The 565,913-nt window shown below is 39.1% G+C and overlaps 42 protein-coding genes, 2 long non-coding RNA genes, 1 other non-coding gene and 1 pseudogene across 105 annotated transcripts; 25 read left to right on the top strand and 21 right to left on the bottom strand.

Moving 5' to 3' along the window:
- Positions 1-16,923: 16,923 nt before the first annotated feature.
- On the bottom strand, positions 16,924-23,867 carry LOC115730790 (protein WHAT'S THIS FACTOR 9, mitochondrial). Of its 3 annotated transcripts, XM_048282363.1 has the most exons (6): positions 23,508-23,867; positions 22,470-22,548; positions 19,894-19,970; positions 19,439-19,817; positions 19,270-19,340; positions 16,924-19,173 (listed from the first exon to the last, which is right to left on the bottom strand). In XM_048282363.1, the coding sequence occupies exon 6, from the start codon at positions 19,008-19,010 to the stop codon at positions 17,859-17,861; it is 1,152 nt and encodes a 383-aa protein (XP_048138320.1). In that variant the 5' UTR covers positions 19,011-19,173; positions 19,270-19,340; positions 19,439-19,817; positions 19,894-19,970; positions 22,470-22,548; positions 23,508-23,867; the 3' UTR covers positions 16,924-17,858. The 3 variants fall into 3 exon arrangements, 2 of the variants coding, with proteins under 2 accessions (XP_048138320.1, XP_048138319.1); XM_048282362.1 differs by lacking the exons at positions 19,439-19,817; positions 23,508-23,867 and having other exon boundaries at positions 22,470-23,501; XR_007199236.1 differs by lacking the exons at positions 16,924-19,173; positions 19,270-19,340; positions 23,508-23,867 and having other exon boundaries at positions 19,347-19,817; positions 22,470-23,501.
- Positions 23,868-92,041: 68,174 nt separating this feature from the next.
- Positions 92,042-94,577, bottom strand: LOC115752000 (transcription factor bHLH3). 2 transcript variants are annotated; one of them, XM_048282357.1, is made up of 2 exons: positions 92,305-94,577; positions 92,042-92,128 (listed from the first exon to the last, which is right to left on the bottom strand). In XM_048282357.1, the coding sequence occupies exon 1, from the start codon at positions 93,849-93,851 to the stop codon at positions 92,328-92,330; it is 1,524 nt and encodes a 507-aa protein (XP_048138314.1). In that variant the 5' UTR covers positions 93,852-94,577; the 3' UTR covers positions 92,042-92,128; positions 92,305-92,327. The 2 variants fall into 2 exon arrangements, with proteins under 2 accessions (XP_048138314.1, XP_030545878.2); XM_030690018.2 differs by having other exon boundaries at positions 92,042-93,919; positions 93,960-94,576.
- Positions 94,578-120,791: 26,214 nt separating this feature from the next.
- On the top strand, positions 120,792-122,761 carry LOC115752065 (cytochrome P450 94A1-like). 2 transcript variants are annotated; one of them, XM_030690111.2, is made up of 3 exons: positions 120,792-121,529; positions 121,663-122,617; positions 122,663-122,761. In XM_030690111.2, the coding sequence occupies exons 1-2, from the start codon at positions 120,867-120,869 to the stop codon at positions 122,566-122,568; spliced, it is 1,569 nt and encodes a 522-aa protein (XP_030545971.2). In that variant the 5' UTR covers positions 120,792-120,866; the 3' UTR covers positions 122,569-122,617; positions 122,663-122,761. The 2 variants fall into 2 exon arrangements, with proteins under 2 accessions (XP_030545971.2, XP_048138975.1); XM_048283018.1 differs by having other exon boundaries at positions 121,663-122,680.
- A 6,953-nt stretch (positions 122,762-129,714) lies between these two features.
- LOC115752022 (magnesium transporter MRS2-I-like) lies at positions 129,715-135,080 on the top strand. 6 transcript variants are annotated; one of them, XM_048282501.1, is made up of 12 exons: positions 129,715-129,976; positions 130,016-130,300; positions 130,424-130,453; positions 130,629-130,773; positions 130,969-131,090; positions 131,315-131,389; positions 133,523-133,747; positions 133,822-133,866; positions 134,026-134,070; positions 134,211-134,240; positions 134,381-134,500; positions 134,590-135,080. In XM_048282501.1, the coding sequence occupies exons 2-12, from the start codon at positions 130,055-130,057 to the stop codon at positions 134,827-134,829; spliced, it is 1,323 nt and encodes a 440-aa protein (XP_048138458.1). In that variant the 5' UTR covers positions 129,715-129,976; positions 130,016-130,054; the 3' UTR covers positions 134,830-135,080. The 6 variants fall into 6 exon arrangements, 4 of the variants coding, with proteins under 4 accessions (XP_048138458.1, XP_048138457.1, XP_048138460.1 ...); XR_007199276.1 differs by having other exon boundaries at positions 129,715-130,300; positions 134,385-134,500; positions 134,618-134,759; XR_007199277.1 differs by having other exon boundaries at positions 129,715-130,300; positions 134,385-134,500; positions 134,590-134,726.
- A 1,136-nt stretch (positions 135,081-136,216) lies between these two features.
- On the top strand, positions 136,217-140,302 carry LOC115752021 (GABA transporter 1-like). The gene is made up of 7 exons (XM_030690044.2): positions 136,217-136,662; positions 137,214-137,336; positions 138,111-138,205; positions 138,325-138,511; positions 138,611-138,741; positions 138,903-139,118; positions 139,842-140,302. Exons 1-7 carry the CDS (start codon positions 136,464-136,466, stop codon positions 140,235-140,237), a joined length of 1,347 nt encoding a protein of 448 aa, XP_030545904.1. The 5' UTR covers positions 136,217-136,463; the 3' UTR covers positions 140,238-140,302.
- A 37,367-nt stretch (positions 140,303-177,669) lies between these two features.
- Positions 177,670-179,094, top strand: LOC115752008 (histone H1-like). The gene is made up of 2 exons (XM_030690030.2): positions 177,670-178,020; positions 178,127-179,094. Exons 1-2 carry the CDS (start codon positions 177,838-177,840, stop codon positions 178,823-178,825), a joined length of 882 nt encoding a protein of 293 aa, XP_030545890.2. The 5' UTR covers positions 177,670-177,837; the 3' UTR covers positions 178,826-179,094.
- A 2,388-nt stretch (positions 179,095-181,482) lies between these two features.
- LOC115752009 (calmodulin calcium-dependent NAD kinase) lies at positions 181,483-185,692 on the bottom strand. The gene is made up of 9 exons (XM_030690031.2): positions 185,568-185,692; positions 185,295-185,471; positions 184,817-185,040; positions 184,673-184,734; positions 183,859-184,077; positions 183,161-183,290; positions 182,384-182,706; positions 182,135-182,279; positions 181,483-181,952 (listed from the first exon to the last, which is right to left on the bottom strand). Exons 1-9 carry the CDS (start codon positions 185,575-185,577, stop codon positions 181,716-181,718), a joined length of 1,527 nt encoding a protein of 508 aa, XP_030545891.1. The 5' UTR covers positions 185,578-185,692; the 3' UTR covers positions 181,483-181,715.
- Positions 185,693-188,687: 2,995 nt separating this feature from the next.
- Positions 188,688-193,633, top strand: LOC115752043 (putative pentatricopeptide repeat-containing protein At1g12700, mitochondrial). 5 transcript variants are annotated; one of them, XM_048282693.1, is made up of 5 exons: positions 188,699-188,770; positions 188,885-190,696; positions 191,821-192,419; positions 192,829-192,998; positions 193,140-193,633. In XM_048282693.1, exons 1-2 carry the CDS (start codon positions 188,719-188,721, stop codon positions 190,588-190,590), a joined length of 1,758 nt encoding a protein of 585 aa, XP_048138650.1. In that variant the 5' UTR covers positions 188,699-188,718; the 3' UTR covers positions 190,591-190,696; positions 191,821-192,419; positions 192,829-192,998; positions 193,140-193,633. The 5 variants fall into 5 exon arrangements, with proteins under 5 accessions (XP_048138648.1, XP_048138646.1, XP_048138647.1 ...); XM_048282691.1 differs by having other exon boundaries at positions 188,688-190,696; positions 191,821-192,092; positions 192,829-192,954; XM_048282689.1 differs by having other exon boundaries at positions 188,688-190,696; positions 192,829-192,951.
- Positions 193,634-200,490: 6,857 nt separating this feature from the next.
- Positions 200,491-202,638, top strand: LOC115733037 (putative pentatricopeptide repeat-containing protein At1g12700, mitochondrial). Its single transcript, XM_048282832.1, has one exon. The coding sequence runs from the start codon at positions 200,529-200,531 to the stop codon at positions 202,401-202,403; it is 1,875 nt and encodes a 624-aa protein (XP_048138789.1). The 5' UTR covers positions 200,491-200,528; the 3' UTR covers positions 202,404-202,638.
- Positions 202,639-204,349: 1,711 nt separating this feature from the next.
- LOC115731702 (fructokinase-1) lies at positions 204,350-208,770 on the bottom strand. Its single transcript, XM_030662377.2, has 5 exons — positions 208,298-208,770; positions 207,335-207,582; positions 206,899-207,190; positions 205,756-205,908; positions 204,350-204,751 (listed from the first exon to the last, which is right to left on the bottom strand). The coding sequence occupies exons 1-5, from the start codon at positions 208,694-208,696 to the stop codon at positions 204,365-204,367; spliced, it is 1,479 nt and encodes a 492-aa protein (XP_030518237.2). The 5' UTR covers positions 208,697-208,770; the 3' UTR covers positions 204,350-204,364.
- Positions 208,771-212,788: 4,018 nt separating this feature from the next.
- On the top strand, positions 212,789-218,655 carry LOC115731210 (glutathione reductase, chloroplastic). 4 transcript variants are annotated; one of them, XM_030661853.2, is made up of 11 exons: positions 212,789-213,247; positions 214,072-214,297; positions 214,386-214,664; positions 214,757-214,933; positions 215,032-215,085; positions 215,157-215,305; positions 216,559-216,622; positions 216,696-216,866; positions 216,950-217,087; positions 217,786-217,878; positions 218,365-218,655. In XM_030661853.2, the coding sequence occupies exons 1-10, from the start codon at positions 212,850-212,852 to the stop codon at positions 217,825-217,827; spliced, it is 1,698 nt and encodes a 565-aa protein (XP_030517713.2). In that variant the 5' UTR covers positions 212,789-212,849; the 3' UTR covers positions 217,828-217,878; positions 218,365-218,655. The 4 variants fall into 4 exon arrangements, with proteins under 4 accessions (XP_030517713.2, XP_030517711.2, XP_030517710.2 ...); XM_030661851.2 differs by having other exon boundaries at positions 217,783-217,878; XM_030661850.2 differs by having other exon boundaries at positions 217,783-217,878; positions 218,272-218,655.
- Positions 218,656-224,523: 5,868 nt separating this feature from the next.
- LOC115752059 (phytepsin-like) lies at positions 224,524-228,164 on the top strand. 6 transcript variants are annotated; one of them, XM_048283043.1, is made up of 14 exons: positions 224,524-224,677; positions 224,942-225,346; positions 225,434-225,494; positions 225,632-225,726; positions 225,816-225,925; positions 226,017-226,185; positions 226,291-226,330; positions 226,457-226,521; positions 226,626-226,739; positions 226,831-226,895; positions 226,971-227,127; positions 227,228-227,347; positions 227,606-227,688; positions 227,858-228,164. In XM_048283043.1, exons 2-14 carry the CDS (start codon positions 224,981-224,983, stop codon positions 227,940-227,942), a joined length of 1,530 nt encoding a protein of 509 aa, XP_048139000.1. In that variant the 5' UTR covers positions 224,524-224,677; positions 224,942-224,980; the 3' UTR covers positions 227,943-228,164. The 6 variants fall into 6 exon arrangements, with proteins under 6 accessions (XP_048139000.1, XP_048139001.1, XP_030545964.2 ...); XM_048283044.1 differs by having other exon boundaries at positions 225,816-225,928; positions 226,986-227,127; XM_030690104.2 differs by having other exon boundaries at positions 225,816-225,928.
- Positions 228,165-228,263: 99 nt separating this feature from the next.
- TRNAG-GCC lies at positions 228,264-228,334 on the bottom strand. The gene has a single exon. It is a non-coding gene; the product is annotated as a tRNA-Gly (tRNA).
- A 1,428-nt stretch (positions 228,335-229,762) lies between these two features.
- LOC115752026 (U3 small nucleolar RNA-associated protein 18 homolog) lies at positions 229,763-232,934 on the bottom strand. 2 transcript variants are annotated; one of them, XM_030690047.2, is made up of 2 exons: positions 232,708-232,934; positions 229,763-232,148 (listed from the first exon to the last, which is right to left on the bottom strand). In XM_030690047.2, the coding sequence occupies exon 2, from the start codon at positions 232,118-232,120 to the stop codon at positions 230,426-230,428; it is 1,695 nt and encodes a 564-aa protein (XP_030545907.1). In that variant the 5' UTR covers positions 232,121-232,148; positions 232,708-232,934; the 3' UTR covers positions 229,763-230,425. The 2 variants fall into 2 exon arrangements, with proteins under 2 accessions (XP_030545907.1, XP_048138472.1); XM_048282515.1 differs by having other exon boundaries at positions 229,763-232,143.
- A 4,442-nt stretch (positions 232,935-237,376) lies between these two features.
- Positions 237,377-241,479, top strand: LOC115752027 (phospholipase A1-Igamma1, chloroplastic). Its single transcript, XM_030690048.2, has 4 exons — positions 237,377-237,911; positions 237,988-238,389; positions 238,502-238,972; positions 241,146-241,479. The coding sequence occupies exons 1-4, from the start codon at positions 237,415-237,417 to the stop codon at positions 241,399-241,401; spliced, it is 1,626 nt and encodes a 541-aa protein (XP_030545908.2). The 5' UTR covers positions 237,377-237,414; the 3' UTR covers positions 241,402-241,479.
- A 3,637-nt stretch (positions 241,480-245,116) lies between these two features.
- LOC115752050 (putative uridine kinase C227.14) lies at positions 245,117-253,647 on the top strand. Of its 3 annotated transcripts, XM_048282509.1 has the most exons (13): positions 245,117-245,300; positions 245,989-246,119; positions 246,260-246,303; positions 247,262-247,339; positions 248,218-248,410; positions 250,618-250,648; positions 250,729-250,787; positions 251,191-251,264; positions 251,803-251,889; positions 252,789-252,850; positions 252,989-253,017; positions 253,101-253,231; positions 253,318-253,647. In XM_048282509.1, exons 1-12 carry the CDS (start codon positions 245,243-245,245, stop codon positions 253,191-253,193), a joined length of 939 nt encoding a protein of 312 aa, XP_048138466.1. In that variant the 5' UTR covers positions 245,117-245,242; the 3' UTR covers positions 253,194-253,231; positions 253,318-253,647. The 3 variants fall into 3 exon arrangements, with proteins under 3 accessions (XP_048138466.1, XP_030545945.1, XP_048138467.1); XM_030690085.2 differs by having other exon boundaries at positions 253,101-253,647; XM_048282510.1 differs by lacking the exon at positions 252,789-252,850 and having other exon boundaries at positions 253,101-253,647.
- A 3,249-nt stretch (positions 253,648-256,896) lies between these two features.
- LOC115752069 (auxin-induced protein AUX28-like) lies at positions 256,897-259,601 on the bottom strand. Of its 2 annotated transcripts, none has more exons than XM_048281622.1 (5): positions 259,182-259,601; positions 258,354-258,580; positions 257,585-257,720; positions 257,327-257,418; positions 256,897-257,140 (listed from the first exon to the last, which is right to left on the bottom strand). In XM_048281622.1, the coding sequence occupies exons 1-4, from the start codon at positions 259,562-259,564 to the stop codon at positions 257,352-257,354; spliced, it is 813 nt and encodes a 270-aa protein (XP_048137579.1). In that variant the 5' UTR covers positions 259,565-259,601; the 3' UTR covers positions 256,897-257,140; positions 257,327-257,351. The 2 variants fall into 2 exon arrangements, with proteins under 2 accessions (XP_048137579.1, XP_030545980.1); XM_030690120.2 differs by having other exon boundaries at positions 257,357-257,418.
- Positions 259,602-260,854: 1,253 nt separating this feature from the next.
- On the top strand, positions 260,855-297,892 carry LOC115752071 (NADH dehydrogenase [ubiquinone] flavoprotein 2, mitochondrial). 3 transcript variants are annotated; one of them, XM_048281624.1, is made up of 11 exons: positions 260,855-260,873; positions 292,932-293,050; positions 293,154-293,186; positions 293,303-293,368; positions 294,371-294,487; positions 296,653-296,730; positions 296,805-296,910; positions 297,019-297,065; positions 297,263-297,340; positions 297,433-297,498; positions 297,615-297,892. In XM_048281624.1, exons 2-11 carry the CDS (start codon positions 292,985-292,987, stop codon positions 297,720-297,722), a joined length of 765 nt encoding a protein of 254 aa, XP_048137581.1. In that variant the 5' UTR covers positions 260,855-260,873; positions 292,932-292,984; the 3' UTR covers positions 297,723-297,892. The 3 variants fall into 3 exon arrangements, with proteins under 3 accessions (XP_048137581.1, XP_048137580.1, XP_030545981.1); XM_048281623.1 differs by lacking the exon at positions 260,855-260,873 and adding an exon at positions 289,136-289,146; XM_030690121.2 differs by lacking the exon at positions 260,855-260,873 and adding an exon at positions 291,112-291,126.
- On the top strand, positions 269,321-270,816 carry LOC115752072 (auxin-responsive protein IAA1-like). Its single transcript, XM_030690122.2, has 4 exons — positions 269,321-269,783; positions 269,899-270,122; positions 270,240-270,327; positions 270,458-270,816. The coding sequence occupies exons 1-4, from the start codon at positions 269,548-269,550 to the stop codon at positions 270,513-270,515; spliced, it is 606 nt and encodes a 201-aa protein (XP_030545982.2). The 5' UTR covers positions 269,321-269,547; the 3' UTR covers positions 270,516-270,816.
- On the bottom strand, positions 295,026-295,281 carry LOC125315801. The gene is made up of 2 exons (XR_007199086.1): positions 295,175-295,281; positions 295,026-295,109 (listed from the first exon to the last, which is right to left on the bottom strand). It is a non-coding gene; the product is annotated as an uncharacterized LOC125315801 (long non-coding RNA).
- A 748-nt stretch (positions 297,893-298,640) lies between the features above and the next one.
- LOC115752068 (histone acetyltransferase GCN5) lies at positions 298,641-309,493 on the bottom strand. The gene is made up of 13 exons (XM_030690119.2): positions 308,687-309,493; positions 308,088-308,152; positions 307,740-307,820; positions 306,749-306,820; positions 305,871-306,039; positions 304,438-304,481; positions 303,792-303,891; positions 302,531-302,599; positions 301,848-301,902; positions 300,973-301,070; positions 300,715-300,808; positions 299,018-299,159; positions 298,641-298,939 (listed from the first exon to the last, which is right to left on the bottom strand). Exons 1-13 carry the CDS (start codon positions 309,299-309,301, stop codon positions 298,870-298,872), a joined length of 1,674 nt encoding a protein of 557 aa, XP_030545979.1. The 5' UTR covers positions 309,302-309,493; the 3' UTR covers positions 298,641-298,869.
- Positions 309,494-315,664: 6,171 nt separating this feature from the next.
- LOC115752073 (histone H2A variant 1) lies at positions 315,665-317,602 on the top strand. 2 transcript variants are annotated; one of them, XM_030690123.2, is made up of 3 exons: positions 315,665-315,828; positions 316,129-316,250; positions 317,000-317,602. In XM_030690123.2, exons 2-3 carry the CDS (start codon positions 316,134-316,136, stop codon positions 317,294-317,296), a joined length of 414 nt encoding a protein of 137 aa, XP_030545983.1. In that variant the 5' UTR covers positions 315,665-315,828; positions 316,129-316,133; the 3' UTR covers positions 317,297-317,602. The 2 variants fall into 2 exon arrangements, with proteins under 2 accessions (XP_030545983.1, XP_048139008.1); XM_048283051.1 differs by lacking the exon at positions 315,665-315,828 and adding an exon at positions 316,007-316,029.
- A 4,458-nt stretch (positions 317,603-322,060) lies between these two features.
- LOC115751986 (beta-carotene isomerase D27, chloroplastic) lies at positions 322,061-327,227 on the top strand. Its single transcript, XM_030689992.2, has 7 exons — positions 322,061-322,401; positions 322,476-322,615; positions 323,074-323,169; positions 325,095-325,156; positions 325,441-325,547; positions 326,502-326,594; positions 326,759-327,227. The coding sequence occupies exons 1-7, from the start codon at positions 322,131-322,133 to the stop codon at positions 326,797-326,799; spliced, it is 810 nt and encodes a 269-aa protein (XP_030545852.1). The 5' UTR covers positions 322,061-322,130; the 3' UTR covers positions 326,800-327,227.
- Positions 327,228-330,969: 3,742 nt separating this feature from the next.
- Positions 330,970-331,972, top strand: LOC115752012 (annotated as a pseudogene).
- A 1,505-nt stretch (positions 331,973-333,477) lies between these two features.
- On the bottom strand, positions 333,478-335,393 carry LOC115751985 (ammonium transporter 2 member 5-like). The gene is made up of 3 exons (XM_030689991.2): positions 334,763-335,393; positions 334,385-334,670; positions 333,478-334,215 (listed from the first exon to the last, which is right to left on the bottom strand). Exons 1-3 carry the CDS (start codon positions 335,351-335,353, stop codon positions 333,659-333,661), a joined length of 1,434 nt encoding a protein of 477 aa, XP_030545851.1. The 5' UTR covers positions 335,354-335,393; the 3' UTR covers positions 333,478-333,658.
- A 1,712-nt stretch (positions 335,394-337,105) lies between these two features.
- On the bottom strand, positions 337,106-350,256 carry LOC115751983 (peptidyl-prolyl cis-trans isomerase CYP63). 3 transcript variants are annotated; one of them, XM_048281761.1, is made up of 15 exons: positions 350,236-350,256; positions 343,658-343,700; positions 342,929-343,026; positions 342,746-342,800; positions 341,933-342,021; positions 340,881-340,905; positions 340,732-340,770; positions 340,540-340,657; positions 340,219-340,400; positions 339,780-340,125; positions 339,537-339,667; positions 339,258-339,423; positions 338,845-339,129; positions 338,687-338,767; positions 337,106-337,882 (listed from the first exon to the last, which is right to left on the bottom strand). In XM_048281761.1, exons 3-15 carry the CDS (start codon positions 343,004-343,006, stop codon positions 337,498-337,500), a joined length of 1,980 nt encoding a protein of 659 aa, XP_048137718.1. In that variant the 5' UTR covers positions 343,007-343,026; positions 343,658-343,700; positions 350,236-350,256; the 3' UTR covers positions 337,106-337,497. The 3 variants fall into 3 exon arrangements, with proteins under 3 accessions (XP_048137718.1, XP_030545850.1, XP_030545849.1); XM_030689990.2 differs by lacking the exon at positions 350,236-350,256 and having other exon boundaries at positions 339,537-339,663; positions 339,779-340,125; positions 343,658-343,807; XM_030689989.2 differs by lacking the exon at positions 350,236-350,256 and having other exon boundaries at positions 343,658-343,807.
- LOC115751987 lies at positions 345,135-348,395 on the top strand. 3 transcript variants are annotated; one of them, XM_048281763.1, is made up of 3 exons: positions 345,135-345,940; positions 346,693-346,837; positions 348,384-348,395. In XM_048281763.1, the coding sequence occupies exon 1, from the start codon at positions 345,137-345,139 to the stop codon at positions 345,761-345,763; it is 627 nt and encodes a 208-aa protein (XP_048137720.1). In that variant the 5' UTR covers positions 345,135-345,136; the 3' UTR covers positions 345,764-345,940; positions 346,693-346,837; positions 348,384-348,395. The 3 variants fall into 3 exon arrangements, with proteins under 3 accessions (XP_048137720.1, XP_030545854.2, XP_030545853.2); XM_030689994.2 differs by lacking the exon at positions 348,384-348,395 and adding an exon at positions 346,995-347,027; XM_030689993.2 differs by lacking the exon at positions 348,384-348,395 and having other exon boundaries at positions 346,693-346,954.
- A 9,580-nt stretch (positions 350,257-359,836) lies between the features above and the next one.
- Positions 359,837-363,371, bottom strand: LOC115752053 (pentatricopeptide repeat-containing protein At3g63370, chloroplastic). Of its 2 annotated transcripts, none has more exons than XM_048282935.1 (2): positions 360,388-363,371; positions 359,837-360,356 (listed from the first exon to the last, which is right to left on the bottom strand). In XM_048282935.1, the coding sequence occupies exon 1, from the start codon at positions 363,298-363,300 to the stop codon at positions 360,430-360,432; it is 2,871 nt and encodes a 956-aa protein (XP_048138892.1). In that variant the 5' UTR covers positions 363,301-363,371; the 3' UTR covers positions 359,837-360,356; positions 360,388-360,429. The 2 variants fall into 2 exon arrangements, with proteins under 2 accessions (XP_048138892.1, XP_030545950.1); XM_030690090.2 differs by having other exon boundaries at positions 359,837-362,441; positions 362,523-363,371.
- A 742-nt stretch (positions 363,372-364,113) lies between these two features.
- LOC115752054 lies at positions 364,114-367,983 on the bottom strand. The gene is made up of 4 exons (XM_048282661.1): positions 367,696-367,983; positions 367,358-367,500; positions 365,230-365,304; positions 364,114-364,194 (listed from the first exon to the last, which is right to left on the bottom strand). Exons 1-4 carry the CDS (start codon positions 367,751-367,753, stop codon positions 364,114-364,116), a joined length of 357 nt encoding a protein of 118 aa, XP_048138618.1. The 5' UTR covers positions 367,754-367,983.
- Positions 367,984-370,361: 2,378 nt separating this feature from the next.
- LOC115752052 (protein SPIRRIG) lies at positions 370,362-391,009 on the bottom strand. Its single transcript, XM_030690087.2, has 19 exons — positions 390,187-391,009; positions 388,738-388,807; positions 388,536-388,621; positions 387,838-387,973; positions 387,678-387,734; positions 387,176-387,340; positions 385,359-385,550; positions 385,143-385,208; positions 383,726-383,840; positions 382,423-383,582; positions 381,136-381,832; positions 380,951-381,053; positions 379,748-380,859; positions 377,989-379,636; positions 374,754-377,798; positions 373,823-374,131; positions 373,028-373,334; positions 372,727-372,873; positions 370,362-371,981 (listed from the first exon to the last, which is right to left on the bottom strand). Exons 1-19 carry the CDS (start codon positions 390,342-390,344, stop codon positions 370,803-370,805), a joined length of 10,752 nt encoding a protein of 3,583 aa, XP_030545947.1. The 5' UTR covers positions 390,345-391,009; the 3' UTR covers positions 370,362-370,802.
- An 11,592-nt stretch (positions 391,010-402,601) lies between these two features.
- On the top strand, positions 402,602-410,519 carry LOC115752003. The gene is made up of 15 exons (XM_030690023.2): positions 402,602-402,765; positions 402,886-402,963; positions 403,296-403,379; positions 403,480-403,632; positions 403,881-403,949; positions 404,043-404,169; positions 404,466-404,538; positions 404,671-404,787; positions 406,461-406,580; positions 406,697-406,715; positions 407,322-407,397; positions 407,508-407,827; positions 408,196-408,311; positions 408,395-408,488; positions 409,898-410,519. The coding sequence occupies exons 1-15, from the start codon at positions 402,655-402,657 to the stop codon at positions 409,967-409,969; spliced, it is 1,629 nt and encodes a 542-aa protein (XP_030545883.1). The 5' UTR covers positions 402,602-402,654; the 3' UTR covers positions 409,970-410,519.
- A 991-nt stretch (positions 410,520-411,510) lies between these two features.
- On the bottom strand, positions 411,511-433,431 carry LOC115752004 (heat stress transcription factor A-6b). Of its 5 annotated transcripts, none has more exons than XM_048282829.1 (4): positions 433,372-433,431; positions 414,199-414,498; positions 412,282-413,500; positions 411,511-412,033 (listed from the first exon to the last, which is right to left on the bottom strand). In XM_048282829.1, the coding sequence occupies exons 1-3, from the start codon at positions 433,375-433,377 to the stop codon at positions 412,742-412,744; spliced, it is 1,065 nt and encodes a 354-aa protein (XP_048138786.1). In that variant the 5' UTR covers positions 433,378-433,431; the 3' UTR covers positions 411,511-412,033; positions 412,282-412,741. The 5 variants fall into 5 exon arrangements, with proteins under 5 accessions (XP_048138786.1, XP_048138788.1, XP_030545886.1 ...); XM_048282831.1 differs by lacking the exon at positions 433,372-433,431 and having other exon boundaries at positions 412,142-412,341; positions 412,415-413,500; positions 414,199-414,928; XM_030690026.2 differs by lacking the exon at positions 433,372-433,431 and having other exon boundaries at positions 412,282-412,341; positions 412,415-413,500; positions 414,199-414,928.
- LOC125312546 (probable protein phosphatase 2C 51) lies at positions 419,200-427,631 on the top strand. The gene is made up of 7 exons (XM_048282828.1): positions 419,200-419,486; positions 420,790-421,048; positions 423,089-423,197; positions 423,287-423,428; positions 423,567-423,831; positions 423,976-424,338; positions 427,264-427,631. The coding sequence occupies exons 1-6, from the start codon at positions 419,201-419,203 to the stop codon at positions 424,328-424,330; spliced, it is 1,416 nt and encodes a 471-aa protein (XP_048138785.1). The 5' UTR covers position 419,200; the 3' UTR covers positions 424,331-424,338; positions 427,264-427,631.
- Positions 424,254-466,327, top strand: LOC115752001 (probable inactive protein kinase At3g63330). 9 transcript variants are annotated; one of them, XR_007199340.1, is made up of 18 exons: positions 442,878-443,045; positions 443,185-443,449; positions 443,592-443,956; positions 445,795-445,868; positions 446,613-446,766; positions 453,039-453,216; positions 458,160-458,388; positions 458,679-459,179; positions 459,823-459,880; positions 460,474-460,561; positions 461,344-461,418; positions 461,568-461,645; positions 461,728-461,871; positions 464,180-464,258; positions 464,495-464,577; positions 464,707-464,761; positions 465,767-466,194; positions 466,230-466,327. XR_007199340.1 is itself a non-coding variant. In XM_048282823.1 (18 exons), the coding sequence occupies exons 1-18, from the start codon at positions 442,898-442,900 to the stop codon at positions 465,830-465,832; spliced, it is 2,610 nt and encodes an 869-aa protein (XP_048138780.1). In that variant the 5' UTR covers positions 442,878-442,897; the 3' UTR covers positions 465,833-466,273. The 9 variants fall into 9 exon arrangements, 7 of the variants coding, with proteins under 7 accessions (XP_048138783.1, XP_030545881.1, XP_048138780.1 ...); XR_007199341.1 differs by having other exon boundaries at positions 465,767-465,890; positions 466,000-466,273; XM_048282823.1 differs by having other exon boundaries at positions 446,613-446,619; positions 446,650-446,766; positions 465,767-466,273.
- LOC115752005 (probable protein phosphatase 2C 51) lies at positions 439,041-442,857 on the top strand. Its single transcript, XM_048282660.1, has 4 exons — positions 439,041-439,427; positions 440,477-440,735; positions 442,703-442,811; positions 442,843-442,857. Exons 1-4 carry the CDS (start codon positions 439,130-439,132, stop codon positions 442,855-442,857), a joined length of 681 nt encoding a protein of 226 aa, XP_048138617.1. The 5' UTR covers positions 439,041-439,129.
- Positions 466,328-468,117: 1,790 nt separating the features above from the next.
- On the bottom strand, positions 468,118-474,539 carry LOC115752002 (ETO1-like protein 1). Its single transcript, XM_030690022.2, has 6 exons — positions 474,326-474,539; positions 473,520-473,956; positions 471,713-473,434; positions 470,296-470,587; positions 469,111-469,420; positions 468,118-468,581 (listed from the first exon to the last, which is right to left on the bottom strand). The coding sequence occupies exons 2-6, from the start codon at positions 473,648-473,650 to the stop codon at positions 468,361-468,363; spliced, it is 2,676 nt and encodes an 891-aa protein (XP_030545882.1). The 5' UTR covers positions 473,651-473,956; positions 474,326-474,539; the 3' UTR covers positions 468,118-468,360.
- Positions 474,540-481,633: 7,094 nt separating this feature from the next.
- Positions 481,634-484,237, top strand: LOC115751999 (protein LIFEGUARD 2). Its single transcript, XM_030690017.2, has 4 exons — positions 481,634-482,031; positions 482,149-482,262; positions 483,536-483,693; positions 483,795-484,237. The coding sequence occupies exons 1-4, from the start codon at positions 481,785-481,787 to the stop codon at positions 483,999-484,001; spliced, it is 726 nt and encodes a 241-aa protein (XP_030545877.1). The 5' UTR covers positions 481,634-481,784; the 3' UTR covers positions 484,002-484,237.
- A 1,076-nt stretch (positions 484,238-485,313) lies between these two features.
- Positions 485,314-488,670, bottom strand: LOC115751997 (VAN3-binding protein). The gene is made up of 7 exons (XM_030690014.2): positions 488,117-488,670; positions 487,619-487,747; positions 486,672-487,101; positions 486,295-486,534; positions 486,166-486,215; positions 485,719-485,776; positions 485,314-485,610 (listed from the first exon to the last, which is right to left on the bottom strand). The coding sequence occupies exons 1-7, from the start codon at positions 488,516-488,518 to the stop codon at positions 485,402-485,404; spliced, it is 1,518 nt and encodes a 505-aa protein (XP_030545874.2). The 5' UTR covers positions 488,519-488,670; the 3' UTR covers positions 485,314-485,401.
- An 8,129-nt stretch (positions 488,671-496,799) lies between these two features.
- Positions 496,800-497,383, top strand: LOC115752013 (trigger factor-like). The gene has a single exon (XM_030690035.2). The coding sequence runs from the start codon at positions 496,857-496,859 to the stop codon at positions 497,364-497,366; it is 510 nt and encodes a 169-aa protein (XP_030545895.2). The 5' UTR covers positions 496,800-496,856; the 3' UTR covers positions 497,367-497,383.
- Positions 497,384-507,427: 10,044 nt separating this feature from the next.
- Positions 507,428-510,729, bottom strand: LOC115751998. Its single transcript, XM_030690015.2, has 2 exons — positions 510,330-510,729; positions 507,428-508,731 (listed from the first exon to the last, which is right to left on the bottom strand). The coding sequence occupies exons 1-2, from the start codon at positions 510,618-510,620 to the stop codon at positions 507,613-507,615; spliced, it is 1,410 nt and encodes a 469-aa protein (XP_030545875.2). The 5' UTR covers positions 510,621-510,729; the 3' UTR covers positions 507,428-507,612.
- Positions 510,730-512,535: 1,806 nt separating this feature from the next.
- Positions 512,536-517,782, bottom strand: LOC115751996 (serine/threonine-protein kinase Nek2). Of its 4 annotated transcripts, XM_048282836.1 has the most exons (16): positions 517,476-517,781; positions 516,966-517,088; positions 516,722-516,852; positions 516,543-516,609; positions 516,393-516,458; positions 516,194-516,240; positions 516,053-516,098; positions 515,853-515,933; positions 515,707-515,749; positions 515,528-515,577; positions 515,363-515,444; positions 515,234-515,283; positions 514,668-514,741; positions 514,429-514,480; positions 513,725-514,186; positions 512,536-513,350 (listed from the first exon to the last, which is right to left on the bottom strand). In XM_048282836.1, the coding sequence occupies exons 3-16, from the start codon at positions 516,805-516,807 to the stop codon at positions 512,772-512,774; spliced, it is 1,785 nt and encodes a 594-aa protein (XP_048138793.1). In that variant the 5' UTR covers positions 516,808-516,852; positions 516,966-517,088; positions 517,476-517,781; the 3' UTR covers positions 512,536-512,771. The 4 variants fall into 4 exon arrangements, with proteins under 4 accessions (XP_048138793.1, XP_030545872.2, XP_030545870.2 ...); XM_030690012.2 differs by lacking the exon at positions 516,966-517,088 and having other exon boundaries at positions 512,536-513,341; positions 517,476-517,782; XM_030690010.2 differs by lacking the exon at positions 516,966-517,088 and having other exon boundaries at positions 517,476-517,780.
- A 3,783-nt stretch (positions 517,783-521,565) lies between these two features.
- LOC115751995 (protein NETWORKED 1D-like) lies at positions 521,566-529,841 on the bottom strand. Of its 2 annotated transcripts, none has more exons than XM_048282835.1 (5): positions 529,485-529,841; positions 529,026-529,093; positions 528,611-528,932; positions 523,360-527,504; positions 521,566-522,947 (listed from the first exon to the last, which is right to left on the bottom strand). In XM_048282835.1, the coding sequence occupies exons 3-5, from the start codon at positions 528,708-528,710 to the stop codon at positions 521,754-521,756; spliced, it is 5,439 nt and encodes a 1,812-aa protein (XP_048138792.1). In that variant the 5' UTR covers positions 528,711-528,932; positions 529,026-529,093; positions 529,485-529,841; the 3' UTR covers positions 521,566-521,753. The 2 variants fall into 2 exon arrangements, with proteins under 2 accessions (XP_048138792.1, XP_030545869.2); XM_030690009.2 differs by having other exon boundaries at positions 528,611-528,900.
- Positions 529,842-530,229: 388 nt separating this feature from the next.
- On the top strand, positions 530,230-545,290 carry LOC115751990. Its single transcript, XR_004016685.2, has 3 exons — positions 530,230-530,242; positions 542,874-542,877; positions 544,984-545,290. It is a non-coding gene; the product is annotated as an uncharacterized LOC115751990 (long non-coding RNA).
- Positions 536,798-542,588, top strand: LOC115751988 (chaperone protein dnaJ A6, chloroplastic-like). 4 transcript variants are annotated; one of them, XM_030689998.2, is made up of 8 exons: positions 536,798-536,948; positions 537,397-537,565; positions 537,645-537,777; positions 537,916-537,973; positions 540,061-540,103; positions 540,930-540,978; positions 541,301-541,381; positions 541,491-542,588. In XM_030689998.2, exons 2-8 carry the CDS (start codon positions 537,459-537,461, stop codon positions 542,346-542,348), a joined length of 1,329 nt encoding a protein of 442 aa, XP_030545858.1. In that variant the 5' UTR covers positions 536,798-536,948; positions 537,397-537,458; the 3' UTR covers positions 542,349-542,588. The 4 variants fall into 4 exon arrangements, with proteins under 4 accessions (XP_030545858.1, XP_030545856.1, XP_030545857.1 ...); XM_030689996.2 differs by having other exon boundaries at positions 537,636-537,777; XM_030689997.2 differs by having other exon boundaries at positions 536,807-536,944; positions 537,387-537,565; positions 537,636-537,777.
- LOC115751989 lies at positions 543,393-545,619 on the bottom strand. Of its 2 annotated transcripts, none has more exons than XM_030689999.2 (3): positions 545,467-545,619; positions 544,587-544,734; positions 543,393-543,911 (listed from the first exon to the last, which is right to left on the bottom strand). In XM_030689999.2, exons 2-3 carry the CDS (start codon positions 544,723-544,725, stop codon positions 543,520-543,522), a joined length of 531 nt encoding a protein of 176 aa, XP_030545859.1. In that variant the 5' UTR covers positions 544,726-544,734; positions 545,467-545,619; the 3' UTR covers positions 543,393-543,519. The 2 variants fall into 2 exon arrangements, with proteins under 2 accessions (XP_030545859.1, XP_030545860.1); XM_030690000.2 differs by having other exon boundaries at positions 543,393-543,905.
- Positions 545,620-553,227: 7,608 nt separating this feature from the next.
- Positions 553,228-558,078, top strand: LOC115752056 (type I inositol polyphosphate 5-phosphatase 4). Of its 8 annotated transcripts, XM_048283021.1 has the most exons (13): positions 553,232-554,009; positions 554,380-554,451; positions 554,614-554,701; positions 554,779-554,883; positions 554,973-555,594; positions 555,694-555,887; positions 556,090-556,198; positions 556,282-556,430; positions 556,527-556,838; positions 557,020-557,144; positions 557,234-557,309; positions 557,405-557,505; positions 557,647-558,078. In XM_048283021.1, exons 1-9 carry the CDS (start codon positions 553,913-553,915, stop codon positions 556,750-556,752), a joined length of 1,662 nt encoding a protein of 553 aa, XP_048138978.1. In that variant the 5' UTR covers positions 553,232-553,912; the 3' UTR covers positions 556,753-556,838; positions 557,020-557,144; positions 557,234-557,309; positions 557,405-557,505; positions 557,647-558,078. The 8 variants fall into 8 exon arrangements, with proteins under 8 accessions (XP_048138980.1, XP_048138979.1, XP_048138978.1 ...); XM_048283023.1 differs by having other exon boundaries at positions 553,228-554,009; positions 556,123-556,198; positions 557,020-557,309; XM_048283022.1 differs by having other exon boundaries at positions 553,229-554,009; positions 556,093-556,198; positions 557,020-557,309.
- Positions 558,079-565,913: the final 7,835 nt, after the last annotated feature.

The following is a 565,913-nucleotide window of genomic DNA, read 5'->3' as shown; positions in this document are numbered from 1 at the left end:
CTGCAGGCTCTGCAGAAGGGCCCCGTCCGTCCCCCCGGAAACGGGTGCTCCTACACCGGCGGGGGCGGGGCGCCCTGCACGACCACTCGGAATTTCGCCGCCAGCCACGCCGTCGGGGTGGCTCCTCCGAATGCGTACCCGAATGGCTTGCCTAGGTTCGGCGTGGCGACTGATGTCAAACAAGTAGTTCGGTCGTGAAGTCATTATCCATCGGTATGCCGCCCGTTGGATGCTGTACAGATTCGGAGGAGTTCATTGGTAGCTGGTAGAGAAATTAATGTATCTCGATTGCATTTGTTTTTTCTTTTCACCCGGCAAATTGGGAGTCATGACTGCCAAATAATTGCAATGTAAACACGTTCGAACACAGACAATAGGAAGGGAAATTCTTTTCAAGAAGTACTCTTCTGTGGCCACAGAGCTAGCTAACATCGTGCCGTAGATGTAACTTTGCCGTTTTCTCTCTCGAATATTATGTCGGAGGAAAGTTGTAAAGTCGGCCGATGAACTGGTCGAATCGGGTCGGGGTGACGGCTGGTTCCGAATTCGGATGGTCCGAGACATCTTCTCCTACACTCTATTCCGACACGATCAAAATGCTCCATACTTACTTCTGTCCCGTGAATCATGGGTCATTTGTAGTCATTTTAATACTTGAGTTGTAATAGTTATTTCCAGTGAAACATTTTAATGCTCCAATTGTCTTCCATCGAAAGTAGAGTTGGCCATAATAATGGTGTTGGATATTTAGTTGGTTGATTATAGTGGCGAGTGGATACAACAAGGGAGCTGTTAGCCTGACAATCCGACAAGATTGTCGGTTTTTTCTAACCACACAATCTCTCAATCACTGAGTACTTTATGCAAAATACCCGTTAATGTTGTGTGGATCTACTGTTGAGATTGTGTCGTTTCTGAAAGTATTGTCCGGAAGGCATTTCTCATACGACATATGCCAATACCAACCGAAGACAAGCGGAAGAAAAATGGATTATTATCAGAAATTTATCCAAGAGTCTTGTTTCTTCTACAAGTCGCCATTCCTGTTGCATCACCGCCATCGCCGTCGCCGCCGCCCAATGCCTGCTGCCATTCCCCCCCCCCCCCCCCTCTCTCTCTCCCCCTAAAGATAGAGGAAGCTCATGACCGTCACAAGTGACAATGTTGGTCAGAGTGGAATGTTGGAATCCGAGGTCATGACCTCATTTACGAGGTGGCTGCTAAACAAACACCCAATTGTTCTTAAGATACTCGTACTTTGACATGAAATACACGCACGAAGATGATTCCCAATAAAAATAACCCCGTCTCCGGTTCATTTGCCAATTTTACAATGGTATACTCGTTCTTTTGGAGCGAGATAATTAGAAAAGCCTACAAAGCACACGCCATTATACCCATCTAAACTGTGTCCATTTTCAGCTTATCTTTTATCATTTCATCGGAAGTTATCTAGGCTTATCTAAATCCGAGCGGCATCTCCAAAAGCCGAAAAGGACAAATTTTTATTATCCCATCCCGGGTTTCATCCGAGCGACCAAACACACCCTTTGAGGATTAAAGAAGAAAAAGGGCGAACTCAACAAATTGTGTAATTTACTTAGACGCCCCATGATTGCAAAGCCTTTAAGACCAAGCTACATGGTCCGGTCAAGGCTTGGAGTTTTCGTTTAGGAATCAGTAAGTAGCGCAATGGAGCTCCCACGGAAGACGGGCGTTCAGCACTAAATGCACGAAAGGGAAACACTTCCTTCTTTTCCAAACTTTACGACTAGAAAATTTCTCCAAAGCCCATTCCTCACGTCCTACGAATCCCGGTCTCATGCAGACCGCAGTAGTTAAAAATCAAGACCCACCTAACTTATAATACAGGACTACGCGATTTCTGTACAAGTAGAGGACGTCCTCGCAAGACATTTCGCACATATCTCGGATAACGCCCTCTCGTTAAAACTGCACGCAAATCTTCACCCGACGAGAGAGGGAAACAGAAAGAGAGAAGACCAAGAAGCTGCTGAGTTCATCGGCAGCGTTTGCTTTGGTTTCGCTTCTGTTGCTGGGAATGTGGTTGTGACCAAAACGAAGGAGGAAGGATGCTCATTAAAAGGCAAGGGAGGAGACGAAGGAGCGGGGCGGGCTGCTTAGGCTCTGTTTGGTAGTGATTTTGTTCAAAAAAAAATAATTCTAATCAAAATCACTTTTTTTTATTCTGTTCTCTGGATGATTTTTTGAGAATCAAAACGCGTTTAATAACTGTTTAAAATTTTTGTTCCTGGAACAGAAACTCGTTTGGTAGCTGCACAAAATTTTTGTTCCCAATTTGTCATTTAAATTAAATAATTATATAATCACATTTGATGGCAAAGAATAGGGAAAATAATCAAATAGTGATTATGGAGCAAAAAAAAAAAAAAAAAAGCAACAAAATTTGAAAATAATCAAATAGTGATTATGGAGCAAAAAAAAAAAAAAAGCAACAAAATTTCCGTTCCCAATTCGTTTGTCGATTTGTTATGAGTATGCAATCCTTTATATTGTTTGAAAAGTAATTCATATTATATTTACATAATTTGTTTAAATCATTTGTTTATTATTATTTCTTATGACTTTTAGATTGATTACCAAAAAAAAAAAAAAAAACCGAAAGAAAAGCTCCTCATTGTGCAACCACCTATAGTTTTGCACTCTTGTAATTACACATCGTACAAGCTTACAAGACCTACAACTCAACTACATTGATTTTTTTTTCACCCGACTTGACAAATTTTTTGTGCAACTCGAAAAATGGAGAAAACATGGAGATTTAGTTTGCGACTCGGAGGGTTGGGTCCAGTCTTTAATAAAAAAAAAGATAAAAGTTGAAAAAACATAATAGGAAATAAAAAATACAAACTTAATTAGAATAAAAAATAAAATAGCTAAAATTTAAAAAAAAAAAAACATGCGCATTAGAGGTCCCTTAATATAAAAAATAAATTAGATTTAAAAATTTTCTAAAAAATAAATTTTTAAATATAAATATAAATTTAAATTGAATTTAAAAATATGCTTAAAATTTTACAAAAAAAAAAATTTTTTTATAAAAAAAAAAGGGGAGGGGAGAATCTGGTGACGAGAATTTTTTTTTCAAAATTTTAGCTTTTTTCAATCTTTATTTTTTTAATTTTTTTTAAATTATTAAATTAAAAATCTAAATATTTTTTATTTCCCCCATTTCTTAAATTTTTAATTTTTTTATTAAATTTACCTTAAACAAAATTTTTAATTTAAGAAAATTAGTTTTTACCAATTTTTAAAATTGAATTTTAATTTATTTTAATTTATGTAAAGTTGAAAATCCACGTGGACCTTTTTTTTTTTTTTTTTATAAATAATACCATTTTATATTAAAAATTTAATTATAAGTATGAGGGATAAGTCATAAGTATATCGTGCAAAAAAGTGATCCTCAAAAGTGTTCCAAAACACCATAATCATATATTTTTTGCTTTTGAAAAGTGGTCCAAAAGTGTTCTCGGGACCAGAATCAAAATTATTTTTTTTCATTATCAAACATGTTTCTAATCCTTTTTTGTTTCTAGGAATAGAAACAGAGGATCAGAATCACTGCTAAACAGAGCCTTATCAGCTGACCGGTCTTCTAGCTCTTCAGATCCTGCAAAAGGGTCCGGTCCCCGGTGCCGGGAATCCTTGCCACTAGACAAACACCACAATCGGATGCTAGCCACCCAAATGGCAGAACGGAAGAGATGGAGGAGCGTAGTAGGAGTCATTCTTATGGAAGAGGGATTTTGATTTTGTGTTTAGCTGGTTCCATGTGTTTCTAAGATTTTAAGTACGTTATACATTTAATCATAGCAATGATACGACGCGGAAGAACAAATCACAATGTATGCAAAAATCATGCTCTCGGAAGAATAAATTTAAGCTGTTCATATTAGTATAATTAAGAGTATTTCAAAATAACTTGTTTCTCATACTTTCTCTTTTCCCACTCACTTTATCAGTGAGCTAAACCCTCATAGAAACTCACGACTTTGTGGGTTCTAAGCGTATATTATGGGTGTTTCATGCAAAACACGCGGTAATGATGTGTGGATATATGGTTGAGATTATACCGTCCTTAACGATCCTGTCGGGGAACCATTTCCCTATTATAAATCTCACCTATTAGGCTCCGGTGAGCAAGAACTCGTATTCTAAGAAAAAATCAAATCGACGAGGTCACACGTTCACATACATGTTTGGTATAGGCAAACGATATGGATTTGATTTTGCACACCAATGATTTGAAAACAATATCGATTTTTTAATCTAATTCACTTGAGTACATTCTCGTATTTAATCGATTCATAAAGTTAGCCGAATATGGGGAAAAATACCAAAAAAGTCTTAAACCTATTACATTGATACCAATTCAGTCATAAACCTTTCAATTTGACCAATTTGGGAAAAGTGTCAAAAAAGTTATAAACCTATTGCATTAGTGCCAATTCAGTCCTAAACTATTTTTTTGGTGTCAATTCAGTCCTAAACCTTTTGTATTTATGTCAATTAAGTCCTAAACCTTTTATTAGTGTCAATTGAGTTCTAAACCTTTTACAATAGTGCCAATTTAGTCCTAAAAATTTTGCATTTATGCCAATTGAGTCAATTCGGCTAATTTTGATTGGAAATCACCGGCATGGACGTCAATTATCCTACGTGGCATGGTTGGGACTAATGTGGATATTTTTCTAATATTTTTTTTGATATTTTAAATAATTTTTAAAAATAATTTTGAAAAAAACCAAAAAAATGTTTAAAAAATTAGTTAAAATATTAAAATAATATTAAAAAATATCCAAGTTCACATCCAAAAAATAAATAAAAAAAAAAATAAAAAAGTTTAAATGAAAAGTTTAAAAAATTAGTAAAATATTAAAATAACATTAAAAATATTTTTTTTTTTTTTTTTTTTTTTTTTTTTTATTCCCCTATTTTACTGTGGCGAGGCCAGGCCACGATGGCCCAACCTCGCCCACGCTTCTGGGTTCATGCCAGAACTCCGTTCTTGGGCGATTATGTTGTTGCGCGGAGTCTGCACCGCAAGCACTCCGTTCTTGGGCGAGTCTGCAGTACTCATCCCAACGGATTGCACTACTGAAAAATCGAAAAGGGAACAAAGAAATGGCCAGATCTTGTTGTTCGATCCCACGAAAAATCCATACAAAAGCTCTTGACATTGGGGCTAATTGATCGTCCACCGAGGTCGAAAGAAAAGAAACCATGGAGAACTGGCCGGTCAAAGGAAAACACACCTCCATCATGGCCTGAACCCAAAAGTGGCAGCCTCGCCTTCGCCGGCCATTGCCTAAAAGAAATCTACAGAAAAAAAAAAAAAAAAAACAAAGCACCGCATTTTTTAGCTAGAGGTAGCACTTTTTAACAAAACACAGCAACAACAACATGATTGAAAGAGAAGAAACAGCTGAGATAAGTCTAAACTTGACCGGACTCGGGTTAACTCGAAATTGATACTAACTCACAAGTTATCATCAAATTTTTTATGAAAGAGTATTTTGTAACCAAATGAATATAGTTTTGTAACGATATGGAATGACACGAACTATGCAGATGTACCGACATGGAGGCGATTGCTGGCTACACTCATATTCAAGAACATGCGCATATACCGGTAATGAAAATAGGTAAAGTAACCTAAGTAGAGCAACATGCCTTGCACGGGCTTCCTAACTAATCTTTGCTACAAGGCTACAGATGGCAACTTTCACGGGCTTTTTTCCAAATTATGCAAAAAAATAAAAATATTTACAAAATTAGGTATAAAAAAAAGGTATTTACTGTTTTGGGGCTCGCTCGGCACTTTATCTGCTAAGCTCCTTTCTTGCTCGGCACTCACGGTGCCGAGCGAGAAAGGAATCTCGCCCCGCACCCCTCCGCTCGACATTTTGAGTGTCGAGCCGGGGGACTTTAATGCCCACCACCCCACCTGCTCGGCATTCTGAATGCCGAGCAGGTGGGGGCCCCTAACCTAAACACTACAAAGGTGCTGCAGGCCCCCACCCTAAACACTACCCCAAACACACAATTGTATTTTTGGGAGACAATTTGCCAAAATGGCAAAACCGTCATTTTTAAAAAGTCGTCGACCAAAATACCCCGAATTGTCCATGGCCGGCTGATTGTGGCAATTTCTTAATTTTTGAGATTTTTTTACAATTTTTTGGGAGACAATTTGCCGGAAGGGTAAATTCATCATTTTTTAAAAGTCATCGACCAAATACTCCGAATCGTGCATGACCAGTTGATTGTGGCTATTTACTAATTTTTGAGATTTCTTACAATTTTTTTAGGAAACAATTTGCCGGAAGGACAAAATCGTCATTTTTTAAAAGTCGTCGGCCAAAATACCATGAATCATCCATGGCCAGTTGATTGTGGCCATTTACTAATTTTTAGTTTTTTTTACAATTTTTTTGGGAGATAATTTGCCAAAAGAACAAAACCGTCATTTTCTAAAAGTCGTCGACCAAAATACCTTGAATCATCCAGGGCCGGTTGATTGTGGTCATTTACTAATTTTTAGATTTTTTTACAATTTTTTTGGGAGACAATTTTCCCGAAGGACAAAACCGTCATTTTCTAAAAGTCGTTGACTAAAAAACCCTGAATCGTTCATGGTTAGTTAATTGTGACCATTTACAATTTTCGAGATTTTTTACAATTTTTTTAGAAACAATTTGCTAGAAGGACAAAATCGTCATTTTTTAAAAGTCATGGCTAGTTAATTGTGGCCATTTACTAATTTTTGAGATTTTTTATAATTTTTTTGGGAACAATTTGCTAAAAGGACAAAACCGTCATTTTTTAAAAGTCGTTGGCCAAAATACCTTGAATCGTCCATGGCTAGTTGATTGTGGCCATTTACTAATTTTTGAGATTTTTTACAATTTTTTTGGGAGACAATTTGCCAAAAGGACAAAACCGTCATTTTCTAAAAGTTGTCGGCCAAAATACCCCGAATCGTCTATGGTCAGTTGATTGTGGCTATTTACTAATATTTGAGATTTCTTACAATTTTTTTGGAAGACAATTTGTCAGAAGAACAAAACCGTCATTTTCTAAAAGTCGTAGGCCAAAATACCCCGAATCGTCCATGGTCAGTTGATTGTGACTATTTCCTAATTTTTGAGATTTTTTACAATTTTTTTGGGAGACAATTTGCTAGAAGGATAAAATGGCCGGGGCGGGGTTGGGGGCAAGTTTGGGGCGAGCGGGGGAGTAATCCACTCGCTCGGCGGCCAAGCTACCGAGCGGGTGCCGCCCGGCACCAAGACTGTCGTGCAGACCCCAAATTGATAAATATGTTTTTTTTTAAGCCTAATTTGGTAAATATATATTTTTTACGTAATTTGAAAAAAACCCCAACTTTCACTTATAAAAATGAATGAACGAAAAAGATTTTCATCGTATACGAATATGTTTAGACACAAATTATTGTTGCTAATAAAAACATCTATTATTAACTAATTATTTTAAGAGAAATATTTTTCAAATCATTAATTTTCCGTGAAACAAATGCACTCTTACAATAACTTTCTTTTATGTTCCATCTAATTAATGTCAAAATTTGCATGGACTTTTGAGGAAATGACAGACATATGTATAGTATGATTTTCATCTCAAACATTGTTAATAGAACACGAGAAAGAAGGAAAAAAGAAGGGAGGGGAGGGGCTAGGGAGGCACATTGATAATATTAATGGATGGTGGTGTCGATGGAGTGGATCGAAGGACGCAACCACCATCAATGCTAGAGGTGCCCTTATTATTTCAAATAAGGGTGCGAAGTGGCTAAATTGTTTCAATTAAGGAATTTTGGCCGACCGATGAACATGTAACTATTCTAGCCATCGGAGAAGGGGTATTTTAGTAAGAAAAAAATTTAAATTAAGATTTTTCTACTTTTCTTTTCTTTTTTGCCTTCCCTCCCTTGCCATAGCTGACCATCAATGGTCTCGGGTGACCCTCATCGGATCCGGCGAGGCAATCGTCACCCTCGCCTTAGCTGGCCTTTTCCTTGCCGTCCTAGGAGAAGACAATGGAGGGAAGAGGAAAAAAAAAAAAAAAAAAAAAAAAAGATAAAGGAAAAAATTCGTAAAAGTAAAGGAACGAAAATGCCCTTCAACTAGCGAGATTAATCCTTTATTTGAAATAAAATTCAATTCAGACCTTATTTGGATTTTCTCCTTTTGCCTAGGGCACAAGGCATTCTTCGATTCTCTCTTCTCTCCTCTCTTTTTCTTTAACTATTTTCTCTTTTTTAAAAATTTCGCATTCCAATTCGGATGGGATAAAATCATCCCACGCATTATGTCAGGATAAGTTATCCGAGATCCATTCAAATTTGGAGCATTATGCATTGATAGTTAATTGATATGCCCATAAAATTGCATTTAAATTTATTAGGGTTTATCCAAATCCGAATGCTAAATAGGATAAAATTGCATTTAAATTCATTCGGGGTTATCCAAATCCGAATGCTAAATAGGATTCGGTCAAGCCCAACAAGCTACCTGAACCGGTCAAAGCTGGGGATTTCGTGAGAAATCAGTAGCGTAATGAAGCCGCCGCCCATGGCGGGTGTTTTAGCACTACATTCTTGAATGGAAACGCTTCGGTTTTTCCCAACTTCATGATAAAAAAATCCTCAGTCTCATGCACACCGCTATAGTCAAAAGTCCCAACCCACCTACCATTTGATATAGACTAAGTGATTTCGATATAAATACAGGACGTCTCACAAGACATCTCACTAAAACTAGGCAGAAATCTTTACCAAAACGAGACAAGGCGAAAGAAGAGGAGAGATGAAGAAGCAGCTGAGTTCATCAGCAGCATTTGCTTTGGTTTTGCTTCTCTTGCTGGGAACGTGGTCGCGGCCGAATGAAGCAGGAAGGATGCTCATTGAAGGCCGAGATGAAGGTGAGAGAGCGGCGCAGGCTAATCATTGGCCGAGCGGTCTACTGGCTTTCCAGATCCTGCAAAAGGGTCTGGTTCGTCCTCCCGGAAATGGTTGCAGCGCCTCCGGCAGCTACACCTGCAGATTCGGACCGCCCTAACAACGGAACGGAAGAGATGAAGGATTGGAGTAGGAGTTGTTCTTCCTGAAAAGGGATAGGTTTTGCGTTTTGCTGGTTCCTTGTGCTTCTAAGGTGTAAATTATAGCAATACTACAACGTGATCGACCAATATTTCATATGTTCGAAAGTTACGTTCCGGAAAGAGTAAAATCAACTAGTCCGTGTTGCACAAAAAGCACTTCAAAATCGAACTTTACTACGTGTCAATCAACCAACGGCAAATGTGTGAATTATTTTTTACACCGGCAATCAACCTAATACAGATTTGTAGGAGAGTAGAGTTAGGACGCTCAAAATGCATGAAAAAATAAGAGAGGAGAAGTCAACGCAATTCGATTTTCGACTTTCTTCATTTAAAGGTGACATCTTAAGCTAACATATGACAAATAGCACACCAAACATGACCATTTTCCTTTGATATGAATATAGTATAGCTTCTTGTGCAGCGCATGAATAGTAAAATGACATTGTTTACAAGAGAAGGAAAGGAGAAGGAGAATATGGGACCCTTTCCCTGCGAGAGTTACAAGTTATACAACCAATTTAATCGAGAAAAATTGTCCAAAAGTCCTAAACCTTTTAATTTTACCAATTCAATCATAAACTTTTTAACTTTTTTCCAATTGAGTCCTATTAGCTAAATATTGTTGACGTGGATGCAGATCGTCCTATGTAGCATGGTTGATGCTGACGTGGATAATTTTTAATAATACTATAATATCTTTTTTGAATTTCTATTAATAATTTTTGTCTTTTTTTGTCTTTGTTTTTTCTTGCCTTTTCTTTGTAGTCGGCGAGGGTCGCCACGTAGGACTGCCTAAATAAAAAAGAGAAAAAAATAAAAATATCAAAAAATATTAAAATATGGCGTACCGGTGCAGGAGCACCAATTTCGAGGAGGCCTCTTCTTCGTCAAGCTCCGGGCATGTCTCCTTTTTAGTAGCCACAAAGCTATATCGTCCCACAGATGTAGATTTGACATTATCTCTCTCCCAAGTAATTGTCGCAGGAGAGTTGTAAAGTCGGCCGATGAACTGGTCGAATCACGTTGGGGGAACTGATAATTCAGAGTTCGGACGGCCCGAGATATCTTCTCCTTCACTTTCTCCTTCCGGAGATGGGGTTCAATGTTTTGAAGGCCTGAGATAAACTCCGCCGTGTAGCAGGGATGATATCATAACTTTATCCAAGATTTTTGTTTGTGTTACAAGTATTTACCTCTCATGTATTTGCATGCCACATACTGATACAACTGATACAAGAGACTAGAATTGTGTGGACTGATCTTGGAAATTGCCCAAGAAAATGGATCATATGTTGAACACTATGATCTGATCACAATGCTCCCACTTTTCAAGGAATTTACTCGACAAAATTCAAATCTAGCCCATCTATCTCTCTCTCCCCGCCACTGCTGCGCTCGCGCCAAACCTCCTCAATCGTTCGCCTTCAAATGCCGTTGTATCCTCCATCGCCGCCCCACCCTGATGCCAGTTGCCATCCCCTCCTCTGTCGCTCCCCCCCCAAAAAAAAAAAAGACAGAGGGACCTCAGATCTCAGTCGGATCTAGAGTGACTACTAAGCAAACACCCAGCTGTTAATACAATACTTGCACTTTCACATAATATACTGTTAGAGTTGTGTTAGAAAAGTCTCATATTTGAAGAATTAATGTGGTGTGGAACGGTTAATATATCCAACTTAGACTCATAATTCATTGGCTTAAGTTTTTGAGTGAAGGTAGGTCTAACTTGATATGTTGACGGGCTCGAACTTGGATTCCCTCTTGTCGATCTCCTCGGATGAAGGTATCGGATTTCTACTGTGCACTCCCAACATATACACGTATGAATATGATTTGCAATTGTATCACCCATCTCCCACGTGTTTGTTGAGCTTACAATAAAAGACGCATTTAGCACGCACCATATTATACTTGTCTAATTATTTTATATCTTTCGTGAGTTAGTTAAGAAATAGAGATACGATTATACACTTCACATTTACACGAGTAAATACAACATTATTTTCACTTAATCATTAGATAATAAGAAAATAGTAACAAGATGCAATAAATGGATATGATGGTTTTTCTAAGCTATTGTGGTTAAAATAGTTTTACTTTAATTTTTTTTTTTTTTTTTTCTGCCTAATACCCTAAGCAACCTCCAACTTTAACTCTTGTCCTAATTATGACTAGTCTCTTAAAAACCTCTAACTTTAAATGCAATCTCAATCCCATACCCTAAACTTTTTTCTTTGTCTTTGAAAGAACTTTTAACTTTAGGTCTAGTCCTAATTCTTCCCTGAACCTTTTTTGTTTCATAAAAAAAAATCCTCAACTTCAGGTGCAATATCAATTCTACCATAAACATTTTTTTTTATCTCTTAAGAAAATCTCAGCTTTAGGTTTAGTTTCAATTTCACTCTAATTTTTTTTTTGTCTTATTAAAGATTGCCAACTTTTACTTGAGTCCTAATTTTGCCTTCATTAACACTATGTCAAAATCGCCCTTTTAATGATTTTGCGCTTGGTCTTTGATCTCTTGTGCTTGATGTTCTATCTCTTGCGGTTGGAGAGCTTGCTCTCGAAAGTCGGAACACTCGAATAGCTTGTGTTTGGTTGTTTTCTTTTTATCGGTTGTCAACGAGAAATTTTGGACTCAAGGTTAATGTGGGAAGATTTGTGATTCAAGTAAAAGTTTGTGGCTTTTTATGCGACCGTGAAAATATTATGGTACAATTGGGACTGGATGATAAAATTGGGACAAGACTTGAAGTTGATAGTTTTTTATAGGACAAAAGAAAGTTTAGAGTAGAATTGGAATTGGACCTAAAGTTTAAAGTTTTTTTTTATTATATGAAAGGTAGAATTGAGATAAAAACTAAAGTTTAAGGTTTTATAGGGTATTAGGCCCAATTTTTTTTTTATTGTACAATTGAAGTAAACTTGTAATGACATTTATTTTTTCTAGTATATTAATGCCAAACATTTTATGTACCTTTAATAAAAATGACGATATACACGTTGAAATTGTCCGATGGTGTCGTGCTATTCAGGTGAGGCTCACCGCAATTTCAATTCAGCGATGCCAAAGGTGGCGCCGCCATTAGCTTCACCTAGGGCAGAAGGCATTCTTCGAATAGGATAATTGTAATCTTATCCGGAGTTTTTATCCGGACGACCAAAAGCACACACCCCACAAGGTTAAAAGAAAAAGGTGAATTCAACACTTACGAAATTTCACTTAAGGCTATCCTTTTATCTCATAGCTCTTAAGACGTATATGACGGGTGTTTACTGTTTAGGATCAATCATTAATGCAATTCAATTCATTAGAGCCCGTTCAAAAATAATCAAGTCAGTCTCATGCACACCTCAATAGTCAAAAAGTTCGAAGCCCGCCTAACATGTAACACAGGACTGAGCAATCTCGGTATAAGTAGGGCGCGTCCACGAGACATTTCATGCATATCATATGACCCAAGACAGAGATGAAGAAGCAGCTGAGTTCATCAGCAGCATTTGCCTTGGTTTTGGTTCTGTTGCTGGGAATGTGGTTGCAACCAAATGAAGCAGGAAGGGAGCTCATTAAAGGCAAGGAAGAAGATGATGGCGCTGGGGCGCGCTATAATAATCAGCTGAGCCGTCTTCTAGCTTTCCATTTCCTGCAAAAGGGTCCGACCCCACCTCCCGGAAATGATTGCGGCCACACTCCGGTCGGGCCGTGCTGCGCGCCTTTAACGGGGACACCAATCAGTTCTTGCCCCTTCATAATCAAGGAGTTGGTTTAGTGGGTTTTAGAGAAACCATGACTATGTGGGTTCTAAGCTTCGATTATGAATTTTGATCTAATAGGCTCAAGTGAGCAACGGCTCGTGTTCTAGGAAATCAGTAAGGTCGCCTGTTTAGGTAACATGGTTGGTTTAGTCAAACGACGTGGATTTGATTTTTGCACCCCGATCGCTTGAAAACATCATCCGTTTCTTCAATAATAGTCACTTGATTACAGTCTCGTACCTTAACTAATAAGGTTTTTTTTTTGTCCTGTCCTACTTTAATGCTTCTCTCTTCTTCTTCTTCTTCTTCTTCTTCTTTCAGACTTTTACTTTACCTCTTTGCAGAGTATAGAAAGAACCTTATACCTAAAACAAGACGTCCACACCCCAGCTATGCCACTGGGGCGCATGTCCAATGGGTAATCGGCTCATAAGTTAGCAGAGTATGTCATGACTGACTGAATGTCTTCTCATTTATGGTAGACCAAAAAGAAATGCCGACCAACAATTAAAAAAAAAAGAAAAAAATGAAAGAAATGTCTATAAAGATCAGCCAAATTTGAAATTGATTAAGGAAGAAACAGAAAGTGAAATTTTCAAATAAGGCCATAAAGTAAAGTCATTTTCTCAAAAGAAGACACAACGTGAACCTTATTTCAAGCAAGAGTTTAAGGTGACTAAGTTAGTCTCAAATAAGGACATGAGTTCGCCGCGTTTTTATCCAAAAATAATTTGGATAAAGATTAAAAAGAAAAAAGAAAGTAAAAATAAAAAATAAATAAAACCGGGGGAGCAAAGGAGATTGCAAATGGTCGGGGTTATGCGCCACCGCCGAGTTCGCCGGTAAGCTCACGGACCCAGATCCGATGGTCCCGCACTCTCCTCCTTTCTTCTTCTTCTTCTTCTTCATCAGCTGACGAGCAAGCTCGCACCTTTTTACCATCCTCGGTATGCTCAGAGCTCAACGCTCTCGATCCATTCCGCCCACTACCATTTTTCCAACTACAATGGCGGAGATTGCAAGCACAAGCCTCGGAATCACAATAAAATGAGATGAGACTAAGGATTCCATGAAACAGCACCAGCACAAACAACTCAAGAACTTCGGGGAGATTCTCAATGCAAACACAAACTTTTGTTCGCCTTCCTTGCGTATAGTTGTCGCGTTTGGCTTCAAGAATGACCCCACTTCGTCGATGATCTTTTCCCTCGTTCAGCTCTTGAAGTCTGCTAATGAGTTATAATAATGGCAATGCCATTAAAAAATCGGAAAGCAAAATTGGGTTTTCCGTGAGGCCCATCTTTCGGTCTTGTATTCGTGTACTGAGGTCGTTGGCTCGCACCCAAGTTTCCACCCGTTGGGCCCTGGGATTTGCACCCCCCATGCGCCCGTGCGCGAGGCATAGTACTTGTGTTGTGATAGTTACCACTCAAAAGGAGGGTAACTATCTATAAAGCAATATAAGGCCTTCTTTCTTTTCAACGTGGGACTAGTGTTTTCCCACTTCCCACTTCCAACTCAAAGGTGTTCTTTAAGCATCAATTTATCATTCATCCAACAATCTCATATTTCCAACAGCTTCTTCAGAGCCCGTTCATCAAGTCAGTCTCATGGACGCCTCAATAGTCAAAAAGTTCGGAACCCGCCTAACATGTAACACAGGACCGAGCAATCTCAGTATAAATAGGGCACGTCCACGAGACATTTCATGCATATCATATGACCCAAGACAGAGATGAAGAAGCAGCTGAGTTCATCAGCAGCATTTGACTTGGTTTTGGTTCGGTTGCTGGGAATGTGGTTTCAACCAAACGAAGCAGGAAGGGAGCTCATTAAAGGCAAGGAAGAAGATGATGGCGCCGGGGCGCGCGCTAAGTATCAGCTGAGCCCTCTTCTAGCTTTCCGTTTCCTGCAAAAGGGTGCGACCCCACCTCCCCCGAAATGATTGCGGCCACACTCCGGTCGGGCTGCGCTGCGCGCCTTTAACGGGACACCAATCAGTTCTTGCCCCTTAATAATCAAGGAGTTGGTTTAGTGGGTTTTAGAGAAACCATGACTATGTGGGTTCTAAGCTTCGATTATGAATTTTGATCTAATAGGCTCAAGTGAGCAACGGCTCGTGTTCTAGGAAATCAATAAGGTCGCCTCTTGGTAACATCGTTGGTTTAGGCAAACGACGTGGATTTGATTTTTGCACATTAGTCGCTTGAAAACATCATCCGTTTCTTCATTTATAGTCACTTGATTAGAGTCTCGTACCTTAACTAATAAGGTTTTTTTTTTTTCCTGTCCTACTTTAATGCTTCTCTCTTCTTCTTCTTCTTCTTCTTCTTCTTCTTTTTTTTTCAGACTTTTACTTTACCTCTTTGCACAGTATAGAAAGAACCTTATACCTAAAACAAGACGTCCTCACCCCAGCTATGCCACTGGGGCGCATGTCCAATGGGTAATCGGCTCATAAGTTAGCAGAGTATGTCATGACTGACTGAATGTCTTCTCATTTATGGTAGACCAAAAAGAAATGCCGGCCAACAAAAAAAAAAGAAAAAAAATGAAATAAATGTCTATAAAGATCGACCAAATTTGAAATTGATTAAGGAAAAAAAGAAAGTGAAATTTTCAAATAAGGACATGAAGTAAAGTCATTTTCTCAAAAGAGGGCACAACGTGAACCTTGTTTCAAGCAAGAGTTTAAAATGGCTAAGTTAGTCTCAAATAAGGATATGAGTTCGCCAGCCGGCAAGCACTTAATTTTTCTGGCGGTACCGAACAGTGCGCTTTTGTCCAAAAATAATTTGGATAAAGATTAAAAAGAAAAAAGAAACTTAAAAAAAAATCAAACTGGGGGAGAAAAGGAGATTGCAAATGGTCGGGGGTGTGCGCCACCGCCGAGTTCGCCGGCAAGCTCACGGACCCAGATCCGATGGTCCCGCACCCTCCACCTTTCTTCTTCTTCATCAGCTGACGAGCAAGCTCGCACCTTTTTACCATCCTCGGTATGCTTAGAGCTCAACGCTCTTGATCCATTCCGCCCACTACCATTTTTCCAGCTACAATGGCGGAGATTGCAAGCACGAACCTCGGAATCACAATAAAATGAGATGAGAATAAGGATTCCATGAAAACAGCAACAGCACAAACAACTCAAGAACTTCGGGGAGATTGTCAATGCAAACGAAAATTTTTGTTTGCCTTCCTTGCGTAGAGTTGTCACGAATGGCTTTGAGAATGACCCCACTTTTGTCAGATCTTTCCCCTTGTTCAGCTCTTGGAGTCTGAAACATTAAAATCTCACCTTCTCGTCGAACAAGATGAGATTTGGAGACGATCAAACGAAACCAAGGACGCGCCTCACAACAGTTCTATTTTTCTTTATATATATATATATATCGGCAAATAGATTTTGAACAGAAATCTATTTGATAACGCAATTTCTTTTTCTTTTTTTGAGATAAATTTTGATCTAAAAATAAGTTTGGAACATAATTAAAATATAAAATTTTTCTACTCTTCTATTTTTAGAACAGAAATAGAAATAAGAATTTTTATCATTAATTACTCACTCTCTCCTGCCTGTCGCCCGACACCAGTCTCCCGTCCCCGATCGCCATCCGCCGCCAGGGCCTCTCTCGCGTCCACGCCATCAGCCACCTTCGGGCCCCCATCGCTGGGTCCCCAATCCTCGGCTCTCATTCGCCCTTCGCCGGTTGAGGCCTAGCGATCGACAACCGTAGAAATTTTAATATGTTATCAAACAAATTTTTATTTCGAGAAATATAAATTTTGTGTCATTATCAAATGCATGTTTCCCCTTAGCAACACACTGCCGATCTTCAATCTCCCGATCACGGTGGGGCTCCAAGAGTCGACAAGCGTAGAAATTTTATACTATTATCACACGAATTTCTATTTCGAAAATAGAAATTTTGCATCGTTATCAAATGCATGTCTTTGTTCATAAACTCATCCAGGAAAGAAGAAATAAAGGCCTAGAAGAGAATGATTGTCAATTTGAGAGAAGTCTAAACTTGACCTGACCCCACTTAGATCGAATTTATCCCAACTCACACATTTTCATCAAGTTTTGATGAGAAAACACTTTATGCATCAAATTAGAATAATACAATAACAGTGTGCAACGGCACAAAGAACTTATACGGCTATACCGACACGAAGACAATTGCTGGCTATGCTCTTTTTCCTTCTAGTAAAGGATGAGATCTTCAAGAACATGCGCTTGTACTGGCAACAAAAATGAAAGATTGGCGCTATACAGATTTGCCCGTTTTAACTCAAGCAGAGCACTTGCCTTGCACGGGCTTCCTAACCAAATGTTGGCTAAAAGGCTGCACATAGCAACTTCCCCACATTGAAGCAAGAAAGGTCTCTCAGAAAATCTCAAAACTCCACATTCACCTCAGCAGCATCGTCACTCAGGGGCATACAGAAACTTCCTGCACAACCTTTGCCAGCAGCAGCTTCGTTCTCCTCAATTTCTGGTTTAGTCTCCAACTTTCTTGGCAGAGTTTGGAGGGGCTGAGGTTGTCAACTAGAGCCGGCACAGAACAATGTTATCCACTTACAAATCAATAAAAACCAGCCACCTTGTAGCCAACCCGGCCTCTAGATGATCAAACTACTATCCCTTGGTCTCTTCTCATCTTTCATCTGAACTAAAAGAAGCAGGATCTCAGTTCCCTTTGTCCAGAGGTCCGCTACACAAACCGGACCTGAAGCATCTCCATTCTCCTTGCCATGTACTTCAAGGTTGAAGCACCTAGAACAATAATTTCCAGGATCCACATCTACGTTTCAGTTGCCTCATCATTGCTGTATACTAGCTTCACCCAATCCAGCAAGTGGAAATCTATCCGTCATTTCTCTTCCATCTGCATTGTGTACACGGTTGTCCTTCTCTACCCAGCAAACTTTTAAAAGCTAATGGCTCGCTTCCTGATCGTCCTAGACTTCTGCGATTTCTTGGCTTTACTCATGAGATAAATGTAGCGATGCCTCATACCCATCAAGGGATGCCGCTCCACCAAGAAATCCTTCCTGTAAGCCTCCCTGAGCACCACAGTCTGGGTCTTCAACTTATTGGATATGTAAAAGATGCCTGGATGATGAGCCAATACCTTCTTGAACCGTGTTCCAAAACCCATATACTCCCCCCAGCAAAGCAAGTTGTCCCGTTCTGTCTTCTTCGACAGGAGGAGCCACAGCAACTCGTGGAGGACAGCCACCATCCACTTCTCTGCCTGATCACCACTGGGCGCCAGATGGAAACCATCCTCATAAGGTGATATGTAGGGTAAGTCCTGCCACCGATCCACCCAAGCCTTGACCCTCTTCTCCAGATCAAACCCTCTGGGGAAATTCATCGAGAACCTGATGCGCTTTCCTGGTTTCCCATTGAAGTCCCCGTCTCTCACCCTCTCCTGCAATGATGACACAGCCAGCTCGTCTCTCCAGGACACAAGCTCCAGCGCAAGCAATTCTTTGCCCGTGGCCTCATCCTTGACAGCGCGAACATTGAAGTAATCGGGATAATCGGAGAGGAGGTCAGGGACATAATTAGGAGGCAAGCCCAAGTCCCACCTGAACTTATCAATGATATGGAAGGGCAAAGCCAAAGAACCAGTGAGCATCAAGAGCTTGGCAAGGCGGGTGGCGGCAGAGTGGCGGGTGGATGGGGAGAGGTGGAGGGCAGACTCTTGGCGGTGGATGGAGAGGGCAGAAGGGGCGAGCCTGACATGGAGAGGGAGGCCGGGGCTGGGCTGGAAGATGGTGAAGACGGAGGGGTATTTGAGGAAGAAGGAGGCAGCGGTGGAGGTGGTGGCGGAGGAAGGGAGATGGAGGAGGGAAGCGGAGGAGAGGGGGAGGGAGAGGGAGGGGGAGGAGAGGATGTGGTGGAGGAGAGAGCACAGGGGCTTGAGGTCTTTCTCCTTCTCGACGGCAGTGTCAAGGAACGGATCACGAACCCATTTGACTCGGGCGTCGATGAATAGCCGAGTGGCCTGAAGACGATGAGCCAATGCCAGTTGAGGGAGTTTATACAGCTTACTCTGCAGGACCCAATTCATTGCTAAATGATCTACTACAACTAATTATGTAGAAAAGATGCAATTCCCATGAATTTCTTTTCACACTAAGAGACCAATTTCAGGACGACTTCCTTACCGGTAGCTTCTCCCCTACTCTCAACATCTCAACTATCTCAACAACACGCACTGCAGTGACATCTCCCTGCAAAATGAGAGAGAACAAGTGGTAAAATAAGAGGAATACTTGCTAAAATGTTCAAAAGAGTTGAGCAAACGAGAGAATCTTTAGTGGACCCACACATTAATTATATCCTTCAGATCCATTACAAATCAGCAACAGACCTCATGGCAGCATTTAACACAACAGCCCTGCAAAAAAAAAAATTTTAATAATGCACAGCTTATAAGCAATAGAACACATCATGATAAATAAAAGATGGCTAGTATCCTTATGCAAATAATTATACTTATGTGACCACAACCTTTGCAACCTATCCAGATATGCTGGCTTCATTATCTTACTCAAATAGAGTTCTCCAAAAGATACAGGTGGAATTAGTAAAGATGTAAATAAACACTGACCAAGCAATTCATTTCTCCAAAGAACAAACCATCCTTGGTCAATTCTGTGGATAAAAAGATGGAGAAATTGTTGAGATATATCTCAAAACTTTTTCCGGCATCAAAAGAATGCTTGTGTGCAATATTAAGCAGGAATCATGACGCTGCAATGACCTTGCCATTGTCCTATCACTCCCAAGTCTTTCATAAGGTTGATTCAGTGTCACGTGAGCCACGAATCATGCAAGGAGTTGTGCCACAGACCAATAGGTGGTACGTGCCTACCTACAACACCCATATAACAAATTGAGGAACTGACCACTTGCAATTGCCAAGTGCGTACAGGACCTTTGTTTCTCACCTTTGTCCGGTTAAGCATTGAATGAAAGTTTGCAACTTCACACAAAGGATATTTGCGACTTCTATGATCTTAGCAACCTGAATCAACAGAACATTTTCCATAGTCAACTTATGTGACAGGCATATTCCCATAGTACCAAAAAAAAAAAAACACTTAATCATGTTTCCCATGACTATCAAAGCATTAAATGCGTCCAGTGGTTCGATGTGGACTGCAAGGCACATATAACAGGTTGAGACCAAGCATGAGATAAGGCACCTAAGCACAATAAAGGACACAATGCTAGCTTTTGGAAATAGGTTCCAACCATCTCTCCCAGGAGAGTTGGCTACTTGTTTTTCCATTTTTCCCGGTAAAAAATAGGATCGGATACTTGTTTGCAACTCCTGCTGAAAACACAAAAGTATGCATGGATACACAATACAGAGGAGTTATGCCTTTTCTTAATGCAGTCGTGCACTCATTCCACTTGTATCTATAGGCTATATCCTTACCTTCATGTTAAAACTACAATAAACTAAAGTAGTATTCATTTCAAGAAATGCTTCCAGCATCAGATATAGTGGCATCCTGGACAACTAAACATCAAATACCTTTCAGCAGACCAAGAGCTCAAGCATAAGGCAGTTCTGTTCTTCCCACAAAACTTTCCTTATGATTAAATGTAGTAGGCAATAGCAAGAATGTCAAATAAGTAAAGCCTAAACAGATAATCAGTTTTAAAACTTTAAAACTGAATCTTAACCCACGAGATTGAGATCCAAAGCTACCCATCACAAAAGCATGAAATGAGAACTGCAAATAAATAAATAAATAAAAAGGAAAAAGGAAAAATTTAGTGAAAAATCATATTTTCTCCGACTGATGAGCAATCACGTTTGTTTAAGCGTAACCTCCTCAATAGTCAGTATGTCCATGCTAAGACTTCACACCATGTAAGTAAGATCATAAAAACAAGCCAGGACCAGCTCTTCTATTTACAACAGAGACAATCTTTTTGTGACTTTTGCTAGCTAAAATTTATACTAACATATAATTGATTCAACCACACTTAGTACAAATTTGATTGTGTAGAGAACATTCATCTTCAAATTCTGCATGAATGTACTTTTGTTGCTATGTTTCCCTCAAATGTAAGCTCCTTGATCAAGTGGCATCCAGAAAAGCGTCTTCCGTTTATTTTAAAGCATATTGATCAAGGGGCAGCCACAAAAGCGTCTTCCATGTACGTTTTGTTTGGTCACCAGGATATAAAGTTAGATAGGAAGGATTGGAAGAGAAATCTCCCTAGATCTCTTATCTCCAATCTCCCGCTAGGAAAAATACCAGAAATAGTGGTCAATATGTCCATATCCTATCCCGGAATGTATTTGGTGAACCAAGGTCTGATGAAAATAAAGTATAAGGGAAAATAAAAACTCTAGTCTACTGTGGCTGGTGCTGCTGCTGCAGTGGTCACACCTATTTTAGTCATTTTCGAGACCACCGTGAGATCCACACACACAAAAAAAAATTTATCTAGGATCTCATCTGGACTTATTTGGGCGTAACTGATCTAACAGTGCAGCGCCAAGTGCCGGAACGGTAACTTTTATCCTATCTGGCTTCTTATCTAGAAGACCATACATGCCCTGCTGATTCAGGGTATCCAGTAAGTTAGACAGTGGCTATCCAGATCAGGCATGAAAAAGGCCTGCCGACTAGACCATTGGACGGATATATACCCAAGCAACTCAACAAACTACCAGCGTAGCCACACAGGCATAAAAAACAATTCCTGAACATAATAATTTACATATTATCCAGACGCATATAGTCCTAAGATCTAACATTAATTGCAATTCAGAAGTATATACACCATAAATCATAATCAACATATTCCAAAATCATAGCATCTGAAAAAGAAAGTGGAACTTTTGCCAAGCCCAAAGTATCAAAAATGACTTAAGGAGTTAGCCTGATGGATTTATTCATTTCTTTATTTATTTCGAGAAACTCTAAACCTTCACTTTTCCTGAGAAACTTCCCAGTTATGGACCTTAGGTTCACGGGACCTAAGCAAGTTCAAAGTATGGTAAACATAGAACAAAATACATAAACTGGTCCAATCATGCAAATGTCAGTACACACTCTGCAAGATTTATAAGCAGAAACCAAAATTTTCAGTAAAGTACAGAACTTTGGGATATGATATTTTATTTTTGGCAAGATTGCCTTTCACTTCTTGTTCGACCTGGATAATGCAACTCTTAATACATCTACAATATAAGAGAAAAAAGACACCTTGAGATTTGCATTTCAATGAGCCTTTTATACAAACCATTCCGATGTCTTAAGCTTATCAGGATCAAGAAAAAAAAAATTCTCCAGATCAGGGCATAGAAAAAGTGTAGTGGGACAAAAACTCTTAAAGATATAATTAAGTACTTGGGGTACTAGCGGATATATAGAAACACAATGTTATCAGATGCATTATGTCTCTAGAAAGAGTTGCTAAATTCTCTTTTAGAGAATACATGTATGTAGACATAGCATGACCGATCAAGAAACTTCTTTGCAAATCACTGATAGCATACCGCTGTCATTGCTGAAACTTGAAGCCACTCTCCATGCTGCTGTTGTCGAGATCAAGCAGGGGGGCAACATCTCCTTAACCTACAGAAACATGAGATGATTTTCTTACACATTCAGTGAGCAAATAAATAAAATGCATGTGAGTAAATATTGACTGCATCCAAATGGATATCCAAGAGAAACTCTATTCCTTCTCTTATAAGTTGGAAAGAGTTATCAATTATGTCCATTCATGATACCTGAAACGATTATTCTCTAGAAAAGAAATCTCACAAAACCATTAAGCCTCTGGAAAATATCCCTCAAGATGAAATGTGGTATGATAATGCACGCACTATTCGAAGAAAAGCGAATGCGATTGCTGGCCATATAAACATCTCTATGTGACAAAAGAGAATGTGCTACTGCTTTTGCTTTGACATTGAAACCAATGGAAAAGTAAACAGTTCTTCATTCTACTTTCTTGGGCTTAAATAATTAGGCAGCCAGAGCAATGATCCTACACCCTCGATTCCCCAAATCTAAACAGAAACACCCATGGAATGCATCTAATGATGTAGACCTGTTGAAATTGCATGAGGAGGTGTGGTGCAAAGAACCTCCAACGGTTAATAATTTAGTTACATGGTGCCATCCTTTTTTCTTTCCAGAGACTAATAAATTATATAACAGAAACATCAAAAGAAGATTAACAGTAGTGAATTTCATACTTGATGCTGGGGTCAGTAATGATTTTTCTATCAAGAGGAGGGCTGATTTGTATGAAGGAGCTAGTGCATTCTCCAGAAAGTCCATCTTGTCCAAGAAAAGCTTTATTGCAACAACTTCAACAGTTCCAAACGCAGGGTAGCTTCTACACGTAAAGCAGCGGAACTCATATTGCATCAAATGAACCGGCAAGATACAACTAGCAGCAGAATGTAGTAGAGGTAATGAATCACGGGTTCCATGTATTATGGGCACACCTCAAGTTTGATGAACTCTTAAATAAGCTTTAGTTCAAGGAATCGGAGAACGACTCAACGAAGTACTTCATTCACCTTCAATGGAAAAACCAAGAACAGTCCCCCATACCCAAACCCCAACACACCGGCGCCCTTGCTCAATGTCCCTCCACAAGAAAGCATTCTCCTTCAACTTAAACCTCGGCAACGGAGACTTGAACCACATCATCTGGCAGTCGCTCTCGTACTCATCGGACAGATGAGATAGCAGAGGAGCAGGAACCTCGGGTTAAGTCCATTAGAAGCGCTGGCAAGAAAATCATATGGCGGATCTCTTGGAGGAGCTCAATCGCCAGGCGAGGGAGAGACGCTCGGAGGAGGCTTCGAGTGACCGCACGAGGGAAGACGGAGAGAGAGGGGGCTGTTGCTTGAGCTGAAGAGGCTGACCCAAAGCAGAGAATCGTTGGACCCAATTATCGGTTGATCTCACCGGTCGGTTTCGGGTCAAGCCCGCACGATCCGGCCCAGCCCGTTGGACCTCGACCCTTTTTTTTTTCCCCGAGGACCTCGACTTTAATACCTTTGTTTACGCTGGTATCCTGCTCCGTTTGTTTCGAAAAAAATAATTTAAAAAAAATGATATTCAGAATTTTAGACATTTGATTTGCAAAAATAAAGAAGTCAAGGAAAATATTTTTCACCCATAGAAAAAACTCTTTTAAAAGTGGAGAAAATATTTTTCTCTTTTAAGAAGAGGAAAACGTTTTGTTTATCTTTCCTTCCTCTCCTCTTTTAGATCTCCTTTCTTGTTTTTATTATTTTTTTAAAATTTAAATTTATTTTTATTTATTTTTAAAAAAATCAAAAAATTTATATTTTAATTTCCTCTTTTTCTTTTATTTAACTTTTTCTAATTTTTCTTTTCCTTTTTTTTTTCTTTTTCGTTCTTCTTCTCCCTTCTTCTTTGGCCGGTCTCCGCCCACAGGAAAACGAGACCAAACCTCGCTAGATTTGACAAGGCAAGGCTTCGCCGGACTCAAGCGAGGTTGGGTATCACCGATGGCAAGCTTAAGGCTTACCTAACCGACCTCGAGCTTGCCAGATCCAACGAGGCTCGCCTCGGCCTCGCTTGAGGCTATGGAGGCTCGGCCATCGGAATCTGGCTAGCTCGAGCCTCGCCACCTGGTGGCCAACCGAGGAAGAAAGGAACAAGAAAAAATAAAAATAAAAATAAAAGAGAAAATGATAAAATAAAATAATTAAAAAGTTGATTTAAAAATAAAAAATTAAAAAATAATTAAAAGACCTATGTGGTGAAAATTGATTTTCCTTATCAAATAACGGAAAATATTTTCTTCATTTTCATGTTTCAACCAAACACCGAAAAATATCGTCATTTTCTTGGAAAACAATTTTATGAAAAATATTTTTTAGAAAGGCCACATTTTTCGTGAAACAAATACAACCTAATTAGAAAACGGTATTTGTTGAGCTCTTACCATTCTGCGTGCCACACCACCACAATACTAATTTGCGGCCAAAATTGACCAAACCGACCACATTGAATTTCACGTAAAAGTTTTAGGCTAAATTAGTCAAATTAAAAAAGTTTTTGATTGGTTTGGTGCGACAGATTTATGACCGATTGGACGGTTTCTCCCATTTACGCCTTAGAGGTCACATCCAATCTCCAATTTTCGAAAAATTCTCCGTGCGCAATTGCGTAAATGTGAGCCCACTTGATCTCAATCTTGAGATCACGTGAGTTCCATATGGAACTCATATTATTTTATGGGTGGAATCAATTGGGCTCATATGCCACTTTCTTGAGGAACATGCAAGAATGACTCCATAACCTGTTTGCGGGCAATTCTTGCATATATGCAGCATCTAAATAAATGAATTATACATGTGTATATGTTCCCGTTTAGTAATCAAAAGAGGATTACATGACACCGGAGCTGGAATTGGAACTTTCAACGGAGTTCGTTTTCAATCCAAATCCAACCAAGGGACTTCAACATCCGAAAGAGTAATCTCTTACCATTCTACGTGGCACACCACCGCAATACCAATTTGCGGCCAAAATTGACCAAACTGACTACATTGAATTTCACGTAAAAGTTTTAGGTTAAATTAGTCAAATTAAAAAAGTTTTTGAATGGTTTGGTGCGATAGATTTATGACCGATTGGACGGTTTCTCCCGTTTCTGCCTTGGAGGTCACATCCAATCTCCTATTTTCGAAAAATTCTCCCTGCGCAATTGCATAAATGTGAGCCCACTTGATCTCAATCTTCAGATCACGTGAGTTCCATGTGGAACTCATATTATTTTATGGGTGGAATCGATTGGGCTTAGATGCCACTCTCTTTAGGAACATGGAAGAATGACTCCATGACCTGTTTGCAAGCAATTCTTGCATATATGCAACATCTAAATAAATGAATTATACATGTGTATATGTTCTCGTTTAGTAATCAGAAGAGAATTACATGACACCGGAACTAGAACTTTCAACGGAGTTTGTTTTCAACCCAAATCTAGCAAGGGACTTCAACATCCGAAGAGTAATCTTTTATGCACACCACCACAATACCAATTTGCGGCCAAAATTGACCAAATTGACTACATTGAATTTCACGTAAAAGTGTTAGGCTAAATTAGTCAAATTAAAAAAGTTTTTGATTGGTTTGGTGCGATAGATTTATGACCGATTGGACGGTTTCTCTCATTTCTGCCTTGGAGGTCACATCCAATCTCCTATTTTCGAAAAATTCTCCCCACGCAATTGCGTAAATGTGAGCCCACTTGATCTCAATCTTCAGATCACGTGAGTTCCATATGGAACTCATATTATTTTATGGGTGGAATCGATTGGGCTCGGATACCACTTTCTTTAGGAACATGCAAGAATGACTCCATAACTTGTTTGCAGTCAATTCTTGCATATATGCAGCATCTAAATAAATGAATTATACATGTGTATATGTTCCCATTTAGTAATCAAAAGAGAATTACATGACACCGGAGCTGGAACTGGAACTTTCAATGGAGTTCGTTTTCAATCCAAATCCAACAAAGGGACTTCAACATGCGGAAGAGTAATCTCTTACCATTCTACGTGGCACACCACCACAACACCAATTTGCGGCCAAAATTGACCAAACCGACTACATTGAATTTCACGTAAAAGTTTTAGGCTAAATTAGTCAAATTAAAAAAGTTTTTGATTGGTTTGATGCGATAGATTTATGACTAATTGGACGGTTTCTCCAATTTCTGCCTTGGAGGTCACATCCAATCTCCTATTTTCGAAAAATTTCCCCCAGTGCAATTGCGTAAATGTGAGCCCACTTGATCTCAATCTTCAGATCACGTGAGTTCCATGTGGAACTCATATTATTTTATGAGTGGAATCGATTGGGCTCGGATGCCACTCTCTTTAGGAACATGGAAGAATGACTCCATAACCTGTTTGCAGGCAATTCTTGCATATATGCAGCATCTAAATAAATGAATTATACAAGTGTATATGTTCTCGTTTGGTACTCAGAAGAGAATTACATGACACCGGAACTGGAACTTTCAACGGAGTTTGTTTTCAACCCAAATCTAGCAAGGGACTTCAACATCCGGAAGAGTAATCTCAGCAGTGACGATTATCTCACCTTTCGTGCTAGAAAAGAAATTGAAAGGGGCTACATATTTCCCCCCTTAGATCACATTAAGAACCCAAACTCGATTCCCATCCTCAAACTAGGAAAAGTCAGAGCCTTGATTCAACTTTGACTTTCGATCATTAAACAATACGTGTCCAGCGCCGGTCATGAGCCGCGCGAAGGTCAATTGTTTATGTTAGAAGGTCAAAGAAAGTGGGTTTAACAAAACTTGAGTCGGAAAATTACCTGAACCCAGAAATACTCACAAAAGATTTTCTTGGCAATTGCAGATGTTGGTGAAAAGAAATAAAGAAAAAAAAAACTGAATGTACACATTTATATCTATATATAAATGTGTATAATGTTGATGGGATTGTGATTAGATCACGGTATAATATTTCAGAAGGCCTTAGGACTATAGTCATTTAATAGAGAATTGTCTTCCTTGACGACCAATTCAATTCCTTAATTCTTTCCATCTCCATAACCAGTGAAGTCAAATATGGTTCTCCATAACCGTGGCTGTCAAGAATTCAAAAATCCCGTGCCCGTTCAACAGGGTTGATCATGACAGGAAGAAACGCAGCAATTGCTGGTAGCCTGGCAATGGCAACAATATAAATACGAGACCTCCTCGGACACTCATCTCTTCATCGTACACACATAAGATAACACACGCAACTCGCAGTAACCGAATCCGAAGAAAGTTGTAGATTGATTGGAAACCAGCCAAGGACGATGAAGAAGATCCTGTCTTCAAAAGTAGTAGCCGGCATGATGATCTTGCTGTTCTTGATGGGAACATCAATGACACCGAGCGAGGCGTGCCGGCTTCTTAAAGGCCGCGAGAGAGCGCGGGTTGGTAATATGGAGCCGAGTCTGATTGTTCTCCAGACCCTGCAGAAGGGTTCGACCCCGTGCACTGGGAACTGCGGCGGCTATACTCCCGGAAGCAGCACCACCGCTAGCACCACCGGCACCAAGGCCTTCGCAGGCCGATCATCCATGGGGGGTGCCTCAGCGTGATTATTCACGGTCGCCTTCCTCGATCTGTCGTTGCTACCGACCATAAACAGTTGGTGCTCCATGCGAGGGACGCTTACGAAGAGAATTGTGCAGTTGTAAGTAGGAGACGAACCAATACCCAGTTTAAGTCCATTAGAAGCACTAGCAAGAAAATCATATGGCAGATCTCTTGGAGGCGCTTGGTGGCCCGGCGACGGAGCAATTCTCGGAGGCGGCTTCGAATGAAGACGAAGCGAGGACCGTTGCCTGAGCTGAAGAAGCTGACCCAAAGCAGAGATCCGAATTATCGGTTGATCACGCCCGTCGGTGTCGGGTCAAGCCCGTACTATCCGGCCCGGCCCATTGGACCTTGACTTAAATTCCCTTGTTTTTTTTGTTGCTTCCTTTTTTATGGGTCCGGGCATGTTGCTATCAAAATGCGGCGTCGACGCTGCTGTCGAGACTAATAAAGAAAACCGTATTTATCGAGCTCTGATTGGTTGGGTCATGCATTAAAATTAACACGCAGAGGTAATAACATAGCCGAAAAGAATCCCAAAGCAGATGGTATAATTCCCTAAAAAAACCTAAAAGTTTTAGGTTCAATCTCGATTTTTCCCCGAACTTTTCATGTCTTGCAAAAAAAATTCTCAACTTTCACTCTAGTATCAAATCTGCCCGCACGTTCGTTCAAAAATCGCTGCTACTTTATAGGTGTGAGCAAAAGAAATTGACCAAACCTCCGATTTTATAAAATTGGAACCGGCGATGTTTGATTCGGTTCTCAATTCCAAGGTTAGAACCGCCCACGCTCTGCTACTTTATAGGTGTGAGCAAAAGAAATTGACCAAACCTCCGATTTTATAAAATTGGAACCGGCGATGTTTGATTCGGTTCTCAATTCCAAGGTTAGAACCGCCCACGCTGTAACCGGACATATAATTTTTTGAATTTCAATATTGTTGATTAAAAATCTTTAAAAAGAACTTTTAAAATTAGGTAGAACCACGGCTTTGCTTTCTCATTCGATGTGGGACTCCCGTATGGCAAGGTATGCTTTGGGTAGGCGCATGGCTTGACTTTTATTCATAACCCCTCTTACAGTCTCTTCGTGCCCATTCGATGTGGGCCTCTCGAGGAGTTTTCATTTCCCTCGTGAAAGCTTCGGGTAGGCGCATGGCCAAAGCCAAAAGTCCCTCCCGTAGGAAGTGATGGTTGTGAATAAAAGCTTTAGCAGGCGCATGGCCAAAGGCGAGAGTCTCACATCGCTTAGGCCTTCCGTAGAAAATGATGGTTGTTGATAAAAGCTTTGGGCAGGCGCATGGCCAAACCAAGAGTCCCACATCACATAGGCCTTACGTAGAAAATAATGGTTGTGCTTAAAAGCTTTGGGCAAGCGCTTGCTCAAAGCATAGCTTTCTTGGCCTTTCGGCTAAGATCTAAGTGTAATGTTTATTATCTGCGGTAATGCTTATACAATGTTGTGATGCAAAAGGATGTAAATGTGTGAATATATATATGTATTTGAAGCACGTGACCGGGAACTGGACCAATGGGTTTAGTGCAGGTCTAAGTTTAGGCACCTTCGGTTCGGTTCCCAATTCTGAAAATTAGGATTGAGGGATTCTGCGGTGGGAATTGGACATCACTCTTATTAGTTCACTCAAAATTATCGACATAAGAACCAGTTACAAGTTCGTTATTGGAATATACATTTTCATCAACACCCTCACCTTGCAATGAACAATACCAACCTTTTGATATTGAAAATACCGAAGAAATTATTGTCAATTTTTGGATGTGCTGGCAAATTTAGAACTAGAGTGAAAGTTAAGGATTTCTTATGAGACAAAAAAAGTTTGCTAAAAAGATATTTTTTATTATTTTTTATTTTCTTTCTTAAACTTTGGCTTTGGCCGACAATGGCAGCCTTGCTCGCGGTAGGCTAGACCGTGAAGCCCAAGGGAGGGGGCCTTCGTTGCCTCGTGCGCGGCCAGTGACCCCTCGATGGCCCTAGGTGGGCAGCCTTCACGTGGATTGGGTGGCAACCAGCGAGGACTAGTCGAAACTTGCTAGTACCTGACAAGAGCTAGTTGGCCCTCGCCTATGGGCCAGCGAAGGTTGCGAGGGCCGAAGCCAAACTTTAAGAATTTTTTTTACAAAAATTATTATTAAAAAATATCCACCACACTAAAACACCATCCTATGTAGCAAGACCGACGTCTATGTCGGCAATTTTAGGCAAAATTGGTTGGATGGACTGGATGAATATTAATACAAAAAGGTTTACGACTAAATTGATCCAAAACCTATTTAAAGGTTAGGACTTTGATAAAAAAAGGAAAGGTTTAGAACTAAATTGGTGCCAATGCAATAGGTTTAGAGCTTTTTTTATACTTTTTCCTCGTAGCGACCATGGAGATTAGGGCAAGAGGAGAGACATTTGCGAGGATTATAGACTTTCTGTTATATACTCATGAAGATTATTACCACAATTAAAAGCAATTTTGGAGTCATTAAAACCAACTTGGAATCAATAATCTCACTCTTTTGAATAACAAGAGAATCATAAGACCGTGAACCTTTCCCTCAACAAATAAGAAGGATGAGGGGGAAAAAAAGAAAAGCCTTTAAGCCTATTGCAATTTTGCAATTTCAGTTCTAAACCTTTTTTTTTTTGTCAACATTGAATCCTAAATCTTTTATATTTGTGCAATAGTCCATCCGACTAATTTTGACTGGCCGGCACTGATGTGATAATTTTTAATAATATCTTAATGTTTTTCAATTTTGTTATTTTTTTTTTTCCTTTTCTTCTCCTTCTTCCTCCAGTTGGAAAAAAATAAAATGAAAAAAAATTAAAAATAAGAAATTATTAAAAATTGTCACAATAGCGTCGTTGGCCAAAGTTGATTGAATGGATTGAATTGATAAAAACGCAAAAGGTTTAAGACTCAATTAGTATAAAAAGAAAATGTTTAGAACTCAATTAACACAATTACAACAGGTTTTATGACTTTTTTTGTAATTTTTTCAAGGATGAGGACATACATTTATAAATCATTATCTCCCCATTTCTTAAAGAGAACTATAATTTATAATAATTTCTGGATGCATTAGTATTTGAATAAAGTAAAAAATTTATGAAAGGGCACGAACAAATAAGAAAATAGGAAAAAGGAAAGAATAAGAACAATACCAATATAAAACTACATAATAAGTATAAGCAATGAACCAAGAATTATTACGAAAGCAATAGAAAATCCAAAATTGGGGAAAATAGGGGGGAATTTTGTAGAAGTGGAAGTCCAAAAAGAGAAGGACGTACGGAGGTGACCAATTATAAGGCAAATGAGAATTGGTCTAGAAAAAAAGCTCACCAAAGGGGAAAAAAACAGATAAAAGAAAGAAAATTTTAAATAAGGGTATGAAATAGACTTTACTTTAAATAAAGACCTTGAATGCCTTTATTATTTCAAAGAAGAGCCTGACCGGGGGCATTTGCTTCATTTACTTTTTTTCCCCCTCTTTTTCTTTTTTCCTTCCTTCTCGCCCTAACAAGGGTAGAGTGGGGTCACCTACATTGCCCAGGCGAGGCCGCCCTCAACGGCCCCAAGCGAGGGTGACCTTGCTCGTGGAGGGCCCGGGTGAGGGTTGTCAGGCACTCGCCGGCTGCTACAAAGAAAAAAAAAAAGAAATGGCAAAAAATAAAAAAAACAAAAAAAAAATAATGAGAATATCTTCTATCATGCTCTTTTTTGAAATAATAAGGACACTTTAGGCCCTTATTTGAAACAACATCTACTTCGGGTCTTCATTTCAAAAAATGAGAACACTTCAAATCTTTATTTGAAATTTTTCCAAAAACTAGAGAGTGAAAAGAAGAGTGAGAGCAGTGAGAGCCGAGAATTTATCGTACTCCCACTAGGGGGGGCTACTTTTATAGATTGATTAAGTGTGGATGAGATGACATTTTTGCAAAAAATATTCAATCAATCTTAAACTTATTCTCCCATGCTGATTTACTTTTAAACTTCTTAATTTTTTCAATTTATTCATAAATTTTTGCACATAATTCCACTAAAATCGTTTTGATCAATTTTCACAGCAAATCACTAATGCGGTGGTTTAGTCATCATTGATTTTTTTACGTGGCATACTGCCACATTAGCTTTTTCCCCCGAAAATTGATGGGAAAGACTACATTTATATTTTGTGCAAAATTCTAACACTAAATAGTCGAATATGAAAAGTTTTGGACTTAATTAGCATTACACAATAAACTTATGACTGATTGGACAATTTCTCTCATTTGTCCCTTGAGGCTTACATTCAATCTCCAATATTGGAAAAATTCTTCCATGCATTGGGTGAAGGGATAATCACCAAAACAGTCATAAACCTATTACAATTATGCCAATTCAATTTATTTAACCCGACGACGTTGACGTGTTGATGCCAGCACCGATGTGGCCAATTTTTAATAGTAGTTTCATTTTTTAATATTTTCTTCGATTTTTTTATCAATTTTTTTTTGTCTTTCCTTCTTTGTTTCTGTTTGTTGCCGGCGAGTTGGCCGGTGAGGGTCGAGGCCCTACCTTGACATGTGAGGCCGTGTGTGAAGGCTGCCGCGCCCTCCGCCAGCAAGTCATGGGCGAGGCAACGTTGCCTAGATATAGGTCGATGGGTCACGAAGTGCAAGGCGCGAGGCAATGGGTCACAAGATTGAGTCGATGGGTGGTGAGGCATGGCTGCTGGCAAGGCTACCTCACACGGATCTAGGTGAGGGCAGCCTCGCAGGTGGCTCGTTGAGCTTAGAGGAAGGCGGCCATGGTCTCACCCAGCGTGTTGGTGAGGCCGCCTTGATCCGTGGGCTCAAGAGCTGGGCGAGGCTAGGCGAGGGCTTTACGGACCTCGCTTAATGGCTAGCAAGCTCCGGCAACCCTCGCCCGCCACAAACAGAAGCAAAGGAGGAACAAAAAAAAAAAAATTAAGAATTTAAAAATATTTAAAAAGTGATATACTATTAAAATTTTATTAAAAATTGGCCACGTCAACACCGACCGGCCAAATTGATCGAATTGGCATAAATGCAAAAGATTTATGTCTCAATTGACAAAAAAAAGTTTTAGGACTGAATTGACACAATTACAATAGGTTTAAGACTATTTTGCTGCAATAGGTTTAGGATTGTTTTGGCAATTTTTCCATTGGGTGAATGTGACCCCACTTGATTTCGGTCGTTAGATCATGTGAGTTCCCCGTAAGACTCATACTATTTCATGGGTGGAATTGATTGGGCTCAGATGTCACTTGCTTAAGTAACATGCAAGAATGACTCCATAACTTGTTTGTGGGCAATTGTTTCATATATAGTATATTTATAAATGAAACGCGTGTGTGTATGTATGTATGTATGTATGTATGTATGTATGTATGTATGTGCCCATTTAGTAATCAAAAGAGAACTCTATGACACTGGAACTTTCAACGGAGTATATTTTCAATCCAAACCTAACAAGGGACTTCAACATCAGGAGGAGTAGTCTCAGCGGCGGCGATTATATCACCTTTTGTGCCATCAAGTAATTGAAAGGGCCGCATTTTTGCCCCTAGATCACATTAAAGTTTAAACCCTAACTCGATTACCATCTTTGAATTATTCCACGCTTCAGGAGGAAAAGTCAAAGTCTTGATTCAACTCTGACTTTTGATCATCAAACAATACGTATCCAACGCCGGTCATGAGTCTCGAACGTCAAATAAAAAGCCAACTTAACGATTTTTCACATTAGAAGGTCAAAGAAAGTAGGATTAACAAAACTTGAGTCGAAAATACGTGAACCCGAATATAATCCAAAAGATTTTCTTGGCACTTGCAGATGTTGGTGAAGAGAGAAAACCTCACCGGAGAAGGAATATATGTAATGGATATCCTAAAGTCGAAGCATGTATATAATTTCTATGGAATTATGATCAGCTTATAGCATAATATTTCAGAAAACCTAGAACTATACTCATTTAATAAAGAATTGTCTTCCTTTGCGACCAATTCAAATTCCATTTCTGGTTCTCCATAACCGCGGCAGTCAAGTATTCAAAAATCCCAGGCCCGTTCAACAGGGTTGATCAAGACAAGAAGAAACGCAGCAATTGCTGGTAGCTTGGCAATGGCAACAATATAAATACGAGGCCTCCTCAGACACTTTCTCTTCATCGTACGCACAGATAGACACACAACTCACAGCAATCGAAACCGAAGAAAGTTACAGATTATTGGAAACCAGCCAAGGATGATGAAGAAGATCCTGTCTTCAAAAGTAGCAGCCGGTGTGATGATCTTGCTGTTCTTGTTGGGAACATCAACAAGACCGAGCGAGGCGTGCCGGCCTCTTAAAGGTCGCGAGGGAGCGCGGGATGGTAATAAGGAGCCGAGTCTAATTGTTCTCCAGACGCTGCAAAAGGGTTCGACCCCGTGCACCGGGAACTGCAGCGGCTACACTCCCGGGAGCAGCACCACTGCTAGCACCACCGGCACCAAAGCCTTTGCGGGCCGATCGGCCACGGGGGGTGCCTCCGCGTGATTATTCACGGTCGCCTCCCTCGATCGGTCGTCACTGCCGGCTGGAAATAGTTGGTGCTCCATGCAAAGGACGCTTGTGAAGAGAATTGAGCAGTTGTAAGTAGAATGATTGAGAGGAACCAATACACAGGTTACAAGCAAACGAATTATTCTTTTTTTCCTTTTAAATTCTTCGGATGGATAATTTCCATCTATTGTAGGATGTATAACTTTGGGTAACATGTTTGATTTGTTCGATTTAATTTTCCAAGCCTCATAAATTGGTTAGCAATTTTTTTTTTCAACGTGCAAAAGGTGGGAAGTGACTACCCGATAGCGATTTTGTTATCCGCTGTATAGTCAATTTGCGATTGATGAAAATTCCGAGGGTTGTGGAAAGGTTGAGACTACAAACATTCGATGGACGACAGCTTTTGCCAATTATAGACTTTGTGCTCCCTACGCGATCCAAGCATTGGCATGGAGGATTGGCAATTCATATTCTCGTCTTATGATTTGTATTTTTCATTTTCTCGCGTCTAATTTTGAATTGCCAAAATATGTTAACTTCCGCGTTTATTCAGAATGAAACATGATGAATCAAACCTAGTTTGATTCACTTTAAAAAAAAAATAGTACACACATAGAAGTTGGCAAAATTCAGACAAAAAGTACTATGTCATTCGCAAGAGAGACAAATAATAGTTGTTAAACAGTATCAAAAGTTAATATGTTAACTGATATTGAAGAAACATTGGTAAATAATTGGAACAAGAATTACTACCTTTGGTAATTTGATTGGGAAAAAGATGATACGTCACCCAAATAAATATTAGTAAATTTTCATAAGAGTTGGTAAGTTTAAGAAGACGGTAAGAAAGGCAAATAAAACTTAGCAAAAAAGATAAGAACGGTTGATAATTTGTGACCTATTAAAAAAAATTAGTAACTCCATAGACATGCCGATAAGTTACCAAAAAGTTATCAGGAGATCAAGTCATTGATAACTTTTTTTTTCCTTTTTTACCAACGACTTTTGGATACTCGCCCACTCTTTTAGAAATTTACAAGCACCGCAAAGTTAGAATCGCCCTCGGGAGCATACACCAGAGGGAAGACCTACCATTGAACTCATAGAAAACACTTGCATTCAACAACTAATGACGTTCCAACTCAAGCATAGGATTTTTAACCGGTTGTTATACACAGTTTTATCTGAACTATATACATTGTCAACTGCAGTGATCCTCGACTGCTGAAATTTTGAGATGGAAATGTCTAAGGCTCCAGCTGTTTCACATATAATTAATGATTTGAGAATATTTTCCTAAAAATAATCGCTTATATCACTTGGAATAATTAGTTAATAGAAAATATTTTCTTTTTGACAATAATTTATGTCTAAATATTTTTGTGGACGATGGAAAAAATTTTTCGTTCATTCATTTTTATAAGCGTTATAAGCAATTATTTTGATAATATTTTATAAATTTGCGAAATAAATGGAGCTTAGGTCCGAGGTTAGAATTTACCTTGATCATGCATGCATAAACGTGTTCAGCGCTGGTCATGATTCATGACGGTCAAAATGAAAAGTCAATTTTGATGAATTTCAAAGCAGGTCAAACTTCGACCAAAAAACTTAAAAAAGCAGGTCAAAGAGGATACAGGGTCAACTAAACTTGGTGTCGAGAAGAGCTCCGAACCCGAACACGATCCTCTTAAGCATCTTCTTGGAAACAGATGTGTGCAATTTCTGCGATTAGAGATGTTTGTTACATTTAAAGAATAAACCCAAGTATATACTTCAAGTAGAAAATCCAAAATACAACTGCAATTTTCAAGCAACGGATATTATTCCAAGATAAAATGTGTTCTCTAACACTTTATTTGTAATAGGTAGATTAAGATCATATGGTCCATAATTCACAAGGACATATATCGGTATTTTCCTTAAAGTATGTAAAAAGCTTTTTGGCTTATTATTATAGAATCTGAAAAAAAAAAAAAAAGCTACTATAACGCGCAAACATTAACTGTATAACTAATGAGAAAAGCTTGCATACCAAATTATGGCAGTTTGGACAACAAGATTTTAAAAAATGAAATTATACTTTATTACTAAACTTTATTACTAATTCAATGTTTGTTACCGAAGAGAAATTACGACATTTTGACAGGCATAATCAATTTGGACAAACTGAAATTTGTCGTGTTTAAACAATCGTGCATGATGACATCATTCTCGTAATTGTGGACACGATACGACGTACGTACGTCAAGGACGAGACATTAGCTGTTCTGCGACCGACCCATTCAAGTTCTTTAACGCTGCTTCTTCTTCTTCGTCTTCTATTCCTTCTTTCCAACGAGTGAAGTCAAATCCAAATTTCTTGTCCAACTTTCGTATTCAAAAATCAAAAACCCGTGTCCAACGATTTCAATCAGAAGAATCGAAGGAATAACTATAACCTTATTGTGTTGGTATTTGCAGATGCGTTTTATGAAAATAGGGAAAATTGTAAAAACAAAAAAAAGTCGTGAATCTTTTATACTTTTGCTAATTCAGTCTTTGACCTTTTAAGTTTTTCGATTCAGTACTAAACCTTTTCATCTTTTGCCAATACAGTTTTTTTCGCCGAAAATTACTGACGTGGACTGGGCAGTCCTACGTGGCCCCGCCAGTGTCCACGGGGACAACTTGTAATAATATTCTAATATTTTTAAAGTATTCTTATTTTTTCTATTTCCTTTTTCCATTTTTTGCGTTTCTTCTCCGACCTTGACCACCGCCAAGGTCAGGCGAGGGCGCCCCTCGCCCACGTTGGTAGATCCTTACCTACTTTGGGCTTTTAGCTTTTTCGAAATGCTATTATGAGTGCTTAATGACTCTTTTTGTTTTTCAATATTGCCCTCACTAATAATTGTGTGTTCCACTTTTGCCCTAAAAAAAGCACTGTCCATCTTCTTCCTTTCGTTCTTCCTTGAGCTCACTGGTTCGTCATGAAGGGCAAGGTCCAGGACGAAGTTGCCTGTCGCCGAAGTCGAGATCGAAGGTCGCATGTGCCATTGAGTAGTTGTCTTTGCCAAAGATGCTGTCTGCTGTGGGTCGAGGTCAAGGTTGTGGGTCGAACGACCCAGATTTGACCCTTCGATTGCAGTCGTACGATCTCAGTGTCACGCATCCTCAACGATGCCTCGCCTGAGGTCGCTCGACCCCGACAGCCCTCACGTAGGGTTGTGATCTCAGTGATGAACCACATCTGGGCTTCTTGGAGCTTCATCGACCTACGTTGCCCGGGCTTCGTTGAGCTTCGACGAGTGTTGCGATGAGATATGTGCCTCGCCTAGCCGACGGTCGCCTCTAGCCGCAGTCGATGCTCGCTGCACCAATGATCGCCTTTGGCCACCTCCATGCCTGCTCTGCCGATGCTTGCCATGTCCGCCTTTTGTTTTTTTTTTTTTTTTCTTTTCTTTTTCTTTTTTTTTTCATTTCAAAGTTGCTTTGCAAACTATGCACAAAAATGAGTTATCCAAACACCATTGCTTCCACCAAAAACAACTTCACTCAAAGTCCCTTGGGGAAATAGCTTCGCGTCCCCCCAAAGCCGAACTAAACGCATCCTTAAATAAGAGTTGGTAATGCAAAGCTAGGTGGTGATTGTGACATTTTGAAATTTCTTCATTTCTCAAGATTATTTAGGATATTAAGATGATAAATGGTTTAAATGAGCTATTCAATAACTTCAACAAATTACGAATCTGTCATTGAATTTGTTAAGCTGGGAAAATTTCTGGAAAATTAGTTTTAATTTACTGACTTTTTTTTTAAGATAAGAGAAGTTGGTTACTTGAGAAAAAAACCCAAATAAACATTGGTAATTAACTCAAATAAGAGTTGATAACGTAAAATTAATAGGTAACTATGTCATCTTGAAAATTCTCCATTTCCTAATATTATTTAGGATGCCAAGCTGATAAATTATTTGAATGTTGGACCAAAAAAATTATTTGAATGAATTATTTGATAACTTCGACAAATTGCAACTTCGTCATTGAATTTTTTAAGCCAGAAAAATTTCTCAAAATTAGTTTAATATGACAAATTACAACTTTCTAGATAATACTATTAGCTTACTGAATCTAATTTGAGTTACTTACCGATATATCTATTTAAAATTTTCCTTTTTTTTCATCTTTCTCCGGTAAATTATCAACTAGCTTGCAGGTAATAAGTTTTTGTATGGGTTATTTACCAATTTTTATTTTGTTTTTTGTTTTAATTTACCAACTTGAGTTATTTATTGGAAAATAAAGTTGGAATCAACAACAAAAGTTTGCAAATTAACAAAAACCAAAGAAATGTTGGTAAATAAAGAGATAGTAGCCTACAATTAGTTGGTAATTTAATCGAAAAAAATGTTAGCAAATATATATAAAATCGACAAATTTAAGGCGTTGGCAGACGTTGCATAAGTTACTAAATCGTTCGATATGTATCTCTTGGTAAAAACGTTGGGACGTGTAAAAGTTACTCTGTTTTTTTTTGGCAAAAGAGAATGACATAATCTATAGTCTCCGTCTTTAACGCCCTTTTCCATCCTAGTGATCTCACTTGCGGAAACGTTGAGACGGAGAAGTCAAGTCTAAATTTCAGATTTTACTTTGATGATGCAAGCACATACGTGTCCACAGCTGGTCATGATTCACGACGGTCAAATAAAAAGTCAATCTTGATAAATTTCAAAGCAGGTCAAAGGGTATACGAGTTCAACCAAATAAAAAGGTTAAAACTTAGAGTTGAGAAAATCACTGAACCCAAACATACTCCACTATGGATTTTCTTGGAAGAATTATTTTCTTAGAAACCGTGTATTAGGGATGTTTGCTACATTTAGCAGAAACAAATCTAATTATGTTGTCCAAGCCAAAAAAGGTCCTTGGGATATTCAGGGTCCAAGCTTGGGTTCTTTAAGTCCTAATTCGAGCCAATCCACAAGGTTCCAAGTCTCAACGTATGGATCGAGGTCTCCAGTGGGTTTATGAGTGTGGTCTTGCAGAGTCCCATGGTCGAATGCTGCGCTCTCGGGTCTCGTTATTGAGAACCCGGGACGTATAATTGAAGTTTATAGTCTAGTGTCGGGATCTTAAATAACCATATACGATCGTACATTATTCAGCTTGGAAATATAAAATTCAGTACATAGAGACATTGACAATTACTTTTGCGATAAAACTATCGTCCTCGTATTTTCTTTTTTCCATTTTTTTTCTCGTGAGGGTGAAAATATAAAAACCTGAAATCAATTGGACATGCTGAAATTTGTCGTGTGTGAACAATAGTGCATGATGACGTCATTCTCGGACGTAGTGGACATGATACAAAAAACGACTACGTCAAGGACGAGACATTCAAATCCTGGGATTAACGCTGCTGCTTCTTCTTCTTCGTTTTCCATTCCCTCTCTGTGTTTTAACCAGTGAAGTCAAATCCAAATTTCTTCTCCAACTTTGGCAGTCAAAAACCCGTGTCTAACACTTTCATCGGAAGGATCGAAGAAATACACAGAGACTCTAAGCTGAGGTTTGTATATAAATACGGACATGTCCATCGCAAGACAAGGCATCCTTCATCGTACATTTTGTGAGAGCCAGTGAAAAATTGTCCCAAGACCCAGAAAATCAGACAAAAAAAAAAAAAAAGGGTCAGCAATTACAGCTATAAGATGATGAAGTTCCTGAGAGTCGGTGTGATTTTGGTGTTCTTGGTGGGAACACTAGTGCAACCAGACGAGGCATGCAGGGTTCTGATCAAGGGCAAAGAGGACGCGAGGGCTAACGATAAGCCGAGCTTTCTCGTTCTCCAAACCCTGAAAAAGGGTCCCGTGCCCTCTCCCGGAAATCCGAAAAGCTACACTCCAGGCGGCCCTAAAACTCCCGATGATATCACCGACACCACCAACACCAGGGCGTTCGCTGGACGAGCCATGGCCCCTCCGCGTGTGGTGAATCCGGTGGCATTCCCAAGTCACGGCATGGCATAACTGCCGATCGCAAATAGTTGGAGCTCACCAAAGGACACTCATCAATTTGGAATGTATGTGTTGTGGAGATTAAATGCCTAGAGCCCAATACGTAGATGCAAATTTAGAGGTTCATAGGAACCGATAATATAGTCAATTTGGCACGAATAAATAGTTCTACATTTCCTATGGTTAATTTCCATCTATTGTGTAGAGTATGTAACTTGGTGAAACATTGCTTGTTCAATTTAATCCTCTAAAGTTTTTTGTATTTCTTAGCAAATTTATTATTTGGTTTCATTCTTTCAACATTGACGCCCCAATGTCTTACCAATGTGGCAACTTTGGGCGCGCATAACAACACTTATGGAGTAGAATTTCTGCTTCAGAAATGCTTCTGTAGCAGAAATCCGTTTGGTAACACAATTTCCGGAGGAGAAATCCATATGGTTATGCCACTTCATTTTTCTACTTCTAAAGTATAAGTAGTTGTGGAGCCATTTGAAGAAGTGAATAAAATTTACTCTTCTCGAGAAGTAGAAAAATGAACTTCCGGCTAGAAGTTGATTTCTAGAGTAGAAGTGTTGCCATGCACGGCCTTTGGTTCCCAATCTCGGTTCTTACATTTGTTTTCTTGAGTTTTTTTTTTCTAAATTAGAGAGTCATGGATTTGTCATTAAATATTCGATTACATATTATAGTAAAATGCCATATGAAAGAAAAGTTTTGGGGCTAATCGTTGGAATAACAGCATTGTCAAAAGTTACATAGAATAAAAGATCCGGTACTATTTAAAGAAATTTTAAATTGTTGCTAATTCAAGTGTTGACGTCTAAGTTAATTACAGGTGAAGTTCACGTCCATTTTCCGCCACAAAAAAAAAAAAGTTCAGGTCCATGGTATTTTAGTTTTCAAACCGCAAAAATTATGTCTGCCAAAGAAATAAAGACCAAACTAAAAGAAATAACGCATTACTTGTGAATAATTGCATTACGGGGAGACGGTAGAAAAAATCAAAGTGTTTTCAAGTATCAAATTTTGTGATTAAGACTATAGGTTTCACATTTTGGATGCATTTGTTTTCGCGAAAAATGAATGATTAGAAAAATATATTCCCAAAATCGATGACTTGTATCGCTTACAAAAATGAATTAACAAAAAAAAAAAAATACTTCCGTCATCAATGAAAATGTTTATACATGAATTATTATTGATAATGAAAATATTTTCATCGACTAACTATTGCAAGTGATAATAAAGATCGTTTTTAAAAATTATTTTTCAAATCATTCATTTTCAGAAAAATAAATGAATAAGAATTCCTTAAGTATTCACCCAAAGAAGGAAAAAAAAACCTCAAACCGTTTAACTTCAACCAGTGCAAGAGTCCCCCACGTTTTTTTTTTTATACGGAGATTAACAAGCAATCTTTTCTAAAAGTCAATTTTGACAAAGGCACTTAATGGCATGTACTAATTGTAATTATCCGCTTATATAACATTGCGGTTAAAGTTCTCGATTCTATTTGTTAATGCCACCTACTCATGAATTTATTATGCCGTTATCAATTCGTGTAATTAATAATTAACATCTCTCAAATAATCACTCAACATCAATCTCCTTCTTTAAAAGAAATCACTTGTTTAAGGGCTAATAGGTAAAAGGAACGATTGATTAAGTTAATATCATCAATGCACAAGAACCTTAAAATAATTAACATCCCTCAATATAATCATTCAACACTAAGTTCTTTTCTTTTCTTTCCCTTTTGTTGTTGAAAAAATCACTTGTGAAAGTTTTCATAGGTGTTAGATCTGTGCTCGTTCAACCTTTTTGCTTTGTTGGTTGACGGTGTTGGGATGCGAAACTTAGGCACGCACCACCGAAAGGCAAAGCCATAGCAACGGATGGAAATTTTGATGTGTGCTCATTACTGAAGAAGGATTTGGTGATTGGCTGCCAATTTTGGTGTGAAAAAGTCGTAGATGTGCTCTTTGAGCGGTTGACTTATAACCTTATTCTGACTATTTTTCTTATTATTTGGAGCTTATTTTGTTTTACAGTTGCTTGGAATTTGTCTTTGTTTGTAGTTGAACTAGGATGTTTATCTTTTATAGTTTGAGAAAGTGAGTGAAATGTTATTTTGACCAAAAAAAAAAAAAAAAGAAAAGAAAAAGGATGAGTAATTAAAGCAAACAACATTTATGCGTAAAACCCCTCTTATTCGTTACTCGTTTTTTGAATAGAAGACCTCGTAAAGATCCCAAACCATTGACTGTATACATAAATAAAAACTACATGTTAATCTAAAAACTTAAGCCTAACTCTTAAATAAGTTGACAGTAATCTCACAAAATTCTATCCGATATCAAATCTATGCATTTCATAGACTTTTGTTTTGTGATTAAGATATTAATTTCAACTCTAAATCACCAGTTTCTTCTTGAACCGTAAAACATGTACTTAACCTTATGGGGTCGGCTATTGTGGGGCTCATGTTGCATTATAAATCATGTATACTAAGACCATCTAACTTTTCACCATGTTGGTCTCAATGTGGAGCCTACACGAGCAATGGTCCATATGGGACTGGGTCCACATGGTCTATCGACCATAACATTCGTTATTCTGGCTTAAGGGCTAAGGAACGGACCTCTGCGTAAGGATTTGGTGCACGGTATCGGTTCCATTCCTCGCACCATGGAGTGCAAATAATTCCATGTTGGGGCCTCGGCACATACCCTGGCTTTAATTTGCGCGTTGCATGATCCATGAGATTGTTTATTTGGTGTTCCATTGGTCTAGGGTTTACCCAAAAGAGATTGTACTTGAATAATTACGTCACGAGCAACGAAAACTTCCCCCGAAACCGCCCCGTGAAGCGATTCTTAATTTTTTCAACTGTTTTGACTTAAAGAACGTACTAAATACTTTGATTTCGTCTTCTTTCTGCTTCCCTTGAACACTTGGAATTGGGAATTTTGTAAAGTCAAGTCCAGATCATTCAGGTTTTACTTTGATCATCTCGCAAATGTGCGTGTTGAACGCTTTGGTCAGACAAGAAGCAAATTTAGTAAGTTTCACAAGGCAAGACAAAGAGGATGAGAACGATGGAACAAAGTCGGACTGGGAAAACTTGTGGGTCGACAAATACACAAACATTCTTTGTCCGTTTCAAAGAAGATATAAGCGTGGTAAAGCCGGTCTATGGACTTCTAAGGTTTTAAAAACAGTAACCGGGGGAATCAAAATCTACTACGAATTTTGGGGATTGGAGACTGAGTCATAGAAAGATTAATGAATTTATGTTTTGTCCACCTTCTAGGAGAAATATTATTTTCACAATGGTGTGTTAGACTTTTGACATGTATATGTCGCCATAATTTGTGAATCGAACGAATAACGATTTTCTCCAAGTCGAAAAATTATAGACATGTTGATTTCCCAACTATTAGCACTTTGTGGAAATTATCATTTCTACCGACTGTGCAAAAATAGAACTTGAGAGTCAATTGGACGTATACTAAAATTTGCTGATAAAGGAAAAAAGACATAATTGTAGGCCGCTATAAATCCTATGTCGACAATCCCAGGATCAACATAGGTAGAATCTAGAAAAACAGTAATAGTTTAAAGGAATTTATGCACATTGTTTGGAATCTATCGTTCTTGATGCGGAATAGCGACAATCCAAAACTCAAGATCTTCTTCTCTATGACCCTATATATCCCTAGCTTAATGAGATAGCCCTTTAACGATGCCAATCCGTATGCGTTCCTTATATGAGGTCGTTACGAGTTCGTTAGGGCTAAATGAAAGACTAGAGCACTATTTATAGAGTTTCCAGCCAGGCCCCTCTCATTATGGGCTGAGCTCAACTCAACCCACAAAATGCCGGGCTCATATCAGACTGGTTAAGAATTTTTGTATCTTACTTTATTAGACCAACCCCATAAACGGTAAATTAATCCTATAGAACGGCAATTACAATCTCAATTAATATAAGCACACATTAGAATAACTCTAACAATAATTATAAAATAGAAAATATTTTCATAATCTATGATATTCTATAGTTAAACATTTTCATTGACGATGAATATATTTTTCGTCAATTCATTTTTATAGGGGATACAAGTAAATATTTTTACAAAAAATGCTTTCTTAATCGTTAGTTTTCAGCCAAAAAGATGGACATGGGACAGATTTTTAATTGGTGAATAAATTGGCTTACTAATTGAAATGACCGCTACTCTTTACCACGTAATTTAGCAAATACATCGGTATACGAGTCTTAGTATTTCAACATTACTTTCCAAATTCTTATTGACTAATACTTGTTCTTCTCCCCCTCTTTAACAAGTGAAGTCAACCCAGATCCAGTCTCATTGCCGTGGCAGTCAAAAATAAAAAAGCCGTGTCCAAGAATCTGATCAGAAGAATCGAGGAAACACAGAGAAACTATAAGCTTATCGATGAATATAAATTGCATCCACGTATCTCCCAAAGCAAGACATCCTCCATAGTTCATTTTACTTCTGTCGAGTTAGACACAAACCGTGACAAAACAAGCAGAAAAGATGACGAAGTTGCTAACTTCAAAAGTAGCATTTGCCGTGGCTATTTTGCTATTTTTGGTGGGAGCAATGGTGCAACCAAACGAGGCATGCAGGGTTCTGATTAAGGGCGAAGAGGGAGGCTGGGCTAATGATAAGCCAAGTGTTCCTGTTCTCCAAGTCCTGCAAAAGGGTCCAGTCCGACCTCCCGGAACTCCAGGCTACACTCCGGGCACCGACACCACCAACACCCGGGCCTTCGCCGGCCACGCTGTGGCTCCTCCGGGCGGTTACTCTGAACACATTCCTAAGTCCAGCGTGGCTGCTGATTGGAAATAATTGGAGCTTGCTGAAGGACAGTTATATCCAGGGCAATGTATGTGTTAGAACCAGTAATATAGTCATATGCACGAATAAATTGTCTTTAACCTTGGGATGGTTGATTCCCATCTATTGTGGCGAAGACATGTTTAATTTGTTTGCTTTAGTACTTCTAAGTCTCATGAATTTATTAGCAATTATGATGTTCATCGACGCTCAATCGTCTAATTTAGCAATGCCACAGATTTGTTGTGTTCAATGACAATGGAGCAAATTCCATGCAAAACAAACTTCCTTCGGGAGATAGAAATATTACATGCATCGAAGATATCAAAGACAATATGAAAGATATGTTTGGCAGAAAAATTATATTAGTCTTTAATCTTGCTACTAGAAAAAAATATCTATCGTCTTCTCTGCGGTAGTTTCCGTTATCACCGCGTGTAAAATTTTATATGATTGCCGCCACCTTATTTTGAAAAACTAAACTATTAGATGTAAGCATCATGTTATGTTTAAAATTTATTTATCACTCCCATCCACGCATAAATTGGACTTTGACCTAAACCTAAAGCGTGGATATATATATATATGTATGTATAATATAGGGGCTTAAAAAGATTGAAACTATTATGCACTCAGACCACGTAAAATTTTGTAGGACTACTACATACTTATTGTAATTATTAGATGAGTGTCTTGTTTAATATTCAAATATTTAATACGTGTATGTGTACGTCTTGGGCGCGATTAAGAACAATCGATGACTCCTTTCACCTATCATTACTCTAAAGTTAATTTGTTTAGCTGGGAATTAATTAATAAATGTGAATGATGTAGACGTGTAAAAAAGAATAGCATAAATTACTTTGTGGAAACTCTTTGAGTTAAACAAAAGAAAATATCATATTAAAGGGCTGACATTATTCATATAAAGAGAACCATTTGAGGCATGAAACCGTAATAACCATTTGATCCCAAGACTACCCAATGATAGGAAGGAAATCAGCTAATCAGTCATAAGCCTATTGTACGGATTCCTTTTAAGTCCTGTACTTTTTAATTTTGTCAATAAGTCCTAAACCATTTCCGAAGAAACCTTTTTGCGAAATTCCAACGTATTCCTTCCACCCAATTTTTACCGGAGTCACCGACATAGCAGTGTGCTGCGTAGGACAGAAGGTGACGACGGGATTGCCACATTGGCCATTTTCAACGAAAATCGATCGGAAGGACTACATTAGAATTTTGCGCAAAAGTTTAGTACTAAATTGTCATAATAAAAAGTTTAGGACTGAATTGTCATTCGTACAATATAAATGGGAGTGACAATTTTTCCCGATGTAGATATAGCTTCCACCCAACTTTTGATACATGTATATCTAATCAATTACCGACTTATCGGCGACGTACCCTGGTAAAAATGCATTGCCAAACTTAAATGATCTCATGACTATTTGGCATTTTGTCTAAATATGAAATCACACGTCCATCTAGAAACTTATAACTTTTAGATTGATTAATGGTAGTCCAGCAATTTTCTATGTGATATCGGAGCTATGTAGATCATAGAGTCGCTTGAAATTAGGCAGTCAATTTGATCTCTTTGATCGTCTGTTTCTTCTAATTGGACCATCCAAACGAGGACTTTTCCACGCATGGGCATCCTGTGGAGTGATTCGCAAGTTTTTCAACGGTTTTAATTTAAAGAACACTTGAATCCTTTTATTTTCATCTGATTTCTTGTTTTCCAATAACAAGTCAAGGCCCAAATGGATTTCCTTCTCGTTTTTCCCCGACAGCGATCGTCAGTTACGTAAATATTTCGATTGGGAAAAATGTCGTGTTGCGCACATTTTGTCGCGATGGACGGTGGTGAAATAAGAAGTTTTGTAACTTCAAAGGTAAGGCAAAGAGGATGAGGTCGACTGAGCTCACGTTTTACATGATCCATAAGGTTATTAATTGGATGTTCTATTGGCTCGGGATTTACCTTGCTTAGGTGCGCTTATACATCATAAAAGAGATTGTGCTTGAACAATTAGATAAAAGTACCAAAAAAGTCATAAGTGTATTGCATTGTTACCAATTCAGTCAGTCCGACCATTTTAGATAGGAAAAATTAATGACATGGACGTCGGCTGGATTATGTGGTGCAATCGGTGTTGATGTAGATATTTTTATGATATACTAATAATATTTTGAATTTTTTTCTCTTTTTTTTTCTTTTTTATTATTTTTTTTCTTTTCTTTTATGTTTTCCTTTCATTTGGCTAGGGGAAGGTTGCAGGCCAATGGGCGAGGGCCAGCAAGCCCTTGTCGATCGCCGGCGAAGGCTGCCTCGCCTAATGCCAGCATAGCCGATGGGACCACATGCAAGGCAGCCCTCGCTAGCCAAAATGAAATAAAAAAGAAGAAGAATAATAATAACTAATATATTTTTTTAAAATTTTTAAAAATAAATTATTAAAAAAATATTCATGTCAACGTCGATCGTGCCACGTAGAATGACCAGCATCCAAGTCAAAAATTTCCAGCCTAAATTGGTTGGGTAGACTTAATTGATATCAATGTGAAAGAGTTTTGGACTAAATTGATTCAATTGAAAGATTTAGCACCGAATCGGTACCAATGCAATAAATTTATGACTTTTTTGGTACTTTTCTCTGAATAATTATGTCGGGAACAAGGAGAACCTTTCTCGAAACTGTCCCGTGGAACGTTTGTTATTCTTTTTAAACATATTTTAATTCGGTCTTTGCTACTTTCTGGCAGGGGGTCATCAACGTGAAGCTCAGGAATTGGGAGATACATAAGTCAAGTCCGGATTCATATTTCACTTTGATCATCAAGCAAACATGCTTGTTGAAAACTTTGCCATGATCCAAAATGGTCAGATAAGAAGTAAACTTCACAAATTTCAAAGGGAAGACAAAGAGGATGAGACCGATTGAATAAAGTCGGATTGGGAAAACTTGTGGGTCGACAAATGCCCAAAACACAAGGATGCTTTGTCCCTTTCAAAGAGGACATAAGCGTGGTAAAGCCTGTCTTAAATCTCACATCACACTTCCCGAAACATTCTCCTCCACCGACGTGATGTGTAATATACTAATAGCGTCAATTCTAAATTTAACCTCCATGCTAAAACAAAAGTCGGAACTTTAATTAGATGGGATCATCACATAAATTATTTTCGAACTTTGACCTAATATATAATGTAACTCCCGAACTTTTAATCTGTTTAATGTGATCCATGAACTTTAACCTAACATTCAATGTGATCCATAAACTTTTAATTTATTCAATATAGTCTCAAAACTATATGGAAATGTTCAATGCAATCCTTCAATTAATTTGAGATCGGGGACCAAAATTGAATATTTTCATATTATCCAAGGACTACATTGAACATGTACCAATTTTGAACCAGATTAAAAGCGGTAACCGAAGAATCAGATTTTTAATCATCCACTAAGAATTTGTGGATTGAAAAATTAGCCACAGAGAAATTAATAAATTTAAATTCAGTCTACCTTCCGTAAAAATGCTATTTCCACGAATGGTGTCAGGCTTTTCTTTTTTTTTTTGGTTGAAATGGTGTTAGACTTTTGACATGTATACGTAGCGATAATCTATGCAAGGAATGAATAACGATTGCTCTTGCTAAAAAATATATATGCACGTTGATGTCCTAACCATTACCACTTTGTGAAATTATCATTTCTGTAGACTGTGAAAAAATAAACTTGAAAACTAATTGGACATATAGTAAAAGTTGCCAATAAAGAAAGACATACCAAAAGTTGTCTTATGTAAAACAATTACGCCTGGAATGACTAATATTCTTGGACGCTGCTCATATTGTGATTTTTTTAGGTCTATCCTATCTTTAACAATCATCTCTATGGTCCTTACCAAAAAAAAAAACAATCATCTCTATGACTTTTGCTTTACCTCTGTGCAAAGCGCAAGAGTCAAACCCCGTACTTGTGATACTAGCATCCTCACCCCCTAGATTTGGCGGGTTCCGGTTCCTAAAAAAGGTGGAACCGAACCGGCCCTTGAAGAGCCGGTTTCGGTTCCGGGTTTGGAACCACCGATTCAGGACTGGTTCTGGTTCCGATTCGAAACCGCCGGTTCCTAGGCCCAATAACTCTTTTTTCCCGGGCCTCCTCCCTTTTTTTTTTAAAAAAAAAACCAAGTCGGAACCGGCCCGGAACTAGTGGTTCCGGGCTGGTTCTGACAATTATGGAACCGTGGGCCCGGTTAACGGGCCAGTTCTGGGCCCCGGTTCAATTATGGTCATGTCTATCACCCCCCATTCCCTTATCAGTAGAGCCGCATGCCTATCGACAATCAATGTGATTTCAAATACATTTTCTAACAATAATTTATAATCACCTTTGCCTAAACAATTTCGTTGATGATAAAACTTTCTTCGTAAATTCATTTTTGTCAATAATCATTTTTACAAATTATTTTTCGAATTGCTAATTTCCACTAAACAAATACATCTGACAGATTTTTGATGAGTATCTAAATGGACCTACTAACTTATATAATCACTTACTATTGGTCGCATCATTAGTAAATTCGTTTATTGTATGGGTCTTAAGTATGTTTAGCATTTCCTCTCAAATTAGTATTGTTTAATGCTTGTTCTTCTTTTCTTCTTTATCCAGTGAAGTCAAAACCCAAATCTAGTCTCTTGCTGCAGCAGTCAAAAAATCAAAAACCCGTGTTCAACAGTTTGATCAAACACAGAAAATGTAAGCTTTATCGATGCATATAAATAGGATCGACATATCTCCCAAGACAAGACATCCTTCATTGTACCTTTTGTTGTGTTAGACACAAATCGTACAAAAACATGAACAAGTTCCTAGCTTCAAAAGTAGCGGTTGGTGTGGTTATGTTGCTCTTTTTGGTGGGAACAATCGTGGAACCAAACGAGGCATGCCGGGTTCTAGTTAAGGGCAAGGAGGAAGGTGTTCCTGTTCTCCAAGTCCTGCAGAAGGGTGCGGTCCGGCCTCCCGGAAATTCAGGTGGCCACACTCCAGGCGCCGACACCACCAACGCCCGGGCCTTTGCCAGTCGATCTGTGGCTCCTCCGCGTGGTTACACCGATCGCATCCCTAAGCCCAACGTGGCTGCCGATCGCAAATAACTGGAGCTTACTGAAGTACACTTGTATCAAGGGGAATGCGTGTGTTGTGGAAACTGAATTCCTAGAAGTTAATAAGCCGTCTGTGAGTATAGAGATTAAAGGAAACGATAGTATAGTCATGTGCACGAATAAAACAATGGGGTCATGTGGAGTCATGCAGGAATAAATTGTCTTTAACCTTTCGGATGATATGAATTCCCATCTATTGCGTAGAATATGCAATTAACAGGGTGAAACGTGTTCAATTTGTTTGATTTAATACTCCAAGTCTCTTAAATTTTCTTGGCAATTTTGTTGTTCATTGACGCTCCCTTAACAAACTGCGAAGCATCCAATTAGCAGTTTTCCAGCATCTCGACACTCACTTTTTTGTTTTTTTGAGTCTCTTCTATATCTAATTCTCCTTTCTCTGACTTTTGCTCTGCCTATTTGTAGAGCGTGGGAGTTAAACCCCACACCTATGATTCTAGTGTCCCCACCCCCTCAAATCCCTTGAACCATCACGGGCGTGTGCCTATTGACATCGACGCTCAATTGTCTAATTATCAATGCAGCGGATTTGTTCATTTTAATGACAATGGAGCCCAATCCACGCAAAAGGAAACCCCGCTGTTCGAAGGGGTTGAGTTAATTAATCTACCAAAGAATTTCATAGGAGTGTAAAGTATAGCTTTCATGAAAGAAGTATAAACTATTTAACAGGAAGGACTTTTTACATTCTTATGTGATTCATGAATAAGAAAGAAATTTCCTGCGGGAGATTGAATGTATGTAAAACCATATACAAGACATCTGTGGAAGAAAAATTGCACTTGCCCTTTCTCGGGTTTCGATAAAAAGATTTCTTTACCAATGCAATGAGGTCAAGAATTTCCTAGCTTGTTATGAGATAGAGATACTTCTATTGCATCTGAAGTTAGTCTTTAGTCTTATGGCTACAAAAATAGTAATTATATACAATGTGATAGTTTCCATAAGAGCAACGTACGTATGTATGTATGTATGTATGTATGTATGTCTTTGGTACATTTTTGTTGGACGACAACCAACTTATTTAAACAACTTAAACTATTAAATAAATACATTATTTAATATCTAAACACTGTAACACTCCTCTTCATGGGTGGGCTGGACTTTAGCCCATGGCTAAAACATGGAAACATAAAATAAGGGAGAAAAAACTGGGGCTTGGATTGATTGCGACTTATTTGATATCATGTAAAATTCTGTACGATCGTTGTCTACTTTTTTAAAAAGTTTAAATTATTAGAGAAAAACGTTATTTATCTAAAATTATGTGTTTAGTTGGGAACTTAATTGTCGGAAGTGTTTAATCTAAATAAGTACAAAATAATTGCATGAATTACTTTGTGGAAACGGTTTGGGTTAAGAGTTCTGTTTCACATTATTCAAACAAAAAGAATCATTTTATCCATGAAAATGCAACTATATTAATGTTGGTTTAAAAATATTGTTACATTAAATGCGGCAGCAAGCTCTTTTTTCTTTTTCTTTTTTGGTGTTGAATGACCCACTTGTTTAAATGCTCATTTTCCACTCTTCCCTGCCGTTCAGTTTATGAAAATAATTTATAGATCAATCTCATTATAGTTGACAGTGCTCTAAATATAATGAGAGGCTTTGCATATGTTGCTTATATTTTGATTATGTTTTTCTTATTAATGTTACAGATGTTAGATTATAAAAAATAAAAAAAACAGCCATATATATTCCCATGCCACCCAAAGATAGATACATATATCTAATCGACTACTATCGTGAAATCCCAACCTCCCACCCTTATATTTGAATCGAGAGCCATGTCAATTTTTGGAAATAGAATGACTTGACAGAGGTACAATGTCTCAAGATCATCTGGCTTTCTGCCCTAATATGAATCGCGATTTCATCTAAAACCTCACAATTTTTACATCAATTGGCGGTAGTCGTACGTTCTTCTAGCTGTGTAGACCACAAAGTCCTTTGCGATTAGGATAGTAATGTGAACCCTATAATCGCCTGTTTCTTTTAGATGGACCATACATATGAAATGTCCAACGTTTGTGTCATGAGCAAACAAGAGATTTCCTCTATTTTTTTCAAGGGTTTCACTTTGGAGAACATGCCGGTCCTCTTAAAGACCCAAATAGGTTTTCTTCTCGCTATTTTCATCATCAGTTACGTAAAGCTTGAATTGGGAAAATATGCGTGTTGAACGCTTTTCGTTCCCGACCAAGGGTGGTCAAACATGAAGTTTCGTAAATTCAAAGGTCTGACAAAGAGGATGAGATGGGTAGGATAAAGTGGGGGATTAGGAGCAAGCTTGGGTCGACAAATTCCCAGACATGAGCATGTCTTTGTCCTTTTCAAAGACGGCAGAGTGGAGTGCGCGCGCATATATATTAAAACCAAGAATATCCTCGAATTTGGTCTTTTTTAAGTAGTTAGTTGTGTTTTTATTTGAGAAAAATTATCGAAAAAGTCCTAAACTTATTACATTTTTGTCAATTCAATTATAAATATTTTAATTTGACCAATTGAGTTATTAATATTTTCACATTTTGTTAATTGAGTCCATTCGGCCGTATTTGACCTAAAATCTTTGACATGAACGTTGGCTGCCCATGCAGCACGCCCGGCGTTAATATAAATAATTTGTAGCTATATTTTAATAGTGCGTGGTGGAACCTTTTGTAGGGTTTGGAGAACAAGAACTTTTGGCTGATCGTTAGCCCACGCTTCCTGTTTGCCCTTAATTAGAACCCTCCATGCCTCGTTTGGTTACACTAATGTTCCCACCAAAGTTAGCAAAATCGCAGCAACTTTCACGAACTTCTTGATCTTTGACTGCCGCCGTTGGAGAAGAAATTTGCATTTGACTTCAATGGTTATGGGATTGAAGAAGAAGAAGAAGAAGCATTTGTAAGAATTTGAATTGGTCGGTCGTGGAACCAAATGTGTCGCCCTTTTTTTTTGTCGGATAATGTGTCGCCCAGTATGTACTCGTTTTGTTGCATCGTGTCCCCAACGTCCGAGAATGACGTAATCATGCACGATTTGTTTACACACGACAAATTTCAGTTATGTCCAACTACTCTTATATTTCCACACATTTCATTTCAACTCTGAGAAATCTTCACTCATTGTATAAATAAATATTCACCATATACATGTCAATTTCTTGTAGATAACTACGAACATGGCAAAAAAAAAAAAAAGAAATTGCAAATATACATGTCCCAAAAAAAAAAAAGGAAAAAAAAAAAAACAAGAAGATAACGTCTCCGTCGCTCTCGGAGATAACCCTGGAAATTGGATAAAAAACCTCACTTTGGGTGGGAATTACTTCGGCAAGTAAATCCCACTCCAATGGGGTAAAGGAAAAGAAAATGAGATGTCAAAATTTCATAATCAAGGGAAGAAATGAAAGACAATCACAAGTAAACTTAATCGACATGTTACTAATCTCGTTAACGATGATAGGCGAAGAGGTCTAGACACAGAATTTCTAAGTTAGATCTAGATCCGCACCAACTGAATCGATCGTAGTCGTTTTTGACGGTGTGAATCTCACCCCGAGCTTCACACACGAGCTCCCCACAATCTAACAGTTGTCATAGGGCGCTTTTTATACCGTGGGATTCATGAGATCGAAGCAAAAATTGTAAAAACAAACAAAATAATTTTGACAAAGAGAGAGGCATTTGGGCAAAAGAATCTTTCGGACCATAGGAGGGGTATTCAACATTCACTTGAGTTGATCAACAACGTTTAATCGGTTTTTGGTATAGATTTACCAACATCTGTATTTTGAGTTACCAATTTTTATTGGCATTGCTTATCACCTTATTTACCAACTCTTTTTGAAAATTATAACTTTAATTATAGTCATCACCAAAAATCATTCGATTAAGTTATCAACAAGTTTTGTTTTATCAATTCTTACTTGAGTTAGTTATCGACATTTATTTGTTTTTTTATAAATTAGCAACCTTTATTTAAGTGATTTATCAGCGTTCTCCAACGGTTGTTTTTTATTTACTTATTACTAATTTACAATTTTTCATTACTTGTCTGCAAACTTTCTTAACTTTCTCACTATTTTCAAAAGTTACCATCCCAAATTAGGGAGACTACCAACTTTTTCCCGATCAGTACACCAGCTAATTTTGTGTTATCAATTCATATTCAAATTATTTGCCAATGTTCATGTGATTTTTTCAATACCAACTTTACTTATCTCTAAATAAGAGAAGCTTCTTCTATATTTTATTTATCTTTATCACCAACAACTTAAATTTACCAACTGTTATATGAAATTATAATCTGATAAGCATGTTGACTTCCATATGCCGATTAAATTACCAACTAGTTTTGGGTCATCAATTCTCATTTGAGATGCTCAAACATATTTATTTAATTTTTTCACAAATTCACTAACTTTTCTATTAAGTTGCCACTTTTATTTGTTTTACTAACCAACTTTTAGATTTAACAACTCTTTTTAGAAATTTTCAATCTCAATTAGAGCAACCGCCGACTCTTTCCGATCAAGTTACCGACTAATTTTGCGTTACGAATTTTTATTTGAGTTAATGACTAACATTTACTTTGTTTTTTTTTTTTGAATAATTTTACTTGTCTTATCTCTAAATAAAAATAAACTTCTTGTCTTTCACCAACATTTTATTTATTCTTCTTAGCAACGGTTTAAATTTACTAACTAATGTTGGAAATTACTAACCTTTTCTGTGCAACTTACTAATTTTTCTCTTATTAAGATACCAATTTTTTCTTTTTGCTGCCAACTCTCGTTTGAGTTGCTTATCAATGTGAATGAAAATAAAATACTCTTCCTTTACCAACTTTAAATTATCTTTCTTAGGAACGATTTAAATTTACCTACTATTGAAAATTGCTAACCTTTTCTTTGTGACTTACCAACTTTTCTAGCTCAATCTTCGCACACACTAAGGGACACTAGCTTTGGTGTATCATTTCAACAACACTCGGGTTTCTAATCAATCTAAAATTGACAAAACAACAAAGTACAATATTAACAACAGAATCGGGCAATCGCTTCCCGCTTTTTGTATTTATATAAAAAATTGCTAACAAATGTATTAGGCTTGGAAGGTTAAATCGAACAAATTAAACATGTATCCCGAAGTTATACATTCTACAATAGATGGAAATTATCCATCCAGAAAATCGCAAAGCGAAAAAGATTAATTCGTTTATGCTAGTAAAGTAAACCATGCGTTGGTTCCTTTCAATCTTTCTACTAACAATTACTCAATTCCCTTCACAGGCGTTCTTCACATAGAGCACCAACTATTTACGATCGGCAGCGATGGCAGATCGAGGGACATGATCAGCATAACGACGCGGAGGCACGCCCATGGCTGATCGGCCGGCGAAGGCCTTGGTGCTGGTGGTGCTAGCGGTGGAGCTGCTTCCTGGTGTGTAGCTGCCGCCATTCCCAGAGCCGGGGGTCGTACCCTTTTGCAGGATCTGGAGAACGACTAGACTCGGCTCCTCATTATTAGCCAGCGCTCCTTCGGGGCCCTTAATTAGAACCCGGCACGCCTCCCCAGGCCGCATTGATGTTCCCATCAAGAACAGCAAAATCATCACGCCAACTGATACTTTTGAAGTTAGGATGTTCTTCATCCTTTTCTGATTCCTAACAATCTCTGATTGTCTTCTTTTTTTGGTTGTTGCAAGTTGCGTGTCTATTTGTGTGTACGATGGATACAATTTGTCTGAGGATGTCCAGTATTTATATTGTGAACTACCGGCAATTGCTTCGATACTTCTTCTCTTGATCAAGATTGTTGAACGGGCCTGGGATTGTTGAATTTTTGACTGCCACGGTAATGGAGAACCAGCTTTGGAATTTGACTTCACTGGTTATAGAGAGGGAAGAAGAAGAAGCGGAGGAGGAGGAGGAATTTGAATCGGCCGTCAAGGAAGACAATTTATTAAACCCAATAAATTGATAATACGAATCTTCCTTTTGGCTAAAGATAATAAGATATTTGCAAATGTCACCTGTTTGTACTGGGACAATAACTTACATTGCTTCCATGTTGTTAGCACAGACATGCCTATACAATTAATTGAAAATTGAAAATTTAAAAGACTTGTGCGTTGATCGACAATCGGCGACGTGGATACTTGCTGTCCTATGTTGCACGGCTGGTGTCAAGTGAAATTTTTTTAATAATATTTTAATACTATTTGTTTTTCTGTTATTTTCTTTTCTTTTCTCTTTTTGTTCAAAGGGCGGGTAGGGCCATCGGTCACCGGCTGAGGGCCGACGACTTGCGCAGACCAACTAAGCAAGGGTCGCACAGCCCATGCCTCGCCCTTGCCCTTGTGGCCCTCGTCGAGGACGTCGCAAGCCCTTGCTAGATTTGAAAGAGCCAAAACAGTTGCCCTCGGTCGGCAAGGACTTTGTGGCCCTCGCCCAAGGGTCGCCGAGGGTCACCGACCCTTGGCCCGCCAGCCCATTGAACCAAAAATGAAACATAAAAATAGAAAACCAATACAATTCCTAAAAATATGAAAAAAAATATATCAAAAATTGTTCACGTCAATGCTAGTCATGTCATATAGGACGGCCGAAGGCGATTGGTGCCGCACTAGTCATTTTTAGTAAAAATTGGCCCGATGAACTCAATTAGAAAAACGTGAAGGTTTTGAGCTCAATTGACTAAAAAAATGATTTAAGACTAAATTGACAAAAAAATACAAAAAATTTTAGACTTTTTAGATAATTTTTTAATCGGAAAATATGCGCGTTGATCACATTTTGTCATGATCCACGTGGTCAAATAAATAGTTTTCCGAATTCAAAGGCACGACAAAGAGGATGAGTTTGAACGAATAAAGTGGGATTAGGAAAAAGCTTGGGGCGACAGACGCGCAGACACGAACATTGCTTGTCCGTTTCAAAGAGGGCATGTGGGGCACAGAACAGAGTAAAAAGCCATGTCTTGAATTCTTGATCACATTTGTAGAAACGTTCTCTTCCACCGACGCTACATATGTACTGTTAACACTAAATCAAACCCGGAATCCTAGTCCTTTTTCTTACGTCTTTTGTCAACGATGGCCTTTTATATTTTCTTTTGTGTAATTGAGTCCCCCAACTATCATTATTTATGCAATTAAGTCCTTTTGTTAATTGCTATTAAGTGTAACCATTAAAAATGGTCGCCTGGAAATTTTAACACGGTGAGGATTAGATGGCATGGCTATTTTCCTATTGCGAAAATGGTTATGTAGACTTCATTGTTGATAAGAACAATGGGTGCATCAGAAGCTTGTAAAAAGAAGTGAACGAGGGGAAAGAGACAGGAGGGTTAAGGATATGCCTAGCCGTGGCTCCCCACCATTTGCCGAAACTTTGGGTGACAAGGAGGTGGGGTTGTGACCTCACCCCCATATCTCTTTCTCGATCTCGGGAATTTGAGCCACAACAACTCAGCCTCACTCGCGATCCGAAGGTACGAGATTGGCAAGCCCGTCATTGTGACCGCACTAAGATATTAACAGACAGGAAGTCTTTTCACGCAAGATATGTCGCAATTAGGCAACTCGGCATAAATTATTCAGAAGTTTGCTTATCACGCAAATCGAACTCATGAGTTCTGTGCATTGCTTGGAGCTCCGTGCATTGCCAAGAGTATTGTACCGGCGTTGTGCTCCCCAAAGTTATGTCTACTGCTTGGGATTTTTTCTGTGATTTGGTTTCCATTTTACGTAGGTCATGTATTCTTCCATCTCTAGTTGAAGAAAATTCCCCTTAGTCATACTTTTCGTTGGTAGGTTACAAGTTTATGGATCCACCCGCATAATAACTTAACTGGGTATAAATGTAGGTAAAGTTCATGTTGGTACCTCACTAATCAAAGATAGAGAAACATGGCTCTTTCTTGATACATTGCCGGCTAAGGAGAAGGTTTCTTTCTGGGGGCATGTGGTTTTCTTGTCTTGTACCATGTCTTAACAATTGGTCCTGAAAACTTATGGGTTCATCATGCGATTGCTCCAAGTTCACGAACAACTACATCGATCTTAATAAATGGCGTTTTAGATGCACACGGTTCAAAGTTAATATCAGATAAAAGAGATTTTTCAATTATAGTATTCCTTGCGATGGTCCGGGACGAGGCGGTACTTGTAATATTTTCGTTTGAGATGCATTTTATTCGGCAGTTTTCTTGATGTTAAATATTGGGTGAGTTCCTTTTTGGAAAAAGATAAGAGGACGGTATTGTTACTTTTTGGAAAATGACGGTGACATCTTGACGCTATACTCAATTGCGATATGCATGGCAACAAAAATTTATCACCTTTCCCCAAAACCCCACACTGCAAATGTATGGCTAGCATTTCTCAGTTAGTTGATGGTACGGTCATCCTAGCATGGCCCTTACTTTTTATTGTAATTGAAAACGCATTATCTTTTGATAAGGTAACTTTTCACAGTTTAAAGAATCTTCAACTTATTTGATAGGATGGTTAAGAGATCATCTATGGTAAACTCAAATTACAACCCAATAAAGATAACCAATTTCAATGTTGATAGTGCTTGACATATAAAACGTTTTTTCTTTCGCTAAATCATCGTATGAGAAAGATACTTCGATCGTTTAAGTAACTACTACTTCTAATTTTGAATATGAAAAAAATAAATAAAAATCTTTGTGTTTAAATCTTTTTGCTTACTGCTAATATGTAATTAGTGACTTTCTTTTAGATGGATTACTTTCATTTCCCTTAGTAACTTTACAGTACAGGAAATTATCAAATACTGTTTGCTCAGTAACTTTCATGCATGTGGCATATTCATACGTCATTAGCGATTTTCCTATAAATCAAAGTAACTTGCATTATTCGACCGAAAAAAAAAAAGTTAACTTGCTGATGTAGAACAGAGGAAGTGCAATTTCCTTGAAAAAGCGATCGCCGTAAATCAGGGCGATTCTATCACCGATTCATTGTGGACCTTCGATTATGCTCAAATTTGGTCGGTGACATGGAAGCGGGCCTCTAATCAATACTTATTGCTTTTCCGTGAGTGACGTCGTATTTTTGCGTTTCGGAGTCATTTAGATAGGTTTTGAGGCAGTTTTTGATTTTAGGCGATTTTGCTATACATCTAATCACAATATTTGATTTGAATTCTGATTAGATTTGATTCTGAATATCTCGTTTATATTATCTTTAATTCCGGTCCTAATTTCCAAAGGAGTCTTATCTATATAAAGGACGTCCGCCTTATATAATCGAACAATTTGATTCCATAAAATTTCAGTATATCCTTTGGAAAGCTTTTCCAATTATCTCTTCCCCCTGCATCACTTGCATTACACTTACTAAACTTTTTATGTGGTTAATAATTTTCAGTTACTCTTGATACTCACGTGTAATTAATTTTTTCATGAATATCTAAACAATTTCTAATATGCTAGATAGTTTTTGCATTGCAAAGCAACAAATTGAATGTAGCTTTTAAGTTTGTAACTTTTCGTTTACTAGTAATATTCACATGTCATTAGTAATTTTCGTGCACAATCAAGTAATTTTTGTGCACATCTGGGCGTCAATGAATAAGGAAATCGCTAAGAAATTTATAAGACTTTAAAAGATTAAATCAAACAAGACATGTCTCACCAAGTCACATACTCTACATAATAGATGGAAACGAACCATCGGAACTGTTATACTGTTGTACAATTTATTCAGGCAAAGTGACTATTATTGGTTCCTATGAACCTCTATACTTAGCAGCTACATATTGGCCTCTAGGAATTTAATTTCCACGACGTATACATTCCTATTGATAAGCGTCCGCTGGTGAGCTCCAACTATTTGCGATCGGCAGCTACGCCAAACTTAGGAATGTGACAGGAGTAACCACACGCCATGGCTCGGCCGGCGAAGGCCCTGGTGTTGGTGGTGTCCGCAGCTTGTTTGGGGCCGCCTGGAGTGTAGCTACCAGGATTTCCGGGAGGGCGCTCCGGAGCCTTTTGCAGGGTTTGGAGAACAAGAACGCTTTCCGCTTTGCCCTTGATTAGAAGCCTGCATGACTCGTTTGGCTGCACTAACGTTCCCACCAAGAATAGCAGAATCACACCAGCTCTCAGGAACTTCTTCATCTTTTAGCTCTATTCCTGACCCTTTTTTATCTGCTTTTTTTTTTTTTTTGGGATCCTCGCACGACTTGTCACTAGTCTTAACAAAAGGTACGATGAAGGCTGCCTTGTCTTGTGGGAGGTGTCTCTCGTATTTATAAGCAAACACCAGATTATAGTTTCATGTGTTTCCTCGATACTTCTGATTAAATTGTTGGACACGGGATTTTGATTTTTGACTGCCACAGTCGAAGAAGAAATTTGGATTTGACTTCACAGGTTAAGAAAAAGAAGAAGAAAAAGAAGAAGCAGAAGCGTTAATAAGAATTTGAATTGGTCGGTCGTGGAAAGGCTAATGTCTCGTCCTGGAAAGAACCTCGGGGACTGGCTCAACCTGGGACTTAAGAACCCAAGACATCGGTAGATGGATAAGAGATTTCGATGCTTGGATCGTGGACCTTGCGGTCGGAACCCAAGTTAATGTGGGGCAGACACAAAGCTTTGTGACTTGGATCCGTTCTTGTATGCTTGTCAAAAAAACAAACTTAATTCTTATTTTATATCGAATGTTGAACCAGTAATAAAGTTCAATAGTTATCCATGACATGTTTTAGTGACGTACGATTTGGCTAAAAAAATCAAGATTTGAACCGAAGTGACGTTTTTTTAGACTTATACTTCATGATTTAACAACGTAACAGGATATGTAGCAAAGAGAACAAAATAGTAGAAAAAAAGTGTTAGCCAAGTTGGACGGAGTTAATGAAATGATTTGAGTGCACCGATATGGCAAATTTTATGACTTGATTTGTACTATTTGAAAGTTTTAAGAATTTGTTGTACTTTGGTGATGGGATTAAGGACTTTTGGTGCTTTTATTCCTAAGAAAAACAAAGGGAAAAGTGTCGGAAAAGTCCTAAACCTATTGCATTGCTGCCAATTTAGTCCTAAATCTTTTGACCTAAGGCCAATTCAGTCATTCCAACTAATTTTGATTGGATATTGCTGACGTGGTTGTCAAGTAACCTATATTACACGATTGGCTTTGACGTGAATATTTTTGAATAATATTTAATTTTTTTTTCCTTTTCTTTTTTTCATGTATTTTTTGTGCTTCTTTCCTCCAGTGGCCGAAAAGGGTCGGCCTCATCGATGGCATTCGCCCCTCACCCCCGCAAGGCTAGCCCTAGCCTATGGTGGTAAGGGCTAGCCCTCGCTGGCTGCCCGAGGAAGGAGGGGGAAAAAAGGTACAAAAAAAGAAAGAAAGAAAAGATAAAAGAAAATAATGATCAAAATGTTATTAATAAATGTTCACGTCAATATCAGCCATACCTATGTAGGCTATCAGCATCCATGTCAGCATTATCCGGCAAAACTTAGCCAGAATGACTTAATTGGATCTAGGTCAAAAAGGTTTATAACTAAATTAGCACAAATACGATAGGTCTAGGATTGTTTCGACACTTTTCCCAAAAAACAAATGTTGACCATCTCAAAGATGGGCAAAGCTACAGCGTGTGGAATTCCAATTCAGGTCAAGTCTCTCGTTTCAACGTACGCGAGCATCGTCTCCACGTTCGGGGTTAAAGAACTTGAACGACGCAAGTCCAAAAGAACGAAGCCCCAAACCGACAACATCGAAGCATTCCAAAACAATATATGGTCCTACAATTACACCCTAAGAAAAGGGGCATTGCCAAATACCGTGGAATTTCCAATTCAAGTCCAAAAGTCTCATTCAAACATATGCACAAATCACGCGCACTATAAATGTTTAATTTGGAGTCAATTCAAACTCACAGCGCTCGATTCGTCCCCACAGGTTCATTGAGTAAACAGGAAAAAAAAAAGGTCAATTGCTAATTTGTTTCCCAACATGGCAGTACTGCGACGATATAAATGTTTTTTGAACCGCAAGTAAAAGAGACGCCGGTGCGGCAACTGATTAGGAAAATCCCTCCATTTACGTACGTATTGGTTAAGCATCTAGTCAATTACTTTGATTTTGATGACAGCGGCCGCATGTCACGGGTCGACTTAGTCTATCATATGTTGATAATAACTGAAAGTCGAGTCAATTTTTTCGGTGCAAATATAGCGTAACTCAGATGAAAGTGAGCAATCAAAACTCAGTTGGTAATTTAAGAGGAAACAAAAATAGGTAAGTCATTCCGATAAAGATCGATAAATTCATATGGGAGTTGGTAAATTGAAAAGTTAGACAGAAAGACAACTAAAACTTATCAAAGATAAGAAATGTCGATCACTCGTTCATTGTTAAAAAAAAAAAAGTTAGTAAAGTTCATCGAAGTGTTGATAAATTACCAGCAAACTATCAAAAGATCAGATGATGGTTAATTTTTTCTACCACTAATGAAGCTCCTTCAGAAATATAGCAAATAGTCCGTGGAGTTGCATAGCCAATTCTCCTACCACAGGCCTCTGCTATTGATTTTGCTTGTTCCCAACTTTTCATAATTATCTAAAGCGATCCAGGGCTGACAATTTTTCACACAAATTAAAATGTTTAGACACTGTTACGTGGCAAATCCAAAAGCGACCAGCATTGACACGAGTGTAATATCCATTAGGTTTCGTTCGTTTAGCAAAAAATATTTTTCGAAAAAATATTTCTTTATTTTCTGGCATTTGGATCGTCTAGGAAAATGATTTTTTTATCTAAAAATTCAGAGATCATTTTCTAAAATATAACTAGATATAGACACTTAGACTCAAACTCTACGTTTGGGCACGGAAACCCCAACACTTGTTCCTGGACCCTTGGCAACGAACCCGGGGTTTAGAGGCTGGGGTCGGGTCCGTCGGGGTCCTTTGAGGTCAATCCCAAATATAAAGAGGTTGGGCTTGGGTTCGTTGCCAAGGGTCCGTCGGGACCCTTGGCAACGAACCCGGGGCACTAGCGCCGGTGGCTGTGCCTAGGGCTCCGAGACCGTTGCCTTGCTCCCCGACACAGATCCACAGAGGCTGAATCCAACACCATGATGATCTTGCTTGGATCCATAACATTCGGGCTCGATTCCATTGAGGTTGGACCAGGTCCACAAGGCTCGAGACCCCGCGCCCATGACCGGGTCTATCAAGGTCAACACTGCCAATGCTCGAGTCCTCGGCATTAGCGCCCATGTCCATAAGGGCCACACACGTGTCCATCAAGATTGAGCTCGGGACTTCGGCACTAGTGCCTAGGACCTTGGAGTCCATGCTTGGGTCCCTTGAGCTTGGGCTTGAGTCCATCAAAGCCGGGTCTAGGACACTCACACCCAGATCCATTGAGATAGGGCCTAGGACCTTGGTGCCTAAGCTCGAGTCCATGGCATTTGCGCTCGGGTCCGTCGAGCCCTAGACCGGGACCCCAGATCTTGTGTTCCGTCCCTGGTGCCCAAATCAATCGTGGCCGGGCTCGAGACCGCAAAGCCCGTGACGCCATCCTCGATGCCCGGAACCATCGAGGTCAAATGCGGGATCGATGGCTTTGTAGAGGTCCGCGCCGCTCGGATCGAGGTCCATTGAGGCCAAACTTGGGACTCTGATGCCCATACTCGATTTCCTAGCTGCCTAAGCACAAGTCAATAATGCCCAAATAATGTATATCTATTTAGGTAGAGCAAATCAGATTGTTTTTTTTTTTTTTTACTTTCAAATTTCAACTAAACACCAAGAAATATCATCATTTTCCCAGAAAACATTTTCCGGAAATGTCAATATTTTTGCGAAATAAATGCTGCTGAAGTTAACAAAATAAATATAAATAACGAGTTTAACATCCAGTTATGAGATGTGAACACGACTTGACCTGTCGTGCCAAATCCTTTAGGCGCTTACGAAGTCCTCCATGTCTTAATTTATCACGGACAAAAGTAGTTGTCCCATTGAATTTTTGTAGCTTAATTCTTAGCACACACCAAGAAATTCACCTGGCGCAACATTTGCTTCGTTACCATTTCAACCACAATCGGGTTCTTCATCAATCCCAAATTGACAAAACAATGAAGAAACGAAACTGCTAACAAAATCGGGTAGTCGCTTTCCCGGCTTTTGTACTAATTGAAAAACTGCTAACAAATTTATCAGGCTTTAAGGATTACATCGAACAAATTAAACACGTTTCCCAAGTTATACATTCAACAACACATGGAAACTAACCATCCGAAAAATAAAAAATAAAAGATAAAAAAACAGAAAATATGGAATTATCTGTTTGTGCTTGTAAACTAAACGTATTGATTCCTTTTCAGTCTTTTTTAACAACTACCCAATACCCTTCACAAGCGTCCTCTGCATGGAGCACCAACTATTTGCGATCGGCAGCGACGCCAGTTCGAGGGACACGATCGGAATAGTCACGCGGAGGCACGCCCACGGCTGATCGGCCTGCAAAGGCCTTGGTGCCGGTGGTGCTAGTGGTGGTGCTGCTTCCGGGAGTGTAGCCGTGGCAGTTCCCAGTGCACGGGGTCGGACCCTTTTGCAGGGTCTGGAGAACGATTAAACTGGGCTCCTCAGTATGTGCCCGCTCTCCTTCGCGGCCCTTTATGAGAACCCGGCATGCCTCACTTGGGCGCACCGATGTTACCATCATCAAGAACAGCAAAACCAACACACCAGCTGCTACTTTTGAAGATAAGATCTTCATCCTTGGCTGATTTCAACTGAATCTCTAACTTTCTTCTGCTTTGGTTGTTGCAAGTCGTGTGTTTATTTGTGTGCACGATGAAGAGAATGCGTCTGAGGATGGCTCGTATTTATACTGCGCCATCGTCAAGCTACCAGCAATTGCTTCGTTTCTTCTTATCTCGATCAAACCTGTTGAACGGGCCTGAGATATTTGAATATTTGACTGCCACGGTTAGGGAGAACCCGATAATGGAAATAGACTTTGCTGGTTATAGAGAAAGAAGAAGAAGCATTTGAATTGGTCGTCAAGAAAGACAAGTTTTCAAGGAAATGAACACGGTTTTAAGGTTTTCTGTAGCATTAGGCCATAATCTAATTAAGTAAACCAATTGGAGTTCCGTTTTATTTTCATGAAACGGAATTTCAAGAACGAATTTGAACGCAGGTTTTCGATATTTGACTGCCACACCTGGAGAAGAAATTTAGATTTGACTTCACTGGTTAAAAAGAAAGAGGGAACAGAAGAAAAAGCGTTCATAAGAATTTGAACTGGTCGGTCGTAGAACAAGCTAATGTCTCGTCCTCCTCCTTGACCTATTCGTTTGTTGTATCATCTCCACAGCGTCCCAGAACGATGCCATCATGCACGATTGTTTACACACGATAAGTTTCGGTGTGTGCAAATGATTTCCGGTTTTTATATTTCCCTAATACCCTAAAAAACCGTCAACTTCATCTCTTGTCCCAATTCTATCTATTGTCTCATAAAAAACTTCAAATTTAGGTCTAGTCACAATTCTACCATGAACTTTTTTTTGTCCCATAAAAAATGATCAACTTTAGGTCTTTTTCAATTCTATCCAAATCTTTTTTTTTTTTGGTCCTAGAAAAGCTCCCAACTTTAGGTCTTGTCCCAATTTTACTACATATTCCCAATTTTACCTTAAAACTTTTACAGTCTCATAAAAAATCACAAATTGTTGCTTGATCACAAATCTGCCCCCATTAACTCTCCGTCCGAAATTTCTCATTGACAATCAAGAAATGGAAAACTTCTAGGCACGAGTTATAGAAGTATCTCGAGCACGAGCTCTCTAAACACAAGAGATGGAACATTTCTAAGTATGAGAGATCGAAAATTGAGCGCAAAATCACTAAGGGAAATTTTGATAAAAGGTGAATGGAGGCAGATTTAGCACTCAAGTAAAAGTTGGCCATATTTATAAGACAACAAAATTAGAGTAAAATTGAAACTGTACCTAAAGCTGTGATTATTTATAAGACAAAAAAAAATCAAGGTAGAATTGATACTGGATCTAAAGTTGAGGATTTTTTATGAGACAAAAAAAAATTATGGTAGAATTGAGACTAGACCTAAAGTTAAGGTTTTTTTTTATAGGACAAAAAAGGTTTGGGGTAGAGTTGGGGCAACATCTAAAGTTTGAGGTTTTTTACGAGACAAAAGATAGAATTAGAACAATAGCTAAAATTGAAAGCTTTTTAGTGTATTAAACCTTCCACAAATATGATTTCAACATAGTGTTCAGACATATACCCACACACTCATTTCATTTCAACTGGGAGAAATCTTCAGTCATCTCATAAATGAACATTCACTATATAAAAGACTATTTCTAATGGATTACTATATTTATGGCAAAAAAAGGAGAAAATTATCAACAAAAAAAAAAAGTCATAAATGCTATTGTACTTTTACTAATTCAGTTCTAAAATATTTTAGCAATTTACCAACTTAGTCATAAACGTTTTGATGATTTGCCAATTTAGTCATTTCAGCCAATTTTGATCGAGTATTGCCGATGTGGCAATCTAGTCGGTATCAACCATTCTAAGTGGCACGACCAGCGCTAATATGATTTAAAAAAAATTCAATTTTTTCTATAATTTTTTTCCTTTTTTTTCCCCCTCACCCTAGGCTGCCAAGGGTCGCAGGCCTCGCTTGGATTTAGGCAAGGGCGATGACAGCAACGCCCTCACCCAGACTAGCTCGGAGTTAGAAAAAAACAAGGAAAGAAAAAGTTAAAAGAAAAAAAAGTAAAGAATAATAGAAAAAATAATAATAACAAATTCAAAGGATCATAGAAAATTGTAAACGTTAGCAATCTCCGATCAAAATTGATTGGAAGGACAAAATTAACAAATCATCTAAAAATTTAAAACTAAATTGACAAATCATTCTGGCCAAACTCACGAATGCAGTGTTCGACCTGAGGGCTCTCCAAGCCAAACTCACGAACCCGCCGCAAACGTTGTTCCCTATATTTAGACAAGGAACCTCGGGGACTGGCTCATCTTGGGACTTAACATCCCAAGACATCAGTATATGGATGAGGATTGGAAAGTACTTTGTTTTTAATTTCCAATTAGCTGTATAGCCATATCTGTGCTAACAACATGGAGACAATATAAGTAAATTGCACGTTACAAAAGGTGACATTACGAATTTTGCATGAACTTGACCAAAAGAAAAAGTTCCTCTTTTCGCTTAGTTGCGAAATTCGTGTTTCTCTTTCAGCGATGCAGAAATTGTATTTCTTGCGGGATCCTCATGTTCTTGGACAGAATATCCACAAAAAAAAAAAAAAATTGATTATGTAGCCATCTTTGGCTGACTGTTATGCTAACAGTTTATTTTTTGCCACAAAAAATAAATATTTATTAATTAGAAATTATTGTGGTAACCACCCTTTTAAGAATTTGTGGCTCACAATACCGTTAATCTCACAGTCACTCAAAAACAGTTATACGAGCAAATTCCAAATAAGAACGCTTGTGGAATTCCAATTCAAGTCTCTCATTTTAACGATACATCACAGATCCATGCAGCATAACCGACAATCGTCTAAATACAATTCACACGAGCATTGTCTATACGTATAGGGTTGAAGAATTTGAACGATGCAAGTCCAAAAGAACGACGCCCCAAGCCAACCAAAATAATGTGGAATTCCAATTCAAGTGCGGAAGTCTCCTTCAAACGAATGTGAATACTCACGCCCAAAAGAATTAAACGCTCGTCTGAGTGGTCGCAATATACAGGAACGTGTCTCACTATTCAGCATGAACGAACCTGAATGACTAGTTCTATACCCAAAGGCTCCCCAAAATCTTGTAGATAGGTAGCTCATGGTGGGAACCAAGAGTTCGTGCATCAACCCAGCATGTGATATTTGTTAAGATTAGACACAAAAACATAACGAAATAAAGAGTAAATGTGAGAAAGTTAGAAATTGAAGCATAAATTTTATCCCGATTCATCCTTAAACTAAGATTACATGCAACAGAGAAATTCACTATAATTAGCACCCCTACCTCTCTGTTACAACTCTCAATTACAAGAAAAAAATATTATATATAACAATAGCTATTCATAAACCAAATCTAAATAACTAATAGAATACCGGCTCAAACTATAAAAGTCCTCTAGCGTCCCGAGGACCTTTGCCCACTCATTGAGGAACGGGACCCTGTGCCTTTTTGCCAATGAGAACTATGAACTGCACCCCAATAGCGTTGGGCACGTAGAACATGCTATGTACTTTGAAGCTGCCTCATGTTTTGCTTGTGTGCTCGTTCTTCTGCATTCTGAAAACCTTTTGGTATATTGGCCAGCGTTGACTTATGCTTTACCATATTTCTTCTCTTCTTTGTCTTCGGTCAATAGTCACAAGATTCGTGGGTTTTAAAAAGTTAATTGCGAGTCAATTCGAACTTAAATCGCTCGAATGGTCCACACAGGTTCGCTAAGGAAAAAAAAAAAAGAGGGTCAATTAACGTTTTATTTCCGTTATGGCCAACGTTGCGGTGTTTCCTGCGGTATGAATGTGGTTCGAGCAGCAAGGAAAAGACACGGCACTGTGGCAATTGAATTCTATCCGTTTTATATTTTGAGACTCCATATGTTTCTATTGGGGATTTATCATACACGAGTTTTGAATAAACAGTCGTTGTCGTGTTTGCAAATTTAAGATTATTGTTTTTTTTTTATATCCAGGATCCATCGGTCCCATCGGGCTTCGCCCGGCGTTTGGTCCGAGGGCCAACCAGTGACTATACATGGAGGGAGACCGACCCAGCAACTCACCGCCGAGGCCCCCCACATAAATTGCGGAACGCGGCCAGGAGATTTGAACCCTTAACCTTTCATGAGAGAAAGAAGGGCTCAAGCTCAACTAACTACGCCAAGCGCAGGTGGATTGCAAATTTAAGATTGTTTATTACATATTTAACATAAGATTTTCATTTATTGTGAAAATATTATGGCTGGGTGCTGGTACCATCTGGAACCGACTACTTTAGTGAGACGGGTACGCGCTATTATATTGAAACCTATAATGGGTCTGAGACGGGGTTTCAAAAGTAATGAAAGGTTTACCGGGATGGATTTGGCCCGACATACCGTCCCTCTTCCATCCTAATGGATTTATTATGAACGCGGAATAGCTTATCACGGTTAAGGTTAAACTTTTTAAAAAGGTTTGGCAATGTGAGTGTGTTTTTCCTAATCAGACTTGGCTGTATTTTGTCCCATCGATACTTAACGGGGGATTCAACGAAGACAAATAACTTGTATCAATAAACATCTACTGCGTTTCCCTTGTGCCACGTTCCTTGACTTGACCTCTGTAATCCAATTTCTCAAACCAATAGAAAAGAAACTTACGAAATAAAATTTCATCGTACCAAGAAGCCCTCTCCAGGTGACGCACTCGTCAGGACTCATGTGCGTGAAACTTATGAATGCTAGTATTCAATTCTTGCATTTGACCCATTCGTTGTTTTCCAAGATTTCCTAATTATTTCAACCACAGAAAGTCAACATTCAAAGCAACGTCTCAAGAGAATTTGAAGTCAGACAATCCCTATTCGTTAGAGCTGTCAATATGGGTCATAAACCCATATCTGACCCATATTTTGTATAAAATGGGTCTTGTATGGGTCATTAACTTTTAGAGACCCACTAAAAAATAGATTGAAAAGATAGAAGTGAAATTAAATGGGTCAAAAATGGGTCACACGTGAAACCCATTTCTAACCCATTTCGGACCAATTTTGGACCCATTATCGACAGCTCTACCCACAAGCTGCAAATGGGCCAGAGTACTTAAAAGGCTTAGTTATTATTTTTATATTTTTATAAGCCGACTCTCCGTCGATGCGGCTGACCCCCACCGTATTCAGCCGCCGTCCGCCGACCATCCGCCGGCGCCGCCCGGTCGTCGCTATACTCTTCTGTCCCTTCGCCAGTCGCCTCCGTGCTCCTGCTGCTAGCCGCCGTGTGTCGCCGTACCCCATCACCCGCCGCCGCCGATCGCTGTTGTACTCCACCGCCGATACCTCCTCCGCCCCCACCACTTTCTTGTCCTCCTCCTCCTCCTCTGCCGCCAGCACTTGGATCTCAAGTTCTCCGCCGAGAAGATTCACAGGTTGCGACGGGGACAAGCAGAAGAGAGACGGCCGGGCAAACCCCGGGCAAGAAGTGAATCGGTGCTCCGAATGCCGGAGGAAGGTAGGCCTCACCGGATTCTGATGCCGGTGCAGAGAACTCTTCTGCTCGGGGCATCGGTACTTCGATTGGCACGACCGCAACTACGACTACAAGGAGGCAGGCCGTGAGGCGATCGCGAGGGAGAATTCGGTGGTGAAAGCCGCGAAGATGGTTCAGAGTCCGATCATCCGAAGGGAGAATAAAAAAGGAAGGCTGGAGCCTGGAGGAGATCTAAGACCGAATCTCACTTTTTCTTTCCCAACAACGATGATGATAACGTGTGGGATGGAAGGTGGAGAAGAAGGGAAATCAGAAAAAATTAAAAAGGTAAAAAATTTCACTTGATTGAAAATATTTTAAAAAAATGAAACAATTCGAAAAAATAGAAAAAAAATTAAAAAAGGAAAAAATTTCAATTGATTACAAAATATTTAAAAATTAAAAAATAGGAAAAATTTTCACTTGATTTTTTATTGCATAAAAGTATTTTAGTAATATTATTTTTATTTTATTTACTAATTATTTATTATTTTATTTTATTTTATTTTTTATTTGATATGAAGTTTTTATCTAGTAACATATACATGTGAAGAGCTTAAAATAGGTTGAATATGATATATAGATTTTATTAGAATATTAGTACGATTTAGTAATATGGGTCAAAATGGGTCGGGTCGGGTCGGGTATGAGTTGGCTATGGGTCGGGTCGGGTATGGGTTATTGAATATGGGTCAAAATGGGTTAGACGGGTCAATATGGGTCGGACCATATTCGACCCGACCCACCCATTTGATGCCTCTACTATTCGTCCACGAATACCTCATATGTTATAAACATCCTGATCAATTCCTAAGTCCTCTCGGTGATCGGCTGCCGATTTTGGTGTGAAGAAGTCATAAGTGTGTTCTTTAAGCGTGTGACCTATAACCTTATAATGATGATTTCTCTTATTACCTTGAGCTTGTTATGTTTGAAATTATCTGTGATTATCTTGGTTTGAAGTTATGCTTCTTAGACTGGACGTTTCTCTTTTGCATTTCGATTGAGGAAGTGAATGAAATGTTATTTCAAAAAAAAAAAAAACAACGACAACATCATCAATTCACCCACCAAAAAAATAATGCAGTTGCGAAGGGCATCCCTTGAGGCCATTCTTGGGCTTTTGCTGCTGTGGTCTGAACCCAATGAAGCGTGCAGATTGCTCCACCAAAGAGATTTAATTTCAAAATCATAAGACTAATCACTTGTTCAACATATAGAAAAGGGGACCCGGGAAAAGAGGTGATTCTAATCTCCTACGTATTTCTAGAGATAATATCTTCCTAGATATTTCTGGACGATAATACCAGGCGTGACCAATCTATCAGCCACATATTCCTATTCAAATTACGATATAAAAAATATATATATAGATATTTACGGAGTATCGTAGAAAAATATTGAATTTTTGGAAAAGGGGGGGTGCAACTTTTCGTACACAAAATGTTTAGGACTAAATTGAAGTAATTAAAAGATTTAGGACTAAATTGAAAAATTATCAAAAAATTTAGGGCTAAGTTGGCACAATCGAAAGATTTAGGGCTGAATTGGCCTCTCTACAATAAGTTTAGGATTTTTTTTCCTATACTAGTTGATCTATGAAAGAATTAGATAAATGTAAGAAAAAATTGTTATTATAAAAGAACTATGGATCACCACATTGTTCGGTAATTAAAACTGTGTTAATGTCGTTCCAATTATCTGGTTATTTCACTTTCCTGATTTAGATTCTAGGATGATCATTGACGGCTAGATGTGAATCCTAATCAAAATAGGAAAAGACAACTTAAAAGGACACGAAACTTGAGATTGCGTCAAAACTGATTACCTAATTAGAATCGTACTAGGATAGTTCGACATAAGCTTAGAATATTTCTATAAATATCTACAACATGAAATCCCTCTTCCACCACTGATCGACTACCTCCTCCTCCTTCTTCTTCGACTTCGGTCACGATCATTATTAGCGTAGTTCCTTTGCTTTTGTCTCGTACAATTGAAGGCCGAAAGATTCGAGAATCACGATTTTCTCACGATCGAAATTGAGCGGTCTCACCATTGCCCATGCCCTATGGAGATCGAATCGTTCGATAATCTTCCTAATGATGTGATGGTGGAGATTCTCGCTTCTATCGCGGCCAACTCCATGGACGACTTCTTCAACACGAAATTAAGGTATCAGTTACTTCCCCTTCAAAGAACTGCTTTCTAATCAGGGGCTCATTAGGTAACACTATGGGGCTAATAAATATTTCTTGTGTTTTACTTTTTCCCACATTGGTGATCTTTGAATCATACGTGACGGAGAGCTTCTAATACTGTAGCACATAGTGTTTTTACATTTATATCGTTGTGATGCTATCTATCCAATTAAGCGTTCGTGCTAAATAGATGACTCTTTCTTAATAAAGATTTTTAAACTCAATTATAGCCATATAAACTTGATTATGCTTTCAGAATTATTGACACCCACTGGAATCCAAACTTTGAAGATATAGTGTCAACAGTTGAGTACAAAGAACCATTGCAATTGTTGTACAAACATTAGGATCTATGATAACATGCTTATATATTGACTGTACATATGAAATATGTTGTTCCTCTGGCATTGTTGCTGATGACGTCAAAAAACAACTAGCGCCATATATTAATCTTCTATTTTGCCCTAAACAATTCTTTCCTCAGTAGTATGCCTGAAAAATATCAATAGCTAAATTATGTAATCTTATTCTTGTCATTATTCTGTTCCGCAGTTGCAAAATTCTTAATGAATTAGCCGAAGAAGACTATATATACCGACAAATATCATTCGAAAATATTTTTAGGATAACATGGCGACATCCCCAAGAAGGCAATGCCTTTGTTCAAAGGTGCATCAAGTGCGACAATTTGGAAGCTTTGTATATGCAAGGACTAGTACGTGTTTAATTGTGTGATTTATCTCTCTAATTTATTGTCCATAACTTTCTTCAAAGCTCACAATTGACCAATTGCTATTTGTGAATGCTGCAGTTTGAGTATATAAGTTCTGTGAAGGTTGAGCTAGGACTGGAGCTACTAAAGAGGGCCGTGCATATTGGGCACCTCGGAGCTTCTTATGCCATGGGGCTCCTCCTTGTCTGCGAGGGAGGCGAGTTTAAGAAGGAAGGAGTTCGACTGCTAAGAAAAGTCTATGCAAGTGGGGGAGTTGTGGAATGCCGCAAAAAGTACCTCAAAGTCGTGCGCAACATGTGGTGGAACAACGCGACAATCTTCAGAGGAGAGCCTCCTCGCTATGACTGCCGAATGCAAAGCGAGCATTGCAAGAGGAGAGGATGGGTGCTCGACATCGACTACTACGACGATACAGAATGCGAACAATGCATTTGCCGAGCGGAGACAGAGATTCTCTACAAGTATTGCAAACGACCGTGATCACGAGAGGTTTTCTTTTGCCAACGCGACCTGATTTCGCAAGATGAGAAGGAAGCCAAATTGAAGCGTGGAATCATGGAAAACTTTGGTTCCACATCAAGGAAGATCCTCTGTTCTCAAGACGAAAATTACCGGGGTTCGTCAATTCGTTGCCATCTTGATCAAGAACAGAATTTTTCACTGTATCACCGTTATAACGGAAGAAACAGCAAGCACATGAGTTTGTCTTACAATTTGCACTTTCTGGTTTCTTAAATTTTATAACTTTGCACTGAAGTTAGAATCCCGGGCGAGATATGCAGTTCCTCTTTGAATTTCAAGAGGGAAAGTATAGGATTTTGAGAGCAGAAGAAATCGCGTAAACCCAAAGGTAAGAAGAAAAATGGAATGTTTTTTTCCTTTTTTGCCATAAATTTTTATTTTGTTAACGCTCCACGCTCATTAATCTGTGGCCGGTCCTTAGCAATTTGAATTGGTAACGCAAAATTTGCTGGTAACTTGATCAGATAAAAGTTGGTAGTCACTCCAATTAACATCTATGTTTACTAAAAAGAGTTTTTAAATTTAATGGGATAGTAAGTAACATTAATAAAAGTTGGTAACTGAATCAAAACTCGGTAAATGATTAACAATATGATAAATAAATATTAGTATGTAACTTAAACGAGATCTGGTAAACCCAAACTAGTGGGTAATTTAATGGGAGAAAAATTTGATAAATCACAAAAATAAAGTTTGCTAAATTTATACAAAAATTTGTAAACTTAAGGTCTTTGTAAGAGACGCAAACGAAAGTTCAAAAATTTAGAAAGTAGCAAACAAACTTCGATAAGTAACTCAAATAAAATTACTTGGTAATTTAATCAGCAAAAGTAGGTAAGTCACTCAAATAAATATTGGTAAATTCATATAGTAGGTAATAAAATAAAGAGTTGGTAAGAAAGACAACTAAAACTTAGTAAAAAATAATATTAAAATTGTTAATTTGTAAGCTATAAAGAAAGAGTTAGTAAAATTCACGAAAGTGTAGCAAGTTACCAAGTGTTGACCAAATTTACTAAACTTTTCAATCATTTTGCAAGAAAATTAGACAATCTTTAGTTCTAGACAAAAATAATTAAGTCATTTTTCATTCATGCATTGCAGCATTTATCGGACGGAGAGAGCTTAATTTGTCGCGATTTGGACTTAAAAGGGCAAATTTTCTAGCAATTCATGGACATAGGCCGAAAAATTTAAAACAATTTGGAGCTTATATTTTAGAAAAGGCTTATCAAAAGCTAATTATTGGAAAAGCCTAATTAAGCCACAATACAGAAAAAACTAGCCCATCTATAGGGCTAGGCCAAAATTTCAGCTCATTTAAGGATCAATTTGTGCGTACACCCTTGGGGACTTAATTTAAGTTATATCTTGAGCCCGGGTTTATTTTACAAAAATTAAGAAACTTAGGCACTTGATTTGGAACACTTTATCTATAAATACAAGTACTATGCCTAGGGTAGGGGCACTATATTGAAACATGGCCGAATAGGAGAGTAATTCACGTGGGGGGGAGTCGCCTCTTCTCTTCCTTGCAGGATCGGAGGCCATCCACGGATTGATGCACGGCCACAAGGAGGGGGTACGAGAATTGGCATTGGAAACAAGAGCAAAAGCCTGATTTTCCCCACCTTTTAAAGGGCCACATAGGAGGAGCACAAAAAAAACCCAACCACGAGGTCTTCGAGGGCCAGACACAAGCCAAAACAGAACGAAGAAGTCCTCTGGAACCTGCGCCCAAACCCACGACCAGATTGGCTTCGTCACCAAGCCTCCCCCGCGGTGAGATTCGACGGACATAAAGTCGATCCGATGAAGTCGCATCGGAGTTCCCCGCGAGCCAACCAAAGGGACGATTAGTTGCGATCCGATACGAAGCAGTCAATCCAGAGTTTCCCGCGAACCAGCCACTAGAGCACAAAGGGTTGAGTATGGATGTTCACAAAAACCAAAAAGGGGCGACTTCTCTCAATTTCATGGACGACTTTCCACTTATTTGAGGACGCAGCCACTCATGGGTCCGTTCATGATCATTTGTCCTTGCTTGTTGGCATGCTTCATTATTCGCCAAGTTTCTTTTTTGGGCATTCCCACGCTAGATGCAACAGAAGGAGATTTGGCAAAATTTTAGATAAAAAGCTATTGGAGGGTGTGGAACGATGGGCAAAAGTCACGTTCAGTCAGCTGGGGAAGAGTGTTCATGGTAGCCGATTCGAGACAACGCTATCCATGTCCCTATGGATCATTCTTGTGCTTGACTTCCCCAATATTGCCGTACGTCCTTTGAAGACTTCAGCAACTGCACATCCGAAAAAGGAGGAAGGCTCTTCCATAACCCCAGCGAACGATTTGCCAAGGTCCAACCGTCCCGAAGTCCAGACACCAGAGTAATTCGTGAATCCAAGAGTCGCATGCCACGCGACCACAAGCTCGCAATCCAAGTCGGATCTGCAATCCATCGGATATCCGTCCAATTTGAAAATATCAGCAAATTAGGTAACAATCGCAAATCGAATATATCTCCAATATATTGTTACCTATTTCGAATTATTATGCCTATCTCTTGAATATTTGACATCTTTTGTTGCTCTATTTAAAATTTCCGAATCCCAAGTATATCGGATAAGAGTATCTCAGTTGGGGATTCAAATAATCTTTAAAATTCGAGAATTATCCAAAAAATTTCAGATCTCGAGAGATAACTTTCTTGAATTAAAAGATATCAATCCTTTGTGGATAGGAGCTTATCTCCTTGAAAATTCTAGAATTTTTAAGATTTCGAAAATTCAATAAATATTTGAACATTTTTAAACAAGATTGCCATAATATATGCCCCTTGGCCCGACCAATATTAAATGCAAGCCTTAACCAGATCTTATGGGTGGGACGGCAATTTAGTATAAGAGATTCGCCCTTTGGCGAGAAGGGACGTGATATCTTATACCACTATCCGTATACTACTCGAATCCCGAGAATGTAGCGAACAAAATCTCGCTCTAGCCCGAACTACGGGAATGAGAAGATTTATCGAAAAATCGGATTTAAAGGTATATTATGGGCATTTTTGTTTAATTTTGTTCAAATTCATCCGTTTCAATTCAAAAATTCGAAAAAATAAAAAAATGGAAAACCAAAAAGAAAAAAAAAAAATGAAAAAAAAAGGAAATCAAAATCACAAATCATCAATCGGAAAAGGCATTTTCATGAAATTTGGTACCAAAGGGTGTTAATTAAAAATTAACATAACCAAGTCCCCGAACCCTAAACCTCGTTAGCGAAAAATAAAGTATTCTCCCGTACTTTATTTAGGTATCTAATCTACCTACCAAAAAGATTAGTGGCGGCTCCTAAATTAAAAACAAACCTAAGTTGCGAATTGGTAGGGCTTGGGAGAGCCCGTATTAGGTTAGTTAATTCATCTAATTAACCTAATAATCCATTAACCTAAATTAATTTTTAGGTCGCGACAGCTGCGACTCCACCGGGACTAAAATGTGGGCTTAAGCCGTTAATTTTCATGATCTATGCCTTGATTGATTAAACGTGAATTTTCTCTGATTCTTGAATTCACGGATTGTGTTTGTCCTTAACTTCCCTTAGGTGTTAAATGTTTTGCGGTTATGTAAATGTAATTTTCTAACCTTTGTTTGCGAGGTCATTAGTTTAATTGTTTTTGCAAATTCCATAATTGAGTGGATTAAACTTGTTATGCATGATTCATGACATTGCATTGGACCTAAAAGCTAGATGAACCTAGGATGGTGTCCGGTAAGAATTTGCCCGGCCTCGGATGGAGGAATGGATGACCTTACCGACCCCGATTATGTTAAGATTCCCGTCGGCCCGAACGGCACAAGGGTTTTTCTTAACATTCCCTAAGCTTAAAAGGGCAAAACACGGCTTACATCTTTAAGTCAAGCTCGCTTGAAAGCTGTAAAAACTGCAATAAAGCATGCATATGTCATTCCGCTTGTCTCGAACTCATGATTGCACATTATTATTATTATTTTTTTTTTTGTAAGGTATGCACATGTATTTTCTCCCTTCATTTTATGAGTCGAGTCATGGCAAACTAGGTTTGTCTTTATGGTCTTGTCAAGTCCCGTCTTTTTACTTGTATCTTTACATTCCTAGGTCTCTTGTTTAGGCATCTTTTTTTTTTTCCTTCGGATTTTATGGTGGTCATACTTTGATTACACTTTTAGATTAACAAAACAGCTCTGTTTTCATTCTGACCTTGCTGTCTTGTACGAATATTTACACCCCTTTCACGTTGGATTCAATTTCCTCACTTCAAATGAAAAATGTTCATAAGATCTTGAACCATCGTGTCAAAAAATTTCGTCGTAATCCAGTCTGTTTTCTATTTATTATGGAATTAATGGCCGGGTTCGAGCAGGCTGGGATTTCGCACGTTCTCAGGCTACAGATTCATTTTGCGATTCACTACTAGTAAACGGGCCGTATTGCTAAATTTCCAAACATGAAAGTTGTAGATTTATGTTTCAACTGATAGCCTAAAAAATTTCAGATTTTAATTCACATTTTTAAGGGGTCCTTCGTTCATTTAACAGAAGGTGGACGAAACTGTTTTCTGGATGTGATTTTTTGAGAAAATGCATTAAACTGAGATAATCCGTTCATTTCTAGCTCGACCACCAAACATGAAAGTTTTTCCTCATCCTCTGAACTACGAGCTCGTAAATTTTCACACCATTTTGACCATTCGGTGATTTTTCACAAATTTTCTGCCAAAATCTGACGAAATTGAAATTTCCAAGATAAGGGTCATGGGTCAAGATAAGCGGTATTTATGAGTCTAATCTAGCCATGGATTGACTCGATGTCTCTCATGCCATATTCACCTTCCGATCCTTTCTTGAGGGTAGCTTATCACAGATACCCCATACACTTACATTACTCGATCGAGGAGATGGCAATATGGCCCACCATGATGAAATTGCGGCTCTTGTCAAACAAGAGTTGAAAGAGCAAGTGAAGGAGTTGAACGAACGAATGAACGATCTAATTGATCTCATTGGACGGATGGTTTATCTCTTGAAACATCTGGTCAAGGCGAAACAGACATCTCCTCCAAACAACACCAATTCTTGTTTTGGTGTACCCGGTCCGAATCCAAGATTCTCCCTAACCCGATCGGTTCAACCTGTTCGTCCCATCTTTCCCGATGAACGACGTGCCACTCAAGTGCATGTGGAAAACAGCCGGTTCAAGATCAATCTCCGATCTCTGGAGAATTTATTCAATTGTCTCAACCGATGTTTGTACTTTAGCCAATATTGCTAAAAAGGGGCCTGATCCAAAGGGAGAAAGATTTCTCCGTGGCTGAAGATGCACGAAGTGTGGATCCAAGCAAGTTTTGTGATTTTCATTTTGGCCGTGCCGGCCACTCGTTGGAGGAATACTTCACATTGAAGACACGGATTCAAGATATGATTGATGCGAGGAATCTCATGTTCCGTAATTGGGAATATTGTCTTGGAAATCCAGACTTGCTAGTAGTCCCAAGCATTCGGTTGGAACATCCAGATATGGTTAAAGATTGAGGCAACAAGAAGATATGGGATACTTTGGGGCACCCGAGCGGAGGATACAACTTCATGGTTAAATATTCTACACCTCCGAGTCATAATGCTTTTCCTCGCGGTGCTGCCCGGAACACATGGGACGATTAGCTCTACTAAAGGCCGAGAGAGTTCATCTTTGAGGAAGTGGGCGTAGACCCAAATCAATAACATCTTTTAAGTTTATGCATTCCCCTGTGTGGGATATTTTATTGCTTCCTAAGGTTTTTCTTTTCAATTCATGTTGCATTTTGAGATCTTACTTTTCAATAGGATGTAACTCAATTGACTCATTCATCAATGAAATTATAACAACTTTTCATTATTTTGAAATCTTGTTGAAGTATCCCAAACCAACCCGATGAGATAACCAACGATTGAATGGATTGTCATCCATGGTAAGCACTAAGGGTTGGGCTTCTCAAGATTTCATGTCCCAAGGTTTTTGAAAACAAAAGGTTTTTCATAAAAATTTTTAGAAATGACATGTGGTTTAACCTCGGTTGTCCTATCGATGCTTATACTATGTGTTTCAAAATCAATCCAGGGGCAAGAGGGCATATTCTTAACTCTCACTACGCATCATCCCGATAGATCCTTGGATGGCCCCACACATGAATATCAAGCCGGGCGTCCTTGGTCGAATTTAGTTCATCGTCCGGTTGAGGCGGATCCATGCTTCGCTTTTGATCATTCTCCCATGCCAATCGATGGAGTGATCGCCGATCATGCATCGGTGCGAGGCCGGACCGATCACATGCTCAATGATCCTTGAATTAAATCTCGACGTCAACCGCCGTCAATCCCGCATCGATCAGCGCTGCCTCAGACCGTCTATTGATTAACCCAATGATAATCCATGGGATAATCCTCGACGACTTGATCTAATGGACAATTGTCCGTGGAGTATATATTTTCCCTTAGATGATTCAAGACAAGACAACTAAGCATCTACGGCTATCAAGGATCATACATGGCTGGGGTCCAACTTAATGAAGGGATTGGGGCATGTCTAACTATTCGTATCAATCAGTCAGAGCCGATCCATGCTTTGCCCTTGATTGATCCTTTGATCATGTCGCATCGGTCGAGGAAAGATGGGGCAAGACCAAAGCTGCCCGATCCCAAAGGGAGTATCTCTTGCCCTTGATCCATCATTTCTAAGACTGACCTTTTATATTCCTTTTTGCAGGTGCCAAGCTAAGAAACATATCTTCGATTGCTACACCTGAAGCAAATCGACAATCAAGAGCTTCTCAAATTTTTCCCATTTCGTTTTTTTTAAAACCCTATTCATGCATAGTTTGCTATGCAGGAGCAAGCGTGAAAACAAACTATTTGCCAAAGCTCAAAACCGAATTCCTCGCACGGGCCATGTCGGGGGCAATCCTACATTTTGGCAAAGCTATGATCATCTGACATAGCCCCTCTTGATTGAAAATGGGGCAAATCGATAGCGAACCCCGACTTGTAAAGGGGGTATTTTTCTCTGAATTGGGCGATTTAGAAGATGACATTTTCCTTCTTGCGGGATCATACGACTACATCACCAGTGAACAGAGGCAACCAGAGCATCTCAAGTCTTCACCCAACTCGACCCACTTACATGTTCTGGGGCAACTCGAGCTCCCTCATTCCCGATAATTTTCTTGCATTCTTTCATACTGCTTTCCTAAGCAAAATGCATAAGATTTTCATGAAACATGACCGATGCTTGAGAATTGCCACATTTGTACGTTTGAAAAATGCTCTCACTTTGCATGATCTATGCCCGATTGTTTTTCATGTTTAATTTACCAATTCTGAACAGGGAGTACAACCGCATGTGATACATTGAATGAACAAGAATGGGGTATAACAGATGATGAAAGGCAAGCCATTTCTACACACGTTCCGCATCATAATCCCCAGTGAGTTGAGCGGTAGCTAGGCTCCGCATTTCACAAGGTAAAAGGTTTTCTCGCAAAAGGTACGATAGCCGAGGTGACAGAGGCATTCATTTTTCTATCCCAAACACTACAGGTGATCCATTGATTAACCCTTTTGAGCGGTGGTTTCATTTCTTTACCCCTGTCAAGAACCACCCCATATCGGGGTTTAGACGAGGAAATTCTACCAACAGAACGAGGTAAATGGTTAGAAATTTTCTTGCTCGGACTAACGTCAATTTTCGGGTATTTCTTTGCATTTATACTCAAAATTTAATTCAAGTGCCTTAGGATGACGAAGAGCACTCATTTCTCCGTCCTACACACTATGTCCTTTGCGTAGCCCACTTGAGCCTACAAATTCATTTCATAAATCCTTGTTGGTGATCATTTGCTCATCCCAAGACGAAGATGTCATTTTCCCAAGGGCCAGAGTTGAAAAGAATTGGGTTCACAAAGAACTCGGATGAACATTTCTTGTATGCTAGATTTTTCATGTGATGTTTAGCATAATTTTTGTTTGTAAATACTTATATTGTTGTAATTTCAAATCATGGGATTGTCCGAATCATGGGATTTGAAAAAAAAAAAGGAAGCAAATTCACCTGAAGAAAAGGGTCCGCCCCAAAAAAAAAGAGCAGAAAAATTCAAAAAAAAGGGGAAATCTCTTAAAAATAACAAGCTCTCTCTAAAAAAAAAAAAAAAAAATGGGAGTCGGAAGTAAGAAAAACAAAGGCGATCCCATAAGGAAATCCCGGGCATTAAAAAAAAGAAAAGTGCCTACCAAAAGCAAGGCCAATGTCCATTCAAATTCTTGTATAATACTTTTGAATTTTCAAGTGTACATTTTTGTATGTAGTTTGTAAATTTCGATATGTTTGCATGTTGTTTCTTGTAAATCCCCAATGGAGTTTGATTTGAAAAAGGACTCCCAAGAGAGGTTGGTTTGCAAAGTACAATTCTCGGTAGAAAACTACCATCTCTCAACAGCAATGGTTTCCTTTGAATACTGTTCCTGAAGGTCAAGATCGGTGACAAGTCAGCAATGATCACCAACATCAAGCCTTTCTCATACATCTTCCGAGCCAAAACGAGCCTTTTTGTTCCTCGGTCCCCAATCCTAGCCTACGTTACAACCCTTCAAAGTCTCTTCTGATTATGGCACTTGAGTTAACGTAGAGTTAAATGATTTTAAGCATCACTCGAAAAAGTTCGAGCAAGATTATTTCTCTCTCATTTTTGCGGGGTTCTTGACTTGTAAACCCGGAGCAGATGATGAAGAAATTCATTTCAGCAGCCTTGACTCAGCTAGAGTCCCATTTGTAAACCTTTAACGTAGCCCTCATTACGGTCCTAATCAAGACCTCCAGATCGGCTCGGTCGTATCAATTGCGAGATTACTCAAATCCTTGTCGAGTTCGATAATCGTAAGATTGAGTGATTTTTCTTGAATCCCGCAGACAGATAAAAGCTTTCTTGAGAGTGAGAGAAAGCCCTTTCGACCCCCATTCAACTCACATTTGAGGTATTCATAACGTGAGAACCTCCCCGGACAGAATTGGTAATGCGAACTTGATAGAATGGTTATGCATGAACCATAGTATGAGTTATTGCATTATACGCATGTTATTTCTAATCATTGCAAGCTCGGCAGAATAGTTTTGCATGAACTCATTGTTGAATATGTTTGCACATGTTACCTCCGACATTCTATGATAGGTAATGCATTCCCGATGTTCAAGTTCCCTCCCAAGGTCTTGAAATTCATCCAAGGATTGAATGAGCAAGTTCTCCGGCAAATGCCCACCAGTGATCTTTCAAACCTCGGAAGTACCTCTTCAACCTAAACCCTTCCATGGGAGTGAGTAAAAGTCCTTTCCGACAACAGGTTCGTCATTTAATGCGATTATGTTTTGTTAAAAGGACCAGACTTATTTCCTTATTGACAAATCCCCATGGAGCTTTGCAATAAATAAAAAAAAAAAAATTTCAAGAATTTGTGGACGTGTCATGTTGTGTTGACAATCGATCATGTTCATCTCAAGGGATTAAACAGGTACGATGCAAGCAATCTACCTCGTTCCTTGATTATTCATTCGGAGAACCCAGGTAAGTTTTCCGAACCTCTTTTCAAATTAATAACTCTTCCGATATAGTTGTTATGATTTAATTCAGGCAATATGCCCTTTTCTTACTTATCGATTCCATTTGGTGGTACTCCTCTCAAATATTGTTCAAATCAGCAATATGCCTCTCTGTCAGACGTGAGACATATGCAGATCTTGACATCTTATCAAATCATAACGACGTAGCTTTATGATTTCGGTCTTAGATCACGAAGACATATGCTGGTGATCTGACCTTTAGTCGGCTCATAATGACATAGCTCTATGATTCTCGACCTTTTATCAAATCATGACGACATAAGCACCCATGATTTTGATCCAAACCAAATCATAACGACGTAGCCTTATGATTTTGGTTCCCATTTGTCAAATCGGAAGACATATGCAGCGATTTTGACATTTTATCAACTCACAACGACGTAGCTCTTGTGAACTGATTTCACTTCTTCGACTCACAACGACGTAGCCTTGTGATCTCGAAGGACACACATATCTTGCGTGTCCGCATTAGGGAAAATCTCCGTAACGGATGGGCCCAAACCTAAGATCCTTGCACAAACTTGGAAATTAAGAGAATCATCAGCATTATGAGGTATTTGACAACAGTATTCTCATATGCAATCCATGTAGATTTCACATGTTATTTATAATCTCGCATTTCATGCATCATTTGTTTCACGTAAAAAATGGGATTCAAACCCACCAAAAATACTATCACCGCATTAGCAAAATTTAAGTTGCAACTTGTCTTTGAGCGAAACCTCTACGAGCTTCCACTCAAAGAGGGAAACGCCTAAATTTTGACTAAACTTTTCAATCATTTTTGCATAGAAAATTAGAGCTAATCTTTTAGTTCTAGACAAAAATAATTAAGTCATTTTCATTCATGCATTGCATCGCATTTATCCGGATCGGCGGTGCGAGATCGAGCTTAATTTGTCGGCGATTTGGACTTAAACGATGGGCAAATTCTAGCAATCCATGGACATATGTGCCGAAAAATTTAAAACAATTTTGGAGCTTATATTTTAGAAAAGGCTTTATCTAAAATGCTAATTATTTGGAAAAGCCTAATTAAGCCACAATTGACATGAAAAAACTAGCCCATCTATAGGGCTAGGCCAAAATTTTCAGCTCATTTAAGGATCAATTTGCAGTACACCCTTGGGGACTTAATTTAAGTTATATCTTGAGCCCGGGTTTATTTTACAAAAATTAAGAAACTTTAGGCACTTGATTTGGAACACTTTATCTATAAATACAAGTACTATGCCTAGGGTTGAGGGGCGACTATATTGAATACATGGCCGAATGAGGAGAGTAATTCACGAGAGGGGGAGTCGCCTTCTTCTTCTTCCTTGCAGGATCGGAGGCCATCCACGGATTGATGCACGGCCACAAGGAGGGTGACGAAATTGGCATTGAAACAAGAGCAAAAGCTCTGATTTTCTTCTCCACCTTTTAAAGGGCCACATAGGAGGAAGCACAAAAAAAAACCCCAACTCACGAGGTCTTCAGGACCAGATTCCACGAGCTCGAAAACATGAACGAGGTCCCTCAGGAACCTGCGGTGCCCAATGATCCCACGACCAGATGGCTTCGTCACCAAGCCTTCTCCCTCGCGGTGAGATTCGACGGACATAAAGTCGATCCGATGAAGTCGCTGATCTGGAGTTCCCCGCGAGCCAACCAAAGGCGGACGATTAGTTGCGATCCGATACGAAGCAGTCAATCCAGAGTTTCCCGCGAACCAGCCACTATGAGCACAAGAGGGTAGTATGGATGTTCACAAAAAGCCAAAAAGGGGCGACTTTCTCCAATCATGGACTGACTTTCCACTTATTTGAAGGACGCAGCCACCATGGGTCCTGTTCATGATCATTTGTCCTTGCTTGTTGGCATGCTTCATTATTCGCCAAGTTTCTTTTTTTGGCATTCCCACGCTAGATGCAACAGAAGGAGATTTGGCAAAATTTTAGATAAAAAGCTATTGAAGGAGTGTGGAACGATGGGCAAAGTCACGTTCAGTCAGCTGGGAGGAGGTGTTCATGGTAGCCGATTCGAGACAACGCTATCCATGTCCCTATGGTGATCATTCTTGTGCTTGACTTCCCCCAATATTGCCGTACGTCCTTTTGAAGACTTCAGCAACTGCACATCCGAAAAAATGGAGGAAGGCTCTTCCATAACCCCAGCAGATACGATTTGCCAAGGTCCAACCGTCCCGAAGTCCAGACACCATGAGTAATTCGGAATCCAAGAGTCGCATGCCACGCGATCCACAAGCTCGCAATCCAAGTCGTGATCGCAATCCATCGGATATCCGTCCAATTGAAAATATCACAAATTAGGTAACAATCGCAAATCGAATATATCTCAATATATTGTTACCTATTTCGAATTATTATGCCTATCTCTTGAATATTTGACATCTTTTGTTGCTCTATTTAAAATTTCCGAATCCTAAGTATATCGGATAAGATCACTCAGTTGGGGATTCAAATATATCTTTAAAATGAGGAATTATCCAAAAAATTTCAGATCTCGAGAGATAACTTTTCTGAATTAAAGATATCAATCCTTTGTGGATAGGAGCTTATCTCCTTGAAAATTCTAGAATTTTTAAGATTTCGAAAATTCAATAAATATTTGAACATTTTTAAACAAGATTGCCTATAATATATGCTCCCTTGTGCGACCCTTCGGAATATTAAATTGCAAGCCTTAACCATGATCTTATGGGGTGGGACGGCAATTTAGTATAAGATTATTCGCCCTTTGCGAGAGGGACGTTGATATCTTATACCACTATCCGTATACTAGCCGAATCCCCGAGAATGTAGCGAACAAAATCCGCCTAGCCGAATCTACGGGAATGAGAAGATTTATCAAAAATCGGATTTAAAGGTATATTATGGGCATTTTTGTTTAATTTTGTTCAAATTCATCTGTTTCAATTCAAAAATTCGAAAAAATAAAAAAATGGAAAATCCAAAAAAAAAATGAAAAATTGAAAATAAAAAAGAAATCAAAATCACAAATCATCAATCGAAAAGGCATTTTCAGAAATTTGGTACCGAAAGGGTGTTAATTAAAAATTAACATAACCAAGTCCCCGAACCCTAAACCTCGGTTAGCGAAAAAAAGTATTCTCCCGTACTTTATTTAGGTATCTAATCTACCTACCAAAAAAGATTAGTGGCGGCTCCTAAATTAAAAATCAAACCTAAGTTGCAAATTGGTAGGGCTTGGGAGAGCCCGTATTAGGTTAGTTAATTCATCTAATTAACCTAATAATCCATTAACCTAAATTAATTTTTAGGTCGCGACACCAAGAAGCTCTCGTAAACTTAGATTCGCGATAACATTTTGTTCCGGAAAATTTTCAAAAAAGTCTTAAATTTATTGCATTGATATCAATTCAGTCTTAAACCTTTTAATTGTGCCAATTGAGTCATAAACATTTTATATATTGTCAATCAAGTCCTAAATATTTTTAGTGGAATGACCAATTCTCCTGGCACAGGCCTCTACTTGGTGCAAAACAACGCACAGAACTAGCAAAGACATTCAAAATTAGTGGATAACCACGTTTTCTTGCGCCACCTTCCTTGACATTGACCTATGTAATCCTAATTCTCATACGAAGTATAATTACATCGAATTAAGAACCGCTCCCCACGTGACCCCCTCGTTATGTGCATGCAACATATGAAAACTATAAAACATAATTCTCGCATTTGACCCGTTCATCCTTTCAGAATTTTCTTCTGTTCCTCTCGAGCAGAAATAGTCAACGTTCAAAACACGCCTCCAAAGAAATTGAAATTCAGACACGGCCTGTATGGTCTACAAATACCAACACACGGGCACAAACCCTAATCAAATTCCTACGTCCTCAGCGACAACATCGATTGATCCAACCCGAAAGAGAAAGAACAATGAAGTTCCAGAGAGCAATTCTAGCGTCCATTCTTGTGCTTTTGCTGCTACGATTTGAACCCAATGAAGCCTGCAGATCGCTGCGCCAAAGAGATGAATACCGAAATCATAACCCTCAGCACTTGCTCAACGTATTGCAAAAGGGCCCGGTCCGTCCTCCCGGGAACGGGTGCAGCTACACCCCAAACAGTGGAGGGGCGCCTTGCACGCAGACCAGGAGCTTCGCGGGCCACGCCTCGGTGGCTGCTCCGGTCGGTCATGCCATTGACAAAGAGATGGTCCGATCCAGCGTGGCTGCAGATAGGAAGTGAATGAGCATTCATCCACAAGGACTTCAAGTTGCAACACTAAGGATTCCTTCATTGGAAATCTTCCCTCATTCTTTCCTCTCTCTCCTTCTCCGTCGTTTAACGGACGAAATTGCATATCTTTTTTTTCCGTGGGTGTGAAAAGTGAAATTTAGGCCTGTGAAACAATAAAGGGAAAAACATTGTACAACCTATAGAAATTTTTTTTGCATCGATCAAATGTAAAGAGATATAGTTGACATTATACAATTTGGGCTCGAGCTTCATCATCGGCTGTCCTATTCCCTCTCCCTATCCAAGAAGATGCATTTTGGTTGATGAGCACGAACCACGATCAGATAGCAGTCATACGTACACCTTGTTCTTGATCCATACCATGTTTAAATCATCACATCTTGATCACCTCATCATCGACAACTTACCACGTTGAGCCGCTTTTGCATTCTTTTTATGCCCAAATTATTCAAGGGAAAGGTTTCACTATGGCGGGCAACGAAAGCACGGCAATTTGGACGCGGCCGTCATTCACACTCTTTATCACCCAAAGATCTCAAATTGGCCGTGATTATCATACTCTCTCTCTCTCTCTCTCTCTCTCTCAGAGAACCGGTCGGCTCTGTATTCGTCGACTAAGAGGAGCGAGATCTTGTGGTGTCAATGAGAGTGAAGTCGAATCTGGCTGTGCAATGGCCTGAACTCCATGGATACACAGAACGGGAGACAAAAAAAATGTGGCAGTTCATGAGGGGAAGAGATGAGCGAACATGATGTCGGCAGAGTTGTTGGGATGCAGTGCTAACGGTGCGACATTTGCCGGCAGTGTTCAAGCGACTGTGGTAGCCCTTGCTTCAACAAAACCCCTATAGCTGATCAATCATTTACATGGATCTTATTGTGTGTTTTCTAGTCTGTCTTCTACTCTAGTACGGTTCTGCTGTTTCATAAAAACATATGGATTTTCTTTTAGAGCATTACATTACCAATCCTCGACTCAATTACCTACAAAAATATGTTCAGTTCCTTTGTAACTTAACAACATTTTTTGTTTCTACAAACTTCTATTAATGTTTCTTACAAATGCCTCAAATTTATGAATAATCATAGCTGTACCATCTTTTCTCCCGTTAAGTTACCATGTAATTTAAGTTTGCCAACTCATATTTAAGTTGCATAAGTTGAAGTTTTTTTTTTTTTTTGCTCAAAAGCTATCAATTTTTATTTGTTTTACATACAAACTCGCTAAATTTGCCAACTCTTTCTAGAAAATTACCAACCTTGCTTAGATTGATTATCAACTTTTGTTTGGTTAAGTTACTAACTAGTTTAGCGTTACCAATTTTATTTCAGTTAATTATCGATATTTATTTGATTTTAAAATTGTCAACTTTTCTTATTTATAACCAAAAAATAATAATTTTCTTATCTTTCACCAAATTTTATTTACCCCTTTTCGTTAAAATATCTAATCAAAATTGGCAATGATTACATGAAATTACTGACCTTCCTGAGAGTGCTAGAAAAATTTGGATTAGTGATGGGTGACTTTTGTAAGAGAAGAAACCGAAACTCGCATCCACAAGAAAACTGAGCCAGGCCCACCGAGGAGGTTGTCCCTGCCTTGGTATTTTTTTCTTTTTGGAGTCGACGTCTCCTGATTGCATTGAGCTGAAATAAATTTAAAGAAAAACAAAAGCAATGAAAACATGGTTAACTTCTCATTTGACCAAAACAACACAAACACTAAACTAACGAGTGAAAGAGCAAATACGAAATGAAATGAAATTGCTCAGCAGATTCCAACAAAAAGGAGTGAATGAAATGAAGTTCGTTAGGGTAGGGTGTAAAGAGAGAGCATTTATTTGTTTATTTCATGCAACTTGAAGAGGGATCGTTTTCTCAAAAAATGATTTAGAATGGACATTGTCTCAATTATGAGTTTGGAGCAGCCAACTTGATCTCAAATAAGTCCCCGAGCTCCTCGTGCATTTCTCGTGCATTTCACAAGCATCTTGTAAATATCATTTGACGAATCTTGATTCCTCATGTTGCATAGCTTGGGTAAAGATTTTTCCACTGGTAAAGATAGCGATCACTTATGGAGTGCTCAAAGATAGTCGATCAATATCACTCATCTATCGATTGATTTAGTATAACCGGCATAAATGAGCATACAACATAATAGAGTTTTGATTAAATGACCCAAGTTGCCAATTTCCTAACTACCTCAAACGGCCGAGACAATTTATTGTCTCTATAGTTGCAAGATCTCTAACAAATTAGCTGAAAAAGACTAGACAAATACCTCTTGATAAAATTTCAAGGATATTGTGGTGGCACCTCGAAAAAGCAATGCCAATAATTTGAAGACATAGCATACGCAGACACTGGTACGTGTTTAATTACATGATTTATCTCTCTAATTTTTTCCCTATAATTTCGTTGAAATCTAGAAATTCGACATCAACAATTTGTGTGTGGGGCAGTATGAGTATGTAAGTCTCGTGAAGGTGGAGCTTGGAATGGAACTACTAAAATGGGCTACGCAAATCGGGCACCTACGAGTTTCCTATGTCGTTGGGCTCCTCCGAGGACCACAAGTTAATTAATAAAAGTGTTCGACCATTCAACCACTGAGACAAGTCTACGCCAGCAAGCGAGTGGTGAAATGCCGCAAGAATTATCTCGACGTTGTACGCAACATGTGGTGGAACAACACGACGTTCTTCAACCCGCTCGCTTCTGCTCACTATGATTGCCAGATGCAAAGCGAGCATACAAGAGTAGAGGATGGGCGCGCGACATCCACCATTACGAATATACCGAATGCGAACAATGCATTTGCCATGCAGAGACAAAGATCCTCTACAAGTATTGCAAACGCCCGTGGTCGCAAGAGGATTATTTTGTCAAGGCAACCTAGTTTTTCACAAGATGAAAAAGAAGAAAAGGTTGGAAAGGGGAGAGAGTATAGCCAAATTTGACGAATGGAATGTCGAAACTTTAGGAATTATATATGAACAAAGATCTTTGGTTCTCGCGATGAATATTGTGTCTGTCGTTTCAAAACTTGAGAATCATATCAACAAAGATCTCTTGTAGATATTCCAGAAACACCTCTAGTCATCACATGATTTCGGACTCTCTCCATGTTGCTACTTGATCTTATATTTGTCATCCATTACAAGCTATGCTATTTCAATCATCCATCACCCGCTTCCTTTTGCACCCACTCGATGCTCCAATTGTATGTGAAAAGCATAGATGGTGCTGCTATTGTGATACGGAACGCAAGCTCGCGACACCCTAATCTTACCTCTTGCAAGTCAATACTAACTTCACTATAATTATTGTTAACTGGGTTACCAAAAGAAAATAGAAGAAAACAGAGAAGAAGAAGCAGAGAGTACTGCTGATTTCATGCACTAGCAACCAAAGTCCCCACGCTAATGGCTACTGGGTTTGCAGAAGATCAGAGCAATGACTGTTGGCACGAAAACACCGATTCACAAATCACAACATGTGGCCCGTGCATATCGAGTATAGAAGAAATGACGTAAACGTAAAAATAATAGCTAATTTTGTGCATCAAACTTGCCAATCTGAAGGTAACTAAGGCAATCTGAAGGTAACTAGCAAACATTGTGAAGAACAAAGGATAGTAAAAGCTAACAAGCTGACAATGACCGAGTCCAGAGGTTCAAACGCTACAATTGAAGCCATCCTTTATTCTTCCGCGTCAACATACTACAGGCACATTAACAGAACACTCTGTAACATCTCAACCTTACAAGCTTGTCCAACAATTTATATATCAATACAAACAATCACCTGTCAAGATATGCATCTAAGTTTACTAGTCACCGACCTACATCACTCAAACATCTCACAAACGAATCCAGGGCAGGTGGCAAGATTCACTTCACACATGGATTTGAAAAGTTGAGATTACTTTGAAAGAGCAGCCACAAGCTTCTCTTTCAGTTGCTCAACGCCCCCAACTTGAGTCCTGATGGAGAATGTATGCATGACTCCAGTACCATCCTTCATGGAGACATCACATTCTGGAGCAACCTGATGATTTCTCAAAGTTTTTATTACTTCAGAAGCTGGATGAGCATCCAAGGGACAGCTCACTGTCACAACTGCATCCTCATGTCTCATCTGAACATCAAAATCGGGCACTAGCTGCGGTTTATGCTTATCGTTAACCATATCCTTCTCGGTTTCAAGGGCCTTGATTTTCATTTGGAGATCATTGATATACGTAATGGCATCACCGAGAAGCGATGCCTTGTCCATCTTGGAGATGTTGGGAACGACAGCTCTCAATGCATAAAACCGTTGATTAAGCTTCTCTCGCCTCTGGCGTTCTGCTTCCACGTGATTGAGCGGCTCTTCTCTCCCATTAGCAGGCTTCCTTCCTCTTTTCCGTGGCTTTCGGTCATCAGCATAGGGAGATGACTCGTCCTTGTGTTGCTCCAAGCCAGAAATTCTTGTCTGAGGACTGAAACCCCTCATGACAATTTGGTTTGGATGTGAAAATAATTTTGCCTCATTGTCGCTAGGATATCCATTTGATGTACCCCCGTGGAATTGATTTGAATCAACTCTCTGTGCATCAAAAGTTTCTGAAGCAAACATGGAATCATCTTCCACCTTGGGGGAGAAGTTGATGGTCACTGATTGAGACTTTACACCGCCTAGACTCAATTCCTGCCCAAAAATTTTCGGCAGAACCTTTGTTTTGTTAGAAGCAGGAGCTCCCAACAATGCCCTCACCATCTCTACAACATTTTGTTCTTCTGGAATCGCTTTGACCGAACCAAGCTCCACAACACCATTCTTCAAAGGCACAAATGCCACCGTCTGAAAGCCAGCTGACTTTGCAAGGAATGACCTCAATTGATAATGATCCAGACAAGTCGGTGCATCCGAAGCCCAAATTACTCTCTTGGACTTCAAAGATCCCATAGGGCCATATGCAGAATCGGACTGAAAAGAGAAGTACATTGAGGACAGATAAAGCATCTCCACATCTGAGACTCCATCTAACCTTTCTGCAAAATTATCGTCCCCAGACCGACCAAAACTGCTATGAAGCTTCTGCAACACCAACTTGTTCAATTCCTCCTTTTTCTCAACTCTATCCGATCTGACATTTTGGTGGGAGCTTCCATCTTCGGCTGCGCCAAGCTTTGGGTCACAGCAATGTCCATCACCCCAAATTAAGGAGATTCCGCCAGATCGTAAGCTTGCAACATGCCAGAAAACAGCATAATTCCAATTAGACCCCTCTACAAGCTGAGCTAGCCCTTGTTGCACACCCAAATCACCAGGCAACGTAACATCAGACGCAGCATTTCCAGAAGATATCAAAAGCTCGCATGCCTCTCTACCCACCACAGACTCAACCACCATCTTGTCATCTTCATTTGCCCAAAACTTCTCACCCATTTTTTGCTTCCACATTTATGAAAACGAAAATCCCAATCCCTCCAAGGAGAACAGATGATCGACTAATCGAACCTCTAGCGAAACACTATCCAACAAATTATGAAGCTCCAAGGCCTCTCGAACAGCATCAACAAAAGCTAAGACTTCAAGAGTCTCAAATCTGCCAACCCAGCGGAATTATTTCGCAGTTACTGGTGAAGATCCATATGCCAGGCAACAAAAATATAGCAGGAACACCTCAAACCCTTAATTTCTAACCCAAATTTAAGCCCAAAAACCAGATCTTTTTCAAAGAATTCGCTGATCGAAGAGATCTTGAATCACGAGCATAACAAAAGAGGACTACCCAGTAAAGCAAAAACCAGGCTCACACAGTAACACAGACCCACCGAAGCCTCTCGAGGAGTGATAAAAGGAAGGTCCTACTCCGAAAATACCTGAGAAACGTTCTAATCGAGAAGAGGAGCCAAAACCATCCTCAGTGACGCAATACCAAGTGTACCTGCCGCGCTTGGAGGAGGCTCTATGTCGTTGATCTTCGAGACGCTCGGGGGTCACGCCTGAGCGGACAACGTTGGATTCATAAAGAAAATCTTCGATTCGTGTTCCTGGGCCACAATCAATTCAAGATCGAACTGGGAAACGCTTCGAAGTCCGACCATTTATCCCCCCCTACTTTCCCAATTCTTGACCAGACTCCCCTGTCCTTTGTGTAGCGTTGTTTGTGATTTTCATTTTTCTCGATAAGCATTAACCGCAGGCGATAATAAGTCCACGACATGTTTTATGAGTTACTGCACACAAATCACGTGCTTATAAAATCGCAGACATGATCCTCGAATTTATCTCGAGTTCCAGACATCGAGGGCACTATTACAGCCACTCACATTCACAGTCGGATGACTAAGACACCTGTCTTGAATTAGTTTTTCAATCGAATTGTTCATGAAAAGTTTTTTTTTTTTATTGGGGTGGGGTCGAAAAATTGTTCATGAAAAGTTTTGTAGCAGGAAGTTTTCATATTTGGTAACACTAATGCGAAATTTTTGCGCCCCCCAAATCTCGTCTTTCTCAAGTCGTAGTCTCAAAATAGCTACCCATCTACTTTTTCTGAGAGCCCAAAGCTCCTCTGCGAAGATTTTTCAAAATCACCGTTAGTGTTGTCAATTTACGACAAACTAGACCAAAAAATTAGCACACCTTCTTGGGGAGGTGGGAAGTTCGATCTTCCATCTTTTCGAGAGTTGAGTTGAGGGTGAGGACGCGTGACGGAGCAAGATTTTACAACTTACACATAACGCACACAGTGTGGCTCGTAAAATAGAATATGATATTATAGAATCAAACAAGAAAAAATGGATTATGAACCTATTTCTTAAAACATATATGACAGGCTAAATTTCTATATAGGTCAGTTATATTTAATAATGGATTTAAACATAATATGTGTGTTAATGGGTTGTAAATGAGTTTACAAATTATTTAGACATAACTCACCTCTCTCTCTCTCTCTCTCTCTCTCTCTCTCTCTCTCTCGCGTTCACTCACTCAGCACTCTCACCTCGGTTTCGGTACAAATTTTTCTAAATTTGGTTAAATATGAAAGTATTTTAGCAATATAAGTTTGGTTGGGTAATGGTCACTAGATTTGCATCGCATGAAATTAAGCCAAAACGGGTTAAATTAGTCCATTTGGGATAGACCAATCTCGACACGACTCAATCCCGATCCTCCCCATCCATTTGAGAGGTATACGACAAACCGTATGTGCTCATCTCAAAATGGACATGCTAGTATTGTATTACATGACTTGGCGCATGGAACATTAACATCGTAAGAGATTGTGCAACTGATATGTGTCGGCTTCAATTAGTACAACGTTGTGAGTTCGACGGGCCCAACCCCTTTGAGTCCAAGATTTGGGCCTTTATATGATGGACTTTTTTCTTTTAAGTAATCTTATCTTTCTTACAATTAAATATCCGAACTGGATTTTAATTTTTTATGCAAGATGAAATATCAGTATAGTGATTAGTTCTAGTTTCTATTAGTAATAAAGGACCAATACCCGAAAAAACCCTCAATTATAGCTTATGTCCTAATTATATCCAAAATCTTTTTTATCTCATAAAAAATCCAAAACTTTCACTTTTGTTTCAATTCTACCGGCCTAACACTCAAAAAAAGTCAACTTAAGCACTAGCCCCAAGTATATCAAAAAAAAAAAAAATTTGTCTTATAAAAAATTCTTAACTTTTACTTTTGTCCCAATTCTACCACCGTTACCCTTCGATCCATAATTACTGTTAATTAATCCTACGTGGCATTTTCACATTGTTAATGAATTATATCTCAACAAAGCTCACATGAAAAAACTCCTAACACTTAACAACCTAAAGAACTATTAGACGTGGAGATTTGAGTCGTTCTTGAAATCTGCTATTTTCGAATTTCGAAATTTCATTGGTAAGTTCGGTGAAAAAATTTGAGCCACATAGGATTAACTAACGGTGATTATGGATGGAAGGTTGACGTTGTTAGAATTGAGACAAAAGTAAAAGTTTGGGATTTTTTATGAGATAATATTTTTTTTTATATAATTGGGGCAAACGCTAAAGTTGGAGATTTTTTTGGGTATTAGGCCTAGTAACAAACCTACCGTTTTGGCACTTGAAGAAGAGTAATACATATATGGTCTATTTAATCAAGTTTCTTTCTTTTAAGGATTGAAAGATATATCATGCACATTCTTTTCATAAAGAGGAGGAAAACGGTATTGGAGAGTGGGGATGATCTATGGTATTCTCATCATTGATTTTTGTTTTCCACTTTCAATTATAAAAAGAAAACTTTCCTCTATTGGGGAAATTGAGAGAAAATCGCCCGACTTAGCATATAATTTGGCAAGGTCAGCGCCTGATCAAAGTAGCCCGTGGTATTTTTATGGATTTATGGATAAGTAGCTACATATTGTTTTTGTCTTGATGAGTAAAGTTGACAAGAAGAGAGAGAAGGGCCAAGTATTGAACAACCACCACACAGAAAACACGGGCAGCAACTGGGGTTCAACTAGGGTCAAAGACATTTTAGCCAATATGTGGAACTTGAGTGACCTTCCCATTCCTATCGACCCAAACCCAAACCCTATCGCACCTAAAGTCCCTCGTCGCCAGCGTCCCCTCCGGCAACACCCCCTGGCTTTGCACGCTGTCGATCTCTCTCTCTCTCTCTCTCTCGATCTCTCCGTCTCTCTCTCTCTAGGACCTCTCCCGCGACCTTCCTGCTTCGTCCGACGAGCTCCAGCCACACGCTCTTGCCTACGAAAATTGTTTGGGGGAGGGAACCAGAATGAAAATACCAAAGGCTCGGAGCAAACCAATCGCATGAATTTCGCACTACGAACGACTTGGCGAGCCATACCAAGGCGGATGGATCTTTTCTGGTGATCTTGAGAATGATAATTTAGGATTCTGGTTAGTGGTATTGAGGATGTTACGTGGACAATGAGGTGTGAGTTCCTCCATCCTGGATGCGTGCTTCAGAAAGGTAATTGCTTTTAAGAGTGGAAATGACAGATGATATGGGTGCAAACACCTTCTTCATCTTCTTGGTGTCAAAATTGCTAAGAGAGAGAGGGAGAGGGGTCTGGCATCACTAGGTGATTCCTTGGGAATGCTTACAGGATGGTCTATCAATAGGCTAGTTAACCACGTGGACAATAGGTCGAGCAGTTGGCCAAAATGACCGAACAAGCCTTCGTGTTTTTAGGAGTCTAGAGTTTCATGAGTACGCTAAATTATCTATTGACATTGTTCTTGATAATGGACAACTCATATTTTAGAGAATTCTTGTAATGAATAGGGTAGATAGTAGATGAAAGGACTGGATCTCCACCGTTAGATTAATGAAAAATCTACGGTTGTAATTGAAGGGGCTCCATCATATAGGTATCCATCCCTTTTCATTTGTATTGTCACTATAAGAAATAACAAAGCATTCTCTCTCTTCGGTTTTGGGCCAAGGGAGCGCGCAAGCGATATGTACAGTAGAAGGCTGAAAAGGCTGAGCTTGAGGTTGTCGGGCTCACAAAAATCCTTGGATGGAAAGTTTTGGCGTTCGTAAAATAATTCTGAAAATGTCCGACCTAAGTCCTTCCTTTCTAAAGTTATAAGCTCAAAACCAAAAGCAACTATTTCGTACTTGAGGCATTTGGACACGTAGCCGGGAAAAAAGAAAGGGGTATTTTCCCTTGAGCTATGCGAATTGAACTCTCTAAGAACTTAGCCATTCGATGAACAGATCATAGTGAATCGGCTCCGATATATGAGCGGGCTTAGATCTTGCTAGGCAAATTAGGACTAGAGCCCCCCTAAAATTTCAGATATTGCTATTATTCAAGTTGGTTTCCCATGGTTGCCGAGCCAAGTTCAAATGACCAACTTTTGGTTATTATCAACAAGTATCGGACTTAGTTGATAAGAGCAGAGTTTGGTAAATAATGAATAACATCTCGAGCAGTTCGATCGAGCTTAACATCTCCATATATATACAATTGGAGGATCCATGTAAGCTAAGTTCACAGACAGACGTAAAGGTATGTGGCATAACATCTCCACTCAAGAGATCCATATAATTTGCCTAACAAGATCTAAGCCCAATCATAAATCTGGGTGTGGACTCAGATTCACGGATAGGGACAAACTGTTATGTTGCCGTGCATCTCGTATGATTATGCATCGCATGAGATTCTATGAACGAGATGAAGGATGGGGTCTCGAGGTTCCTTTGAGCGATTTGACAATTTCAATGAATTTACCTATTCTAGAATAGTTAGGGGTTGGACCCAAAAAAAAAAAAGAATAGTTAGGGGGCATTTGATAACATTTCTGTTTCGAGAACTATTTCTGTTTAGAAATAGTTTTTTTCCATCTCCATTTCCCAAACAAGTTTCTGAGTCGAAGAACGTGTTTGGTAACTGCATAAAATTTCTATTCACGGAATAGACAAAGAACATAAATATGTTTGATATGACCCTAAAAATTTCTATTTTCCATTTTTTTATTTATTTATAAAAGTATTAGTGGAGACTTAACAATATGTTTGGATAAAATTAGAATTTTGTAAGGACTTAACTGAACAAGATGTTCTAAGATGGCCTCAAAAAATAGATTTGCAGATGATCTTAAAGGATGTCTCCAATAGCATCTTAAGGGAAGGCAATTTAAGCATGACAAGCTCACTCTGACTACAGGATGACCTGCTTGCTCTGTTAAAAATAATAGTTAAAAATAATAAAACAGAAAAGGGTCGTATAAACAAAGATATAGACATGTAGGAGAGCAGTGAGCTAAAACGATACTCCAACAAGATTATCTGGACAGCAACAAGCATATTTATTCTTCATCACAATAGAACAGAGTAACAAAGTAGCAAGCATAATGATCCACCAAAGTAAGGAAGTGATTTCAGTCAAATCATGTGTGAAAATTAGAGTCTCAACCACTTCTTATGCAAATTGGCAAGGGCAACCCTTGATCGAGGCCAACAGGGGCAGCCCTCACTCAGATCAGCGAGGATGACTCTCACTCGAGGGCAAACTCGTCTAGATCGGTGAGGGAGGCCCTCCTCGAGGGTGGCGAGTAGAGGTGACAAAATGGGTTAAGAACCCACATTTTAACACATATTTAATGACGTTGACAAAACATGGATTGCCTTAATCTTGAAAAATTTTCAAATAAGGATCTAAAGTGCCTTTATTTTCTCAATAAGGGCCCGAAGTGAATTTTGTTCCAAACAAGGGCATGAAGTGCCTAACCAAGGGCTTCATTGTCATTTACTTCTTTAACTTTTTTTAATTTTTTCTTTGTTATTTCCTTGTTCCATTTTTTTTGTTGCCGTCGGTCACTAGGGGAGGGCCGACAAGGCTCATCGTGGGCGACTCGTTCAGCCATCGCTAGTGACCCGTATGGTCGGCCACCAACGAAAAGGAAGGAAAAAGAAGGAAAAAAAGGAAACAAAATAAGAAAATGGCAAAAATACCCTTGTTCAGGCCCTTTTTTGAAATAATAAGGGCACTTCAAACCTTTATTTAAATTAAGGTCCACTTTAGGCCATTTTTTGAGAAATGCCTTGAAATTTTCCCCTTAAGTATTAAAAACAAGCTTAAATGAGCCAAAATGGGTTAATTAACACGTTAATGGGCCTTAAATAGGTTTTAAATGTGTTGCAAATGGGTTATTTATCTTATAAGTTTAAGTGAGTCATAAACAAGTTATTTTTTTCAATTATTTTAATTATCTAATTTTTCAATTTTTTTAATTTTTTCTTTCTTTCTTTTTCTTTTTCTTTTGTCAACGAAATCTTGCCGGCCGCTGATCATTGCCATCAACGACCGTCGAAGGTTGTCGCCCAACCGATGCTGGTGGCTGGTAGTGGAGGGTTATCGCCCGGTTGCTGGCCCCCGCTGATCGTAAGTGATCATCGGCCAGTCATCGATTCTTTGGTCACCGCCGGTAGTCAATGGTCGTTCGATGGTTGCTAGTCCCATTAGGTTACGCTGAGCTTGTTTCTCTAAAATAACTGTGTTTCTATTTTTGTTCCCGAGAACAAAAAAATAGATTTTTTTTATTATTTCTGTTTCAAATTCATTTCTTGGCCACCGATCTATTTGGGAGAATAGAAAAATTAACCAACGTGCACAAATAGATTTCTATTTTCTTATATTCTTTTTCTGTTTCTAGAGAACAACATAAAAGTAAAATAGAGATATTGACCGGTTATCAAATAAGCCCTAAGGCTGCGTTTGGTCGTCGGGATTTCTGGTCATGATAGGATTGGATAGGATAGGATAAGAAATCAAGGGATTTGGCCATATCCTATCCATCATTTGGTGAACTACGGATTTAAAGTCGGATATTCTCATATTCTATCATATTCTGCATTTGGTAGAAACCGTATATCAATATAAATGACATATATGCCCTATGTGATGCTACGAAATATTCCGATCTTATTACTATAAAAATAATATTCTCATACACAAAAAAAAAAAAACCTTGAAAATGTACACATTTTATTAAATTTTCAAACCTCTTTGCAAAAAAAATAAATAAAATAAAATAAAACAAATGAGACAAGAAAGTTACTTTTATATGACGATAAGAGAAATCCTATCCGACCTTATCCTCCTTATTTTTATTCGGGTTATATCCCATCTATATCCGACATTATACTATCCGGGACACCTACCAAACACAGGATAGGATAAAACATATCTTATCCCGAGTTTTATACGGACGACCAAACGCAGCCTAAATGTTCACGCACCACAAGTGGGTACAAATAAAATTCTTTTGAAAATCCATTAATATTAAAAGTCAGCGGAAAAAAAAAATTAACACTAAAATGGAACGGGACATATCGTCCCAACTCCTATATATACTTCTTCGTCAACGTTCAAAGCTTTGAACTAATGGCCAGAAAAGCCAAAAGCATATGTAAGATCTTTTTTCTTCCTAATATAATATAACTGTTTTTCAGGGAGATTATGTTTTTTTCCATAAAAGTCAAGGTTTTTTTTTTGCATGGGAGATTATGTTTTGGGAGAATGTGATGACCCGAAAACCCTCACCAGCTTATGAGTGAATAGTATTTGATGAGTTCGAATTATTGAATAAGATGTAAGACATTTTTATCCGGACTCCAGGGTATTTTTAAGAGATTTTTAAGGAATTTTATGGATATGGTACTATTTTTAAAGATACGATATATTGAAATAAGGTCCTATTGAGTCAAGTACGTATGAAATTGGGACAATCGGGGACTAAATTGGGACATATGGCTACACGAGAACACGTGCGGGGCCATGTGTCACCATGTGGCAAGGCGGTTAGCCACGAGTAGCCGCGGGCTACAACTTTCACCCGCTTAAAATAGAAGCAAGTTAGTGTTTGGCGGTTTAGCATCATTTGACACGAAAATTGGAATTTAGTCAATATAAGTACAACAAAGCGTTAAGCACGACAAAGTAGAAGCACGACACGTCACAAGCCGACTCCACTATAAGCAGCAAACCAGCACGACAAATCATAAGGCGACTCCACTACAAGCTGCTGGCTGCAAGCTGATTGGACCAAGCTGATTGAGCTATTATAAATAAAAACCGATATCAGTTCATTTAGCAGCTATCGTCGGAAACCTCTGTCATTACTCTGTTGAAATGTCGACAAACCATTGACCGCCCTAGGCCGTACACCGTCTCGTTCGCTGCGGGCTGTGCGCTGCCGTTAGACCATCCGTCGCCTTGTCCGGCACCCTAGCCACGACCACCTTTGGTCATTGAGGCTAACCATGGCCGACCTAGCCGTTGTTTGTCTCGTCCGTCCGTCCGATCTTTTGTTTAATTCTCGCTTAGTCAAGGCAAGTAGATTTCTCTCCTTATAACTAAGCTTTCTATGATTACTGATGCGATTGTTGGTTACTAGGGGATGATGTTTTGGTGATAGATGCTTCGGATGTGAATTTGAGATCTACTATATGTGAGGGTTGTGTTTGATTTGGCGGGATTATGATACCCGCCGCTATTGTGAGATATGTTGATTTATGTGAGATAACCCGTAATTCTATGATGTTATAATTGGTTTAGTCGTTTGGCCTAGGAATCCTACTTGCGAAGGAGCTTCGGCTTACTCCCGTTGATAAACCATTTTTTAGATGAGCTAGCCCAAAACGGTTGGAGTAATGGAGGTTATGGATAATGATTATGGAAATCCAAAGTAGATTACCCTCTATTATTATTCCTCTCATGTAAATATTGTAAGTAAAGTGAGTAGCTATATAAATATGTAATAAGGAGTGGATGATGAGTTTGAAATAAACTAGTTATGAATAAAAGTGTGTTGTTTGAAATGTGTGCATTTAGTTAGGGAACCATGAAAATGCCATACCCTTTGATTGGGTGTGCCTGGAAATTGAATGTTTTGTTTTCCATACACTAGTGCCCGTATAGCCGCTTCATTGTTTTTGCATTAGAGCTTTCGCATGCGCCAAATTACTCTAATTAAGGAAAGATTAAACCAGAAAACATAAGCCTTTAGTCGCGGGCGGTTCGGTGCGGGACATTCCGCGACAGTGGCGAATTGCTTGGGTCGCTACAGAGAATTCTAAAAAAAGGCCCGAAGTCCTCTCATTTTTTCAAATAAGGGTCATGTTTCAAATGAAGGCTTGGAGTGGCATAATATGTTTCAAATAGGGGTCGAAAGTGGTCATAGAGTTTCAAAAAAAGGTATGGCCTAAAGGGCATTGTCAACATTTCTCATTTTGATTTTTTGTTTATTTTTTATCTTTTTTTTTCCTTTTTCTAGTTTTTAAAAATTAAAAAAATTAAAAAAAAAAACAGCCACATGAGCAAGAGGGCCACCCCTTTCGTTTGTGGCAACCGGCCCACCGCTGGTGGTGGGTCGGGGGGGGGGGTCGCTGGGGCCTAAATAGCACCAACACGACACGCAACACGCGACACGACACGACACGATACGCCGACACGTCATTTCTAAAAAATATAAAATTTTCACACGTTGGGAATACGTTATATATTAAATATATAATTATTATTTCTATAATTTTTTACAAGTATGGAGAATAAATTTTCTATCATGGGTACATCCTAATTTGATCCGGAGTCTAGACACTTGACAAGGAAAAAAAATATCGGACGCCGATTTACTTTTTGAAAAAATGTTTGGCATCGAGCGATCCCAAAACAGATTTCCTAAAATCTTTTTTTTCTCTCTCCTAGTAATTAAAAAAAAATTAGCTCTGCATGAGCCAGTGCACATCAGACTAGACAGAAGTCACAGAACACACTCTCTCTCCTCTCTATCTTGCATCTTGTCAACCTCCCCTCTCTCTTTACTTTTTCTACTTTTTTTTAAAAATCTCCGCCTCACCTCCCTGTCCCTCCCTAAGTCCCTCCTCTGTGTCTCGCGAAGGAACCGACGACCGCCATGGCTACCTCATCTCTCTTTCGAGGCTCTCTCGCTCTATACTCCGCAATCTTCACTCTCTACTCCGGCGCACCCGAACCCCATTCTCCGCTCGGGCGCTCGCCGGGAGTCGCTGGCTCTCTCCTTCATCTCTCTCTTAGCCCAAGACGCAGACAACTCCTCCCTTCTCCCCCGACCTCTGCCCTCCAAATCTCCGCCATCCCCGCCCTCCTTCCTCGCCGACTCGCGTGTCCACGGCGTGTCGCTCGCGTTGACCAAGTGTCGGACCTTCGACACACTTTGACCGCGTGTCGGACGGGTGTCCGACACTGACTCGGCAACTCCCTCCGCGTGCTGGTGCTTCATAGGCTGGCGCCTCCTCGAGGGCCAGCAACCCTACCGACCGGAGGCGAAGGCCTCTAGCCCTCTCTCGGATTTAAGCGAGGGCCGGCGATCCCCGCTCGGATTCGGGCGAGGGTCGACGGCCCTTTCATTGACCAAGGCGGGAACCGGCGACCCCTCCCCCGATTTAGGAGAATGCCCGACCCTCTCCCTATTTTGGCGAGGGCCAGTCGACTCGCCAACCTTCGTTGCCACCCGCCCCTTGGGTAGTGGGGCGGCAGCACGTCTCGCCTCTGTATTTTTTTATTTTCTTTTTTTGTTAGATTTCAAAGAAACAGAAAAAAAAGAAAAAGTTAATAAAAAAGAAAAAAATCAAATATAGAAAAAGACCAAATGCTCTTGAAATCAAGTCCTTTTTTGAAATTTGATGGCCATTTCATACCCTTATTTGAAATAACGTTAACTTCATACCCTTGTTTGAAAAAATGAGGGCAATTTAGGCATTTATTTGAAACAAGATTTACTTGGAGCCCTTATTTGAAAAAATGAGAGGACTTCGAGCTTTTTTTTAGAATTTTCTCTTATATTTTCCTTACTTTGTTTTGTATGATTGTTGACTTCAGATTCACTCGTATTCACGAATAGAGACAAACCATTATGTTCATGTGCTCATTATTCATCACGTAATATATAATGAATGAGATGGAAAATGTAGTCTAAGAATACTTTGAGTGATTTCACAAAATAAATGAATTTACTTGTTCTTAAATGTGTGCACAAAAATTTCTTTAGAAAAATCTAATGAATTAATATTAAAAATCGTCAAGAAAAAAAAATATAGTGAACATGATTTTATTAAATATTTCTTCATATAAATAACATCGGATCTAAGTCTTTTAAATCAACATGATGTGGAATAGTTATTGGTATTATTATTTCTATAGGTTTTTTTTTTATCAACTTTCTAAAATGCTAAACCGTGATTAAATTATTTAATAATTATCTTTCTTTTTCTTCAAGAAAATATTGCTAGTTTTTTTATTATCTTCAAATATGTAATTTTTTACAGGGAAAAGGACACCACAAGTACCATAATATTTATGTGGCGCTCACTTGAGAGCTAAAAAAAAATCGATCATTTGAGTATCAAGATTTTTGTACAGCGCTCATTTGAGTTCTCTAATATTTTTTTTCAATTACTTGAGTGACATATAACTTTTCAAAATCAATCACTTAAGTGTCACAATATTTTAGAAATGTTCACCACTTGTAATATGCCACGTCAGATTTTTGGCACTAGATACTAATAATTTTAAAATGTTTTGACACTTAAATGATCGTTTGAAAGTTAATGGCACTCCATTGGACGTTATTTTCTTTTAGTTATAGCACTTAAGTGGTTGAAAAAAAGTTACGATATTCAAGTAAGCGTCCTATGAAAGTTACGTTACTTATGGGGTCATTATCCCAATTTTTAATCACACAACTTACTAGTAGATTCCTTAAAGTCATAAAATTCGAATCTGCGATTTTTTCCTGGAAGAAAATATTACAATTTCTATTAAGTGGATATAGAACCATCCAAGTAATGGTTACGTAGAGAAGAAAATATTCAACAGTTCCCTGAAATTTAAAATATTCAAAAGTTTCCTGAAATTTAATCCTTTCTTATTCTGATGAGTTCGTACTATATTTACTCCAACTTACTTTCTCGGTGGTATTCGCCTCGTGTTTCATAATTAGGATCACAAAATTTCTATATGATCTTACCGGATGAAATTAATAATGCACAAGACAAATTTGAGGAATATTTATATATTATGGTATATCCTAATGAAAAGTACATCAGCTTATCTAAAGGTTTTACGAAATGACTATCTAAAGTAACATATATCAATCAAGATATACACAATTAACATGAGATATACGTGCAATTTTCATATATACGTACATAGGGTCAATAAATTATGAAATATCTCTAACATAAAAAATTATCCTAGATAAATCCTTAATCATCTCCAACATTAACTATTGAAGCTTTTCTACTAAAATTTCCTTAAAACGTAAGTTCTCAAATAATTTCAAAAGTTTGGATGAATAAAAGGCCAACAAGAGCCCAAGTCCCTCTGAGGAACTTCTTGTACTTTTCATTGTTTTGTCTAATCTGGAACCCTGGCTGTTTTGGTTTTCTCGTTTCAAGAAGTTGACCTACAATTTTTCCTATTCTAAATGCATGCATAGCTATAAAATAAAGATACGTACCGTGGATCAAAATCTTGAATTTGACTGTGAAATACCTAAAACTAGTATCGGATCTCATAGACCTTAACAAGTTTTGTGATTGATATCATAAAATGTCAAGTTTCGAGTAAGATTAATGATCAATATACCATGCGATGATTTTATGCACAAGAAGATGCAATTTCTTGTGTTTTTCAATACACTGTAAAGTGAAAAATTCACTATTAATTTGTCCACAACTATCAAATATACAGCATACATAGCAGGAGTACGAGGAGAGAGCACCACCTAAGTCAGTCGGATAGATAAATACTTGTCGAATCCTAGATTCTCTGGTCAATTGATAGATTCGCTTGCGACTCACGTTATTACTATTTCGCTCAGATGCATATTGCGGAGACCTCTAATCGAATCAAATCGTGCGATCGGAATTCAAAATCGACTGGCTTTGATGACTCCGGTGTGAAAGGTCATGCTCTAACAAACCGATTCATACACTTCAAGCGTTCGTAAGCAGAGATCTCATAGGATGATTTTCTGTGTAAATTGCTGCCTTTTGACTCTTGCCCACTAAGCAAACTATGCCTCCCTTAAAGCACTGCTGATCTTATCTTCCAGTGCACGAATTTGACTTTGATATTGAGTACGACACGTAGTTGATTATCAAAATGCTCGGTCGGCGGGGCAGGTTATGTAATTCAATACGACGGTCCCGTACATTGGCCACACTTGCAAGAACTGGATAAACAAATGGAACTCACGTTTTTGTTCTTATGATCTCGTCAGTGATTTCATAGAAGTTGGACATGAGTCGAAATTCCGCTAGGACTATGTTATTTTATACGATATAGCTTTGCTAACGTGAAATGATCGATAACACCAGTATACTTGGGTCCCCGACTCCTAAGATTCAGTCAATAGTGCCCTATCGTACGTCAAAGGATTGGGAAAAGTATCAAAAAGTCTTAAATATATTGTATTGATACAAATTCAATTTCAATTGGATTAATTTTTTTCTAAATTTTTTTGTATTGGTACCAATTTAATCCATCTAACTAATTTAAGTCGGAAATCACCGACATGGACGCCAACCATCCTACGTGGCACTATTAACGATTGACATGAGCATTTTATTTTTTAATTTTTAAAATTTTTTTCTTTTTTTCATTTCTATTTTTCTTTTCATTTTTTTTTTCAATGGCCGGCAAACGGCCATTGGCCATGGATGGCGAGAGGGTCAGCCTTGCCAAGCCACCTGAGCGAGGGCGAGCACCGACGAGGACCCTCTCGACAGACTTAGGCCAAGGCAGCCTTGCGTCGAGGAGGAGGCCAACCCTTGCGCAGGCCAAGGCCACTCTACGACGAGGAAATAACGTTTGTCGCCTTAGACGACCTACGGCCACGGAACATATTTTGACGCCACGGACAACTTGTGGAAGTTGGGTGTCTATGGAGACATAATAATAATAATAATAATAATAATAATAATTGTCACCGCTGCTAGAAGCTAGGACGACGGGCGACTTTGGGGTAAGCCAGATCTTTTACAGTGTCACCCACCACCAAATGAAAATAATGTACTGATCCAATCATTTAACCCAAGCCCTCATTTATTTCGCAAAAAACATTACATTTTTCTCAATTTTCAACGCTTGACTCCCTTAGAAAAATGAGTAAACAAAAAATATTTTCCTGATCCACGGAAAATATATTCTTACCAAAGCTTAATTTCAAGAAAATGCCTTCCTCTTTAATTTTTCGGGCTTAGACTAGAAACTCTGCGCTTGGGCATGAGAGCTCAACATTGTTCTCGGACCCCTAGCAGTGGAGCTAGGTCCTTGGAGCTTGGGCCCGAGCCATTGAGGCCGCGCCCAGGACTCCACCGTTTTGGCCCGAGTCCATCGAGGCCGTGCCCTAGATCCCAGCCGCTGCATCAGGGTCCATCGAGGCCAAGCCCAGGCCACCAGTGCCTGTGCTTGGGATGCCAGGCCTGCTAATATCAAGGCTGAGCACTAGGTCCTCAACTGCTAATATCAAGGCTAAGCACTAGGTCCTCAACACCCATACCCGAATCCATCGAGGGAAAATTTTCAATAAAAAATTCGAATTTTTTCATATATTTTTAATTTTTCTCTTCTTTTTTTAGTCATATTTTTTTTCTTTTCTCTTATTTTTTTTATTTTGCGTTCTCTTTCTTCCTCTACCGGTGGTTGGGCCTCGGCGAAGGATAGCGACCAACCACGTACTCGGGTCGATGAGCTCGATGCTCGCGTGATCCCAATAAAGCTCAAGCTTGCCTATGGTCGTTGTCAATCAATTGCAACTGAGGAAGAAGGAAACAAAAGAAGAAAGAAAATAAAGATAATATAATATATCAAAATATTAAAAACAATGAATTTTTTCTAAAAAAATTACAAAAATTGTTCATATTGGCGCCGACCTTACCACATATGATGGTCGGCGTCCACACCAGCAATTTCTAGCCAAATGACAACATGAACAATTAAATTAGCTTTTCTTTATCGAAATGACGGAAAAAAATTTCCAGCTCATTTTCAAGTATCAATCAAACACCAAAAAATATTGTTGTTTTCTTGAAAAATGACTTTTTACAAAAAATTTTCAAAAAAATACACATTTTTAGCGAAACAAACGAAGGGGTATTTTTTTTTTTTTGTGGATTGATTTTCCGGACTTTTACTTTTTTGATTTTTCCAAAAAGACTTGGTCGATGGAAAACACTTACCCGTCACCAAAAAATTCATTCATAAAATTGCAAAAGTGAATTCCTAAATTTAAAGAGGTGAAAATACTTTCCAGAATCGGTCATCTCAAAATTTTTAATAGCTTATTTTTATTTTATTTTACATATTTTGCTTTTTGTGTTTACATTTTATATGCTTTGTTAGTTTATTATTTTTCTTCGCTGATCATTGGGCCTATGACGCTCGGTGACCGGCCATAGACATGGGTCAGCAAGCTCAAGGCTTGCCTGTGGCAGCTGCCAACCAGTCACTATAGAGGGAGAAAGGAAAAAAAAAAAACATAAATAAGAATTAAAAATTAAATTTTTTTAATATGAGCTAAAATCATTAAATTAAAAGCATTTTCCAAATGAGATTTAAACACTAGAAAATATTTTTGTCGGAAATGTCCGCGGCCAAAGATCTTTTATCGAATGCGTAGAGCCTTCAGATTGCAAAGCAAAAGATAAGTGTTTATTGGTTGTTGAATGATTCGGTCATTTACAAAGAGCCGTCCCTACTATATATAGCATAGTGTAAAAATTACGGTTATGGTTTACACTCTATCCCTAAATTCTCGAACTGGCTTTGGTAACTACTTTCTTTATCCTTTGAGCTGTTTATAGTATGAATTGTCGGCATGACATATCGCCGTGACATATCGCCTCATAGCATCACGGACATTTCATTAATCAAGCATCAGTTGGCCATATCCTTGGCTACCAATACGCGCTTCTTTCATGGGCTCTTGGCTATTTGCAGCTCAGGCTGATTTTCGGTATCAACACGGTCACATACCACCAAACATAAGAAAACTAAATATTTTTCTAAGCAATAATTTCCTTAAAAGTATTTTCCTCTTTCATAATGTTTTTCCCCAATCAAACGCACTCAATTTTAGCTCATGTTTTTTTTTCTTTTCCTAGTCACTGGATCCAATCGATACATCGTGGAACTGAGGCCACTATTTATCCGACTTAAAATTGGTTTTCCGGTTATTTTTTGTAACGTGAGATGCACGGGGAAATAACTTGTCGTGATCATTGGGACGCCTTACCAGCTTTATTATGTTCTGAAATGAGAGGGCAAACTTAGATTTCAAATAGATAGGTTGGTTGGGAAGGGGAGTGGCTAGCATTAATTGACGGTCTTTATGACGGTGTAATGGTCAAAGGCTAGCCACACAAGTTTTTTAGGAAATCGGTAAACTTCATCAATCGGTTTGAATTCTCCGCGCTCTGTTTCCTTTCTTTCTTTTTCTTCCCTATTCGTTGTGGCTTACCCACCAAGAAAATTGATCTGATAGTTCTATCAAGGGCGATGGGCAATTGGATGCTGCAATTCTTTGATAGAAGGTGGAGATGTGGGTTTTTAGGTTTAAAATTCCAAGTGATCCCTTCATTAACATCCTTATGTTGAACTCGTAACGTGCAATGCTCAATTTGTTCTAATTTATGTTATCTTTGGCTTCTCGGTTTACATGTCCAGATCTAAAAAGAATCAAAACGAATATTCGACTATCAAACGAGAGATGTAGAGTTGCATCCTTAGTTTATGAGGACAAGGAAGATAACTCTACTTGATCTAAGCGTTCAACAGGATGCACTTTGATTGTATGGTCTGAATTTCAAAATGTCACGGATGATGATGGCATGAGAAATGCTCAATATAAGTGATGCAGAGTAACTGAATTTCTTGATCATCATTATAATGTGATGCTTTGGTTGCTTGTTGCAGACGGGATTTGTCACATGCATTCTGCATAGGGAAACTCTGTGTGGATATGCACCTGAGAGATCATTGCTATATTATGATAAGGTCATTGCTTTGAATCCCTTAGCAGTTGCTCTTGTATTAAACAGTAACTAATTCCCTAAGGGTTGTACACGTTTATTTCATTAACTCACAGGGCCGATTCCAGAGTATTATAATGAGGTATTGTATAAATTTTACCTGATACAACTCAGGTTACTTCTTTTTTATATTTTCTTTACTTTTTATGAATTTATTGTTATGGTTATTGACTTCAATACTATATATTTGTGCACTTCTGTATGATTATTGACATTATTAGTCAGATAATTAAAAGTGAAAAACCTCGCATCAAATAATGTTTCATGAAATGGGCGTTAACTAGTATGTTAAGATCTCGTTTATGTATAACACAAAACCAAAATTCACACATGTTTCATGATTTTTGGATAGCTCGGGCTGAACTTTCACCACCACATTCACACCCCCTCCATAACCCGACTCTCGAGCTCCCTCACTAACTTAATGAGCCGGTCCATGGAGCTATCTATTCTTCAAAGGTGTTGGCGAGATTGGCGATATCGGCGAGATTGGCAAGATAAACTTGTCAAATCATGATAAGATTGACGATCAAGATCCAATATGTAATATCCGTATTTACCATAAAAATCATAGGCTATGTTTAGCAACTATGATGTACTCTTCTTTATTTAAGGAGAATGTATTTCCCCCAAGAAAATAAGAAAATATGGAGATTTCTCCTGTAAATGTAGGCTTCCAAGGAACTTTTTCTTGGTCGACCGAACCACGTAAACCTCTGTTCATATTCTCTTTTCTCTATCTTTTCTATGTTCGTATTAACTTGCTACATGGTATCAGAGCAAATTAGATCAACATCAAGTTCCTACGCTCCTTGTCGATTCATTAGCGGTTGCTCCTTGTCTTGTTAATTAGACAAGTTTTTCCATTTTTGCTGTTTTTGCACAATGGCTAATCCCGATTTGGGTCGTTTTGGCTCGAATGAAATGAGCACTCGACTCACCTCTATCCTTTTCAATTGTTGCAATTACCTCCCCTGGTTTCAGGTGGTTACAATCACTCTTGGAGGCGGATCAAAGTTGGGGCATGTTAATGGTTTCATCAAACCGCCTCTTATCATTGATCCTAAATATGCTGAGTGGCAAGCTACGGGAAAAGTACACTAGAAGTGGCATAACTTGTCTACGACGTTCACTTGAGTACCATAACTTTCAAAATGTTCACTTAAGTGCCATAACTTTCAAAGATCGTTTACTTGAGTGCTACGTCGGAGCAAAATCGTTCACTTGAGTGCTACAAGAACTTTTTCGACGTGCCACGTCGCCTTTCCGGCGTCTACAGTAACTTTTCCTGCATACTACAGTAACTTTTCCGGCGTACCACGTCAACATGACACTCAAGTGAACGATTTTTGAAAGTTATGGCACTTAAGTGAACGTTTTGAAAGTTATGGCACTTAAGTGAACGCCGTACAAAAGTTATGTCACTTCTAGTGTACTTTTCCCGGCAAGCTACCGATAATCTTGTTATGTCATGGATTTTTAACTCCATGGATCTCCAGATCTATGAGATTTTGGTATATTTTGATACCGCAAATGCCTTATGGGACTCTCTTCGTGATATGTATGGACATCAAGATAATGTTCTCGGATTTTTGAGTTGCAATAGGAGATTGCTCATACCGAGCAAACCTCTAGCCAATCTTTTACTGAACATCTTGGCAATTTGAAACGAAAATGGGATGAACTCCGAAAATGTCATCCTCCGATTCCGTTTGTCGATGTGTATACTCGGCGTGAAGAACAAGATCGCATATTTCAGTTACTTGCTAGCATTCGACCTGAATATGAAGATGTTAAGAGATAGATTCTTATGAGTGCTACTCTACCATCATTTTATAATGTATGTGCCACTATTCAACGAGAAGAAACCCGTCAAAGGGTGATGAATATTGACCCCAAATCAGGAGGAGAACTGGTATAGAGTTTGGTTACAGTAGCCAATGTTGTCAACAAAGCTAGTACTAGCATTCGTTTTAATAATGCCAAAGGAAAAGGTCGTGGCCTTAATACAAAGTTTCATTGTTCCCATTGTAGCAAAGATGGGCATACTCATGATCGTTGTTGGGAGTTATACCCTCACTTATGACTCAGTAAGGATAAGGCTACAGATAAGACTATGGATCCTAAAGTTGCCGGTCATGTTACCACTCCAGATCTTCAAACCTCTCCGGAACAAATATCCTTGCAACTAAAGCAACTAATGTCCTCCGGTGGTGTTTCTCAATTGAGTACCGACTCAGGAAATATGGCTCAAACTTCCGGTAATGTCTTTACCCTATCTGCATCCTCTATGAATAGCTTTATAATTGATTTAGGAGCAACTACCCACATGTGTGGTGTTCTCGTTGGATAACTCATCTACGTGAGGTTCCTACCGGTTCATACTCTCCTATTACAGTTACCAATGGTGAAAAGGTCCATATTCAAGGGGTTGGGAAACTAGATTTATTCTCGAACTCTTCTGACGTGTTATTTGTGCCATCATTATGCTCTAATTTGTTATCGGTTAGTAAAATTACCATGGATCTAAATTGCAATGTTACTTTTTCCCGTGATAATGTTATCTTTCAAGATAGAACCATAGGGAGGAAGATTGGTGAAGGTCGGTTTGAAAAGGGCCTATATACTCTTGATTTTGTGAGTATGTCTTTGGTTGCTAGCCAAGATAAAGGGTTAACATCTCAACTATGGCATTGGCATATGGGGCACCCATCAGATCGTGTGTTACAGTCTATTGATCCTACTTTCTTTCTAGATTGCCTTTTTCTCAAAGGATAGGTTGCCTTTTTCACAAGCTCTTGTGAAACTTGTCATTTTGTTAAACAGTATAGATTGCCTTTTTCTCAAAGGACGAATGATGCATCTGAATTATTTGAGTTGATTCATTCTGATGTTTGGGGTAATGCACGGATTGAATCTTGAGAAGGTTTTAAATACTTTGTTACGTTTATAAATGATAAATCTCGAACTACTTGGCTGTATTTGCTTACCTCTAAAAGTGAAGTATTGACAGTCTTCAAGGAATTTACTCAAATGATCTATACGCAATATGGTGCTCAGATTAAAATATTGCATATTGACAATGGGACTAAATATATCAATTATCCCTTTTAAGTCGTTTCTCAAAAGTCTAGGTATTGTACACCAGACTTCATGTGTTAAAACTCCCCAACAAAATGGGGTCGCAGAGAGGAAAAATCGTCATCTCCTTGAGGTAACACGATCACTTCTATTTCATGGAAACTTGTCTCGACATTTTTGGGCTGATGTTGTTTTAACAAGTTGTTATTTGATCAATCGTCTTCCTAGTAAGGTGCTGCAATACAAATCTCCTATGGAAGTGCTCCTTGGACGTTCAATTAATCTCTCTCATCTTCGTGTGTTCGGTAGTGTGTGCTATGCTCACACTTCATCGAGGAGTAAATTAGATCCTCGTGCAAACAAATGCATTTTTTTGGGATATTCCAGTGTTAAAAAGGGTTATAAATGCTTTGATCCCTCCACCAAAAAATTGTTTATTTCTCGAGATGTTACATTTGATGAAACTCACATGTATTTTTCTTCTAGGGATCAAATTCAGGGGGAGAATAGTGGTGATCACACTAACAATTATGATTATAGTGTATTTAATATGGACTTTTCTCCCTTATCGATTGTTTATGATGATATGGTGATTGATGAAACCTAGAGAGATGGGACAAACACTTCTAATCAAGACACAACCGCTTTAGTTACGGACCCTATCCAGGAAATAGCTCTTGTTCATTGATCAATCCGAACATCTCAGCCTTCAACTCATCTTCATGACTTTGTAACGTATCGGTCGTCTACAGCCTATCCGATTTAGGCTTACGTTTGCTATGATTTTGTCTTTCCCGAGTTTTGTGCTTTCCTATTTGCTGTAGATACAAACATTGAAACTGCAAACTTTCTTGAAGCACAACAATCAGCTATGTGGAGGAAGGCCATGGATGAGAAACTATAAGCCCTTGACAAAAATCAGACTTGGGATATTATTCCACCACCTACTGGAAAACGTCCCGTTGGCTGTCGATGGATTTACAAAATCAAGTAGTGATGGTTCAATTTAGGGGCACCAGGCTAGAATGGTCGCCAAGGGATACACCCAAACGTACAGAGTGTACTACAAAGAAACGTTTGCTCTTGTGGTAAAGATGAATACCGTCAGAGTTCTCATGTCGGTTGCTGTCAATTATGGCTGGTCATTGTTTCAAATGGACGTTAAGAATGCGTTCCTTCATGGAGAACTTGAAGAAGAAGTGTACATGGACCTCCCTTCGGGTCATCCCTTAGAAGATCAAGGAGTTGTTTGCAAACTCAAGAAGGCAATCTATGGCCTCAAGCGGTCACCTCGAGCATGGTGCGGAAAGTTGATTGTAGCCCTAGTGATGTTTGGCTTTAAAATGGGTAAGTCCGACCATTCTCTATTTGTTAAGAAAAATTCTAAAGGAATTGTGGTAGTGTTAATATATGTTGATGATATTGTCATTACCGGTGATAATATGCAAGAGATTGAATCTCTCAAAAAATATTTGCATGAGAAGTTCGACATCAAGGCTTTGGGTCGGTTGCGATACTTCCTTGGAATTGAGGTTGCTAGTTCCAGTAAAGGCTTGTTTTTTTCTCGGAGAAAATATGCATTGGATCCGTTAAAAGAAACAGGAAAATTGGGGGCCAAACCTACAGAGTCTCCTATAGATTTTGGGAATAAAGTGATAAAAAATACTACTCTTTTCCAAGATTTTGGCCAGTTCCAAAGATTAGTTGGTCGACTAATTTATTTGACTATCACTCGACCGGGCATTTCATATGCCGTTAGCTTTGTGAGCCAATTTATGCATGCCCCTACGAAAGGTCACCTAGAGCTCATTGACCGTATATTGAGATATTTGAAGTCTTGTCCAGGATGTGTGGCATTCTTATGAAGAAACACAGTCACATGGAGGTTGTTGGATATGCTAATGCTGATTGGGTTGGTAGTCCCAATGATAGGAAGTCTACCACTGGTTTTTGTACTTTTGTTGGAGGTAATCTCGTTATGTGGAAAAGTAAAAAACAAAGTGTGGTTGCTCGTTTGAGCGCTGAAGTAGAATACAGAGCTATGGCGTCGGTGACATGTGAATTGGTCGGGCTTCGCTTGCTATTAAGTGACTTAGGTCTTGAAGGATCTCGTGGTCCTATGAAGTTATTTTGTGATAATCAAGCAACAACTCACATTGCGTCAAATCCAATCTTCCATGAAAGAACAAAACAAATAGAAGTCGACTATCATTTTGTTTGAGAGAAAGTTCAAGACAAAACTATTGAAACACTTTATGTTCGAAGCAAAGAATAACTTGCTGATGTGTTTACTAAGCCTTTTTCTAAAGGAGAATTTCAACAACTGTTGGCCAAGTTGACCTTAGAAGACCTCTTCGCCCCAACTTGGAGGGGGAGTGTTAGCGAGATTAGCGAGATTGGCAAGATAAACTTGTCAAATAATGATAAGATTGAGGATCAAGATCCAATATGTAATATCTGTATTTACCATAAAAATCTTAGGCTATGTTTAGCAACTATGATGTACTCTTCTTTATTTAAGGAGAGTGTATCTCCCCCAAGAAAATAAGAAAATATAGAGATTTCTCCCGTGGATGTAGGCTTCCAAGGAACTTTTTCTTGGTCGACTGAACCACGTAAACCTCTTTTCATATTCTCTTTTCTCTATCTTTTCTATGTTCGTATTAACTTGCTACAAAAGGCAACAATATGAGGATACAAATGCTAAAAATGAATATAAAAATGGATCGGGTATGAGTCGAGAAATTTACATTGCAATAAATAGATCATAACAGATTAAATAAGTGAATTTAGATTGGACCATTTATGATTTAATCCAAATTTGATCTCACTCGTTTAATGGGCCTAAGTTCTGCTTCACGGCTAGCAAGACCCAAGAAAATTGACGTACGGAATGACTGAATCACCATTTGACATATTGAATGATGGAATCACCGTCCGCTGTTTTCCCAATGGAAAATGCTTGCAATGACCGTCCACTGTACAGTAACAGTAACGGTGAAAGGTGGGGCCGCAAATCCTTTTTAAGGAAACCGGTAGACTTTTTAAACCATTTTAAATTTTTTGACTCTATGTTTACTTTGTTTTTTGCTACTATATTTCCTTATTGCAAGCTCAAATTTAGAGACAAAAATCAAGAAGAGGGCCTATAGAATCAATGTTCTTTAATGCTATCACTTTGATATGTTTCGTTAAATATGAAATATGGATCACTTGAGGCAAGTTGGCTCTCGACTAAATCTGGATCGCATGGTATGGTGTTTCCAAATTATTTTCTAGTATATATGTAGAAATATATGCATTAGCGTCTACTAATTGTATTCACGAATACAATATGTCAGGACGAGGGTACAAGGAATTTCATTGATTTTCACTGACCGGGAATTTGGATCGAGATGGTCATCATAGCTATTCTTAAAATTTGATTTGAAATCAAGAAAGAATTAGGGTATTTCACTCGTCATTGGTACTTGTTATTATTTTGTTTTCCATAAAATACCTTATTATAAATTGACTTATAAAGCGTATGAAATCATACGGGGCCGGGTGTCTCGTGGTCTTGTGAATATTTTCAATGGTCCAAACGTTGGAACTATATTAGGTAAAATTTGTATAATGATTGATCAAAAGTTAATGTTTTTTAACTTCGGTTTTGATTCATGTGATCCTAATATTGATTTTGTAATGGTTTAAGTCCTTGCACATATTCATCTACCAAATTTGGATCAATGGGGTAAATTTTGTTCTCTACTGATTCATTATTCTTAAGTTGATCTTTTTTTTTACTTCATTTGTTTTACGCATAATCTATGTCGCCTTTCTTATTTTCAGCTCACTGAAATTTTTTTCTAGAGCAATTTGACTTGAGCAAAATGATTGAGAAGCAATTTCATTGCAAAATAATTTCATTATTAGTTGCAAAATCAATGTTTTAAGTGTTTTTTTATCCTTTAAATTTAATAGATCAATATAATAACATCTAGTAAGTGATAAGATTTTTCTACTTGTAGTTTTCATATTACGGGAGAAAATTCCAAATAAGGGCCCGAAGAGCTTTCATTTTCATAAATAAGGGACCTAAGTGAACCTTATTTCAAATAAAGACACGAAGTGGGATAGCATATTTCAAATAAGGGCCTAAAAATGCCATAGAATTTTAAAAAAGGGCTTGGCCTAAAGGGTATTTTCGTCATTTATCCATTTTAATTTCTTTATTTTTATTTATTTAAAAATTAAAAAGAAACGAAAAAAAGCATAGGCGAGAGGGCTGCCCCTCTCTCCTATGGCCACCGCTCCACTACCGGTGGGGGGTCGGTGAAGGCCGAGGGGCCGGCGACTCCGCTAACTAGAGGTGAGGGCCCGCTAGCCCTCTCCCGGATGTAGGCGGGCCCTCACCTAGACTAGACTAGGGTAGGGGCTGGCGACCTCTCCCAAATCTAGGGGGCCCTCTGTTGCCCCCTGCATTGGGACCATCACCACTGGCTAGCACCCACATAACCCTCCTGCCTATGTGTGTGTATGTGTGTGTGTGTGTGTTTTTTTTTAAGAAAATAGAAAAAGGAAAAGACTAATAAAAAAACCAAATAAAGGAAAATAACGAAAAAGCCCTTGAAATAATGAAGACTTTATGTCTACTTTAGGCCTTTATTTGAAATAAGATTACTTAAGGCCCTTATTTGAGGAAATGAGAGCACTTCTAACCCTTATTTGGAATTTTTCTATATTTCGGTGTCTAAGGTTTTTTTTCTTTTCATATTAAAAAATGAAAAATGTTTTGTGATAGTCTTGTTAGGGACGATACAATATCAACCGTCGATCCGCACACTATCACCGCATGTTTTGCATAATACACTCATTAAGTGTGGTCAGAAATAACTAACTACTCTTAGACTATCAAGATAGTAGCTTTCTTAAAAAATATTCATTATGTGGGCCCTTTTATGATTTTGTTTCTTAATTTGAGCTTGCAATAAGGAAACATAGAAGTAAAGAGAAAAAAAAATACAGACCTCTCTTTCTCTCTGCCCCTACCATCACGTCGCCTATGCCGCACCTCCGTCGCCACTCGGTACTTGTCGCCGTCACCTCCCTAACGCCGCCCGTGTTCTGGGCCTTGTTGTTACGTGCGTCTCTCTTCTCTATCCTTCTGTCAACCGACATCGAGGTAGGTCGCTGGTGATTGCGATTCATGCCTGCTTTTTTTGGTCAGAGATTCATGCCCGCTTGTGCGGTCGACTTTATCTGGCGCAACGTCTATTAACTGCCTTAATTGCCAGACAAAAATCATACATACTACATGCGCATATGAATCGAGCAAATATAAATCATTTCCTACGGATCACGCCCAATGCCTACATGAGGAAACCGCTTTCGAGGTCCCTTAGTCGACGGACAGCACAAAGCGTAGGAACGTGCGTAGGCTTGGAAGAAGCATCCACGGTCGGGAAACTGTCAATTTTATCAGAGTCAAACAAAAGATTGGGCTAAAGAACACTAGAAATGCCAAAACTTATGTACGGCACTCACTTTAGTGCCAAAACTTTCAAAACGATCACTTAAGTGCCAATTTTTTCAAAAAACGATCACTTAAGTGCTAACTTCTTTAAAAAATAATTACTTTAGTGCCAACTCCAATTTGAGCCGACGTGGTTTACCGGAAATCCAACACGTGCTTTTTTTATTAATATTTGAGCTGACGTGACTTGGTGGAGTTAATATTAAAGTGACCGTTTTTTAAAAAAATTGGCACTTAAGTGATCGTTTTGAAAGTTTTAGCACTGAAGTGATTTTTTTTCAAAACTTTTGGCACTTAAGTGATCGTTTTGAAAATTTTGACACTAAAATGAGCGTCGTACACAAGTTTTGACACTTATAATACACTTAAGCCGAAAGATTGGTTTTCTTAACTCACAAGGTGTTTGACCACCCCCCCTCCCGCGCCCCCTCCCCCCCCCCCAAAAAAAAAAAAAAACTCACAAGGTCACGAAGAAACTTCTAAATTAAAAAGACTTTCTTTGCAAATATATATACATATACATATATATATATATTCTAAATTTAACTTTACTTGCATAACAATCTTTAAGTGACTCTAATAATTTTGAAAAGGGTGAATTTCAAAAAATAATCTTTAATTAATTAATGCCTATTTTTTGTGGCCAAAACAAACTATTAATCTTACAGTCACCCAATAACTATTACATAATCAACTCTCTTCGAATTTACATAGGAAAAAATCGCGACATATTTTCTTCGTAGAATCAACATTAAAAGTACAACACGCACCTTACCCAAAAAAAAAAGTACAACACGCGTATCCATCTTCACGCCTTGTACAAACGATCCGTTACGAATACAATTTTTACTTATTGTGCTGGTTAATAAGTCTTGAGCAACTCCAAATTCGCAGTACAATACTTTATAATATCGTGCCAATAATAGAGCCTAGGATGCCTCTGATCACGTTCATGTCACAAAAGTCAAGAAGCACATTTGGTATGGTTTTTGGCCCCTCCAATGAGAATAAAACATAGTGAGCATGAGAAATGCTAATTGGTTACGTTTGCAAAATTAAAAAAATCATTGGAGCCCTAGACTTTTTAGCAAATAGGGTGGGAAGCATGTGCCTCCGAAAAGTGTGAACACGACATTGGGTCCACCTTATTTTAAAAAATATAATCATATGCTTGTATAAATATTTCCAACCGCTCATTGCAGCTTCTGCAAGCAAATGCAATCCTGAAAACATCCAAGAAAGATCTCGTATCCCAACCACCACACAAGCACAAGATGATCTCCTCTTTCTTCTCAACCATGTCCTGCTTTGATCTCTTTTCTTCATTTTCTCACTTCATCGTCCTCCCATCGCTGCTCATCGTCATCGGCGCCGTCGTCGTCTTCTTCAGATCGCGGCCGCCGTCCTCCTCGAAGAACCTCCCCAGAGTCTACCCCATCTTCGGCTCCTACTTCGCAATCTTTGCCAACATGAAACGGCGGATCGACTGGACCGCCGACCTCGTCGGGAACTCTCTGTCGGCGACTTACGTCCTCCACTTACCCCTTGGCGGTCGCCGGGTCTTCACTGGCAATCCCGCGAACGTCCAGCACGTCCTCAAGACCCACTTCGGCAAGTACGAGAAGGGTGGGGTCTTCAAGACGGTCCTCCGGGACGTCCTCGGCGACGGGATCTTCAATACTGACGGCGAGTCCTGGAAGTTCCAGAGGCAGGTCGCCAGCCACGAGTTCAACACCCGGTCGCTGCGGAAGTTTATCGAGAACGTCGTCGACGCGGAGCTGAACGAGCGCCTCCTGCCTCTCCTGGCTTTCGCCGCCAAGAGCAGGGAAGTGATAGACATGCAGGACATCCTCCAGAGATTCGCCTTTGACAACATATGCAAGATCGCGTTCGGGTATGATGCCGAATATCTATCGCCGTCACTTCCTCTGCCGAGAGTAAGTATTTCCCAGACTCATTCCACTGCATTACCGATATAAACGACTGTGTAGTTTAGGGCGAGCCTTGCCAGACAACTCAAATTTCTGTCGGTCACATCACTCATAGAACGAGTTATTCCATATTCGACAGGCGAAGTTCGCAGAAGCTTTTGAAGACGCGGTGAGAATAAGCAGCGAGAGGTTTCAAGAGTTGTTCTCTGCGATTTGGAGGGTCAAGCGTTTCTTCAACTTAGGATCCGAGAAGCACCTCCGGGTCGCGATCTCCGAAGTCCGTGAGTTTGCGAAGAAAATCGTGGGGGAAAAGAAGAGAGAGCTGAGTGAGAAGTCGTCGCCCGAGTCGGCCGGGGAAGACCTTCTGTCGCGGTTCTTGAGCTCAGGCCACGCCGATGAGGACTTTGTCATCGACATCGTAATCAGCTTCATACTTGCCGGCCGGGACACCACGTCGGCAGCGCTCACGTGGTACTTCTGGCTACTCCACAAGAACCCGGAGGTGGAGGCCAAAGTCCAGGGTGAGATCATGGAGAAGTCCGACGCACACACCACGGGGTACGATGATGTGAAGGAGATGGTGTACACACACGCATCACTGTGCGAGAGCATGCGGTTTTACCCGCCAGTTCCGCTCGACACAAAGGAGGCAGTGAGCGACGACGTCTTGGAAGACGGAACGGTGGTGAAGAAGGGAACGAGGGTGACGTACCATCCTTACGCGATGGGGAGGCTGGAGCAGATATGGGGAAAGGACTGGTCGGAGTTCAGGCCGGAGCGGTGGCTGAGGGGGGCGGAGGATGGCAGTGAGAAGTGGGCGTTCGTCAATAAGGACGCGTACGCGTACCCAGTGTTCCAGGCGGGGCCGAGGGTTTGTCTAGGGAAGGAAATGGCGTTCCTGCAAATGAAGAGAGTGCTGGCCGGGGTGCTGCAGCGGTTCAGGGTGGTGCCCGCGGCGGAGGGAGGGGAGGAGCCGTTGTTCATTTCGTACCTGAGCTCGAAGATGGAGGGTGGGTTCCCGGTGAGGATTGAGGTGAGAGAGTGAAAGGAACAGTCAAACTTTGGAAACTGTTTCCTCTTTATATTAAAGTTCTGTATGAGTGTGAAAGCGTAATTTCCATCCTTCTAATAAATATTCCTGTATTATCTTTCTATTATTTTCTTATGTTTGAACTTTGAAGTATTCCACGGATTACTAATATCAATAGATGATCCACTCGTGCAAGTAATGTGTATATTGTTTCCTTTTAACTAGGGGTGATCGATTTCGGGATGAATAAGTTCCAGACCTACAACCCGAAACCTACCATTTTATAATTGGTTTTCAATTTTTGAAATCTGGAACCCAATCTGTTCTTCTTGAACCGATTCTACCTACCATGTTTTCCCAGTCCGATTTCAGGCTCTACCCGAGAACCTATTATTTTTTCTTTCCTTTTTTTGATTTCATTTTTTACAGCAAAATAACATGAGCAACAAAACGGCTCAAAATAAAAGGTGATCAACATAAATTCCTATCTGCCAAACACGTGATCACGTACAACCGTAAATGGTGAAAAGTAAAAATATAGTATTGTGGGTAGAGATGAGATAGGGTAGCATAGCCATTTTTTACCAATTAATTCAACACATGCTTGTGCTCTCCTTCGATATTAATTTGGACTTTCAATTTTTGATTTGGACCAATTTGGTCTTATTTGGCATCCGAAGACCCGTGTTTACTAATGTCAATGTACACATCAAGCTACATCAGCAAAATTTGGAAAAATAAAATAAAATAACAGTCAGGAATTATTAAGAAAGAAAAGATCGGACCATTTTTTTTTCCTGACCTACCGACGTGACAAAATTCAATGACAAAGTCCTTAAACGATGTCGTTACACATGAAAAGCCCCGAGTTTCCCTTCTTCTTCAAACCCTAACAAAATGTTTGTCGATTTGTCCTAAAATTCACATCTCCTTGAAACACTAATTTGAACCGACGGTTTTTGCAAGTTCGTATCAGCAAAGACAAGGCGAACGTGAGAATAAATCAGAATGTATGTCGATTTGGCATCGAACCCTAATTTTTCCCCACCAACCACCAAGCCCTAAATTTTCCCTCCAAACACTCAGCTGAGCCCTAATTTTCAGATCAAGTAAATGAGGGAGGATGATGCTGATTGAGTGAGAGAAAGAAGCGCACGGGCAAGAGAGTTTTGTCTATTTGAGAGAGATTTTCAGGTACGACGCTGTTTAATTGTGGAATGGCTAGCTCATCATCTCCGCTGGACTTGCTTTTTTAATATAAAAAAAAAAAAAAGCCACGGTTGATTTAATTTTTTTATAAAAAGAAAAATATCATAGGACTTTTTGCCGGAATTCATCACCGGAGGCACTTAAATTGTCTTTTTTTCTCCGATTTAGCACTTAAATAATCCGATGAAAAGTTTGGCATTAAAGTGAATATCGTATAAAAGTTATGACAATTATATTATCCTTTTCCGAGACATGATGTGTGTAGGATGGACAAAACGTAGGTTCCAAGGCTGAGTCGATTGTGTTGACATCTAAATTTTGATTTTTTTAATCATTTATTGCATAAAAAATTAGTCCCTAGCAAAAATAGTTAATAAATTTTTTATATAATTTGCTTAGTTTAATTTCTGCATTCATGTATTATATTTTGCATTGGACCGGCGGCGGAAACGGGTCCGAAATTGACTAGCGGATTGGACTAAAACCCATTGAAGAATTCGGCCACATAGAAACTAAATTGAATAGAATTTTTCTCTCTAAGAACTAAATTACGATTATCCGAAAAGTGAATTTCGTCAAGTAAGGTAATATCCCTTAATTCGAGTGATTTGAATAGTTGCCGAATATTACTTGCCTTCTTTGGATAATTTATCATCTCTAACCATGTAGGTTTATTAGGGAATTTTTTGTAATCCACAACCTGCCGCATAATAAAAAAAGTCTATTTATAAGATCATAGATAGAATATTTGATTAGGTAAGCATTTATAAGTTCAAATATGTTAATCCATAAGATTGTGGATTAAAAATTGGACTTAGATATCGCGAAATTTCAAATTGGTTGACATATCATATCTTTCCTATTTTGAATTGAATTGATTGGTTGTTATTATTAGCACATAACCGTTGCATGATATAATTTTTTTAAAAAAATTCTAAAAAATATTGCGTTCATCCATTGTCAGGTTTAAATTAAAATTGCATCATTAGAATGGGAGTCATGTAGATAATTGCATATTTAATCTCTCTTGTAAATATTTAAGTTAGATTGCACTTTTATTCAAAATTACATCTCTAAAGTGGTAATCCATGTTAAAAATACTCAATCTTTAATAATTTAGGGTTTTGGGCAATTTAAATCCTAAAATATTTAATAAATAAAGTATTTTGGCGTAGTTTTACATAGGGTCGTAAATAAATCCGAAAATTAAAAAAAATATAATTCACGTCATGCATTATGTATAGCTTAGTTTCCCATTATTTCATAAATTCAAAGTCCAAAAAACATAATTCTTTGGAGCATGCTCCTTGAGATTATCTGATTTTTGGACATTCATTTAATTGATTGTGTACCGCATGATAACCTTTGTTAGTGACTTAGGTTAAAATCAATCAATGTTGCATTCTCAAACTTTTTTCCTAAAATAAAATGTTACCGAAAGAGTGATAGAGTAATTTAGCGTAATCAAGTCTCCGGACTCAATATCTCTTATACATAGAAATAAAATAATTCTCCCACTATTTTATTTATATTTCCAATCAATCTATCGTAAATGATTAGTGGTGACTCCAAATCAAAATACTCTCATGTTAATTATTGATCCATGACTTGTGATTTGATAGAGTTTTAAAGAACTCGAACTAGGTGAGTTAATTTAATTAATCTAATAATCTATTAGCCCGAAATCTAATTTTAAGTCGCAACAGATTGTCATGGTAAATGCCAATCATATTAACCTAACATGAAAGATTATGGTTCCTAAATTTGGTACAATGTGCAATGTCATTCCCAGACTTCTAATTTGTTCGATGTAGCCCTTGAACTATTGGTAAATGTTCAATTTAGTCCTTAAATTATATGAAAATATCAATGCCATCCTTTCGTGAATTCAAATTAATGGAATCTGCCGATGTAGCTTCCGATCCATAACAACCGACAACAAGAAAAAGTTAGACGTAGATAATCTAAATAAAATATTCAATGCAAATTATAATATATAATTAACATCATCAAATAATGATGGACATCTAAATGCCATAACTTTCTTTTTCCTTTTTTAGAGTAGATAAATAAAAATGCGGACATATTGACTCATCATTTTATTACTCCAACCCAGCATATAATAATTCATATAATCAATGACGTCTAATGTGTCGTTTGAATAAATGAAATGACTATGTTGAATATTTACCAATAGTTTATGGACCACATTAAATAAATTAAAAGTTTAGAGGTGAAATTACACATTGGGCCAAAATTCAAGAACAATTTATGGCATTTTCCAAAGACTATTGTCTACAAAATTTTAGCTAATTCTTGCACACACAAAAAATGAACATGCAAACTTTTTCAGATTTGAACATAAAAGAAGAAGAAGAAACAATAGTTTAGGAAATGTTTATAGAAATCATTAGTTACATTGATCAATATCGAAGTTCATTTTTTTTCTTTCATCAATTTTACCATTAATGAGGTCTCAATGGGAGCTATTTTTAACATTTTAAATTTTAGGATGTATCTAGAACTATTTAAGATAGGGGTGATTAATTCTAAAGAGGGTCGGTTCTTGGCTTACAATCGAGAAACCGACCATGTGTGTGACGCCTTGAAAATTTGGTATCCGTAAGAAAAATTATGAATTCCAACGTGGAAAATAAAATTTGGATTTTGAGGATTTAAGAGACGATGATTGGTTGCTCTGGGACATTTGTTAGAGAAAGTCAAGTTTGAATTGTCAAACGTTGACTCGTAGTGTCAAGACTCTTCGCGCACAAATTCAGTCTTGTCCAAACCCCGAATGCCAAAATTCTAATTTTACCCTTAGTCGATTGAGCCAAATGACTACCGGTACCCATTTTGCCAAATTATCAATTTATCCCTAGATTTTATGCATATAGGACAAAACCATTAAATTAGTTTTGATTTTTGACCCTTGCTCTTTCTCTTTTTTTGGACCGAAACTCCCCTTCCCCATGCTCTCTCTCTTTCTCTGCCAACCCACGTGATTTTTCCCCTTCCCAAGTTTTACTTTTGACTTTTCTTCTCTCTCTCTCTCTCTCCTTTCCCTCATTCTTCACGCCACCAGAACCCCCCTCCACGCGTTTCATGAGAAAATATTAGGTGCTCCTAGAGTGCCACGTCATTTCTAAATCAGGCCATACAAAATTTGACACGTGTCATGTAAGGGGCCCACTTTTCAGATTATCCTCACCTCCTCTTTTCACTCAATTTTTTTCCATAAACACCCCTCACCCCAATCATGCTTCTCTCGCTTTCTCCGTTTCTCTCTCTAGAATCCACTAGAAAAAAAAAAAAGAAAGGACACCCCCTCAACCGTAGGGGTGTGCAAACTGGACTGGACCGGCCCGGACCAGCCGGGTTGGTCCGGTCCTTGAGGTGGATGGTCCGATCCCAATAAATGGGACCGGTGATTGGGCGGTCCGGTCCTCGGGTTTCTTGTATTGGGGCCGGATCGTCAATAATATATAATTATTTATATATAATATATACAATTGCAAAAAAAAATTGAAAACAAAACAGAATAATAAAAGTTCACTCTTCATTTTTTTCCCAACCTTGCACGGTCGCACTCTCCTCCTCAAGACTCTTTTTAATCTTATTTTTCATCTTGTTTTTGGTAATCTTTTCTCTCTGCAGGCCTTTTTGAGTGCGGTTGGTGATGTTTTTATAATGTAATGGTTGGATTTGGTATTGAATTCGAACATTTTGGTCAAGTTCGTCGATCATAAAAGTCATAGCGAGTCGCTATGTTTTTACCATGGCGTAGTTTATTAAGTTGATTAGATTTTCAATAGTTAGCGGTCCTATTGGGCCGGGACCGAGACCGGCCCGGACCGGGACAGCCGGTCCCGGTCCGGTCCTTGGTCCCGAAAATATGGGGACCGGGACTACGATTCGGTCCCCGATTCCATGTCGAGACAGGACCGGCCCGGACCATGCACACCCCTACTCAACCGTAACCAAATCGCAGCTAAAGCGGCCTGACGCCCGTCTGCAGCCGATGTCTGGTTGAGGGGGAGGTGGATGCGGGCGGCCGCGGCGGCGGATGAACAAGAGAGATCTCGCGGCGAGCTGAGAGTAACTTCTCAACAAACTGATGAAACAAAAAAAAAAAAAGTCCAAAAATTCACCGTCTCGATTCACCGATCTCAACGGGAAAATCAAGCCACCTAGTGGGGGAGGTTGAGATTGAGGAACAATTTTCCGCACCCCGGCCTGCCGTACTCTGCCACCGCGGGCGCCGAGGGCCGCGACGGCTGGCGGCGGGGGGAGGCCTCATCGAGGGAGATGCCCTGGCTGGGGCTCCGGGAGAGGAGATCAGCTCGGCGGAGGAGGGGAAGTTGGTCTTGGCGTGGGCGCCGCGGAACTCGAGGGCGGCGGCGTTGTAGGCACGCGCGGCCTCCTCAGCGGTGTCGAAGGTGCTGAGCTACACCCGGGTCTTCTTGTCGGGGTCCCGGATCTCGGCGGCGTAGCGGGCCCAGGGCCTTTTCTGGACGCCGCGGTAGCGGATTCCGTTAGGGTTTGGGACGGACAAAGAGAGAAGCGCTGGGGGGACCGTCCGTTTCGTTTTCCCCGTCTTGGAGCCATGGCGTTTCCTTCTTTATTGTCTTTTCTGGCGGTTTCTTTTGCAAGAAGAGATAAGAGAAAGAAACGGAGAAAGAGAGAGAAGCGCGATGGGGGATGAGGGGTGTTTTGGGAAAAAAAAAGTGAGCGAAAAGAGGAGCTGTGTATAATCTGAAAAGTGGGCCCTGTATGACACATGTCAAATTTTGTATGGTCTGACTTAGAGATGACGTGGCACTCTAGGAGTACCCAATATTTTCTCGTCATTTGGACCCTTGTTTACTGGCGTGACCATACACATCACTGCCACATCCGCAAAGATAGAAACGAAAATTAAAGAAGGACGAAAAAAGTTACAAAGAAAGAGCGATCAAATAGAAATTTAAAAAACCCACCCATCGGTCGCCGCGATGGTTTGAGCTGATTTAAGCCGAGGGTCGTGACGGTGGGATGTTGCGCTAGCCCCCCCCGAGAAATAGTCGTGCACCATCGCCGGTTCTTGCACATTTACACAAAAGTTTTAGAGAGACCAAGGCAGAAGGGTTGAGCACCATAGTCGGAACGAACCGAAAATTGGATGGACCGAGCTTTTACATATAAAATCGAAATCGATGATTGTTTGTTCGGTTTTCGATATTGGGTGTGGAATTGTATCACTCGGACCGGATTGATACTTTTTTTTTATTAGCAAGTTAATGATGCTTGATCATATTTATCACACCTTTAGCGTGTCTCTGTCAAGATTCCAATTGATTTAAAGCATTCAAGAATGAGAATTTAGACTATACAACAACGCTTGTGAGAAATATAAAAAAAGAAGATATCACGGTTGGATTCTAGACCCACGGACCGAACCAATAGATCGAGTCGGTTTTTTGGTTAGTTTTGACACCCCTAGACCGAACCAATCACTCCAATCTAGTCCGTTCCAAGAGCAAGTGGGCTGGTTCCTGCTTCCACAAACTAGAAATGACTCTTTTAATCCAGTTACCATTTCAAGGTGGGAATTGACCTACTCTTGAACCGATTGCCTCTAGAGGACATGTGGCTGATCGGTGGTCCTCAAGAAGGCAGGTCAACGCTCATCCGAGAAAGCCACCCAATTGTCGGTTGTCAATCGAGGCCCAACGATCGATAATCATAGAAGTTTTATATTGTTATCAAAGGAATTTTTATTTTGAGAATATAAATTTTGTGTCGTTTTGAAAAGTGCGTGTCAACTTAGAAATTCTTTGGAGAGGTAAGAAATAGATCTCCAAAAGAGAATGGTTGCGCTTCGCGACCTAAATTGATAGAGCGGAGAATAAAAAAGGTAAATAGTAAATGCACGAGTGCGCGAACATTTCGTGCCACAGCGGACACCTTTTGCCGACCGTGCCCCTTATCTTTTGGTAACTTCCAATCATCACGCGCTGCTTCCCACACTCTCACTTCACTAACTGCCGCTGCGCCACGCCATGCACCTCTCCCTTCCACAAACCACCACCACCACCACCACAACCCCATTGTCGCTCTCTCGGCCACTCCAGCGGCGACGCTATCAGTTAGCACAACGAGCCCCTCGAACCCTTCGCGAGATTCGCCGGTTCAGCCCGGGCTCTTCCTCTCCGCGCTCGCCCTCGGCCTCGCGGCGGTCCGGCCGTCGCTGCAGCGCGCCGGCTCCGGAGCTGCGGCTGAACGGGGAGAGGCTCCGGGGAGGTATCTAGAGATGGCTCCCGACGACGGCGCTACGGTCGCCGCCGACTCTCAAGCTCCGCTGAAGAAGAAGGCGGCGTTCTTTCGGAGCTGGATCCTGCTGGACCGCGAGGGGCGGAGCAGCGTGCTGGACGTGGACAAGTACGAAATCATGCGCCGGGTGGGAATCCACGCCAGAGATCTTCGCATGCTCGATCCCATGCTGTCGCACCCTTCTAAGATCTTAGGCAGAGAGAAGTTGATTGTCCTCAATTTGGAGGTAATTTATCTGCTCGGTGATGTGTCGCCGTCTTGTCCGCTTGAGTAGTTTTCCGGAGTTGCAGTCGCTGATTCGCCTGCTCTTTCCTTGTGTTGTTTCTTCTTGTTTTATTTGGAATTACAGCACATTAAAGCGATCCTCACTGCAGAGGAGGTACTACTGTTGTTTTCAGTTTGTGTATGATCGATCTTCTCCCTCCTTGTGAGCGTTCTGCATTTCTCTTCGGCGTTGGTTTGGCTTAATTAGTTTCTCTGAATGGGAACAATCCAGTTCTGTTTTGGGGAGATTGAGCTTGTTCGGTGAAGAATTGCTTTCTGCTTTTGTATAGGTGTTACTTAGAGATCCCTTAGATGAGAATGTCACTCCAATTGTCGAGGAACTCAAGAGGCGGTTGCCTGGAATCGGTCAGTTCCAAGGTGAAGAGGACGAGCAGCAAGAAGTGAACAATGATGCTGACGTTGGGGAGCAAAATGGTATCATGTTGCTGCTTCTAGTAGATGATGTTCTTTTGATAATTCGCCGATAACTAAATGACAATGAGATAGGATAAAGAGTGTTTGCTAATCACCAGCATTTGATTAGTTCAGTGATAGCTTTGTCTTTGTGATATTTGCCAGACAAGAAATTTCTTGATTTTGGGATGCTGGCCATTTTGCTATACTATGCAGAATTTCCTTTCGAATTTCGGGCATTAGAAGTTGCATTGGAGGCTATCTGTAGTTTCCTTGATGCGCGCACAAGAGAACTGGAGACTGATGCTTATCCAGCTTTAGACGAGCTGACTTCAAAGGCGAGCCTTTCTTGAAACCCTGTTTGTTTGCTTATTTTCTGTGGGAATTGACCGAAGAGTAAGTTTTTCATTCGACATGGTCTTGTACTATGACGTCTGGCGGGAGTATGCATGCTGAAAACTTGCTTTTCCTTTCCTTTTCTTCATCATATGGGTAGAGCAGCTCAAATATTTGGTCCGTGTTCCTTTTTATTTCTCTGTCTGTTAATACAAATAAGTTGCAGATTAGCAGTCGTAATTTGGATCGAGTGCGAAAATTGAAGAGTGCAATGACAAGATTGACCAATCGTGTTCAGAAGGTAATGAAGTTAGTGCATACATGTTGAGGTTCATAAGGTACTGCCCATTACCAAACAGTCTTATTCAGGGAAACGCTTATAGACTGCTTGTTCCCACTCCTGGCTGCATTGTCAAAGCGCTTCACAAGGATTTATGAGTTCAGTATTCCTATTGCATGATAGATTGTTAACTGTGATGGGTTGTCTTTCCATTGGATCGGAGTATCAATACTAGTAACCCATATATCACTTTCCACTTGATATATTGGCATTACCGATTGTTTTCATCAACCTAGTTTAGTCTATGTCAGACTTAAGTCAATTGTTACTGCTTGTGGTGACTTTCTTGGTATTACACACTAATCTCCACAGATTTAATCGGTGGTCTGCTACCACTCTTGCGACAGGGTAAACATACTTGTTGTTCTTGCTGTTGGAGAGGCATTTGATGTAAAATAGATGAATTCTGGAATAAAGGGTGCATTTTTTAAGAGTAAACTGTAAGATTTGTACTGCTATCACAAGGAAATAAATTACCTGCTAGGACCTAATGACCATTTAATTTTGGGTATCCAACTACTCTCTCTCTCTCTCTCTCTCTCTATCTGTATCTCTCTGTGAGATGAATGGCACTTGTTGCTAGTTTCAGTAATACTAAATTTTCCGGAGATGACTATGGGTTAGGCTATTTCTTTTCATCGTAACAAACAGGAAACTCAAGAAAATTTTCTGACACCTAGTGCTTTGAATTTCAATCCTCTTATGCTTTCTTAATATTCTGCTTACACAATCACATCTTCTTATACCTTTTTTTCTGCTTCTGTGCTCTCTTAATGTCTATGAATATTATTTGTCCCTCTAACTTACCAGCCTGAATTTTCTTAGGTTCAAAGATGAATACCAACCCAAGTAGCTTTACCAGATAAATGATTGGCTGACACTCTATCCTCCCAAAACTTATCCAAGAAAAGAAACCTAGTAGCAATATCAGAAAACCAAGTTGTCCTAATTGCTGTGTTCGTAGCACTCAATAAAAGATCCTCTCTTTTCTGCTATGGAATTCATGAAGAGGAATTTTTTGTTCTTGCATTGGTAGCACCCCATGCTTTTGAAATCACAAATGAGAAAAAAAAAAAAAAACAAGTAGCTTCTTCAAAAACAAAACGCAACTCTAGAGAATCAAGTTTGTGGGAATCAAATATAACAATGAAAATTAAAAGTTTGGTGTTGCTTCGGAGAATAGAAATCAACCTTTGCTTATTAAGGAGGGAGCTACCGCCGCATAAGTTAGCTGCTGTTAGAGGTACGAGAATTCCCCGGCAAATTAAGCATTGTAAGCATGGAAAATGCTATAGCCTCATGCTCTATAAGCAGTATGGATGGTTTGTCACAGAGTAGCTCACTGATATTTGCTTATCGCCGAGGAAGACATTATTTTTTTGCTCTTTATTGCTGCATATGAAGATATCTCATCTAGTAAGCTTCCACACTGCACCTCGTGCCTCAAATGCCAGTTTAACCGTCTATAGCTCCCCTGTGTTTGACTAATGCTCTCCCTGCAGAACCCTTTAGCTGTATAGGACACGGCCTTTCTAAATTATTCATTTGGGGCATCAATGGATATGGAATGAGGAATTATCTTGCTCAGTGCTGCACACAGGGGATTGCAAATGGATTTGGCTTTGACAATATCCCTGCTTGGCTGCACAGAACCTTTCCTTAGATTGTTTTCTTGAATTCAAGTAGCATTGCCTGCTAACTCTTCTGTAGTGATTAACTATCCATGACATATAGGAAATTTTCACCCGATCTCTCTATGTAACTACATTGTAGTGCAAAAATTTTAAGTGCAAATCATCTGCTCAACTATGGTACTAACTGCAAAAAATATACGTCGCATTTGATGCAGTCCATCTCCATCTTCATTGATATTGTTCAATGCTTTGTTCTTCCATTAAACATAATGGTGTGTTTTAATGGTTGTTTCTTCTATGCATTAAGTCGAGATCATCATCTACGCTTTCAATCAAACCATGACTGCGTTCTTTACATTATCATTTATTGCAGATAATTATTTTCGCTTCCATTTCCAGTGTCATTAACAGCCAATACTCAGTTAATTAAGACCTAACTTCAAGTGATATTGGTTTTCAGGTAAGAGATGAACTGGAAGAACTTCTGGATGATGACGATGACATGGCAGACCTTTATTTGTCGAGGAAACTTGCTGCAGGGTCTTCCCCTGTCAGTGGGTCCGGAGCTCCAGATTGGTTCTTTGCCTCTCCTACATCTGGCTCAAAGTTATCCAGAACAAGTAGGGCAAGTGCAGCAACAGCTCGTGAGGAAAATGATGTTGAAGAGCTTGAAATGTTGCTGGAGGTTAGATAAATGCTATCAGTGGTCTCATTTAGCTCATTGATGAGTCCATAAGTAAAACTGATGCTTTTCTGCAGGCATATTTCATGCAAATTGACGGCACTTTAAACAAATTGGCAACGGTATGCATCGTCATTGATATCTTGCATGAGTTCTTTGTTTCATCAAGTTGCCTCACAAATTCTCTTACAGCAATTTAAGGAGAATTTGTTAGAAGATAATTATCTTGGTAGACTAAACATTACTATTCCTTGAAGCTAATTCTTTATATTCTCTCTCAGCTGCGCGAATACATTGATGATACTGAGGATTACATCAATATTCAGATAAGCTTTTAGAGAATTTGGAACCATATCCACAACTATGTAACATGTAATCTGAACTATTTTTCTCTTAGTCACTGAACCTCGTTAGACTACATAGTAGTAACTAGTAACATTTCGATCTGCTTTTTGTCTTGTTACAGCTTGATAATCATCGGAACCAGCTTATACAGGTAGGATTCGCAAGATATGCAAAACTCCAGTATCCTCGAAAATGACCTACAATGGCAACCATGTTATCAACCAAATAAATCTCTGTTACACGAAAATTACATGTTCATTGCTAATTATACTAAATTTGAACTGGCCATAGCTAGAGCTCTTCCTCAGTTCAGGAACTCTGTGCTTGTCTGTGTATTCTCTGGTAGCGGCGATATTCGGCATGAATCTTCCTTACACGTGGAGAGAAGGTCATGGGTACGTCTTCAAATGGGTACGTAAGATCTGATCACCTTCATTAAGGAAGCCTGGTCCTTGAGTTTTGTAAAACAGATGCAAAACGCCATGGAAGGTTTTATTCAGGTTGATGCTCATTGGGGAAAACTCTCAGGTGGTTATTCTCGCTGGAGTTGTGTCTGGATCCATCTTCCTATCCATAATCTCCTATGCGCGGCACAAAGGTCTGGTTGGTTCTTGAAGCGATGCGATTCATTCGGGAAGAATCCATCCATCCAATGTGCCAGCTTTAGGACATTATGCGGATCACATCACCCTATTCATGTCCCACAAATTGTACCAAGACTAGTATTGCCGCGCCAATGATGTCCAAGAGATGGCTGAGATGGAATGGACGCATCTCTGCGGCAAAATTCACCCTTGCCTACATGTGGTTAGAAATTGGAAGCCATTGAAAAGTCCAAAGTTGTAATTGGGGACAGGTCAAGTGAAGATGAGTCGTTGACGTTGTACAATTTTTGTACGCAGGGAATACCTGTTGTAATGAAATTACATCCGAGGTTCGTTGATGACGATGCCACCGGGCAGTTGTTGATGCAAATACTAATTTTACAGCAGAAAGCCTTTTATATATATGTGTAGTGAGAGAAGGGGGCTGATTCCCGGTTGCTTGCTTCCTTGCTAAAACGGGTTCTTTCCAAGCAAATAGCATTTCCTATTGATTTGTCTCCAACATTTTGAAATGGGCCTGGGCTGAATTCTACGGAATTTTGCTAGCCATTGTGGAGAAAATATTGGGTAGTCCGTCCTCCTTTTTCACGTCAGCCATAGGTCATTCCATTCACTTATCGACACGTGGTGATCAGAGGAAAAAAAGTCAAAAGTGGGGCCCAATTGGACATAACATTAACGGTGAATGGGATGGCTTATGGTTGACATGAAAAAGTAGGACTACTTAATATTTTCTCACCATTGGGCTGCAAAATTGCACCTTTTTGCGAAATAGTACCGGCATACAACAAGAGACCACGTGTCGATATGTCATTTTTCAAAAAATAAAGAATCTTTATACGTCGGGACACGTTGTATATTAAATATATATTTCTATATATATATAAAATATCGGATAAACTTCTTCTTTTTCTTCTTTTAGGGATTTACTATTAGTTTTTTTTTTTTTATGGATGGGTATATTAATTTTGGATTGGCTGAACACGTGACTTAAGTTTACATATTTGGTAAATTTATATTTTGACCTCTAATTTATTAAAAATACTTAAAATTAATTCCTCGCATATAAAAATGGTATATCGAGATGTTAGAATCTTTTACCAAGAGTGCTAATCACTTATTTTTCCCGTTTTATAAAGTGTTGAAGAATGTCGAAGAGTGTCGGACACGACATGACATATAGGCTCTCAAAAAGTATTAGTGTTCCCTAACCTTTTTATAGGTCTAAAAAGGGAAAATTATTCTTTATCGGAAATTTCTGTTGAAATTAGCAATACTCGTAACTTTAATTTAGGCGAGTTCGTTTCTGTAACGGATCAACTTTTATTCACGTACCGTTCTTATTTTCAAATTATTCCACTTCACGACGGTGTAAGAATGTAATTTGTGCAAAAAAATCAAAAGAATGTAATTTGTGTAATTGTTTTTTTCCTTTTTAATTGGTAAAAAAACAAAGGCGGCGCTAGCGCGACACCCCTCCGGACTCCAAGGGCCACGTGGCCACGCTGCTCTCCTGTTCAACCGGGTCCTGGCGGCGCCGGTTTTCAGTCTCTGCCCCGTGTTCGTGTCACTGTTCATGAAATTCAAAAGCCAAGAGTGAAAGGCAGAGAGGCCCCTGTTGATCCAGCCAGAGTTGCGTCCTTCAGCTTCCACTGCAACCATCATAAGTCAAACCATTCGGAGCCACATAAAAGAAAAAGTGTCCCCGTTCAAATGGGTTCCTGGCGTTTCGTTCATCCGCCGTCCCAAGACTTCCACAACGCTGGGAGATGGTGTCGCAACCATCGACTCCTCCGCATTTCACGGTCGGCGACCGTGAAGAAGCAGCAGCAGAAGCAGAAGCAGCCGCAGCGGAGGGGGGGAGAGGCACGTGGAAGCACGCCGCCTTCCACGTGGCCACCACCATCGCTACTCCCGCTGCTTACGCTCCTTTGCCCTTCGCTCTCGCCTCTCTCGGTTGGCCTCTCGGTAGCGCTCTCGCCTCTCTCGGGTTCTATGTTTGTATTTTTGGTTTAATGCTTTTCTGGGTTCTGTTGTTTCTTTGTGGTGTTTGACCAAGTAAATTAATAAGAGTGATAATCATGGGGGGTATTCTTCGATTTGGGCTGTGGAATCTCTGTGTTTGTCCGGACGCGGACGACGACGAGGTTGGCGCGGATAGCACCTGTTTAACGTTTTCCAAATGAAGCAAATAGCACCTGTTTGATCTGGAGCTGGGGTGAATATCAATTTGATATCTTTAATTCCTATCCTTATGGGTTCTTCAGGGACGAAAGAGAACAAGAAGCTTAGTATGTTCAACCTTTGTATATTATCTTAGATATAAGTTAAGCACTGATGGCTTGGACGCTTGTTAAGCGAAATGCCTCGATCTTCAAAAGCATTGATTGCACGCATCATGAGAAAAACAATGAATTGCAATATTGAAATTTTGCTTGTCTCGTTGCTGGACTCTCTACGCCATCATTATCATCATCAAATTAGTTGAGATGTTAAATTTGGACTGTCGCCGGTTTTAGGTGTTAGTAGCCTGGTTGGTGCAACCCTGGCCACATGGTACTCCAGTCTATTGATCGCGTCTCTCTGGAGATGGAATGGGAAGAAGCAGGTCACATACCGTCATCTCGCCCGGAGCATATTCGGTTCGTGTTCCTGTCTGCTCTAACAGTTTTATTTTCGTCATATGTTGGTGTTTAGCGGGTAAAATCCCACTAATTCACCCTTAACTCTGTTGTTTGGTTTGGGAGTTGTCCTTTTTTATCCATTCTATCCTGGCATAGCTTACAGGGGCGTCATCTTTCCAAAAAGTAGTCTTTAAGCTCATCTTATTGGCTCTTACAGTGGATACATCGCCATGTCTATTTATAGAAAGCTTATTCTGTTATTGGTTGCAGGTGACTTGTCTAACCGACTGCTATAAAATAGTACATTTTTTTAGCTTCACGTCGATAATTTGGTGAATACTTATATCAGTGGCACATTATGTGATTAATTGTGAAGCTTTACCTTAGGAACATATTCTTCGTAGTCTGACTCTGACTAGATTTATCTCAAAAATCATAAGCGAGCACCCTAAATGCTGCTGCAAGCTAAATACAGGTTTGTTACAGTGCAGTTTATAGCTCAGAGGAGAAATGGATCTTGAATATCTAACTTCCACGTTTGAGCGATCACATGAATTCCTCTAGATGCTCTCAAATTTCAGCCATTACGGTAGAACTTAGGAGTTATTTTGCTGCTGAGGCATAATGACATGAAGGTTTGCCTTGAAAGATCCAAAGATTCCAAAGACATAAATTGTTATCCATTCATCGCCACTTAAACAGCGCTTGCGACTGGAGATGTCTTGTTTTTTTTTTTTTTTCCTCCTATTCACTTGTTTTTTGGACTTATTCTTTCTCTTCTTATTTTTATAGGTTCCTGGGGTTATTGGTCTGTTGCATTTTTTCAGCAGGTCGCTTCATTGGGAAACAACATCGCTATTCAAATTGCTGCCGGCAGTAGCCTTAAGGTTAGACAAGCTTTCCAAGCCTCTCTGTGGAAAACATGAATACCCCGTCTGTCGTTAGCATCAATTTTTCTCTTTCTTCCTTCTCACATTCTCCATCCTTCTGCATGTTGTTTTTCAAGGCAATCTATAAATACTATCAAAAGGACGGGACTCTGAAACTGCAGCATTTCATTGTATTCTTTGGAGCCTTCGAGCTTCTCCTCTCCCAGCTCCCTGACATCCACTCCTTGAGATGGGTCAATGCAATATGCACGTTCTGCACGATTGGTTTTGCTGGCACAACAATCGGCGTGACAATCTACAACGGTACTTTGAAGTCACAGCTATTACTCTATAGTACTCTCTTTCAGAGACTAGATGTCACATCATTGCATCCTTAGGTTGAGATTACCGGTTGCCATTCAGGGAAAGAAATCAATCGGGAAACAGTCAGTTACAGTCTGCAAGGAAGCTCCTCGTCAAAAGTATTTAAAGCCTTCAATGCACTTGGTGCAATAGCATTCTCATTTGGGGATGCAATGCTTCCAGAAATACAGGTAGAGCTTCTTTTACATATCGTGTGGTAAATTAACTGAGCTTCCTCTTTTCCTTTTGTTTTCTTAGTTCCATTTTCAAATGTGCTTTTTAGTCAAGCCTTGAAATGCTTTTGCTCTCGATTGGGGAAGTCGAGATTTAAATTGAGCCGTTCCCTCATCAGCATACCATGAGAGAACCTGCAAGAATGAACATGTACAAAGGCGTGTCAGCAGCGTACACCATAATCTTATTAAGCTACTGGCAATTGGCCTTCTGCGGGTACTGGGCTTTTGGATCAGATGTGGAGCCTTACATATTGGCTTCTCTGACAAATCCGGATTGGACGATCATCATGGCTAATATTTTTGCTGTGATTCAAATAGCAGGATGCTTTCAGGTAGGCCAAAGTATTTTTATGAATTGATAGTAAATGTTTGAGATTCTCTGTCGATTCGAAAACTTAGAATTCTCTGTGCATAACAGAGACCTCCGGGATTGTGAAGCAACAACTTAAGAAGGCATTAATCAAATTTTCTTAATGACCCTTACTGTATTCTGGCCATTCATTAGAGGGTTGCTTTAGATTTGGAGCTACCTTTATTAGCACCGTTTTCTTTGTAAGGATGCAAAGGGAAGGTCTTGCTGCTGCATTGGCAGTAGGACATGGAATTTTTCTTTTCCTATCTTCCACAAAGATCGAAATATGAAGTCTTTCTGTTAAATAGTTTTTACTTGGAAGGGAGCCGCCTGATTTTCTCTGCACAGAAAAGGAGATGAAGAAAGATGGTTATGTAGCTGTATGTAGTAAACCATTCTTCTAGGATGGTTTAAATGATTAGTAGCAGATTTTAATGACCGTTAAATGAGATAATCCTGTAAATGCCAGGACAAGTAGATGGATGTGAGCACAAATAGACCTCTGATATCTCGATAGTAAATGTCGGAATGTTGATCCTCTGGTAGATTTTCATACTTCGCGAATGCCATGACCAGTGCAACCAACTCATGTAAACTCGTAGGTTACGCTTTTTTGGTTCCTAGTTTTTCCCTAAAACATGTAATTTCGCTTCCTGCAATTACTTTTTGTACTTATTTTATAGTGATAAGTTTCTACATACAGATATATTGCAGGCCAACATACGCGTACTTCGAGGACAGAATGCTGCATGACAAGTATGCCTCCCATTTCCCGTTCAGCAATCGCTTCATCCGTCTGATTCTGACCTCCGTTTACATGGTCGTGATTACTCTCGTCGCAGCTGCGATGCCCTTCTTCGGAGATTTCGTGTCCATCTGCGGCGCGGTTGGCTTTACCCCGCTTGACTTTGTGTTCCCTGCCATTGCGTTTCTAAAGGCCGGGAGAATGCCCGAAAACTCGAAGCTGCGCCTTTTCATCCGAGTCTTCAACTTGGCCATAGCGACATGGTTCTCTGTCGTCGCCGTTTTGGGCTGCATCGGTGCGGTAAGATTCATTACAGAAGATATCAAGACGTACAAGTTCTTTCACGATATGTAAGTAAAAGTGAAATGTATAAACATCACACATTCTCTTTATTATAGAGAGGAATTTATTACAGAAGATATCCAGAAGTTGGCAGACTATTGATGAAATTTGATCTAATATCTCTCATTTTTCGTCTGATCAGTTTTTTTCCAATTTCTAATGCCTCGTTTCTTTGATAAACATGACTGATGAAAATTGATGATGTGATGATAACCAACCCCTCAATTGTCCAAAGTGGCATTTGGCAGCTCTAATCAGACGGTCCCAAATGCTTCCGCGTCTTTTATTAAGGTGCTCACAAAATGAGAGGTGCGTAGGATGTTTTTTTTTTTTTTTAAATTTGTATCCCCTTCTTTTTTTCTTTTCCATCGCCTCCCCATCCTTGCCATCGTAGTTAGGGGTGAGAAAAAAGAACCGACTATATCGGGAACCGCCCGGACCGAACTAGCTGGTTTGGTCCAGCTCCCGGGAGCGCCAGTTCGGTTCCCGGTTCGATAAAAACGGAATCGGGAGTCATCTTCTAGTTCCCGGTTCTAGGGATGAAACTGCCCATTTGGAATGCCTGGACAATTTTTTTTAGTTTTAATTTTATAACTTGCTTATCAGTGAGCACCACCACTTGGTCAAGGCCAAAGAGAATTGAAGGATGGAAGAATTTGCTTCTTTATGAGTAATTACGGCTATTTTATCGTATTAGTTGTCTCAATCAAAAGTCCTATGTAGGGAAAAGTACACTAGAAGTGCCATAACTTGTGTACGGCGTTCACTTAAGTGCCATAACTTTCAAAACGTTCACTTAAGTGCCATAACTTTAAAAAATCGTTCACTTGAGTGCTACGTCGGAGCAAAATCGTTCACTTGAGTGCTACAAGAACTTTTCCGGCGTGCCATGTCATCTTTTCGGCATGCCATGTCATCTTTTCGGCATCTAAAGTAACTTTTCCGACGTCTACAATAACTTTTCCGGCTGCCACGTCAGATTTTCTAGTTGCCACGTCAACATGGCACTCAAGTGAACGATTTTTAAAAGTTATGGCACTTAAGTGAACGTTTTGAAAGTTATGGCACTCAAGTGAACGCCGTATAAAAGTTATGGCACTTCTAGTATACTTTTCCCATCCTATGTACTTGCTCCCTCATCGCAATATAAGCAACTTCAAAACACAAATGGTCGAAGTTTGGACCGCTTGGGTTTGCTATCGCATCTGATGTAAAATTCCTAACCCATGGCTGAGCACGGTCCATGGACGCAAAAACAACCTCCATAATTTAAAAATCTTTGAAAAAATCATTTAAACTCTTAAATTATTAGGAAAACTTCTAACTATTTAAAATATGAATATGTATTTCAAGTACATGTGATCGGTTCCCAATGTCGAGATGAAAACGGATCCGATCGGGAATTGATCACCCCTAATAATAGTCACCCATCCTCCTCCCTTGCTCAGTTGTGAAATAACGTGAAAATTTATGAATCTTGTTGGACTTCAAATTTAACGCAATAAAAAGAATTACATTAGAACATTAGAGATTTATATAATTCGGTCCGAGTGTCAATGTTGGGAGCTCGCAATAGAAGAAGGTAACGGGAAATCACCAAAAGAGAGCTCAAGTCCAAACTTGTCAACATATTCAATTGGATTCCACTCAAAATCTTAACTTGATGAGTGAGTGATCAATTAATTGTTCCACACCACACCAATTTCTCCATTTGACACTTTTTTCTAACACAACTTACACATACATCCTAACAATCTCCCCCTCACATGTGAGCTTAGTGTTAGATAAGCTCCTCATTAATTCAAGTATTTTTTTTGTACTATCATAACTAAGCTTGAATCTTCATCAACGTCCACCCTCGTCCATAGTCTCTTTCTCCGGACTAAATCATGAAGGTTGTCATCAGGCACTCGTTGTTATACCACAATACTCATCGCCCGAAAACTGCTTTGGTCACTAAATTTTCCTTGAGGTATGTACCAAACATCATAACAGATCGGAGGCCTACCAATCTATCGTCGGATCCGATACCATTTGTAGGGAGTGCACAATAGAAGTCATACCTTCACCCGGGAGAGCGTTAAGAGAGGGCCCAAGTCTGAACCCTTCAACATGTCTAGTTGGACTCACATTTACTCACAAATTTAAGCGAATGGGTATGAGCCAACTAAGGTATATTAACTGCTCCACACTACACTAAATTTTCGAAGTGAGATTTCTTATAACACAACTCACAAATGTATCCTAACAGTCGGTACTTACTCCATATGAAGAGCCGGTCGCTAAGAAATCTATTATGAACCTTCAAAATGAAGAAATTACAATTGGTCAAGTGTTCTCCGATTCTAAATTACATCCAAAGAAAAACCGCAATAATATTTTACAATCTATGACATAGAAGTCACTAAAAATACTCATAGATAGAAAGCCTTGCACTCTCTTGTTAATTCTATTTTTATATGTATAACATTTGCATCCAAAATAGGAAACCACTATTAAGAAACCTACTTAATTTAAGATACCACTCAAATTAAGAACTTACTTAAATTAGTAAACAAACTTAGATCATGTGTTTTTTAAGGATCCAAATTCAATACATATTCTCAACCCTCTTTCTCTACAAAATTAACTCGGCAAAAAGACACCTAGAGTGTTAATATTTGTGTACGGCGCTCACTTTAGTATCGATTTTTTTTTTGGATCATTTAATTGCTAATTTTTGTTGAGAAACCCTTCCTTTTGAATATTTTGATTCCGACAAAACTATCCTTATTTAGAAAGAATCTGAGTAATGTAAATAAACTTTTTATTGCAGCAATGAACACGTGAATAAAAGCTTATATTATTCCAACCTTGCATTTAGACTCAAGGTGAATTTGTCACAAATTTGCTTCCGAGATAGTTAAAGTCTTTTATTTAGATGGAGGAAGATGTTGCCTCCGAAGACTTGATCTCGAGAAGATTTATGTGACACATCGGTAACGACTTTACCGAAGCTCAGAGTCATTGTCATAGTTTGTTCAGATTTAAAGAGTTTCTTCTTCCGAAGACAGTTTATGAATTATGTTCGGATTCTGCAATATCTTTAGGCCAGATTCCGAAGACCCAATTTTGGCGGGTTTCCGATTTGACTGCGTTATTTATGAAAGTCCGTAATATTTTATTTACATGATTATTTTTCAATCAGATCGGGAGAATAGTTTTGATTGGATATTACCTTCCATGAATAAGTTTTGATGAATATTTGAATCAACTCTACTTATAGAAACTAAGGATTTAGTTATATGGACAACTAAATCTAAAGGGTTCAGACTCTACTTCAACAACTACTATAAATTCCATGATACAGTCTCATTTAATCATAATTAATAACGTTCAATCAACGATTGAAGAGCGATCCTTTGAAGACCTGTCCAACGGCTAGTTTGGAGGTAAATGAGTATAAAAGGAAGATCCATGGTGACCAGCCTAGAAAAATCAAAACTTACAATTTCATAGTGCCCGAGTTATTCAAATTCACATTCTTGTTCTCGAGAGCTACAAGTTCTATCTTTGAGAAGTTTTGTAAGAATGATTGAGTGTGACATCTCTTGTAACCTTTTAAAGATTCATATAGTAGAATCCAATCAATCGGCTATCATCATGGGAGAGTGGACGTAGGCTTGCTAAAGCTGAACCACCATAACCTTTGCATGCAATTTTCTCTAACTATGAACTCTCTTTATTGTATTTAGATCTCTGCACATCATATTCTGAATCTAAATCTAAACCCTTTTAGTTTGGGTTTTGAACTTGTTTAAATTCCGCATTAAGTTTCAAAACTGTTCATAATTACCTATTCACCCTCTCTAGGTCATATTGCTAGATACAACCATTTCTTTGAAAAATAATTATTTGAGTGCCAACTCCGGTGAGCGTTTTCGAAAATCTCACATGGTGCCTACGTAGCTCGCCAAAAGAACCTAGTTAGCAATAAAAAATAAAAAAATTAATAAAAAATTCCACCTAATATTTAAAAAATTTAAAACAAGTAAAAACTAAAAAATAAATTAAAATTAAAAATAAAAATATTTTTAAAAAATAGCTAAATAACAAAAAAAAAGGTAAAATAAAAAAAAAGTTGGCTGCGGTGAGGGCACGCCCTTGGTGCCGCCGCCCCTCATTGCCGACAAGGGCCGGCAATGGGTGGGGGGCTGGTCGGCGGGGGTTGCTAAGCCTCGGCCAGAGGCCGGTGACCCTCGACGATCATTGGTAAGGGCAAGAAAGCCCTCACCTAGATCCGGGTATGGGTTGCAGCCCTCCCCGGATCGAGCGAGGGTTACCCACCCTCTCCCAGGCCTAGCCGCGGGCCGCCACTAGCAACCGACCCTTGTCGACCAGCCTTTGCCATTGCCTTTTTTACTTTTTATTTTTATTTTTTTTACTTATTTGTCATTTTAAGATTGAATTTCTTAATAAAAATTGCCACATGGACTTTTGTTAAATAAAATTTCCACGTGGATTGATTTTTTTTTAAATTCCCACTAAATGACATGTCACTAAAACTTTTTAAATAAAAATGATGTGTATATATTTTGGTCAAAATTGCTCGCCATTGGCATTAAATGATCTTTTTTTTTCTCTAATTTCACACTTAAGTGATCCAAAAAAATATATTGACACCAAAGTAAATGCCATATATAAATATCGAAACTCCAGGTGTCCTTTTACCCAATTAACTCTAGTTAGAGGCGAATAAAATTGTGCCTCACTAGCAAATACCTTTCCACCAACAAATTCTGGTTAGCACTTGGTGGGGAGAGGAATTGAGGAGAGTATGGCATCGAGAGCGAGCAATTCAATTTTGGGGCGGAGAGGAGCCCAATATCAATTGAAAGCTTCATGGTAACCTTGGAATTTCATTTACTGATTAAAAAAATTAATTAAAGCACAAATACCAATTGCAAACTAAACAATGCTTTGGATGTGCAAAATGCAGAGACAACCGAATAGAATTCCTAAAATTTATCACAAAAGTAAAATTGAATATTAAAACCTTTTAAAAGTATAATCAAGTCTATTTTTTGTCAAAAAAAAATTCATGCAATAAGTAGAATAATACTTAAGAGATACATAGAAGGCTTTCAAGCCTAACAAATTTCAAATAACTCCGGAACAAAGAAAATACCAGAAAGCATATAACAAAGAACATTTTGCAATTAAAAACACACTCGCATCCTTTAAAAACATATCCATCGTGATCATTATGGGGCCGATCAGCAGATTTAGTGATGAGACATGCCAAGATCTCCCACACCATTTACAATGGCTTGCGGTGCATATCTAGTTTTGTTCAACATCCTTGTCACCATCGCCGAGCAAGAACATCAACATCAATACATTGAAAGAACACATATCAAAATACCTATAAGAAACTCCCGGATCTATATATATAGATCTAGTTCGGGAGATTAAAATCCCTAAATTAAAACCTAAATCTAAATCGAGAGGAGAGAGCGGCCTAATCTCGAAAAGGTGGAGCCAGTCAACATCGAACAAAGCCAATGATTGTACCCAAATCAACAATTTTTCACCACCCCAAAAAAGTGGAGCGAAGTAGAATCTTGAAGATGGGGAGACATAGAGAGAATGAAAGGGAGGGTGAGAGGGAAAGGGAAAGGGAGTCTCAAGAAATGCTACTGGCGATGCTGGAGAGAGTGAAAGAAAGGTGATCATCCCACCCAAGAAGTACAATCAAGTTTTAAAACATATCAAATTGGTGCAATCATGGCTTTTTGTTAACATTGTCAATTTGTCTAACAAAAAATGTTAACGTGATATTTTTTAATTAATTTACGTGACTTTTTATTATTATTTTCTTCTCAAAATCTTGTTTAAATTAGATTAGAAACTAACAAAAGGTTAAAAAATTATTTATAAAACATATAGGGCCTCGCCAAAGGAACGCTGCTACTACCGGAGGGGTTGGCGAAGGCGAGGTTTGCTAGGCTTTGCTAGCCTAACGCTAGGCATGAGTGAAGCTCACTCAAATTTGGGTGATGCTGGTCCGAGCAAGGTCCAGCATTGCCCCGATATGGAAGCCGCCAAGCCGGATCTCGATGATGCCTCGATCGGAGCTGGTGAGGGCTAGCTATCATTGCCCAAAGTCGACGACCTCCGCCGACCAAGCGGTGATAGGCAGCAGTGCCCACTAATGGGGCCTTGCAATTCTTTTTCTTTTGTCGTGTGTTATTTCTTTAAATAAAGTTTTATCTATGTTTAGTTTTGTGATATAATTTACATAAGATTTGAAGAAAATTATAATTTAAAAATGCCACATAGGAGAGAGAATTCAATTTTAAAATGTCACGTCAGTATTTTTTGTTAGGCAATTTGACAATATTAAAGAAAAGATTTGATTGCAATAATTTGACAAGTTTTAAGATTGCATTGCACTTTTTTAAAGTTTTAGTATTTAATTGCACTTTTACGGCAAGTTTTAGCACTTTTAATGCACTTAGCAAAAAAAGTTATCATTATGACTTTAAAAGGAAATAGAACGACAAGGATACCAGCATTATTTGATTGACTCGCTTGATCATCAACGTAATTTAAATAAGTTGTAGCAACCTTTTTCAGAGGAAAAATTGTCCAAAAAATCCTAATTGGTCACAAATTCATTTCTAAACTTTCAAATTTGGTAATCTAGTCATAAACCTTTTGTCAATTTTTCAATACAATTCATCTAGCCAATTTATGCCAGAAATCGCTGATGTAACGGTCCGGTCAGCATCGATTGTCCTATGTGGCACATCCGGTGCCTATGTGGATGATCTTACATGAAAGGTCTAATATAAAATAAAAAAAATCCAAACTGGTCACTTGTGACGAGTTTAACTCAAGCTAATTTTTTTCCCACGAAAAATCCCCAATTAATAAACTTCTAACAAATTTATCCTCCGTTAGTTTCCATCAAATTTTTCTGTCAAATTGCTAAATTAAATGACACGTGACAATTGATTAGTGTATGTTTGGGGTTTTTACTCTAGGTTTATCATAGGTGTACATGTCCGGGGCTTTTTGTGCTATCTCATTTTTACGGAAACTTACGGAGAGTAAATTTTCCATGGATGTACAAGTTTGAGATTTTAGTGGTCAAAAAAATTATTTGAAGTAAATTTATCACGAATTTACCAGCATGAGGTTTTTTATGGTAAAAAATTAGTTTATGATAAATTTTTCTTGTTGTACCAATTTGGGATTTTTGTGGTATTAGCCCTCAATGAAACAATACTAAAAATTCTGAATTTTTTTCTCTTTTGTTTTCCTTTTTCTTTTATTTGTTTTTCTTTCTTTTCTAATATATTGTTCATCTTCTTCCTCGGCAAAGGTCATCGGCCACAACCGAGGGACGCGCTCGCACAAATTTGGGCAAGGTTTGAAGGCCAATGGTGAGGATTACAGCCCTCGGTCATAGCGCAATCCTAGCCCATTCAAGCAAGGGCATGTAGGCCCTCGCCCGTAGCCGGCCATCGCCGAGGTCCTAGGAAAAAAATTAGAAAAGAAAGACAAGAAAAGGGAAAAAAAGAAAAAAATTTAGAGGATTTAAATTTCGTCCACATCACCCTCCGGTCGTATCATGTAGGACGATGGTACTAATTGAACCACCACGTAAATGATTCCCGACTTAAATTGGCGCATGGACAACATTGAAAGTGTGACGTCCCAAGACCACCACTTTACTAACGCGCTCTACTTTAATGTGATAACACATATAATATGACGCATGCGGAAGACTAGAAACATAAAGATTGGCTATACAAAACATACAAGTGCATTTAAAGGATATAGGCACTATGCCTAAAGGGTATGACCTCATAGGTTTCACTAACCCCGTATCACGAGTGATAAGAGCATCCATAGCCAAACACTTCATTCATATATATATAGCAAGAATCCCTCTAGTAAGTGTGTGAATCGAAAAAAACTTGTGGTCTACCCTATCCTACGAGTACAGAGAGTGAATCCCGAAGCAAAAAAAAAAAGGCTCGGATAATGTGCGGCTCTCCACTTGCTTCTGGGATGTCAATGGGGGCACTAGAAGAAACTAGCTCCTCACTGAAATGGGAAACGTTCTTGGATCAATTTGGCGAATCTCAAGATGAGTCCTCTACCATGTTTGAACAAGGAAAAACCCTCCATAGATTAGCTAAAACAAAAGAAAGAAAAAAAATGCCTATTAGGGAGAAAAACGGTGTTGCCGGGGAAAGGCAGTTGGCCAAAAGCACTTTATTGTATCGCAAGAGTGACCATAGAAAATTCGAATGGCCATCAAAACAAAAACAAAAGAAAAGAAAAGGAAGCTACCGATATTGAGGAAAAATAGTTCTGTTGGGCAAGCGTGCGCCTCATTGGAGTTGATGGTAGGAAAAGGCACAAGGAAGTGATAGAACCCTCAATGAGAGCATTGCGGAAATGAGTAGGGGAGAATGATATGGGCCGAGAGTTTCGTGTCCCCCAAATAATGTGGGGGATCGAATGACTAGTGTCGTCGGGTCCTCCCACACTCGTAAATCTTGAAGTGATGCTTGTTTGTGTCAAACATAGTGAATGAGTGATGCAGAAGATAAGAGTCAATTGGGTCCGTAGAAGTGATATTAGAACCGTTTGTGCTAGAAGTTCTAGGGTTAGATAGAATACATCCCTTGGTAGCTCTGAAGGGAGGGTTGGCCTCCTGTGTACAAATTGGTCGAAAGCTGATACCGCTCTCCCGATGAGGCCATAGTAGATCGAAACCAGTTGTAGTGACTAATGTAGTCCGCTATTGCTCGATACAAAGGATGCTCGAGCTAAGCCGGGCGTAGTATGACTCGATACAAGAAAGACATTTGTCCGAATGTTCCATGAACAACTAAAGAAAAAGGGCTGGCTTGGTCTTGCACGACTTGCTAGGCGCCCCACGGGCTGCTCCACGGCCAAGGAAACTCTGAACTCTTGCCAAGTGGATATATATATAGAGGAGAGGGGGGGCAAGTTTATATACATTAGCTTTTAGGCAACAAAAGATAGATACACTGGGAGGAATCAAAAGAGAGTGTCTACTCCGAATGTTTTCCATTGGCACCATCACCAACATGACCACACGGGTTACATAGGATTACATAAAAAAGAAAACAGCCGTGGCTCGTGGCCTCCATACTCCAAAACTAACTTGCATGTACCTACCGATCCCTTCATCGACGACCTCTACTACGGGTTTCCACCGTAACTCGTAAGTAGAAGTGGTTTGAAGAGGCTTCCGTCATCTAGCATCATGAACGCAGCCATGAGCCCATAAGTGACCATTCTATCAAGCCATGTAGCTAACACGTAGTAGTATAAAATCTCTTAAAGTGAATCGAGGGAGCATCTAGGTTGCTAAACTCCTCTTAGAAGTGCAAATAGTCAAAGGGAGCACCATAACGGAACATGGAGGTAGAAGACGAAGTCGGCATACCCGACTAGCAGAGGAAATAATGGAAAACCATAAGAGTGAGCTTATACTCAGCAAGTAGAAAACTAAACCAAACGACTAAATTATCGATCTCGCCACATAATCAAGCAGCAGTTCATAACAACAAGCATGCAAGCACTCGGGGCACAATCAATCATAATGTTTGTTGAAGTTTATTTGCAAAACAAACAAAACAAAAAGTTGTTGTCCCCTATAAGTGTTCGCATATGTAGAATAATGTTGATCGACAAACTTGAAATCAAATGTAAATGAGTAATCCGAATGTAGAGGAACGATCCGAGCCCAACAAAATAACGTTGTGTCCTTAAGACAAATTTGTCCCTCCAATCGGTACCCAAGATTGTTGGACAATTGCCTCCTAATGTAGAACGGATCACCTTTTCCTCTAAAGCGGTACTTCTTCGGAGAAAACCTTCGAACGCACTTCATAGAATAATTGCACAAATGATGAATAATGAAAATAAATGACGAAAATGGCAATAGTCTTTTAATGCAACGGTCAATGCTTTATTTATAGACAATGATGTTAAGAGTCACGAATTAAAGGTTAAGAACGAAGAGTCACTAATCCGAGACGTTCTCTTTCAAACAAATGAAGAATTACGAAATCGAATGAACATCTTCCAATAGAATGAAGAGTCATGAAATGGCAGTGGCGAGGTTACATTATGAAGAGTCATGAATCCGAATCCGAACAGATCTCCTTCAATGAACATGTTTGTTCAAAGAAGAATTTCAAACCAACGTGTCTGTTCGAATACGAAAAGGTTTCCATACAAACATGTCCGTTCAAACCATGTCTGTTCAAACAAAACACGAAAGGTTTCCATGTATATGTATGTTTGAAAAAGTAAAAATAAAAAATAATAAAATCGATGAGTAAAAAATTAGGAATGCACGGGCCCGAGTTGGCCGGCCGGCCAGCGGCAACGGCGGCGCGCGCTCGCATGAGCCGACCTAGCTTTGCGTAGGTTCTCTCCCTTCCACAAAAGTGGGGTGCCCCATGGGGCCCAAACCAATTTCTGATGTTCCAATATTTAAACCCATCTTTCCACTTCTATTTTTCCTATGTGGGACTCTCCATCCTTCACTCTCATTCACCTCTTATGGAATTAGAGTTCAAAGTCCCAACAAAAGTTACTTTTCTAATCCCGCATAGGATAGAAAGAAGAGTGCAAGTCTCTTTATTAGTTAGAAAGTTGTTATAGTCTTTCAAAATAAAGAAATGGGCAAGTGGGCTAGACCCCACTATACTCACATGCAGGTGCGCGTGTGATTACACAATTTTGATGTGATTATTAGACGCACTATTCAGCAATTTTTTTATATTTTATTTTTTGAAATAATAATAATTAATTGTTGAACCCTACCGAAGTAGTGCGACCGACTTTTACGTAGGAGTTAAAGTAAATTTCTATTTTTTAATTATTATTATTTAATTTTAAATTGTATACAATGAAGAGTTATAATTTTTCAGACACGACAGTTTTCGAAAAATGAAAAGTTGCGTCCATCCGAATTAGAAATTTTGAACGCAAATAGGTGTGTCTAAATTGTGATTTTTCGGACATGAATAGTTGTGTCTGAACGGCGCTTTTCACACATGAATAGTCATGTCTGAATTGCGACTTTTCGGACATGAATAGGTATGTCTTGAACACCTATTGATTTCAATATACGAATGGATCATGTTTAGGATTTTGGTTTATAAATATATTCCGCTACGTTTACCAATCCCGAAACCCCATCGGTGGTATCAGAGCACCTTGTGATATATTGAAGTTGAATCGCAAACCCTAATTGTTGATATATATATATATATATGATGCCTGAAGTGATTCTTGATTAGGGTTAGATGAATTGGAAATACGAATTAATATGATTAATTTGAGTAATTTCACATTGAAATAAATTTGAATTCCTGCAATGATATGGATTAATGTGATTGATCCAAAGGCGCTTTGTTAAAAAAACAGAATTTGTAATTCCGTTTAGGGAGTTGAGAAGAAACGAAGTAGGGATGGCCTTAGGGACGGTTTAGTTGAAACCACCCGCCCTAGCAAGGACAGTTCAACGGGACAATTAGTTTCCTGTGAAAACAGAATTGAGAATTCTATGTAGGTTTCGGGGGCACCGGCCCCGAGCCCCTGCGAGGGGCGCTACCCCTTCGAACTCCGCTTGCTGACCGATTAGCGAGACCATCGCGATGGGGTGTTGCCCTTCGACCCCACAAAGGGGCACAGCCCCCTTAACCCCTACATGGAATTGTTTGTTCAATTGATATTAAACCCAATGATTGATGTACCTTGTTGTGATAAGTGATGTTTCGTTTATGTCCATAAGATGCATACATTCATCATTAAATAAACATTGAAAGTCCCAAATAAAATTAAGTAATAAAATGATGCATTTCCAATTATACACCCGTCAAGGCTTGAATGAGCAACAGATGGGCCTGCCAAAGCGGGGTGTCTTTAACTATTTGAGTAAGATAGGATGGATAATGGTTATCCATATGTCAAGATTGGTTTACTTAACGAGGCCATCAAAATAGTTTTGGGCCTTGAGGCATAGAGTTTGGGGATAAGACATGAGATGTCAACCCCAACAACCAAGAGTTGTATTCGATACAATTGACAAAGAGTTGTCTACCTATATAACCGAGCCTTGAGTGGTAAGCCAAAGTTTACTCGAATATTGGTGAAATATGGATCTTGGTCCATTATACTTATAGGGACACATATTATAAAAGTATAGTGGGAATTTATTATTAATAATATTAATGAACAATTCACTTTGCATATTTGTTGTAGATAATGGCAAATAGCTATGCATCAAGCTTTTCATCGCGATTTGTCCTTGAGAAGGACAAATTGAATGGTTCAAAGTTTTTGGACTGGTATAGAAGCTTGAGAATTGTTCTCAAGCAGGAGAAAAAGGATTATGTCCTAGAGAAACCACTTCCCCGTAAGGCACCTTCTTCCAACGCTCCCCATGCTGAAAGGAATGCTTACCAAAAACATAAAGATGATGCATTGGATGTATCATGTCTAATGTTAGCTACCATGAACACAGACTTTCAGAAGCAATTTGAGAACGTGGATGCCTATGATATGATCATGAACCTAAAAAATTTGTTTAGGAGCAAGCATGCACTAAAAGGTACCAGACGGTAAAGGCCTTAATTGAGTGTAAGCTAGCAAGTAGGAGCTTAGTTAGCCCACATGTCATAAAGATGATAGGTTATATTGAAAACCTGGAGTGGTCGGGCTCTCCCATTAGTCAAGAGTTGGCTATCGACATTATTCTTCGATCATTACCTCATGATTATGACACGTTTGTTATGAACTATAACATACATAATCTTAATAAGTCTTTGACTGAACCGCATGGGATTCTCAAAACTACTGAGCAGAATATCAAGAAGGACCCTACCCTTAATGTTTTCATGATTCAAAAGGGGAAAAGTTTTAAGAAGCCAGCTAAGGTCAAGGGCAAGGGCAAGGGCAAGGGCAAGGGCACTAAGCCCAAGCCTAAATCTAAGATCAAATCGGGTCCAACTGCTGATGTTGTCTACTTCCATTGTGGTGACAATGGACATTGGAAGAGGAATTGAAAGAAATATTTGGAGGATCTCAAGAAGAAGAAGGGAAGTGAGACTTCCACTTCAGGTATTTATGTTATAGAAGTAAATGTTACCACTAGTTCTACTTCATGGGTATTAGATATCGGTTGTGGTGCTCACATTTGTTTGAATGTGCATAGACTAAAACGAAGTAGAACACTCGCAAAAGGTGAAGTGGAAGTACGCGTTGGAAATGGAGCAAGAGTTGCTGCATTAACCATAGGAATATATGATGTAGCTTTACCTTCTGACATGATTTTAGAACTGAATAATTGCTACTATGTACCCGCTATACGTAGGAATATTATTTCTGTTTCTTGTTTGGATAATGAAGGTTTTTGTTTTGATATAAAGAACAATAGTTGTTCATTTTATCTTAATGGATTGTTTTATGGTAGCGCCCATATTGTAGATGGGATATATGTTCTAAATCTTGATGTGCCAATCTATAATATAAATATAAAAAGGTTTAAATTTAATGATTTGAATCCAACCTACCTATGGCATTGTCAATTAGGCCACATAAATGAGAAACGAATTCACAAGCTCCATAGTGATGGGCTATTAAATTCATTTGATTTTCAATCATTTGATACATGTGAATCTTGTTTAGTTGGAAAAATGACAAAAGCTCTTTTTACTAATCAAAGTGAAAGGGCAAAAGAATTATTGGCCCTTATACATACCGATGTGTGTAGACCACTAAGTTCTACAGCCATAGGAGATTATCAATATTTTATTATATTTACTGATGATTTCAGTAGATATGGATATGTTTATTTGATGAAACATAAATCCTAGTCCTTTGAAAAGTTCAAGGAATTTCATAATGAAGTACAAAATGAACTTGGCAAGAATATCAAGGCTCTTTAATCCGATCGAGGAGGAGAATATCTAAACCAAGAGTTCAATGACCATTTCAAGGAGTGTGGAATTGTTTCACAGCTCACTCCTCCTAGAACACCACAGTGGAATGGTGTCTTTGAGAGAAGAAATCGAACTTTGTTATACATGGTTCAATCAATGTTGGGTCATTCAGATCTTCCATTATTTTTCTAGGGATATACACTCGAGACAGCCGCTTTCACACTAAATAGAAGTCCATCAAAAGCTATAGAAAAGACACCATTTGAGATGTGGACAGGAAAAGTTCCTAGTATGTCTTTTCTAAAGATTTGGGGTTGCGAAGCTTATATAAAATGTTTACTCTCTAATAAGCTTGGGCCCAAATTTGGTAAATGCTTCTTTGTGGGAGATATCCTAAGGAAACGAAAGGATGTTACTTTTACAACCCATCGTAGAACAAAGTGTTTGTTACTCGAAATAGTGTCTTTTTAGAGAAAGAGTTTCTTACTAAAGGAACCGGTGGGAGTAAGGTAAACCTCGAAGAAGTTATTGTGCCATAAGAGGGTGTTCCAGTTCATGAGGAACCTCAATTAGGTCCACAAAGAGTTGTAGAGTCTACTTCAGTGGCACCTATAGTTCGTTGGTCTAAAAGAACACATCGTGAGCCTATGAGATATGATTTTCATGTGACACGTCATCTATTGTTAATAGAAAATGACAAGCCTACGACCTCTACAGAAGCTATGATGGCCCTAGACTCCAATAAATGCCTTCAGGCTATGAAATCTGGAATGAACTCAATGTATCAAAACAAAGTTTGGACTTTGGTTGATCCACCCGAAAGCGTCAAACCTATAGGGTGCAAGTGGGTTTTCAAGAAGAAACCGATATGGATAGAAATGTTCACATCCATAAAGCACGGCTAGTAGCTAAAGGTTTTAAACAAACTCATGGTATTGATTATGATGAAACATATTCACCAGTAGTTATGCTTAAGTCTATTCGGATTATTCTAGCATTTGCCGCATATTATGATTATGAGATATGGCAAATGGATGTAAAGACAGCTTTCTTAACGGAAACCTAGATAAGGATGTGTATATGACACAACCCGAAGGCTTTACATCACTAGATAACACTGAGAAGATATGCAAGCTTCAATGTTCTATTTATGGATTGAAGCAGGCATCATGGAGCTGGAATATTCGTTTCGATAAAACTGTCAAAGAGTTTAGCTTCATTAGAAACAAAAAAGAAGCTTGTGTATACAAGAAGTCTAGTGGGAACGCAACTATGTTTCTAGTGTTGTATGTGGATAACATACTACTCATTGGAAACGACATTCCTATGCTTCACCCGGTTAAGACATGGCTAGGAAAATGTTTCTCCATGAAGGACATGGGAGAGGCAAACTATATCTTAGGGATCGGGATCTATAGAGATAGATCAAAAAGATTTATTGGATTGAGTCAAAGCACATATGTTGACAAAGTCATCAATAGGTTTAATATGCAAGACTCCAAGAAAGGTTTTCTCCCGATGACACATGGCATAAGTCTTAGCAAGACTCAATGTCCTTCAACACAAGATGAGCGAGACCGCATAAGTAGGATGCCTTATGCATCCGTTGTAGGATCCGTCATGTATGTTATGTTATACACTAGTCCCGATGTTGCTTGTGCATTGAGCATGACAAGAAGATACTAGTCAGATCCAGGAGAACCTCACTAGATAGCTGTTAAAAATATCCTTAAGTACTTGAGAAGAACCAAAGATTTATTCTTAGTCTATGGAGGTGAGGAATGGATCACTGTAAGTGGTTACACTAATGCTAATTTCCAAACCGACAAAGATGACTTTCGATCGCAGTCAACATTTTTCTTTTGCGTGAATGGTGGAGCGGTGTGCTAGAAGAGTTCCAAACAAAACACTCTTGCGAATTCTACAAAAGTAGTTGAGTATATTACTGCTTCAAAAGCATCAAAGGAAGCTATTTGATTCGAAAGTTCATAGAAGAACCGGGAATCAATCCCACTAGTTCGAATCCGGTAGACCTCTATTGTGACAACAACGGGGCCATATCTTTAGCTAAAGAGCCTAGGTCTTACCGTAAGACCAAACACATACTCAAGAAGTATCACCTCATTCGAGAATTCATTGATAGAGGTGATGTCAAGATGTGCAAAGTTGCAACGAAGATGAATGTAGCTGATCCGTTGACGAAGGCTCTTCCACAACCTAAGCATGAGCGCCATTGTAACACTTTAGGCCTTAGACACATTAGTGATTGGTCTTGATGTGAGTGGGAGTATATGTAATATACATTTTCATTGTTCATTAATAAAATATATGTTATATTTGATTTCGATTTAATTTGAGTATATGATTAAATGCGAAATCTTAGTCCCCTAAATATTGAATATCCTTAATAGATAATCAAATTCGTGATTTGATCATGAAACTCCATTAATAGAATGGATATTAATATTCTAAATGTCTCTAGTCAATTGTCATTGAGCATTGGGACGCCAATGGTGTTTGAGACTAGCATGTGAGTCAACCGATGACCAAGTTTCATGGGTCATGACTATAGAGATATAAAGTTGATCACATGGAATACATGTTGGAGAACATTGTATTGGACAGACCAGCCGTGAGAATACTGGAGGATTGTTATATAATGTCATCAGTGTTTCTCATCATAGCTATAGAGTATAGTCCTTTGACCCGAGTCTACCGTTGTTTCCTATACGTTGATTAGTATGCTTTAACATTACCAAACGTCATCTGTAATAGGTGATTATAAAGGTAATGGCTGGGCATGTCATGAATCGTGCTAAGGGATGGGAGTAGACAAGGTGGGATTTGTCCCTCTCATATAATGAGAGTATGATATCTTGGCCTCCCATAGAGTTGAGATTGTGAACTGCATGGCCATGCTCAAGTGAGTTGAAGAGTTAACTACTTGGTTTGACAGTCTAGCTGCGGTATCGGGAAAATGAGTTTGAGCTATATAAGGATGACATTTATCCCGCCTCATGCTTAACTCGGACATCAAGTGACAAAGGGACTTAGTTTGTAAGATTGGTTCTAGTGCAAGTGGGAGATTGTTAGCAATCCGCTCTAGGAACTAATCAAGGTTGATACTCTAACATTAGTTGTAGATTAGGTTGTATTGAAAAACGAATTTCACTATACTTAGGTAGTCATAATGTGTTGCTAGAGACCGCTTATAACTTGTGGGCTCAAAAGGGTTTTGAGCACACTGCTAATATTTAGTAAACCTATAGGGTCGCACACAATAGTGAACCGAGTTCATATTTTCTCTGCACCTTGATCTACTTAAGAAGTAGATTTTAATTTATTCTCTTATTCTAAATATTTATACGATCGTGCATGTTATGAGATAACGATTAAATGCACGATTGGAATAGACGATTTGGCGAGGCCCGAATCGCCTTGCCCCGCTTCTTTTGTTACGCGTAAATATTGAGGCTATATATAGAGCCAATTATAACCCCTTGAGACTACGGGAAAAAAACCCTAGAGACGCCTCATAGTATTAAGAAGGTCATATTCCGAAGGAGAAAAAAGATAAAGAATCGTTCTCTATTCTTAGATCTTTGAGAGAGTCTCAAAGATCAAAGGCAATCAAGTAAGAGGAGCTCCAAGATCCGTAAGCTAGCACTTGGATCGTTGGAGACTTTAGTTCGTATGTGTGGATACAAGTAGAAGCGCAACAATTGGGGTGCTAATTCAGGCACAACCGATTGTCAATTTATCTTCGATCCACAAAAGGTACGTCTTGAACATATATAGATTTCAATATACGCATGGATCCTATTTAGGATTTGGGTTTATAAATATATTCAACTGCTTTTACCAATCCCGAAACCCCATCAAAGAAGTGTGTTGTATTAGTATTATATAATGGACAATTATGTTCATTTTCAAAAGTTACTTTCATTTTTTCGTTTTCCTTCAAAAGAGAGACGGCCAGCTTTCATTATTTCGCAGAAAGTTTTAGGAGATGTACTAGAATTACTATACAGTATTATCACCGTGACTCTGTTGTGTCCTGAAGGAAATTTACCAAAAACCTATAGCAACTTCGTGAGGCGAATTGATCCTAAAATAGAGTGATTACACGTCTCAAAGTTCGACTACATTGTTGCTCCATTTCTCCCATATTTTTTCCAACGCCGTTTACTCAAAATTCATCCCAGGCGAGGTCTAACTACACGAATTCTGGGGTCACCTGGAGTAACAGTCAAATTCCTACCGCATGAACCAGAAAACCATAGACAAACTCCTCCAATCTCCATGACCAACGTCTATTCAGTCTTAATTCACGACTTGCCTCACTGATCGCTTTCGGAATGTTTGACCCGCAATAGTTAGCTGCTCCCGCCTCACAAACTCTAAATCCAGCAGAGAATTCAACCTGCGCCGACAAGACAATTCAACCGAGCCGCTAATGCTCTCGGTCGCTCATCCCTCGAGAGGTGCCAAGTCCAATTCACCACATTCCAACGGCGTTCTCAACGCTCAGCTTTTAAACCCCAATTACCCGCCTCTCGAAGACTCTAATCTGTCCAACCGACCCTTCATGCACGGCAATTTACTTGTTCATGCAAAATACCCTCACTTCGGCACAAACTCAGCCCATGCCGTATCATCCGGCAACTACCAGCGATAAGGTAATTTAATAGTAAGGGTTAGTAGACCACTTGCCTCAGGAAGGCACACAAAGAAACAGGGCTTGAATTGCCGCTTGGACAGACTCAAACCGACGTTCCCAGATTCGACTGTCGCGCGACACCGAGTGGAGGATAAAGCGAGTTAGCTGGGGCGGATGGCGGGACTCAGCAGAGAGAGAAGGAGCAGTCAAGGATCGCCGGCATTGGGTCGAAGCGTCACCGGCCCGAGCTGCAGCAGAGGAGGAACTGCTCGGGTGGAGCTGATCAAAGAAGAGAGAAAAACGAGAGAGAGAGATGGAGTTGTCGTAAAAATGGGTGAGGAGGAGAAAGAAATAGCCCATAAATAAAAGGGCTGACGGGAAGGGGCTGACTAAAATGCATTCGCGGTTCTACCGCAAGCCAAATTCGCACCGGACCGATTTACTTACTGACCGCCACAACAATCAAATAGTCGGCCTAAGTTATACCGCGCCCGACTATAGTATTAAGCTCAGTATAATCCACCGCACTAATATTTTAATCTCCCCAATTCACATTCGCCCGAAACCGAATTATTCACTATTCTGCTTATATTTTAACCTATCAAAAATTGGGTCGCCACGGAAAGGCTATCAAAAGGCTTAGAATTACATTAGTTAAATTGAAAAGTTTAGAATTGAATAAGCAGCCACACAATAGGTTTATTACTTTTTGGATAATTCTCTCTTTTTTTTTTTAAACAGTACTTCAGCTGCAAAAAATTTTATGCCAAAGGGATCTATGCATCTGTCGAGCACACATAAAAACTCATTTCTTCAATTTTGAAAAATCTGTAAAGCGAACAAATAAAGTTTTAATGAAGTAAGAGAGAAAATATTTTAAAATCTGTTGTGCTTCAATGTTAGTAAAATTTCACGAGAGACATGACTGTGCAACATAGAGAAAGAAGAATTCAGCGAAAAGGTCATGTGGTTTTCCTTGTCACTTCCGTTCGTTTCGCAAAAAATATAACGTTTTAAAAAAATACTTTTCAGAAAATCATTTTTCAGGAAAATTATAATATTTTCTTGTGTTCAGCTGAAATCTAAAAAAAACCAGGAAAATATTTTCCGTCGTTTAGTAAGAAAAATCGGATTTTCCTCCATGCATTTCTTTTAGTAATTTTTCCTTTCTATTTTTTTTCTTTCTATTTTATAAAAATTTGAATTTTTAATTAATATTTTTTTATTTTTGCTTCTTCTTCGGCGGATTGTCAGCCACGGCAATGGTCGGCAATTGGCTGCAGGTGAACTCGAACCTTGAAAAAAGCTCCACCTTGCCAATCAAGTGAGGTCAAGCTCGCCCGAATCCGGCAAGCCCCGAGCTCGCCAAACTTAGGCAAGAAGATCACTTGAATCTAGCGAGCCTCAAGCTTGCCGGCCCATGACATGGCTCATCGCCGGCCACCGGCCATCGTCGAGACCCGTGGCTAGCGAAGGAAGAAGGAGAAAGAAAATAAAAGAAATTTAAAAAATAAAAATAAAAGAACAATAAAAATAAAAAATAAAGGGCATGTTCACTAGAACTTGAACGAAAGTGCAATTAAATCCTAAAACTTATCAAATTGATGCAATCGAGTCATTTCTTTAACTCTGTCCAACTTAACTAATGGAAAATGCTGACATTGCCTTTTTTATATTTTTTCTCTCCTATGTGTTGATGACTTGGCCAAAACAATATTGTTGTGGTCCAAATCTGATTTTTAATATAACTTTTATTTAATTTGATTTAAAAAATAAGGTAAAAATAAAACAGAACTAGATTAAAACCAACTGCAAGGGCTTTGCAATGATGGAAAAAGGGCCGGCGACCCCCACCGACCAACGGTGAGGGCCGGCTGGCCCTCGTTTTGATTTGGGCAAAGGTCGCGGCCCTCACCCCGATCTTGTGATGGTCGCCGAGACTCGACCGGATTGGGCAAGGGTCACCGACCCTCGGCCAGAACCGGATGAAGTCTAGCGACCCTCACCCGCATCCGGATGAGGGTCGGTCGGCCGTCGCCGACTATAATTGGGTGAGGGCCGGCGGGCCCTGGTCCGTATCCGGACGATGGCCCACCGGCCCTCACCACTGGTTTTGATCTTTTTTTAAAGTTTTCATTATTTTTAAATTAATTTAAATAGAAATTATATGAAAAATTAGATTTGGATCAAAACTACGTGGCTTTAGCTATGTCATTGCCATGTAGGAGACAAGAAATATTAAAAAAAGTCACGTCAACATTTTTTGTTACTCAAATTGGATGGAGTTAACGGAAAAACTAGATTTTATCAATTTAACAAGTTTAGGACTCAATTGCACTCTAGTGGCAAGTTTTAGGACTTTCGAGAAACATATCTCAATAATAACTAAAAAGAAAGGAATGTAAAGGAATCTATGGAGGAAAGAGGAGGGAACATGATTTCTTCTTTTCGAAGAGAGAAAATCATTTGCCCCATTTTTTAAAGCATTTTTTTTATTGATGGAAAATATTTTTTGACTCATTTATTTTTCATGAACCAAATGCCAAAAAATCATAAAAGCATATTCTTAAAATTATTTTCCTCGACACGAACAAAGCCTTAGTTTTTCTCGATTTGAGTTGTTTTTCCTGTTCTTTGCAGCCCAAATTGAAGCAAAGGGTGAACAACAAATTTGCCCAAGGTTTTGGGAGCATTAATGATCACGTACGAACGCTCGTGAGGCATCCTTTCATAAGGATAATTATCAAAAAGGTCTTGAACCCATTGTACTATACCAATTTAGTTATAAACTTTTCAATTTTGCCATTTAGTTTTTAAACATTTAGGCAATTTATTAATATAGTCATTCCGGCCAAATTTAGCCTGAAATCCTTGATGTGGACCCCAACCATCCTATATGGCCCGATTGGCATTGGCGTGGACAATTTATGTATTTGTAATACTTTTTTCTAATTTTTTTTCTTTTTTTAAATGAGGACAATTGGTCAACCCTTGCTAGCCACATGCGAGGGTTGGTGATACAGTCTTTTGTTCCGACCAACAAGGGCACTTCAACTCTCACCCGAAGTTCTCGCCAGCCATAGCGACGAGTCCCAACCCTCACCCCATCTAAGTCGCCAAAGCTAGGCCAAGTGAGGGCCACGATGCCCTTGCCGAATCCGGGCATGGGCACACCTTGCCTGCAGTCGACAACCTTCGTCGGTGGCCGGTAGAGGGAAATAAGAGAAAAAGGAAAGAAATAAAATAATAAAAAGGAAAATATTCAAAAATCTTAAAAAAATTGTCCAAGTTAGCAATGACAAGCCAAAATTGCTTGGAAGGATTACATTGGCAAATGGTTAGTAGGTTTAGGACTAAACTGACCAAATTAAAAAGTTTAAGGTTGAATTGTGATTTGTACAATAGAATAGGCCATCCTTACACATTTTCATCTATTTTTTTGAAAGGAAGCATGTACTTTCAATGTAATTAAGGACCAATGGCTTATTATAGTGATCTTTAAATTGCCAAATATTTTCATCATATTTTGCTTCAATATTGGAGTTCAGAACCTTAGACCAATCAGACATAAAAGAATCCAATCCGTTCCTAAAAAATGAGGTTTACCTTTTACTACAATATTCTTCTCAATTTGCCAAACACACAAGAAGTTTACACTTTCAGGACAAATGAACCGAACTGCATTATCAATGCCAACTCTCTATCGGTGACAATAGCTAAAGGTTAACAAGCAACACCCAATATGTTCCTAAACATCATCAAAGCCCAAACATAATCTTCCTCTGCTTCCTTTCTTAAAAATGCAAAGCATGAGTATAAATAAGTATTAGAGCTGGAAACTACAATAATATCCAACAAAGGCCGTTGCTATTAATTGCATTTGCATCTCTGTATTTTCTTCTGTGTTTTCGTGTCCTTATTTTTTGGACCGCCTTAGTATTTCTTGTCCTGATAGTCTTTATTGCTTCCTTAAATGAAATGAGTATTTGCTTTACATTACACTATATTCTTTATTATGACAAAAATGGGGAGAATGGTGAAATGATGTGATATTGCATCTACTATGACAACGATTTTCTAGACATTCATATTATGCTTTAACATTTCGATCAATAACTATCCATGCGAATAGAATCTGTGCACGTGCTATCATTTCAAACATCCATCTTTTGAGAAGATGCTTTCTTTTTTACTTTTAATGCAAATGTATCTATACTTATTTTTCATGTCTGCAACATAGTTTTGTTATCATAAAAAAGAGAGAGATTGTTAGAAAACATCCCTATGGTATTTTGATGATGACCAAACTATACTTGTAGTGAAACATCTCACCATAATCAATGATCCTATCCATGAGCTGAAGACGAGATACTTAGTCTCTCACATTTAGGTAAACCAGCACTAGTAAAGATGTAATGGTGGCTTGGGAAGACCAGTCGAGATGGTATTCTTATAGGCCTCAATACTAATGAAGATGGAAAAGATTATTGAGCTTAACATCTTGTGTCAAATAGATGGAATCTTCACTACAGATGGTCAGACTGGTCATGAATATCTGCACTGGTGATAGTGTACTTTATATTAAAGATGTAATGTATCGGGTCTGATGATTGTGAGATACACACTACAATATGCCCATTGTTGTCTCATAATATAGTTGTTGCGGGTCTGGATTCCGTAGCAGAAAAATCAGGAAAAGCACATTTGAAAAGCATATATCAGTTCAGCTATGGGTAGTTGCAGCAGACTCCCATTTTGGGAAAGCTACTTTGACAATGGCAGCGACTGCAGTAGCAGTCCAAATGCTATCAAGAATAGACTCCTAATGACTCCAAACAGCTAGCTGATTGTCCGTGAAGATCTCCAACGAATACCTTGAAGAGATCAGTATATAAGGGGCAGTGAAGCTACTAACTTGGATAATCTACGAGTACTTCAATAAACTCAAGATGCATCTGTTCTTTGTATTGGTTTACACTTTCATAGCATATAGCAAAGGATATAAGTGTAAGTGCAATGCTTGTATCTCAATAGTGTGATCTATCCTTTGAGTGGAATAACACTTACCAGTTGTAATTTGCTCTGCAGATTGTTGGTGGAATCCAACCACTATTCAGGCTATTAGAGTGCAGATTGTTACATATTCCGCAAAAGTTTTTTTATAATCTCCACTCAATCTATTCAAGCCCATTCTAGATTGTATTGTTAGCCCCGATAATTTCGTATATGTTAGTCTTATAAGAAAATCCAATGCAAAGGCACTTGAGAAGCTCTTCATTAGTTCCAGGGAAACAGGATGATAGAAAAACAAATGTGTCAGCTGACGCTTGGCATCATGTTTGAAATTGTAGATGAATCCACTTGCATTAATTAAACTAATCCAATAGAGGTTGGGCCATAGTGCGACCATTCAAATATTCACGTCATAATTTCACTTTCATGTTGTAAATAGTCTGAGCAACAGCTTGAACGTTAAGATTACTTTATCTCAAGGAAGAAAGTATTTGGCAAGGATTTATACCGACTTTAGACATTTCCTTTGCATGCGAAGCGTCAACTTCAGAAAAGCGACGACGAGTAGGATATTTGGACACATCGCTTGAAGGATCATGATTGTGTAATGCATTTAATATTTTGAGTGACCATGATCCATTCTCCATTATGTAGCAACAAACTTCAAAAGGATAAACAATCAAATGGGATCAGGTCTTTCTTCTCAAACGTGAAATATGATTATTGTGTCGATTACGATAATCACCTCCCCCATGGCAACCAAGAAGGACATATTTATCTGTCGGTGACCTTTTTAAAGAGACAACATAATCTTGAGCAAGAAGATGCTCTCGCAATAGAAAATTACCCGGTAAAGTTTTAAATAAACTTGTTGACATGATTGAAGACTGTTCTCCATTCGAGGTTTCATCATCAATAGTTACATTTAAGGAGTCCTCTTCAAATTGTCTTCCATGGTGATTGCACTACAAAAATAATTCAATGAAAGATGAGTAAATCGTGTATGACGTATACATCAACCCCAATATTCAATCTTTGAGTAAAAGTCCAAGTCAAAAAATTCACAATCATGAGGATGATTTAGGGAAATGAAGTAAACAATTTGCAAAAAACACTAACCTTTCTTTTCTCCTATATAAGATTAGAGCTTGCTCATATTGCAACAATGGAAAATAAGTTTAGAAGAAAACAAACATAAAGAAAACTTGATATGCAATGGGTATGGAAGAAGCAGCTAGGTGAAGAAAAATTGTTTGGAAGGAATGTGGGTACTTTTGTCTTTTAGTAAAATTGAAACAAAAGAAAAAGAAGAAAAAATGCAAGGGATAATCATAAATTAAAAGTGAGACATGCAAGGGATAATGTAGTCAAATTAACGTAATAAGGATGTCAGTAGACAATGAAAAGGTGGAAATAGCGCAAGCCAATATCTAATGATCAGATTCAAATGCAAATCATTTTTACAATGGGTAGTGATGTGGCGTGGATTTCTATCTTATCATAGACAAGCTGTCCTCCATAAAGGAAGAACTCTACTTATGGAAAGCTAAATTTAGATTATATGGGCAATTGAATCCATGGAGATTCTAATTTTATCCCTCAACGGCTATTCAATCCTCTTTATACAATCCTATCCAACGAGTTGATTGGAAAGTGATTCTCCGAAGATTGTCCAACGGTTAGTTTGGAAGTAGAGGAGTATAAAAGGAGACCATGGTGCTAAAAAGCAATGAGAGATCAATGGCCTGCATGGCAACGATTCCGATCTGAAAAAGTAATTCTCATTAAAATTGCTTTTTTCTGATTCTTTTCCCTAGATGAGTTTTAGAAAATCAGCACATGTCTGAGTTAATGATCTATCATGACTAGCAATCTTGCACCAGTTTTTATTGAAGGAGGAAGCAACACTAGACCTCCTTATTTTGATGAAAAGGAATATAGTGACTGGCAAAATAAAATGAAGGCATTCATCAGATCCCAAGATACTCAGATGTGATACGTTGTCCAAAAAGGAGTTGGCCCAACCACAAACACATCTAGCGGTGGAAATTCAAACACAAAGGACAACAACAATAATAACAATACTCCTCCTACCACTCTTTCTAGGATTGAAATAGCCAAAAGAGACACTATAGATGCTAAAACTATTTATTCATTCTATTGTGCATTATCTCCTATTGAATATAAATGAGTTGCAAATTGTCGATCAACAAAGGTAATATGCGATAAGCCACATGTGACCGATGAAGGAATAGACAAAGTCAAAAAAACCAAGATCAACATTCTTCTTAGTCAATATGAATCCTTCAAAATGAAGCCAAATGAATCAGTGAAGGACATGTTTGATAGATTCACTAAAATAGTGAATGGTCTTACTTAGCAAGGATAACCGGTATTTGGACCTATGAAAGTTAACAAGCTTCTAAGAGGTCTCTTAAGAGAATGGAAACATATCAAAACATCGATTCGATAAACTCAAAGGAATTAAAGAAGAAGATCCCCAAGGTGAGAAATTAGTTGCTTTGAAATCTAACATTGATTCTGATAATTCAGATTCTGACGATGATGAAGAGCTTGCTCGCATGGTAAAGAACTTTAAAAAAATTGGATAAGAAAGGAAGAAACCTCAGGGGAAGAAAATAGAGCAGGGACCAAGAAAATAGGAGATTGTACAAGAACAAAGAAGACAATAAATGTCAGAATTTAATACGTTTTGTGTGCCAAAAAAAAGGTTACATAAAACCTGACTGTCCCTTATTCAAAAAAAGAAAAGGGAAATTTGAAAAGAAGAAGAAATCTCTAAAGATTGACACTGAATGCGAAGACAGCGACGATGAAGATCACGCACATACCTATTTAATAGCTGAATTTGATTCTGAAGAAGATGAGGTGATGAGCTCAGATCTTATTCTCGATGATGAAGCTCTTTTTGAAGAGTTATGCGCAAAATATGAAAATGCTTTGAAGAAGATCTCCAAGTTGAAAAAAATAGTCTCGAAATTAAGATAGAAAAATGCTACGAATGAGAAAAGAATGAGTTGGAAAAGGAGAATTCCTCTATTAAGAAAGAGAAGAATTTCCTATAAAAGGAGAATAGTTCCCATAAGGATGATATTCAAAAGATGTGCCAGAAATTCTCTCTTGGGTCGAAAACATCGAAGCACATCTTGTCTATACAAATGTCGTATTACAACAAATCCAGTCTTGGCTTTGAAAAGATAAATGAGATCAAGAATGATTTTATGAAGGTCAAGGAGCGATGAAAGCGTAGACCTTCAATTCAACATTATAGAAATCATTTTAGTAAGCAATTTGTCAAGCCTATTGGATTTCAATTTTATAATTGCTCGAATTGTGGTGATCCTAATCATTATAAGCATTCTGGTGAATGAAAGAAGAGGGACCTGCTTGCTCCCCTAGGGTTTTCCCCTTCCCAAACCGCCTCTAACCCCTCCTGCAGCAACGTTTCAAGGGAGAGAGAGGGATCATTCCCCCTCTCTCCCTCACACCTCATCCTCTTTATTTCCCTTTTTGTTTTTCTATCTCTCTGTATCCTCAACTTCTTCTTGTAGATTTTTTTTTGTTGATTTCGCGAACGATCCAGTCAACTTCCTCCAGTGGAAAGTTTTGTCAAGTTATCTCAAAAGTATGAAGCATAAGCGCTTCGAAAGAATTAGCTATTCCAGATCCGCTTGGCTCGCTTTGGCGCTAGTGCTTGCTCTATATAGTCGAGTGTGGATCCTCTATTGCTTCAGCAGTCAGCTTATCTGAAAGTATTTTGTGATCAGCTGGTATCGATTTTGCAAGTCTTATCTCCGATTTAGAGTTAGAGTTAGATTTAGATTTGGATGCTATTCCATTTCGATCTAGAAATAGATCTAGAATTTACAAGACATTTTATGTACTCTTTCAACCTCTTTGTGTTGTTGTTATCTCTTTTCGGTGATGGTACCGGGGAAGGGGATATCTCGGCATGTGCTCATCATTAATGCGAGATTCGGTGATCGGCCACCCATTGAGCTTTGACACTATGACAAGCCTATCTTTATGGTGGAACGAGCGAGTCTCTGCAGGTCATACCAAGTTGATTTATCTTTTAGATTTACTTGCTTTGTTTGTTTTTCATTTTTATCTTGAAGTTTTGTATTTCTATTTCAAATGAAATTAATACATTAACCAAAAGAAAATCACTATAAGCAACAATGTCCACTTGATTGGAAGAAGTCAAAAACAATCAGTTAGAGATTTGATACTTCCACTAACATAAATGGACCCAAATTCATTTGGGTACCAAATAAAAGACGAGTTGCTTTTCTTGCAGGGAACAAAAGAGAAGAGAAATAGAAATCAGGACGTTAGGTTTTGTTGTTATATTTGATTTATGGACATACTTTACAAATCTATGAATTCTCTTTGTATTCGATCCTTTTTTACATGTTTAATAATTAGTTGTGCTAGAAATATCTTTTAGAAAGAATCGTATGATGCGTTTTGGTGGTTCGTGAGATGGGTTCAATAATATATGTGATTGATTGATATCATGCTTTCAATTTAGGGATCATTCAGGTTTTGTGCTCTCTAATCTTGTCATGCTTTGCATAATAAGAATCTTTTTCATGAGATATTTTTTATGCAAGATATACTTTCCCCAAATAGTCCGAAGAAGTGAGTTGGGAAAGAATCTTTAGCCAGCTCAAGTTGACTTAGACTTTATATGGAATAGTATATTGTTTTACACCATTTATTGGTGCTGCAATGTGAGAAACTTAAGAAATATTATTTGATCATATTGTTTATTTATATGCCATAAGATTATGGAAAGAATACTTGGACATCTACAAAGATTTCTTATCTTATGTCTAACAAAAGGAAATGATCCAAATATATGGATACCAAAAAGGAAATGAGTTTATCGCAGAAAATTCTACAAAAAAAGATTGATTGCAAATCTATGCAAATCATGATAAGAATGATCTCAAGTGAGGGATTTTATTCTAACAAGGAAATATATACTCTATGCATACATGTTGGATACGAATTAGTAATATTTATTGCCAAGTGTGAAGGATCTTGCATAAATTTAATAGTCAAATCATCTACATTCCTTTTGCGAAATACATTACTAACATGCAAATGAGATTCATGCTCCAGGAAAATACCTTTAATTTTGAAAGCAATCATTGCATAAGTTTATGTATTTTGATACACTTGCTATATTCTTAGAAGATTCTTATTATTAGCGAGTTTGATCCGCAATTTGAAGGAAGGTATGTACGTAATATTCTCCTTTTATTCTCACTTCTACAAAAAATTGCAGCTTGTAAAAGAACATCTCTATATGGTGTTAGGAAAGTTTGATCCGAAAAAAATGAAGATTCTGCACTACTTTCCAAAGATTGAAAGTCCTTCTCTTTGCACAAAATTCTCGAAAATTTCTTGATATCTTGAAATATTTTGAGCAAGTCCTTAATGCATCAGATGAAAGGTTGAGTAGTTTCCTATTGAAATATTTAACATTTTATGCTATTCAATTTATTCAAAAGCAATAATTATATATTACACGAGATATTACATCTTCAACAGAATATTTGTACAAAAAGTTTGTTGAGTTTATGCAGAATGAATGAATTCAAGATGAGCTTGATTGAAGATACAAATTTCTTTCTCGAATTTCAAAAAGAAAACAAATGTTGAGAATTGCTACAAAGAAAATAATGGAGAAATACTCTGCTCATAAATCAAGTACGAGAAAGGAGAAGTTATCTTGATGACAGGGGGAGAAGGAAAAGAAAAGAAGAGCAAAAATGCAAAAAGGGGGGGATCATCCCAAAGAAGCAACCAATTGAAGGGGAGCATAAATCAAGAATGAGAAAATCCCGATAAAGTTGATTTTATCTGTGCGTGATCTTGATCACTACTTTTGCGATGGAAGAAAAGGTAAATGTATGTTAGAACTTGTTAAGTTCTACAAAATCCGGCTAGTACATCTTCGGCTAAAGTACACCGTAAGTGTCAAAACTTGTGTACGGCGCTCACTTTAGTGTCAAAACTTTTCAAAACAATCACTTAAGTGACAACTCTTTTAAAAAACGATCACTTAAATGCCAACTTTTTTAAAAACGATCACTTCAGTGCCAACTCTTTTAAAAAACGATCACTTAAATACCAACTTCTTCTAAAAACGATCACTTCAATGCCAACTCCAATTTGAGCCTACGTGGCTTGCCAAAAATCCGATACGAGCTATTTTTAATTAATATTTGAGTTGCCATGTCTCGGTGGAGTTGACACTCAAATGATTGTTTAAAAAAAAATGTGGCACTTAAGTGATCATTTTGAAAGTTTTGACATTGAAGTGATCATTTTTCAAAAAAATTGGCACTTAAGTGATCGTTTTGAAAGTTTTGACACTAAAATGAGCGTCGTACACAAGTTTTGGCATTTGTAGTATACTTAAGCCTACATCTTTCGTTTCCCTTACTTTTTATCATTAACAAATCACTAATTTATATTATCATTTTATTACGACAAGAAAAAGTGAAATTTATTCCTGCTACTTGATATATGTTCAACCGACATACATGATGACTAATTTAGAAATCATGAGCTACATTGCATATATTTTATATTCACATAAGCATGTAGAAGATGTTGCATCTAAAGATTGCGTTTCATGCCTTATAATTTTCAGAAGAACATGAGCTGCATTGTATAATCTCTACGTGATACCCTTTCCATTATTAGCTTTTGATTATGACAAAAAGGGGGAAAGAATATATATGCACATGTGTTGATTATTTTTTTCCACATTTATTTGGTGCATAATATTGAGCTGCGATTATGTTTTTATATAGAGTTAATATCACGAAAAACCCCAAACTAGTTCACCTATGACAAATATATCCCAAACTATTTTTTTGATTACATAAAATCCCAAACTGGTACACCCGTGATAAATTTGCTCCAAATTATTTTTTTACCACCAAAATTCCTAAACCGATACACTTGTGACAATTTACCCCAAACCGATATACTTCCAACATATTTTCCATCGGTTAGTTTCTATTAGATTGAGTTAATACCACGAAAAATTTCAAATTGATACACACATGACAAACAAAGGGTAAAAACCCCAAATGGATACACCTATTAACCGCCACATGTAATCTAATTTAGCAATTTGAATTCTTAAAGTGGAGATCACATTACGTGCTTATTATGCCTTGGTTTGAATTCTTTTCCTTTTCACATTTACGTAATTCAATATCTTTTATACGTGTTTGCACATCTGCATATCTAAAGATTGTTTTGTCATTATCAAAAAGAGGGAGATTGTTAGGGAAAATCTCTTATGATGTTTTGAAGATGACAAAATAATTAAAGGCTACTAATGTGTTTATTATTATTAGTTGAGTAGAAGCAAGTGAAAAATGCACAGGCTATTATGCAGATGTTGTCTTAATAAAATGTCGGAAGATTATGAGTTATCTATCAATAGTGAATAAGGCATTGGGCGTAGAGGTGCCTACAAACTAAAGGTACCTAAGTAGAAGGTGAACAAGCTTAGAAGGGGAAGTTCGATAAAGCTTGGAGGGACCTTTTATCGGTGAATAGCAAGGTAGAGCCGCAATTGCCAATACGCTTGGAGGGACCATAAGATGGAAGCTCAAGTGAAGCTCTGGATATTGTCTATGAAGTTCTGGATATTACATTTGAAGCTCTGGATATTTACTTGAATGGCTTAGATATCATTGGAGTAATATGGGATGTGTTCGGACTACGTGCAAAGTCCGTTAGACTCAAAGAATGTTCAAACTTAGAGAATCTTCAGATTCAATGAGTATTTAGACTCAAATGCTGATGTAAGACGAGCTCGGACTCTGAGGAGCGTATCGGAAGCGGTGTTCAGATTCAAACACAAATCATTTTTATAATAGCTAGTGATATAGCTTGGATTTCTTTCTTATCATAAACAAACTGTCTTCCACAAATGAAGAACCCTATTTATGGAAACCTAGATTCAGATTGTATGGGCGACTAAATCCATGGATATTCTGATTTTATCCCTCAACGGCTACTCAATCTTCTTTATACAATCTTGTCTAACAAGTTGATTGGGAAGTGATCCTCTAAAGATTATCCAATGGTTAGTTTGGAAGTGAAGGAGTATAAAAGGAGACCATGATGTTGAAGAGCGACGAGAGATCAAGAGTAAAAAATTCCAAAATTCAAAGAGAGCTTCAATTCTATATATTTGTCTCCCGTGAGCGTTCATTTGTATATCCTTGAGAGATGTTGGCAAAATTCAGCTTATGTTTAGATGTGAGATAGAAAGTCCTATCTATTTGAGTATTACCAGCACTTGCTACTATAACCTCTGAATTATTCATTGGTGAAATCTAGCCGTAGGGTTGTTAGCATGGAGAGTGGATGTAGGCTTGATCAAAGCTAAACCACCATAAACATCGTGTGCAAATTTCTCTATTCCTTGAATTTTACTTACTGCATCCGAGAGCTTATGGCACACACGTGGATCTGAATATATTATTGTTCATGTTCAGATTATGAACTAAGTTATGAACTCATTCTATTTAATTCTACGTTGTTTTATTAAATTTTTTGAAATATCCTATTCACCACCTCTAGATGATACCGCTAGCCTCAACACAAAATACCAAAGGGATGTTTTCCAACAGCTTCATCCATGAGTTGGAGCTGATGGCATCTCGTTAGTTTAGATGAGTGTTGGCCAAAGGCGGGTAGATCCGGGTACTCACCACGTATATTAGAATTGCTATGTGGTACTTGCGCATCATGAAATAATTAATATGTCATTTACTTGCATTTGAATGACTAATCTATGCCACATTGGCAAGTTATTTTCATTTGCATATCATGGTAGAAAGCTAATGCATGTTCTTATCTTCATTTTCATACGGAATTGAGTGGGAAGATGATCTCTTATCTTAAACCTAGAGATTTCATTTATTAGGCTCTAGCTCACCCATTTTATTTTACAAATATGTAGTGATAGAGCCACCTCTCGCCATGAGATGTGGGATAACACTATATTTCGAGTGTGATCATCAGGATGTACCTATACTTGGCTTGGTGTGGTGTATTAAGTACAACTCTATACTGGGGTCGACAAAAGGTTACCACAACTTACTCCTTTTGACGTTTGGTAAGGTTATGTTAATGGCGAGTTGGTAGGACTTCTAAGAGGGTTTGACGGTCTGCCTGCTTTTGATGACGTGGATGACGCGATGGTGCTTCAAGTTTAGACCCTTGCACAGGCGGGCTTTTGATTAAATGGTAATATGTACGTACTTAGGAGTGTGCAAAGGAATCAGAAACCGCTCGGAATCGGACCAGATCGATCCAAAATTGGCGGTTCTCATGGGGATCGGTCTGGTTCCCGGTTCCAATTTACTGGAATCCGTGAGTACCGATCCGATTCCGAGTTCCGGTGTGGCCAAACTGGTACTCTATTGAAAAAATTCCAGCTCAATTTCAATGAAAAAGAGTCTTTCTTGCTTGCTTTTTGTCCTTTACCCTACATTCCTACTCGCATCTCGCAGTCCTCAAAATAGAACACACATCAAGATGCTGCCTTTACCCTATAGTCTTCTTGCCCCCTCACGGGTGTCTCCGTCGAGATGAACGTCTCCTACTTGGATGCTGCCTTTGTCGATGTGAGCCTCTATCTATTTTTCTCCCCTGCCACTTACTCACAACCAGGGGTGAGCATGGTTCCAAGGTAGAATCGAGAACTTGGAACCGGAACCTGTAGGATCCGGTCTGGTTCTAGGTTCCACTACCCGGAACCCGGAACTTGGACCCTATATCCCGAAATAAATTTTTTTATTTTTCTTGATATATATTTTTGCACGATACTACAATGTTCTATGGCATTCGATGATGAGTGTATAATCTAAAGCCAAACAAATTTTTAGGTTTCGGGTTCCAAAAAATGATAAACGTGTTCTAATGGATTGGTATCAATTCTAAATATAATCTGTCATGAACCTAAAACCACCAACCTCTACTTTATCTTAGATGTTGTAGCGTTCACTCTTATTTTGCTTAACTAAAAATGAAAAAATAAAATAAAATAAATTAAATTAATAGGTTCTCGGGTACCCTGGAACCGACCCTAGAACCTGTGACGGGGTAGGTTCCAGGTTCTAAGATATAACGGGTAGGTTCCAAGTTCCAAAAAATAAGGAATCCGTTCCGATGGGTAGGTTCCGGGTTCCAGGTGGAACCCGTAAGGAACTTGGAACCGCTCACCCCTACTCACAACTACATCTCTTAGAACATTCAGTCACAGCTATTGAGCATTGATGCTTGTATTCTTTTTTGGTTGACTCAATCTAATATTTGAAGCAAGAATATGAACATTACTTGAGACTGTGATGACATATTTAAGCTAAAACAAATTATTCTTCAAAGTCTGTTTGGCTTTTTGTCAAATGATAAGTAAGAGACATAACCAATTGTCCAAATGAGAGCATTCATCCTAAAATCACAGTAGATTTCTTTATTATTCTTATCTTTTCCCTTGCAAAGTAGTACCCTTATAAAAATTAGTTTTTTTTTTTTTTGGTCGGATCAAAAAAACTAGGTTCACCATGATATTAATTGATGAATGCAACTTTGTAGGGATTGGGGATCGGGATCGGTTCCATGGATCTACCTAGGAACCGAACCAGAAGATGGTCCGATCTCCGAGTGGACACATGGAACCCATGGGTGGTTCCCGGTTCCAATTTTCTCAAACAGGTCCTTAGTGGGAACTGTCCACCCGGACCATGCTCACCCCTAAATAGTCATATGATAGTTAATTCAATCCTATGTGTTTCAATTTGACTAATGAAGTCTCAAATCTTCTAATGGGTTGATAATGTAGTCGTCGTCCATTTTATGTAGCACAAGGGTAAGTACGTGAATAATTTTTTAGTTGCTTAACATATTTTGAATGTTTTTTCCCTTTTTAAAGGGGCTTGATTGCATTCAATTTGACAAGTTTTAGGACTTTATTGTATTTTTTTTAAAATTGTAGGACTCAATTACACATCCGCGACAAGTGTCGACATAATGATAATTTACTACGAACAGGAAACAGGGCTTTTCTCTTCTAAATCTGAATTCCATATAGTTGTCAAATATTACCTAAATACATCGCTTTTCCTTCTAGGACAATCGAAATACTTACCTGCAATGACTTGGGCTCAGAACATAGGGTAGGGTGACCCCAGAAACTATAACAAAAATGACCATAATTCAGCGAAGTTCTTGGAGTTTCCTAGATGAATCTCATATGGTGTCTTGCCTATTGAAAGATGGATTTGGAAGACAATCCATTAGCCGCCAGAGTATTAGGACATCTGCGGTTCTTAAGGGTTTTGAGCATGATTGGTGAAAACTGTTACGAGGAACACGACTCCTTCCCAAATGATGAGCGAGCTTGTCGGTCCATGCCTGTCACTATCTATTCTCTTCTTATATGGTTCATCAGCTTGCGCTGTATTTTGTCGTCGTTTGAAGGTTGAATTGTATGTCCAGACCAAGATCTGTTCAATGAAAAACTCCGAGGTACCTTTCATGAACCATGACCATTCTTTCCACTATAATCTGCGAGTCGCCTTACGTGCTAGTGAGATCAAAATCAAAATCTTACGAGCGTATCAGATACTAAAACAGGTTAAATCAACTTATGCTTGTGCTTTACGAGCTCAAAACATGCTGCTAAACCAGTCGAGCTTAGGTAACCATTATCTGTTAAGCTGAGATCTCTGTTTTGATTGCATCAGTTAGCCAAACAAGTACTTGACACGAGAATGGAGGGGAATTGAGACAAGGATCTTTGATTGTATCATGAACTTTAGCTCAAGAGGATGCCTGCTTTCGTGCTTTAAAATGGCCTCTACATCAAAAGATATGAATTGTAGCACCTATATGTTCACATAACCGGTACACGAATAGATCGAAGCATTCTTAAGAAGAGCGACATCAGTTTACTATATTGCGACTTGACTGCATACCTCAATCCACTTATGTCGGGAGCGATCTATGCTTTCCATTTGCTATCCACGAGTACCGTTTTCCCTCGACTTTACAGATTGCCCTCCAAGTAAAACAATCTTGAAAAGCCATTTGTGGATGAATTGGATGAGCAGGTGTAGGAGTCTGGTCTAATTTCAATTACCGCACTTAGTTTTCCTGCTATAGCGATGATCAACAAACTTCTCCATCCTTGATGGGTATTACCATATGGGAATTTCACTCTTTATTGCAGTTTTTTTCTCAAAGTATGGATTCATTCTGAAGCAATCTTCGAGTTGGTTTGAGATGGTAATCAAAGTTGGGTCTCATACTATGGTCCACTTTGGAGCTGGTATTCCAGTTCTAGACCAGTGAAAGGCAATTCCCATCCTCACAACAAAGATGGTTATGCTGTCTGCTATGTTGCGTACAGATGCTAATTCCTCTGTGCAAGTTTTTCGATTTGTGCATAGCCGCAACTTGCAGCTATATTTTGAGATTTGGTTGATTTGAAAGGACCAGAAGTGAAGCTATAACACTCTGTTGCTTATTCACTCACCAAGACTGGGAAAAGGCCAACATAAATGCCACATCAATTTGTTCTCGAGTTCCTTCGACTTCAAAGTCGATTCAGTAAAACGAAAGACGAGGCTGGATTATGAGTTTTCAAAGAAAGGTTTGTACACAATCTCGGTGCGAGAGATCCTGATCAGTTTGTTCTGATCCCATACCATTCTTTTACCACCTCATGGTTAAGAAAGGAACAAGAGGTAACTTTAAAAGCGTGCCGGACTTCCGAAGTTTTTGAACATTTCGTGCTTATGAACGTAAGCTCGATCGAGTTTGGTGAATCGATGCATATCGAGAAGCTCGTGCCACTAGTTTTGTAGGCACAACGGAAGCACAGGAGTTGTAGAAGGTAGAAAGTTCAAGCAAAGCAAGGGATTTGCAATTTACCCTTTTGAGTTCTATGTAGCACTATTTGCCATGCCACGTTAGGATACGAACACATCACCAGTTTCACATTCATTCACAAACGAAAAAGATAGATTTGTTCACTTGTTAGGCATCAGCATGTGATTTATGCAGATAATTCTGGATTGCAAGTCAGATGCCCAATGCAATGCAGTGCACCTCACAAAAGTTGGGAGGTATGTTCAAGTTGAGCGACATTCCGGCGAACCGTTTTCCTGGCAAATCACCACGGATTCGCCCGATTCTCGATGCGATAGATCCCCCTTTTTGTCTACTTTGGCTCGACCCTTCCAAACCCCGGATCCTCCCTGGGCATTCTCCACAAACCGGCCAAGACCGCGACAAGATCCCGACAAACCCTAACGCCGACCATTGTTCGTTCGAGCCGGCATATCTCCCGACTGCCTCGCCCTAACCACACGCATAAATACTCATTAGAAAGCTCACATAATGCCCTACAAGACGCGAAAAACCCCATCAAAATCCATGGAGTCCAACTCGAGCAATGCCCGGATGAATCAAGCTGAAAAGCACACCCAAAAGTGGCACTAGCTCCTAATCCCATTCCTTCATGATCCCTCCCCCCACATATGCAGCCTCCGCCTCGTGACCACAGCCGTCCAGATGGATCCATCCGAGGGCCTACATTCAAACTCCAGGATGGCCCCGATCCGAGTGAGGGACGTCCCAGCCAATCAGGGAGCGCCTTTTGGACATATTCTCTCGCAATCGGACTATTTAAATTCTGCCATTTCCGTCTTCTTCTCTCAACGAAATTACCCGCAGAGACGCGCACACTCACGATCGATCGATCTCTCTCGATCGCCGATCCCAATCCTCTCTCTCTCTCCTCTGCCGTCTCTAGCTCCTCCATTTCGGCCGGCGAAACCCTAATCCTTCCAAAATTCGGATAAAATCTCTAGGCTCGTTGATGGCGACTGAGGAGCCGTTGCCGGCGGTGGAGCCGGCGCCTGAGCCGGCCAACCCGGAGGTGGCCGACGAGAACCCGGCGCCGAAGGCCGGGAAGTCGAAGAAGGCCAAGGAGCCCAAGGCCAAGAAGCCCGCCGCTGCGAAGAAGCCCCGCAATCCTCCTTCTCATCCTCCGTACGAAGAGGTAACGATGAACGTTTCCGACTCCGGAAATCTATTCAAGGTTTTAGCGTCGTTTTGAGTTATTCGGGATGGTCTCTGATGTCGTTTACGTTTGCGGATTTTTGCAGATGATAAAGGACGCGATCGTAACGTTGAAGGAGAAGTCCGGCTCGAGCCAGTACGCCATCGCCAAGTTTAACGAGGAAAAGCACAAGCAGCTTCCGCCCAACTTCAGGAAGCTGTTGCTCTTCCATTTGAAGAAGCTTGTGAGCTCCGGCAAGATCACGAAGGTCAAAGGCTCGTTCAAGCTACCTCCAGGGAAATCGGCGGCGGCGACGGCGGCGGTGGCTCCCAAGCCGGCCTCCGTGGCTAAGAAGCCGTCGAAGCCGAAAGCTTCTGCAAAGCCAAAGCCAAAACCGAAGGCGAAGGCCGCTGCTAAGCCAAAGGAGACGAAGTCGGCCAAGCCTGCTGCGAAGGCCTCAGCCAAGCCGAAAGCAGCTGCTAAGCCGAAGCCTAAGGCCCCTGCGGCTAAGCCCAAGGTTTCTGCTGCAGCTGCCAAGTCGAAGGCGGCTAAGGCCAAGCCCAAGGCCGCAGCTGCCAAGCCGAAGCCAGCTGCCCCGAAGGCTAAGGCCACGGCCGCGGCCAAGCCGAAAGCCAAGGAGAAGCCAGCGAAAGCTTCAAGGACCTCGACGAGGACCTCTCCGGGGAAGAAGGTGGCGCCTCCTAAGAAGGCCCTGGCGGCAAAGAAGGCATCGGCAAAGAGCGTCAAGCCGAAGAGCGTCAAGTCGCCCACGAGGAAGCCTTCGGCACGGAAGGCGAAGAAGTGATGGAAGCCATAGAGCGAGATAGAATGCTTTGTCTAGGGGTAGTTCCGGTAAATTCCATAGAACTCGTTGGTATTGTATTGTGAGGCCTCTTGGGAAATACATAGCATCGGAATTTTCTTTCTTTCTTTCTTTCTTTCTTTCTCTCGTTTCTTCTTTTCATGTTCTTGCTTTGTTCTCTGTAAGTTTCTAATGGCTTTTGGGGGTTAGCATTTTCTAGATATGTACTTCAGTTGGTTGAATAGATCACGAGGGGATGATGTTCCGTCGAACCATGGCTTGAATCCTTTCTCTTCACTCATCCTAACCTTTTCTTCAACATCTCTCTGTTTGTCTTTCACAGTAAATAGTGCAATCATCCTGCGAGATCTAAATCTGCGTGGAGCTCGATTAGGATTTGCAAATGGGATCAGTGTGCAGATCGCTTGCTCGAGAAGGCATCTTTGGATTGGCCTTCCTAGGTAAGTTCTGATGATTTCGGCTTCTGCATTGATCTTGGGCTACGCTGGTGGAATGACTTTGTTTGTGGACTACATTTCTATGGTGGGGGGTTTTTACCAAGAGAGGGTCAACTTGATCTTTTGCATCATCCATGTTTTGTATGTGGGGGTGTGTGGAGTTCAATCATTGTTTTAGAACAAGACACGAATCCATCTCTGCAAATTTCTGAGGTATGGAATGGGCCCAACTTGAGCTTATCCAAGAGAAACACAATCCTGTCCTATCCCTCACCTGAGCTGAGGTTTTCTGAGGTTCACATGTAAGGAAAAAAAAAAAAAGTGACTTCATCTTCGAGTGTGATTTTCCTAGGTTCAGACAGAATTAAGCTACTCTCAGCTAATGGTGTCAAGCAATGCCTGTCTTCAGGAAAATCCTGCTTGCTTGTTCTTTTGGACAATTCCTGGAGAAGAAGGTGCACTTAGGCATTAGAAGAGGATCAATTGAAAATTGGGACTTGAGGGGATAAAACAAAGACTTTTGGGACTCAAGACATCAGCAGCCTTAAGGCACATCCCATGGACCAGAAGTTGTAACAGTTTAACCATATTCTGCGATGCCCAGTTCTTGATACAGCGCCTGTCTCTTGTTGAGATTATGGTTCGACGCAAACGGAGCAACTGAGGTTATTTTCGGATCTTTAATTAGGTTTCTCAATTATCTTGTCAATCTTTCTTTACTTGAAGGCTGATTGTTTTTCGAATGCCATGGCTCTCCTACCATATGATGATGAACTGGTGTCAAGTCTCTGTAGTGTTTCAGCTCAGCTAGTATTGGATTTTGACGGCACTCGACATAAATAATGGAAATGGGCAACTTGAAATCTAGCTTCTTTCTACTGACTCTGGAAGAGAGAAATTCAGATGCCGAAACTTTAGTTTCTTTGCATTATGTAATGGAAACGATCCGATCTGACTGCTTTTAGGAGAAACATGACTTCTGGATATCATGAATGTTTGCCACACTTCCGAAAAAGGTCGATGATTACCGAGATTCTCCAGTATGCTTCCTTGTTTTGATTTGATTCCTCCTAGAAGGAACAAACTTTTCGGCATCGTCCGTTGAAGATTAACTATTGAGCTGTGCCGGGAGAGCTTCGGGTGGTGCCGGGAGAAACGAGTGTTCCCAGTCCCTAAGAACATATGATAACGGCAAGAAAACTAGTAATGAGGCGTTCATGTGGCGTCTGAAGTTATTAAACTTGGTGAGCGAACCTTGGCTGAGAGTTCGTGTTTCGGCACACTGTTTGGCACGTAAAAGAGTTTCTATTTATCTGTTTTCATTTCTCAAAATCTCACTGAAGACTTGTTTGGCAAGCATCTTCCTGAAATGTCCTCAATTTACTTCGACGAAGTAGACAAAGCAATGAACCGAAGACAGTCATGGTGGCTTCACCCAAGGTCCATCTCATTTTGGGGGTAAAAGCCAAGCTTGAAGAAGCTGAGGATCCTAAGAACTTGGTGAAGCTACAACTCTGGCCAACTATTAACTTTGTGGTTTTCCTATTCTGATCCTTTCTCAATCCTCGCAATTTTTTCAAGCACAAAAACAAAAAAGGCTTTGCATTTTCGATGGAGCGAAAAGGGAAAAACAAAAATGAGAAAACCACCTATGTTCAGTTAATATTTATCAATCTGTTCCAATACAATTATATGCCATGTTGCAGTAATTAACACTTTAAGCAAACATGCTTTCAAAATCTGCATTCCAGTTGAAAAGCTTAATGTACGTGAACCAAATGCATTTTCAAGAAAACAGAAAACTATGGTAAAATTTTCAAGAACCAAGCACACTTTAGTATCTTGTATATTCTTTCCTTGAATTTCCGAAATGTTTTCACCTCTACCGCAATATAAATGCTTTCCTTCCTGTCTTTCGTAAATGTGGAAATTTATGACAAAGTTACTGTTGAATCTTGATGATGATTGTTGCTGGTCGAGTGCAACATATATCAGTGATTGGATAAATGTGATTTGCTCTTGCTTAGTAGTGTCTGAGCTGAAATGTGTTATTGTGTCGGTTCTGTCACTCCATAAGCACGGTATCTATGTGAATCTTATGCTCTTTCTATTCAGGTTTTGTAGTCCTGCTATCTTGAGAGTATGCAAACTTCTACTGATTGTTGAAATTTTCACCAAGCCCGCATGATGTACAGATTCTTCTAAGCAAGCCACAATTGTATCAGTTCCCTTTAGCACTCTTTAATGATGACGGCCTAGTGTTGCTTTTATGAATTTAGAGTTGCAATAAAACTCAGATGCTTAAATTTACATACAAGCTCCATCTATTCCGCCGAGTTTCCTATGCTTCTGATCAAAATAACAAAAGTCTGATCGAAGCGTGAAGCTGAATTGCAAATTCTAGTATGCAGCTTCAGTACCGCATCAGGAATCAGTCACTTTGATCTTTCAACTTTCTGGATCGAATACTTCAGCTCCTGCTGTATGTTTATCCTCGAAGGTGATAGGACGATGTCTTTCCAAACTGAACCAGCCTCACAAGCCGGGTTTGGTCGTCTGTAGAGCTCATTTATGGAGTCTGCCTCTTCGTTCAATCTGCCGACTGTTTCCAAACAGCTTATTTCCTCTGGATCAACCAACAGTGTCTTGTCTCTGTCTTTCCATCCTATCAACTTGACAAAGGGAGCAAAAAGACGCAAGCTCACATGAATCCAAGAGTTTCTATAGCTAAGAGAAATATATGTGTAGCTTTTGTTCTTTAGGCCTTGAACTTGATGTTGAGATGAAGTTGTTACACTGCATTAGAGAGGCTTGACAGAATGAAACATTGATAGAGAAGAAAGTATAGAAGTACCTTTGGAGGCCCTTCTAGAGCATTAGTGCAATATAGCCTAGCATTGTCGACAAGTTGACAGTAAGTTAAAAACGCAGTCGCAAATCTCTTGTGTGATCGTAACTGAGATTTCACCCTCACGGCTCTTCTGCACATGATTGCTCTCCTGGAAACACCCGAATTCTCGTCAATATTGTGAGATAGAAAACCTATTCCCATTGAAGAAGAAACGAAGATTAAAAACATAAAGCTATATAGAATTCTGCATACCTTATTCCTCTGATAACAGCCAAGTAAGCATCACAAACAACTCCAACTAACTCTATCCTGTATGGTTTTCTCTTTTTTCCCCCAACTTGTTCCTGTTCTTCTTCCTCAATACGCTCCCAGTAGTTTTCCGTCACCGACCCATCTTCTCCCTTCCGATAGCCAACACCCATGCGATAGCGATGGCGGTGGACGTTTCTGGCCATTGTTATTGTCTGCACAACGAATGGCACCCAGGAAAGTGTGCCATCCATGATCACATCACGTCCTTCATTTAGTGCTGTGACGAGTAAGGATGACGCTGCATCAGTAGATGATTGGTGCACCTGTTTGGAAAATCATCCAATCCCTATCTTCAGTTAGACACTCAAAAAGTATTGTCCTCTCAAATATCGAAAAGCAACTCAAGAACTACCACACAAACCAAGAACCTCTACTGACTAGTTCTTTTCAGGTTAACAGCAGGACAAAACTTTCAAATTAATAGGGAATCAACGAAAGTCAGCTGAAATTTGTATTGACATAAAGATCAGTCAATGGAATATATACCAATATGGTTCTTCTGGACATACATTGGAGGAAATAAGAACACGGAAGTGAGAGAGGTTGCAACTTTCTCTTTTTGTGTATTTAGTTCTGCGACTACCCTTTGTCAGATTTTCCACAAGACAGAAGTTGACTTCGCAGTTCTCATTCCACATGTGAACGCATGCACGCACGAGAGAGAGAGAGAGAGAGAGAGAGAGAGAGAGAGAGAGAGAGATTTATTTCATGTCTCACTAGTTCAGCAGTTTGCAGCATGTCAACGTGGTGGCCTCTGGAGCTAAGGGCTCTGTAAATGACATCAGATTCTTTGAAGGCATCTGCCTCGATGATTACTGCATTCCCCGCTGCTCCTGCCCAGAGTGGCCTGTGCACAATCACCCAGGGGAGTCACTGTAAGTTGTCTTACTATATGTAAATTCGCATGTTTAGTTTTCTCCAGGGCTACTTACGAGATGCATTATCTATTTTAGTGGGGAGTGCTTGTGAAGAACGGATCTCAACAATATGTGAGATGAATAAAGTTGTCAGATAAAACTTTTGTGGTCATATGACTGCAAGGAAGTCTAAAACCTTCATTTTCCAATATCCCCCTTCAGTATGATCTGTATTGTATTTTGGGGGGGAAAAGAAACAAGCAGAACAAGCAAAAATTACTATGTTTTATGGCTTCAAAAATGAGACCTGGACAATGCTGGAGAAAATATTGAAACATAGTACTCATCAGTACTTAAAACGGGAAAGGACATCCATAAGCTTATTTCATGTGAAATTACCTCGGATTACAGGAAAGTAAGTAATTGCTCTGTCTCAGAATCGGATTTATCTAATGAAAAGGCTACAAAACTAACTTCTAATCCTGGAAGCAATCGATATGAGAGGAACATAATCTAATGCAGAGCTGTATTAGAAGAAGAACTTATAGCGGACTTTACTCTTTCAGAATGTCCTTCAGAACAGTGCTCTTTCCTGCTCCCATCCCACCACCCATGAAGAGGAGGACCGGACTCCGGTCACTGTGAGCCACCGGAGCCATTACATCAGTGCACTCTGAGTCATCGTTTGATGACCTGATTGCCTTCATCTCCTCCACTAATGTTGTGAAAACTCTAGCCACTTTTAGGTTTTTCGTCACGGTCTCGAATCTTTGTTGTCTGCATTTCGTATGACATGAAGGAAACATTAGATTGAACCATCTATACAGGAAGAAAGCGATTTTCAATAAATTCCTCTATTTTGCAGAACCTTATAAGATCACTGGATGTGCTAAATCTGTTGCAAACGATCTAATTTCACCATTCCTCTATCTCTTTTCTCACCCCTGAGTTGATCTTATTTGCTTCAGGTGATGCAATACGATCTTACTGTTCATGATCGTCTCCATCACGGAAAGGAACAGCACATGAAGTGCATTATCTGTTTTTTCTTTCTTTTGGAGTAGTCTCTAGGCTAAATTTGCTTATTGCCAAATGCTTTTCAAGTATAGTGATTGACAGTTCTTTGAAGTTCTTATATTGCAAAAGGAATAAATTTCCAACAGCTAACTTTCTTTGGTATTTCAAAGTTTCATACATGCTTCTTCACAAACTTTAAGTGTTCTCAGATTGCGATACATGCGCATATGCATTAACGTTTCCTTTGCGGTAACTCTCATCTACCATTCAATTGTTGGAGCCAGCAAATAAGTACCAGGACCAATAGTGACGCCGTTAAATGCCGGATTTGTCGGTATGAGCTCTAGAGGCCTACCTAGTTGCCTTCATGACAATGTCCTTCAACTTCCTCTTGGGCTCGGCATCAGAACTTAAGACCTGAAAGAGTGCAATCCGAACAAATTAGTCTTTTCATCTATTTAACTACATGTGCTTGTGGCGCATTGCCTTTCCAACATACCTGACTGAGCATAATCTCAGCGTGGCTCCAGTGGAATGCAAAGTAGCTGAGGATGCACCTCTCGAACTCTTCCACAAGCTTCACAAAGAGCGAATCCGCATCCGGTTCGCCCGAGAAGAAAGTGTAGATGTCATCCTCGAAACCTTCACACTTGGTGATGTATTCAGCAGCTAATTTGCATAGGTGCGGACATTCTCTTCTGTCGCTGAATCCCATTTGCCTCGCTGCGGGAATATTTAAGAGCGTTTCAGTTTCGATTGAAGGTGTACGAGATGGAAATGATTGATCACAAGGCAATTGACATCAATCCATTGCGGCGGAAATTTTTCTTTTTCTTGACCATGTTGAGTTTGCATCTTTCAAATCAAGCAAGATTCTACAAGTTTTCAATCAGCATTGCTTGCGGAAATAGTCATTATTGCATTCAAGTTCACATCAATCCAGGGACTGGCAGAGAGATTTTGGATCATAGAATTACCTACATAATGGGAGAACTTTTCGAGCTTGATGACCCGGCCGGAGTCGGATAACCGCAGGCGCGGGGCTATCCTCCGGTCTCTCAGCCTCCGCAGCTGATACCGCATGGCTGCAGCGATGATCAACCCTATGGAGGACGCCACGACGATCTGCGAGAAGGTGGGTCTGCCATTGTAGTCTGCGATAGAGAAGAATGTTGTAAACAACGAGATTGTATCAGATCAAGGGGCATGGAGTATTTGCAAAACCGCAATGAAGTTGGATCGTTCCTAACCTCTCTGCATGTTTTGAGTTACCCAGAGAAGAGGCGATTCAGAATTGGCTTAGTTCTTGCGTTGTGAAGGGGAGAGAGAGAGAGAGAGAGAGAGGATGGACATTTGTATGTTTATATAAGCAGCGGTTTTTTCCATGGCAATGAGCTGTTTTGGACATCTAAAAATGGAAACTTTGGGAGACCATGCAGTGACGAGGTGGCACGTTGTGGAGAGATGTGATTGAACATGGGCAAAAATACGTGCATGAGGTTTGACGTTTTTCATGTCGTGCTTGAATACCAAGAAAGTGTGTTCTGGCCTGGTTCTCTCGTGCAAAACATTACACGATTCTTGGATTCATCAGACGTTGAAAGCAACAAAAGCAAGATATTCTTCTGGTATTATTCGAAAATGAAAAACATGATCTCACCTTTTACCGAATAATTACTTATATACTTTGACTTTTGAAAATATCAGAATGAGAAAATTCCAAATAAAAGTATGAAGTGTCATTACTTTCTCAAATAAGAGCATGAAGTGGATATTATTTTAAATTAAAGCCTAAAATAGCCATATCAGCCTCAAAAAAGAAACTTCTCACCTATTGACATGGGCATTTTCGTCATTCGCTCTTTTTTTTCCTTTGCTTTTTTTTTTAGTTTATTTTGAAAATTTTAAAAAAATGGAAACAACGATGGCTAGTAGAGTTGCCGGCGCCCCTCGCTAGAACCGGGAGAGGGCTTGACCCTCGCCCGGCTCTGGGGGAGGTCGCGGCCCTCCCCGAAACCCGGGCGAGGGCTGGTGACTCTCACCTCTAGTCGCGGGGTCATCGGCCCTTGCCAAGGTACCGAAGGCCACTCTCGCCTATCTTTCCTGTTCTTTTAAAATTTTTAACTTAAGTTAACTAAAAATTAGATTAAATTTATATTTTGACAAAAATGTCCTTGATTGGCCGACCGATAAGGTTAAGTCCTTATTTGAGATGATTTAGTCACTTCAGAACCTTATTTAAGAAAATAATGACATTTCGGATCCTTATTTAGAATTTTTCCCACCCAAATTATACCATTATATCAATTATGCTTGCATTTTTATTTACAAGAAGTGAATTTTCTTTCCAAAACTGCTCATCTCTAAATCTTAAACTCGGCACCCACCTACACAACTCAAAAAAAAACCAATTATAAACCAAACCATCCAAACTTAAAGTGGAGGGACAATTTCAAATATAAGTGGTCATTAGATTAAAAACAGTCGTTGATTTAATACCTTTTCTTCGAAAAAATAAGGCCTAGTGCTCCATCAAACTTCTTCTTCATTTGCCATGATGCTGCGAATGACAAATAAAGGTTAGTTGTCTTTACAGTAATTATTTTATTTTTTCTCCTTTTATCACTTTTTTTTTTTTTTTTGCTTGTTTAATCTTAAAAGTTAGTCTTCATGTACGAGTTATGCCCGAGCACGATTACTGTCAATTCTTTGTGTAAAATTATAACCAAATTAACAATTAAAATCAACCAAATTAAGTAGATGGACATTTAAATGCTTAACATTGCGTTTATCATCATACGAATTTTTTCACTGGAAAGCAAATTTTATATAAGCATCTTGATAAATTTTCAATATATAAACACAAAAAATTAATTCGAAATTCGGAAAATGAAATAAGGAAGGCAATCATGTATGGGGCAAAGACAAAATTGGCGGAAAGTAGGTAGTGAACTTCTTTCTTTCATGATTTCATCCTCTTTTGTTTGGCCACTTTTACTCTTTCTCTTTAACGTTAAATAATATTAGAGTGCTTGCATTTGAGGGCTTAATGGAAATTCTACAAGTGAGTCAAAATTGAGTTTTGACTTATTTGCACTTTAAGATATGGTTTAAGAATGTCACTAGGTGCAATGTTTTAGTGGAAAGTAGGTAATTAAGTTCTTTGTTTTACTATCTTTGTTTGTTTTCTTTGATCAATTTTACGTTTGTGTCTTTAAAGTTAATGTGCACTACAATATCACGGTGATTTGTACATGAAGGCCAGATGGGAATTCTGAAAATGAGACAAAATGGGGTTTGGGCTTATTAATATGAATATCACATTGAACGCGAGAGAACTTCTAAAAACATTTATATAAACAACAACAAAAGCAACTTCAAATTTCGTAAGTGGTGACTATCAATTTAAGAAATTTTGCAATTAAATCATTGTATTTTGATTTTTTGCACTTAATGCTCTAACTTTTCCTTCTTCTTATTTGACAATTCGGTGCATTTTAACATGAATTTGATCGCCTTTCCTTCATAATTCTAATGTGGTATTATATGATCAATTTTTCTAGGGGTGAGCGGTTTTCAATTCCGTATAGATTTCTCTTAGAACCTTAGATCTTACCTATCGAAATAGGTTCTTCATTTTTTGAAACCCGTAACCTACCCTACGTACTCTAGAACCTGGAACATACCTTGTTACAGGTTTTAAGATCGGTTCCATTTATATTCTTAATTGAATGATTATAGTAAATCGTCACATTTAACGATCATCATTTACTGCTACAATTTGTTGACCACAACTGAAAATGAAATATTAACAAACTAAAAATCTGATTCATAACTATCGCGAAAAATGGAAGTTCGGACTAGAGATTTTAGATTATACACTCATCATCCGATGACATGGAATCTCGAACGATCGCGCAAAGATATATATCAAGAAAAACACAAAAACTTGTTACAGGTTACATACTCCACTTATTTGGAACATGAAACTTACCGGTTAGAACATGTTTCCCAATTTTTAAAACCCGAAACCTACCATACATATTTTGAAACCTAAAACTGAATCTGTTCCCAATGATTCCAATTTTAGGTTTCAATAGCTACGCTGAAACCATGCTCGCCCTTAAATTTTTCCAAGGAAACAAAGGATATTTAAGTAAGTTTTGTAAACTTAATTGCACAGAGGAAAATGCCCTTTCTAGCATTTTTTTTTTCTATGTATTGCCCTTTAAAAAAGACACAGCTCGACAAAAAAAAAAGGCACAGGGTACTTAAATAAGTTTATAAATCTTTATATCTTTTAACATTATTCTTTTGTTTTCTCTTTATTTCATTTCAAAACTTTCCCCTTCAATTTCATCCCATCTTAAAATTGCTTCGAAGCGTTTTCGCTCACCAGCCATGGCCTCCAAGGCTCTGCGTTCTTCTTCATCCGCTGTTTCTGCTTCAGAAGGTAAGCTCTCCTCTCTCTTCACATACCCACGCCGACAATATCCCAGAAGTCGAAATCCCCCGCAAGAACCCATCGTTAAAATCTCGCCTCCGCCACAAAAGTCCAATCTTTCAGACGACACCGAAGAAGACCAAACTCGACTCGCCCTTTTCCTTGAAAAGAAGTGTAAATCAGGGGACTTCACTGTGGACGAAGCGCTCCACCATTTCGACCGCATGATCTCTATGCAACCTGCCCTTCCCACTTCGTCGTTTCGCTTGCTATTGGGTGCACTAGCTAAGAAGAAGAGCCATTATTCTACTGTTATTTCGCTCCGCGCAAAGCTGGAATCTGCGGGGTTATTGTCTGATTATATTGTGCTCAACATTTTGTTGAATTGCTTCTGTAATGCGAGGCGGGTTGCTGATGGTTTCGCCGTTTTGGGGGTAATTTTTCGGAGAGGCCATTGCCCGAATACTGTCAGTTACACTCAGTTGGTGAAGGGGTTGTGCTTAGAACATAAAATCAGCGAGGCAGTTGGCTTGTTTATGAAAATGTTTCGTTCAGGTGGCAGGCCGAATTCTGTGACTTATTGCACATTGATTAGTGGGTTATGTAGGAGTGGTAATACGAGCGTGGCACTCAAGTTACATCAAGACATGGTGAGTAGCAATGGCAAGTATAGTGTCTTTTGCAAGCCTAATCTAGTTTCTTATAGTGCCATCATTGATGGACTTTGCAAAGATGGGTCGTTAGAAGAGGCTAGAAAACTTTTCTTGGAGATGAAACTTAGTGGTATTTCGCCAGATGTAGTTGTTTACAGCTCTCTGATACATGGTTCTTGCAGCATCGGACTGTACAAGGAAGCCAATGTTCTGCTTAATGAGATGGTAGATAAAAAAATCCCACCTAGCACAGTCACATTTAATTCATTGATTGAAGCTCTTTGCCAAGAGGGAAACTTGAAAGAAGCCAAAAATGTGCTCAAAGTAATGATTGAAAGTGGTGTTGAGCCTGACATGTTTACGTATAACACAATTATGTGCGGCCTGTGCTTTGCTGGCAAGATTGATGGGGCAAGGGAACTGCTTGTTCAAATGGTGAGTAAAGGTTGTCCAATTGATGCAGTCAGCTACAATGTGCTGATCAATGGTTATTTCAATCAGGGAAGTACCGAAGAAGCCATAAGTACGTACAAGGAGATGATTAATGAAGGAGTTAAGCCAACGGTTGTCACCTTTAGTACACTAATGAAGGGTTCCTTCCAGAAAGGTAGGGTTGGTGATGCAAGGAATTGGTTTAAAGAAATGAAACGTCATGAAGTGGAACCTAATACAAGCACATTCACCATACTTATTGATGGACTTTGCAAAAATAATTGCCTCTCAGAGGCATTAGATTTGTTTCATTCTCAAGATCTCAACATAAAGCCAAGTGTACAGACCTTCAATTCCCTCATTGATGGGTTGTGTAAGGCAGGGGATCTTGAAGCTGCATGGGACTTATTCCACAGGTTACAGAAGGATGGGTTAGCACCAACTGCTGTAACATACTCTATCATGATCCATGGACTCTGCCGACAAGGTCAACTTGAAGAGGCAAATGAGTTATTTATGAAAATGGAAGCCAATGGTTGTCCTCCAACTGTTGTCACATTCAACACACTGATGCATGGTTTTTGTCAAAATAATGAGATTGTCGAGGTGATTGAGCTGCTTAAAAAAATGGCAGAGAGAAGTATTTTACCAGATGACATTACGACATCTATGGTAGTTGACATGCTATCAAAGGATGAAAATTATAAGGAGTATCTCAATTTACTTCCTACATTTTCTGCTTGAAAGCTATTGGAAGAAGACCCTTTTCAGTCATCGGCATGCTGTTTGCATAAAGACTGCACTGCAACTGTCAAAATATAGATCCTGATCTTGAGCTCCTTGGAAGTTGGTAAGTAACATCTCTATGGTTCTCGAGAGGCAATGGCATTGTGGTTTTTATGGGTCATGTACTGGTTACAATTGGTAGAGGTTTTTCCATACAAATGAATGCAAGTGAAGAAGCATATGCTGCATAACTTTGCATGTCTATTCATAAATACTAATTTAATCTATGGCCACTCAGTAAGTTCATTTTTCCTTTTTTTAGAAGAAAAGATAGAATCAGCTGTGGTATGATTTTTGCGCCACATGGTTCATTTGATTGTAATAGTAGTGTAAATCACTTGAAATGAATCATGAGATGCATATCTTCTCTTTTCACAAGTCTTCTAATTTGATAGTTTACTATGGACTTACCTTTTGGACTCTCCCTAGACGTAAAATAAATGTCAAGATTATATGATGCTTGCTTGTGAAGACCCAATTTTATTTGGATCCACTGGCAGGGGGATGTTTTAATGAATTGAGATGCTAAGGATATTGAGAATGGTTTCTAAAAATTATGTGGCAAGCTGGATATTTTAACAAGCTGGCTTTGTTCAAGCTCCAAATGAAATTGGCTTATCACTGTGAATGCCAATTTTGTAAACTAGTCCAAGTATCTCTACCATTAGTTGAATGTACTATACTATCTTAAATACTCACTAACAGCTTACTAAACCACTTTTACGAAATCTTTAGTATTATTCTAATGAATAAATGTTGTTAATGTATCCTAAGAGTGCTCTTTAGTAATGTGCCAATTTTTAAAAAATTTATAAGCACTTATGAATTCACATTTCACGATGCTTTGCTCTCCTTAGTCTGTCTATCTTTCTTCTTTGGAAGAGTTTCACAAATGACAAGCGATGATTTCTTATCAACTAATGGACAAATTACACAGACTATGGGTGAATCCCCGCTCTATACAACTTATACCTCGAGCTCAAAGTAAACTGCTAAATCAACCAGATGAGTCAAAAACAAACTAAGAAAGGACAACGTTGTAATGTGGCAGATAAAATGGAGCTTTGAAGTATCTGGTACTGTGATGTTTTTCCATTTTCTTATTTGATGATCGATTGCTTTTCAATGCTTACTAAATTTGTAGTACTGTCATAGTGTTTGTTCCATATATTTGTTATGTTGAAACAGGAACAAATCTATGCTTATTTTCAACTCCCCAAAGCATTTTGTCGCTTACTACATGGACTTTCTGGGCCAACAAACATTTGGAATCTACCTTATGGTCTTTGAGTTGTTGTAAAACGGGGGAAGACCAAGCAGCAGATTGGGAAAGAAGTGGGCATGTTGGGTGAGATTTTGGGGACCATTGCTAAACATTTGGAGTTAGCACGCTTAAAAGTTTCATGAAGTGGGGATGAGTACCTGAAAAAGTGAAGGGTGTGATGGTGGGAATTCTCGAGGTAGTTAACACCCTGATTAATTATAATATAGCTTTTGATTCTTATTCAAGTAAAGGTCTGGGTTCTTGAGTCATACATTTTGCCTGCTTCTTTTGCAGTCTTATTTTGAATATACTGAAATTCAGTACTCGAGGAAATGGATTGAGAAATCACTCGGTACAGTGGAGGAAATATAAAAGTGATTGGGAGGCATGCAATTATGATAATATATCATTTAACCTAAGTTACGGCTAGCGTGAGGAGAGACCATGGGCAAGCCTTGTCATCTTCAGGAACTCTGGTCAAGGCAACGCATTAAACTTTCAAATGCTGTCTCAAAGTATAATAGTAAGTGTTACACCTGTCTTCATCCTGCTGCTTGTAATTCTCTTAAATTGGAGAAGTTAGCAAGACAAAAAAAAAAAAAGCCAAAAGAAAAAAAAAAACTGGCCATACTTTCAGGAAGAAAAACTGTGCTAGGATTACCTCTGGAAAGGAATCTATGTGAAATGATTAATAAGTTCTAGGATTACCTCTGGAAAGGTGTCCAGCTGAAAATGCAATCGTTTGTCTTATCTAACGATTCTGTCAATGGAATACTAACTTACTCAAGTCTTTCTTCTGGTATGTTTTTTCATGGGTACAAATGAATGATACATTGGAGTTGTACTCTGAACTGAACAAAGAAGATATTGTTACCTTGGTTTGGGACAAGAAAAACCTGGGTTATGTTTGGTATTAGTCCTTGTCCCTTTAGATTTTTCAGCCTCTTGCATCAAAGTACTCAGCAAACTTGAACCCAAAGAGTTCATCACAACAAATAATCATACAAACTCAGATTAGATGAAGAGGATGGTAGATGCACTGCAGATGGTAAGAGGTGGTAATCCGGCCGACCTTGGACTTAGCTCATTATCCACTATGCAGGTAATGTTTGACATGTAGGGGGTCATTTGATCCATTTTATTCTAGAATTTGAAATAATGCTGCAAAAGATACAGATTAGATGCTAGTGTGTTTTTAATGGGCATATGGCGGATGTGGGCTTAATGTTGTTGTGTTTACTAGGGATCAAAGTTTCGCCCCGGTGGCTATGGCTCCAAGTCCACCACTGGGCAGATGACCAAGTGCTGTTGCAACCTCCGATCTATCACCGCCATTGACGATAAGCTCAAGCTTTAAACGATTTTCGTGGTTATACGGTCAATTTAGGCAAACTCTTTGATAATGATTATGATCAGATGCAATGTCGGGTCTCAGATCTGAGATGGATCGTGTGCTGGCAAAGTTCAGCGCGAGGCTGGTGCTCCCTGGTGGAGCCTCAAAACCACTGAGAGAGCCAGTGCTTGCATTGTCTCCGAGTGTCCCGCTTTGGAGATCATGGTCAGGGCAGTCAATCTTAGCTCGTAAACTCCGCCCACTTGCAAGATACCACTAGCATTTTCTTTGCACATGCGAATTGAAATTGTCAAATTTGGGGACTGGGGTTTAATGGGGAAATATGGGTTTTTGGAGCAAATTAATGGGCACGTAAGTGGCATGAGCTGTTTGAGACATTTTAAGCACCACTAGCATTTTCTTTGCACATGCGAATTGAAATTGTCAAATCTGGGGACTGGGGTTTAATGGGGACATAGTGGCATGAGTGGCATGTGCTGTTTGAGACATTTTAAGCCAAAAGTTGCCCCTGTTAAGGGCGGGAAATTGGTCGTGTGACTTGCTTGTGATTGTGGTTCAGCCAATATTTCATGAAGCGTTGAAATTGAGATGCTGTTTGTAACGGCTTTGTCATTTTTATAGTGCATTATGCTTGTTTCTGCTACAATACATTCAACTTACCATTTTTCCATCTGACAAAAGTTCCTACTTATGTAGTAGGAAGATGGTAAAGGAGATTTGCTCCTTATCTATATGGGGTTACCCACCTCTAGCTCCAGTCGGAAAGGTGATATTGCACTATACGTAGATTCTGAGTTCAAGCTTTTAGTTTGATTTTTGCAGGTTGAAGTACGTGGGAGAAATGATGGGCTCCAGTTTTAGATGTTTGCCTAGCCGGTGCATGTTCTTTTTTGTCCATCCAACTGGGGAACCTCGATGTAATTGACCGGTGTTCTTAACACTTGCAGGTAATCCACTTTCAGAATTGTTAATGTAGCAGCTCTCCCTCCTTATAGTGGTTATTTTTGTTAAGCTATCAAAAACGAACTTCGCAGAATAACTTTAACCGTTGTGAAGTTGACATGATCAGAAGATTTATCAGGGCAAATTGCAATTACTCTTATCATGACCTTTCTCCAACATTATCCTCATCACCAACATGTTTAGCAGAAACCATTCTCACCAATATCCTCAAAATTCACCTCATTGAAGAATTTGATTACTTTGATCAGCATGAGTGATCACAAAAAATCAGAGGTTTCATCCCATGCCCGTCTTTAATCGGAGTCTGAACTTTGTTGCCTTCATTGAGATTTGAATCATTCGGGACAGTTCCTCCATTTAGATTACCTAACACCCCCAATAAACAATCTGATTCCAATGGAGATGACAAGTGCTGCATTAGATTGATTGTGCACTCTGTCGAGGGTGACTGTCAATCTCAATTCGTTATGGGTTAAATTGTTTAAGATGGAAGTTCATTTTGTTCAACACTTTGGGGTCTTCAATGTTGATTTAGGGACTTGTACATGTCTTATCAATGACGAGTAAGTCAGTCCAAATACATATTTAGGTTTAAGTTAAACTATATTATCTAATTAGAATCCCAGTTGAGGCACGATGGAAACTGAGTTTCCAGGACATTAAGAGGAGATGAACTATAAAGGAGAATCTGTACACAGGAGGTGGTACGGTTGTTGCCAGTTCGACCACTCCCCTCGCACTATCTTTACTGGTTGATAGAGAGAATAAGCAAAATATACCGGATGTTTCGGGAGTAATGGTAAGGGAATTAAGGGGCGGGCATGCTAGTATCATATGCGCAGGTCTTCTGCGCTTTGCAAGGAGGCAAAGCACAAGTCTAAAAGAGATATGAGAGTTTAAGTCAAGACAGGCCCTAAAGGAACAAAGCACGCCAGTTCAGAAAGAACTAAATTTCTATAACTAAATCTCGTTCAAATCAGCACTGCCTTTTAAGAAGGTATTCCAGATGAAGTTAAGTGATTAATTATGTTTTTTTTTTTTTTAAGGAGGTTAGAATTTGGATCAATTTTGTATGGATGAATGAGGAATGGAGTTTTATAATTTAGGTTTTATAGATACGTGTTTTGATCTTTTTAATGTGTATTTCACTTTATTTGTTCATCTTTTATGAGTTGTCGCTATTAGCGAATGAGTATATTTGTCAGTTACTTTAACTTCTTATTTTTTTCGGACACTGAGTTTTGCCTGACTAGAAATGAAACAAAAAAAAAAAGAATTGGTCAGTTCCCATGTAAACCGTGGAATCGGAAGTTGGTGTACAGGGTAGGTTTCACGTTTTAAGACTCCAGTTATTTTATGGAAAACAATTTTAAAAAAAAATGTTTTTCGATGTTTTCGGGGTTTGGTTCACAAAAAATAAGTTACTCTAGTAAAATATTTTTCACCCATAAAAAAATTCCTTCAAAATTGGGAAAATATTTTCCTCTTTTTGATAAGAAGAAAACATTTTCCTTCATCTTTACTCCCTCAATTCCTTTACATTCATTTTCTTTTATATTATTTTTTATTTCAATTTATTCTTTTTCCCTTTTTATTTTTTCTTTCTTTCTCATTCTTCCTCTTTACTTTGCACGGCTCCTCCTCTTCTTCCCCGTCAACGCGGACCTAAAAGATAGCCATGACGCGTGCCAAAGAGCTGAGGCTCGAATTTGGCGAGCTAGCGGGATCGGCCGGCCCCGTGGCATAAACCAAAAAAAAAAATATAGAGAGAAATAAATAAAAAATTGAACTTTTAAAAAATAAAACAAAAACCAAAAAAAATTATTGATAGGAGGGCATGGAGGAAAATCAAATCCGATTTTAACATACTAGACAGCTGAAAAAAGAATTGCGGATCTTTAGTATATTTCAGCCAAACACTAGAAAATATAGTCACTTTCCTAGAAATTGACTTTTCAAAAACGAGTCATTTTTTTAGAAACAAATCGAGCCTGAAAATTGAAATTTGTATCTACCTAAAACTGCTCGCTCCTAAGGTCGTGGTGCCACTTGCAAGCTCTGCTTCCTTTATCATTAACGGATAAACCCCTCTATGCTCATCTTTTCTTTGAATCATACGATCTTGAATTTGGAAAAAAGTTAAAATATTTGTTTAAAAATATTGTAGGTTTAAAAATCTCCAATATGCGCTAACCTTACCCGTAACATCATCCATCCACTAGACACAATTATTTAACTAAATCAAGTTACAACAGTTGAGTTTGAGGTACATATGTCGAACACGGACATAACATCTTTGTTAATAATGTCAAACGAACAAACCTAATTTCATCATGAAAAAGGTGGATATAAATATGAGTTAACATAAATTTCTGTCTAAAATATTATTTTTAAGATTTTGTTTAATAGTGATGGATATTGTTTGAGTAATTACAAATGGTTTAGAGAAAAAAAAGTGAATCAACAGCTTTTCGGATATTAGGTATGTATTAAACTTTTTCATGATTTACTACCTACGTAATTTCTATGTTTTATGTCATAAGAATCACTTTTCTTTTGGAATTTTCTCAAATCGAAATGGTATTTCCATAACAAAGAAAGTATTCGTGCACAACTTTTTCTAAGTCTCTATTCAAATACGGTATGTCGGTTCATTAGTTTCTATTTTTATTATTATTATTTTCATTTTATTTTTCCTGTTAATAAGAATGAATGTATCGAGTATAATTTGTTCATTCGATCAAATAAGCCCTAAGAGCCAATTGTTAGAGCCCCAAATATTTCATCTATTGTTTGAAGTATCAGCAAATTTCCCATCCAATGAACATTTTGTCTTGTTTCTTTTTACATCTGTGTTTTAGGAAAAGAATATGGAAAAAATATTCTTTTCACTGTCAAATTAATGGGGTCCTTTAGAATCTTCTTCAAAATTAAAGTATTTTACTATCGTGTATTAAGGCTAGTTTATTTATTTATTTATTTATTTGTGTGTCTTTCTTACCTCTAACTTTTGCTCTGTCTCTTTGCAAAGCGCGGAAGTCAAACTCCGTACACATGATACTAGCGTCTCCACCCCCAATCCATTTATTAATAAAGCCGTATGCCTATTGGTAGGTTAGTTTTTTGATTCACTACTTTAGATACCAATGTCTCGATCTCCCGACCCCGACGAGTAGCTATAAAGTCCCGCTGGTGGGCCTAGCTATGGTCATGAGGAACTGGCAATGAAGGGGTCAAATTTAGGAGCTCTCCTTCTTGAGATAAAATTCCTAAAAATGTCTAAACAGCGTTGCTAGCCATAAGGGATGCACCAATACCATAGTAGTTAAAAGGAAAAAAAAAATTGAGCAAGACATTTTTCTTGTAGATGTTTTCATTTATCATGAACTAATAATACATTGTTGACCATCGAGTGGAGTAATCCAATAGTTAAAAGGTCACGCTATTTTTTTTATGAGTTTATAAAATAAAATGAAAAAGATGTCGTAAGCGAACTTTGTGGCCAGCTTATGCCTCTGGAATTTGTTACGGAGATTTCGTACTTCTAGCATGCGGATTGGTTATGGTAATTAGGCTTGTATGGATTTAATACCGAATATTTCGTAGCGGGCGTAGAAGGGAGTTTTTAACTAATTTTTTAAAAAATATTACGAAATTATTTTTTAAAAAAATATTCAAATTTGCCTGCTGGAACGTTTGGGTACAACCCCAAAAGAGTAGGTCTATATCTATTTTTTTTTTTTAATTTTAAAATATTTTAATTATTATACTATAATATTTAGTTTATTTCATTTTTTAACATGTTTATATTTATTTTATTTATATTTTTCCTGTGAAGCTTATTTTTATAACATAATTAGTAATAATTAATATAAAAATTATTATGATCTATAATTAATAAATAATGTTGTAATTATGTAATTAATTAAAAATATTAATAAAATAAAATTGGTAAGATATATGAAATTAAGGAGGATGAGGATCGGGATGTCATTTCGTAAATTTTTTTTTTTAGAAAATTAAATTGGAAAAAAAAACCATTCTTTTGTCATTTTCCCTACATTTCATAAATGATAAATTTTATTAACTTTTGTAGTTTTGTCAAAGTTCCTCATCACATTCCCTAAAAGTCGCATTAGGATAAAGGATGTTCGACTAATAAAGCCGAACAATGCATCGATACTCAACTTGTCACGCACCACATGCATGAACCTCCTCATTGATTCAATATCATGCAAGCCGATAAGTATTAACTGGAAAAGCTTTAAGGGTAAATTGAATTGACAATAACGTAAAAATTACATAAGCACCATTATATAGATAGGACTTCGAAACATATAAACGAATCAAATTTAATCTAATCAAATTGAATCTAAATCAAATATTGCGATTATCTATATGGTTAAGTTTCCTAAAATTAAAAACCATCTAAACGACTCCGAAATGCGAAAATCCATCATACGTCAAGGCAAAGCAGTGATTATTGATCAGAAGGCCGTTTGCTTTAGCCACCAAATTTGAGCGCAATTGAGCTCCGGCCCCAAATCGTAAAACAATTCTAACTACACGTTTTTAAAAAATCACACTCCGGTTGTTCTACACCAGATTGTTATTGGATGTTGATTGGTATAATCCAAGTACTTTCATTTCCACCTATTCATCACTGATCATACGACTTTCATATATTGAATTAAGGAGGGTTCACAAAATAGTGTCGATACATTGTTCAACTTTATCGCCTTTGTCCTAACACTCTTGGGGAATGACGAGGATAAAAGTTATAAAATTTATCATTTAGAAATGTAGGAAAGGGCAAAAGAATGGTTTTCCAATTTAATTTCTCAAAAAATATTACAATGACATCAATCGTCCTCTAATTTCATATACTAAATTTTATTTTATAAATATTTTAATTAATTACATAATTTCAATATTATTTATTAATTATAGATATTAATAATTTTATATTAATTATTACTAATTATGTTATAAAGATAAACTTCACAAAAAAATTATAAATAAAATAAATATAAATATTTAAAAATACGAAATAAACTAAATATTATAAGCATAAATAATTAAAATATTTTTAAAAAAATAGCTAACCACTCAGCAACCAAAGACAAGCTACTTAAGTTAATTTGAATAATAAAAAAATATTTTTTTTATTTATTTTTTTTTTAATTATTTTATAAATATATTAAAAAAAAAATTTTTAAAAAAACCCAAGAGTAGGTCTATATCTATCCTTATAGTTTGTTTTCATATATATGAAAGGCAAAGTCAACTTTGATTGTTAATGAATGCCACGTTTATCGGCATGACGCTTGTCATGTCATGTCATCGTCCGTTTGCTACCTCAGCCGTCACGAACGCACATTTTCAACAAAACTACAGTCAAAATTGTCTCTCAGGCTAGTGCCATTTTATACTATATTTTCAAGTTTGGGCCAAAATTATTTCCCAGTCACGAAGGTTGACGTTTTTATGCCAAACTCGAAACATCGAGGCGGTCCTTCTATTTTTATTTTTTTAATCTTTTTTTATTGGAAAAAAAATGTTTAAAGTACTCTCACTTTTTTTAAATAAACATCTAAAATGAATATTATTTTAAATAAAAATTTAAAGTGCTTTCATTTTATCAAAATAAGAACGTAAAGTGGACATTATTTCAAATAAAAATCTGAAGTGATCATATCGGCCTCAAATAAGAATTTGACCATCCAATCAATTGAGCACATTTTCGTCCTTTATTTTTTTGAATTTTTTTTCTTTTTCTTTATTTTTTTTCTTTTCTTTTTGTCAATGGATGGCCATCGATGTTGCCCAAAGAGGGCTGGTGAGGGTCTCCCCCGCCAATTCTAGCTAGGTCAATGAGGGCCTAGGCGAGAAGCCCTCAACGTCTCTCGTCGACCAAAGCAAAAGAGGAAAAAAAAGAACGAGAATAAATAAATTAAAATTATTTTTGGATAAAAATACCATTGACTTGTCGAAATATGTAGCCGATTGACTAGATCAAGCTTTCATTTGAAACTAACAAGGCCGCTTGAATCCCTTATTTAAAATAATATCATTTAATACTTTTATTTGAAATACCATCCACTTCATTTTATTTAAAATAAATTTCAATTCATATTATTATTTAAAATAATATCTATTTCAGTTTTTTATTTGAAAGAATGAGTGCACTTCATATTTTTATTTGAATTTTTTTTATTTTTTTTTTATTTTTTTAAATGAAAGCAAAACCCGTCTGTAGTGACGATGAGTTGAGTTGGATTATCGAGAAGCCTTAGGATCCTTTGTTCAACAGCAATGGCTTCCAGGACTCTGTTTTCTTCTTCTTCTTCTTCTTCTTCTTCTTCAGCTGCAAAAGGTAAACTTTCCTCTCTCTTTACACACCCACTTAGAAATTCTTCTCAAAAATTAAATCTTTCACAAGATCTCGCTGGTCGAGACCCGCCTCCGCCCCCAGAATCCACGCTTTCCGCTGACACAGAAGACCGAGCTCTATTCACTCTTTTCCTCGAGAAGAAGTGTAAATCAGGGGATTTCACCGTGGACGAAGCGCTCCGCCATTTCGATCGCATGATCTCTATTCGACCTATTCCTCCCACTTGGTGGTTTCGCGTGTTATTGGGTGCCTTAGCTAAGAAGAAGTTTTACTCTGCAGTGATTTCTCTTCGCAGAAAGCTGGAAGTTGCTGGGCTTCTGTCTGACTATTTTGTGCTGAAGATTTTGTTGAACTGCTTCTGCAATGAGAGACGGGTAAACGATGCTTTCGCAGTTTTGGGGGCGATTTTTCGCCGAGGTTATTGCCCTGATATAGTCACCTATAATCAATTGCTGAAGGGACTGTGCTTAAAGCATAAAATTGGTGAAGGGGTGGCCTTGTTCAAGAAAATGGTGCGTTTGGGTTGCAGACCGGACGTTGTTACTTATGGCACTTTGATTAGTGGGTTGTGTCAGACCGGTAATACGAGCACGGCACTCAAGTTACATGAAGAAATACTGACCAGCAATGGTGAACATAGCGCTGTATGCAAGTCGAATATAGTTTGCTATGGTGCTATTATTGATGGACTTTGCAAAGACGGGTTACTAGAAGAGGCCAGCAAACTTTTCATGGAGATGAAAGGTAATGGTATTTCACCAAATTTGGTTGTTTACAACACGCTGATACACGGCTTGTGTTGCATAGGACAGTACAAGGAAGCCACGGATTTGCTTGATGAGATGGTGGATCAAAGAATCGAGCCTGATATAATTACATTTAATGCTTTGTTGAATGTTCTTTACAAGCAGGGGAAGTTCAAAGAAGCCGAAAACATGCTCAAATTGATGATTGAGAAGGGTGTAGGTCCTAGTATTGTTACCTATAGCACGATAATGGATGGCTTGTGTTCAGCGGGTAAGGTCGATGAGGCAAGGGAACTGCTTGCTCATTTGATGAATATGGGTGGTCCAGTTAACGAAGTCAGCTTCAATGTGCTGATCAATGGGTATTGCAATCAGGTTAATATGGAAGAAGCCATGAATGTGCATAAGAAGATGATTAATAATGGCGTTAAGCCGACAGAAGTTACTTTTAACACTTTAATGCTTGGTTTTTTCCGCAAAGGTAAGGTTGTTGATGCACGTGAATTGTTTTTTGAAATGAAACGTCATGAAGTGGAACCCAGTTCACGCACATTCAACATACTTCTGGACGGACTATGCAAGAATAATTTGCTTTCAGATGCATTGGATTTGTTTCATTCCAAAGATTGCAAAGGAAAGGCAAATGTTACGACCTTCAATTGCCTCATTGATGGGTTGTGCAAAGAAGGGAATCTGAAAGCTGCGTGGGACTTATTTCACATGTTGCAGAAGGATGGGTTAGCACCAGATGTTTTAACATACTCTATCATGATAAATGGGCTCTGCCGACAAGGTCAAGTGAAAGAGGCAAATGAGCTATTTGTGAAAATGGAAGACAATGGCTGTGCTCCAAATGTCGTCACATTCAACACATTAATGCGTGCTCTTTGTCAAAATCACGAGGCATTGGAGGTGATTGAGCTGCTTAAGAAAATGGCAGGAAAAAATATAAGACCAGATGCAACCACAGCATCTATAGTTTTTGACTTGCTTGCAAAGAATAAAAATTATCACGAGTATCTGACTTTACTTCCAGCATTCCCTTCTTGAAAGTCTGTGGTAGAAGACACTGTTTGGTCATTGGCATGCTTTTTGCAGGAGGACTGCAGCAGACATGACCAGCATCAATTGCGATTTCTGGCTGACGATAACTTAAATTGTCTGTTGTACTCCACTAGGTTGGGCATTGTGGTCTTCATAGGTCGTTTAGAGGTTACAATTGATACAGGTTTTTGTGACAATTGAATACATGTGAAGAAGCATGTGGTTCACCCTTGGCATGTCCGTCCATACATAATTGCTTTATGTTTGGCCGCTCCATAAGTCTTATGCTTTTTTGCTTTATAGAGTAGAAGACAGGATAGATCGTGCCCTCCAGTTGTCTCTTGAACTCATTCTGGCAGCTAGTTGAATGGCACTGGCATCTCATCTAGTCTAGATCGATTCCCTAAGAGTTGCTTATCTACAAGGCAATTTGGCCCATTTTATCTTTCCTCTTTCTCTTTCCTTGTAGTTGTTGGAATGCCTGTGTTGGAGACTCATATCTCTAAGAAGTTTTGGAGCTCTGCACCAGCAGGTCTCATGTGGTGCATTTGGAAATGGAAAGGACACGCCAAAATATGTTTGGAGTTCGTAGTTGGGGCTGTTCTTTTCCAGGAGGTAGGAGAATGGTTATAAGGTTCTCTGCGGTGATGAGCTAGAGTGGAGTTGGAGGAAGGCTCTGGACTGTTGCAGCAAAAAGGAGGGATGAACTGAGGGAAAGGTCCAAAACGATTCTACCGAGACACTGGCACAGCTGGAGTTCTTAATGTTGAAATGCTGGGCTTGATGTACTTTAGTCGAAGAAGAGTAATGCGTTGAAGAAGTTTGAGCCGGTCTTGTTTTTCAACTGTTACTCGAACTGTATGCTCACGTTGCTCGATCAAGAGTCCGCAACTTCGGCTTTTCCTCAAGTCTATGCACCTTGTATTTTCCTTGGCACTCGATTCATCATGGCTTATCCTTCCTAACACTAATATATATATGATGAGTTGGGTGGAATGTACCTGTTGCTATGTAATTTGTACTTGTTTCTGCTGGTGGTGCTAGTTGACTATGCAATCACATCTTTTTCCAATGAAAGAGTCTCCCCTACAGCAATGTAGAAGTTTTGGGAGGCCGGAACTGATATGTGATGTCCTGAAGTTGCTATGTAAATTGTTAATAAACCAAACCCTTCAAATGAATTGATTACTTGTGTGTCTAATGATCCCACTTCTATTACTGATGTATCACAAAGGATCGATTTAATGATCTTGAGCAAGAATTGTTTCTGAATATTCATTGACGCCTCTCTTCAAGATGCTAAAATCTATAGGTTCCCTGCGATGATACATATTCCAAAGTCCAAATAATTGAAAGCGCGAGGATTAAACAAAGAAAGAATCTGTTGCCCTGATATCCTAGAAAAGCACTGTCGTCGAAGAACTTGATTAATTTGATATGCCTGAATCATAACACAAGTGATTCCCATGCCTGCTTTTAGTCCCCAGTCTTGTGGCGGCAAAAAGGATTCATTCCCCTGTCAAATTATGAAGTTGTGATATCTTGAAGACGAAGTTCGATGCAGAAAGAGGAATCTCTGTCCATTTCATTTCCAATCTTAGCCTTGAAAGAAGTTGGCGGTCCTAACTTAAGAATAGTGAAGCAATTGTGTACTTTATAACTGCACAAGTTCGTCTAAGAAGGGATGCCCAGCAGTAAAGCAGTTATTGATCCCCCCAAAAAGAAAACAGCACAAGAATTAGCAACAAAAGCTCCAACTCAAGTACCCATTTTTACCAAAAAAAAAAAGTACCCATTTTTACCAACTTACGTGAAAACTAGAGCTTCCCCAAAAATGGCCCAGGAAGACTTCATCTCAGGAGTCCCTCTAATGAGGTTTCTCCTTTCACCTTGCGGCCTAGCTTCGTCTCTCAAGCTTAATCTGGCCATATGGAGCATGGAGCTGAGATATCAATGCAATGATCCAATCAAAATGTAACTGAACTCTTTGACCGTGCAGGCTCAAGCTCAGGCAGCAGTTCAGAGACCACTTTTCGCAAGGGTACCCGATTCACCTGAGCACTCTTCCCGTTGATGACCATCTTCGAAAGAATGCTAATTTCACAAGAATCCTTTTTCTCACCGAGAACTAAGTTCCAAAATTTGTCATCTTCATTGAGATTTGAAGCTTTCATGAGTTCTATAGCCTGATCTAATTTTGCCACATTCCTGCCTGCGCCGCAACCCATAGCCGTTGCAGCACCAACTGCATTCGCGAGTGCTAATGTGTTCATCAAAGGAATATTATGGATGAAACCATAGGCAATAGCAGCTCCAAAACTATCTCCACAACCAACAGTGTCGACCACATTCACCTGACCACGAGTTATAGTAGGATTATCAAATATGGAACAACTGAAGATGAGAGTTTGACAAGCAGAAAAAAGTGGATGCCAAGACATTTAGCCATCATGAAACTTGAAGTGTTAAGCCAACAAACAATTCTAAAAGTTTGCGTAATAGAATCATCTTGAAATAGAAAAAACAATCATAGACTCCTATCAAAATTTAGTACCATCAATACGGCTACCCAATAAACCAATCTTGGTACAGACAACCGACCCTGTTGACGAGTGACATTTGAAACTCCATTCTTCTTGTAAAAAGGAAGCTCTCAGTTGCCCTGGTCAGTGACAGCGAATAATTCTTAACTAAACAGTCCCCCGATTTTCCCATCCATAAAGATATACCACCGCTAGCGATGTCAACTTTCATGTCATTAGGCAGACAATTCAACATCCAATTCCAAAAGGTTTCAATTATGCAATGAAGGTAAAAGAATAAGACTCTTCTTCACACTCAAGGTGTGAGCATCATCATTAAACTTCTTTTCTTTTTTTACAAATGGGATATTTTTATTCAGGTTATATCCCTATTATATCCAGCCTTATTCAGTCTTGGACAGCAACCAAACACAGAATAAGACCTATCCCAACTTTTATCCTGGTTCACCAAGAGTAGCCTTACTGACTGAGGAGAATAAGTCCCCCAGAAACATACTTGAACGCGGAAAATTTTACTAGACCTGATTATGGCCCTTGGGCAGGTTAATCTGCTGAATGCACTTTGAACACGGAAAATTTTATTAGACCTGATTATGGCCCTGGGTAGGTTAATCTGCTGAATGCACATATAAAGCCCCAAGTTTGGCATACCCCTACACAATAAGCAGGGCCCAATCATGCAATTGTTCTTGGGTCAAGTCCAACTAAACCAGATTATGTTTAGGATTGAGCATAAGATCCTCCGCTTGTGAGATAATATTAGTAGAAGAATGAGGATGACATACATGAGTGCGTCACTGCGAGTATTTACAAACCTTGAATGCAGGTGCACAAGATATACTTGATCCTGTGATGATGATGGAACCTCTAGTACCCATTTTAATGACAACCCACTTCATGCGTACACCTTGTTTTAGCAACTCCTGTCCAGCTAGAATCGGGTCATTAATTCCAGTCAGTGACTCAGCCTGAATCCAAGCAATTGAATAACAGAAAATCTATATTAGGAAAGACAGAAGTACTGAATAGAGATTGGCAGGATAGATAGAGTGCAGATCCAATATGTCATGACAAGGAGAACATGTAAACAGAGTTCCGAGACATTATTACAATAGATTCAACTTCTCTCTTGGACAATCATTTTGCCCGCACCCATCATTGGAACCCCCACAACACATGCAAACTTGTAATTTGTTACATGCTATGCTTTCCGGTGATTGATACAAACGCAATTACGATATTTCTGCATTTGCCTTTCAAAGTAAATTGCACTTATTTGCATGTTACTTATATTATACAGAAGAGACCATTACAATGAATAACTCTTTCAGACTTGAGAACAAAAAAAAAAAAAATCATGTCAGATATCTTTGCCAATTAAGAAGAAAGTGCTAAATAACATGAGGCAACACAAAAAAAAGTGCGTGTTGATTTGCATCTGGCTGAAATTTTAGCTGCATCAATGGTGACACTAACTCACTACGAGATAACGAACATTAGAGGACTAGTAACAAGCGTAGTTGGGTAAAAATGAAAATTCAGCATGTTGAAGTAAGGTTATTTGGACACAAGAGAGGATTGACTAAGCAAACCAGTGAAAGTTTGGGAGCTAAGGTAAACAAGTGAAGATGATAAAAGCTCCAGAGCTACACACACTGAAAACCATGTAAAATGGCATTGAAAGAGTAAGGAGGGTAATGCTTCATCAAAGCACCTAAATTAACCGCCAATAAGAAACAAGATCTTAAAGGAGAAAAATAGCAAGACTTTCTGAATGGACATTATAGTGGCCACTTGAGGGTAAAAGGAAAAGGCATGAGTAAAAAGAAAACTTGGCAAGGCTACAAGATTATCACATCATTCAGAATCCATGATAAGAAAATCCCCAAACAACAGAATAGAGTTGCAAGAATAGTACTGGGGATCATTGAAAGAACATTTCAAGGAAAGAGTTGAACCTCATCAGAAGTAAGAAGAAGAACGTCACTCATCTCCAGGATCTTTCTAAGTGCCCTACGTTCTTCTGGTGTTCCTTTGGAAAGGCTCTTTCCTCGTGGTCCGGGGTCAAAAAAGATTGATGTACCAACCTCGACAGCATAATCTAGAGCTGAGGTTATTAAATCAGGCAACAGTTCATCAAAGCCATAACCGTTGCAGAATAAGATCTTTGACCGCGTAATAGCCAGCTTTACTTCAGCAGATAGTTTATTCATCCAACTGAATGCAGGTTCCTTTCTAAAATCAGCTCGACTGGTAAAAGAATAGGTACAATCAGGCCTTCTATCAGAAATATTCTCGACAAATATGTACTGTAGTGTTGAAAAGTGATAGTGACAAAAATGTTAAACAATTCCAACAAAGATAAAAGACGAGCAATGCTTTTAGTAAGTTTACCTGCAAAATCCATGTCTTTGCAATGGATCCACGAGAACCCAGCATAAAAGTGTTTCATACGAGGCACTGGAGTTGTCCACATTGGCATCTTCATTAATCCCAACCATATGAATGCCCTCATCCTGAAGGACATCTACGAGGAACTTCCCATAAATTTCGTTACCCACATGACCAATTGCAGTACAGTTGAGCCCCAATCTTGCTGCTCCTATAGCAGTATTGCAGTTGCCTCCAGCTTCCCAGTATCGCTATGCACGAAAGCACAAACAAATAACAAAAGAAATTGCAAAAGTACATACACTCAACAGCGTTTCCTGAAAAACAATCACGAACAACTTGATTGACTAATACCCTCAGTCATCATATGGGATTAGCAAGTTCTCTTGCTCTACCATGCACAGTTATTGGACCCACATGACAAAGTCCTATCAATCTATCACGTCCCGCTCAGACTGAGGCACCGCAGCAGAGCAGCATCTAAAGACCAGGGTCAACTGTCCAACACTCAAAAGCAGAATAACCTATAGTTTCAGGGTCTGTTTGCTTTGAGAATCTGTCTACCTTTGAAACCAGTACAACGTCCAACAACAGGTTCCATCTTACCGACCCAGCGGGAGTGTCCAGAATTTTAGAGGATGCAATTGCTATTCGGTCCTATTTGAAACTAAATGGAGCTGAAGCCCTTTCTCTCATGTCATCTAGCAATCTATCTTTTCAAAGTGGCCAAGGGAAGGAAAGGACCAAACTATCTCAGCCAATTGTCATTTACCTAACATCTCAAACAGCGAATTTCCAAATTTTGTCCGAGCTATGAAAAATCGGATCTACCATTAGGCGCAACGCACCTCCAAACAGGACAAGCGACTAGAAACCAAAGGCAAAGTAAACTGAAGAATCGCCACCACTTCACACAGAATGCTGGGGGAACAAAACACCCGAAGCATTTTAAGTTCCTCGACTGACCTTATCGGGTGGAGAAGCAGACAGCTCTTCCATATAAGCCCTCCTCTCCTCCTTAGACGGCGGGGGCAGAGCAGGGACGTTGAGGACGATGTCCACGCAGAGATTCCCGAGCGTGGCGACATCGACGTCCTTGGCCACAATGCCGCGCACCTTCACGTCGCTCAAGCAGCAGCCGCCGCAGCCGGCGGTGGCTGAGCCGGGCGGAGCGGAGCGGTGGAGCCTGGCGGCGGCGAGAGCATCGCCGTCGCCCCTGCAGCTGAAGAAGGAAGAAGCGGAGCGGGGATGCCACCGAGCGGCGAGAGACGGGGTCAGCGGAATCGGGAGACTGAGCGGAGGGTTTTCGGATAAGGTCACATGGAAGAGGAGCGGGCGTTTCGGAGCGATTGCGGAGTGATGCATTCAGAGAGAGAGGAAAGTAGAACAAGAACAAGAACAGGAGCAAGAATCTACTCAGCAAGAACAAGAATTCGCAGGAACACATCGCTCTGCTGTTTTGTAACTGTTTTATTTATTTAGTGATGTGAAAAATGGAGAAAAATAGAAATAATTTTGGATAATGACTGGTAAATGAATTTTGATTTAATACACAACGTAATTACAAAAATTTTAATCTATTATGTATAATTTTTTAAAATTTTAGTGCAATGTCGAATGTCGTTCCTATCGAATATTTTAATATAGTCGAGAGGCTAATCTGAAGTATTAAAAGTTCAGGGATCAAATTGAATAAATTAAAAATTTAAAAATTGTTTGTGTCAATTTATCCAATAATTATACGAATAATAATGATGATAATAATAATAACAAAATGAATTTGGGGAATTTATTCGAGTGAAGGGGAAGAGAGATTCCGGTCAACAACTTGGAGAACCCTACTCAACTGCTTTTGTCCCATTTATTCTTTTGCAATTGGATTCACGGAATCTTTCTTTTTCTTCCAAATGGATTTGCCATTTTTTCTGCCCATTTTGTGGTGGATTTCGTTATCAAAGTGACAACTTGACCAACACCTCAATTATCAAGCTGATTCCTTCTTGATAAAGGAAAATGTAAGAGATGTAAGGATCGGTTATGAAAATAGCTACATTGGAAGTCCTAAAAAAAAAAAAAAATCGGACATGAGATGCAATCAAGTTTCAGATCTTCTCATCGGTGCGAGCGAGTCCTGAATCGGTTTGCAAAAATGAAGTAAGGCAAGCTGGTCAGTTATTCTTCGATTTTCCCTAACGTAGCACTCTCTTCATGCTACCATGCAAGCAATTATTGATGACAGCCGTGTAAGCAATTTTCAACGGAATAAATTCAATTGAACTTTTTTTTTTCCGGCAAGATTCCGGGAATAACTGCATAAATTGAAAGATTGAGGATTTATTTGGGTTCCTCACACAAAATTCAGGATTTTAAATGCACTTTTTTTTCATGATTTTATGTGGTAGCTTTTGGCCCTTCGACTAAATCCATCTTCGGTAGGACAATGATGAATATCGCTTGCAAAGATTTATTTTCCTTCACCATCAATGTGTGTAATATAAATGAATCTAGATATAAATGAATTTTACCGATCAATTATAGTTTATGTATCAATTTAAATGGATTTTTCTTGTCGAGTGGTTAAACGATGTCAGAGCCAACACCTTTAAGTGGATTTTTAATCCATGAAAATTGAGCACGGTACGAGTCGGATAAATCTCTATTGTTGCATTAAATTATGTGAGACGAACACACAGTTTGCTAGTTTAGACAACATTTGACCATTAAACCAAGCAAAATATTCATAACAAGTGAATAGCTTTTAATGAAAGGTTTTTTTTTGTTTTTGGTCGGAGCTTTTGATGAAAGGTTACTGGCTGCCAAATTGATGAAATTGATAACTCATTATGGTAAGTCACTAATAAAAACAGGTTTCACTATTGATTGATATGTTTACGCTTGCTTTTGGGATATGTGAAATTACATATCATTATTGAAAAGGGCCATGCTTTTTCCACTTTCAGTTTGGGTAAAATACACTCCAACAAAGTATTGTAACCATTTTACCCATTGTGGATCCCACCTTTTAGCATCATTTGCATTTTCTTAATGTTTTCATCTTTTGCGAGTCCCATTTTCCTTCATCTTTGGCGAGTCCCATTTTCCTTCATCTTTATGCTTCTCTCTTTCTCTCCCCTTTTACTTTGTTTTCTTCGACGTTTGAGATGATTTTTCTATCGGTTTCTATGGTGGGTGCTTGATAAATTGATTAAATTCGAAGTATTACTTAGTGTTGAGTAATGTGGTAATTTTTTTTTTGTGATGGGTTAGGGTCAATGAAGTCTGGAGGTCTTTTTTCTTCTTTCATCTCTTTTTTATGGCTGGGAAAAGTGGTATTGATAAATTAATTGTAATTGTTGAATTTGATTAAGTTGATGGTTTTGGCATTGCTGAGTTTCTCTCCATCTGGGAATTCTGTTAGTTGAAATTTTTCACTTATTCCATCCCAAAGAATTTTGCTTTCACCAAGTGAAAAAAAGTTTATCATCCCATTAATTTCTAACTATGAACTTAATGATTATTTTTTTATTTTTTCCCAAGAGCATGCATTTTATTTTTTGAGTATTCTTTTCGATGAAAATTACCCCGGACATGGTTTCGTTGACCTCTTTCTTTTATGCAATCTATTTGGCTTAATGATTTCAAGGCGCATATTTTGATAGCTCCTTATAATATTGGTCTAATTGTGGTTTGGACTCAGCAAATGATGAAGGTTCTTTTTTCCAAGCAATTTCAGTTTTAGTCTCATTTCAGAACATTAATGGAAAATTTTTACCTTTTTGTTTCCACTTCTTGAGAAAGTGTAAAATCAGTGAGCATGCCAAATGCATGTTTGGCTTTTAGCTCGTAAAGTCTATTGGTAGGGATGCAAAGTATGGTTGGATCTCTTCTCTATATTATATTGGGTCGGTTTTGAATGGAGAAATTATTCCATAACTTGCCCAACCACCAATTAGACCGGGAAAACATCATTCGACTAAGTTATGTGCTTTTTTGTGGAGGCAAATTATGGTTTGCATTCTCTACAAGAGAGAGAAAGAGAGAAAGATGCTGAAAGTGGCATGGAGAGAAAGGAAAGTGGGACCCGCAAAAAAGAAAAGAAAAAAAAACACCAAGAGAAAGTTGAAGATGATTCGACCAAAAAAAAAGGTTGAAGATGCTCAAAGGTGGGACCCATAATAGGTGAATCGGTCATAACACTTTGTTAGGGGAGTGTTTTAGCAAAAAGAGAAAAAAAAAAAGCGTGGACCTATTGTTAAAAGACATTATAAAACTTAGCATTGTTAACTTTAACTTTTTTTTTTTTTTTTAAGCATAACCAGAAATGATTTCACCTAACTCGTCAAGGCCCCATGGGCGCGACCAGCATGAGCTACGTGTGATGTCGGGCCTTACCTAGCCTGACACAACCATGTCGAGAGCTTTTTCCTTAGCGAAGTTTCCTTCTACCGGAAATTCAAAAAGTTTTTTTTGTGCGACAGTGAAATAGTCAAACGTTAGATTAAATAATCTTAAAAAGATGGTACTTAGAAAAAAAAAAAAAGGAATATGAGTTTTCCCATGAAGTATCTATGTTGAGGAGCATTGAGAGGAAAATTGCTAAAAAAAATCCTGAAACTATTATAATTATGTCAATTCGGTTTTAAATTTTTTTTTTTGTCAATTGAGTTTTGAACCATTTGCATTTGTACCAATTCAATTTATTTGACCGATCGACACTAATGTGTTGTCGCCGACTCTAACATACGCAATTTTTAATAATAATTTAGTATTTTTCCAAATTTGTTGTTATTTTATATTTTCTTTTTATTTTTATTTTTTCCTTCCCACCGATCGGCGAGCCGTGGCCGAAGCTCACCGGCCATCACGAGCAAGGGCAACCTCGCCTTTGCCCGCTATTGGTGAGGCTACCCCTGCCTCACGCACACTGGGAAGGTTGAGCAAGGGCTTTGAGACTCTTGCCTAGTTGCCGATGAGCTCGAATGATCCTCGCGGGCATGTGGGAAGGAAAAAAAAATGGAAGAAAGTAAGGAAAGAAAAGAGAAAAAGAAAGAAAAAATTTAAATTTTAAATATCATTAAAAATTATCACATCAATGTCAACCGACCGAATGGATTGAATTAGCACAAATTTAAAAGATTTATGATCTAATTAACACGAAAAAAAATATGTAAGATTGAATTTGCACAATTATAATAGATTTAAGATTTTTTTTGATAATTTTCTCCGGCATAAAGAGTTTTAAAACATCCGGCATTATCAACCTACAATACTCTGAAGCTCCAAACGACACCTTGTGTGCAACATTCTTTTGCATGATCACGTCATCCCATATGCAATCCTCTTCAGCCAAAGAGAGAGAGATGAAATCCAAATTGATTTTGAGCTCAAATATAATATATATATATATATATATGTGTGTGTGTGTGACAATTTTTTTGTTTTGATTGAAAGAAAAAATAACAATTCAAATATCGAAATTCTCACATTCCTCCACAGCCATTACCCAACCGCCGCACGAATGGCCACTTCCATCACCACCCCGAAGCTCACCGCCACCTTCTCCTCCTCGCCGTCCCTCCAAACCCTCTGCCGGAGGCTCCCACTCCCGCTCTCCCACTCCCTCTCCTCCCTCTCTCTCCTCCCTCCCGCCGGCCCCCGGACCCTCGACCTCCACCTCGGCCTCCGCTCCCTCCCCAATCCCCGGCCTCGCCGCCAGCGTTTCTCCGTCGAGGCCGCCGACTCCGTCAACGGGGCCGAGACCGCCCGCCACTACGACTTCGACCTCTTCACCATCGGCGCCGGGAGCGGCGGGGTCCGTGCCTCCCGCTTCGCCGCCAGTTTCGGCGCCTCCGTCGCCGTCTGCGAGCTCCCGTTCTCCACCATCTCCTCCGAGACTGCCGGAGGCGTCGGCGGAACGTAAGCTGAAATTCGCGGACCCTCTATTGCTTTTCTTTTCTAATTCCCTTTTTTTTCCTGAGCGAATTTGTTCTGGCGGGCGAAGCGTGTGATGTACTTGATGCTTCTGAGTTTTAGCTGGCGGATGTTGTTTTAGGTCAGCTGTAACGTTTTCTAGAAGAATATGCTCTGCTGTAGGTTGTTTTGTTCCAAAGTTTAAATTCTGTTCTCTTTGTTGGTTGTTGAAAGGATTGGGTTCCTACTTCCTAGCTAGCATGTAAGTTTGCAGCTTCGATCCTTACTGTATTGTATCAATCTCTACCTGGGAATGTCCTTTTGAGATGTGGGGTGATAAAGGAGAAAGCAAATTTTTTCATGCCAAAGATTAAGTGCTTTGAGAAGGTTTGCTTGAATCGATAATGTTTGTCATTTCATCAGTTAGCATCCAATTTCGGGACCATAGTTGATTTGCATGGCAGAGAAGTTTGGTGAAGGCCTTGTGGAGAAATTCTAGCAACCTAGGCTTATTACCTCACACAAGTATATCCCCTTATCCCGTGAATGCTGCTCTGTTGACTGACCCAAACATAGGATGGGTAAAAATGGCTCTTTACTTATATTCAGGAACACGGCCTGGGAGTCTAGTCTATGCAGTTGTCAGTAGACAACTGTAGGCGTTGTGATGTTCCTTAATTATGTTTTATCTAGAATTGAATGGATCTTTTGGTCCATGATCAAAGACTTCTTGGCAGTCATCATTAGCACTGCATGAATGTCCTCATTGACAGGGTTGTCGGTCGCAAGTTTTCTTTCTTTACTTCCTCTTAATGATACTCTCAATGCAGATGTGTACTTCGAGGTTGTGTACCCAAGAAGATACTTGTTTATGGATCCAAGTATTCTCATGAATTTGAAGAGAGTCATGGATTTGGATGGACGTATGATGCTGAGCCTAAGCATGATTGGAGCACCTTAATGGCTAACAAAAATGCTGAGTTGCAACGACTTACAGGTATCTACAAGAATATATTAAAAAATGCCGGCATCACTCTAATTGAAGGCCGTGGAAAGGTGGGTTTATGTACCTCTTGTAATAAATGTTCTAGTGTCCAATATTGTCCTTTCCAGGGGTTTATGTTAATTCGATGGAATTGGACAGATTGTGGACCCTCACACGGTTGACGTGAATGGAAAGCTCTATTCAGCTAGGCACATACTAGTTTCAGTGGGGGGACGCCCTTTTGTTCCTGAAATTCCTGGCAGAGAATATGCAATTGACTCAGATGCAGCACTTGATTTGCCCTCAAAGCCCGAGAAAGTCGCAATCATCGGGGGTGGCTACATTGCTCTTGAATTTGCTGGTATCTTCAGTGGTTTGTCAAGTGATGTCCACGTATTTATAAGGCAAAAGAAGGTTTTGAGAGGTTTTGATGAAGAGGTGATAAATGGTTGACTCAAATAGCAAAAACACTACCATTATGTTTACAGTTACATGTCTGTCATAGAAACATATCTTCTTCACTGCTGCAGATCAGGGATTTTGTGGCTGAGCAGATGTCCCTGCGAGGAATTGAGGTCCATAATGAGGAGTCACCTCAAGCCATCCAAAAGTTGCCTGATGGTTCACTGTCTCTTAAGACCAATAAAGGAACAAAAGAAGGTTTTTCACACATTATGTTTGCTACAGGACGACGGCCTAATACAAAGGTCTGCAGTTCCTCGATGCCATTAAATGGACCGTTCTTTTGAAAGTGATAGATACTTTCAATGAAATAACTGTATTTGAATGAACACTTTGAGTGCAGAATTTAGGATTAGAGGAAGTTGGAGTAAAGCTTATCAAGAATGGAGCTATAGAGGTAGTTTCATCAGTGCTCTTTGCCTCCTCCTTCTGTTAGTTTTCACATATAATTTCTTCCATTTTTCCTAGGTTGATGAATTTTCACGAACATCAGTTCCATCCATCTGGGCGGTTGGGGACGTTACTGACAGAATTAACTTGACCCCAGTTGCTTTGATGGAGGGAGTAGCATTGGCAAAGACTCTATTTTTGAATGAGCCAACAAAGCCTGATTACAGGTACTGATATAGTCATATTTTGGGAGTCAATGAATCCTAATTAATACTTTTAAGTGAGGTACCTGTACCTTTTGTGTATAATCAATCATGCTTAATTTTGGTAGTATACATATCCAAATGATTGTAATGACAGTGGTGTTGCAGCCATTAAATTAATTGAGCATGAGGAAGTTCAGCAATTGCACACAAGAATCAACGCTTAATTTCAATTGGACATTGATTCATGCTAGAAAATGTTTGAGATGCTACTGAACCAACTCAATAGATTTTAAAATAGATGTTCGGAACTACTGTGAACCTAGGCCTGCCTCTTCAAAGACCTCAAAGTTGCAACGCCTGTGTTACTTTAGTCTTCTGCAGTGGCAATTAACTATCCTCGGTTTATTTTAACCTCTCAAGAACTTCTTCTTTATGCAATTTGATTCTGCAAGAAGTTGATTAACATTACCTCTTTTAGAAGTAAATATGCACTCGAAAGACTAATGTTTATGGTCAATATGCACTTTTACATGAAGTAGACAATTTACATTCTTTATGTTATCACATTTTCAATGCAGTAATGTTGAACAAATGTTTTTTGGGTTTATCAGAGTGGCATTGTGCCCTATTTGTTGCGCATTTCACCACATGTTTTCTTCATTAGGCATAATACTCTAATATACTAGGCACACATGGCAGCACTTCTGTTGTAGAAATCAACTTTTGGCCAGAAGTAAACTTTTTTTACTTCTTCAAGTGGCTCCAAAACTACTTCTGAAGAAAAAAAAAAAAAAGCTCCAGAAGTAAAAAATAAATTTGCATAACCAAACGGATTTCTACTCCAGAAGTTTTACCAAACGGATTTCTGCTCCAAAAACACTTCTGGAGCAGAATTCCAAAAGTGTTGTCATGCGCTTAGAAGGAGAGTATGACACATATGTTGGAAAATATTGGCACGACTTTGTATTATGTTTTCTTCCGTGTTTGACTGGTCTATTCTCTTGGTATGTTTCAGCAAAGATGCGATGCTACTTAAATAACTGGTTTTATGGCTTGGTAAATTTGTGAAGTTGAAGAATGTGAATAATCAAACTGATTTTAGGCATTTTGTCTTGGCATCAACAGTTACTGCAGGAGATCTAGGGTTCATATCGACTTTTATGGCAGAATGTTGCATTATAATTGGTGTATAAGCTGGGGTTGCTCCTTTCATGATATATTAATTATGTCCTCTGATGGTTGTAAATGCACTTTTGCTTTTTTCTTCTTTATAGAGCTGTTCCATCAGCTGTGTTCTCCCAGCCTCCAATTGGACAAGTCGGACTCAGTGAAGAACAAGTAATAGAATATTTTTCACATATTTATCAGGCAAGCCATTACATGTATATTTAATAGTTGAAGAATGTTGCAGGCTATTCAAGAATATGGCGACGTTGATATATTCACAGCAAATTTCAGGCCTTTGAAGGCAACTATCTCCGGGCTCCCTGACCGTGTTTTTATGAAGCTCATTGTCTGTGCAAAAACAGACAAAGTTCTTGGGTTGCATATGTGCGGGGAAGAATCTCCAGAAACTGTACAGGTAAGATGTCTTTGACCTAACTTGGCTTAATTAAATCTTAGCACTTGCAGTTTTTTTAATGATTTTGAAGTGTTCAATTCCAGGGCTTCGCTGTTGCTGTGAAAGCTGGTTTGACCAAAGCAGACATCGATGCTACAGTGGGCATTCACCCAACTTCTGCTGAGGAATTTGTTACAATGAGGATGCCCACTCGCAAGATACGGAGGGGTCCTTCATCGGAGGTATAACATGAGCATGAGCCTCTCAGTTCTTGATTCAACTATATAATTCATCTAATCACAACGACAAAATGTTTGGGAACAGGTATAAGTTTAAAAGAAGAAAATTCTGGCTGTATTCAATGGCCTATTCTAATACCTTAATATCATTTTCCATGTGCACTGCTGTGGCTGCTCAGTCAATCACAGTCAACTTCTCAAGAGTTTAATACCTGTGTATATAAAAAAATACAGAAATTAAAACGGCAGCTCACTCATTTTACAATTAATCTCCAAGATAAAATTGCTTCAAGGATTCTGGTATAGTAATGAGACTTGTCGGCGTGCATGACAACACTTATGAAGCAGAAATCCGTTTAGTAATACAACTTCTGGAACAGAAATTCGTTTGGTTACGCAACTTCATTTTTGTACTTCTGAAATATTTTTTCGCTCCAGAAGTAGTTTTGGAGCCACTTGAAAAAATAAAAACGATTTACTTCTCTAGAAGTAGAAAAATCAATTTCTGGCCGGAAGTTGATTTCTAGAGCAAAAGTGTTGCCATGCGCGCTTGTCCAAATTGCCATCCTACATATATGAGGAGCCTTACGTGGTTGACATCAAGTTGGGTTCTGAAGTCCCTTTTACTTGAGTTTTTTAATGTTGCTTTGATTTCTCCAGGATGACATAATGACATCTTTACCTGATTGCCCAATTAGCAGGGAAAGAAGGACTCTGATGCTAAAGCAGCAGCTGGGGTTTAGCATGTATAGGACTACTGGCAGAGCTAACAACAGAGCGGTCTCCCTTAAATGGTGTGAGCTATATCTTTAGACTTATTACTTGTCAAAAACTTTAGTATGGTCATGCAAATGGTCATCCTACTATGAGGGTGGGAAGTGTGCAAAAGTGGAGTAACATATGTTTATTGATTTAACTTTAGCTGCATTAAGGCAGCTTTTATTGAGCAACCATTGGTTCAGAGCACTGCTTTTCCTGCAATAATTGAAGTTTACCTTTAGCATGAGGAGGCTGATTCTGACTCTATACAAAGTGTCTAAAAGGTTTTGAAATCTCGAGCATGACAAGGGCTTATTGAAACTGCAAAGTATCTTGATATGCGGTCTGCATATCATTTCTTGGAAAGGTAGTATAAGCCGGGACACATATGAATATTCGCTTACATCAGCTGTTTGATGATGTGATAGGTTGTATTCTTGACTATGGACTGGTAATATGGCTCTTTGCGTGGGACGTTACGCTCGTTTGATAGGGGCCAGGATTGTTTTTCATATTTGAAGGGATTTCTGGGAGGACAAGTTGAAAGCCAGGTTCTAAGGACCAGCGGAAATCTTGTGGCATCAAATGTTGTAACTGTGCAGTAATCAGTGTGGTGCTGGTGAATGTGGGTTGAACAGGAGGAACAAAGAGCTATCATATGGATCTTCTATACGGTTGTTCTCTTTACTTATTTATTTTTTGCTAGCTACTCTACACTTGTATTCTCGCCTGGCTTGTTTATCACTTTTTAGTCATGTATGAAACAGCAAAGGAAGAGGCAATTGTTTTGTCAGAGTGGTAACATTTTGTAATTGATTGTTACAAGCCTTCTTTTTTCTCTCTTTTTTTCATGTGGGAGTTTATATAAGTAACCAAACGGCAGATTCTAGTGTTTAGCTCGATTGCTTTCCCTTTTCCTAACATTATGAAATCTATTGCTTTGAGCTTTTAGAATGAAAGTATGTCTGGACAGCTGATAATCAGATGAATTACTACCAACAAAAAAAAAATCATCAAATTGTGAGAAGATGTCTGGATAGCTGATATACAGATGAATTACTACCAGAAAAAAAAATATAGTAAATTGCGAAAATTGTCATTTGAAATCATTTTACCAATCTTTAAAACAATGACCATAAAAAAAAATTATTTTCTTTTGCTTTTTCTATTTTTAACCTTCGAAATTGAAAAGAAATTCATATCTGAACTTAAATAATTCGTAAATGTGCTGTTAATTAATTGATTTTTATTAGGTACCCTTAAATAAGACCGGTTTGAACTAGCGGTTGTTGTTAACAATCAATTGTTTTGTTAGCTAGTTTTATCGTTAATAAAAACCATAAAATATCTTCTCTAACTGCGTCTTCAGTGGAACCAAATACAAGAAAACAATTCATTTTCTAGAAACAACATTTATTAGAAAAATATTTTTAAAAAATAATTGAGTTTTCAATTGAACATGCGGGGGCTTTTTTCGAAAATGGGCCCAAAAAAAAAATTACGAAATTAGAGCAATTTTTTTTATTTAGCAATTCGGGGCCCGCGCGGCAGTCCGCCCGTGCGGTAGTCGCACGGGCCCAAGCCCCTATGCGCCTGACATTTTCAGGTGCCTGCTCCTTCACGGGCACACAAATATGTGTGCCTGTGAAGGCCGGCTTTGCTATAAAGCAAAGCTGGCAACGAAGATCTTCCCTCGCCCGCGTTCATTTTCCCCCTTGCTCGCGTGCATTCTTCGTTCCGGCCTTCATTGTTCCCTCGCCCGCGTTCATTTTCTCCCTCACTCGCATTCATTCTTCATTGCCCTCGTTCATTCTCCCTCATCCTCGTTCTCTCTTGCTCGGTACTTTCTTTTCATCATCCTTCCTCGCTCATTGAAGGAGATCCTCCTTCGCCTCATGCGCCTTTATCGATATTAATTTTTTTTAATTAAGTATTAAATTTTTATGTAATTTTATGTTATGTATAAGTTGTTAGTAATATGTTTTTTAATTTTTTTGTTAATATTTTCGTAATGTTTAAATTAATTTGTGAATTTTTTATTTAGCAGAATTTGAGATAAAAGCAAAGCCGGCCTCCTCACTCGGTGCTTTCTCCCGGGCGTTTGAGCTCTTCATTCAATGCGTGCTCTCCCTCGGCAGCTTGGGTTAAGTTTTGGTGTAGTTATTTTTTTTTAAGTTTCTTAGGTATAGATTTATTTATTTTGTTATTATTTATACATGAATCATTTATTTGCATTTGTTATATTATTGTTCTTATTATTATTTATTTTTTTGTCATTTGTTATATTAATAGTTATAATGTTAATGAGATTTAATGAGTATATTTAGTTGAAATGTGAGTCTTTTATGTAATTCTATGTTACTTATAGGTTGTTAGTAATATGTTTTAATTTTTCGTTAATGTTTTGGTAATAGTTATAATGTTTTTGTGTTTTTGTGTTCTTTATGGGTTGCTATGGGCTTTTTTGAAAAATAGGGTAAAAAAAATATTTGCGAATTTAGGTATTCTTTACAAATATTTACGCATTTAGGAACGAGAAAGGGCTATTAAAAAAAATAAAAAATGGAAAAATTTACAAAAACCCAAAAAAAAAAAAATGGCTGTGAAACAGCCGCACATGCCCTAAATTCGTAAATATTTTTAAAGAATACCTAAATTCGTAAATATTTTTTTTACCCTATTTGAATTTTTTGTATTATTATTATTATTATTATTATTATTATTATTTATTTTGTTATGGCATTTATTTCATTTGTTATATTGATAGTTATAATGTTAATTTGTTAATGTGTAGGGAAAATATTTATTAAATTTTAGATGTAAAATAATTTGTAATTTCTTTATTTAGCGGAATGTCGTCTAAATCTTTCGTGACTTGCACTCGGGAGATAGAATAGTACGAAATGAATATGAACATTGAATGTAATACATTTGATTTTCATACTCAATTTAGTTGTGTGAATTATGTAAATTAAATATATGAATTTTTTGTAATGTTATAATATCACAATTGTGCGATATTTATTAAAATTCCTATGTTTCATTTGTAGACATGGCACGTATAAATTATATCCAGCCGGGACCCGAGGATGATTTACTACTTATACGGCAGGTCTGACATAGATCACAGACCATATGGGACGCCGATGTAATTAAGAAATTTAGCAGTTAATCTATCATTTGTAACAATTGTATCATAATAAAATTGCTACTAATGGTTAATGAAACTTTTTATAAATATATGAGAATCAAGTTCTTAAATGTCAGCGAGGTAGATCGACGTTACACGTACCTGAACTTGATGATCGTATAATACCGTATCTTCGAGTTTGGGATTTTACGAATTTTATTTAATGGGATTTTGGCAACTTAATTGGCATTTGATTACGGCTTTGGTCGAGTGGTGGAGGTCCGAGACTCACACCTTCCATATGTCGGAAGGTGAATGCATGATTATACTGCAGGATATCGCGGTTCTAACGGGGCTTCTCATTGATAGAGATGCGCTTACTAGCTCTACTAATATGAATTGGGGCACTCTTTGTGAGAATCTACTTGGCGAACGCCCATCCCGATTACGTGGTTCGATGGTAAAGTTAGGCTGGCTGATAAAATACTTTGGTGTAATTCTTGACGATACCGATGAGGTTACCATACTGCAGCATGCTAGGGTATTCATTCTCCGGTTATTTGAAGGATCTATCTTTTCGGACAAATTAGATGCCGGGGTTAGTTTGATTTTTTTTTCCACTACTAGAGCACCTCGAACATCCTACATAGTACAATTAGGGTTCAACAAGACTTGCGTAGTTGTATCGGGAGCTATACAATGCAACCGATCCATCGGCGTCTTAAGTCAGTGGTGCCCTACATGTATTGTAGATTTGGGCGTGGGATCGTTTCGCTTGTGTCTCCCCTTCCATCGGAAATCGTGATCCTTTACTAGAAGCACCTCTTGGTAGTCGGTATATGATCTATTGCCATTTCAGTTCGTGAGTCATAAATTTTTTTCAATTCATAATATGTGTAATTGTTCTTGTCTTTTGTTTATGTAATCGGAGTCAAGCTCGACAAATAACAAAAGTCTCCACACATACTTTGCCATATTTGCGCTACCAATTTGATAGAATGACATCCGAAGATATAAGTAATGATAGCAATCAACGAGTTCAATGTAATGTTAGCTTTTAAATTAATTTTTCGTTTAATTTGATATGTTTTAATTATTACTTAGAAGCCTTACATCGATGATATTCTTCAAATTCTACCAGACATCTGCCTCAAGGGACAACACATTTGGAGGGTTCATGTCCCACTCATCTGTTTCTACATCGTTGAGTGACATTATCCAAACCGAGTACTTTGTCGGTTTGGTATGCAAGAGGCAATACCTACTCCTCCCCGTAATCATATAGCCTTTAATAATATTGAATTGAGGCCAGTTGTAACGAATTAGGTCGATTTGGTCAGACGGTGGATTGATATATGGGACGATCATTTTGACTATATAATCAATGGTGTTCTTGCAACGAAGCCATTTCAATATCATTCAGAATATATGTAATGGTACCGTAGACACACATGGAGTTAAATTTCTTACAAGGAAGGTGCAATGAATGCAACAGTTCATGCAAATACTTTTAATTTATTTTATTAATTATTTTTTTAGTAACATAAGTTATTGGCATTTGATAACTTCTGCTGACTTTGATTTCATGAACAGGGTGATGGTGTAGAACAAATCATACAATTAAGTTCCGCTACATCTCGGAAGAACATGTGGGCTATAGCGAGGATAGTTAGAGCAATGCTATGCGCTTACAACAATGAGATGCGGATGACAATGATTCCATCACCTCAACCAATACCTACAACAACATCCATTGGGCCGCACGTGGATGACCCACATGAGACTATTCGGTCGACCTGCAGGACCACTCGAGCTCATCCAGTTAATGATGTCGTCTCCTACCCCTTAGCCTATCATACGATAGATTTCACTCCGGGTTTACTCCGGGGTTCAGCCAAACAAAGTTCAATGCGGTGTTCAGCCAGTTTACCGGCCCATTTCATGAGGGATCCAATTTTACCTTCCGTGACAATCGACAATCCTAGATCCAGCAAATTCTTTGAGTTCTTATGGATTCGATTTCTCTCTTCTTTTCCCATGCCCTTCTACGGTATGATATGTACTATCCGAGCGTAAGATATTTTCTGACTTTGTTAATGCATCCACATCACAATCACGCTTCCCATCACAGGATATGCGTTCGTCATCTACATATCCTACTCACCCGGAACCTCATCCTTATTCTCGATACAATACTATACCCGCCGAACAACAGAGATGACTCGATTGCAGAACGTAAGATCACATAGGATGACGACATCTTCGATTAATGTAATTGGGGTTGAGGATTGCTATCAATTATTATAATTTTGATTTGCTGGATTTTTTTAGCTCATGAATTGTTATCCACGTTCTTTTAATCTAGATATGTTATCTTCATATATCTTACCAATTTTATTTTATGAATATTTTTTATTAATTATTTACATACTAAATAAAATAATTACATAAATACTAAATTATTTATTAATTATATATCTTAAAATTTTTTTAATTAATTATTGATAATTATGTTATAAAAATAATTTTTAAAAGAAAAAAATTATATTTACAAAGTTATATAACTATGAATGTTATAAATATAAAATAATTTAAATTTTTTTAAAAATACGAAATTATAAATAAATGAAAGCGACCCATACTACTGCACGAGCCCGTATCCGTAAATAAAAAAAATTTAGCCCTAATTTTGTAAAACATTTTTTACCCATTTTCGGAAAAAGCCCAACATACGGCCTCTTGGTAGAAACGAACTACAGTTGACCGAAAAGACATAAGGACGAAAATGGCAGTGGGCCGAAAGATGCACTTGCTCTCGACGGCGTCGTCTTGCGTACAAAAGTATGCAACCCAGGACTCGAAAGGAAATTGCTCGTGGCTTCCTGGAGGGAACATGACAGACCAAAGGAAATTGCCGGGTGGCTTCCTGAAGAAAAGAATTGACACCCCCCAAAAACAAACAGGGGACAAAAGGGAGAAGGGGTTTGAGTCCCAAATCGGTCTATTTCCACCGTAGTCCCGGACACACACCATGTCGTTTTAGGACTCTGTTTGATCGTTAACGTGTTCATTTCACCGGAAGCAAACATGGAATGTAGTACATTACAACTAACCCGATCACTTAGCTACGACTTCGTTATCGGATTGCGACGAAAATGAACAAATGTACGGCGGCCAGTGACCCGAGACACAGTACCCCGAGGCATTCACACGACGCCCGTGGAAGGGATTGCTGATTGCTGTAGATCTTTCCTGTGGCCCGCGCAGAGTGGGGTGTGTTCGGGCGGTGACACCCACCGGTCCCACCAGAAAAAACTAATTTATATACAAGTCTTGCAATGTGATTGTCCTGTTCATGGTATTATTCCGGAAATCGGTGCCATGGAAGCACTTGTTAAGTAATCACTTTTTGGAAACTCTACAGTTCCGATGTACCTCCGTCTCTCCTATTATCTATAATGTACACTATTACTATTAAGTTATTCCATAAAAATTATGCTTAACTAGTGCACAGGAGTCACCCAGTGACACTGCCATTTATCATTTCATTAGGTTATCTGACCATCTTCAAAAAGTTTTATGTAATGGGCAAGGTAAGTCTGCTTGCAGAAGGAACAGCAGACAACTAGCCAGCCTTCACTCTACTAAATGGGAAGCCACTAAGACATCTCGTTCTCCATCATGGATTGCTTCTCTCAATGCAGGTATGAACTTTCCTACTTCTCATCTCTTGGAAAATACCAAATCATGCTAGTCTCCATTCCCATTGCATGGATGTGTGCTTACTACTTAGATGGAAGAGAATCACTTAATGCTCTTGTAGTATTTAATCAGGTTAAAGCAGCCAACAAATGACTCCATTTGAACAAAATTGAATAAAGAATGGTGTTGCTGAATTGCAAGTTATGTGCAAACTGGTGTTTTCCCATGCTTTTTCCATGTGTGAGTTTTGCTTTCTTGCTATGCAGCTTGTGAAGCATATTTAGATTGGACTGAACTGGACGAGAATGGCCGCTTCAAAGAGCCTCGTCATAGTAGCATTATGCTCATGGCTTTGTTCAAGATCCTTCGCGTTTGAGGCTAATTCCTCAGAGGGGTTGTCGAGAATTGGTCTGAAGAAGCGGACACTTGATTTTGACAGTGTAAATGCTGCTGGAATTAGCAGAGCAGGAGACCATTTTCACCTTAGGAAGAAGGGGAATACAAGAAGGAATCCAATGGACCCAGAAGCAGATATAATATATCTGAAGAATTATCTTGACACCCAATATTATGGAGAGATCGGTATCGGCACGCCGCCACAGAAATTCACAGTCATCTTTGACACTGGAAGCTCCAATCTTTGGGTGCCATCTTCAAAATGCCTGTTTTCTGTAAGTGACCAAGTCAATATACATCTACGTTTTTAATGTTCCTAAGTGAGTAGTTATGAAGTAAGTGAACTATTTACCTCTATGCAGATTAATTGCTATTTTCATTCAAGATACAGGGCGAGACTATCGAGTACTTACACCAAGATTGGTAAGAGATTTGTTCATTGCAAGACTTTCATCACATCATCAGAATTTAAATTAACTGTGGTGTGTAAGAATATGCATGTACAAATTCACTTCTGGTTGTTGCTGATTCGGTTTCTTTTCTTGTTCTTATTAATCTAGGAATACCATGTAAAATCCACTATGGTTCTGCTTCAATTTCCGGAGTCTTTAGCCAAGATAATGTCAAAATTGGGGACGTTGTTGTTGGAGATCAAGTGGGTGCTCACTGTCTGCTTTCAACTCTTCCATCAAATCAGGATTTCATTCTGTTGAACGCTTCAATAAATTCTTTCTCATCTTTCAGGAGTTTGTTGAGGCTAGGAAGGAGGGCTTTTTAGCTTTCTTAGCGGCTCAATTCGACGGGATACTCGGGCTCGGCTTTCGAGATATTGCTGTTGGTGGAACTACACCAGTGTGGTACCTATATGCGTTTATCGGTGTGTTCTATCCATGAGAAGCTTTCATTCATGGTGCACTGTACATGTTGGTTATTATACGATTGCAGGTATAATATGGTGCAGCAAGGCCATGTTACTCAGCAAATATTCTCAGTCTGGTTTAATCGTGACCCTACATCGAATCTGGGAGGCGAGATTGTCTTCGGCGGTCTAGATTGCAGGCACTTCAGGGGCGAACATTCTTACTTCCCGGTTACTCGACAGGGTTATTGGCAGGTCAGGGATGAGATTTGAAGTTTATGTTATTAGTAAAGATCAACTCTTTTAATAACTCTCCTTACCGAAAGATTTTACACCTGACTTTGTCTGCAAAATCTCCAGATTGATGTGGGCGACATTCTTGTAGCCGGCTATTCAACAGGTAATAACTCGTTGTGCTTTGAGTTTGTGTTTCCACTGTCAATTGATATATGCTTGTTTCATTTATCTGTAAAATGCTGATTCATGATCTGAAAGCACTCATAACATCCTATCATGTTGGTTTCAGGATTGTGCGACGACGGCTGTGAAGCTGTTTTGGATACGGGAACATCATTTCTTGCTGGTCCAACTGTAGAGTTCGCTTCCGAATTTTTCTTTCAAGATCAATATTTTGTGGTCGTTTTTTCCTTCCTATAATTGCTTTTCGACGCCATTTTATGAGTTTCCTATCACAGAAGGTCATCGCTCAAATTAATCACGCGATCGGAGCAGTAGGAATTGTGAGCTTTGAATGTCAAACTGTCGTCTCCAATTACGGAAATCAGATATGGGAATTTCTGATATCGGGGGTTTGTGTTTCTTCCTATGTCTTGGTAATAATTCAAGTCCATCTCCATAGATAGACCAAAAACTCCGATCCTTAACTTGCCGTTCCTGCAGCTCCGCCCAGAAACAGTATGTGTAGACATCGGACTGTGTTTGTACAATGGATCCCAGCATTTTAGGTACAAAATTTGTCTTGATTCCAACCTGTGACACCACTTTCTCCGGGTCTAAGAAATCAGTTTTGACTATTGCAGCACACAAATGGATAGGACGTTCTACAATGGGACTGAAAAGGGTTCTTCGGTCAATGAGACCGCTCTATGTGCTTTCTGCGAGATGATTGCCTTTTGGATTCAAATGCAGCTCAAGCAGCAGAAAACAAAGGATAGAGTTTTCAAATACATAAACGAGGTGATATTCGGTTGAAGATATCTGTTTCTGTGATGAACAGCATTGGAGTCAAACATGCTGAAGCAAGAATTCTTTGTTATTTTTTTTCCCTATGCTGAAGCTGTGCGAGAAGTTGCCGAACCCCATGGGGAAATCCTTCGTCGACTGCGATAACATTGAGAACATGCCACACGTTTCGTTCATCATCGGCAATAAGTCCTTCCCACTATCTCCTCAACAAGTAAGATATCCTTGTACCCGAGCATTCCTCATTCCCTTTTTAGACTTGAGTTTCATGCTCTTCAACGACCATGAGGATCCGCGGCTACAAAAGCAATACTTTATCTCCCATGTCCTGTTGAACAAATTTTGTTGCTGCACTTGCACCTTCAAAGTAACCTGGCTCGAATCTTCAAGGTTCTCCATTAGGAACTCCTGACATCAATGGTTTCATTAGGACACTGACCATTTCCTTTTCTTTCTGGGAGCAACTACACAGTATATTCTCAAAGTCGGAGAAGACTGCTCGTCGATCTGTGTAAGCGGATTCGTTCCTCTGGACGTCCCAGAAGGTCCTCTCTGGTATGCCATTCTGTCAATAAAGCATGACTCTGTGAGTTTGATTATTTTTTTTCCTTTGCCCTGTATGAACAAACTAACATTTTGGACATCAGATATTTCCAAAGATACAGCATCTTTGACATGTCTCTCTGCAATATGGTATGAAAGTTAAATGACTACATAATCTCAGGATTCTGGGGGACATGTTCATGGGAGCATACCACACGGTGTTCGACTTCGGTAATCTCAAGATCGGATTCGCGAAAGCGGCTTAGAAATCTCCAAGTCCTTTGTCTCCGAGGAACAGCGAGGCGAGTCTGTGATTTGTTGATGTTGAATAATAATGTTATGAGATGTGATAATTTTAAATCAGCATGCATGAAAGTGAAAGTGAAAGCTACCTTGGCCTTGTATAAATGCTAATATTTCATGAACTGTCTTGTACAAATTATCAAGCGCAAGCGCGCAGATTGTGGTGTTTTGTCTCAGAACGACTAGTTTGTATCATTTTCAGCCGTCGTATTCCAATGATAAAGGGCCTAAATTTCCTCTGAAATTTCCAAAAAAAAAAATTCACAAAAAAAAAAAAATAGAGTTGCACCAGCCGGGAATCGAACCCGGGTCTGTACCGTGGCAGGGTACTATTCTACCACTAGACCACTGGTGCTGTCGGTGATATTTCTGATATGGAAAATATAAGTAGCTATAAAGAAAGGAACCTTGGGAAAATTGTCCAAAGAGTCCTAAACATATTGCACGACGGTCAATGCAATTCCAAACCTTTCAACATTGTCAATTTAATCCTAAATCTTTTGACAATTTATCAATATAGTCATTTCTGTCAATTATCCAAATAATAGGTTTTAGGACTAAATTAGCAAAACTTCGAAATGTTTATGAGTAAATTGACACAATTGAAAGATTTATAACTAAATTGTCACAATTGAGATGAGTGCCAATTTAAGATTGAACTGACTATTGTATAATAGATTTATGATTTTTTGGACAAGTATCCCGGGAAATCGTAACTTATAAAAATGCGGAGACTAACTTGAGGAATTGTCTCGATGATCTTTGCTGGAGGACGAGGCCACTCGTAGTTCTCTACTTATTTGATAGGCTACAAAATGTGAAGACATTACGGCCTATTTTCATCGACTAATCACTCGAATTCTCCTTTTCGACAGGGAACTCCTGGCCACATGTTTATGGAATTTCCTATTTCTTGAGTTCTAGTATCGGACATTTGGGTTTTGTCGCCTACACTGATCACTCTAGCGACGCAGGTTTTATCTGGCTCTTTTTTTTTTTTTGGTCGAATTATCTGGCTCGTTTGATCAGCAGAGAATTGGTTCATCATCATCATCAAAATTGGAATTAACGGCATATAAAGTTATAGTGGAGATAACATGTACGCCCTTAGCAGCAGTACTCTCCTCTGGAAAATGGGTTCTCTTCAGTTCTTGGTATGCTATCTTCTGCTAGCAAGAACTGCTTCACTTCCAGAGTTCAAAGGCATGGCCTTTCTGTAGCCTTCCTTTTTTTCTTTTCTTCTTTCACACATTCAGCTTTGAACAGAAATAAGAATATTGTAATTCTTCTCAGAGTACCCAACTGGATCTCATATCGCATTGTCGGGCTTTGAATCTAACGGGATTGCTAATACCAATAAACCAAAAGTAGTCATCTGAGATGATTAATCTGTTCTATCTCACTTCAAAAGCTACGAAAGGACTGTAAGCATACTCATGTTGTTAGTCAAAAGCACTGTTACTTCATCCAACTGCAGCTATAGGTTTATGAACATGAATGCTTCACAGCTCCCACTTCAGTGAAATACCCAAGAGGACACTTACAGGTAGATATGGTCGTGCAATTACTAACATGATTGTGTGAAAGTATGTTTCAATAGTGACTGCCTCATCGCTAAACAAAATCCACTAGAAAAAACTGAAAATGATATTTGTCCTTCAGTAGTAGACATGGACCTGATCATCTCAACCACGTATGAGCTAGCAGTTCACCGAGGGCCATAATCACACAGTAGATCAATTTCGCATCAACATAAGAAAAAGTTCTACTGCACTATAGAAAATCAGAAGATTTATGGAAGTAATATTTGGAACAAGACAGTCAACAGACAACTTGCACAAGACTCAATCCGAGGTTCAAGTAGATTGCCAGTGTACTGAAGAGCCAAATAGTTGCAAGCACACAAACAACAATAACCAAAGTAGAAATAGTTCTGCAAATACAGAGAAGAACTTCGGACACTTCTGTTGGGTTAATTCAACATAATCTAGATTCTAAAGCATGCCTATCAGCATTTTTCAATTGCCTACAAGTTTTTCAGTCATCACATATGTTCAATTTCCTACACACATCAACATGGCAGGACCTGATCTTTTCACCCATGCATACTTCTGTGTCCATGCCCTGCAGTTCCTCGTATCGGCTTCTCCAGTGTTTGCATATGCGAGCAATTTCAGGGACAAGAGTGGTCATCTGGGTCGGAGTCAGTGAGAATAGAGCAGACTGAAAGGATAAACAATACCAAACGCCACCAAAATAGAGCAAGTGAGAATTCTCAGTGTCATCTCAATAAGTTACCAAAAGGAGAGAAGCAATCACCATCCATAACTTCCATCGATTGAGAAACCTTCACCAAACCAACAAAACCTCGGAATTTCGATCTTTCAACACCGAGGAGGAATGTCCCGGCACTTTGACCTATGATGCCAATTCTCAATTTTGAATCTCATGCCCGATCGTAATGGTGCAACTTGTATAACAGAACTCTTCCAGCAGCATTTCCTACAGCCAAGAAACCTCCTCCCGGGCTGAAATCCACACTGCGAGGATATTCCAGATTCCTCTTTTGCATAGGAAAGTTCGAGAACACACTAAAGGATGGGACGTGTATCAACTTCAAACTGTTCTTCTTCATGCCAGAGCAGATGGCCAGTATTTGGGCGTCATTATTAAATTTCAAGATATCCACTTTAGTTGTTAGATTCTCAATGGCTTTGATTGGCTTTCTCTTCCCACCCAAAAACTCGTGTCTGTTGTAAACATTCACAATGCCGCTGTCTGAACCCGCAGCAAACAATGCTCCATCAGGAGAAGTGCAAAGTGCCGTGCCATTAATACAGCCCTCATCCACAGCCTTATGGAAACAAGTCCGCGTTCTTAAATCCCAGTGATAGACCTGCCCATCGCCGCCCGAGCTCAGCAACTCCTGGCCATTATTAGCAAAAGCTATGGAGCGAGCAGTTCCATTCATCTTCAATGTTCCAATCAACTCTTTTGTCCTGGATGAAACTAGCAAGATATAGCCCTCGTTGCCCACAAATGCAATCATACTAGAATCAGGAGAAACCTCAAAGACTTCCAGGCTCTTCTCTTCCCTTCCGACAAGGGGGCCTATTTTATCGACCTTTGCTTTCACCAAGTCAAAAGTATAAAAGAACTTTCTCCTTCCTGATACAATGACCTGAGATCCATCAGGTGTGAAGGATGCCTTTCTGATAGGGCAATCATCAAGAAAGATGCTCTGAATTTTTGTGTTCCGTTTGCCGTCAATTTGAAAAAATCTAAGCCTTCGATCTAGTCCAGCAGCAACCAGCAACTGAGCATTCCGATGAAATTGAACTGAATTAATCGGACCGTTTGATGGATCCTCAGCATTTGCATCCACAAGCCTGGAATATTCAAGAAGTCCAGGCAAAAGTTTTGCACCCCTCTTCACCACAAGGTCTTCATCGGTTCGAAGAATGTTGCCCAGTTGTTCAGAATCCTTGTGTCTCCCGGCAAGAACAACCCCATTTTCTTCTTCATCAGATGATTCGTCATCATAGGTACTATCTTTCCTATCAAGTTGGGCCCACTCGGTCCCAGGATTTAGCTTAGCATGTTGAGCCCTTAACCTTGACACAAACTCGGAACCAGATATAGTACTTTCATTCTCTTCCTTCCTCAGTTTTCTCAATCTGTTAACAGTAGCTATATTAATATTTGCCTTTCCCTCTTCCTCATCCACCCAAACAGGTATTCTTTGCTTTATCGCCTCTTCATCATTCATATAATCTGAGGACTCAGAGTCCTCCTCATAAACGGAAAGTTGACTATTTGCAGAACGGTCAGTGAAGAATAAAGCAGGACCATTCTGGGACTCGTTCGGGACTTCTTCTCTGTCCTCCTTCCCAAACTCAACAGGTGCATAGAGGGATCCGAACAAAAAGTTCTCGAGCTTTTTCATTTCCTTCTGCTCTTCAATTTCAACAAGACTATCCTTCTCTTTCTTCCTCTTCTTCGTCGTCCTTGCGATATCGGCATCCGATTCTCTTCCTTCATCGTTCAGCCTTTTCTCTTTCAAAACCGCAGACTCGTGGTTTTCATCCTTTTTGTTTTTGTTTTTTATCTTAGATGCAACATTCTGAGATATCAAACTCATCTTTCCCGACAAAAAGAAATGACCTTTACTGCAAGAACAAACAAAGCATTAGATGACAGCTCCACAACAACACCATCAATCAAAGAAGCAACTCACAATGATCCTTTAGATCAACCGGGTTCAGTTAAATTGCATCTCTGTTGAAAAATAACCTATATCACTCCCCTACTAGTAAACACACGGTCCAACGTTAGCAAACTAACAAGAAAAAAAGCCAACTCCGAATCCCACAGATGATTTATCAGAATGGATGCTTATAGGTTTTGAGGTTCACCATTCAGGGTTTCGACACCTATAGTTGCTGCTTATACAATGTCGCTATAGTTTCCAAACAAGAGAGGAAAGAAAGAAACCATCCAAAACTGGGAAGCAGAACTCCCACATCACTACATGGATTCCACAAAACCAAAATGAGTCATCGGCTAATTCATTCAAAGGCTAACTTTGGCATATCAGCAACCAAAAAGAGACGCATGGAGTTTCCACCGCTCATAATTCCAGAAAAAGATCATAAGTTAGAACGCGAAACCAGACTTTTGGATAACATTACTCATATATGGAACAGAAAGAGAGAGAGAGAGACTCACCGTCGCGGGTTTCTTACGCAGTCAGACGACAAGGGAAGCTGAATAGGGAGAGGCTTCGCGCGGCTCACGAATCAGCCTTGGACAAACAAGATCACGTTGGTTGCTGTCGATCGCCTCGGCCACTCCGGCGTGCGACGGTGCCGTCGCTGCCGGCGACGGAAGTTTCAGAGGAGAGAGAGGTAAGGCAACCACGGAGATGGCGGTGTACAACGACGGAAGAGAGAATTTTCTTAAATCTCGTCTAAAACCCTAATTGACAAAAAGAGGTGCAAATATTAAGGGTATTCTAGTAATTAGACCTTCACTACAAGGGCCCAAGGGGGTCTGATATTCTTAAAAAAAAAAAAAAAAAAACAATGTCATGAAAAATCACAAACCGATACGTTTGTGATAAATTTACCTCAAACTATTTTTTAGACTATAAAAAATTCTAAATTAGCACACTTGTGACAAATTTACGCCAAACTGTTTTTTGACCCCAAAAAACTCCAAATTGGTACCCATATGATAAATTTATAAAAAATTATCTTTTTTATCACAAAAAATCTCAAACTAGTATACATGTGATAAAATTTACTTCAAACAAATTTTTTTTGGCCACCAAAAATTCTAAATTAGATCCTTCATCGTTTTTCATTAAATCGGGTTAATACCAAAAAAATCTTAAATTGATACATCTATGACAAAGGGTACAAACTCAAACTAATATATCCACCAACCGCCACGTATCATCTAACTCAACAATTTGATAGTAAAATTTAACGGAAAACCAACGAAGGGTAAAATTGTCACAGGTGTACAAATTTGGAATTTTTTGTGCTAAAAAAATAGTTTATGTTAAATTTGTCATATGTGTACCAGTTTGAGATTTTTTGTGATTTAAAAAATAATTTGAGATAAATTTATCATATGTATACTAGTTTGAGATTTTTCGTGGTATTACTTTTTAAAAAATCATCAACTTTAGATACAATTTCAATTCTACCATAAACTTTTTTATCTCATAAATTACCTTTGATTTCAGGTTCATTCTCAATTCTACCCTAATTTTTTTTTTGTCCCTTAAAAAATCCTCAATTTTATGTTATGTCCCATTTCTACTATCGAGTCCTAATTTTACCAACGCAATACCCTAAAAAACCTTCAATTTTAACTCTTCTCCCGATTTTACCTTTCGTCTCATATAAATCTCCAACCTAATGTCCAATCTCAAATCTACCCTAAACTTGTTTTTGTCCCAAAAAAAAAATCCACTTTAGGTCATATCTCAGTTTTATCTTAAATTCTTTTTTATCTTATGAAAAACTCCATAACTTTAGGTCTTGTCCCAATTTTATCGTAAAATTTTACAGACTCCAAAAAGATTACAAATTTTTATTTGAACCACAAATCTGTCTTTATCAAGAGCTATTCGAGCGTCCTAAGTGGGAGCTCTTTGAGAGCTAGAGATGGAACATTCCTAAATACAAGAGATCAAAGAATAAGCGCAAAATCACTAAGGACAATTTTGACAGAGAGTTATTAGAGGCAAATTTAGGACTCAAGTATAAGTTGGTGATTTTTTATGATACGAAAATTATTAGAATAAAATTGAAGCTGAATCTAGAAGCTAGAAATTTTTTTATGAGACAAATAAAAGTTTAGGATAGAATTGTTACCAGACCTAAAGTTGAAGGGTTTTTTTTTTAAGAGATAGAAAAAAAAAGTTCTGGGTATATTTAAGACTGAACCTAAAGTTAGGGTTTTTTATGGGACAAAAAATGTTTTATGGTAGAATTAGGATTGCACATAAAGTTAGAGGTTTTTTATGAGACAAAAGGTAGAATTGAGGCACGAGCAAAACTTATAAATTTTTTTAGGATATTAGGCTTAATTTTACTCTCTCATAAAAGACCAACAACTTATACTCGAGTCACAAATACGCCGTCGTTTATCCCTTGTTCAAAATTTCTTGCTGACAATCGGGAGATGAAAAACTTCCAAGTACGAGATGTTCGAGTGTCTCGAGCCGAATATTTTGAGCACGAGCTTTTCGATCGCGAGAGACGAAACATTCCCGAGCATGTGATATTGATTATTGAGCACAAAATCAAAGGCTTTTGAGTGAGATGAAAGGAAGACTCTCTTAAAAGTAAAAGCAATTGAAGAAAGTCAATCCTAATTATTCTAGCTTTTTATTCAAATTTCATACCCAAGAAGACGATGTTTGGGTTGATTGGAAAATTCATCTCCAAAAGACATCTTCTTCTATCTAAAATAAGGAGAAAGGCTAGAGCAATAGCTGGACATGCTATGTTAGATCACTGAGAGAGACTTTGGAAGGAGGATCAACAGGATCTTTTGGAACTCGTGTAAAACTTGATGATTTTTACGAGACAAACAAAAAATTGGATAAAAGTAGAACTAAATCTACAGCTAAGTTTTTTAATGGTACAGAAAGAAAATTAGGGTAGAATTGTCACTTGACTTAAAGTTTGGAGGTGTTTTAAAAGAAAATTAAAGTTTAGGGGTAAAATTAGGACTGAACATAAAATTAGGACTTTCTTATGAAACAAAAAAAAGTTCATGGTAGAATTAATGTTAGAGCTAAAGTTGGAGTTTTTTTCAGAGATATTAGATTTAAGAAAGGAGAAAATAGATCGGGGCGAATTATATCCACTTCTAGGAGTAAATTATTCTATTTTCACTCAAGAGATAAAAATTGGCCCCAAATATTTTATTACAATGTAAAGTGGTGACGCAATTTCCTTCTTATTTTTATGTATGATCATCAAGAATATCACACATTCTATTTTTATTTATTTATGTACGTTGAAGGCATTATGTTTTTTCTATTATTTTGAGATTTTATATACGTAGAAATTAGTTCGAAGAGAGATATTTCCTAAACAAAAAAAAGTTAGTTCTTCTCTACGTTGTCAAGAAAATTTACAATTTAACCGTCAAGTAGAATCTACCAAAAATTTAAAAAATTTCTTAAACAATTACCATGATTATTATTTTTTCTTTTTGTTGCGCATATCATCAAAGTTTTTATTACCAATTGTCCTTTATATACATGTATACATAACGGGATGATAAAATACAACAAAGAAAAACCCTCTTAAGGATTTTTCATATCGAATCGAACCATAGTTACATTTCCCCAACGTGAAAGTTTAAGAGATGAAATTTAATTATTTCAAGTCACTGCATGAATAAGAATTTTATTCAAGATGCAAGTGGTGGCTCCAATTTTATTTCCTTCTTATTCTAGTTTTTCTAGATTTATTTAGGTCGCACTTGCCATAATTAAAAATATCAGACATTTTGTTTTTATTTATTCTGGATATCTCATTCAAGGCATTATGTTTTCTTTCTTATTTTTGCATTTTGCTCACGTAGAAATTAGCTCGGACAGAAACTTCCACGACATAGTTCTTTTTTTAAGTTGTCGAGCAGATTTATCAATTAATTGTCAACTTCAATCTAGAAAGATTTCGACATAAACAAATTTCCACACAATCAACATCTTCATTAATTTTTACTTTCAGCAGTTGTCTTCTATACATATGTGCACATAATAAAATGATCAACTATAACAAGAAAAACTCTTAAAGATTTTCCACAACAAAATTATAGTTACATTCCCATTGGGAAACTTTGAAAATTTCTAGAATCATTGCTTTCTAAATTCATGTATGTGCTGGAAGTTATTATTATCATTAGTGCAAAAAAAAAAATGCTAAGTTTAGTTATAGATCTTGCTTGTGACAGCAATAATTACAAGAGTTTTTTATTCTTACAAACCAAATAAATTAAATATTAGTTGTGTTTGTTAGATTCTATATATTTCTTCATGTGAAATTTTTGTCTCTCTCTTCAAATTGAGATTTTTACCAAAGTGTCACTTGTCCCTCTCAAGTTAAAACTCTATGCCCATTAAGAATATGGTTCAATATTTAGAGCGCTCATTTATTGAAAAATGCTAATATTGACTAATCTAATGGAGTTTTTGAGCTTTCTTTTCACAGAAAATGAACTCTTTTTATCAATTTCCAGAGCATTTATAGAAACTCGTTTATCAAGATTAGTATATAAAATAGGGGCCTAAGGTTTTGATCACTGGTCAATTGAAGAATTTTAAGATTGTATTTTGATCTAGTCTCGCTCATCAGATTTTAAATTATAAGTTCATAACCCTAGCCCATTCCCATTTTGTGCGAAACAGATCGAAAACTAAGTATATCATATCTCGGTCGACTCCGCAATTGATCAATCAAGGTTCAAAATCAAAACTTATGTTTCTGCACTTATCTTAGTGCTTATTTGTTATTTCTAGAGCAAGAGAGATGAGAGAACCGAATTTCGCAACGTACCGAGATTATTTTCTGCTAATGTCGGACGAACATACCGAGATTGAAACACAAGATTGGTTCACAACAATGACGTCATGAATTCTTTTATTTCCAGCGTTTTTCATATGGCTTACTAATTTAAACCTCGATTTATCAAATTTTCGTAGCAACTCCACATATGATGGAGATCCACCAGGAACTTTCTTGGAAGTATCGGAATATTGTGTCGAAGTTCCCTCTTGATTAAATAAAGGGTAAGTGGAGGCGTGCGGAGCGCATGGGATATTTAAAAGCGATCCTATCTTCGGAGCCAGCAATGCGCCGCTATTATTATAAACACCGTCTCTCCCTTCGAGCCGCTTAACCCCACATGGCCTTGAGATTAAACCCATCCGATTCAAGTCAGCTCATCTCCGCCATGGCCGCCTCCCTCTCCTCCGTCGCTCTCCCCTCCTTCCCACCAAGTTGCCAACATGACCACCGCGCCACTGCAATCACCCCCCGGAGGTCTCTCCTCAAATGCTCCCTGAGGTCCGAAAAATTGTCGGACCCTCTTCACATTTGCCGGGTCTTGCCCAAGGCGCCGAGCGACCCTGTGCTGTTTGACGAGGGCCGCCTCGACAGAGAGAGATACGGCGGATTGGCAGATCTAGACGGCCATGGGGGAGCGAGGCCGGACGTCCGGTTGCCCGAGAGACGGCTATCCGACGTGTGGCGCGAGATACACGGCCAGGACGACTGGGCGGGCATGCTCGACCCGATGGACCCGCTCCTGAGATCCGAGCTCGTCCGGTACGGCGAGATGGCCCAAGCGTGCTACGACGCCTTCGACTTCGACCCCTTCTCCAAGTACTGCGGAAGCTGCAGGTCCCGAGCCTTACTGACTAGACTCGTCTTATCAGAATGACCAGTGGAGCATGACTGACGTATTTTCCTCCGGCAGGTACGCGAAGCAGGAGTTTTTCGAGCGCTTGGACTTGGACATGAAGGGCCGCACCGGGTACGACGTCACGCGGTACCTGTACGCGACGTCGAACATAAACCTGCCCAACTTCTTCAAGAAGTCGCGGTGGCCCAAGGTGTGGAGCAAGCACGCCAACTGGATCGGGTATGTGGCGGTCTCGGACGACGAGACCACACGGCGGCTGGGGAGGCGAGACGTCGCGGTCGCGTGGAGGGGGACGGTCACGAGGCTCGAGTGGGTCGCGGACCTGATGGACTACCTCGTGCCAGTGAGCTCGCAGGAGGTGCCGTGCCCGGACCCGGGCGTGAAGGCCGAGTCCGGGTTCTTGTGCCTGTACACGGACAAGGAGGACGACTGCAAGTTCTCCAAGTACTCGGCTAGGTGAGACGGTCTTGAAAGTTCCTTGGATGTCGCTTAATGTCTCTCAACTCATGATTATGAATTCGAATGTGCATTGTGACTGCATGAAATTGATACCATCTTCAATCATTAGGGAACAAATCCTGACGGAGGTGAAGCGCTTGATCGAGAAATACCCCGACGACGATCTCAGCATCACCATGACAGGACACAGCCTCGGGAGCGCGCTGGCCATACTGAGCGCGTACGACATCGCCGAGACGGGCATCAACGTGAGGCGGGACAGCCGGGCCATCCCCGTGTGCGTGTTCTCCTTCGCGGGGCCCCGGGTGGGGAACGTGCGATTCAAGGAGAGAGCGGAGGCGCTCGGGGTGAAGGTGCTGAGGGTGGTGAACGTGCACGACGTGGTGCCCAAGTCGCCGGGCCTGGTGTTCAACGAACGGTCCCCGCAGGCAGTGATGAGGATCGCGGGGGGCTTGCCGTGGAGCTACTCGCACGTCGGGGTGGAGCTGGAGCTGGACCACGAGCACTCGCCCTTCCTCAAGCCGACCGGCGACCCCGCCTGCGCTCACAACCTGGAGGCTCACCTCCATTTGCTTGACGGGTACGTCGACTCTTAACTCGGACAGCCCCTGTTCCATTAGATTAAAAACATGTGTAAACAAAAAATATTTTTTTAGCATGATCGATTTGATTTCACGTAAATTGCAACAAGGTAAGAATCTTCTAGTCAAAGAAAGATAAAGAGCCCCTTCATCGGCAGTCGTCGTCACTCCACCAAGTTCACTAGTTAGGTGATTAGATGAAAGTTCTAGCTAAGACTCAAGACTTCGCTTTCATCCAACTCGTGATGATCAACACTTCATGATAAATAAATAAAAATATCCGAGTCAATTAATGCCTTTTTTTATTTAGGTGATTCTAATAAAATAATAAGAAGATACAAAGTTATCGGATTATAAAAAAACTCAAACCTAAACCTTAAAAAAAATGTGAAAATCTCACGGTTTTAATTTTATCTAGATCTGTCAAACAAGTGAGTTGGGTCGAATTTGAACCTAACTCATGACCCAACTCAAATTGACTTATGTAATACGTTTATGATCCATTTATTGCAATGTAAATTTCTCAATCCATATTCGAATCGACACATATTAGTAAAATATTTTTATACTTAATTCAATATAGAAAAACTTGTTTCTTACAATCTTTTTAAATTATATTGCTAAAACACTATTGACAATTTTTATAATTCTTAAGAAAAAATTAAAACTTGTTTCTTTTTTTTTTTTTTTCTTTTCATATGTTTACTTCTAAGTCCAGCAAGGCCAACCCTCGCCTACCACAAGCGAGGGACACAAGGCCCTCGCCAGCTGTGAGCAAGGGTCGTCGGCCCTTGGCCAAATTTGAGGAGGGCCACGAAGCCCTCGCCCATATTTGGCGAGGGTCGGCCGACCCTCGCTAACTCCAAGTAAGGGTGACTAGCCCTCACCTGTGATGGGCGATTTTCGTAGATAAAAAATAAAAAAAATAATTTTAAAAACATATATATTTTTTAAGCATGATTGAGGATTCCACGTAGATCGGTCTGTATAAGGATATAACAGGGAAATAGTAAATTGAAACGAGGTGGAGAATCTTCTTGTCAAAGTAAAGAGGAACACCCTCCATCCGCAGTCGTTTTCACACTACCAAGTTCCACTGTTAGGTGATGCTAATAAAACAACAAGAAGATCCGAAGTTGTCGGGGTTATAAAAAGACTCAAACCTAAACCCTCAAAAAAGTATGAAAATCTAATGTTTTCGATTCCATCATTGTCTAGCTGGATGGATGTGCCATTATGGTAGTAGTATAACGAAAGGTTTGGCTTATAATTCAAGGATTTCTTTAGTCATCCATCGAGCCCTTCAAGAGAGTGTGACGATGCCGAATTGAATTATTCAACTATGTGGATTGATTTTAACTTTTGTTTGTTTAATCTAAATTTTATGACTTCGCGTGCAACTTCGACCTTTTTTTTGCATGTAATTTTTATACTTATTGACACGTAAATTCGCTTCTTATTGTTTCATAAATGTAGGAAATTTAAATAGTATTTTAAGATTTAGCCACAAATAAATAAAAAAAGAAATCCTATTTTTGCTTGAACTAAACAAACATGCCTCTTCTAATATCATGAACTGTTAACAATTATATGCATCATAATCTTAACTCGATACGAATGTATTCCACGTTAATGCTGATGTACGGAATAACTTATGTTTTCCACTTTTCGTTTATTGCAAGTGTCACGTTTGACTTGTCTGACAAAAAAACAAAGTGTCACGTTTGACTTACTTGCCTATATTTCCAATACCAGCAAGCAAATTGCAGTTTAGGTAAAGCACGGCCATCATGACATGTACTTGGGCGACAACTAATAATACATTGACAATGCCCAGAAAATTAGTTAATTTAATAGAGGGTTCCGTAAAGACTTATAAACGGTAAATACAAATTTCGCATCGTAAAACCGACATCGATTGCTTTTGTAGTTTTTGAGAAAACGCCGGGTCATCTCTAAATTTAAGGAAAAAAAAAGTGACGAATTGCTAAATATTAAGATGAAAAGAGATTCGAAAGAAATAAACTATGCGGTGATTCTAGTAATTGTGTCGTTATAATAATCATTATTAGTTAGAGAATACAGACGTGACGTAGGTAAATCAGAGATGGCATTTTGGAATTCACCAAATACGATTTATTTTTAATAATTTAGTAATGGGATGCGATGCAGGTACCACGGGAAAGGCCAGAGGTTCGTGCTAGCAAGCGGGAGAGATCCGGCGCTGGTGAACAAAGACGGCGATTTCCTGAAGGACCACCACCTGGTCCCACCTTTCTGGAGGCAAGTCCACAACAAGGGCCTCGTCAGGAACCACGACGGCCGTTGGATGCAGCCGGAGCGTCCCAAGCCGGAGGATCATCCCGCTTACATGGACCATCACGTAGAGCAGTTGGGCCTCCATAATGGTCAAAGCTTGACCGGATAGAAAGTGCGACACCGCGTTGTGTAGCTGTCAAATGAGTCCGTCTGATCAGATTTGATTGTGTCGTGTATGGTTCGATTGAATTGATTTTGACATTTTCATGTAATACGATAAAGGGATAATACCATAAATGATCCATGAACTTTGATCTAATGTGCATTGCGATCCCTGAACTTTAAATCGTTTCAATATGATCCTTGAACTTTAGCTTAATGTTCAATATGATCCGTGAACTTTTAGTTTATTTATTGTGATCCATAGACTTATGCTACATATTTAATATAGTTCCTGAATTATATGAAAATATTCAATATAGTCCTTCCATTAATTTAAGATCATGGACAATAATGAAAATTTTCATATGGTCTAAGGACTAAATTGAACATGTACTAAAAGTTCAGGGACTATATTAAACAAGTCAAGAGTTTAGGGATCATATTGCACATTGGGCCAAAGTTTAGATATTACATTGAACAAATTAAAAGTTCATGGACCATATTGCATATTGGGTCAAAATTCATGGATTATTTGTGTTATTTTCCCTACAATAAATATGACACATACTGAGCCCACTTTGCGCAAATCCAAATGCATCCAAATAACTGATTATTTTTAAGGGGACAAATGTAATAGAAGTTCTAAAACTTATCAAGAAAGTGCAATCAAGTCTTTAAACTTTCAAAAAAATGAAATTAAATTCTAAAACTTGTTAAATTGATGTAATCAATTTATTCCGTTAACTCCGTTCTACTTGGCTAACGAAAAATACTGATGTGATTTATTATTATTATTTTACCTCTCCTACGTAGTTAAAACATGAAACATAACATTAAAATGATGTCGTTTTTAAAAAATCTAAATATTTAATAATTTTTTATTTAAGTCACATCATAAATAAGCAAAAAAAAACCACAAAAAAGGGGGAAAAAAAAAGGGAAACCAATGCGAACGCTTGCAGCCCATGCAGCCGCCGCCTGCCATCATCGTTAGGAAGAGTAGCCAGATTTTGGCCAGGCCAATGACCTCACTCAGATCTAGGCGATTAGCTTGCGGCTATCACTTTCCATGGTCATCCTTTTCGGCTATTTGGTTCACTTTAATCAAATTTAAATAGTATGTGAAGTCAAATAATCATATTTGGTCCAAAATGATGTCATTTTAGTCTTATTCTTCATGTTTTAGTGATATCAACACCGCACAAGAGAGAACAAATAATAATAAAAAGTTACAAGAGCATTTTTCGCTAATCAAATTAGTCAAAATTAACGGAATGACTTAATTGTGCAAATTTGATAACTTTTAAGAATTGGTTGTACTTTTGTAAGTTTTAGAATTTGATTGCGCTTTTTTGATAAATTTTAAAACTTTTAGTACATTTAATTTTTTTATAAGGTAGAATTTTGTAAGAAAGGGAAAAAAAACATCGAAATATAGAGAATATGGATGGTTTAAATGCACGTGTAAATGAACCAGTGAAAAGAAACATAGATTTCGATCCAAAAAAAAACATAGATCTAAGATTTGAGCGTTCGATTATGTGTGAGATGGGATGTGAGACTTAAAGAAGCATGACATTACTTGTTTTTCGAAATACTTCTATTTCAACGCATGTCCGATCGAGAAGGAACGATGAAAGAATGAAGTAGATAATTAGGTCTTGATTTCGGGTGTCCCTAGCCAAAGCCTAAAGGTATCCTTCTTCTCAATAAGAAATTCTCTTGCCTTCTTTTTTTCGGGAAGACCTAAATATCGTTCCCCGACCATTGCTCAACATCCCTTGACGACTTTTCGTCACCGTAGCCCTATTTCGGTTAAGTCTTGAATATTTCATTAGTCGATTTTATAAGCATGCATGAGTTGTTGTTTTAGAAATTCCAAAAGCATCGTCAAAATATTTATTCGGTGACGTTATTGATTGACGAAATCATTTTCTCATGTGTGGTGGCATGATTCTATTTACGTGTGAATGTGCTTATGCAATTGGAAATATCAATTTAAACGCAAAAATACGACAATGGAACTGCAAATTCGATATTCAAATGTGAGAAAAACATGACAAAAATGACATGAGCGAATGACTTTCTGGCCATTCTTCCTAAATGGGAAGAGGGATGTGTGGGGTTCGAATCCCCGCCTTCGGAGGGAGTGGGGTAGGGACGCATGAGGAGCGAGCGGGATTTCGCAATCTACACACGGCACATAACGCATAGGTGTGGCTTGTATAGTAGAATAGAATAGGATAAAACCAGGAAAAAAAAAAAAAAAGACTTGCTTGGTAGAAGGGAATTGGCTAGAATACAATACCCATTATAAGACTTTATTTATTTCACAAAAAATAAATAATTTAAAAAAAATATTTTCCTAAAATTGATTTCTTATATCATTTCCATATTTGAATAAACAAAGAATATTTTCTTCATTCACAAAATTGTTTAGATATATATTATTATCGATAGTGAAAAATTTTCATTTTAAGCGATACAAAAATGATATTTTCAAAAAGGTATTTTTTAAATTATTAATTCCCCGTGAAATAAAGGAAGCCCAAATCTAGTTTATCTTACCGTGCTGGACACAAATTAGAAGAAGGGATGTGCATGGCACATGGAATGCCCGAATGGGCAATCCTTCTATTAATTGGAACCACAAATCCACTCGATATAATTACCCTTCAAATTAATAAAAATAGTAGTAAAATAATTATCAATAGTTATTATGAAAATTGAGCACATTAGTTTATATAATTAATATAGCAATTTATGGATATATTGGATTATTTTTGGGAAAATTTCAAAAAAAGACTCCAAGTGTTCTCATTTTCTCAAATAAGAGTCTAAAGTGGATTTTGTTTCAAATAAGAACTTGAAGTGTTATCTTTATCTTAAAAAAGGGTCTGAAGTGGTTATGGTTATTTCAAATTAGGGCCCGACCTCATCGATCGGCCGACCCGCCAAATTTTCCTCTCGATCAATGACATTTTTGTAAAAATATAAATTTAATCTAATTTTTTGTTAAATTAAATTAAAAAAAAAATAAAAACATAAAGGTAAAAAAAAAAAAAAAAGAACATAGATGGGAGGACTGTCCTCCCCCTTGTGGTCGTCGCTCTAGCGAGAGCCGGCGACCCCGACAGCCATAACGACCATCCCATCGATGGTGGGGTGGCGGCGGCCACAAAGCGGGAGGTCGGTCCTCCCCCGTGTTCTTTGTTTTTTTTTTTTACTTTCTATTTTTTTAAAAATTTCTTTAAAAATAGAGAAATGAAAAAATAAAATAAAATAATGAATGACTAAAATATCCCTAATTAAAGTGGCTCGAGGCCCTTTTTGAGACTAATATAGTCACTTCGGACCTTTATTTGAAATAATGCGCACTTCAGGCCATTCTTTGACACAACGAGGACATTTCAGATCCTTATTTGAAACAAGACCCACTTCATATCCTTATTTGAGAAAATGAAGACACTTGAAGCTTTTTTGAAATTTTCCCATTATTTTTTAGTGAATTATAATACTAGTTAGTTCCAAAAATATAATCGTCACTTCAATAAATGAAATATTTTTGGAATTAACGATTTAGCTTATCCTTCCTGATTTTGAAATATTGTTTAAATTTCTTAAATTCTCAATTCCATTTCATTTCACTTCCACTGTAATCCTTTTTAATAAAAAAAAAAAAAAACGTAATTCCATTCTAATCCTCGATGAATCAACCGAAAAACCTGTGTCCTCCTCGTACTTCCTTTCGGCCAAACTTCGTTCCGGTCCCTCTTCACAATCAGCTTGGCGCTCTCACTGCGATCCTCGCTCTTGTTGCTTCGCTTTCGCTGTACAATCTCGCAGCAATGGAGGTCTCTTCCATCGCCACCATCTCCAAGGCGTATCTCTCGTCACCTTCATCAGGTCTTTCTCGATTGTAGATTTCTAGCTCAGCCTCATTCAGGGTCGTCGTAGTTCTTTACCATCGATCTGCTTCTATTGCATAGCATTCTTTTCCTATAGGCAATCTTATTCCGTTTGAATTCGCTTGGAATTGGCAATTCTAGAACCTAGCACGCGATTGACTCTACTTTTTATTTTTTTTGGGGTAATCGCGAGTTTGGGTTGGTGGTCGGATTTAATATGCTACGTATTCGGAAGTGATGAATTGCAAAAACAGTCGGGCTATGCTTGAGTTTTTCGAACTCAATTTGACTAATTACCCTTTTATGGTGGGTTCAAGTTAAATGAATGTTGAACCTGATTATGGAATTCCAAGTAACGAGTACTTGGAGTTGGAACCGTAGCTCAAGAGAGGATGAGGTTGATCAGTATCTCACTCTGCCACGGAAGAACGAAAATGAGGCAGCTGGTCAGGTCCTAGAACAGAAACTGCTTGAGTTTGCTCAGTTGTTGTTGAACTCAGTATTATAAGGTCTTGTCGGTTTGTTCACTTAAGTTCTTGCTATATGCACCAAGTCTTGAGTTCATGAAGATAATTAAGCTGTCATGCAAGCACGAATTTGATCTGTTAGTGGTCAGAAAGGATTTTGTGTTGCATCCCTTTGTGAATTTGCTAATCCGTCTTCAATGAATTTACCATTGATTCCAGATACATTTACGCATGGAAGGATAAAATTTCCCAAATGGCGGCAAGTGCTGTTTTTTTCAACATCTGGAAGGAGTGCAAAGACTTTAGATGGTCAAGACAGTTCATCTATTCAAAAGCGTCGTTGCATAAAGGTCTGATTGAGTACAGACCCATAGTCACTATAACTGGTTCTCTCTCTTTCAAAGTCTTTCCACTTTTGTAGATGTGATGAAATGATCATATTTTCTCTTCCTCCCACCCTTCCCCACCCCTTGCCCATTGGAAGTTGTAGGTTTTCTGCAGCCAGAAGAAAGAAATTCATACCGTGTCAGCCAGGTATCTTCTATTTGAAGGCTATGCATTTACTTATTCTGAAAGCATGCACCAATCTATATCAGAGTAGAAGTGGCTTCTGTTTTGCACTGCTGTTTTAAGTTGCCATACAAGTGATTTGTATATAGTCATGCTTAATTTGTCTGCTTCGGATTTCAGATGCATTTTATGCTTCTTGCTTTGGTTTTCACTGTGGAGCATCACGTGTGTATAGATCATGGTAGAAAAAGGAAAATTTTAAGAATTTCTCTGGGCCACTTGTTTAGGGTCATCAATTGTTCTTTGAAAACGTTAAAGAGTTCCCCTAGGGCACTTGTTTAGGATATATCTGAACTTATATTGTTGAGGGCAATATCCTAGCAATGAAAAACTTTCAGGAAAATGTTAAAGAGTTCCCCCAGGGCACGTGTAACTGATGTCGCTAGGTTTCTACTAACAGCCAGCCAACAACGTAGTTCTCTTCACTTAGCAGCATTAGTTGGTGATTTTGACTGTGTGGATTTGATTGGTTTTGTTTCCCGTGTATCCTTCTACTTTCACTTTTTTAGATTTTGTTGGAAGTACGCCGTTAATGTTCCTTTACACTATGTTTTGGAACAAAAGATTGGGAAGAAAGCATCAAAGGAGGAAAATGAAACTAAACTACTAACATAACGTTTATGGTGCCATTTAGTTTCATTTTAAGGGGTTCTTTGTTTATATTGTATGTTTTCTCTGTTTCTGTCCAAAGTTGGAATGATTAAAATTGGCCCCACAGAAAAATTTTACCCCAAAATCAACTCCCACAACTTTCTCTACTCTTTCCAAATAGTGGAAAATCACTTTCAACCCTCATAAGCCTTCCACAAATTTCTTCTATCTATAATCCACCGTTTCGAAGCAAAGAATTAATTTTCATCTCTTGTTTATCTATTTCAACTGCTGCAGAAAAGCTTGATGCAGTTTTCTTTATACTTGCTAGGTGCATGGATGATGTATATGAAGCTTTGGCTGAACGTCTAGTCCCTACAGCATCAGTTGCCTCAAATCCTAATTCAAAGTGAGTTGAAGCAACTGCATAAAAACTTGAATAATTTATTATGCATTGTTCGATGTTGGCTGCAATATAAATACCACTTGCTCTCAATTCCTAAATAAACTATGTTCCTTGATCTCACTCTATCTGGTCCTATTCAAGCTTCTTGTAACATCCACTGCGTTTCTCTCTTTGTACACAATTGTTCTGGATGAAACACCATGGAGTTTATCAATTTTGAGTGAAGAAGTCTAGAGCTGTGAGGAAGCTTGATGATATCCCGATAAATAATGACAAGATGACTTTTATCCATGAATTCATTGGAATGAGGCTGTTTAAAGAGTGTTCATTTTGTGGCTGAACACTGGCTACAAGAAAAGTTGATGTTTTTGTTAGAATTACTGCCTGGATTGGAGCTTCACCATGCCTGGAACCTTTTCTTCTTGAGCTTGAAGCATTTTGTGGCTGAACACTGCCTACAAGGAAAGTCAATGTCTTTGAAAAAAATTACTGCCGAGATTGGAACTTGCATGGTTTTCCTTATTATTAGTCAATCACTTCTGCATTGATTACCCCCTTCCTCGCATATGCATCCTCCCATACCTTTCTCGCTTGAACTAAAGGCAGGTGACTAATCCTGATAAATGTCCATGATTATCATTTCTACAAGACCAGATTCGAACCTAGACACAAGGGTTTATGATGTTCATCTACCATTTTTTTCAATGAATTTAGTGACTTTTAAGCTATGCTTTGAAAAAAGAAAAAGGAAAATTCATGGGACACTTCCACTGGACTGATTTCTTATCCTTGAGCATAGCTTTGTATAAATTGTTATCATATGACCATGTTGGTCATGCTTGTTCCTCATTTTGTGGAATGACTTCATTCAAGTATTGCAGGTACATTTTGGGTTTGGCCGGTCCTCCTGGTGCTGGAAAGTCCACTCTAGCATCAGAGGTAGTTCAAAGAGTGAATAACTTATGGCCTCAAAATGCTTCTTCTTTTGATTCTCAAGTGGAACCAATGGATGTTGCAATAGTCCTTCCCATGGATGGCTTCCATTTGTATCGCTCTCAGCTAGATGCTATGGAGGTGAACGTTTTCCTTTTCTCTGTGATTTGCATACATAATTTTCCTATTTGAGAGGAATGATCTTTGTGGTCTTATTGAAATCATAGCTTTCATAGATCGACAGAATGTTTTCTAATGGTTTGCAGTAAGATGCTGTCACAAAGCAATTTCTGGTGATATGGTTGTAATTTAGGGGGTGGAACCTGTTGTACAGATTTTCTACCCCCTTTCCCGAGCAAAATTTATAGTTGTTCGCATATGCTAAACCTTACTCTTAAGTACAGGAGTTAAGCTCTGCATTTGTTTGAATAGCATGTTCAATGAGATGCTGGGTCTTGCATTTTGTAATGACAGTCCGTTACCTTTTTTCCTCTTCTCAAATGTGAGGCGTCATTATGTAGCAAGAGAAGTATGGCGAAGCTCAGTGAACACCTTTAGATGGAGGCAAGTCAAGCCTTTTGGTATTTTATAATTAAGTTAAAGTCTGGTAACCCCTTTCACGAGTTTTTATATTAGTGATCTAACCCCACTCCAGCTATTCATCAGACCCTGCCCATTTACAGATTCTTTTAAGTGGCTCACTTAACCAACAGTTCTAAAGAGTCAATTGCCCAATGATGAGCAAGCTAGAGGGTCTCAGTGGCTCTCTATTCCATGTAAGCAATAACACTTGAAAAGCCTCTTGTGGACCAGTTGCATCTCCATTTGTAAAAGGAAAGAACTGAAAAGGGGAATGAATATGAGAAATTGTTTTTGAAAAAGTGCATAATAAAGTGGATCCAGTAAGATGATGATGCACATGGCAGGTATGGGGAAAAGACCTATTGTTGAGGTCATTCTATGGATTCTGATTATGCACCTAGTGGAGAACAAAAGAGAAAAGTAGAAAAGGAAAGTCAGAAATTGCGATTAGCCATCCTTAACTGGACAAGCATCACCATCAATGCTTGTATAAAGAGTATAGTTCCCGTAAAATTCCTTTTACAGCCCGTTTGGTGACAGTGATGGAATAGGAATTTAATGTGGTAGTTATTATGTTGTAATGTGGTAGAGATGTAATAACCATTACATTGTTTGGTTCAAGTAATATTATGCCTATTGCACCGTTTGGTTTCTCGAATGACATATAAAATGGGGGGAAGAATGTCAGACTTTCCAAAATACACTTAAAATCCATATTACTTTAATAGTCCATGATCATTATTCTTGAGTTTAATATCCCATATGTATTGTTAGATGTATAATTTACTGTGTGCGTTATATAATCTTAGTTTGATAATTTATTAATGATTAAAAGCTAAGCATGTAACATTTGATAATATTATTATATTATGGTAATTATCACTTTTATAGCCAATGATGGGTGGAATACGCTATACACGTCATTAAGATGCTGCAGTTTAATTTAAATGTTTATCCATTTGTTTAACAATTGATTTATGATTATCATTTGAATTTAGGAACATAATATGTGATTATACAATAATAAATATTATTCATTACATAATAATATTATAGGATATTTTGAGCATTATTACTACAGTTAGTAATCAAGATAATCATTACGTTAATAGAATATCTAATTAAGAAAATTAGATAATCGTACCTAATAGTGGATGACTAACATATATCATATTATGAATAATGTCTGATACTATAAATAATTTTGTATTATCCAGTTAACATGATGATTATTACATCAATTATTCCCTTATATTTGAATATGTAAAAAAAAAAAATCATACTGTGCGTTATCATTATAACAACAAGATAACGACATTTAGTTATGATTAGTATCTAAACTTGGTAGATTGAGTGGAAGTAAAGAGATAGTGGTACTTTGAGAGTAGCTACAAGATTAAGAGACAGGTTGTTATTGCTATTCAGTGGGGCCATTGAATAGCTGTAATAACTATTCCTGCAAGGAAACACTACGATAGGCAGTCAAGGTTTAATAGCCCTGCAATGTAGTGGTCATCATTGCAACTAAACGTGCTGTTAATGAGAAGATATACATGACAATGAAGTTTGGTGGTTCTTAATTATCCCACCTTCAAATTAGCCCTTTTTCTACCCATGGAATCTAGTGAATGTTTCCTACAACCTTTGTTACACTCCAAAGAGGGCCATGGAAATGTGTATTTTCTTTTTGACCTATCATTCTGTACATACCTTAACTCCGAATCAGTACTGATCCAATTTTTTGGTTGGTATTATTTGGATATTAGGACCCGGAGGAAGCACATGCAAGAAGAGGAGGTGAAACTTTTGTAATTTTACTACCATGTTTGGGGGACCTTCTCCAAATTAATTTACAGAGCCTTTGTGCGACATTTCAGCTCCATGGACATTCAACCCTGAGCTGCTGCTTACTTGTCTCAAAAACCTGAGGGATCAGGTGATTTGAGTTGTAAATTGCTTCTACAATGTATTTTTCTTTTTGTAAAACTTTCCATCCATATTCCATGAATTAGCTGCCCACTCTTTAGGTATGATTAGGTCTTCAGATTGTCATAGGCCTTTTTAACCCAGTGTTGACTCTTTTCGATTGTTTATCTTGCTGAACGAGAAAAATTTTTCTTTAGAGAACCAAAAAGAAAAACACGGGAACAGTGCTTGCTGGTTAGACTCCATTGCTAAATTCTTGTTAATGTCTGAATTGAAATGCTTGAGATAACAAGCGTTTATTTTGGCTTTTTTTTTTTGGGGGGGGGTTGGTTTGGTTGTGAAACCCCAAGGAGGTGTTCACAAGTTTATTTCTTTGCCATTAACATCTTCTGTTTCTTTGCATCTGTTTCAAGGGATCAGTTTATGTGCCATCCTTTGATCACGGCATTGGAGATCCAGTAGAAGATGATATCTTTGTGAGCCTCCAGTAAGTAGTTTGTATATCTTAACTATCGATTCGTCTAGTTTTTGATATATAGATGGTGAAATAAATGAAGTAAGCAATCTTATTATGGTGCATAACAATTTTTTGATACGGAAGGTGGCTAATTTTAATGGTGTGTAGTGGGGTCCTGATCATGTTTCTTATTGTTTTAAACTAATAGATGGAAAACCATGCATTGAAAGTCTATTAAGCTCTTTAATAGACTTGGTCAACTCCTAATAATGTTCCTTGTTGCGCTGTAGATTGTGAGACAAACCAAAAGAACAGTTATGTCCTCTTCTTCTGTGCAGATTTCAAACTTGAATTGTCTTTGTCTAGGGATGTCTCTAATTTTCCCACATGTTACCATCACTTTTGTGAGAGATTGCAAATCTCTCTAAATGTGTGCAAGTTTAGAAAGATTGCGAACATTCCAAATGTTAAATTGCGAGAAATATAGCGTGCTATCCCGGTAAAGCAACTTCCGTCTTTGTGGAAATTAGTGTATGTGGTTCAAGGGTAACACTGACCTGTTTTGCAGGCACAGAGTGGTTATTGTTGAAGGCAATTATTTGTTATTGGAAGAAGGGGTCTGGGAGGATGTGTCATCCATTTTCGATGAGAAGTGGTATAACTTTCGGTTTTACAGCCTTTCAGGCCCTTTATCAGATTGTGCATGCTCTCATTAAATTCAAGTCGCAGGCACCCATGCTTATTTTATGCTCAGTTATAACGTTCTTATTTGGGATTTATGCCCGCCCACATGATCCTTTGGGCAGACAACCCATGTGAAAGTCTAGTCTAGTAGCTTTAGTCGTATTTTGCATGATTTGGTACGATTTTAAGAAGACAACATAAAGGGATAGGGGACCTAATGTTTGGTTAGGTTATTGCTCAAACCACTTGATACAGAATTAAATGGGAGCTCTCTATTGATAGAGCGTATATACACTCATAAAACGTTAACCATCTTATTCACTATCTACCTATGAACTGATTCCTGATACAGCTTTAAATAATTAAGCAAAAAGTGGCAAATCTAAATCACAAAGCACAATTAAACATCACAAATCTATCAGTGTGCAAAGTGTCTATAAATGCTGCACGTTTGATGGCATCTGCATAACTTCTTTCCTCTCTACCATGACAGCTATAAAAAATATCATGTCATGCAATAGGAATTTTCCATGAGTGAAGTTCATTATTCATTTTTTTGGAATCTTGCTCGTATTACTGACCTAGCTAGGATGTTGGTGCATACTTATAAACACCAGGGCCTAATTCTTTGCCGTTTGGACTCTGGTCTAGTTACAGTAGACTGATCCACTTGCCTTAGTGGCGTGTATTTTCAGTTGGTTGTTATTGCTGCTTTGTTTGTTAATTGATCTTTCATCTATAAATGCTCTAGTTCATTTGACAGGCAACTGATGAGTAGGGTCTTAAGAGAGAAGTTTTATGTTTGTTATTACTTTGTGATCTCATAATGTTGCGGCTGAGGAATGTTATCTGTAATTCTTTCTGCGCAAGGTTTATTGACGTTGACATTGACAAAGCCATGCAAAGAGTTTTAAAGAGGCATATTTCCACAGGTGGTTGCTTCTTCCAGAGTTCCAATTTTTTTTTTTTTTTGGGGTTATATATCTCTATTGATTTCTTCTTCAATTGATCACTAATGGGAGAATTAGGTTAGATATTACGTAATTTGGCTTTCTTTTTTTTTTTTACAGGAAAGGCTCCGGATGTTGCTAGATGGCGGGTATCTTGCTTCCCTTCTTCTAACTGAATTAATCCCTTAACCTCTTCATCATCCATTGCTTGAATGCTGAGTCATTTTTGCAGATAGAGTACAACGATCGACCCAATGCAGAACTTATAATGAAGTCAAAGAAGAATGCCGATTTGATAATCAAATCAATCGACTTCCAAACGTGAATCCCCTGTGTCTGCTTTTTCAAGGAATAAGAATCCCGGTTTGGAAACCCTCGGGATTTGAATGATCGAGGCCCAATGCCTAAGCTCTCTATTGAGAAATAATGGAGATTATACCGTGGTCCAGATGAAGGATGCAACTAGTGCTTTTCTGGTCAATGCAGCCAGAAAGTCAAATCAACTGAACTGTGCAAAGCAGTCAAGGAGAGCACTTCCAAAGTGTAGTTTAAGGAATTAGCTCTCCATGGGCCAGAATATAGTTAGTTTCGGGGCGCGGGGGAATTGATAAAATGCACAATGGAGTGCATGACAATGATTAAACTTTGTTGACGCCATTTAGGATGTATATGCCATTTAGTGAATGATGTTTGCCAAAGTTTTAATTTGCTATCCGTACGGTCAAATCACTGTTCTGCTGGAGCTTTTTCTGGGTGTAATTTCTACTGCGATTGGGCAATCTCTATGGTTTGATACTCTTCGAAGAGTTTGGACATTAACCACTTGGCGATGGATAGCAAGAAAAAACGAGACGTGTGAATCACTTTAAGGCATCTGGGATTGGAGCTGGGTGCATCTAAATCGCAATCATCAGAGGAATGAAAACCACGCCGTTGTATGTGATGCATGTGTACCTGTGGTCCAGTGGCTGAGATGGATGTAAGGATAAGTGCAACTGTCAAAATCTACAAGATTTGCTTTTGTTCTTTACAAAAAGGAATGAGGGGGGTCACTTTTTATAAGTTTCTGGAGCTGTTGCAACGTGTCGGGTGATGTTTCGATTTTGGGAATATAACTGCTTCAAAATGTCCTCGTTCCAACAATTAAACATAAATGTTCTGCAAGAAAATTGAGTATTTTTAAAATAAAGAAATGACCTTGTTAGAAAGAGCAAACTCGAAAAAGGGGAAAAGAGTTAAAAGAAGACGAAGAAGAAGTAGAGCAAGAGAGTGAGGAAGGGCAAGGATGGGGGGCAAGGCCATTGCACCACCACCGCTGCCACCGGTTGACCCGAGCGAGGGAAGATGGGGGCGTTGCTTGGGTTGCCTGATGCAATCTCAACTTGAGATCGTCTTGGGTTTTGTGATCATTTCTAGTAAGGGTCGATCCATCTTATCCTCAAACTTACAAAAATACATTGATATTATTCGAATTTTTTTTTATGCTCGAGTTCCTTTATAAATTTATTATAGTCAAATCGATCGTGCTCGAGTATCTCAAATTTTTCAAGTCGAGTCAAGCTCGAGCATAAATTTTAATACTAGATCGAGCTCGAGTTGAGTTTTGAGCACCAAATATGCGAGCCGAGTTTTGGGGTTGACACTTCATCGGTGCATTTCGACTCTAGTTATATTTGTTTCCTCTTTTGCATTTACATACTTTATTTAATTTTGATAGATTACGTCTTGTACTTTATGTTCTTAATTGTTGGATGGATCTACCCTTGCGTGCTACCGCTTGGTCAACGATCGATTGTGACGGCGGCCGAAGTCAATGGCAAGGGCACATTGAAGCCGATTCCGAAATTCTCAGGAGGAATATCGCCGAAACTGATCAAGTGGGGGCAATCCCAACAAAAACCTGATTGGAAAAATGTAACTTTTCAAAAGAAAGTTGAACAAAAAAAAAAAATTAATGCTGGCTATTAGTTTTGCTTTGCGGCTTTCGATAGTCGTTATGAGCAGAACAAGTACTTAAAGGATTTTTGATGCTGTGTATTTAGACTTTTCCTTCGATGAATGTCGTGTTTGGTGATCCAAATTTTTAGATCGGATAGAATAGGATGAGAAATCACCTAAGACAGTTAGGACATTCGCCGAATACCAACGATAGAGGCAATGGTCAAGCGATTGTTTTTGCTTTTGTTTTTGTTTTTGTTTTTTGCTTTTGCTAGTTTTGTTTTTGTCTATGTATACAGAGGAAATATTATCTAAGCCCTTCAGTTGATATAATTTACATCCGCATTAACCATGCGGATGACGATACTCGTCAAACACCAAAATGAGGATGAGTTTGTTCCACCGAAAAATTCATGCTAAAAAAAATGTTATTCGTAAAAATCATTTTTAAAGAGAAATAATTAGTTTTCATTTAGTTGGCGGTGTGCCTAAAAGCGCATCAAAAATCATGAGAGAAGGCGAAGAAAGGGATAATCACACAAATAATCTATGAACTTTTAATTTGACTAATATAGTTTCTGAATTTTAACTTAATGTGCAATGTGATCCCTAAACTCTATGAACTTTTGGAGCATGGTCAACTTTGTCCTTGAACTATCAAAAGATGTTCAATGTACTCATTCCATTGATTCAAGCTCATGGACTAAGTTGAATATGTTCCAAAAGTTCAGAGACCATAGAAGTCAAATTAAAAGTACAGGAACCACATTACACATCGAGTTAAAGTTCAATGATCATATTGGTCAAATTAAAAATTCATGGATTATATTGTATATTGAGCCAAAGTTTAGGGACCGTTTGTTTCATTTTACCGCGAAGAAACCGTTGAGCGTATGTGATTGTTATGTATTGGGAAAACGATTTTCTTTATTCAGGAAATTCATTTTCCTAAATTTAAATACGAGCGTTTTCTTCGACCATAAAATTTTTTCTTAACTAAATATTTTCCACGAACCATATACGTGAAAGTCCAAAAAAACTAATTCAGAGAAAGGTCTTTCCAGGAAATGAACGCACCATAAGATACAACTTATCGAATCCCAGACGGATATGTAAGTCAACAAAACTACACCAATACATATTCTTACCCCTTTCATCTTATCAACACTTTGCACATTTTCTTGAGGCTACTACCATTAGGAGCATAAATTTATTTGCCTCAGATAATTACCCGGCGTGTTGTCGGGGAAAACTACCACATCGAATAGGGTTTAATTGTATGCTAAAAAAGTGTCAAATGCCTCGTTAATATATTAAAAAAAAAGGGACATGAACACTTTCCACTTTCCATCATCCATTCATTCCCTGTCTATGTCAATGCTATAGTAACCTCTAGGGGGGAAGAGAGAGGCAAGTGCAACTAAATAATTAAGATCATGTGGATCATAAAAAGATTAAAAAAAAAAGGGGGCAAGCGATATAATATGGGAATTGCCAGCTACCATCGTAGCCATTTATGACTCACTACCCTTGATGTCTTCATAACAAGGGACCATTGGTCCATACCTATTGGTCCAAATTTTGTGATAATGTCCATTCAGTAACTCTCTAATTGGCACATAGAAATCGATCTCTCCCCCCTCTCTGCATTCCAAATCTTCTTCTTCTTCTTTTCCTGGGTTTTGGATTAAAGTATGACAATAAATTTTGCCCAAAAGAAAAAAAGAAATTGAGCATGAGTAAATGCTCCAATAAAAGAGCACGTGCTCATGTTCCCTCCTCCAAGATGCCATCAAACATGTTCCTAGCTCTCTCTATACCGTCCACAAATAATTCCTATCCCAACAATTCCAATTTTGCTAAAAACCCAACATCAAACACAAAATCTTGAAACTAACCACTAATGAATTTGAACAAATTGACAAAAATTAATTGGGCTAAAGGGGAAATCATGGGAAACAAAGCACACTAGCTGCAATGAAGCACAGTACATAGGTACATGTTATTACTAGGCTAGAGCCACACAACCCAGGTTTTTACACTGAGACAAAGCAAAGACAAAACCGAGTCTTTGGACATAAAAAAGAGTCATAAAGTTTTTTTGGGGTCCTTTTTTTTTTTGGTTGATGAATTCCATAAACATATTTCTCAAACTTTGACGTAATTATCGCAAGACAACTTGGTACAAAAAAAAAACACACACACACATTCAAATCACCACCTGCTCAATCCATCTGTGCTGTCTTTCAACCCCCAGATCAAAGGAGCAGGCTGTGTGTCATCCACACACTTCTTTTTACCTCCTGCTCTTGCGTTTTTCCATGGCTCTTGGAGCTGAATATTGCAGCAAAAAAAGAAGAAGAAAAAAACAAAACATTAAAACCAAACAAAATGAAGAAATAAACATGAAGAAACCCCCCCCCAAAAAAAAAAAAAAAGAGGCGCCTAAATTGGCCAAAATGCATGTGCAGCGGCGTCGTTTAATGAAACGGCACCACTTAGAATTACATGCGCTATGACCTATTTATAAGTTGATAAACATGTACTAACCGAGCCCAACCGCCTCGGTCCCTTTCATTATCCGGAGGCGCTTGCACGAGTCAACAAACATCCTGTAAAAGCCAAATGAAGAAATGGGTTCGTGAGTCTGTTCCAAAGCGTAGGAAATTCTTAGATTTTTCTTTGCATTTTTTTTTTCTTTTTTGGATATGAAATTAATTTTCTTTTTCCAAAAGAATAGCGAAAATTAGTCTTTAAAAAAAATGGAAAAATGCTTACTCCCAGGGAACGTCGCCAACGAGCATCCAGTCGCCATCTTTATCCTCATAGGTGGGAACGTAGTCAGAGCCATTCAGAAGATCCCTCAGCTTGCTCTCACTCATCAAATCCTTCACTCCTTGGGATTCACATCCTCCTTCAAACCAACTCATGAAAACACCACTCACACAGGCAACAGGAATTTCATATAGGGGTACTAATGTCCATATCAGCAATTTTCAGATAAAATTAATTAGTCGGATAAACTGAATTGACACAAATATAAAAAGATTTAGAACTCAATTGACAACAAAAATGTTTAGGATTGGATTTGCACAATTACAATAAATTTATAACTTTTTTTGGTAATTCTCCATTTGCAGAAAAATTAATGTGTCAATCTTGATGAAATAAATGTAAGACTATTCTAGTTTAGGGTCTATTTCTTGGATGATCAATCACATATTGACATGCATGCGAGTTTTTCATTTAATAGATGGGCAGATTTGTTTTGGTATAAAAATAGGAACGAGACATTTAAAGAACGCCAAAAAAAAAAAAAAAAAAGGTGAAGTAAGAGTTGTTTCGAAATTATGTAGCTAATGTACTTTTATGTCATTTTTCTTTGGGTGACAAGTGAGATTTTGTGCTAGCCTTTTGCTAAATTTTGGTTTAGGGTATTTAAGAATTATAGGTTTTTTTTTTTTTTTTCCTCAAAAGCAAATGTGTAAGAAGAAACCCTTTTGAAAATGAAAGTAATAATGGAAGTCAATTGAGGCTGGTTAAGTACCAATGGTGAAGGAGCTGAACATCTTGCACAACGCCTCAGACAGCTCTTGATAGCTCTTGTACATCTTCAAGTCCACCTTACGCAGGTATGGGGCGCCGTCCATGCTTACCTTCACAAAGGAGGCGGCGCCGGCGCCGACGCTGCTCGTGTCCTCGGTGCTGCTCTTCTGTGCCGCCACCATGTTCTTGTGGAACGACCGGACTGGCGGCCAACCCACCACTTGGGCCCTTAAAAGAGAGTGCACATCGTTTCATTGTTACCAATGGATTTTCATCACAAGTAACAGGACAATGAAATTCATGAATTGCTTGTACTTTTTCTGGAGCACTGTGTGATGTCAATCAGGAAGAGTGTATGATTGTGCAAGAAGATAGACATGGCCTCCTTCATCTACAGTTTTGATGTAGCAAGACAGAGATTTTTCAACAAGCTTTAGCGTTCTAGCGCTTCAATAATTTAAATAAGAGGAACAAACAAGTACTAAATCATCTGTATTTTATGCTTTTTAAATTTTTACAATATGGTTAGCTACAGATTGAGAGACCAGATTTTGATCATGATGTGAGATCTATACTACCTTACACTCTCTCTTTTATCACATTTTCAACCCATGAAACTGAGAAATCCACTATAATCACTTGCAAACCTCCCCAAAAAAAAAATAATAATGAAAAGAAGAAGCAACTCTGAGAGAGGAAAAGAAAAGCAGAAGCAAAGAAAAGGGAAAGGAGAGACCAACACTCTTGAAAAGCCTTTAACACCAAAGGCAAAGGAGGAAAGAGAAAATGAAATCATGGTACTTGATGCAGATAATTTAATTTTATTAACTTAGCTGGAGGCTTGACAGGAATATCAGAAGCGGCACAAGGCAAGAGGGTCTTCTTGTCCAGCTTGTTGGGCGACGAGGTGGTCTGGTCATTTGGATCGGAGCCTGGTGATGGTGGTGGTGGTGGTGGTGCACAGGAAGAAGAGAGATTGAGGTTGAGCTTCAAGTCCACCTCAGTCTCGGCATAGACTCTCTTCCTTGCCCCCACCACCACTTGGTGGTCTGGTCCTTGATCAGATCCGGATCCTCCATTGTTGCCACCAGGCAACCCTAGCCTCAGCTCTGTCTCTCTCTCCTCTGCTTCTGCTTCTTCATGCTGCTTCTTCTGATCTCTCTCTTCGCCCTGCATCAGCTGCCCACCCATCTTCAGTCCTACTTCCATCATTTCTCCTCTCTCTCTCTCTCTCTCTCTCTCTCTCTCGCTTTCTCTCTCTATGTGGCGCTTATATGGGTGCAGCTGCTTGGTGTTTCTTTTTTTATTGGTTGGTGTGCATGGTACCATGTGGACTGATATAATCTGAATCATTTTTATGTAGGTCTTGAAGTCTGCATGATCAACGGTCCAAATGAGTCTGATCCACGCGGTGATGCGTAGATCGTACAATTTTTTTTTTTTGGTTAATGGATTTCTACAAGTATACATAATTTTTTTTTCAAAACTCGAAAGCTTGAGAGCACAAAAGAGCTTATGGAACGCCCTATAAACTCTATAAATCAATTAAGTCCAAGCCTTTGATCTATGCAGGTGATTCCGATTGCATGCGGTCCGTAAAATCTGAACAAGTAACCTCAAGTTCTTGAGCCAAAAATTTTTTATGCCCCCATCACCTGTGTCAATTCTAGTAATTAATCTCGTAAGTATTCTTTTAAGAAATTACACCAATTTCCCTCACTCGAATTTTGAACGAAGTGCACGTTTGTCCTTAAACTTTCAGCTATTACATATTATCCCCCGAACTTTTATTTTGTCGCAATCATTAATCCCTCATCATATTTTAATGCCCTCGACTTTTGGGGCGTAAAAGTCTATTTTCATCTTAAATTTTTTGGAAAGATCTCTCTTTTTCCCATGGTTTCTTTAAAAATAAAAAAAATTAATTAATTGAAATATTTACATCAGAAAAATAAACTAGTAAGATATTTAAGAACAGGAAACATAATTAAGTAAAGCCGAGAAAAAATCCGTAACAAAAAGGTCAAAGTACCCAAATCGGATACTCATTATGTACTTATAAAGGGTTACTTATGCAAAAAAAAAAAAAAAAAAGATTGACTATAGAAAATATTTACAAAATTGTCACCTTAAATATTAGTTAATCATTTCCTTTTTTGAGTTGAGAACATTATGTCTTTTTATAATTTCCCATTTTTTGTTCTTTTTAGCAAAAACTTTCTAGTTACTACCACTAATTTATAGAAGTAGAATTAGCGAGACTCAAGCTAGATGGGCTATTAATAGATCTTTTTCGCCTTTAAAAAGGTTATTTTAATTTTGACATCGCATATATCGAACGAGTCTTTTGTTTTTAAATAAATATAGAAAAAAATGGCGATAAAACATGATTAACATAAACCATTTCCATGTTCTTGATATTGACTAATTTAAGTTAGAAATATAAGTGGTAAAAAAATAGTCCTCCAAAATGTCATTATACTCTCTCTCTCTCTCTCTCTCTCTCTCTCTCTCTCTCTCTCTCTCTCTCTCTCTCTCTCTCTCTCTATATATATATATATATATATATATATATATATATTTCAATAAACTTACATAAGATTCATGGTAACATTAGGAGGTTTTTAATTAGCCATTGTCGTATGAAAATGCAATGGAATTAATTTTTAGTTTTTTCCACTGGCTAATGTAATATACTCAAGCTAAAATCACCAGAAAAACCTAAGGTTCGATGTTACCCTTTTATACTGGAGACGAAAAAGAATAAACTTTTGAACACTTGTATTTATTGTATCAAATTTTATTTTGCTTTATTAAAATATTGCCATAATCTCATTAAAAAAAAATATTCCTCTTGTTGATATCTTGGGTGTGGCTACTCATTGACTCGATGAAATATGATGGTTGAGACCACTACCAACTGTTTTAAAAGCTTAAGGTTGCAGATGAATACCTGGTTTAATACTCAATTATTATGTCAATAGCCCATATGGTATGCACTATATATGCATACATTATTGAAGTTCTTGAGCAACGTAACTGGAATGTCCGTCACTAATTTCTGACAAAAAACGAATAGAGAAAAGAATAACCCGAAATCCCAAAAATATTTATCAGCAATTCCAAAATCTTCACTCACATTCTCACCCATATCCATCAAGCACACCACCTCGACCTCCCTTGTTCCTCATTGCAGGACACGAATTGAAAACCTAGTTTTTGATAAGTGGCTCGAGGCTAAAGAGTGGTCAATTTAATTAAATTCTTCCATCCACGAATTAATTCTCCTCGCAGTCAATTTTTATATGGTCCACGGTGGGAACAATCAATCAGTGCACATCCATGGCTATATACCTAACTTCTCATCCTTTTAATTAAATTTAGGGTTTTTTGACCGCTCACAGATTTGGAGCCAAGGAATTTTGTAAGCCATGCTATGCTGTCTCGAAGCGTTTGCAATCAATAATTTTCTCCAAGTCAATAATTTGAGTTTTGTGGTCCATGTGACGGTCCACCATATGTTATTTGCTTGAGCTTAGAGGCTGTATACAACCTATGTTTTTCCAAGTATAGAGCTGCTAATTCTTGATGGTACGAAGATAAATTATTGGAGAAGCAAGCCAGTCAGAATGGTTTCCAAACAAAATTGAATAATCTTCTCCAATTCAATGTTAGAGCATGTTCGTTTGTTAACTCTTTTTTATTGGTGGGGAAGAGAGAACACTAGCTAAATCATCCGACCCCCGCTCTTCCAAATCAACGAACCTCAACTCGCGAGCCCCGCAGGGATCTCGCTCTCGTAATGAAGCCGGGCTTGGTGAATCAAGCAAACCACGGCCGTTAAAAAATTACCCGCGTGTGGAGCCAACATGAAACCTATAATGTCAACGGTTGTGATTTACTGGGTAACAGATACTGATCGAGACACGGAATTCAATTCTTGATTAAATGGGTTTGCCCTTGGACGAGAGAAAAAAAAAAAAAAAGCAATCTACAAGGCTCCGTTTGTTCCTCGAAAAATGAATAATTTAAAAGATATTTTTTCTTAAAATGATCATTCATCCTGTTCCAAATAATCAGTCAATATAATTTCTGTCCAAATATTTTTTTGTGGCAGAATGACAATATAATTCGTTAAAAAATTTTGTTTTTTTGGGCAAGAACTTTAAGCGATCATTTTTCTAAGAGAATATTTTGTAAATGACTCGGAGCCTAAAAGGCAAAAAAAAAAAAAAAAAGATGGGAAAAATGGATGAAATGCGTGGGAGCCGCAGGGTGGGCAGTAGCATGTGCCGAGATTCACTCGATCGGGGCTTCCCCGGTAAGAGAGGGGGGGCGGGGCCCACATGTGAACTGGTGGTGTTGGCCCCATTGTCACCTCGCCGTGGAACCGTGTCCCATGTGCGCCGTTTGCAGGCCGTCCCACTTTCCTTTTCCTCTTTTTTTTTTTTTTTATTTTCACCTAAAAATATACCGAAAATCTATTTTGCGCAACAATTATATGAAAACGCAATTAGCAAAATTCAAACTCTTCCCATTAAAGTGTATATTTTTCTTTTTCTTTTTTTAACCATTAAATCATTTCTCTGTATAGTGATTTAATTTTTCGCCTACTGCTTTGGCGAAGGGGGGAAAAAGGAAAAGAAAAGAAAGAGAAAGAAAAAAAGTTTCGAAAATTTTAAAAGTTGAAAAAATCGCCCACGGCAGCATTAGCTATACCACATAAAAAAAGTAGGGAAAAAAATTTCAAATAAGGGTCCGAAGTGCTCTTATTTTTTTTTTTTCAAATAAGGGCTCAAGTGAATATATTTTCAAATAAGGATTTGAAGTGCCATCATTTTCTCAAACAAGGATCCGAAGTGAACCTTATTTTAAATGAAGGCCTGAAGGGCTATGGAGTCTCAAAAAAGGACCTAGTTTCAAGGGCATTTTCGCCATTTTTATTTATTTGATTTTTTATTTTTCTTTTCCTTTTTTCCGATTTCTTAAAAAAAAAAAAAAAAACACACACACACACACACACACGAGGCGGGAGGGTGTCAAAGGTCGACGAAGTCGCCGGCCTTCGCTGAAATAGGAAGAGGATCGAGCTCTCTCTCGGATGCGGGTGGGGTTCGCAAGCCCCGACCACGACCAGGGGAGGCCCGATGACCCCCGCATTGGTTAAGGCGAAGACCGACGACCCCTGTCCGGTCTTGGGCAGAGGTTTTCGATCATCGCCTAGATTCGAGAGAGGGCCTCCGGGTCCTCGAAAGGGTGCCGGCGACCCTATCGGCCTTCGCCAACCCCCACCGGTGGTGAGGCGGCGGCCATAGACGGGAGGGGCAGCCGTCCCATCTCTATGTGTGCGTGTGTGTGTGTGTTTTTTTTTAATTTTAAAAACAAAAAGAAAACTCAAAATATAGGGAAATGACGAAAATGTTGTTTATGCCAGACCACTTTTTGAAATTTCATTGCCACTTCACGTCTTGATTTGAAACCTGCTATGCCATTTTAAGCCTTCATTTGAAAAAAAATAAATGAGAGTACTTCGGGCTCTTATTTGAAATTTTCCCAAATCGGTGATCACATCACATAATTGGCCGAAAGAACTGTATTAGCAAATCTTCAAAAAGTTTTGAACTAAATTGGCCAAATCGAAAAGTTTAGTATTGCATTGGCCGCCGTGAAATAGGTTCACGACCTTTTGGACAATTATCCCATCAAATTTCACAGCCCAACTTTTGTACACTTCTTAATCCTCATACTTCTTTCGCCCATTCCACAAGAGAATCTCTGTGTCTCCCTGCGGACCCCACCTATCATGATCTCCTAAGCATAATAAACGACAAATAAGATTAAGTGATGAGATATTATGCAATTAATCGATTCACTAATGTAATTAAATTCCCTTTTTTTTTTCCCTCTCTCTTTGGGTGAAAAATAATGATGCAATGATTATCCATCAGTTGAGGCACGTTACTTTATTCACTGGGTCGGTGATCATTACTTAAGGATATGTCCAACGCAAATCATTAAGGAAAGGAGGAGAAGAAGAATCATTTTGTAGGGGGTCAATTAAAGAAGTTGGTCAAACTCAAAAAGGAATCTTGATGTTCTAGAACCTCTAAAAACTAATCTACAAAGCACATTAAGTCATTAGATAAATGAGTAGTTCATAACTCAAATTTTTTTCTGATTCTCTCAATGTATATAAATGTGGAATTGGCCTAGGATCAAAGGGCCAAAAGGATTATAAAGAGAAGGTAAATGAGGATACTGTCGGCTCAACTAAAAGCAACTATTGGATCGAGGCTTGGTTGGTATTTAAGTGTTATAATAAGATGACGTCGATGTCGACCGCGATCTACAAATAAGGCAAAGGAGCATCAATGTGCAATGGCGATAACTCATTTCCATGCTGTCGACTTGTCAATCACACGTTTTGGAACCTTTTTATTTGTTGGGTCGAAGGTGTTATACTTCACATCGGACATCGCTACAAGTGGTGTTACACTACATTCACCGGTAGTAAAGTGTGTATTCTACGATGTGAATTTCTTCGGTTGTGTAAGATTGATATGTAGATTTTCCTAAAAATGGGTTAATTACCAAAAACAGTGATAAATCTATTGCAATTGTGTTAATTTAGTTCCAAATAATTTTTTTATATTCAATGCTAAAACCTTTTGTAATTGTGCTAATTCAGTCCATCCGAAAAATTTTGACCTGCCGATGACAAAATATTTTTATAGTTATTTATTTATTTATTTATTTTGTCTTCCCCTTTCCTCTTCTTTCTCTAGCTAGCCTCACCAATCTAGCCACGGCAAGGCTCGACCTCGTTGTCACCAGGCATGGACGGCCGAGCCTAGCTCGCTAGATTTGGCCCGGCGAGCCTCTCTAGCCCTAGGTGAGGCCGGCCTCACCCTACGAGCCTCGTCAATCATCTCTCCAGCTAGTCATCGAGGTCCGACGATTGGCTGGAAGAAGAAGAAGGAAGGGGAAAGGGGAAAAAAAGAAAAGAAAACAAAAAATCAAAAAAATAACTATTAAAATATTATGAAAAAATCGAGTTGAGTTAAAATTTTCATGGGTTTAAAACTCCTCGGGCTGTCTTAAGTAGGGATCGTGGTGGTGGGCTCGCGCAGCCCCTCCCGAGGACTAGTCGTGCTCCACCGCCGTGTTGAGTGAAATGCGCCGGCCGCGCGGAACCTCGGTCATAAAAAAAAAAAAATATTATGACGCCGACCGGTCGGCCAAATTTTTTTGAATGGATTGAATTGACACATTTACAAAAGTTTTATGACTGAATCATTAAAAAAAAAGTTTAGGATTGAATTGGTATAATTGCAATAATAAGTTTAAATTTTTTTGATAATTTTCGCCCTATAAATTATTCATTAAAGTCATATCCCACTTCATATGAATCTCTTCTTCGTTTGAAGTTTTGAACAGAATTATAAAGACGGAATTCTCAATTCATGTTAATTACATATTAGAGCCTCTAATAACTAAAAAAAAAATTCAATCGTGGTTGTTATATCATTCAAGGTAATTTTATATATAGTCAACAATATTATTACAACATTGAGAGAAATTAACAAAAATCTTCCAACGAAGCACTTCTTCATAGGTAGAGTCACAAAAAAAAATCTTAAATTTTCAATAATTGCTAACTTACAAAGTTCGAACTTATTAACGAGGATTCTGAATTTACAATTTGCAGTTTGCATTCCAAGAATTTTTGGGGGGGAAACAAAGAAACGCCCCCACACTTGTGCATCCTTCATAAAAGATTAGGCTGAAATGCAGGGTTTTAAACAACATTAGTATCTTTGTATGGAGCTTCGAAAAATAAGAATTAGAATGTAATGGGATAAAAGAGTCGGGACGCAATTAGTAAAATGTCCCGAACATTCTCGTAGTTATTAAAACGAGCTTGGATCTCCATAAACGATGAGTTTAATGCGAATCCATCCATCAAATTTTCAGACGGCCGTCCGAATTCATTTTAGCACACATGCAAAGTCGAGTGACATGTCGAGCATTTGCTCATCGTGGTCTTCGTCGTGATGATCGACGCTGTCCTTGGACAAGAAAAGGAGGACCAAGTGGGGATGAACGCTCTTGTGGTCTTGGCCTCTTCTTCCTTGCCCAACTACCTCCTTGCTAAGCCAGAACAGGAAGGCCAACGTAGACTGTCCCACTCGCATTTAACTCCTCGCACGTGTACCCGATAAGTTTGGGAGTCCGGAGCATTTAATGTTACACCTCCCCACTCTCTTCCAATTTTGATCTTGGCCCATTGGAAAAAATACACAAATAATTTTTGAATTTTGACTCAATACACAATGCGATTCCTAAATTTTTGATTTGTTCAATATGATTCATAAATTTTTGGTAAACGTTTGATTTAGTTCCTAAACTATATGAAAATGTTCAATAATGTCCCAATTCAGGGACCACATTGTACATTGAACTAAAGTTCATGAACCATATTGAATAAATTAAAAATTTAAGAAACGTATTACACATTGAGTTAAAGTTCATGAATTATTTATGTTGTTATCCCTTCTACTTACCATGACCATGGCACTTCCGTTTGCTGTGGTCTCCGGTGCACAATCCCGGCTTTGCCATCCTCTCTCTCTCTCTCTCTCTCCGGCGAATTGTGTTTTGGTGGACTCTAACGGGGGTTTGTCGACCACATGTGACCTTCCATTTGAGGCTGCCTTAAGATCGATGACCTTAGACACGAGGGTGCGGCACTTAGATCGATAGTCCAATCCTAGGGTGGTGCTAGAAGAGAGGGAGTCGTAGCTAGCGACTCTGAGGTGGCCAAAAGTTAACCCTATTTGGCCACCCACCACTGCCGTCGGGGATTCGCCGCCGGGGATTCGACTTGCATCTTATCCAATCCCCGTCGGATACTTCATGAAATCAGTGATTATGTGTTGAAACAAAAAAAAGGGATTACCTTAGAACCTGCCTTCCAGCAAAATCCTATGCATGCCGAAACAATTGATTAGGTAGAGTGGATTGGCAAATAGACAGAGAACTGACAGTAACAAAGGCTAGTTGGGACCCTACATGCCAATTGTCCGATCTATACAAGGAAAGGCATGGGTGACTCCGGTGAGCGTGTGTTATGTTTGGCAAAAGAAAGCTTTTGGCCTCTTGTGTTGGTGGTGGGCACAAGAGCATTGGATTCCAAAACTTGTGTTGGTTTATTGGGACCTTTGAAGGGGCAACGACACTTGTAAAAAAATACAGAGTTTATTTGACTACGAGATTTATTTACTTTTTTTTATACATGTGGCGTCTCTCTATCAATAAGTTTAAACTTTTTTATCGGACTTTTTAACATAATACAGGGCCTACCGATACATAAAGTTAGTTGGCTACCTAAACCGAATTTTTCGATTGGAATAAATAAGATCTTCGGCAACTCATGTAGATATCTTCTTCTTTTTTCAATATATAATCTCAATTTTCGTTATAGTTTCGCTTTTTATTTTGATAATATTCTCATTTGATGTTGTGGCAACCGGGCCCATGACAACCTTTATAATGACTTTTCCTAGTGTTGAGTCCACCAAATATGTCTAGGACGTGACAATTTTCTTTGCATATTCACATTTTCACACTTCCCACTTGAAGGAGTCCTTGCATGCTATTGATAAGGTTGAACCCATTACATGACAATCGTGAGGTCATGTGGGTCCCAAATCGAGATCAATCGGCATGTCTTCTACTCCGAGTGCGTACAATCAATCTCCTTTTGCTTGGCACGATAAATGTCGAAGCCAATTATCAAGGGATCCAACATTTGCTCACTCAAAGTAGATTTCCCAATCATGAAAGCAAAACGAGGAAAAAAAAAGGTGCATGCTTGAAATTTCCAAATTAGAATCGAGACTAGTAAAAACTATATATAGGCGTGCACATAAAAGTCAAATAAGAAAGTCAAGATTGTTGAATGGGATAATGACACAAATGATTTTTAAACTTTGACGCAAAGTGCAATGTGGTTCATGAACTATTAATTTATTTAATGTGATTTTTAAATTTTTGGTACATTTTCAGTTTAATCTCTATACTATATAAAAATATTTAATAATATCCCCGATCTTGAAAAATTAGAAGGGCGACATCGAACATAGTTCGGGGACTATATCGAATATATATAAAAAGTTCAGGCGCTACATTAAACAAATTGAAAGTCTTGGGACCACATCGCATATCAGGTTAAAGTTCATGAATCACATTGAATAAATTAAAAGTTAAAGGGTTACATTGCATATTAAATCAAAATTTATGGACTATTTATGTCATTATCTTTTATCGAATTCAGAATCTATCCTCTGTAGGTTAATTATGACCAATAGCGTTTACATTTATCTCGCTATTTATCATTAATGTTAGTGTTGTTGTAATTAAAGAAAGCACTAAAGTTATTGCATTAGCATTACGCCTACCGAAATTTTTAATCAGGCGGACATTATTCAGTCTCGTCCCACCACTAGCTCGTCAAACCCACGTGGGCATGCCATCCAATCAAGGCCAACCACGTGGGACCCTCCATCGCACATGCCCTTGCTCCCTCCCCACCAGATCCGACGCCCCTCATCCCACTCCGCCCTCCTGAAACCCCATCCCAGCCGTCCAACTCTGGTCCCCGAGTATTCAATTCCATCGGCTGTGCTTGTCCCTCCTTTGTCCCCCCCAAGCACAGCACCGCACCCGAACGCTGCCCCTCCATCCACCGGCAGCGCGATCTGTCACCTCCTCCACGGAGGAGAGATTCTCTTCGCGCCCAAACAATAATAATCAAGCAGGACTGGGGTCAACGTCGCTACGTGGCGCCCTCGGATTGGAGGGTTGACCGGACGCGTCTCGAGTGGGGTTCATTGCGCACGAAGAAGAGAAGACAGGTAATGACCTCGAGACGGAGATCCATGTCATCGATCATCAACTCGAGCCTTCCTATTTATGCTGTGCATGAACACAGACCCACCTTGTGCATCGCATCTTTCTCGTCCACACACGGGTAGAGCTTGAAGAATCACGCTCCACGCAGAAGGCAGGACTCGTTCAAGACCTCAGTGGAGTGTTCGACGTTGGGGTTCTCTTCCTCGAGCTTCATTGTCCGTAGCTTCTCGAGGCTCGTTGCTTTGCGATCTGAGCCGGTGATATATCGGGGGGAGATTAGGATGGAGAGGTCTAAGAGCAGCGGTTATGGCGAGTGTGATCAGGCCAACCTGAAGGCGACCGAGCTGAGACTAGGGCTTCCCGGGACTCAGGAGGAACTGCCGCTGAAGTTGGAGTCTCCCTCTTTCAACAACAAGAAGAGGGCTTTAGCAGATGATGAGGAATCAGCCTCCAAGGGCAATCTTGGCGTCCTACAAGATGGGAGAAGGAGCACCTCTGGCGTCCCTCGTCCTTCAAAGTAAGCTCTCTACACATTATCAATACGTTCAACACTTAAAAGAAAAAAATTTGGTGCGATATTTGAAACTTACCGAGATCGGGGATAACATTCGGTGTGTGCGGTTATTTTGCAGGGTGCCGATAGTGGGGTGGCCGCCGGTTCGGTCGTACCGGAAGAACATTTATTTGTCGCCACCAGCGACAAAGAAGGCCGACATAGCTGAGGGTGGCGCACGGGCTGGCTACGTGAAGGTGAGCATGGACGGTGCTCCTTACCTCAGGAAGGTGGATCTCAAGACGTACAAGAGCTACCCGGAGCTCCTGGAATCTTTGGAAAATATGTTCAACATCCCCATTGGTAAGAACCACATATATATTTCGGACATACATGCAGTAGACTTTCATTTTTTAAAACCTGGTTACAATCTTATGATGTTCTAATATAGATTTGGTTATATGCCGTTGTATTTCGCAGGTGATTACTCGGACAAAGGGTCTGATTATTCGCCTACCTATGAAGACAAAGATGGGGATTGGATGCTTGTCGGAGATGTTCCTTGGAAGTAAGTATTCTCTTTACATATCATCCTTACCTTTTGTTCGACGGTTCCTGTTTTTAGGGTTTGGCATGGTTATTATTATCCGAGTGACAGTGTTGACTTATCTGAACTCTTCGTTAATTTGACGATGCAGTATGTTTACGTCCACATGCAAGCGACTCAGAATCATGAGAGGTGGATCCAGAAGCTAGACATACACACATAAGACAGCCATTGAAGCTTCTGTTGATTTCTTCCAAGGTTCTGTTCCGATGACGCGCGGAGAAGGCGCTAATAACCAGATGAAACCAGAAGAGTCTCGGCGAGATCTGAAGCTGCATGCAATGGTTTCAGTCCACTTCGGCTTTTACAGATTTTTTTTTTTTTAAACCAAGACATGTGTACAAGCTCTTGAGATTTGCAAACTGTACAAAAATAGGGTACAGACACACAGATCTAGCCAGATTTCTTGTTGATTCTTCTCAATGAAAGGAAAAAAAAAAGCACTTTTTTAGACTAGAAAAGTTCCATTTAGAGACGTGAGATAAAACTACGATGAACGAATTAAACAGAATATGCACATATGACTCGTGAACACGAATTATGTTGCATACACCGCGGAGTTGTGCAGATTTAGAAATTTACAACGGCCGAATCGAAGATGGAGAAGCCGCTTCCGTGGAGAATTCTGCTTACACTGGCTTTGTACGCAACAATTATTATCTATCATTAAATAGTCGATGTGCCGTCTTGCTCCGTCAACATAGACCTATAGCAATTATCGACGACGGTCCTGACCAACGCGGTTTCCGAATGTAAGAAAAGTTCAGTGCAAAACAAAACCGAACCGATTCAAAGTTTGGAGACGGCGGCACCGGCCTACTGTCATCGCTACGATTCCGATTTTAAATTTCACGATTTTTAATTACTTGATTGAATATTTGGATATATTTAATTAGAATGTAAAATCTTATAATTTTATTTTATAGCTTGCGAAACTATATCGAATACAAACAAAAAAGAAAATATTTTAAAGACTTTTCATTGATATTAATTTTATTTATTTCCTTACCAAAAAAACAAAACCGATTCAAAGTTTGGAGACGGTGGACTGGTTGCTACGAGACTCGAAAACCTAACTACGTTGAGAGGACTTTCATCGGATAATTAGATCGATTTTCTTTCTACCTTGTAACTATGTTCGAGAATATTATTACTTTTTTGCTGGATTTGATGTAGTGAAATTGTTTGTCTATCTTATTCATGTTTGATGCAGCGAAATAATGGATTTTCGAACCTTACAAACTGATATTCATGGTAAAGATGACAAAAATTGCCTTTAACGCCTTTTTGGCCAATCCAAGATGACGAAATAAGAGTTTTGTTACTTTTGATTTTTAAACAACTTTAATTTTCTTTTGTAACAACAAAAGGAAAATTGCCAAAAAGTCCTAAATTTATTGCCTTTTTATTAATTCAATCTTAAACTTTTTAATTGTGACAATTGAGTCTTAAACCTTTTTATATAAATGAGTCCATCCATCTAATTTTTGGCGAAAAATAGCTGATGTGGACGCTTTTCATTCTATGATTATTCTTTATTATCAAATATTTTCTAATTTTTTTTCTTTTTTTCCTTTCTCTTTCTTTTGCTTTTTTTTTTTTCCTTTGCTGTGGCCGGTGGGGGTTATCGGGCCCTCACCCGCAACTAAGCGAGGGCAACTAACCCCTTGAGGGTTGCAGGCAAGGGTTGTCGGGACCTTGCCGGCCTCGGGCGAGGCCGGCCTTGCTATAGCCCCGCCCATTTATGGGTAAGGCGGCCTCGCCCGCGGCCACGATGGCCTCCCCTAGATCCGAGCCGGGGCCACCGTGGTCCTAGCCCGTAGTTGGCCACCCTTGCTGGCCATTGGTTAAAAAAAAGAAGGAAAAAGAAAATAAAAAATATAGAAAATTTTTCAAAAAACCAAATAAATATTGAAATATTATTAAAAATACTTCATGTTAGCTTCAGTCGTGCCATGTAGGACAATCGGCGTCCATGTTAGCAATTTCTAATCAAAATTTGCCGGATGGACTGAATTGGTAAAACATAAAAATGATGACTCAATTGACACAAGTAAAATGTTTATGACTAAATTGGCAAAAGTTCAATATGTTTAAGAATTTTTGGATAATTTTTCCTAACGGAAAATGTTGTTATTTGTCGCATTCTGTGCTTTGTTACCTTTGACAATAAATTAATCTATCGCTTTTGACAAAAAAAAAAAAAATTGTCTCCTTACGTGCCGAAGGCAACAAATTGTTCCCAATGAAAAAAGTTGTAGCCTTTGCCTAAGGAGACCAAATTTGAACCTAAGACGACTAAAAGAATTGTCGCCTTAGCACGTTTTCTTCGTAGTGAGTTTGAAATTTAGGTACAAATTTTATTTGTAAACAATAAATTAGATACAAAAACCATAAATCTAGGATAATTTGAAGCGAAAAAGTATATGAATTTCCTCCTTACTCCACCAGAGTTTACAAAGAATGAAATTGCATTTTGGATGATTGCGAAAAAGTATTACATTTCTTTCGATTTATGAAGGAAATATTTTTATTTGTTTTGTATATATTTTGCTCTTCGTGCTTTATTAGATCTGTTTCTCATACCAATATGAAACATGAACTATATAAATATGTGTCATTCAAGTTTTTTGCTTTATCAATTCGACCCTACTGAGAAAAACCTTCACACTATGTCCTTATTTGCACACACCGAATTTAGAAGATTTGATTTCCAAAAAAGTTTTTGATAGATGGCAAACTAAACCTAGATTCTCTAAAGATCACTAATTCTCGGCTCTCTCAGGACAAAATATAGGAGATGTCCGACTTGGTGTGCTCCATTCCGGAAGTTGCGTTAATGCTGTTGCTCCCAGGCATAATAAGCATTCCTATCAATGTATGTCAATGGGAAATGCTTCTCTCACAATATTGCTAAGAACGGAACAATTTTAACCGTGGATCTACACACCGGCATCGCGTGTTTTGCATAAAACACTCATTTATTGAGAGATCACGTGTTTAGAAATAACTGACAATCTTGTCAAATTTCAGGCTAGCAACTTTCTATATCAATCATATATGTATATGAACTTAAGATATACATAGAAAAAATGGGTATCATTCACAATGTTTCTTAGTATATAATTACATAAAGTTATTGATATTGCCACAATTTTCACTTGCTTTTCATACGGATAATTTGGCTTATTCTACCACTTCTTTTTATGCTCCCAAACATGATAAACATTCCTATCAATCTACCACTTCTTTTTCAAAACGCTAATCCGCATGATAACACTTCTAGAAGTGAATTTCTACTCTAGAAGCACTTATGGAGTAGAAATCTGTTTGGTAATTTAACTTCTGAAGTAGAACTCCGTTTGGTAAAAATATCTATTTCTGAAAAAAATTTATACTTCTGAAGTTATTTTTCCCTCAATTTGAAAAGTTAAAAAAAATTACTTCTCAACTCAAGAAGTTCTTCTTGCCTCATCCTCTTTTCATTATGCCATCATCTTCTTTTTGACCTTGCCCTCCTCCGCCGCCACCCACCATTGACCGCCGCCCGCAACCACCGTCAATCGCCGATCATTGCCCGTTGCCGCCCACCATAAACCTCCGTCGGCCGCCACCCACCACCGCTGACCGCCGCCGTGACCACCTTCGCCAATCGACGACCACCGCCCATCGTCGACCAATGTTGCCGTTGGTCGCCGCCAATTGCCAACCACCGCCCATCGTTGGCCGCCCCCCCGCCGCCAACCGCCATTGTGACCACCACCGTCGCCGTCCGGCCACCGGAAGTAAAAAATAATTAATAATTTTTTATTTTTAAAAAGTAAATAATATTTTTAGTAAAAAAATTATTTTTTAGGAAATTTAAAAAGTTTAAAAATGAAGTTTTAGAAATTTTTTGACCACCAACAATAATTTTTCATAGATGATTCAGAAGTAGAAATTTTCAACCAAACGAATTTCTCTAATCAGAAATTGACTTTTGGAGCAAAAGTAGAAAAATCAACTTCTGCTTCTGAGTGGAAGTAAAAAAATCAACTTTTGGTCAGAAGTTGATTTCTAAAAGCATAAGTGTTGCCATGCATGCCCTAAATGTTCACTAATTATTATTATTTTTTAGCAAGGAATGGGCTCAGTTGAACACTTCTTGATAACATGTAGGTCTAGGACCTTGTTAAAACTCTAGCAAATGATATCTTACCTTTTTATATGGCATCAAATGATTTGTATGATTTTAATATCCATCATTTACTACATAATATTTGCATACATAAATATAATGTAAGAATGTACAAAAATCAATAATTTAGCAAACTTGGCGGAGGATGAGGATATTGTACATCACATTTCCCAATGGCTTCATTGAAGATGTGAATATCATGAATTGCTCCTTCCAATCCCGCCTAACATAAATAAATTCCATGTTAAAAATATGGGTCATAATAAACCCCTCAAGAACATTTGCATGATCACTCAGCAATGTCATACATTTCGGATTCAAAAGAAAGATTGGATGATCACATAGACAAACAACCTTTCAAGCTAGTCGCACCGAAAGGGCGTTAACAGACGTTAGTGTAATCGAGTCCTCGAAAACTAGAATCTCCGGTTACAAAAGAAACAGGACGAACCCCACACGTCTCGTTTGGTTTCAAATGGCTAGTGACAACTCCTAGAATTCCTTATGTTTAAAAGAGTTAAAAACGAAGTCCAAATATCACATGAGGTATGGACTTGTGAGAGCCCTCGCTAAATCGATGGTCATTTGGTTTAGCTTTAGGGCAATACCTCTAAACTTGTCTTTTCCCTTCCGGATGAAAAAGAGAGGTCATGACAACCAAGTGCATGAATTGTGAGGACTAAGAGTCTATTTATAGTCCTCATTAAGTTCTTATTCCCTAATCCAATTATGGGCTTGACTCCATGTAATCCTTATGTGCTTATTAAAATTAAGTTCAAAGCCTTTTATTAGTTCTAACTCTAATGCAATTATGTGGAATCAACCCAACCCATTAAGTTCAGAAGCTCCCTCTGTGCTATTTTTGGCTAGTATAATCTCGTGGGCTTGGCCATATGACACAAGTAAGTTAGGAATTTTTTATTTTACTTCATCCGCCTCTAGTCAATGCAATTTTATGAGCTCAACTATTAATACAAAATGAGCCTAATAATTATATGCAATTAATTATTATTTTTTTGTTTAGGGCGGGGATTGATCCCTAATTGTCAATGCTGCAAATGCCTATATGGGTCGCCGAAATTTAGGCCTCAACGAAAATCGGCTTAGGATATTGTTAGTTGCTATAACAAACTTAAATGGAATCTGGTTTCGATGTATTCCATCTCGGTTTGTTTCCTGATCGAAAATCAGGTCAAAATGTTTTTCACTGTTAGTGATGAAGCCGCAACGAGTATTCAAATAGATGATCGAAACTTTTACGGTCGTTTATAACCCAAATCTGGACCAACAAAGAAGTTTCAGACAAGTTGTGAGCTCTTCTGACTTTCTCGGCCAAAACGGGGCTGAATAAGAGAGATGCCAGAGCATCTTCCCTCGATGATCCATGGCAACGAACGACAGTAATCGACAATGGACATAGCTAAAGAAAGTGGATGATAAAATTTTAGGGATATTTCTCTCCACGTCTCATCTACCTCTCCCTATTGTGACGTTTCCTCTCGGTTAGAGCCGTCAATATGGCTCAATGACCCATTTTTTACCCATATTTTGTGCAAATGGGTTATATATGGGTTCTAAGTTTATAAATGACTGAATAAAAATGGGTCCAAAAAGTTAAGGTTGAATCGGATGGGTAAAAAATGAGGTACATATTTAAACCCATTTTTAACCCATATTCGATTCAAGAGAAATGGACTTGGCCTGCAGCTCCCACAAGTTGTAAATGGGTCTTAAAGGCTCAACTTGATTATTATTATTTTTTTAATTTTCCATATTTATAAGTAAATGAAAGAAATTAAAAAAGAAAAATAAATTTAAAAATACAAAAACTGTTGGTGGAAACTCACCGCCACCGCCTACCTTCCAATGGTTCAACTACTATTGCTCCGTCGGGATCCACGGAGGGCTTGACCATGAATCATAGGCCCAAACTCCATCGTGAAAGCGGGGGTCGGACCATGAGCTCGATCTCTCATCATCACATGGATTTCGAGCTACTGCCAAGAGGGTTAGCCTTGGGGCTGCGTACATATATCGGAATACAGCAACTTATGACCTCATAAGGCATGACACGGCTCACTCGAAAGTTTTGACATCCCATGGCCATTTCTCGCTCTCACTCGAGCCAACAAAAAAAAAATCACAAAGCAGAAGTAAGCTACGGAGGGAGAGTAAACCCGACAAGCTCGAACGAAGCAAGCATGGCTCCAAGTTCCAATGGCTACCGCCGGCCGCCGCCCACCGCCAACCCCCGTCCATCGCCACAGTCCGTCGCCCTGCGTTGTCGGCCACCAACCCGCCCACCGTCGCCGGTTGCAGGATAAAAATGAAATAAAAAAGAAAATCAAAATAAAATAAAACATATTTTTTAAAAAAATTCAAAAAATTTGACTAGATTTTTATTGCATGAAAGTATTTTAGTAATATCATCTTTTATTTTATTTACTAATTTTTTCATAGTTTATTTTTTTTTTTTATTTGATGTGAAATTTTTATCCAGGTAATATATACATGTGAAGAGCTCAAAATAAGTTAAATGAGTTATATAGATTTTCATAGAATATTAGTGTATTTTGGTAATGTGGGTCAAAACGGATCGAGTCGGGTATGGGTCGGTTGCGGGTCGAGTAGGGTATGAGTCATTACATACGGGTTAAAACGGGTTAGATGGGTCAATATAGGTCGAATCATATCTGACCCGACCCACCTATTTGACACCTCTAATCTCGGGTATACGTGCCATGATGGTTGAAGGTGATGAAGGATTCACTATGACGATTATGAATAATGATGTTTTAAAGAGAAACAAGGATGAAGATGGTTCAAGATAAGAGAAAGATGGTGAATCCAAGAGAAAAAATCTCAACAAAGGAAATGGTTCCCCTCCCTTTTTATGTACATTCATGCTCTCCCTTTAATGAACGTGAAAAAACCTAAAGAATAAAAGAGGGTCATTTTTTTCTTTCTTATTCGGCCATTTACCCTAGGGGTTAGAACCACGAAAAATGAAAAATTGGTACATGTGTAATATATTTACCATAAACTAATTTTTTAACCACAAAAAATCCCAAATTGTTCACCTATGCCAAAATTACTCATCGTTACTTTCCCTTAAATTATGTTATCATCACGAAAAACTCCAAACTGGTATATATGTATGTAGCAAACAGAGGGCAAAAACACCAAGCGGGCAAAACCCGTCATTGCTAGGTGTCATCCGACTTAGCAAATTTACGACAAAACTTAACGAAAACTAATGAAAGGTAAATTCATCACTGGTATACCCTTTTAGGGTTTTTTATGATTAAAAAATTATTTTGGGGTAAGTTTGTCACATGTGTACTAGTTTGGGATTTTTCATTTATTAACTCTTGCCCTAAAGAGGAAAATATTAGGGTTTTTTTTTCCTAGGATTGTGATGGTGATAGGTAGCGCGATCTCAAGAGATAGAGGTCTAAGTGATTGCACCATTGAGTGTTATAAGTCCTATTATGGATGGTGAGGATTTCAACTAATGGGAACATACCATATGGCATGGGAATTTTGGCCAAAGAGAGAGTGGTGCTATTAAGGGCCAGATTGGGCCAAGTTCCATTGGGTTGGGCCTAACGATCAATTTAATCCCGATCAAACCGTGTTGACCCGGGCCTTTGCAATGTTTCATTATTAACAAAATTTCCTAAAGATGTAAGTTGAGAAAATTGAGGTGGCAACAAGTATTATCATCACAATAACCAAACAAAAATTTTATTAATATTTTGACACATTTGTGCCACCTATCGTCCTACATATCATTGTCGCAGCCCCTTGATGAAGTTCATTAAGTTAATTTCCATGTCCCATGTCTATCTAGGTGGATATGCGGTCGTTTATGTAGCACGGACATGTTTCATAGGCTTTCATGTTAGTGTCGGATGTGGACAGGCATCTAACACGTGGTTAATAGGTATTCGAGATTCGACACATAGTCAATGCTCCGAACATGAGAGTCGGACGGTGCGCCAAGCCAAGGGCGACGCTTGAAAGCCCCCAATAGCGAGCTATAATGGTGGGCCTATCTACTAAAAAAAATTAATTTAAACTACATTTTATTCTAGCCAAACAACCAAGAGAAGTAAGCCTCCACGTCTCATCCTAGCATCTTAAAATGACATCCTACTTGTTATCCTCATTAGGCTGTAGATGTAGGATTTCTTCCTTTAATTTGTAAGCCTTCAAGTCTCACCCCTGGCTCCTTCAAGAGATTTCAAGTTTGTCTCTCCCTCACCACCAATGTGAGACTTGTGAATCTTGAGATATCGTGCTTTAGTTCGCATCTTCTCAAGTCATTTTGCTTTTATCTATCTCCCTCACCACTAATGTGGGATCAATTCTAGACTTTTTTAATTATTCATTTTTTTGTGAATTCGAATCAAATTAATATGATTGAAATAATCATAAAACTAACCATTCCACATTTTCGAAATGGATCCTATCAAATATTTCGCATTTTCTATTATTATCTCTATTTTAGGTATTTGGGGAATCCTCCTTAATAGACGAAAATAATTTTTCATGCATAAATAAAACTATACATTGAATATACAACGTGTCCAAATAATCTATTTTTTTTTATAAATGGCATGTTGTCGTGCCATGTCATGTCGCGGTATCGGTGCTACTTAGGTCATCATTACCTTAGCTATAACCTATTTTTATAAAAATTTATTGTCAAAGTTGCAATGACGACAAGGCCTAGGCCGTGGCCACACTAGCCTACTCTAGTCATTGCTATCGTGATTGTGGTCTTTAAAGTTTATGTAGATATTTAATTGCTTGGTTTAATATCTTGATATATTTAATTAGTGTGTAAAAAGCTTACAAGTTTATTTCATAGCTTTTATGATAGTTGGTTATCGATTTGGGAAAATGGCGAGACCAAAATAGCGTCGTTTATGGTATGGGTGGAAGGTGTCGTTTTGATCTCCCTCGGTGCGATGTTATTTTGAGTTCATAGTAAATCCGAAACGACACCGTTTTGATTTTTTAATTTCCTAAAATCGAGAAAATGCTTAAAAATTTTGGGAAAAATACAAAAATGATTTTTATTGCATTTTAGCCTAATTTGCTTTTTGAGGCTCTTGTTTCATGATGGTGGTCGATCAATGTCCAGTTTGGAATGATTTATGTACACCCAACCATGTCTCAAGTAGGATATTCGGGGTTGTAACTAATGTTGATGTGGTCTCCATGTATACATTCCAGTCCGTAGTTAGCTACTTTTCATACATTGGGTGTTTACTACATTACTGCATTTTAATAAATTACCTGTTAATCACTTTCCTAAGCATTAGGATAAGGATTCAGTAGGTAATTGCAAGAAAATGATAGAGAACAATTATACATGATCATCTAACACTGGTTAGATACTTGTAGGCTTTGAATGACAAGCAAAATGTGTGGTCACCTTAGGTAATATCGACTAGTTAGGTATTGAAAGGGCGCTGATTATTTAATTAGAGTAAATAAGTCCCCAGACCTAGATGCTCTGGTTGCGTAGGAATCGAGAGGACATTCCTATGTCTTGATTGATTTCTACCCGATCCCAAAAGGCTAGTAGCAACTCCTAGTAACTTTTTAGGTTGTTAATCTCGAAAATGAAATCCAACGTCGCACAAGGTAGGACTTGGGAAAGTTCGCGCCATTGATCGATGACAAGACCTCTAAATCAGATGGACCCTCGAGAAAGGGAAAAGTAGGTTGCTGCCACAAGTCAAGAAAATTCAAGTATAAACAAGTATTATCATCACAATAACCAAAAAATAATTTTATTAAAATTTCAACACACCCGTGCCACTTGTCATCCCGCATATCATTATCGCGACCCCTCGATGAAAGTTATTAACTTAATGTTCTTTGTTTATTATTTTCTCACAGCTTTTGAGTAATGGATGGTAGAGATCATGTCCCCATGTTTATCTAGGTGGATATGTCCGACACGTGGTCAAAAGGTGTTCGAGATTTGACACATGATCAACGCTCCGGACTCTTAGAAGCCCCTAGTAGCAAAGCTACAATGGTCGGCCTGTCCACTAAAAAATTATTTTAAATTGCACTTCAACTTAGCCAAACAGCCGAGAGAAGTAAACCTCAATGTCTCATCCCTAACATCTTAAAAAGCCATCCTACTTGTTATCCTTACTATGCCGATGTGGGACTCTTTCCTTCAACTTGTAAGCCTCCAAGTTTCATCCTTGGCTTCTTAAAGAGACTTTCTGTTTGTCTCTATTGAAATTTGGATTGGGCCGAAGATTGGTTTTGATGTGGATGATAGTTTGTGGTTTGAATGTGTGCTAGTGCATGTGTGAGGATATAATTTATAGAAAATGAACAAAGAAACAAAGTAGGATAGATCATAGATATATGTCGGGGGACAAAGGAAAAATAGTTTCATTAGTTTAACAAAATAGTTTTACAAACTTAGTTTATGAAAGGGATGTTGGCGTGGGGGAAGAGTACAAGGATATAGAGGCTTTCTAAACTCCCCACACCCACTCAACATGAATGAGTATGCCTATTTATAGGCATTTCCACCTACTTAACCAAATTATATTTGACTTGTTCAAATATTTTTTCTTCTTCTTACATGCTGAACATTTCCTAGCCACAAATCTAACTAGCCAAAACTTCATCTAGTGGTTTGTAGATTATTGTTTAGTAAATCTAGAAAATTCTAGAAAATGGATTACAATTTTCAATAATCTCTCTCCCTCACCACCATTGTGGGACCAATTCTAAACTTTTTAATTATTTAATTTATTTGTGAATTTGAATCAAGTTAATTTGGTTGAAATAATCATAAAAATAATAATTTAACATGTACATATAAAACTATACATTTAATATACAATGTGTCGCCATTTTCTATTTTTTGAGAAATGACATGTCGGCATGTCATGTGGATGCTACTTAGAAGGGATGTGACGTTCCATGCATGTTACCTCGCGAACTCACATCTTAAATATTTTTCCTTATTTTTTGCCATCCTTTACTCTTAATAAACGGTAGGCAACCTAATTAAACGGATATAATAGCTTCCGAGATTTTACAAACATACTTAGTTTTATACATAGGCTTTTCAACACTTTATAATACATCATGACCTCCCGATTTCTATGTCTATTCCAAAATTTGGGAAGTTTACTCGACAATTACCACACTACTTCCCCGTACTATTGCTAGACTACTTAGACTCCTTTCTTGTCATGACTCGAGCACCGATTTGCGGTGTCGTTCCCCTCTAAAAACTTGGCGGCCCATCAAAGTCATGTATAGGACAGAAGAGTATACCATTAACTTGTTGGAACCATGAGGCAAAAGTAAGGGGAAACCGCACCGCTAAACCGATTTCTATCCATACCGTAGTCTTGACTCTGACATATACCACATTCGACTCTACATCTACTAGTTCCTGTTGGGAGAGCTCCATGTGTGTCAAGATACCAAATAACGGGCCATGTAGTAGATCCATCCCAGTTTCCTAAAAAATAAAGAGATTAGCTAACAACCCATTAAATAAAATTATTAGGCCTATGGCAAGAGTGTCAACCCAATACTCAATGTAGTGGTGTTAAAATAATTTAGGCAAAGCTATAATGTGATTCATTGTAAAAATGTCATGTAATACACAATTCAAAAATGCACATGCAACGATTCCATCGTGTAGCTTGTTTGCTCTTAATGGCCTTGAGCTCGTAAGCTCATTCTTGTAATCTCGTAATCTATTAGCCGTTACCCAAGAACTCTTTCTCATAAGCTCAACATCATTTGGGAATAGACGACATCTTGTTTGCATTGTCACCTTCACGAAAAATGACGACTCGCAATCATTTCTCGTAACAAGGCCAACTCTAACCCATGTCGATGGCACGTAATTCCCAATATAAAAGTCAACTCTGGCTTTTGTCGCTCCTTAGTTGATAATGAGTAAGCATTCATTTCTCATTTTTGCATGCATACACACTCTCCCGCGTATACATGTTTGTTTATCATATTTTTTTAACATAAAAATATGCGAGATTGGATTGACGGAAGTGAGATGGGTAAGGGACCACTCGAGCCATCTTTGGCCCAATGAAGTCAGTCCAATGAGACCTGGACTAACCCGCTCGACGTCGGTTGGCCTGGGCCAAACCAAATTAGGACCAAATCAAGCCTAAAGGGCCGGACTCGGTCCTGGCCGGTCTAGATCGGTCGGTTTCAATTCAATTAGATTTTGGTCAAGGCGGTTTTGGCCCGATTTTTCTCTTATTTGCCTTGGTTTTAGCCTTGTTTGACCCTCGCTCAACGTCCTTGACTCCCCCGTCGAAGTATAATCAACGTAACTTGATGCAAAGGCATGCATTTCCACACATGTAATCACACATTCAATGCAACACTTCATCAAGTAATAAACAAACGTTACCATTTTGGAACCAATTGTCGACGCCCCTAAAAAAAAGGCTAATGGATTATTAGGTTAATTAGGAATTAACCTAATACGGACTCTCCAAAGCCCTATCAATTCGCAACTTTTGTTTACTCGGATGATTTAGAAATTGGAGTCGTCACTAACCATTTTGGGTAGGTTGATTATAGACCTAAGTAAAATAGTGGGAGGACTATTTTACGTCTACTAATAACAAATTATGGATTCGGGGACTTGGTTACACTAGTTAATTAAAACTAATGCCCTTTTGTTACCTTGAATTCAATGAGATATCCTAAGTCGGCAACTCAAGCTTGAATTGTTCAAAGTTCAAAGGGGAGTTCTTTTTTTTTTTTTATTATAGGGTTTTAGCTTTTTAGATGCAATGCATACATGACATGGATGTAATGACATCAAAATATTTAAATGATGGGATAATGTGCAAAACATATGGATTTGGAGTCAAGTTACCCTACATGCAAAAATTAACCAATCAAATTAAAGCATGCAAAATGATGTACTCTAACTATATGCAATGGCAGTTTACTCGAGAAAAAATTGTAGATGACATGGATAGTAAACAAGGAAGCGTAGAAGCAAACAAACCAAACGTGCAAATCTGGTTCATTAACTTTAGATGCATGAAGACTAAACCATGTTTTGACAATGCATAGCATATCATGACAAATGACATAACACGTGAAAATATGCGTTGCATGATATATTTATTTTTAAATATATGATGCGTGATTATGCGATTTTCGAAAACAAGGCATATGATATTGTGATACTAGAAATATCACGTGGATGATATATGATATGCAAAGTAACATCAGATATGCGAAACAAGTCATGATTGTTTATGCAAAAAATTAGAACATGCATGTATGTGACGTGCGAAGATGACATGTTTTAATGCAATATGCATGATTAAAGCACATAATGAGATACACGAATATATGAATGCTTGGATTTTAATTTTTCAAAAAAAATTCTGTGTTTTCACCTAAGAACAGCAAGAAAGTGGCATGGAATTCACACAAAATCTACATTGAAATAGTCGAGAAACTTACCTCCAAGCATCCACAAAAATCTGCATGGTTAGTGACCATATATATGCGAAAATGGCTTTGATTCGGACAAAACAGCATGCAAACAGTATATAAACAGCATGTGAACAGTAGCAAAAAAGCTTGCTTTTCAACTCAAAATGTCATCAAATCAAACCTACAAAAGTATAGAAAGATTACCTTGAATTAGCCCAAAAATTTGCACTTAATCAGCCTGAACAAGGGCTTAAAATAGCATCAAACAACAGTGAAGTTGGCCCCGATCAGTAGCTAAATCATGTGTCAAATAATGACAAAAACATCGAGCAGAGTTCTCGGTTCAGTAGAGGAATTGGTGGTCCCGTTTCTTGATCGGTACAACAATTGCAACTTCGGATTAACAAGGATTAGGCACAAGATCAGCAGTGGTTTGGATAGATAAAAAACGCATCAGAAAAGGGCAAGAAATTCTTGGGTTTGCTAGAATTTGTTGCAAAGATGGAGCGTCAATGGAGGCCACGCTAGTTTACTCCATGGTTGAATTTGTTCACAAAGGCCACATAAGCTGTGTTGAGAGAGAACCAGTGGTTGCAGCCAATTCTCACGTCTTTCTTTTAAAATTTTTCTTCGCCCGGTTGTCGACCTCCCCCTTTTATTGTTGATGAAAACCAACCCTTGAGATAGCGCCCGAAGGAGAGAGATGCCTCCGATGTTTTTTGGCCGTGTGTGCATTGTGTGGCCTTCTCACTTGTGACTTAGTGCTCCATTTAAAATTTATAGTGGCTTGTGAATGGCCTCCACTTGTGGCTTAGTGCTTCATTTAATGGAGACTAAGGTTTGCCAAGCAAAAGCATAGACCTTCTCATTGGTCTTTCTTCATTGATCAAGATTGCACTTTGGAAACCACCACTCGGTTCAATTATTATGACTTCTTCTTTTTTTTTTTTTTTCTGCTTTTTCCAACCGCTATGAAATGCAAAATGATAATGCATGCTAACATAAATAAAAAATAGACCTTAAACTAATTATTTTTGCTTAGAACTAAAAATAGTTCTAATTTTTATGTAGAAAATGGATGAAAAGAGAAGTCAAAATTTAGGTATCAACACCAATAATCCCATTTACTTGCACCCGGATTACGGTATCTTATTCTATGACGTGTAAGGGAGCGAATTAAGAAAGCGAGATGAGAGGAAGAAGGCGACGGTAAGTGATGGTGTGGAGGCGGCAGGCGACGGCGTGGCGACAATGGTGGCGACGGTGGTGGCGACATGTTGGCGTGAGAGAAGAGAGGATCGGTGAGAGGGAGAGGGAAGAGAGAGTGAGGGATTGGGTTAGTGTAGCCCAAATGACGGGGCCACTTTCTATTTATAGTTGTAAGAGCCCCAAATTCTTGGTCAATGTATTAATTAATATCATCCATTTATCTTATTATGATTGGGCTATCTTGCAACCTAAGATTGTTTATGTGTCCCCTAAAACTAGATTAGTCATTTATCATCTTCTTATTGGTCCACCTATCTATCTTCTATAACATAGCTACTTAGCATCGTTTCATTGGTCCACATATCCCATCTTCTAGAACCTAACTTTATTTAATATAATCAAGTTTTCATTTGCTAAATTAAACTATCTCATAGGCATCTAACCTAATCATCTTCTAAAATTTTTCCCGAAGAAAGGATCAACGAACGACCATTCGTAAATGGTAGGGTGGAGTAGAGCGGAGGATGGGACCATCGGTGCTGGCTTTAGCCGGAGCCAACCGGCAATACCGCCTACGGGAGGCGATGTGTCCCGAGTGCAACCGCCTCGCATCATGCAGGCTAGAGGGTGCACTTTGGCCTAGCCAAGTACTAACCGGGAGCGGAGCGACCGAGCGCTGTCCATGTTATTCGTTGACTAGGTGTGCCTCGTTTCGGTCCCGTCGCTGCTCATTGTTTCTTCCTCACCCGATCCTCATCGATCAATTCGTCGTCTTGTCCGTCCTACAAATTTCTTGCCATTTGTCTTTTATATTTTCTTTTATAGCATTGAAGAAAACTTCTTAGTCAATTTAAAATATAATACTTTATTAGTGGAACGTTATTTTATCCTTTAGAGCTTGAAAATTACATGTATCATTATTTCTAAAGTTTGAAAATGACATCTATGCTTATCCTAATGTTGATAATGACATTCATATTTATCCTTTATCCAATTGACTTGAAGGAAGCATAGACAAGAATGAATCTGAATCGAGTATGTTATCCCCAATTCCAGGCTCTCATAGCTAATTCTAAGGGACTGCATTTTAGATTTCAGACTCAATCTTAAAGCTCAACCCTCAAGGTGCCAAATATTTCTGATCCACAAGTTCCACTAAGTAGGGAGTGGAGAGCATATTGAACCATACCATATTACTGAATTAACAAGAGGATTCTAGTTGAGATAGCACACGTGGATGAGAAGAGAAGAGAGAACTTAGGGAACCATGAGAGTAATAAAAACACACGATTTATAGAAGAAAGTTTTGTGTCCTCCAAAACTTGTTACAAGCGGCTTTATATAGGCAACATAAGTGAAAAGGACAAAACACATTGGATTTGCAAATCCGACAATAGTACTAATGAATAATACATGACAAAATAACTTTTGACCACCATGGGCCAATTATTGGAGAAAAAGACACATACATGGCTTACAATATGCCTCATAATTTGTACCAAAACCTTTCTTCAGTGTTATCTAAGGAACTGGATGAGTCCGTGCTGTCCGAGCTGTCTTCTCCATCCTTTTGCTTTTTGAAAGCTCTTAGTAGGTTCTCGATTTTCCATGTGGTGAGGTCGGGATGGACTGAATTTGGTGGGAAAGATGAGCTGGAGGGAATATCATCAAGTGGGATGAAATTATCGTCTTGTGAGCTTTAGGCGTAGGGGTCTTGAGAAAGAGGTCCCTTATAGATTTTGGGAATCTATGTCCATGGACTATTGGCTTTGCTGTTAAAAGATCTAGAGGGCTTCTTGGATAGTAGCTATTGTATCGTCCTATGCTCCATAATAATCTCAAGACATATCGTCCGCATCCGAAGGCCATGCTTCTTGAGGGATGGTATGGTTTTCCCGACAAAGTATTCTCTAAATCTCTCCATATTCTCATGCAATAGAACTTGAGAAAATCATGTAGACATTGGCAATTTCCAATTTATACTAGGGCTTGTATGTGGTCGTGCGGAGTTCTATAGATCATTTGGTAATGTAAACTAGCATCTATGGATCCGAGAGTTTGTGAAGCTCCAATGATCTATAGCTGTTAACTTCAAGAAATATCACATATTTTCTAATAGAAAATTTTTTATCGTCACACGGTTGTTGCCTTAAATGCAACTTATTTTTAATGATATTTATTGTCACAATCGCAACGACAATGAGGTATAGGCCACCGCCACATCGGCCTACCTTGGTCATCGTCGTTGCGATTCCGATTTTAAATTTCACGTATTTTTTAATTACTTGATTGAATATTTGGATATATTTAATTAGAATGTAAAATGCTTATAATTTTATTTTATAGCTTTTGCGACAATGGATTGTCTATATCGGAATACAAATCGATATAAGAAGAAAATATTTTAAAGACTTTTCATTGATATTAATTTTATTTATTTTTTTTCTTCCTTATCTCTCTATTGTCAAAATATATATATATATATATATATATAGACACACACATGTATATATATATATATATATATATTTGATGTAGTGAAACTACTTATCTTTGCTCATTCATATTTGATATAGTAAAATTATGAACTTCTTAACTTTATAATCTCATTTTTCAATCAAAATAATTATTGTCAAATTTCATAAAAAATAATTAACCGATATCTAAACTAACAAAAAGAAAAGAAAAATTCTCTTTTTATCTAGCCTAAAAAATAAACTAACTCAATAATAATCTGTCAAAGACAGCAAATATTTCACCGCCTTTAGTCCTATTTGGTCGGTCTATGGCGATAAAAAATGAGTTTTGTCGCGTTTGGACAAAATTTTCTTTGTATAAGGAATGTTGTTGTATGTCACGTTTGTGTTGAAGATCAACAACTCTACATTGGAGGTCAAGAAGGAAAGTGTATGTGGCTTAATTTCATTTTCTATAAGAGGATATAGTTAGGTAAAGAAAAGGAAAAGAGGCTCTCCATTGGCCAAGTAAGGGGTGAATCATTGCATGCATTAATTTGACTAGGGCCAGAGTTTATGAGGCAAGCCATGGCCTCATTACTACAAAGCTTCATCGGCAAGCCAAGAAACGAAGGCTTCATCGACTAGCCAAGGAAGAAATCATTAAGGGCATTAAATGCATTAGATGGTGTAAAATGTGAAATCATTTGCTATATTAAGCTCTATGTCATCAATAATAGGTGGCAGAATTTGAAGACGGACAAATGGCTCAATCGTATAGTTCCAAGAATAGATATTGGTAAATTGTCAAGATATCAAATAAATTAGTATGTAAATGAAGAAATCAATGTCCATTTTAAACATAGATATGTTAGAAAAATATTTTAAACCCATCAAAACATTTCGTAAAATTTATCGAATACAAGGAAATATTCAACTTAGTAAGTTTCAAATCTACCATTATCAATCAACGTGGCTCTACGTGCTTCATCGTCACTCTAGAAAATCACTATGAAAATAAATATTTAGCAATCAAATTCTAACGAACATATTTCTAGAGAATTTTGTATCTCCGCTAAACTACGCGAAATTACTCAACAACTAGGGTTCTCATGTGTGGCATCTATCGTCTACAAATGTCTACATATATATCAATGTAGGAATTCTCAAGATGTCACACGCCAAGCCAAGGATAATGCTCGGGAGCCCCCAAGTAGCAATCTACAATGGTGGGCTTGTCTACTAAGAAATTTAATTTAAATTGCACTTCAACTTAGCCAAACAGCCGAGAAAAATAAACCTCCATGTCTTATCCCTAGCATCTTAAAGAACCATCCTACTTGTTATCCTTATTAGCCAGCCGTGTGGGACTCATTCCTTCAACTTGTAGGCCTCCATGTCTCGTTATCGGCTTCTTAAAGAGACTTTATGTTTGTCTCTCTCTCTTTCACCACCAAAGTGGGACTCGTGAATCTTCGAATATTATGCTTTAGTTAGCGTCTTCTCAAGTCATTTTGCTTTTGTCTCTCTCTCCCACCACGAGATGTGGGACCAATTCTAGGTTTTTTTTAATTATTTTATTTATTTGTGAATTTGAATCAAATTAATTTGATTGAAATAATCATATAAATATACATTCAATATACAATATGTTGTAAGTATCTATTTTTTAAGAAATGACGTATCGACTTGTCGCGTCGAGTCGCGTGTCGGTACTATTATGCGGTTGTTGCCTTAGTTACAACCAACTTTGAAGAAAATTTATTATCACGGTTGCAAAGATGACACGGCTTAGGCCGCGGCCACATTGGCCTACCCTAGTCGATGCCAAAGGCGTTTTATGTTCAGCCATAGAATGATTTATATGGGAAAGTTAAATATTTTAGACTATGTGGGCAATTTTGTAATTTATGCCATTAGGGTTTCGCTATAGATATTTAGGACAAAATAGGTCTCTAAAGAGTGAGAGGGTGTGAGAAAGAGTGCTTGTACAATTTTCTACGTTATTAGTGAAACGGATCTCATCTCCCCATAGACGTAGGTAGGCGGAATATCTCTCCTGCTGAACCACGTAAATTCTTATGTTGTGCGAATTTTCACTACTTTCTTGCATCGTTGATAGAATCGAATTTAGATATTCGACAATAGTCGTGTCTCTAAATACCCTACAATTGGCATCAAAATAAGATTGTGCACTCTACAATTGGTATTAGAGCTCAAGTGGCCAAGGACCGAAGTACAAGAGCCAGATTGTCATGGATCATTAAGTTAGCTAATGTTAGAGCCAACGGCCAATGATCATACCAGGAGCACTAAGCCAAGGAGAGCTCATTGATATCACGACGAGGATGACTACGAAGATAAAGGGTAACAACATAAGATCTCAAGAAATGAAACTTAACAAATGTAACTAGATCCATATTCGGAGAAAAGGAGTAGGTGTTCAAGAGGGAGTGTTCGAGATTTAACACCATTTGGAGCAAAGAAGTAGGCTCCAAATTACAAAGTCCATATTGAACTTGGATTGCATCTTGGATAAGTCTAACTTTTCGTTAAAAAGAAAACAACAAAAGCTCATTTTGAAGATATGTGCACATGTTGAATCGTCATAATAAATGTGAGCTTCGGGGAAAGCCACACATAGTCAAAGAGGTCGAGAGTAAAGGTGTAAGCTTTAAGAAAGCCTCCAATAGTGAGAGTTTTAGAATAAAAGTCACCAAAAACAAAGATGAACTTTAGAGAGAAGAGGCAACGCAGCCCAAGTAAACATGAAGAGAGGGTTGCTCTGCGTGAGGAAGAGATAAATCGAATAAGTTGAGAGTGCGTCTCTGTATGAGCTAGTGAGGTTTGAGTATCTTAAGTCGTGTGAGAAAATATATTGTAATAGTGAGCGAAAGATTTTTATGTACCGTATATTGGTATAAGGAGTGCGTTTCGAGTTGTCTATTATAATTTTTCATGTCACTAACACATTGCTTCCGCAATCCCAATAAGTTGTTTATTATGATTTAACAAAAGATTTATTTCTCTTACCAAAAAAATAAATCATCACTTAAGTACCAAATAAGACCCAAAAAAATCGTTGGAGGTAAATGTGACGAAGCCAAAGCAATAAACTTTTTGCGGCAAACAAATTTTTTCGCATTGCCGAGAGCCGGTCAAAATGGGTCTCAAATCCATTTATCAACTCAAATTTATTGAAATGAGCCTTATATAAACAGACTCAAATTTGACCTGGGGGGGGATAGTAGCCATAATGGGTTCCAAAATGAAAAGCCAAAAAACAAACAAATGAATTTAAATGGGTAAGTTGTGAATTCATTTACAACCCACTAAGTAAATAGGGCTCATTAACTTGCGAGGCAGCCCGTCTTTGTTCTTCTACTTCTACGCTAGACCATCTTAGACTCTTCTCTCTCTCTCTCTCTCCCTCTCCGATTCCACGCATCTTATTCTCGAGCTTATCCCTTCTCTTTAATCCCAACAGGCGGGTTTCACTATCACCCCCACCACCTATATGCGGCTTCGCCCTCACCCACCTTCGGTGGGTCCCTCCGAGGGCTAGCGCTACTACATTTAATTCATTTTACTTGTGATCGGGTGATAGTTGAGACTTTGAGTCCAGGGCTTTTAATTAGTCAACATTATGATTACACAAGTTATACTTAAAAGTTGCATTTGGTTGTTCGGATTTCTATCCAAATAGGGTAACAAATTATTATATCCGGTGTTCAGCGACATCTTCCGGAACGGATAAACCTGGATAGATCCGGATAAAATACCGGATAAGAAATCCGGGCTAGAAAGCGAGATAAACTCAATTTGGGTAAAAGGATTTGAAAAAAACTTAACAAGTTCGGTTCCATCAACATCACGCGCAACCCTTCCACCGGTTTCGTCTCTACCCGGCCACCCTCCTCGAGCCCATCAAGATCGTCCCTTGCAACCTCTCCATCTGCACTATAAATTCCTCCCTTATCCCTTTTGTCTACCGTCATCAACGGAGGAAACGGTTTTTATGCCCTAACAACGTCTACTAAATCTTGTTTGCGGTTTTATCTTTGGCTCAATCTTGTGTAACTATGGCCGAAGCATCTAAATACGACGAACAAGTTTCAAAGATCTTCAACTATCCTATGCTACACCAAATATATGGTGAGATTTTTCACTATCCGGAGAATATATTCGGAGGATTTCTAATCATGCCTTATCCTTTCATATCTCAATCCGAATTCGAACGTTAAGTACATCAATAAATTTTAGGGATATTCATCATTTGCAACAAAAAAAAAAACGTCACGATAGTGACAACCGCCGAACAAGCTACTAAGATTAATGTCTCAAATTTGAATGCAACCGATCAAGACCCAACTCAAAGTCGTAACTCGTTTCATGATTTATGGATGGCCCGTGCCATATTTTCACCACCACCTTCACGCCCTGTCCACAACCTGACCGCCCGTCCCTTGACAAGCGGGTCCCTGGAACTGTCCATTCTTCAAATATAATACTTTAAGGAGAAAAACTGCTAAAAATAGATCTCGCATTGGATATGAGTTGCTAAATTCGCATGTTATATATAAATGGGTCAAAACAAATTAAATGAGTTAATTTTTGTTAAATTATTTCCCCTTGACTTGATTCACCCGTTTGATGAAATTACATCGGGGACTAAATTTGCACTTAAGGTGACAAAAAGAAAAATTGCAGCCTTATCCTACTATCTTTTTATGTAGTGGGAACGAAATTTCGGAACAAATTTTGTTGGTTAACAAAAGATTAGATTAAAAACAGAAATCTAGGGTAACTCGATACAAAATGGTATAAGAATTTCCTCCTTACTCCAAGAAACTTCACTAAATATGAATTTCGCTTCTCGGACAATGTTAAAAGATAAATGTAATCTATGAGGAAATTTTTTTATTTGTTTTTGTCTATATTTTGCTTATGAATCATTGAATTTTTTTAGCTCCCTACCCAAAAAAACAAAAACAAAAAAACTTGACGCTCTGTCCGTGTTTGCATGTACCGAATTTCGAGGACGTAATTACCAAAACAAAACCCGACCCGTAAGGAAAAAAGAATCGTATTCGAGATCCGATGGGCCGGACTTGAACCGAAACCAGCCCGATTGACAAAGCCCGTTTGCGCTCTCTTTCTCCCTCTCCCATCGGTTGAGGTCCTCTAACGCTTTCAGCGTCAGCTGCTTCAGGTCGAGCAACAATCCCCCCCTCTCTCTCCGTCTTCGCTCGGCGCAGTGACTCGAAGCCTCCCTCCTCCGACAATGCTCGCTCGCCTGGCCACGAAGCGCCTCCATGAGATCCGCCAGGTTTTCCGTCAATCTCCTCAGGTTCCTCCTCCCGATTCCCTGTCTCCTTTTCTCCTCCCTCTTTTCTCGACGAAATCCTCCGATTCCGCCGCTGATCGATCTCTCGTCTTCGTGGTTTCATCAGGTCTCTCGGTCGTTTTCGACTGCTTTGAACTACGTGAGTTGATATCCGACACGTTTTTGAGGTTTTTTTTTTTTTTTTTCCATTTTGAGTCAATTCAGTGAGCGTTTGGACTGTGGCTGATGAGTGGAATGTTTTGGCACATGATGCAGCATATCGATTCGCCGGATAACAATCCGGACCTGCCGTGGGAGTTCTCGGATGCCAATAAACACAAGGTAAAACTCCAATTACCTTCAGTTTGTTGATTGCCGATCAATTCCTTGTTTCGTTGTGAATTTATTGTGCAAGTGGACCCAACTTAAGTTCCTGTTCCTTTGCTATATTTATGAGTCTTTTGAGTATGTGAGTGGGCTGTTAGATAAGACGGTTTAAATCTTCATTACTTGGGTTTAATTTGAAGAAATGGGAGGAATTTCTTGTTTAGGGAGAATTAGCTGTCTTTTTGTAACATCAGAGATTTAGAATACGTTGTTTCCTGTAGCTTCTATGATCTATGTGCTTGACATATATGACCTAATTTATGCTCAGAAATGTCAAACTTTTGGCAATAAGCTTTTATAGGACAAGTGGTGATTCTCGGACTTTGTGGCAAATAGAATGCATTTGGCGTCCTTTATACTAGTCATCATTGTGCTACCTCTTTACGGGAAAGCCATCGTATACAACATCAAGTGTGAAAGTTGCTCCCTTGAATCTTCTTCTGATGCTTCTGTTTTTAACTGATTATTCCAGAAAAAAGATGGCCTTGTATAACTGCATGAATGTAATTGGAGGGGCTTTGCACTATATACCTTCTCCGTTGATGCAAGTCCTATAGGTCTACGTCATCATACGTAGTTCATAGCTCTTTCTATTTGAGATTTAGGGAGGCGAGGGTGTTGGGCATAATTATCTAGGCCCAACAAGAAGAATAAAGTGTACTTTTCCACTGGCTTCCATTTCAAAGCAAGTGCCATTGCAGATTTTCTTAGAGATGTTAATGCTGCCAGCAATAGCATTCCCTTTCTTCAAGTACCATTTGGATTGGCTCACCCCATAATCTTGACGGATGTTGAGCCTTTTTCTTTTCTGACATTCTTTTCTTGACAATTATTTCTTGAGTGGCTGTAAATGATTCGTAACTCGTAGAGATCCATTGGGATGCCATAAATATATGTTTATATTCATTTTCTTAGATTGTTCGCTGATTGGAGTCCATATCGCCCATGCATCTGTAGGTTAAGGAGATATTGTCTCACTACCCATCTAATTACAAGCAATCAGCTGTTATCCCCCTGCTTGATCTTGCACAACAGCAGCATGGAGGGTGGCTTCCAGTTTCAGCAATGAATGCGGTATGCTATCATTGATTCGAAAAATGTCTACATACATGTATTTTTAAGATATTTCACCTAAAGGAGAGTTAATTTAGTTGCTCTTTCTAGAGGTAAGAGTATATTTGACATTGTGTCATGTGTATGTGTCTGCTGATATCCCTAGAGTGATGAGTTCTTGAGATGTGTCTTTACTCACATAGCTTTCTTTCTCACGTGTATCTTTTTTTGTAACATGATCGTGAGATTCTTTTTTTTTGTGATCATGGTATGTTAAACACATGGATTTGTAATACAAGTATCAAGAATCATAGAATTCAGGCTATGATGTTTCTTTTTCTTTTAGACTGTAATGCATTGAATGTTGTATTAAACTATCTAGTTGGAACAAGAGCTGAAAGGCAAACACCGCAGGAAGAAAATATCAAATTTCAAGTTCTTTATTTTACTGAAAATTCTGGGTTCTGCTTATCAAACTCAAAGGTCATGTGCTCAGATGCATAATAGGACGCCATCTTATGTATTTTCACCTATGTTTTTTATTTATTTTATTTTTTTAACCGTGGAGCTAAGGTACACAGTTCCGAAGTTCTTCAAATAAAAGTAAGGGCTCATAATTTCTTCAAAAGGTTGTCCATAACTCCTCCAAGTCCAGTCACTTTTGATGACATGGACTTGGTAAAAATGTTTAAAAAAAATTTCCCAAACTCAATTTTGGAAAATGTTGATTATGGTGTATATGCATCTTTTGAATGTCAATTATTGTCAGGACTATATGCTTCTGTAAAATCCATAAATCTTAATGTCTGTTAGGCATTTCTTTTATGCGTGTGTTGCTACAGTGGTGTTTTGTTTGGTCCATGTCTCCTGTTGTCTGGTCTATGGGTGTTTAGATGATTTATAGCAGTTCTGCATAGCCACTATCTAATTTACTGTCTACCCTCACATGTTAGACGAGGACACTTTCCTTGATGTCCTCGATCGATAAGCTTACACATTGGTGAAGCATGTAAAGAAGATTATACATTCACCCAGAATTTGAAGATGCATGTTCTCTACACAATCAAGTTGCAACTATCAATAGTCAGTACAGTTCAACCCATGATATGTCAGGATGCTTTTAAGCTGGCAAGGATCCGCAAAAGAATGCCTATCAGTTGCAAAAGGAAGAGCCGTGCTGGCTTGTTTAACAATCCTGTGTATATGTTTTGAAGTCTTAGCTGCTGGCACAGATGTACTAACTATTGAGGAAGTTTTATCTTATACTAACATGTGCTCATCAGTTGAAGTAACTACGATTTCCCCCTTTGTTTTTCCTTGTATTCGTTGATCTTTCCAGTTCTCATTTCATTTTTGTGATGTGGCCTTTGCACCTCGATCTCGTTGGCCAAAGATTAGGTTGTAAAATTTTTGAACTGATCTGTTTTGTGCTATTGCTTATTTGACATTCATGCTGTAGCATACTACATTTATTGTTTGATTTAGTCAAGAGAAGTACTTAAAGGAAATTTTTTTCTGGGGAGAAAGGAACTGCTTTTATGCTTTTAGCTGTCATGTGGAAAGGTATTCGATGTCTAGGATGCCAAAAGTTCTTGCTGGAAGCATCTTCTTGAGTATGAATAGTTGAACACCACATTTGTTAATGCCATCCATAACATGAAGCAACAATTTTGCCTATATACCCAGTGGAAAGAGTTTACTACTGCACTGAGAAAAGGCATAACTCCTCTTTATCCAGTATTCATGGGGTACTTTTGTGTTTCCAGTAAAAATTACCAAACAAGTACCCAACTTGTTGCTGCCAATATAAGAAAACAAGAAGAAAAAAATGCTTGCATTCACACCAGTGCTCAAGTCACTTGCGGGAGAGGGTCAGAAGATCCTACCAGTCCCTGCTTATTTCCTAAAGCTTGCATATGTTCTTTATTGTGCTTAGATGACTTATCACATCCTTGCTCTCTTACCCCCCAAATTATATGTGCCCTGGTGTTTGGTTCAGCATATACAAACTTTAGCTGCCAAGTCTCTCTCTTGTTATGCAGTTACTTGACTGTCTTGTCCATGTCTAATCATACAGATTTAATGCTTTAATGGTCATGGAGAAACATGATTTTTGTTTGATTGTGTGCCTATGGAAGTTATACTAGTCAGAATAAGTTTCTTATGAATATGTTTCATTGGTTCAGGTTGCTAAGGTCATAGAAGTTGCTCCTATCCGTGTGTATGAAGTTGCAACCTTTTATTCGATGTTCAACCGGACAAAGGTGAGAAGCAAAATCCATTTGTGCCCTTGAGATCACAACTCGTCAATACATCTTCTTATTTTACAGTGTTGTAGGTGGGCAAGTACCACCTGTTGGTCTGTGGCACGACCCCTTGCATGATTCGTGGCTCACGTGAAATTGAATCAGCCTTACTGAAACACTTGGGAGTGAAGCGCAATGGCAAGTCTTATGCAATGTCATGATATCCTACTAAATATAGCAAAAAATCATTTATTTGATGACATGATAATATCTAGAAACCAACAACTTCCTTTTCTTAATGCGCAGAAGTGACCAAGGATGGTTTATTCTCTGTTGGGGAAATGGAATGCATGGTCAGTATATGTTTACATCTTAACTGATTTCACCTGTATATGTTTACATCTTAACTGATACCAGAGTTATGTATAACTCTGGTATCAGTTTTCTATGCATAGAATAGCGTACTTACTAGCTTGTATTTCTCTCGATGAGTTATGTTGCTTACATGAAAGATTAAAAGAGTAAAGTGTTTGATTTACTTTTTGGGCAGGGTTGTTGTGTTAATGCTCCCATGATAACTGTTGCTGATTACTCCAGCGGATCGGAAGGATATACTTATAATTATTATGTGGGTCCACTGTAGTTTTCTGTTGCTCAAGTATTTTGAACGCTTGAGCAAGTGTTCCTTATGTTACCACTTTGTTCTATCTCATTTTGCAGGAAGACATCACTCCCGAGCGTGTTGTTGAGATAGTCGAGAAGTTGAGAAGAGGGGAGAAACTACCAGTAAGAAATTCACTTTTTCCTTTAAATTGCTCTTTTAAACCTAAGATATAAATGGATTAATTCACCAACGGCGTGTTCCTGGATATTCTATTCCCTCATTTGTTTTTCTTTTCCAGCCGGGGACTCAAAATCCGAAGCGCATAAAGTGTGGACCAGAAGGAGGGAACACGACTTTGTTAAGCGAGCCAAAACCTCCTCCGTGCCGGGACCTTGACGCGTGCTAAATCTTCAGCAATTTGTTCTCTTAACAATAATGCGAGGCCAAATTGTTGTTAGGGATCACCACCCTTTGTACCCGCTTGTTGATTTTGATTACTCTCATAAGTGTACTGGCGCACCAGAACTGTTTCTGGTCTACATATTATTCCATGGAGTCGCAGCTCCTTTCGAGATATTATCATTTTGCTGATGTGAGAACGACTTAGCACTTGCTCAACGTAGGGAGGCAATCTCCAATTGCATGGAACTTTGCGAATTGCCAATATGTGAAGCCTCAGTGGAGGGTACTAACATAAACGTTGTGTTTCAACTACTCTTCGGCATTGATTTTCGTTGAGGAATTGAGGTGGAAATGTAAACCATCTTTACGATATGTACCATCAATCGAGATTTAGGAGATGAGCATCTTCTCCTTTCCACATGCATTCAATTCTTCTTTATTGTCTAGTCCAAAAGAGATCCTATTTTCCTGGAAACGTTTCCTACCTTTTCATTTCACATTTAAGTCATCAAAATTAGCCTAACATGTGGACTGATCACCCCACGGAGGAAACTATCCCAACGATCCAAGACACAGAGCCTTTTCTCTAGACATAAAGGTACTGCACATACGCATCTAAATTTGAATTCCTACGGCCGCAAGTTTACAACACATATCATCACAAAATCACCACCTGTATGTGTCGACCTGAATTCGAGAGACAGAATCGCAATCCATGATGATGAACCTGTTTGAAACACAAGACTTCTGATATAGTTATTTCCCATGTCTAGACATCGTTTTACTGGGCCAAGCCAGCCAGATTGCATAAGCTTTTATGTTCTCTCCAGCCTAGATGCTCTACACAAAAGATTTAGTTCCTGGTGTCACCAAATAGCATCCATTCCCCAATATGTCACCCAGATGAGGTGAACGGATATCAATCACAATCTGGTTGAATTTCACCTACCAGAGTTTGGAAGTTACAAACATCATAATTACATTATATAAAGGGAACTGGAATTTCATTTTTTCCAGTATGACTCTCAGCCTTCAGTCCTTTGGTCAATCAGAGTTAGCTATTTCCCCAGTGCGATCATGTATCACAGGAAGTACTAAACGCCACATATTCAAATAGAGAGAAGGTGGGGGACTCCAGTCTACCGAATGCTCTACTGTTGAATCTTTCCGTTACCGGATTGAAGATTCGATTGTACCTTGCTCTGGAAATGAGCTTCCAGCCTGCACATCTAGGAAATCATTTCATCTGACATAAAGGTTGAGAAAAAAACATAGAAATGGAGGACTGACGCAGCATACCTTGTTGCACATTTGTAGTATATAGTGTCAGGGGAATTGTAGGTGCGTGCATTAGCAAACATCCTCTTGACATCTGCAATGAACATCTCGAGCGTAACATAATATTGCTCTGAATCAACCCTCTTGGTCATTGTCTTCAAATCTGCAAAACCGTGATGAGTTGCGAAACTGTTACAACTCGATAAGCATATCCATGGTGAATTTTCCCATGTCATGGTGAAGAGGATCAGCAAAAGACTTGAATTTGCACTTCTCATGACAGTTTGACAGCATTACGTCTTTGCTGGGTTTTGTTAAATCTGATCAAATGGCAGGCTGGCAAAGGCTTGCTCTAGCAGCTGCAAACGTGGGGCTAATTCCAGTAAGGTTCAACCAGTAAGCTAAACTATAATTTGCACAAGGGAAAAACTCGTGACATATTTGTGAGGCTAGAACTCCCCTGCCTGGACAAGGTCAGATTTTAGGTGATTTCCACTACCCAGTTCTTCAGCATACATACCACCCCTCTCCCCTCTGGGAACCCCAATTCGGGATGCACATCCCAGGTCAGGTGCTTTGCTGATGTGGATCACCAAGGTGTGCTGTGCTGATCACTGAGCATGTCAACATACTTTACCACCTCAGATGATGAGCCACCACAGCAAAGGGCAAAGTAGCCGCTGCTACTGTGCCCAGTGGGTACTTTGCCCTTTGCCCACTTGTTTCTCGAGAAGAGATGGGACATAGCTCCATTAGTTTTGTTCAAGTAACAGATTCTAGCTAATGAACTTTGCCAATAACTTTGTAATACGAAGACAAATGAGGCAAGTTGCTTGAACCAGAAAACCAGGAATTGCCCGGCTGGTCATCATTGAAGCTATCTAGCAGGGTTATAGCAAGAGGAAAAGGAACACTTTAATGAAATGTAGAGAGGAAATGTTCTAGCCCACGGTCTAGTAAATGGTTTATTAACAGTAGGTAAATTTCTGGGCATTGTCATTAAACCATTGAACAAGGTGGCAGCTAGTTGACTACTATAACAGTTACTTAGAGACATTTCTATTAATTTTTCATGGAAAATCACAAGCACTTTTTTCTGGATCTGGTTAGTGGTAACACTTCACATCAGCTAGACAACTCGATCTGGGCCATATTCAGCCCCCAAATCCTATTACTTAAGTGTTCCAACACATGTTCCTGAGGTACCACATTTGTAGCCAGTGTCATACCATGTTCCGCTACCCATAACTCGACCTACAGAGTATCCTTCATCATGCTTCAGGTAACTGTGCACCCCTAAAACTATATATGTTTTTTATGAACTGGCAAAACAGACCAGGAATCTAACTCAGCCCTGCCAAAAAGCTGACAGTTCCATATGGGCTGCTGGACAAGAAGCAGTTCACGCCTATGCACCAAGAAAAGCAGGAACAGAAATATCATGACAACTATTGCTGTGGACATGACAGTTAAATGAAGCCTAATTCTCAGTGAGCATCCAGTTCCAAGCTGCTTGCCAGTGAATAGAATTGGCAAGACGTCCCCATCAAATGCAATTCCGGCGTCTCATACACTATAAGCAGTACTAGACTTATCAATTTTAGCTTATGCATGCCATTATGAGCGTACAACAGCTTGAACGTGTGGACATTTAAATGCAAGTTCAGGTAAGGAAATACATTTATCGAAACATAAGTTGATAGCTTATCCTTTCTCACCCATAGGATCTTTAATTATGTCATAGTAATCCGGGACCTCACGACCATCAACTGGTTCCTTGAATGGCCAGGCATCAACATGGTCATGCATTGCCTGTTTTTCATAAGATATGTTAAAGATAGCTACAACACCACCAACAAGACAGGATGATAGTCGATGAGATTTATGAAAATATGCACACTGACAGCAGACTAGTTTACAGGGTGGTGCCATGAAGCAAAATGATAGAAAAAAAACAAAGAAAGCTCAGTACTTGCCTTCAGAAGTTGGCGCATAAAGAAAGTCAACCGCTTTTGATCACTCAATCCTCTAAACCTAGAATGGCCCCATTGATCAGGTGTCCACCCAGCCTCCCCTAAAAATCAGGTACACCACAAAATCAGTATCCTGAAATGCTCATCTAACAATCTGAGCATAAAACATCTTTAAAAAAAAAAAAATTACTCGAGCTGAATAACACGTAGAACGAATAAAGGAAGTGAGCGTCTTTGCTGACTGATGTTGTATATGGAAATAAACAAAGTGAACATCAAACAGAAATCTACTCTGGGACAGTTTGTTGCTCAGCATGTGGAATTTGGTTAAAAAGCATTAATTTCATCCATGAAAGTATGGCATTCGTAACCTTGTACGAATATTTGGTGGTCGGGAGAGGCTCTCGCATTCAGGAGTTTCTGTAATTCTTCTTCCACTGCTATTTCATTTTTTCGTAAACCCCATGTATGCATGAGTTTTGTAATTTCTTAAACCTCTCTTTACTTTAAAATTCATATTCTCATTTACAGTGACAGAAGAGGTTTTGAGATGGCTGTAAAGAGGGACGAAAATATCGTTTTAAAAGTTTATTATTAAACACCTGGCTGTAGCACATGACAGGGGAAAAAGCAAACGATTCCCAATTAAAGATATCATCTTATTACAGGGAAAAGGATTGGTATGCCAAATTAATCTGATGAGAACTATTGAATCTCATCGAGACAAACGGTACCGAAACATGTAGCATGAATGCCATTCATATTTTCAGCTCATGAACCAAACCAACCATGTCAAAATTGATTGATCAAAATAAAAAGGATGATAAGTGTGAGGAAACTAGCCAACTGGGAAGTCATTAAAAAGTCAAGGAACTCACTCAAGCCAGGGATATCCTCAACTTTGATGGATTTTTGGGGAACCCCTGCATCTCTCTAAGCAAGGACTATTTTGATCAGAATCAAGTTCAGAAAGATATACAATGCACAAATATTGCAGCCCAACTAAGAGAATAAAAGGAAAGATGCAGACAATAGGAAAAGGCTTATTCACTTTCAACCCGAATACTAAGAAATAAGGAAGGAAAGCAAGAAAGGAAGTGAATTAAGACTTCCAATTTACGCTGTCAAGTAGTTGAATAAAAGACAGGCGTGATTACTTTCCAAAGATGGATACTTGTCTGCTAGAGATGGGAAGCAGCTGCAGGACTTTGTTTCTAAAGATTCATCTGATTGCAACTGCAATCACTATATTCGAGTTTCATGTTAAAAACCCTCCACCTCATACATCTCTGTCATGGAGAATTTTCTTTTCCCCACTTAGAAGTTTATCAAAGAAATTGAATACGTAGAGCATTAGGGGGAAATCATAACAGGGAGATGTCATGGTTTTACAATTGAATAAACGTAACTTTCATGCATTAAACAAAGTAACGAGGAGACTTGGAATGGTGAAATTGCTCTATAACTCTATCAACAACCTAAATAACACCATCAATGCATCTTCGCATTGTAAGTACGATAACATGGTACTTGAAAGAGTAAAACTGCTTTCACTTTATACCTTCTGGAAATCGATCCCCGGGTAGACAATATGACAATTAGAGAGTTCCCTTATCTTTTCATCAATCGCCTACCAAAAAAAAAAAAAAAACAGTATGGTCACATGATCATCTGACCCAATGCAAGAGTCATAAGCAGCTCCTTGCAGTAATATAAAGATCCAGACTTCAGGTGGAAGTTAAATCAAATGAAGAAAATCAGGACTGACAATAGTAACATGTCAAGGCAATGAAAAGTAAGACTGAATTTCCTAGCAAGTCATAAGAAGAAAGAAAGAAAAGTTTCACATGACTGCAAATAATATATTGAAGCCATGATGCACAGGCCATAGCTACTCAACCTAATTTTGCTAGTCCAATAATGCTTTCAGCAAAAAAACTACCATGATGTGATAGCATTTTTTTTTTTTTTTATTTATATTTTTTTAAAAATTTTTTTTTTTTTTTTTTTTTTTTTTTTTTAAATTTTTTTTTAAAAAAATTAATAAAAAATTTTTTTAAAAAAAAAATTCAACCCAACCCAACCCCCGGGCAAAAAGGGGGGCGGCCCCGGCCCCGGGGGGCCGCGCCCCGCGGGGGGGGGGGGGGGGGGCGGCCGCCGCCCGGGGCCGGAGGGGGGGGGGGGGGGGGGGGGGGGGGGGGCCCCCCCCCCGGGGGGGGGGGTTTGGGTTTTGGTGGTTTGTCTTTTTTTTTTTTTTAATTTTTTTTTTTTTTTTTTTTTTTTTTTTTTTTTTTTTTTTTTTTTTTTTTTTTTTTTTTTTTTTTTTTTTTGGTGGGTGTGCTTTTTGTGTGGAAACTTCTCCGGGGGTGTTTTCCTTAAGGCCCTTCCCCACCACAATCCTCACAGAATTTGAAAGCATACAAAAATCAGGCATTTAACCAATATTTGATTCATGATACATGGAGCAATTTAATGGCGAAGCTAGTACCAAAATGACTATTCTTATCACAAAAATATCCCTAGATCATGACTGGTACAAAAATTGTCAAAAGTAGCCTTATCTATACTGTGAAGCTTTCACATAATAATTGTTGAGATGTTCAATTTCCTGAATATGACATTTATATAGGTAAGCTACAGATTCAGGATTATGCAGAGCATATATTTCATTATATGACCAAATCAACTTATCCATGCTGCAATTATCTCCTGAAGAGATACTCCTCTAAGATATTTGAGTTTCAACCGGAATGAAGTTACTCTTCCCCCTTAACAAAGTCGTGGAAAGAAAAATGGCATGCACAGAGCAAACGATGCTTTACCTGCCTTTGACGGCGAATCATGGTCGATAAATCTGTATAAGGAAGGTTGGGATCAATTTTACATTCCATAAGAATTCCACCGTCATAATCTTTAATATACCTGCAACACCAGCAGAAGACAGACTAAACAATCACCCACCACTTTTTTCTCTTATTGAATCTATGGCATGTTTGTACCAATGTTCTGACACTCCCATAAATAATTGAGGACACAGTGTGATGTGAAAGTAATGAAGACACCACACGTGGCAATTGTTAGAAGTTAAGACTGTGAAAGATACAAGTTATTGAAAATTTCAGATGTGATGATACTAGAAGGTGCAAGTGTGACCAATCATTAGAAGTTAAGACTGAAAGATAAAAGTTATTAAAGATTCATATGTGATGATACTACAAGGTGCACGTGTGAGCGCACTTTATTTTCTTCCTTCAATTATTCCTATGCCTTAGTTGTATTTGAATTGAGGGGAATGTAGACAACACATTTATGAGCATGGAAGGTAAACAAGAAGGCCAAAATAGGAGACACTGATATATGCACAGGAATAAAAACTTTTGCATGCAAAATATAATTGTTTGCCTAGCGAAAAAAAATGCAAAATATGGTTTCCAAACTTCAATTGATATAGATAGTATGAAGTATCACCCGTGCCATTGATCTTTATCCAGGTGTATCTCTTTCGTGAAACCCTGCACAAGGGGAAAAAATGCACAAGGGCAAAAAATCAATTCCATCAGCTATAAAACAATGACAAATACCTGAAAGTACCAGAATATTGATTAATTCGCAAAACAATTTGAAGAATGTTGACAAGAATTAACAAAAACAAAGCATCATTTGTGACACAAATTAAACTCTTGTGGCCAATGGCTTCTATAGTGGTGCATAGCAGCATAAAACACAAATCATGCAAAAGAGAAAGACCCCATCAAGATGAAGGTCGTCATGATTTCAGCACAGTGGCATGTCTTCTTCTCAGGTCATTGTGAACTAGTCATAACACCAAAATCTGACAACCCACACATCCAGAATCCTGATCTTCGGCCAGGCCACAGTACCATATTCACATTAAACTGGAGTGAAGTGCACAGAACCTCTCAAAGGAGTAGAATTCATCGGTAAAAATCTCAATATATCTGCTGCTAAGTTTACCATGATCCCAAGGGACAAGGAAGACAATCTTTTACTGCATATGTAGTAGGCATGGATAAGTCCTGCCAATGACCGCTATGCAGTTCATTGACTTGCAACACCTACTTTGGGGATTTGTTCACTCAAGTCCTGCCAATGTCCGCTACGCAGTTCATTGGCTCGCAATACCTACTTTGGGGATTGTTTACTCAATTTCAATACATTAAAGCAACTACACACCATTTTCCATATTGAAAATTGACATATTGAGGACAAATATCGTGATGACTGATGTGTGTTCTCTGTGTTGGATAGTTGACAAGGAGCTGGTTTTATCCACTTAATTGACTGCATTACAATCTACAACAACTGAGAGGTGGGCAGCGTGATTTGGTTATAGAAATATGTTATGGGTGTGAGAATGAGGAAAGAAACAGAAAAAATACAAGTTCCACAGATTACTAGTACAAATTGCTGCAATTTATTAGACAGCTTCAAACATCAAACGATGATCATACCTTAAGCATCCTTTTACAGATTATTTAGCACCCTTACTTCTTCCAACGCAATTTCTTTCATCAAAGGACAAAAGCAAGTCGCAAGAGCCAGAAAAAATTGAGCTATGTGCTGACTCACAGATAAAACTCACTACAATGATCTTAAAAATGTTGAGGAAGTGTATCTGGAAGTCCTTCATTCTTTTCACCAATTTATCTCACCAAACGACTTGTACTTGAACATAGCACTCATTTTCTGAAAGAAAGACGGACCCCAACCACTCTTTCATACATAAACTTAGTTCATTCCATTTTTCTTCTTTCTCTTATATGTAAAATATTAAATAGGACATCCACATATATCACAAAGCAAAAACCAGTAAGTGCGATTTCAACATTTTATAGATAAAGCACAGATCTTAGGACAGGACTGATGGTTAGAAACTACACCTGCTTGATGAAGTAACCAACAGCATTGTTGTCAGCATAGGTCAGAAAATGAGTTAGCCCATCACCATCACGAGCATGCTGTTTTAAGTGATTCATCAGCCTCGTGCCATAACCTTTTACTTGTTCATCAGCCGTGATTGCACAAAAAGCTATCTCACCAAACCTTTGGCTGTCATCGTTGAGGAAAAGATAGTTTGTCTCAAGAATCAAATCATGTAGCCAGATCGAATGTATAAGTTGCCAATTCCAGTTAATAGAAGCAAAAGAAAGGGAGAATGAGAGATAGAAATCGCTACTAAAAGAAGGCACCATTGCTAATTCCTTGGTTTTCATTGTCCCATGGTTCACTTAAAAGGACATTGAGCCTGGTTGTTTCGGGATTGGGGCATTTTGAAACCTGGTGGGTTCGATTCCAAGAACAGCCAGAATAATAGGAACATGGTCAACTTAATTCCAATGGTTTGCAAAACATGTCAAAACCTTTCTTGTTTCTTCTAAGCCCAACCATGATTTCTATCAAATTATTAATAGAGAATTCTCAGAACAACGCCAAGAAAGTATCACCAAGATACACAGTATTTTACTTAATGTCCAATCATTTAGGTCCATTTAGGCACCCATAAGTCCAAATGCTCTGGGGAGAAAAGGGTATTGCAAGAGAACAGAACACTATCACATGAATAAATGCTCATCTACAAGCTATGCATTCAAACAACGCATGTCACTTAAGTGATATTGTTATCCTAGGCTTTACCAACTCCAGGACATGTACTTACAACAACAGAATATCAACAGTTCAAATTGACTATTAATAGCAACAAAAGTACATAGAGTCAAGTGAAGAAAGAAAAGCGCTGCAGAATGAAAAAGAACATCACCTGGCATATGGGCGATAAGTGATACCACCAACAACTTGATTCCGTCGGATAACCATTACTGACTTGTGGCTTCTGCAAATATGAGCATGATCACTTAAAGAGAGAATTAGTATATTTCCCAAAAGAATCTTGAGCGAACCATAGGTATTTACTGCCTTGAACATTGAGCAATTAGATAAGTAAAGCTATAGATGGCACTAAAACTGCACGTCTATGCAATATGACAATCATCATAACCAAACATTTGGCACGGCTACATTCTGGAGCAAATTTCAGCCATGAATAACTGAAGACAAAAGACCATGCTCATATGGACATTAGTTTCTTTAAACATTTTCCTTTCAGATAAGTAAAAGAAGTTTTTACATGGTCCATCTGGCATTGAAATAAAAAAGAAAGAGTTTGATTGCCAGATGAAATTATGTGAATACAAAAGAATGCCTATATATAAAGAACATCAAACCTGCTTAGTGACTCCAAAGATACAAAGTCTGACACAGAGATGGACCTTGTTCTACAGAACTATTTTCAAAGAAACTTGTGCCTGTGGCTGTACATTCCTTGTTGCTGTGGTTTATGGTGTGACCTCACTAAACTGCTAAGAGTGAGTGCCCTCATGCTTCCTTTAATTTGTGTAATGCTAAATTCGACTCCATATTTATCTAACATTGAATAGCCAAAGGGCAATGCCTTTTCCCTTGAGTAAGAGCTCTAGCCCAGAATGTATTTTTATTTGTTATGTGAAAATCTCCTAGTCATAACGTAGGAAAACAACCTACACTTCCAGTTGTAATATAGGAAAAAACCTTTTTACTTAATCCGATTTCCGGTATCTTATTTTCTTCTTCTTCAGTTTCGGCATTTGTAATGATCGGATTCTCATGAAAACTTCGCACTATATAACACTTGCCCCACTCAATTTCAGATGTATATGTGAAAGCTTATTTAAATTCTAAGAATGAGGGTATAACATGTCAAGTCATGGTAATACCTGTCCATAACAAGACGCACGATGTATTCCTTCGGCATATTAGGAAGTTGCCTAGCAAAGATATTCTTTAATCCTATTAACCTGAGAACCAAGAGAAACGTTGAAGGAATGTGATAAGACTCGCTGTAGCTAAATATTTACACGACAACCTGAGATCCAAGGAAGTTAATGAATGCTTTGTTTTCTTGAAAGTTAAGACAAAGGGGAATGGCAAATGCAAGTTTTCACCGTTGTTGCACAAACTTTGTACCTGTAAATTAGGGGGGAAAAAGGTTTTCGCCCTCGATGGAACACTAAAACGAACCTCCGTGGGTGTTAAAACATTAGATAAATGAAAAGATGAAGTACCAAACCATATGCTTATCGACACCATCATTTGAAAGGCACTCAAACTTGAGCATTCCTGCTTCCTCCTGCAGAATTCAGATAAGCCCTCCCTCATAAATGAAGTTGCAAAGATGGCTGTTCTCTATGACACCATGTGACGGTTTCTAGAGAGAGACCTTTTATTATGAAACAACCCTTGATCGTAAGGAATCTCCAACAAAAGGAACACTCGTCACTTTATCTAGACACTCACACGGACAAAAAAAAAATCAACATAATTTAGTGTTTACTAGCAATGTCCGAGATACTTGTAGATAAGTTGTCGTTCATTTCTCCTATGGTTCGACCAGCATTTTTAGAGAGAGAGGGATTTGAGCCTCTTGTGAATGAGCAATCAAATATCTCATGAATAGGTACACCTAAGCTCTTCATTTGATGTACAACTACAGGTTTTTGAAGGGAAAGAGATTTGAAGGTTTTAAAAGTGCTAGAAGCAACTCTTCAGGGTCTCCCTAAAGATGTTTAAATTCAAACCAAATAATCAAACTCCAATGCTTCGAAACTTCATCTAATTACTTCCAACTCTCCACCAAGGAAATTTAAACTACCAAGAATGTTACCTCTCTTTTCAAGTTCTCTTCTCTAGCACTGTAGGCCCCACTCGTTTGTATATTCTCAGTGAATATCTTCACAGCATCCTCCTTCGGCACAACTCCGGTGCCTGAACCGGCGCCGGAGGTAGCAGCTGGCCCCAAAGCTCCCACACCGGCACCATTAGCACCGTCCTTGGTGGAGTCCTCCTTCTCGACCTTGACCGTCGCATTGCTCTCGGCCTTGATCTTCGTGTTCCGAGCCGCAGCAGAGCCCGCCTTCTCGAGCCGAGCAGCGGTGAACGTGCGGAGAGAGGATCCGCCGTCGTTATCGCCGTCGAATTCCTCCTCCTCGTCGTCGGAATCGTCGTCAGAGTCGTCGCCGGCCCCTCCGCCGCGGGCAGAGATGCTCTCGAGGTCGTCGTTGGAGGTCAGGGCGCCGTCCCGGGTGTCGGCGGAGATGGACGAGGGAGGAAAGGGCGGGGCGTGGTCATCGGCGGCGGAGGCGGCGTTGGCGGCGGAGAGCTTCCGCTTGAGGTGGATCGAGGAGGTGGCGGAGGCGGACGCGGCGGAGTGGGACGGGGAGGGGGTTTGGGAGCCGCGAGATCGGTTCTGCGCGGCGAGGTGCGAGGAGTGACTGTCCATATGAAACTTTCTCTCTCTCTCTCTCTCTCTCTCTCTCTCTCGAGTTGGCTCCGGTGAACTCGGTGGCGAGTTCACGACTCACCGAGCTCCAGTGAATATTAGTGGATAATCGAGGCTTTGACAAGTGGTTTTGGCCCTTTTGGGCGCAGAGAGAGAGAGAGAGAGAGAGGAAGAACGAGAGGTGCCGTTATGAATTGAGAACCGAGTCCCCAAACGAACGAATTGGCAACCGACATTTTGATTTTATTTAAATGTGAAATGTGTAGAAATTTATTAAATGAGTAGGATTTATTACTATATTTAGAAAAATTTAAAAAAAAAAAAAGACCTCAAATGCCTTCATTTTCTAAAATAAGGATCCGAAATGGACCTTAATTAGAAGCATTTTGATAATTTACTATTTTATTTTATTTTTCTTTTTTCTATTTTTAAAAATATTTTTGAAAAAAGAAACCGAAGGGAAAAAAAAAAAAACAGGCGGGAGGTCGGTAGACCTCTCCCCTCCGGCGACCTCGCCGACCTACAAGAGGGCCCTCGCCCAAGTCCAACCGAGGGCCGCGACCATCAGCCGAGACCGGACCGGGGTAGACGGCGCGCCCAGACCCGGCCCAACCGTCTACCCTAGTCCGGTCACGGTAGATGGCCGCAGCCCTCTCCCAACTTCGACGAGGGCCCGGTCGGCAAGGTCGCCGGCCCTCGCCGAAACGCCGGCGGCCACAGGCTGAAGGTCGGTCCCTCCCTTTGTTTTCTTTTTCTTTTAACTTTCTTTTTTTCTTTTTTGTTTTAATTTAATTTAACAAAAAATAGGTTAAATTTATATTTTAAAAAAATGCCCTTGATCGGCTGGAAAATTTAGTCGGCCGGTGAAGTCAAGCCCTTGTTTGAAACAATCACGCCTACTTCAGGCCCTTCTTTGAAATAATAATAGCACTTCAGGCTTTTCTTTGAAATAAAATTCACTTCAGGCCCTTATTTGAGAAAATAATGGCACTTGGGCCCCTTTTTTTGAAAATTTCCCCTATATTTATTGGTTAATCAAAATATAAATTTACTTTGTTATGATGTATTTAATTATTAACAAAGTGGAAATGGATTTTGATAAATTTTACTTGATACCTATCATATGTATTAATATTTATGCCTAATATAAATTATTTGAGACGTAAAAATCTCTTCATATACATAAATTTATGTAATTTCAAAATGTTAAAGTTAGGCTATCATTAGGATCTTAATATTTATACAAGTTCATTAATGTGAAATTCTCTTTATGATTGAAAGTGAATGTATCATTTTCAATTATAAATATCCGTTACATGCAATTCACGCAAAAGTGCGAGAGTTGTTTAGGGATCATTTGTTATATATAGGTTTGCAATAAAAATGACCGATTTTTTGTTATTATTGACATGTGATAAAATTAATCAATGAGGGCAAAAATTGATCGTGTATGAATAGAATTATCGACATCATGATGAATTAACAATGTGATGAGTCGACGACTTAAAGAAATCAACAAAAAGTAGAGCCGACAGTCTCAAATGCAACATTCGAAGAAGTAATCATCGGCGAAGTAGAGTTGAAGAAATCATCAACGTAATCATCAACGAAATGAAGTCAGAGAAACTATTGATAACCGTTTGTAACCTCTATTGGTAACTTCCCCTTGTTAACCTCTATTTGTAACCTCCCCGTAACAACCCAATCCGACGAGTGCTAGGAGTGGTAGTCGGGGTTAGAAGGCTCGGACAAGGAGCCACTCATGGCTAGCTTCTAGGATGGCGAACGAGACAAAAATGAATCGAATTATGTACCAAACAGAGAGCGAGCGATTCTAGAATGTATATGTGTGTGAAACTGAAACTAACTCGCGGAGGGAGGTGCCTTTTGACATCAATGCTTAGTTTTGGAACTTCAAAGTTAAGTATGCTCAAGTGGGAGCATTCCCGGAATGGATGACCTCCTAGGAAGGTGCCCACTTGTACGTTAAAGGACAAAATCGTGAGGCTCGGTATAAGACTAGCCAAAGCGGATAATACCCCAACGAGTTAATCCAGGATGTCATAGTATGGTATCAAAGCGAGACCCTCTTCGGTGGATGTGTGATTACGAGACAAACCGGGCGGAAGCTGGTGGGCTTGTAATGGCCCGGTCGGACGAGGGTGGAGAGTATCGATGGGGTTAAAAGATGTGGACAAGAAGCGGCTCCTGGTAGATTTCTAGAATGACGAATGGGTATGAATGAAACGAACTATGCATTGAACAAGAAAAAAGTGATTCTCTTATGTGTGTGTGTGTAAAACTAGAATTAACTTGTGTAGGTACCTTTTGACGTAACGGTAATGTTTAGCTTTGGAACTCCAAAGTTAAGTGTGCTTAGGTGGGAGCACTTCTAGGAAGGTGCCCACTTGTTTGCCAAAGAACAAAATCGCGAGCCTCAATATGGGACGACCCAAAGCAAACAATACCTCAATAAGTTAATCGAGGATGTCTCACTCCCTTTGTAACCTTCATCGATAACCATCGATTGTAGGCTTTTAATAGCCACATCATACTCTTTGGAGGCCCTTCGCACAAATGAAGCAAATTTATCTTTATCTTTACTTTCATGTATCACACTTTATCTTTCATGCTTATGGCTTCCAGATTCACGGCGTCGACTAAATTCCGGTGTGCATCTCTATCATGGATATTGTGTCATCAATTAAATTTTGGCATAATACTTTCACGTTTTCAAGCTATATCGTCTATTAAATTTCGACATAGTTTGTCAACATATGGTTAGTTCATCGAGTCTATGTTACCCGAATATTATCGTCGAGTAAATTTGGGCACGATTTGTGTATGCACACTCCTGTTCCAATTGAATAGTTTTTGTCCATTTACCTATGATACTTCATGTCCGGAGTTGGCTCACATGCCATGTTTTACTTAATTAAGAGCCAAAGTATAACTTTTGGTGAAAGATATTTCTTTATGGGAGATATTTAGGCGAAAGATTTTTTTTGGCACACCAAGTGGGACCAGTGTGGCCTATTTGAGGAAATACAATGGTACACACGATGAATCAACTTGATTTTGACAATACCGGCGGTAACAATTCATCTCCGCCGGAGCCTCTTACTTCATTTTATCAATGACCAATGAGAGGGTAGGACGTTTTGAGTCGTCAATTGCACATCCGATGGCGGATAAAGCCAAAGGTGGGGATGTTAGCATATCGAGACAACTCATCAATGAGCAAAGAAGATAGTTAAGAGTCAAGTCATGTAGTGTTGGTTACCATGAAGAAGATTCTCAACGGACATCAAAGAGAAACAACTAAGCGTGTGACGAAATACACGATCAATGTGGTCATCGTAAACACCTTTTATGAGGTCATGCATGTGCCAAGAACGTCGATCCATTCAATTCAATTGCAAGCGATCCCACCAATCATGCACCTTGTGGGATTTTGCAAAGGGTTGAAATTGTTGGTACGACCCGGACCTATGAGGTAATATATGTCGTTGGAAGTAATTTGCAAAGGACTAAACCTGTTGGTACGACTAAGACCTATGGGATGGTACTTGTCAATGGAAGTAATTTGCAAAGGGCTCAAATTGTAGATACGACCCGGACACGTGGGATGATACATGTCGATGGAAGTAATTTTCCTAATATTGCGACTTTCATATATGTTTCTCTAACTCTTAATCAATTGAATGATAAAAATAATCTAGGCTGAGTAATCCCACCATCGAGAAGGATTTTACAAAGGTCTAAAAATTCTATTTACTTCGAACTTAAGGAGCGGGAAGGTCAAATCTATCGACCTATCTACCCCGAACTTGGGGGCACGAAATGTGTCAATTTTTATATCCTAATAAGTGACTAAACTAGTATTACAATAATCAGGTGTCGATATACGAATGATCATGCCATTATATAGGAAGCTTCATCCCAATTGGGTGACTTCCCTGTTTCAACCGATCGTTGAACATGTTGGTCGATTTATTGCCTAAAATGGAGAGGTAGGAACAAATGAATTCCTAAAACTTAGTTTGTTTTCTTTGTCTTTTGTCAAAAACTACACTCACTTGGTATACGATTTACCATAAATTCAATCCATACTTGGGATGAGATGGAAAGACAATTTCACTCTTAATTTTATAGAATGATACCCTAAGTATCAATTGCTAATTTGATCATAATTTATCAATACGATAATGAGTTGATTGACCAATTTGTGGCTAGATTCAACTGGGCTAGGAATATATGCCCGACTTCACTGTCGGAGAAAGAGTTTACAAATTCGGCTTTGAGTAAATTGAGGTTCAATCTTAGAGAACAATTCGAAGGCCAAAATTGTGTCAATTTATTCCAATTGGCAACAAGAGTATCTCGGTATGAGTAATTACTTAAGGATAGAGGCAAAGGATCACATGAAGGCTTTATATAAAATGTGCCTTATGATGAATTTGGCCAAGATAAAATTCGTCAAGATAAAATCAAATTTGCTGATAACAATTGGGCACATGATGACTCTTGGTTATCTAATTTAAAAGAATCGAATAATAAATGAATCATTCAATTCTTTTAAAGAGGGCATTTGTTTGCACCAAAGTATGACTGATTTTTTTGTTATGATAGACTTAGTCGATGAGAGTGGAATTCGATCATGTATGAATAGAATTATTGATAGCGTGATGAATCGACAAAAAATGGAGTCGACAATATCGGATGTAAAGGTCAAAGAAGTAACCATCAACGAAGTATGTAGTGGAGTCGAAGAAGCATCGACATAACCCTTAGTGAAGTTGAAGAAGCCATCAACATAGTGGTGTCATGCCTAGGTCCCACTCATCAATGATATTATTCACTTTGAGCCGTAGCCCCCACGCTTTTATTCTGTTGTGTTTCACCCGGAAAAGGCCTGAAACATTCCAGGAGCCGCTCTTTGTCCATGCCCTTCGACCTCGACGACCACTCCCTGCTCTTATCGGACCGGGTCGTTACAAGCCTACTAGCTTCAACTTGGTTCATCCACAAATTACACACTTCTAGCCGGGCTTTAGCTCTGATACCATTATGTTACGCCCGGGTCCCACTTATCAACGATATTGTCCGCTTTGAGCCAGAGCACGCACCGCTTTGTTCTTTTGGGTTTTGCCTCGAAAAGGTCTTGTTGCAAGTTAAAGATAAGTGCCACAAATATATAGCACTTCATTTTACCACACCCAAGCGACATGGGATTTGGTTCATCCATGCCCCCTTTGCCATAAGAGTCGCTCTTGTCCAAGTCCTCTAGCCCCAGTAACCATCCCCGCCCTTGTCGAGTCGGGTTATTACAACCGGAGTCGAAGAAACCGTCAATGGCAATTTAAAACCTCTATTGGTAACTTTCCTTTGTAACCTCCGTTTGTAACTTCCATTTATAACTTCAATTTGTAACCTCCATCTTTAACCTCTCTCTGTAACCTCCGTCGATAATAGTCAATTGTAGGTTTCAAAGACCCCTTGCACAAATCAAACAAATTTATCTTTATCTTACCTTCTTGCATCGTACTTTATCATTTGTAACTGTAGCTTTTAAATTCGCGCCGCCGATTAAATTTTGGTGTGTCTCTCTATCATCGGTGCTGCGTCACCATTTATATTTCTGCATAGTATCATCACATTGTTAAGCTTTATCGTTGATTAAATTCTCGCAGAGTTTGTCAACGTTTGGTTTGCTTGTAACAATTGTACTTTCTAAGCCTTGCCGTTGATTAAATGCCTGTACGGTATGTGTTTGTACAATACTATCAAAGTTCAAGTTATTGAATCTCCTGTTTGTCCGGATATTTCCTATCCGGAATTGGCGCAAAGCCCGGCCTCCTTCAATTTTAAAGTCGAAGAATTACTTTCAGTGAAATATACTTTGTCATGGGAAAAAAATCGGTGAAACAATATATACTGTCAATTAATGGGTTGGTATTGAAACTTGAATTTTCGTCCCCGAGTTCACCCTTTCTTTGATTGAGATTATTGTTCCACGATGTGACCGTAAATTGTTATGATTGAGATTTTTAAGGATGTGCAAGTTCGAACTCGGTTTTCTCTTGGGATCGGCCCAAGAAAACGATCCGAATCAATTCGTTAATTACGAACACACGGCCCGATAATTTTGGGCTCGTTTTACGTGGAATCATAGGCCCGGCCCATTTGTGGCCCTGCCTTTTAGCCCAGTGACTGGCATGAAGCAAAGTACGTGGACAGCCTCATGGATGGCAAAACCGTCATTCGGACGAACGTACAGGGAGATTTCGGTAAAAGCGCGGCGTTGGGGGGGTAAAAGGTTTCGAAAATTGGCGAAAATGGGTATTTTCCCACCCAAACTGACCCGCCAAGTCCGGTTTCGCTCCGATTCAAAAAACTCATCAAAAGCTTTCGGAGATCCCATTCTTCATTCCGTCGTTTCATTTTGCGTTTTGCCATCTCTCTCTTTCGCTCTCGCTTTCCGAAGAGCCTCCCAGTTCAGATCTCTCCTTCTCCGACGCTTTCCGGTCAGATTTCTTCTTCGTTCGTAGTTGGGTTCGTGTATTCGCAGCTTGGGCTTCGAATTCTCCTCACACCCTCAACTTTCTTGCCTCTGCTTCCTGCGTTTTTCCGCAAAAAAAAAAAAAAAATGGTTTTTCAAGTTTTTTTTTTTTTGCTACTGGAAGAGCTCTCACACACGAGAGATCTTCAAGGCTGCGCGTTCAAGAATGGTCGCAGTTTCGAACGTTTTCATTTGATCTCTTTTGGTTGGATTGGCATGAAATTGAAGAGAATTTCGTGTTTTCCTTCTTCTTTCTGGTGGGCAGGGAACATGGCGGGAAAAGGTGGAAAGGGGCTTGTAGCCGCAAAGACCACGGGGGCCGCGAACAAGGACAAGGACAAGGACAAGAAGCGTCCCACCTCTCGCTCATCTCGTGCTGGTATTCAGGTAAATTTCTCGTATCTTCCTTGATAGTGGTTTGTTCTTTTTGTTGGTTTACTGTAGTAAGTGGTCGAGCATCAGATTTTGTCAACGTTAATGGACAAAAGGTCGAAGCTTCCACAGAATTGAAAAATCCCCCAGGAGCGTCCCCGTGAGGACTGATCAGGTGTTTGGTGCTTCAGATTTCCAATAAGCGCATGCTTTTCTAATGCCATGTGAGAGAAAGTTGGGAACTTGGGTGCTTTGGAGTGTTCAATTCGTGTATACAACCTTAAGGTTTGCACGCGGTTGATGGAATTGCACAATTTTATGCGCTTTTGTGTATTTGAACTTGCACGGTGGGTTGGATCTACAAGACTATGACCCTAGGTGATGAATTTCCATCTTGTAATGGATTAGGTTTTAGTGACTTCAGTATATACGGACTCTAGCATGTTCATACCCTGTTTTGGTAGATATTGTTTCGGAAGGGTGATGTGTGTGAAGCTAGCTGGAAGTCAGTCATCTGATGAGGTTTATTAGAGTTATTGACTCTGTTATAATACCATCTTGGAAGGTTTGGTTCTAATTGCATTTCATTTTAGCGGCAAATGAGAACCACTTCATGTACGGTACTGATACCACACCTCTTGATGTCTTAGAGGAGCCTGAGAAATATGACCCACCCTTTTGCTCTCGCGATGAATTTGCACATTGCTTGCAGTTAACCTTTTTGGCTGAGTAACGTGTTCTGGGATTTGTTTGCTTGAGATCAGTTTCCTGTGGGTCGGATTCACCGGCACCTCAAGACAAGGATCTCCGCTAACGGCCGTGTCGGGGCGACAGCTGCCGTGTACTTGGCATCAATTCTGGAGTACCTGACAGCCGAGGTGCTCGAGCTCGCGGGCAACGCGAGCAAAGACCTGAAGGTGAAGAGGATAACTCCAAGGCATCTGCAGCTGGCCATCCGGGGGGATGAGGAGCTCGACACCCTCATCAAGGGAACCATCGCGGGAGGTGGCGTCATCCCTCACATCCACAAGTCCCTGATCAACAAAACCACCAAGGATTGAATTGGGATCAAATACCCATCAACATCATCATCATTATCATCTCTTAATTGGGTGTTATCTGTTTGCCGTTCGGATATGTTAATTATGTGTAGTTTTAGTGTTAGAGGAGGTTCTTGGTGCATTTCATAGCTATAGGTTTATGTTAGAATGGCGTTTAACTTGTGATACTGTTGATCGTTCGATGTTTGTTATGCTCAACAAACCAACCCCAATCCTTGTTCGGTGTCTTTATTAGTTGTATCAAATCAAGACAGTCTTTTAACTTTGCCTCCTGTTCAGGTGATGCCTTTTCTGTCCTTGCCTTCAGAAACCTTCCTCATAACTTGTTTTGGAGTCGAGCTGACCTTATGACATTGAGATTGTGCATTTCAAAGAAAACTTGTTATTTTCTTGTTTTCTCAGCAAATATTTAGCTTGATTTTAGGCTAAAATGACAGAACATCTCTCCCTGAGAACTTCAATTATTCAGGAGATCTTCACGTGGCCGGGGTGGCACGGGCTGGTGGGAAACTAGTGATGTGTGTATAGCAGATTTGTCTATCGTCTTTCTTTGGAGCTTATACGGCACGTGGGTTAACAATACAAACTAGCTGATTTTATTCTGCTAACAACAATTTGGAGGGGAATTTCATAATTATATAAACAGATCATACACTAGATTTGCATGATTTTTTCTTTTCGGTCTAATGATTTGCAAGATGGGTATGTAGTAAAATGTGAATATCTTCATTAAATAGTAAAGAAAAGGTCTCATCTTTTAGTCGATCTTTTCACGACCACTCTCCCCTCCCTAGTATTGCATTATTGCATCTTAATTGTTTCGTTTGATGATAGTTTTGGCGAACCGCCCAATTTCTGGGTTTCTTCACTCATTTTCTCTTCACCAATGTACCAAGCGTCGCCTGGAGGGAGTTCTTTCACCAGGTAAACTTTGAGCACGAAACGACAAAACCGAACATGATTCGCGTTTCAATAGTTAGATGCCGGAATGCAGAAGGATACATTGGTCTTGTCTTTCGAGATTTTTTATGTTTATTTATTTATTTATTTGGTGAACTTTTCTGTCTATGAGGCTACTAAGGAATCTTTTCCGACCAACCACGACGTCTCTCCGAGAAGCAGCAAAAAGAGACAAACCATTGCCATGCAATTAGGCAGTGCTCTAAACAAAGTTCATTGCCAGAACAGGTGTTCTAAAAGCCGATTATTTCTAGGAGCAACTTGGGTTTGATTAGCTTTGAATGGTTAAGCATTGGTTTGATCATGATTCGACCGGCCATCAGGTTCCGATATCGCGCGCATGCGTGTCAGGAAAACCACGATTTTCTACGATCATCGTCGTGGACATAATCAACAAAAATATACGATGTGCGTATTCCTGTAAGACTCGACGCAAGCCCTGTTTTTTTCTAGATACGTGTGATTGATTTGATCAAATAGCAGAAGCACACGAAGAGGAAAATCAAATCGTCCAGGAGAATTGGTTGCTTCCCTGCAGCCATAGCTTATGACACGCATATACGCGCATTTCTTTTGGGGAAAATACCCAAACGGTTCTAAATCAATTGTACCGATGATAGTAGGGTCCTAAAATTTTTAATTTTGTCAATTCAGTCCTTAATATTCGCACGAAATTTCAATATAGTCATTTTGATTAATTGTAGCCAGAAGTCGCCGACGTAGCAATCCGGTCGTCGCCGACGTAGCGATGCGGTCTTGTCGGTGAGTTCCGGCAAAAATTGGCTTGAAAGGCTACGTTGGAATTTCGTGCTAAGGTTAGGGATTCAACTAGCAAAATGAAAAAGTGTATAACCGAATTGATATCTGTATAATACGTTACGGATTGATTGGGCAATTTGTATTTTCAATTCCACGATGATTGGCTTATGAATAATTAATTCCAAAATATGTTCCATGATTACAACCCAAAAAAAAAAAAAAAAGGAGCGCTTCAATGTGGCAGAAAATGACGACTCTGAGAAATTACATTAAAGGACACCTCCTATCTAATGAAGTCGGTGTATACAATGACAAAATTCAAAATTTTATTTCTAGGCGCATATTTTGAATGACGAGTTGGTGAAATTAAAAACAAGAACGTATTGCTGATTCCTGGCGAGCTGGAGAATATTTTCGTTTGAGTTTTTTTTTCTTTTTTTTCCAAAAGAAAAGTTACATTTATTTAATCGAAATAATACTCGAGAGATACATGGAAGGCTTTTAAGCCTAGCAAACAAAAAAACAAATAATAAAAGGATTGCCTGTAGTCAGAAGCACACTTTCATCTTTCATGAACAGATTTGTTACCATAAATGATCGGGGGGTCGATCACCGATTCGGTGATGAGTACTCGCCGAGAACTCTCACTTTATTTGTAGTGGTTTGCGGTGCGCGTCTCGGTTCAACATCCTTATTGCCATCACGATGCATGGATACCAACATCAATATGTTCGAAGAATACATATCAAATATCTATAAGGAACTCCCAACATCGCGGGGAGAGTGAAAATCCCAAATCTGGACCTAAATCTAAATCGGAAGAGGAGTGCGGTCTAATATCTCGGAGAGGTTGTGGAGCCACATCACGAACATCCTCTTCGGTAGCTGTCGACCGGACGTGTATGATACTTTCATCTTATTAAAGTCCTAGGGAAAATGTTGATTTTCAAATAGGAACATATTCCCTATCTTGTGGACTATTTCAGTGACAACAATTAAATTTGGAAGCCACTTCATTGTAGAAATTCAAGAGTAAGTCGAGTCCCGTCGAGTTGATACCTACATACGTACAAAGTAGCTTGAAAAGTCAAAATAGTCGGTCTAGTTCAAGCTCCACGCTTCAAATTTGGGCTTGATACTATGGGGAGTAGATATGTTCGATAGACATCGATCGTTCGAAAAATGTATTCGTTGTTTACAGTTAACTTGAACTTCAGGAAATGAGATCAATTTCAACAAATTAGTGTTTATGTTATAAAGCAAAATTTTGAGTAGGATATATGTTTTTTTTTTGGGTCGATATGGAGTAGGATTTTACTCTCCAACTTTTGTATAAAAAGTCCATATATGATATGAAATCAATGCTTTTCTACTTAATGAAAAATAAATCGTAATCAGGTATCAAATTTAAAACCTTAATTTTGTCATCATACAATCATTTTAATTAATTCCCTAAGAATCTTTGATTTAAAATGTATGTCTTTCTTTGCATCTTAGAGATAATTTCACTTTTCCATCACATCTTTCGGTAACACTTATGTTGATAAACAATGATAAAAAAAATTTAAACTTATAATATTCCAATCCCCTCTGAAGAAACTATAAAGAGCAGTGGATTTGTAAAAGAAAGGGAGGAGTACAGTTTTAATGCTCTAACTTTCATTGTTTATACACATTCTGAATAGAGAGGGGGTGGAGAGAGAGAGGGGCTAGGGGCAGTTGTTGCTTCCGTTCAACCGCCGCTACCCTCGCACGGAGGGCCAACCCCGCCAAGAGTTGCAACAGGCACCCTTCATGATGTCCCTTGTCCCGACCAATGTCAGGCTACTCTCGCTAAGTCACCAAAGACAGCGTCATGTCGACCCCGCCGTGTTTGCAAGAGGCAGCGACACCCTTGGCTTCTCATTATCTCTTCAAATATGGCAAGGATTATCGGACCCTCATTTGACATGATAGAGGTTGCTAGAGGTGTCCAAATGGGATGTAGACCCCTTTGTTAATCCAGTATGACGAGTTTGGTCATATGTGTTAGCTAAATTTTGCTAAATGAAATTATATGAATTTGAGTGATAAAGTCCAATAAAATGTGGATGTTTGCTGGCTCTAAAGCTTAACCCACCTGCAGCCACTCTTCAGAGTCTTTAGTTTTTTTTTTTTTTTTTTGGGTCTGGCAGAGTCTTCAGGTTGCTTGGGGTTTTTTTTGGGTGGGGACAACTTTTTTTTTTTTTCCTTTCTAGTTTTACCTTCTACTTATGATTTTCTTCTTCTTCTTCTTTTCAAAAGTGAAAAATAGCATAAAACTTATGATCTTTCATGCTTTAGAAAACCGTGAAAATTAATATGGGAATTTACGTGTCAATATTTATGTATTTATAGATTTTAAGAGATGTTGGATACTTCATCCGTGAAGCTCGAACAATTTGCAATAAAGAAACGGCCGCACGCTTATCCGGAACCTTATAAAACTACTAAAGATTTTATCTTTTTACATGTTAAATGTACATCACAAAAGAAGTTCTTTTTAAATATCTATTTGTCTTACTAATGCGGGTCGAATCAAGTATGAGTCGTTGATCTCATGCAAGGGGTCAGCGGTTACCCGGTCAAAAACTGTGTGTTAGGCTTGGACTCATAGCACGTTTCGAATATGACAGATTAGCTGAATGTAACTCTTCAATGAGCACTTTGGTAGTTAGGAACTTCTATGATGTCGTTTCAGGTATAATAGACCCCTATTGTTCATCATCATTCATCACCACCAACCCAAAATAAAGACAAAAATGACTTGAAAAACGAATAAACGAATAGCAAAAGTTAAAATACACAACAGAAAGCGTCATTTCAATTACCGACAATTCCTTGCACTCGCAAGAAAGACGTAAAAGGAAAAGAAATGAAAGCATCTTTCGTGGGTTATGCGAATGCTACGGTGGAGAATCAAATGCTCGCAAAACTCCAAACCTCCACCAGCAAATCCTAAAAGTTTTCTCTGTCTAATCCGCGATTTGGTAATTTACATATATAAACCACCCTCTCCATGCACAAGCATCGCCCACAAGTGATACTTTCTCTCGTCACCCCTCTCTCTTTCTCTCTCTCAGCGTCATAGCCAGTCATGGAAGCGAAGCTCCTTCATCGGAGCATGAGCCCTTTCGCGCCGACCCGCGTTCACCCTCTCTGTGGACGAGCTAACAGGCCTCTGCGCTCTCGGGTTATCGCCGTCTTGACAAGACCCGCCAAGGACGCAGTGGGAGTCGGGGAGAAGACGGTGACAACGACCACCACGACAAGGCCAGAAGGAGATGCCATTGTCACGAAGTACGAGGACAGCTGGTTTGATCTCATGGCCGCTAATCATCTCTCTCGAAGCGTTCAAGGCACTACAGGTTAGTTTAATGAACTAGTTTTCGTTTTCTGTTCATAAGGGAATGGTGAAGTGAATGATAACCTTTTTTTGCAGGTATTAGGAGCAAAAAGAGCGGGTACGGGGGCTTGGTGGAGGCGGCCTCAGCGGCGTACCGGAGCTTGAATCCGGCGGAGCAGCAGGATCACGTCATCTCAGCTCTTGAAATGGCCTTCCCGAGGCCAATCTTGAACATGGCAAGTTCAAGTCGCTTGTGTTTTTATCTTCTCTTCGGTTTTCTGGTGCCACCTAGTTGCTTTCTTCTCACGAAATCAAACAAGTAAAAAACCAGAAAAAGAATGCAGAGACAAACTGAACGACCACATCGTATTACACGAAACTCGACGACGAACAATTTCTTGTAGATGCACATATAAAAGCTGCCTGAATTACACATGCGCCATTATCAAGAATTCACCAAGTTAAATTCTGGGTTTCATTTCTCAGAAAGATAGCTAGCCGTGACAGGTAAGATCTTCTCGTGCCCCAGGTAGAACGCCACCTTTGAGTACGTACGACATAACGAAAAGGAACAAAAATATACTTTATTTTATTAGCTCTTTGACAGGAACCCCAATTAATCATCCATCGTGGTTTTAATTAATCTTTATTTTGCTCTTTAACCCTTCTTCTTCCTTGATATAATCGAGTGCAGATGAGGACGTTGATGCCGCCTCGTTCTAAATTCACCAGGGAATTTTTTGCTGCCTTCACCACTGTCTTTTTCGCTTGGTTGGTCGGAAAATGCGAGGTAAGGGAAGTCATTTGTATTAAATTTTTTCATATTAAGTTATGACTGAAGATCAAGTTATTTATTCATCGCTGCCGTCCTTTATTCTCCTTCTCGTTTTTTTTTTTCTTTTTGTTCATTTTATGGGGCTACAGAAAGTAAGGGCACACGTCGTTATTGAAGATATAGTAGCACTTACTCGATTTTCAACTAATGCAGTCCCAAATCAAGGGTCAGAAGAAGGTTCATTTAACGTAGATTTTTGGTTTGTCAATGAAATGGAATACCCGTGCTAGTAGAGGATATGATGTACAGGACAAATGTCAAGATACAACATGCATTTTCGCTACCTCGGTGTTAGCTAGCTACTCGTGTGACGCTCGAAGTGTCGTTCGGGTGAGAGAGACACTTTGAATGATTCAAAATTGAGACCCATCACTCATTTTGGGAGCTTGGTGGTATCAGAGCATGGACAGAATCGCTAATCAAATAGGAAGGTCAATACTCACCAGGACATAGTGATTTAAGTAGAGGAATTTGTGAAATCCCAAATCCCACATTGGATAGAAAAGTTCTCTTTAGGTGGTCATGGATCCACATTGGCAATCGACAGATGCACGATTCGACTCTTCACTCCGGAGCCTCTCCCGATTCACACGGGACGGGGTCCATTTGCACAAAGCAAAAGGTTTCACCAAACCGAGGACTCGTATCGATTTAGGCTCCTCCTGAAGATTATACAGCCTATTCAATTTGATTATACACACCTTAGGTATTAGAAAGGAAATAGTACACAATATGCAAACCACCCTTTATTTTATGTGTCTTGCCCCCCATAGCTGGTCGGCCCAATGAATTCTGCCATGAAAGGTAGCAACAATCATAGATCCACACCTTTTTGACTGCATAACGTGGCCGACCCAACAAAATTATATTTTGGCATTCAACGCTTCTAACTTTATTTCCTGCCACTGAGTAAATCATGTTGTTTCCTATTGCTTGTCCTTATTAACAATAACAAATTAATGAGACAAAGTGCATGAATATGGAGTACCACCTTAGACGCCTCTCTTTGAAGCCGCAAATTCTTTTCACATTGCTTGCTGTTTGTCGGGTATCTCCCCCGCAAGTCCTCCTTTCTTGCATGACAGCCATACACTCCTAGAAATTTAAAAAAAAGGCATAAATGAGACTTTGCCAACTTAATTCTTCAAAAATAAACAGTAAGAGAGAGAGAGAGTGGAGGAAGAAGAAGAAGAAGAAGAAGAAGCAGCAGCAGTGGCAGACACAGAAGTCTCTGGAGGTTTCTAGAAGTGATAGTAGAGTAGGAGCGACCCGGTTGCTTCATGTCTTGGCCATGAACTCGATCAACCTAAGTTAAGAGTGGCCACAGGCCATCAAGACACTCAAATGTAAATTTATTGAAACTCGAGGGCTAGGGGTGGATGGATCCTTAGAAGCATATAAAAACTCGCCGTCAAAAAATCAATGTGAAGATTGAGTTTTGGCATGTGGTACCTACAGTCCAGGGGCAATGAAGCATTTTGGGTGATGTATGAGTTTAAATCTGGTTTAAAAAGTTGTTTTCATGCGTTTGTTTTTCCTGAATCATGTTTAGAATTCTACGTTAGGCCGCTAAATGCTTTACCTCAGAGGAAGCAAAGAGTTCAAATATATCCAATCCATCGGTGAATGTGTGTGTAGGCTCCTCATTGATCAATTTGAAAGTACAACATATTGGTAAACATCACTCAAGTATGGAAATGAAAAATTAGATCAGGACGGAAATAAAGTGCCTAATGAATAGTATCTGACGAGTCTTTATTCAGTGCGAATTTACACATCGATACATGCAGCTAATCCAAGAGAAAGCATTTGGCATAGAAATAATAATTTATGTATCATGTCCGGAGGCAGCAATCTCATCATTTTCCTATTGAAATCAGGTGAGAGAATCAGAGCTCGATGGAAGAAGAGAAAAGAATGTCGTCCACATAAGGAAGTGCAGGTGACATTCTACATTCACCCTTTAATATCTACTTCTGCAGAGATTTAAGCTGACTCGTTATAGCAATTGGCAACACAAGACACATTGAAGCATTAAAATAATCTCCTCCAATGATTGTGCCTCACGGAGACTTTGTTCTAATCACAATGATGGCCCGAATCATCTCCGTCGTAACCACTAATCATATCCATTGTCAGAATCATGCAAACTTTGCATAAGCCTTACATCATTCAATAGAGAAAAGGAAAAAAAGGGAAAGAAATTCACATTTCTTTACCTGGCAGGTTTTTGGAAGAAACCAACTGTGTGGGTATGTGCCTTAATCTCTGTAAAATGCCTTGCCAAACATTTATCAAAGACTCCCTAGGAGTTCCGGTCAACATGGTGCCAAGTAAGTATTTCTTTCTAGATCGGCAAAATTGAACAAAACAGGATGTAATTATGTTCTGCCAAAAAACAGTTAATTATAAGGGCATGCCATATTCTATAGCAAAATAACCTTCCCATGTTAGACTAAGGCTGCTTAGTTCATGGTAGATGAAGTTGTTGCAGTTTCTCGGCTGATAAACAAAACCTCACAACTGAGTTTCCATGACAGATAGAAAATGGTTTGAACACATATACATATTGATGTCACTTTTCTTTTCATGGATGGAATGCCTAACCGCCTATCATCCATACCGAGGTCCACAATTACCAGTTGCACACTGATATTATGTCATCCGAAGAAAATTAGCACAAGGGAACATACTCTAGTTCCATTTACTTAAAAAATTGCCATCAGACTACTGCATTAGTAAACAAATGAGGAAAAGACATCATAATATGAAATGCAACAGTACCTGCACTACAATGTGGGAGGCCATGCTATCATGTCATTGGAGGGTCCCATATATGAACCACTTAGGGTGCAAAAACTTCAGGTATAGCCATCCAACGTCAGGTACATATAATTAAATCAAGGGATGAATTCTAGGATCTTTGCCAGTGAATTTAACATGTAAAATGAGAAATTAGTGCAGCGAAATCCACTATGTTAATTTGAAGGCACTGAAACTCATGTAATTCCATGAAGCCAATCATTCTTCCGTTGCCTGTCTTGTCAATGTTACAGCTCCACCACAATATAGTAAAGAAAAGAAATCAAAGACTTCTAATTTCCATGAGCCAATCATTTGTCATTAAGTGAAGAACAATTTGTACATAGTGATTTGGAGAAAACCACGGGCAAAGTGGCAGAACATAGACGAGAGCACATATGTTGACATATTTGCCTGTGTGTGCGCATGTGTGGATATCATTATTCTTGACTGATGCTGATATCAGAATACATCTTAATTTGCAGATTTTGATGACATGAGTTGCGATATGGTATTTGGGCAAGACCCTCCAGCGATAAGTGATGATCCAGCATTAAAACAGCCATGCTTTAAATTATGTAATGACTCAAAACAATAAATCACTTTTCCAGGCATACACAACATCAAATGAACAATTGCATGGAGACACTAATTTCCTCGTCCATTTTACTGTGAAAACAGACTCATAAAGTAGGTACATTTAAGAATGCAGGTTCTAACCTTGAGCATGTTAATCATGCAGGCCAGGCAAAGCAAAAGCACAGTGGAACATGCACAAGTTGATGCAGAGAGATAGAGAAGGGGAATGATCGACAGTTTCATTACCAAAACTTGGACCCATTCTTTGTAGTGGATATACAAAGGCCTAGCCAAGATTTTTTCCCCTTTTAGTTGTTTGACATATCAATAACCCAAAAAATAATATATGCGAAAATATCAAGATATGCCTAGCACCTTGTCTATAGAGGTATACTCTTGCCGTGTAAAAGCATTTTCAGTAAGGCACTCATTACCAATGCTGTAAAACAATGATGTCCAGCTTCCTTCATCACCCATATAACCAAGTTTAAGGACATGCAGGAGATATTCAAGGGGAGACAGCCACAAAAAGGGCGGGTCAACAAAACTTCCACCGGTCATGGTAATGGGACTCTATTGGGCATATTTGATGTAGCAATAGTTACATCAAAGTTTTTTAACTGCAGAAATGATAGCTCATAAATTAATTTTTCATGCCGAGTTCCAAATTTCATCAAATCTACGGGAGAAAAGAATTAAAAACTCAATTCCAATCAGTAAAAGTTCAATATTCTCCTCCTGAGTATGTTGCACAGCCTATCTTGATTCCCAGCAGTAACCAGAGCCAGATAATTTTTTTTTTTTAATTACGGTAACATAGCAAAACAAAAGAGAGAAAAGAAAACTCGACAAAAGATGAGACCTTTTCTTTCTCAGCATTAACAGAAAATATGAGAAAGGCACCTGAGAAATGAGATGTGCCATAGGAGCAAGTTTGAGTGCTTGGCCATCCTTCAAATTTCTATCATCAGATCTTCTCCCGACTCCAAGCTCAGTAAGCATGTCGGTTTGCTTACTCTTATTAGTTGTAATAAGTCTCAAAATCTGCCGTGAAATCCAATTAATTATTTATGTCCCAGTAGCATCTGTCACCCTATCATGGTGAATTTCCCTTTTTACCAAGCAATAGCAAGCTTAAAATCCGTTCTTCTACATGTATCTGAAACATAAGGTTAATGTTTTGTGGGGAAGTTACTGCTTTGCTCTAGACTCTTGTACAAAAGGCTACGGCAGTTAAAATAATCATAGACATTGTGAATAACCAAACAACATTTGATATCTGGTAAAAATGATATGCACGTCGATTAACGCGGCGTGTTCGAATTCTGATCGCTTTTACGTGAGAGACATAATTGGGTGAAGCTCATCCGAAACTAGAGGGCAATGTTTTAGTAGGTAAATTAACTTCCCAGATGGCAAAAGAATCTTCCTTTCCCTGTATCTCCTAGAGCAAGAGAGAAGGATGGATTGTTAGTGTGGACGACTTGGAAGATAACCACATTACATAGATGAAGCCAAAAACAGAAAGTCGGATTTGAATTTGACAGATCCTCAGATATAAGAACATCTGCAAACCAGATCCTCCCGTCACTTGGAGACTAGAACAGGTGGAGGACGACTCGAATATATCCTCCAGAATTTTCTTCGAGTGATTGAGTCAATGACGGACTTGATACTATCATAGCCTGGCTTTCATGATGACTTTTTGTAGGAAAACCAATCAGTTTCTTTCTAAACGCTGAGTGTTTTGACCGAAGAGCTGGTGTAGGGTTCAAGATCAGCAAGTGGACCATCTATGTCTCCCACCTTTGATAAGCTGTGTCGAAAGACCTTGCTAAGATTCTTAAGCAGTCTTTTCTGTCTCAATGAGAGAGTGACCGAGTGATCCAACCCACTTTCAACCACTAACACATTCAGCTGTAAGTGGATCTTTTCAATAATGAGGTTTTGAACCTGTCTTAGATCATTCAACTGTGAGGCAGCAGAAACAGAGGGGGCATGACATGTACTAGAATTAAAAGATGAACAGGGAAGATTCATGTCAGAGAAAAAAAAGACATGAGAGATCACATCGTGTAACAGAAAGCAGATTACTACCTTAGAAGAATTACCATGTCTAGTCATTCCCTTCATAAAGAAATAAAAGTTCTTCCTAAATATCAACAACAATGTGGCATCACATCATGCTAATCTGAGTTCGCTAGATACAAACTTTGCCTTCATCAACAAATGGAATTTTTCCCAATTATCACATTAGAAAATCATTGAAGCACAAGCCTCAGCATAGGGGTAAAACGTTATTCCATTGTGGCCTGAGGTCACAGGTTCAAGTCAGGAAACAGCCTCTCGGAGAAACCTGGGGTAAGGTTGCGTACATCAACTTCTTCCCAGACCTCACAGTGCGGGGAGCGTTGTGCACTGGGGCTGCCCCCCATCAAATTAGGGAATAACTATGAGATTTAAAATTGTCTGAGAAAAAGATTTTTAGCATCACAAATCCATAAACAAAATTTCCTATGGTACAAATTTACAGCGAGTTGCTCCGTTGGTATTCACCATTAATCACATTTGATATTTATTTGGTGTTGCTATGCTAAAACAAATGAAAGCACATTGAAGTACAGTTGCCACTTGAGAAATGACTAAGGGGTCTAATATCTTTGCTTGGTGATCACTATACAGTTGGTTCTGTTTCATTTTCTAAGTCTTCCTCATCTAAGAGCCATGACAGCGAGTGACGAGCCACACATTTTCTCCAGCACTTACGATTCCCAGTATGTAAATGATATGTAAAATCTGTCTCATAGTTATATTCAAATAGGAAAACAGTAAGGACACGGCAACTAAAGTGTGTATTGAGACATATGATCACCAATCATCAAACCAAGCAATTCTACCAAATCCAATTAGAAAATGGTTCATATTCTTGGTCACATTCTTGGGACAAGTTCTGTCCCGCACAGGCAAACACTAGTTAAAGATCAATGCAAATCGTCAAACTCCACTTCTGTCAGATCTTATTTAGCATGTGCTGACACTCTCTTGGGAATCCACAGGCAAATCACAATCCTTAAGCATGGCGATTATTACAATGTCTCTTCCTTAACTATCATGTCTGTTTATGCCGTCTTCAATTTATCAACCGCCAAAACCGGACAATGCTATAGGCAAGCAAGTCCATTTAACAAACAAACTTACTCGTAGAGCTCACGCAATCGGGTGCAAAGAAGCCAACGGTCGACTGTGTATTTGCCTCTCCATGTGCCAAAGGCTGCAAAATGTTTCAGTTATCCGTCACTCCTTCATTTAGATTAATAACAGGCCTTTCCGTTCTTCCTATTCATCTGACGCATCAACTTCTAGATTGATTTTAAGAGATCCAGAATCCCCTAGAACAACATATGGGATACAAAGTGCATCAAAACTATCGTCAATTCAGAGTGGCCTTGGACAGGAAATAACAAATCACCTTACCGGAAACCAGAACAAAACACTCGTTGAAACTTCAAAACACTATTGAAGTGCACAATTCACTGACGTGTATGCAGAAATTGGCTGGCTGTAACTTAAAGCTGACTATCTCTTTTGTACGATGAAATCCAAAATGCAGAAACCTAACCGTGTAAATTTAAACCGTCCAACTTATTTCTATCCAACGAAGCTAAAATGGTGATCTTTCCCTCGATTTTGGCGGGAAATGAACTCTGCATCGGTTCAAAAGCTCGAGGCTTGCGATCAACCAGGCACGAGATTCAGTAAGCACGAAACCCATTTCGACCAACTTTTTTCAACGTGTCGAATCACGAGTGAGATTCACCGATGGGAGATTACTTACCACGCACGCATCGGGGGGAAGAAATGGACGCGACGAGATCGCAGAAGATGAGGGCAAAATTTGAGAGCAACTGGCATGATCGACGAATTACGTGGAGACTCTGCGGAAAGAGGAAGAAGATTTGACGAGCAATGAACGAGGACGTTCGTAGTCTGTTCGGGAAAAAATTGGATCCTCGGCCTCATTGTCTAAAATAAATTTAAAAAAAATAATGGGTACTGGAAAATGCTAGACATATATAATTGGGAAAATTTCAAAAAAAAATTCTGAAGTGGCATCGTTTTCTTAAATAAGAGCCCATAATAGACATCGACAAATAAGCCCCCAAAGTGCTCAAATCATTTCAAATACGACTTATCTGAAGGATATTTTTATCGTTTAATCTTCTGACCTTTTCTTTTCTGTTTTTCTTTTTTTCTCCTCTCCTCCCCTCCTGTTCATCATCTCTTCTGACTCGAATGCATGGTCGTCTTCGTCTACGCACTCAGCGGGAAAGAGAGAGAGAGAGAGAGAGAGAGGTGGGTCGTTCCTTCATTTCTTCCCCTCGCGACGAATGGATTGATCGGAAGCGGGCTTTGAGCTGATCTTGCGGAGCGATTTCGTCGGGGTGTTTCCGAATGGTGGAGAGATTTTGTGGACCAGCGATAAAGAAACCGTAAAAACGAGGCGTTCCGATGGCGACCAATAACAATTACCCATCGGAGATGCCAGAAGAGTTGAGCATCGACACCGACTAGCTCAGCTACGAGATCTTCTCAATCATCGGGAGCAAGTTCCTCTTCGGCTACGACGACCCCAAGCTCTGGGTCCCCAAGCAAATGAACCCAAAAACCACCCGTTAACGCCGACGTGGACAATAACAACCCCTCCGCATCAAGAACCAGCGAGGCAAAATCTGCATCCTTGCCGTCTACTGCAGCGGCATGCAGGGCATCCTCCCCGGTAAAGCCCTCGCCTATCTGGAGCAAGCCCTCAAGTCGAAGTCCAGCAACCCGGACGCCAGCATCGCTGACTACTTCGACGTCGCCATGGGCACCGACGTGGAAGTTCTCGCCGGCCATGGCCGCAAGTTCTACCTTTGCAGCCCATCTCTGGCTCGGGGGGTTCCTGCAGAGGCTCCTGCGGGGGGCTCCACCAGCTCCACGTCGTCGGCGATGGCCGTGCTGGAGAGGCTCGTGAGGGAGTCCTTCAGCAACGGGGCGGGGAGGGAGCTGATGCTGACGCTGAGGGACACGCTAAAGCCGGTCCTGGTGCCGTGCTACGACCTGACGAGCTCGGCACCACTCCTGTTCTCGCGCGCAAACTCTCTAGAGATGGACGGGTTCGACTTCTGGCTCTGGGAGGTGTTCCGGGCCACGTTGGCCGAGCCTGGCGTCCTGGAGCCGGTGCAGATGCTGTCGGTGGATGAGCGAACGAGGTGCGTGGCGGTGGGAGGGGCGTTGGAGATGAGCCGTGGTGGCGGTGATCACGCACGTGCTGAACAACAAGTAGCAGTTCCCCTTCGTGCGAGGGATGGAGGACCTGTTGAAGAAGACGTGCTAGAGGAGATGATGAACAGGAGGGGAGGAGAGGAGACAAAAAGAAAAATAGAAAAGAAAAAGCCAAAAGATTAAAAGACAAAAATGTCCTTCAATTAGGCTCTTATTTGAAACGATTTGAGCATTTTAGGTCATTATTTGAAACGATGTTTACTCTAGGCCTTTATTTGAGAAAACGAGACCACTTCGGGTCCTTTTTTGAAATTTTCTCTATATAAATTGATTTAGGGCCTAATTTCTTTTAAAAAAAAACCTAACTTTAAGTCCATTATCAAATTTGACCCGAACTTTTTTTATCTCAAAACAAATCCCAAATTTTTTTGTCTTAGAAAAAAATTTCAACTTTAGGTCTAGTCCTAAATCTGCCCAAAATTTTGTTTTGTTTAGAAAAAACACCAACTTTTAATTTATTCTCAAATCTCCCAATTTGAGAGGTGGTATTTCCATATCGATAACTAACCCACATCAACAAAGTAATGGGGCAATAGGTACGTAAATGTGTCATTTCCACTTCAATAACAAATCCATCCCAATAAAAATCATGGACATTCTCCAAAATAAAATCGTTCTAACATAGGGAAATAAAGGACAACTAGCGGCGATTTTTGAACATAGAGCTAATGGGGGAAAATTTGAGATTAGAATAAAAAATTGGTGATTTTTCTCTTAGAAAAAGAAAGTTTGGGGTAGAATTTGGATTGGACCTAAAGTTTGAAGTTTTTTCGAAGACAACAAAAAAAAGTTCGGGACAGATTTGAGACTAGGCCTAGAATTTGAGATTTTTTCTGATACGAAAAAAGTTCACGGTAGATTTATGATGGGACTTAAAGTTGAGAGTTTTTTAGGGAATTAGGCCAATTGGTTTACTAAGTCAGGTGACAAATAACCATTAATTTGAATGAATATAATTCATTTGTTTGAGAGGTCACTCGGTGTATGGCATACAAAATTTTAGCATTACTCGATTTTTCTCTTTATTATTGTAACCCCTCTTGATACGAATCCAAGACCTGTTTGGCTGTCTCTTTTTCTTGTGTGAACTGATCTCCTAAAATCTTCCCGACAAATTATGTATCTTTGTCGTAAAGGCTTGGATTCAGGTGACCATCTCATTAGACAATAGCTCGCTTACCAATCTAAACAAAGCTCTAATTTTCCGTCTCTATTTTTTAAGCATTTTTTGGTATCTAATTCTATATCTCTCATTTTTATACATATATTGGTAAGAAGTCTTTAACCAATGCGCACGGGGAAATTTACAAATAATGCGGTCATTTTACTCATCTTTGCAAACTAAAAAATATTGAGCTCGTAATTTACAAAAAAAAAATGAATATAATCAAATTATCATCATATGAAGAAAAACTATCTGCTTTGGGTTTCAAATCTTCAAAATGGTCATTTTTGCCCCCTGCATTTTTGGATTCCTCCAGTTTGCCTTATGTCGATATGGAACGATTTTCTCCCATGACGTGGGAAAATCAAATCAAAATTAAACGCATGAAACTTGTGAAAGGAAAGGATAAAACCGTCAATTTGGACCTCGATTCTTATTACACTTAGGGTCTAGAGTTCATCAAAGCCAACTTTTCCTTCTACTCTCACCCCCTTAGAATACGAAAACAGCGGAACGAAAGGCTGGACATAGCCAATTCATCTCATTCTCACGACTTCGAAAGATCTTCTACGATTAAGCCATCTGCAGTTCGCCTCCGGCTTTAGGCACCACGGACGGGAAATCGTCGATGCCATGGACCGAGGTGTACTTGGAGGACTCGAACTTCTCTCCATCGCCCCACAAGGCATAGGCCTCCTCGCCGTGGATGGCGTCGTCCCCGGTTTGCAACTCGTCCTCGGGCAGCCTCAGCGGCACAATCACCCTCACTAGCAAGCATATCAAGCTCGTCATGATCACATTGATGACGATCACGTAAAGGATGCCCATGATTTGGATGCCCATCTGCTTGAACCCTTTGCCGGGTTGGCCCATCTGGAGACCATAGGCGAGGCCGACGTAGTGCTCCCAGTTGGGGACGAGGTAGAAGAGGCGGTTGAGCTTGGGCTCGGCGAAGAAGCCCGTGAGGATACCGCCGAGGCTGCCGGCGACGGCGTGGGTGTGGAACACGGCCATCGTGTCGTCGACCTGCTTGAGGAGCCACATCTTCTTGTGGAGCACCATCATAGTGTACCACGGGATGCTCCCGGACATAATCCCCATTAGGATCGCGGCCCAACCTTGGACAACTCCTATGTGTGCATAGGAAAAATATATGTTCTGATTAATGTATGCAAAATTCAAAATAATGCAATCACAACTTTAGTTACTGTAGTTATCGATGGACCGACTAGCTCTAAAAAGTTCGTCGCTTTTCTAGATTTGTGTTTCTAGTTATAGTTGACACAGTTACATTTGTACCTGCGGCGGGAGTGATGCAAACTAGGCCAGTGATCATGCCCTGGGTGGCGCCGATCACGGAGGGCTTCCCGAAGAAGAGGATGTCGAGCAAGAGCCACGTCAGCAGGCTCGTGGCCGTGCACACGTGGGTGTTGAGGACGGCCAGGGACGCGTCGGTGCTGACGCTGTACGGGTCCCCGCCGTTGAACCCGGTCCATCCCATCCACAGCAACCCGGCCCCGGCAAGCATGAGGAGGATGTTGTTGGGAGGGAACCTCTCCCTATCCTTGGTCGCCCTTGGCCCAACCTGGAGAAAATATTCAGCAACTTGAGATATGATGTGTTCTAGTCCTACTTCACTTCTAGTTCTAGCAGCCAATTGATACATAAGAATATTACCCAGTAAGCTGCAGTGAAGCCGGCCACACCCGAAGAGAGATGGATCACATAGCCACCCGAGTAATCAATGATTCCCTTTTGGCTCAGCCAACCATTCGGGGACCATATGCTGTACGCCGTGATCGTGTACGAGAACGTCAGCCAAAGAGGCACGAACAACATCCACGCGTGGAAGTTCATCCGACCGAGCAGCGCCCCGGCGATCAGGATCAGCGTGATGGCGGCAAACACAAACTGGAAGTACACCATGGTCGCGTTGGGGAACTTGTAGCCGTTGAAGGTCTGGGCGAGGAGGAACTTCTGGTCGAGCGCGACGTTGGGCATGCCCAGGAAATGGATGCCCTTCTCCCCGAAGGACATGCGGTAGCCCCACCCGACCCAACACACAAGCACGCACGCGAAGGCGTACAGCGCCATGAAGGCCGAGTTCACGGCCCACTTCTTCTTCACGATGCTCCCGTACAGGATCACGAGACCCGGCACGCTCTGCATGCCCACGAGCGTGGCCGCCGTCAGCTGCCACGCGTTGTCGGCCTTGTTCATCCATGCCGGGCTCGCGTCGTTGGTGTTGAGGTTATCTGGGAGGCTCATACTCTCTCTCTTGATTTTCAGCCTTCCAAACCGAGGGAGTTCGTTGATCAGGGAGTGATGATTCCATGGAAGGAGGATCTAGTCTTTATATGAGTTAGGGACTGAGAAGACTGGCGTGGTGAGTCGTTTCTAGGATCAGCTGTTGCACGCCTGGACAATCAAAGAATTCGCTAATTATTCTCTTTCGGGTGTTGCAAGTTGTGAAATCTCGTCAAAGCCCTTTGGATTATCTGTGAACAGTGAATCAAATTGCATTGCCAAGAGTGCAAAATTGTCAATATTGGCGCTGCCAAAGAGTTGCTGCCGTTGTCATTACTTGGTGATGGGGCGGAGAACACCACAGCAAACATGTTGCAACACTGGAATTACCGCCAAAAAGACAAATGCATTTGGGGAGCTTTGGTACTTTTGAGGACCAAGGCATGATAATCCCTATGGAATGAGGAATCCAATCTGTTTAGATTTCCGGAAGAGATCGATCAAATCAACCTTGGTATCACAATCGATATACTGTTGCATTTTTTGGGGGGAGAATTATCAAAAAAGTCCTAAATATATTGTAATTTGCAATTGTGTCAATTCAGTTCTAAACTTTTTTTTTTTACCAATTGAGTCCTAAAACTTTTGCATTTGATCCAATTTAGTGCATTAGATAAATTTTGATCGGAAATCACCGGCGCGGCATTTTTAATAATATTTTAATATTTTTCTAATATTTATTTATTTATTTATTTCTCTCTTCCGGGTGAGTGCCGCAAGTCGACCTTGTCGACCTCTAGCGAAGGTTGCCCCCGCCGACCACAAGCGAGGGCGAGCCTTGCCTGCTCCTAGCGAGGCAAGATGTCGCCATGGTCGGCCGAGGCTCGACCTTGCCAATGGCCCGTGGGGTCGACCTTCGCCAAAGGCCGGTGAGGTCGACCTAGCCGGCCCCCGCTTTTGGCTAGTCGCCATACCTTGGCAACCGGCTGAAGAAAGAAGAAAGGAAAAAAAAAAACAAAGAAAGAGAATTAAAAAAAGAAACAAAAATAAAAAAAAAAAAGTTATTTTCAAAAATATAATAATGTTATTAAAAACTGCCATGTAGACTGAATTGGCATAAATGTAAAATGTTTAAGACTCAATTGGTAAAAAAATATATATTTATGATTGGATTGACATTATTGCAATTTGCAATAGGTTTAGGACTTTTTTAGTAATTTTCCTCATTTTTGGGTTTCTGACCATTGTTCTTTTTGGCTTCTGTTGCTGGAATCCAGAGTGACAGGGACAAAACGTCATGGCATTTCCCAAATTTGGGCCCGTGTTTGTGAAGTAAGATTCAAGAGCATTGCGTTGGTTCTTTACGAAAAGAGAAACAACCGAAAGAAGACAAATAACAAACGGCGGACGAAGGATTTGGTAATGGTTGTTGGCGTCTTCATCTAAGGTCCTACGCAATGCAGTGCTTTGGAGGGTGCTTCCTGGCCAAGTCGATCCAAGATTGAGAGGACCCACATCCTGCATCAGCTACAGTTATTGTTACGAGATTCTCATGCAAGCTCTATAAATTTTTTTGTTACTTGGAAAGCGAGCATTCCGCCGTGTTGCTCGGGCATCTCGACAGGGACATTTAAGCGGCAGACACCCAGGTTCGGCCAGGAACAGACACCGAGCAAACATCAGATCGGATCCAATCATTCGACCAAGTATCTATTTCAGGGTTTCATCTGACCAAGTGTCCAGATTAAGGACAAACCGCGACTATCACCAAGATTTAATAGGCTCAAACCACCACCTGAGATTACCCTTGACAAAGATGAAATCCATTCAGCCAAGGCAAATTGCAAAGTATACCGAAATCACCAGCAGCAATCCAAGTCTACTAAAGTTTTATAAGATGCAAATGAGATGGCCATCCTCTCAGGAAATTCTCAGATCGTTTAAGATGGCCTCCTAAAATAAAAGTCCAGCAGCGATGTTGTTAAATTTCTTTTACAAAGTACATAATATTGAACGAGTAAGGCCAGCCCCAGCCACTCTCGGTTCATTCCAACAGTTGCAGACCCCATGGGAGTCCACCCGACTCAACTCATTGGGTGCAGGTACTCCACAGATCATCAAATCTCTCTGCCGATAGTGATGATGTGAAGAAGTGGGAAAACCCTTCAGTTGATCCCAGAATCAGGACTGGCATCGCCATAGGAAACCAACCCCCTCCCAGAAGGGGAGCTGGATCGAGACCTTGCAGGAGATACGGGGGCAGCTTTGCCCTCGCGCTTGTCTGGCACCGCATCAGGGGACCTAGATCCTGAGGAATCGCGGCTTCTCGAGGAGGACCTCCTTCTGTGTGGAGAATGCTCATCGACCCTGGTCCCGAGTCGCGATTTCAACCTCTCGCTCAGTGGCAGTCGCCTATCCACTGGACTAGAACCGCGTCTTGGGCTCCGACTCCCACTCCTGCTCCGGCTCTGGTCCCGACCCCGGTAACGGCCTTTATTACCACCCGGGTTGCGTGAACCACTCCTGCTTCGACTTCTTTTTCGTTGGTATCTACAAGGAGCAGGATAAACATAACATGTGCAGTAAGTCAAATGTTTCACCGATTTCCGGTAAAAAAAGAACACCACTTTGCTTAATTTTACTTAAAAAAATGAGTCAACGTGCAAATTGCACTTATTTATGGCCATAAATTGTTAAAAACAATCTAATGAAAGATATATGTTTCCATTTCTGAAAAATGAGATTATGAAAACTCGTGTAAAACAGTAAATGGTAACAAATAAGAGAGTGAAGAAGTGTCTTAAGATGGAAAAGGGGATCGAAAGTAATGAAAACATTGGAGAAGCATGGGAATTTTGCTATACTAATTTATCTATTTACTAAGTTTACATAATTTTCCATGTGCAATCGAACTTTATTATACTAACCATGAGGTACTTTATGAAGAAAAGAAGAAAGCGGTTTCTTACAAAATCAGAGATCCGCTAACTATATCCAGTATATTAGCGTTTGTGTACAGCATGCGATGCATTTAAGAAGTATCTAAATATGATACTAAAGCAATAATGCTCGTGGAAGAATAAAGTTATGGGTTTTGCAATATGTAACCTTGCATTTTTCAATAAACGATCTCTTTCAACCTTTCCCTCCAATGATTTTGACCACTTAGTTCTCTTGAGGTTATTTTCGTCAACTTAATAAGTTAGGGTGTCTTGCAACCATTTAGAGTGTAGAAATCAAGCGAGCCGCAAAATAAACTTGTACTTAAGTTGTTAATATCTAGTTAAAGAAAAAGACGTCTACAGGCCTTCTACTAGTAGCATGAGCAAAAGTGTTTCAAAGAAGAGAGAGAACCTTGGAGGGCTCCTGTCTCTTGGGGGGGTTCTATATCTTCCATGTGGTGAGCGCTCAGAATAACTTCTGTAATTCGAATACCTACACAAGGCCATCAAGCACTAAGCAGTAGCGAACATAAAGTTGGCCATACCACCTTCTGAAAAAGTTCAGCTCACCTATCATTCCTCCTGTCATAAAAGTTTCTTCTACCATATTGGTATGGCCGATATGTTGGACCTTCTGGAGATGGGGTACGATATCGACGGGCATAGGAGAAACGTTCTGTGAAGCCACGGCCCTTTCTAATGCGTTTTGAATTACCATCTGGAGAAGGGCTTCTTGATGGATTGCGCACAAGAATAGAGGAAGAAGGTTCAGAGGCTTTATGCGCAGGACTGCTCGATGGACTTCCCTCAGGGATACTGTTGGCCAACCTTGTGGGGCTGTCCCTCATGCTTCCGCTGAATTTCAGGAAAATACCCAAAAGTTTGCCATCAGTCAGAACGTGTTGGGCAGCATTCTGAACGATAAAAATACACCCAGACCTCCTCCCAAGACAAAAGCACATAAAAATAGCAAGAACTGAAACCTGGACTTCTTCGAACCATCTGAACGGGGACGTTGATCATCGAATTTACCAACTTTTGCATCAGTACCATGCCCATTACGATGAACTTCATTTTTTGGCGAAAATTCACCTTCTTCATGGGACGAGTTGTCCTCAACTTTCTTGATTTCACGATTGCTTGGTGGTTCTACAGAAGAGTTTTCCAAGTCAAAAGCAGCAGAGATCCAATTTGACAAACTCCTTGCTAAATCAAAAACACTTTATAGAAAAGTGAGGAGACAAATCCGAGAATTGACAAACCCAAATTTTCAGGAGATTTTGCTTCAGCATCTTTTAACTTGCTCATACTTCGAGAAGATTTCTTCTTGTCATCTCTGCTCCTACTACGGCTCGAACGCTCACTTTCTGAATCACTTGAATCATCCAAATTCCTGAAAATCAAAGGTAACAAAATGGCCATTGTCAATACATGGCGAACAAAAAGCAGTCAGGCTGAGTGCCAAAACTTAAATGTAGCAAACAAAAAACACAAATAAATTCAACCGTTCGGACTTGCGCCTTGATCGTTTGCCATATCTGGCACTCTTTCGTTCCCCACGACTATCCTTCCCTCTTTGCCGACGAAGTTTCTCTCTTTTTGTTGACCTCTTTTTCCTGCGCCTTCCATCGCTCGAGCTTGAATCAGATACAGATGACTTGGAAGGAGATTCAGATTCTGACTCAGTGTCTGAGGAATAAGATCCAGAATCGCTCTCAGAGCTCTCGGAGCTGTATGAATCAGATGAAGAGTATCTCCTACGTTTCCTTGTTCTATCCTTGCGGAACTTTCTCTGTGGTCTTCTTCCTTGGGATTCAGAAGACGAATCTCTTGCAGATCGTTTATTTTTCACTGATCAAGGAAATTCTATTACAAATTGGAAATAGAAGAATCATACTATTCCACAAAAGGTAGCAAATTGAGGGAAGCACAAAACAAAAGTACCTTTTAGTGTTGCAGATTTAATTTTTTCCTCCACGGCAGCATCTTCAATTCTTCTTTCAGAAGTCTCCCCGCAATCCACAATTTTCACTGGTTGGAGGGGTTTTCCATCAGCACTTCCTACCTGTTCGATTTTCTTCACAACTTCCATTCCCCTTGTAACCTTCCCAAATACAACATGTTTCCTGCCAGAAAAAAGAAACATGTTGTACAAGTTGTAAACAACATATTCATAATTCACTAATGAAGAACGATAACATTGCCATCAATACTACTAACTACTTGGAAAGCACGCTACAATTTTTTTTTCCAGAAAAAGAATACCCATCAAGGTGAGGTTGGCGCTTGAATAGCATGAAGAACTGGGACCCGTTGGTATTAGGCCCAGCATTTGCCATAGAGAGAAGGCCAGGTCCATCATGTGCTAGTTTGAAATTCTCATCTGATGTATGAATAACTTAAATCACTAAAACAGTAGTAAATAAAATAGCAGTCAAGACTATGGAGAAATATTACCAGCAAACTTCCCTCCATATATACTTTCTCCACCAGTGCCTGCAATCTAAAAAGGGTCATCCCTTCTTCTAGCCCGACCATGAGTATGTAGTCAAATATAGATAATCCAATCATGAACATTATGAATTTTTACAAGAAGGGAAGAGTACCATTTCCATTTGAAAAATCACCACCCTGTGAAGACATGAAGAGGAATAGTGAGCTTCCACTTATACATATCACATAAACAGAGTGCACAAAGGAATTTGAACCTTCAAATCAGAGGATCCTAAGTAACACCTTATCTAGGGACTCTAAAATCACTCACCCCATATAAGATAATTTGCAAATGGCTACAGCAATACTAATAGAATCTTAAAATTGGCTAGTACTCTTGGCAAGCTTCCCAGATTCAACTTTTCTCCAACTCTCATTTGCAAGTTCATGACTTCCGAGACAATCGTCTAAGGCCTTTACTGAAGGGGTAAAATTAACAATGTATTAATGACTGCTATGTTCCTACTAAAACCATCATCCATAGCCCAAAAACTGCCCTCTTCAGATTTGAGACTTCTAATTATTGTTTCTTTTCCACAAAAATTATATAACTATTCTATTTACAGTTGATTAGAAGCCATGTAAAAGATGAATCAAAGACCAGCAGCCTCTCCCACCTACCAAGGCAGGGAAAATAGATTCTAAGGGATGCTATTATTGACAGAAAAATGACTATTAATGAGCATTGAACAATTTATTTTGTTTTTCGTTCTATCGGCCTAGTAAGTGTATTGCACCACCTTCTTTCATCCTTGAACTTCACAGTTTTTAAGATTAATTTTAAAGATTTTGCAATCCAATGGACAAGCAACACGCAACCCCTTAGCTGAACAGACTCGCATCCTCTCATTTACAATCAAGACCCCATTAAACCTACTAGCACTGTCAACAGGACACATAATAAGGCCCATACATCTGTAAGAGATGCTCACATACAATGAAGTCATTATGCTAACTTGACAAGCTTTCTTCGCCTTTTAGAGATAAAGGCTCGATAGGCAGTGGACACTACGATTATATGCAGTCTGAAGGTGAAGCAATTAGTTGCAAGTACTTCTGGCAGACTATGGCCGTAAAATTATGCCAATTAGACTATGCTTAAAATTCATACATCACAAGAACGACCCGAAAAAATATAGATCGATAAATAAACCAGATAACATACTTGGGCCATGAACCCTTTAATTATTCGATGAAAGTATGATCCTTTGTAGTGCAGCGCCTTGCCAGTAGTTTTCCCCACTCCTTTTTCTCCTACATTGAATAGAAAATACTATCAACACTCGACAAAATGCCCATGCAACCCATACTGCCTACTCACACCAACAGAGTTAAACGAGTGTTCAATTAGTTACAATCGTATTAGAGTGGAAGCAAGCAAGAAAATAAAGAGCAAAGCATCATGGAGCTTGTCAATTGGTTGAATGACTTCCAAAAACCTTGGTAGAAAAATTGAGCCAAATCAAAGACTTCTAGTTTTCATGCTCTGTTCCATCTAAACATTACATGCCATGTCTTTTAGATATTTCTTTCCGGGACCAAATAACCAATACTTACAATAAGCACCGTGCCCTTGTTAAAGGCAATGGGGAGAATCTAGAGATCTCTTATTCACCTAAGTTAAACATTGATAATAGAGATTATGCAACATGGTATCCACATCAAATCCATTTCAAGCCTGGACAGAGAGCCATCACATCATGCAAAATCAATTACCAGTGATGAGAAATCTAATTCACTTTCGCACTCTAACTAAAGGAATAATTCGGTCAATGTCGCAGAAATGGCGGACCTAAGTATACTTTCCAGTATAACATAAGCCTATTGTATGGAAGAAGAAAGCTCACCACTACTGCTGATAGAACAAGACTCTAACCAATTTTTTTAGGAAAAAAAGACGAGCAGCATTGCATGTACACAGTACACCAAACCAGCATTAATACTTTTGAATCATGACAAACTTTAAGTTCAAATGAACCTGTACAGAGTGATCGGAAATTTTCTGCCGTCCTGGGAACAGTGTCAGCAAAGAGCTGCAAGACTCGGCAAAAAGCACAATCGTAAGCGTGTTTCCAATAGACAGCAACAGTGGAGGCTTCTTACAGAAAAATTGATGACAAAAAAGAATCTCTTAGATGAACCAACTTCTATTCAAAGTTACCTCGATAACAATTCTCTCCACAGGATCCCCATCAATGGAAACATCCAAGAAGACAATAGGGTTCTTTCTCTTAGTCATATCCCACGACTTCAAAAATGCTGAAGGGGAATACGAAAGAGGAAAAGATAGTGAGGTCAATGTTCATCAATAAACCAAGCAAACCAATTTCTAACAGACACTTGCAGTCCAGGTGTGAGTAAGAGAATGATATCAAGCATAAACACAAGCATGCGAAGTCCCTACAGATGAAACCCACGAGAGTATAGGGGGAAGTTTCACAGATTAAACTGTCACACCAATCTCTAATGGGAGATCATAACGTCTCATCCAAAAGCCCTAAACACAAAATGGACTTCAAGTCTATAATGAACCCATATAAAACCTTGTCTTCGTCTCTACAGAAATCCACAAAATTACACCGGAAAGGTTTCGACTTTGATTTGTCACACAGGAGAAGCACATAAGTCGTCCAAAAAAAAAAAAAAAACCGTATCTTTAGCCAATCTGCAAGTGCCGTACATCACGACCCACAAAACCCAAAACCCTAATCACTCCACTCTTCGACTCTAAGTCATGGGAAGACGCACATTCGTACAAACTATCGGAATTTCACGAATCAAAAGTTCATAACCGTAAGAGAAGTAAACATCGAAACTGTAACATCTGAATTAATTTAAGAGGGGCTGAAGAACAAGGATTTAGAATGTGAAACTGAAGACCAAAGACTACCTTCGAGTTTAGAACTTGGAATTTGCGAGAGAGAGAGAGAGAGCGGCTGCAGAATCTGACTTCCAGTTCCACAAGAGAGCTCGCTTTGCCTTTGAGAGAGAGTCTAGGGTGGCATCCGGCACGCTCTCACGTGTGTCTGAGATTTCGTTTTTCTACCCAGGTTTTCCCGTTCAATTCTACAGTAATAACTAATAAGGATTTTTTCTTTTTTGGTCAAACTAATAAGGAATCGCCTTCAGAAAAAAAAAATAATAATAAGGAATTCGACAGTAGATTTCGAAGATGGTAGAAGTGTACCCTAGAATGATTTCTTCTGCTCTAACTGTTGACCTTCTGTAATTTTGTGAAATTAGTATTTAAATTTTATTTAATTCGACACGGTTGAAATCTTTCAAAATATTGAAATGTCTTTGTGAAAAATCACATACAATTTTTGAAATTTACACAACATTTTTTAGCTTCGGATTTGAGAGAAAAAATTATATACAGATTACTATTTGAGAGAAAATAGGACATTGTACAAATTCTATTCTCGATCTGGTCAACAAGGCTATCTCTTTTGATAGGTTTAGTCTTGTGGTGTTGTTCCGTGTTTTGTCTCCGGTTTTGCGATTTAAATGAATGACATCACTACTCCGGCAAAAAAATGGTACAAATTATAGATGGGTTGTTATTGTAATGACCCGATCCGACAAGGGCGGGCGGTGGTCTCCGAGGCCAGAAGGCTCAAATAAAGAGCACTCCGACATGCTTTTAGGACGATGAATGGGGTAGAAATTAACCGAATTGCACGTCAAATAAGGGGAGAGCGTGTCTGATATATATGAATATTTAAAGTAACTGACAAATGCACTTTTTAACATAATAGCAAGCTTTGCTTTGGAACTCCATAAGACAAAATCGCAATACTCGGTATGAGGTGGGCTAAAGTTGACAATATTTCTAGTGAATTGGTCTAGGGATGTCACCATATGGTATCAGAGTAGGACCCTCTTCAATAGAAATGTGGTTAGGGACAAGCCATGCGAAAATTAGTGGGCTTATATATTGTAACAATCATACCCGATGAGGACGAGAGTGGTCATCGAAGCCAAAAAGCTCAGACACTCTTAGCGGTTTCAAGGATGGTGAAAGGGACAAGAATGAATTGAATTGCACACCGAACAAGAGGAAAGGGGCCCTGGGATATATATGTCAAAATTGAATTAACCTATGGATCTACCTTTTAACATAACAACAAGCTTTGTTTTAGAAATTATTACCCGGATGGAGACCTCCTAGAAAAGTTCATGGGCTGGCACAGTTTGGGCCTGTACAACCCAGGGGCCTGACCTCATGCCTGGGAGGTTTAGGAAACAACATGGCCCAGCCACATGGCCCATAGAGCTTATGTCCAGGCTTTATCCGGACTGGCCCGGCCCATTACTTTCTTCTTGACAAAGCAAACCCCTCTCAGCTTAGAGTCTGAAATCGAAACCAATGTCGTCGACGGACCACCTCGACGACTACTCGCCCTCCGCCACCACGACCCTCTTCCCCCACCCCCCCCCTCTCCTCCGCGGACCCTTACCCGCCACTCCGACAGACGACCCCTCCTCAGGTCCCTTCGTCCTCGCCTTCCGCGACATCGAGTCTTGGTCATCCGCCCTCGCGTCCTCCAAGTCCAAGATCCTCGAGCAGTGCGGGGAGGGAGCCAGGATCGGCTGCGCAGTTGCCGCATCACGGAACTGCGCGCCCCCATGGTGGGCCCCGCTAGCCGGCCGGAAGGCCGACCTGAAGCAGAGGGAGGAGTGCGAGGTGCGCGAGATGGAGTCCTGCCTCATCGCGGCGAAGGAGAAGTGCGCTGACTTCGCGGTGGACAAGTGCTCGAAGCCGTTCATGGACGCGAGGGTCGCCGTGGTTGGCAAGGGGGCAGCGAGCGAGAGAGTGGTGGTTAGGCAGTTGATTTCGCGGGCTTGTTTCGCTGGTAAGAGTGAAAGTTTCGATTTGGGATGGTTTGACGAGTTGGGTTTGGACGATTTGGTGAAATGTGGACGTGGTGGTGTGAGTTACGTGAAGGCTAGCGAACTGGTAGCGAGGAAGACTGGTATCAGTGGGAATGATTGAGTTCGTGATCTTGTTGGTTCGATGAGGGCATTGCTAGTGCTAGTTGAAGTTTCGATCTTGAGTGCTGGAATGTGATTGTGTGTATGTAAGAGATTTTCCAGGCGAAAGTCGTTGTTAAGCTGGGATTGTGGAGACATCAATAAAGTTGCAGTTTCGTTGCGGCGGAAATGTTTTGAGGTAATGCTAGTTCGATTGCTCATAAGTCATAACCCATAGTTTAACCCACAATATTTAAGAGTGCGCAAACAGCAGAAAGGACTCTCAAGTCTGCACTTGACATTGTGCTAATCTCTATATCTACTACCTCCTTTTGGACAATCATGCTGAGTAGCTAATTTCTTTCTTTGATCGAGACCGAAGAGCATTTGACATACGCTAATAATGCAAGAAAATTCTTGCCATCACTTATCTATCGTTGTTCTGTCGCTTATGATTACTCCTTTCACGCGACTTTATTTTGTTGTCATGGACACTCTCCTGGCCTTTAATGTCTGGATGATGTTGCAAACTGAAATAAAGATTCTTTATTTCCTGAAGTTTAAAAAACTTCCTCTTCTCTTTATCAATCGATGAACATTCTAGTGGCTGTTCGTTTTGTGCGACTGATTATTGCTGCTAGAGTCGGTTCTGTTTATACGGTAGCTGGGCTGAGGTAAAATGTTTACCCACCAAAAAAGATTTTTTTTTATTTTATCTTTCTGTTGAAATTATGTCTGTTTTGTTCTTCATATTTGATACCATTGAGATTAGCCATGAATGGTTGGTTTCTTATCCTCCACCAGTGTGATGAGTGTCGTGAATGGAGATTGCTGTTAGGCTAGCCTATCTCATTGCCAATGAGGCAATGAGTTAGTGTCGAGTTTCCTTTTAGTGTTTAGGCTCTTGTGCAGTCTTAACTGATAGTGCTTTTCTTTTAATGCTGGCTGCAGATCATCCAAATTTTCACTGGGCATGAGCGAGATATGGAACTCTATCATATAACCAGAGAACTTCCTTGTTGTTTCTTGCCGTTAGCCTTTCCTTCGAAGCCATGGTCAACAAATTGAGTTGTCGTGCTTACGATTATGGTGCTGGGTAAGCATCGTGATTGCAACTTGCTCCATTCTTTGCATATTATATTCAGTAGAAGCTTTGTACATCGATAGCTACTGTTCACAGTGCAATGCCATACTTGGATGAATAGTTTGCTTTTGATAGTTTGGCTGATGGTTCCTGAAATCGGATCAGATAGATTGCTGCTTCAGGCGCCAACTGTTGATTGACATTTAACTACACGACTCTCGGACCATGAAAGTTCAACGTCGAGATCGTTTTGCACTCACCGCAACTGATAAATGACGATAGGTTTTACCTTTTGGAGGATAGTAGATGTGTTGACGATCGATCTATAAAGTTGGTATATTGGATGTTATAATCACTTAGTATATCCATAGATCAGTGTAGAATCTTAGGGCGAAAAAACAGAATGAGCCCTGTGGGTTTGTGTCTATTCGCCCAAAAGAGTTGCAGGATGTAACAAATCTTCGCACATTTTTTATCCTATCCTATCTGGGTCCTTCTGTTACTCAGCGTCCATATAAAATAAGTTTCAAGATGCGATTCTCATGGAATCTCGACTTATGACATTCATCGAGTGCCATGAGTACGTAAATGCAGAGATAGCAAATTCCTTTTCCTTTATCATCTTGTTCGTGCTTTTGTTTTTGGCGTTTTGGTTTGCTTCTGTGTTATGAGGATTATTTAACTTTTCATTGGAAACGAGTGGGGTGGTTAAATGGGTGGGTCGATTTGAAATGGTTTGACTCAAACTGTGCGTCTTTTTCTTTATTGCAAATTTTTCGAGTTCACGATGAACTATCTGGCATCTCTCAAAATCAATCAGTTAATAAATATTGATAGGTACAATCACATATTTATTATCACGATTTTTTAAAGCTTGAAAGATCATAACGTTTTATCATTTTTTCAATTTTGAAAAAAAAATACAAATAGAAGATAAAACTAGAATATAAGAGTGCACATGCTAATAGCTCTAGAAGTACTTTTGAAGGTAGAAATTCGTTTGATAAATTTTTTAACTTTTGAAGTTGTTTTTTTCACAATTTGAGAAGTTAAAAAAATGGGTTCTCACCGTGGACAGTGGAGGTTGGCAGTGGTCGGTGGCGGTAATTGCTGCTCACTGTTGACCACCGCCTGCGGCCGTCGTCGACCCCCGTTGGCCGCCAACCTTTGCCGATCGCCACGTGCCGATTACTTCTTGTCGCCAACCACCACCGACCTCCGCCGGTCGTCGCCGGGCCGCCACTTGCCAATTGCCTCCCGCCGCCCGCTATTACCGCCGCCGACCATCGCCGCCGACCATCGCCGCCACCGACTACCGCACATCATCAATCTTCGCTTCTGCTTACAGTCACCAATCACCATCCCAACCAATTTAAAAAATTTAAAAATGAAGTAAAGGTTTTCAATCGTTTTCAAAAGAATTTCTCTAATCAGAAATTAACTTCTAGAGTAGAAGTAGAAAAATTAACTTCTGGTTAAAAGTTTATTTTTGAAACAAAAGTGTTGTCATGCGCGCCCTAAGTTGCCTGACCCGAAAATTCCCAACCTTAATTTTAAGATAAGTGAACACCAAATCAAACCCAAAATTCCAAAAAATTGTCTAGCATGGTAGTTTTAGAAACATCTGTCTCCACATGTTATTGGATACATCCAATGCAGTAAGCCCGATATATCTGAACTATTAGATCCTATCAAACCCACGCGAGGCCCATAAGACCCACGAGAGGCCCATAACTTGGGGAACCTGATAAGGGTGCATTGGGTTCGACTTTAGTTTTGTGCAAATGCAAATTCCTTTTAGCGGGCTTCGAAAAAATGCAAATGGCGTTTGTTAAAAAAATCTTTTGAAAAGCAACTTTGAGTGAAGTCGTGTCTAGCCAAAAAAAAAAAAAAAGATTGTAAATAGATTTGGCTACATATTTCTTTTTTTATTAAAAAAATCAAAACTCTTCGCTAATCAACAAAGGGCTCAGTCTGCCAATGGCAAGTCGACGGGGTCGCGCGATCCTAAGCAATGAGGCTCGAGAGTCGCGCTGCCCATGAGATCATCGTCGGGGGATGCGCAAACCCGGACGGCCCTCTGTCGTCTAGATTCGCCCTCACCAACCGTCCTCACTCAAGAAAATTAACATTATCTAGGGTTTTTTTTTCAAAGGGGTATATTAAATTTTTAGTAAGGTTTGTAGGACAAAATAGGTAATTAACTAATTTTCATTAATAGGGCTTTCAATATTTTGAAAATGCTGAAATCTTAAGACCCATTACAAATTATTGACAAACAATCCGAATTTTTTTTTTCAAGAGGCTTTAGAGCCACAAAGGGCTTTCAGAATGCTTAACCAAACACAACCTAAATTCCCTTCTCTCCAATCCATATCCGCAAAAGGGCATAGTCACGAGGTAACAAAACATATCTGATCATGACTGTTTTTTTTTTTTTTTGGTCGGAATGTCGTGACTTAGAAGTTGAAGCTTTTTAGGACCGTGGGCGTGTCTAGATAGGTTTTTGTTTTCGGTGTTTTGGCTTAACTTTAATCTTACATTCATATTTGCCAAACGATTTCGCATATAATTTTCTCACAATTTTTTTCTTTGAAATTTTAATAATGCTTTTAAATTTCCAACGTGAAAGTACAAGAAAATATTTTCTTTGCAAATTTAAACAAACAGTCCCCGCATTAAAACTGAGAATAGGCGAAAGCTCGACAATCTTCTCAGTTACCACCATGTCGTGTCCTTCCTCGATCATTCTCTTCCTCCCCAAAAGAACAAAAAAAGAAGAAGAAGAAAGAAAAACAAACGTGTTGAGAGCAGAAGATGATGGAAGGAAGGCAGCATTGAGGTGGCATTTCCGTTGATGGGATGGGATCGAATTGACAGATCCACGAATTGACAGATCCACGAGGAAAAGCAAAACAAATGGGCATTCTGAGTCCGTGGGGGGGTCGGGCCAAATTATAAGTTGCTGACGGACAGATCTCGGGTCGTAATTCGCTGCTTTTTCTTTTTTTTCTTTCGTAATTCTTATATAAAATTGGTATAGCATAAAAAAAAAATTAAATAAATACCCTTAATTTACCGTGAAATTCTTTGAGAAGGAAGGGGAAATCTCCATGGGAGCCCCCCAATAATTGGAGCTTCCTCTTTCCTCCAGCCCTCCTTGCCACCGAGGCACGTCCTTGCCCAGCAAAAGGAGGAGAGAGAGAGAGGGGGAAAAGAGGGGGGGCAGCTTTTTGATTTGAAATTCAAACTTTTTCTTTCCTTCGTTTGGTGGAATTGAATTCACAGGCGAAGTCCCCCTACCTACCTAAGAGCTAAGAGTCTTCTAGCTGTTCTCTCTATGCGCTGCCATCACTGCTCACAATCCTCATAGGCGCAGAAACAGACAGACAGAAAGACAGACGGACTCTAGAGAGAGAGAGAGAGAGAGAGCTTCCTCTTATCAGCCGGTCAGCCCCACACTGCTCGGGCCGCCCTACTCCCACCACCTGTTCCTTCTTCTCCCCTCCCCGCCCTTAACTTTCATTACTGCTCCCGATACGATCCTTACGGCACGTTGATGACTTGACGAGAACGACGGGCTCGCCGATCTCGGGACCTTTCGGATCGCAAACGGTGCGAACTTTCCTTTCCGTCGCGGTTTTAGGAAATCTCCTCTTTGCTGCTACCGCTTGGAACGCCAATCGTCGCTCCTCGCGGTTTAGGATATCTCCTCTTTGTTCCGAGATTTCTTATCCGTCCATGCCTGGCCATGTATCAGTATTCGGGGTATCATCATTACTGTTGGACTTCATAAAGGGCACTTAAGCTATTATTAAACGAGGTTCGTTTTTACTTTAATTTAATACTTAATTGAGCCGATGAAACTAAAGTGATCACCGTAAAAAAATTTTGTCACTTCTAATATCATTTTTCCCTTTACACGATTGATCATTGGTAGGATCCCGCTCTCGTCATACTTTCTTTGAAGATATTAGCTCTCTTTGTGTAATAGAAACAAAATTCACATTCTAAGAAAACCAAGATTTTTGTGCATACATAACATGTATCCTTGAGACGTGCTTCAACAATGGGATTATTGTTTTTTCTTCTTTTTTGCTATAAATCTAATCTTACGTGACTCTTCCAATCTCGAGAAGTAGAAGCCGTTGAGAATCCGTTTATTTGAAGGAAAACTATTTTCGACCTTTCCAATATTTGGATGACGGAAAACTAAGGCTCTGTTTGGTAGTGATTCCGTTCCCAAAAAATGATTCCGATCAAAATTACTTTTTTTTATTCCGTTCCATGGATGATTTTTTTAGAATCAAAACACGTTTGGTAACTCGTTTAAAATTTTTGTTCCCGGAACAAAACGCGTTTAGTAGCTGCACAAAATTTTCGTTCCCAATTTGTCATTTAAATCAAATAATTATATAATCACATTTGATGACAAAGAATAGGGAAAATAATCAAATAGTGATTATGGAGCAAAAAAAAAAAAAGCAACAAAATTTCCGTTCTCAATTCGTTTGTCGATTTGTCATGAGTATGCGATCGTTTATATTGTTTGAAAAGTAATTCGTATTACATTTACAAAATTTGTTCAAATCATTTGTTTGTTATTATTTCTTGTGACTTTTAGATTGATTACAAAAAAAAAAAAAAAAACTCCTCATTGTGCAACCGCCTATAGTTTTGCACTCTTATAATTATACATCGTACAAGCTTACAAGACCCGCAACTCAACTACATTGATTTTTTTTTTCACCCGACTCGACAAATTTTTTGTGCGGCTCGAAAAATGGAGATTTAGTTCGCGACGCGGAGGGTTGGGTTCAGTCTTTAATATAAAAAAAAAAGATAAAATTTGAAAAAACATAATAGGAAATAAAAAATACAAACTTAATTAGAATAAAAAATAAAATAGCTAAAAATTCGAAAAAAAAAACATGCGTATTAGAGATCCCTTAATATAAAAAATGAATTATATTTAAAAATTTTCTAAAAACTAATTTTTTAAATTTAAATTTAAATTTAAATTTAAATTGAATTTAAAAATAGGCTTAAAATTTTCAAAAAAAAAATAATTTTTTTTAAATGGGAGGGGAAGAATCCGGTGACGAGAAATTTTTTTCAAAATTTTAGCTTTTTTCAATCTTAATTTGTTTTAATTTGTTTTAAATTATTAAATTAAAAATCTAAGTATTTTTTATTTCCCCCATTTCTTAAAATTTTAAATTTTTTACTAAATTTACCTTAAATAAAATTTTTAATTTAAGAAAATTCGTTTTTTGTAATTTTTAAAATTGAATTTTAATTTATTTTAATTTGTGTAAAGTTGAAAATCCACGTGGACTTTTTTTTAAATAATACCATTTTATATTAAAATTTTAATTATAAGTATGAAGGATAAGCCATAAGTATATCGTGTAAAAAAGTGATCCCCAAAAGTGTTCCAAAACACCAGAATCATCTTTTTTTTTTCTTCCGAAAAGTGGTCCAAAAGTGTTCCTGGGACCGGAATCGAAATCATTTTTTTTCCATTACCAAACATGTTTCTGATCCTTTTTTGTTTCGGGAAACAGAAACGGAGGATCAGAATCACCGCCAAACAGAGCCTAATTGATCTATGACGGAACCTTTTTTTATGAACTGATAATAAGAAATTTAGACCGGAATAAAACTACTTTCCCTTCCACGGAATCATTTCCCCCCTTTTCAATTTAGAGAATTCATTTCTTTAACTTTGAACATATACATCTTCTTTGTCCGTAAATGACTTTCCATTGACTGATCGGTTTAAAAAAAAAAAGCACCAAACACATAAGAGTCTAGAAAATTAGTAGTTCGCAGAAAATTCTTTTACTCAAACAAATACACTCTAAGTTTCGTTCCTCTACCAAATAATACCGTTTCGTTTTCGAAGTCCAGTAAGCCAAATATACCTTAGTTGATCTGTGTTTTCATCGTGATCCATTTGAATTACAAATCTCCCCAAAACTAACCTAAGCCAAGAATAAAAGCTTAATAGAGTAGCTTCAATTTTTAGAACCAACTGATTGAAATTGGTTGGAAGAACATTTTTACAAAACTTTGATGGTCCTCAATATAATATTGGTAGACGTTGGTTAAAGCTATGTATGATGTGCAGATGAATATATTAGAGGACGACATTCTCCTAGTACGAATTCTTTTGCTGAAACGAGGCTTGTTACATGCATCCTTCACCCCGCGTGATGATTTTTGTCTGCTATGCATTCAATAATTTCTCGATCTGTGTACTCTAGTAGCTTCTCTCTCTACCCCCTCTCTCTATCTCTCTACAGACAGACATGATAGAGGAGGTCGTCGGCCGCCCAAAAGTCATTAGATGCTTCTTTAATTCACTGTTTCACCAGATGGGTTATGTTTCTTTCTTTTCTTTGCAGCTTTCTCTTTGCCCTATCTCTCTCTACTCTCTACAGAAACCCCTTGTTTTTCTCCCTTCTTGTTCTTGGTCCGTGCCTCTCAAATCCCCCTATAAAGCATGGCAGTTTTACCTCCTCCTTTAGGTCATCACTGGGTCTTCTCTTTCATCTGTCTTCATCTAGTCCTGATGTTCCTTCAAAGGCCTTACTTGATCTGTGTTTCCCCTTCTTTCCCAAGTCTTCATTGAGTCCCCTCTCTCTCTCTCTCTCTCTCTCTCTCTCTCTCTCTCTGCATATTGAGCTCGTTTAGCCTGCTAACGGTTGTTGCCGAGCGCTCTTTCTCCATACAAAGGTTGAGAACTATTTACAGTCCAAACACTCATATGGGTTGCATATGCATGGAAGGTCTTCTTCCGCTGCCCTCCTCTATCTTTGTACCTAAGAGATTAGTATGCACATGTAATTTTCCGGGCTGCATGCGTCAGCCCATTGCGTTAGATACTTCTTTGTTCTTGCATGTCCTGTCCTTTCTTTTGTAGTTGGCTAGCAACTTCAACCCATCTCAGCCCTTGTCTTGTCTATTTTTTAGCATGTTCTTCGGCTTAGTAGGAAGCAAATGAAGAGGGGAGAAAGAAGTCTAGTGATGATCAACAATCTCTCTCTCTCTCTCTCTCTCTCTGTTCTTTCGCATGTCTTGGTTGGCTTCTTGAACAGTTGAGGAGATCACACGTCCGCAAGGGAACGAGTGAAGCTGCCAGCATGATCTAGCTCCGGCTAACTCGAAACTTCAACAGAAAAAAAAAAAAAAAAGAAGAAGCAAGAACAGAAGGAACGGGTTAACCCTAACTAGGTCATGCTGCGACAGCCTCACTTCTTCCCTTTTCTGGGGACCCTATATCATTAAGATTCTGAACATCCCTCACATCACATCCTAAAAGTCCCAAAGTGCCAAAAAGAAAAGTTATGAGAAATCACTGTAAGTATGTTCCTTTTGTTATTCCTTGCGTCTATCTTCCAATGGTTTGTCCCTGCACGGCATGCTTTTATGGCTTCTTTTTCGTTTTCAAGAGCACGCTTGCCTAACCTTTTACTTTCCTCTCATCACTCCTTTATGTTTTTATATACTTGGTTTCAAATCATGATGAGCTTTTTTCTATGCTCATAAATTCTTTTCCCAAGCAGATTGGAGCGTTCTTTAACACATCGTCTCCCAGAGCTTTTGGGAAAGGGTAAGAAGAGGTGCTGTTGACCAATGTGACTCGAGGCTGGAGCAACTTTCTTTTCTTGTTTTTTCGTTGTCCTATGAATGGATATTGATGTGGGGTTGATGATAGGTTTATGGTAAAGATGGTAGAATACGTTTATGGCCAACTTTGTTCATCAGTGATCTGTATCTGAATACTCGTTGTGTGATAATTTACCAAGCTAGATTCGAAATGAGTTTGGATAATTTTGATTCGAGGGTTTGGATGTGAATTTCAAAGGTGATTTACTGTTTGCTTAACTTCATATTTGTAATGAGATAAGATCAAAAGTGTTTTGATCGGGTGAAAGAAATAGGAGTTTTTTCTTCTTTTTCCCACGGGAAAAGTGATTGTGTTAGGTGGAGGATAGGAAGACAGAAAGGGAGGAAATGGTCAAGAACTGATGACAATTATTTTGTGGGAATCATTTTGAACTCGCAACTTATACATCATTCCGGCAAAAACGAACATAAATAAAAAAAGATGATATAGAACTCGCTTTTTTTTTAATGGACCTGACTCTTAGATTTTGTTTGTTTCGGGAAAAAAATAAGTTATTTAAAATATATATTTTTTAAAATGATTATTTGTATGTTTGAAATAATCGATTAATGAATAATGCTTATGTTATTGTTAGCATTTTCTGTCTAAATACTTTTATTGATGATGATTTTTCATTTATTAATTTTAATAAGCTATATAAAGGATTATTTTTAATGAAATTATGTGTCAAATCATTTATTTTTCGCGAAACAAGTGAAGTTTTAATACAGTGAATATGATGATTAAACTATGGAGTGGGTCTGTATTATTTGATTGAATGAAAGGTACAAATATCCGGTATTATTTCAAAAGGTAAGTAAAAAAGGAGGCTCTATTCTTATTAGAGTTCTTCCCCGTTTTATGCTGGAACACAAAATTAGATGTTTTAGCAATTATGAAGAGCAAAGTTGGATTAAGGATTTGATTAGTGGAGACTTGTGAAGGGTAGCACTACCCCGGTTTCAAAGGACTATAATTACATGTTAATAGTTCTGGCTGAATGTATATCCCCTCAACTATGATGAGGTTCAAACCAATCAATTATAAGATCATTAAAGCTTGGGCTTCATAGCATGAGACGCGATTATTAGACTTCAACCTGTTATTGATTGCGGTTGCCTGAGACGTCTCTTGTTATCACGGTAACGTTTCTTTTTGGTCGGAATATCACCGTAACTTATGCTGCAATAGATGGCGGGGTGAGACAATTCTCAACACGAACGAATGCGTTTATACAACTGATTATATCGCAAATTCGCAAACGATGCCCCGAAACTTTGATCTACATGAGTTTCATAGCATAATCGACGAAAATAGGGTGTTTTCCAATAACACGGTTCTGCCACGATTAGAAATCCTAATTAAAAAACAAGTGAATACGAACCGTCGGTCCTCTTTGGAGAGACCAATGTGGGAAGACGTTTCAAGGTGAGTTTCAACCATACACATCTTTACTTGATTTGGAAAAGAAAACCTAGAAATGTCGCAATCTTGAGGGAGACTCCAATTATTTGTAACTAAACATAAGCTGTAATTTGTTTTGCTTACTAAAACGTCGAATATTATCCAAAAAGGAGAATTGCCACAATCAAGCATGAGTTTCTCTAAGGCGAAAAAAAAAAAAGAACGGATTTTGTAATTTGAAAATTAATTTTGGTGTTTGATAGGCTTGTAATCTAGAGATGTCAAATGAGCCGGGCCGGAGACGTGCTTTGCATGGCCCTTTTGCCTTGACGGGCCGGCAATGCATGAGGCCCATGCCATTATTGATTATCCAATAAAAAAGATTTGAAACAAATATATTTAAAACTCATTTTTTCAGCAACTACGTTTTATGAATCATAGTTATAAATATATCAAGGAACCAAAATTACCTAAAAGATATTGTGATCTTTTAGCTTACTTATTTACATAATTTTTTGTAAAATTAAAAATAATTTAATTCCAACCATATTTGAATATAATAGGGTGATGATCACTTCACTTTAATTGTTATTCGAAATAATAGTGTTGTAGTTATTTATGAATGGCAATATTTTTCATTTATCAATTTCGAATTATGGTAATAAAGGAAAGGAAAATGCTTCCTTAACAATACTGTTCACGATTGTACAATCTCAACCATAGATCTACAACTATCATCGAGTCTTTTACATAGTATAGTAAAACCGTCAGGCTAGCAGCTTCCTAAAAAAAACTATGGTTTAACTGCATCCCCTTCATCAAATGGAATAACGGATATCTTTTAGGATTCCCAAGTCATTTCTCCATACAATTCCCATATATCAAAAAAAGGACATAGTCTTGGAATGATCATTCCGGCATAATTCCCTAAATAACCCCATGTTTAGTTCAGTTCAAATGCTACCCCAAACTTTTTTTCATCTAAAAAAACCCTAAACTTTTAAGTCCAAATCCAAATCTCCTTGAAATTTTTTTGTCTAAGAAAAAATCGCCAATTTTTACTCTCATCTTAAATATGCCTTATTAGCCCACTATCCAAAAATCGTCGTTAGCCATCCCTAATTTTCATATCCTATAATGATTTTATTTTGGAGAATTTTTTTATTGGGGTGGATTTGTTATCCACGTGAAAGTATCATGTTGATCCATACCTATCACCCAATTACTTTGTTAATGTTGATTTTTTATCGATGTAAAAATGTCACGTCAACTTGAGACTGGATCATAGGGTAAATTTGAGAAAAAAATTAAAAAAATTTATGATTTTTTTAGACAAAATGAAATCAGGGGCAAATTTGGGATTGTGCCTAAATTTTGATTTTTTTTCTAGATAAAAAAAAAATTCGAGACAGATATAAATTTGAAATTGGACCTAAAGTTAGGAATTTTTTTATTGGTACCCTGTTGCATTCCCACAAAACAACCGTTTCATTCCCGCAAACCAAACGTCGGCGTCACAGAGCACGTAAAGATTCTGTCGCGAGAACCTACACGATGAGTATCCAAAAGGTAAAGCTGTCACCTGTTCATCTACTCCAAGTGGCACATTGTTTGACAGCGTTTGGAAACTACCTAGTTGAAGCCAAATTGGTGAAAATCTTGTCTTTCTTTTTGGGAATATTGAGGATGCTTTTTGCCCTTAGGGAGGGGGGATGATTCCGCATGCGTGGGCATTGGTTCCATTCCCCCAAACCAACAAACCAGATGCAAACACAGCTTCCATCCATAAAAAAAGAAACAAGAAAAAGAAAAAGGCCATGTCCCTGTCCAAATCCCAACAACCTTTCTCAGAATATTGTCTTGTCTCCTTTATATCCTTTCATTTAAGTAGAATTTCTGTAACAACAGCTCTTTCACTTTTATCAGGATGAATCTCAATGCCTTGCTAATTGTCTATTGCATTGGTTCACAGAGCTTTTGACCAGCTGCTGACACCCATCAAGATTCAAATTAGCAGGCTTCTGACAAATGGTATTCCCTCAAATAAAAGAGAAGTGAAAAAAAAAAAAAAAAGATGGAAGATAAAAGAATAACACTCTATGCAACCAACCTAGCATTAAGGGAACAAAGGTTTAGGTTTCACAAGTATCTTCGAGATGCTTGTTGATCATGATTAAGGACGAGAATTTCGAGATCAAGGGCAACAGATCATATCGTGTCGTTGTATTCCTATTGGTTATTCATGTCATTTCTTATTATTACTAAAACATTTCTACTTCGCTTTGAAGTGCTTTTGATAAAAATGGATAAAAAAATTATGTCGATTTTGAAAACACAACGTAGTATGATGTAGTGTCTGGATTCGAGTTTCTTTTAATAAATTATATGGAGACTATAATAGTAATTCAATTACTTGAGACTTATTATAACATCCCGTTAGCTGTTACGGTTCGAAAGAACAACTTGATCGAAAGAAACCAATCTCTAAATGATCGGCGACAAACATGAACGTCATCGACAACCTAGACTTAACAGAAAACACACCAGTGAGAGGGATTGAGCAACTCTAAAGGGGAGCGCTTTCACAAAAATAAAATGGAAAAAAAAAAAGGAATGAAATGCTCATACCTGTAACTCATCACACAATGGACCACTAAAACGACATCTGTGCTCTGCTTTTCATAATCACTCCACAGCTAACCAATTCTTTTCGGGTCCTAAAGTAATCAAACAGCCCTTTTCAGTTAGCACATGTACCTAAAATCACGCCAAAACCTTATCCTTGCCATAGGAAAAAAATGATATATTTATGTCATCAAATGTTCTTCCTGTGCTCATGCATACACTTGCAGAATTGCTTTCTTTATATAGGTTGTCCATCCATCCCTCCTCTGTGTTAATTTCCCTCTCCCAAGAGTTGCAGCCACCGTATCGCCGTTCGGCTTGCCCGTGAACCTCTCACGGTTAAAGCTGCCAGCATGATCCACCCTCGGTCGCGGAGGAAATTCAACTTGAGATTGGATCATGCTGGTTGCTTCAACTGTGGATGGTTTCGCGCTCGGAAAACCGGGATTGGTAAATAAGGACGTCCGTGGTTTCCATTCTTTTGGCGAGTATCCTATGTGATATGTATATTCAGGTTCTTCTTTTCGTGAAAAAACGTACGTATCTTTCAATTGCTTATACATATTTTCACTCTCTGATTTTTGTGCTTGGTTCTGTCTTTTATGTTACAGTGAAAACGGAAGTCGGTGCATAGACAATCTGAAAGACGAAAGGAAGATACTGTATATGCTCGGCACAATTTGAGTATAAGAGGTTGCTGTGTATGCGCCATCCACCTTCTTAAGTACGTAGCAATAATTTGTCATGAAAACTACTGTTTGGATCATTTTCTCTCTCTTTGTTTTTCTTTTGCTAGCCGTAACAGGCCGGAAAGGGTTTGAACGAGATTGAAACATTACTCGCCCGCTGATGGAATATTCGATTCAAAGCGCCGATGGAACTTGCCCACCGGTTGAATCTATCACCGCAGTTCGGCGATACACCTAAATCGAGGCCCGTCCTGTGCAGACTAACCTAGGTTTCCTGCTATCGCTGATAGTAAAACCAAAGGATCAAGTGGCAATGCATGGTTCAAACGTGACAGAATTTCTCATGATCGGAGCCTATCTCAAGATCCCATCTCATGATTGCATCTTAAACTATTCCTTTTCGAGAACTCAGGAGGCAGCTCCAAGAGAGTACGTACTAGGCTAAAGTCTAATTCTGACTACAAAATCAAGGCTTAAATCTTGAGCAGTGTTCGCCCAAAAGAAGAAGAATTGAAACAGAGGACCTTACTGCTGGCCCGAACAGTTAGTTTCTATTTTAATTTGTTGTATTGCCAGCAAGTTGCAACTGAACGTTCCAACTTAGATGCAAATGACCTATTACTGTGAAAACTGCTTCAACCCCGAAACCACAATACAGATTATTGGAAGGTCCATCCACCTAGAATAGCTCGTGATCCATTGCAAAGATGGCATGTTTTGGTTTTGCTTCCGTAGGGACAGGCATTATTTGATGACTTTTTTTCCATGCAACCTCATTCTGTAACCTGAATACCAAGTAATTAATCTGCCATAACAAAGAAATATGGCCATTCAACGGCTTGCCCGCTACCGGTACATCATGGCCTTATCACTCCTTACATGCCGTTTCTTTGGGAGCTCTGATCAACCATATTTCCATCCAAGTGTCATTCTCCCGAAAAAGAACTCAGCAATTCAACTTCAAACAGCCTGTTCATCCTCATGCCCCGATCCCTCTCAAATCCTGCTGAAATATAAAGATAGTGACCTCAACGTTAACTTCCACAATGCACAGTTGGGAGGAGGTAAGACATTTCTTCAGCACTTGAAGCTCAAGTTCTCCTGAGGTGAGCTTCCATCGGAGAATTTCTCCTGCTCAGGAAATGGGGCTGAAGAATGTATTCTGTGAATCGGTATTGTCAGAAGCAATGCAGATTTGTTTCTGTACAATATTACCAAAAGTCTCCGCAAGAGCAGACCCCATGATTAAAATGGTGAAATCTACTAGCATCCCTCACAATGAGTTCTCGTCCAAAGCATTTTGAAACAAGCTTGCAGAAAGTATGACAATCGCCACAAACCCGAAGGTTTTTAGTGACTCTGATAGGGGTTTCTCCAGAACTCTCTAGCAGACTGTAAGCAATGGCAAGCCTTTCACTATGACCATAAAGCATCTGAAGTTTCTCTTCCTCTCCCACATCATGCAAGACAAACCTGGTTTGAGCCACATAACCACCTTCTTGAACTAATTTATCAGTAACTTCAGCTAGCTTTTGATAAATCTTATCCGACTGTGGATGAGACTTATCCCCCGCTACAAATGAATGAATCTTGTTCCCAAGCTCAATCCAGCTGCAGCCTGGAGTTTTCTTAAATCCAATTCCCTTCATTCTCATTCTCATTTCTTTAACATCTTTCCATCGACCATTTGCAGCAAGGATATTGGACACCAGAACATAATTTCCAGGTTTGTCTGGATTTAATTCTAGAAGCTTATGCACTGCAATTTCTCCCAGCTTTTTATCTGAGTGAACTCTACAAGCCCCAAGTAGAGAACACCAAACCTCAGCCGTTGGTTCAATCGGCATGCTTTTGATAAATTCATAAGCTTCATCTAAGCTGTTTCCACGGCCAAGAAGGTCGACCAAACAAGCATAGTGCTCGGACCATGGCTCCAACTGATAATCATGTTGCATACATGTGAAAAATGTTTTACCTTCATTAATCAGCCCAGAATGACTACATGAGTAAAGAATGGCCAAAAACGTGATATGATCAGGGACAAGGTTAGTGTCAATCATTCTTTTGAATAAATCAATGGCCGCCCTTCCACGGCCATGCATTCCGTTTGCATATATCATAGTGGTCCACATGCTTAAATCTTTTCTGTCAATAGACGAAAACACCTTGCATGCATTTTCTAGGTCTCCACAGCGAGCATACATATCTACTAGAGAGGTTGAAACAGACCCTTCCAGGATGAAGCCTCTCCTAATAATTGATCCATGAATTTCCTTCCCTTTCTGCAAGAGAGATAAATCAGTAGCTGCCGAGAGTACACTTACAAGTGCAACATAATCAACTTCAATTCCAGCATCTTTCATTTCAAGAAAAACTTGAAAAGCCTCCTGAGCTAGTCCGTTATGGACATAGCAAGAGATCAGGCTTGTCCAAGATATGACATCCTTGTTTTCAATAAGCTCAAAAGCTTGAGATGCATAATCCGTGTGGCCGCATGCTCCATATGCATCTACAGTTCTATTCTGCAGAACAAGATCAGATAGACCTCTTCTTAGCATGAAACTATGAATTTCTTTCACATGATGAAGAGATTTCGACCCACCACAAGCAAGAAGAGCACTTCCTATCAACATTTTGTCGACATCCATCCCTTCCGTCTGGACCTCCCTGAAACACTTCAGAGCGTCCATATGACAATCATTCTGGGAGTAGCCTGCAATAATTGTTGTCCAAGAGATTATGTCCTTCACAGGCATACAATAAAAAACCCTGCCCATGAGCCGTGCCATACAGCACTTCGCATACATGTCCATAAGCGTATTCCCAACCTGCAGATTGGAATCTAGACCCCTCCGTATGACATAACCATGTCCTGCCCTTCCATGTAACAAATTCGCCAGTCGACCAGATGCCGTAAGAATCCCCATGATAGAAATAGTGTCCGGTTCTTGATTAAAATCCTGCATATCACGGAATAACTGCAATGCCTCACAGTGCAGACCATTCTGTACAAGACCAGAAAGCATTGAATTCCAAGATACAGAATCTCTGTCCACTAAATTAAAGAATACACGAGCAGCTTTATTCATTTCACCACATCTTACATACATAGCAATCAAGGCATTGCCTACGTGTACACCAATCTCATTACCAGATTTTAAGATGGCAGCATGGATCTCCATGCCAAGCTTTTGGTAGTCCAGATTTTGGCAGGCTTGCAAAGCTGAAACCATGGTGTATGTATTCATCACAAGACCATGGTCATTTAGCTCTCTCAAAAGAAGCAATGCCTCAAGGGACCTACCACCGGCTGAATATGCACAAATTATAGAATTCCACAGAGCTAGATCCTCTTTAACATCCGTGCTGTTGAATAGTTGCCTCGCCCCATCAAGATCATTGCACTTCGCATACATCGCGACCAGCGAATTCACAACAAATAAAAGAGAAGCAAACCCACATTTAATAGCAAAGCCATGAATTTCAGCTCCAGAGCATCGATCTCTAAGCATAGCACAAGCTTTCAGCACAGAAGGAAAAGTACGGGAATCAAGAGGCAGACCTGAAAGCCGCATATCTCTGTACAGTTCGAGAGCAGCCGCAGGGTCGTCATCAGCCAGATAAGCTCCAATCATGGCATTCCAGGTATACACCGTTCGTTCACGCATTCTAGCAAATAACTTCTCCGCACTCCGGCATGAGCCGCACCTCCCATACATAAACACAAGCTTAGTACTCAAAAACACCCGAAAGCCGAAATAGCTGGACTTCGCCAAATGGGCATGGACCTGTTGCCCCTCTACAAGAGCCTCCTTAGCGGCACAAAGCTCGAGAATTTGCGAGAAGGCCTCAACTGGGCCAACGTCATCTGCACTTGCGTGGGTTATGAGGCTGCTCAGGGACTTGAAGGATCCCTTAAGGCAGCCTCGCGCGCAGGTTTCTCTGAAAGGAGGAGGCTTTTCAGGTTGTGGACGGACTCTGGGGATCTTCAGAGAACGCTGTGTCTGGGGTTGCCCCAAAAGAGAGCGGCGTGACGAGGTTGACGAGACGTTGAGACAAGTGCTTGGGATCGACGCCAACATGCTCGGGTACGTGCATGGGGTGGAAGAGAAGGCGCTGCGAACAACGAAGCAGGGACGAGCACGGGCTTTCCTGTTCTGCTCAAGACCCAGCAAGCAAAAGTAAGGGGGAGATGAGCGGGAAATTCTTATCTTGGCGGTCCCACACGTTCACAGCGAGAAAATCTCCGGAGCTTGGTTGCATTCCTCAGGTTTGCGGAAAAGCATTTTGATTCTCTCTCCCCTTTTTGAGTTTTGAGGCATGCAGGGACGATTCTGATTAAAAGAAAGTGATTTTAATTAGAATTATTTTTTTTATTCTACTCTTCGGATGATTTTTAAAGAATCAAAACGTGTTTGATAACGGTACAAAATTTCTATTCCCGAAATAGAAATGTTTTTGGTAATTGTACAAAATTTTTATTTCCGAAAATTATTTCTCTTCTCGATTTTTGTCATTTATCAAATAATTATGTAGTTATTTTGTGAAATTTCACCATATATTTCGAATTAAATGAAGATTAATTCACATTGATTCTATTACATAATAAATTGCACATTGCATATAACATTTTTTCGTGTTATTCCGTCTAATTACCGTGTCATAACAAGTCATTTTAATCTTAAAAAGAGAGAGATCATGTTGGGTTAGTGTGTAATTTCATATTAGCTCGGGTCCTCCTAAGCCTATACCAAATCGCAGCGACGAAATATCAAATTCGATCTTAGTGTGATCAGTGACATGTGTATGTAGGGGTGAGCGGATCCAGATTCCGGGTAGATTCCACCTAGAACTTGGAACCTACCCGTTAATATAGGTTCCTCATTTTTCGAAACCTAGAACCTACCATCTATACCCCGGAACCTAGAATCTACCTTGTCACAGGTTCCGAATTCGGTTTCGGGGTACTCTAGAACCTATCAATACAATTCCATTTGCATCAAAATAGAAAAAAGTCTGAACATTTGGACCGAAAACAACCAGAAAGTCTTTCCACAAAAGTTTTACAAGAATATTCTCAATAAGAGTGCTTTGACAGAAATGAACAGAGCTCACTTCAACAAATTACCCGAAATGTTGAGAAGACAAACCATTACTATCACGGGAAAAGAGCTTAAACATAGCATGCTCTGAGACATAATTTCCAATCTCCTACCCGAATGAAGATCAACATTCAAACTTGCAAGACAAAACTAAAACACCCCCACTTGGATGTATTCTGTAATGCCCAAAGGAAACATTCTTTAAACGCATGAAAGAATGCGGCTCGATCTTCTATAGGGGAAACAGAAAGTTTTCTTTCCTCCCAAAGGTTGTGGAACAAGTCAAGGAAAAATTGCTCCCCCTGAATTACATTATGAGGAACAGTCTCCAGGAAAACTAGGAAAGCGGGATAAGAGATCAACCGAGATCCAAAACATCTACTCCGGAGGAAATGCCAAAACCTATTTTAGAATGATTTTCTGAGCGTTCAAAAAAGTCCAACAATCTGGAAATCTTTTTGAAAAGATCAACACCATGTCCCACATCAGTGTATGACAGAAAAGATCTTTTTCTTGAAAGGCACCCAATATTGAGGTTGCTAGAGTTTTCAAATTCCCTTCACTAAAAACATGAGGGACACTTTTCATGAAACTCCTCAATACTGCATATGTTGAAACAACAAACTAAAAGTCCTCTGCTTTTTGTTTCATCCCATTCATAAAATCCCACTAAAAGTCCTAAATCAGCTTAAAATTGAACAACAAAGCAAATCACAAATCATGATGGGATGAAGCAAGCAAAAATTTCCAATTGAAACACCATATGCAAATAGCTTATCACAAGCCTCCCTTTCGATAGCATGAGACCCAAAATCTAACCACTTGAAACCAAACGAAACAACAAACTAATATTAATTTTAAAGTAAAATTACTGTTAACTAAACTGAAACAATTAATAGAAAGCCTCACCTCATATAGCAATTCCACTTCAACCCCATAAGCTTTAATTACCGAGGATAATATCCTCATTAAGACAATCCATATCTATAAAAAAAAAGAGAAGAAATTAAATAGAGCGTTCATTTGAAATATATACAAAGGAATTACAATATATAAACATATAAACATCACTTACCCGACTCAAACTTTTCTACATTCCCAATACACTCTTCAATGTTAATCGGCATACGAACGACTCTTAACCAATCTCGAGTGCAAAGCAAAGCTTCCACAACTTTAGGAGTCAATGAACTCCGAAAGCCATCAAGCACACAACCCGATGTACTAAAAGTCGACTCCGAAGCAACGGTAGTTACGGGAATAGACAAAACATCCCGAGCCATCAAAGATAGAATTTTATATTTTGAGCCGGTAGTCTTCCACAACATTATAAGATCATGATCAAGCTCAGATTTGTTGCCATCGTGCGCTTTTTTCTTTGGGAGAATATACGTTTTTTGCCAAACTTGGATGTCATATTTGATGTTAGCTTCATTACCAACGGAATTGGAACTACTACCACTAGTACTTAAACGTTGGCCACCACGGTTTTGTTTGCTTGAGGCAAACGATTGCTCATAAAATTCATACAACTGCTCTAATGCAATCTTCGCCTTATCATACATCTCATTGATTCCCAATTCATCATCATAAATTTGTCGATAACAGAAACTCACACAATTCAACTTCTTTGTAGGATCCAACACAATGGCAATCAATACCAGCATATTCACCTTATCTAAATTCCCATAATATTTGTCAAATTTATCTTTTATTGTCTTTCACATAGGTCCAAGCTGGGATCCAAAGAATCCGCTACATCTTTCAAATATTTGTACAAAACAGCTATCCCCTCGAAATAACCATTTGAAGTAATATATGAACTCCCCAATATCACTTTGGTGGCTTTATAGAATTGTTCTAGAAAATCATAAAGACTAATAGCATTTTTCCAATCATCATTTTTAGAAAGATCATGGTTAAGTTTATCTACGAAAGATAAATCCTCTTCTTCCATCCTTTCAAAGGCTTTTTTGAACTTTATGGTGGTGTTTAATATGAGGTAAGTGGAGTTCCATCGAGTGGCGACGTCACGACAAACAGAACCTTTGTAAATGATCATTTCACTCTCAATGCAAGATTGAAATGTTTTGACTCTCAAGCGAGAGCTCCTCACATATTTAATCACGTTTCGGACACATTCAATAGAAACAGCTTCCTTAGATAAGCCATTTCTCACAATCAAGTTCAATATATGAGCAGTGAACCTCATGTGCAAGACTTTGCCATCCGAGATCAATGACCATTCTTTTGAAAGTTTATCCTTCAAATAACCAATTGCAACATCATTCAAACTAGCATTATCTACAGTAATTGGGGACACCTTTTTTTATATTCCCCACTCGTAGATGCATTTCTCTACCATTTTCCCAATCTGTCTACCCCTATGACTATGCATCACCACAAAATTGATGATCCTCTTATGCAACTTCCAATTTTCATCGATAAAATGTGCAGTGAGACACAAATAATTCATGTTTTGAATGGAAGTCCATGTATTAGTGGTGAGTGCGATCTTCGAATTATACTTACTAAAGTAAGTCTTCAAGCAAGTTTTTTCACTAAAATATAACTTTATGCAATCTCTAGCCACTGTAAATCCTGATGTATGCTTGAAGAGAGGTTGTAACTCACTGATATACTCACGAAATGCAACACGCTCAACCAACGAAAAGGGTTGTTCATCAACTATGATGAACTGAGCAAGCTTTTACCTACAACGATCTTGATCAAACGTCCAAGTCAATAAGACACTACTAGTACCAGGATCTCCCCCTACCTTGCCATATACGTTGGCATTACATGGTGCAAAGAATTTCTGCCTCTTATCTACATTGCGAGGAAACTTCTTGCATGTTGCCAAATGCTTCTTCATTAAAGAAGTACCATTAGAAACAATGTACTTTAACCGAACCCCACTTTGCATGCACCTCACGTTATTTTCTTTTCCAGTCTCCTCATTTATAATTTTCACAAAATGATCCTAGACATCAGACATACTTTTCTTATCACGAGAAGGAAGATCAGCACCAAGTACCTTGTTTGTCGCACTCGCACCCATGGTCGGGGATGGCTCTTTTCCACCTTCATTGCTCGAAAATCCCAATTCGGTGTCCAGAGTTATCTCCTCAAGTCCCTCCACCTCCATTGACATGTTATCTTGATACATTAACTTCACACCTACAACCAAATAGTGTAATAAAGTTAGAAAGAGAAATATAAAGTTAGAAACCAGGAAGCCTAAACAGCATTTTCACATAGACGTATAAGAAGACGTGCCCAAGTCTCCATAAGCAACTCCAAGACTTTGGAATGAAAGCTGAAGAAGCAATAGAGCAGAAAATTTCTTCTCTCTCTACATGTTTCATAGCCCACCAGCCTCCTCATTCATGGGCTGATCAAGCTTCTGATCCAAAACCCACATACTTCCCATGTTATCACTCTCTTCATCAATTTCAGCTCCTGAATCTATGTCTAAAATCGATTTCACACAATCAATTTTGCCTCTTTCCACTCCAATCACCTCTTCAAATACACGGGCAATTATGGCACCAACCAAATCCAAGTATCTCAAACTAAAAACCAGGCCAACTGGAATCTAGAAGCTCGATTAATCACACAAGTTTAATGCTAGAATTGAATCGGCAAACACATGCAAATAAATCTAGTGTGCCGTCAAATGTCGAGTGGAGCTCGTGCTCGAGTACGAACTACTTCGGTCATCTACTCGAGTCCAAGGCTTGTCAATACAAAGCTGTACAAGATCACGGGACTAAACGAGACTAATTGAGCTACTGTTGTTTTCTTCTGAAGCACTTAAGAGTTGCAAGAATAGGGAAAAAAGAAGCCGTCAAATTGATTGTGTAAAAAGCAAAATCAATCCACAAATCAACGAACCTTGAGTGCCGTTGAGGGATGGCCATCCGATGTCGCCGAGGGATGGCCGTCGAGCGTCGTTGAGGGATGGCCGTCGGGCATCATTGAGGGATGGCCGTTCGACGAGGCAATGGATGTGAGGGAAGGACTGTCATTGAAGGGCCAGAGAGGGAGCACAGCCCGATGGACGGTGAAGCCGTCGGGCGTGCTGCATTGGGAGGTTTAAAGGGATTTGAAAAATGTCTCACTCAAGAGAGGAAGAGACTGTCGGGCGTGCTGCGTTGAGGAAGAAGTGAGAATAGAAAGTAAAAGTAGAAACATTGAAACAAAAAGTAGGAATTAGGAAATTAAGGTTTTAAAAAATACGGTTCTGGTTCTAGTTCCGGTTCCTGTTACGTTCCCTATGGAACCGTGAATCGAAACCGGAACAGGCGGTTCTTCAAAATGCAAAGCTGAGAACTAGACCCCGGCACATCATAATTGGGAACCGGACATGAATTGGCGGTTCGGCTCTCCGGTTCTCGGTTCTACCCCGGAACCATGCTTACCCCTATGTGTATGTGTTTATGCAAATAGAGTTGCCACCAGTTTTTTAGGAAGGTACACTAGAAACCTTATAACGGTTAGGAGAAACCGTTTGATTCCATGCAACCAGAGAAATCTAGGGTCCGGGAACTTGGTTATGTCGGTGTTTCCACCGATGCCATTTCGACACCAAAATTGAGTGTTTTCTAAACGTGTTTCATACAAATTTTCAATTCATTTTTAAACCTATGAGGTAAGCCAATGTTAAGTGTTCACACCAGTTTTTTTTGTCTTTCTTCAAATTTTCTAAAACTAGACTAAGTCTAAAGTACCTAAATCTAGACAAATCACAACCAATGAAATCAAGTGCGTAATCAAGAAATCATGCATTGATAAATCATATCATAAAAACCTAATGAAGCCTTAAGGGCTTAGAGAAATGTGGTTCGGGTTTAATTTCAAAGGTATTTATAATTTTCCTAAAAATGAACAAAATCTATTAAATTTAGAGAATTTAGACCCAAATTTATGAAAATGAGGTCAAACTAGCCTAATTTAAGCTTCTTCTATTTTTAGGAATTTCTGAAATTTTTCTAATTTTTTAGTTTTACTTTTAATTATATATATGTTGAAAATGAGACATCGTTCTGTTTTAGGTACAAGAAAAAATGATGAGAGAACTGAAATGAAAAAGTGAAAAATGTGGAACTTTCGGTCTATGTTGTGATTGTCAAAAGTGATTCTTTTTTTCAGAACCAATTTTTTTTTTTTTTTTTTTTGCTTTAGCTCCAAAACTGTTCTCGGGAACGGAAACAGAATAAGAATCATTTACGTTATCAAACATGATTCTTATCCTTTTTTTATTTCGAGGAACAGAATAAGAGAATCAAGGCCCTTACTCGTTTGTCGGTTCTTTTGAAAATAATTTTCAAAGAAAAAAGAAAAAGGATTTTTTATTTATTAAAGTTATAATTATGTCTTGAAGCAGTGTTTTTTATAATTTTGAAAGAATTCTTAAATGATCCAGATTCAGGGGAGATCGATGCATGACGACGCATGCAATCGAACCGGTGCATCCAAGAGAGTCCCTATGTGCGTTTTCCTCCATCTTCTAATCGATGGGTTACCAATCGAAGAAAATACGCACTTTTCAAGAGACTTCTTCATCCATATACCTCGAAATATGGATGGCAAAGATATAAGGGCCATCTTTTCCGCTAATCGAAAAAATCACTGGCCGCAAGAAATAAATCTCATCCTCCTATTTGCTTATGCATCTCACTTTTCATTAGCCGGTTATGCCGCATCATCATTACCACTCGATACACCCGCCACATGAAATATCTTCTCCAATAAGCGGGATCATTTTTTATTCTTGATTACTTCGTTGGATAGAACAATAAAAATAATATTAGGTAAAATAAGCAGGCACGTAAGAGATAATTTATGCATGTTCATGGCTCATCAGTCTTCCATACATATGGTGAAGGGGATTTAGAAGGAAAAGAAAACAAAACAGAAAAAATGACACTATAAAGTCAAGTGAGAAAAGAGAAATAGAATCAGCCGGTCACAACAACAACAACAAAAAAAATGGGGCTCGAGACCCCATATGGAGATGTGAAAAGAACACTGTGAACTAATTTAAGAACTCTCACCAATTCTTTCCAATATGAATTGTCAAAAACTGTTACAGGCACACTATCTTTGCTGTACAACATAATGCTCGTTGTCACTGAACTCATCTATGTACATCGAATAAATCACTCCCCGGATGTTCACCAGAAAAATCAGAAACATCCCATGCCTCACTCAAAAATTTCACCGCGTACTATCGATTCCAGAACCTTACCGCATCTCAAGTTCGTCCGCTCTTTCACCGATCCATGCCGAGAGGCTTTCTTAAGGCTCGGTTTTGCTCTCTTCAATCAAATGGCAAGTCAGTCCCTTGTTCGACATTGTGCAGATCATGTGGACATAAGACTCCTCCATCATGGGTGCGCACTCACCCAAGAAGTACCGTCAAAGAATCGATCTGCCACTTCAGGAAAAACGATCCGGAATCATCGAATTTCCGCACACTACCCCCTATTAAACGAAGATCTCACTATTTCATCAGGTATCGTCCATGACGACAAATGCCCATCGGAATCCCCACTTAACAACTGCTTCAGATCACTGGTGAGGTGGAGGGCAGTTACAGGATGCTTATGAAACTTGAGAACTTTGCGCAGCACTAATCTGTACTCCGACGACCTATCACCCAGATTGAACCCTCCGGCCCTATAACCTTTCGACTTGCTCTCCTCAGCCTCTAGGTTAGAGCAATGAATCATTTGCCAAACTTTCACAGCACCACTTTGATGACCAGTCACGTACCAGTTTGTGTCCAGCCAATCAGAAAATGTGCAACTGGTTACACACAGAATAAAGTCAGATGGCAGTTGTGATGCGTTCACCACAGCTAGACAATCCCCATTGATACTCCAAACAGCAAGCAACACTCCTGCTGCTGTTACAATCTCCCCAGTGAGGTCATTGACATAAATTGCCGACACTGCAGTCGGAAACTCGGGTAATTGCCTGACAAAGACAAATGTGCTGAGGTCCCATATAATGACGCTGCAGTCATCTGATCCACTCACGATCAACATGTATGGTTGGCTGACATGAAGGCAAGTCACCTTGCTTGTGTGAGCAGAAAGTGCCTTCTCCAACTGCAATTGACGTGTGATGCGGGGTCCATCCTTGCTTATTCTCCAAACTGAAATTAAGCCATCATCTGCCCCAGTGACTAGGGTTTGACCATCATGACTGGAGCTCACACACTGAATTTGGTTGCCACCATGAAGATTCTCATGAGTAGAGAGGAGTCTGTCCTGGTCATAACTCATAAATCTCAAGCTACGGTCCGGGAAACCCCATGCAACATATTTGGTATAAGTTTTGGGTTTAAGCAACGTGTTGGCTCCAGCTACCAAAATTTTCTCATTGAGTGTAACAATTTGAGTTATCGCATGTGATGTTTTGCGAACTTCACGGGCAACAAGATGAGCAGAATGCTTTAGCGGATGCGGAGGAAGTTTTCGGTCAACTTTTCTTTTCACATGAGGTTTCAGGAAGAGCTGCTTCGGTGTCTGGCCAAAGTGATTAATTTGAGCTAAGATGGAGGCTTTCATTGCAGGGTCTGTAACTGAGTCAATATCAACGCTACCCTCATATGTATAATGGTAGAATACATTAACAGCTTCTTCGGCAGCCTGTCAACAGAATAGCGGTAAGCATGAGCAACAAAAAAACGAATTTGTGTATAGTTCATTTTGACAGACTATCAAGTCGAGCTTCATTTGTATATGATCACTCAAACGGAAGATAGTGAAAAGAGATGGGAATCTATGAAGAAGAGGTGATGGACTTTGCTAGCAAGTAGGCACATCAATTTACAGCATCAACCAAGGTCAGGGTGTATCAACACCATCACCGTGCAATTATAGTTTGATCTTCCCCAGTTGCAATTGTCAGCAATAAAAGCAGTACTTAAAATTTTTCCTCTCTAAGAAAATCGGTAGATCAGCAGCCAATCCAGCCTAAATTTTTGCTCCATCAGTAACAAAGCAAGCTTTTTTTTAGGACTGATGGGAACCTGCGCCATCCTTGCTTGCATCGGTTGTGGCAAGTAAACCCCTCAAGGGCCGCCGAGAGGGGCCCCACCCCTGGCACCAAGCAAGCCCGAACTGAGTACGTGCAGGAGGATTCGAATTTGGCACCCAAAGGTGGGACGAAGCCGCACCAACACACGCCTCAATTCGTGGGGCAAGTTAAGGAGGTAAGGGTCTGAACCCCTAACAAAGCAAGGTTTGCTAGGAAAGAAGAATAGCATTCTAATTTAACTTCCTAAAGATTAAAGATCAATTCAGAATCCTCCAAGATGTCATGATGAGTTTTCTTAATAAGAAAGATTAAGTACACAGATGTCACTGCGAAATGGAAGTTTCTGAGACCTACCTTGCCCCTTTGCTTATACCCAAAGATGAGGTCTATCCAGTGGTGCAGGTTTTCTGAAACATAATCAGATTCCAACGCTTCTCTGTGCTTCCTGATGAATTCCCTCGCACTTCCCTTAGCCCAAGGAGGCAACACAACATCACCTACCTGAAAGATCACCACCTTATCCTCATAATCACTGGAAAGCAAAACTAGGGAGTATGCACGCAGTAGAAATCTGGTTTTCTTTAGAAATCCACTTACTCATCTAAAAGGAAAAACAGAAATAAGGTAATACTCCAATATAGATACCAAGACAGACCTGCTCTCCAGATTGTTTGACTCCCAAGTCGAGATTGAAGCGATTTTCCAGGAACTCGGGCATGTAAAAGAATTCAGGAATAAGTTCCTTCACATCTGATGTGTTACCCTTCCCAGCAGCACTCAGCCAAGTGTCTTTGATACCATTGAAGAGACGATCTGCATGATCGAATTGGCCACCTTGTAGCTTTTGATTTTCAGCACTGAAAGGTGGCAAACGAAGAAGGTAGAAAAGGACAATTCCGGCACTTGAATAATGAGAGCCGTAATGAAACTTTGGGACCTCGGGATCATCCCAACTGTCATATCTGCAGTAGACAGTGCACACAAACAGATAAGCAGGATTGCACTAGCTCAACTAGAATATGACAAAGAAAAAAAAACTAGAATATTACATAAAAGTGACAAATCTCCAGAGAAAGGTGGTTCGATGAATATACCAGCATTTCTAAGTAGCTAATGAAAATGTTTTACAGTCATTTTCAAGCTTCTGAATTGATTCCTATTAGCTATTCTTTTTCCTTTCTTTTTGGCTAGGAAGGGTTCATCTCTAGTCAACAAGAACAGGGGCACATTAAAAGTAACAGAAAATAATGCCTGTTTGAAGACGCTTCAACATTATATTCGAATATGAGCCAAAATTAAATAAGAAAACAAGAACTAAGATCTAAAGGAAACACAAAATCCTAAGACTCCCCTGAACATACAACAGAATGATCAGTGAGTCAATCAGCATCTAAGAGCAGCCTTAGAGTGTTGTGAATAATCTAATATTACACCGCATTTATACATTTACCTTTTCCTAAATTCGTCTTCCCCTTCCAGTGTCTGACATCCCATTGGTTTGTCAAGCTTACGAAATGTCTTGGGGTCTGAAAAGTCTAGACTTTCACTCTCATAATCTGCAAGGACCCAGGGGAACACTGGATATTGTGTGAGGTCACTGTATCCACGACCTGCGAGGGTGTTCAGATGCATCAGGTACTGGAAATTGCTAATCTCTCCGTTTTGCCACCTTTTTGAAAAAGACTTAGCCATCAACTTAAAAAGACGGCTGCCCTCGTTATTATCTTGCTTTGCTGATCCTGAAATGGTTGTGTCCAACCTGAGGCAAATGGGAGGGTGATAAGTATCGAGATCAAAAGCTCATATTATAGAAGTAACAGGTGGAAAACTTCAGATGTTCAGAACAGACAGCATGCTGCATGAAATTCAGATATATGACATGAAACATCTCTCAAGTCTCTCTTGGACAATACACAGCATGTCTTCTAAATAAATCACAGAACTAAATCCAGTTCTTTCAAGTCTCTCTTGGACAATACACAGCATGTCTTCTAAATAAATGACAGAACTAAATCAAGAACTGACTAATTTTCTTTTCTTATGAACGATAAGTCCAGAAGCCACTATTATAAACATAAAGGACCATAAAGCATTTAAAACTTTCCTGTCCCTTCCGATACAGTATCGTGTGCTAGACTGCCAGAGGAGATAAATAGATAATATTGACAAAGAAGCATGTAATTGTAACGGGACAAGCTCCAAGACAACACCAGTTTAAAACTGGAAATGTGTGAACCAATGCATGTGCTCTCTCGTGCTGGCAAAAAGATATGCATCTCTTAGATATCGATTCCAAAGATCAAAGTCATGCCTAATGCCAAGAAATAATGACCAAGAACCAATGTTTTTGACGTGGCACCAATGGGAAAGAAGAATCATACATGCTGTTTCTTGGCAGATTCATGGCTACCAAATTTTTGAACACCTCTTCCCTTTCCTTTTTGTGAAACACAAGGAGATCGTTACATCCATCCATGCTGAATACCTCAATAGCAACAGGACGCAGCTGGTAATCACGCTTCAAAATTTCGTGAACACTATTAAGCTTCCACATTCGCCAGGGATGAGGCAGGTTACCACTTGTACAGACCTTCTCCTTCCCCCACGCACCACCATTATAAGCCCATGCTCTTCCACCAACCAAAGCCTTGACAGTAGTGCCCCAAGAAGAAGTGGACTTTGATTGGAAGTCCATCCCGCCAGTGACATCCTTCTTTACCCCCAAAGCCTGATCAATGACAGAGAGTTCATCTTCGCATTCTTTTTCACAGATATACCCGGAGTCATCAATGTAGAAGTTCTCAATCACATATAAGCACAGTTCACCTATCAGAAATATTCCATCATGTTTGTCAAGACCAACAACTCGTTCACAATTATATCTGAATCGGATTTTTTCAAACGGCTCCAAAAATGGTCTGATTAAGTATTCTCCATTATCATGCAATTCCTTCTCTGACCTATCCTCCATAGTTTTGGTGTCATCAATTTTTGTAGATAAAGATTGCCTTGGAGATCCTAGTTCAGATCTTCCTTGATTGCTCTCAGTAATTGTTGCAGACAGTGCACTAGATTTCGCACCAAACTCGAGGGCAGAATGAAGACTACCTTCATTGAAGCTGCTAGCTCTGTCATCATTCCATCCATTCCTCAGGGAGGCCGCATCCTTCCCATCATCTGCCTCTTTAATGGAATATTCATGATACAGCTCCTCATCAACATCGTTCTTTTTTCCACCCTCAGTCAACTGGTTAAAAAATGGTTCTGAATCAGTATCAGAAGCACTGGGACCATTGTCAATCTTTGATTTGGCCAGCTCACACTGGTTATTAAGAACATTCTGGATGCAATCAATTTTCAATTTGGACCGGTCCAGCTTTTTGCGCATCCGATATGGTCCTTCAATTGGACAAAGCTGCCACTCTGGCTCTCCTTCATCAAATAATTTATGCATAGGGAATATGCCTCGTTCATGAACAAGTTGTTGGAGGTGGGCCTCCCACTCACTCTCAGCATGAAGAACCCATCCATACTTATCTTGACGAACAACTCTAAGCTCTGTAGACATCGAATCACGAACCAGTTCCAATGCATATCTGCGTTCATTTATCTGGTCCCAGTGTCTCAAGTCCAGCTTTGATGTTTCCCGATATCTTCTACCCATCTCCTTCTTACGGCGACCATCCACGCCTTTAATTCTCACACCAGGAAATTTCGCTGATCCAGCAATATACTGCACCCACATAATGGCAGCACACTGTTCTAAAACTTTGTTGACAAGCTGCTCTGAACTCTGAAGCCACCCAAAAAATGCTGGTAAGCTTCCTGTCAATAATTTGTCAAAACCACCATGCAGTAAATCCAGGTGCGGTCCTTGGTTTTGTCTAGAGACCAGCATGTCTTCTAGTGCAGCCCTGCGGTGCACCAATAGATATTTAATGACATCGACTGCCATATTTTGCACATTTCGTCTTTGATCTTGAAGAAGAGAGATCAGATTGACACAGAGACAGCAATTTAGATCTGTATCAATATTGTTAGGGCAGAAGATGATTTGCCTGTGTGCAACCAACAACTGCAAGATGGTGCAAATATTAATTCCAGACTCTTCCTGGGCCAAACTTGTAGATGATCCCTTCTTAGACTCGACAAGTAGACCTAAGCGTGAAAGGAGATCATCTTCCCCTATCATGACCAAGAACGATGGTAGGAAACAGTACATTATCATCCGATTTGTATTCTTGAGGATTGAATGAATGTAAGCCTCAAGTTGTCTGCTACCCCTGCCAATTGATAGGAGACCCTTTCCGGTAGGAGTTGCTTCTTCAATTCGTCCATCTTTATTTGCCAACTGTAACATCGATAACAAGAATTCCAGAGTCTTCCATATAGCAGCAGGCTGTGGAAAAGCACCCATATATACACGATCTACAATTATCCAGCATAACGAGTCTAAGTTAGATGACCAGCGGATCTTATCAAGCTTCTTGTCATCTTCCTCATCGTCACGTACAAGACGTCTTTCAAGGAAAATCATCAGCCTGCAGAGGCACAGACCTTGAAATGCTAGCATACATTCAGCATCAACATAAAGAGGTACATTTTCCAAAATTGTTTCAACAACCTGGGCTGCTTTTATCTGCTCAGTCATAAAATCAGAGAGAACTTCTGCCATAAAATCTAGAACAGCAGTTGCTCCAGCAGAACAGGGACCGCCACCATAACCAGCGTCATCAATTTCAAAAAGAATCTTTGAAGTAACTGCAAAGAAGGTATTGGTAGCGGTTGAACTGTGAGAACTGGACTTAAATTCAGAAGACAGATCAAAATCACTAGCAGAGAGAGAGGATTCCATAGATGGAGTAGCAACAAGAGGACTCTTGGACTCGTTGTGGCTTGTACTTCCTAACCATGATGTCAATGCAATAACTGGAGATGAAGAGGGACTCAAAATTTTGAAAGTAGATTTCTCAGATAAACTGGGAGAATTAATTGCAGTTGGAGGCGCAGAATCCTGGATATCTGCGGAATGAGCATTATACTCCACAGTCTTAACATCATGGAAGGTTGGTGCATTTGTACTAGAGGTTGGTGAACCCTGGTCAACAATCTCACCATCAAGGCTGAGAACAGCCTGGTCATCTTCGAGGACTGATCCGCTTGAATCCTGATGGGACGTGGAGATCTTGATTTCAGCACTATTATCAGCCATATAATTGCAAGGAATATGTGTTTCCTCAGAACTTGAGCTTATTTGGGCTTGAGGGAAGCTTCCTATACTTATGGAGGTTTTAGCTGATTGCTCCTGCTCATGGGGCAAGCTAGAAAATGTATTGTGGGAGCTACTGGTATCGTCACCATCATTCAAGTGCTTCTCTTCGGTCTTGAATGAGAGCTTTTTCGCCATCTTTACTGCATATGCAGCTCTGCCAGCAGAAAACAAAAGGAATATTTAGATCAGCGCAGAAACTGTATCAAGATAAGCAAAACCACAGTTGTTTGGTTTCTAGATTTGCAACTACGAATCTAGTAGTAGGTGAGGTAACACAAACAAGTCCTCCAGGCATATCATGCTCAGGAATCAATAAATAAGAAAGAACGGATCTCGAGACTAACCTAACACAAGAAAAGTACAGGTCGACACAGCTCTCGAGAAATTCTGTACGTCTACAAACAGCAGAAAAAGGAGGACACATTTTTGCAAGGTCAACCATGAATCTCAGAACCGAAGTCGCAGCAGCAGGAGCTGATGCCTCCCCACCCATTAAACGTGCAGCATATGTCTTGTGCATGAGAGCTTCACCTTGAAGCTCTCCAGCCATATCAGCATTTCCCTCGAAAAGTTCTGCCACAATGCCAGCAGCAAACTCCGAGAGATTGCCAGTTTGATGGGCAAGCATTGATTGCATACTCAACCTATCAAATGTTGACTTGGCCATAGCAATAACAGATTCCAAGAGTTCCACAAATTTCAACTCCACAAAACTCCCATCACTAGGTATAAGAGCATGAAAGTCCAGCATACGGACTTCTGGTAATCTTGGATAAACAGGCTTTCCAAACATGAGACAGAACAAAATATAATATATGTCTGGTGAATCATAGAAACTTTGAAGCACCCGCGCCAAACCTTGATAGCCTCCACTTGTACGGAACTTAAGTGCAAATGTGGGAGAAGAAGCAAGACACACACCAAGAAGAGTCATAATCCACCTCATACTTGTTGGATGAACAGCTTCATCTAGGAAGTATGTTATCAATTTAGAGGATACAGTCTTATGCCATTGTTCCAACAACTCTTCTGACTTTATAGTCACCTGTAAATCAATAAGCATCTCAAGCAGCATATTCCTAACAATGACATGCTTACCCATTGACTCGCGCACAATTTGCTGCCGTGGTGTCAATTCAGGAGGATCAAATGTCATAATGACAAATCTAACCACGTGCTCCAGTTCAGATGACAGAAAACCATCTTCCAGAATGACTCCAAGCAATACAACCAACTTTTCCAAAACTGGAACCTCAACATCACCTCGTTGCAGAGTCACCAGCAAATGCTGGACTAGGTTGATTCGGCGCAAAATAGTGAGGTTATGATTCCGATACCAATGCATTGATACTAGATGCTCAAGAAAACCCAGTAATGAAATCTGAATGGAAACAGGGGCAGTAACCCACAATGTCCAGTCCAACAGCACATGTTCAACCATATCTGCATTGGACAAGACAATGCAATTTGAATTTTCGGGCATATCAGCACTTTCTAACTCTGAGATATGGCTAATTGAATCTTTTTGTGCAGAGAAATCGTCCATATCTCCATGAGACCCAATGGAAGAAACTTCATCACGGAACTTCGATAGATTTAGATCCTCAAAACTTGCTTCCTGTATGATCGCGGCAGGTGACAAACTACTTCGAGCAGGTTCCACCTTCTTTGGTTCAGAAAATGAAGCTTCACATGCAGCTATTTCGAAAAAGATGTCAAGGGATTGCATGTCAAACAAGGACATTCTGTGATGCAGAAAGAGAGCTAATAAATGATATCCCCTGCACTTCTGCATGTCTTTTACGTTCTGAGGGTTTTGATGAAGTGCACAAGCTAATAAAGTAAGGGCCATATGCAGCATGTCCCGGGTTTCAGCAGCTTCTATAAGGGCCAGAATAACAGTTATACCACCAACAGGACGTATCGCATCGCCAATGACACACTGCCTGCAAATATAGATATCTCCATGCAGCCGCCCGAATCGCGGTATACCTACAAAACAGCAGTACTAGGAAATCCCCAATCAGATGAAGAAATGGAATTATATAAAGTGAAATAATCCAAACCTACTATTTCACGTACAAATTGCGAAACAACACATACCGCCTATGGGAGAAGCAGCAGCTGACATAGGGTCGACGAGATTGAGCATCGACTGAGACCCACTTGTTCGAATAGTTTCTGTACATGTTCCATCAAACGCGAATATTAGCTTCTTCCCAGATAGCTGGAATGAGAGATTCCCTAACCTGTCTAAGTCCCAAACAATCCCGCTACGATCTGCCTTGGACTCTCCCTGCTTGGTAGCACCATCAAGCCTCTGAGTACTTGAAGCCAAAGGCAACTCAGCATCTAATGAGTCTAGAATAGCCATAGTACCACCACCGCAGGCCTGGTTAGGAACAAATCGCAAGAGTTCTGTGTCTTGGTATAGCCCTCTGTAACCTCTACCAAGGATATACATAAAACAGACACAACCAGGTGTGAGGACCTCCTCAAAAAGGTAACAGGAACGGAGCTTCCATGTCAAGTCACAAACTCTTGCGTGACTAACAGGAGTCCCAATTGTAACCTGCAACGACTTCCCAGCCGGAGAAGGGGAATATCCCAGTTTCCCTGTATGCCTAAGTTTCCCATTAAGATAAACACATGCAAAGCTGGCTTGAAACAAACCAGCAAGAGCATTTGGTTTGCTATGTACAACTGCAAGATGATGCCATCTTCCTTCTTCCAGTTCTAAACCAGAAAAGGTTAAAGAGCTAGAGTTGCTTGTGGAAAGGGTTAGGACACCATCCTCCTCAATGTAAAGCTCAGCATAAAAGGTGTTCTCATTGTTGGCAGCACCAACAGAAAATATCCGGAAGATTTGCCTTTCATTCCGCTGCATATTTGAGCCTCGCTTCCTAAAAGGACCAGCTCTTGAAAGCTCTGTGTCCTTTGCTTGAGATTTTAAGAAGTTCTTATACTGAAACCAACAAACAAATGAATAGCCAGCAGCAGGAGGCCATGATCTTTCTCCTAGTGACACCTGGATAGATGCATGCCCAACTTTCTTCATGTCCAACTCCACAAACGGTGCCAGTGAAACATTCTCTGAAGCCATATCTTCCAGAAGAATTAACTTTTCCATCATATCAACAAGAATATGACCAGAACTCATCAGTCTCGTCTGGAAAATGTACCTAACAAGCACTCGGACTTCTGAGGCAGACAACCTGGTTACACAAATCCAAACACTTTGATTAACTCAGACATAATATACATCAAGAATGCATTTCAGAAACCTAAAAACTGAATGATGCCCACCTGTACGCCCCAAGAACTTCCACAATCTTCAAAGCATATGAAAGTAAAGGAGATGAGCCTGACATAAATGGATGAATAGTCTCCAACAACAGTTCCACACATCCTAACAAGACAAAAGAGAGGTAAATAGCACGAAAAGACTGAATATGTTATGAATAGCAAAAAATACAGGGTACTCCTCGCACCTACAGACGTTAGATTTTCTTGATTAAAGGAGCCAGCACGAGCAAGCTTTTCAATAAGGTTGAGCACTTCTAGCTGCACCTTTGGTGTAAAGAGCAACAGTGAACGAATGAGAACTCTAACTGCACCAGCATTGTACACTCGTTTCTCGTTGATGTCCAACGTACCAGATGGGGTTACAAAGAGAAAATTAGCAGATTCACTTTTAGTCAACTCAGGTGATCTTGCATTTTCAGAAGTGAAAAAAGGTGGCAGCACAATTTCTAGTGCAAGTTCCACCAACAATTGTATTACTTGCTTCTCACACTCGACACACAGCAAGCTTGATTCTGATAGAAGATCAAAGAAAGTTTGGGACGATATAACTGTATGCAGTTTGATTCTATTGACTGCATTATCACACACTCCTGCAGTCACAACCCGCAATAAATACGTAAAGACCTTGATATAAGTTTCTAAATAAGGATTTGTGTTCCCTTCTTCGCTTCTGAAATCATGAAGAACTGTTAGAAGAAGTGAAAATCCAGTTGCTTCGCCAAAAACCTTCTGAGCTGATTCATTTGCTCCAAGGATGCGCCACACAGTCCCCATAGTGTCACATTTTGCATCATCTGTCAGTCTATATTGACTTCCTGAAACACTGGTAACCATTCCACTCTTGAGGACATCAACAACCGCGCTCAGCTCTTCAGAATGAGCCTGCAAGAGATCAAAAGCCAATCATTACCTTGTGATGGCCAACAAAAACAAATAGGAATATAACAATGCGGTTTGATTGTACATGCAAACTAATATGAAGATATTGGAAGGGCATTATCATCGATAAAGCTATAAGCAAAAATTAAAAAGGATCGAACGAGTATAACAGATAATGCGGAAATAATTGACATATTACCCTTATCATCCCATGGGTTTTATTTCTGGCTAGTCTTGTGCTTTCTTTGAGTGAGAAGAAACTATTAACTAAATCAAACACAAGTTCATCGAAAGGACTCGCTAAATTGACAATTTACCACATTTTATCGAGACCATGGTAGCAAAAGGGAGTTCTTTCGTTTGGGTAAGAAGAAATTTTCAACATAAATAAAGCATTCATTCCCATCTTTTGAAGGTAACAGTTACTTGCATATCAAAAGAGAAATGCAGTTCTTCTGAGAACTTTTAACTTTTGAATACGAGAGCATACAAAACGTTTCACCAAGATGCAGGGGTTATCATTTTATCTCAAAGACCATTTAAATAGGCAAAGAAAAAAGAAATGATGATGACAATTATGAATGACAGCAAACCTGAGAGATGTCTTCAATGACCAAACATGACAGCACCCTGAGGGCCCCCGGACGATGAATATCAGATGCCAGAAAAGGAAGAATGGAGGGCACACCATCCGCAGTACGGAATGCTGCTTGGTTAGTTTCAGCTTTCTTTAGCAGAGATACCAAACAGTCCCATGCAATCGCAATTGTGCCCTCAATGTCAAAAATAGGAAACTTCCCAGAACGAGATTCCAACAACTTTGGTGAAGATATAATGACATCTTTACTGTCCAAATGCTTCTGGAAGCTGCTAGAGCTGGATTTTGTCTCCAGGTTATTGGTGTTCCCACTTTGTTGGTCTGGACCCAAAAGATACTTGTGCTGCTTAAGGTCATCTAGCAGAACCGCCAACACCCCTACTTCTCGCAAAACTTTCTTGTATTGTTGATCAAAGGACAAAAGTTTCACAAAGAAGGAAAGAACCGTCTGCTTTAATTGTGGTGTTATCGGCTGCTGCAATAGGCAGCTTAGCGAAAGCAATTCTTGCTCAGGAACACAATTTGCAACTGTTACTGCATATTCAAGAATTTTCAGAATAATCTCCTGAAAAGATGGAGGAAAACCAGCCATGTTTTGGATGAAGAGTGGAACCGTGCGTAATTGTTGACATAACTTGTAGTTTTCTAAATGGCTTGAGAATATCTTAAACATTCTGTTTAGTACTTCCTCCTGTAATTCCCTATTGTCTGCTTTGAGAAAAATTTCCTGCAGCACCTGGATTGCTTCAAGGTCCTTAACTTTACTGTCTCTCACCACGTCAGCAATTCTGTCAAAAGAGGATGTGCGGCTCCTGTTGTGTGCCATACTTTTCGAATGAGAAGATTTGCCTTTCCCTCCAGATATCATTGCTTCGGTAGGTCCAGTTTGAGCTAGATTAACAAGAACATCGAGTAATCTTGAGAGCGCTGGGGACAGATTTCCCTGCACAGAATCCTCTTTATTGGGAAGGTCATGTCTATCTAAAAGTGCATGAGAACCATCCAACGAATAATCGTTGTCAGAATATGACTTTAGATAGGTTGGCTCAACACTCCGAGCTTTCTGCATGCTAGACATAACCAATGCAAACTGAGCAAGGAAGGGATAACCATGAGCATTGTGGATATCCTCTCTTAGCCTGATTCCACCAGCCTCTATAAGTCAGAAAGTGCATCGAAAATTAGTCAGAAAGCAGTGAACAAAGAGGCAGAACTGAAACTATAAAATAATGCAGCAAATGAAGTTGTTCTGAGAATGACTAGCTCTTGAATCAAAAGATTAATTTAGATTAAGGTACCAGGTCTGTATGACAGTTCTACGCATTCAAGTAACAAGTCCACAATGCCCATCGTGTAAGCAGAATCACCACAGTCAGGATTGAAATCCTTCACAGCCATCAAGAGAACTTTTATCTGCATGCAAGAAATCATGTTACTGGATGTAAAGCCAGCTGAGATATAATCAAACAGACAACTCAAGAAAGGTCGGGTAAAACAATCAGGGATGGAACTGAATATTTTGTGGGCGGAGCAATCAGTTAAGGACAGGACCTCTAAACAGAGGTTTTTGATATGTACCCCTCAATAAAGTAGGTCTTGGTCTAATCGAGGAGAAGATATGAGAAGCATCTTTAGATGATTTAATCATGTTGATGAAGACCTCTGAAGGCTCCAGCGAGGTGATGCAATTAGGTGATACAGACATGGGTTCAAAATATAATGGGAAGACGTAGAAGGATGTCAAAGGAGATGATAAAGAAAGATATGGAGTACTTGACGCTCACAAGCATCTTATACAGAATTGAGCATAATCGCATTATAGGACTCATATTGTCCACCCACTTAGTGAAATAGGGCTTCGTGTTGTTGTAGTTATTTTATCACCTCCATTTAGGGAGGAAAATTGACTACGTTAACTCTTGAGATCATAATTTTGTTTGTTTTCTCAAGAAAAAAAAAATCTTAGAGATCGTGACATATTTCTAAATCAAGTCTGATGGGTGAGTTGAGTCAATTAACTGAGAGAATCCAGATCTTATATTCTTATGCTTTGTTGGATTATACTAATATGTAAAGGAATGTAAAGAGAGAAATTATAGAATCAACAAAATTGAAACCGAATTTTAAGTTTTGGGCTTTCTTTGCTGAGATTTGAACTTCCCAAATTATAAGAAGGTTGAGTTTCCAGTCTCAAATTTTTCGTAAGGACAACACCAAACTGATGAATGAGTTCAGAAGTATCTACGTAAAGTTCTAAAGTATACATGGACTATAGGCAGATTAAAAATTCAAATGGTGTCAAATGATCACACTAAGAAAAGGGAAACGCCCTATCTGTCAACAATCAAATCCACTTATAGAAGAATATGGAGCAAGTTTTCCAAATCATTTTATGGTTTCAACAACACGATAAATGCTATCATTCCCCATTACTAGGAGAACCACTTAGAAATAAAACTTGTGCTTCGCACTCACCAGTACAGATTACATAATATCATTTAACAGGCACATTCTTAATTCTTTTTCAAAACATTAAAAGAAAACATCCTTTTAGACACCACAATCAAGCCAGAAACCAAAATGAACGGGGATTATTTCCAAACGTCTGTTTAAGAAACAGGGACTGAAATTCATGACCATGACCGTTGATCAATAAAAGGTAAGGAGAATGCCACCATTTCTCAGCAAAAATAAATGAGGAGGGTATGCGCATACCAAATGATGCTTGCGAATATACTTGGCTGTGGATCCATTATCATTGACCAGAAGCAGACCCAGTATCTAGCACAAGGCAAAACCATTTATAAGAGCATCAATATCAAGAGGGAAAATCTACCACATCACACAGACACACACATGTACATATGTATGAGCTTTAGGGTCCTTAAAGCGGCAGTGTTGCAGATATACCAAAAATAGTTACTCAGTTACCTGCATAGCATGTCTATGAAGCTGTAGGCTGTGAAGGGGAAGAAGGCCTTCCTTAAACTGAGAAAAGACTTTCAGAGAACCATTGGCCACCATATGAAAAAGTAACTGTAATGAATCATCCTCAATCAAACTCTGGGCTGCTGAAGGATGGCTTGCCAATGCTTTCATAATATGCACAACGCTTCCCTCTACCTGCAACCACATCCATCTGAGCAGTGCAGGACAAAAATATATCTCTGAGACACATAAAGTATATGTAGCATGCGGCAGAACTTCAAAATACCACCTTTCCAAAGCAAACAAAGCTGATCGTATAATGCAACTACTCAAATGTTATCACTTTCTTGAGAAAATCAGATACTTTCTGATTAGACTGCAACTTCAGTGAACTGCTTGCGCTAAAGAAGATTCATCTTAGGTTCACTGGCCCACCACAACATAATAAAACAGCCAAAAACTGCTAGAGGATATCACGACGCATAAAGTCCAAATTACATTAAGTGAGAAGTTTGAAAACTTCGTACAGGAAAAATTTATGCAACTATAAATATAAACACAAGCAGATTGCCCTTGCGTAGGAAAAAGAGTAAAGAGTTAATAGGATAATGAGATAACTGACACTAGCATAGTGCAAGTACTTATTCGATAATCCAAATCAAGTAGCAGCCTTGGTAAATATGGATACTTATATCACCATGTGGCCAACTGAAGCCTAAACAAAATTCTGGCATATAGTACATAGCTTTCTTGCTTCCAATAAATTCCTGATAATCACAATCAATCTATACATGTGTATTCATGATTTAATTTTGACAGAAACATGTGTTTGGTGTCATCTTGTATTTGCTTAACTTGTTTATATCAACCGCAATTTATCATCTACTTGTTGCATCCCCCAACCAAAACGAGAACAGAGTCATCCTCACCTATAAAGTGTTATCCATGAAAATTAGCTTGAGTTAACGATAATTTAGCATCAATCTCCAGCCTTTTTGTATTCATAAAATGAAGAAAGGATATCTGCTCAGAGCTCAACACCACCTTTTCTTCTATGCATCCAAGAAGTCCATACTCTTTTTTTATTCTGATTCATGTGTGTATTTAGTCATCTGACCAGGGCGGAGGAGATACTTTAACACCCCCCCTCATGCGCAATCGTAATGAACAATATGAAGAAAATACATCGAATGGAGGAAATAAGATGAACATGAAGCAGCAAAAAGTAAATCTCTAATTGAGATAGTGAAGCATTAAAACCTAGCGGTGAAACCAACACAAGCCAAGTGCGAACACGTTTGTTCTAAAAACTGCTATTAGAGAATGATGCGGTTTTCTCCACTGGCCTTAACAAAATATGATGATCAGAACAAGAAAAAAGAAGGTGAGCAAAGTATTCAATCACTTTTTTTAACCTAGTTTATTTAATAGGATATATAGAGAATGCAGCATCTGAGCATTCCTCTCATTCTGAACAGACTAAAGGCATGCATTACTTAACAGCACATACATATTCTTCTTAGATATCAAATCAAAGTCAGTTAAAGTTTGTTTAGCATGAACTAAATGTGAAGTTAGAGAAACAGCATCAACGATTGTTATCAAGGTCTAATAACTAAGGCCCCAACGAACAAGAAGTTCCATGAGATTACTGTTGCTGTAGAACTAATTCACACAAAAGCTGCGAAATCAAAATATCCGTGACTACAGGTCATTCTAATCCACACTAGGGAGGGACATGATGGACAGACGTCATTGTAACAACTGCACAGCTAGTATATGCATCATTAGAATAGATCAAGAACTGACGGTAAATTTACCTCAAGCCGCCGGACTTGCCTTAAGTCCTTATCATGATCGTTTTCAGCTTCGGTGACAGTCACCTTTGACCGTTCATCAGCTCTATCAGGACCCAAAAGGGCATTGAGAACGTGAATGAGACAACAAAGGATCCCAGAATCAAGAAGTGATTGCTTGTCGATTGGCTGCAGATAATTTCACGGAAAATGAAAAGAGGAAGGAGAAGGGGTTAATCTTACCTACACGCTATCTCAAATGCTAAGAAAGGAACAAGTCAAGCTTCACACTTAACATTGCAACACAGTTAAACAGACAGCCTATAGTCTAAAGCAGACATTTAAACTCAACCCCAACGCTGCTGCTACATCTTAGTTGCGCAGAGAAGCTTCAAAAGAGGGGGAAAAAAAGCACCATACAAGTTCAAACAAGGTATAACTAGCAATGATAAAAAAAAAATTGGAATGCATCAGTCATGTGAGTAAGAATATGCAAAAGTGCAAAGTAGTAGCAAAAATTACATACCCCAGAAACAAGTACTTCAACTGCAGTTAACAAGTTTGCCCCAGGAGAGATGCTGTCCTGCAATATATTACATGAAAATGGCATTACAACACTGCAACTTGACATGGGAAAAATCAAATAAAGGAACTATATATTCGAGATTAGGATCCATCAGGCCAACCTGTGTAACTTCTGAAAAGAACCTTAATATGTCTACCACATTCAAGGATCTCGTTTTGCTGCTAATTTTCAACTTTTCAATATCTGTAACAAATGCTCTTCCGACAACAAATGAGAAAATGTGTGTTTCAACTAACCTGTCATAAATGTAAACAAGACTGTTACATAGAGAAAAGGAGTAAGGCAATTGTAATACTCGCAATTAGGATAAAATGGCAACAACAGCCGGCAATCACCATAGAAACTATTATAAAAGAAAAATAAATAAAAAAAGGAGAATTCGTTTCGAAACAGACATTAATATATTACTGATCATGTTGCCTAAATAACCATCACGTCCCCACAAGCAAAAAGAAAAATAGATATAATGTCCTCAAATAAAGTCTCCATGAGATTGTGAAGGAGCTTGAAATGCCAGCAATGCTCGATTAACAACAGTTGACTAACCCAAAATGTCAGGAATAAGTTTCACAGACTACAATTCAACTCAGAATTCCTGATATCCTAACTGTGACCTCAAAAAGGACTACCAGAGTTTGATTGACAATAAATGCGACCATTTATCAAACCAATTATGATCATTGATCAACATGACGAGGAAACAAAACAAATCAACTAGCCAAAGTATACTGTCGGGGGTAAAAAAAAAAGTATATTTTGGGGAAAAAAATAGAAATGTAGAGCAGTGTTGGTTCATACATGGTAACTAACTGTGCTATGTTAGCATGCTGCTTCACTAATCTACAAAAAGCATCTACAGTCCAATTCAAAGCTGCTTCTTTCTCCTGTGACAACAATTGAAAGAAAATTAGCTCAGTGAAGCAATATCAAGGTTTGGAATGACGAATTTTCTATAAAAATAGAAAAGAAATGGCAGAAGAATTTAAATCAATCATTGGACCTTTTCTGAGCTGGATGAGCGGAACTCTTCCCAAAATCTTTTAAAGTCCAATTCCAGCTCGTGTTTGTCCCTGTTTTCAAAAGGAAGAACCAACAGCAGAAAGGAACGTCATATATGAATCTCATAAATTACAACGCGATCACCGTGCTAAAAAACTTTAATGAACATAAGAGCCATAATCGTTCCACACAATCAATGGAAACCTCGACCCGACACCTTTTTTCTCCTAAAACAACAGGAAAAGGGATAATAAACATATCGATGTGACAAGACGTGCAGTTGAACCCTGATTGAAAGGTACACTATTGCCCTTGACAGTAAATAAAGAATCAAGATAAGCAAATCCAAACAGCCATATGGGACTATCAGGTGCCACACCAAGGCAATATGGAATTTAGCTCAGGGAAATTTAGGGACAATCAAGGAAGTCTCAAAAATAATCAGTCAGACAACTAATAGAGATGCAAACTGAAAACGTTAGCAGGTTACAGAGAGGAAGTCATGGTTTTGGAGCACATTATTGATCGCAACATGAGGTGTTCATCATCAATCAAGTGGTAGGAATAATTTTCTATGGTTCTTTTGCGGTGTGGGGGAGAGTTGGCCTGTCAAATCACACACTCGTGTATCGTGTTTTCCTTGATGTTAAAATTCACCACGCCCCCCATGATAGTCTGCTCTATTTTCCTGCTTCAAAAGCACTTAAAGTTTCGCTGCTGGAGCATGCCTTTAGGCAACTCTAATAAAGCAAGTATCTCAGTTCATAGTTATCTCATCGATAATCAAAGCATTCTTTTACACATATGGCCGGACAAGAACCAAAAACCAGTAAAGGAAACCACTCTTGTGGTGGTCCAATATTCATGCCAGCCTCAGTCCATCGTCAAAGGGAACTCACTATCAATATATTTGGGAGACACTACTGCATTTTCCAATGTCACGAGACAACCTACAATAACCTGTCACCGGACTCCTATTAATACTTCTAAAGCAAGATGTCTAATCTTCACTATAATGTCACTATCTACTTCAGAATTTTCTAATTCCCCCAAAGGAAAAGGGATATAATCAGCAAAGTGGAAAAGACAAAAACGAGCAAAACAAGCAAAACCTAAAATAGACTATGAAGAGATTATGTGATATAAAGAACACGGAACAGGCCCTTTATCACTTCACTTATCAAATACTATTCCCCTCTGACGAGCTAAATAGACTCTCCCTACCCAAAATGAGCCTGACCACAAAAAAAAAAAAAAAAACTTAGGATCCTCTAATACCCCGGCAAGCTAAAGTGAAAAGAACCACTAGTAATGAAGAGGCAGAAGAGATCAACGAGAAGACTTGTTTGACCACATTACATCTTAAAGCAAACAGGTAACAAAGGCGATCGAAATCGCCCCAGACATACGAGAATAAGGCCGAATTAAGCATGTTAACGGAATAGTTTACCTTGCAGGAGAGGAAGCATAGTCATAGTGGACGGGAGGGACGACATGGAGATCATTGCGGCCGGCGGACGCCGGGGAGGAAGACGAGGCGGTCGAAGTTGGAGATTGCGTTAACCCGACCTTCTCCTTGATGTCCTTAAGCAATGTTACCCATTTCATTGTTGACTGAACGACCCCTCCTCAATCACTTAGCTCTCTTCCTCCCTTTCTCATCCGCCAAACAAAATGACCGGATCTCCCCACCACTCAATCCCCCCGATCTCCCAAAAGCTCAGGCGACGACCGGAACAATCCCAAATTTAGAAACAAAAAAGTAAAGGAAGAAAAGTCAAAATCAATGCGTATGCAGCTGAAACTCGGACGCCGTGCCAATGCCAAGGTTCGATCGAAGTGGAATCAGAATCAGCGCGGCGAGATCTGCTTCCTTATTCTCGCCCGACACTGATCTGTGATTCTTGCCGCGCCCGATCGTCCGGTCGTGGGGGGCCAAGGAAGGCAAGAAAATTTTCAAAAAAAAAAAAGGAAAAGGAAGAAAGAAAATCCCAGCAAGATTTTCTTTTCCTGTTTTCTCGAGAAATGTTCCTGAGCCCTAGGAATCAGGACCAGAGAGCCAAACGAAACGCGACTCCTATTGGAAAGACAGAAGAAAGAACGAACACCATGAATGAGGCAAATGCAGAGAAGTCCAGCTCTCTCTCTCTCTCTCTCTCTTCTTTCTCTCTCTCCTTGTGCCCCGTTTTTGGACGGCCTTCTCTCCGCGCCTTCGTTTTCTCGCTCTAATATCCAAAGCCGACGAAGGGGAAAAAGCATTGTATATACTTTCTCTCTCTAGAGAGGAGAAATTTGAGAGATATACGCGCTTTGGGGAGGTTTTAGCTCTCTCTGTCTCTCTCTCTCTCGGCCCCGCTGTGTGGGCCCGCTCGCTGCCCACGTCATCTGGGATCCGCTCCGTCCAGGCTACCACGTGGAGTCTCGAGATTGACGGTCAAGCTCGGGACGTGATCGCCTCTCTTTTGTTTCTCTCGGGTTTCGTCTGAGTTTCTTTATGACGCCTTCGCCCGGGGGAGTGGGGTGAGTGGGTGGTGAGAGAGACGGTGGTCCGCGGGCGGCGCGTCCGGCGGAGCGCCGAGGCGTCCATTGGGTATCGCCGTAGCCCGCGCCGTACCGTAATTATACCATGTAAAAACCATTAGATGTACTGTAATTCGTGTATTTATGATGCATGTTTTGTTAAAGTTATAAGACCTCTTTTGATAAGTTGTAATCGTGCAAGATAAATATGTCCAATACACTCGAGGTCGGCTAGCATATTGATTATAAATATGACATACTGTGGAAATTTTGTTTTTTTTTTTTTATCCGACAAGAGATTGGACTTAAGAATCAAGAGGAAAGTTTTCATTAAATAATGTTCTATCCAACTTTATTTGGAGCGGGCGTTTGATTTGTGTGGATGCTTTTTGGTTAATTACTTAGTGACAAAGTAATGCCACGTGGCTTTCCCAAGATTGGGAGACGAGGGGTTATTGCACCTCTATAATCTTTTTTTTTTTTTTTTTGGTCCAAAGCACCTCTATAATCTTGAAAACATGTGTTTTAGAACATTTATCGGCAATGATATACTTTAAAAGGGTAAATCGGTTTTTAACCTTTTCTAAACTCAGTATAGTCAACGCGTACTTGCATATACGATATCACTTAATTTAAATATAAAATTAGTTATATTCAAACAACCGCATAACCGACAAGCCAAACGCTTAATCAATGTATCAATACAAAAAAGTCCTGAGGTCAATAAGCTTGTTTGAAACTATCCAAAAACTATTTCTTCATCTCATCGAATTTCAAACGATCATATATCTCTGTAAAAAAAAATAACTTATTGGCCTAATTCTCCCAAAAAAAAAATCTCAATTTTGTATGTCCAATCCCAATTCTATTTCGAATCTTTCTATGTAAAAAAATTCTCGACTTTCACTATAACTACAAATTTGTCTGCGCATCCAAAAATTGCCACTGGTATTTTCAAAATTATAAATGTCGAGGTCAGTTACAAGTTCATTATCAGAATATGCGCTTCATCAACACCCTCACTTTTGTATAGAACAACATCAGCCTCTTGATATTGATAATTTTGGAGAAACTAGTTATAATTTTTTAACGCGTTGAGACTAGAAAGAAAGATAACCTTCTACTGACAATCAAGATGTTTGTGGCGAAATTGAGATTTGACCTACAGTCGAGTTTTTTTTTTAGGGAATTAATTCAATTAAAATTGAGAATTAAGCTCGCAATTTGATATATGTAGAAATACAATTGCTTTTTACCTGCAAAATTGTCCCCATCTCGTAACCGGTCGCCTAACTCTTGTCTTTTATAAATGTCAAACTCAATGCAACCTCGTTATTAAATTTGATGAGGAGGAGACTTTCCACTATTTCCCTTGGATGCATGTCACGAGTAGTCTCGGTTTAGCCTTTAAGTGTGCAAGAAGAGAAACCCCCCCTCTCCCTCTCTGTCTAAAGTGGATCTAACTTTCCCGCCAATTAGGGTGTTAGGTCTGGCGACCGAGGATGTGGTGCCATGATGGCGCTTTAACAATGATTAAGGAAACGTGGTTAGCATAAACTAAATATTCCCCGGTAACAGGAAAAATTTAGAAAAAGCAAAAAGAAAAAGGCAAAATAGGAGCTTCTCGTCATCCCGCGTTGGCGTCCAATTTTCTTTAATTAAAACGAGAAGGAGAGAGAGAGATATATGAATATATTATTACAAATCTAACCGCGACTTTCTCGACATGGAAAAAAGAAGAAGAATGGAATAAACATATACGGCTATTTTCTGTTAACTTTCAAATGTTCTATTTTTCACTATTCCGTTTAATCTCTACACGCGCAAGGCAGCACTTTTGGAATAGACTTTCTGCTCAAAAATGGCTTTTGGAGTTGGTTTCTAGAGCAAAAGGCTATATAGCACCAAAACTCTCTATGGACCTCTCAGCACTCTCCGATGCTCTCAACATGCGATCGGCATATGGTCAACACCAGTGACACATGAGTACAATATCCCGACACGCGTGAGGTTAATTTTAAGAATCTTCAATAAATTAGGGGTCATAATGTAGATTTAAAAATTTATATACTTGAGCTATACATCCAATTACCCCAAAATCAATATGCCCAGCTAGCAAAAATAAAATAAAATTGAATTCCCAACAAAAGAAGAAGAAACCACTCTTTATATATGTGTGTGTAAAAAAATATACATTTAATATAAAGTATCCCAATGTATTGAATTTTTTTATTTTTTGAAAAATCACATATTGGCGTGCCGATGTCGTGTTGATGTTGCATAGATAGAAGAAGTGTTGCCATGCGCGCCCTAAGTTTCTAAATCTTCTTGATTAGCAAAAGAAAAAAGTACAAAAACATGAAAAAAAAATCTGAAAAAGGGTAATCAATGTCAAGTATTGAAATTGTGGGTAGAAAGATTTAATGTGAAATCATTATTTCTAAGGAATTCCAAGATAACTGGAGAGATAAAAGTTAGAAAAAAACCTTTCAAACTATCTCTTTCTCCGTCATTTAGTAATAAATAATTATTCAATGTGATCCCAAATTAATGTTCGCATCTAATTATTTATTGGATGTCTTTCTTCTTCCTCGCAGTTAATTTTCAATTTTTATTTAATAGGACATATATATGTATATGCATATATATATATATATATCAATTTTTTTTCTTTTGCTTACAGCATTTTTTTGTTGTGCGCACATGTGCATTCGTATTTTGTCTATATACCTACTGCGGATGGTAAAGTCGAAAAGGGCATTACAGAAGGTTAGCCAGAATTGGAGCATCGGGTCAATGTCCAAGTAGCAGTCATCTTATGACAATTGGGAGAGTAAATTAGGTGAACAGGATTCTGACATGATACCTAAAAATTAGACAATTTGAAGAGCATGAGATGAAATTGGAATAGTAAGTAAATACCGATCAAGTCAAGCCATCCACGTGCAAGTTCTCGGTTCGAAATCTAACCCGAGCGGGCATAGTTCGATGCACTTTTTCTTTTATGGGTATGTAGATGATGCTCGGAGCTTTCAATTGATTCAATTAAATTCATATTTTATCCAATGTTCACGTCATCATTCCATCAATTATCCCTAACAAAATGTGCCGCAATAGATACAGAGATTTTGACACTAATTTGGATAAAAAAATCTGTACACGTTGAATTCTATATGTCTACAATGTTCCCTGGAAGTGCGCTTACTATTTTGGTTATTATATCCTTTATTCTTTATTGGTGGTGATATATATTTATTCAAACTAAATGAAGTATTCTAAATCCCATATACTAACGCAAAAAGGGTTTAGGACTCCATCTCAGTCGAGACAATTTCTTAGGTTTTGAGGGTAGAACCGGCAATCCTAAACTCGTTGATCATCATTTTTAAAGCAAAACTGGTGGTCCAACAAGCGAGATGTGGTTAGTACGACAACGAACCTTGTCAAACCAAAGCTTTACGTGCTCTGTGAGCTCTACTCTAAGTAAGGCTCTAATTGTTTTGCAAAAAATTGGTGATTTGGAAAATATTTTCGAAAAAACACGTTCACTTATGTCGTTGGTAAAAATAAACGGATGAAAAATATTTTCACAATTTACATGAATATTTAGATATAAGTTATTATCGATAATGAAATTATTTTTTATTGAATAGTTATTTTAAGAGATACATGTGATCAATTTTAAGATATAATTTTTCAAATCATTAAATTTTCGCCAAAAAGACGGAGTGTTGAGTGTGGATGTGGAGTCACGATTCACGAATCGAATTAGGGAATCCATGATACGCCAATTGACTCTAGAAAGGGTTAGGTAAGAACGAGTCCCGGGCTTGAACGTGAGGAAGGCTCTTGAAGTCGTCAAAGCAAGGGCTCGAGCACGTGTGAACGTGCAAGCCCAGCAAGCTCTGACCACTTTGCGAAGATTGGGGGAGTTCCCATTTGGGTCGTCGTCAAGTTAGATCGAGTGACGCACTACTCCCAAATCGCAAATTCATATCAAATTTTCTTCTTTAAATTTTTTATTATTTTTATTGCGAATTGGCACGGAGTAGGACTAGACCCAAATCCATGGTCAATTTTTCTGCTAATTAACAAGATGAAGACACGTGTACGATTGTGACGTCGATTGCTATGTGAAGCTATTTTGCCCCACGTCACAGAACGGCGCGCATGAGCATATGCAATGTGCAGACAAACGGCGCGAGATATTTTGTCAACAGGAAAGCCCGACGTCTTGTCCGGTGAACGGCGAATGCATGATATATTTAGGAGAGGTATAAAACCGTAATGCAAAAGAAAGTTAAACACCCGTTAAATCAAGTTTCCTTACTTAACTTTCTTAATACCGAATAAAAAATTAAATATTTATAATCCTTGGCACGTCGAATCTTTCTTATTTCACAAAAACTTAGGCTTGTCTATCTAAATCGATCAAAATCAAGTTTTTCTCGCATGTAAGGCCGGTGCTGTTTTTGTTATTTTATTTTGTTGAAAAGGCGTGTGCTACCGGATGCAAACAGCATTGTCTTGTTGAAGTTTGTTTGTAAAACAAACAAAACAAAAAATTGCATTTTTAATCCCACAAAGGATAAAAAGAAAGTGCAAATCTCTTTATTTGTTAGAAGGCTATTGTAGTCTTTCAAAATAAGGAAATGGGCAAGTGAAATAGATCTCACTATACCCGCGTGCGAATGCACGATTATTTTTCGAAATAGTAATAATAATTAACTGTTGAACCTTATCGAAACAGTTTGACTACTCACGTAGGAGTTAAAGTTAATTTCCATTTTATTATTATTATTATTTAATTTTGAATTTTATTCAATGAAGAGTTACAATTTTCGGACGTGACGGTTTTCGAACGATGAAAGGTTGCGTTCGTTCGAATTATCAATTTTGAGCATGAATAGGTGCGTTCATATGGAAAGTTCGGACACAAAGAGGTGTGTTGTATTAGTATTATATAATGGATAGTTTTGTTCATTTTCATGAGTTACTTTCATTTTTTCATTTTCCTTCAAAAGAGAGACATCCATCTTACCTTATTTAGCAGAGAATTTTAGGAGATTTACTGGAATTGCTATCCAGTATTCTCACGATGACTTTGTCGTATCCTAAATGAAATTTGCCATAAACTTATAGTAACTTTGTGAGGCAAATTGATCTTAAAAGAGGGTGATTACAAGCCTTAGAGTTCGACTATATTATTACTCCATTTCTCCCATGTTTTCCAACATGTCTCTCCTACGAAACATGATATGAAGCGATTTGAATCATTTTCCATTTTTATAGGAACTTCTGTACCATAAATACCTAATCCCATTCGCTCACTTTGCTTTTGCCTCTCTTCGTGGAAATTCCATAAATATTCCATTCTAAATTAGAAATATGGAATTTGAAAAAAAGTCATAAGAAATGTAATTTGTCGGATTCCATTCTAAACGAAGTGAATCCATATCGGGAAAGGAAATTACATGCCAATCGCTCCCCACTTCTTCCCATCTCAGATATCATTGGGCGTCGTTGAGGAGTCTCTCTCGTGGACGAAACCATTTGACCAAACCGTTAGCTCTTTAGCCATTTTCACCGGTCAAGCCCAATCTCTACGTTGCGTTGGGGTATGTTGAAGCTGAAGGACGCTCTCAGCGTTTTAGGGTCCATTTTGGCATATTGTGTTGTGCTGGAATTCGTGTTGCGACACATCGTACTAAACTATACGTCTTTGGCGATTGCGGCGATACCGATTTCTCAAATAACACTATCTCGAAGCAATACGAGGCGTTTTAGAGCTAGCCTTGAAGTACCACGGCGTGGGAGACTAAAAATAAGGGCATGTCCCTATGTCCCCGATTCCCATCGCTCGGGTTCGTTGAATGCGTCATTGGATATGCACCGCATATGCTGATTTGATACGATGGCTCTTATGTTAGCATAAATCCACATCGTGATATGCAATATTTTACCATATATGTGTGTGTTGCGTGCACATTATAACGTAAAATCATGTATCTATCCCAACTCGAAAGTGATAAAATCTGCCCACGTTGATACCGACTCCTTCGAATTACACCCAAGATCAAGACGGCCTAAAGTCGAGCACATGTGCATGTGACACCAATTAGGACATGCTAAAAAAGATAGAAGATGGGCATTCCTATTTTCACCTAAATTTAACATCATCTCCATGTAATGTAACATTAATGGTCCTTCCCGATTGTTATAGGATTGCAAAGCTTAAATTAGTAGGCTAAATCAAGAACCGAAATCCCCCCACATGACTATTGGAGGAACACGTCTATTACTTGGCTTTCCTCCCGCATGCTCTTACTTTTTCATGCTTTTGCTAATCCCACGCCGTTTGACCACGAAAACTGTAGCGACGCTCACCTGCTTTTATTATTTTCTATTGTGAGAAAGAAAGGGTCAAGCTACGTACAAGCCACGAATCTGTCTCGTATTAGAGTTCAAGGTCGTTGATGTAAATTTAATCAGGGACAGCCATTCGGATTAGACGATTTGACTTGGTGTGGATGGAAACTCGGGAGATTCAAACCGAGTCCTGGTCGTAGGCTGATTCAAACAAGTAACCTTGTTTCCTACGAGCATATGGTCCGAAAGGCTAGTGTCTTATCCTCGGTAGCTGAAATGTCTGCAAGAAATTGTCAAACAAGTAATCCTTACGGAAACAAGAAATAACCCCTTTTTTTTTTGTTTCCATTTCAAAGGCGGCGTCTTCCTCCGATTTTCATATCGCCCAAATAGCGAAGGAGGACACTTCCTGCCTTTGTTCATAAGCTCTTTCGGGCCCAATAGACTTCAGCGACATTGTTCTCAAACCCACCTTTTTGTTGAAAATTTTATTTTTGGCAGTTGAAAGTGGGACAATGGAAAAAAATAAAAAATAAACACACTCTAGTAAAGGATTAAATAATAATTGCACGAAAATGACAAACAACAGTTATGCATAATCATCCATCACTGGTTTGATACATAATAGGAGGCTTTAAATGGCATACAAAATGTGTAATCACTTTAGGGAATATTGGCTGATTAAGTACCGAAAGGGCGCTGATTATTTAATTAGTGTAAGCAAGTCCCCGAACTTAGATGCTCTATTTGCACGGGAATCGAGACGGTTCTCCCATGTATTGATTGGTTTATAGTCAACCTCAATAAGCTAGTGACGACTCCTAATAACTTTTTAGATTGCTAATCATGAAAATGATATTCAACGTCACGCGAGGTAGAATTTGAGAGAGTCCGCGCCGTTCACCAATGGCAATACTCTAAATCCGTCGGGACCCTCGGGAGGGGTGAAGGGCAGGTCGTGACATCAAATAGTGAAGAAGGACGCTTCGTGCCTTTACTCATAAGCTCCTCCGGGCCCAATAGACTTTAGCGCAATTGTTCTCAAGCCCACGTTTTTGTTGAAAATTTTGTTTGCGGCACTTGAAAGTGGGACAGTGGGGAAAAACAAACACACTCTTGTTAGAATTGGAGGTCACCAGCCCGGCCGGAATTTCCCCTAGTCCAAATCCGTTCAGCGACTTTCGGGGCGAACGCCCGCCCGACCATGACCATCTCCAGTTTAGGACAAACATCATTCGAAAGCAGGATTGCATTTCAGAAATTGTCAAGCTCTTCTTCTTTGTCCGCTTCCATTTGGATGAGCTTCATGGGGACTGTCACTTCATAATGAAACGAGGGTACTCATACCGTGAACTAGATTTCTGAAGATTTTGTTTGTGGAAGAAAGAAAGTAATTTAGTTTAAGACAGAATTTAATTACACTGGTAATTAACTACTTATAGACTTGGAGGCTCTTCAAAGTACACGATGAAGCAATTTGGTGTAGCTTTTTTTTTTTTTACATTGCCAGCCGGATCGTGGTGATCAAGGATCTCTTTTAACCATCATAAAGGGCTAGCCAACGTGATTATGGATTTTCTCACTCTAACATTCAACTCGTTTACAAGCTCACGTCAATTGGCTCGACGAAGCAATCGGATGTATTGACGGTAGCAATTAGTGAACATGGAAAGCGAGCACGCTGAATCACGTGAAAACTCAAATTTTACACAATATTGCGCGAGGTCAAAGCCATCGAGCCACAAGTGGACCCACGGTTGGCCCAATCATGATCTCTCTCTCTTTCCCTTCTGCCATTAGCTGTCGCTCTCTCTTCCTTCTTGGATTTTCAAATTTTTTTTGGTGATCTTTTTCTCAATTTTTTGTGACAGAAAAAGCAAAAAGGGGGGGAAAAAAAGGCACTAATTTCTGCTCAGTCGGATGCAAGCTTAATCTTGTTTCGACCCGAAAGTATTCCGATGTCAAAATGGGCAACTTTTGAACCTTTCTTGGGCCTTATGTGGGCTTTCTTTGAAAGGCCGGCCAGTTTGCACGCTGCTTCGGTCGTAATAAACGGAGAACGCACGAAGTGGAGTAGGTGAACCAAATCCCATTATCAACCATTTTGTAGTCCTCTTAATGGAAAAAATTAACAAAAAAGTCATACTTTTATTGTGTAGATATCAATTTAGTCATAAAATTTTCAATTTAGCTAATTTAGTCATAATTTTTTTGACAATTTGCTTATGGCAAAATGACACAAATGATCATTGAATTTTGACCCAATGTGCAACGTAGTTTCTAAATTTTTAATCCGATTAATATGGTCCTTGAATTTTTAGAACATGTTCAACTTATTCCCTGAATTGGAATTAATAGAAAGACTATATTAAACATCTTTTTGTAGTTCATGGACTAAGTTAAACATGTACAAAAAGTTTAGGGACTGTATTGGTCAAAGTAAATATTTAAGGATCAAATTGCATATCGGGTCAAAGTTCAATGACCATATTAATCAAATTAAAAATTTAAAAACTACGTTGCACATTGGGTCAAAATTTAAGAACTATTTGTGTCGTTATCCTTTTATTAATTTAGTCATTCTAGCCAATTTTGACTATAAACTGTATATTTTCCTTTTCCCGTTTTCTCTAGCAATTCCCGTCGGTCACTAGGCCCTTACCCACTACGAGTGAGAACTTACAAACCCTTCCTCGTTAGTATTGGTTGTGCCACGTAAGACAACTATCATTCACGTCAACAATTTCAAATTAAAATTGGCTGGAATGGTTACATTGACAAATTTTGAAAGTTCAAGACTAAATTAATCAAATTTAAAAATTTAAAATTGAATTGGCATCCGTACAATTGGCAATTATCCCATCCTAAATGAGGCTTAAAAAAGCCCTCATTTCATCTTATTCTCTTAAAACCTCAACTTTAGGTCCAAACCTCCAACTTTATTTTGCCTAATTAAACAAAAAATTTCAGTATAGTCTCAAACCCGCATCAATGGCAAAAAATCGCCGCTTCATTCTTCAAAATTATCAACAATCACTGACTCTCTCACTTTCGTATGAAGCAACAACAACATTCTATTACTGAAAATTTTTAAAAAACCAGTGCCGATTTTTGGACGTAGGATAGATTTAAGATTATAGCAAAAGTTGATAGGTTTTTTAGATAAAAAAAAATAATGGCAAAATTGAGATTGCACTTGAAGCGTGGTTTTTTTTTTTTTTTAAGGAATAAGGCCTATTTTGTAGACTATACGAATGTATGTACAGTGTCCTGACTTAAAGTCCAAGCTCTTTTTTTTTTTTCGTAAGTAATATTAATCCCACATCAACCAAAAGTGAGATGGCGAAACGACGTATAAGTCTTCTTCAACGATCCAATAGGTTGGATCGTTCTCCATTCGACGTGATTTGAACTTGTGTATCTCGCTTTGACAACTCCTTTATCAACCTTGTCCATCCCTTAGGTAATTTATGTACATATAGAATTTTTTTCGATAAATCTTCTAGCTCCTCATTTTTTTTTAAATTAAAAAAATCCATTTTTAAGTTTGAATTTGCTTATTTGAAATCTCGGTTCTCCTACTTCATTTCATCATTTTCCCCTCTTTTCTCCAAAGCTACTCGTGTCAAGGGCATAAGAAACTTGCTTGTCTTTCCTTCTTTATGTGTAGATTCACTCGTACTTTCATTTCACTCTCTCTTTTTACCAACCCTTTCGTGAATGATTTTTATAAAATAGCACCATTTTCATTTGGACATAAATTGATATTGTGAATTTTTTTTTTTCTGTCATATCTCTAGCTCTCATCTCTTTGACTTTTGCTCTACCTCTTTGCAATGCACGAGAGTCGAATTCCGCATTTGTGGAACTAGCACCCTTACCCACTCAATCCTTTTATCAACAGAGGTGCACTCCCCAATTTCTTTACCAGTATGACCGCATGCCTATTGGCAATTTGGGATTGTAATTGGCGTGTCTGCAAATAAAAATTATGTTGGACGTAATTGGGTTTTGTGTATTAGATCTGCGAAGTCTTCTTGAGCTTTTTCATTCGACTCATAGAGACTCAATATCTTTGGGGAGCCATGGGCGGCCAAAAACATTTTGTTCAAAAAGTTTTTCGAGGCATTAATTAACGAAAGAATGAAAACTTCCGACTTCGAATTCAAATTATAATTTTATCTTAACCTTTTTTGTATGAAAAAATCTTAATTTTAGGTTGAGTCTCAAATTTAATTTAATTTTTTATCTCATAAAAAAACCCCATGTTAGGTTTATCCTAATTTTACCCTACATATTTTTCTTTTTTTTTCATAAAAAATCACTAGCTTTAATTTGATCATGTCAAATCATCCTCGTTAACCTCATCCACTTGAGAGATGAAAATTTCCCGAGTGCAAGTTGTTTGAGGTCCTCAAGCCGAGTATCTCAAGCGTGAGTTCTCTTTTCGCGAGAGATAGAAGACTCTCGAGTACAAGAGATTGAAGACCGAACGTAAAATTGAAGATTCCCGAGCGAGATGGAAAGAAGACCCTCTTAAGAGCAAGAACAATTGATAAAGCTAATATTAACTGCTCAAGTTTTTACCCAATTTTCAAATATAATAAAATGCAGAGCGATGATGTGGAAATACCACATCACTTAAGGCGATTTTAGACAGGGAGTTAATGAAGGAAAATATGAGACTCAAGTAAAAGTCGATGGCGCGATAGAATTAGAATTGAATCTAAAGTTGGTGTCTTTTTATAAAAAAATTTTAGGATAAAATTAAAATTGGATCAAAAGTTGAGTATTTTTTTATGAGGCGAAAAAGGGTTCATGGTAGAACCGAGAAAGTTTGGGTAATTTTAGGGTATTTGGCCCAGTAGTGTAATTTTCAATAAGCTCGTTTTCATAATAATTACGTCAGCCGATAAAGGTGCACCTCGAAGCCCAAACCATAAGCCTGTTCCACATGCACAGCCATTCGCGGCCGGGCTCGTACATCCATGCCAAAAACTCGACTCGCCCGATCTCGCTCCAGTGTCGGATGAAAATGGCGATGGCGAGGGAAGCCGAGTCTCTGCAAATCCGAAGGTTCGACGAGCTTCCTTCGGCGACGGACTTCGCCTCCCAAATCGAGTCGAGGAACGTTCCCGCTGTAATCATTTCTCCTGCTTCAGCTTCGAGATTCTCTTCAGCTTTACTCCTAAACTCGCACTGATCGTCCACTGTTCTCTGTTTCGGGGTTTTTTTTTTCTTTTTAATTGCGTGATGTAAGGTATTCAGCGGATGCACCAAGGATTGGAAGGCTCTGCGGAAGTGGAATCCTCACGAGGGAGGCCTCGATTATTTGCAGGTTCGCCTTCTCACTCTTTGTTGGTTCGGGAATCGAGGTTTTCGAACTCGATTGACTGGCTGAAGTGTGGCCGTGAAGATCCGTTTCACATTCCCAGAGCTGAATCGGTTTCTGGCGACATTTCTGTTGCACAGTGAATCGCGTCGTAGTTAATGGGATGTCGATGTCGTAGGAATTGGTTTTGGCTTCTTGTCTGTGTGGCTACTTCAAGTGTTGCTCTGACGCCTGTTGCTGTTGAGAGAAAAACAGGGTTTCGTGCTTTTACGTCTGTGTAGAAATTTCCTGGCTACAGGGACTCATGATTTTGGACTTGTCATCAAATGTTGCTGTAGGAAAGAGCAGGGCCTTGTACTGTAGAGGCTATGCTTTCGAGATCTGCACCGTTTTTTTATGGTGATCTAAGGAGCCACGAGAGGGCAAGTCCTTCAATTCTTTGTGAAGAACTCAATAAGACCTGCAGCTTGGCTTTAAGATTTGATTAATAACATTATTTGGTGTCATATCCTTGTATTTTAGGTTCCTTTACCCTTTTCGTCCTTCATTGGATTTTGTAAGCAACTCAAGGAAAGGAAAGAAGATGATCAGTCCCAATGCATGGAATCCAAAAAAAGAAACTCGGATGGGTCCGAGCAAGACCATTTAGCTCCTAAGCAAATGTATCTGGCACAGGTTGCAGCTTTGTGAGCTTTCAGCTTCTTCTCCTTTTTATTTGTGAAATTTTCTTGTGATGAAACATCTTCTCTCTGCGTTGCTTAAGAGATGATGTTTGAATTGATGTTCTGTTATAGTTGAGTTTAGGAGCTTTTTTATTCATTTTCTTTGATACAATGGTTGGCTATATCTTCTATGCTTCGAGAGTAGTACCAGGCATAAAATATTTTGGCGTGTAAATCTGAATCAAACATAAAAACACATAGGTACCAATCATGAACGTTGAGAACAAAGGCCGGGCTCAATTGGAAGCTCTGTGGGAAGACATTCGAATGGTTAGTACGCATTCTAGTTGTTGGTCGTATACTCTCTGCAACTATTTTGTGGATTACTCACAGTCCTTACAAGATACTGGTTTCTTTATACAGCCTGCCTTTTTGGACAAAAGTTTACTGGCATCTGTCAATCTATGGATGAATATTGCTGAAGCTAGATCAAGTACTCACTATGATCCACATCATAATCTTCTATGCATAGTCAGTGGCACCAAAAAAGGTTAGATGCTGTTTTCTTCTCTGATTAAATCTATCGGTTCTACTGAGATTGTGGAATTATGAACGAGTAATCAAACATTAGACTTGTGGTATGCAGCATAAGACTAGTTTCTGCGGTATCTTGTTTATCTGTTTTTGATGCAATTTGTTATGTTGGAAATTGCATTCACATGATTTTTCTCCTCACTTCTTCCTCTTAATATCGATGCTTCTTTTGTATTCTTAATCATTGACGTCAGATCCTACTTTAAATTCCATATTTCTGTTGCGTGTTAACAAAAGCTACATGGTTTTCAGTTGTTCTCTGGCCCCCTTCTGCAAGTCCCTTGTTATACCCCATGCCTTTGTATGGAGAAGCATCAAACCACAGGTGTGTATCATTTTGGATTAGTAGTGCACATTTGCAATGATGATTGGACATATATTGTCACTCACTGTTAAAAATTATTTTTGCTGTCATTTGACAGGTCGTGTTTTGATTTTAATGTTATCTTCATTGTAGCTCTCTAAGTTTAGGAAAGCCAGATTTTTCATTATATCCAAGAGCAGAGTACCTGATGGATTACTCGCATAAGGTCATTCTAAAAGCAGGTGATGCACTATTCATTCCAGAAGGCTGGTAAGGTTCACAGTTCATACTTTTAGATTTGACATGGCCATTGTTATATTTGGAACATATTGTTATGTTCTTCCACTTGATATTGGTCTCCTTGAATTTACCTGATCTTTTCGGGTTTGATTTATCCGCATGTATTCCGCCAGATCTTTTCGGGTTTATATATATTGTTACTAATTCTCACTTGATTATAGTACTACAACTAGTTTTACTTTTAGCGCACTCAAATATAAATCAAATATGGATGTAAATCACAAGATCTAAGTATATTTGAGCCCATTCTAACATAATCATATCCTCTCTTTCTCGCTCTCTGCCTGGATGTAGTAACTCTATAGCACTTGCAACATGTTTGGTTACATGGATTGGCTGTCTTATTTTTTTCATTGGTCTATGGATTAGCTATCCCATTGCAGGTCCAATCTCATTGTTTTTTTTTGGTGAAGAGGTCCAATCTCATTGTTCATTTGGTCTTTTGGCCAGAAAAAAGCCATGGAATTGCTATTTCTTTCAGCCCGGATCAGCTGAATTTTTTATCTCCAAAAATTTCCTCAAATGAATTATAGATGCTTTCGCCAACATCATAAGTAGATTCTTAAGCATTATTGTCACCACCGCATGGCCACTGGTTCCCGTTGTTTCTCCTCCATATTCAAAACCCTTATTCTCTACAATATGCTTCCTATGACTTCTGTCCTGCTTTCCCTCCCCTTTTCTCACTCACCATATCACAAGCCTATCGTGATCATTCTTTTGTTTCTTTCGACTCTCTCTCCTCTCCTCTCATAAATATCTCATTCAACATCTGAGAAGTTTTGTGATTAAAAAGCTCAATATCAAGTTATCAACAATGTGCTCTTTTTTACAAGATGTTTCCTTGATTTAATGAAATGCTTTCTTAATATGAATAAATAAAGTATGAAATTTCTATTAGATCTCCATTATACTTCAACAACTCCATCTCTCTCTTTTAATGTTAATAGCTTGAATAACCTAATTTAGGGGTAAGCTGGCTATAAAATTATTTTGAGGGGCGTTTCGTTTTTTTATGCAATTTTGAGCTGTTCCAATTGCAGTTCATGTGAGACGAAGAAGAGAAAAAAGGATAATAGGTTTTCCAATTGTTAAGATTCGGCGCACAACCAAAATGAAATAGTGCGTAAAGCTAGAAAGAAAAATTGAGATATAAGGTTTATCCTAATTTACTCTTAAACTAGGTTACATTCAATAAAGGATTCCATTATAATTAGCACCTCGCACCTCTCTGTTTACAACCCTCAATCACAGGAGAAAGATATAATACATAGCGGTAGCTATTCATGGGCTCAAGCCTAAACTACTAATAAAATACGGGCTTAATTATAATAGCCCTCTGGTGTGCTTTCTTGTCGATGGAGAGTATGAACCACACCCCAATACCAATTAGTGAATTAAACTGGAATATTTCCTACATTCTTGTTTCTCTCTTCCATTTGTCGGGATTTCATTTAGCTGCCTTCTTACGTTTGTCCGTTGTGAAAAGCAAAGTTCCGTCTGTTGTATTAGAATACCTCTGAAGAAAATGACATTTCACCACTTAGGAGATATGTGCTTTGTGCCTTTTATTAACCACAACTATTTATGCTTTTACGTGCTATTGGTAGTTGTCCAGTTAGTTATTCTGTTGTTTGCTCCAGGTTCCATCAGGTTGACAGTGACAATCTGAGCATTGCTGTAAATTTTTGGTGGCAGTCCAATTTAATGCGGAGTATGTCAGAGCACATGGATGCATATTATTTGCGCAGAATACTAAGAAGGTATATGCATTTATTTCACTCTTACAGATCAGGAGTGCTTTTAACTGTTAAGATACAATTTATTCTGTTTTAATATACTGTCTGACGTGCTTTCCAATATATTTTGTGATTTTCAGATTGACGGATAAGGAAATGGTACGTATCCTGCGTGCTTTGTTGCTCACCTGACTCGAATCTGATATTTTTAGTTTTACACTGCTTTTGGTTACCTGTCTCGGAATGATCTTATTGTCATATTCCATCTGAAAATTTATTCATATCGGTTTAATAAAATCCTTTCCGTTATATCTTGTTTTCCTTCTTGTGGTTATATCATGGTAAAGTCCATCTCCTGCTCTGCTACTTCACCCAATTTTTTCAACGACACTCAAGAGTGTTATCTATGAAATTTGAGGGTTGTTTATTATCAAATCATGCCACTGTTAATTGTCTAAGCAATTAGCTTTACTATCACCTTAGGGTCAGCCACCCATTCCACTAGTAAGATAAAACATATAGCTGGTCTCAAGTCTGGTCATATTTTGATATATAAGTATAAATTTTATCACAGGACATATTGCATGTGTTTTTATCCTGGATTACATGAATGACCTTGTGGGACTAAATATTAGCAAGAACCAGTTGTTTTTGAGATTGTTAAATATATTGCAAAGTGGAAATGTTCTATTGCTTTCTATCACATTTTCAAATGAGAGTTTGAGTTAGTGATGCGTTGCGTCTCTATATGTGGCTTTAGGACAGGAACTGATGTTGCCAAAGCCTGTTTCTGGGGAATGCAAGGTACATGAAAGTGAGCAAACCCTTAATGGAGATGCAGGTATTATTAGCATCATACATGAGGCTATCTACTTATAGTATCTGGAATCTATAGTGCATCAAGATGCCTACTGCAATTTCTTAGTATGTCCTCTGCTATACTGCTACCAGTTGGGGATCTCCACAATATGGACAAAGTTTTCATGGATGGTGATTTAAAAGGAAAAGAAGTCAAGCTAGAAAGTGCAATATGTGATATGGAACCATCGGCATTGCAGGCTCTTCATGCACTGGTTTCTCTAGTGCATGACCGTGTAAATATACCTGATCCAAGCCAGGTGCAACTGTCCTCACGGGGAAATGGTTCCACTGCCAGTACTGAAGGTGGACCTAATAATCGCATGGTTTTTCACTTGGAAGATGATCCTGTTGCCAAAATACTATGGAATATTGAACCGCATACTCTTCGGACCATGCTTCTTTATATGGCGGTGAGTACTCTCAGGTTGGGTCAATGTTTGGGCTAATTTGCTAAAGCACTGCTTATTGCAAACTGAATTTCCTATCATTCATGTTACCTAATACTCTTCATTCTTCAATGGATGATTAAATTTTACTTGAAGCATTTTATTTGCTAAACATTCTATAAGTTTCCCATGAATTTCTATCAAGAAAGGGGAGCCTTGGTGTGTTATCATTCTGAATGAACGATTACCAACTTCCGTGTCAGCAATTCTCCCCTTTATGGTTTTGTGACTTCAGCTCATGTCCATTAGGGTTTTGACCGGGAACCTTCTGAAAAGAAGTTATTTCAGAGTCATTCAGCAGTTTTGCTTAGTCATTCAAATATTCTATTCAGGACAAGTTCCCAAGGACTTTAGAGGCGCTTATACTGCACTTACTCTCACCGGTGGGTGCAGAGGCCCTTACAAGAAAGTTCGATGAGATCGATGCTGAGAGCTCTGAGGAAGATCGGTAGATTTCTTCGTTGGAGACGTTAATACATATAGCGAAGTTCATTTATTTTTGCTGCATTATATTTGTTTTTCTGGTTTCAGGAGTAGATTCTACCAGGTGATATATGGTGCACTTGATGATCAATTTGCTGCAATGGATGCAATTTTACTTGGGAAAGAATCTTTTGCCATGCAGGTAATATGATGCTATCGAAATTAATATCTGCATCTTCAATGGATAACTTACTTTGCCATAAAAATGTGCATTGTCATCTTCCTGCTTAAGCGGGGGAGATTATTTATGGTGCATGTATCCAGATATTATGTGTTGTTCCCCTGTTACTGTGGTTGAGAGAAGATTTTCTGTCTCTTCCTCCTCATCACTGGTGCCTTCTATCTCTACAATTAGTTCAGCCTTTGCACATGCTATGAAGGCCCTCTCATCAGAAGACCATGATGTATTGTCATTCTCTGCCATCGTTTATCTTGAATTAAGACATGTCATGTTTCATGCCACTCGTGCAAGTCTTGAAGAATATGCAGAGAATCCACCATGCTTTTTCTTCACAGATTTCTAGGTTTTATTTATAAATCCAAATCATGTTGCTGTGGTGACTGAGATTACTTGCTCGAAGGGATTTATGGAAATGGAGATTTAAGCGGGTGTTCTTTTTTCTATGTCGAAAATAGACCAATTATTTTTTTCTAATTCGAATAATGTCAAGTAGATTGCAAAGGTTTATCCCGCATTTATGCTGGACCTCATAAATAGAGATGATGGTGCTTTGATATATGTGTTTTAAAAGGTGCATGGACAAGCAAGTGCACAAAAGATTCTCTCTTTAAAATGTCCTCTCTTGCTGCGTTAACTAGAGGCAATAACAAATATATATTGAAGCTTCCTAGGGATGGAAACAGGGGGAATGGAGAGAGATGCTGGCTTGAAAGCATGGATTCAATAAAAATTGTTTCATCAGTTTTTTGACAAAATTATGACACTCACCTTAAATGAGTCTATTTAGGATAGATAGATTAGTCCAATGGCTAGCCATCGGCTTCCATCACTTTGATTGGTCGGCCCGCATAAAAGGTGGAAAAAAAACCCCATGTGGGCTCTGTCGTATGGTTCTGTTAATAGGTTGGATTGAATACTTCTGATTAAATATCTCTTGCAAAGAGTAATTTTTTTTCTGATTATTTTGGATGCTTATTGTCTTCCCTCAAACTAGCGATTCTCTTTTTTTTTTATTTCGTCTCCTGATTTTCAGTATTTAGGCAAAAAAATTAATGGTAGGCTTTTTGATCTGTAGCTGTTGATCTTTGTTTTTTTTTTTTTTGGTCATAGCTGTTGATCTTTGTTAAGGACCTACTTATATAACCTTTATTGTTTCTCTTGTGAGGAAATAAAAAAAAATAAAAATCAGTTGCTATGACCACTTTATAACCTGTTTGCTGCCTTTATGGGTTCTGAATATCTGGGAACTCAATTGACATTCTGGTGACAATGTGCATTTTTTTTGTGGTTTTATGTGGCAAATGAATATGAGTTCCTCTTCTAAATGCGCCATGCCTCATTATGTCCTTTGCCTCTTGATGCAATTGCAGGCATTCAGGAATGTTTTAGACAAATATTTGGGGGTGAACATCGAGGATGGACCAAAACTGCGTGCCCGGTAAAACTTTCAGAGATAGAAGTTTTTGTCAAAGAAATTTGCTCTCAGCATACATCTTGAACATGAAGAACGAAACCTTTTAGCATGATGCCCCCGTGAGCTTTATGGACGGATAGATGCAATTCACCACCAAGGCACCGACTTTGAGAAGTCTTGAGTTCCTCGAGGTTTGATGAATTAATGTAATCCACCAAGATGTCTGTTTGAAATGATTTCTACTTTTTAATTTGTATTTTTTACTCGCGACTCCCTGAATTTGATTTTTTCTTTTAGGCAACAAGAAACCGGTATTTGTATTGCCTCTGGGACAACACTAACAGGGGTACTGACCGTCCCTTCATTACATCGAAGTGGCATGGTAACTAACCATATCATTCTAACGACATGGGAATGAATACGAACTCTTTGTCGTGTGCTGAATGCGTAAATCAGTAGAAAATAATGGTTAAAAACCATGTGCAATGCCTACTTTTTAGTACCATCTCAAAACCAACAATACTCTTTGGTTGTGACGCCAAGTTTGCATCTATTAATAGCTTGTTCAGTTTCACCGTCAAAAAATCTTACATGGCATGATGGCGATAGATGAACATCACAAGTCTGGACGTAACGGAAATGGCTTTGTTTCGGACAAGTTGATACCCTCCACAAGATCAAAAGACGATTTCATTCAAATTTTTTTTATTATAAAAAAATAAAGTTTTTCTTGGATCGCTGTAGCTTGTTCCACGTTCCATGTTCGGCACATTCCGGCCACTAATTACAAGTTCAACTTTGCACTCCTCAAACACCCATCTCTTAAAAAGTCATTACTCACGGAGGGGTTTCAGCAATTTGCAGACCAGCTCCGCATTAATGTTTCCATGAGATAGGGAAATCTTGATAGATGAAGCCATTACATGATTATACTTGCTTCTTATAGATAGGGCAAAGTTCCTAAAAAGTGCTCAACCTATTGCATTTTTCACTTATTGGTTTCGATGAGGTTCTCCATAAAAAGTTTTGCAAAATAAAAAAAAATAAATCACCCGAAACAGGTGCTAGTGCAATGAGTCACACTATCCGAAGTTTTTCCAATCAAACATCTTTAAAAAGAGCAAAGACGAGATAAACATTTCAATTGTTCCAACCGAGTCCCAAGCCTTTTAACAATTTACCAATATAATTCATCCAGCCATTTTTTGCCAGAAATCGTTGACATGAATGCCAATTGTCCTACGTGACATGATTAATGTGGACGTATACTACTCTTTTTTTATTATTATGACTTTGGTATTTGTTTTATTACTTTTTCTGTTTTTCTTCTTTTCTTTTCCTTTTTTTTTTCTTTCCCATGTGCCGCCAATGGTTCGGCTACCACACGCATACCGATTCTTTCATCATAAGAGGTGCTACGTTCTTATGATCTTTCACCTTCGGATTAAAATGCAAATTATCCATGACTGTTTAGACTAAGATCTATTAAATGGCTAAAAATTTCTACCATTTCAAGTCAACGGTAAAAGATTATATGGGGGCGACACTTCCTATGGATCATAAACTCGAAAAAAAGAAAAAAAGGAAAAGTGCATTAGCTCGAACTCAAAAGGCACATGACTTTTCTCTTGCTCTTTCTGGTTTTCTTTTACACATCAGCATCACATTAGGGCACAGGGTCAAACCTCTCTTTAAGTTTGAAAAAGTTCGAAGGACTGTCATATCAATAAAGTCACAATGTCCATCCTCATGTCGAAGGCCAGAAAAAAAAAATGCAGCATGCAATTCCATAGATTTGCCTCTTAACATGACAAGCCACATGAAATGACCATGGAGTTGTCACTACCAGATATCATCTTCCATCTTCACGACCACAGAATCCATACTTTGCAACATATAGGCTTCATCAGAGATAGGTAAATGATAGGACTTAATCAAATAATTCGTCCTAAATCAGCCTTTATAAATAAGATTTTAGCTATGCAGTGTGTGAAATTAAATCATCAACCTCAATTATCAGTTGTGCTTTGAAATGAACTGAGCAATTCCGTTTCTTCAATCTTGCAGCTAAACCGTGATTGCTTCTGAAGATCTACATCAAGTGGAGGGCAGAACTGATTACACGAGGAAATGAACATTTGGTTCACAGACAGAATGCAGAAGATAATGGGTTTTGAGGCTTTTTTTTATTAACAGTAACCTTATTGATGCAAATTCGAGTCGTATCTTGAGGAATCTGGCCACCATCTTTCTTTCAAACCTAAGCAATCAAAATAGCAAACGAGTACACAATGCAGAAAATAATGGGTTTTGAGGCATTCTTTTTTTATTAACAGTAACCTTTTTGATGCAAATTCGAGTCGTATCTTGAAGAATCTGGCCACCATCTTTCTTTCAAACCTAAGCAATCAAAGTAGGAAACGAGTACAGAATGCAGAAACAATGGGTTTTGAGGCAATTTTTAAACAGTAACCTTTGATGGAAATTCGAGTCATATCTTGAAGAATCTGGCCACCATCTTTCTTTCAAACCTAAGCAATCAAAATAGCAAGCGAGTGACAGCAATTTATGCAATTAGTTACAGAGTTAGAAAACTCCAGGAGGAACTAGCTATTACTGAAGTGGTACACTGCTTGAGGATCTGTCGGTTTCCGCCAATCCATCTGGTTCAGATACCTGAAAAACCTAACTGCACAAAAGAGACACTATCAGAACAACAATGGAATTGTCCCACCTTGAAGAATCAGCAGGTAGGCCGCACTTAATTAGAGAGGAACAGGAGAATTGATGAACCGAAACTTCAGCTTCTTTTCTTAGGGCTAGAACCCAAGTAACCCAATCTGTTAGCCAAGAGATCAACCTCTTCATCTTCACCTCCTTCACTAAACAAGTCCTCCCAGAATCCGTCATCGAGATCTTTATCCACGCCATCGGGCAGCGGCTCTATGTCGTCTAGTCCTTCCTCCACCTCTTGCCTCGCCTTGCCTAGCCCTTGCATCTCCAATGCTAGCGCTTCGAGCTCCGACACCTCAACCCCATAATCTCCGAACTCGAGTGGCTCGGCCTTAACAGAACTTTTCCCTTCGAGACCTAGTCTAGGTTCTGCCGCCTGAGAACAGCTCGGCCCTTGATCGATCGGCCGCTGCCTTTTCTTGGTCACTGCTTCTTCGAGCTCCTTCCTCCTCTCCTGCTGCAACAGTTGCTGCAGAAATGCCGGGTTTTGCATCGCTCTGGCCAAGAAAGCCATCATCTGTTTCTGCTTCATCTCGGTCCTTTGAAGCCTCTGCTCCATGGCTTGGAGATAGGCCCTAGTGTTCTGCTGCTGCTGTCGAAGTTTTACTAGCTCAAGCATCAAGACCTGCTTGTCGCGCTTCAGGCAATCAACTTCCCCATCTGGCCCGAAGTATCCAACTTCAACGCAAGGACCAACAGCTTGCTGCTGAGGAATTAAACTGGAAGGGGTCTTCCTTCTCTTGATGCTCTTGAGCAGATGCTTTTGCCCTCTTAGAAATCCTTCATTGGCGAACTCCCACCTATCTGGATCTACCTTCCTGAAGCCCTGCCAAATTGGGTTCCTCGGTTAGCTCCATTACATGAATCATTAGTTTCTAAAAACCACCAAAAATATCAAAAACCATCATCAGCAGCTTGAGGTAATTAATGAAATTCGCGCAACTTAAAGATCAAAAATTTCATTTTCGTCTTCAAGCTTATTTTGGCTAAGAAGTGGATGTCGCATTTTAACAGGAGGATGGAAAAGTAGATAGACACGGGTATAAGAAAACTATGAGGAAAATCAGCCAAAAAAGGAAAGGACAGAAAAAAACACACAGCCCGAAATAATCATTTTAGTATTGGTCCAATAGAGAAGTATCCTTTGTCCATTGGATTGAAGTGGACTCTTCCCACGCATCCAAACATTTAGAACATTCCAGAACATCGTTCCATGCCATAACTCCATAACCCGAAAATAAAAAAATAAGTAAAATACTAAAATCACCCACGGCCCAAGAAAAAAATCCTCCCTAAAAACGGAGAATGAAGCACAACGGAGATGAGATTGAATTCAAATCCTCAGATAAAAAGAAAATGCTCAGACGCATCAACGATTTCAGTTGCAAGAGAAAAATTCATATTTCTTTTTTGGGTCGAAAAGAGAAGAATTCATACTTCGAACCTTCGATTATCGGAAGAAATCAATCAGTCTTGAAAGCTGAAACTGCATTTCTACGATTCAGAGGAGGCGTCTGTACTTACGTAAGTGTTGAGTTGCCTGACGAAGCTAGAGAAGTTGTTGTGCTTGAAGTATCTGGGAAGGAGGTGCGTCGAGAAGGCATGAGGGTCCCACACGACGAAGCTGCCGCCGCCGGCGTGCCAGGAGACAACGTGATCAGTCGCCGGATCATCCACAATGTCATGGGTCTTCGTCAGAAAAGGCGGAGGTCCGATGTCGTGCAGGCCTTCCATCGGCTCCGGCGGATTAATCGCCGGCGCCTCTCCGGCCGATGAGCTCGACGAACCTGGGAACTCTTCCTTCACTGGATGCAGCGGATTCATTTTCATCGAGTTACCGATCGACCTCGAACGACTGACGGTCGAGGAAATCCTATGTTCGCTTATTAACTCCGGCAATTCAATGAAGTCGACTCCGATAAGCGGAGGCAAGCAGGATTCCCATCCAATCCACTGATTACCGCAAAAATCCGAAGCAACTAGCTCGATGAACACGAAGAAATCGGAAGCACGAATCAGAAATTCCTTCCGATTATCAACTTACTGCGTGCGAAGGCAGTTGACTTGGACCAACATTGCAATGCAGGATGGCGCAGGAAGCTGAAGAAAACTCGGCTTCGCGACAAAACAGGGCAACGAAGACCAGAGCCGAACTCAATCGAAGAACTCAACCACGATCGACGTTGAATCAACAGCAGGAGAGGAGACGAACGATCAAAATCGAAGAATCGCCATTACCCAAAACGAAGAAGAAGGTGAGACTTTTGGCTCGCGAACTGTACGGACACGCGTTGTACGCTGGTAGCTCTGTTTCGAGAAGACGGGCTTTCGAGCGGTTTTAGATTCTGAGAGAAGAAGCGTGAAGTTGGTCGATTGGCCTTTATATAGGGGGAGAAGATATTATTCGAATTTAACAATAAAATAAGACGCCCCCAGGAAGTTTCTTGGAACATATTTGATTTTTCCTTCTTCGTTTTTTTTTTTAGTAACCTTTATAATATTGAAGTGTGTTTTATACTTCCCTGTGCGGGCGGAGATCTAGGGAAGAGGCTCGACAAAGATTTCAAGGGGATAGCTCCCTCTGGACACTAGAGGGCTTTTACCATTTAAGTTCGGAATTTTTCATTAGTAGTTTGGATTTTAGTTCATGAATAACTACTTATATATATACTCTTTTTTACTTATAATTGAGTGATGTAACGAAATGTGCGATGTGCTAATTATAGTGGAAAATTATAGTGGAATTCTCTATTGGACGTAACTCTAGTTTAAGGATCAACCCGAATAAAATGTCGTGTTTCGATTTCTCTTTCTCGCTTTACGTTTTTTTTTAATTTGATTTTGCGTCGAATATTAACAAATACAAAACATGATCAATTTTAAAATTAGTATCATAATCCAAACCATTTGACTCGGTATTTTCTCAACGAAAGATTGAAACTGGTTCACAAAATACATGAGTAAATTGGGCCAAAATTTAAATAATAAACATAGATACACATCAATTGCATAAATACCCTGTTTAACCGACCGATCCATTTATATTTGAGCATTGTTTGCAAAACTACCTCAGCAGTATTAATTCGAGGATTTTGGTCAAGGAAATCATGTAGCGTCACTTATTGAATGATCGATCGAGAAAACATTCAAATTTGAAGCATCGATTGTTCTCGTGATATGTTCCAAAGTGAAATATTATTTTAATAAATGCTCTCGGCGCAAGTTGGCAACTTGGCACGACCATTATTTTTTTATTAGCATTTGGGTCGGATGGTTCTAGATATTATTGGGGTGGGTATGTGGCCTTTTTTTTTTTATTGTGGGAAAGCTGTCGCGTTAGGCGAGGTGGTCCAAGAGAGAAGGTTCTGGAACATCCGGGGGTAGAAATGGAAACTGGGGAGATGTGGTGCGGGGGTAAATGCGTCTCAACAGGTGGCTTTGGTGTCCAGCTGCTGATTTTGGAGGGTTCTGATTGGTCGAGGAATAGTGCCCACTTTGAGGTGGGGGCCACCGGATTGGGATCGGTTCTAGGAATGCGAACGCGAATGAAGATTTTGTTATGACGGGGGGAAATATTTGGAAGTTCGCAAAAAAAAAAAAAATTCTTAAGAATTTGTGGATAACATTCTCAAGTATTTTCATGTGTCGTGAACTCAATTGTTGTGTGATCTTTCTTTTTCCTTTTTCCGCGAACAATACTAGCTAAAATCAAATAAAATATGAATTTATAGAATATGTCGAACTGCGTTATTGATAATAATACTCAATAAAAAGCACACGGGGATTTTTGGGTGCGGGAAAAATTGACATTCGAAAGAGATTGCAAATTTGCTTTATTATTAGCTATCCAAATTCTTAACAAGTGAAAAGAATATTGGGCATTATGAGCCACGAGAACAATCCAACGATGACGACTATGCACCACGACTTGGCGAATCGGCGGATCGACACATAATATCGTTTTGACATGGCTCGTAATTTTGATCTCTTTCGTGTTTTATGGGGCAATCCTTTGGACAAGATGACAAATTTAGTGCGGACAACATATTGCAAATAGGTCTTGTGATCGATTTGTTCGGACACTTGTTATTACGATAGACGTGTTTCTCTTCCCAAGACGGATTATGTCAAGGTGAGTGTAATTGGAAAAGATTAATTTTCATTATTTGATAAATTGACATATGCAAGGTGTTAAAAATGTTGACAAATTAAAGAACAACGAAGTAAGTTACCAAATCGGATTTTTAAGAGTAGTGGAGAGATTCTTTTTGGACTTTTCATGCAATGGAAAGATTCTTTTTCTGTTTTTTTTAAAAGGTGGAACGAGAGGATTAACAATGTGGTGACTGCTGTGTATTTTGATCCGATGGCGACACGTGGATTAATACTTTAATCCCAAAGAAGATAAAGTGATTGTAACTCCATTTTTTCGTGATTTAACATGAGCAGGACAAGTGGCTCTCCTCGTGCTTCGCGCTCAAAAGTTGCGATGCTGCGTAAGACCCTATCACCCTAAATCTGTTCTTATCAAATTGAAAGTTAAAATATAGTACAAAGTACTTTTTTTTTTTAGCAAATAGTACAAAGTACTTGATTCATTATATTAAAAAACTGACTCGTAAACTAATTAATTATGTAAGCACAGGTGGCGACACGTAAGCGAAAGGTGGGAGAGCGTGTACAATATCCTTGATATAATTAAGGATCACGCTTCTACATCATTTTGAAACGTATTGAAATTTTATTGATATTGATATATTTGACCAGTCATCCGATATTTACGTGGTATGCACGCCGAACAAATCACTCATGTGATAATTCCTTTAGGTTTTTTTTACGTATATACTGAAATTATAATTGCCTGTTTTCTATTGCAATGTCAATAATAATGGAGGTGATGATGGTTTTAATTTCAATTGGGAATCGAAGAGATGAAGAAAAATAGAGGATAAAACTAGAGGAAAAGTAGGAAGCTGGATTTTCAAAGAGAGGGAAAAAAAAAGGGGGAGAAAGAGCAGGAAGTTTCGCCTGGACTACTTTGACTGACTCGTGAAAGAATCTGGTAAGAAAGCTAGCTACAAACACACATGTCACTAATTTAAAGGTGAATGCGTGAGGTTTTTTTTTTACACCGACAGTAAATTGGGCGATAAACTAAAAACTAACGTATTGAGGTGTGTATTTCTCATAATAAATTGTTTCTGCGAAATATCGAGATTTGTTACCTAAATAAACAAACTAAAATATGGAAAAAATACATTGATCAGGTAACCCGACCTTTTAAAGAGTTGCAAAGGGATATGCTCATATCACTTGTGAGTAGTGAAAAGGAAAAACACTTACAAGACAAAGAACCGAACCTTGTATCATCATATTTATCAAATATTATGAAAATATCGTGAGGCTCAAGTGAGACTCGCGTGATTAGATGTAATTAATAAAGTTTATGAGGACTCAGGCCCGAACAAATCTCATCCTGAAAAAACATAGGGAAAATGACACAATAATGCCTAAATTTTGGTTCAATGTGAAACGTCGTTCGTGATCTTTTAATTTATTCAATTTGGCATCCGAGCTAATTATTCGATAAAGTATTTTTGTTTGCTCAAATGACAAATGAGACATTATTTAATGACGTGAATTATCATATTTTGAGTTAGATTTTTAAAACAATGATGCCAACATGTGTACTTTTTTTCAATCTTTTTAGAAAAGGAAAAAAATAGGGTGTTAACACATCCATTGTTCCGGAAAAAAAAAAAAACATATCCATTGTTATTTCATGATATGGATTATTTTATTGTAATTCGAGATAAATATCTTACTTGGATAATTCTCGTATATTTTTTTATCCACCATTCCAACCGAATGGATTGGGAGCTACGTCGGCAGATTCCATCCACTCGAATTAACGGAAAGATGACATTGAATATTTTCATATAGTTTATGGACTAAATTGAACATTTATTATTATTTTATGGATCACGTTGAATAAATTAAAAAGTCCGGAGATGATATTGCACTTTGAAGTAAGGTTCAATAGTAAAATGTCTTTTTTCCCAACGAAGAAGAAGAGGAGTATGTGGAAATTGATAGAAGACGGACATGGGGCGTGAAGCCTTTGCATGGCAATAGTGAAATTAGACCAACACCATTACAGCCATTGATTGCATGGGTTCCAAATTTTTTTTTTTTTTCGTGAGAATAGGCTTTTAAAAGTGAGAGGTACAGTTATGAACTCATGATTGCAAGGGCCTGTTACCGGGCTTAAGAATTCTTAATCGGGCTTATATATACAGATTGGGCCTGAATGTCCTCGAAGCGGGCTCAAATTTTTCCATTCAACATGGGCGGGCTTGAACGGCCTAGCTGCCCGACATCAGCGGCACGTTATAACGCTACCGTCTCACGTTTCTTTCTGCAAATTCTCCACGTCAATTCGACTGCCTCCATGGCGGGAACACAGCGATCCTCGAGCGATTCGTTCTCTCTCTAGGTCAATAACACAGCCCTCCGTTCGAAGACAATGCGTGGCAAACTGAAGCTCTACGTGGCGTTGCTGTTCCTCCTCGTGTCGGTGACCTGGCGTTCGCGCGGGGAATCGTCGACGTGCTTGATGGTTTACAAGGAAGGCGGAGCGCCGGCCGTCTTCCAGTCCCCAAAGTGCCCCCGCTGGAGGCTTTCAGACCACGCTTCCTCCCGTCCACGCGCCACCGTTACCACGCGCTGCCATGTCGCGATGCTTCAGGGCCGTCGGAAGTATCAGGAGGATCGAGCCTTCTGCGCTCTCGATGTGCGCGTTCCTTTCCCCGGTAAGAAAGCCTATATGTCACTTCTCTTTGATCTCAGTCTTGCAGTTCTTCCTAATGTGGGTGTATGCAAGCTTCTCGTAACCTAAGGAAATTCACTTGTAAGGACTCAAACTGGTAGGAAAAGACTAGTAAGAGGCATATAGCTACCGTATTACAGAACAAGCGACATCTATTACGATTGCCTTCTTTACATGTGGATCGAAGTATTTCCGTAAAGGGGCATGGGATTCTCCATGTGTGGATGTTGTCTTTTGCGAGGTTGAGCTGGTGAACGGTTTCCTTAATGTCGAACTTAGATGTGAGATGGTTTCCAGACTTGCCCAATACCAATCGGCACTAAGCATATGAATTCTCAAGTAATGAACTGGCTCGATTTTAGGTCTTAAGGGCCTGAGACGATGAGCTGCTACTTACCAAAATTGGAGCAATATGTACTCTTTTTCTCCTGTACTTTACGCAGATGCAATCGTGAGCCAGCTTGCAATCTTTACACTAAGTTCAATTCCTTAGTCTAATTGGTTGGGACCGAGTAAAATTGCAATTCACGAGAACTTATGGTCTGACCTTTAGATATGCCGAGAGTCTCATTTGATACATAGGACAATTGATAGAGGAGAATTATGTAATTTTAGCGGAACTTTGGAAAAGGAAAATTGAAATCAATGTCGGGGTGACGATTCCTGGATCAATTGCCTTTATAATATTAATTACAGTATAGAGTAATGAAAGCGCCTATCAAGGTACTTCTGAAAAACGAAAAATCAAGGTCCTATTTCTGGTGTTTCTTCTGTTATCCTTCATGCCAGATAGTTGGTTTTTTTTGGTGGAGTTGACTCCTAGTTATAAATTACTACTGAGATGTTCTTTGGATAGTTATTTTTTTTTTTCATAAGCCATATTCACTGTCCCAGGCCTTAAATCATGAAACAGGCCAAGGTTCTACATTAATGCTGGCTGATCAGTGTGAGGTTGAGTACCATTATAATTAGGGCAGATGGGGATGCTGCACTCTTTTTTCGTAGTTGTTTTTTCTCTGGATATAATTTCTACAATGAGTTTTGTGAAATCCTCTAGACTGGGGGTAAATTTCTGAGGCTTTCGTCCATCTTTAATAGACATATTGGTGTTAACAATGTCTAACGTCCTCTAAATGGAGATAATTACGTGCATGCATTAATAGATGGAGTTGCAGGATTTAGTTGAACCACTACGGAGCATGGGGTAATCAGCTGTGAACTTGATTAAATATTGTTTCTATAGATTGCTTCTTTGACATACAGAATACAATTCATTGATGAAACAGGTAAATCAGGGCTTGAGGAGGCTACTGTTGGAATCATAGCAGTCTTTGACGGACACAATGGAGCAGAAGCTAGTGAGATGGCTTCAAAGCTTTTATTTGAATACTTTCTTTTGCATACTTATTTTCTTTTGGATTCAACGTATTCCATTGCGTTGAAGAAGTTTGCTGGAAGATTGGTGGAGATGGGAGAGCCGGAGGTGGCTTTTCAAGTTCTCAATTGGGCTGCAGAGTTAAGTCAGCAAGAGCCAGATCTTTTCAGGTGGCTTTATTTATTCATGAAATCATTGATCTAATTTAGAAGGAAAAATGAATATAGGTAGAGTGAGGAAAGCTTTTGAATTGATGCATCTCCAAGCTTTTTTAGGTATTCTTGAGATGATTTGGACAAATACTCATGGCATTGGAATGACCATGTGGACCTAGAATGTGACATCTGTTTAAAAACTTAATCATTCGGCTGAGCTTCCGGTGCAACGAATTTAAGAGACCCTTGTTGCATGGGCTGTTGTGTGCCATCTGGAAAGATACTTGACTACTTAATGCCTTAGTCCGAAATGGGCCTAGGAAGCCTTGCAACAGCTTGTTGAATGCATAAAACCACAAATTATATGTATAGAAGTTTTCAAGCCCGGAATTGAAGGAGAGCACTCGGGCTTATCCACCTTCAAATTGGGGCTAGGCAAGTTTTATTTCGGCCAACCAGATGAGTGATGGGATTCAGTTTGGCTGCTTGCGGAAGCTCATTTCAGATCATGGTTGGACTTTTAAGGATTTGTGGAATCTCTAGAACACTATTCTTAGTTGTGACTTTTGACATTATGGGTGAACTATGTGTTGAGTTAGTGTTGTCAGATATCTTAATGTAGTTTATTCCATATCAAGAGTGGTATATGAAACAGTCCCAATCATCTATATACGATGACAATCATTTACTACTGAACTGAGTTAATGAGATAGAATAAAAGAAAGAAGATGCTAGGTGTCATACTAGCAAAGAACAGTGGAAGAACCTATTTTTCAAAAGCAGCAGAAGCAAATATAACATTTTGCGTCTTTATCAAGTTTTCCAATTTTTCTGATTTGGCAGTTCGATCTGTGATTTAGTTTCTCTTATTCTTATTAACAGCTGCTCTAGTGATTCAATTGTGAATCCATTCACATTTGAAAAAATTACTTCTTTAAAGGCTTACTATTTGCTTGAGGCATGAATGTCTGCTAATGTCTAGTGGGATAATTTACTGCGGTTTCCTTTATCATTTCCATTTCGGAAACACGTTGATTATACGAAAATACTTCTCGACAATTGATTGATCTGGATGCACTGTAGATATCATAATTTATTCTCCGATTGATTTGCAGTTGTGGAACTTTTTAAGATCCTCGCGAGCATCTTATCTCAATATAAGAATACAGTATCTAGATTTGTGGATCATGGTATAGGACTGTAGATACCATTCATTTCTTCTTCTGATATGCGGTTGGGAAGGCATCTCCCATGGCACACTAGCTATTTGGTTTGTATCCTGAAGTTCATCACGATGGCATTCTAATAGGAAGACCATGCAGATCATGCTGTATATAACATTATTTTTATGGATTTTTGGAGCTAGAAGTATGTTTCAAATAAAATGTTTTCAATAGTGCGTTGTGTGGTCTTTTAGCTGAAAACAGATTACTCCTGTGCAGTGAAACAATCAAACGTGGATGCTAATTAAGCAATCTCATCCCCGTTAAGTTCCACAAAATGAAGCGACCATCCGACAGAACTCTTTCGATGTACTTGATAGAGTAATATGCGGTAGGATCCCTGTATGAATTGATCGAGGGATAAGGACATAAAGCACTTGCTTAGCAGCATTCACAACCCTAGCATCGTGACTCTTTTTTATTTTTTTCCTCCTTACTCGGGCAAGATTTAGTGGCCAGAGGTTTTTGCCCCACAACTTGTTCCATTCCCTCCCTAAATGCCATTAATGCAATGACCGGCTATGTTGTAACTCCGAGCCTTTGAGGACTTATATGTGACAATATGTGAGGTATGTAAGTTAAAGTTTATCATACGCAGTTTTGCTCATCTTATTGCATTCTTTACATGGAATAAGCAATGGAATGCCATCAACAGTTGTGTGTTGACGAATTCTTTTGATCCTGAAAGCCGTTAAGTAATCAATGTTTTCACTGTTCCTTATTGCTCTGCGGTAAATATTTCGTTCGTTTGAATAAAGCAAAACACTCTGGTGTCCTAGTATCTCAAAACTCTTTCTTCTGTCTTTGACTCTGGCTTTCCATGCTTTGACAGATTTAAGGTCTTGTCACCAATGGGCATTGATAATTATGCTACTCACTTGGATGTTTTGAAAGAAGCACTGTTGAGGGCAATTCGGGATATTGATGCAAAATTTTCTAAGGCATGTCTTTCGAATGGTTTGCATGTTATCAGTTTTTTTCTGAATCATTTTTGGGTCTACTCTGACGCCAATTTGGTTGAATTATGAAGGAAGCATCCAAATATAATCTTGGCTCTGGATCCACAGCCACGGTTGTTCTAACGGTAGATGGCCAATTTTTAGTTGCCAATGTTGGGGACTCTAAGGCTTTTTTGTGCTCTGAAAAATTTCAATCCCCTGCAGATGCACGAGGTGATTTTATGCTTTCATATGCTATCGCATCTTGAGCAATTGTGTGTTCGGTTATTCATGGATTCTCTGCCTGTATGCAACATATACTGTAGTTAACTTATTATTTTAAAAATCACCTAACCAATGGGCTTTTTGCAGCTACTTTCTTGAGGTTATACAAGCAGAAAAGACATGATGGGACTCCTTTGTCTTTAAAGGAAAGGGCAGACTTGAAGCTGAATACTTTGTATGGTCTGACCCATCTTTCTGTTCAAGAATTAACTCGTGACCATCATCCGGATAGGGATGACGAAAGGTCTCGAGTAGAAGCTGCCGGCGGTCAGGTTCTCGTAGGGGGCGGTGTCGCTCGTGTAAATGGCCAACTTGCTGTTTCACGAGCCATTGGTGATGTAAACTTTAAGAGGTAAGCTACTGTTGTATCACTCGTATTTGCCAGTTTTACCCTCCATTATATGTTAACATCAGAGAGGTTATACATAACTTATTTTCTAGTACTCTTACTCTCTAAACGTTGAAGTTTATTTGCTATGCATACAATGAATTGCAGTTCTGGTGTGATATCTGTACCGGAAGTTATGGATTGGCACTCTTTGACCTCCAACGACAGCTTTCTGGTAGCTGCATCTGATGGTGTGTTCGAAAAGCTGAGTCCACAGGACGTTTGTGATATATTGTGGGAAGCAAAAAGTGATGACACTGCAGGATCGGAGATATCTTCTCCATGTTCATACTTGTTAGCTGATTGTATAGTGAATACTGCCTTTGAGAAGGGTAGTATGGATAATATGGCTGCCATTGTTGTCCCTCTGCAGTCTACTGATTTATCTCAAAACCTGCAAAGTAGAAGTCTCGTTGAATGGCAACATATGCATTCAACTCTGGCAGGAGAAGTATGCATATGAGCAATCAGGTGATTCCCTGAGCTCACGAAGTGTTATTTTACTGCTCTCATGTGTGGTTTGCATGCTTACATAATTTCTTGAGATACCCAACCTGATAGTTCAAGGTTAGTCCATTTGTTCCAGTTTCAAATATGCTAGTGTTGCTTGCGAATTTTTATCTAGTGGGGCTCTGTAGAAAATGTAATTGGCAGTAGGTGATTGGCCTCCTCTGATGTCAGTTTACCCTCTCTTAAGTTGTACATATCATACTTGGCCATGATTCTGCCTGCCAGCGCCAGATCTTCTATTGAATGATGGCCTCAGAAATCTAGGAGCTTTCGGTAGTTAAGAGCATGAATAAAGCTTTTGAGCCAGCTCAATACAGGACCAGGTTTGTCGTCGAAGGCTTCACATGTTGTTGACACATAAATTTTGACTAAAATTTTCAATCATTAATTTGCATAAAAAATCAGGAATTATTTTTAGTTCATACAAAATTAATTAGCTCATCATTCGTTTTTAATTTTGTCATTCATGCATATCATTTGCATTTTAATTTGGACTGGCGGTGGACGGGTTTAAGTGATGGAGGTTCTGGGTTTAATCTGGTAAATTAAAACCCATACATTGGATGTATGGTCAAGTCCTTTGATCATTTATATGGTCAAAATTGTATTTTCGGATTAATGAATTACCCCAAATAAAACTATGCCCAAAGATAATTATCTTGCATATTTTAGGGTTTAAGTTTTCCTAATCCCTAAACTATTAAAGATAAATTATTTTAGGCATGAAAATCTACTTAAATATGCGGATTCTATCCTTGAATGCAAATCTAAGTTAACTTATTCTAAAATTCAATTAATTCGTAAGTTATGTAGTCGATTTAATTAGATTGTAACATCGCTCGTACAGTAGTTCAATTTAATTTGCATGTCATCTAGCTTAGTTTTGCATTTGCATCATGACATTGCATCATTTACCGTAGAATTCATATATGATATGCATTCGTAAAAAAAAAAAAAAAATAAAAAAGAAAGAAACACTGGATGTTGTAGCGCATGCTCCCTGAGTTTATTTGATTTCTGGATGTTCATTGATTGATTCCGCACCCGCATGATAATTTTCATTAGTGGCTTAGGTTAAAATCAATTAATGTTGCCCGACAAAAAAATTTTTTTCAATGAAATGGAATGGTACCGAAAGGGCGTTAGAGTAATCTAGCGTAATTAAATCTCTGGACTTTGAATCTCCGGTTCATAGAAGTAATTTAGCTCTCCCACTAATTTACTTAGGTTTTCTAATCGACTTATCAAAAACGATTAGATTAGTGGCGACTCCAATTCAAAAATTTTTGTATGTTAAATTGCGATTTGATATGGACTTAGGAGAGTCCGAGTTAGGTTAGTTAATTCATTTAATTAAGCTAATAATCCATTAGCCTAGAAATCTGATTTTTAGGTCGCGACACATGTTGCGTGCAGGGTGGGCAGAGATTCTGTTTGACATGCTTGTTATGTTGAATTAGAAATTTCCGCCTAAACTAGTGATGATTGATTGTTAGACTGAGTATTCTTCTTTCTGAAATTATTCCTCCTTTAAAGTGAGATAGTGTGAGGCGCTGATTTTACTGTTTAGTAGGACGGGCCAGTTGGACTGGGGGTGTAGCATTTTTTTATCTCTTATCCTTCACTTTTTTAGTTTTAGCCAGTTACAGATCTAGATTATATTTTTTCTCGGGTTTTCCTTTTGCACATAGCCATTTTAGTGTACTTCTGCTCGAGGATGCTACTCTTTTATTTATGCATGCTTGTCTTCATTGCTTCGAAGTGGTACTTATGCTTAATGGGATACATATTATGCTAGATAGAACTTCAACAAGTTGGGGGAATGCAGTTTTGGTCATTCTTTATCCTGTTCCACTATGTTTGGTAACTATTTCGGGAGGTGAGAAAATTGTGAAGAACATTATTTACCTTATAGTTGTCTGGAAGAATAGATGTTGGGTGAAGCAAATTTGGAGAAATGGATTTCTGTATGCTAAAGATGAAAAGTAAGAGGAAAGAGAGTTTTTTATGGAAAAATCACGTTTTTACCCTTTTATGTGAATTGTGAATATGAGCGAGCATGATCATAAAATTCTACTTAACACGAGAATCTCGGAATCATTATGTCGGTTGCATGCCATTAAGACTTTGATCGTAGATCAATTAGAACGTAATGGATTAACAGAGCAGGTTCTATCCTTGGGAGTGAATATAACCTAACAAGTTGAAGGAGAAAGATGGGTGAATCAATTTTTATGTGAATATAAATAAAAAAGGAAAAGGCAGATGTGATTTGATGTACCTTCTTTCTCCATCTATTCCATATTTCCAAACAAATTACGCTTGCCTATGGAACCTCTGGCTTGTGGTGCTCTTTTTACTTCCTTTCTCTCTTCCTTTCATCCACTGAAACCGACTCCACCCCCTCTTCCAAGAGCCCCCAAAAGGGGCGGTCTTTCATTTGTCTGCATGTAAAAAGAATTCATGCGTGTGCATTTTTAGCGAGCTGAATTGGGGTTAGCAAATGGGTTTTGGACCATTTCGACAGGTCTGGCCGACATGACCTAAATCACTGTATATTTAATCTTCTCTTTCCACTTTCAAAAAAAGAAGAAGAAATCTTCCTACTACATCGTTCTAGAACCTTTTGGGATAATGTGATTCTTTCGAAAAGTGCAATTATGTTTGAAGGAAAAAGAGCCTTTTGGGATAGTGTCATTCTTTTAAAAAGTGCAATTAAGTCTTAGTTTATTGTGTATGTTATTATTGAATTGCGTGACCCCAACGTTGTTTCTTGGAATGCGATCATTACTTCTAATTTTCGTTTTGGAGACTTGGAGCTTGCTATGGATATGTTTGATGCGATGCCTTTTCGGAATTCAACTTCGTATAATGCCATGCTTGCAGGGTACATGAACCCAGGACAGCTTGACCTTGCTATGGAGATGTTCTTTGCGGTGCCCTTGAAGCATGATGCATCTTGGAGTAACATGATTATTGGATTTGCACATAACGGTTGCTTTGACGAGGCTTTTAGTTTTAGATTTGTCAGGCATTTGCAGCGAATAGGAATGAGACCAAATGAGGAGGGTAGAGTAGATTTGGATCCCAATTTATGTTCAATGAATTCAGATGATGTAAATGAGGAAGGCACTGTTTCAAATGATGATGCAGTATCATCATTTGACATGGCATATTTACATGATCAAATAGCTATAAATCTAGAAAATAGTTAAGGATGTTTGCAATTTTTAAGGATTGTGAATTTCTTTTGTCGGGACATATGTTACCATGTTTATTATATTTGATCTGAAAGGTCTTCTAAATAAATCTATTTCAATTTGTTAATACATATCTTTAACATTGTTGTCGATATTTAATTTTGAAAAGTTACATACATACACATCAGACATCTTTTGGTGCGAGCTTTGCTAGTTGAAGTAGTAGTTCCAACAACTTTTCGCGCGAACTTTCCCTAGCAATTGATAAGAACACTCAAAAAAATCAATTCACAAAACTTTTGGTGCCAACTTCGTGCGAACTTTTCCAAGCAGCAAAGTTTAAAATTAAAAAGCTTAAATTAATCACCCAAGGGGACTTTTCAAATATTTTTTATCAAACGGCTTTTCTCTTAAAGTTTCTTCCTAAAGCACATTTTATCAGACAATCTTTGCATTTTCCCAAAGTCTTTTGAGCTAAACTACTTTGTATTTCCTCAAAATCCCTTGAAAAAATTGAACCAAACGCACTTTCAGTGTAAATCACTGATCTATGAAAGAATTTGATTAGAGAACTAGCTACAAACACACGTTACTAATCCAAAAGCGAATATGTGAGGATTTTTCTACATTGACGAGAAATAGAGTGGTTATGTAAAAGGTACCGCATCAACATGTATATTTCATCACAATAGTTTATGTTTGTGCGAAGTATCAAGGTTCGGCATGACGGTTGTGATAGCCAGTGATGTGAATTTGATCCCCTTTATGAACAGAGTTTGGAAGAGAGTAACCCTGACCTTTGGCTCAACGTGCAATGTCGTATCTGAAATTTTAATTTGTTCAATATGATATCTAATGACCAAAAAATAATAATATGGTATCTAAGTTATTGGTAATTATTCAATATAGTCCTTCTGTTTGCTCAAAGGATAAATCATACCTTATTTGATGACGTGGATTATTGTATGCTGAGTTAGATCTTAAAATGATGATGTCGACATGTTTATCTTTTTTCAATCATTTTGGAAAAGGAGAAAAAAATTAGGGCGTTAACGTATCCATTTTTTTTTTATGATGCAAAGTACTTAGTTGTAATTTGAGATAAATATCTTATTTGATGCAAAGTGCTTTGGTGACAGCACAAGTAGATTCTTAGGCATTACTGTCACCCCCGCATTGCCAACGGTCCCCGTTGTTTCTCCTTCATATCCGACCCAACTCACCCATTTGACACCTCTATCCATATCCAAAACCCTTATTCTGTACAATATGCTTCCTATGACTTCTCTCCTGCTTTCCCTCCCCTTTTCTCACTCACCATATAACAAGCCTACCGTGATCATCCTTTTTCTTTTTTACTCTCTCTCCTGTCCTCTCATAAACATTTCATTCAACACCTCAGAATTTTTGTGATTAGAAAGCTCAATATCAAGTTATCAACAATGTGCCTTTTTTACGAAGACGATGACATTTCCTTGATTTAATGAAATGATTTCTTGATATGAATAAAGAAAGCACGAAATTTCTTTATAAATCTCCATTATACTTCTGGCTATACAATTATTTTAAGGGGTATTTCGTTTTTTCATGCAGTTTTGAGCTCTTTTAATTAATTGCAATTCATGTGGGACGAAGAAGAGAAAAAAGGATAATAGGTTTTCTAATTGTTAAGATTCAGCGCACAATTACACGAAATAGAGCGTAAAAACGGAAAGAGAAATTGAGACACAACGTTTATCCCGATTCACTATTAAACTAGGGCAACATCCAACAAAAGATTCTATTATAATTAGCACCTCGCACCTTTTTGTTACAACCGTCAATTACAAGAGAAAGAGATAATATATAGCAGTAGTTATTCATGAGCCCAAATCCAAATTACTAATAAATATGGGCTTAAATTACAGAAGCCCTTTGGTGTGTTTTTCTATAGATAGAGAGTATGAATCACATCACAATATAATTAAATTGAAATATTTCTTACATTCTTGTTTCTCTCTTCCCGTTGTCGGGATTTTAGCGAAGGCCCATCTGTTGTATTAGAATACCTCTTGAGAAAATGACATTTCATCACTCAGGAGATATGTGCTTTGTACCTTTTATTAACCGCAACTAGTTATGCTTTTACATGCTATTGGTGGTATTCCAGTTAGGCTGCGCATGGTAACTATTACGTTTCGGAAAACTGATCCCGATTAAAATGACTTTTTTTCATTCTATTCCTGGATGAGTTTTAAAGAATTAGAACGCATTTAATAATTGCCCAAAATTTATGTTTCTGGAATAGAAACGTGTTTGATAACTGCACAAAATTTACGTTTCAAAAAACTATTTTTCTTCCTAATTTTTTTCATTTAAGTCAAATAACTATGTAGTTACTTTGTAAAATTTCATCCTAAATTGAAGACTAATTTCCAATGCACATTAAAATAATTTAAAATACATTTATTTTTTTTAGCATGTCATAAATGAAATACAAATTTTAATATATTATGTTTGAAGTTCGATTGAAGCATGGGACGGTTTCCATATTAAAAACTCATTTTTTTTAAATGTTGCATTGTCCAAAATACATACAACATAGCAGTTGAATAATCAAATTATCCACCGACAAAAAATAAATAAATTATCCTCCTTGATACAAAATACAAGTCCTTCACTATCATTTTGTAACTTCTTTCCTAAATCCAAGTGGGTGTTTAGCTTCAGCTTCACGTGTCGATGTTTACATTTTGTGACGTACGGCTACGAGTATATATGTTCTCATCCACATGTTGGATGCCATCATCTTCTGTGATATTTTTTGCGGAAGAGTGAAATTTATGAAATCTAGAAAATTTAGGCCCAAATTTATGAAAATGAGGTCAAACTAGCATAATATAAGCTTATTCTATTTTTAGGAATTTTCTAAATTTTTTGTGATTTTTTTAAAAAAATTCAATTTTTTTGAATTTTTATTAGGTTGAGAGAAAAATGACGAGAGAACCGAAAGGAAAAAGTGAGAGATGTAAGACTGCATTTTATTTTGTGATTCTCAAAAGTTATTCTTTTTTCTAGAACCAACTTTTTTTGGTTCCGGATTTTGCTCTAAAACTGATTTTGATTCTCTAAAACTGATTAAGGGGAACGAATTAGAATCAAATTTATTTGCATTACCAAACACAATTCTCATCCTTTTTTGTTCCCAAAATCAAAATCATAGAATGAGAATAAGAATGGTTGCCATGCATGCTTTTAGTTATTGTTCGTTGTTTGCTCTTGGTTCCATCCGGTCGACAATGACAATCTAAGCATTGCTGTAAATTTTTTGTGGCAGCCCAACTTAATGCGGAGTATCTCAGAGCACATGGATGCATATTATTTGCGAAGAATAATGATAAGGTATATGCATTTATGAAAAAATTCCAAATAAGGACATGAAATACTCTCATTTTTTAAATAAGGGCTCGAAGTGGATCTTATCTCAAAGAAAGGCCTGAAGCGCCCTCTTTTTGTCAAAAAAGGGCTTAAAATGTCCTCTTTGTTTCAAAGAAGGGCTTGCCGAAGGGCATTTTCGTCCTTGCATTTTTATTTTTGTCCTTTTTTTTTTTTGATTTGCTTTCTTTTTCTTTTTCTTTTTCTTTTTCTTCTCCCCTCCCCCGGCCATCGCCGGCCTTAGGCAGAGGTCGTCACCATCGGGCGGGGGTTGCCCTTGCTCGAGCCGGCCTCCGGCGACCCTCGCCGAAAAGCAAAACCATCAGAATTGATAGAGGAGTCGTCCTCTCACGTCTAGAAAGCCGCAAAGTTGCATCAGAAGAACCAACTTCGTTGCCCGCAATTTACCTCTCTAAAACAAAACTCTCAAAGCATAGGGCATTGTAATACCAGACCCAGCAATGAGTCGCCCTCCAGTGTTCATGGTGGGACTAGAACAAAAACCAACTCATCCCCCACCTTCAAAAATTGAGGGAAAAAAGAAGAAGTCAAGCAACCCTTCTCTTCAGAATCCACCCGAATCTCTACATTGGTGCTGCTCGGAGAAGAAGAGAGGTTTTACAGGCCCTGCGAAGCCTCAACTCAGTCCACGGCCCCCGCTAAACCATCGCCCAACGTTGAGAGTGGGGGTGAGCATGGTTCCAGGGTAGAACCGAGAACCCGGAACCGGAACCCGTAGGATCCGGTCCGGTTCCGGGTTCCAAGGTATGTAGGGTAGGTTCTAGGTTCCAAAAATTTAGGAACCTGTTCTAATGGGTAGGTTCCGGGTTCCACTACTTGGAACCTCGAACCCGGAACATGGACTCTAGATTTTAAAATAATTTTTTATATTTTTCTTAGTATATATTTTTGCATGATCCTACAATGTTCTATGGCGCCCGATGATGAGTATATAATCCGGAGTCAAACAAAATTTTAGGTTTCAGATTCCAAAAAATGATAAACGTGTTCTAATGTATTGGTTTCGGGTTCTAAATGTAATCCGTACAGAACCTAAAACCACTTACATCTACTTTCTCTTAGATGTTGTAGCATTCATTCTTATTTTGTTTAACTAAAAATGAAAAAATAAAAGAAATTGATAAGTTCTCGGATACCCTGGAACCGACCCTAGAACCTGTGACGGGGTAGGTTCCAGGTTCCAAGGTATGATGGATAGGTTCCAGGTTCCAAAAAAAGAGGAACTCGTGCGGACGGGTAGGTTCCGGGTTCCGGGTGGAACTCGTGAGGAACCTGGAATCGCTCACCCCTAGTTGAGAGGGGAAGACTCCTCTGTCAATTCGGATGGTTTTGCTGTCCGTCGAGGGCAACCCTTGCCCGAGGCCGGCCCAAGCGAGGACAACCCCCAACCAACGGCGGTGACCCATGCCTAAGGCCGTCGGTGGTAGGGGAAGGAACAAGAAGAAGAAAATAAAAATGTAAATAAAAAAGAAAAAAAAGTAAATCAGAAAAAAAAATTAAAAAGTAAGGCGAAAATGCCCTTCTGCGAGACACTTCTTTGAAACGGGCATTTCGGGCCATTATTTAAGAAAATAAATGCACTTCACGCCTCTATTTAAAACTTTTCCTGCATTTATTTCAGTCAAACATATCATGAGTGCTTTTAACTGTTAAAGATACCTTTTATTCTGTTTTAATTTAGCGTCGGACATGCTTTCCAATATATCTTTTTGTGATTTTCAGATAAGGAAATGGTACGTAACCTGCGTGCTTTGTTGCTCACCTGACTCGAAACTGATATTTTTAGTTTTACGCTGCTTTTGATTACCTGTCGAGGAGTTATCTCATAGTTTTGCACTGCTTTTGATGCCCTCACGCTCCCCATTGGAATGAAGCACAAAGGTGATGAGATCGAATTCAAAACCTCGCTTTAAAAAAAAATCCTGCTTAAACGCATCAAGGATTTCAGTTTCAAGAGAAAAATTCTTACTTCTAAACTTCATTCATGGGAAGAACTCAAATAAGTCTCGAGAGCTAAAACTGCATCTCTACAATGCTCAGAGGAGGCGTCTGTACTTACGTAAGTGTTGAGTTGCCTGACGAAGCTAGAGAAGTTGTCGCGCTTGAAGTATCCGGGAAGGAGGTGCGTCGAGAAGGCGTGAGGGTCCCACACGACGAAGCTGCTGCTGCCGGCGTGCCAGGAGACAATGTGATCAGTCGCCGGATCATCCACAATGTCGTAGATCTTCGTCAGAAAAGGCGGAGGTCCGACATCGTGCAGGCCTTCCATCGGCTCTGGCAGATTAATCACCAGCGCCTCTCCAGCAGACGAGCTCGACGACCCTGGAAACTCTTCCTTCGCTGGATGCAGGGGATTCATTTTCATCAAGTTACCGATCGACCTCGAACGACCGATGATTGAGAAATTCTATGTTCGCATAGGCAATTCACCGAAATTCATTCCGATAAGCGGAGGCAAGCAGGATTCCTATCAAATCCACTGATTACCGCAAAAATCCGAAGCAACTAGCTCGATGAACACGAAGAAATCGAAAGCACGAGTCAGAAATTCCGTTCGATTATCAACTTACTGCGTGCGAAGGCAGTTGAATCTGACCAACATTGCAATGCAGGATGGAGAAGGAAGCTGAAGAAAACTCGGTTTCGCGGCGAAACAGGGCAACGAAGACCAGAGCCGAACTCAATCGAAGAACTCAACCACGATCGATGTTGAATCAACCGGAGGAGAGGAGAGGAACGATCAAAATCGAAGAATCGCCATTAGCCAAGAAGGAGGAGGTCGACGATTTTGACACGCCGCGAGATTTTTGGTTCGCGAACTGTACGGACATGCGTTGTAACATTGGTTACTCTGTTTCGAGAAGACGGGCGCTCGAGCGGTTTGACATTCTGAGGGAAGAGAAGAGTGAAGTCGGCTGACTGGCCTTTAAATAGAGGGAGAAGATATTAATCGAATTTAACAATAAAATAAGATACCTCGTGGAAGTTTCTTAGAACAAATTTGGTTTTTTCATTTTTAGTAATATTTATTACAGAATATGTTTGATTTCAAAATTAGTATCATAATCCAAACCAATTGGCTCGGTATTTTTTTTAAGGGAATATTCCAATTAAGAGCCAAAGTACCCTCATTTTCTCAAATAAATACTTGAATTGCTCTATTTATTTCAAAGAAGAGTGTGACCAAGGGTTTTTTTGTCATTTACCTTTTTTTTTAAGTCTTTTCTCTTTCTCTTTTTCTTTTTCCCTTCATCCTCTTCATCCTCGCCGGTAGCTAGAGAGCTTGACGGCTTTGCCCTGCCCACGCCTGGCTTGGGGCCATTGAGGTGCCTCCCCAGGCGGCTTTCTCGCCTCATCGGCCACGAGGGACGGCCTCACCTAAGCCCTCACCGGCTACGGCAAGGTGACGCTCGTCCAAATCTGGCAAGGGCCAGCATTGCCTGTGGCAAACAAGGGCTTGCCTCGCCCAAACGAGCTCGGTCATATTTCACATTATGTACATGTTTGGGGTGGTGGTTGACATATGTGTTCTTTCCTTCTGTCAAATAAGTGCTCTTGGTGCTCGAAGAAATAGATATGTTGTTGAAGATTGAAGAGCATCTGAGGCTGAATCATCGTTGTTGAAGAAATATATATGTTGTTTGGAACTTTGATTGCCGAAATGTTTGATTGATTAAAAAAAATAATAGATCATTGTGTTAACATGTTATCTACGTTAAATGGGAGGGTTTGATTGCACAGATTGGGTGAATTTTCTCTGTTCCTTCAGCCCAGTTTTTAGAGTGCTATTTTCTCTGTGGGAGTTGTGGAGTTCGACTTTGGAGACTCGAACAAGAAGTTTGAGCACCATGGATGAATCTCACTAGGACGACGAGTTTGATCATTGAGTTGAAGCCTCGAGGATGACTCGAAAGCGACGAGGACGAGCATGCCTTGGAGAGGGAGCGGCCATGGCTTATGGGAAACACGCCCGGTGCCTTGCTAACGAGAATGAACTGCTCCGCATCTACGGCACCACCGTGGCGTGGGATCGAGCCTGTGCACGTCAGAGCACTACTGATCGTTCAGCGTGGGTTGGTGAAGAAGGAATTGAAAACAGGAAGAAGGTAGAACTTAGAAGAAGATGAGTGGAAGAAAAAGAGAAAGCAAAAATAAATAGAAAGCAAATGGAATGGAGGCGCCTCGACCGCCCTAGGCCAGGCGTGGGTAGGCGAAAGTTGCCCAGCTCTCGGCGGAGGCCGGTCACTGGCGAGGATGAAGAAGATGAAGGGGGAAAAACAAAGGAAAAACAGAAAGAAAAAAGAGAAAAAAAGTAAAAAAAAAGGTCAAATGACAAAAATGCCTTTGGTTAGGCCCCTTTTTGAAATAAGTAGGGCACTTCAGGATCTTATGTGAAACAATGTCCACTTCGAGCCATTATTTTAGAAAATAAGGGCACTTCGAGCCTTTATTTGAAATATTTCATTTTTTTTTTTAACAAAAGATTGAATCGGATTCGCAAAATACAAAATTAAACTAGGCTGAACTTAGATAATAAACACGGACACAATAATTATATAAGTACACCCAATCCGGTTATGTGTTAGCATCATTTACAAAACTATTGCGGTAGTATTAATTTGAGGATTTTGGTCAAAGAAATCATGTTGGGCTTGTTGAATGATGGAGCGAGAAAATATTCAAATTCAAAATATCGATTATTCTCGTGATATGCAAAATCGATTGTTCTAAGTTGGCAACTTGGCAGGACCATTATTTTTTCATTAGTATTTGGGTCGGATGGTTCTAGATATTGTTGGGGGTGGGCATGCCCTCTTTTTATTATGGGAATTTTTTTTTCCATGATTATCATAATGGGAAATTGCCGCGTTAGGCGAGGTGGTCCTAGGGTTCTGGAACATCCAGGGGTAGAAATGGAATCTGGGGAGGTGAGGTGCGGGGGTAAATGCGTCTTGACTGTTGGTTTTGGGCTTGCATAGTAACACTTCTACTTCTCAATTTATCTATCGGAAGTTAATCTAGTAGAGAAATCCGTTTGGTAAAAAAATTGACTTATGGTATAATTTTCTACTTCTGATAGGATTTTTCACTTATGATAGGATTTTTTTGCCAATTTTGAGAAGTAAAAAATTTTAACTTTTCGGCTCCAGAATCACTTCTTGGATCACATCCGCCGCCGTCGCCGACCGCCGCCGACCACCAACCGCCACCCGCCCCGCCCCCAGCCGCCGCGCCACCTGGAGCCGCCAACCGTCGTCACCCACCGACCATCGCCGACGACGACCGCTAGCCTCCACCGCCGGCCCGCCAACCGCCAATGATCGCTGTCAGCGGACCACCGCCGCCGAAGATTTTGTTAATAATGTTTCGAAAATAGAAATTTTCAATTGTTACTAAACGAATTTATCAGAAATCAATCTGGAGCAGAAATAGAAAAATCAACCTCTGCTTTTGAGAAGAAGTAGAGAAATCAACTTCCGATCAGAAGTTAATTTTTGACAGAGAAGTGTTACCACTCGAGCCGTTTATTGTCCCAGCCACTGATTTTGAAAGATTCTGAGTGGTCGGAGGTGTGACGTGATTGGATCGCTACTATGGAGGCGCACGCAATTGAATATGCCTTTTATTTTTTGTGCGAAGTTTCAAATATATACCCCCGTAATGGAAAGATTCATTTTCTAATACAAGAAAAGATAAAGTGATTTTGTAACTCTATTTTTTTTTCTTTTGTCATTAACATGAGCATGACAAGTGGCTCTCCTCGTGGGTACGCCGAAAAATTGCAAGCTTCGTAAGACCCTATCCCCCTGCATTTGTTCTTATCAAATTGGAAGTTAAAATATAGTACAAAGTACGTGATATATTATATTAAAAAGTTGGCTCATAAATTAATCAATTATGGAAGCACAGGTGGCGACACGTAAGCAGATGATGGGAGAACATGTACGTAATTCTTGATATAATTAAGGGCCATCATTCTACATCATTCTAGAACATATTAGAATTTTATTGATATCGATGTATTCTAGAATGTACTAGAATTTTATTAATACCGGTGTATTTGAATGTTTATGCAGTATGCACACTAAACAAATCACCCCTGTGATCGTTACTTTAGATTTTTTACGTATAAATTGAAATTATAATTATCTGTTGCAATGTCAATAACAATGGAGGTGATGATGATTTTCACTTCAATTGGGAACTGAAGAGACGAAAAGAATAGAGGATAAAGCTACTATGACTGACTTTGTGAGAGAATTTGGTTAGAAAACTTGCTACAAGCACACATGTCGCTAATTTTAAAGTGAATGTGAGGTTTCTTCCACACGGACAGTAGATCGAGCGATTACCCAAAAAGTACTGTACGGAGGCGTATATTTCTCGTAATAATTTGTCTCTGCGAAATGTGGAGATTCATTTCCTACATAAACAAACTAAAATATGGAAAGTATATTGATCGGGTAATCCGACTTGTGAGCAGTGCGAAAAGGAAAAACACTTATATGACAAAACACCGAATCTTGCATCACCATATTCATCAAATATTATCAGAATATCGAAAGGCTCTTTCGAGTGAGAATCATATGATTAGACGTAATTAATAAGGTTTATGAGGACTTAGGTTCTAGCAAGTCTCACCCTAAAACAAGATAGGGAAAATGACATAATAATGCCTAAATTTTGGCCCAACGCGCAATGGTCACGGATCAAAGAGCGCCACGTCATTAATCCAAGGGACGCATATCCAAGAAGTTAGATCGCAAAGGGGCTCAATCTCCACCTTCGGATTTGTGTGACATAGATTGAGGATTTCAACCATTGAATGGGGATAATTTCCATCGTTGGAGTAATGTGACGAGGTCACCATTCTTAACCGTTAGATCAAAGGGATCTCCACTCTTGAATCAAATAGACGAGGACTGACATCCTTTACCATTTGATTGAGTAGAAGATCAATGGTTATAGTTAAAAGGGCTTTTGTATAAATAGGGGAGCCCTCCCTCTCAATTGGATCATGTATTCATTTGATTAATACAAATATTATAGAGCCACTCTTTACTTTCTTTCTCTAAGATTTCCTTCTGTGAGTGTGAGAGTAAGAGGGAGATCAAGGCTTATTTAGGCCGATTCGAGCTATTCACGGTCTAAGTGCCGCATAGTTTGTGAACGAAAGAATCATCCCGTGACACAATGTGTCACCGAGCTTTTAATTTATTCAATTTGATATCCGAGCTAATTGTTCGATAAAGTCTTTCTATTTGCTCCAACAACAAATGCGATATTATTTGATAACGTGAATTATCACATGTTGAGTTGGACTTTTAAAACAATAATGCCGACATGTGTAATTTTTTTCAATCTTTATGAAAAAGGAAAAGTAGGGTGTTAACATATCCATTATTCCGAAAAAATAAAAAAACATATCCGTTGTTATTTCACGATGTGGATTTATTATTGTAATTCGAGATAAATATCTTACTTGGATAATCCTTATAATGGATTGAAAGTCACGTCGGTAGATTCCGTCGACTTGAACTAACGTAAGGACGATAGTGAACATTTCATATAGTTTGAGAACTAGATTGAATATTTATTATTAATTTAGGAATCACGTTTAATAAATTAAAAGTTCTAATATGATATTGACTGTTTAAGAATAAGATGTCATTTTTTCCAATGAAGAAGAGGAAGCGTGGCATTTGGAAATTGATAGAAGATGGACATGGTGCGTGAAGCCTTTGCATGGCAATAGAGAAATTAAACCAACACCACTATAGCCATTGATTGCATGGGTACCATTGCTGGGGTTTTTTCAGAGCAGGCTTTTGAAAGTGAGGTGCAGTTATGAACTTACTATGCGAACAACCGGCAAGTGCGGGCCTACTACCGGACTTGAAAATTCTTAATTGGGCTTATATTCAAGATGGGCGGGGCTTGGAAGGGCCTAGCGGCCCGACAGCAGCTCTACTAGAGCACCGCATAACGCTACAATCTCATGTTTCTATCTGCAAATTCTCTACGTCAATTCGATTGTCTCCTTGATGGGAACACACCGATCCTCGAACGATTCGTTCTCCCTCTAGTCCTTCCGTTTGGGCTTTGGCTCAAGCACGATGAAGACGACTCCTGGCGAAGTGAAGCTCTATACAGCGTTGCTGTTCCTTCTGGCAAGGTCGACCTGGCGTTCTCGCGGGGAATCATCGACGTGCTTGATGGTGTATAAGGAAGGCGGAGCGCCAGCCGTCTTCCAGTCCCCGAAATGCCCCCGCTGGAAGCTTCCGGACCACGCTTCCTCCCACCCACGCGCCACCGCCGCCGCCACGCGCTGCCATGTCGCGATGCTTCAGGGCCGTCGGAAGTATCAGGAGGATCGCGCCTTCTGCGCTGTCGATGTCCTCATTCCTTTCCCCGGTAAGGAAGCCTGTATGGGATTCTCCATGCGTGTATGTTGAGGTCTTGGCGAAGTTGCACTGGTGAATGGTTTGCTTAATGTCGTCCTTCGTGGGTTGAGATGGTTTTCGGACTTGCCTATTAACAATCTGTGCTAATTATATGGATTCTTGAGTAATGGACTGGCTTGACGATGAGCTGCTACTTAGCAAAATTAGAACAATATGTACTTTTTTTTTTTTTTTCTCCTGTACTTAGGATATGCTATTGCGAGACTGCTTGCAAGCTTTACGCGAAGTTCAATTCCTTAGTTTAATTGGTTGGGACTGAGAAAATTGCAATGCACAAGAACTTATGGCCTGACCTACACATAGAATTAATTAAATTTTAGCAGAAACTTGGAAAAGGAAAAGTGAGATCAATGTCCGATTTACGTTTTCTGTATCACCTGGCTTAAGCGCCTATCAATGTACTTCTGGGAAAGGAAAAATCAAGCTTCCATTTCTGGTGTTTCTTCTGTTATCCTTCATGCGAGATAGTTGGTTCTATTTGGTGGTGTGGACTCCTAGTTATAGCATACTATTGAGATGTTCTTTGGATAGTTATGCTTTTTCTTCATAAGCCATATTCACTGCCCCAGTCATGAAACAGGCCAAGGTTGTACATTAATACTGGCTGATCAGTTTGAGGTTGAGTACCATTAACATTAGGGGGAGATGGGGCTGTTGCACTCTTTTTTTGTAGTTGTCCTCAGATATGTGCTAGTGTCGGAGGTTCTTAATAATTATACCTTACTCCAACTGGATATAATTTCTACAGTGAGTTTCGTGAGATCCTCTAGACTTGAAGTAATTTGCTGAGGCTTTCGTCCATCTTTAATATATATGTTGGTCTTAACAGTATATAGTGTCTTCTAAATGGAGATAATTACGTGCATGCATTAGTTAATGGAGTTGCAGGATTCAATCGAAATATTATGGCACATGGGGTAATCAGCTGTGAACTTGATTAAGTACTATTGTTATAGATTTCTCCTCTGACATACAGAATACCATACATTGCTGAAACAGGTAAATCAGGGCTTGAGGAGGTTACTGTTGGAATCATAGCAGTCTTTGACGGACACAATGGAGCAGAAGCTAGTGAGATGGCTTCAAAACTTTTATTTGAATACTTTGTCTTGCATACTTATTTTCTTTTGGATTCAACGTATTCCATTGCGTTGAAGAAGTTTGCTGGAAGATTGGTAGAGAACGGAGAGCCTGAGGTGGCTTTTCAAGTTCTTAATTGGGCGGAAGAGTTAAGTCAGCAAGAGCCAGATCTTTTCAGGTGGCTTTATTCATTCATGAAATCATTGATCTAATTTAGAAGGAAAAATGAATATAGGTAGAATGAGGAAAGCTTTGAATTGATGCATCTCCTAGCTTTTTTAGGAATTCTTGAGATGATTTGGACAAATGCTCATGGCATTGGAATGACCATGTGGAACTATAATGTGATATCTGTTTAAAAAATATCATTTGGCTGAGCTTCCAGTGCCACTAATTTAGGAGACCCCTGCACTTAGTCCGAAATGGGCCTAAGAAACCTTGTGCATAAAACCAAAAGTCATATGTAGAGAAGTTTTCGGGCCCGGAATTGAAGGAGAGCACTCAGGCTTATCCACCTTCAAATTGGGACTTGGCGAGTTTTATTTCGGCCCACCAGATGAGTGACGGACCTCTCAGGTTTTGCTGTTTGTCGTAAGCTCATTTCAGATAATGGTTGGACTTTTAAGGATTTGTGGAATCTCTAGAACACTATTCTTAGTCATGACTTTTGACGTTATAAGCGAACTATTGGTTGAGTTAGCGTTGACAGATAACTTAATGTAGTTTGTATGTGAAATAGTCTCAATCGTCTATATATGATGAAAATCAGTTACTACTGAACTAAGTGGATGAGATAAAATAAGAGAAAAAATATGCTAGGTGTCACATGAGCAAAGAACAGTGGAAGAACCTATTTTTCAAAAGCAGCAGTAGCAAATGTAACAGTTTAAATCTTCATCAAGTCTTCACTTTACTTATTCAATTTTGAATCTCTTCATCATTTGAAAGAATTACTTCTTTAAAGGCTTACTATTTGCTTGAGGCATGAATGTCTACTAATGTTTAGTTGTATAATCTTTTCATCATTTGAAAGAATTACTTCTTTAAAGGCTTACTATTTGCTTGAGGCTTACTGTGGTATCCTTTTACATGTCCATTTCGGAAACACCTATTGATCAAGCGAAAATACTTCTCAATGATTGGTTGATCTGGATATTGCAATGTAGATATCATAATTTATTCTCAGATTGATTTGCAGTTGAGGAACTTTTCAAGATCCTTGTGAGCATCTTATCTCAATATAAGAATACGGGCACTAGATTTGTGGATCAGGGTATAGGACTGTAGATACCATACATTTCTTCTTTTGATATGCGGTTGGGAAGGCATCTTCCATGGCACACTAGCTATTTGGTTTGTATCCTGAAATCCATCACGTCGGCATACCAATAGGAAGATTGTGCAGATCATGCTGTATGTGACATAATTTTTGTGGATTTTTAAGCTAGAAGTATGTTTCAGCTAAAATGTTTTGAATAGTACGTTTTGTGTTCTTTTAGCTAAAAACAGATTACTCCTCTACAGTGAAACAATCAAATATGGATGCTAATTAAGCAATCTGATCCCTGTTAAATTCCACAAAATGAAGCGATCCACACCGACATAACTCTTTCGATGTACTTGATAGAGTAATATGCGGTAGGAAGATCCTAGTATGAATTGCTCGAGGAATATGGATATAAAGCACTTGCTTAGTAGCATTCACAACCCTATTATTGTGACCCTCTTTTTTCCTTCCTTTCTCGGGCAAGATTCGGTGGCCAGAGGTTTTTGCCCCACTCCTTGGTCCATTCCCTCCCTAAACACCGTTAATGCAATAACCGGCTATTTTTTAACTCCTAGCCTTTGAGGACTTATATGTGACAATATGTGATGTATCTACGGTGTAAGTTTATCATATGCAGTTTGCTTGTCTTACTGCATAATTTGCATTCTTTACATGGAACAAGCCATGGAATGCCACCAACAGTTGTGTGTTGACGAATTCTTTTGTTCCTGAAAGCCATTAAGTAATCAATGTTTTCACTGTTCCTTGGTGCTCTGCAGTAAATATTTCTTTAGTTTCAATAAAGCAAAGACTCTGGTGTCTTAGTATCTCAAAACTCTTTCTTTTGTCATTGACTCTTGCTCTCCATGCTTTGACAGATTTAAGGTCTTGTCACCAATGGGCATGAATAATTATCCTAGTCACTTGGATGTTTTGAAAGAAGCACTGTTGAGAGCAATTCGGGATATAGATGCAAAATTTTCTAAGGCATGTCTTTCAAATGGTTTGCTGTTTTCAGTTTTTTTTTTTCTGAATTATTTTTGGGTCTTCTCTGACGCCAATTCGGTTGAATTATGAAGGACGCATCCAAATATAATCTTGGCTCTGGTTCCACGGCCACGGTGGTTCTAACAGTAGATGGCCAATTTTTAGTTGCCAATGTTGGGGACTCTAAGGCTTTTTTGTGCTCTGAAAAATTTCAATCCCCTGAAGATGCTAGAGGTGATTTTATGCTTTCATGTCCTATCGCATCTTGAGCAATTGTGTGTTAGGTTATTCATGGATTCTCTTCCTGTATACAACATATACTGTAGTTTGACTTATTATTTTAAAAATCACCTAACCAATGGGCCTGTTGTAGCTACTTTCTTGAGGTTATACAAGCGGAAAAGGCGTGATGGGACTCCTTTATCTTTAAAGGAAAGTGCAGACTTGAAGTTGAATACTTTGTATGGTATGACCCATCTTTCTGTTCAAGAATTAACTCGTGACCATCATCCGGATAGGGATGATGAAAGGTCTCGAGTAGAAGCTGCTGGTGGTCATGTTCTCGTAGGGGGTGGTGTCGCTCGTGTAAATGGCCAACTTGCTGTTTCACGAGCTATTGGTGACGTAAACTTTAAAAGGTAAGCGACTGTTATATCACTCGTATTTACCGGTTTTACCTTCCATCATCTGTCGATGCCAGAGAGGTTATATAGCTTGTTTTCTAGTACTCTTACACTCTAAACATTGAAGTTTATTTGTTATGCGTACAATTAATTGCAGTTCTGGTGTAATATCTGTGCCGGAGGTTATGGATTGGCATGCTTTGACCTCCAACGACAGCTTTCTAGTAGCTGCATCTGACGGTGTGTTTGAAAAGCTGAGTCCACAGGACGTTTGTGATATATTGTGGGAAGCAAAAAGTGATGACACCACAGGATCGGAGATATCTTCTTCATGTTCATACTTGTTAGCTGATTGTATAGTGAATACTGCCTTTGAGAAGGGCAGTATGGATAATATGGCTACCATTGTTGTCCCTCTGCAGTCTACTGATTTATCTCAAAACCTGCAAAGTAGAAGTCTCGTTGAATGGCAACATATGCATGCAACTCTGGGAGAGGAGAAGCATGCATATAAGCAATCAGGTGATTCCCTGTGCTCACAAAGTGTTATTTTACTGCTGTTATGTGTGGTTTGCATGCTTGCATTATTTCGTGGGATACCCAACCTGATAGTTCAAGGTTATTCCATTTGTTCCGGTTTCAAATATGCTATTGTTGCTTGCAATTTTTATTTCGCAGGGCTCTGTAGAAAATGTCACTGGCAATAGGTGATTGACCTCCTCTGATGTCAGTTTACTCTCTCACAAGTTGTACATATCATAATTGGTCATGATTCTGCCTGCCAGCGCCAGATTTGTTTTTGAATGATGGCCTCAGAAATCTAGGAGCTTTTGGTAGTTAAGAGCATGAATAAAGCTTTAAGCCAGCTCAATCCTGAACCATTTTTACCGTTGAAAGCTTTACATGTTGCATGCGGGTGGGGTGTAGATACTGTTCTGTTTGACATGCTTGTTCAGTTGAATTAGAAACTTTCGTCGAAACTAGTGATGATGGATTGTTAGACTGAGTATGCTTCTTTCTGAAATTATTCTTCCTTTAAAGTAAGATAGCGTAAGGTACTGTTTAGTGGGACCGGCCAGGTGTAATGGGAGTGTAGCACTTTTTTATCTCTTATCCTTCACTTTTAAGTTTTGGCCAGCTACAGGTCTTGATCATATTTTTTCTTGAGTTTTGCTTTTGCACATAGCCATTTTAGTGTACTTCCGCTAGAGGATGCTACCCTTTCATTTATTCATGCTTGTCTTCATTGCTTCAAGTGGTACTTATGCTTAATGGGATGCATACTTACATAAATAGAACTTCAACAAGTTGGAGGAATGCAGTTTTGGTCATTTATTTGCCAATCTTTTCTCTGTTGCACTTATGTTTAATAAGTATTTTGGGAGGTAAAGAAAATTGTGAAGAAAATGGTTTTCCTTATAGTTGTCTGGAAGAATAGAAACAGATTTCTGTATGTTAAAGATTGAAAGTAAGAGGAAAGAGAAACGTTTGTATGGAGAAATGACGTTTTTACCCTTTTATGGGAATTGCGAATATTAATGAGCATGATCCTAAAATTCTACTTAATACGAGAGTCTTGGAATTATCATGTCAGTTGCATGCCCTTAAGACTTTGATCGTGGATAAATTTGAACATAATGGATTAGCAGAGCAGGTTCTGTCCTTGTGAGTGAATATAACCTAAGTATTTTGAAGGAGAAAGATGGGTGAAGCAATTTTTACGTGAATATAAATATAAAAGGGAAAGGCAAATGTGATTCAAGGTGCTCAAGTGGGCAGTGACTGTGCGTATGGATTGAAGTTGTACTTGGGCCAATTATTTTGAAGTTGCAGATCTGTCAGAAGATAGAGGGGATTTTGGTAAAAACTGTTTATTACCAATACTGGTAGATATACAATCCTCAATAAAATCTTCACCTCCTTTTTTCCTATATTCAGTCCAATCAACGTAAGTCTATTTTCTTCACATACATTTTTTTTTATCTACCCTTCTTTCTCCATCTAAACCACATTTCCAAACAAATTGGGCTTACCTGTGGAACCTCTGGCCTGTGGTGCTCTTTTCTACTTCCTTTCTCCTTCCCCTCACCCACTGAAACCAAACATTCCCACATTCAAACCCTCAACCCCCCTGGGCGGGCAAAAGCAAACGCCCCAAAAGGGGCAGTCTTTCCTTAGTGAACTGAATTCAGTCATGTTTATTTGTTGTTGCCTCCTTTTTCCTCCTTTTCCATTCTTTTATTTCAGTCAAGTTCCTCATCGAGCATCCTCCAATTCATTCTTTTCTGTTCCTCCTTGATACCTTTTTTATGCTAATAATTAATTCTTTCTCAAATGTTCTTCCTCCCTTCTTTTGTCAGAAATGGACATGACATCTGAGATCATTCACTTGGAGAATGCTTATCCAGTTATGGCCAAATTTGAAAGGCTAATGGTAAGCGGAAAAATAGTTATATTTTGCACTTGTTTTCGTATTGTCATGTCGCAGAATGAATATTCAGTTTTATTTTTTTTCGTTTATGAAAAACGTCAAATCTGCCAATTTCTCAGCACATGATCATAATGATTAGTCTATTGTTATGTTACCTTGAGATGATGGTTATTGGATGAAAAATCATTTTGGGGGATTTCTGCAATACTGTGGATCTATGAATGGAAGAACTCTTGTGACCAATTTGACCTCTGATAGCCAGTCTTCAAATTTTACTTAGGCCCTGTATATTGTTCTTACTCTGATCAAGAAATTACTACCAAATAAGATGGGAAGGTTACTATGATTTTTCTGGACCTCCTCCCCCTTCAAAAAAATTGGTCATCGTTCTATGTGGAGTAACTAACTATAGGTCAAGTAATTTCTTTTCAATGTCTTTAGTGACCACCAATCCTACCATTGCTTAGTAATTATTTTTAAGGATATAATTAGCACGGTACAAGAAGATCACATGGCTCCTCTTATCCGATGGTGGAGATGAAGTGTTTAAGCATCGGACGGTCAATGAATACCGCGGACCTTTTTTTTCCTGTTATATTGTCAAGCACTCAAGGCTCTGTGGAAATGGCCTATATTATAGTTGACTGTTAAACAAATGTTACGATCTAATGTTTTATACATTTAGCATTGTTGTATGTTGGAAAATAGCTGGTTATAGCTGATAGTTGTTTGCTTCTTGTCTTCCAGGTTGAGGTAAAACATGGAAGTTTCTGTTGTTTTTATTTAGCTGAGCCTCTCAATGAAATTACTTACTCTACATCTCAAGTTAGGAATGATGACTGGAAGGACAGTGCATGTGACCTTCCTCAAGCTCTACCTGATGCCCTTAGCAAACACAGTGGCAAGTGAAGTTTCTTCACTCCAATTTTTTGCATATATGCACGTAGTAGTAGTAGTAGTTCTGCCTTGGATGTGTAATTTTGAAGTTATCATTCTTAAAGAAATCTTTCATATAATTTCTTAATGAACTCGTTTTGGTTTAGAAGAACATTATTTCCATGGGAAACATGTTAGAAAAGTCCTAAACTATTGAGAGAAAAAACTGAATTGAATGCTCGGTTAGGTCAATATGATCCCAAGCTATCTATTTATAATAAAGCCTAAAGGCCAAAATTACATTACTGCCCTTATTGCTGCTACTAATAAAATAATCGAGAAAATAGACAAATATGCCCCCATTGGCCAAATATTCTCAACACTTCCCCTCAAGTTGGAGCATAGATATCATACATGCCTAACTTGACTAAAATAGAATAAAACAATTTACTCCCTAGTCCTTTAGTGAACACACCAGCAAGTTGATCACTGGACTGAACAAAGGCATATAAATTAATCCACTCTCTAGCTTCTCCTTGATAAAATGTTTGTCAATCTCCACAAGTTTCGTATGGTCATGCTACACGGGATTATGAGCAATACTAATGGCAGCCTTGTTATCACGATATAGCATCATAAGAACATGAACAAATACACCAAGATCTTCATGTAACCCTTTAAGCCATATCAGCTCACAAACTCCTTGTGCCATCACACGAAACTCTGCTTTAGCACTAGATCGAGCAACCGTGTTTTGCTTTTTGCTGCGCCAAGTCACAACATTCCCTTCTAAGAAAGTACAATACCCAGAAATAGACTTCCTGTCATGAGATCAAGCCCAATCAGCATCTGTATAGGCTTCAACTTTCGAGCCATGATGGAGACAAAAGATTCCCTTTTCCATGAGCAGATTTCAAATAGCGGAGGATCTGAAGAACAGTATTCATGTGAGTAGAGTAAGGATCATGCATAAAATGACTCACCAAGCTCACAACAAAAGCAATATCGGGTCGGGTGCGGGACAAATAAATCAACTTGCCTACTAACTGCCGATAACGACCCTTATCCATCGTATTAGAGGGATGACATCCCAATAACCCAATTTACGTCAAAAGATCAAGGACATATTTCCTTTGGGATAGGAAGATATCTTTCGAAGATCGGGCAACTTCAATCCCAAGAAAGTCCAGAAGCTTTCCAAGATCCTACATCTCGAACTCTTGCTCGAGAAATTTCTTCAACCAGCCGATCTCATCACCTGTCATTTCTGTGACAACAATGTCATCTCCATAGACAATGAGAATAGTAATATTTTAGCACTTGATTTCTTAACAAATAAAGTATGATCAACATTGCTCTGTTTATACTCCACGGGGGCCATAGCTCTCCGAAACCATAAAGCGCATGTTTAAGCTTCCACACTTTGTCTTGAGTTTTGTCACACGAAAAACCTGGAGGAATCTCCATATACACCTCCTCTTCTATCTCTCCATGAACAAAGGCATTCTTCACATCTAACTACCGAAGATCCCATCCTTGGTTAACGGCATACAAAAGTAGCACTTGGACAGTATTCAACTTGGCAATAGGAGCAAAAGCTTCTTGATAGTCAATCCCAAAAGTTCCGAGTACCATCCATCTTCTTTTAACTACAAACACCCACTTACATCCTTCCAGTTATTTCTAGGAGGAGGAAGAACAAGATCCCACCAGTCATTTTTCTTCAAAGCTACGTCTCCTCCACCATTGCTGCCTTTCACTTTTCATCCGTAAAAGCTTCTCACCAATTTTGTGTAATAGAGACAGAAAGAGGAACAACAAATAGCTCCGTGCCTTTCTGCTTCAAAGAAAGAGGTGGGGGGAACCATCAATTGGAGCACCCATCCCCGCCGAGATTACTACCTTAGCACCGTCCTATCGTCCGTATAATGGGGTTCGTCATTTATTGATGGAGTTCTAGAGAAGACACGAAAGTACGGCAAGAGCTAGACAAAGAGTCATATGAGACAACATGAGATATAGGGTGTTGAGTACAAGTTCTAATACCCTTTCAAAGTGCGATAGGAAGATCAAAAGGAGAAACGAAGGAGCAGTAGAATCCGGATTCGGAGATGATGATTGAATAGGCAATATATCAATGGTCTTAACCTGCTTGTTGGTAGTGGGATCCCTTCGACGATATGTCTTCAATGTCTCACTACTCTCAACGGTTTGTCCGACCGGTGTGAGAGTAGTCTCCCCCTGAAGTGGATGCTTTGTTATCTCCCACTGTGGTATTGTACTATCCTCTTCTCGTATTACATCGTTCTCCTCTTGAGAAAGAGGAGAAACATCGAAGACTATCAAAGAAGGGTAAGTAATATCTGCAATAACATCCAAAGTCGGGAACACCTCTACACTAGGACACTCCCCCCGAAGAGGTGGAGCCAAATAATGTGAATTAGACTCGTGAAAAAGAACATCCATAGATACAATAGTACTCCTAGAAGGAGGATGATAATACTCATAACTCTTTTGAGTAGCTGAATATCTAAGAAAAATGCAGCTAAGACCATGGGGTTCCAACTTACTCTTAGAGGTGGTGTTACGAGCGTAACAAACACAACCAAAAATTTTTAGGATAAGAATAAAAGTCGATGAACCCCGTAAAACATCAATAGGTGTGCGAAAATTAAGAATTCTAGTGGGCATCCAATTTATTAAATAGGCAGCGGTTAAGATAGCATCACTCCAATACCGAAATGGGACAGGACGAGCAAACAAGAGACCTAACGACCTCTAACCAATATCAGTTCTTTCTTTCAAGAATATCATTTTGTGCTGGGGTATCAACACAACTAGTCCGATGAATAATGCTGTGATTAGAGAGATACCGTTGAAACTAACCCTCAATATACTCGGTGCCAACGAAGAATTTTCAAAGTGGCATTGAAGTAGGTCCGGACCATTTTGTGAAAAATTTGAAAATAGTGAAAAATGTCACTCTTATGTTTCAACAAATAAACCCAAGTTGTACGAGAATGACAATTGATAAAAGTGACAAACCATCAATGACCGGAAATAGAAGTATACCGGGAAAGATGCTTCAAGATGAATCACATGAAATGAGAAACGGCTTTTATTATTTGAATGTTGAATGAGTTTGTTTAGCCAAAACACAGGCGTCACAAAAAATCTCATTTTTATTTGAAGTTGAAACGAGACTAGGAAAAACTTTTCTAATGTTCCTAAAGAGGGATACCTAATCTGCAGTGCCACCGATGGAGATCTTTTAATGCCGAATTAACTTGATTAAGCGTAGAAGACAAAGTAGATGTAGAAACTCCACTACCCTCGAGCGGATAAAGACCACCATCCAATCTACCATATCCAATCTCTTTCGCCGTTACCGGATCCTAGAAAACACAATAAGAAGGAAAAAAGGTTACTTTATATTTCAAGTCTCGAGTCAAACTACTAATAGAAAGAAGATTAGTAGAGAATGATGGAATATGTAAAATAGAAGACAGGGGAAGAGTGGAGGAACAATTTATAGATCCTTTTCTAGCAATGGAAGAGAGGGTTCCATCAGCTACACGAACTTTGTCTCTGCCGGAAGTAGGGGTAGATTGATGAAAGAGACCAAAAGAACTTGTCATGTGATCCGTAGCCCCTGTATCAATGATCCATGGGCTGGAAACAACAGATGTATTAAACCCCCCAAAGGGGATGCCTGAAGTGGTTAGGTTTGAAGCAAAAGGAGAAGATGAATTGGTAACTGTGGAGAAGGCAGCAACAGCAGAAGATTTCAGTAGTCATTGAAATGCATGAAGTTCTTCTTGAGATAAACCGATATTAGTTGTGGGTGTAGCGGGAACAATGTCAGTATGGTTTTCCTTGTTTTTTGCCTTTCTTTGAGTCCTTTTTGCCTCAAAATCTGCAGGTTTTTCATGTAACTTCCAGCATATAGCCTTAGTATGATACGGCCTATGACAATGTTCACATTTCACAACCTTCTTAGAGGTATCATCAGATTGAAAGGACGAACCAAATTTCGCAATAGTGCCAGCACTGGTTTGTAGAGCAGATCGATCAAAACTAGAGGGACGAAGCATTGCTGTCCTACGGCTTTCTTCAGAGTGAATTAGGGCATAAGACTGTTCCAGATTAGGGAATGGAGACCGGTTAAGGACTTGAACACGTATATGATTATATTCAATGTTTAATCCTACCAAGAAATCATAAACTCTGATTTTGTCCACATGCCTCTTGTAGGCAGCAACATCTGCGTCGTTGATTGGGTGACAATCGGCATAATCATCTAGCTCTTGCCACAAACTCCGGAGCTTAGCATAATATTGAGAAATAGTCATCTCATTCTGAGTGTTGTCATGAACCTTTTTCGGAAGTTCATATGCTTGTGCGTCATTCCCGAGTTGATCATAAGTATTCTTTGCAGCAGACCAAATCTGTGCCGCAGTATCAAGAAGCAAATGTCCTTTTGCAATATGTGGCTGCATCGAGTTAAGCAAAAAAGCCATTATTGAAGAGTCATTTGAGATCCACTTATCCTGAGCAGTACCTATTATAGGCAGCTTCGATATGTCCTGTAAGCCCAAGACCTGCAATGGTAAAAAATGTTGATCGAGACCATATCAAATAATTTGTGCCGTCAAGTTTCACGGGGATCGCAAGAAAGGTAATATAATTTGGATGGCCACCCCCTGTAGGTCTAGAGCTCACAGCTGAATCCTCAGACATTGTGCCTCAAAAATCAACTCGAAAAGTGTAAATGTAGCAATCGAACCCCCAAACTTGCCAAAAAAAGCCAAAAATTGGAATGAAGCCCTTTGGTAGTAGGGTGAAGTTGTCCTTCAATAAACAGCCAAAATCAGATGAAGGGAAGGCGAAGATCGATTTTTTTGCAGGGTTTTGAAAGCCCTTTGGTCGTCACACACGATAGGATTGTAGGCTAGTGTCAAGGCAGTCTCAAACAAGAAGATGCAAAAAATCGCAGAAGGGCTTGTACCGCCAATCGCAAATTGCAAAGAAGCTTTAATTTATCTCATAGAGGTGATGTTTGGGGCAGCTACTAGATTTAAAGAGTCTCTCATTAGTGCTGCCCTACACTGTGAAAGAGAGCACCAAACAAGGTGAGAGGGAATTGCGCTGGGAGTGTAGGCAAGAAGGGAGAGGGAGAGAGAGAGAGAGGGGAGGGGGGGAAGAAGATCACGCAGAGAAGAAATTAGAGTTAAGGTTTCACTTCAGCTCTTGCTCTGATACCATGTTGAGATAAAAAATTGAACTGAATGCTTGGCTAGGTTAATGACCCCAAGCTATATATTTATAGTAAAGCCTAAAGGCCAAAATTACAATATTGCTCTTATTGCTACTATTCATAAAATAATAAAGAAAATGGACAAATATGCCCCCATCGGGCAAATATTCTTAACATAAATCTATTGCATTGATATCAATTTAGTCCTAAACCTTTTGATCCAGTGCCGATTTAGTCCTTTTGGCTAATTTTTGCACGATATTGCTGACGTGGACGCTGGCTAGTCTACTTGGCACGATTGACTTTGACATTTTTTAATAATTTAAAATAAATTCCTTTCTTTTGTTTTTCTCTCTCTGTTTTTTTTTTTTTCCCTCTTTCCGGTGGCCGGCGAGGGCTGGCCTTTCTTGAGCGAGGGTGGCCCTCGCCACCACAGCAAGCATCGCCTCTCTCCCGGGCCGGCGTGAGGCCAACCCTCACCCAGGTGATAATCGGCGAGGCTGCCCTTGCCCAAGCGACGCCTAGCCTTGCCGGATCCGGTGAGGGTGGCCTTGCCGATGCTCGCCCTTGCACGGGCGAGGCCAGCCCTCTTCGGCCATGGCAATGCCGACCATCGGAAAGAGGAGGAAACAAAAGAGAGAGAAAAAAGAAAAAAATCGAAAATTATTAAAATATGTGCACGTCAGCATCGATCGTGCCACATACGTTGCTAGCGTCCACATCAGCAATTTTCGGCCAAAATTAGCCAAAAGGACTGAATTGGCATTAGGTCAAGAGGTTTAGGACTAAATTGACACAATTTAAAGGTTTATTTACTTCATATGCAATTTTTGCGTATTCTACTGTTGGTATATCTTTACGTCTTGAATGTGTGTGGTGGGGCATATCTACTGTGAATTTATGTGGATGAGCATGTGAAAACTTTTGTGCAAAGTAAAAGAAGAAGTTAGGTTTTGTACCTTTATAATTGTTTCTGCTTATAGTTTCTAGCTATCTTACATGCAGCTTTACTCTTCTAATATCTTTCTTTTTTTTATTAGGTGAAACGCTGAATTCACATGGTGACCAGTGTTCATGGTCGCATTTTGGAATGACTGTTAGTTCAGTGCAAGGTCAATGTACAAATCCCGAAAGCTTTGCTAGTTTCCTCGGTTTGCTTGAATCGATTTCGTTCCATAATACGGATGCATCAAACGAGCACACAGTGCCCAACTCAAGGTATTTTTTATTGCTTTGACCATGTTGACAGAATATAGGACTTTTTGTTGCTCTAGGTAATTGACTTAAAAAATTATCGTGCCTATTTATACAAACAGTGGTCATCGCCTGTTTTGCAGTGAGTGCTCTTGTGCGACATGCTATTTCTAGTCTGTGGAACTTTAACAGCTATTCTGAATGGTTCCAGGACTTCGTTGGTTTATTTATATAGCCTTGGCATTCTTCATTTCTATATGTACACCAATAGCAATCGTTTGTTTTGCAGTGAGTACTCCTTTATTATGCCCTCGTTCTTGTCCATGGAACTTTTGACTTTCATTTTGAATGGTTCCAAGGTTTTGAAATAAGGAGTTTTCCTGGACTACCGTGTAAAATTATTGGTGCAGTTGCAAATGTGAGGAATACAATGTCATATGATGAGAAACATGTAGGAACAAAATGCTGGGTCTCAATGGTTAGTGGCTATTAATTGTTACACCAAGAACTCCAATTGAGTTTCTACTGTCAGTCTGGCTCAGTTGAATCAGAGAGTGGGATGAATAACTTTGGTTCATTAATATTTGTTAAGTACAGTATGTGAGGCATGGAAGGTTTATATAGTATGTTGAAGAAGTTGTTACAAATTTTTATAGGAAAGTCTATTTATCTAACTTACCTATGAATGTTGTAGCTCTGGCATGTCTTACTATTTGGTGTAGTTTTTCCCGTTGGTCGATCTATTCCTTAACATTTTGTCCAGTCAATTAAGTCCTAAACATCTTCGTTTTTGTCAATCAAGTCCTAAGGTTAACTTTTGCTTTTGGAAAAGGCTACGTGGCAATTGTATGGTTGGCCACACCTTATTTTCTGCGAAAAGGCCACTGACAATGAGATGAGGACTTGATTGACCCAAATCGAAGACATTTAGGACTCCATTGATCAAAATAAAACATTTAGGACTCAATTGACTAGCAGACAAATTAGTGAGACCAATATTGCGCTCATCCCATGGGAAACGATTTTCCAGGATCCAAATGAAGTTTAATGGTGATTCTTATTTATTTTTATAAGTTATTAATCTTTGCCAGCCATAGAAGATGAACAATATATGGTAACCAACAACATGTGTCTTGACTGATGACTGTTCAATAACAGAAGAAGTTTCAAGCCGTATTTTGTCATACCTCTAGAGTAGGTCTGTCATTCTATTTGTCCCATTAAGTACAAACTGAAGGAGTGAATGGTACACACTTTCTTGAGGAATTCTTCTTCACACTTGAGAAACAGAAAAGGTACTACGGGTTTAGCTTATGTGTTGGCAGTCTCGAAGTATAAATTTGCTAAAGTTTCATGAGAAGTGCTTCGCCATTTCTCAGTAATGAGCAGCAGTTCCGCTCTTGGTAATTACTTAGAACTGGTGGAATTTCTGAACTAGCTCCAGTTGATGTTAACCCACTGTGTTTATTGAGAACCTCCCTCCACAGTGCCATGAAGAACTTAAGGGAAAGGTCGTGAACTTCCTAGGTGAAAGGGCAGCTTTCCAGCTAATAATTCTGTCAGCTAGTGACAAAAAGTTATACTGAGAAAGATTTGCATTGCCCGCCATGAAGACAATGCCCAGTAATAAAAGTGGGTAGAATGGAGCTTTGTGTAGAGCCACATCATCAGAAAACTCCATTCTCTCCCCCTGGGTCCACTCCTCTTTATGTTAATTACAACCCACTACATTAGTATTTATTACACAAAAAAGACAAAGAAAAGTTATTTATCTCACTTAATTTAATATTAATCTTATCACATTTATTTACACAACTTATTAATTAGGAGATAATTTCATATGGTAGTAGTGAATATAGATAAAATTTCCATGCCTATTGGTTTTTTTTCACATACATATATGAATATAATTTGATTGATGTATGATTTTTTCACTAGTTATTACATAAAGAGTCATACAAATATATACTTTCTTCAAGTTATTAATTATGTATTTGCGCAAAATGCTTTTATAGACTTTTGCGGCAAAGAAGTCAAAGAAATTAATATAAATGTGTGTGTGTGTGTGTGTGTGTATATATATATATATATAAATTATATCATGCTTATGTACTATTTAGTATTAGAAAAAAATCACAAAAGCTTTTCTAAGTTGTAATTAGATTTGATTTTTCTTTTTAACCTATAAATTTAGTTTTTTTTTTTGGTCGGGAACCTATAATTTTGGTTGACATACATTGGTCGCTTAAAACTTACATAATTAAATCCCAGGAGTTATTATTCAAATGTAAATAGTCTGTGTCGGTCCAACTTTTACTTGCTCTAGAGCACTCATTCTCATAAGTAAAATCCCTAGTTAAAATTCGGTCACACTAGAATAGACAGAATGTTAGATTAATTATCGGCAATTAGCTACATATAATGAAAGAAGTGTCATAGAAATTTAAATTCTAAAACTGTTATTGAATTCTTTATTTAAATATTACTTAAATTAATTGTTTGGTTGATAAATATGTATTGTTTGTGCATTACATGAGACTTTATATATTTTGTGTTTTATGACCACAATAAATCATAAAAATTGGAATTTGCGATAAGCTAATCTTCAAGTTCTTGCAAGGCATGGATCTTCAACTTGTTTAGCTAAAATCCCTCTAAGGTGGGCACCTTTCATTTGATCCTTAAACACAGTCTGATGCGGGAGCATCATGGCCCAATGAGGAGATGACATCTTAGATGAAGTTTAAGAAGAAAGACTCATTCAGCCAAGTCAAAGGTTTCCTCTTCAAGTTGGTTTTTAATTCGAGTAGAATCCTAATTTTGACCAGGTTCCCTAATTTAATATTTGGCAAAAAATCATCAAAAACCCCAGAGTATACCACTGTAACACATTTACCCTAATTTTTTTTTTTGTGACACCAATATCTCCAAACTAAATGTGTCACAATGTATGTTTGGGGTAAATGTGTCTTATAGGTACAAGTTTGGGATTTTTTGTGTTAAAAAAAAAAGGCTTGGGGTAAATGTGCCACAATGGGCATAGTTTAGATTTTTGGTGGCTTTTTTCCTTAATATTTCCTTGTTCAATGTTTCCTCTTTAATCTTTCCTAATTTTAAGGTTTCCTAGTTTAGTCGTACCTAGTTTTGTGTCCTACTCCCTCTATAAACAGGAGGTGCTTTCTCAGTTGTAAGCATGCGAATTTGTGAGTTGATAGTACATGAGAATTTCTCTTAAATGAGTGATTCTTTCTGTTCTTTATCCAAATCACTTTGATGCTGAACCTTGAAGTTCTTTCATTCTTCATCCAATTCGATGGTGGTAAACCTTCAAGTTCTTTATCCTTGGCCTGCGGAGTATCCTTTATACATTTGGTGGCGAACTGTTTATCCCAAAGTTCTTTTGTCGATAACACATCAAACATTTTCACTGGTAAGATTACACTACAATAGTATTTTAAACACATTAAGATAAAACGAATTCACACAAAACATACACAGCTCAAAATCTACTTGATTTTGAATTTCATGAATTGATATATCAATAATGGCTTGAATGGAACTTATAATGATTTTTTGCTGTCATGTGATGGGAGTGAGAAGTGAAAATTTGATTGGATATGGTAAAATTTCCCCCCATAAAACATCACCCTTTAAGGTGTCGCCTTGTGGGGTTTAGGCAACTCTAGCAAGTCCTAGACCACGTCTGAAGTGGCAAAGTCTTTAGCCCCTTCCCCAATGAATAAACTCACTGACAGACAATTCACGTCTGAAGAGGCAATGTCTTTAACCCCTTCCCTAGAGAACCAGCTCACTCACAGATAATTTAAGTTCAGGTGCAGAAATTTCCTTGAAACATAAGCAGAGATTGTGTAAAGGCAGCTCTGTATTATAACTGTTAGAATATTTAAACATTAAATCATTCTTTCATAATAGCTTAAGTTTTTAAAACAATATGTAGTAGTTCTACAAAATTTCACTTCAGACCAGGAGACCTGAGATCAAATCTTTCCAGGTGTCTATTTGCGTTCCCCGTTGTTTATATCCACACTTTTGTCTTAGACCTAAGTTTAGCTTACGCATGAGGGGGAATATTAAAATATTAAATATTAAATCTTCATTTAATAGCTTGAGCTTTTAAAATAATTGGCAGCAGTTTAAAAAAATTTAGAAATAACCATCACATGAGACCAGTCAGCTGAATTGGTCAACTGCCCTCTGAAATGATGCCTTCATCCATATAATCAAGTATGACCAGGCAGTACTTTGGTAAGACCACAAGAAAGATGAAAGCATCGGCGGAGCCACTCTAGGCCGAATTTTCGACGTGCTCGGAGAGAGGAAATTTCCATTTTGTCTAGGTTAGACTGTGGCACATCTCTTTTGACAAATTGCCTTTGATAATTCGTTGCAGATGGTTTTTTTTCGTTCTAATATCCACTTAAAAAAAGTTGCAATCTCTCGCTCTTAAACAATTTCCCTATGTTCTAAAGTTGATGCACAGTCCGTCGTCAAGTTCATACATTATAGATACGTCCGATCATGGCAGTGCTTAAAAAGAAGTTACTTTGGGAAACTCTTTCAAGCATCCTTGCTTAGGGTTTTTCACTTAAAAAAAACCCCCGAGAAACATTGTTTCAGTCTTTTCTAGATCTTTTCTGTTTCCTAAACCAGATTTATAAACAGGTCAGTAAGAGCTTCATTAAAGTTCCAGGGCACCAGTTTAAGTTATGGTTGGCATGAATTTTAGATTAGTGAATCTTGTTGAGTGTAACACGGGATCTGCAAGTAGCTTCTAGTTCTGGCAAAATCTGCATGAGTTTATTCGTGTCCTACACAGGTGACAAGACTGCTAGCTTTCAAGCATTATCCTTTTCCTTGATTCAAGGCGTTCCTTGTGATGATAATGGTCCTTATTACCTCTGAAACTAATTTTTTGGAGCAAATTCTGATATATTTTCATGATGTAGATATGTCCTTGAGAAGAGGTTTGGGCGAGGATCATTCGGTGAAGTATGGTTGGCTTTTCACTGGAATTGTTGTGAAGAAAGCAGTTCCTTTGACTGGAGTCAGCAATTAAAGAATGTTTCCTCTGATGCTATGCTGTCTGGGTCATCTAGCAGACAATTTTTTAATAGCTCATCAACTCACAACTACAGCAATGCCGCAGATAACTTGTTCATTTTAAAGCGCATAAGGGTAATGATTTTGGCCTGCAGTTATCAAGTTTTGCTTTACAATTAAAAGATGACTTGTTTATTTCATAATGAAGCTTTGAACATGGTACTCCATGTTTCCCTTTGAGTTGACATAGCAAATATCAAGTGATTTTAGATTAATATGATATAATGTCAATAATGATGAATATTTGGATGCTTTAGATGTATTGGACGCTTAGAAACTTTAATGTGATTTTAAAGTTTTGTGAGACTTTAGGAGAGAAACCACGTTGTTGAGTTCTATAGGGTTACCCTTTGATTCCTGAGCAGGTAGAGAAAGGCCTTGCCGTGTACTTAAGTGGACTACGGGAGAAGTATTTTGGCGAAGTATTTCTCAATGCTTCTAAGTCCCTTGAAGACATTTCAAGGGGAGCAGAGGACATTATTTCCAAAGAATCAAAGTCAAGATTTTCGGAAAAGTCAGAAATTATTAAGTCAGCTGCTCATGAGACACAGAAATCAAGGACCTTGGTTAGTAGTTTGCCAAACAGATTTAGTCAGAGAAGGGACTTTTATGAAGAAGGATTGGACCATATTGCTAGATATGTAGAGTCATTTGAGTCACGCTCCAACGATATATGGCTTGTGTTCCGTCACGAAGGTGTTTCCTTGTCAAAGCTTCTATACACTGTCGAAGAAGTAGAGGAGAGAGGTGATGATGGGATTGAAGCCAGAAAACATGCCCAGGTATTGCGTCCATCAAAATGGTGGCACTGGTTGAAAACTACAGAAGCGGGACAGAAGGAAATGTGCAACCTTATATGGCAATCGGTATGCCTGATGGAAACTCTTTGTGTATCCATACTCAACCGTTGGTCAGTCGATCAACCTCTGTTTAGACCTGTAATGCTGTAGATAAAGTGCTGCAGTTACTTAGCTAGATCAATCTGCTAAAGCTTTTCACTATGATTTGGTCTTGAGAAACTTATGGAGGAAAGAACATTGGAATTTAGTTTAAGTCACACTCACGCCCTTATTCAAAAGCCATTCTTCTGATTCTCCAAAATGTATAATGCCCAAATTGCTCAATTGTAATGCAGTTCTGTTCTTGGTGAAAATATATGTAGAGTCAATTGCATTCACCTAAATCCGAGCCTCTAACTGCAGGTCTGCATTTAAGATCTGAATTCGCGGTTGGAAAGTTGTCAAAATAGGGCGTGCACAATTATTTTAAGTCTCCCATATGTAAATAGGCTAGGTACAGGTTGCAATTGGGGTTCTGATCCTTTGGTTGTACAGGGTTACTTACATGGGCGGCTCATTTCAATTGCAAGCATTTTTTAGGCCAGAAAAAATTCAGTAACTCCAGCTAATTTTAACAATCCCCGTGATTTGTCATTTTCTTTCCTTTGGATAGCACTGGTTGTTGCTTTTGGGATGCATTACTGAAACATCTTTTCTTTTCGATGCTCAGTTGTTGGCGCTCAAAGCCTGTCATGACCGTAATATCACTCATAGGGATATTAAACCTGGTAAGGATATACTTACGATCTGTCTCATTGTAAAAACTATCTAGTAAAGTGATATGAAAATAATATTGGCCATGGACATATCATCTTCTTTGTGTCACCAATGTGTTTCATTTGTGACGAAACAAGTCAATTGATAACAATATGTTGGTTGTCGAAGCAGTTCATTAACCAGCTACAACAATTTCTGGTTGATTGCTTCTTTGTCATGCATGGGCTTTAGGAAACTTAATGGAGACGCACCATTTCTCCTTAAACGTAGGAGTTGGCTGTCCCATAACATCTTAACATGACCATGGCCTTCTCTTGCACTTGTTAAATTTGCTTCGTAAATATTGGAGTCAAGTCAGTAGTGTTATAATCTCAGAACCAACCTACTTCATTTTTTTTTTTTCGGTACAAGAGTTGCTCAACTTACAAATACATTTTAGGAGTGTGCTCTTGGGTGCGACAATCCTTCTCATGATACCTATAGGTGGTAGGGAGCTCGAGAATCCTTCTCATGATAGCTTTAGTTGGTAGGGTGATACATGACTTCTGATCATGCTTATACAATGGATTCATATTTGGCTATTTTTTTCTTTTTCTTCTTGTAGAGAACATGGTGATATGCTTTGAGGATCTGGAAACTGGGAGATGTCTGAGAGGACCTCCAAATGGAGACGAGAATTATAACACCAAAATGTATTCTGAACTTTTTTTGTAAAGGAATCTACTGCTAATTTTTCTGGCGTTAGTGATTATTTCATTTTTTAGAATTCAGCATTGAACTATGCAGGCATTGGATTTTCTCTCTTCTTACTGCTGCTTCAATCTCTTAAATCTGCTGATTTACAAATCTCGGAGTTGTTAATTAAAATAACCATGGATTCTATGGCGTGGAGTCTACTTCTAGGCTTTAATAAAGGTTTTTGCCATTCCATTTCTTGATTTTTCCCTTTTTGGCCTTTTTGGTTTCTTTGTCAATTAATATTTGGCTACTCCTCAGGATAAATTATGCTTTTTGGCTTGTGAGAGCATGAAAACCTGAAAAGTCAGTTTTTATTTTCAGGTATAAAATATGCACCTAACTGCAGGTGGAGGGATAGATTAATTGGATCTTAAAATTGACAATGTCGTAACTGTTTCGCATGTTTAACTTTATACTACTTTCCTGTATGCATGCTTCTAGACACTTCTTCTTAGTTTTCTGAAAAATCTGTTAATTATCTTACAAATCCTTTGCTATTCTTAGTTCTTCGTGAAGTCATTTAATTTGGCTCTTGTAATGTCTAACTTCTGGATGGAGTGAAATTTCCTTCTTCCAAGGGTTAGATCAGCTGCTTCTCTTGGTTTTCACTTATGTTACTTGGAGTGAGGCAGCAAGTTGCAGTGTAAATGCTTATGTGGGAACAATTTTTTTCCGCAGCTCTTGCCTTTTTCTGTGTAATGGCATTTTTATTGATGCTTTTGTAATCCTGTGTCAGGCGCATTATTGACTTTGGGAGTGCAATAAATCAGTTCACTCTGAAGCATCTGTATGGATCAGCTGGCCCTTCAAGGTATTGCATTATTAAAAGAAACTGAACTTTTTGTAACATTCAGAAAAAGAGCTTTATTTGTTGTTGAACTACTGAAACTATCCTCTATAAAGTTGTCATCTTCTTTGTGTGATTTTTATTCTCTTTTTATGTAATTGATGCTTCTCCAGAGCTGAACAAACTACAGAATATACGCCTCCTGAAGCCTTGCTAAATGAAACATGGTATCACGGACCAACTGCTGCGAAGTGAGCATTCCTTAGCTTGAAGATTGTTGTTTTCTCTGTAGAGACAAATATTTGTTTATCTCCAGTACTGTATTGATAACAGGTATGATATGTGGAGTGTTGGTGTGGTCATGTTAGAGTTGATACTAGGGTCACCAGATGTTTTCCAAATCAATGCTTTAACCCGTACTCTTTTGGATCAACATCTTGAGGGATGGAGTGAAGGTTTAAAGCAGTTGGCATATAGGTAAGTTGCATCTTAGTTCATGTATTATGGTATCTTTTATATCATTTTGAATATGAAATTCCTCTCATAAACATATAAAATATTTTGTTTTTGGTCAATAAGAAGAGAATGCTTGGGGGAAATTACCATATCAGTCCTACATCTACTGTACCGCCTATTCAATCCTTAAATTTCCACTTTTTCCTATATTGAGTCCTAATCTTTTTTATGATTTTTCAATGTAGTCCTTCCGGCTGAAAAATGCTGACCTAGAGATCCAGTGAGCCCGGCCATCTTATGTGTCTGGCCGGCCTCTAATGGGGACCATTGCTGATAGAAACAATGCCGTTTTCCTTGGATGAAAATGGCGTCATTTCATTAGAAAAAGGAAACCCGAATCCCTCTCTTCCCTTAATTTGCGATCCCAAATTCCCGTGGATGAACCCTAATTTCTCTCCCGTTTCCCTCAAATCGACCCTAATTCCCATTTCCCTCAAATCTAATTTCCTCAAACGACCCTAAGTGATTCCTCCATGTCACCGAGGCCGTTGTCCATCATAATCTCCAATTCCCCCAAATAGCATAGACCCAATTTAATTTGCATCAAAGTTTCCATTCCCTCCATTCCAACCCTAAGTCCATCACATTGGCCTAGACAGGCAGACCTCATTTTAACAGCCGGCACAGTAACAATGAAAATGGCTCCTTTTGCTTTTTGGTTTGTTTCAACTCTAATAAGGAGAAACACTCGACCTCGAGATCATGCATCGAAAACTATAAAGTATGGTGGTCCCCGATCTACATGTGTTATCAAGAGTTTCAATTTTTTACATAAAGGCAGAAAACAGTCAAAAGGTATGTTCTCCTTGTGGTCACAAACTAAGTGTGTTGTCCTTGTCTTATTTATGCAATCTATTTGGCTCGGTTTCTTCGCATATGCTGCTGTTGGTCCTTACCTCGTGTGTCTGTTTGTAATACACGTTGCCTTTTTATGTAGGGTCGAGATGAGTGACAAGTCAACACTGTTCTGTGTTCTTAATAGTATGTTAGGGGAAGGTGATTTACCACTAGTAAATATTAGTTCAATGAGCTGTTGAAGATTCACCAGACACATTAAGAATGAAGTAAATAGTAAACTCGAAAAGCTTTATTTAAAGATGTATGGGTAGTCGCTAGATGATGGGTTGAGTTATGTATTTGATGATAACAGTGTTAATGATCAGCCTTTGATAGCTCATTGAACTGATATCTACTTGTACTAAATCCATCTTCCCCTCGACATATTCAAGCATTTGGCAACAGACAAATTTTCCACGGTTGAAAACGCAGACTAATACTGACTTGTCACTCATGTCGGCCCTACACAAAAAGGCTACATATATAATAAACAGACACATGACGGAGGGACCAAAAACAACACAGGTGAAGAAACCGAGCCAAATAGATAACATGAATACAACAAGGACAACACACTCTGTTCGAGACCACAACAACAAAATAGCTTTTGATTGTTCTCTGCCTTTTTGGTAAAAAACTGAAAACTCCCTACACCACTCACAGATTGGGACCACCGTTTGTCGTTTCGCTGCGGAATGTCGGGGCAAATGTGATGGAATTAGGGCTAGAAGTGAGGCAATGAGGAGTCTGATGGAAACTACGAGCAAATCGGGTCTCTGCAATTGGGGGGAATTGGCAATTCTGATGAATGAAGGCCTCAGGAAAAATTGGGGAGTTGATTAGGGCCAATTTGAGGGAAATGGGAGTTAGGTCGATTTGATGGAAATGCGAGAGGAACTAGGGTCCATCACCGGGAATTTGCGAATCAGGGGAAAAAGGGGCTTCTGTTGTTTTATTTTTGTTATTAACGGTGCCGTTTCTATTCACGATGTTCCACGTCAAATGCCTATGGTCGAACATGTGGGATGGTTTGCACTGACTTGACTTCAGGTCAACATGTTTTTGCCTAAATTGACCAAAATGATTGAAAAATTATCAAAAGATTTAGGACTAAACTGGCAAAATTGGAAAACTTGGGACTGAATTGGCGATCATAGGTTTAGGATTGACTTAATAATTTTTGTGAATGTTTGGATTATGAATCCGTAAGAATGCATCTATAGCTTGCATCCCATTTATATGCAGTGAAAGGGTTGTGGAACACATAGATTGAGATGGTTGTTGGCTGTTGAGTGCCCAATGCTTGGCGCATTTAAATGCAAACATTTAAAAGTCAATAAAGAACCAACTGAAACATCATCCTAAAGTTTTGTGCCATGACGTGCTTAAAGACATTTTCTAAAGATTTTTTTTTTTTGTGTGCATGTGTCAGACTTAGATCGTTTATGGAGATGTGCATCTTAATCCCAGGTAGTTCCTTGAAACATCGATTTGGTGGTGCAATGGACAAGGTAACCTCCAACACTGATTTTTGAGAGATCTAGACACTAGAGTTAACTTTAGTCCCCGAACTTCCTAATGAATGAGTAAAGAAGACGCTGAACTTTTAAATGATTTCAAAATGATGTCTGAACTAGGGTGATCTCCAGTTATTCATGATTATTTGTCAAGTTACTAGATATTGGCACTTCTTGGTGGTTTTTATGTCATAAGTGTATTAACAATCATTTCCTACCTTGAGATGCAGAGTGGAGTTTCACCGGCTTCCTGGAAATGTTCAGAAGAGTTTTTCTCACATCAAGTGAAGAGCAGAGATCCTCTTAAGATTGGGTATGTTTCCTCATAACTTACATATGTATTGTATGCTTTCAAAGTCTCTTTGCCATTTTGCGAGGCTTGCTTTTTCTCTTTCGAGTCTTGCTAGATCATGACAGCATTTACTTCCAAAAAATGCTGCAGCTTTTCAGATGTTTGGGCTCTGCGATTGGTTCGTCATCTCTTAATGTGGGATCCCGTAAGTTTTTCATTGTGCAAATGACTATCTTTACTATTTCCTCCCAAAGGATGTTTTGCTGGCCAGAGACTGGTGGATTCTGCAGATAAAAGATGGCTTTTGCTTAGATACAACCTAATGAAAAGCGCAATTCATTTTTAAGAAATATATAATTTCCAAATTGATGCTTATAGCATTTTTCTTCTCAAGGGATGCTGGTGTGTCTTCTGTAAATAAGGAGCATTCACATTGAATCAGCTGAAAAACCTAAAAGACTACCGGGAAAAGTTGATTTAAGTCTCATATCCAAACAGCAGTTCAGATATTTGCAAGTATCCTGTAGCATCTCTTTTATGGCTTTTATGTGAGGTCCTCAACAAGTTTCTTGGAAACAGTTTTACTCCATATCCAGAAAATAGGAAACTTGGAGGTTGCTACTGGCCCTGTTCTTGTTTTATAGCAGTTTCTGTTTATTGGCTTGCTTACCAGAATATCTGAAACAGGAGAAAATTTCATGATTTTGAGAACTATGTTGTATGGATTATGGATTTTTGGCTTTTACTGCAATGTTTCGGGACACACGTAGTGTGAGTCTTGATGTGAATGCTATCCTTGATACACTGGAGTCCTTATCATGAGAGTAGATTTTGTAAATTGGTTAGTATACCCGTGGTCCCTTTACATGGATTATTTTTACTGAAAAAATGGGCAATTTTTTTTTTTTCCTGAAACTAGTACCAGAAGTCCCGAAGCTATGTCAATATGGGCTCTTGGCATCCAGTGCAGTTGACCTGATCATGCAGGAAACATGCAACACTTACAGTATATCAGGAATTTTTTTTTTTTTGGTTAAAATTGAGCATGCCCTTTCAAAATACTCATACTGAAACTTTCTTTCTCTTAGCATTTCGATTTATGATGGAGAGGACATTTAGGTGTAATTGTTTGATTGATTAAAATCAGGATAACACTTATAACTAAAATTCCTACTTTGTTGGACATACATTAAAACACATTGAATTGCAGGATGACCGACTCAGTGTCGATGAAGCTCTGCAACATCCTTACTTTGAGACTTTGCGCAGGACATGAATCATGGGAAGCCTTGAACATCTGAAATATAAACTTATGGACTCCTGTTATCAGAGGGGTATGGACTGCCCTCATGGTCTACTGATTTTTTTATGCATAAATCTGAAAATATTCATAATGGTAATCTGCTTCACCATTCCATTTTCTTGACTGCTTCTACCAGTAGTATGTGATTTTTTATTGTCAAGACGTACGGGAACACAAGCAGGGAAATAGCTTTGCAGCTGCAAAAGGAGATTAATATGTTCATTCCCTTGCGGACGTCACGGTAAGGCAAGGCAAACAGTTTCCAGCAACTTCAGGACAATTCTGTCGACATCCTCACTGCTTATTTAAAACACCCATGATGTTCCTGATACGTTGTGCCCCCGATATACATCTTCTCCAAATGATTCAGCTCGTCATTATAGTTTTCTATAGATTGTTACATGAGCGTGCGCCTTTGTATAACTCAGTCTTTCATTTCTTTCCTTTTTTGCTTTTATTTTTTGGTGGAGTACCCGTGTATATTACGGTGTTGTAAATACAATTTGACAAATGTACAAAACTTCTATTTCCTGCTCTTTGACATTCTCAGCAAAACTTCATCAATCCCGAATATCCCCAATACCCGTGTGATGAGTCATCAAAACAATCCAAAAGGTGGCACGAGTTGAAACTGAAGTGCATAAAAGCATGTTCCAACTTTAAGGGTGTCATTGCGGTGCCCCTCTCTTTAAAATCTTAATAAGTTCGTACTATCATCTCTAATGTAAATGCTATGCTTGTAATGTAAAAAAAGACCAGAATCTTGTCATTCGCCACACATTCATTAGGCCAAGCTGCTGTACATAAAACAGCAGAGTATGAAAGCTATACTTAGCTAGGGTAATGTCTCTGTATAGTTAAATGTCTTAAGGCTATGTTTGGTTGTCTGGATTTTTGATTAGGATAGGATTAGATAGTATAAGATAAAAAATCTAAAATTAGATTATATCCTATTTGTCGTTTGATGAACTGTAAATTTAAAGACGGATATTTTTATATCATATTATATCCATTATTTAATAAAAATTAGATATAAATATAATGATTCTTGACTTGTATCATTCGGAGGCTCTTCTTCGAAGTTTGACGTGGCAAATCTTCGATCGCTTGCCCGAGCCGTTGGGTTAGAGCTCGAGAATACGGCCGCAAGAGCTGCCGCGACAAGAACGAGAGGCGGCGGCTTGATTGATCATCTGTGAAAAGATTCGAATGGTTGGAGGGTCTTATCACCAATAAGCAGACTGACCCATAAAACGGACACAAATGAACCCCTCCACAAATAAAAATGAAAGAATAGAAAGTGCTTTCTTGTGAATCAAATTTGAGAAACATGTCCAAGAACACTCAAAACAACAGCCTTCGATTTATCCTTACCCGTGCACTTAATGTAATCAGAATCAATCAAACACAAAAGAAATTGCCACATGATTCTGCAATGATGTTCACACTAATTACATTCGTTTCACGAAGAATTCATTCCTACTGCAGCAAGAAGATTTCAACTCTGAACCCAAAAATTTTCTTTTTCCTGAGTAAACAACAGCTAAACATATGCTCCTTGCTGGGTTCAGAGTTGAAATCTGCCTCCGCCGGTGAAGCTGCTTGCCGCCGCAAGAGACGCTGCCCGCCGCGACAGGAGAGGTGGCCCGCCACCAAAGAGGCGGCTGGGCATGGCAGATGGGGCATTGCGAAGAGGGAGTGGCTTGACCGTACTGGTTTTATGGAGAAGAGAAATCTTATCCGACTCTATCCCATCCTCTCTCCTAGGATAATTTTATCCCCCCTATATTCCCTCTATATCCCCTTTTATTTTGTCTTATCCGACTCTATCCCATCCTCTCCCCTAGGATAATTTTATCCCCCCTATATTCCCTCTATATCCCCTTTATTTTGTCATAAGCAACTACCAAACACAAGATAGGATAAAACATATCATATCCTGTATTTTATCCGAATTACCAAACGCAACCTAAAAATCTCCACTGTTAGTCCTATCCCTTGGTAATCGAAGGACCAGCGTAACTCATAGTTAGTGTAATTACTATCCACTCAGGTGGATAGATAATTCATCAAAAGACGTAATGGAACCGGACATGCCTAAAGACCTGGATAACGCACACCTACAAAGCAACTGCAGGGAGGACGGCAATTCCAATTGTCACATTGCGATGCCAAAGAAAGAACTGAAGGCATTGTATTTTGCTTTCTTAATAGATTTAAGCTGTTTAAGCACGATCCATCCACTTTGATTCGATATATGCATGAGAAAAAATAGCAATGCATTAACCGACTGAATAGATGAATGAACGTAACTTTCTGCGCTTCATTTGACATTTTCCTCACATACAAATGGAACAAAATGAAGAGAACATATATAACTTACCAAAATCCATTAATGATGGCAAAAAGGATACAATGTGGTCCTACAGGATGATTAAAGCGCACTTACTGTACACGATGCGTTGAAATATTAGATGCACTCTCTGCTTCCTTGTCCAGGATTACGGCTCATGACTGTTTACTCGGCTGTGAAGCTCCAGCATCTCTGGATGGTGTGGATCGACACAGAGAGCCGCTCGACAGTCTCGGAGGGCACCCATGACATTGCCAACGTGCTCATGGAACGCTGCCCGCAGGTGCAGGAGGTGAAGGTCGGCCTTGAATGCAATTGCCCTCGAAACTTCAGCAATAGCTTCATCTTCCTTTTGACTATCCATTAGTACTGTCAATTTTGAAGAGAAAGAGAATGAAGTCAATTCCTGTTTATAGTGTCAATTAATCTCACAAGTTTGTGGAATAAAATATTTGGACATTCAGCCTACACAACTCAAGTGTATGAACAAGTATTATTACATGTTTACTTATGTGAGAATAGGCATAAGCCACTATCATCTGAGAAAAGTAATGCATCAAACAAATGAAAAGGCATTGTCGTTACGGAGTTTAGTGACCAGCTGAAAACAGTAAAAAGTAGGGACCAAAATTTCAGGGATCTCAAAATTAAGCATGGTACAGGGAACCGAAGGGAGAGGTCGGGGCTGGAGGCCTCCTTGTGTCAGTACCAAAAGGAAAAATCTCAAGGATCCAGAACGACTAACTGGATAGTGTGGAAATGCTCATCTAAGGCCGCCTTTTGGCATTTACATGCATGCATGCTTAAAATGTCTGTTCTAGAATAGGGACATATTAACAAAAGAACTAGTGTGGAAACACTTATACAGTATGACACAAAGTTGAGGTAGATCAATAACCTGCAGCCCGGTATCTGTATGGATAGACACGAAGTGGGTCTAATCTGGTAACCATCTCGAGGTCGGCCATAGCGAGTTCACGATCAGAATATTCAGACCTCTTCTCATACGCAGATGCATTATTCCTCGCCTTCTCAATCAGTTGTGACATCTCATTGTATGCTGCAACTTTGTCATTTTTCAGAAAATGTACTCGAGCAAGCCCTTGATGGGCTCTTGTGTGCCTGATTTTGAGAGCGTTGATATAGCAATCAGCTGCTAATTCTAGCTTCCCACAGTCGACGTAGATACTTCCAAGATTGTTCAGCGCCTGGCAATGTGATTGAGTTCATCCCACAACAGATTAGTGAAGATCGTGGACTAAAAGCTTGTCATGTCTCTTTCAGCAAAGTTAAGGTGAAAATATAGCCCATAAGTTTGTAGAATATATGAATGCTTTTAACAGGAGATTAAAATTTAAACTCTGTTCTCTTCTCACACGCACAGCAACAAAAACTTTCTTGCAAATATGGCAGGTTGCATCTGTCACAAATAAGATACAGCAGTCTGAGCATTCAATGTTGAGATCTAACAGCTATTGCAACATCCACCAGATTGTATATGAGATCTTAGCAAATGAGATAACAACATCTAGATTATGCCAGATTTGATTTATCACTTTTAAGAAACATCATTGCTATGACCAAAACATGCAGGAAGGTAACGAGATAGGATAAAACGCTTTTGAAAATTATTTGTCACAGTTGTCAACATAGTAAATAGTTATGACTTAGTTCCAGTGTTTAAGTGATATCGGAAAGTCATAATTTCCACGGAAAGCCTACAGGCTACTTCTCCAGTGGTACAAAAAGCAAATAGATAACATCTAGCCAGATTGTCAATTGCATCAGCCACTTCTTCCAGGGATGCAGAGTTTTTATTCAATACATTTAGCAAAACAAATCAAGATGCTCAGAATCTTGTAAGGACAAATAATAAATTGCTTCATACGCTAAAATTGTCAAATATAATTTGAATTCTCCAAAAGAACTGATTAGACTATAATAAGCAACTTGATGACCAAGAGGGAAAGAACACACTGGAAATAATGTTAGAAAGGAGAAGATATCCACTGAATGACCTAAATCACAAAGAAAAGGAAACCTCTACTTTATAAGATACATACATTGGAACCAGAAAGCTTACCTGACCTTTGCGAAGCCTATCCGAGGGGCACTTCAACGCATTTTCAAGAAGTGAAACAACAGTTGACGAACAAGACGTATCCTGGCTAGAATCTGCCAGTGCATAGGCTTTTAGGAAGAAGGCCTCAAAGGATCTTGTGATTTTAATAGACTCCTCGGCCTTTCGAAGCCCTTCATCACAGTGCCCAGTGTCATATAAGATCCAGCCTTCATAAACCAGGCGCTCATATTCGCTGGAGGCATGCTGCCGGGCTAAATGTAAACTTCTCATAGCTGCCTCAGGGCAATTCAACCTGATCAAAGGTGCAACGAATTTACAGTCAAATGTCATCCAAAACTCCACCTGTGTGTGTAGAAGTAGATATAGCATAGAATGATGCTAACAGGATTAGCTTAGAAGCAAGGGCGAGAAGACCTGGATTCTGAAACAGCAATCAAATCATAAACAACAAAGGGAATGAACAACGAGGCGGGAAGATAACACCAGAGGAGCAAATGCACAAGCCTTGTAGGTTGTTCAAAGCCAAGTTTCAAGAGAATGAACAAAAATGTCTGAGCAACTGCTCAAAGCCAAGGTTCAAGAGAATGAACAAAAACGTCCAAGCAACTGCTCTATAGATAATCTCTAGAAAAATGTTCTCAGAAGCATCAAGAAACAAAAGTTATCTCCAAGAACAGTAAGAGGTCTCTATCTCACTCACATATATAAATACACATCCTCGCTCAGGCTGGCTTATGTAAAAGCCACCTAACTATACTTGAGTAATTTAAATTTATTTATTTGTTTTTAAGTAAGAGTGACCATGAATTAAAAGGGCTAATAATCCAGTTACATCTTAAGAAGAGATTAAAAAAAACTACAGAATCCATGAAAGAGCAAAACTTCAGAAAGTAATCCTGCAATCACCAAAGCTAAGATAGACATCCACATTACGAACATCGAGAAGAATTTGAACGTCCTCAGTTTGGTCCAATAATAATCACCTCCTGGTCGAGCAATGTGCGAGCCATATAACAATCTGCCGAAGAGAGACTTGCGTAGAGGGATATATGGTAGGATTGAAAGGAACTAATAATCTCAATGTCTTTAGAACAGTTTTTCTCTGAATATTTCAGCCAAATGCTTTAAGCTGAAAACAATAGAAACCACTTTTCTGGTCTCCGCCTCAAAAGAGGTTTCCAATACATATTCTATTTTTACGGAAGCACGCACAGGAAAATTAATATCTGAATTCTGAATAATACAACAGTGAACTCAGAAATAATTGGATGTTCCAGATATTTAAATCAATGTAAATCTAAGTATTTGCAATTTTCACACTGAAATGCATAAGTAATCAACCGCACCACTTATGCTCGCATAAAAGCTTTATACTTGGTAGGATAAAGTACTCGATAGATATGATGCAACAGCCTACCTGAGGAGGAGCAGCGACTGTCTAAAGTACAGAACACCTTTTGGTGCATCAGATTCAACGAGCATCTGGTAAATAACAGAGAGTGAACCAATATCATCAACTGAAGACCACCGGTCATACAATTGCATCCAACAATCAGCTGTTGTCCAACTCTCAACATGCTCTCTTACAAGTGTGCGGAGTTGGGATGCAGCAACCCGTCCCTCAAACATCCTATATTCTGGAGAGAGCGTGAGAATTGCCTGAACATCACAAATTGCTAATTGGTAATCCTCAAGGACCAAGTAAAAGCAAAAACGGAGTTCCAAGCACTCTAATGCAAGTTTGAAGCCAATGATCCGATTGATCTCCGCAAGCGCACCTTGAACATCTTGTTTCCTCATTAAGGAAGCGGCTCGATACATGTAAGGATAAGGTAGAGTTGGGTCCAACTCAGTTGCTTTCTTGAGGTCTTCCCATCTCTTATCTCCTTCAGAGTACAATGACCTCTCCTGGTGCATCCATCCCAGCGGTTTACAGCTTCCAGATGAAATAATGGAGCTGAGCTTGTCATAGGCCCCTGATTTTTGACCCTTTAAGTAAGCTAGTCTAGCCAAGCCTGCGACTGAGTATATATGACCTGCTTTAACAGCTGCATCAAAAAGACGCTCAGCTTCACCATACTCTTTCCTCAAAAGCCTAACACATCCCAACTGATGGAAAGCCAGCAGTCTCTGCCTCTCAGTTTCAGCAGACTCTAGCAACCGCTCCAGGAAACAAGCAGCTTTATCTGACTGAGGGTCAAGATTCATAGATACTTCACTCAGTAAACAGTATAGTGAAAAAGAAGCTGGCCCGGCCATGATCAACCTTTGTTGTCTGTTAGCAAGGCTAAATATTTGCACAACCCTGGCATCATTTAGACAATCGGGAAGTTCATGCAAAAATACTTGCAAGCATGAAGCTGCAAGGACACGGGAGTTCTCTTCAAGAGCATATTCCATGAGTTCTACCGCGTCATCTCTAGAAGAAACAAAAGCTGCAAGTTTCCTATCACATGCGTCTTTTAGTCTTTCACAACAGAAGCGATTTGCAAAGACAAGTATTTCCAGTAAAAGATTTGGAGAAACTTCATCCAAATTTCCCGTCATGCTAAACTCATTGATAGCTCTCAAGCCTGAAGCTGAGATATTGTTCTCAGACAAATCTATGTCCTCTCTTGCTGATTCTGTGAAGCACCCATTAAGCATTGCTTGAAAAGGCGCTGAAAGGCGTGCCATTTTCCGTCTATCACAAACTATGTTCTCATCTCCAACTCTAAAAATAACACTACTCGAAAGTTTAATGTCGCTAGTCAAAACATATTGACTAGAACTCACATCTGTATCCTCTGGAAGCACTGAAGCAACATCTATATGGCCAAACTCTTCTAGGCACTTGCCACAAGTTGCGAGCAAGTCAGCAATAAGCTCCTCACCTTGTTTTTCATACTTCAACCATGCACCGAAAACAATTTTCTCGTGCACACTGGTAGCCTTCTGCCATGCAGCACGGAGGCTTCTCCTCATCAATTTGTTTTCTCCCAGACCTCTAAAGACCTGGAACTTTAGCAAATAGAGATTCGGCCTCTCCTCAGGAGCACAACTCTCGAGTTCTTCATGAATTTGTGACAAAACTTCTACGTAATCAACTGGTTTAAACAAAGGCAGTATCGACGGCTCAGCAACCTTGATGAGGGATTCTCTACAACAATTACCCCAACCATAAGACATCGACTTTTAAACAATGAGGGTAGTAAAAATTAAAAATTGAAGATTAGAGGACTTACATAGACGAAGAAAAAGAGTACTGCGGGGAAGATTTCGAGAGCTTCCCTCTTTCGACTTGAAGCCAAGACTGCGGATTGAGAGCATTGAGCTGTGTCTCTTTACAGGACTCAGAGGGGAAGAAAGTCCTCATTGGGCATAAGAGGTGAAACCACTCCCAGATCTCCACAATAACCAGATGTACTTCTCATCCAACAATCCCGCACCCGAAGAACGTCCAGATCGAAACCCCGCAACCAAAAAAGCTCGCCCCTTTTGATCATGAACCGCAAGGCCGAGCAGAAATCACAACCTAAGCCGCCAAAGACCAAGAAAACATCACAATCGCTAGCGTCAGAAACTCTGCGAGCTCAACCCAGAATTCAAACCAAAAATCGATGATTCGGCATTTCGGCTTCCAAAAGAAATCGCGATTTTCGAAAATTCGCCGCGGAGAAGCCTGCGAGCTCGGAAAACAAAGAATGACATCCAAACAGTGGTTTGCTTGAGTCCTAAACAACAATCGATGGTCACTTAGTAGCAGACAAAAAGATGAACAGTAGAGCTCGACCTAACTCACCCTGTATCCCCCCCGAAAAAAAGGAAAACGGCAACCACTCGCAGTTATCCAAAGATCTCTACCTAAAAAACGAAAAAGAAAAGAAAAGAAAGGACACCCAACCAGACATACATCATTTTCCCCCGAATCAAACTCAATCTATCTTCGACAACGACGCCAACAGAAAACATGGAAAAACAAAATCAAACAAGCACAGTAAATAAAAAACCAATCTTTTTATGAAGAAGAAGAAGAAGAGGAGAAACCTACTTTTCTTCCTCGGGCTGAGCACAGCAATGGAGGGGACTGAAGACCCACGAGAGATCGGATTGTTGCAGAATCTGAGAAGAGAGAGTTGAATGTTTTCCCCCAGGCGTATATGCACACACTTTCCGCTTTTTCGTTCGGTAAATGCGAAAGTTGTCGCTTTTTCCTTTGTTTGTATTTTTCGAATTTATGTTGTTTTTTTTTTTTGGGGGGGGGGGGTGGTTCGGAGCGGAGATGGAGAAGAGAAAGAGAGAGAGAGAGAGAGAGAGAGAGAGGGAGGGAGAGGAGGCGCGACGGAAACTGAAGTGAAAATATTAAGCACTGGAAAAAGCAATAAACCAGTGAGCGGATGGACCATCAGATTTCAGATCCGGAGAGGGGAAGAAGACAACATGAGTCACGCGACGGTGGAGATGCGTCGTCGTTTTGTGGGCAGCGATGGTTTAGACAAGAACCATATATGCTCGAACGATTTTGCGGGGTTAAGGTAATTTTGTCTTTTCACTTTATTTTAGTATTTTTAGGTTGTTTTGTTTGTTTTTTTTTTTTTTTTTGGGGTTTCTTGATGAATTGGTTAATGAGTAATCAGTCTCTTAAACCGAGCCAGATCAAAGGGGAAACTGTCCTTAATTTCTGGTGCCCGAGATGACTTGCGGGTGATGAAAAAAAGTGGGAGAAAATGATTTAAAATGATGGTGCCGGTCATGCCCAGCTGGGCTCCATATCGGTGGGGCTCGGTTCTTCCCCACACTCAACCAGCACGTCAGGAAAATAATAATTATACCCGTAATAATAATAATTCTTCACATGTCGCAACCCACACCACACACTCGAGAAAAAAAAAAAAAAATGATAAAGATAACCTAATTTCCTATGAGGCAAAATGGTGGACCATGTTCTATTGCTACTTTGCGCACTTTACTAATAATTGCACACGATCAAATTTAGAAAAAAAAAAATCAAATAAGGGCATAAAGTGCTATTTTTTTGTTTAAATAATGGCATAAAGTAAAGCTTGTTTCAAATAAGTGTTTGAATTGCCATCATTGTTTCAAAAAAAAACCTAATTAAGTGCATTTTCATTATTTTCTTTTTCCCTTTCTTCTCCCTAATGGCCAATCTTAGGCAATGGTCAACCACCGGCAAGGACTAGGCGAGGCCGATGAAGGCCTAGATGAGGCGAGGCGAGGGCGGCCCTCGCCAAGCCCGGGCGGCCCTCGCCAAGCCCGGGTGGCGACCTCATTAGTGGTCGAACATCGCCCGAGACCGGCCATCGGCGAGAAGAAAGGAAAAAAAATGAAAAAGAAAGAAAAAAAATTACAAAAATGCATTTGGTCATGCCCTTCTTTTAAATAATTATGGTATTTCATGATCTTGTTTAAAATAAACTCCACTTCAAACCTAACTTTTAGAATTTCCCAATTATAGATCTACAGAAATTTCATTAGTAAAAATTCTTATTCTTAAGAAAAGTATAGATTCAAATACTTTGTGGTGCTTAGTTTAATATCACAAATTTTTGATCATTAAACACAATATTTTTAATATGACCAAAAAAGTACCTTTATTAAATGACCTATATTTCATATAATTGATGCAAAACTCATGATGATGTTATTTTCAAGTTCAATTATAACAATATTCTTTTGGTTTTTGCATATATTCAAGCAAAACAATGTTGGATGTAAAGGTGTGTATCTGTTTAGTCAAACCTGGGAACTGGACCACATCGGATCGAATAGGGCGATAATGGTGGTTCCCAAATCGGTTTTCGATTTCAACGTAAGGAACCGGACCGACAAACTAGCCCAAATTACCTAATTTTGTTATTTATTTATTCTGAAGCAAGCCCTAAATTAGCAAAGCAAACCCCTAGACATTCCTCCATAATTTTGTCTATCCATATAATACATACACACATATTTTATTATTATTATTTAACACGTACTGATATGGTGCCATGTAATAGAGTAATTACTACAAATCTAGTGGAAGACTAGTCGTTCGTCAATTAGCCTCACCTCCGATCATGTAAACGTTTATCTAGTGAATAAGTCGAAAATAATGCTCTCGTTTTTCTTTAAGTATTAGGAAACTCCCACTTGTGGGGAATAAAAGAGATTAAAAAAAAAAAAAAAGAATCGCCAATTTCAAGATCGGCCTTAGAACTGGCCCAAGATGGTGAGTGCGATTTTAGAATTAGGTGGGCCGGTTTCACAAGCGGTGGGTCAGTTCTCACCCTAAAACTTGGCACCCCTAATCGGATGTATATTAAATCATGTACTGTATAATTTTTTGTCTATTCCTAACTAACACGTTATAAAACCATCTCATAAAATTACTTCTCCTGAGTAGGCTGCAATGGTTGATTTTCCTTCTTCATCTATAAGAGATGTTCACTCAAACCAAAATGAGTATATCATCAATCCTCACGCCTATCAGAAAAAATTATCATTTCCTACTAATCATACCCTTGTATTTCCATATCTTAATTTTTGAAAACACTGCCTTAAATGCAAAGCTCGCCGTCTTTAGCCAATCGTCGGCTTTCATCATCCCGCCGCTATTAGATTTCTCAAATTTTCTTGATTATCCGTGTCGCTCACGATTTTATATTTATTTGATGCGAAATATCCGAAGTCTTTCGAAATACACTGACATTACGTATGAATGTTTGCCAAAGAATTTTAAGGAGGAAGTAAAGGGCACGAAAAAATTTGAAAGGCGAACAAATAGACCCTAAATCTACATGGTGGCCCAAAAGGAATAAAACCGAAAGTTACATCTACCCTATGCATCACTTTGCAAGCAATACTCATGACATTCTCAATTTGTTACTCTAAGAAGATGAATGTTTATAGTTATATATTTCACAGCATGGAGTTGCAACAGCCAATACGTCGTTCTCACCGTTTAATTAAGGTGGGGACACCAAAAGTCTGCGTTTTGGCTCCATTCCACTACGGATTGTCCCCAGCAGAACTGAAAATAGTGAATTGGATAGCACATTGCTTTGCTGTTGCTTTTATGGCGACTCAGTTTCAACATATTTAAAAAAGGAAAAAAGAAAAAGATTAAAAAAAGGAAAATTAAAAGAAATGGAAGCGTTGGTTGCACCCAAATTGAATGTGAAATGTCAAACTCGATGAGAATTTGGGCGCACGCTGTCCGTACAAGTCACGTTCCTTTTCCCCTGCCCGACCTCGGAGAGATAACTTTGACCGTTCATGCCCTTCCAATTTCACGTCTTGTTGAGCATGAACTTTCACTTTGTTTATGGTTCACCGGTCGCGTTCGTATTGGCTTTCGCACGGCTCGACCGATCCATCTCCTCAGAAGACTTTAGAACGTATTATGCTATCTCGGTCCGGTTCATTGAGGATTTCTACCTATGAAGCGTTCTCAACAAAGCTCGCACCGAAGATCGAGATGGTCAAGCTCTCGTTGTCATCGAAACTAACGCTTTTGTTAGGGCGGCATATCGAAATTTAGTTCATAAAGAAGGACTATATTATTGAGGGAGAAGCGTCAAAAAAGTCTTAAACCTATTGCATTAGTGCCACTTTAGTCTTAAATTTTTTTGTACTAATTCAGTCTTAAACCTTTTGCATTTGTGTCAATTAAGTCATAAACATTCTATTGATGCCAATTTAATCTTAAACCTTTTGCATTAGTGCCAATTCAACCATAAATCTATTGTTTTTATGCCAATTGAGTTAATCCGGTAAATTTTGGACAAAAATTGCTGATGTGGACATCGACTATCCTATGTGACACAACTAGCACTAGCTTGAACATTTTTAATATAATTTTAATAATTTTAAAGCATTTTTTTGTTTTTTTTAATATTTAAAATTTCCAAAAATATTTAAAAAATCTACGTTAGTGCTAGCGGTGCCATGAAAGACAATTGACGTACACGCCGGTGATTTCTTATCAAAATTACCCGAATTGACTTGATTGATATAAATACAAAAGATTTAGAACTAAACCGATACTAATACAAAAGGTTTATAACCGAATTAGCACCAATGAAATGTTTAGGACATAATTGGCACTAATTCAAAAGGTTTGTGACTGAATTGACACCAACAATAAGTTTATGACTGAATTGGCACTAATGCAATATGTTTGTGATTTTTTTTTACACTTTTCCCATATTATCGACGGTGGATCCATTCTTTTCTTAAAGTGCATACCTAGAGAGCTTTTTGCTGTGAAATATTATATCAAAAGATGAATTGTCCTCTTTTGGGGCTAAGAGTCTAGATGTGTATGACTAACATGGGCCGATTGGTCAAATTCCTTGCTTCCTCCTATCTCGAAGTTAGCTTGGTAGGCTGGGCCGGGCCCGGGGAAAGAGTTGACGGGATTTTCATCTTAAATGAGCATACGCACATTGATTGTTGTGGTAGGCGCTTGACAAGTTCTGGTGACTTGGATCGGTTCGACCTTCAACCTGCACAAGCATTGAGCTATATGTCCTTATAACATTTTCTAGGATCTTGTTAACACATTGTATTAGCACATTTATTAACCATGCTTAATAAGAAAGTTTTTTCTATTTTCAATGTATCGATTACACATAACAAGACGAGAACAATACTTTGGAAATGAGAATATTCACCCATTTGGGCGTTTACCATCGTCTTGTTGTCTAAGAAAACGAAAAGCTTGTGTAATTGTCAAAGTTCTGATTTTGTTTGGTGTAGCTCGGACTATGATTTCATCTTCTAAAGTTGGCGTAATTGGTTAGGGCGTCAGGGAGTTTCTAGGTCAGAAACTATAGGTGGCATATTTAAATCACGTCAATCGTGTGCAAATTGCTGTGAGTCTAGGGTCATGTGCGTCCTTAGGGCCCTAACTTAACCAGCTTGTAGACCTTGTACGATGTTCATGAATTTCCAAATAGCCGGACTTCTATACTCATGCCCTAAATCACGAACTCTCAATTTCGACCGGAAATTGTTTATGTTGACGTCAACGGCCCTATATAGTATGATCGGCACTAACGTGGATAATTTTTGTAATTTTTTAAAATAAAAAAAAGAACAATGAAAAAGAAAAACTATAAAATTTTTGAAACAAAGTTACAAAAGTTATACATGTCAGCGCCGTTAGTCATACATTGGTGCCACGTAGGACAGCCGGCGTCGACGTCAGCGATTTCTAGCTAAAATTGGCTAGAAGGACCATATTAACAAATCATCAAAATATTTAGAGCTAAATTGGCAAATTGAAAAGTTTACGTTAAATTGACATTCGTATAATATATTTAGAACTTTATTTTGGTAATTATCCATTTAGATGTCATACAATGATTTAGATCTACATCCCGAAAGAATATAGAAGACACATTTTTCTATTGTTTAAAAGAGTTTGATCGAATCAAAAGCATTTCATGCCACATGTTAGTTCCGTGGTGGATAAATTAAATTTCAAACGGTGGGAATGTGCTCTTCGCTTAAAGCGAAACCGTGGTATTTCCTCTTGGGTCTTAAAATGACAATTTCTTTGGGCATCTATAAACTTATCGTGGAAGTGGACTTGCAAGCCGATATTTCACTGCTCCATAAATCAACCCTCTCTCAACTTTGGCAACACGCTTGTTTCTCAAATTCAGAAATTTTTATTGTATTTCCAGCATGTCAAATTTTTGCATAAGTTTGGGGAAGGAAACTCATGTGCTGATTGATTAGGAAATTGGGTCATTCACTCATGTGATGTGAATGACACCTTAGTTTTAAATAGGCCGTCGATATGTTTGATTCCTTTATTATTAGGAGATCAAGTTGGATCAAATTTCATTGTGCGAGTTCTACAGTAGCATTTGAGCTTCGCTCCTTTCATTATATAAAAAAAAAAGATTCTATACACCCTGTTTTCTTAATTTCTTTTACAAAAGCTTAATTGGGCCGTTCTTATAGGTTCAAGGCTCGTTCGTTCACTTATGCCTGGAGGTGAATATAGAGAGGCTATCTCCCACCCAATCTGTTGGACATCAAACCGGCTCCTTCCTTCGTTAGGAGATCAAGCCGGGATTTGCCATTCCTAACTTTAAGAGCCCAATTTAATTTGGGGCTTAGACCCATTTCTCGACCAAAAGCAAGACCTTAATCAATCATATAAAACATATATCGTGGAGACATTACGACATCCGTTTGACATTTATTGACCAACACGCTGTCTTGTCCAATGATCATGTCTTCAACAACGGCGAAATTGGATCCACATCTGCATTTATGTACAAAGTTCCAAAAAGCTGGGCCCCACGAGCTTTTTACCTGACGAATATCCAGATTTTCAGAGCACGTTTAATTTAAGAATATTCGGACAATACTAAAACGATTCCAAAGTCTTAACTGATTTTTAAAAAGTAAAAAACGAAAAAAATCAGATTGTAAGCAGCCTCCTTAATGGCCAAGTCACCCACGGCCAACCTCGTGACGTGGAGTAATTCTTATTTTAAGCGGTCGCAATATGTGGCAATCATCACTTTAATGCAGACTAATAACTAATAGGAAAAACAACACATGATCTTTAATTAAATATCCAATATGATCAATGAATTTTTAATTTAATCAATATAAACTCCGAACTTTTCGTTAATAAGCAATTTGATCCCTAAATTTTTAATTAATTTAATATAGTCCATCGACTTTTGGTACGTGTTCAATTTAGTCCTTATGCTTTATGAAAATGTATAATGTTATTCCTCAACTTGAATAAATAAAATGACAATATTGAACATTTTCACATAGTTTAGTGATTAAATTGAACATGAACTAAAAGTTCAAAGACCACACTAAACAAGTTAAAAATTTAGAGACCACATTACATATTAAGGTAAAATTCAGGGATTATAGTGAACAAATTAAAATTCAGGACAACATATATTAGATTAATCCATGAATTATTTAATACTACACTAATCTAACGGCATTCAAAATATCTATTGTGTTTTCTGACCAAAAATAGAAAAAAAAAATCTATTGTGGAAATTCACGCTAATATGTGCAACGAGATAATATAATATATAAATCGCTAAGTAAAGAGTTAAGCAAACTTTGCAACAGAACTAAAATTATCTTTTAATTTTATTAATTTATAATATATGGATAATTTGCTGAATAACATATAAAACTAAAATTCAAGTGTTTTCAGCATCATTTTTTTCGTGCGACGCCTGAGACCTCCGCTTACCGGTCCGACGACGCGCCACGTGTCACCCGCGAATCCCCACCGATCAAAACATCAAAGCCACGCGAAGCATCTCGGCCTTTCTTCCTCCTTAATTAAACCCGCCCTCACCTCTCTCCTCTCCACTCCTCTTTCTTTCGCTGAAACGATTCACGCGAAAACCGCCCTCATTTTCTCTCGCTTTCTCGCACTTTCCTTCCGCCGAGAAAACATTAGGGCTTCATCCTCCGCTCCCTGAAGGATCCGCGAAGAGGTCCCGATCATGTGGGCGCAGCCGCACCGTAAGGATGTGGAAGCGGGGGCGAGGCCCCTGTACCCGATGATGCTCGAGAGCCCCGAGTTGCGGTGGGCCTTCATCCGGAAAGTCTACTCGATCGTCGCGCTCCAGTTGCTCGCCACCATCGCCGTCGGCGCCGTCGTCGTCTCCGTCCATCCCATCGCCCATTTCTTCGTCAGTACCAGCGGGGGCTTGGCGCTGTATATCGTCCTCATCATCACGCCTTTCATCGGTGCGTTTTCTGAATTCCGTGTTGAATCCGTCTCGTCTTTATTTCTCCCGGCGCGTCGATTGGTGCTGGTTTTGATCGGTTGAGTGACGGTTTTCATTTTTTTTGTTGTTGTTGCAGTTTTGTGTCCGTTGTATTACTATCACCAGCGGCATCCTGTGAACTATCTCCTGCTCGGGATCTTCACCATTACCTTGGCGTTCGCGATTGGATTGACGTGTGCATTTACGAGCGGTGAGCTTTGTTCTCTTATTTGGATGCGGATTTCATTTTTAGTAACATTTGATTGCTTAACTAAAATACGGCAATACAAGTCAACGAGCGTTATGGAGATGGCATCTTTGATACAATTGGGCAGATAGGCTTTAGGTGTTTGCTATGTTTGTGAATATGTATGATATATTGATTTCAGGAATCTCGTAATTAAGTTGAATCGCAAGAGGGAGAATTTGAAGTGCAGATGGAGCTGTAAATTAATTTACATAGAGGTTCTACATGGAAGAATGGAAATGTTTCTTTATAATCAGCACAACACTATGATCTCTGACATCTTGGTTCATCAAGCTGCGAAAATTTATAATCTGTCCATGTCCATGCTTACTGAATACATGAAAAAATTAAGGAGGCGTGGCAATGGATTCTCTCTTGAGTTTATGAAGCTAGAGTAAGTGTGTCGGGGATGATTTAGCGTTTGTGAACTGTAGTAGCCACATGAAGTAATTCCAACTTGTATATTTGTGGTTTTGATTGTACCCCAAAAGATGGGGCTATGCTGCCTAAGCAAACTGTTAAGGGCTAGATATCTGTTCTTGATAACTAGATATTATGGCGTTGTGGTGCTGCACTGATAGCCTTTTGCTCTGTGCTCGATCATCTGCACACTTGTGTGCTTGTTTGATCATAACTAAAGGTTTTAAGCAGTAGGTTTTGCATTTGTGCCCCATCACCTGAATAAGTATGTATGCTTTTTTGATTAGATAGTAGACCCCTTGATATGAATAAAGGGTTTGGTAGACAAGTGCCTCAAGGGCACTAACTAAGCTGAACCAGAAAAGGGGAAATACGATATTTGAGGTAGTTTGAAAATTGAAGTACACAATTTAAAGTGGCTAACTTTTTGAAATAGATAATCTGACATTTTCAAAGCATAATTAATGAGGCTTAACTAGTGCATAGCCGGACATAATGTGGTCTGGCCTTCCCTGGACCCTGCAACGTGGGAGCTTCTTGCATTGGGATGCCTTCTTTTTTAATTCACTGAGGCTTAACTAGTGCCTTGGGGGCAACTCTCTAGCATTTTCTGAAAAATTATGGTGATGGAGTCTTTATACGTTCGTTTTTTATTCTCTTGTGGGGTGAGATGGGGTGGGGGTTTGGGTGGGTGGTTGAGAGTCTCTTTTCCAATGCAATTTTCGGTGTAGGAGGTGGCACCATCTTGCATGCCTGTTTGTGCTTGTTAATAAAGCTCCTAAAATCTAGTCATTTATGCTGTTTTGAATGGTAACAGGGAAGGTCATATTGGAAGCTGTTATATTGACTGCTACGGTAGTTGTCAGCCTTACTCTCTACACATTCTGGGCTGCTAGGAGGGGTCAGGATTTCAACTTTCTCGGACCCTTCTTGTTTGGTGCCATCATCGTGCTTCTGGTGTTTGCAATGATACAGGTAATTGAGCGGGAACAATATGTGTGGTAAGCCATCTGCTACACAGTCTGTTTATGTGAAGTTTTAACACTCCTTTGTGGTTGTTTTTGTTGTGGCTGCAGATCCTCTTTCCCTTGGGCCGGCTCTCTCTGATGATATACGGGGGCTTAGCATCGCTTATTTTCTGTGGGTACATCGTATATGACACAGACAATCTGATCAAACGCTACTCATATGATGAATACATCTGGGCTGCAGTTGCACTGTACCTCGACATTGTCAACCTATTCCTATCTTTGATGACTCTCTTCAGAGCCGCTGAGAGTTAGACAGTGTTATTCTGATCCGTCTATGTCTTTTCTGCCCCTCTTGTTTCTAGATCTCTCCTTCCATCAAGTGAACATACCAAACAAAAAAGCAAAAGGCTGTTAGTCTGTGTTGATTGTATAGAATGCTTGACGCAATGCATTCCCATCCCACCCATCTTTTTGGTGCGACACCAGGAGTTGTTGATCGTTGTAGCCATGACAAACATTGGATGTGTATGCATTGCAGCATTTTGTAAGTTTGAGGGAATGGTCTATGGAGTTTTAAGTATATATGGGATGACGTTCCTTGATTGCCGACATGTTTCCGGGGAGTGGGATGAATTGGATTATTTTTCGTTTAAGAGTCGACAGAGACTGCAGTTTATACATGATGCGTTGTTTTCTTCTGTAAATCGAGTGTGGAAGGAAGGAATCCATCTCGTGAAGAAACTGTATTCTTAATAGCTTTTGTGGACTTGACTTTGCCCCCAATTAAGGCACCCCGATGCAATTCTTAATAGGAATCACCACATGATTGTTGACTTAACAAAGGAAAAGCAGAGCTTTGCTGATTTTGAAAAGGTGGGCGACCTCAACATGCTTGGAGAGGAAGTCATGTTGATTGTTCCCCCGAATGAACGTGCAAAGCCAAGTTCGGTTGGTGCGAGTCCATGAACCCCACATTTGGAAAACGAAGTCATTAGACGAGGAACGATAGTTGTTCATTGCGACGGTGGTAACTTGCTAAGGCCCTTTTTAGTTTCTTTTATTTGAAATATTGCGGAAAATCATTAGGTATGAATATTCGTCCTTTCAACTTCTTATAATTTTGAAGTCGCGCTTTCTAAAATGGGATGAATTGAACATCAACAGTGTTTTCTTCAAATTCTTGCACAATTAGAAGATATCCTTCCTTGGCAAATCAATTATCTCCATGCGATGAGCGAGATATTTAACTAGTTGTGTCTCAGCATACAAAGAAGCAATCTCGATCCGTTGAGTTGGTGGGTCTCCTCTATTCCGGACACTACGGTGGAGAATGTTTGCCTCTTGACTTCCGCAATCTCACGAACCAGAGTCCGTGGTGATCAGCCTTTCATTGGAGAGTCGATCATTCGGTAAGAAGCTGAGAGCATCTCTTTGCTTTACTTAATATCAAGGGGATGGTCATTTGGCCATAATCTATGGACAAAGCGAGAAATTCATTCCCTACATATGTCTGATGTTTCATCCTTCCATAAGATAATCCACAACAAGTCCATCTCAAGGCATTCATACATGAATTTATTCACGATGTTTCGCTGTCCGGGGATGCAGCGAAAATCCATAAGGAGGATAAGTAAACCTCAAGCAGAAAGTGAAAATTGGGAAATGGCTAATTGAAGATCAAAAGCTTCCCGTTGTGAACATTCAAGCTGAGTTCAAGAGGTGCTCGTTCTTTCAGCGACCATGGACAGAAGCCTTGATACACCTTGTGTCCAGATCTCGTATTCCCGTCTATTCTTGCACTCGAACTCCACGACGCCCCGTGTTGCCGTCTTGAGCCCGAAGTAGCGGCGTTGCTCACCGCCGTCGAAGACATGCCTTCCTGGCCAAGCGGGCACATCCTTGTACACTTCCACAATGGCATCTGATTTTCCAACAAAAGGGAATGGTTAACATGGCTTTCTCAATCTGGGTCTAATAGAATTGAGATCGGGATATGCATGAGACATCTGATGATGAAGGAGAGACATACTCTTGTCCTTTTTGGTTATGGTTCCAGCAACATGTTTGCTCTTCATCTTCAGGATAACCTGAAAAACAGCGTAAGACTCGGATGAACATACAATCTGATGACGAAGCGTGAGAAATCCTGCGTCGTCAAAAACTGTCTCGGACAATGGTCATATGTTCCTCCAATTGCTTCAAGAATCTAATCCTTTTGAAAATCCTGATTTACTAAAAGCCGACTATACTATGTACGCTGACCAGCATTGGATTGACGGCAGCACTGTCTACAGACAGTTCCGTTGAGCAATGACAAAACTAAAACAAGATCGGGGGGATCGGTAGATTTATTTCAGTGTTTGCAGCTCTTAAATTGTTCTAGATTCACGGTTCTAATCACGATAAAACAAGACTAGGGGCATATGAAAATCACAATACATAAGGTAAAAACACACTATCAAAGAGCAACGCGAACCTGGCCGGTGTGGTTTATGTACGCAGACACAATCTTCCAGTGAAGATCACCTGCGCCGCAAAAATTTACTCAATATGTGAATGAATCCCCAGTATCATCTTCACCGGATTTCCGGATTCGAAAAAGTACCTTTACGGGTGCGCTTGAGAAGCTCGGTGCCCTTGGCAAGAAATTCCTGGATGCAGACACCGAGAAAGTTATCTCCAGCCGCAACGAGTTCGCCACCATTACCGAAGCTAGGATGGCTGGCCCTTCTATCGGCTTTACCACCGCATCCGATCCCGACCCCCTTTTCCACGGGCAACACTGCTGCAATATTCCACACCTCCTTCATCGCTCTAGCCTTAAGGGTTGCTGCTCCACGTAAAGCTGCTCGGCAAGGACAGAAGCCACCATACTGCGTAAGCACTATGTATAAACTTGGGAGTAAAATAGATTCCATTGCGAAGAACTATTGTGTGCCCGTAATCTCAATCGTTTGATTCTTCAAAAAGAGTCATCAGTACCTGTTGCTGCAGCAGCAGTTAAAGTCGTGATGTCGTCGTGCGAACGTACGTTGACGGCAGAGCTCACAACGGAAGCCAGAAGGTCGCGCTCGGCTCCCAGGGTCTCTGCGGCCTCCACGCACTGTGCTGCCACCAGTGTGGCCGCCGAAGCCACCGCCATGTCGGTCTTTGCCGCCTCCTCATCCTTTCTTGAAGAAGAGGAGGCCGCTGTGGCAGCCACGATCGCTGCTACTGCCGATGCCACTGAGGCGACGGAAACAGCGGCGTGAAGCCGCGCATTCTGGACTCGGGCCTCCTCTTTCTTCTTCTCTCGCCTGTCCTTCAACCACCTCCCAACCGTTCTCCCCCCGCCTGGCGTGGTGACGCTGGCGGCAGCGACAGAGCGGCCGCCTGTGAGCAGCGGTTGCAGAGTGTTGTGGGAGCGGAAGAACTGCCATCATTACAGACGGTAATCAATTATGAATAGCACTAACTTGGTATTAGAAACATCAATTAGCACATTTTTCTGGGAGCACTGTGACAACTACTTGCAGCATGCACTACCACTGCAGAAAGTAAATCCCACGTATAAAACCTCATATGAAGGGAAAATATCGGGCCGATCTAATGCATGAAAATCGTTAATGTTGTGATATTTATTCGAAAGACTCATGTAAGACCCACAAAATCAATGGTTGTGATTCGCCATTTTCATCTCCAACTCAAGAATGGATTATATCGTTCAGGCGCCTAACCTAATTTAAGCGGCGAGTACTCTAATTAGAAGCTCTGACCAAATTAAAAAAAAAATCTAATTAGAATCTCCAAGCAGATGAACTATTGTCAAGAAAGAAGAGAACTTCCCACAGGAAAAAAAAAATGAAAAGAAAAAGAAAATCTCCGCAGTTAAAAGCAGTGGCAAAGACAAATGAAAAGGCTGTGTTGAGGAGAGAGGGGGAGAGAGAGACCTCAACGATGTCGTCAAAGTCATCAGGTGGAGAAACGGGAGGGCTGTCCTCCGCCAAAGAGCCGCCGCCGCCGCCATTCAGTGGGCCGCTGCTATGAGAAAGCCTCCCGGACGTCAATGGCGACACCTCCTGCAAATTTCATTACCCACTTGAGAAAACCAAAGCAATTTGATCATGACGCAGATTTCTTTATAGTACGTATAACAGTATATGAATCTTTCATCACTTAACTGAAAAAACCGTAAACGTATGGAATCTAAAGCTCATTATCTGCCACAAAAACCGGTTTTCAAAAAAAAAAATTTAAGCTAACACGACTAGATGGGCTATAATCTATATGTAGTAACTATTCTTACGTGCTTGTGATCACATTCCAATCCAAGCTGCAACTTTTTTTTTTCCTTCATAGTGATTCTCCACTCCAGTACAATCACATTAATGTTGCGGTAGATCGAAAGAGATAACTAGAATGCAAGTGTTTAGCATCCCAGTACTCACCGACTGAGACATTATGCGCTCGAGAACGAGCTGCGAAGTGGCGGTGGAATTGAATGAGAAGCGATGATTCGAAGGGAGAGAGCTCGCGAAATCCTCGACACCGACGATGGGCTCTTCGTTGATCATCAGCTCTTCTTTAATTATTGGAGTCGCGCATGAGGAGACATTGACGGACTTGCAAGAAGTCATGGAAGGAGTGACGGCAGAGGTGGGAGGAGGAGGAGAAGAAGAAGAATGATGATGGTGACGAGCGAGAGCCTTGCACACTTCGAGCGCCGACACGCTCCACGTCCTCGACAGGAACTCCATCGGCTCCTTTGGGCTCTCCAATATCTGACCTCCGCCCGCGTTCGCGAGCTCCGGCTGCTGGCGGGTGTGGCGGTGGAAGGTGGGGGCGTCCATGGAGGCGGGTGTTGCGATCGCTCTTGTGGAGGGCGGTTGGCGTTTCAAAGCAAGTAAATATATAGAGGAGGGCGATTAATTCTCTGGGGTCATATGTCTGGACTCTCAAATCTTATTTAAGAACTCACATCACATGTACATGTTCACGTGAATTCAACTCGTGCAATATTATTGTCCTTTCTTTTCTTTTTTTTGGGTCAATTAATATTGTCCTAAAGTTGTTAAATTGCTTCGTATGAATTCCGGGACATACAATTCTAGGTATTTTCTGGGATAAAGGGAAGAAAAATATTTTATCTTAACTTAGGGAGTGATGGTGGGCAAGGTAGACTCTACGTTATCTTCGGATAACTATCGTCGGGTAAGGTCGTATAGTAGCGTTCTGCGCTTGAGGTGAATCATCGAACTTCGGCTCCTACATCGTCGACTTGTGCTTTGCATAATTCTCTTGTGGGATCACTTAATCCACAATGGAGATGGATTTACTTGTGTCAATATGACAAAAATATTGTCCGTCTTCCACCAAAACCTTTCAACTTTACAACCTGAGACACTAATAATCCGAAATTTTGTTTGTGTCAGCATTACCTCAAACTTATATCACTACGACAAAAGTTTGGATATTGACATCATAGTGGATATAATTTAAGGATTTTTGTGACACAAAAAATTGAGATATTAGTATCATAATGGACATAATTTAGGGTTATTAATGACAAAAAAAAAGTTTAGAGTGTTAGTATTATGGTGGGTGGAGTTTAAGATTTTGATGGTATTGACCCATAATAAAATTCATTTTCCAGGGATGATGTGAAAAAAAAAAATAGCATGTTATGTTGATATACATAAATACTTGTCCTTGATTATATGAACGTTGGAAATCGACTTTTGTTTATCTAAAGTCATCGTTCTCCTAATATTTTCAATGTGATAACTTCAATTTTGCGAATTTGACTTATCTAACCCCGAATTATAATTCGATACCTTGCTAACATATCAAACTAACCCGTCATATGAAATAATGTCGTGTGACTCATGAAGTCATAACAAGAGCGCTACGAGTGATTACGAAAAGAGATATCAATTTGGGTAAATGTTCACCAATAAGTTGCTCAACACTCATCAACAAAATAATCTCTTCTCATTCGTCGTGGGATTTGGGATGTTACCGTAGGCAAATGAATTCGTTCATGTCATTAATCACATTAGATGTGCAATTTTTTTTTGTCCCCCTCCATGATGTGTTGTCCATTTTTAACCATGTCCTGTGGTCCATGGAAGTGGTGGGTCAAAGGAGGAGGAAATAAAGTGGACCAGTCAATGGGGAAGAGGAGGGAGGGGCATGTGGTGGAATTTGCGCTTTTTTAATCCTGAGGGGTCGCTGGCTGGCAGAATCGCCAGTGCTGCTGCGAAACCCCCACCTCGACCTTGATCTTTGGCTTAAGGAAAGATAACAAAAGGGGCTCGAGGATTATGCTTTTTTTCCATACAGATGCCTCAAAAGATTGACAAGTTTACTTGCTTTCTGGCCTTTCAGGAAAGAACAAAATCGGCACTTTGCAGACAATATCCTCCATAAAAACGAGGGTCTTCGTGCTTTTGTGGTAACAAGAATGTTTTACTTGTTGTCTTTATGGGAAAATGGCACAACTGATCTCCGAATTTTTGCCAAATATGCAAAGTGGTCCCCGAAATTTGGTTAAATATGCAATGTGATCCCTTCACTTTCGATGTATATTTAACTTAGTCCTTGAACTATATGATATGTTCAATAGTATCCCCGAACGTGAACTAAGTGGAACATATAACAAAAGTCGAGGAACCGCATATTTCATATTAGGTCAAAATTCAGAGATAACATTGCATATTTTGATCAAAGCTCGGGAATCATTTGTGCCCTTATCCCTCGTCTGTGCTCGCATAACTTCACCTATGACTGCGAAACACGGTCCTACGAAGAGCCCCGATTGTCCCAAGAGAAGATGGAGAACCGACAGGAATTTGCAGACCCTTTTGGGTTTCGACCTGATGCTGACTGGGGAGAGAGTGATTTGAATATGCTCCCAACAAACGCCAACGACGAAGCGGACGTCTTGGAGCTGTCACAAGACCCGACATGTCCGGAGGTCGGGACAGGATGGAACAGTACCCGGTCTCCATGGATCCATTAAAGTACGCATGTTCTTGCTATAGTCTTTGGGACGATGGGCACCATGGAAGGACCACCAGATTCCTTTTCTTCCTCAGCTCGTTTGAACAGCTGTTGGGCCCGTGGGTTTCTTGTTTGGTTATCGGAGTGCGCGTGCTTTTGAATCACGTCGCCTCAGCTTTGCTTTTCCTTTTGCCCTTGCCCGCCTTCCTTCTTCCCCACTCGCAGATGATGCAGGAGTTGTCAGCTTTTGCTATTTAAAATCTCTGAATCCTCTCGCCCTTCTGCTTCGTCATCGCTTTAGCAAAAGGAGCCCTAACCATACGTACATGACATGCACAGCCCTCTCTTTATTCCATCTGCTTCTTCAACTCCTTTTTCTCTCTGTTCTTCTTCTTCTTCTTCCCTCGTTCGTTCGTACCCTTTTGTCTAATCTGCCTTTGCAGTTTTGTGTTTGCGTCCGGCTGGCTGGGCCACCTGTTTTTCTCAGCAGGGTTCTGGTCTTTTGTCCCTCCTTTATCTCTTCTCTGTTGCCACTTTATTTTCACTTGTGTCTTTTTTTTTTTTTTTTTTTTTTTTTTTTTTTATGACCCAAGGAACCCTCGCACGGCCGACAGCCGGGGATAAACCCTGGGGGTAACACGTGTTAGCCACCACACACGTGCCACCGGTTAAATCACCATGCGATGCCCTTGGGATTCGAACGCTCGACCTTTTGCGAGAGGAAGAGAACGCTCGACCTTTTGCGAGAGGAAGAGTGCGCGAACAGGCGGCGCCACTCAGGTGGGTGGTTCTACTTGTGTCTTCTTCATCATCAGTTCTTGCTAGTTTCTTCTTAAATGCCTGCCTTGTTTATATTCCGATTTGGAGCATTGTACATTAATACAGATTATGTTTAAGAGTTCTTAATTCGTCGATGCATTAACACGTGTAGTTTTCGTGACCGTCAAACTCTGTTTCAATTCCAAGACGTTTGACGTCGTATGTCATAATTCGCGGGGCTCTCCTTTCCGAGTTCCTTTGGTTTCAATCATTTTGGCAAACACCAGACACTTGTTGATAATAGAATTTGATCATACAGGGGGCTGAGTTGAACGAAACCCTAAAGTTGGGCCTAACTTGTTGTCCAAGCTTATCCGTCTTAGCATAAATCTTTAAATCTAGCCGGACTTACATGAAAGGTCTTGTCAAAGACCGACACAACATCACTCTTTCGGCTTATTTGGGTCGAGGGGGCCGAGCCTAAGTTGATAGTATATGCTTATATCCAACTTCATCCTTGATCGTTTCTCAAATAATGCATGGAGTTTGCAAGTGCAAACGATGTGGTTCTTTTAGCTGAGTAAGGCTTAGGATTGAAATACCATCTCTTCTTCAGCAATTACAAAATCAAATGTGGTGGTTCTCGTGAACCAGATGCCACTTTAACGTGCTTTAACTAGCTAGTATATCAGCGGTGCAGCTTTCACAGGCTTGCCAATCCGGGCTTAAGCATAGGGCCTGGGCCCATTATGGACTAAGGGCTTGTGAGTGATGACTACGGCCCATACGCGTTCACGACTGACTAGTGGGGTCTTGAGTCACATGACGCACAAAGAAATGCGCTTAACCCGCGCTTTGGTCATTCACAACCTCTTTGTCCCCAAATAATGACATGAACTTAGACTTGTCAATTGGGTGAGTTGGGTCGGGTCATAAATAATCCGATTCAAGTTGACCCATTAACCAATTTATGATCAATTTATGCATAGTGTAAATTTCTCGATTCATACCCGACCCGACCCATACCCATACCCAACCCATACCCGACTTGACTCCATATCATTAAAGTACTTCTAAATTTAATCAAATCTAGGAAAACTTATTTCTTAACACTTCTAAAAAAATTATATTACTAAATGATTATGGACAATTTTTATATTTCTTATGTTTTTATATTTTTTTTTATAATTTGAAAAAAATCTGATTTTTTTATTTTTATTTCTTTTAAATTTTTGATTTTTTTATTTTCTTCTAAGACCAATGAGGGTCAGCCGGCGATGCTCAATGGTTTTTTTTTTTTTTAGACCAAAAGAGACCGGCGAGCATTGCCACCCAACCCTCGCCGACCTCAAGCTAAAAAAATGTGTTTATTCTAATTTCCATATTGCAATATACCAATGAAGGTCTCTCTCGAAAATTCTCCGATTTAGTACTTTCTTGTCTCACTAATACCCCATCAAACCCGCAACAAAAAACATGCATGAGATTGGCAACAGAGAACTTTTAGAAAGGTAATTACTAACCCAAAAACCTTATCATGGAGTGCGAATCGCTAAAAAAGGAGGAAGAAAACAAGTTAAATTGGGAAATTTGAAGTAAAATTAGCAACTACACTAGCGAGGTGTCGGAGACCGAGCATCACCGGAGTTCGAGAGGCGCGAGTCGCTGGGGAGGGTCGCAACTCTCACCAACGCCGACCACAAGCGAGGGTTGGCCCGCGCCCTCACCGGCTTCGTAGGAAACAAATTAACAAACAGAATTAAAAATAAAAAATAAAGGTAAAAGAAAAAAAAAACAAAAAGGAAAGGAAAAACAAACAAAAAGAAATGTGAAAGAAATGGCAAAGGCCTCTTAAGTGGATTACCTTAAGTGGGTTGTAAATGAATTTACAATGGACCCATTTATAACCCACTTATTTTGGCCTCTTTATTTTGAAGAACCATTATGTTGGCTTGGTAAGTTTGTTATGACCTATTTATGACCAATTTAAATGCTTGTGGGTTATTAAATGGGTTTTAGACCCATTTTGACAGGTCTACATGAACTATTCCCTTCGGGCCGACGGAGTTGGTTGAAGCGTTGCGGGATTTTCCAGCTTAGGAATTGGATGTCATATGTTGGAAATCCTACCAACAGAGTGCATAAACCGCTCTAAGTCGAGACATCTAAATAGGGCAAAAGACCCCAAATTAATTGGTTCATAGAGCTTATACGGCACCCCATGGGTCTCTAGATATAGTCAAGTCTCCATGCTTTCGTGACCCTAGATTAGTTGTATGTAGACCTAGAGCAATTGCATGATGAATCAAGAAGTCTTAAAAAAATGAGATGACATAAAGTTTGTGGGGTTTTTTTTTTTTTTTTTTGTGATAAAAAAGGTTCTTGGTTTACCCAACTATGTTTTGGCGCATTTACGATTCAATGTGAAACCATGCTTTACTAAGTCCTCGAATAGAAGTCAACTCGTGGAAATCAAGCTTCCTGGAAAGAACAAAAATTGGAGTGGTTGCATGAAATTTACCCTGCACTGCACACCGTTCCTCCATGTGTTGGTTGTTCGACAAGCAACTCCCAACTGAATGACGACATTTAACGCTCGTTGTTTGTTGCCGACCTATCCGGCGACTTCCACCCATTCTGATCAATTCTCAACCGTAAAACATCATGGGAGAGGGGACGTCAATGTACCTTGGTGAGGCTGACGTCAACCGATGACGTGGCGATTGCGCGTCGTATCCGCGTGCTCCTCTTTCCTTGGAGGTGATGGAGTTGACTTGGACAGCTGACTTGGTAGTTTCGTGTTGGCCCACAGGTCGATTGGAGATGTTAATGGCGCGAGCTGGTTTGGTCTATAGGCACTTTCGGCCCAAACCGAACAAAAGCCCGCGCCGGAAAATTTCATACCCCGACCGAATCGATAAGATCACAGCTCGAACCGACCCCGATAACTTGGTTTCAAGCTGATACACTTCAATGTACAATGCACATCGTTAAAAAGTAAGGGAAAATTATTCAAAAAATTTTAAATTTATTGCAATTTTACCAATTGGGTCATAAATATTTTTATGTTTGGCCAATTAAGTCCATCCGGCTAATTTTATAAAGAAATAGATGAGGTGGGCACCTGTCATTCTACGTGAGATGACCGACGCCGACATGAATAATTTGTAATAATATATTTTACTATTTTTCGAATTCATTTTTTTTTTTCTTTGTATTTTTTTTTTTACAACTATGGCCAACAAGGTCGCTAGCCACCGCCAAGGGCTAGCGACCTTCACCTGGTATGGGTGAGGACACTAGGCCCTTGCCTAGATCCAGGCAAGGCTGACACCCTTGCCGTTGGCCCTTGCATACCACAATTATAAAAGGAAAAAGAAAAGAAGAGACATAGCAAATTCAAAAAAAAGTTAATGATATATTATTAAAAATTATCCATGTCAATGCCAACCTACCATGTAGGACGGTTAAAGTCCACCTTACTGATTTCTAGCCAAAATTAGCCGGATGAACTCAACTGGAAATCCCGACCAAAAAAAAAAAAACTCAATTGAAAAAATGTGAAAATGTTTAGGACTTAATTGTCGCAATTAAAAAGTTCAAGACTTTTGAAAAAAAAAAAAAGATTGAATATCGAATTAGCAAAAGTGTAATACATTTGAAATTTTTGGACAATTTTCCCAAAAAGCAAACAATAGTTTTATACAACATTAAAATGGAAAGGATTATATAATCATGATTAAATCAAATAAAACATACCCAACGCAAAATATATCTATTTTCTTTTGGTCAGAATATGTATATATATATATATATATATATATAGATATTATATTAACTAGCTAAAGTTGAGAACATGAAAGAGCATGATAACTTTTTTTGGTGATTATTCAAGAAAAAATATCTATAAACGAGGGACTTTTAATTCGACTGTGAGAATTCTTAAATGGGAAGACGTCCACGGCTATATGCTAAACTATGAAATTCACTAGTCAATAAGACAAAAGGTTATTAACTACATTTCTCGATTTGGTTTGATTTTATCGGTTTGAAACCGAAGCAATGGGGCAAGAAATAATTTCTGCAAGCCGAAGCATAAACGATCTTGTCGGTTCAGTTCTTGGACGAGGCTTTTGAGCAGAACTTCCATAGGCAAGAGGTGTGAGCGCCACGGGGTGTGAAGCGATCTTATACTCAACGAAATCACTTTTACTTTCCATAACCAGAATATTTTTTTCTAATTAAGTCAACTAGTGTAGGGATTCGACCAAAAATGAAAAATTAGTATAGGGAAAAATTACCAAAGAAATCCTAAACTTATCGTGCGATAACCAATTCAATCCTAAATTTTTTAATTTTGCTAATTTAGTCATAAATCTTTTGACAATTTGCCAATGCAGTCCGTTCTATTAATTTTTGCTGAAAATCGATGACGAGGATGTTGGTTGTCCTACTTGGCACAGTAGACGCCGGCATGGACGATTTTTGCAATTACGGAAAAGAAATTCTAAAATTTCTTAAGAGAAAATTCTAAATAAGAGCTTGAAATGCCACTATTTTCTCAAATAAGGGTTCAAAGTGGACATTATTTTAAACAAGTGCTTGAAGTGCCTTCATTATTTTAAAGAAAGGCTCGATCAAGGGTATTTTCATTATTTACAATTTTCTGATTTTTTTCCTTTCTTTTCGCCGTTGGCCGATCTTGGGTGATCGATGACCACCAGAGAGGGATAAGTGGCCTCTCCCGGTCGGGGCAAGGGCTACCCTTGCCGGCTACTGGCAAGGATCGCCTTGCCCGCCCTTGCCGATGGTCGGCCATCGCTTGAGACAAGCCACGGGCAAAAAAAGAAAAAAAAAAATTAAATAATGTAAATGACGAAAATAACCTTGGTCAAGCCCTTTTTTAAATAACGAGGGCATTTCATTTTCTATGTTTGAAATAATGTCTATTTCAGGTACTTGTATGAGAAAATGAGGGCAATTCATATCTTTATTTGGAATTTTCGCATTTTTTACTATTAAGGAAAAAAAAAAAGAGAGATATGTCATCTTGATGACATTAGAAGCTACGAAGTAGTTTCGACCCAAAAAAAAAATAAAAGAAGCTACGAAGTAGTTGAAGAATGGCACTGCATGTGGGCTCTCTCTCCAGATAATGAACTTTATACTTGAAAATGGAGAGAAACTTCGTTAGCGAAAGCTAGCGAGAAGCTTCACAAGTTTTAGTCAACGCTCTAACAAAGGCCAAAGCAGGCCTATAATATCCCAATTCGCTGCAGCTTTCGCACCGCCCCTTTTATCACTTATCCATCGCACTTCTCCGTCACTGAAGCTATAAAAAAGGCCTTGACACACATCTTCTGCATCAGCGCTTTTCCCTTTTCTCTCTCTCTCTCTCGTTTCTGTCCTGAGTTTTTTCCCGTGGCAATGTTGGATATCACCGCGGACTCGGTAACTCAGGTGGCCTCCAACTCTCTCGCCGTCTTCTGTTTCTGCAATCTACTGATAGTCATCATCCTTATGTCCCCAAAACCCAGCTCGGATTCCGACGAGGGAAGCGAGTTTCATCTTCCAATTCTCGCCCACAGCAGCCTGGTGGATGAGCAAAGAATAGACATTGAGCGGTCGCCCGAAGATGAGGGGACGTCGCCGGAGGTCCTGGAGTTATTATGCGTCTGTGAAAACTTGGAGAAGGAAGGCGGGGGCTACAACGATGATGACGAAGATGACGACGAAAATGACAGCGAAAGTAATAATGACGATGAGAATGACGACGACGAAGACGACGGCGAAAGTAATAATGACGATGACAATGACGACGACGAAGACGACGAAGAATTCAGAAGAAGGGTTGAAGCTTTTATTGACAAGGTAAATAGGGAATGGAAGGCAGAGAAATTGAGAACGCAGTGCCTATGTGAGCAAGTGGATTTTTGAGAGCCAATTTTGTACTAAGTTAAAAAACTCAATTGTCAAAGATTCCCAATCTCTGTATCATGATAGTAATGACTAATGAGGCCATGTTGTGTAATGGTCACCCAAAAAATCAGTGAGTATCCTGAATGTATAACTAATCCTTTGAACCGATCAAAGCAAGCTGTTTAAGCATCATCTCTGGCGGTATTATTAGCCAATCTTCAGCGTTCCCGTTAGAGTGCTTGAAAGGGAGAACAATGTTAGTATAAAGCGTAGCATCAATCAAGAAGGGTTAACGTAACACGCATAGATAAGGGAGAAAATCTGAAAATTTCTCTGGATCAAGATATCTACACAGGCCAAAAGGCTTGAGCTTAACCAATTCGTAGGGCTTGTGGCGTGTCCCAGGCATCCGAGTCTCCACACTCGTGCCTTCAGATTATAATACGAAAAGACATGATCAAAAGTTTTTCGCTTGCCCAACTAACTATGTTTTACCACATTTACTATTCAATGTGAAACCCTGCTTGAGTTATGCCCCACATGGAAGTCAACAAATAAAACTCAAGGAGGAGTCAACGGAGAGTGGTTGCATGAAATAAACCAGTAATCTCTTCCTCCATGTGTTAGTTGGCGGACAAGCGAATGGGAAATGAATCTGGTGACCTTGGCTCTTTCTGATTATTTCTTGATTGCACAGCATCGTGGGAAGGGATGTCACTATACCTTGGCGATGCTGGCGTCAGCCGATGACGTAAGCAATGGGTTGTCACATCCTTCTCTTTTCTTGGAGGGAGATGGAGTTGACTTAGACGGCTGACTTGGCACTTTCATTTGGCCGAATATTTACCTACGGCTACCAGTCGATTGGGGATGTTAATGGTTGATTTAGTTTTGTCTTGAGGTACTTGCAGCCCAAACCGAACGGACCGGTCTGAAAAAAATCTCTAACTCAAACCAAACCGGTAACAACTTGGTTTGATTGCACATTGCAAAAGGGCACTTTTAATGTCAAAAGTTGTGTATGGAGATCACTTTGACGCCAAAAATTTCAATCGTATAATTTTAGTATCAACTCCGATATTTTTTGTCGAAAATCCGACGTGGCACTTTCTTATTAATATATGACGTTGATGTGACTCACTGGAGGCCCACAACGAAATTTTTTTTATTAAATTTATATTTTTATTTAAAAATAAGTTGAAAAATTCATAAAAAAGCTATAAAAAAAAAAAGAGGGATAACTAGGCGGCGAGGCAGCGCCTCCCCACCTTGGTAACCCCCCTGACCATGCCCCACCGTTGTCGGCAGCGAGGGTTACATCAAGCCCTCGCCGCCTTTGCCTATCTTTTCTTTTCTAAATTTTTAAACTAATTTCAATTTATTTTAAATAATTTCTGTTAATTTTTCTTTTTTAAAAAGCTATTTTTTTTTTTAAAATTTTGAAGCCCACGTGGAATCCACGTGGACTTCATTTTTTTAAAAATACTAATTAAAATTCAAAAATTAATTAAAAATGCCATGTATTGAGATTGGTTGTAATTTTTTGCCGGAGGCACCAAAGTTATCATTTTTTTTTCCCAACTTGGCAATAAAGTAATCGAATTAAAACTTTTGACATCAAAGCGATCTCCATACATAACCTTTTGGCATAAGAAATGTCCTTTTGCCGATTGCACATCGTCAAAATCAAGCCGATGCACAAATAAGAAGCTCAATCCTTACCTTTTTTTTTTTGGCCTTAGCTCAATCCTTACTTGGGATGTAGAACTTCTATGTAAAATGGAAACCCTTATAAAGCAAGCAGGATTTTATAAAAGTATTAAAACAAAGGAGTTTAATCGCGTTAAACTCAAACTAAGTATCCATCACACATATGAAACCTATTCCAACTAGGTAAAGTTAAGAACATGGAAAGCCACAATCATTTTTTGTAGTGATTATTCACATAAAAGAACAATATGAGTATCATAACTTTTATACTGTATTTACTAGAGTACCATAACTTTTTTTTTTAATCACTTAAGTGTCTCCACTTATCTATGCCGCTCATTTGAGTGTCATAAATTTATTTTTTTTTGGTAATGACTTGAGTCCCATATAACTTTTCATCTTATCACTTAGGGCATGCATGAAAACGCTTCTATCTTCCATTTTTTCTATTTTTCTGTTCCGAGGAACAGGTTTAGAACAAAAATTGGTTTGATAACGCAAATTCATTTTTCTATTTTCAGGATAAATTTTTTGCCCAGAAATAGGTTTATAACATAAATAAGAAGTAGAAGTCTACTTTTCCATTTGTGGAATAAAAACAGAAATATGAATTCTTATCATTACTCGCTGCATCTCTCTTACTCGCGATCTCTCTCTCTCTCTCTCTCTCTCTCTCTCTCATATCCCTACCTCTAGTCGCCATTTGTTGGCTACCAACCCTTGGGCACAAGGCGCATGCCACCGTATCTATGGTCCCTAACGGCTGCCCCTCTCATGTCCCTTCCTTCGTTTGCTAACCGCCAGCTGCCATTTGCCATCCGTCAACCGCCATTCGCTACCTCCAATTGCCGACGCCCGTTGTTGGTCTCTAGTCCCCGGCTCCCATTCGTTCTTCTTCGTTTGACATCCGCCGGTTGTTGGTCTCAATCCACTCTTCACCGTCTACCGGTCACCGACCAATACCCAACGACCAACAACTATAGAGATTTTATGCCGTTATCAAACGAATTTTTATTTTGGGAATAAAACTTTTGTGTCGTTATCAAACACGTGTCTTTGCTCAGAAACTCGTTTGGAGAATAGATATAGAAAAGTATATTTCTAATCAGAAATAAAGCTCAAAAAGAGAAAGGTTGTCATTCACGCCCTTGAATACCATTATTTTGTAAAAATGTTCACCACAAGTACTATGCCCATCAAATTTCTGGGGTTGGGCGGAATGGTTTTAAAAATTCATGGCACTCAAGTGAGCATTTTTTTAAAATTTATGGCACTCAAATTGTTGAAAAGAAGATTCTAAAGGTCTACATATTTCCACGCCCATCTAGTTGCCACTCGAACTTTGCCTCCACGATGCCGCGTGATGTTGATCCCTCCGAGGATGCCACCCTCATTGATGCCTTTCTGTCTCTCTCAACACTTTACCCGCGTGATCGCTTGCGGATGTCTCCACATAGTCTCCTTGGCGACTCTCTGTGTTCATCATTCCGCTTCTTTCGGAAGGCCACTTACTGCAGTCTCCTTTATCTTCCAGCTAGTTCCTTTGTTTTGTTGGTTGGTTTTCTTGGTTGGCCACTTGTTTGGCCTTTCTTTTCCGCTGTTAGCTTGTTAGCCTTTTGGCTCTTGCCCGTATTTTGGATGTATTTTGCGACTGGTCACCGTTGAACTCTCCATGACACCCCTCGTGCCATATTGAGTTCATGGTTTTTGTGCCCGGTATCTTTTGTATCTAGCTTTTTGAAAGATCTATACATACTTGCCTTACCAAAAAAAAAAAAAAAATTGTTGAAAAGAAAGTTATAACACTCACATGAGTGCCGTAAGAATGTCATGACATTTGTGTTGTTCTTATCCCGATCATTCAAGATTCAACATATGTGTTAACAATCCACTTTTAACCCGGTCGTAGGAAGACTATAGTCAATAAGACAAAATCTTTATTAATTACGTGTATCGATCTGGTTTGATTTCATCGGCCTACTGAAATATATAACACTAAAACCAAAGCACTGGACCAATAATTAATTCTTGCAAGCTCAAGGATAACCAATCTTGTCGGTTCGGTTGAGGTTTTTAGTTTTTGGTTTCCCTGGGCGCTTCTAATTAAAAGACAACTAGTGTAGTCCAATGGAAACATCTCAAGTTTTTTTCTTGGTTCTTTCTTCTTTAGGGGTCGTTTTTCTTTTTCTTAGTTCGTTAGTTAGCATTTAATAACCGTAATTTCTGGCACAAGGTCTTCCTCCAAGTGAGAGAGAGAATGACATCAGAAATACAACATCCCAGTTCGCAGTAGCTTTCACACTACACCTCTTTCGTGAGGTCAACAGCTTATGCTGGAAAAGCTTCCCCATCACACTTCTCCGTCACAGAAGCTATAAAAAAGGCCTCGGCGCACATCTTCTGCCATCACATTTGATCGGCGTTCTTCCCCTTTTTGACTCTCCTTTCGTTTCTGTCCCCGAGTTTTTCCTCGTAAGCAATGTTGGATCTCACCGCGAACTTGGTAGCTCAGGTGGCTTCCAACTCTCTCGCCGTCTTCTGTTTCTGCCATCTCCTCCTAGTCATCATCATCATGTCCCCGAAACCCAGATCGGATTTCGACGAGGGAAGCGAGTCTCATCTTCCGATTCTCGCCCACAGCAGCGTGGTGGATGAGCAGAGAATAGACATTGAGCAGCCGCCCGAAGGTGAGGAGACGTCGCCCGAGGTGATGGAGTCATGCGTATGTGAAAACTTAGAAAAGGAAGGCGGGAGCTACAACAGCGAGGTTGAAGATTATAACGAAGATGACGGCGAAAGTAATAATGACGACGATGATGAATTCAGAAGAAGGATTGAAGCTTTCATTGACAAGGTAAATAGGGAATGGAAGGCAGAGAAATTGAGAACACACGATCTATGTGAGCAAGTGGATTTTTGAGAGCCAATTTTGTACTTAGTTAAACTCACTTGGGATTGGACCGGCCCGGGCCGCCCCCCGAAAAAAAAATCACTTGGGATTGATTCCTAGTCTCTGTATTGAGGATGATATTAATGACTAATGAGGCTATGTTGTGTATTAATCACCCGAAAAAACTAGTGAACAAATTATTACGGCCCGTTGCTCGAAACAAGATAGTCTCAAATTTATTGTATTTATATCAATTCGGTTCTAAACCTTTTAATTATGTCAATTCAGTGTGAAATCTTTTGACGATTTGCCAACATAATCCTTTCTTGCCAATTTTGATCGAAAACGCTGATGTGGTGGTCCAATCAGTGCCGATCATTCTATGTGGTGTAACCAGTATTGACCTGGACATTTTTTTAAATATTTTTCTAAATATCTCTTTTTTTTTCTTTTTTCACTGTTCTTTTTTTTTTTTCCCTTTCGTTTTCGTCGATGTTTGATCTCAAGCAATGGCTGGCAAGGGACAACCTTGCCCGCATCCAATGAGGGCTTGCAGGCCCTCACCCAGTGGCCGATGAGGGTCGTCGGGCCGTTGCCCAATGTATCTATGCCTCACAAAGAAGTCAACACATAAAGCTCAAACTAGAGTCAACAGAGAGTGGGTGCAATGAAATTACCGTAGTACCCTCTTCTTCAATGTGTTGGTTGGTGGACAAGCGATGGGCATGGGAAATGGAAACGGGGCCTTCCAACTGAATAACAAAAATAACAATTGTTGTTTTTGCCAACCAATCTGTTGACTTTCCCTCGTTCTGATTAATTCTTGATTGTGCAACATCATGGGAGAGGGATGCCAGCGTACCTCGGTGATGCTGATGTCACTCGATGACGTAGACGGCTGAATTATTTTAGTTCTGTGGAAAATGGGAATCATCAACAAGCAAACGGTAATTTTACAAAAGCATCAACAAAGGAGTTTAATCGTGATAAAACCAAAATAAATATCCATAACACATGAGATGCCTATTCTAACTAGCTAAAGTTAAGAACATGAAAAGGCACAATAACTATTTATGGTGATTATTCAAGAATTAACAAATCTATTAACCACTCACTTTCAAATCAATGGTAGGAAATTCTACTCAATAAGATAAAAAGCTTTGTTTATTGCGTTTATCGATTTGGTTTGATTTTTTCGGTTTGAATCGTATAGCACGGAAACCAAAGCAATGGACTAGTAAATAATTCTTGCAAACCAAAGCATAGCCAATCTCGTCGGTTCGGTTCGGTTTGATTTAGGTTTTGAGTTCTTGGTTTCCATGGAGGTTGCTAATCAAAAGAGAACTAGGGTAGTCCAATATTTATTTCTCATGTTTTCATTTAGGGCACGCTTGACAACACTTCTAGAGTAGAATTTCTACTGCAAAAGTACTTTTAGAGTAGAAATCCGGTTCGTAGTGCAACTTTTGAACTAGAAATTCATTTAGTTATCTAATTTCATTTTTCTACTTCTAGAGCATTTTTTTGCTCCACAAGTAGTTTTGAGAGAGAGATGGGGGGCAATGGTTATGCCATCTAATGACATCAGAAGCTATGACGTTGTGGGAAAATCACATTGCATGTGGGCTTTGCTCTGTCTCTCTCAAGACAATGCGCTCCATACTAGAAATTGAGGCGATGAGTGCACTAAAAGGCTTAAGCCTTATTAAAAAGTACAATTGAGTCTTAAAACTTTCAAAAAATGCAATCAAGTTTCAAAACTTGTCAAATTTGATGTAATCAAGTCTCAAAACATGTTAGCATTTTCCATTTATCAAGTTGGACAGAGTCAATGAAAGAGCTTATTTGAACAAACTTGACAAGTTTTATGACTTGATTACATTTTTTGAAAATTTTTGGACTCGATTGGAATTTCATGACAAGTTTTAGGAATCGATTATAATTTTTTAAAGTTTTAGAATTCAATTATAATTTTTGAGACTTCCGTTACATTTATTCCAAAATTCGAGAGAATTTGGGATAAAAAAAATCATAAACCTATTGCAATTTTGTCAATTCAATCCTAAACTTTTTTTTTTTTTTGGCCGATTCAATCAAAAGGATTTTATAATTATACCAATTCTGTCCATCCAACCATCAGATAACATTATCTTCTAATATTTTTCAAATATTTTTATTTCATTTTAATTATTTTTTTTCTTTCCTTCTTCTTTTTCTTCCTCCTAGCCGGACCGCTTAGAGGCAATGGCCGGCAAGGTTGACCTTGCCAGCCCAAATCTAGCAAGGTCTCGGTTGACGTCAGTGAGGCTTGCCCCCTTTCCGACACCGACTGGGCCACTAACTCAGACGTCATCCACGTTAGCATTGACCTGCATCCACGTCGGTGTCGACAAGCCAAAATTAACCAAATATACTAAATTGGCATAATTGTAAAATATTTATGACTTTTTTGATAATTCTCCTTTTATATGAACGGTCTTGTCAAAGACCGACACAACATTGCTCTTCGGGCTCATTTGGCTCGGGGGGCTGCAGGCCATAGGCACCGGGCCTAAGTTGATAGAATATGCTTATCTCCAACTTTAGCCTTGATCATTTCCCAAATGAGGTACGGAGTGTAAATAAAAAACGATGTGGTTCGTTTAGCTAATTAAGACTTACAGGATCGAAATGTCATCTCTTCTTCGGCGTTTATAATATCAAACATGGTTGTAGACTCGTAGCAGTTCTTGCGAACTAGATGGCCACTCTAAGGTGCAGCTTTAGAATGGACTTTGGGCAGTTTTTCAGTAGTGCAGCTTTAATAGGCTCGCCGGTCTGGGGGTTAAGCATAGGCCCATTATGGAGTAGGAGATTGTGAGTGATAACTACGGCCCATACGAAACATTCCTTACTTAGGGTGCACAGGACTTTCTTATTGTGATGTTTAAGAGGTCCCTAGTGGATTTCTTATTCTATCTAATTTCATTCTATTCAGTCATATAATCCTGATAATGAGACACAAATGATACGGTTCATGACTGACTGATGGCTTCTGACTTCCAAGACGCACAAAGTAAATCGCTTGATCCTGCGCATGCTCATTCACAATTTGTCCCCGGACAATGACATGGCCTATTCCTTGACGCTGTTGGTTGAGGAATTGGGGGATTTCCAGCTCGAAAATCGCACGTTGCCCTTTTGGAATCTCACCAACCACTTGCAAAACCGCTTTAAGCCAGGACACCTAAACGGGGCAAAGTCTCGAACTTAGCCGGTTCATGGGACTTGTAGGGTGTTCCACGGGCCTCTAGACAGCCAAGTCTCCATGCTTGCATGCCCTTAGAATAGAACAAAAAAATGACATGACCTAAAGTTCATCATTTACCTAACTAACTCGGTTATTCCACATTAATTATTCAATGTGAAACCCTGCTTTGCTAATGCCTCAAATAGAAGTCAACACGCAGAACCCAAGCTTCCTTGGAAAGAACAAAAATTGGAGTCTAACGGAGAGGGGTTATGAAATTACCCGCACTCCGTTCCTCCGTGGGTTCGTTGGGGGGCCAAGCAAGGGACGTTGGAAAGTGCCTCCCAACTGAAACTACATTACCGTTGTCGTTTTTGCAGGACCTATCTGGTGACGTCAACTAGATGACGCGGCGGCCAGTCGTCACATCCGCGTGCTTCTCTTTTCTTGGAGGTGATGGAGTTGACTTAGACGGCTGACTTGGTATTTCCATTTGGACCTACAAGTCGATTGGAGATGTTCATGGGATGATTCGGTTTGGTTTACAGGTAGCTTTAGCCCGAACAGACAATCGTTGTGGGAAAATCTCAAACCGAAACCTACGAGGTCGTGGGAGATTGCACTGCATGTGGGCTCTCTCTCGCTCTCTCCAGACAATGAATTTCATATTTGAAAATAGAGAGAAAGTTCGATAAGCTTCACAAATATTAGTAAACTCTCTAACGAAGCAAGCATACATAATCGTTAGCTTTCACACTACACCTCCGTTATAAGGTCAACAGCTTATGCTAGAAAAGCTTCCCCATCACACTTCTCCATCATAGATGCTATAAAAAGGCCTCGCAACCTATCTTCTGCCATCACATTTGATCAGCGTTTCTTCCCTTTCTCGCTCCTTTCATTTCTGTTCTGAGTTTTTCTCGCAGCAATGTTGGATCTCACCGCAGACTTGGTAGCTCAGGCGGCATCCAACCCTCTCATCGTCTTCTGTTTCTTCCATTTACTCATAGTCATCATCCTCATGGCCCCAAAACCCAGCTCGAATTCCGAAGAGAGCAGCGAGTTTCATTTTCCTATTCTCACTCACAACAGTGTGATAGATGACCAGAGAATAGACATTGAGCAGCCACGGGAACAAAATGTTTGTCTTGGAACTGTTTGGAACCAACCCTATTTTAGGTCCGTGGGTCTACCGAGAACCCGTTTTCCTTTTTCATCAAAATAATATGAGCATATGAAATGACAACAAAAATTATAATACACAAAAGCAAAAATCCAAAAATAATAATAAATAATAGTATGATCCACAAACAACAAACCCGATATAAAAATAAAAGTGCAATTCCGAAAAGCAATAATGATCTCGACTTTTATTCACACTTCAATTTTCGTTGTACCCATTAAAAATGAATTTAGGATAAATAACATGCTAAAACACCGCATCATGAACACAGCATAAAACCAAAATCATAGTTATTTGGACACTACATTATGGTTTCTTTTTTTTTTTTAAGTAACTAAAAACCGGTTCTAAAACGGTCCGGTGGGTCTTCACCTAGAGAACCGGACCGGTTTCAACCGGTTCCCAAAATTTGACAAGAACCAATTCCCGACCCTGTTTTCGGGTGGGCCGATCCGGGTTCCGGGTAAACCGTCCGGTTGCACACCCCTAGCAGCCACCCACAAATGATGAGACGTCGCCAGTGGTTATGGAGTCATGCGTCAGTGAAAACTTAGAGAAGGAAGAGAGGAGCTACGACAATGAGTGTGAAGATGACAATGAAGACGATGGCGAAAGTACTAATGACGACGACGATGAATTGCGAAGAAGAGTTGAAGCTTTTATTGACAAGGTAAATAGGGAATGGAAGGCAGAGAAATTGAGAACTCACTATCTATGTGAGCAAGTGGATTTGTGAGCCCTTTTTGTACTAAGTTAAGGAAACTCAACTGGGATTTGTTTCCCAATCTTTGTAGTAACTATAATATGAGCGACTAACGATGGCTGTGAAGTATCAGTCACCCAGAAATTCTAGTGAATAAACTAGTATCCCTCAAAACAAGAAAGTTCCTCCACGGTCAACTCTCTCTGTCTACTGGGAAGGAGGGCTAATCATGATGGAAGTAACTAATGAACTAAACAGAAGATGAGCTGCAAAAGATTCACAAGAACTTAGCATTTGCAGAAGAAATCAACAGTGGAAACATTAGTGTCCTGAATGCATAATCCTCTGAACTGATCAAAAGCATCATCTCTGACAGTGTTTTTAGACAATATTCAGTTATCCAGGTGTTTGAAAGGGAGAATGTCAGTATAAAGCCTTGCATCTATCAAGAGGGGTAACACAATATGAGGGAAAAAAATCCCCATGCACATCAAAGGGAGAAAATCTGACAAAGCAAATGTTATGCTGAAAATATGCAGTAAATCACCATCAAAGATCCGACAATCTATTGGACTGCAAGCCACTGCCACCATAGTATTGCTTCGTAGTTTCCCGCGAAAATTCAGCAAAAGTCATCCCATCTTTCAATCGTAAGAAAAGGGGAGGAACTGTTTTTTGGATTTCATCAATCAGTTGCGTCCTTTTTTGCTCAGTGAGACAAATATTATCAGTAGCTACTTCAGGGTATGATAACTGATCCATCGGATAATCAGATAGAGATAAAGTTTTACTCCATGCAGGCTGCAAGAACACAACAAAAGTTTCTCTGCTCACATTATCAACTTTTGGTGGTCTGCGCACACAGTGAAGGCTTGAGCGTAGCTTCCCCCTGGACAAGACATTAGCCGCTTCACCCACTTGAATTATGAAACTTTCAGGAGATGTCTTCACCGTTAAGATACCATTCCTAATGGGATTGAGAATTTGCAAGTATGTCAGACCATCCGGGTAAGGGCCCTCTTCAACACTGGCCACCGAAGTTTCACGATCGGAATTCAGCTCTGGTGGAAAAGCAGGTGAAAGAAACATAGGAGCTGTTAGAACAGTGAAAATGCCATAGTCATAATGCCACTGCTGCCATAGATTGGAATTGGACCCACAAGACTTGCCTTCACCACCATTTGTCTTCTTCTGAGGAATTGGCTGTGGTTCTCTTCCATTACAGAAAGCATGATCATCTACCTTCTTTTGTTTAGCAATTCCTTGCTTGGATCCGAGTCTTCTACCATCTTGTTTGAGAACAAGGTTTTCTGCCCTTGAATGGTAGTGAATAAGACGGCCTTTAGCAGCGCACGATTCCACTAAGCTTTGTTCTAACTCATGGCCACCAATGGCCCCATCACATATTCGTGCAAGACCAAGCCCGAGTTCCATCATCAAGGAACCTAGCTTCTTGAAGAAAAATCCAAGATGATCAAACTCTTTGTCCTGAAATTCCATTGTAATATCCAAGTTAAGATTGTCCATTTCTGAATCTAAACTATTCATGTTACTTATTGCTTTGCTTTGAGCAAGCTCTGCACCTTGAGCATATCTCAGTTGCATAGCAAAAGAGGAGACACTCCTATAGGGATCCTTCTTGGGAACATCAGTCCCCAGTTGATGAGCCTGATATACAAAACAAGAGAACAAGATACCTCAAAACAATAGGAAAAATAAACAACTACATAAGAGATAACAAATACCAAGGTTCTCATCGCGAGAGGGACTATGCACGAACAACACATTTAACAAATTGAGTAATTAACAAAATGAAAAATGACAGTACACAACATTGAGGATTTGGACATAAGATAAAGCTCAACCAAACTTCATGTCAACAAATTCTAGTTATCCTTGACCTTTGAGGTTTTGTGGGGTTGATTGTCCTCCCAGTCACTAACATGAACAAAAATGGTGATATTATGCCTCCATTGATCAATAATTTCGATTCTTGGGAAGTATTCCTTCCGCTCTCCTTCCCAACTTGTATTTTTTGGTCCCACGTGATTTTTCCTGATTTCTATGTTCTAGTAACCCAATCCAGATGCCAATATATTCAACAGGTTATACCCATGATCGATGAAATACCAATTCGCACAAGTTACACTTGCAGCGATTCGAGTGAATTTCTTACAGGATCTCCACTTCAGCTCCTCCAATACACCATAGAAGCATCCCAAATGCTGATAAGTTGCCAACCAAATGGCACGAGAGACAAAATAACACAGAGTCAATTCCGAACCCAGATACTAATTCGCACAAGTTACACTTGCAGCGATTCTGAGTGTATTTCATACAGTCTCTCCACTTCAGCTCCTCCAATACACCATAGAAGCATCCCAGATGCCGATAAATTGCCAACCAAATGGCGCAAGAGACAAAACAACACAGAGTCAATTCCGAACCCAGATACTAATTCACACAAGTTACACTTGCAGTATGTCCGCTTAAGCTCCTCCAATACACAATAGAAGCATCCCAAATGCCGATAAATTGCCAACCAAATGGTGTGAGAGACAAAACAACACAGAGTCAATTCCGAACCCAGATACTAATTCGCACAAGTTACACTTGCAGCGATTCTGAGTGTTTTTCACACAGTATCTCCACTTCAGCTCCTCTAATACACCATAGAAGCATCCCAAATGCCGATAAATTGCCAACCAAATGGCGCAAGAGACAAAACAACACAGAGTCAATTCCGAACCCAGATACTAATTCACACAAGTTACACTTGCAGTATGTCCGCTTAAGCTCCTCCAATACACAATAGAAGCATCCCAAATGCCGATAAATTGCCAACCAAATGGTGCGAGAGACAAAACAACACAGAGTCAATTCCGAACCCAGATACTAATTCGCACAAGTTACACTTGCAGCGATTCTGAGTGTTTTTCATACAGTATCTCCACTTCAGCTCCTCTAATACACCATAGAAGCATCCCAAATGCCGATAAATTGCCAACCAAATGGCGCGAGAGACAAAACAACACAGAGTCAATTCCGAACCCAGATAAGTCATAGGTATATTGCGCGTATGGCATGAGATGATAGCTCACCAACAATCCAAACGCAAGTCTACAAACTACCATCTGCGGCCAAAATTTTTTTCCTCTCTCTTTCGCGAATACGCATTGCGGAATAGGCACCAGATAATCACCAATCATTGCCACGCAAATACATATTCTTAAAAGGAAAAGGAGGGTAATAATCGGCGAGAATACCTGGAGAATGCGCCTGCGACGCTCGGGGTCGAGAAGAGCGAGACGGCGAGAGAGAGGAAGGAGCTTACGGCGGAGAGCGGAAGCTTCGGCTACGTCCCTCACGCACAGCAGACCGGGGCCGGCGGGGCCGAGAGCCTCCATCACGCTCCTCCGGATCGAATCGAGCCGCTGAAGCTCCGCCTCCGACGAGGAAGAAGGCGACGACGGCGGTGAGGACAGGAGGACGAGATCGGAGTAAGAGAGCTCGTAGGGCTGCATCACCGTCGCCGTCTCTGCTTGCGCTCGCTCCATTGTACGGATGTCGCCGTCCTCTTCGGAGACACTGGAGTGACGACCGCGAAGCGATTCCGGCGAGAGGGCGCGTCGCGAACTTTGAGGGTTCTCTTGACGCCTCTGCTAATATTTATTTTCAATTTTTCTTATTCTAGAAATTAATATGGACACTATCACCCTTTAAATGTAAGGGAAAGTACAAAAATACCAAAACTTTAGAAAAACCTCAAATAAGGATTCAAAGTGCATTTATTTACTTAAATATAGATTCGAAGTGAATCTCATTTTAAATAAAGGTCTGAAATGACATAATTTATTTCAAACGAGGCCCTAAAATGATCATGTAGTCTAAAAAAAGGCATGATCTCAAAAGTATTTATGTTCTTTTTTTTCCTTTTTCTGATTTAAAAAAATTAAAAATGATAAAAGTATAAAAAAAAATAATTACATGCCGGAAGGACGGTCCTTATTTGAGAAAATACGAGCTCTTCTGACTTTTATTTGAAATTTTTTTCTAAAATTTTGAAGATTACGATAAATAATTTGCATGGTAACTTTTTACCTTCTTTTTTTATAACATCAGCAATTTTCACTATTTTATGCTACGTCAGTAGGAGCAAAAAAAAAAAAAATTCACAATGCAACACATTGGAATGACTCATTCATTGAAGGATCAACACAGAATCCATTAGAGAATAGGCCGTTGCTTACACTGGGACCATAAAGTTAGAGATGCAGCAAAGATCTGTAACCGAAACATAAGATTTTCTCTGAAGACCTTCACATGAATCTTCACGTACCTTCTGTTTTGTTCAATAATCGAGGAACGACGACGAGCCGCGGTCATGATCAAACTCACGAAGCATGAAAATGAGCATGAAGCTCGCGTCTTGCAGAATGCACGGAAAGAAACAGTAGATCTCTGCATGGACACCGATGTTCGACGAATACTCGAGCTCCAAATCACGGAGAATATCAACCCTTAAGACGGATGAAGTGTTTACATGACTATAGTAGTCCAATATGACTAAACATCGAAAACATGCCTTTTCTATTGATTACTTTCCTTGTCTAAATAGAGGTAACAAGATATTTCTCGGGTCAGGTAAGACCAACCTCGAAGAACAAACGTCAATTGAGTTTCCTACTATATCGTGCGTTCATTCGTACATCATTCCTTCCCGCCCGGACATGCGTTGAAATAGAAGCTTTTATCGACTCTGTTCGACAGTAGGTGGGCTTAAGCTGCTCGGATCAAATGGTGGGTCTTGCCCCGCTACTTCTCTCTCGAAATATGATATTGAATAGATAGGAAGACCTTGATTCCCCAGTCCCTCTTTTGTCCATCCGCCCCTAAAAACGAAGTAACTCGACCACCGGAAGAGGAACTTACCGACCAAAAAACAAAACAAGGATGAAGAATGGAAGGAGTGCAAGCGTGTCCAAATCAATAGTCATAGGCCAATCAAGGTCAGGTGAGGCATGGAGAGTCGGTGTGAGATAAGATGAGGTGCTCTACCATATATATACTAAGGGGACTTTCCAGTGGAGCGGTTCTTTTAGTTCTTTTATGCAAACTAAGCTTGTGGTAGGATCCGACCAAAAAAAAAAAGCTTGTGGTAGGATCCGACCAAAAAAAAAAAGCTTGTGGTAGGACCGTGTCCCAAAATCTTGGATGTTCACCTACTAAGCTTCTGTTTCCAATTGGATTACATCTCCTCGCTTTGTCCATCGGTTTGCAGGTGGTAGGCACTAGAGAAGTGTAGTGTTACTCCCATGATCCTCCATAAGATCTTCAAATAGTGACTCACAAAATAAGTGTCTCCATTCGAAGTGATAGCACACCACCTTTATCATACATACGACATTACATGACGCAAGAGTGCATGGTCAACAGACTCAACACACACCTAAAGCGCATTCGATCTAGGAATGTCAAAGGCAATCCAAGAACATCATTCAATTGACATAGAAATCCAAATACACCAAGATTCAAGCCCCACATCAATAAAACCAGCCCAAGTGAGTTCCTAGCGCATAGAGTCAAAAATTTCCATTTCTCAACATGCCATACATACAGCATACTACCTCGTAATCTAAGACTCATAAACCTAAAGACACCATAGAGATCATGTACAAGTATATTACCATTCACTCAAAACCAGCAGCTCACTTCACTCTAGTATCCTTAAAGCTCTTGGCCAACCAAATAGCAGTTTCTCTGGGCGAGACCTTCTCAGGTCCGAATGGCTTTAGCAACACACCAAGCTCATCAAACCTCTGCTGCTGCAACAGCCGCGCACTGAATTCCAGCAACCCTTCCAATGCCTCAGCTCGTTGCTGGTACGACGAGGTGTCGAACCGGCGCTGCTGCGACTTGAAAGATGAACGGCTCGCAACATCATCTTCATGGTTATGCTCAGCGTGGTGGGCCTTATCGAGAATCTGGACAGTGCACTTGTCCTTGGTGATTGAACGGATGGTCACAGGTGAGGCGGATGACCACTGAGGAGACGTTGACGAAGTTCTAGGAGTGGGTAAAAGGGAGTCTTCAGGAGATGTCAAGGGAAATTCCACAATCTTGTCAAATCGTGGGGCATTAACAGAGACGTCTGGAGACTGGATTCTGTGAAGGACGCCTGCACTTGTCCTGTATGGAGTTGCAGAAGCCACAGATGTTGCTGACATTGGAAGAGAGACTCTGCGTGATGGCTGAGAAGTATTTCTTGGAGTCCGTGACTGCAGATGCTACAAATTATCGGCACACGTGAGATCCAAAAAGGAGATAGTTAGATTGATGCATAAGCTATGAATCCAGCAAAACAAGAGAAAGAAGATTCAGTTATGCTTCTAACATGTCTAAGCAATTCTCCTTTATTAAGTTAAAAAGCTGGTCAGATGCATTTTCCTTGCGCTAAAGCTTAGGTCTTGCATAAAATCAAATGAATAACTATAGCAACAATATGACAAAATATAGACAAAGGTTGCGACAGCTGTCAAGTTTGACAAGGCATGTATGCAATTACGACAGAAGCCCAGGAAAAAAACAAACTAGAATGCCCATCAAGGATATTTCCTGAAAAAGCTACTTATTAGGTTTCCATCATTCGTTAATAACTCACCACTTCGCGTTTTGGACCCATGTGGGATGTTTTTGAAGTAGTTGACTGCCTTCTGGGAGTAGCAACAGCTTTTGCTGGGTTCAATCTCGGGCTTTTGACTCTGCTTGGAAGCTTTGTGAATTTGGAGTTCAAGGTGACATCTTCTTCTGAAGAATGGTCAACTGATAACTCTGCAAACTTATCAGTAATAATGGAGAAATTCCGTGCTCTTCGAATAGAGTAGAAAGAATCATGTTCGGTTCCAGAAATGCTAGGATTCAGCGTCCGGTCGTTACTGAACGACCACCTCTTTTCTCTATCCAATGAAATGGAAATAGCTTCCGGCTCCACAAATCTAATTTTCTTCATATAATTAGACTGACACCAGTCCCTAGGGTAAGTATTCCTTCTTGGACTATTCAATTTGAGGTGAACCTTAAGAACATAAGGTTGAAGATGGGGATGATTGAGCAATTCTGCAGCCTGTGAAAGACAGCATGCTTCAACATTGTGAGTTCATAGAACAAGATAGAGGTGAACAATGCCCCATGTCATGCTGTAACAACCTAAAACTAAGCAATCAAACAGAAATAGAGAATAAATGGAATATACAATAAAAACATTTTCTTTAAGATAAAGTCAACCTCAACAGGAACGTGTAAGACAACAATCAATGTAAGAAGAGGAGGAACTTTGGTGTGAGAGAAGCAGGGAGAGGGACATACACTGGGTCTTAGTTCAGGATTTTTCCGCAGCATACTCTTGATGAGCCCTCGCCTAAAGCAACAATAAGCAGGATGAAAGAACCAGGTTAATACAGCAGGACCAATTTAGTTATTCGAAACTTGCCAACAACTTTAAGTTATGAGCAATACAAAGAGATAAGTAGCCATTGGTGCATAATGGAGTTCAACGATATGGACTGTAAGGGCAAGATAACTTTGGGTATATAGAGAGAACTCACAGGGCACCAGTATACATTGTTGGCAATGGAGCCACAATAGATTTATTTATCTTGTTAATGAGAGCTCGCATATCCTGTTCAGCAAAGGAGACAATAGTAAATTAAAACAATAATTGCAGTTCAGGGTTAAAGCGCAACATGCAGTCACTTTACTCTCTTCAGACAATGAACAAACAGACCAAACCAAATATAGCATGGCTTTTCTGCATTCTAAAGCACTAATGCAATACTGAGAGTGTAAGCTCTACTGCAATTCAGAGAAATAGGCCAAACAACAGTACGATGGGAAAGCACTGAGGAAATAATGCTCTGTATATGCAGAAAATCTCATTACTGTACAATTACCATAAAAAGGAACTTTGCCGGGATTGAAAGATTAACATAAGGACCACACAAGTTAACAACTAATAGGGAAAACAGCTTCACTGGGGTTACTTTGTTTCAAGAAGGACATAAGATAAGTTGCAACACAGAAGAATATCATAATTTATCAGAAACATTGCCTGAAAAGCAAAGCAAACTGAGAACTTATGAAAGCTTTTTGTCATCAGAAAGGCAAAACTTACAAAAGCTTTAAATGCCGGTCTGTGAGCAGTCATTTCATATACGCAGCATCCTGCAAAGAAAGCCTCACTGTAAAACCAGAAATTTAACTGAAAGTGCAAGCAAGTGCTTAGATATTCACAAAGCGATACCTAGAGACCAAATATCTGATTTCGAACCATATGGGATATCTGCCAAAAGCTCTGGGCACATATAACTAGGAGTACCAACAACCTGCAATCAATAGTAACAACTAATTATAAAATCCTCACAGGAAAGAAGAAGAAAGTGAAGCTCCTTTACACCATCATACTCACCGAAGAGGCAAGATCATCAGGAGTTAACAGTTTGGCAAGACCAAAATCACCTGCACCAGCATGTACTTTAGTTCACATAATTGCAACACTATAATTGCGGAATACAGACACAGACGGAACCAATACATTTAGTGAGAATCTTCAAGCAAAAGAAAGAGTACCGTAAAATGATTACTTACCTAGGCGTATGTCCTGATCCTTTGTCAAAAATATATTCGAACACTGAAGCAATTTGGAAGATCTTTAGCTCATTGGACGTTTTGAGAATTGGGACATGAAACAGATACATAGCCTAGCACAAACTGTAGTAAAAAATGCCCAATACCTTGACATCACGGTGGAGAACATGATTCGAATGCAAGTAATCAAGTGCCATGAGGAGTTGCACCAGCCACTTGCAAATTTTCTGCAAAGCATTCAGGTTCCAGCACGAGATTGAAATAGAGTACAGCACTTGGTTACCAGACAGATACAATGATCATGAATATGGGATTATAATGTAAAAACTATGCTGGAAGTGTCAACCTCTTCAGGAAAATGGTCTCCATTGGCCCTTTTTATAGCTTCTGCCCTATATAACAAGTAGTAGTACGCTGATGTCACCAAAATTGCAAAAGGAGTCATACAAGAAATGATCTTCTCAGTAAATAATGGTGTGGTGCTTACATGTCTCCTCCCTCGCAGTAACCTATTATTATGCAAACATAGCAACCCTGAAAGTGCAATTAGCAGTCATTAATATAGAATCAAACATTAGTGGCGATGTGATATATCGAGAGGAAGCAGTAAGCCAAAATTGCTATTCAAAAGGGGGAAGAATAGAAACCAATAAAGAGATGGAATCATAGTGACACAAGCTGCTGACCTTTTCTACCCAGGAATCTTTGTACTCCACGATAAAAGGATTACGTACTTTAGATATAAGCTCCATCTACATATTTAAGAACAAAAGAATGCATCAGAACCCCTGTATAAAATGCTAACAGCAGATCCACGAATTTAGGAGATAACTAACCTCTTGGTAAGCAGAGCGACGGGCCCTATCAGTTTGGCGAGCAAGACGGATCTTTTTAAGGACATATCTGGAAGAAGAACGAAAAAAAAGGGAAAAGAATTAACATCTTCAGAATCATCAAAATTAAGCATATGAAACCATTTTCTTCTGTACATGATCCAGAAGTCAAGGGACCTCACTTCTTCTTTTCGTGCTTATGCCTCACGAGAAGAGCAGAACCAAAGGAACCCTTTCCGATCTGCTCTAAAACTTCATACTGCTCCATTCCGTATCCTGAGCTCTTCCACTAATGAGAACTTCAGAAGAATACCTAGCATGTATTCAGCGCATACATAGAGAACAGCACAAGAAACATGAGATCACCGATTTCAATGCTCTCCCCAATAACATATATTACGAGAAAGAGGAAAAGATTATGATGACCTGCTCCACTTGGTTCAATAAGAAGAAAAATTACTTTCATAAATGCATCTAATACTATGCATACAACCAAATTCACAATGAAATGAACCACTGACAAGGGACCTCCTTTCTGGTACAATATGCCTGCAAACCGTGGCGATGTCACAACTTTATAATAATCTCATCCCAAACCAATCAACAATTAGCTTACATAACGAAGTGGGAGTTAAATGCCAAAACCCTCCAACTTGCCATTTTCTTGCGCAAGCAAGCAACAGAAACTAATGAAATGCTAAATTCAAGCCCGAGTAAAAGAACAGGGGATCAAATGAAGAACATGGCACTTACATAGAACAGGCACTTAAGCTCCAATAATCGACTAAACATGTTCAGCATCCACGAGGGAAAAAAGGAAAAGGGATACTTAATTTCTCGTTGAAACAGCAAGAACAAACGAGAAGCAGCAAACCCACCAGAGAAACATCGAATCCCGCGAGAGGAAAACAGCGTAAAGATGTGTAAAGACCATACCTTGAAGGTCAAGATGGTCGGATTATGAAGAACAAAGTGATGGGTCTCTCAAGAAGCCCTGCAAGAACATGAAGAACACAGAACCAGAGTCTCGGACTTAGCCGACAATTGCACTTGAACAATCAACGGGTCCATTTAGGTCGGAGTTCTTGTTCTCTAGTGTGCAAAGGCGAGGAAGACAGCAACGCATAGCCGCAAAAAGAACTCGAAAGAAAGCGAAAGTGGAACGCCGAGATGAGAATTCAAACGTTCAAAAACCAAAATTTGGCACCCAGAAGGGTCAAATGGCGCTATCGCCCTCCTCCTTTTTCCTTCTTCTTTCTTTTTTTCTTTTCCATTTTGTTTGAATTTTTCTTGCTCGGTTTCTTCTTCTGTACTTTTTTGAGATCCTTGAGAACGACGGCGGTGCACGGGCGGGTCATACGGTAGCGTTTGGTAGGAAAGAAAGTGGGGGCCGTCTCTGTCCCTGCGCAAGAAATCGCGCTGCAGATTCTTGGGCCGAGAGCATATATTAAAACTAAAATCGATTGAATTGAATTGAATGTGACAAAGAAAAAATAAACAAATAAAAAACATACCTAAATTTTACTTTGTAATGATTTAAGCTCGAATTATTTCGCGAAAAAATGAATATTTAAAAAATAGAAATTTGAGAAATATTTTATGGTTTGAAATAGTTAGTCGATAAAAAATATTTTCTTTACCAATGGTAATTTATGTTCAATAACTTTCGTGAATGATGAGTTATTTCGTTCATTTTTGTAAATAATACAATCGATCATATTTTAAATTTTTTTTCTATTCATTTTTTATGAAACAAGTGCGCATTCAAGTACATTCGATATGTCGAGACAAAACCGCAAAGAAGAGGCACAAAATTACCTTCTCTTTGGAAAACCCTCGGGCCCTCAAATCTCCACTTACCCTCGTCTCTTTTCTACTTGACGCCATTAACCATTGCATTCGTCATGCCCGGTTGCTTTCCACTAGCGTCCCACCTCAACGCCATTATTGTCCCACCTTCTCCGTCGCCGCCCGTCGCCGACGCCCCATTCTTCCCTCCCTCACTCCCTCCCTGCCCCGCACGTGTCTGCTTCCTCACCCCCTCCCTCTCACTCTTTACATGACCCTCTCCTCTATCTCTCCTCCATATTGTGCACCACAGTGGTCATGGGGCGACTCAGATGGAGGTTGTCAATGCCATAAAGCAGTTGAGCCGCCATGTTGCGCAAAATAAGCAATCGAAAATAATAATAATAACAGTATTATTATTATTATTATTAAAATAATTATAAAAGGAGAGAATCAACCAAATATTGAATGTATGTGGTTTGTGGGTATGAACTACAGGAAGATCAATACAAAGATTTTACGATGTTGGATAATACAACGGAGAGTATAACCACTCCGATCGTTAAAACACAGTTGGTGATTCTCAACACCTAATTACATAGAATATCTTACATAGAGCCCTCAACAAATCAACTCGCAGAGCATTTCATAGTCAATATTTTTGTTTTGACTATCTAAAAAAGTGTTAAGAGTTATTTTGAATACTTATGTTATAAAAACTTAATTAACGACCCTGTTATTTCATAATTGCATAAGTAAAATTTGTTCCCATTGAAATTCTGTGGTGAGCTGCGAACCTCTTTCGAATGTACATCAATCATTGTGAAATAGAGAAATAAATAAATGAACAACTTTGAATTTCGAAAAAGGAGCATGAGGCCACCCCATAATTATATTGAGCAATGAGGAGAAAAATACTTTGTACATCTTTATGTTCAATTCATTTTACATTTCCAGTACTTTTACATAACTAATAACGATTATTCTCAACTTCAGTATCTTTAGATTTCTTGTCATTTAAATTTTCCGTTTCAAGAATCATTAGAGGAACCACTCTTCACGACTTTCGTCGGTTCGTATCTATCAATCCATATTTCGAAGGCATTTCGTCGAAAAGCATGGCGATTCAAGTCCAAACCTAAAGCGAGGAGGATAGACACCAACAACCCTCTTCAATAATGGCGTGCGTGCATAATTTCGTGCCTTTTATTTCATAAGGATGCGCCATTGTTTACTGAACGAATCTCTTTGGGAGCTTTGACAAGCATTAATGGGCCATTCAACGTACATGTGCCCAAAGCAAAAGTCGAAATCCAATCGAAGTCATAATCATAATCAAGTCGGCATTATACAGTGATTACAACCCACCACCAACTCCCCACATATTCCCTATTATCCCCATTATAATTTGGGCATGTGACCGTATTATCAAGAGCAAAAATGACACAAACGATATCTAAACTTTAAATTTAATGTGCAATATAATTTGTGAACTTTAAATTTGTTTGAGGTGGTTCTTGAATATTAGCTCAATGTCGGACTGTCATCCTTCAACTTTTAATTTGTTCCGATCTCTGAACTTTTGATACGTGTTCAATTTAATTCATAAACTATATGAAAATGTTTGATGTTGTCCCTAAACTTGAACCGATGGATAGACAATATTGAATATTTTCATACAATTCAGGGACTAAATTAAAAATGTACCTAAAGTCTAGGAATCATGTTGCACAAATTAAAAATTTAGGGACAGTATTGCACATTAGGCCAAAGTTTATGGACCATATTGCTCATTAGATCAAAGTTTATGGATTATTTTTTCATTATCCCTATTATCAATTAAAAATCCGTTCGTGGAGATCTTAATTAATTCATCCATGCTCATCCTTGTCTACACTTAATTTGATTATGAGGCAGATTGGACAGTGGAGGGTCCATTAAGGTAGCATCATTTGCCAAATCTTATAAAGAACGAAACCACTTTAATCGATACGATTCCAAGTCTCAATTAGCTGATATGCTCCCATCCATCAATCAAAACATTCCACACCAATCACGCAAGTACTTATTGCAATAATTGTTTTTTTTTGGTCGAGAGTACTTATTGCAATAATTAAACAATCCCACAAGAAAAAAAAAAAGATTAATCAAACATAGAAAGAACGAGAAAGATTCTGCTGCCGTGTCTCCAACACAAAGTCAAGTACCTGACAAACCGTGTGGTCATCATTGGTTTCATAAACTCAATTTAGATATTTTAATGAATTTATATATTGATTTCGTTTATTTCACAAAAAATAAATAATTTAAAAAAAAATTCCTTAAACATGATTGCTTGTATCACTTCAAATGTACAATTTTGATTGATAAATGAGAACAAAATATCGAATTTTGATTTGATAATTAACGGTAAAGTAATGCTTGAAATGTGTGATTTTGACCGATAAATATCTGATGATAATAATCATATCTTCTCACTCTTTCACTGATAAAAAGAAAAATAATTGTTGCGTGATCCATCTTTTCATCACTTTTTCCTTTTGGCTGGGGAAAAGGTTTGGAATAGTGTTGATATGACCACAAGAGAGGGGTATGAATTTAGGATGTAATTAGTTTGCTAAACTTTCTCGTGTTTGGTTTGCCAAAAATGATCGGTTTACGAAGAACTATTTACGGTAACAAAAAATAAACATGCTTAAAATTTGGAAATGAAATTCCTAACTTGAAAGGGGAGAACATTGAGCTGAAAAGGGATTTTTCGGAAAGAATTTTTCTTCGTCAAGAAATTTCCACCAAAACAAACAAGACAAATGTGCCAGTCATGAGATTTGCTTCGCTAGTTTGAGACTAACAAGTCAAACTAAATTGATACCATATCAATGGCGAGACTCTACCGCAGCACTTGATTGATAATCCAATTACAGAGCCACGCAACCAAGCAAGAATCAGCTCAAGCTTTTGATCACTGCAAAATCCTGTAGGCTTTATGGTGACGCGCCGAAATGAAGCAGGCGGAGTCGGATAATTCAAGGTTTCTTTTTTAAAACTCCCGTCTCGTTGATCAACTCCTATACAAGCGAAAGATATAGCCTCCAAACCACGGTTGGACCAAGGGCGGTATATTCCGGTTGAGACGGATCTAAATGCACAATTATTTAGTGGAACTGTGCTACAATGAGGAAGAAGAAACGTTTGCAGAGAAATACCAGAGAGTAAAAACATCACAGCAAGACAGAAAGAAAAAGAGTAGCAACATTTAGTAGGATAGGGCCTTTCATGTACCAAAAAAGAATCTCTACACTGAAAGAAGCCTAGTCCTCTCTTATGAAACAGCAACAAAATACAAACTTCACGGCTCTATGGTAGAAAGATTATTGACAGAAACTAGTTCTAGTAAAACCAATTACTAACTCTGTAAGAAGAGGCTCAGTCACCTTTTGTAGGCGGCTGCATGCATGAACAAAAGGGCTTTTTCTTACCCTTTTGGTGGTTTCGGCCGTACAAATAGTCTCGCAGACGAACTCTTGTTGTCCGCTCCAGCACGCTTGTTTTCCCTCCTTTGCTTTCCTTTTCCTCGTCCAGCTTCAACAAAAGGAGCTGTATTTTCTGCACCTCCAACTGCAGCCGCCCAATCCTCTCATAGCCTCGCCGAGCCTGTTCGGATATCCTCCTCCTACTGATGTTCCCGCTGTTGTCCGACTGCTTAGCAGATTTTGCGCCGTAGTAATAGAAACCATCCTCGACGCTCTTCGCAAGCTTTTGATTATTCTCCAACAAGTTAGAGATCTCTTGTTCAGCCTCTTCCAGCTGAACCTTCACAACATCGTATTCCGAGCCCTTCCCCTTTTTGGCCGTGTTGGTATTTTCCACCTTTTTCATCAAGTCCTCCACAGTTATCTGCAGGTTTGTCAGCTTTTGAGCATCTGAATCGAGCCTTTCCAGTACTTTCTTCTTGTTGCCTCCTTTAGATTGCGACCCTCCAAAACTCCCGGAGATGTCTAGTTTATCGACTCCCAGCTCCTTCTCAAGAAGTGATTCGGTAGAAGGGTTCAGGCTCCGGTGTTCCCCATGGGCTTTGGTTTCATGGAAGTGACTCAGCAAGACAGCTCCCTTTTGTGCTTTATTGATTTTGACCTCGGGGCTCCCATTCTTTTCGGTGCTTTCCCACAACTCGAGCATTCGATCATCAGCCTCGACAGTTCCTCCCCTGCTCAAACCTTTTGACGAGCACTCGGAGATCTGGTCGAGCATGATGTCCTTAGTCAAAAGTTCGCTCTCCACTTCGCTTATCTCAGTTTTGGGTTTTTGCCGCACCACACCATTTGCCATACTGTCATTAAGTCCACCAGGTCCATTTTGGCTACCCGAACTGTTTTCTTGATCCAAGCTGATTTTGGATTTTAACCTCTCAATCTCTTCCATCGCAGCCTCTAGTTCAGAATCAGTTTGCGATTTTTCTCGGGTCGCAACCCTCTCCATTTCCAGAAGTGCCTTCTCGATGGTTTGGATTCTCCTATGCAAATCCTGGATTTCTGATGATCCGTCCTCTACAGCAGATGTAATTTCTTCAGCAGCCTCTCGATCTTGATCAGTGTCCTGGTCACCAGTTGCGTCGGCATCCTGACAATAGACAGAACAAAAACTATGAATGACATCAACGATCACAAATATCTAGCGCCAGAAATAGTTCAAAGCTCATAAACTATCATCAAAGCCACCCGAAGGCAAATGTACGAACTACATTGGGCTCAAAGAAAGTAAGGAATGCTCGCATAAACTTCCTAAAGCAAAATTGCAGAGCATATTCACCAACACAACAGAGGCTGTTATCACTATTAGAAGGGAAAGCTCAGAGATACAACGAACATCTGATACAGGAGAGATTCATAAAGCTTAGTTATAGCAACCAATGGCGGCAGCCTAATTGATAGAGGTGAGAAAACAAAATGGCCGTGCTAGAAATTTTCTCATTCCCAAGTGATTTTTCTGTTTAAGCTTGACCTATTAACCAATAAAAACTTCAAAAAATTACCTTAATATTGTGATCAGTGGCTTTCTTGAGTTGTTTTGACAGACAGATAAGACTCTCCAATGAAGACACTGAATTCTTCAAGTAACCAATATCTGACATATAACTAGAAAGCTTAGCATTTAGCCCATCATTTTGCCCTTCCAAAGTGGAGACCCTATCCTGTAGCTGTTCAATCTCTGCAGATTTAGATTCACTTAAACTCCGACATGCCGCACTGAGTTCACAAATTTTCTCTTCAAGCGATGCCTCTTGCACATCCGAAAAGATTAGCTCGCCAAGAAGTGCCACAGATTTCTCCTCCCACTGTACAATTTCATCCTTGTGCTTTTGCAGTTCAAGACTCAGGTTCTGATCCCTGACTTTATAATCGTCGTGCTCTTTAAGTAGCTTGGACAGTTCCATCTCGATCTGCTGTTTTGCTTCATGCAGAATTTCGGCTTCCTTGCTGTGATGATTACAGTCTCGAGAGAGCTTGAGAATCTGCCTCAGATGATCTTCTCCTGCCTCCTGAACTTCCGCATACTCGGTCTTCAGATGGTCCAACTCTTTTTGCAACTCTGTTTTCTCAGAGGCAACTGCATTTACCACCTGTTCTGCTTCCAGAAGCTGGTTTTCCATCTGGCACAACATCTCCTTTTTACTATCTATCTCGTCATTCAGCTGGTCATTGACTGACCGAACAGATATTAGCTCCTTCTCTGAGTTTGCCACCAATCCCTCAAGTTGCAACTTCTCTATTTGCATTTTCTCCAAATTGCGCTCCACAAGTTCTAGCTTCTCCTTCAGTTCCATGTTCACCAAGTGCAGTTCTGATAATGCTTTATTCAATTCCTTCATTTCCGAAAACTTTTGAAGGAGAATACTCTTGTAAACGAGACAAGTAGTAGCTTCACTTATGGTTTGGTCAGAGACAATGCTATTTTCCCCTTCCAGTTTACGTTTTTCTTCACTCAGGAGTGAGAATTCATCGATCAAAGATCTTCTCTCGCCGTGCACTGTGTGGTTATCTTCCTTTAGACGTTCAAAAGCCCCTTGCACATCTGACAGCTGCACATGCAAAACCTTCATTTCATTTTTCAGCACGTCTTCTCTGCAAAGCCCCTCTAACACCTTCAGTACTAGATCCTCGCTAAATTCTGTCACTTCTCGGGTCTCCCTCTGCAATAAAAGGAATTGCTCAGATTGAACCCTGTGATCGTCATCAAGGGTAGTCATCTTAGCCACGAGATTAGCCACCTCCAGCTCCCTCAGCCTCAGCATTGTGTCAAGTACTGATTTTTCAGTGAACATCCGAAGATTCTCCTCCTCAGTTTCAGAGAGCAAACTCTGCAAGCGTTGGACCTTCTGAATGATAGGATCTAGAAGAGGTTGATCTTCCTTGAGATCATCTTGGAAGCTAGATTTTGCACCAATTTCAAGCATCTTGGGTATCTGGGACAGCCCCAAGTGCAGTACATTAATGTGATCGGACAAAGACTTCAGCTCTATTTGTCGAGCAGAATGTTCATGCTCCAATTGAGCAACTCGTTCTTCTGAGGATTTGGACGCTTCCACAAGTTTTTGGCAATTTAATGCGAGGAAAGAATTTCTATCTTTCAAATCCTGTATGAACTTATGCAAGACAAAGTTATCAATCTGGGAACACATAGTTTTATCCAATTCCTCATGGTGTTCATTGGTCTTGGACTGCAATTCCTTTTGGAGGAGGATGAACCGAGAGACCAAATCAGCCAACTGCGCTTTACTCAGGTCCTTAAAACCGGCATGTTCCTGCCTTTCCGCAACCAAAATATCCTGCAATTTCGAGATTTCATCCAAGACAGATGCTTTCTGCTTCTCTAATAGCAAACTTTTCTCATGCAGCCCTTTGTATCTTGTCTCCAGGTCCTCCATTCTTCGTTGAGTAGAATCCAGTTCTGACACCAAATTTTCCATCTCTGTGATCAGGATCGACTTTTCATTCCCAAGCAACAGGCAAGACTCCTCTAACATCTTTGATTTTTCCCTCGACATTTCAAGCTCTGTGTTTGCATCATAAAGTGTAATTTCCAACATCTTGTTCTTCTCTGCAAGTTCCTGGCAAGTCTCCTTTGTGGCCTGTAATGTAGAAGCCAGCGTGTCCTTCTCAGCAACTAAATTTGATTTTTCTTGCAAGAGGGCTTCACAGGATTCTTCCAATGAGTTCATTTTCTCTCTCACCCCTTCTAACTCAACATTCAAGTCTGAAAGGGAATTTTCTAAGAGAACATTCTTCTCAAGAAGCTTATCCATGACCACCAACTTCTGCAGAAGAACTGCCTTCTCATTCGTATCTTGTTCACGCATTTCCTTCAGCTCCGAGTTCTGATCCCGCAACTCCTTCACAGATTGCCCAAAGGAGTCCGGGTCAAGGCCGACTGCTTCCACCTGATCAAGAACAAAGCGATGCCTCTTGTTCAGGTCATTTAGTTCCTCTTTTAGACAGTAGATTTCTTGCTGAAGAGCATTACGTTCGTCCACGCGAAGTTCAATCTCTGCCTCAAGTTTCTGTATCATCTCCGTCAGGCATAAAATCTCCTCCTGCAAATTCTTAATTGACAGAGATGAAGACAAATTAAGCTCGCCAAGGTTCCTGTTCTCCTCTTGAATCTTCTGGATTTCATCTTGTAAACCCCGATCACGGACTTCCATGTCATTAAGAAGTTGATTTTTGTTTTGAAGCTGCACAGCAAGAGACCTGAGTTCTTCCTGAGATTGGGAGTGAAGATGTTGCAGAGTCTGGAATGCGGTTTCTGCCTCCACAAATCTTAAGCGCTCTTCTTGTATGCACGTCCAAAGTTTGCCAACCTCCTGCTGCTTTTCCGAGAGCTCCTGTGCTTGACTGGCAGTTTTCTGTGCCAAAGATTCAAGCTCTGAGTGAAAAGTCTGATTCGACCTCTCCAACAGAAGACACCTTTCTTCTGCACCTCTTAACTTTTCGACCCCATCTTCTATCTCGGAATTCAGCCTCTGGGTCTCCTCTTGGGCAATAGATAATTTATGCTCCAACTCAGAGATCGTCTTTAGGCACTGACTGCATCTTGTAGCAGCATCTTCCTTCTCTGCAGCTAATTTTGCAATCTCTTCCTTCAAAGCTTCAACTTCTCTTTCGGCTTTATCAGCTCTCTCAACTATCTTTCTGGAGTCTTCCTCTGCTTGCATTAACTTATTCTCTAGATTAGATATCCTTTCCGTCCACTGTTTACATTGAACAAGTGCAGCTTCCTTTTCATCTTCTACCTTGAGAAGGTCTTGTTTAAGGGTTTCAGATTCACTTTCAGCTCGACGAGCACGTTCATTAAGTTCTTGAGCATCCTTCTGCGCGGAAGAAACGCCGTTCTCAAGGTTACTCATTTTCTCCAGACACTGTTCATACTGAGTAATATTTGCTTTCCTTTCAATCTCTAACTTCGCAAGGGCTTCCTTCAAAAATCTCACTTCAGCCTCGGCTTGTCTAGCTTGTTCTTTAAGTTTCTCACAATCCTCCTGTGCGCGAGATAATTCTAATTCCAGATGAGACGATTTCTCCGAGCTCTGCCGGTACTGAACATGGCCAGCCTCTTTTTCAGCTTCTAATTCTGCAATTGCTTTCTTCAAGCTTTGAATTTCAGCTTCTGCTTTGGAACTTCTACCACCGTCACTATTCTGCTCCTGGAAGTTGAGACCCCGCCGTACTCTTCCTTCTGCAGAGCCAAACATGTCGTTGAACTGTTTCAAGCTCTTCCTACCAGTCATGGAGTCAGACTCCTCTGTGAAAGCTCCGATCTTTTTTGGTAGATTAGAAGCAGGGTCTCCAGAGTCTTTACTGAACTCCTCCAAATCAAACAGTGACCGCCCAGTGAATAACAATTCAGGTGTACGAGGATCAGACTCAGAAGCAGGCGAATCATCTGAGAGCATCGGTGGGACCTGGTTCGGGAATGCTTCAGCCATGGTTTTCTGAGCCTGGCGAAGTACGCCAGTTGCATGATCATATCTCTCTGCCAATGCACGGTAGGCCCGATAGAACTCCTCAACCAGTTTCATAAGCTCTGGCCTCTTTTTGTAGTACATCTCTGCCCTCCTAGCGAAGGAATCAGCATCTTCTTCAATGAGCTTAATCATTTGGTTAACTTTTATGTCCATATCTGTTCAAGGCGATGAGACACATGCAATGTCAATTTCATGGAAGAGCAAGGAGAGAGAGGAGGTGGAAGGTATAAGAAAGCACACAGTGCATGACATGATATTCATAATCGAATATATAAACACAAATAAACGTGTGAGTGTTCTCATCTAATAAGGGTCCAGTCTTGACAGAAAGGCAAATGAGCCACACTGGTAGGAGTGTCCTCATATTAATTCTTATAGATATTGTCAGGGATGCTACCCTTTTCTGGAATATAGAAGAAAAGTGTCATTATGCACCAACTAGGATAATGAAATTAACGAGGAAAAATCCCACGATCAAGTTAACACAGTAGTTTCAATCACATAGGCTCATCGGGGTAAAGCTGTCTGTTAATAGCACAGAAAAAGTTCACCAGAATCTAACTGATGGCTGAAGCACCACCTGCATCTGTTTTCTGTTTGGCCTGCTAAGCATAAGCTGATGTCCAGCAAAATTAAAAGAGCAATCTTGTTGCTGCCAAGTTTGTGAAGGGAGGGGGGGTGCTGAAGCGTTATGCTGCCCATAAAACATTTTAGGAATAAGCTATGATAACCAATTTTCACTTGATCATGCCTGCCGCTTCTACCTCACTCGAAGTTGTGGATACCCAATATATTTCCAACAACTGGAAATGACGCAAGCTAATCAAAGTTGGTTTTTGCAGATTAAACAATCCAAAAGTGCGTGAATGTCGAAGAGTGGTATCCTAGTTTGGCACATTTGCATCGCTAGATTCAGCGTTTGTGCCGAAATCGAAAATGTGTTCTAATCTAGAATATCCCCATTTCCATTCTAAGCCAGTTGTCCATCAGGATTGAGCAAGCAACCATTTGTTTGGTCTCAAGAATCAGAATCAGGTAAAAGAGCATTTCAGGAGCTAGACCTTTTTAGTCAAATACGAATACAATGCTGGAAGGTTGAAGCTAAATAGTGGATACATAAGTCATCGCATGTTTATGAACTGCTCAAACAATACAAAAGCCGTATGCATAACATCATTACAGAAAACTCAAAATAAAGCTATATAAGTAGTGATCGCAGCATCTTTAAACTCTTCCAATCCAGAAAAGAAGTAAATAGTACCTGTCAGATTTTCATGAAGCCATTTTGAATTTTTCGGGCTGATGTGGCTGTTCCACCACCAAGAGTACATGCCCTTAGAATTTGCATGAGCCACCGCCATATTTCTACCGAACAACAACACTCCTTTCAGCTTCTTTTACTTTTTTATTCCTGCAAAAGTGCACTCTGAGTCTTGAACCAGTGAAACTATGCTGAGGTATATTACCAACCCACAAAAGAATTGGTTCGATGTCAAATCAACTTCATCTGATATGCACAGGTAGCAGCCTTTTATCTCAATATTCTTGTACCTAGCCACCAAAAGAACGACCAAATAGAGCACCTCAATCCAGTTTCAGATGAATCAAGATCAGATTTTCAAGCAAAAAGAAAGCGAAAAAAGATAGAAGAGCGAGCTCCATATGATGAGTGATACCTGATCGATAAAAACACAGGTCCAAGAATCATGTAGAGATTGTAACTTCTCTTAAGCAACCGAACTACCTGTCAGAATCCACCGAATAGTCATAATCAGAACCGCATAAAAGGTATGAGCAAATTCGGTAAACATAATCAGAACTTCACATGCTCCAAAAGGTTCATAATTAAGCAAAATCAATTACAAACCATAATTGGAAAACCATATCCAAGAAAGCCTGCAGAGACTACAACTTAAACCCAGAAGCAGATTTGCAACCTTTTTAGCATCATGAAACAACAGAGAAGTCAAGAAAACAGGACTCAAAATCCCAGAAAAGATAAAAGAATCATCCACCAAAAGAGGTAAGCATTGAAATTAAAATCTGGGTAGCCTACAGAGATCGATATCTGATTCTACTTCTATAGAAGGAAGCAAAAAAATAAAAATAAAAAACGCAACTCCAAAAAAGCTTACCAAAACTAAAATCAAAACCCAAAACTTTTTTGGTCCTTTGCTCTGGAATTCGATGAGCAGCTGAAACGGAAATAACTTTCAGCTGCTTTTGCTTCTCCTTGAAGTCTTCCACACTTCAACCCATCTTTTTTTTTTTTTTTTTGCTTCAGATCTCTCTGTTTCTCTCTAAAGAACGACTAGCTGTTGCTTGTTTCTCTTTGTTGATGATGACAGTGAAAGAGGAAAGAGGACAAGAAGAAGAAAGAGGGGTTGGCGAGGACAAGCGATCAAGTGTATGAATCATGATCAGTTTAGAAACTAATATTCAACTTTGGTAACTGTAAGACTCTCTCTCTCTCTCTCTCTCTCATTCAAGGAAATTTTTAGGAGGACGGTTCCTTCGCTGTCTTTTGGCATTGTATGCGATGAGTAGGATCCGAAATGACAACCTTGTCCTTTTCTAGGGAATCCAACGATGTTTTTTCTTGTGTCTCCCAAATATTTCTCTTTTTGCAATAATTGGCCTAAAGGGGAAGAAAGAAATTGAGTCCTGTTTAATTTTTTTTTTTTTTGCTCGAAAGTCCTGTTTAATTTGTTAAGTAGCAAAAGAATGCAAAAAAAAAAAAAATGGCGTCACAAAAATTGTAAAATAACTTAATTGCTAAATACTTAAACTATTAATTATAATCGTATAAAAACTATTGAGACGACAAAGATATATTGCATGTGTATCTGAAGTGAGAGATAAATATTTCATGATTTGAGCTTCTTTTGGTAAGGTTGTTCGTAATATAGAAAAGATTCAAAGTCTAGAGTTAAAATGCATGAAAGATAAAATATAAATATAAATTTACACCCAAAATGGAATAATTTTAATGATATTTGTTAAATAAAAAAATGTGTGGCGCCTAAAACTACAATGTTTTCATTACACGATATAATAGCATAAGTATTTCCCATAGCACAAAATAAGTACCTCGAACATTCTTAACGATAAAATAAAATGATTTGTTTAGTGTATTTTTTGTGCTATGAGTCGTCATTATTATAAGTATCGAAATATCTTGAGAATGTTATTTAAAGAGTTTTTATTTTTATTTTTTCGAGATATGATGATCAGCTGATGCACATGTGTATAAAAATATCAAAAGGGATCTCATGATCTCTCTTGCTCATTCCTTAAATGTCAAGGTGATTAAATTAGATTAAGGCAAGGATTTCATGGGGTGCATGTGAACATGCATGATTCCCAAGTACAACTTATTAATTAATCATGATTTGATTGGCTAATTTTATGTTGTTTAGACCCAGAATAACTTAAGTAGCGTTAAACGAGATTATCACAATAATATATTCTTTCAGAACTTCCATCTACCACATGACCTTCGACGTGGAGAATTCAAAAGCAAGATAGAAGAGGCCGTGCATTTTGCAAATAAGATAAAGCCTTTATCTATGATCATGACATTTTTTTTGTCTGACTTTGACCGTGACCTTCGAGAATGTTCTTTTATTAACTAATGTTTGGTATCCAGACCCAGCAAAAAAAAACAAATGTTTGGTATCGTGCCGATTGGTACACGGGACAACGATGTGTTATTTCACCCTCTTTTTCTCTAGATCCCAGCGATGTACCAATTAACATAGGCTCTGTTTGTTTCGCGAAAAAATAAATGATTTTTAAGTTATTTTCCTAAAATTAATTGCTTGCACGCTTACAAAAATAAATAGATAAAAAATATTTTCAATATATACAAAAATATTTTTCATTGACTAATTATTTCAAGCGATGCAAGCGATCATTTCTAAGAAATTATTTCCCGAATTATTCATTTTTCGCGAAACAAACAAAGCCTTAATTGATCGGCTTATGCTACGCTACCTTAACGCTCATAAGGTAAATGAATGAAGGAGTCCGTTTGATAATTTGACCCACGTGGAATGGGTCAAATCCTTATGTACGACTTTCAATGTGCTCTTCAATTCGATAGCCGCCAAGACGAGTTTGTGTATGCACTTACATAAATATAATCTTTTCTCCATGCGGAATTTGTGTACAAGTTCTGATTATGAATATAATCTTTATTTATCGAGAAAATATATATCTCTTGCGTGAACTCCCTTCGAGTTATTACCGAGTTTTCTTGCTCTCCGAATTCCTCGATTAGGCCCAGAAAACGTTCTTTAATTTCATTCCACTCTCCGAGTATATATTCTCTTAACCAAGTCTTTGAAAATATGCTTAAAGATGTCGACTGAGAATACAAATTTGGGACCCCAATTTATTCGGTCCTGCCTGAAAAGGGGAATATATGATTTCGTCCAAAAGATTTACAATGGAAAGAAAAAAGGAATGTGGAAGGGTAAAGTCGTAATTGCACCAGGAGAACTTCGAATTGTCGAGGGTTGATATATATATATATATGCCACGGTGTCACTGCTTTTATTAAAGGGAGGAAATTGGGGCTGATGGGCGGTGGACGTGACAAGGACGGGCTCGATTCGTCGCCAAAGCTTAGTCATTCCGCTGCTCAATCGCGACCACATGTACCGCGCCATTTATTTATTTATTTTATTTTATCCAATTCTGCCCTCCTTTTTTGGACAAAACACAAAAACCCTCCTCGATCCCAAGTCTATATCTAACCACACTTTGACTGCATTTGATCGTCTAGATTTCTAGTTAGGACTGGACTGAATAGGATAAAATAACAAATTTATTGATATTATCATATCCTATCTACTGTTGGATAAATTATGGCTTTGAAGTAGAATAAGCGGATGTGAGACGTGGTTGAGATCGACTATGCTTAGTTAAAATATCATAATGCATAAAATTATTCAGTGATAAATTCGAATAAGTGAGTTATTATTGAGCAAGTATTTATACTATTTGAATCAGTGCACGACATCAACCAAGCGGACCACGTAAAATAAAGGGTCTTAATTTGAAATTGAATCATTTGAGAATGACGCGTTGGTCTTGCTATCTGTGTTGTTTAGTGAGTAAATAGGTGCTGAATAACCGAATTATTCAATCTCTTTTCACAAGTTGAAGATGCACTCACGCATGTCGTTCAAGAAGGCTAACTTGAAAGTCGATGCTCAACCGAATTATTCGATCTCTTTTCATATCATGGCAAATAATCGATTAAAGAATAAGGTCATGGAATACTCGGTTTTGTGATCAGAGACCCAAGCCTGCGCCGCCGTTGACACCTAGTTTTCGCGACAGACGCCGCTGGAGAGGTGGCTTCAAAAGTCAAGCTCAATTTCCACTCGATAAAAAAAGAACACCTTAATTCCCACGGTATGCATAATGATATAATTTTTTAATATAAAAGATGCAAAATGTATGTTGAGATAAAATTCTAAAGATAGTTTTTGGCAATAAAATTATATCTTCTTTTGGCGCGTGAGAAGTTCAAACATATTTCTTCGCCTTTTTTTTTATATACTGCCGTTTGCAAATATTAAGTTCTAATCGAGACGAGGTTGTACCGTCCTTTCGAAAATTAAGAAAATTTTCGAGGATGTTATCCTTGCTTCCCTGCTTCATTACTCCTTAAAATGACGTGTTTCTAGGGATCTTGATCACAAAAGGCCACCAACATCGACCAAAATTCATATGTAGTGTCCATTCATTTAAATTAAATAACAAAAGTACAGGGAAAATATAAAAAATTAGAAATCACAAAAAGAAAAAAAAAAAGAAAAAGAGGAAGAGAGTGTGTCCATGATAAGGGGTCCAGTCCAATAATGATTGTGGTTTGGGGTCTGAAAAAAGTGATGTGTCCTACCTTATAATTTATAAACTGTTATAATTGATGCATGTGGCTCCTAATAATGAATTTGCTTCTTGCCTAATTTTCGAAACTAATATCTCCTAATTATTATCCCACCCAACGACAAAACTACAGGCTTTTAAATCGGCAAATTGCCAGTAGACGTGCGGCCTTGCTGATAAAGGGACCGGGGGTGGAAACGCTAATATCACATGTGCGGAATTTGACTCCCTTGAAGCAAAACTAAAGTTTGAATGAGGAGAATTAGAGATATGATGGACTAAAAAAAAATAACAAATTATAATTATAATCGAATTCATAGAATTTAAAATTCCCAAGCAAAAGTTCCATGAAGGCATGCATGCATGCATCATATCCAGCATATTATCATAGTGGAACCAAATTTTATTGAAGTTTAACTAATAATGCCTCATTTGAACAACCACCCCCCCCCCCCCCCCCCCCAAAATAATAAAAAAATAGTCATACCTCATTTCGGCCAAAAAAAAAAAAAAAGTACCTCATGAATAGCTCCATTTCATTTGGACACAATATATTAGCAATGATTGTTACCTCTAGGTGAATTTTAAAAAGGCTGTTTTCCAAAAAGCAATCAAAAAATTGCTTTTGCAGCCCTTTTTGGTAGCTTTTCCGTACTGACATGCAACCTGAATTTACTTTTTACTCAAATGAAATATACTAGCGCATAATCTCACTCTGGTACTATATTAAAATGCCTAATAAAAAATTTTAAGCTCATATAACAATTCACATCAAAACGCGGTAAATGCAAAGGCCTGCACAAGGCGAAATGGATCCAAAACGATGACGTCGGGTGCCAGATGAGCGGTAGTGGTATCGAGTGATGATAGTGGGGGAAAAAGTTATGCACGAAATTACAAAAAGTCAGACCGAATGCCCGGGGTCCATGTCACCTTTTTTTAGCTTGTCCTTAATTAAGGACAAGGGGTGAAACTTTTGAAAGCTAAGGTCCTTAGGAGTTAAAAGTCTATGCACGTAGGCGGCATTGTGAATTGGACTTATGTTCATGGAAAGGGACGTTCACTTGTTTTTTTGTTGGATTATTGGAGGGAAGATGAGCAAATCCTTTTTTGGATTTTCCTTTCGTTTGGTGGACCGAACGCGCGAAATCAATCGAGACAATTGGAGGGAAAAAGAAAAGGTTAAAAAAAAAAAAACAGGAGAGGCAAATTCACTTTTATTAACTTTGTTTCTGTTGGGTTTTAGAGATGGAAGGTGTGATGACGATGGGCACGTCAAAAGTTAGCTCAGGTTGCATCGGGTGCATCCGCGTCTGATGAAATAAATCGGCGGATGTCAATGTGCCACGTCACTCCGTTCTGGGAATAATAGAAAAGACTTCACGTGCGGACCACACCACCAACATTCGTAATCTTTCCTCGGATGGATCGATGAGGCTAGTAGGATATTTAAAAAATAATATTTTTTAAAAATAATTACTTATGTCGTTCGAAATAATTAATTAATAAAAAAATATTTTTATTATTATCGATAATAATTTATGTCTAAATGATGAAAATATTTTTTTGATCATTCATCTTTGTAGTCGATACAAGTTATTATCTGTAATAAAAAGAAATATTTTTCAAATCACTACTTTTTCACGAAACAAACGGAGTCTCGAAATTTACCAACTTTGGATGCGTTTCCTTGTCATCGATGCTAAGTCGAGATGGTAGAATGGAGGCGCATTGTCAATTCGTGTCGTGAAAGCCTAATTCCCCTAAAAGGAAATTAACAGTTTAAAGCTTCAACCGTTTCTCCGCGTCTTCTTCACCTCCAAGTGTAAATCCGGTCAGAGAGTAGTACGTTAAATTAATTTGATAACGTCTCCTTTTGCAGTTTACATCTGCGACCCCACCATTGAATTCATTTTTGCTTGGCTTGTGCTCCTCGCAACAGTAGGTAACACATAATTGGTCCGGGACTCACGTTATCGCATAAATCAAAATAAAGTAGAAATGATCCATAACTACCTGGACGATGGACATATATACATTTTATATAAAGATCAAATTCTCAGCCCAAGCCCAAGCCCAAGCCCAAGACCAAGACCAAGCCCAAGCCCAAGACCAAGCCCAAGCCCAAGCCCAATGGAGTGAACTTTCCTGATTTTAGCCCACAACACGCGGTGGATTGGTGGGCCAATTGGGCTGTTGACACCCAAGAGCCTGTGTAGGAGCTAGGCGGAGCATGTGAAAGGGGGGCCCTCGTAGCGGAAAAAGGTCGTTTATGCACCGGGTTCGGTTACATGGATGATGTGGCACCCTCGTACCGATCACATCGCTACGTTGCTCGATTCTACGCATACCAGTTAAATTGTACCGTTAGGATTTTGTGATTCTATCTTTTGATTCATCGCTTACACTTATGTACCAATGCCACGTGATGTAGCCGTCGCGCCGGTTGCTTTTGCCTTTTCTTTTTTAGTAAGGAGCCGATCTAATCTCAAAGTTTTCGAATAAAGCAATCATATATAATGACGAAATTTTATAATTCCGTGCGTTGGAAAAAGGGTAAAAATTGCGTTCGATGATTGGTAATTGCTACAGAGGTATGTAAGCTTTCAATAACATCGATAAACAAAAAATTGAGAACGGCGAACCGTTTGTTTGGTAACTATTTAGCAAGTTACCAACTTTTATATCAATTTGCCAACACTCGTTAACCTGTTCCTGTTTCAAAGTGTTTCCTCTTCTACGTAGGGAACTAACTAGCTATTATACGTGTTTATCGGCCTTTATTTAATTTACTAATTGACTTTTCTCCGATCGAGTAATCGACTAAATTTGCATTAAAAACTTGTATTGGAGCGATTTTCCATTTATTGAAGTCAATCAACTAAACTAATAGAAAAATCATCTTTATTTTATTCGTTGAAATTATGAACTGTAATTTGAATGCCTTACCATATTGACTCCGATCAAGTCATCGTATAATTTTGGATTACCGAGTCTTACTTGAATGACTTACCAACAGTTACTTGATAACAAATGATTCTACCAAATTTTGTAATAGCTCGCAAACTTTTATTCGTGTAATTTACGAATACTTAAAAGTTGTCAATTCTCACGTCAATTTACCAACCTCAACTTGAATGCCTTGTCGGCTTTTCTCCGATAAAATTACTAATTAGATTTAGGTTATCAACCTGTGCTCGAATGATTTAAAAACTTTTATTTGGTTTTTTCTACATTACCAACTTTCATTCGCGTGTTAAAAAATATTCTTCAACTATATGTTTTAACTAGACATTTAGTAGCGGGTGAGGAACTTCCAATATATATATTTTTGGGTCGAAGAGGAACTTCCAATTTGCCCATCCCTTCTCAACAATTTTTCTCCAATTTTTTTGTTTGTAAGAATTTTTACCATTGTTATTACGAAAGAAGGCCGCCCCCCCAAAATTTTCTGGTCGCCATCGCAAAATCAATTAAGTAGAGGGGCATCTTTGCAAAGTTTGCGAACAATTAAAAAGCAAAAAAAAAAAAAAAGGAAATCTCTAGATCAGGGTCACCGTTAGCCCGTAATCGTCTCGTCGCCTCGTGCTTCCTACCACGAACGAACAAAAGCCGAAGCCGAACCCCACCGCTCCACAAAACCTCTCAGCCGTCGGCCGCCAATCTTCGGCTCCGGCGAAGTCGACGACGACGAAAAGGCATGCTTCTCTCTCTCTCTCTCTCTCTCTCTCTCTCTCTCTCTGTGCTGTTCAGTCTCGAGAGCCATTTGGTTAAGTGTCGATTGGCGTGGTTGTTGTTTGGTTCGCCTAGTATTGGTGTTTTCGATTTCTAAGTCCCTCAACACAAACGTAGATATACTCCACGGCAGTTCCTGCACGCCATTCAATCACGAAACTTCAAACTTTGATGTTTTAAATTCTTCTTTTAGGTCAGTTTCGGTCTGTAATTGAATGGGGAAAAAAGAGGTTTTGGTGCTGCAATTTTTTATCTCTGCCGTGGAAATGTCACAGGACTCTGCCTTTTTGGCTTCTACGTCTATTTACTTTACCTTTTTTAATCTACTCACCAAGCACGACCCGTCTAGCTTTTGCGAATTGGTGGAGTGTTAGTGGGTGTAGAGCAGATACTGATGGGATTGTGGTCCAGGTTGTAGGAGGGTACCTCAAAGAGCTACAATTCAAGTTCTGTAAGTTTCTGGAGTAAATTGGATGGCTGTTATACCTTCTGGAAATACATGCTTCGCTCAATGGGGTATTCGTCCTCAGCTCATGCTCAGGTCTTACTCCGCGAATAGGGCGCCTTTATCACAATTTGGGTGAGCATTGGTTTTGTAAGCACTCATTTTTCATGTGTTATTTTGGCATTTATTTATGTATTTTTGGCTGGCTTACTAGTGATGTGCGGCAACTGGCGGCTCAGTCTTCGAGCTTGTTCTCTCGAGGCACATTGCCGTTGTCCTTTTACGCGGGATCATGTCGACGGTCACCTCATCGTCGGGGAGCAAGATTAGTAGTTAGAGCTGATACTGTGAGTTAACAAAAAAATCCTGTTTTGCTTCACTGTCATTTACTTTGAGCTAGTGCTAGTATGCTTTCTTCTGTAAATCCTATTGCTAGCATCGGTGCAAAGGAACTAACACCTTACCTTCTTTTTTAACACTTTCAGGATTATTATTCTGTTCTTGGCGTGTCAAGAAATGCCAGCAAATCCGAAATCAAAAGTGGTATGTCCACATCTTTCATTCTTCATCCATCTCATGGCTTTCAAGTTGGGTTCTAACTCTTCTAGTGAATATTCTTTAAATTTGAATCCTCTGCATTGTAGCTCTTCTTTTTTCCTCTTTTTATCTTCTTCATCTCCATGATATATCTTCTTCATGTCATTCATCCAAGACATGACATCACTACTCTTGTAAGTAACCTGGTGAGGAAAATTTGTCAAACTGTGGACAAATGTGCAACAATTCAGATAGCACGTGTTTAGGGGGCACAGCAAATATGCTGATTTTTTGGAAAATTGTGCTTTAAATCTTAGAGAGAGTAGGAGCTTGGTTTCTGCCCACTGAAACAATCGGTAACTTTTCTTTTAGTTGATCAAGTCAATTCTTTCGTACATTGGAAAGTTATGATATAATAAATTAGCCCAAGGCCTTTTTTTTACCCAAAAGAGGGGGGGGTTGCAAAGCAGTTTGTTTTTGGGCTGTCTATTGAGAAGAAGATACTAATTACGGAACCCCAAAAACAAAATATGAAACAAATATGTTGGTTTGGACGTCCTTTAAGTGATTTTAGTTTCTGACGATAAATTACATGTTACTTCTGAAGCATCCCTTTAAGGTTTGAACTAGGAGATAGAAAAGATAGAGTTTAAAGAATGGGACCATGAGCTATTCCTCGGTGTTTCCGTTGTGCAATTCCTTCGTTCTGTATCTTGTAATTTTGGTTTCTGCGGAGAGTTAAAGTGTATTGCCTACATGGAAAGATGAGATATTGATTTCTCAATCAACAAGAGATTGTATATGATATTGAAGCTCTAGAATATATTCATCCCCCCAGGATGGGAATCAACCGTGTGTGATATTGCAATTCCCGGTCAGTTTTGGTTTGTTGGTTCTATAAATTTTCCTTTCCTCTACTTACTTTTAAGTTCAGCCTTTTTTATCTCCTCAATTATGCATGAGGAGTGCATGGTCTTGTCAGTGTCTATATTATGCAATGCCAATTTTGGGTTGTTATGAGACATTCTTTGCCAGTTGATTATGTGACAAAAAGTATCTTGGACTGGCATATTTCTCTGTATTTTGTTGTTGGATACCAATTTGATTTATATTCCTTACACTAACACTTTGAAGTCCATTTGCCTGCTTAAATCCCAGGTTACTGTTTAAGGTTACTGTGTCATAGCCCAAAAAACAGTATCTTCAGATGTGATTCAGTTTGATCAGATTTTTTCCAATCAACTATTTTGACTTCTTCCTCTGTTAAGCAAGGTTAAACCTTTATAACAACCACCATAGAATTTTCCACTAAATGTGGTTGGTGACGATGACTTTCTCATGTGGTTGCTACTTGAAAAGCACCACTCAGTATCTCCAGATGTGGTTCAATTTGATCAGATTGTCCCAGATCAACTATTTTCACTTCTTCTTTGTTAAGCAAGGTTTAAGCCTTTCTACCAACCACCAAAGACTTTTCCACTAAATATGGTTGGTGACGATGACTTTCTCACGTCGTGCAATCTTAAAAGTACCACTTTCTCCTAAAGCTGCGTAAGCTCCCTAGGCTTTGTGGTTTTCCTGCGTGTCTTTTGGGGAAATTCTCCATTTGAATTGTTATTTTACCTAACTGTCACAGTTGTCACAGATCATTTTTCGATCCTTTTTAACATTCTCAAATCACTCTAAGTGGTTCCACTCGATCAAACCTATACTGAGTCCACTCCAAGTCATTTTGAAGTGTGTTTCCTTTGGATGCCCACATCCACCAAAGTATCCTTACCTTAACTAAAATTACTTTTTGAATGTTCGACCTTAGAGCAACATACTAATCTATCCTTAAGATTGAGCCAAATCTACGATTCATCATGCCCCATACGAACCATCGTTTCTCATGCAATCCACTTAATTTTCTAACTTGCATGCCATTCCATGGTATTCTCTCTCTCTCTCTCTCTCTCTCTGTGACACACAGGCATTTATCGGTTCTTTCATGCCTTCTGAAACATGATGGAGGGTTCTTGGGGTGAATTGAACTTGCTTTCTGAAGATGGAATAAGCTAATCCTTCTTTCCTTTCCTTTCATTGCCCTGCAGCGTACCGGAAACTTGCTCGGAATTATCATCCAGATGTGAACAAGTGAGTTGGTTTTTCAATTTCCCTTTTATGCTTGTCCCAATTCTTTTGATTCTTCCGTCCATGCCATATATTGTTTTGTAACTTTTTGTTGGGATGAAGAATCATTTCTAATGATGGGCCTTGCTGTTACCTATTGTCTACCATGGAAACGTTGACTGTGTAATAGTTCCACAATTGTTAGACTTGGAGTCTCTTGCCGTGGTTTGTTTACTTGCTAAAAGTTGCACTAAATATCCAGCAACAGCAGGGACTTCTCGTGCTTTAACTGACTTTGACTGTGCTCTGTCTCTCTTTCTATAGCACACATTTGTACATACGCACGCACATACAACCACAAAAGAAGTTGTGGAAAAAGATTAGTTGCATTAATCATTTACCTTTCTAATGCGTTGGGACTGGTTGCATACCTGCCTTCAACTCAGTCATCCTCCCATAGTTTAAAATTATCATCTAATCGGTGTTACTTTCCCTGAAGAAACAATTTTAAAAGTAAATACTACCAAAAGCAGCCATTCTCAATCTTGGATTTTTTTTTTTTTTTTTTTTATGCATGTCCATACTTTTCCTATCTCTATTTTTGAGGGAGACCAACTAGAATTTAATTCAGGGGATGCACGGGCAGATCATGAATTGAATTTGAGACCCATAATACAATTCTAGGTGCTAGCTTTAGATTATTGGCATTGGTCTTGTTCTTTCAAGTTCTTTGAGGTCCTCGTTCCCCGGAGTGAGATGGTGAATATGCAGTGGATTCCAAATATCTTTTACTTCTCTTTTTTTCTGCCTTGCTGTCTCAATTATGCTGATACTATACCTATCGATGCAGAGAGCAGGGAGCAGAACAGAAGTTCAAGGATATTAGCAATGCTTACGAGGTAAATAAACTCATTTTGTTTCAAAATCCTGTTGGGATCAGTAGAAATTCACTGAGGGGAACGGAGGGATAGCCCCACGTTCCCTTCTAGAAAGCCCTCAGATAAAACGGACTTTGGCTTATATTGTTGGGTTGGCATTTATATTCCTTTTGCCTTCTGTTTGATACTATCGCTCCTCTTTAGAGCATTCAACTTCTTGTCATGTACACAGTATATTTCACCTCTTTTTTGGCAAATTCTCGTTTGGCGATTGTGCTTTATTTGCAAATCTGCTGCAGCAATTTTGCTGGCAATTGTAACAGAGCAAGTGATCGTTATTCAGGTCCTGTCAGATGATGAGAAACGGTCTCTCTATGATAAGTACGGAGAAGCTGGAGTTAAAGGTGCTGGCATGGGAAGCGGGGTAAGTTAGTTTCTGCTCGTGATTGAAGCTCGTGGCGATTCATTAAATTGTTCTGTTTTCGCTCCAATCTTTGCAATTTTATAGTGAAATTATCATTTGTTGCTGCCAGGATTTCACCAATCCTATGGATATATTTGAGTCTATCTTTGAGGGCATGGGCATGGGCGGGATGGGTGGAATGGGCATGGGAGGCAGAGGTTCCAGGAACAGACCTGTTGATGGCCAGGATGAATATTACAATCTCATTTTGAATTTTAAGGAAGCTGTCTTTGGTGTTGAAAAAGAGATAGAAATAACCCGCCTTGAGAGCTGCAGCACTTGCAATGGCTCCGGTGCAAAACCGGGCACCACTCCATCGAAATGCACCACATGTGGTGGTCAAGGCCAAGTTGTGTCGTCAGCTAGGACTCCATTGGGTGTCTTCCAGCAAGTAATGACATGTTCGTCCTGCGGTGGTACTGGCGAGATATCTACCCCTTGCAACACGTGCTCGGGTGATGGTCGGGTTCGGAGGACAAAAAGGATAAGTTTGAAGGTACCCGCTGGGGTGGACTCAGGTAGTCGCCTGAGGGTTCGATCAGAAGGTAATTCAGGAAGGCGAGGCGGGTCCCCTGGCGACCTCTTTGTTGTGATCGACGTGATTCCAGACCCAGTCCTCAAGCGTGACGACACAAACGTCTTGTACACCTGCAAGGTATCATACATCGATGCTATCTTAGGGACCACGATCAAGGTACCAACTGTGGATGGCATGGTTGATTTAAAGATCCCTGCCGGGACGCAGCCGAATACGACTCTTGTGATGGCAAAGAAGGGAGTTCCTTACTTAAACAAAAGCAACATGAGAGGCGATCAGTTGGTCCGGGTGCAAGTGGAAATCCCGAAAAGATTGAGCAGTGAAGAGAGGAAGCTTGTCGAACAGCTCGCCGATCTAAGTAAAGGCAAAGCGACGGCCAGCAGAAGATAGTGGCTTTGTTTGTTCTTTTTCCATTTTCCATTTTCCATTTCTTTTTCCCCTCAAATTAAGTTATCATAGATTTGTCAGCTATAAAATTTTGTACTTAGTGCAAGACGTACAAGTCCATAAGTTATGCAAGGGGGCGAGCCATGTATGGCAACTATTTACTGATTCAATTTTTGTGAATGCCCCTATTTTGACCTTCTGAACTGCTGTATGATGGAACAGACAGCCTCAAATGATTTCTTCCGCCTCTTCTTGTTGTAAACATTTTGCCATCTCTGTCTGTCGAGACAACAATAGATCAAGTAACTTATTTTTTCCCCTACCCGGTTATAATGGAGAAAGGAGTTTTATTAAACTTGATTGGGCGGTGCTCCTTGGTGTCCACCGTCCAGTGACATGTCTATTTCGTAGTCTTTTTCCCGTTTTTCTTTTTTGTATAAGATGAGCAATTGAACTTTCAGCTCGATCAATTTTCCCGGATACTGCATTTTCTGCGGTCAATATACACTGGATAAAATCCATCCTCAGGATGGTGTATGACCCTCTATTATTTTGAGACAAAGAATTTCATTGTTTAGCCAATCCTGTTTGCTTATATGATCAAATATCGAAGAGAATGCTACTAGGAGAAAGAGCCAGGTGCAATTTGCTTGTAGTAATCGTTTTTACTCTGTGGGAGTACTGCTTTAAATCACAATCCAGTGGAATTATTGGCTGTATGTTACCATGTAGTGTTAAAAAGCAAGTCGTGGAATAATTTTACACCCCGAGCGAAACACGATAGAACAATTTTTCATTTCAGATTAATAGAGATCCAATTTTAGGGCAGAAAATACCGTATTTGGCTACGCAGCACACATCTTTGTGGCACCCAAGCCTACAACAATTTCAGACCACCCCCACCCCCCACAAAAATAAAAGTAAAAATAAATAAAGCCTACAACCATTAATCTCAGAAATGGCAGCGTTTTACTTCTTACTGGTAATGCTCACTCATATCACCTCAATGGCAAAGCGAGAACCACAATGGTTGATCACTACACTATGTATAAATGAGTGCGCTTTCTTCTGTTACATTGCAGATAACATTCGACATGAAGGACAGGCCACCAATTAGAAGTTGATCAGCAAATCCACATCTCAAATTTACATCCTTTTGGAACGAGATCAAAGTTCATGAATCAAAGCCAGAGTAAATACCACTCTCTCTCAATAGCCTCTTCTCTTCTTCGACATAATTCTTCCCTCTGCTGGCCTGACCAAGCTCTCTCTTCCTCTTTTCCTTCTGCGAGAAAGAAAGATTCTTTTTCTCTTTCCGGGTCTGAACATCCGCCAATTGCTCTCCAGATGCTAGCGCAGCTCTTGTTCTTTGCCGCTCTTTGTATGATTCCTCGGCATCCTCGGTCTTACGACCTTCCCTCCCAGTGGACCACGACCAGTCTTTCTGCTCATCCTCGTCTTTTGGAGGGGGCATTCCTAAGACCGATAACCCGCCCTGGAAACCGTGTTGCTTCAATGCTTCAAAACTCATTCCACCACTCTTCTGCTTTCCAGATTTCCCTGAATTTATGCATCTAAATCAATGTAAAACTTTCTGGTGGAAGTTGATACTTTTGAACTAAGGAGAGACTCGACCAAAAAAAAAAACTGGGGAGAAAAAAAAGTTGATAGAAATTGGACAAGATCAAATTGGACAAGCCACAAATGGAGAAAGATCCATAATCAATAGAACCCACAATATAATGACGGTGCATATTAACGACAAAATTACTTTATCAATCCATTTTTGTACGCAGATGAGCTGTATTCACCACTAATCAAAAAACGGTTTCTACACATACTTCTAGAAAGGCCATATTATCACTATCCGTACGCAATAAGCACATGCATGACAAATGCAACTTTTCGTTTTTCCCCTGTAGAGATACACTTAACTGGTTGACTGAGATGAACATATCTGGTTAAGAGGGTCAAAAGAGTTGGAGAGAAGCCAATGCCATCACATGCACACGATAAAATGATTCATGACAGAACAATGCACTTAATGCAAAATTAGATACCTTACCATAAAATAGATAGGAGTAAAGAACAATTATATGTTATAGATGTGGTGGCACGAACTAAAGGCATGTAATTAACACGCTGATACATCTTGTCACCTTATGTAAGCTACTAAAGATGAACTTATCATACCAACCAGCGTAACGTATATAAACAGCAAAGGAAACATAAAATTAGTACCTTGGGAAGATTGTTCACTCCTAGATTTAGTCTTTTCTTTCATCTTCCCAACGCCATCATCAGATTCATTATCTGAAAGCGATGATGATTCTTCAGATGAGTCCTCTTCCTCATCACTCCAAGGCATTGCCCTTTTCATATTTGAGCTCTGAAGAACAACGGAAAGGTATAAGAACCACGTAGCAAAAATCAAAATGTCAAATAAAGCGAAGGAACACATAAGTCCAACCAAGTATGCCACATTCAATAAAATCTAATTTTTCACCGCCCCTGTCATTTTGAATACAAACTATAGACTGACTAATATGTGAAATCTAATTAAGCCATTTCTGGTCTAATGCATCACAACAGTTCTTTTACAACCGCCGAAACACAAATGACAGCATTCTGAAACAAGATCACCGGAACTTCTTGACAAGCAATTCAGCAATTTGATATTCAGTAACCATCCATCATCAACCGCCCCTATCAGTACTAGGATTCGAAATATGAGTAACACGGACTTGATTTCCTTTCTTCTACCAACAAATTCGTGACAGCTGATAAGAAATCCGAAAACAACGACTTAAAAGGACACTCTTTTGCTCTATTACTACTTCATTCACTACACTTACACTGCCGATGCTGCAGGAAAGATTCAACTTTTTTTCTCAATATTCAGGAAGGTTATATCACAATCACAAGAACCATCTGACCAAAATCAAATCCAACAGAACCAAAATCAAATCCAACAGAAAAGATCGCCAAAAGAAAAAAAAAAAGAGAGGAGCAATTAAACCAGAAGAGAGCTAATGCTTTGCAATCAAGCACGTAATCGAGAGGCAAAGTCTAAAGGGAACAGAGAAATTGCAGTTTCGAAACCGAGGAAAATCAAATTTACCGAATTAGGGTTTGTCGGTGACGGCGATTCCACGACCACGAGCCACGATTGGGTTAGGGCATCGGGAGCAGCAACAGTTGAGACGAGGAACGATGGCGTGGCTAGTTATTTCTCTTGATCAGCGCGACTCGTCGTTTTGATCTCTCAAGCCAAGCTTAACAATTCCAAAGAAGGGCGTAAAATATCCTCTTTTTTTTCAGCTAAAGACTAAAAATAAATTATATTTTAAATAAAGACATAAAATACCTTTATTATTTTAAAAAAGAATACGATGAAGGGTGTTTTTATCATTTATATTTTTTTAAATTTTTTTTCCTTTTCTCATTTTTCTTTTTTTTTTCCTTCCCTTTCGTCGGTGGCCAACCACTAGCGAGGGTTGGGCGAGGCCGACCCTCGCCCACGATCGTCGAGGGAAGCCTCACTTGTGATGAACGAGGCCGCCTAGCCCTTGCTGGTGGCCGGTCATCGCTTGAGACCGGCCACCGGCGAAAAAGAAGGGAAAAAAGATAGAAAAAGGAAAAAAAAGAAAAAATAAATGCCAAAAATATCCTTGATTAGGCCCTCCTTAAAGTTGATGAATATACTTTATACCCTTATTTGAAATAAGATCTATTTTAAGTCCTTAACGGTTGATGACTAAGTAGGCTTTTGGTGGATCAACCTCCAAGAGTTTCCCCGAAACTTTGGCCCAGCCACGAGGCCATTAGGTGTCGGGTACACCTGCCCCGGGGGGGTGGTCCGGGATGGTTGGCGGTGGCAACTAGGGTGTGATTCGGTGGACAGCTAGTGGAGGTGAAAGTGGATTTTTCGAGTTTACAAATTAATATTATCAATTATCATTGCCATTGAAAATATAATCGATCACTAATTTTTCTAAACGAGACTCTATAATGATAAATAAGGAAAATGTCTGACGATTTATGTTAGTAGAACATTCATAATTTTCAGCATTATTATGTGATCTCATTAAAACTTCCGTCCCCCGTGCGTTTATCGAACTTAAGGGTAGTTGTTTTTTAAAAGAAACAACTTACACGTGTATAAAACACTTGCCATGTTATACTTCGGTTAAAATCCCTTAGTTGTTCGACAAGAAAAAAAAAATCCTCTGTTTTTTAACTAATTGCAAATCTTATCATTAGTCAATTATTAATGTTACTTGTCACCTGTCAATAATCATGTATGTAACAAAATTGTGATTATATCATCCCATATTACCGTAGATGGATATAATATTCTATTGATTTCGAATTAGATAGTACGAAGTAACAAGGAAAGTATGAAATTCTATTATTAAATGCAACATTGTGAAAAATCTGGTAATTATAAATGGTCCTATTTTTACGTGAAAGCTTTTCTTATGAAGTCGATATCCCTTTAAATTATTTTAGAAAAACGCGGAACTTGATTAGCTCATTTAGTTTACTATTTTATGTATATATATCTTTCAAATGGATCCCATCATGACCATTCCAGTATAACTTGAGCAAAAGCTTAGGGATAAGAATACGAAGTGTCACAATTTTCGTATGGCACCGACGTGAGTAAATTTTTTTTTTTTCGCTCACCTAAGTGGCAAGTAGGAGTAAAATTGATCATTTGTGAGTCATTTTCGGCAAATCAACCTACGTGAACTTTTTTTCACTAAATTTTTCACCCGACATGGAATTTTTAAAAACAAAAAAAAGTCTCATGTGAATTTTACTATTACTTTATTATTATTTAGATTTTTCAGTTTTTTTTTTTTTTGTGTCGGTGAGGGTCACCTAGCCGCCCTCACCGGCCTCGAAGGCCTCGCCCATGGTCGTAGGCAAGGTGGCCCCCATCGGATTTGGTGAGGCCGCCTCGCTCGCGGCCAGCGGGGGCCGTGGTGACCCTTAACTACAAAAAAAAAGGAAAATAAAATTTGAAATTCAAAAAAATTGACAAAAATTGTTCACGTCATATTTTCTAGTGTCTATGTTAGATTTTTGAAAAGGCAAATCGCCAATGATACTTATGTGATTGATAATTCAAATTTATGGCATTTAAGTGAGCGAGAAAAAACATGGTACTCAAATAAGCACCGTATGAAAGTTATGGCACTCTTGCCTAACTCAAAAGCTTGTACAAGCATATCCTTTCTTTCACCAGCCAAATCCATCCGGTTAGCTTCGATCACTTTATGAGAAAGAAGTCGAAATGTTTTATATCATGGGTGGGCCTGGGCCTGAGCAAGGAATTAACACTTTTTAAGTCAATAATACGACCCGACCCACCTAGATTAGGCGTACCTTAAGGTAAAAGCTTGCGATTTTATTATTATTAACCTAATTTTGTAAGATTTTGAGGCCCTTATGATGGACGATAAGCGTGCTCTTTTGTAATTGACGTGCCGCGGGCAAGAACAATTGAATTGCCATAACTTTTGTGCGGCATTCACTTGAGTATCATAACTTTTTTCGTTCACTTAACACATCGCAATAAAATCGATCATTTAAATACCATTTCAACAAATCGACCTATGTGGATACTTAATTTTTCATACGACATAAAATTTTAAAAATGAACAAAAACCCCCACATGGATTTTTACTATTATTATATTATCATTATTACTTTGAATTTTTTTTACTATGCTGGCGAGGGTTACCGGCAACCCTCACCGGCCTCAAAGGCCTCGCCCACGATCGGTGGGACTGCGAAGTCCCTCAGCGACGGCCCCCACCAAATCTAGGTGAGGCCACCTCGCTCATAGTTAGCCGGATCGGAAAGGCCCTTCCCCGCTGCTGGCAAGGCTGCGATGGCCTCACCCAGGGCCTTCTCGGAGACGCCGGCGGCAGGCGAGGCCTTTGAAGCCTGCGAGGGTCAGCAGTAGAGAAGAAAGAGAAAAAAAAAGGGAAAAAAAAAGAAAAAGTAAAAAATGGTCCAAGTCAAATTTTCTAGCGAGGCAAATTCCCGATGACACATGTGATTAATTTAGCAAATTTGTGGCACTGAAGTGAAAAAAAAAATGTTCTTGACCTCGTGTCGGGCTCAGCAAGCAGGTGACTCAGTAGGCGCTGTTTGGGAGGGCTTTCGTCCAATAAGTGCGTGCATGACAAGTATCATTCAGAGAATAATAGGGGGAAGCTCTTCTAAGACAAAGGGGATTTGACCAAGTCCCAAGTTAGTGGCAAAACTGAATCTTTTGATCTTGTCCGTCTGCTGGCCGTGGACTTGGTTGTCCATGTTGTCATGTTGTGAACAAAATTCCAGCCGTTAAAACTTGAATTCCACTGTTCACACTTCACATTCCTCCGTTTGAAACCGGAGGAAGGATTTCGACCACAAAAAAAAAAAAAAAAAAACGAAACCGAAGGGGGAAAACCAGCCACACAAATGGAATTGATGCAATCCTTGAAAGATTTAAGCAATTCCAACCATCCGAATTATAATGAACAATGGTGGTCGTTCCCATGCGGCGGCGTGACCGCCTTCAGTATCTTTCGAAACATTTTCTTTTTCTGAAGAAAAAAACCTTGAAAAAAAGTGTAAAGTGAACGTTTTCGTAGTCTTGTGATTGACATGAGAATATAGATCCGAGCATGGATTTCCTATATGCTTCGGCAATTACCCTTTTTTTTTTACATGGGTCAGAGGATAAATTTGTACAAGTGATGGAAAATTCTTACATGTGACGCCCAAAGAGAGGAGGAAAAAGTTGCGCGGTCTGAAAAAGAGAAGTATTAGGCCCATATATTGGCCCGTCGAGACAAAACTTCGGCAGTGACGCAATATAGTATGGTGGATAAGGCACAAGAACTGAACAGCAAAGATTGGAGCATTACCAACTCATTATGTCTCCATCTACATGGATCGTATGGCCACTTCCATAGAACCTGTAGTGCGTTTCTTCAAGTGAAAGTGTTTTCGAGAATTGATTTTTCAGACTTTCACTCATTTGGTTCCTCGAAAATGATTCAGTCGAAGGAATATACTTTCTGATTTTATGCATGAATTTTCCGTCGATCAGAAAGTGTATTCCGTTTTTTTTACCATGCATAAAATTAGAAAAAAGGTGAAAACACTTTTAAGAATTGGTCATCTCTTTATTTTTTAAAATTTTAAAATTTTTAGTTATATTTCATTTTTTTTTTTTTCTTTTTCTTCTTCCTCCGCCGGTCGCCGAGCCTTGAGGATGGCTGGCAAGCTCAAGGCTTGCCCGTGGCCGCTACCGGCTAGTCGCAGTGGAGGGTGAAAGAAGAAAAAGAAAGAGAAAGAGAAAGAGAAAGAAAAAAAAGACAAAAAAGGAAATAAATAATTAAAAAATGTAAAAATTTTGATTTTTTTTTAGCATGAGATAAAGTCATGAGGTTGAAATATTTTTCCAACTAAGATCAAAATATCAAAAAACGTTTTCGGTCACATATCACAAAACCTAGGAAAACTAGCCATTTTCCTGAAAAATGATTTCTCGAAATGTATTTTTCCTTTTTATGGAGTTTTCGACCAACCGACGTCCTTAGATTCCATTGCGTATAAGATAGCAACTGCCTTCTCTCAACTGTCCAAATGCATTCTAGCTTTGCACAGGTGATGTATTTTTATTTTCGACCGAGCAACATCAGAAAATCGCGTTGACCCATCGAAACATATGGAGGGCCATAAGGGAGAATACCACCTTCAACCGTTTCATAAAGCATCAACCATGAGATTGCGCCTCTTTATTTGAGTTAAGAACGATGAAACGAAAGAGAAGAATTGAGAAATTTTTATGTATTTTAATCTATCATAATGAAGAGTACATTAATTTATCTATAGGTTTTATGAGATGAGTGTATAAGGTGACATACATCAATCGAAATTATACGCGCAATCTCAATCTCAAGATAAAATAAAATCGGCAGAATTATCTAATGAAATCTCTAGATATCTCTAACAATTTGAAAGGTTATCATACCTTTCTTTTGGTTGCAGTGAAGGCTTCGAAGGAGGTGTGAATAGTGGTGATGGCAAGAGGAGGAGGTTGTTGTCGTTGGAGGGATATTGGCTTTGGGGTTGAAGCTTTGACAAAGCCCAAGAGAGAACGGCAACGCGCGCGCAAAGTTTGTGGAATTCTTTTTAGGTGTGACCTTAGTCCAAATTAATTTTAACATATGGTGAAATGCGATGGAAGATGCATGTGTTCACACAAAATTTAGGCTGCTCTAAGACCACCCAATTTCTTGCTTGTTGATACTAAAAAAAAAAAAAAAAAAACTTGGCTTCTTTGGAAAAGGGCCTTGCAAATATGATCCTTATTTCTTTCAAATCCGATTTTAAGATGAACTGAATGATGTCTAAGGAATGATCATGCCAATCATGATAGTTCTCTCTCTCTCTCCCTCCTTCCACATCATAGATATATACATTTTTCTTTCTGGCAATATGAATGAATGTGAACCCCATTCACCATAATTGTTAGATCATTTGGGCCTCGCATAAGGAAAACTCTCCTCCATATATGGGGCCATGGGCACATGATATCACGACTGATGATCTTGCAGTACTCTATAGATGGCCTAACTGGGGATCTATAAGATCAATCATTGTGATTTGTGTACTACTGATCTTACGTCCAAATAAAAAATTCTTCCTTATGGACCCATGTGATCCGATGATTATTGTAAATTGGGTGCATATGTGCCTCTGCAACCCTAAAGTAGTAAGTTAACAATGGTGACAAGCTTGCCTTCCCAATTATTGGTGGCATATTTGCTAGCCCGAGTAATAATCAGGAAACAAATAACACTATGATTGAAGAAGAAGTTCATGCAAACGGAACACATTCCATAAGGAGCCCCTTTTCAATTCTAAGGTAATAGTTAACAATTGTGGCATGCTTGCCTTTTCAAAGGAAATAAGTCAACACTATGATTGAAGAAGAAGTTCAAAAGGAGCAAAATCTCTCTCTCTCTCTCTCTCTCTACACATGGGAAGGTTATTTAATATCTACTATAGTTAAAAGAAAATGACAGGCCACTTGTATTTCTGACCTTTATTGATTTATTAATAACATGTACATGGCAAAAAATGGATCTACCTATAACATTTTATACAATGACTATTTGAATGGGCTCTAACATGCTAGTAGTGGAAGCTTCGCTGTAAGAGTAGTGATTAGCTTGCGCTATCAACATAATTCGTTGGGGATTACCAATTTGTAAATTATGAAGATTAGGGCTTTCTTTGGACTGCCTTGCTGTCTCTTCCCATTAATTAAACTTAATTCTTGGACTTATAAACTAATAATCTACTTGGTTGCCAGGAGCTTTGAAATGTGAAAAATAAAAATAAGAGGAAAAAAAATTAGTGTAGGGGAACCGGACACAGTCTCCCACATGCAGCATGTGTGGATTAATATTAGTCAAATTGGGACAGCAAGCCTGGAAGCAAAATCCAAGAAATTGCTTTGGCCTCATAAGCTAATGAATATCCATTTATTGGGTTAACTTGGATTAAAAATACTCACTTTCTCCAAAACCCAAGAAGATTGCAGTGGGGTTGAACTCTAAATGCCCTAACAAGATCCTATTTCTATGTGCTTAAGCTCTTCTTCCCATTAGGGGTTGCAGTTTCCTGTGCACAGGAACTCCCCCAGCAATTCATGCACTTTCTCATGCTGCTGGTTGCAAAATCTTGATGGGGTTTGCATTGAACCCAAAAGAAAGGGGACCATTGTCTTGGTTCTCTTGGACACATGTCTAGATTGAGTCAAAACAGACTCAAAATTTCATAGAATACGTGGGATTTGTTCTGCTTGAAAGCAACAGATAATGTTCTCTCTCTTTTTTTTTTGGGTTAAATTATTACAAAAGAAACAAATACATAGAAGGTGAAGTTGGACAAGAGACCCACTGGGAGTGCTGAATCTCTCTCACAATGCACAGACATGTAGCTGATGTGTCTACTTCTCTGGTCTGGTTCCACCACTCACAGCTCAAACCCCAAAAATTCTATTCTCTCAAGAAAGTTCTTGGACATTTCCATGAAAACTGTCCTCAACATTCCCCTGCAAATTTGCAAGCATAGCCAACATTCTCCCAAAGGAGTAACATCAAAAGCCTAAACTTTGCAATCTCATCTCTAATCTCAAAGAGGGGTTTAAGCAACAAGATAGAAAATCTTTTAGGTACTGTATCAATCCCTCTTTCACCTTCTGCCATGGTGAATGGAGCAAGCCCAACTTGATTTGCCGACCAAAGGGCAAAAAAAGAGAGGGAACATAAAATATTCATCTAGTTAGAGATGGCAAGACAAATCTGGGTAGCAAAACTATTGAGAAAAGTACATAAAAAAGTTGACTTGAGAGATCCGATTCATTTGACTAATTATGATAGATGATGGATATCGCGTGAACTCGTTTGACTAGATTAAGTGAATCATACATTTGGAATTCACTTGCAGCTTATTTTAGAAAAAATTTCATTAAATAAGTAAACACCTATTTTTATCAAATGCTTTATATATATGCAATCCTGTTTTGAGTTGCAGTCAAGCCATTTTGAATATCAAAATTAGTAAAAATTTGGGAATTTATTTTGCCCCCTGTATCTTTTCTTTTGACCGGAAAAAAACAAGAACAAAAGGGGGAAAAGACCATTGTCTCTTCCCAAGTCCCCAAGCTTGGGCCACTTCTTGGATTGGAACTTTCACAAAAAAAAAAAAAAAAAAAAACGAACGAACTAAGAAAAATCTCTCTCTCTCTCTCTCTCTCTCTCTCTCTCTCTCCCTGCACTTTATTCCTCTTCAAATTCGATACTTTGCCCTGCCTCTGTACCCTCAACTCAACGAGGTTTTTAGTTGCAAGAAACTCTCTCTCTCTCTCTCTCTCTCTCGCTTGCTCGCATTGTCTTGTTCCGCGCTCGGAATCTCGTATTCTTACTCCCACGCATTGCTGAGTCTCCTTTCTCATTTCCCCACTCTTCTTCTTCTTTGTTCTTCTTGTCACTTCTGTTTTAACTAGTGTTTCATCTACCAGTGAACATTGAAAAAGAAAGCGAAGCCCAAATTACCCAAGTGGGGTTGTTCTTTCTTTTTCTTTTCTTTGCTCTTTTCATTAAACCCAGAAAGTTGAAAATGTCCAAAAGCTGAGATTTCCAATGTAAAATCCTTATTCTTGCATTATTTCCCTATCACCTGAAATCGGGGGAAGTACATCTCCTCTCCCTCTCTCTCTCTCTCTTCTTTTTTTTTGCTCTGTTTTTCCTCTATTAAAAGCTCACCCACAAGTCACAGTCACTCCGGACCCCCTTCGTTTTTGTATTCCTGTTCGTTCCTTCTTCCTTGTGTTGAAGCTTCAAATTTGTCAATTTGAGCCTTTGCAATTCAAGAACGAAGGGAGTCACCGTAACCCTTTTGGCAAGACGATAAATGATCATACAGCGACTCTCCCTCTCTCGCTCTCCATGATCTCCTTGATCATCATATGCTAATGCTGACTGTAAATGGCGAAGCTTTCATGGCCCAAGTCATTGGTGAAGAAATGGTTCAACATTAAAAGCAAAGCCGTGGACTTTCAAGCTGATGACATCGTTTATGGAGGTGATGACCCTCATCATATCTCTTTGTTCTCAGTGTTCTCCTTTTGTTTTCTGGGTTTTGTCTTTTTTGCAATCAATACTGTTGCTGTTGTTGCTCTTAGCTCTTCTTGGTCCTGTTCTAATGAGGGGTCTTCTTTTTCCCTTCCATATGCAGCTCAAGATCTGTCATTTGTTTCTATTCCCTTTTTCTCTCTCTCTCTCTCTTTTCTTTTGCTCTGGAACTTATCTGTGGCCATTAGTTGTAACTAATGAACCATCTTTCTTTTTTGGTTGTTTCTGATGAATATTCATTAGGAGTCGTGCCACAAAACATACAGTGCCAGAGAGAGAGAGAGAGCAGCTTTAATGACTTTATCGTTTTTCTTTTTCAGGCGTTGATGAAGAACCAGGGGACATCAATTCAGAGAGGAGAGAGGCATGCAAAATCAAGCAAAGCAAAACAGGTGCACTTGTATTGCCATCCTCTGTAATTTCTTTGTGGAGGACCACTTCACCTTTATTCCACACCACAATTTAGCAACCCAGTCAATGCTTTTTCTTTTGAGATGATATGGCTTCCCTTCAAACTTATACTAATCTCTCATAAACCCCACATGTGATGGCAGAGAGATCTAACAAGAGAAACTCCGACCGATCCCGGCGAGGTAAGATTGACCTTGATGCCTCGCAAGTCACCGAAGTGCACAATTATCGGTATGTCTCATTTTTCCCTTTAAGTTTTCCCAGGTGAAAGATGAATCTTCCTACATTGTGCTAACATGGAAAGACAGAATTTTTGTAGCTACATGGAATGTGGCTGGGAAATCTCCTCCTAGCTATTTGAACCTTGATGAGTGGCTCCATACTTCGCCTCCCGCGGATATATATGTCCTAGGGTACATTCTTGGATTCAATTTGGATTTAATCAATGTGGTGGAATTTTCCGAATGTGCGGTGCTATCCTCATCAATCCTCTGGTTTTCAGGTTTCAAGAAATAGTACCTTTAAATGCCGGTAACGTTCTGGGAACAGAAGACAATGGCCCAGCCAAGAAATGGCAAGCTCTCATAAGGAGGACCTTGAACAGCCTTCCTGGGACCAGCAGTGTCTGCCATACGCCTTCCCCGATTCCTGACCCTATCGTCGAGTTGGACGTCGACTTCGAAGGGTCCACGAGACAGAAGGCTTCATCCTTCTTCCACCGTCGGTCTTTCCAATCCTTGAGTCACAGCATGAGAATGGATCACGAGATGTCGTTGCCGCAGCCACCCCGGCTTGACCGAAGATTCAGCGTTTGCGATCGGGTGATGTCCGGACACAGGCCGAGTGACTATGATCCCAACTGCGGATGGTGCTCCTCTGATGATGAAACCGGGCCAAGTGATTCGCCGGGACACGGTTACTACTCGCCAACCACCTATAACAGGCCAAATTTCAACGAGGATAGAGAGAATCAGATGGTCCAATCTAGGTACTGTTTGGTTGCGAGTAAGCAAATGGTGGGAATATTCCTCACAATATGGGTGAGGAGCGAGCTTCGAGATTGTGTTCGCAACTTGAAAGTTTCACGCGTAGGAAGAGGATTGATGGGTTATCTTGGAAACAAGGTGTGTTTTCTGCTCATTGACACATTCATTCATTTGTAAGCCATAGGACAAGGGTCTAGGATGAAGTGTGACAAATTCTTTTTCTCTGGATTTTCTCAGGGTTCGATTTCGATTAGCATGTCTGTGCACCAAACGAGCTTTTGCTTCATCTGCAGTCATTTAACATCCGGAGAGAAGGAAGGGGATGAGCTGAGGAGAAACTCTGATGTCATGGAGATTCTCAGGAAAACAAGGTTTCCCCAAGTAAACGGCACAGGCGATGAAAATTCTCCTCAAACAATTCTTGAGCATGAGTAAGGCTCTTTGCCTCTAATTAGCTACTGAATATCGAGGTCAACTCAGTATCACCGGTTCGAATAAATCTTTAAGCATGCTTTTGCTACTTTTAGTAGCCGGTTGATTGAGTCCCTATCATTTAAATCACTAGAAGTGAGTCAAATTCCTAGACTGTTTGCCAGTTTATCTTAATTTCTTGCGTTGTCCATCTTAATGCAGTAGAATTATTTGGTTGGGCGACTTGAATTACAGGATCGCGTTATCATACCGATCTGCAAAGGCTCTCGTCGAGATGCGAAACTGGAGAGCACTCCTGGAGAATGATCAGGCATGTTGCCTTGCTATTTCCGATAAAGCATTCCTTTTATCGTGTTCTTTATGTACATATGATGGAATTTGCCCAATTCTCAGCTCCATAGAGAACAGAGAGGTGGGCGCGTCTTTGTGGGGTGGAATGAAGGGAACATATATTTTCCTCCGACATACAAGTATTCAAACAATTCTGATAGATATGCTGGAGACGATAGGCACCCGCGGGAAAAGCGAAGGACTCCAGCATGGTAATTTGCTTGTCCCAGATTATGTGGCAGAATCCTCATTGGCTTAGACTTGTATTTCCCATCATCACATCATCTCTCGACTACTGTCCCATGCAGGTGTGATCGTATATTGTGGTACGGCGGAGGCCTCAACCAGTTATCGTATGTGCGTGGAGAGTCGAAGTTCTCTGACCATAGACCGGTGTACGGCGTTTTTTTAGCTGAGGTTGAGTACATAAACCGGAATCGAATAAAAAAAAGCATGAGCTGCGCTAGTTCCAGGATTGAGGTAGAAGAATTGTTGCCCTATTCAAATGGATACGCGGATGTCAATTTCTATTGAGGGTTGGAATCTTCATCGACCTTGAATTGGAGACTCGAAGTCTTCACCGAGAAAACAAAGAGTTAACAACTGCAGCATCGTTTGAGGTATCACAGCTAAATGAAGATGAAGAAACATCTGTTCAATTCGTTTCATCTACTTGTGATTCCAATCCTCATTTTGATTCCATCCTACAACTAATTGTTTACCAATATCATCTCGCTTAACGTTATTGCTATTGTGTGTTTAGCTTTAAGGACCGACATTTCCTCTTTTTAAATTTTGCGGTGTTCAATTTAATCAACAAGAGCTGAATGTTGACAGATGGGTCCCGGCCTTTCGGATGAGGTGGATTATAATGGCGTTCTGACTTCTGTAACCATTACTTGAATGCCAAACAAAAATTCGGACAAGTCCTGCTTAGCTATGCATTATCAAAGTTTTGTTGAAACAAATATTCACTCATTTCCCGTTTGCATCTCTGATCTGGTGTAATTTGCAGGTGGACGCTGCGACAGACATTAGCATTCCTAGACAATGATATGGACACATTCCACTGCCCTTAAATTGAATACAAGGTTGGTTCTTTTTACTTTGCTTCTCGCTTTGCCTCAAGTGCTCTTCCTCAGATGCGCATTCCAAGACTAGTCATACATTTGCCTTGTCATAACAGGTTCCTAATTTTGCATTTTGCCGCCAACTACCTTTGATGAATTCTGAATACGTCTGTCTGGAGAAATTCAATACCCGCAGCAAGAAATCGCTCGTCAGAAGGTGAATGAGCTGTCCTCATTTAAATAACCATAACAGCTTTTCAAATTCGGTTTCCATACCTACCTATTAAACGAATGTTATGTTACCCTCATGAAGGATTTTTCCAAATGAAAATTGATTTGAAGCTCGCAAAATATGCAGGACAGACTTTAGAAAGATCAAAGCTGAGCCTAGTGGGAAGCATTGGAGTTTTCTGAAAAGTGCTTCTTCAGATCAAAGTAGGGGAATTTTTGGGATGAAGAGAACAGCACAACCTTCTGCTCCAATGCCCATTATCATGAGCAAGCAATTCATAGGTCACTAGGGGAATAAAGAAGCTTGATGCATATGATTGTTCTGGACCTTCCTTCTTTTTCCAATTTCTCTTTGTAGCGAGTTGAAAACGAATTTGCTGGGAAAAGCTTTTGAAGGCTTGTCATGCCTCGAGCCAAAAAAGAGAGTTCTTGAAATAAAGGGCCATTTGCAGGTTTCACTATCTTGTTGTGTGTTGAAAAGCAAGACTCTGCAGGAGGAGCTTGCGCTGCTTACATGGTTGTCAGGTTTTTTATTCAGCACTGAATCATTTGTCTGTAAGATCCCTCTGTTTTTTTTATTTTTTCCTCCTTTGTCACAAATGAGTATCTTTTAGTCAACGAGGGGCCAGTAACATTTTTAGGACAAGACCGCCCATGGAAATAGGGTTGTGTATCCACATCATAGTCATTATTTTTCGATGCAGAAAAACTATGACAAAGCACACATAGTAATGTTCAAATTTCGACTTTTCGGAGGACGGGCACTCATGTGTAGCGTGTCTCGGGTTTGAATCTCGGTCTTCTGCTACGGATTCCTCTTATACGGCGGCGGAAAAAAAACATTCCGGTACAACCGAATCGATCTCAAATTTAGGATCGGAGCTCGTCTCCATGTATAAATTTGCAAATAGCCAGATCTACTCTTCATTGAAATGTCAAATGCATAATTTTAGTTATGGACTATATTTTCTCTAATTACATCTTGATAGGCGAGTTGTAATTCACAAACATCACTAACATGCAAACTTAACTAAATATATATGTGCCGGCTTTTCACGTAGATTGTAACTACCGATCAGAATAACGGTTTTAATCCAATCAGGGATGGAGTAAAGCTCGACATTTTAATTATCTGCATGCAATGTAAGAAGGTATATCCCACAAGTGAAAGGATGATTGCTTGTCTTAAGTTTTATTTAGCACCCATATTAAATTAGAGGACGGAATGCTACTTATGTGGTTGATTGAGGGAGCATTGGGGAAAGGAGTCATACTGATTTGTCCATAATGAATTCTCAAGCTTTTACTAGACAACATGATGGTTTTTGTTAACAATTGCCTCTTGAGCACTTCTTAATTATAAGTAATCAAGAAGTATCGTCATTTCTTTATGTACTGATTATACGTTTCACGAGAGTACAATGGGTTCGACAAATCTTTTTTATTTAAATATTTGACAAGCGCTTTAGAACACATGATAAGAAAATCACTTATCAAAATAAGGAAATAGCGCAAATTCTCAATGCATCGAGTTGTCGTGATCGAAAGATCTCGGGGTACTTGTTAGACATGCTTTATCGGGAAAATTTTAATTTTCAAGACAACGATTAAACATTACACGAGGAAAAAAAAATTACAGCGCATTGAAAATTATGACTTTCGTTAATTATTTGCTTAACTATGTTTGACCAGTGTGAAAGTCAAACTTGGGGCTTTGGTAGTCTGGAAAACCCTAACTTGCATGCCACTTGTTAATGAACTACACGAGTGGTCCTTGAATTGACCAGAAGTGACCCTCATCTCGTTCAATAGATGGTTCTCTCTGAAATCCATTTTAACTAATATTAAATAAAAATCTCGTTTCGATTTACCAAACATTTGATTATAAACTATACGAAAAAAATGAAATACATCCGAAAGATTTCAAAATTTCTCGATCTGTTTATTAGGAAACGATTGGACACTCGTTGATAAAATCCATGTGACGAGATTACTAAAAAAAAAAATGTCTGAATAGATATCGTGTTTATCGATTTTTCTCTCGAAATGTTCTCGCTTGATCTGAAAAACCAATTTTAAAATCAAAATTCACTGTCAAAACATATGGTGTTGCTGAAAAATCAACCCTTTTCAATTTATTTCTTTTTTTATGACCAAACAAAAAAATTTTAGACAAAAAAGAAAAAACAAAAAGTTATTTCTTTTAGATTATTTTTAAGTCAATCCATTATCTTTTATGAATTGACAATGACAGATGTAGTGGACAACAATTTTTTGCAGGGGGGCGAATGGCTTTACCATGTTGACATCACAAAATAGTAATTAATTTTTTTTTACTGTTCTTTTTTTTTTTTTACATAAAAAGGGAAAGAACTCTCGGTCCTGTCGACGTGTCGAACATTTATTTTTCCCCCCAAAGTAGACGAGTAACCCCACGACAAGAAAAAACAGAGGAAATTTTGTACCTGTCTATGAAGAATTGACTGCATGAAATATTCGGTTACAGAGCTAAAAATCAGGGTGACAATTTTTCACACGAGGTGAAAAAGTATTGATTGGGCTTCAGAGAAGGACGCCCGCGTGCACGAAAACGGGAAACGGCTTTTTTGTCCGTGCGTACGTTCGATTGGGAGATTCGAGAGTTTCTTCCGAGGCCAAATTCTCTGCGAAGTCCTCCGTTTTAAATTCGATCTCAATTTCACTCCAAACTTTTCTTTTTTGTCCAAAGAAATTCTTCGATTTTCATTCTAATTTCAAATCTGCCCACGTCTCAAAAAATGGTTACCGATTTTTTTTTTCCAAAACTATCAACGTCGGGACGGGTTGGAGGTTTGTTATTTAGAGTTCTCGTCTTCTTTAACGTCACCACCTTCGTATGAAGCAATAACAGCTTCCTGATTTTGATAATTTTGAAGAACCCGATGACGAATTCTTGGCCACACGGACATATTTGGAATTAAAGTGAAAGTCGAGGTAAAATTAAAATTTGACCTAAAATCGAGGGAGTCTTTAAAAGCACTCGAACTCGTGTGGGATACTAATGAAATATGGACCGTAAACCGAATGCAAAGACCAGCCTTATGCAAACCCTAGGGAGGGGATTAGGTTGAAACTCGTCATGCTCTGCTTATCGGGCAATTATTTTTCCAAGAAAAGTGGGAAGTATAAAACTTTAGCTTTCATTGCTTCCAACTCAATCTAAGTTCTCAAATCCCTTAAGTAACGAGACCGCACAAAACAAACAAACATGAAGCATCCACCGTCGTTTCTGACATAATTAATCGTGCAATTTGCCTAATTATGTTCGCTAAATTTTCTCTTTTCCGTATAGCAGTCGGTATAATACTTGGACCGGCTTGTGTACGAGCAGACACGTACCGTATATGAACAAACTAAATCAGATCCGGTCTTACTTTTTTATTGAATACTTCTCCATCATTGACTAGTCTCTATGCACTTTTACCTAACTGGCTTATTTTTATCTGCTCTTGCCTACCATCCACTTTTTTTTTATTTTTAAATTAACTGAGTACTGATTAATAACCCTAAGTTTCCTTAACAAGGCCAACGACTAGTAGACCCACCTGGCCAAACTGGAATTATTTAGTTGACCTCTAGAGGATAAAACCCAATAAAGAATTTTATTTTTTTAAATCGATCTTTTTCAGCAGCCGACCTCGCATGTTTTAGCTAGAGACAAGCTGCCCGAGGAGGAGACAACATTGATCAAAGGTTGGTGGAGACAGGGCAAATCCCTCGAGCAATAAATTAATTAGTTTGGAAATTAATTTAATAGAATTGGGAGCCGGAATTCGAGACCCCACCCCCCCTGAATCTTGGTACGATTTGATTCCTTTCTGTATGTCTATATTTGGTCTTACCATGTATTAATATGAATATGAATATGAATATAGATCCCTTATGGTAAGATTGAAAAATTTGTGTTTGGTACACATATGCCAAGAGATTGGTGGCTCCATCAACCCATGGTTTGAGGACCTCATGGGCCTCCAGCTGTCGCTGTGAATTTTTCAATATGTTTGAATAATATTAAATCGATTTGAAGAATGTATTTTTGTCAATTTGGTCTTAATTTTTTTTTTTTGTTGCTAATTGAGTCTTAAACCTTTTGCATTTGTCTCAATTTAGTCCATTCGATCAATTTTAACCGGAAATTGCTAACATGGACAACCGTACTACATAGCGTGGCCGACGCTAACGTGAATAATTTTCATCAATATATATTGGGTTTTTTCCTTTTATTTTTTGTGGGTCTGAAGGCTGGCGATCCTCGCCAACATTGGGCAAGGGCCATGACATCCTCATCAGCGGCCTGCAAAGGCCGCATCACCCTCGTCTAGCACAAATTTGGCGAGGGCCACGATTTGGGTGAGGGGCCACAACCTTCGCTTTTTGCCGATGATCCTGGTCGGCCCTTAGCAAAGAAAAGAAAAATGTTATTGTAAATTGTTTATGTCGGCGCTAATTGCACCATGTAAGACAGCCGGCATGTATGACATCAATTTCCGATCAAAATTTACTGGATATACTAAATTGACATAAATGTAAAAAAAGTTTAAGATTCAATTGTAAAAAAAAAAAATTTAGGATTGAATTCGCACAATTACAATAAATTTAAGATTTTTTTTTTGGCAATTCCTTGCGATATTAGACAAAACCAAATTTGAAAGAAACCGCGACATTAAAAAAAAAAAAAAGGGCCCGAATATGATACCGCATAATGACATGCATAATTAAGATAGTGTCTAAACATGATACACATCTCGTGTCAAATCATTTGGCTTTCTAAATGAATTTCCATATCATGTTTTGATACTAATATGGAGAGAAACGAATGATAAACCCAATTAGGATACGCTGATACAAATTGTCAGCCCTAAATTTTTTTTCGGGAGAAGCATAACATTTCTTACGACCGCAGATCTAAATCGGAACCACGTGAAAATTGGCTTAAAATATTATTCGACTCGATGACTCAAAAGAAAGAATCAATGAGAAGGAATAGCTGAGGCATCTTCCAAAAGCAAGTGCTTGACTTGATTTTCTGGTTGTGGACAGCTCTGAGTCTCCCTGGACCTTTAATTGCAGGTAAATTCCCATCAAAAGATGTGTTTTTGATTCGTTAATTAATTTGTTTTTTTTTGCTTTTTGCCTAACACGACTACCGAAAGTTTTACTCGAAAAGCGTCCACGTTATCCTTCGGAGGAGACATTCGACAAAGAATTGCCAAGGACCCTCCTTTGCTGGGAATTTGCTTATTCACAAGGATTAAGAAACATCAACAAGGGAATTACGAGGGGACGTTTGCATGGAAAGTTTCAAAACTAATCACGACAATAGAATCGAGTCTTAAAATTTATCAAATCGATGCAATCGAGTTGTTCCGTTAATTCCATCCATTTTGGCTAATGAAAATATATATTTTTTTAAAATACTTTTTCCCTCCTAGATGACGATGACGTGGCTAAAACATGAAACTTAAAGTTAAAACGATATCATTTTGGTCCAAATGTGATTTTTACAATTTAATTTTTACTTAAATTAAATTAAAAGGACTGATAATAACATATAAAGGAAAATATCACTTGCCAAGTTGGACGGAGGCGGTGAGGGCCAACCCTTCTTGGCGATGGTGGGGCGACAACCTCGTTGCCTAGTTTCACTGTTGCTTCTCCTTTTTCCCTAAGATTTAGGCATATTTTTAATTTATTTTAAATAAAAATCATAGTAAAAATTAGATTTGGACTTAGCCATGTAATAGAGAGAAATAATAATATAAAAATCAAGTCAGAATTTTTCATTTGTCAAGTTGGACGGAGTTAACGAAAGGATCCGATTGCACCGATTTGATTAGTTTCATGACTCGGTTACACATTTTGCACGCTTTAGTACGTAATTAGACTTTCATGACAACTTTTAGAACTTTCAATAGACATATCCCAATTGTGAATTATTACATAAGTGAAAGTCATCTTTGCCATATGAACTAACTCATGTCTTGGCAAATTATTTTAAGCCGAAAATGTATATCATTGCTTTTTAAATAATGGTCCGCGGGTAAGGAGGAAACACTTGGCCGAATTGCAAATCAGCACCATTAGGTTTTTCTATTGAGAACTTCATTTGTTGCCAACACATATTGACAAGTTGACCTGCTCGCATCGCATTGTCAACAAGACTGGGAGCATTCTATTCCATTCATACACGATCAACCACGGACAAAGATAATCAACAGGCAATGAAACAGCTCAAGGTTTCATAAATTTTCTTTTGGTTTGTCTTGCGTTGCTTTTGGTCACTCATCAAAGGATCGACAATAACAGATAGCACTCGTTAGCGCATCGAGATATTACCAATCGCCCTTCACTGTTCTTATTAGGGTGAATTTCCGCAGCCCTGTGTTCGGTCGAATCCTAAGTCTATGAATTTAGGGAAGGTCTTGAATTTAAATACTAACGTAGTTTCTGAATACGAAGACTAGATGAACCTTTTGACATTATTTTCGATTGTTCCCTTAAAGAAAGCAAATAAAAAGGTGCAAATACTGCAAAATATCGCCCGATGTATTTGTAGCACAATTAGTACTAAGCAAGACCTTAAAAGGCTTCATCTAAACTTTGAGATGTAAAATTCAAAGGTATTCCAAGAAGAAAAATATTTTATCTCAATTTAGGCGGATGGCGGTAGAAAATGTAGACTCCATGTCAATTTCGATTGGCTATCTTCGGGTAAGCAGGTATAGTAATCTTCCGAGTCTGGGATGAGTCATTAGAGCTTCAGCTCGTGCGTGCGTAGCTAGCTTGTGCTTTGCACAGAGCTTGTTAACCAGCTTTGCTAGCTACGTGTCTCTGGTTAACAAGCTCCATGCTTCGCAAAGAAAAAATCAAGAAAAGCAGAGATGATGGGGAAAAAAAGGGCCGGGCTTTGAATATTACTGTAATGGGAGATCAGCATAAACGAGCAATTAATTAGGTGGAGGGATGAGTGACGTCATGTGCTCTTTTTTCATAGCTCTCCATCGCCACTAAGTTCTGAGTTCATCTTCCTTGCACAACAAGGCATCAGTGACAGAGCTCACACAGAACGCTCCCACTTCCCATGTCGAGATTAAATGGTTGCTGCTGCTGCTGCAGCAAGTTCTCAGTTTGACGGGAGAAAAATAATAATAATAATAATAATAATAATAAAGATAAAAGAATTTTCCAAGAAATTTAAAAAATATATATATAGATAAATAAGAAGCAGGAGCTTTCTTGAATAGAGATGGGTGATCTCACTTGTGAGTCATGCTTGGCGTAGAGCAATTTGTCATCTTGGTATCGTCTTTGAGACAACTGCAGTTGCAGATCTCTCTCTCAGACTTCTGTAGATTTTCTTTTTTAGGGTTTGTCTTTTTGGGAAATGGTTTTCTCGTTCGAGGCATAATCAGGAAACAGACAGACTCCTCAGTCAACCCCATCGTTTCCTGTTTTTTTTTGGACGTGCCATCGCTCGTCACCTTTCAATCTCTTCTTGGATGAATTCGTAATATTAGGGGGACAGGCTAATTCCACCCTAACAGTGGCCCCATCAATGACCCCCAATGAAGTAGAATGACCAAAACACCCATGCATTTACACTCTTCATCTTCTTCCTTTCTTCTCTAACTACTCCCATATTGCTAAACCTTGGTAAATAGCATCCCCTACTTCTGCCATCTGCCGCATGCTGTTTGCCATTCCTTCAATTCCAAGTAGAATTTGAACAAATAATGGCACGAACGTTTTGCAACACAGTTAGAACCGTTTCAAGGAAAATCTATATGCAGTGGTTAGAGCTATTTTTGCCTAATCTCTTTCGTTCGTTTTAGACCTGCGAGGAAACTTTACAATTCCCTTTGAGAACTATCTTTTGAAAATCATGACTATCTGCAAGTCCACTTCCCACACAAAGCAAATTCCATTAATCATAATACCAACCACCAGTAACCCTCTCGTACCCATCGAGATCATTTTAGCAATTATAGTCACTTTGCCTTTGCCTTCCGTATGATTCATTACCAAAACTTAAATTCCCAACCGAGTTCTTCATCTTGGTGGACGACATAGCTGCACCGTGTCATCACACGTGGGAATCCAAAGCCACCGCTTGGCTGGCCAGATCGCCTTGATCAGCAGCATTGCTTCTGAACGAGGCCAAAGTCTCTCAGTTACGGCTGTCCAGTTTTCCACGGAGACCTCATGTTGTCACCGAGACCTCATAAGTTCAGTCCTAGGTCAACCTGAGCGCCTGAAATACCTCAATCTCAGAGATCATGACGGCATATCCTTGGAGCTTGAAGAAGCCAGGGGTTGCGATCGAGGGCAGAGGGGCACACGAGAGAGAGAGAGAGA

The sequence above is a fragment of the Rhodamnia argentea genome, chromosome 7, assembly GCF_020921035.1.
Source record: "Rhodamnia argentea isolate NSW1041297 chromosome 7, ASM2092103v1, whole genome shotgun sequence".
Taxonomy (NCBI): Eukaryota; Viridiplantae; Streptophyta; class Magnoliopsida; order Myrtales; family Myrtaceae; genus Rhodamnia; species Rhodamnia argentea.
The sequence above is the reverse complement of the archived record's forward strand: the minus strand, read 5'-3'. Positions and strand labels throughout refer to the sequence as shown.

What these genes read in the sequence shown, in the direction of transcription:
- LOC115751989 (XM_030689999.2), bottom strand. Translation starts at nt 544,725, where the DNA reads ATGAAAAGGGCAATGCCTTGGAGTGATGAGGAAGAGGACTCATCTGAA. An exon ending in GAGTGAACAATCTTCCCAAG is followed by an intron (nt 543,912 to 544,586) that starts GTACTAATTTTA and finishes TTAGATGCATAA; the next exon opens with ATTCAGGGAAATCTGGAAAG.
- LOC115731702 (XM_030662377.2), bottom strand. Translation starts at nt 208,696, where the DNA reads ATGCATCACTCCGCAATCGCTCCGAAACGCCCGCTCCTCTTCCATGTG. An exon ending in TTCTTCTTACTTCTGATGAG is followed by an intron (nt 205,909 to 206,898) that starts GTTCAACTCTTT and finishes GCTTGGATTCAG; the next exon opens with GCTGAGTCACTGACTGGAAT. An exon ending in CTTGTGCACCTGCATTCAAG is followed by an intron (nt 204,752 to 205,755) that starts GTTTGTAAATAC and finishes ACTCGTGGTCAG; the next exon opens with GTGAATGTGGTCGACACTGT.
- LOC115751999 (XM_030690017.2), top strand. Translation starts at nt 481,785, where the DNA reads ATGTGGGCGCAGCCGCACCGTAAGGATGTGGAAGCGGGGGCGAGGCCC. An exon ending in CATCATCACGCCTTTCATCG is followed by an intron (nt 482,032 to 482,148) that starts GTGCGTTTTCTG and finishes TTGTTGTTGCAG; the next exon opens with TTTTGTGTCCGTTGTATTAC. An exon ending in GACGTGTGCATTTACGAGCG is followed by an intron (nt 482,263 to 483,535) that starts GTGAGCTTTGTT and finishes GAATGGTAACAG; the next exon opens with GGAAGGTCATATTGGAAGCT.
- LOC115752000 (XM_048282357.1), bottom strand. Translation starts at nt 93,851, where the DNA reads ATGTGGAAGCAAAAAATGGGTGAGAAGTTTTGGGCAAATGAAGATGAC.
- LOC115752009 (XM_030690031.2), bottom strand. An exon ending in ATTGTCATGAAGGCAACTAG is followed by an intron (nt 184,078 to 184,672) that starts GTAGGCCTCTAG and finishes TACGAAATGCAG; the next exon opens with ACAACAAAGATTCGAGACCG. An exon ending in TGCTGCAAACTGCTGAACTA is followed by an intron (nt 182,707 to 183,160) that starts GTGAGACATGAA and finishes TTTTCCAAACAG; the next exon opens with GTGCACCAATCATCTACTGA.
- LOC115751988 (XM_030689996.2), top strand. Translation starts at nt 537,459, where the DNA reads ATGGCTGTTATACCTTCTGGAAATACATGCTTCGCTCAATGGGGTATT. An exon ending in TAGTAGTTAGAGCTGATACT is followed by an intron (nt 537,778 to 537,915) that starts GTGAGTTAACAA and finishes TAACACTTTCAG; the next exon opens with GATTATTATTCTGTTCTTGG. An exon ending in ATATTAGCAATGCTTACGAG is followed by an intron (nt 540,979 to 541,300) that starts GTAAATAAACTC and finishes ATCGTTATTCAG; the next exon opens with GTCCTGTCAGATGATGAGAA.
- LOC115752001 (XM_048282822.1), top strand. Translation starts at nt 442,898, where the DNA reads ATGAAGGACGCATCCAAATATAATCTTGGCTCTGGTTCCACGGCCACG. An exon ending in GGTGACGTAAACTTTAAAAG is followed by an intron (nt 443,450 to 443,591) that starts GTAAGCGACTGT and finishes AATTAATTGCAG; the next exon opens with TTCTGGTGTAATATCTGTGC. An exon ending in AGAGATCCTCTTAAGATTGG is followed by an intron (nt 464,578 to 464,706) that starts GTATGTTTCCTC and finishes AAAATGCTGCAG; the next exon opens with CTTTTCAGATGTTTGGGCTC.
- LOC115752073 (XM_030690123.2), top strand. Translation starts at nt 316,134, where the DNA reads ATGGCGGGAAAAGGTGGAAAGGGGCTTGTAGCCGCAAAGACCACGGGG. An exon ending in CATCTCGTGCTGGTATTCAG is followed by an intron (nt 316,251 to 316,999) that starts GTAAATTTCTCG and finishes GCTTGAGATCAG; the next exon opens with TTTCCTGTGGGTCGGATTCA.
- LOC115751997 (XM_030690014.2), bottom strand. Translation starts at nt 488,518, where the DNA reads ATGGACGCCCCCACCTTCCACCGCCACACCCGCCAGCAGCCGGAGCTC. An exon ending in AACTGCTGCTGCAGCAACAG is followed by an intron (nt 486,535 to 486,671) that starts GTACTGATGACT and finishes CTTGCCGAGCAG; the next exon opens with CTTTACGTGGAGCAGCAACC. An exon ending in ACATAAACCACACCGGCCAG is followed by an intron (nt 485,777 to 486,165) that starts GTTCGCGTTGCT and finishes GCTGTTTTTCAG; the next exon opens with GTTATCCTGAAGATGAAGAG.
- LOC115752043 (XM_048282692.1), top strand. Translation starts at nt 188,719, where the DNA reads ATGGCCTCCAAGGCTCTGCGTTCTTCTTCATCCGCTGTTTCTGCTTCA.
- LOC115751998 (XM_030690015.2), bottom strand. Translation starts at nt 510,620, where the DNA reads ATGGAGCGAGCGCAAGCAGAGACGGCGACGGTGATGCAGCCCTACGAG. An exon ending in GTCGCAGGCGCATTCTCCAG is followed by an intron (nt 508,732 to 510,329) that starts GTATTCTCGCCG and finishes TTTGTATATCAG; the next exon opens with GCTCATCAACTGGGGACTGA.
- LOC115752054 (XM_048282661.1), bottom strand. Translation starts at nt 367,753, where the DNA reads ATGGGAAGTATGTGGGTTTTGGATCAGAAGCTTGATCAGCCCATGAAT. An exon ending in GTGCGAGTGCGACAAACAAG is followed by an intron (nt 365,305 to 367,357) that starts GTACTTGGTGCT and finishes TTTTTTTTATAG; the next exon opens with ATATGGATTGTCTTAATGAG. An exon ending in AAGTGGAATTGCTATATGAG is followed by an intron (nt 364,195 to 365,229) that starts GTGAGGCTTTCT and finishes TTGTATTGATAG; the next exon opens with GTTCTAGAGTACCCCGAAAC.
- LOC115751986 (XM_030689992.2), top strand. Translation starts at nt 322,131, where the DNA reads ATGGAAGCGAAGCTCCTTCATCGGAGCATGAGCCCTTTCGCGCCGACC. An exon ending in TCCGGTCAACATGGTGCCAA is followed by an intron (nt 325,548 to 326,501) that starts GTAAGTATTTCT and finishes CTTAATTTGCAG; the next exon opens with ATTTTGATGACATGAGTTGC. An exon ending in ACAGCCATGCTTTAAATTAT is followed by an intron (nt 326,595 to 326,758) that starts GTAATGACTCAA and finishes TTAATCATGCAG; the next exon opens with GCCAGGCAAAGCAAAAGCAC.
- LOC115752053 (XM_048282935.1), bottom strand. Translation starts at nt 363,300, where the DNA reads ATGTTGGCGTCGATCCCAAGCACTTGTCTCAACGTCTCGTCAACCTCG.
- LOC115752056 (XM_030690097.2), top strand. Translation starts at nt 553,913, where the DNA reads ATGGCGAAGCTTTCATGGCCCAAGTCATTGGTGAAGAAATGGTTCAAC. An exon ending in GCGGATATATATGTCCTAGG is followed by an intron (nt 554,884 to 554,972) that starts GTACATTCTTGG and finishes TCTGGTTTTCAG; the next exon opens with GTTTCAAGAAATAGTACCTT. An exon ending in TGGGTTATCTTGGAAACAAG is followed by an intron (nt 555,595 to 555,693) that starts GTGTGTTTTCTG and finishes GGATTTTCTCAG; the next exon opens with GGTTCGATTTCGATTAGCAT.
- LOC115752071 (XM_048281624.1), top strand. Translation starts at nt 292,985, where the DNA reads ATGCTCGCTCGCCTGGCCACGAAGCGCCTCCATGAGATCCGCCAGGTT. An exon ending in CAGTTTCAGCAATGAATGCG is followed by an intron (nt 294,488 to 296,652) that starts GTATGCTATCAT and finishes TCATTGGTTCAG; the next exon opens with GTTGCTAAGGTCATAGAAGT. An exon ending in CTTGGGAGTGAAGCGCAATG is followed by an intron (nt 296,911 to 297,018) that starts GCAAGTCTTATG and finishes CTTAATGCGCAG; the next exon opens with AAGTGACCAAGGATGGTTTA.
- LOC115751983 (XM_048281761.1), bottom strand. Translation starts at nt 343,006, where the DNA reads ATGACTAAGAGAAAGAACCCTATTGTCTTCTTGGATGTTTCCATTGAT. An exon ending in CGCCAACCTCACCTTGATGG is followed by an intron (nt 340,401 to 340,539) that starts GTATTCTTTTTC and finishes TTTTTCTGGCAG; the next exon opens with GAAACATGTTGTATTTGGGA. An exon ending in AAAATCTCCTGAAAATTTGG is followed by an intron (nt 339,424 to 339,536) that starts GTTTGTCAATTC and finishes ACTCTTCTGTAG; the next exon opens with AACCACCAAGCAATCGTGAA.
- LOC115752002 (XM_030690022.2), bottom strand. Translation starts at nt 473,650, where the DNA reads ATGAGGACTTTCTTCCCCTCTGAGTCCTGTAAAGAGACACAGCTCAAT. An exon ending in TACTCTTTTTCTTCGTCTAT is followed by an intron (nt 473,435 to 473,519) that starts GTAAGTCCTCTA and finishes TAATTGTTGTAG; the next exon opens with AGAATCCCTCATCAAGGTTG. An exon ending in ATACAGATACCGGGCTGCAG is followed by an intron (nt 468,582 to 469,110) that starts GTTATTGATCTA and finishes CAAAATTGACAG; the next exon opens with TACTAATGGATAGTCAAAAG.
- LOC115752005 (XM_048282660.1), top strand. Translation starts at nt 439,130, where the DNA reads ATGAAGACGACTCCTGGCGAAGTGAAGCTCTATACAGCGTTGCTGTTC. An exon ending in TGTCCTCATTCCTTTCCCCG is followed by an intron (nt 439,428 to 440,476) that starts GTAAGGAAGCCT and finishes TTGCTGAAACAG; the next exon opens with GTAAATCAGGGCTTGAGGAG. An exon ending in CAAGAGCCAGATCTTTTCAG is followed by an intron (nt 440,736 to 442,702) that starts GTGGCTTTATTC and finishes ATGCTTTGACAG; the next exon opens with ATTTAAGGTCTTGTCACCAA.
- LOC115752069 (XM_030690120.2), bottom strand. Translation starts at nt 259,564, where the DNA reads ATGATGGAAGTAGGACTGAAGATGGGTGGGCAGCTGATGCAGGGCGAA. An exon ending in GTTCAGCTCCTTCACCATTG is followed by an intron (nt 257,721 to 258,353) that starts GTACTTAACCAG and finishes GTTGGTTTGAAG; the next exon opens with GAGGATGTGAATCCCAAGGA. An exon ending in GTTGGCGACGTTCCCTGGGA is followed by an intron (nt 257,419 to 257,584) that starts GTAAGCATTTTT and finishes TGGCTTTTACAG; the next exon opens with GATGTTTGTTGACTCGTGCA.
- LOC115751995 (XM_048282835.1), bottom strand. Translation starts at nt 528,710, where the DNA reads ATGGCGGTGGCTCATGCAAATTCTAAGGGCATGTACTCTTGGTGGTGG. An exon ending in GCTTCATGAAAATCTGACAG is followed by an intron (nt 527,505 to 528,610) that starts GTACTATTTACT and finishes CGCCTTGAACAG; the next exon opens with ATATGGACATAAAAGTTAAC. An exon ending in CCACTGATCACAATATTAAG is followed by an intron (nt 522,948 to 523,359) that starts GTAATTTTTTGA and finishes GTCTATTGTCAG; the next exon opens with GATGCCGACGCAACTGGTGA.
- LOC115731210 (XM_030661851.2), top strand. Translation starts at nt 212,850, where the DNA reads ATGGCCACTTCCATCACCACCCCGAAGCTCACCGCCACCTTCTCCTCC. An exon ending in AATCTCCAGAAACTGTACAG is followed by an intron (nt 216,867 to 216,949) that starts GTAAGATGTCTT and finishes GTTCAATTCCAG; the next exon opens with GGCTTCGCTGTTGCTGTGAA. An exon ending in GGAGGGGTCCTTCATCGGAG is followed by an intron (nt 217,088 to 217,782) that starts GTATAACATGAG and finishes TTGCCCAATTAG; the next exon opens with CAGGGAAAGAAGGACTCTGA.
- LOC125312546 (XM_048282828.1), top strand. Translation starts at nt 419,201, where the DNA reads ATGCGTGGCAAACTGAAGCTCTACGTGGCGTTGCTGTTCCTCCTCGTG. An exon ending in ATCCCCTGCAGATGCACGAG is followed by an intron (nt 423,429 to 423,566) that starts GTGATTTTATGC and finishes GGCTTTTTGCAG; the next exon opens with CTACTTTCTTGAGGTTATAC. An exon ending in GGTGATGTAAACTTTAAGAG is followed by an intron (nt 423,832 to 423,975) that starts GTAAGCTACTGT and finishes AATGAATTGCAG; the next exon opens with TTCTGGTGTGATATCTGTAC.
- LOC115752065 (XM_030690111.2), top strand. Translation starts at nt 120,867, where the DNA reads ATGATCTCCTCTTTCTTCTCAACCATGTCCTGCTTTGATCTCTTTTCT. An exon ending in CGTCACTTCCTCTGCCGAGA is followed by an intron (nt 121,530 to 121,662) that starts GTAAGTATTTCC and finishes CATATTCGACAG; the next exon opens with GCGAAGTTCGCAGAAGCTTT.
- LOC115752072 (XM_030690122.2), top strand. Translation starts at nt 269,548, where the DNA reads ATGGAGAGGTCTAAGAGCAGCGGTTATGGCGAGTGTGATCAGGCCAAC. An exon ending in GGCGTCCCTCGTCCTTCAAA is followed by an intron (nt 269,784 to 269,898) that starts GTAAGCTCTCTA and finishes GTTATTTTGCAG; the next exon opens with GGTGCCGATAGTGGGGTGGC. An exon ending in TATGTTCAACATCCCCATTG is followed by an intron (nt 270,123 to 270,239) that starts GTAAGAACCACA and finishes TGTATTTCGCAG; the next exon opens with GTGATTACTCGGACAAAGGG.
- LOC115752003 (XM_030690023.2), top strand. Translation starts at nt 402,655, where the DNA reads ATGAAAATGGCGATGGCGAGGGAAGCCGAGTCTCTGCAAATCCGAAGG. An exon ending in AGTCGAGGAACGTTCCCGCT is followed by an intron (nt 402,766 to 402,885) that starts GTAATCATTTCT and finishes GCGTGATGTAAG; the next exon opens with GTATTCAGCGGATGCACCAA. An exon ending in AGCAAATGTATCTGGCACAG is followed by an intron (nt 403,633 to 403,880) that starts GTTGCAGCTTTG and finishes AAAAACACATAG; the next exon opens with GTACCAATCATGAACGTTGA.
- LOC115752022 (XM_048282501.1), top strand. Translation starts at nt 130,055, where the DNA reads ATGGCTCCCGACGACGGCGCTACGGTCGCCGCCGACTCTCAAGCTCCG. An exon ending in TGATTGTCCTCAATTTGGAG is followed by an intron (nt 130,301 to 130,423) that starts GTAATTTATCTG and finishes TTGGAATTACAG; the next exon opens with CACATTAAAGCGATCCTCAC. An exon ending in TGACCAATCGTGTTCAGAAG is followed by an intron (nt 131,390 to 133,522) that starts GTAATGAAGTTA and finishes ATTGGTTTTCAG; the next exon opens with GTAAGAGATGAACTGGAAGA.
- LOC115752026 (XM_030690047.2), bottom strand. Translation starts at nt 232,120, where the DNA reads ATGAGTTTGATATCTCAGAATGTTGCATCTAAGATAAAAAACAAAAAC.
- LOC115752068 (XM_030690119.2), bottom strand. Translation starts at nt 309,301, where the DNA reads ATGGACAGTCACTCCTCGCACCTCGCCGCGCAGAACCGATCTCGCGGC. An exon ending in GATAAAGATCAATGGCACGG is followed by an intron (nt 303,892 to 304,437) that starts GTGATACTTCAT and finishes CTGGTGTTGCAG; the next exon opens with GTATATTAAAGATTATGACG. An exon ending in TGATTCGCCGTCAAAGGCAG is followed by an intron (nt 302,600 to 303,791) that starts GTAAAGCATCGT and finishes TTTTTTTGGTAG; the next exon opens with GCGATTGATGAAAAGATAAG.
- LOC115752027 (XM_030690048.2), top strand. Translation starts at nt 237,415, where the DNA reads ATGGCCTTGAGATTAAACCCATCCGATTCAAGTCAGCTCATCTCCGCC. An exon ending in TTCTCCAAGTACTCGGCTAG is followed by an intron (nt 238,390 to 238,501) that starts GTGAGACGGTCT and finishes TTCAATCATTAG; the next exon opens with GGAACAAATCCTGACGGAGG. An exon ending in CACCTCCATTTGCTTGACGG is followed by an intron (nt 238,973 to 241,145) that starts GTACGTCGACTC and finishes GATGCGATGCAG; the next exon opens with GTACCACGGGAAAGGCCAGA.
- LOC115752013 (XM_030690035.2), top strand. Translation starts at nt 496,857, where the DNA reads ATGTTGGATATCACCGCGGACTCGGTAACTCAGGTGGCCTCCAACTCT.
- LOC115752052 (XM_030690087.2), bottom strand. Translation starts at nt 390,344, where the DNA reads ATGAAATGGGTAACATTGCTTAAGGACATCAAGGAGAAGGTCGGGTTA. An exon ending in TTGAAGTACTTGTTTCTGGG is followed by an intron (nt 387,341 to 387,677) that starts GTATGTAATTTT and finishes AATTATCTGCAG; the next exon opens with CCAATCGACAAGCAATCACT. An exon ending in AGAACTGTCATACAGACCTG is followed by an intron (nt 383,583 to 383,725) that starts GTACCTTAATCT and finishes TCTGACTTATAG; the next exon opens with AGGCTGGTGGAATCAGGCTA.
- LOC115751987 (XM_048281763.1), top strand. Translation starts at nt 345,137, where the DNA reads ATGTCGTCGACGGACCACCTCGACGACTACTCGCCCTCCGCCACCACG.
- LOC115752050 (XM_048282509.1), top strand. Translation starts at nt 245,243, where the DNA reads ATGGAGGTCTCTTCCATCGCCACCATCTCCAAGGCGTATCTCTCGTCA. An exon ending in GCCTCAAATCCTAATTCAAA is followed by an intron (nt 247,340 to 248,217) that starts GTGAGTTGAAGC and finishes CAAGTATTGCAG; the next exon opens with GTACATTTTGGGTTTGGCCG. An exon ending in GATATCTTTGTGAGCCTCCA is followed by an intron (nt 251,265 to 251,802) that starts GTAAGTAGTTTG and finishes CCTGTTTTGCAG; the next exon opens with GCACAGAGTGGTTATTGTTG.
- LOC115751985 (XM_030689991.2), bottom strand. Translation starts at nt 335,353, where the DNA reads ATGAGCCTCCCAGATAACCTCAACACCAACGACGCGAGCCCGGCATGG. An exon ending in GCTTCACTGCAGCTTACTGG is followed by an intron (nt 334,671 to 334,762) that starts GTAATATTCTTA and finishes TATTTTCTCCAG; the next exon opens with GTTGGGCCAAGGGCGACCAA. An exon ending in TTGCATCACTCCCGCCGCAG is followed by an intron (nt 334,216 to 334,384) that starts GTACAAATGTAA and finishes ATGCACACATAG; the next exon opens with GAGTTGTCCAAGGTTGGGCC.
- LOC115752021 (XM_030690044.2), top strand. Translation starts at nt 136,464, where the DNA reads ATGGTGTCGCAACCATCGACTCCTCCGCATTTCACGGTCGGCGACCGT. An exon ending in CGGCGTGACAATCTACAACG is followed by an intron (nt 138,512 to 138,610) that starts GTACTTTGAAGT and finishes GTTGCCATTCAG; the next exon opens with GGAAAGAAATCAATCGGGAA. An exon ending in AAATAGCAGGATGCTTTCAG is followed by an intron (nt 139,119 to 139,841) that starts GTAGGCCAAAGT and finishes TTCTACATACAG; the next exon opens with ATATATTGCAGGCCAACATA.
- LOC115730790 (XM_048282363.1), bottom strand. Translation starts at nt 19,010, where the DNA reads ATGAATTGGGTCCTGCAGAGTAAGCTGTATAAACTCCCTCAACTGGCA.
- LOC115752008 (XM_030690030.2), top strand. Translation starts at nt 177,838, where the DNA reads ATGGCGACTGAGGAGCCGTTGCCGGCGGTGGAGCCGGCGCCTGAGCCG. An exon ending in CTCATCCTCCGTACGAAGAG is followed by an intron (nt 178,021 to 178,126) that starts GTAACGATGAAC and finishes GGATTTTTGCAG; the next exon opens with ATGATAAAGGACGCGATCGT.
- LOC115733037 (XM_048282832.1), top strand. Translation starts at nt 200,529, where the DNA reads ATGGCTTCCAGGACTCTGTTTTCTTCTTCTTCTTCTTCTTCTTCTTCT.
- LOC115752004 (XM_048282829.1), bottom strand. An exon ending in TCAGGCAACTCAACACTTAC is followed by an intron (nt 413,501 to 414,198) that starts GTAAGTACAGAC and finishes CCAATTTGGCAG; the next exon opens with GGCTTCAGGAAGGTAGATCC.
- LOC115751996 (XM_048282836.1), bottom strand. Translation starts at nt 516,807, where the DNA reads ATGGAGCAGTATGAAGTTTTAGAGCAGATCGGAAAGGGTTCCTTTGGT. An exon ending in TTCTCCACCGTGATGTCAAG is followed by an intron (nt 515,750 to 515,852) that starts GTATTGGGCATT and finishes AAATTGCTTCAG; the next exon opens with TGTTCGAATATATTTTTGAC. An exon ending in ACAATGTATACTGGTGCCCT is followed by an intron (nt 514,481 to 514,667) that starts GTGAGTTCTCTC and finishes TTGTTGCTTTAG; the next exon opens with GCGAGGGCTCATCAAGAGTA.
- LOC115752059 (XM_030690104.2), top strand. Translation starts at nt 224,981, where the DNA reads ATGGCCGCTTCAAAGAGCCTCGTCATAGTAGCATTATGCTCATGGCTT. An exon ending in GAGTACTTACACCAAGATTG is followed by an intron (nt 225,495 to 225,631) that starts GTAAGAGATTTG and finishes TTATTAATCTAG; the next exon opens with GAATACCATGTAAAATCCAC. An exon ending in TTTTCAAATACATAAACGAG is followed by an intron (nt 227,128 to 227,227) that starts GTGATATTCGGT and finishes CCTATGCTGAAG; the next exon opens with CTGTGCGAGAAGTTGCCGAA.